Below are 552858 nucleotides of genomic sequence, written 5' to 3'. Positions count from 1 at the left end.
GTGTTCAAGGTGTGGAAGTGAATGTGCAAGACGTGAATGGAACCAGGAGGTGAAACAGCTCCGCCTGAGGCGGGGGAGGTCCGGAGGTAGTTAGGCAGGTGTGGCAAACCGGGGCGGGGCTACGAGGCTCCCTCGGAGCTGGGGCTGCGCGTTTACTTTTGTCACAGATCCCCCAACCAGCCTTTCTCCTACAAGTTTCCGGGAATCCCTTTCTCTGAAGCCGCTTGAGTTCCCAACCGTGCCCACTCCCCACCCCAAGCCCGGCCTCCTCCTCCGGGAAGCCCTCCCCCTACCCATCCTCCGGCCAGGTCTGTGGCCCTGGCCCTTGCACACACTCAGCCGTGGTCTGACCCGGCCTCTTCTCTCCCAGTGTTTCCCCTCCCTGCGGTCAAAGTCTGTCTCCCGTGCACACATACAGGCACACACCCACACACCCAGCCCACGTCTGACCCAGGCCGAGCTCAGCCTGGGGCTCGGAGTCAGGCAATTGTTTGTGGCCTTCAGTGATTAAATGTGTGGCCCAGAGGTCAGGAGCTCAAGGCAGTGCTGGATGGGGTCCCTGGTGGTGACTGCAGGAATGGCGCCCTAGTCCAAGTCCCCTGCCCCGGACTCCCAAGCCTTCCATATACACACACTCCCAGAGAGAGACCAACACCAAGACAGAGACCACGCGGGCTCCAGCCCCCAGGGCTTTCCCCTAGAAGGAAGAAAGATTGGGGTACAGAGTGTTGGGGAGCAAGAATCTCCTGTCCCCTTCAAGGTCCTTCTAGCCAGACTAAGAATCAAATTGACATGAGGCAGATTAACAGGAGAAAATCAAATTTAATAGAATACGTACGAGGAATCCACACAGATGTGAAAGATCCAAGACAGGCAAAATGAGGTACCTGTGTCGCTCTGAATTAAGGAGAAAGTGACAGGGGTCTGGGGCTTCAAAGAAACGCAATTCACAGGAAGATGAAAAAGAGTAAATGTTTGATAAACGAATGTTCGCTGGGCCTCTCAGGAACAATGGGACGTGGAGGACTTGGCTGGAACAGGCCTTGCTAGGTTCCTCCCTTTGACCATACCTACTTTATTACTATTATTGTTTTTGGAGAGAGGGGGAAGGGCAGAGGGAGAAGGAGAGAGAATCTTAAGCAGGCTGCACACCCAGCACAGAGCCCAGCGTGTGGCTCGATCTCATGACCCAGAGATCATGACCTGAGCCAAAATCAAGAGTTGGATGCTCAACTCTTTACCCTCTTTACTGAGCCCCCCAGGTGCTCCTACATACCTATTTTATGTCATACTGTAGTTATCCGTAGTTATTCACCATTTAAATTCTTTTTAGGCAATTGAGAGGGAGATAAAGAGCTTTTCCTGAATCTACTGGGTTTTGATGCTTTTTAATTTGCAATAATCTTCATGCCAAAGTGGCCCATCTTGGGGCAGCCAGCCCGTGGCCCTTACAGTTGGAAGGCAATGCCTTGCGCAGAGAAGTATGGGGAATTCAGTGTCCTGGTACAAAAGGAGCAAATCCTACAAGGGTGTTTGCATTAGGTAGGGACACAGAACCGGGGACCCCTGCACATGACCTGAAAGCAGTAGCCAAGGGCTACCAAGACCTCTTAACACAGTGTTATAAGTTGTCCTTTGAGGAGGAGGATGATAACTCTTTACCCTTATGTGGGGGACTAGCTTCTCCCCCCAAGCCCTGCAGAGCTAGCCTTACACCAGCTCTCCCTGAGGGGCTGTCCACCTCCCTCTCCCTGGGGGTGACTCGCCCCACTGGGGTTTTCTTTCATTACCCTTGGCCTTTGCTAGCTGCACTTCTCTTCTACTTCAAGTCTTCCAGAGGGAGGAGGCTGTGACAGCCCACCTTGCATGGAGCCTGGAGCTCTTTGGGACTAGCACACTCTTACCTGGGCTCCTGAGCTCCTATGTTGCCCTTCCCCATCCCTAACCTGGCCCCGAGTACTGTGGGCTGCCCCCGGCCACATTTGCAAACACTGAGACTTCAGAAGGGACACCTTATTTTTAACTTTGCTCTCTTTTTGCCAGGAGCTCTGGGCTAGGGGTCAGCAGGACAAGAGCTAATCCTGGTTTTGCTGGGAAACTTTCTGAGAAACCATTAAAATGTATGACATAGACAGTGTGACATACAGGTGTAAGCATGGCACTGGCTGCAGTTTATGACCACCTAGTGAGTTGTTTTTTTTTTATTTTATTTATTTATTCATGGGGCAGCCCAGTGGTTGAGCATCTGCCTTTTGCTCAAGGCCTGATCCTGGAGACCTGGGATCAGGTCCCGCGTCAGGCTCCCTGCATGGAGCCTGCTTCTCCCTCTGCCTGTGTCTCTGCCTCTCTCTCTCTCTCAAATAAATAAATAAGTAAAATCTCTTAAAAAAAAATAAATGTGTGCTGATATCCTAGTTCAGAATCACCACCAACAGGGACCTGGAATTGGTATTATCTTAAAGGTCCCAAGTAATTTCTAAAGTGCAGCCAGGATGAATCTCATCAGCCCAGAGGTCATCATGTGGGGGAGATGGTCATTTTGTCAGATAGGCCACACACCAGAGGTCACCCAGCTATCCAGTGGTGTGCTGGTAAGGGTTTAATATCTGTCTCTCTGTTGGTGGGGGGTTAATGGGAGGGTCCCATTGCCAGTTTCCAGAATGTGAGTGCTTCCACCTGTGGATCCTGGGTGCTAAGAAGAGACATAATCACACATACAGCTCCGCTCACCACTGCAGCTCTCCCTCCGGCAGGCCACCTCTGCAACTCTACCCATTAGCTCCAAGAACCCTGCCCATAGTGATAGAAGGCACCTATGAAGTTCATGGCTCATTAATTAGCATAACAGGTATTAGAAATGAGCTCTCTTTGGGTGAAATCAGTAGTGAGACATGTAGATTGTCTAAAATGAGACACCACCCATTTCCTATTTCCTGCTCAAAGTAAAAGAATTCCACTTAAAAATGATACGTGGTGGGGATCCCTGGGTGGCGCAGTGGTTTAGCGCTTGCCTTTGGCCCAGGGCGTGATCCTGGAGACCCGGGATCAAATCCCACGTCGGGGTCCTGGTGCATGGAGCCTGCTTCTCCCTCTGCCTGTGTCTCTGCCTCTCTCTCTCTCTGACTATCATAAATAAATAAAAATAAAAAAAAATTAAAAAAAAAAAATGATACGTGGGACTAAATCCTGGAGGATCTCATGTCCCAGGGTATCTGGTTGCCTGATGTGCTCAGCAGTCTCACTGAATCCTGTCTCTAGAATGTTGTGTCTTCCTTGACTGGACCCTTCATGCAAGGTGATAGGGCACCTAAAAGCACAGAGAGCTAGGCCTTCACTGAGTTGATAGAACAGATTGTAGGAACCAGTTTTGTGACTTCTTGCCAATAAATATTTGTTTTATAGATATTTTTATCGATGTCACGATTTGTTCTGAGATCTGTTTTCATGATAACCTAGCAGCAGACTGTAGGAGGAAGTAACTAACCATCACTTTTAATGGCTACTGGTGCTTATGAAAAAGAACCTAAGAATGTGCAGGACCAACTTGGCTTGTATAAGTTGGCACTCACGCTGCCAGGCAAACGACTGTCTGTGCCTCTGTTTCCCTATCTGAGAAACCACAAGGTTGGAGGCTTTCTCTTCTAGCTCTAACAACCTTAGCTATAGTCCTCACGGTCAACCTGGTGAGCAAATGTACACTGAGCTGCTCCTGTGACTCAGGCCCTGCCCCAGGCTCTGGCCTACATCCACCAGCAAACATCTCTGTCATCTTCTACTGGGGAGGGAGTTGTGGGGACATATAACACATATGACAACAAACACATGAAAGGGAAATTCCAGGCACTGATATGTGCTAAAGATCTGGACAAAGCACTTCCTAATGGAAGAGACAGCAAGTGGGGACCAGGAGAGAGGGAGGGGCTTGGAGAGCTCTGGGGTTCACAAAGGGGACCTTGGGAGAGTAGAGGAGGTGTCATCGGACCTAGGAAGGGGCCTTGCAGCTTTGGTAAGTGGTTTAGACTTATTTCCAGTTTCAGCGAGGGCCATGGGGAGGTTTTCATCAGGGACGTGATACAAAATGTGATTTATACTTCAGGAGGCTGCCGCAGGGAGCAAGGACAAGTGCCTTGCAAGGGAGAAGCCTGGTGAGAAAGTCATCGTAGCAATCTCAGAACAAGAAGGCTGGGGCTGGGCTGGGGCCTAGCACTGGAAATGGTGACAGGTACTGGCATCAGAGATAGCATCTTGGACATACAGCTGATGGGACTTCCTGACAGATAGGACATGGAATGCAGGATGGGAGTGGGGGGAATCCAGGATGATCCGAGGGTTTTTGCCTAGGGCAAACTAGGTAAATGTCACTGCCCTTTACAAAGGTGAGGAAGCTCAGGGAAAGCAGGGGGAGGGGGAGGTTGGGTTAAAAATCAATTACTGGAGTGCCTGGGTGGCTCAGTCAGTTGAGTGTCTCTTTGGCTCCGGGCATGATCCCAGGGTCCTGGGATCAAGCTCCGCATCAGCCTGCTCCTCCCTCCCTCTTTCTCTGCCCCTTCCCCTGCTTGTGCTTTCTCTCTCTCAAATAAATAAAATCTTAAAATAAAATAAAATCTTAATAAAATATTTTTAAAAATAAATTACTTTGGCCATTTAATTTTTTGAGACATCTATTCAAAATCCAGGTGGAGTTGTCTAGGGAACTCAGAGAGAAGGCTTGAGTTGATTGATAGAAACTTGAGAGTCATCAGATCAATTTAAACCACGGGCCTCTGTGAGATCATTTAGGGAGAAGACGCAGCAAGAGAAGAGAGACAAAGACAGACCCTAGGGCCCTCCAACATTGAGAGGAAGAGAGGAAGAATGGCTGGCAAAGGAAAGAAAGGGGGTACAGCCCCTGAGGAGAAGGTATATGATGGAGACACCTGGAGAAGCACAAGCTTCAAGAAATTAGAAGAGGTGCGCAACAGGAGTCATTGTCCTGGGAACTTTCCTTAATACACGGAGGATTCATCTGTGCCTGAGAGGTCAAGTGGGGACAGAACAGAGAACTGACCATCATCAGCTCTGCAAGATGTGGGTCATTGGTGACTTTGGTAAGAGCTCTTTCAACAGAGACAAAAACCCAAGAGTGGAAGGGGAAGAAATGGAGGAGGCTTGTGCAGACAACATAGGGGAATGTACACTCCCAGGCAGGTGTAAGAAGCCATTTCCCCAGGGAATGCATCCCTGGAACTCTTCCCAGTCCACCAAATAGTTTTCCAGGCCAAGGACATAAGAGTTGGCCTCTGTTTGGGAAAATCTGAATGGCCGTGAATTCTTTGCAGCTTCTGCAACAAGAGATAGGATCTTTAAAAAAAAAAAAAAGAGAGAGAGAGAGAGAGAGAGAGAGAGGATCTATTTCCTTTCCTTCTTCATCAAGAGGTAGGATCTACCTCCTGAATCTATGCCAGCCTTCTGACTTGCTTTCACCAACAGAATGTGACAGCAGTAAGGTTGCTTGAATTGTAAGTCTTGGAATCAGGAGGCCTTGCAGCTCCTGCTTTGGCCCCTCTTGGAATGCTCCTGCTGTGAGAACAAATCCTCGAGAGTCTGCTAGAGAGACCACAGGAGGCAGAACCCTGGTTCCTGGCTGGCAGCCACCAACTACCAGACAGGTGAGTGATAACATCTTAGACCGCCCAGACCACCACCCTAACAGCTGACTATCTATGTAAATGAGTCCAGCCCAAATGTGCCAACCTAGAGAATCACAAAATAATTTGTGGATGTTGTTTTAAGACACTAAATTCCAGGCTGGTTTATTATACAGCAAAAGCTAACTGGGACATTGTTATAGTCAAAATTTTTTTTTTAAAGATTTTATTTATTTACTAAAGAGATAGAAAGAGAGCACAAGCACGAGTGGGAGGAAGGGCAGAGAGAAGCTGACTCCCCACTGAGCACAGAGCCCACCGATGGCTTGATCCCAGGCCCCTGAGATCATGACCTGAGCCGAAGGCAGACCCTTAATGGACTGAGCCACCCAGGTGCCCCCGAGTCAAAAATTCTTAAAAACACAAACTCAAATACCCATCTCTTTCTTTCACTCTCTTCCTTCCATTCTTGTCCCAAAGTACAGTCTATATTTTTGTTCTCAAGAGGAAACTTCATTTGTCCTTTGGGCTTTCCCTGACTGCTTTCGGTGCCACCCCCAGCTCAGACTTTAGACCCCTTCTCCTCCTTCCTGTCCCATTTTAAGTCTAGGTTCTCCATTTATCCTCTCCCAATTATTTGTTTAGCATCAGGCACTGAGCTGTGGGCTTTCCCATGCTTAGCGCTAAAGTCCTCAAAATCCATGGCATTTGATATGATGGATCCCACTTTACAAAGGAGGGAACAGAAGTTCAGAGAAGCAAATTGGCTTTTTCTCCATTAGGAGGTTCAAGTGTTTTGTGAATCAGCCAGCAATGTGCCTTCTACTCCCATGCAATTAGACCCCAGCTACGCTAGAATGACATGAATTAACTCTGTAGATTAAAAAGCAACTAGGCACTATATATTCAGCTCAAATATTGAGTGTTTGATACTGGTTAGAGTGGAAACCTTAGGTAGAGTTAGTGTAGGTGTCCGCAAAATAGTAGTTCCATGAGACCTTAAGCATTTTGTAAAAAAGGAAAAAAAAGGATCTATCAGGTAAGTGTGGGAATGCTGTGGGACTTCAGAGCCTTTACCGTGGGAATGGAGGCTGTGCGTCTCTGGGAGGAAAGACGGGTAGGCAGCCTTTCTCAGCTGTGCCTGACTGCACAACTCGGTTCCCCTCAGACACCAGCTATATCGTCTCAAAGAACTAGTATCCTTCAGAATATGCTTTGGGAAATGCTGTCCTATGGGACTGGCTCCTAATTCTTTTAAAGTCAGAAGTGACCTCCTCAAAGTTATATGCTCTATATTTAAGAGGAAAATCAAAAACAGATTATTTCTGTTTCATGCTTGACCTTGCAAGCACAAGACCATACAACTTCCTCTGCCATGACTGTCAGACAACCAGATCCATTTGTGATCATACCTCTTAGGGCCCTGCATGGGGTGAGGGAGACACATACTTGATGACCTTGGGGACCAGGAAAATTCTAGACAAGAGCCTCCAAGGAAAGCCAAATGCTCATGCTCAGAGGGGCTTGGGTCACTATAGCAGTTTCCCACTTTATAAATCCTCTGAAGAGCTACCTCTAAAAGGCTCACCCATTCTGTCCCCCAAGAAGGCTAACTGATCTAGACCCGGACCCCATTGCATCCTACAGCCTTTCGCCTACCCTTGGCTGCCAGACACCCCTCCTTACAGCCCCACCCCCAGGCTGCTTCTAAGGCTTTCAAAAGCCTCAGGGGATTTCCTGCCTCCTTTGCTGGGCAGAGGGAACCAAACCACCTGTCCTAGACGCCCCTCCCCACCCCTCCTTCTAGAGACATGATCCTATACCAGTTATGCAAATATTTCCTCCCACAGAGGTCAGCCCAGGCCTTCCTTCCTGGTGTCCCCTGTTGCCCCCACAGCAAGGCTGCTGCTGACCAGAGAGCCAGAGCAGACATCTTCAGGAGCAGCTGTGGGTGTGTATGCGAGTGCAAGGGAGTTGGGGGAGGGAGATGTTAGCCTAACTGGCCGGTCATAGGGAACTAGTACTGAATGATGGCACAGCCGTGCAGTGCCGGGGAGCCCTGTGCAGACTTTGAAAGTGGTGTGGAGGGCAGCCCAGGTGGCTCAGCGGTTAGCACCTGCCTTCAGCCCAGGGTGTGATCCTGGAGACCCGGGATCCAGTCCCATGTCCGGCTCCCTGCATGGAGCCTGCTTCTCCCTCTGCCTGTGTCTCTGCCTCTCTCTCTCTGTGTCTCTCATGAATAAATAAATAAAATCTTTAAAATAAAAAAATAAAAAAAAGAGAGTGGTGTGGAAAGGCTTGAGTGTGATGCGAACTCCTCCAACTCTGAGGCTCTGTTGGGGAGTGGGGGTGGGGCCTGAGTCACGTTCTTCAGCACAGCTTCTGGGCCTCTGATGGGTGTCACAGGAGGGCAGGGCCTATGGAGGAACTGCTGCTGGCCTTCAGAAGGGGCATCTCTGGAGTCCTAAAGAGAGCGGTCTTGGCCAGAACCCAGAGAACCAAGCTGGAGAATCCCGGATCTGGCTAGTGGGTGGGTCTTACAGCCAATGGTCAGTCGAGGCTGCCATCCCAGGAGCTGGCTAGTGGCTCATGAGCCTTCTGGGGAGGGGACAGGCTCTGAAGGCATACTGCTTCTGGCTTGTGGATGGATGCACGATTAAAGGGCAGCCCAGGGGAGCATTCAATGTCGGAGTGCTGGGCTCCAGGTGGGGAGGGCCTGTGTGAGCCAGAAGGCCCATTTCTTGACATGATTTGCAACGGGAGGTGGGGGAGAGACAGGTGGAAGAAGCAAGGAGGAAGATACCCAAAGGTAAGTTCAATATGATCACAGTTTTCCCCAGAACTTCCTGCCCCTCGATGTAGTGTGAGAGCCCGCCTGTATGAAAAGGGGCTCTGTTTTAAGAAGAAGGTAGGAGGGGTTCTCCTGAGTTGAGAGACCAGCAGGTGTCCAGTCCTTTCCGCTATAACTTGACTTCCAAGCCTGGGCTCTGGGTGTGTCGGCAGAGCCTTTGGGACTTCATTCCTCAGCAAGTGACAGGCTACATGTTCCCGAGGATGGTGTGAGGCTTGGCCCATTCACCTCATCACCTGCAGCCAATGTGAGCCCCAGCTCCAGCCATGCAGATGCACCAGGCCTTGGGCTCCCACTGGGCTCCCCAGGTAACTGGGAGAGGATCCTCACCATGCTCCAACCCCGGGACACTGACGATGGTGGGCTCCCTTCCCTCCTGATCTCTGCCATCTGGACCCCTCGGGGGGGAAAAATATGGATGCCCCAGCAAGATCTGTTTCCTTTCTCTGTCCCTTCTTTCTGGGATCATCAACCATCACGAAGGTCTGAACACTGGGACAGTCCCTGAAACCATGACAGTTTGCCTGGCACTGAGGGGTTTCCTGGGTGCAGGTTCAGGCGCTAACACCAGAAAAGTCCCACGCAAAAGCAGGATAAGTTGGTCCCCCTACTTCTTTCCAGCCTTCCCCCCTGTTCAGAGGGGAATAGCTGGTGGTGAGAGAAACTCAAGCAGAGCCCTCTGAGGATGTGTCATAGGAGTAGGAGGGAGAGGCCACCAGAGCCACTCCCCTCTCTGCACAGCCCAGGGGCCGCCTGGGCCTGGCACCCACCTCCAGCCTGCTGGCTTTCTTTCCAAACTTTCTGGAACCGTCTGTCAGGGCCCTGAGGCAGCAGTAGATGCGGCCAGAGACTGAGCTTAGGACATTTTCTCCAGGGAAATATGTCACCCGGGGGACTTCGCCATAAAGCAGAACTGAGGGGGGGGGGGGGTCGCATGGAGTGGGGGGGGCACTTTCGTCGTCAGTGTATCCAACCCTTTCACGGACAGAAATGCAGCTGGAAGAGGGTCAGCATCCTGCTCAAGGCTGTGTCTTTACACCTTGTGCGCTTTCCCACATGCGTGCTATTTTGCACAATAAAACGTTTTTGTAAAAAGGCAAACATTGCCTCATTTTCATTTGCATCTCCCTGATAATTAGCAAAGTCGAGTGTATTTTTATATGCTGATTAGTCATTTGCAGCTCTACAAATTTCCTGTTTTTATCCTCTGCCCATTTTCCAATTAAGTAATAGCCTCTCTGAAGTGGGCGAGCTGAGGGTTGACAGGCTAAGAAAATGCCATTCCCACCCTCTCCTCCCTCATTGCGGTGGCAGTGAGGGCCCTTCTAGTAGAGGAGACTCTGGGCTGGTCTAGGGGAGCGTTGATGGGTGAAGGGTCTTCCAGCCGGCTGCCAGCAGAGGTTGGCCCCGTTGGGGCTCAGCCAGGCGTTCTGGGAAGGCAGCCTGGGAACACTGGCTGCTGGGGTGTTGGGCCAAGCCTACATGACTCACGGGGAGTGGCAGGGTGCCCAGGCAGCACGGCTGCATAGTAGCTCCACCTGTCACTCAGGAGGGCAGGGTGGCTGCCCCCAGAAGCTGCTCCCAGGGTGCTGCTGGGGGAGGGGGGCCTCCCAGGAACTCAGCTCTCAGGGCAATCTGAGGGTACCCAGAATGGGTCTGGGGGACACAGAAGTGGGGAGCTGGACCAAGCTATCAAAGAAGAGATGGAAAGCTTTTACACTCCAGAAACATCTATGCATCTGGGGCTCTGTGCCAGGAAGGTGAACAAGCCGTGTCCTGCCCTGTGTGGTTGCTGTGGGATCCCCAGAGGCCCTGGAGGGTGGACTCCACACTTCATAGTTTACAAAGTGCTTTCATCCACGTGTGTGAGCTCTTGCCACCTCCAGACCTACCTGGATATCACCCTCCTTCCCCACTGGACTGTGGGCACCATGAGGCAAGGACCATCTCACCACCATGGTATCAGGGTGCCGGGGGTAGTGCTGGGCACAGGTGGCTGCTCGTGAGACATGGAAGCCACAAGTCAGCTGTCCCCTTGGCCATGTGGGCTGACCCTGCTTGGACTCCATCTCAGACTGCATGGACCTGTCCATCCCCAGGCTTCCAGGGGATGTGATGACCAGCTGGTGGAGTCACCGGGGAGGGGTCAATGCTCTTCTCCCAGATTTTCTGACATCTTTCTCCCACTTCCTGTATTTTCCCCTCAGGTCACTTTAACTTCCTCTCTCCTGGTTTCCGAGCAATTCAGCTCAGCTGCCGCGCCTACTGTCTGCCTGCCCTGCCCACATCCCTGTCTGCCCTGTTCCCAGAAAACAAAAGGCCTTCCATTAGCAGAATGCCGCTTTCTGTTGCAGACATGGGTTGACTGAACGACTGTTTTCTTCTCACCCGAGGGGGGTCATCAGAAGAGTTTTGTGTGGGACACAAGACAGGAAGGAGTCAGTCTCAGAGAGCGTGCCCAAAGTCACCAGAACCCGGGTTCTTCTCCTCCACCACCTGGAGCTTCCCTCCAACTCCAAGGGACTCTTGCTCACCCTGCCTGAGCATTTCACAATGACCGCAGAGAACCAGGCTAGTCTCCTAGGGGGTCAGGTAAGCGGGGCTAGGTTAAGACCACTGGCAGCTTAAGGCTACTGTTTACTTCTAGAGCATCATAAATGCCATGGGAGCCTGGTAATTTAAGTCAGCTAGGTGGGGAGAGAGTCATGGAACTCTTCCCTTAAGAATCTCATCCTCCTTTACATTTACTGTCCTGTGAGGTCAAATCAGCGGCTCCCTAGAACATCCCCCAATTCAGCAGAGCTCATACATTCTTAAATTTGACCCAGGGATTATTTTACACTACAGCCCAGCTTGGATACAAAACACACAACTGAGCAAAAGTTGCACAAAACCCACCCACCCTCACAGCATGATGCATTCTTACATTTTCTATGCTATCCCTTTGTTTCCACACTAGTCATAATCTGCTGTTGCAAATCACTACTCTAATTAAAATTGTACTTGATCTCAGGGTCCTGAGTTCAGGCCCCGGGGGCTCCACACTGAGCATGGAGCCTACCTAAAAAAATAAAACAAAATACCAACAGAATGCCCTTGGAGAAACCCTACTAGACCTGCTTTAGCAAACAGACGAGCCACACCTGGGTTTCCAACATTTGTTTGTACAGAAAGTATCCAGGCATGAAGCAAAAGCAAAACCTTTAGAAACTTGGCTCCAGTGAATCCTGCAGTTTCCTTGATTGAGCATTGATTGCAACCCCTTATCGCCAGCTCACTCCCAGGGAGACTGGAGGGGACACTTGAAGGAGCCCCAAGGCCACAAGGAGCCCCTGTATCTCCAAGGGCGAGGACAGGTTTGGGGCCTCTACTTACAATAATATCGATGCAACATATGGGACCAAAAGCATGAAATAAGACCAAGTACTTTATTATGGAACTTAAAAGTCTGTGTCAAATCTGTAAGTAATGCACCAAATAATATTATACATTTATAGTAGGTACAATACAGAAGATATATACAATATTAAGGTAAAAATTCCTAGGCCTACAAATACATTTTTTTAAATTTATTTATTCATGAAAGACACAGAGAGACAGAGACACAGGCAGAGAGAGAAGCAGGCCTCATGCAGGGAGCCTGTTGCGGGACTCGATCCCGGGTCTCCAGGATCACACCCTGGGCCAAAGGCAGGCGCTAAACCACTGAGCCACCCAGGGATCCCCCCTACAGATAAATTAAATGAAAAGTTATAGTTGGACATTTTAATATACTTTTTAAACAACACAACAGATCAAGCAAGCAAACAACACTCATAATACAGAGGATTAAGTAATACAATGGACATGCTCAGTTTAATAGGTATGTTTAGAATTTTTAACATCAGAAATAAAGAACGTACATCCTTTTTTTTTTTTTAACATTTATTTATTAATGAGAGACACAGAGAGAGAGGCAGAGAGACAGGCAGAGGGAGAAGCAGGCTCCTCGCAGGGAACCCAATGTGGGACTCGATCCCAGGTCTTCAGGATCACACTATGGGCCAAAGGTGGAACTAAACTGCTGAGCCACCCAGGTGCCCCCATACATCCTTTTCATATATGCCTGGAAAGCTTACCAAATTAGTCATGTTTTTAGCCGCAGTGGAAACTTATAAACTATAAAAAGCGGAGATTTTCCAAACAACATATGCTGATCACAGGCCAAAGAAACCAGAAATCAGTAAGGTTGACCTCCAGATTCCCTCAACTATCTGAAAATTATGAAACATTTTTCTTTTTTTCAATTTTATTTTTATTTATTCATGAGAGACACAGAGAGAGAGGCAGAGAAAGAAAACCAGGCTCCCTGTGGGGATCCCAACATGGGACTCAATTCTGGGACCCCGGGATCACACCCTGAGCCAAAGGCAGACGCTCAACCACTGAGCCACCCAGGTGCCCTATATGAAATATTTTTCTAACATAACTTCTAGATCAAAGAGAAAACTGCAATTAAAATAACAGATTTCCTAGAAAATAATGAAGGATACATCTAAAAACCTATGCCTTATAGTAAAGATGTACTCAAAGGAAACATTATGACCTCAAATTCGTTTTTATATAAAATGGGAGACTAAAAATGTATGACTTCCTTCAATCTAAAAAAATTAGAAAAAAGGATCAAACACATTCCCTCACTCAAAAAAAGCAAGAGGATGGGAGGCACCTGGCTGTTTCAGTCAGCAGAGCGTGTGACTCTTGATCTCAGGGTTGGGAGTTCAAGCTCCATGTTGGGCATAGCGCTTATTGAAAAATCAAATCAAATCAAAATTAAAAAGAGCTTAATAACTTAAACTTACAAATCAAGAAATAGTGTTATTGTGTTAAGACATGGACATAAGTTCCAGAAAAGTAGTTCAAAGCATTGAAATCAGTTGCCTCTAGGGGACAGGAATTGGGTTAGGGAAATATTTCAGGGAACCACTTCTTATTAAGTTTTATGGTATTGACTTCTTAAACTATATAAATGTATTACTTGAATAAAAATTAAATTTGAAAAATACTTAAAGAGTGAAAGGAAAATGAACCTGGGAACTTTGACCCATGCTGATACAGTGGAAAGAACATGGGTAGCCAGACATGGCTGAGCTGAAATTTTGCCTCTGCTGCTTGCCTGTGATAGGATCCTGGGCACTGCATCTCCCCTTTAGGTCAGGATTTCTTACTTTGTAAAATGGGCACTGACATGTACATCACTATAGCAGGTGACAAGGATGAGCCTCAGCCTCATGGGCTAAATCAGGCATCCACCCCCATGCCCTTCCCTGGCACAGGCAGGACTCTTGGCCACAGACCTTTGCAGATGAACTCAGCCCATCAGCTCCCTGGCTTCACTTCTTGGTTAAAATTGTGTGTAGGGGCATCTGGGTGGCATAGTCAGTTATGCATTAACTCTTGGTTTCAGCTTAGGTCATGGACTCAGGGTCCTGAAATCGAGCCCCACATTGGGCTCTGTGCTCAGCATGGCATCTCCTTAGGTTTCTCTCTCCTTCTCTCTCTTCTCAACCCCTCCACGCTTGCTTGCTTGCTTGCTCTCTCTCTCTCTCTAATTGTTTTTCAAATGTTGTTTTGGTTCCAGGCTTCCATAAGCCACAACATTTTGGATATTTTCCATAGTCTCAAGGCCCCTGGGCAGATATTAGCTACAGTTTCTATTTTCAAACAGAAAATAGGTAAAAAAAAAAAAAAATGGCTCTAAGGGTATTAAGAACAGATGTCTTTATATCTACATCCACTTGCGAAAAGAAAACGTATTTCTTTATGCTTCAAACACTGTAAACAGACTAACTGCAGAAATAAAAACCTGGGGCAAAATTCAAAATCGTAAGAATAATAAAATCTACCTCCCATGTTGGCGTGAAGATTTGTTCCATTCCTGGTTCCATGCGTGATGAAGCAAGGCCTTCCACTCTGTGTGGAAGGAGGTGGTGTAGGAGGGGCAGGCGGACATTTGAAAAAGCAGTAACAATACAGTGTGGTAAGCGTCCAGATGCCGGAGGAGCAGTTGCCTGGATCTGAATGTGTTCCAGGAAGGCTTCCGGGAGGCGGCAATGTTAAAAGGAGGCCTGCCAGATTAAGTGGAAGTTGCCCAGATGACAGCATGCAGAGGAGAGTTGTTCCTGAAATTGGTGTAAACTCAAACCACCTGCAGATCTTTCAAAAGCCCTGGTGCCTGGCTCCCACCCCAAAACATCCTGTCTTTTTTTTTTTTTTTTTTTTTAAATTTTTTTTTTTTTTTACTTATGATAGGCACACAGTGAGAGAGAGAGAGGCAGAGACACAGGCAGAGGGAGAAGCAGGCTCCATGCACCGGGAGCCTGATGTGGGACTCGATCCCGGGTCTCCAGGATCGCGCCCTGGGCCAAAGGCAGGCGCCAAACCGCTGCGCCACCCAGGGATCCCCCCAAAACATCCTGTCTTATTTGGGCTTCAGGGTAACCGGGCACCAGTTGTCCAAGCTGCCCAGGTGATTCTAATATGCAACAAAGTCTGGGAACGGCTGGCCTGCCAGGGCTTGAGGCAAGACGCTGTGTCAGTCTATATAAATTGAATGGGGACTTGGAGGAGGCCAGACAGTGGGAATGGAAAGAAGCAGATGGGTTAGGATCTGGGGTGTCAAATGGACAGGAGTGGGTGATAGTGGGGAGGGAGCGAGGGTGGAAAAGCTGGTCCAGTCCAGGTTTCAGACTTGGGTAATGAGGTAGATGTGGTCCGTTTTCTGAGATGCAGGACACAGGAGAAAGGGGTATGCACAGAAACACCTTCTGATTAGAGGTGATGCATGCTCCTTACAAGGAAGTTTGGCTCAATTAATAGTAACCTTGGCCACGGTCGAGGTCACCATCACCACCATCACCATCATCATCCTGACCTGATTCAGAGGCTCCCTGGTGGCGGCAGGGATTAGAGCAGGGATGTCGCCCTCTAGTGTCATTCTCTGTGTACTACAGGTACTCAGGCAGCTTTCTGCACACCTACAGGGGACCCTCCTGGATTGGGGGGGGGGGGGGTGTCTACTTCTCCCCCTGCCCCTCCTCCCCTCGTATGTTCTCCCTTTAAAATAAATAAATAAGATCTTTAAAAAATGAAAAAAGAACGTGACCTCCTCCAGCAAGCATCGAGAGCAATACATGATATTTTTGGCCATGAGACACCATGCTACCTGGGACTTTCCACGTGGGACCATGTGGGCAAGGAAGGGGAAGAGCTCTCAGAACTGGCTTCTTCCCACCATTCCCAGTGAGTACCACCGCGCCAAAACCCTAAAGAAGGAAGGCCCTAGCAAAAGAAGACATTCCTTCTCCTGGTTTCCTGTGCAGCTAAGGGTGTCATGTGACCTTGTTCTGGCCAATAAAATACAAGCAGCATCTGCTGAGAGGGTCCTGGGAAAGATTTTCCTTCTGGCCAGAGAAGAGGTGTCTGGAAGAAGAGTTCTCTTCCTTCCTGGGACAGGAAAGATGTTATGAAAGGATGAGATATTTGGAGCTATTGCAGCCATCTTGTAGGCATGAGGCAAAGCCCAAGAAAAATACAAATTCCCAAAAATCAGGGCACCTGGATGGCTCAGTTGGTTGAGCATCGGATTCTTGATTTCAGCTCAGGTCATGATCTCAGGGTCATGGGATCCAGCCCCACATTATGCTTCGCTCTCAGTGAGGAATCTGCTAGAGATTCTCTCTCTCCTTCTCCCTCTGCTCCCCCCCCCCCCACACACACACTCACCAAAATAAATAAGTATTTTTTTGGCCACATCCCATGGCCAAGGAACTTTGAAATCATAAGGCTATTTAATATGGAACCACATACCTCTAGGCTTCTGGTCATGTGAGGAAAATAAGCCCTCATTTGTTTACATCACTATTACTTACAGCAAAAAGTATTCCTAATATTATATCCAAATTGTTTCGATGTGTTCATTCACTTGCCCAATCACTGATTTATTTAATCACAAAGCATATGCCATGGGCTAATTACAATGGAGGGTAGGGAACTATGACCATGATCAAGACAGACATAATTCCTGGCCTCATGATTTTCTTAGCTTGGCAGAGAAAACACACTCTGAACAAGTGTGACGAGCCAGGATGATGACCAGAGGAAAGTGTAGGAATGCTATTAGAGTTTAGGACAAAGCTAGCTAGCCTGGGTCAGCACCAAGGAAGTTCCTGAAGTCCAGTGGACCATTTAGGGTTAAGTGAGAATAGAGCCCAAACTTCGGTGCCTCAGATAAGAGAAGTTTTTCATTTTCTTTTCTTTTTCTTTTTCACGTAACGGCCCTTGGCTCTGCCATCCTCAACATGTGGCTTTCCTCTCTGGATTCAGGATGGCAGCTCCTGCAGGTGCCACTCCCCAGCCAGGAGGAAGAGGGGAGGGGAAGCGAAGGGCAATCAGCTCCCCTTCAAAGATGACATCCTGCAGTTGTATGTGTGTCCTTAGGTATTGCTTCTGCCCACGTCCCATGGCCAGATCTTAATTGTGTGACCACCTTTAGCTTGGAAGGGAAGCTTGGGAGTGTAGTTGTTACCTAGGCAGCCAGGTGACAGCTGGCACTCAGGGAGGTTCTATGCCTGAAAGGAAGATGGGGAAGTGGTCCTGAAAGATGGTGAACGGTCATACCTGGTAAAGGAGTGGGGGACTTTCCTCTTAACCCTGAAAGCAATGGGGAGCCACCAAAGGGTTTCAAACAGGAAGTGTACAGTCATATTTGTGTCTTTATTTTATTTTATTTTAAAGATTTTATTTATTTATTCATGAGAGATGTACAGAGAGAGGCAGAGACATAGAGGAGAAGCAGGCTCCACACAGGGAGCCGGATGCGGGACTTGATCCCAGGCCCCCAGGTTCACAACCTGAGCCGAAGGCAGACGCTCAACCACTGAGCCACCCAGGTGCCCCAGTTTTTAAACACTGTAGCAGAAGACAGTGGGCAGTAATGAGGCTGTTGCTGAAAATCTAATGATAATTGTGACCTGGACCCAGTGGGGATGGACAGAGGGCATATGGATCCAGGCACTATGACCAACAAAAGTTTTTTATAACAAAGTGTGACAAAGACTATATGGGATTCCAACTTGTGTTGAAGGCACATGACATCTCTATTCATCCCTGTTTTCCGTGGGTCAGGGGTCTTCAGAGTCCCTCAGCCTCATGGTGTCATTTTAGTGAAACTAAATGCGAGTAACCCGAGTTGATATCATGAGGCCAGTCAGCCGTAATTTCTAGTGGAGCCAACCTTGTAACAGGGTCAGGCTATGCTCAGCTATTCTGAGGTGAGCACAGGGGGTGGGGTGGCGGGCATTTGCAAGCCATCTCAAGTGGTCGAGCCCAGGGTCGATATTAATGGTCAAGAAGGCCATTGGGGGTGAATGGCCTGCGTCTGGAAAGAGCCAGTTGGCTGCCAGAGGGGCCGTGGCCTTCGTGGCTCTGGGAGCCTCCGCCCACGCTCTATGCCTGCAGAGCTGGCTTCTGGGAACTGGGCAGGCACAGATGAGAGACATCCACCGGCGAGCTTCATTGTTGTCCTTCTGGGAACTCATCCCCATGAGAGCAAAACCTCTGCAAAAGAAGAAAAAGGTAGATCCTAAAAAAAGACCAAGCAGCAAAGGCCCATTTGAAAAAAAAAGGATCAGACAACTGGAGAAAGCCAGCTAGGAACTAATTCCCACTGACAATTTTATTATACCTGTGAGGCTCTTAGAGAAAACAAGACGGCAGCCTCTCCTGGAGCTTCCCTTTGAAGAGAGTGAGTGGAGAGCTCTGCTTCTGAGGAAGTGGTCCCTATAAGCATGGAGAGCATGAGATGGAAGGATCCCATTACGCCAATGCCTGAGGCCCAAGAGCTCCATGCAGAGGCCACCAAGCAGGACTTCAATTTGCTCCCCTCTGAGAGAGAAGGGCCGGGTCACAGGCCACCAGTGTGCAGCTACCAGCCCCTCAAGGTGGGTACCCCGACATTACCAAGGTGTACTCACAGGTCGACTTTAAGAGGTAGAGCTGTTGGCAGCTGCCCGAAACCACCAGGGTTCAAGTCTGCTTGTCACAGAACCAGGCATGCTGTGAATAAATATGTTTAATAAAGGCACCTGGGTGGCTCTGTCGGTTGAGCATCTGACTCCTGATTTCGGCTCAGGTCATGACCTCAGGGTCCCTGCATCAGGCTCTGCATTCGGCAGAGTCTGCTTCTCCCTCTCACTCCACTCCTACCCCCACTCACACACACTCTCTGTCTCTCTCTCTCTCTGTCTCTCTCTCAAATCAATAAGTAAATCCTTTAAATTAAAAAAAAAAAAAAAAGGCCATTTGGCCCGAAAAGCACATGCTAATGTATCTATTCTCAATGAAGTGGCACTTGAGAGGTGCTTGAAGGACCAGTAGGGTGACTTCAGACATGTCCCAGAAAGGACATTCAAGGCTCTCCCCAGCGGCCTCCACTCTTCCTTTCCAGCCTCCTCTCTGGAGCAGATGGATATCCCAATCATTTTAATATGGACACTTAGCTTTAGTTTTTCTTACCTTTCTCTGTCACACTTGAAGGATGAAATGCCAATATTTTTTTTCATCTCCCGGAAGATCTGAAGATTAACATTTCCATGCCTCTGGGGAAAGCAGGTTTCTCTGGTGGCTGGTGTTCTGGGCCTTACCCAAGATGCCACGAAAGGGCGAGAAGCATGGTGAGAATTGGAAGAAGACGCTGAGTGTTTACAGAAGCAGAACTTCCTAAGAAGGTGGGGAGGAGAGAGGACTGTGGAACCAGGAAAAGTAAGCATTCGGTCCCCTGTCCCCAGCAGGGCCCTGGGAGGGATGGTCCCGGTGGAGGGAAGGTGGTGCACTCTGCAGGGCTGGGTCCCTGGGATCGTCCCCAATAAGCCCCAAGTTCTCAGGTCCCAGGCAGGCCTGAGAAGAGTCCCCTGCCATCAAGGACTCTACAGAAGCAGAGAGAAAAGCCTCTCCAAAGTGACATGTGTGCATTAATGACCAGCAAAGGCCCCATCCCACATGCCTTGGCACTATAGATAGCTCCGTGCCGGGGGTGGGTCAGTGGAACCCCAGGAGAAATAAGATTGGATTTCCCTGCCGGCTCAACAAGGTGGGGACTCAGAGTGAAGATTAAGGAGATTTTTCAGAGAGGTTTCGGAGGAAGAGAGAATAAGGAAATGGGACCCTTCTGGCACCCCTGGGTGCACAAACTGAGATTTGTGCTTGCTGTATCTCCTATTCCTTTCTGGAAGAACCCTGGCCTTGCTGCCCAGATAGAGGTTCGTTCCATGTCCCCTCCTTACTTCCATGGGCCACTTGAGTGGCAGCACCCTCTCACTCCCTGCACCCACAAAGGCCTCTCCCTCCCTGCTCTGAGGCTTGCAGCTCATGGTGTCACCCATTTGACATACGGGTATGGTGAGTTCTCTGATGATGCCGGGACTTGGCTCCCCACCTTGGCCAGGAGTTTCATGAAGGTAGGAGACATGATCCTTTCTTCTAACCCTGGGCCGATCACTAGAGGCCCTGCCTGGTGGAGAGGCTTGCAGGGCCCAGAGTCTCAGCAGAGGCTCCCATCCTTTGTCAGCCTCTCATCACCTCATCCACGCTACAGGACTTGCTGCCACACGTGCCCGACAACACCGTGTCTAAAGACCCAACTGCCTCTGGGATGACCCTGTGACCCAACCAGCAAGTGGGTGTTGTGATGTCCCCCCTCCTCCAGGACAAGGCTTGCCTACCTGCTTCCTCCTCCGCCTGCCATAGATGGGCAGATTTTGCTGGAGCCTGATGCTGACAAATGAACTCACTTTGTGCTAAGAGGCTCTGAGGTCTGTGTACACCAGGAGCACAGCAGATGTAAACACTGGCGGCCTCTCTTCCCCAGCTAGATAAACTTCAGGCTTTCAGGACAAGGCACTGCCCCAGCACACTCACAGTGTTTAACCAAAATGTCAGCTACAACCCATACTCTTGGCAGAAGCCACCTCTCCCTCTCCCAGCTGAAGGCCCAGATTCTGGGCCACTGATGCGGAGGCCAGGGAGCGGGGGTACAGAGCTCATCTCCGAAATGGGCCAGCCTGGGACCCTCTGCTGTATGGACGAAGGGTAGCTATCTGCGAGGAATAAATCCCGTGATGACCCTGATGTCCTCCAAAAGCCCTGCCTGACCTATGAAGACATGTCCTTTTAAAGTTTAGATCCTGTGAAAATCAGAATGTTACTCCCTCATCCCTGACACGGTGATATTTTAAACCTTTTTTTTTTTTTTTGGTGTTTGTCGTTCATTAGTTCACCTGACATTTATGGAACATCCACTTGGTGCTGATTGCCAAGCACTGTACTGCCCCACCCCGGCAAAGCTGCCTCAAAGGCCACATTAGTGCTCAACACACTAATTTAAGGCTTTCATACCTATGTAAGGTATCAATAGATGATAGATAGATAGATAGATAGATAGATGATAGATAGATAGATAGATAGATAGATAGATAGATAGATAGATGATAGAGATGATTCCTCATCCCTCACCCCTGAGTCATATTTTAAATGTAATCCATCATTATCATTCAACTAACATTTATAGGAGCCTTATGATGTGCTGGCCAGTCTCCTAGACACCGGACATAAGACACAATCCAGGACACCCATGTGACAGGGAGGGGACCCCAGGTTGATGGTCGTGATAGGTCTGATAGAGAGGAGGTGGGCAGGCTGGTAGAGGCTGTGCCAGACAGAGGTTATCAGAGTTGGGGACCCACCTCACAGGCTTTGGGGTCTGGGGCAAGTCTTCCCCTCTCGGAGTTCCCAGCCTTCTCCAAATGAAGAACTAGATCAGGGATCCTCTGAATTTCATGAGCCAAGAATTTCAAAACCTAACTGATGGAACCATGGAGGTCGCCAAGATTTTATTACACTGAGTAAGGAATTTTGGAGAAAAAGGAAAGCCAGCCTAGCAACTGCCATCTGCCATCACATTATTTCATAAAAGAAAGGACACTTTAGCCCCAAAGCAGGAAGGGTTAGTCTCAGAACGAAGGTTGGGCTTGCAAACTGGATTCACTTAGCCGAGTAAACAGCTCACTCCTTGTCATTGCTGTCCTCCTTCTGCCCGGTCCAGGTGAGCTGGGGCTGCCTAGATGCCCCGAGGCACCAATGTCCCACGGTGCTGTGCATCACCTGCTGGAGCCATGACCAAGTGGCCGAAGCCCAGCACCATCTCCAGGCCGAAGACATGGTCAGATGACTTCCAACAGCAGGGATTAAAGGAGCGTCCAGCCCATATCACTGGAACCCCCTTTTCTGTTCTATCCACTTCCTTCATCCCTGCAGCTGTCCATCTCACCTGTCTTCCAGATGCCCTGGAAAGCCTTCCTGCCCACCTCCAGCCTTCAAGCCTCCTGGGGCCAGGTAGCACGAATCACGAGGAGCACCCAGGAGCACATGCCCTACGTCATGAGGAAGGCTGCCGCTCAGCAGGGTGGACACGGTCCTGTGCTTCCCAGACCCCCTTCGAGCCGCTGGCATGTCTCTGCAGACTGTCAGCTGTCACCCACTTCAGCCCATGTCTCGGCTGCAGAGCGCTGCCTTGTCCAAGGTTCCCGTCCTTTCTTGGGGGCGGCCTACATGCAGTGACGGGTGGATGGCCACATTTGCCCAGCACAAGGCAGCACTCAAGGGCCACTCCAGTTCAGAGCAACCAGCCCAGCGGGGTTGTGTCATCCATCACAGATCAGCTCACTCCTCCTCCACCCACTCCTGCTTCTCTCCCCTCCCTTCCCCAGGTATCATCCCAAAGCACCCTCCCACACCCTCTAAACACCCTGCCTCTAAAGTCAGAATCCGAGTTGCTCACCAGGTACCCAACCTGCACCACTGGCTCAGCCAATTGGCCAGACCCCATGGGCAGCCTTTCCCCCTCCCCCACGTCCTGGTGGAGGGACCTTCCCATACACAACCCTCCGTGAGCAAACTGGAGGCTTCATGTGTCCATAGGAGCTAAAGGACCTTAGATTTCTTTTCTTGTTTTAACAAAGACTAGCCTTCAAGACGCCTGTCTAGTGATGGACCCATCAGGCCAGCTCTGAGCAGCACGTGCACAGGTTTATAAATAAGTTAATTTAAAAATAAATAAAAATAAATAAATAAGTTAATTAAATCTTTTAAAAAAGAGAACATGACTTAAGGGGAAATGAAAAGTCTTAGATTTAATAGCTCCAACATTGAATCCCCTTACATATACATCAAAAGTGGTGGGATGTTGCAAGAGGAAGACCAAGTACGATTCCGGGCTTCTATAACTGGTGGCATGCTCTCAGGTTCCCAGCCTGGCACTGTCGCTTGCACCTGAGGCTCGACAAATTCTGGCTGCCCGGGAACAAGAGGGAGAAGAGCAAAGAAGCCCCAAAACTGAGTGGGTGCTGCTGCCATAGCCAAGAGATGTCAAAGGCAGAGGCCCGGGGACACCTGGGTGGCTCAGTGGTTGAGTGTCTGCCTTGGGCTCAGGTCGAGATCCTGGGGTCCTGGGATTAAGTCCCGAATCGGGCTCCCTGCAGGGAGCCTGCTTCTCCCTCTACCTATGTCTCTGCCTCTCTCTCTCTCTCTCTCTCTGTCTCATGAATAAATAAATAAATAATCTTAAAAAAAAGAAAAAGGCAGAGGCCCATCAGCCAGGGACAGACATCTAGAGGATGGTGGCCAACTGCAGAGAGGGAACAGGCCTCTGCTCCGTGGCCTGGCCAGGGCTGGAGCCTCTTGCATCGGGGGCCGAGGCTGGGAGGGCCCCTCAGTGCACACACCCCCGGGAGGAGTAGGGACCCAGCAAGCAGCCCTGCTCAAGGAGCAAGGCAGGGTCCCCTAAAGACCACACACACCTAGCGCGGCAGCACAGCAGAGCCACCCCGGTGGTGAATGAGCACCTTCCGCTGCTCTCAAGCCGCACCCGCAGGGACCGCACGCCCGAAGGTGTGCACAGGTGCACCAGCGCTTACACACATCAGCTACACGCAGTAGCTTGGAAACAGCTACCTCACACAGTACCCGACACACATGTAGAGCTGGTGACCAAGAACAGATGCCTGTGGACAAACCCAAGCAGCCCCTCAGGCCTTTGTGGGGGTCACAGAAGAGGCAGCGAGCCCCATCCTTGTCCTAAGAGAGTGAGGCCCCTGCACCAGCAGTATCAGTATCACCAGAGAACTTGCCAGAAGTGCTCTGAGTTCTGCTTCTCCCTCCTGCCGAGCCCTGAGCAGTCTCTGGGGCCTCGTCTGTGTCTACAACTCCCCTGTCATGCTTCCTATGAGCCGGCCCCGGTGCTAAATAGACCCTGTGCGCATTAGCTCATTTAAAACTCACAAACAGGGATCCCTGAGTGGCTCAGCGGTTTAGCGCCTGCCTTTGGCCCAGGGCGCCATCCTGGAGACCCAGGATCGAGTCCCACGTCGGGCTCCCGGTGCATGGAGCCTGCTTCTCCCTCTGCCTGTGTCTCTGCCTCTCTCTCTCTCTCTCTCTCATGAATAAATAAATAAAATATTTAAGAAAAAATAAATAAATAAAACTCACAAACAGGGGCACCTGGCTGGCTTAGTGGTTGAGCGTCTGCCTTTGGCTCAGGTCATGATCCCAGGGTCCTGGGATCGAGTCCTGCATCGGGCTCCCTGCATGGAGCCTGCTTCTCCCTCTGTCTGTATCTCTGCCTCCCTCTCTGTGTCTCTCATGAATAAATAAATAAAATCTTAAAAAAAAAAACCCTCACAAATACACCATGAGATGTACACCTTGTTTCCCACCTTTGTTCAGATGACAAAGTCGAAGTTCGGTAACCTTAAGAGGCTTGCCCGGAGTAACCCAGGTAGCCCCAAACTCAGCCCAGCTCCCAAGAGTGGGCTCCTAATTGCTTTCTAGATGTAGCTCCTGGCCTGGGCTGAGTGTAAACAACCCCCGCCCACCACCACCACCGCCACCCACTGGGACTGTACCTCCATGCCCTCCCCCGCCACCCTCTATTTCCCCTGGGTCTCTTCCTGCCCAGGCATGCAGTCCTAAATCTTTTCTCAAGAGACAAGGCTGGGCCATCCAAACAGGGGGTGGGACAAGGGGCGGGAGCTAGAGCTGCACCTCGTGAGCAAAGCAGCGCCTCTGCCAAGGCCCTCGCCTGCCCTGCCTAGGGGAGCAGCAGGGAAGGCAGTGGCTCCAAGTGCTGGCAGTTGGCAGACTGGTGAGCATGTCCCAGACCACAGCCCAGCCTGCACCCCAAAGCCTGAACAGAGCCTGCTGTGCAGCTGACCCGTGGAACCCAAAGGCTGCCGCTGTGTGTTCATCTGATCCAGAAAGTTTCCCGAATGGGGGGACCTGGGTTTGAGTCCTGGCTTGTCACCAACTTACTGAGTGACCTGGGCTGGTCACATCCCCTCTTGGAATCTGTTCTTCCTTTCTGCAAAAAAGTGGTTGACTGATGATTTCCAAGGATGCTTCCTGCTGAAACTGTGTGTTGGATTCTAGATTTCCATGTGACATTTGGGAAGTCTGGCCAGGACATGGGAATCTGAAATGCGAACGGCTCTGGACCCGGCTGTCTGCTCAGCCCACTTCATCTTCACTTGAAACTTGGGAGTGATCCCCTCTGTGTCCTCCCGTGCCCAGCTCTGCACCTATTTCTCTCTCCCCTACGTACTCACGCACCCAAGAGGGTTTCTCTTCTATAGCATATCTGGACAGGGCACCGGTGCTCAGGAGGAGCGAGGAGTCAGGCCCCTGGTCCCAGACCCAGGAGCAGCCATGGGGGCCCATGCCATTGTGACTGACGCCAACATCTCGTCCAGCCTTGAGAACAACACCACAGGCATCACGGCCTTCTCCATGCCCGGCTGGCAGCTGGCACTGTGGGCCACCGCCTACCTGGTCCTGGTGTTGGTGGCCGTGACGGGCAATGCCACGGTCATCTGGATCATCCTGGCCCATCAAAGAATGCGCACAGTCACCAATTACTTCATCGTCAACCTGGCCCTGGCTGACCTCTGCATGGCCGCCTTCAACGCTGCCTTCAATTTCGTCTACGCCAGCCACAACATCTGGTACTTTGGCCGTGCCTTCTGTCATTTCCAGAACCTCTTCCCCATCACAGCCATGTTCGTCAGCATCTACTCCATGACCGCCATCGCCGCTGACAGGCAAGAGGGGGCGGTGGGGAAGCTATGGGAAACTGTCTCACTTGGTTGGGGCTCAGACAGGGCTGGTGACTTGCCTGCAGTCACACAGCAGGTTAAGGGTAGAACTTAGGGAACCGCCTCCCAACCGGATTGTGATCCAAAAGTATGCCTCCCGAAGGCAGGAGGCCGTGGAACCAAAGCGGGCAAAGTTGAGGTTAGACACAAGGAAGACCTTGGCACTAGATGGTTGTTCAAAGCTTTAGGGAGAGAACGACTGTGTTTAGGGACGTTCTGGAATGTTCTCTGGAGGTGATCCTTTGTGTGTGTGTGTGTGTGTGTGTGTGTGTGTGTGTGTGTGTCTTCCTTTTACTACAAGGAAATTGCTTAGATTTTTGTCTATTCTTAGATGTTTTGGAGGGAGACTTTAATATTGCATACAATTACCACGTAATTATAATGGGTCCAGTTATTTTCCCAATGCTGTTCTAAGGGGGCTGCAGGCTGTGACCTTCTGCTGATGGCTGCAGAGAGGGATGGAGGAGGGCTCTGTGGGGCCATTTGAAGCTGGTTGGGGAGGGCAGGGAAACGTTTGGACTCAGAAGGAGACTGTGTGACCCTAGAGGAGTATGGTTGAGCCAGAAAATGAAAAGGGACACTGAAAGTCATCAGGTGTGTGTGTGGGAGATGGGACACTCCCCGGGGACCCTCAGAAACACAGCCCCCGTGTCAGGATGGTTTAAGGAGGCATGATGCCCACTGGCCACACCCACCCCCCTACCCCCGGTCTCCATCCCCAACTACCTGCCCAGCAACACAGAGCAGCTGGCTTTTCTGCTCTGGGCAGTTTTTCTATAGAGTTTTCCAAGGATTTTGTTTAAGAAATGTATTTCTACTGGTCAAAAATGAAAAGTTCGAAAACCACTTGCGTAGGCCAAGCTTGATTTTTGTATCCGGGGCCCCTGAGCCTAGAAACAAGCAGGATTGATGGCAAGTCAGGGGCAGGACCAGGGGCCCAGAACCCAGGCCTCTCCACTCTCAGTAAGAGGCACATCCCTCACCACCCGATCACAATCTCCAGCCCTACCAGAAGCACCTTGGTCCCCCTGGACGTTTCTGCAAATCCACTAGCATTTCCTTTTCATTCACTCAACAAATATTTGAGTGTTCCCTCTGCTTCGGGCACTGGGGAATGTACACCAGCGGGAAAAATAGTCCTTGAAGTCAGGCTCCAAGGAACAACCATATCTGGGGCCGGGGAAGGCTGTATATGGACTGGAGAGGGCAGGTGGGAGCCAGGAGACGAGGCACGAGGCTGCTGAGTAATAATCCAGGTGAGAGACGATGGTGCTCAGAGATCCGGGCCAGAACAGTGAAAACTCATCTATTCATTTCTTCATTCCGATGTTCCGTGCCGGCAACGTACAGACGCTGCTCTGGGCATTGGGGAGAAAAACAGCCAAAGATGCCTGCCCTGGTGAGAATTTAAATAACAAACACATGAATAAACTGTACGTTGTATTTTGAGGTCACGGGTGCTGAGGGGCAAGGGGACCTGAGGTGCCCAGCTGTGTGTCAGGGTCGGGCGGGGGCAGGTTGTAGTAAGAGACCGGGTGTGGGGTGGACCCTCCTGCGGGGTGGGTTTTTGGAGGGTAGATGGAAGGAGGAGGGGAGAGAGAGAGTGAGCCGCATTAGCTCTGGGGAAGGAACATTCCAGGGAGCAGCAGGGCCCGCGGCAGGATCACCCCCGGTGTGCATGAGGAGCCCCAAGGAGGGCCGTCCTCCCGGAGACAGCGTGGAAAACCTCCGGGCTCACGGAGTCGGCACTCACCTTATGCCCCAAACACCCAGATGTGACCCCCTGCGCAGGCCAAGGATGCCCTACTGTCCTGGCCTTGTCTCAAGGTTCGGATCAATCCCAGAGAGAAATGGGTCATCCCAGACCAAAGCCACTTCTGGTGGATTTCAAGGAAACAAGTAGATGGGGCTACCCATGCTTTCAAACCCCAACCCCCTGCTGCCTGCAGGTGCTTCTCAAGCATCTCGAGCCAATCCCAAGAGCGCGATGACTTCAGTCCCACTTTACAGAAGAGGGAAAAGCTCGAGGGAGCCTTGGGTTGTTTGCTCAGGACTCTACTGGAAGGTAGTGAAGTCAGGACTCAACTTCCAATCAGTATGAATCCAAAGTCCCAGACCCGCCCCTCCACTGGCTAGTCACCTGCCTCCTCTGCGGGGAGGGGACACTGAGGAAATGGCCACCCCTCCTGTCCTGCTGACACACTCAGCTGGGGTCCAGGCTGCGAGGGGCAGAGCTGGCCCAGGGCCCAGCCACGGTCACAGAAGGGGGTCAGTGTCTCAGGGAGAGGAGGAAGGGGTCACCAATCATCTGGTGCAAACTCCAGGAACCTGTGACGGCAGACTGTGCACAGAAATCCCAGGGGCCGTGAGCTTCCCTGAGGGTGAAAAGTCACCCCAAAGGGAGGCAGCACCCCACGTTTTGCTGGGACTCCAGCCCCGATGGAAACCACAGACCCCTCTGCTGCGCAGAAATCTCAAAGGGACCGCCTGTAGCCATCGCTACTTAAGAACGACAGTGGGTTCCAGACCCGCCGCTAGATCTTGTTGTTTAGAGAGTTGATAAAGAAGTGTATTTCTATGTCCCAAACGTACATATTTTAAGATTTTATTTATTTGAGAAACAGAGACAGAGTGAGCAGGAGGGGGAGGGAGAAGGGATCTGAAGCCGACTCCACGCTGAGTGCAGAGCCCCACATGGAGCTCGATCTCACAACCGAGAGCAGGACCTAAGCCGAAACCAAGTCTGACCCTTCACCAGCTAGCCACCCAGACGCCCCTATTTTATATTTTGACAACTGTATTTGAGTATAACTGGTTGTCTTTGTAATCTTGTGTAATTTATTCATGCAAAAACCATATTCTGAGGAGGGCACGTGGGCTTCACCAGGTGGCCAACAGGCCCATGACGCAGGGAGCCCCAGCTCCAGGCCCATCCCCTCCCTCTTCCGAGGCAGCAACCTAAGCCCCAGGTCACACAGCACCGCACAGTAGAGGCAGTATAGGGGCAGAGGTGGGGCCCTGTGTCTTTGGTGGGTGGTGCTCTTTGGATCCTTTGGCCTTGGAAGCAGGCGGCTACCCCACTCTCTCCCTTCCCCAGCCCGGGCACTTCTCGGAGGCCTCAGCCCCACTAGGCTCCAGGACATGCCCACAGTGGCCTCAGAGGTTCTGGAAGCAGAGGGGAGATACATAACCTGGCTCAGAGCCAGTGCTACCTCTTCCAAGCTGGTTCCTCCACTTCTCCAAGCCCTAGTCTCTTGGTGCAGGAAATGGAGAGACCAACCCGTGCCTGAGACAGTCGATCACCAGGCACCGGGGTGCCAAACAGCAGCTCGAATCCCCACAGATTCCCCAGAGAGAGGCAGGAGCTGAGGAGACAAGCCTGCTTCTGGCTGACTTCTTGGAAGAGGTGGCCTTTCAGTTGGACTTTAATGAATCCAGAAGGGAAGAAAAAATTTTAGGCTAAGGGGGAAAAAATACCCCCACAGAGGGTCACACAGGTAGGGCCGTTCCTTGACCAGAGAGAGCCAGGGCAGGTGCGGGAAGCAGCGACACAGGGGGCTGGAAAGTGCGTTGGCCCTGCGCAGAGGGCCTTGAATGCTGAGTTTAAAGGTTTGGACCTGCTCCGTTTGATAATGTAACCACGGCCGTATGTGCCTATTTACTTTGAAATTAATTAAAATTTAAAATTCAGGGACCCTGGGTGGCTCAGTGGTTGAACGTCTGCCTTTGGCTCAGGTTGTGATCCCGGGATCGAGTCCCACATCGGGGTCCCCTCAGGGAGCCTGCTTCTCCCTCTGCCCGTGTCTCTGCCTCTCTGTGTGTGTTTCTCATAAATAAATACATAAAATCTTTTCAAAAAAATTTTTAAATTCAGTTCCTCAGTCAGATTAGCCACACTCCCAGTGTTTGTAGCTGTGTGTGGTTAGTGGCAACTGAACAGGACAGTACATAGAGTATTTCCACCACTGAAGAAAGCAAGTGGGCAGCACTGGTTTGGGCTTTGTCGGGGTGACTGTCAGGCTCTGCTAAGGCTTCTGAGCAGAAGAGAGACCGGCACGGGGCAGGGGGCTCGGCTGGGCTGAGCTACAGGCAAGTGTCCCGAGTGGACCACTCTCTTGTGACCATCTGAGAGCAAGTCCACCCTCAGAGGGAAGCAGTGAGGTGGGGCCTGGGCTGGGGTTTTGGCTGCTAGAGTGCTGTGTGGCTGTGGGAGAGTAACCAGCCCAGGTGGCTCTCTGCAGGTCCCCAGCAGCAGTGAGGGGTGGGGTGGGGGGTGATGGGGCTACAGGGGAGACACAGGGGACGGGGATGGCTCTGATGGGAGGCTGCCCAGCACTCACCCAGCCCTCTGCTCACAGGTACGTGGCCATCGTCCACCCCTTCCAGCCCCGGCTCTCTGCCCCAGGCACCAGAGCGGTGATTGCTGGCATCTGGCTGCTGGCCCTGGCCCTCGCCTTCCCCCAGTGCTTCTACTCCACCATCACCATGGACCAGGGCGCCACCAAGTGTGTGGTGGTGTGGCCTGAGGACAACGGCAGCAAGATGCTCCTTTTGTAAGGCCCTGGGGGGGGGGGGGGGCATGCACATGTGTGTGCGGGTGCATACCCCAGAGAATGTATGTGCGTGCACACGTGGGTGTGCACATGCGTCTGTGAGGGTGTTTGGGATTGTGTGAAAACAGAGTTGGCGCTTACCAAGAGTCAGGCTTTGCACCCTATGAGCCACGCATGCATGCTTCTTCCCATTCTTCGGATGAGGGAACCGGAGCGCTAGAAACTAAGCACTGTGCCCAAGGTGGCACAGCTGGCAGGTAGTGAGGCCACGGGCCGTCCTGCCCCACGCCCACCACGTCCCCGCCACCCCGCGGCTCAGACAAGGACTGTCCTCGTCCTCGGATGAGGATGTGAACGTGTGCCCGTGTGCACAGGGTGCTACCGTGCAGCTGCGAGCGCGGGTGTGAGCGCGGGGCCCGTTCGTGGAGGTGTGTGCGCGCAGGTGTGTCTGGGGGAGGGGCACTGGGCGCCCAGGCCACAGAGGGTCGCGGTCGCAGGCGGGGAGAAAGGGCAGGGCCGGGAGCCCGGGACGTTCGGCGGAGGCGTGGAGCCTGCCTGTCTCCTACTGCCGAGCCGGCGACCCGGGGGCAGTCCTCTTCCTTTCCCGGCCTCAGTGGGTCTAGCAGAGGCTGGAGACCTGCTTGAGGCTCGCGGCTGGCGCGGGCGGGAGGCCGGCTCCGCTCTGCGGGCTGCTCTCGGGCGGCGCCCGCGGGGGCCCGGCCAGGGCGGCGGCGGCAGAGGCGGGACCCGCAGCGTCAGCGCAGCCCCCCGCGCACCGCGGACCCCGTCCGCGCAGGTCAAGCAGGCGACAGCTGCGAGCAAGCCCGGAGGCGGCGGATTTGGCCCCGCCCAGGCCCGGCCGCCGCGGGGGCGCACGAGCAGGCGCTGAGCGCAGGCCCCGCCCCGCCCCGCCCCGCCCCGCCCCACGTGGCCTCCGTCGGGCCCCCGCCCCACGCAGGAGAGGGCCCCGCTGGGTGCCCCTCGGAGCCGGGGAAGACGCCTGAGAAGCCGGGTCCCGGGGACCGAGGGGTTTGCGGGGCGGGCCCTGCCTGCGGCCCCCGCCCTCCGTCCGTGCACCCCCGCTCTGCAGGCCCCGGGGCCCCCAGGCAGGTGTCGGGGGGCTATTCTGTGCCTGACCACTGGGGGGCAGTGTTTCTCCACCTTACTACAGGCCTCTGGCCCGAGAGGGGGACCCGTATTCACTCTGGGGACCCCGCCCGGGCTCTGTGGCGATGGGGAGTCCCAACCCCGATTCAGGCACCGAGGGGACACAGGGCAGATGTGCGCTCGGAAGGCGATGCTCCGGTGTTACCTAGAATTCTGCGAGGATCTGGGGAAAGCCTGGTTTTATGAGTGCAAATGTGTTCCTTGTTCTCGGTGGAGGAACTCCTGGGATTTAGATTGGGGGCTGCATCCTCACAGGCTCCCATCCTGGCTGTGCAGGCATCTGATGAGATTACAGGTGCCCTGTCCAGGAAAGTGCAAGTGAACCTCCCCACACCCCCAAAATCAAAATACGACAAAGCCCAGGCTCTGAGAGGAGGCAGTTCTGATTTTTGGCAGATTCCCGAAGCCGATCCCCAGGGCTCTTTGGTTTGGTGCTCCCTTCTGGGTAGGACCCGAGCCCAGAGTGAACTCCTATCCTGAAGCAGGTCCCAGGAAAGAATGAGGCAACAGCGAGAGAGAGGTCACTCCTACTTGGGAAGGATCTTAGATTACCTCCTCATTTTACAAATGGGGAAGCAGACCGAGGAAGAGGTCGCACTTTGAAGTTAGAGTCTGAACAAGAGCTCAGTTCTGATGTCACAGAGCTGGCCTTCGGTGGCAGGGAGATCGTTCGGGTGATTACATCTCTAGAGCTGTTTCCTAGGCCACAGGCCTCCTGAACCTCTCTGAGCCTGTTTCCCCCTCCAGACACTGAGGCAGGTAGCCCTGCTGATCCTCTAGCTCCATCTAGCTCAGACTCTCTGTGACCTTACAATGAAGGTAACATGAGAGGGGCCTGGCCTTCGCTGCTCCTCCCTGCCCTTACCTGCTCCACAGGGCATCTAGGAGTCCCCAAACCTTCACTTATGAGCATACTTGCCCAAAGGGCAAGTAAGCAGAATTCTAAAAACAGACTTTAGAGAAGATATTTGCCAAAGCCACCCACTCCTCTCCCTCTGGGTGGTGGCGCCTCTTGAAAAGGGGCCCAGCAAGGCTGGCACACAGGATGTGTGGGGCGGGGCCTTGGGAACACATCAGCCCTCCTAGAATAAGGTCACGTGGCAGGGCCATGGGTCTCAGGCCCCTCCACCACGTGCCCATATCTGGGCCTCGTCCAAGAGTTGCTGCAGCATCACTCAGAAACCAGAATGGACAGGACACCTCTCCTTTACACTTTCCACAAGGAAAAGAAACTGCTCAACACAGCCCTCCACAGGCATTAGATGAGAAATCGTCAGTGTGTTCTGGGCCACTTGCTCCAAGGTGGTGCGAGAGAAAGCCTGCTGACGTGAGCCATGCTCCCAACCCAGTGCTGATGGGCAGGAAGAGACAACCCGTATCACGTACAGTGTGGCACTGTCGCCACTGCCCCCTTCCCCGATAAGGGTGTCGGTGCAGGATGGAACCGTATCAACTCCAGAAAATCTACCTCTCCAGACGGACAGACGCAGCTATAGATTATATATATCATCTATCCAGTGTGTATGTGCAGAGACGTATCATATACACACAAATGACCCGGGAAGAAAATACTCTATATTGTTAATATTTGTGAGAATATAATAAGTAATTTTACTGCCTCCTTTGTATTAATGTATAATGGCATCTTAAAGGTTAAACGAATGTACTATTTGGTTAACTTTTTCATTCCTATTTATTTCCTTTTTTGGTAGCATTTGTCTATCACCCGGAGGAATGCAGAGATAAAGCTGGTGTCCGTCTTGCAGCAGGGGACGCCCTCTTTGGGCATATATGCTAGCCAATGTCGTTCTCTTTTTCCCTTTAAATTAAAACAAGGCTTTGGGAGGCGGCCCAAGGGGGTGGGGGAGGGCAGCCGGAGTTGGCTCAGGGGGCGCACGGGGTCAGGGGGACAGAGCGCGGGCGGATGCCCAAGTCGCTCCCGGCCGTCCGGTGCCCAGCCCTTGGCTCTCCCTCCAGGTACCACCTGGTGGTGATCGCCCTCATCTACGTGCTGCCTCTCTTGGTGATGCTCCTCGCCTACAGTGTCATCGGCCTCACTCTCTGGAGACGCGAGGTTCCCAGGCACCAGGTGCACGGCGCCAGCCTGCGCCACCTGCGAGCCAAGAAGAAGGTGGGCGCCGGGGGCGGGGGCGGGGCTCGGCGGGGGCGGGGCCGGACCGGACCCCGCCCCTAAGGGGGAGCTGTTGAGGATAAGATCCCCCTAACTTGCCCTTGTCCCAAGTCCCTGGCCAGAGTCTGAGTTCGTTGTTCCCAGGAGGATAGACTGGCCTTTGGCCAAATGCGAAGTTAAAGGAAATTACCCAGAATGTTACAAGAATCGGAGAATCCTAAAGCCCCATAGAATCTCAGAGATCTTAGAATGATAGATTCTCAAAATCTTAGACTTTTTGCATGATTGGAGTGTTGAATTTAAGAAGCCCCACAGAACAACGGGAGGCTCCTGCCTAGAATCACAAGAGAATTCTCAAATGCTGGAACTGCAGACCTCGGATGCGAGAGCGTGGAGACTGGTTTGGAATCCAGTTGTACCCAGTCTGCCTTGGATTTCCAACCCAAGTACCAGTGTCCCCTCCCCTCCCTGCCATTCAGAGCCACCCCAGGGTCCTGATGCAGCATTCTATGATTCAGACCTCCTCCACTCTCTCCCAATCAAAGCCTCTCTCTGCTGTGCCAGCTTCCTTCTAGGCATCCAGGGGAGGCAATGGTTAATCCTATCAGGTATCAGGTCAACATCTTGGCTTCACGTCTGCTATTGGGCACTTTCCATAGGGCCATTCCAGGAGGTAGTCAGATATGTGAAACCGTCTGAGTGTCCCTCATAAAGACCCGGTCTCCACTTGCCATCATTGGCTTGTCCTCCATTCCTCATGGGGTACTGGGCCATGCTCACGGGGGCCTGCAGAGACCAGGCCATGAGGGGGGAAGGTCAGGGAACTGGCTCCTGGGCCGATGCTGGGGTCCCCGACTAGATTCTCACTACTTATAAGTAGAAGGGCTATGGCAGACACAGATCCCAGGGAGAGGGGCACTGGAGAACCCATAGCTGGCATAGGGGACCTCCCCCAAGGCTGGGCTCGGGTCCTCCCCTCACCCACACTCCAGGGAGGGGAGCTGCTCTGAGGGAGGGGGTCTGAGACACCTGCTAGATGAGGTGGCCACTGAGCTGGGTTTCAAGGTGTTGAGGACTTGAAAGAGAGAACATCAGTGTGGGCAGAGGTGCGGGGCCCAGGAGTCAAGGCAGTGTATGCTCCGGGGGACTGAGGGCTTCCCAGGCTGGTGTGAGGGGAGCCCTGGTGCCACCCTGGGAGGATTGGGGTGTGGTGCTTCCAGTCTGAGGTGTGACCTGAGCCTCTCCCGGCCCAGTTTGTGAAGACCATGGTGCTGGTGGTGGTGACATTTGCCATCTGCTGGCTGCCCTACCACTTCTACTTCATCCTGGGCAGCTTCCAGGAGGACATCTACTACCACAAGTTCATCCAGCAGGTGTACTTGGCGCTCTTCTGGCTGGCCATGAGCTCCACAATGTACAATCCCATCATCTACTGCTGCCTCAACCACAGGTGAGCCATCAGTCCAGCCCCCCTCTCCTCAGCCCTCAGGGACCCATGGCCTGGCCCCATCTGGGCTCCCCTGTGTAGCTGAAGCCTGTGCGCCCCCCTCCCGCATGGGGTTGCTGGCCTCAGAGTGAGCCCCCAGCACAATCCTCACTGTGTCTGGGCCTGGCCTGAGCCCCACCTCCTCCTGAAAGCCTGGTCCCATTGCCCAGGCCATAGTTCTGTCTGTCTGCTCCTGCTCTCTCCTCAGGGGCTTCATCTGGGACAAGAAGAGAGAAGGCAGGGACAGAGATGGAGGGAAGTGAGAGAATTGTGATTTTTTTTTGAGTGTTTATTGGGTGCCAGAATCCTCCATTGTCTCCTGAGAGGTAAAAAGTAGATAATAGGAGGAAGAGAGACGCTATCCCCATTTTACAGATGAGGAAACTGAGCCTCAGAAAGGAAGATACCTCATCTTGTGCAGCAAGCAATGGAGCCAGGATTCCATGGATCCCCAAGGCCTATAACCTTGACCCCACATCACACCTTTCTCTTGATGCAGCTTCTAGGAGAACTTGGACACAGGACTGTCATGTCAGGGAGGGGCCCCTGGCCCTCCATGTCTGGGCATTGGTCACTCTCCTGGTGACACAGTCCCTGAGAGTCTGAACAAGTCTCCAGGCTCCACAGGCTAGGTTTCTGAAATAACTTTGGAATAATGCTCCTGGCGGGAGTCTTCATTCATTCAAAACATGTTCACGAGGGGCTCCGTGTGCCCTGCCCCAAGCACCTGGGATACCCCCCAGGTGCCACGATTTCTTGCCTCAGGGAGCTGACATTCTAGTGGGGAGACAGACGATAAGCAAGCGTGATGAGTAGATGAACCACACAGCGTATTAGGTGGTGCGTTTGATGGAAAAAAGGAAAACCAGAGCTGGGGATGGGAGGACAGGAAGTGCTAGATGAGGATTGAATGGGCCCTGCCACTGTGTGGGGAAGGGCTCTAAGCAGAGGGAACAGCCAAGGCAAGGGTCCTGCAGTCAAGGTAAGGCCTTGGGCCGGCACCCTGTCTGACATGAGGAGGCCAGCGGGGCTCTGAGTTGGGAGACATGTACTCTGACTTCCTTTTAAAAGAATCAGTCCAGCAGTGTGTTGGCCCTGGACCACAGGGGAGGGGCAAGCACAGAAGCAGGCGGGTGGGGAGGTTATGGCAAGGATCAAGGTGAGAGGTGGGGGGGGGGTGCGGTCAGACAGGGGTGAGAAGTGGTCAGAGTCTGGCTACTACTAAGGTAGAGCCAACAGGACCTGATGGAGGGGAGGTGGATGTAAGAGAAGGATGACTCACAGGTTCCAGGCCTGAGCAGCTGGAAGGATGGAGTTGTCAGTTGTCAGGAATGGAGAGGGGGATGGCCAAGGGGGGTGCGGTGGGGGCTGGGAGGGGGAGCCCCAGGGGGGACATTCTGAGTATGGGCAGAGGGGCAAAGGCCATGAAGCTCCCATGATAGAGGCATTTGTTGGGTCACACCATGGAATCCTGGAGAGCAACAAGGTGAAGAACCAAAGTCAGGCCTGTTTTGCAACACAGAACCTTGCGTCTCCTGGGGACAGTCCGGGGTCACCCAGGGTCCCCTTGATCTCTGCTCCTCTCCAACAGGCCAGTGTTCTCTCTCTGCCAGGCAATTTCCTCCACTGCCATCTGCTTCCCCTTCTGATTTACCTTTAGTGCAGCCATGGGGAAAGTTATTTTTTTTTTAATTTTCATTTATTTATGATAGTCACAGAGAGAGAGAGAGAGGCAGAGACACAGGCAGAGGGAGAAGCAGGCTCCATGCACCGGGAGCCCGATGTGGGATTTGATCCCGGGTCTCCAGGATCGCGCCCTGGGCCAAAGGCAGGCGCCAAACCACTGCGCCACCCAGGGATCCCGGGAGAGTTATTTTTTAAGAAAATATACCAAAATGTTGTAGCTCCCTGTACATGTTTTCTTGCAAAGCAGCCCCCTTGGGAGAGCATCCTTATTCCACCTAACACCACTGAAGCCCTAATTTCTTAAGACTCCACTGGAATACTCCTTTAGAAGCCAATTAACCAGTCAAATAAGAAAATGTGTTGTTTCTTTAAACTGTATTTGGTTTCTGTTTGTCTGTAATAACACATGGTCTACTTTGGCTTAATCACCCACTGCAATCACTAGATTTAGCCCCACATTCCTTCCAGGTGTTTCCAAAAATCAAACACACTCAGGAATGCATCTCTAACGAGACACCAAATAGTGACAGGCAATTAGGAATGAGAGGACGCGTCCTGGAGGTTGGGGGCAGCCACGCGGCAGTTCCCAAACTGTCCCCTTCACCCTTCCGCTCATGGTGACCCTCTGTCTCCTAGGTTTCGCTCTGGATTCCGGCTTGCTTTCCGTTGCTGCCCGTGGGTCACGCCAACTGAGGAGGATAAGATTGAGCTGACTCACACTCCATCCCTCTCTGCGAGGATCAACAGGTGCCACACTAAAGAGACTTTCTTCATGGCTGGGGAGACTGCCCTTTCTCCGGCTACCAATGGGCAGGCCAAGGGTCCCCAAGATGGGTTACCTGATGAACCCTGAAGCCCTGTGCCTGGTTGCTGCTGAGGCTTTGCACCCTTTGAGAAGCAGCCACTTGAGAGGTCCAGATCTGAAAGTTTGACCCATATGCCCCAGCCTTCACTATATCAGTGGAAAAACAAGATGGCTCCAGGAGCTCTGCAAGTAGATACTAACTCCGAGAGCGCCCAGCCACCCCTCCGGCCATGCTTCACAGCACCCAGGAAGAGTCCAAGAAGATAGTATGACCTAGCACTTCCCTAATCTGGGAGTTGCAAGCTCAGGTGCCTTTCTGGGGCATATAACTGAATGAGTGAATTGGATCCAGTATTTAAAAAAAAAAAAAAACTCCAAATGTGATCAAAGGCAACTGACTTCCAGCATTGGAGTAATGGGATGGTGGGAACTGGAGGGCATATGCCTCCAAATGAGACAGCAGCCCTGATCAGCTCTGGACAAATGTTGCCATGTGGCAATGGGAGCACACTGTTGCCACATCTTCTGAATCTTTTAAGACACACCAGGTATCCAGATTTGCAAGACTTCCAGACTTGTTAAATTTGGCTCACATTTTTATGAATATTGGCTAAACCAAACAAAACATACCTATGGACATAGGCACCCCCATCATGATACCGATTTATTCTTAGGCAAAAGACACAGGTAGGAAGCTTCTTATTTTGCAAAGCCCATCACCTATGAGTCGATCCCTGGCTTCTCTGCCTCAGCATCTGAACTCAGATCCAGGCCAGTGTAGATGGTGGTTAAAAGTCCAAAAGAGCCTCGGCTGTGTTGCCTCAGACAAGTCACTGTGACCCTCAGCCTCTTCTTCTCCCAGTGACAAAACTGCCCCACAAGGATGCTGCGAGGAAGACTGAAGGGAGGCCCATAAACTAGCATGCCGAACATATATGAAGTGCTTAATGAGCAGCAGGGATGATTTTTTATCACCACCAAGCTAGCCATGGATGCCTCCAGGAAGTGAGTGGCAGCTGGCACCCTTGCTCCAGCAGCAAGAAGCTGGCTGGCAGGGATTGCCAACCATCTCGACTCCCAGGGAGCTCCAGGCCTGGCCCGGTCCACTCCGAGGACACACTTTTCCCTGCTTGCCCACTCACCCTGCACACCCCACTGCCCTTCCAGAAGAACCACGTGACACTGTAAATGCAGAGCAAGAGTTTAATGCTGTGTTCCCCATGAAGACCCCTGTGCCATAGGCGCTGGCAGTGCCAAATAAAGGGACTCCCGTCTTAAACCAAGTGAACGTGCAATTAGTCTCAGGGGAAGCCATGTAGAGCCATAGCCCCAGCTTGGGAGAACCACATGGCACCTTGATCTCAGGGTGCAGGACACGGACTGATGTATGATGCACTGGTGGGTCATGGGGTGGAGCAGCAACCTCAAGGGGTAGGGATGAAAGGGTCAGATGAGCCTCCATTTCCTACAGAAGGCATTAATTTAAAATGGGAGAGGAGGACAGTGCAGGCAAGCTGCTCCCCTGGGCTGTTGCAAGACTTCATCTGTGTTAGAGCAGGGGCTATACACCATCTGTTCCCTTGGAGCTGGCAGCCGGTGGGGATGGCCAGTGATGCACTGTCCTCTCCTTAAACCCACACGGCCTCTGGGGGCCCAAGCTATCAGACGACAGAGGCCTTCCATCACTTTACCTTCTTAAAGGTGCCAGGTAAGACCATGGGGCTAGAGCAGGGACCTGGCCAGGCAGGTGCTGGAAAACAAGGGGAGAGGCTAGTGCTGTGACACTTCGTAGAGGGCAGAGACGTTATTGTACCAAACGAAGGCTGGGGGCTGAAGCACATAATCTTCATTTCAAACTCCCTCCCCTCCCCACCCAACCCAGGATCCCCAGAGCTTGGTCATCACACCATCCCCACACATCCTCCCCGCTCTCCAGCCACCAAGCATCACTCAGGTCTTGGAATTGGTACAAAGTTTACTAGGTCATACAACATGGCTCACAAAAGCAATGGGGAATTCCAATGAGGGCACTGTTTGTTGGTTTGGTTCCTTTTACCCAAATGGAGACAAGACACTTTCCCACAGAACTGCCCACCTCCCCCCACCCCCAAGACAGACAGAATGCAAGACTGTCACGAAGTGGCTCTGACCAGTTCCACGGACACACGACTCAGTGGCATGGACACGTCCTGATGGGATCCTCGGGACGCCAGACAGCAGTGGGTGCTGGGACGGGAGGAAGCAGCTAAGATGCCCCTGGGAGGAGGAGTCCCGGCAGTGTCTGCTGGTGATAATACATTTCACACAGGGGATGTGTCCCCAAGGACGGGCTGCAGAGGCCCCATAAGGCCTGGCGGATGGCGTACTTTTCATCTTGGGCCAATAAATAACTCTGTCAGACGAATGCAGAGACTGGAAATGGGCGCCACTAAACTTCACACGTGGGGAGCGTACGACCAGGTTGAAATCAGATCATGCAGAGTGGCAGGGCAGGTGAGGAGGGGCCGGAGTGGGGAGAGATTATCAACAGCACACGCTCTATTCTGTACCCTATGTTATGCGCCATTAGCTGGCTCGGCTTCCCTCCCCGCTGCGGCGGTGGCGGGCTCTGGCGCCGGCGGCTCCCCCCGCACGGCTCACTGGGAGGGACGGGGTCACCGCCCCAAGAGAGAAGTGCTGGAAGGGCAGCAGGCTGGGGGCCGGTACTCTTAGCTGCTCGTCTCTTCCCGGAGCCGGACGCCCACCGCCGTGATGAGGGCAGCCCCCTTGCCGCTGCCGTCTTCGGACAGGAGGAAGGACACGTTACATTTTGGTGACAGTTCCTTCACGGTTTGGTACATGATTCTGGAGAAGCTGAAAACGACAACACAGGGGAAGGGTGAGTAGAGGAGATGGGGAGAAACGCTGGACCCACGCGAGGATGCCGCAGGACCCTGACGACAGGGGGACAACCAAGATGGGAGGGGCTGCTTAGGAGAGGACACTGGGTCTGCTGCCAATCCTACTGCCACGAGTCTTTGGCAGGTAGGAACAACTGAGAGTCTAAAAAGAAGTGACTGCATGGCTTATCAGGGCCGGGACACGAATAACGCACTGACACACCCAGCCCCAAAGCCCGGGGTGTCTGGAGGACCGGATATCAGGAAGGGTGCTAGGGCCTCGATGTGGCCCAGCACCAGGGCAGCTGGGCCGGTGACATGGAAACAGACACCGTGAAGGCCCCACTGTGCCCCGAGACCTCCCTGCTCATCACCATCCATGACCCAACACCTGGCATCATCAGAAGACAAGAGAGGCGGGCCCCAGTGAAAGATAATCTCGCAGTGACAGGTGACTCCGGGTCCCTACATGGCGGGCTGACAGTGAGAGCGCGACAGGCTGAAGCAGCTCAGGCGGTGGGGCTCTCAGCGGTGATGCCGACTGCCCTCTGTTGAGCCCCTACCAGAGCCTGTCCTACACCTTATATACTGATTTTCAGTCCTGCCCATGGCTGTCATCCCGTGAGAAAGACGACACTCGGCAGTGCAGCCTCCATACCATGGTGCCAGGATTACATCCAAGGTGTATGGCTCTGAATCTAGCTCTCAGCCCTGCCAGTGTGCTTCCCCAGGTGACGAAGAGGACAGCTATGATGGTGGGGAGGTGGGGGCAAGACAACCAGCTCCATCCCCAGCCGTGGCCGTGAGGCAAGCAGCTAACGCCTACAATGATCTGGGTGAGGTAGCTTTTAAGTACAGTGACGTTATGGCCCAGTTTACCTGGGATGGTCCCAGTGTAATTATTAGCGGCACTCTCCTCACTGGCAAAAGCACCCCAGTTTATATGATAAATAATATGGTCACTAGATTCCTAAGAGCCAAGCTTGGGGAGGTGAGGTACATGAAAGGGCAGGCGGGGCCAAATATCCTCCTTGGGCACAGAGTGTCAGGCACTTGACCATGACGAGGCCACTCCCCACCCCTCTGCCTGCCCTGCAAGCCTCTTGAGAAACTGATCTAGCAGGTGAACAAGGCAACGCGCCCTCCTCCCTCCATCCTTCACTTCCTCCCCCCACGTACCAAGCACAGCCTCCTGGGCAGGCTGCATCTACCCAGCTGGACGGGGAAGCCCACACCCACCCTGGCCTCGGACTCTGCCTGGCCCAAGAGGGGGCCCAGGAGGAGTGGGGAGGGGGGCGTGCGATGCCACTGGCATGCGCTGACCAAGGGAAGCCACTAGTCTCCAAGGATCCCAGTTAAGCTCCAGAGCGGCTCATGCCCTGGACCAGACAAGGCTCAGTCCCTGAATGCACAGCCTTCGTTCGGGTCCTGGTGAGGAACTTTCCTGGTGGGACTCCCATCCTGCGGTCCCATAACCATCAGGGGACCTCGCCAGCCCAGGCAGCTCTGCCACTCCAACTGGAAGCCCCACTCACTGCGGATGAAGCTTGTAGAGTGTGCCATCCACGCCCACAGTCACGTTGAGGTGGTCCAGCCCTCTGTTCTCGCGGATCTTGTCCACCACGGCAGCCATGCCCGCACCACACAGCTGCGCGGCCCGCTTGGACACCACCCCGCACACGGTCTTGACGAGGATACTGTCGTCACAGGTGCTGTTCAGGCCCAGCTGCTGGAGGATGGCCCGGACCTGGAGCAGCGCTAATCGGTCACTGTGGGGGACAAAACCAGAGGGCTGGAATGAAGTGGGACTGCCCAGAGCAGCCTGGGAGCTGACTCCAGCCCCAAAACACTGTCCTTACCATGAGTAGGGTTGTGGGGGCTTCCTTCCTCCAAAACATCACTTATTTATTTTTATTCATTTATATCTTTTTTAAGATTTTATTTTTTAAAGTAACCTCTACACCCAACACGGGGCTCAAACTCAAAACCCCAAGATCAAGAGCTGAATGCTCTACTGGCTGAGCTGGCCAGGCGCCCCTGTTTATTTTTAAGTGATACCAAAAGTATTACACCTGAAATTGTAGAAAATTTGGCAAATATAGAAAACTTAAAATTCTAAAATTAAAACTATTCACAACACCAGAAGCAATGCTATTAACACTTTAATATTTTTCCTTCTAATCTACTTTTCTTAAATGTCAATAAATGAGCTTCTTATGATATGCAAAATGGGCTCATCTTTTATCTGTGGTTTCCCTTCTGCCTTTTTTTCCCCCTACTTCACACTTCTGAGCTATTTCCCACATCCTTGTCTGAGAACAGGACCGGAAATAGCTGCCATAGTACTCCATTCTGGGGACGCACCCTAATTTATTTAGCCAGTTTGGAGAAAATGACATTGTTTGCAACTTTCTGCTATTATGAAGTAACACTCTGATAAAGTTTCCTGTTTATAAACCTTTGTGTGCAACTCTGCTTTTCCCCTTAGGAGATACATTTCTGGGTCAAAGGTACTTTGATACATATTGCCAAGTGCCTTTCAGGAGGTTGTGTCCATTTTCTTTTTCCCTCTCTCTCCAGCTGAGTTTCCACTATACTTGTCCCCAGTGGAAGGGATCACTTTAAAAAACATGCTAAAAGGGATGCTTGGCTGGCTCGGTAGGAAGAGGATAGGACTCATGATCTTGGGGTCACAGGTCCAAGCCCCACGTTGGGTATATAGAGATTACTAAAAAAATAAACTTAAAAAAAAAAGTAGTAATGGCATCATGCTGCAGTGTGGTTTGTATCCTTCTCTATTTGAGAGAAAGACTTTTTTCAAAAAATTTTGCTTATTGCCCATATGAACTACTATTATGGCAAGACTTGTTATTCTCTTGGGATATTTGTCTTGATCTTATTGAATGGAAAGAGAGGACAATGACCAACAGTGATGGCAAGGGTGGTAAGAGCAGCCAGCCTTTCTGAAGGATGTAGCATGTGACAAATGCTTCATATACATCACTTCATTTCCCCCTAACAGCCCACCGTTGTGTGTACGGTTACCTCCATTTTCAAGACAAGGAGACTGAGGCTGGGAGCACTGAGTAACTCACTCAAAGCAAACAGCAGGTCTCAAGACCAGCTCTGTCGAAGCCCCTGCCCACTGCCCAGCACTCTGCTGCCCAGCGCTTGCATATATAATGCGAATGGTTTCCATAGCTTGCTATTTGCCTCAGGTTTATTGCCAAATTTTTTTTTAACTTACAGAAGATATGTAGCTAAATTTGGCAATTTTGGGGATCCCCAGGTGGCTCAGTGGTTGAGCATCTGCCTTTGGCTCAGGGCATGATCCCAGGGTTCTGGAATCGAGTCCTGCATCAGGCTCCCTGCAGGGAACCTGCCTCTCCCTCTGCCCATGTATCTGCCTCTCTCTCTCTCTGTCTCTTATGAATAAATATTTTTTTTAATTTGGCAAATTTTTTCTTTCTTGCTTTGCTTTCATTTTATTTTTAAATTCCAGTATAATTAATGTTGCTATTATTCTTAAAAAGACTTTTCCCACTACTTCATACCCATTAGGATAGCTATAATTTAAAAAACAGGGGTGCTTGGGTTTCTTTGGTTAGACTCAGGTAATGATCTCAGGATCCTGGGATCAAGCCCCACATCGGGCCCCCTGCTCAGCAGCGAGTCTGTTTCTCCCTCTCCTTCTGCCCCACCCCCTTGCTAGTGTGCGCAGTCACTCTCTCTCTCAAATAAATAAATAAAATCTGTAAAAAAAAAAATACAACAACAACAGAAAACAAGTGTTGGGCAAAGATGTGGAGAAATCGAACCCTGGTGTGTACCACGGGTGGCAGTGTAAAATGGTGCAGCCACTGTGGAAAGCAGTGTAGTGGTTCCTCAAATATTAAAAATAAAATTATATCTAATCTAGCAATTCCACGTACAGGTATTTACCCCCAAAGAATTGCAAGCAGGACTCAATCGTGTATTTTTATCCTCATGTTCATAGCAGCATTATTCACTGTAGCCAAAAGGTGGAAGCAACGCAAGTGTCCAAGGACAGACAGATGGATAAACAAAATATGATCTATACATAGAGTATTATTCATCCTTAAAATGGAAAGAAATTCTGACACACGGTACAACATGGATGAACCTTGAGAATGCTATGCCAAGTAAAATAAGCCAGTTACAAAAAGACAAAAACTGTATGATTCCACTTACATGGGTGTGTACAGTCAAATCCAAAGAGACACAAAGTAGAAGGGTGGGTGCCAGGGACTGGGGGGATGGGGAGTTGCTGTTTAAGGGGTAGGGTAGTTCAGGGTGATGTAAAAGTTCTGGAAGTGAACAGTGGTGATGGTTACACAGCACTGTGAATGTACTTAATGCCACTGAACCGTAGATGTCAAAATAGTAACAATGGTAAATTTCATGTTATGTATATTTGACACTTAAAAAATGTTAAATTCAATTATATTTTCTTCTAGTTCTTCTATGGCTCCTATTTTGCCCACTCAGCTCTTGGCTGCATTTGGAATGACAGAAAGAGGGGAGAACTTGTTTCCTGGTCTGTAAATGAGCGCCCAGAACCAGCTGCTGACAGCCTCTTCCTTTCCAGCTGCGGTGAAATGCTACTACCCGGTGCACTCAGGCCCACCAGGGCCAGTGCGCTGGGGCCTTGTGTCTGCTGCTAGCACTTCACTGCTTGGGTTCTGGTGGGCAGTGAGTTTGACGTACAAGTTACAGATACGGAGATGCCTGGGTGGCTCAGCAGTTGAGCATCTGCCTTTGGCTCAGGGTGTGATCCCGGAGACCTGGGATTGAGTCCCATGTTGGGCTTCCTGCATGGAGCCTGCTTCTTCCTCTGCCTGTGTCTCTGCCTCTCTCTCTCTCTGCCTCTCATGAATAAATAAATACAATCTTTAAAACAAACAAAAAACAAGTTACAGATATAGACATGGGGGAAAGCGATGAGCAGGCTCCAGCGTGGCCCACATTAATATTGCTTTTATGACCATTCTAAAAACAAGGTGGTTTTTGCTTTTGCAGAGCACCCTGCCCTCTTCTCATAGTTCACCATGGAAGAGGCAAAGGCAGGGATGAAGCAATCACGGCACAGAAGAAAACGGGAAGAAGACAAAGCAACTTGTGGGGCTCACTCACTGGGTGACCAACAGCCCAATCCCAGCCTGCCTTTCAGATGAATGCAGGTGGGACTAGACCTATGGCTCTTGGCTCTGCTGGTCTCAGTGCCCTTCGACATTAGTATCTATAATGCACCTTTATCCTGAAATGGAGTCCATACAACTTTACTTATACACAAGACTTCCAACAAATACACATAATGCTCCAACATAAAGAATGAAGAGAAGGAAAATTATTTATAATAAAATTATATTATTTCAATCTGTAGCTAGCTGCTCATGGCCTACTACTCCAGATGTGGGGGGAACCCCTCACAAATGATAAAACATCCCATGAGGGGCCTCCACGCCCATACTGATCCCCTGGCCACATGGACCTCTAACAGATCTGTGGGGACACCCCTCATCACTCACCTCTCAATCTGGGAAAGATATTTGGTCTGAAAGATGCCCCGAGTCTTCAGTGTCTCAGAGATCTGCCCGCGGAAGAGGAACCCCTTCTTGGTGAAGTCAATCAAGATGTTACGGACAATCTCCCCCAGGTACATACCACTAATCATCTTCTCGAACCTGAAAACAGGAGCAGAGGCTGGTATCTATGTGTAGCCTTTGGTCTTCCAGTAGTCCTGGGCGTCTTCCTGCCCCTTGAGAGCATCACCACCTGCACACCCAGCCCTGCGCTCTCAGCAGAGGCAGAGGGAGGCCAGGAAGGGCAAAGGGATCTTTAACCCTCCCCAGGATCAGAACCCACATCACCAGCACTCACATCTAACTGCAGGACTGTCTCCCTCGTGGCCAGACTTCCTTCCTTTGCCCGCAGAAGTCCACTCCAGCTCTCAGCTCAAAACTTTCCTCCAAAAAACCTGTCCTCCTCCCCCTGACCGGGTTCCATCTGCCTCTCTCATGCACCCAGACACCCTCCCTTCTCTGTCACAAGGCACACTGCCTCTCTTGGCCCTGAAGCAAAAGCCTAGAGAGCCTGGAACATGTGTCCTGCTCAGCTTTGAGGCCCAGGGTCTAGCACAGCGCAGTGCTAGGCTCTCAGTCCAGTGCTCAATAAATATCTGCAGAATAAGCAAACAACTGGTCTGACTCTTAAAGGGACAAGAAGACAATGAGGAAAAAGTTTCTACTAGATTTCTGGAAGGTTTTGAGAAAGCTCAGAGTACTGGTCAAGCCCCAGCACAGCGATGAAGCCACCCAGGCTGGAGGGTTCAGGTGGCTACCACACTCCTGAGGGCAGCCTATTCCTGGGGCTTGTCTCCTGCCCTTGCCCTGCTCCAGTCCCAGTGTCCCCAGGCTGGGAAGAGTCCACTGGACGCTCCAAAAGATCTCAGGTGCTCCATAGGAGAAAAACAAGATTATGCTACTATTATCAGCTCCCAGCCAGTCCTTCTGACACCATCAAGGAGACCACCTCGGTGCAGTGCTGATGGGGCTCCAGCCCCTTCCACTGCCTGCTGCTTCCCTCCAACCCAGGAGGTCTTCATTTCGAGCCTATGGTAGGCAATCGAATGACACTGATCTTTGCTATATTCATTTTATGATTATCATCTATTTATGGTAATACTGGTTTCCCCTTTTGTTCCTCTCTTGTTAAATTTAAGTAAAAAAATATAAACTGACTTAAAAACATTAAGTAAATGACATGTAGGTATATCTGAAAAAAGGCATAAATCTTGAGGGTGGCTGGAAAACAACTCTTATTTGGGAGGTGCCAACTCCCCCATCCTTTCTGCTCCTGAGGACACAGCTCAGACCAATTCATCCTGGCGACGGCAGAGGATGGCCTGAGTCCTGGGAGCTTGAGACAAGGAGTCATCTGTCTCTCTGCAGGGAGGACAGAGACTGCCAGCCCAGGCAGGGTGTCTAAGACCCAGGCTCTAAAAAGCCATGAGGTGGTGTGGGAGGATGAGGGAGGATGAACAGAGCCGAAGCCCCCACTGGCCACATCCTAATTCACTTTGCCCTTTGACAAGTATAGGTCAAGTATGTTTTACTTCCACTAAAACAAACAAAAACCTGCTGACCAAGAGCTTTCTATTAGTCTGTTGGGGAAGAAAGAGCAATAGAAAGACCAGAATGTTCCAGGATGATCACAGTCACTGAGGGAAGTGGAGTGGCTGCTGCCACCCTGTCCTCTGGGCATATTCCTAGACAGAGGGGGCACCTGGCCAGGACATCAACCTGGGCCCATGTGTACCACATTGGGGGCACATCCTTCTGGTTATCTGCTCTCCGTGAGCCAAAACCAAAGTCAGGAGGGAATCTGAGGGACTAAGCTTCTGTCCAGACTCCACCCCTACTAGAAACTTCTTCTATTTTAACAGGCAAAATACAGTCTTACAGCCTAAACGTCCTACCACCATATGTGTCTTCCTCCACCAAGCACAGTTACCTTTGTTTCCCAGCGTTTAGAGAATATTCATCCACCAGTCTGTCGTAGATTGTTCTGATATCATCTAGACACCCGTTGTCCCCAAAGGCACCCCACTCCATGTTGATACACATCCGCCCATCATTCCCCTCCAGCATCTCGACATTCTTCATTTCTTCCATGTAGCAAGCATTGCTGCCAGTCCCTGCGGGACACAAGGTGGGAAATGGATGGCTGTGCCACCACGCCCGGGGTAGCAGGGAGGGCCTGGGGCCTGCCTGGGATTCCACAGACAGGGGATGTGTTTTTGAGACTAATAACAAAATAGCTTTCCTTTCCTAATGTTTTCCAGGAAAACCTTGAAATAGAAAAGGAGAGTCAGTGTTAAACTATCCAGAGAGCATGTGATCAACTTACTTTATACTAAGACGTCAATATCAAGAGTCTCGTGTGTTTACCTGCCCGGACAGGGCTCTGTTTATTTTAATAAAAGGCAGTCTGACAACAGAGCTACGTCTTCAATGGCAAAAGTTTAGGCAATATTCAGATTGGAAGGATATTTCTCTTCTCTCTCTCTCCAAACTACATGCATATCTATAAAACACTACATTGGGGGGTTGTCTACTATCACACGGTGGATGTCTGCTTATCTTTACTGATTGAACATGGTCATGGACTAGCCTGCCCAGTCCACCCTCCCAAGTGTTTCAGAATGAAACCCACAGTTAGTTCAGAGAAGGCCAGTGTCTTGAGCATGTCAGTGGTGCCTTTCAAAGGGAGACAGTTCCTCACCATTTTGATGTCACAGACCTCTTTGAAAATCTGATGATTCTTCTGAGAAAAGGGAAAAGGGATATTCCTCTGGATGCACACGCTCTACACACATACAACCTGACATATGGTTTCCAGAGGTTCAGAGTCCTCTGCTTTCCCTCCCTGAACTCCCCAGGCTGTGGACCTGCAAGGATTGGGGTAGGACCACCAACTGTTTGCTGTTCTCATCCATGAGGAGCTGAGTGTGGAAACTGAGAGGAAAGCACTCTAAAACGTGCACAACATTTCAATCACCATGACATCCAAGCCCCTGTGGTCACTGGCCTTGTCTTGGTAAATGGACTACAAAATTTAAAACCAACCATTTAACAAAGGAATACTTCCCCCAGATATTTTAATATGCACCTCAGTCACCTGGGGAGCTTGTTAAGATGCAGATTCTGGGGTGGGGCCTGAGACTCTGCATTTCTAACATGCTGGCAGGTCCACACTTCCTGTAACCAGGCCCCAGAGCACCACCAACCCACCCCTCAGGTGGGATGCAGACCGACTTTCAGCACCCTTGGGGGATACAAGGCAATCCCCACTGGCCAGACCAAAGGGCCTGGATTGGTTTCATTCTTTTTAAAGAAACTTAAGTAGAATTCATGGATGCTTCTCACTGTGTAACTGGATTGTTTTGTGTTTCTGTTTTCTCAGCTCCCTTTCACCCCAAAGTGTGAAAGTGAGAGAAGAGGAGCCCCAGAAATGGCCAGGGGTGCACAGAAAGCCAAAACACATAAATCCTACTTCTTGCCAAAGGGCACTGGGAGCAAAGAGATGGATGGAGGGAGGAAGGAGAAAGTGGGTGTGAATGCAGCAGGAACTGGGAGCACCTCCACTCTGCTCGCTTACCCGGTGCCAGGAACAGCTAATCAGGCAGCCCTGAATTAGGCAGGAAGGCCAGGCCTGGCCTCCAGTGGGGAATGTGCTGTGTCACTCTGGATTTGCGTGTCACACCTAAGGCCACTCATAAGCAGAGGAGTGGGGTGGCTAGGTAATAAAAGAAAGCTTTGCAAAAGAAAGGAGGAAACAAAATAGCCCCAGAGCCAGGCCCCCAAACCTTATACCTGCAGCTGTTCCCCAGTTTTCAGAATGTCCTCAGGAGCCAAACATGTCTTAACAAATGAAAGGGTATTCCAGGCATCAGGAAGGCAGCCTGCAGGAGCCTTATCCCCATCTCCTAGACACCTGGCAAAGGGGCTGGACATCAGGGCTGTCACCCCATCTTGTCCAGGTAGAGCCTGCAGAGGTTGGCCAGGAAACGGGGCCTTCTCCCAGCATTCTGACACCAGGAGCAGGCTCAGCTGGACAAATGGTCTTCTCACTGCCCTAGTTGATGTGCTTCCAGAATGCCGTGCTCTCAGGCCCAGACTCCTAGTGTGTTTGGACTATAAGGGAACAACCTACAGAGCCAACCTCTCTGCATCTCACCAAAGTGGCTGCCAAAGGCAAAATGGTGCTCAAAACTAATCACTGGCCTTTTCCCACAGTCAAGGGAGAAGGAGGACTCTGTTGCCTCCCCAGTCGCAGGCTCCCACCCCACAATACCTGCCTGGTGGCCCTCCCACTGAGCCCAGTAGTTGTCCCAATGGCCAGCCCAGCCCCAGGTACTCCCACCCTGTCCACCCAAGCTGTGTAAGCCATTTGGGGCCTCGCTCCTAGACAGCTCTAGTTGCAAGCCCTGGGGTGAGTGTTGGGGAACAGAAAGCCACCAGGATAGCTCCGCATCCTCGGTCCAAACTCTGGAGGTGGTGACCAGACAAGAGGGACAGACATAGTGTCCCATACAGAGAACTGAGCTGCTGGCTTGAGGCCCCACAGAACAGGACAACCCAGCCTTCCCTGCCCCAGAGAGACAGACTTTCCAGAACACCTACCTACGATGAGCCCAACCTCGCATGTAGGCTCCTCATAAGCACAGGTCATCATGGTGCCCACCGTGTCATTGACCACAGCCACCACATCCAGGTCAAATTCCTTTGGAAAGAAAGAGATACAACTTTAGGAAGGGACGGCACTGCTTGACACATCACCAGAAAAAGTTTCCTTACCAACCTTTAAAAAGGCAATTAATACTCTTTCACCAACTAAACTACTAAACCTACTATTAATGATGTATGACAATGGAGATCTACAGAAAGGTGCCATTCTACCCATTTCACAGATGATGCTGAGTACCAGAGAAGCAGCCTGGACCAATCTGGTGAAGAGAGAAAAAAACAAGGGACTATGGCCAAACAACTCTCTTTCTCGGGGAGTTTAGAGTGTTACAGCCTTCCAGAAGGCAAACACCAATGCCAAATCCATTCCTCAGAATCTGTCCTTCTGAAATAGCCATGTAGGTACACAAAGATACTTCATGGCTCACGTGGGCCAGAAATATAGATCAAAGGGGGCTGTGTAAAACACGAGTTCCAGCAAACACTGCAATGCCGTGCCACCGCGGAAAAGAGGGAGGTTGATCTCTGTGTGGTGACATGGCAAGATGCCGGTTTCACATTAAATGGAATAAGCAAGTTGTAATAGAGCACATACGGGAGCATTCCCATCATATGATGCGCATATGTGTGAGTCGGTATATGCACAGAAGGTAAATCGGAAGAATGCTACCATTAAGAGTTGTGCAATGGGCAAAAGTAGGTCAGCAGGTTTCTTTCCAGCGGGATGTAAGTTGTCTCACGTACTCTTCCAGGTGCAATCAGCCCCTCTGTCAAAATCCCATTCATGTCAGCCTTCCCCACTGCTGACTCGTTTGCTCTTTGGAACTAGAGGCATTTGAACTTTTTTTTTTTTTTTTACCTAATTCCCTCATTAATAAGTAAAGTCTCTGGAATTTTTCATGTTATATTTTGCAATGTCCTCCAGCCAAACACCACCAGAAACAAACCTGTAGTCAAATAGAGCTGGGCACAGTGACTGGTTACAACACGGGTGACACATCTCCCGGGGTGTTTGGAAAGTGCTAGAAAGCACTAGTGTGGGCTTTGAGCCTGAGGTGGTGGTCATAGGGAGGGCTCAAAGTGGGGCTTGCTCTGGACTGGACGTGGTCCGGAAGCAGGGCAATTCCCTGAGTGTGTGCTGAGTTCTGACGTCAGTACAGACTTGTTTTCTTCTTGTCTATTTTCCATCAGAGTTACGGAGAGAAGCTTCGAGGTCAGCAGGAGGTCCCCAAGGCCAACTGGCTGCGCCAAGCCATGCCCAGCTGCTAGGGGCTGCTTGTCTCTGTTTCAGGCATTATAAAAGTCATGATTTTACTTTTCTAAAACCATCCTTCAACAACACAATACCGTCCGCCTCCAAGTTACTGCTGACAGTTCAGAGAATCTTCAGACCCTGGGCACACACTTCTGTGCTTCAATTCTTTACAGCCAGTTTTTATGATCCCACCATCCCCAAAACAGTGAAGATTTTTAAAAACAACCTTTCCATAGTTACCTCTCTCCTTTTTATCGCTTCCCTTAGTAACGTTGCTACATCGTTCCCCACGCAGTCAGTCGCCTTAAAACCCTTCGTCCAGGTGATCAAGATTCCCTGAAACAGGTAAGGTACCAGGAGAGTCCTGTGTAATTAGCCCTTCTGGGCAGAATGTAAAGTTTCCCTCCCTCCCTCCTGAGTAAACATCTGCTGAAAATCTGCAATGAGACTATGTTAGAGCATCTCAGGCACAAAGGAGTAACATACAAGGGGTCCTCTGCACCAGCCTGCCCCCTCCTCACCATCCCCAACACCCACCACAGTCTGGTGGATAATTCGCATTTCACAGATGAAAAAACTGAGGCTTCAGAGGATAACGGTGCAGCCTCTGGTAAAACCAACTAGTTCCCCTAAGGAATAGTCTACCAATAGCATAAATGGAGAAATGCAAATTTTTAGTAACGCCTGATACTGCCTAAAGTAAACTTTTGGTTTGAATGAAGTTATACATTGGCTGGGCGTGTACTCACTACAATGAATACAGGTGACAGTACAAGCGAACCCCTTAAAAAAATGCAGGCCTTTAAAAACTACAGAGCACAAATGTATTTGGATCTAACTGCTGAGGTATAAAAGAGCTTAAGAGGACAACACCCCAAGCCAGCACAGTGACTTGATTAACTGGCTTCCAGAAGCAGGTGACCCTACCTAGCCTCCTAGGTGCTGCCTGCCAATCATTTGCCTTAAATCCTGGCCCAAGGCTCTTTGTGACCGGATGCTACTCCAGGGCTCCTCCCTGGCCACACCCCCACCGGTGACACAAGGAAGCACTTGTGGCTACTCTAGCATGACAGGCTCCGTCCTGCCTCTGTGACTCTGCACAATCAGTTCCCTCTGCCCAGCATAACCCTACCAACCTGCCACCCTCAGCCCTAAGCCCTCAGCCCAGTGCCGAGCTGCGCACATAAGGCTGGGATCCTCCATTAGACTGTTGGCCCCCTGAGGAGGGGAACTGTCACCTTCAGCTCTGTACACAGCACTCAGTATTCTGCAGGTGCTCAAGACCTGGCCCTGGAGACCCTGTTTCATTCCATTTATTGAGCATTTATTAAGTAAGTATGGGGTAGGGTGGGGTGGGAGGAGGGTGGACACAGGCCCTAGCTCAAGGAGCACCGGACACAACAGAAAAGAGACAATCACTAAAAACATGGGAAAAGTTTTTAACTTTTTAAATTGTTAACTGCAATTAACACTCGAAGGAAGAGGGAACATCGGGGAGAGGCTGAGATATTTTCACCTACAGGACCAGGAGGTTTCCCAGAGGAGGTGGGTACTCCAAATGATAACAAATAGAGAAGGCTCTTAAGAGCCTAAAATAAAGCCTGGGTCAACCCACTGTGACATGTGAGCCACTCCCGACACTGAGTGGTCAGGTGAGGCTGAAGGAGACTCCAGGAGTCCGTGCTGCCCCGTGCCTAGGGGAAAGAGTCTTACCGCGTCCAAGCTCGTCTGCTTGCAGGGGAATGAGAACGTAAAACCCAGAGGCATTTTGGGTCCTTTGATCCCCATGTAGTCCAGGAAGTCAGAGATGCAGGAGACGATGTGGTCAAACAGCTTTAGGAGAAAAGAAGGGATTACCGTGCTCTCTGGTTTCATGATTTCAGCTCACATGTACAAGTGCACAACTACATACACACATGCACAGAACAAGTACCCCTCCAGGAACTTTGCAGCCCCCCAAGCATCATAAGCCCAGCTTTGCGGAAGGTGCCTGATGCTTTGAGGCCATGAGGACACAGCTGCATAGCTGGGTGCACCACGTGGCAGTTTGGGGGGACCCAATGCCACTGGACAGGTGACACACGTGCGCCATCATGGTATAAAAGCAAAACTGTCTCACCTCTTCCCCAGTGCCCTGCATGATTTCAATGGGAATGGCATAGATCTTGTTGTGCATTTCCACCGTTCTCTTTTTCCCACTGCGGATTTTCACCAGTAGGACACGGAAATTTGTTCCTCCAAGATCAAGGGCCAAGAAGTCACCATGCTCTATCACAGTCAAGAACAGAAAGATCATCAAAAACAGCAAAGTGCCTCTTGGTAGCCAGTAACCCCAAGACTCGAGCCCCTATATTAAATAGAGGGGAGAAGCTTTGGCTTCTGCTCCCTCCAGCACACGGCTCGAGCTCAGGGAGGGTGGGCAACTCACTCACTGACCACCATGATCTTTGAGCCACGCTAGCAGGACAAAAGACCCATGGACAAACCACCTCACAATAAGCCAACAAACAAAATTCTCAAGGGTTACTAAAAAGCAGGGCAACAGTGACCCGATTTTAGGGAAGCTCACACCAAAATTAGTAATTGATGTCAATGTGTAGACTGTTTGTAAAAATGTGCACATTTTCTTCCCTCTACTTTTCCTTTGCAAAGTGACTTTGCAGTTCTTCCCCTCAAAAGATGGAGTCTGTTTCTCCTCCCCTTGGCTCTGGCCCAGCCTTATGACTCGCTTTGGCCGACAGAGTGTGGCAAAAGCAAAGCTAAGCCGGTCCCCAGCACAGGCCTCCAAGAGGCTCTGAAATCCTTCCTCTTTTTTACAGACCCTGCTGCTACCACTTGAACAAGCCCGGTGGCCTGCTGGAGGGTGAGACATGTGGCCAGGCACTCCTGTACCCTTGCCGAGTGCCAACTGCTAGATGTGTGAGCGAGGCCTCTAAGCAGTCCAGTGACTGCAGACTCATGAATGTGTCCAGCAGAGACCAGCTGCGCCTGGCCCAGAGGAGCAATAAGAAGTGGTTGCTATTTTAAGCCACTAGGTTTGAGGGTGGTTTATAATGGGATGATACAACACAATAATAAGTAACTCACACATAGGACATAATTTATATCACAAAGATAATCTTAAGGACTCACCCAAGAACCCCTCAGAGTCTCCATAGCACTCAGCAAGGTCAGCCTTAGGGGCTGCATTCTTTTTTTAAGAGTTTATTTATTTATTCATGAGAGACAGAGAGAGAGGCAGAGATACAGGCAGAGGGAGAAGCAGGCTCCTCGCAGGGAGCCTGAAGTGGGATTCGATCCCAGGACTCCGGGATCACACCCTAAGCCAAAGGCAGACACTCAACTGCTGAGCCACCCAGGCGTCCCAGGGGCTAGACTCTGTTCTCCAATCTGCCTGGAGTCCCAGGCCTCCTTGTCTACCTCCCGCGCAACCTGTTAGGACTTAGGAAGGGTGCACTGGGTTATCTATCCTTCTGCTGGTTCATCTGCTTGTAAGAGACCCTACTGTAATCCCAGTACTGTAGGACTGGCCCAGTCATTCTTTTAAGAATACTTTCTGATTCTGAGCAGGACTGTGGTTTTAGTGATGGTGCTTGCCTAGGGGGCTTGACCTAGGGAAAGAAAGTCATGTGTCCAGAGTCAACAGGTGTGGCAAGTAATTGGTAAAAATGGAAAACCCAGGTTGTGAGTGGATTTCTAGTTCTTGCCAAAATAAACGCATCCACTGGAGATGCGACTTTCCTGCAGCCCCACTCGGTCACCAGTGGGGAGACGCCAGAGAGGTGCACTGGCCCCCAGCAGAGGCCCTCACCGGTCCCGTCTGGAGTGCTCCGGACAAAGGAGGGCAGCATCTTCACCACGGCCTTTTCGTGCGTCTGCTTCCTCAGGCCCATATCCATCTCGGTCCGCATTCTCTTCTTCACCTCCAGCAGCATATCCTTGGTGAGGCGGAAGTGGGCCAGGGTCTCCTCTATCTGCCGGTGCTGCTCGGCCAGGCGGTAGGCCACCGCAGTGACCATGGCGGCCCCCTTGCCGCTGCCGCTCTCAGAGAGGAGGAAGCGCACGTCGGAGTCGGGGACCAAGCGCCTGAGAGTCTTGTGGAAACGCCGGGCATACCTGCGAGGGGAGCATGCCACAATAGTTAGAGGAGCCATCTGTCAGGGACCTCAGTTCCCCTTCCTTTTCCCCACACCTAAATTCCATGTTCTGTACTTGATTTTCTCATGACACAGGGCACACGCATGCGCTGTAGAAAAGCTGGCAAATGCAGAGAAGTTAAAAAAAAAATGAAATAGCCCATAGTCACACATGACAAAAAGGATTCGCCTTGTTTCATGAGTGTCAAATACAGAAAATTCAGGGCTCGAAAGGGCTTCTGTCCTCCACCATGACAAGGAGATAACAGCAGTCATCCAGAACCCTGTGGCTGGAAGTCAGAAAGCTCGGGAGACAAGGGCAAGCTCTGCTACTTCCACATCAGGTGACCTTGGGCCTGTCACTTGACCCCGAAGTCCATGAGGATTGACGGTATCTGGCAGATAGGGGTGTGGGAGCAACCAAATGAGGTCATCAATTGCTTGGATTGGCTACTGGGGTTGAGGACAGGCGCCATAAATAATCACTCTTGTTTTTTTTTGTTTTTGTTTTTTTTCACTTGTCTTTCCCTCTGCCCCCAAGGGTCTGGACATTCTTTATGTCCTTTAGAAGAGGGCTTTAGGACTCAGTGAGAACACTGAACCTCCTCAAAGTTTACGGTCTGTCATAAGTATGAAAGGTTGCCTGCCAAAGGAAACAGGGAAACCAAAGCCCCAAAATATTAACAGTGATCAATGCCAAGGGATAGAATTAAAAAATAACTTCTATTCTCTTTGTAAGTTTTTGAACTATCTAAAGTTTCTATACCAAATACATGTTACTTCTGAAATAAAACACATTTGATCAAAGTTACTTATTTTTTTTTTTGCATGTGATAATCATAGATGAAGAGCTCTGGTGGTGGCTAGTGGTGATGGTTGCAAAACTGTGTGAATATACTTAGTACCATACACTCAGAAATGGTCAGGATAGTAAATTCTATAGTGTGTATTTTACTGCAATTAAAAAAAATTTTTTTTTAATGTCACGTTGCAAATCCCTTTCTTATCCAAACATCTGCCAAGAAACCGTCCACCCTCCAAAAAAGATAGCTAGTTTCATTATGAAAAATTTTACAAATACTTTAAAAATACAAAGAAATAAAATTAGGAACCTAACAGATAAGAACGTGTAACGAGCTCACACCCTATCTTCTCAGTAACAGGATGATTTCCATGTAAGTCAACATTCATTTAACTGTTACTAGAACTGGGTGTGAAGGTACCACAGGGCCACTTCACATGTACTTCGTAGATACAATGGTCAAATATCTGAGGTCCTGTGCAAAAAATCATGTCATAGGCAGCTATTGTTAAAAGTTAGTATATAAAGATTCAGATTTTCATCTTTAGCCTTTTAAAAATGTACCCACCATATTCTTGGTACCACAAATGGCTTTTGCAGCTAAGCTGTTCAATACACAAGAAGGCAGCATGGTGATGAGCCCCTCATCACCCGTAGGGACCACTTACAATTTGTACCTCCTTCTGGCTCTCGGATACAAAGCATCAACAAGTCGCCTGTTTAAAAAAGGCATGTCTGAGGGTTGAGGGGCCTTTTACAGAAGCTTCTAAAATAAGAATGTGGGCATTGTACCTATGACCCAAGCTGTAGTGAGAATGGAGGTCACTGATGAAATAGGAATAAGTAAGAGATTTTAAGATACAGACACATCCCATCCAGTGTTCCTGGCAGCTACAGAGGTCTCTAATAAGACTTATGAAATAAGGAAAAGTGACAGTACAGAAGCAACACCAGGAGAACTGGCTGAGGGCCAGATACTTCTCAAGTGGGCAACTCTGACCTCTCTGCCCAGAACCTCGTATTGTCTTGTATACCAAAGACGTTCACCGGGTGCAAAAGTCTGACCTTTGGAGAAGGTCCTGAGCCCAGATGGGCACTGAGTGCCAATGATAGCAAAGGGCAGACTCACTGTGGGTGCGTCTTGTAAAGAGACCCGTCGACACCAACCGTGGTCCGCAGCCTGGGTGTGCCCTTGTTATCTCGAAGGCGGTTCAAGATGGCGCCCAGCGTTGCAGCCACCAGGTTCGCGGAGCGAAATGAGACAATGGTACACACGTGCTGGACTGAAATACAGTCATCATCAGATGGCTCCACTCCCAGGCGGGTCAGGATTTCTTTGGCATTGTGGAGGCCTTCCTTATTCCTGTGAGGTTACAGGCCAATAATTGTGAGTTAAGGATCACATTGGGCTACGCAAAGCATTGAGTTCTGAAAGTCCTGGAAAGGTGAACTCCATCATTCACCATGTGTGTATGGTATGGGATTAAGACAAGAAGTGTGTTCTGAGAACACAAGGAGGAGTCTCCTCCATAAGAAATCCCAGGTAATAAGAGAAAAAAAAAACGGTACTGGGCTGGGTTATGACACATCAGGAACATGGAGACAAGTGGAGGAGAGACTTAGCTGCCTCAACCCCAGAGCTCAGTGCTCTGGTCCCCTGCTCCTGAGATTTGTGAGTTGCCCCGAGATGCTTATATACCCTTTCCTTGAGGTTTTCCAGTCAGATTTTAATTTTATGCATACCTGTTTTATGTATCTTCTGTTAGATTCATTCTGAGGTATTATGATTTTGTTACCATTATATATTCATATATATATATATATACACATACATACACACACACACATCTATAGATATTCTTTTTTTTTTTCACTTTCCTGTAACATAGTAACGTGAGATGTTACATTGGGGAAAACTGAGTCAGCAACACATGGGAACACTCTGTACCATCTTTGTAATTTTTCTGTAAGTCTAAAAGTATTCTAAAATAAAAGGCTTATTTAAAAAATATTTTATTTTTTATTTTAATTATTGCCAATATATAGAAATACAGTTGGCTTTGGTATCTTATCTCCAGACAACTCCCTAACCTCTTGTTATTCTAGTCACTTGTCTAGATATTTTTGGTGTCCCATACAGACAATTAACATCTGCAAATAATGATAATTTTACTTCCTCTTTTTTATTCTTTTGTCTTTAATTTCTCTTTCTTTTCTTTTTTCTTTTTTACTATTTAAAAAAATTTTTTTGTCTTTTCAAACACTGCCTAAGACTTAAGACCATGCTAAATAGAAATAGGTGATACTGTCTTACTGCTGATTTTAAAGAGAATGCTTTGAATGTCTGTCCTGGTAGGATGCTCAGGTTTGGTTGAGACGGCCTTTATGACAATGTACGTGTTTCTTGAGCTAGTTCACCTGGGCTTTTGTTTCTTGGTAACCAAATTGCTGACACCAGAAGCAGGCCAAAAGAAAGTCAGGCATTTCCTGACTCTGTCAATGACTTTGAAGACGCGCCATGAGCCTTGTGTCCCCTCCCCTCCCAGAAGCTAGCCGGGAGGCTTGAGAAGAGAGATGGCCGGAAACTCAGTGTTGCGGCACCCTGTCCCAATAGCTGCTGAAGGAGAGTGATCCTAGGGTAGATGCCCAGGACAGGGATGTGACTGAGGAGGAAGTCTTACATAAACCCCTTCCAATTTCCACAGCCTCCTTCTCTAACTGCAGCCAGCAGGTGTGCATCTTCTGCCAGGAACCAGAGCTAGGAAGCCACTGGCTCGACGCAAGTCTCCACACAGCAGGGCAGTGGGAAGGACGGCTCCGTGCAGAGGTGAAAGGACATCTCCAGCATCAAGCTAGCCCTATCTTTCAGCAGGTGGCCTCTCACAGGGCTACAGGTCTCTGAACCAGAAACAGAGCCTGGTGGCACACAGAGGCCAGCCACAAGACAGGAGTCCTTCAGACTACTCAAACTGCCATGGGATCAAGTTTGCCTTCTTCCCTTTTGGGGTGTTGGCCCACAAGTAACAGCTGAGGCAAAGAAGTCTGGGCTTCTCGGGGAGGCTGAAAGGTAGCAGTTGCTGGCTGCACTCTATCCTCCGCTGCCCATCTACCCTGTCTCAGCTGTTAACCAATGTTTCTCAGACTTGTGCCAGGGAACACATCTGGCTGTTAACAGGTGAGAGAATGGGGAGAGGGCATTTCAGGCACAAAAAGAAGTTTGGGAAATTGGGGTGCCTGGGTGGCTCAGTTAAGCGTCCAACTCTTGATTTCTGCTCAGGGCCGTGAGTTCAAGCCTTGAGTCAGGCTCCACATTGGGCATGGAGCCTGCTTATGATTCTCTGCCTCATCCCCCCAACCCCCAGCGTACACACGTACTGCCTTTGTGTGCTCTCTCAAAGAAAAAAAAAGAGAGAGAAAAGTTTGGCAAATTATAAGTTAACCAAAGTAAACTGGGTTTTCTTTAATAAGCTAATGAATACTATAAATCTCTAAATGGAGGCTAAATATGCAATATTTCCTAATCCTATTAGCCACAGAACCCTTTCTTCAGGGAACACCTAGTTATCTTGAGGTCACCAGGGTTCCCGGGAACACAGTCTGGAGAAGGTGTCCCCAGGGACTTCCAAGGCCAGGCCCAGGCTCAGTGAGCTCCTCGTTCACCACTAGAAGCATCTGCTCCCTGGACTCTGATCTCCCCTGCATGTGTGGGCGACAGGGGTAGGGGGTGGTATGAAGGAAGAGAGAAAGCCCTAGGGGCTAGCACCTACTTCTCAATGGCTGACACATCACTGGTCTTCAACTTTCCCCTGGTGAGCAGCTCCGGTGTGATCCGCCCTTCAAATAACAGGCTCTCCTTGGCCATCTTGACCAGTATCAGTCGAACCAGCTCCCCTAGGTACATGCCACTGACCATCTTCTCAAACCTGCAGGAGCAAAGCACATGGCACTTGTCAGGTCCTTCCTACATGTGTACCCCTGGGAAAGCTCGTGAGGGACACAACAGACAGGCAGACACAAGAGAGAAGCACCGCCTCATCTGCCCAAGCTTATGGTCTCACTGGCAGGCCAAACCACACCCCTGTGTCGCTAAATGTTGACGAGACAGCAACTCCAGACCCCACATCCAACACCAGGGTGGGGAAAGGATGGAAGCACCATGGGGCACAGGGCAGGCAGGGAAGGCTGCCTGGAGGTGAGTCTGGGATGACAAGGAGGTTCCCCAGACAAAAATGCACAATATGATCATTTCTTTTCTGTTTTTTTTTTTTTTTAGATTTTTAAAAATGTATTTATTCATGAGAGACACACAGAGAGAGACAGAGACATAGACAGAGGGAGAAGCAGAATCTCTGTGGGAAGCCTGATGTGGGACTCGATCCCGGGACCCCAGGATTACACCTGAGCCGAAGGCAGACGCTCAACCACTGAACCACCCAGGCATCCCGAATATCATAATTTCTTACAAGACGTTACACTGTGCTTTTTAAAGGGCTCTCATGGCCATCACTCCAGCAAGGAGGTCCCCGAGCCCTGTGAGAGGAGGTGGCTAGGATGCATTCTCTCCATTTCCCAGCTCAGAAAGGGTAAATGCCTTCCAGGCAGGAAGCCTGAGTAGATGAGGGACTGAAATACAGCTATTCCCCATGGGACCCCTGTCACTATCCACCTTCCTGGCATCTGTGTTCTCTTTCTCTGGCCAAAAGGACCAACAATTTACTTTGGGGAACCCACTCCTCTCCTACTGATCTCACCCTAAACCCCAGGGGAGGGCTCTGATTAACTTATCCTGTGACCCCCAGCCACATGTAGCCACAGGCCAATCACAGTGAATCCTCTCTCTTGCTTCCCTGGGAGGTGTGGGCTCTGGGCCACATATGAGCCAGATACAGGCCCCATATCCTGGCTGAGCAGGGGCCAGGAGGAAGCACCAAGCAGGACACGTCGAAGTGGTAGGCAGGTCCACATCCAGGTGCCCTGCCTCTCCTCTGAGGGAGCCCAGCTGGCACATCCAGAGCTAGCTGTGACACAGCAAAACAATCTGTTCCATTCAGAGCCATGCCCAGGAGGCAGGGATGCTGCTGGGACCTGAGCACCTGGCCCTCCCTGCCTCCTGGACCCCCTCCCCCCACATGGGCACAGAGGAAGACGGTTCTCATTGTTACCGCTCCTGACAGGACCAGACAGGACTGCCCCAGCCACAGCCATGTGGAGGATCCCTGGCAGGAGAGGGCCTGTCTGAGTCCCAGTCACTCAGCCACCACCCCAATACCTGTGGGAATAGCCTCTGCCCAGCCCTGAGCCGGAATCTCAAAGCAGTAGGAGCCAGATGGCCTGGGCTCAATCCTGGCTCTGCTGTTTACCATGCTACTTCCTGGTTTCCTCACCTGGATAACGGGGTAGATGGCAGGGCCTCTGGTAAGGTTACTGTACAGAGGATATACAGGCCACCATGGGTGAAGTGCTTCGGTGTCTGCTAGCCGTAAGTATATGGCCCTTGCTATGCATCTCACACTTTACTAAGCACTTCACTTGTACTAACATTCATTCTCACTATAACCCTATGAGGTAGACAGACAGCATCATTATCCCCATTTCACAGGTGAGAAAACTGAGGCTCAGAGAGGTTCTATAACTTGCCCATGGTCACACAGCTAATAGGTAGCAAATCCACATTTTGAACCCACATAAGCACCAGAGGCTATGTATGCTGTAAGCACTGTGCTGTTCTCTCTCACGGGTAGTTGTCATTAAACGTGACCTACAGCTATCATGCTAGTGGCCACCTAGCCCCATCCCCGACCCTGTCCCTGGCTACCTTCATCAGCTCACTTTCTCCTTAGGCGGCCTGCCCCCACTGGGCGGTGTAACAGAAAAGGTTCTTCCTCTTAGGATGAGCTAAAATCAACCTCCTGGCACCCTCTACCCACTGCTTCTCACTTTGCCCTCTGGAGACACTCAGAATGATCTCCCTTTTCTATAAGGACGTCTTTTACATACACAGATCCTGACATCCCCTTTCCCTAGGGCCCCTGTCAGAGCAGCAGGATGAGGAAAAAGCATCTCTGATGCATCTCGCTGAGCTCAAGCCAAAGGCTCTCGGACACAGCAGGGCTCCTTCTCCACCAACATGCTTCCCTCTGCTCAAGTGAACCAAGCAAGTGGTGATCTGCCTGTCAGCAGTCAGATGCCTCCAACCACAGACTAGCCGGCAACACCGTGGTGCTGCAGCCTTCCTGCCTGCTGGTGGGCACGGGCAGAGCTGAGACCCATGGGGCCTGGGGACAGGCTGGGAAGGGTGGGGTGGGGGTCATGTTCAGACAGGAGAGCAAGGACCTGCATGCCAATCAGGAGTTCCCTTGGCAGCCAGGGTGTGCTCCAAAGGACAGCCCAGGGCGTACTCCAAAGGGCAGTCCAGGGCCAGATTGCCGGGAGAGGTCTGAGGCCACGCTAACCAGGATTAGCAGTGTGGAGAGGTTCTGTACCGTGGGAAAAGCAACGGTAAGAACAGGTGTTTGGGGGCTGACTTCAACTACCGTGCAGGCCAAAGAATTCTCCAGGTCAAACCGTCCTGCTGTCATAATCACTGCCGCTTTAGTTTTGTGGGGCAAGTGTCTCCTTGCATTTTGAAGGATGTGATAAGGAATCACACGGGGCAATGGGATTCAAAATTCTAGACATGACACAGAAAAAAGAAGATCAAGAAGTCCAAGGAGCAGGACGGGAGGAGAAAGAGAATGAAAAATGAAAGAAGGCTGGGCCAAAATCTATAGCAGGAGACAGGTATGTGGCCAGAATTTCAAAGGCCTAGAGTAGAAGGATAGTAGAGAGGATGTTGAATACCTGATCCCTTTTAGAGAGAGAACTTCTAACTCTGGGGCAAGGTTGGGGTTGCTGAATACTCAGAGCTGTCCCCTGCTGTCCTGAAAGCAGCAACCACCAATGAAGGCAGGAACCACCGAGCTAGCATGCTCATACCCTTCCTGGCAACTGCATATAGTCAGAACTCGGTGAATGTAAACTTCAGACAAAATGAATGAGTGGGTGTGTAGTGGTCTAGAGCCCTTTTGGGTACCGAGGACCTTTGCACAAATCCCACACACTGTAATCACCTGGGGAGCTCTTAGGCTCCTGAGGACAGGTCCCAGCCCAGGTCAATTGAGTCAGAATTGGGAAGGACATGGGTAGGGTGAGGGATGCCTCAGCTGCAGTCTGTTTTTAAAAGGCCTTTATGTTGGGATCCCTGGGTGGCGCAGCGGTTTAGCACCTGCCTTTGGCCCAGGGCATGATCCTGGAGACCCGGGATCGAATCGCACGTCGGGCTCCCAGTGCATGGAGCCTGTTTCTCCCTCTGCCTGTGTCTCTGCCTCTCTCTCTCTCTCTGTGTGACTATCATAAATAAATAAAAAATAAAAGGCCTTTATGTAATTCTGATATGTAATCAGGGATGTAAAACCAATCCTCCAGACAATTCTTGATAAATGTCCATAAATGATCAGAGAGGACTCTGAGACATTCTAGAAGCTTACTCTAAAAACTCAAACTTTCAAATGGGGCAGAAAAACCTAAACCTAAACCAGATCAAAGCTCAACAAAGAGTCTTGGGTCAGCTTGTCCTATCCCAGTGCGTTAATTTCCCCACCAGTCAAATGGAGCTCACATACCCACACCACAAACAAGGACAAAATGGCTTTGAAGAATTTGTCATTGCACAGAAGACATAGGGAATCCCCAAAAACTTCAGCAAGGAGCCTAGGAGAATAGCAAAAATCCACTTTGGCATAAAAAACTCTGGCCAATAGCCAATTTCTAGGCATGTGTGATGCAACCCAAGGATTTGTCACATCTTCAGCATTGTTCTTAACAAGACCTGACCTCTGGTAATCAGTACACAGGGAAACATACTGGAGAAGATGGACTTCACCCCACCCCTCACTCTTTCACCCATTCACCTATTTATTTACCCACCCATTTCCCAGCCATCCAGTCACCACCTCCCATATCTACCAGTCATCCATCCACTCATCCCCCCCATCCTTCATCTAGCCATCACCATCCATCTATCCACCTCCTCGTCCCCATCCACTATCCATCCATCCATTCATATCTATCCATGCATCCATCCAGCCACCATTCCAGAAATATTTATTGCAAAGCATCGGCAAGCCTAATTCACAGTTCAGCCTGGGAATACAGTTTGGCCCCTTAAAAAATTCAGAAATACTTCAAAATGGATGGCAGAAAAATCCAGGTTTTCACCCAAGCCGCAGCAGATATTCACACTGGGGTTAAGGATAGGATACAGACAAGTGCCTGGGTCACATCTGCTCAGTTACCCCAGGTAACTGCCCTGCTCTGGGGGAGGGGCACCTCCTGATTAAGTGATTGACAGTAATTCCAGGTACATCATCTCTTATCTGACACCTCTAGGGCCACAAATGCTTGGGAATGTGGAAATGTGAGGATTTTAGGGGTGCAATATGATGAATATGCACATTTTATAGAATATTCCCAGAGGTACCTGAGACAGTAATTGTAATTACCAAGCACATCCACAGCTCTCCAGTGAACCATACAAGTAGGTACAGTGAATAGTTTCATGTCAGAAGGGATTAGGTAAATGGATTGGGAGGAGAAAAAAAAAACCTTTGGCTGTCAGAGCTTTGGAACTGGCACCCTTATCACAAGTCGGTACCCCAGTCTCAGGAAGCAAAGTGGATGTTCAACTCTGGCATTCTCTTAATGAAAAACCCAGTTATCCATCACCACCATTCCCAGTGGAGGGAGGCTGGCCATTGATGCGATTCCATTAACTTGGGTGGAAAACCCAATCATCCAGCCTGGGGTATGGAGATCTGTGGGTGATGGGTTTCAAAATGACAAAGGAACTCCCTTTTCTCTCTGGCACAAAGTAAGGACTAGTAAGCCAACAGGGTCAATGGACATCTCTCAGCACACTGACAGCATCCAACCCCAGGAAAAGGCTGTTGGGATGGCGATCAGAAGGAGCTAGCAGCACGCTGGCATCACAGAGAAATAGGAGCACACACTTCAGGAACTAAGTCACTCAAATCAAGAGATGCCCACACTGCCCTGAATAATGTCACTCATACCTCCGGACCCAGGAGCTCTCCACGGCCAAAACTAACCTGCCCAACAAGTCTGATGCTCTTTATCAACTCTCATCCATCCAGTATACACGGCATGGAAGAAGGGTCTCCATTCCCTGGCTTCCAAAGGACTCAAATGGTTTGCCCCCGCTCCTCTGTATGATGGGCATGTACCTATGGGACACAGCTCCCCAACTAGCTCTCAAGGGCTGGACAGGAAGGGGCTAGTCTGTGTCCTCAGAGCCTAGCACAGAGCCCTCAGGACACTCACTCTACCTGCTTAGGAGATGCCACGTTTCCTGCGTGGCCTCGCTCGCCCTGAGCGGCAACACCAGTGACTACAGCGCGCACAAGTGTTTTTAAGCCTTAGCTGTGTATTAATGCTTCTGTGCTCTTCATCTTCAAAATTTTTCACAAGGACACAATTATAGCGTAATTCGACAAGAAAATCATTTAAAACATGCTTTTAAAGCTGTAGATGCAGGGCGCCTGGGTGGCTCGGTCAGTTAAGTGTCTGCATTCACCTCAGGTCAGGCTCCCTGCTCAGTGGGGAGTCTGCTTCTCCCTCTCCCTCTGCTGCTCCCCCTGCTTGTGCATGCATCCTCGCTCTCTCTAGCTCTCTCTTTCTGCGTCAAATAAATACATAAATAATCTTTAAAAAAATTTAAAGCTGCAGACACCATGGCTGCGTATCTATCCAAAGGAGGGATGGATCACGCAAATCTGATGGGTTTCTCACTTTGTGGTCACTTGCCTTTCTGCCCCTTTCATCTGAACCCTACAGCTTTCACTTATATCCCCAAAGTCAGGCCCACGACCAGTCAGAAAAGGTGGGACTCACAGCTGCTTCCCAGGGTTGAGAGAGCCCCGGTCTATCTCCCGGTCGAACTCGGTGCGGATGTCTTCCAGGGACCCGTCGTCCCCGAAGGCCCCCCACTCCGTGTTGATACACATCCTCCCCTCATCGCCTTCCACCAGGTCAATGTGCCTCAGTTCCTCCATGTAGCATGCATTAGTGCCAGTGCCTTGGAGAGAGAAACCAGATCAGAAGCCATGACCACACAAAACCCTGAGAGGAGGCTGCCCATGCTTTCTGGAAACACTGGCTGAGGGGCGGACATGAGGAAGGGGTGACATTACCAATGATGAGGCCGACCTCACACTGCTGGTCATCATAGCCACAGGTCATCATGGTCCCCACTGTGTCATTCACCACAGCCACTATGTTGGCGTCGTAGTCCTGGGGACACGGAAGGGGTGTCACCGTCCACTCTCACATGAGAGCACAGGTCACCCGCCTGCGAGAGAGCACAGCCAGCGCGGCTCCAGTGGGCTGTGCTGCTCTCATCACTGCTGGCACTCACATCCGCCTGATTAGGGCGCGGTGATGACATTATGGAAACTGCACGGTCACCTTCATTACCTGGCTTAAGATGCTTTTCAGAGTGGATTTCCCACCCAGAGCCACGGCCCTCTGGAAAGCACGCACTCCATCCCTGTGATCCAGCCGTGCGGGCTGCGCCTGTCAGAGGAGGCGGCCCCTGCCCGAGGGCTTGGCCGGTGGGGGGAGCACCTCACACAGCCCTGCTTCAAACCACCCTGACCTCCTGGTCTGTGGACCCTCTCTGTTCATCCGTCCAGGTCTTCCAGACACCCCATGTGATGGCCCAGGCCATGCAGCACTGTCCCCAGGAAGGGCCCCATCTGTTTCAGACCCCAGCCTTCTCCCCACAACCTCCACCTCCATGTGACCCAGACAGGCGGCCCCTAGAGAGAGAAGTTACCCCGCGCTTCTTGATGGCTTTGTTAAGCAGCTTCACCACATCCATCCCCTCCACTCCACTTGCTTTAAATTTCTTTGTCCAGGTGATCAGGATGCCCTGTAAAGGAGAGCAGATGGGGGATGGACGAGCACTGTAGGAGCCCCAGGTCACTGGGTAGGCGGGGCGGGGGGCTCCTCAAGGGCCAGGGACAATGCAGAGGCCCAGAGAGGACAAGCAGCTTGCTCCAGATTGCACCAGGTAACCACAGACCCTGTCCCATCTCCTACTCATCCATCTGTATGAGGGACTTCTCTGGGGGCTGCCATGGAAAAAACCCCACAGCTCACACTAGAATGCAGTAAGTGTCTGGCCAGGAGAGGAGTGTCACAGGGCACGCAAATCTAACTGGATGTCAACTGCACTTTTCTCTTAAAAAGAGACAAAGAGAAATCTCATCATTACCTGATCACCCCTCCCCACTGGCAATCTAGATCCCAGCTTCCACGGCCCCAGGGAAAGGAAATCAGAGCCAAATGGGGAAGAGAAGCAAAATACCAATGAAATTCTTGGCTACTGAACTTAAAGCCAGGTCCTAGAGACTTAAGGATAATACTGACTAAATATGATTTATGCCTCTTCCCCAAACTTGGAGTTTAAACCCCATCTATAAGCAGCAACTCCACTATTTATACAATATGACCCATTTCTATTTCTTTATTAGAAAAGAAACATCAAAAAGGATAGGCAGCCAGTGGTCACTCACTGGGGAATGGGGAAGGGTAGGAATTTTACTTTTTTGCTTTACATCTTTGTGTTATTTGTATAAACAGCTTTACATGTTGCTTTTTTTTTTAAGATACTAAAAAAAAAAAAAATAGTTGTTACACTTAACTGTTTCTGTCTGAATGGAGAAAGTTGCCACACATGCAGCAGGGTTGGGACGAGCTGATGCTTGGGCCCCATAGGCCTCTGGGAATGCCACAGGGATGGGGCGTTTGCCCACATATGGCTGCCCCAGCTCCTGGTGAAAGCCACCCGGCCCGTTAGATGCACAGCAGGGTGAGTGCTTGTACCAATTCCAGAAACTCCTGGACACTGTTTTCTTCCCGTCAACCCTAACCCCCCAAAAGCCTCTGAGAGTATGCTGTAGAAAGAATGTTGGGGTGGAAATCAGGAGACCAGTCCTGTCCTCACACCTCTGCCCATTTCCTTGTGGGAAGCTCTGCAAATTCCTGAGGGTCATTTTGCTCATTTGTGGAATAGGCAGCTAGTCTAGATATGGACAATCTTCAAGATTCCAGGCAGCCTTGAAGAGTGGGCATAGGCCTCCCCACCATGAGCAATTAGTCTGTGGTCCACTAGTTTCCTAGGCCGGGCCACATTTGGTGTCCCAATGCCAGATACCAGAGCATCTGGACTGGCCACAGCAGTCCTGATGGAGACAAGGGGACAGTAGTGTCTCAGAGGTCTTTAATGCGGGGAAAGAGGGAGGAATGGGTGATGGGAGTGCCTGGGATTCCGGTCCTAGCTCTGCCCTGCCATTAATAAGCCCTGTGACCTTGGGAGGTCTGGTTCTCCATCTGGGGAATAAGGGACTTGACCTACTGAGCTCTCAAGCCCCTCCTAGCTCTCACATGACGTGATTACACAAATGATACAGATGAAAGGGCTCCAGGGGCAAGAAGCTGTGCCTGGGACAGGGGGCTCACCCTACTGACAAAGAGGTACAGGGAAGCTGCCCAGAAGTACACAGGGTGCTGTGTCTACCAACGTTACCATCCTGCAGAAAGCAGACTGGTGTCAAGCATAGCACTGGAACCAAAGTGCCCAGAGCTAAACTGGGCTCTGCTGCTCCCTGGCTGGGTGGTCTTGGATAGGTTCCTAACCCCTGCCAGCCTCAGTGTCCTCCTCTGTAAAGTGGGAATCATGAGCACTTCACTCACGGGTGTGTCTGAAGATAACGTGTTAGCTGGGAAGCGTGCATGAGAGCAGAGCCTGGCACCTGATGGACCCTCCGTAATGTTAACTCTCAGGATTCCTGTTATGAGGAGTTTGTTCACAGGTCGCTGTGTGTGCATGGTCTGCCTATCCATGTAGAAAAGACACGAGGCTGCATCTATGTACTCTGTCTCCCTGCGATATGCTGAGGTACAACGGAGCCACAGAGTATGTCTGAGTCACTCCTTGCTAAGCAGGTGAATGAATGAACAATGACCACCAACAAGGTGGGTGCAATGATCCCTGTGGCTGAAGCTGCTCGCTGGCAGAAGCTGTGGAGGGACAGCCCTGGCACCTGAGGCAAGGGGTCTTGCCCAGATTCTCCACCCCCAGGATGGCCCCCAGGCAAACACCACACTGTACAACCCTGACAAAAGCCTCGCCAGCCTCTCTCCTCTGTCACCAAGCCTACAGGCTCTTCCCTCACTAGCTTATGTTTCATGGATGTCTCTACCTACGCAAGGGCCACAAATACCATGATTCACCTCCAGAAATATGGAAATCATTAGGTAACTGAAAAGATAAACACGCTATTTTTTTAACCCCACATTGATTCCTACAAATGTTTTTTTTTTTTTTTAAATACAACATAGGCAGGCCATCAAGCTGGTGAGCAAAGGGGAAAAAAGGGGCTCATCGACCTCCCCACGCTGGGGCTTCTGTGGGGCCCGCCAATCCCAGCATGTGCTTACCTCGTCTATCTTGGACTGCCGACAAGGGAAAGAAAATGTGAATCCCACTGGTAATTTCTTGTCCTTGATTTTTTTTTTCTCCATGAAGTCCCCCAGGCACTCGGCGACATGATCAAAAAGCTGGAAGAAACATGAGAGAGCTGTCAGCAGGGAGAGAGGGGAGCTGGCATTTGGGGTGGGGGGGATGTAAACAATTCCCTCTGCACACACTGAGAAGAGTGGGGCCACGCTGGCTGCCCATCCCCGTGGCCCATTCCCGTGGCCCTGCTGGGAAAGCCACGCTGAGTGGGAATGCTAGAGAAACAGTCCCTTAAAAAGAGCCTCCCTGTGGACCAGCACAGCAAAGCCCTCGATCAGAACTGGCCTATTAGTAGTCACTAATACGTCTGAGTGCTGAGGAAATTTCAAAATAATAGAAAATCCCCTCACCCCCTCCTAACACACAGGCAATGAGTGGGTCTCTATCAGCAACCCTGGCCCCTTCTTTTATGTCTCCATCTCTATCTACCTCAGTCTGTGCAAATTCCAAACACTCTATGGGCAGTTCCAGAGGCTCTAGTCTACTTGTGTGATTTCACAATCTTTAAACTAACTTCTTTTTACTTTTTACAGAAGTCTGATACACACACATGGAAAAGAGCACACATCCTAAGCACAGAGCTGCCCACTTGTGTCATCAGGACCCAGGTCAAGAAACACAACTCTGTCGGGCAGCCCAGGTGGCTCAATGGTTTAGCGCCACCTTTGGCCCAGGGCGTGCGTGATCCTGGAGACCCAGGATCAAGTCCCACTTCAGGCTCCCTGCATGGAGCCTGCTTCTCCCTCGGCCTGTGTCTTTGCCTCTCTCTCTCTCTCTCTCTCTCTCTCTGTCTCTCTCTCTCTCTGTGTGTGTGTCTCTCATGAATAAATAAATAAAATCTTTAAAAAAAAAAAAAGAAAAGAAACACAACTCCATCAGCGCCCAGACACATCCCTCGACTCACTGCCACCACCTAACCCCACAAGGGCAGTTGGCAGCTGCTCTGACTTCCAGCACTCTGGATTCTTTCTGCTGTCTGTCTGCTACATATAAATGCAAGGAGGGTGCACTCTTTGGTGTCCGCTTTCTTTCACTCAACATTACGTATGGGAAGAGTCACCCACATTGTCACGTGCCTCTGTAGACTATTCCTTCTAATTGCTGCATAGTAGTCTGTGGTATGCATACACTGCAGTTTATTCAGTGTATTTTAGTTTAAGCTTGCCTGCTCCATGACACATTGCCTGGGATAGGCATAAACATCTTAGGATCCACTGGAAAGAGCACAGGACACTGTTCCCATAGCCTCTGCACAAATACTGTCAATGAGGGAAGGCTCATCCCCTCTAAGGCAACCTTTTTGGATCTCTCTAATATCTCCCCTCATCTCTAAAACGTACCTACAATTGAATATAATGTTTTATATGTGTTCTGAACACAGGAGAGCTTAGTTGAACTAAGGAATCTCTCTTTTCCTTAGCTCTATACCCCTATTAATGTAATCAAAGCATATATATGTTTTTTGGCAACCATGCCGCAGTCTCAGTAACCCAATCTTTTTCACATGGCTATCATAACACTAGACCTCCCCTATGTATGGGATTTGCACAGCTACAGAGCTTCTAGAAAGCCAGAAGAAGGCAGCATTGGCAGGGCCAACCACATGGTCACAGGAAGCAACCCCAGCCCATGTTCCCAGACAAGGCTACTTCCTGAAAGCTTTCCTTGCAGGGATATCCTCAAGAGGGGCCAAAAGTCACTATTCCTTTCCCCAACTTTACCCAGATATTCCTGACCCAGCTCTAAAATCTGACCCGCCTGCCAGAGTAAAGGAAAACCTGCCGACTTTGACTAAAAGCCTCTGTCCCTGACTCACTATTGCTCGGACGATGGCTGCAGCCAGTGACTCCGACTCAAGAGACACATGACCACCTTCCCTGGAGAAGCTGGGCTAAGCTTCCCACGACCCACATTTCTAAGTAATATAAATCCATTACTAAGTCCGTCAGCGAGCCCCGCGTCATCTGCTGTCACAAGCCCCTGGCCCCCCTGTGGCCCTCAGGAAAGATGGCCAGCCAGCTGAAGGGAGGCTGGAGGGAAGGCTACAGGCAGGAAGTAGCAGGGAGAAGGCCAGCTGTAGAAATGGATTCCCATGGAAGAGGTGCTCTAAGGGCTCCCAGATCCAAACCAAACACCTCAGCCCAGCAGTGCTGTTAAGAAGGAAATGCTCATGGCCCAGGAGCTCCCAGCCTGTTTCAAGAGACAGGAAGCTACCACCAAGCTAACCCAAGTCTGGGACCCATCAGGAAGGGAAGTTACCCAGATCCACAGGGCTCAAGATTCTTGTGTCTAAAAAGCATTTTTTTTCCTCTAACAACATAATCATTATTTTAAAAATCCCCACACAGATTCCATTTCTCCGACTAAAAAGGATAAAAATGACTACAACAAAAACTTACATATTTATGATTCAAAATTTCCCAAACTAAAGATATGATTTTTAAGAAGGTTGCATTCATGCTTCCAAGAGTATTGTTAAACCTTAAGCTGAGCTGAACCTTTTGGGATACTTGTGTGTGTGTGCGTGCGTGCGTGTGTGTGTGTGCGTGTAGAGGGGTAGAAAAAAAGATAAAGCAAATAGTTAAGAATTGGGGAATCTGGATGAGGGTATCTACCGGAGCTCTTTCTGTTTATCTTGAAATTTTTCTGTAAGTTTAATATTACTCCAAATAAAAGGTTTAAAAATCTATCTAAAATTCCTGCATATTAGAGAAGATGAAATCACAACCCCATGAATTCAGGACTGTTCCATAGACTGTGAGTCTGAGCTTGCTTCATGAGCACAATGGGGCCCTTAGCTTCCTACAATATTCTACGGGCTGATAAGAAAAATGGTCCGCTGATACTTATTTTTAATCTCAAACCAAAGTTCTGAAAGAGGGTTCCCTGTTTCATCCCTATTTTCAACTGCCAACCCTCTTCCTCATCCCCTGGACTCTCCTCCTTGCCCACAGCCCTCACACTTCCTGACCATCAAGAAATTTTAAAAACAATAAAGACAAGCCCCAGGCTCAGAGTGTTCCACGTTGCTGAAACTGCAACATCTGGAACCAGACTACCTGGGTGCAAATCCCAGCTCTATCACTTATGAGCTGTGACCCAAGGGGCTGGTTACTTAAAATCTGAGCCTCAGGTTTCTCATCTATAAAATGGGAATGATGATGAAATGAGTTAATTCATTCAAAGTGCTGACACCAGTGACCTGTACGTAACAAGCACTATGGAAGTACTGCTGTAATAATAAATACACCATCATTACCATCATTATCATCACCCTCATCACCTTTTTTGTTTTTGTTTTGCAGACTGCTTGAAATGAGTAGAGGCAGAAACATGGCAGGAAACAGTGATCCTAGAGCTGAGAAGATGAGGACAGAGGCTGGGAGAGATGAGGTCCTGGGGGCGCAGTAACAAAGAAGTCACTGTGGCAGTGGATATATAGCCAAGTGTGCACCTGTTGGGGGGTACTCCCTTAATTTACAAACCCTGCTCCTCAAAGGTCAAGCCAAAGCACACATGAATGTCTCAGCCATGGGGGAAGAGTCCTGATGGTGAAGGCAGCAGAGGTGGCTAAACCCAAGGACTTGTCGCTCACAGTGAAGGTCAGTACTTATTGTCAAATGAAAGGAGCAGGATGCCAACTCGAGGCTGCTGGCCACTTGCAGGAAGGATAAAGCAGCAACCACTGAGCAGGATTAGGAGACCTCACAGCTGGTTGTCCTCATGCACTCATAGGAAGGATGAGCCAGTTGCTGCAGCCCAACAGTGAAGGGATAAGCAAGGGAACCTGCAGGCAGGGCCATCCAATGAGTGATACACTCATTTCATCGGCTGCCTGTTCTGATGACAGTGTCTTCTTCCATGCTCCGTGGGACACAGTCAGAAAAGCCCTAAGCCCAAACCTCCACGAGCAGGTGAAAGACTAGGATTAGCCCTTTTCTCTCCGCAAAAAAAAAAAAAAAAAAAAAAAGCCCAAAACCAAACCTCGGCAGAAAGCTTGCTCCAGGCCCCACCGACAGTAATTTAGAAACAAAGTGGAGTCAAGAGGAGAAGGCTCCTGGGTCTCATCTCATAGTCCAGCTCAGAACAAATGAGTTTTCTGGAGAACTTAGTCACGAACCTTGACATGAACACACCCTTCCTAAAACAAATATTTGGCAAGCAATGAATACATATCCTGGGCAGTGGCCATGACTCAGGAGGCGAGCTACAGACCACAGGAGCCTGAACATCTCCAGGAGACTAGGCAGAGCAGCTCCCACACCCAATGGGCTAACAGGACACAGAGTGACAGACACAGAGTGTCCACAGGGTCCTTAGTGAGCTAGGGCCCCACCATTCACCACAGCCAGCCACAGGACAAGAGGCCTTCTGATCACATCCACAACCCCTTGGCCAGCTAGGGAAGGCAGTCCTTCCACGGGCACCCATGAAGGGGAGGGGCCTCAGGTATCCAATGTGAGGGAAGGGGGTGATGACAGTTTGTACCCAGGACTCTCAAGAGACCATTAAATCAGGTAGCCAGGAGCCCTTGACTATCCCTGGGACCATGAGCTCAAGTTCCTACTGCCCTACCAGGTGACAGCCATGCCCTGGGCCCTAGGTGAGCTAGGTGAAGTGGCCAATGACTTGAAGGAAAGAGCGTTTTCACCCAAGGACTCTGCTAAACCTCTGCTAGGGAGCCAAACCCAGGATCCCAAGGGAATGAATACATTTACCCCCACAGCTGCCAGGACCCCTCTTTATACACTCCCGTCCACCAATTTCCCCAGAGAGTGGGCTCTCCTTAGATGGTCACACCCTTCCACCAGGAGCCCCCCTCCACATGAATCTTTGAGGACTCCTCTCACGGGTTCAGCCATCAGTGCTTGGTCTAGTTCCCGAACGTCTGAACCCACTGGGGCTGATCAGAAGGGAGAGGGGACCCACCTGGCTTCCACTGCCGTGCACGATATTCTCCGGGGTGTCGTAAATCTCGGACTCCATGTGAACATTCTGGTTTTGCTCATGATTCACTTGCACCCTCAGAATTCGAAAAGAAGACCCGCCAAGATCCAGGGCAATGAAATCTCCCTTTTCTGTTTAGGGAGACAACAGGTATCACATCAGCTTCGTATGTTACAGGAAGGCGTCATGCTTTGCTTGCTTCTTGACAGGTCTGGCTGGCCTGCCTCCTCCCATGCAAACCTCATCCAACCACTGCTCTGTCTGGAAAATGGGCCAGGGAAACCCTCCCAGCCTGGCATGCAGCAGGCCGGCTCCAAGGAGGGGAACGAGAGACCCAAACTCCACACAAAGCCCCACCTACACTTTCTCTAATTCCCTATCCTTTCCCCCAAACAGCATTGTTATCCATAAAATAAAAACAGGTATTTCAACTCAGAGTAAATCCCACGTCTGAGGTCTCTTCCATGCCTTGAGTTCCTGTCATCTCAGGGAGTCTACACCCCGACTTATTCCCCAGGAGATTTTTTTTTAAATCATGGTATCATATATATAACATAAAATTAACTACTATAACCATCTTTAGGTGGTGTTATGTACAATGTTGTGCAACCATCACCCACCATCCATCTCCAAAGCTTTTCATCAGCCCTTACAGGGTAACAAAACTTAAGAACCATCAGACAGTCACTCCTCACTCCTCCTCCCCTAGTCCCTGGTCACTGCCACTCTGCTTGCTATCACTACAGATTTGCCTAGTCTGGATAGTTCACAGACATGGAATCACACAATACTTGGCCTTTTGCGTCTGGCTTATTTTACTTTGCATAATGTCTCAAAGTTCATGCTGTAGCATGTGTCAGAATTTCACTGCTTTCTGAGGCTGGCTGATAGTCCATTGTATACAGTTACCACACTGCCTATCTACTCACCTGTCGGTGGACACCTGTGTTGTTTCTAAACAGGGAATGTTTTTAACAGAAATCCCTCTTAGTCACGTAAGAGGAACCGGCCTGATATGGTTACATCCCTTGGGCCCAATGTCTACACTAACTAGGGTGGGGCTGAGTGGGACAAAGATAATGGGATTGTATGTCGAGGCTACCAGACAAGCAGCAAGGGAGGCGGCCGTGGGAAGATCCCAAACCATCAAGCCACCATCTAACCATTCTTTACCTTGTTTCTCATTAGTAATTGTTACACATGCTTCTAAAAACTCAGTTAGGGCAGCCCCGGTGGCGTAGCGGTTTAGCGCCGCCTGCAGCCCACGGCGTGATCCTGGAGACCCAGGATCGAGTCCCACGTCAGGCCTCCTGCATGGAGTCTGCTTCTCCCTCTGCCTGTGTCTCTGTTCCCCGCCCCCGAATAAATAAATAAATCTTTAAAAAAAATAAATAAAACTTAAAAAAATAAAAATAAAAATAATTAAAAAAAAACTCAGTTAAAATCTGTTAATTTTACTGCCGAGGGACATGCCCAACTGTCCCAATGTGTATCACGCCAGGGGTGACAGCCACTCTTGCCATCCCAAGCCCCAGTCATCCCCTAGGTCCTCAATCCTACAGCAGTATAGATACAAGTCTGCTTGGGATCTCATTTTCCTAGGGAAGCATCTTTAATATTCTATTTTTAGGTAACGGTATTGTTGAGATATAAATCACCAGACAACTCACCCATTTAAAGTGTGCAATTCGATGGTTTTTAGTATATTCAGTTATGCCACCATTGCCACAAACCAGTTTCAGAATGCTTTCATCACCTCAGAAAGAAACCCTGAACTGTTTAACTATCACCCTCTCAATCAAGTACCCGCTTGCTCCACTGCCCCTAAGCAACCATTAATCTACTCTGTCTCCAAAGATTCACCCATTCTGGACAGTTCATATGAATGGAATCATAAAGCATGAGACCTCTTGTGACCAGCTTCTTGTTGTACCATGTGTCAGTACTCCATTTCTTTATAGTCAAATAATCCATTATATTGATGTACCTCATTTCATTGACCCATTTGTCTGTGGATGGATATCTGGGTGGTTTCTACCTTTTAGTTATCATGAATACCACTGCTATGAATATTTCTGCATAAATTCTTGTGCAGCTGTTTTTATTCCCCTTGGGTATATACCTAGAAGTAGAACGCTCTGTCAACTGGTAATTCACGTTGAACTTTTTGAGGAACTGATACTAGTTTTTGAGGAGCTGCCCCATTGTCCAGCCCACCAGTGATATATAAAGGTTCCAACTTCTCCACATCCTCAATATTTATCATCTTACTTATCTTCATTTATACTTCTCTAGCTAATGACAATGAGTACCTTTACATGTGCTTCTTGGCCATTTTTTACCTCCCTTGGAGAAATGTCCCCTCAGATTCCCCAGCTTGTTTTAAAAATTAGATTGTCGGGATCCCTGGGTGGCGCAGCGGTTTGGCGCCTGCCTTTGGCCTAGGGCGCGATCCTGGAGACCCGGGATCGGGTCCCACGTCGGGCTCCCGGTGCATGGAGCCTGCTTCTCTCTGCCTGTGTCTCTGCCTCTCTTTCTCTCTCTGTGACTATCATAAATAAATAAAAATTAAAAAAAAAAAAAAACATTTAAAAATTAGATTGTCTTTTTGAGTGTTGAATTTTAAGATTTCTTCATGTTCTAGACATAAGTCTCTATCAGATATATGATCTGCAAATATTTTCTCTCATTCTATGGGTTGTCTTCTCCCTTTCTTGATGGTGACTTACAAAGCATAAAAGTTTTTCACTTTGATGAAGTACAACCAATCTATTGTTTTCTTTTGTTGTTTGTGCCTTTGGAGCCCTATCTTAGAAGCTGTTGCCAAATCCAGGGTCACAGAGATTCACACCTATGTTTCCTGCTAAGAGTTTTATAGTTTTAGTTCTTACATGTAGGTATTTGATCCATTTTAAGTTGATTTTTCTTTATGGTGTGAGGTAGGGGTCCAACCTAGTTCTTTTACATATGGATATCCAGTTATCCCAGCACCATTTGCTGAAAAGACTGTTCTTTCCTTCACTGAACAGTCTTTGCACCTTTGTCAAAAATCAAGCGACCATGCACGTATGGGTTTCTGAACTCCGAATTCTTTTTTCCTCAATGTTGATATAGAACTGATATCCTGAACTCTCAGTTCTGATCCACTGATCTATTATCCTTATATCAGCACCACAGTGTCTTGATTAATGTTGCTTTGTAGTAAAATCTGAAACCAGGAAGTGAGAATCCTCCAGCTTTGTTCTTCTTTTTCAAGATTGTTTTGGCTATTCTGGGTCTCGTTCTTTTTTTTTTTTTTTTAAGGTAATGGATGGTTAGTAAAAAAAAAAAAAAAAAGCTTCTCTTTTTTATAAAGTACACATATCTTTGATTCTACCAACTTGTAATCTCTGACATACTGCCCTATTTCTAGAACTTAGGATGGTGTTTGATATACAGTAAGAGCTCAACAAATACTTGAACTCATGAGGGTGGTAAAGACTCAATGAAGGAACCGAAGATTCTCACAGCAGATTTTCACTATTATTATCCTCTCTCTCAAGTTCCTTGGGAGAAAAACCACAGCCTAGGCTTATGTGCATCTACACATGGCACCCAGAAGAACTCAGTAAATACTCGATGGCTGCTTGATCACAGGAGTTGGTGGCCTAATCATTCACTCATTCAAGGTAGTCCTGCTTATTGTCATTAAGCACAAAGCAGTGCTGCTGCTGCTGGTTGACTGATTTTTTAAATAACAGCTTTATCAAGAAATTATTCATGTATTATACAATTCATCCCCATTTATTTTTTTAAGGTTATTTTCATTTCAGTTCATTACAATTCATCCATTTTAAAGTGTAGAATTCAGTGTTGTTTTTCTTTTTTAGGATATTTACAGAGTTGTGCAACCATCACCACTACCTAATTTTAGAACACTTTCAGCATCCTGAAAAGAAACTCCATACCCACTTCCCGGCAACCCCTCTTATCCACCAACCACCACAAACCTACTGTCTATCTCTACAGATGTTCCTACTCTGGACGTTTCATATCAATGGACTCACACAGTAGGTGGGCTATTGCAGATCGCTTCTTTCATCTACTATACCTGAAGTTTTCAAGGTGAATCTATGTTGTGGCACATATTAGCATCTCAGCCCTTTCTATGACCAAATTATATTCTATTCCATGAATATGCCACATGATGCCACTGGTTTTAAAGTGCTTCTATGGTCCAAAGGAAACAGACCCAGGGAGAATGCTGGGAAGCAGGTGTCACAAATTTGTAGGAAATTCTGCCCCTGACTGTGTGGTTTGTTCAAATCAGTTCAGAGGATTTTTTTGGTATGGGGCGCTTTTTTAAAGATTTTATTTTTAAGGGATGCCTGAGTGGCTCAGTGGTTGAGTGTCTGCCTTCAGCTCAGGGCGTGATTCTAGAGTCCTAGGATCGAGTCCCACATCGGGCTCCCCGCACAGAGCCTGCTTTTCTTTCTGCCTATGTCTCTTCCTCTCTCTCTCTCTGTGTCTCTCATGAATAAATAAATAAAATCTTTAAAAAAAAAAAAGATTTCATTTTTAAGTAATCTCTACTACCGAGCATGGGGCTCAAACAAACCCAAGATCAAGAATCCATGTTCAACTACTGACTGAGCCAGCCAGCCAGCCACCCCAGTTTTCTTAGAGTTCCCATCAGAACCCTAATCTCCATGGTGCTTACTGCTACCCAGTTAAAAAACTGAATCTGGTATGAGGGAGGTGGCATCCTCTCAGGAGGAAGAATTACTTAGAAATCAAAAGTACTTTTCTTTTTAAAGATTTTATTATTTATTTGAGAGAGAGAACACGAGTAGACCTAAGGGCAGAGGGAAAGGGAGAAGTAGACTCCCTGCTGAGCAGGGAGCCCGACATGGGGCTCAATTCCAGGACCTCAAGATCATGACCTGAGCAGAAGACAGATGCTCAACCAACTGAGCCACCTAGGAGCCCCTGAAACTCACTTTATTTTACCACCAACTAACTTTCACTGAGCCTCCGTGCACTCTGTATGAATGGAATCACAGTTGATAAGTGCTTCATACACATCATTTTATTTTTAACACTCTCAACCTTATGCAGTAGGTACTGTTGTGATCCCCATTTTGCAGGTAAACAAGTGAAGGATGGGAGGGGTTAGGTGACTAGCCCAAGCATACAACCTCAGTGGCAGAGCCTGAGTGTGAATCCAAAGCTCAAACTCAAACTGCCTGCAGAACAGACCTCATGAACGAGGGTCCCCAAGGGTAGCAGTGGAGTGAGACTTTAGTGCAACCAGAATGGCAGGCTTTCATTCCGGGGTTCCTCAATACCCACCCATGACTCTTTGCAGCTCTTGGCTTTGTTCTGCTTTGTTCTCCAGTGAAGACAACGAAAACTCAATAGGGCAAACAATTCTAAGCCACTTGTGAGTATTAACAGGCACCAAAGCAAATACCGTGCTAGCATGAAATTATGGGTACTTTTTGTTTTGTTTTGATGTCTTTACTTAATTAACTTTTTACTGTTTTAATGTCTAAATAAACATTTATTTTTTTTCATGCTTTACACCAACTTTACATCATAACTTAAAAACACACACACACACAAAAAATGACCAATTTGTCAGTTGCCAGCCTGGTCAGAAATCTCATTTTCGGCTCAGTGGTTGAGCGTATGCCCTCAGCCCAGGACCTGATCCTGGACACCCAGGATCAAGTCCCACATCGGACTCCCTGCATGGAGCCTGCTTCTCCCTCTGCCTGTGTCTCTGCCTCTCTCTGCCTCTCTCTGTCTCTCTCTCTCTCTCTGTCTCTCATGAATAAATAAATAAAATCTCTAGAAAAAAAAAAGAAGTCTCATTTTCAGTTGAATCAAAGGTCTAAGTGAAAGAAGGTTCTTGAGCTCAAATTCCAGGCATCTGCAGGGAAGCTGCTGTGTATTGGTGTCAGCACTGACACAGATCAAGTGAAAGCCTTCAGCCTCTGAGGCAGGAGGGGAGTCAGGTCACAGGCAGCACCTCTGCAGGACTCAGGCCTAAAATTTTTCAAGCAGCAGAAGTGAAAGTGACCTCAGCTGCTAATAATGGGAGGAATCTGGCCTTAGGATACATGGGGCCGGCCTCATTTCTGCAACTCTACAAAGGCCCATGCCCCATCCGGGCCTCCCACTGCAGCCTGTCCACTCCAGCTCTCCACTGCTCCTTCCTTCAACAAGTTTAGGGTCCCAAGAAGTTAGGGTCAGAAACGGCAACCAGAAAGGGTGACTTTGGGATGTCAGGACAACACTAAATACTGGACATTCCCTATACCTGCAGGTGGGAGTCAACAGATTTGAGGGGTGCCTGTCCCAGAAGGCAGTTTATAAGGAGTCACTGTCAAGCCCAGTGCAGTTCCCAAACCTACCCTGAGCAGTGACCCTGGTTCCAGGGTGTGTTTGAGATTGCTAAAGGAAATGGCAGCTGGCACCTCTTTCTGTAAATCACATTTGCAGCTCAGGAGACATGGGACAAATACCAACTCATCTTCTTGGTTTATGGATAAGGAGGCTCCAGCCAATCTAGCTGAATGACTTGCTCGTGGTTATACCTTTGGCACAGCCAGAGCCCCTCTCTTTTCTTAGTGGCTCACATACTTGCAAATATCGTGATGCGCATTCTCTTCTGTGTGTATGTATGTGCCTTATCTTCCCCAGTTGGATGACAAGCAACTTGAAAGTGACTGCTTACTTCCTTCTCCTCATGCTAAGTCTTGCACACAGCAGGGAATCGGTGTTTACTGCTCGTTCAAGAGAACTGTCCGGGTCAAATGCCTGTCCGTCTAGTACTATTCTCTGCCCAGCAGAAGCCACTGAGGAATGACTTCTGGTAGAGCAAAAAGATTTCCAGTAAACCTTGCTGGCTGTCTAGCATCTCTTTAGATAACTATCCTCCCCATTTTTCATCTCAGGTCATGGGTAAACTGTCGCTCTAGCGCGACCAATGTGGGACCCAGGTGCATGATCCAGGAGCATCCAGAGTCACCTATCCTGGCCATCACAACTGGTTCAGGATGGGCACATGACCCAAGTCAGCCAATCATCACCCCCTCCAACACCATCACTGGGATCACTAGCACGGAGGCGGGGGCAGGGAGGGCAGACCTTTGTCACCATATGGAAGACGTGGCCTTTGAATGCAGCCAACACACAGACTACAAGAATAAGAGATGGGTGAGTCCCAGGATACAGAAGCCAACTTACAACTAGATTTCCCAGTTATATGAACCTAAAATTTTACTTTTTGCTTACACAAATTTGAGTTAGATTTCTTTCAACTATAGCCAGAAGGCTCCTAAATTCAATATTCTTTATTAGGGAAGGAAGCCCCCATTACCTACTTGCCCTCCATAACAAAGTGCGTCTATTTTATCTCTGGTTGGTTCACCAGTTAGAGCCATGGTGTCCCGTCACCCCATTGCAGAGGCACCAGAGCCACAGCCGTCTGTGGGCTCCTCCACATTTTGTGGGGTATTAGGGTGGGAGTGAGACAGCCTGCACTTGCTTTTCCCTTTTTTCTGCCTCCTTCTCCTGTGACATCACAGAGATGCCAGTGAATTCTGAAAAATTCTCAATCATTTTTCCCCAGGGCTAGACCTACATGTTTAGGCCTGATGTTGGGCATCCTCTGACTGGCTGTATCAGCCGGGAAGGGCCTTCCCAAAGAATTCTTACAAAGTTAGCTATTAGATGACACTAGTGTTAAGGAGAAGAAGGACCACTGTAACTCTCACGGTGGTCTGCACTTTCCAAAGCACTTTCATTTGATCTTCTTGCAGCCTTGTGAGGCAGAGAAAGTAGGGTTGAGAATCCATTTTACAGATGAGGAAATGGAGACATATGGAGTTAAGTGACACCACCAAGGTCAGTCAAGTAAGAAGCAGCTGAGCCAGAGATTAATCCAGTGTTCTGTGTTTGGGTTTTTTTCCCCTCTTTTTAATGTCAAGTTCAGCCTCTTTTTTTATAGCATTGGGCTTCCCTCCAACTACCTCTTCAAATCTTTGGCCCCAACCTTCCTTCCTGCTCCTGCTGTCTCCTACTTGCAACTTCCCACATTTCCCATTTCTACCGAAGCCAGGAGAACCACTCTTCCAGAGAAGGCTCATTAAGCAAAACACCTGAAGGGCCCCTGGCAACTCTCCACTTTATGATGACTGCCATTATTCACAGCAAATAATGGAAAGCAAACACAGGGACAGATGTCTTTCTTAAGTCCAGGTCGGCACTAGATGGAACACAGGGCAAACAGAAACCCCGCCTTCAGGAAATGCCTACCTTTGCCCTGCTCAATGAATTGATTTTGTGCATGAGATACAAAGGCTTTCCTTCCATGTCTGCAAACCAGCTACTTGATGACAGTTCTACACCTTCATCAAAAACCCAACAAGAGAGGAAAAAATAAAACAAGACGAAATAAGAAAAGGAGACAAACCTTAAGAGACTCTTAATCATAGGAAACACACTGAGGGTCGCAGGAGGGGTGGGGGTTGGGGGGACAGGGTAACTATGTGATGGGTATTAAAGGAGGGCACATGATGTAATGAGCACTGGGTGTTCTATGTAACTGATGAATCACTGAACTCTCCCTCTGAAACTAATAATATACTATAGGTTAATTAAATGAATTTTTTTTAAAAAAATTTTAAAGGGAAAAAAAAACCCAACCAGAACAAGAGACATGCATATTTCATAGATGGAAAGAATTTTTGAGATAATCCAATCATCTTCCCAGATAAGGATACAGAGAAAGATAAGAGATCAGCCCAAATGCTATGGGAAAAGGCAGAATTTCTTTCCTTTGAAAATAACACTATGTATATTTGAGGTCCCCAAAATGAACTGAACATACCACAAATCAAATATTTTCCAACTTTTCCTATGGGTAAGGTGCATGCTCAGAACCATGGGGCAGAAACAGTGAGATATTCATTTCAATTTACCCTCAAAACCCTTGCAATCTAATTTGTATTTCCAATTCCCTTACTGATAAATGAGAAGAAGAGAAAAAAGGGGAGGTTGCACAAACAAGATGCAGAGTGAGCCAGGTCTTCTGAGGGAAGCCAGATGCAGATGACCAGCTATCCCTGGAGATGGGCAGCTCTGAAAGGGGACCTTCTATTTAGCCAAGTCACCAAAGTAAAAAGGCTTTGATATCTTCCTTCTTTTATTTATTATTCATACCTTTCCTACTCCAAAAAGGATATGCAGCAGCTAAAAGCCACTTTAGGGTTTTTTAAAAAAAATTAATGTATAGATTACCGAAGAACAATTAAAGAAAAATCGTTGCCCATAAAAAATGTCCAAAGAGAGGGGGAAAAATAATAAAAATGTACTGATACACTTCCAATAAATCAGTAGAGTTTCAAAACTCTTGAGTCCGGCCCCCCGGGTCAAGGTCAGCAGGAAAGGAAAGGTTTGTTTCTCCCTCTAACTCCGAAATCACATGGCCCTTAACTTAACAGCAATCATCCCTCCACCAAGCTAAGTCCAAAGAGCTGAGTCCTGAGTCCAACGTATCCCTCAGTGGTTTGGGATTACCACTAATTCTGTCACTGACTAATTATACAGTTAAAGCAGTGATTAACATTTAAAAAGGGAACAGCACCACAGTTTACCAGGCCTGAATTCTGACTACTCCAGGGGACCTCGCAGTTCTCCACTAATAAAGGAGTGCAGGGGACCTGAAGTTGGAGGCACTCCTGTCACGACCGGCCGACAGGGCAGGGGGTGGACTGGGGTCGGGGATGTGAAGCCTTGGCATCAATGTCAATGCCTGCACGGGACTGTAGGGTCCATTCCAAATGGAGTGTGGGTGCCAGGGCACATGAACTGAGCCCAGCCATGAATATTAGGAACAGTTATAGGGAGCAAGCCTATAGGGTGTGTTAGGGTTGCACTGTGTCCCCCAAAAAGATATACTGAAGTCCTCACCCTTGGGACCAGTAAACCTGACCTTATTTGGAAACAAGGTCTTTGCAGATGTAATCAGGTTAAGATGAGCCCTTAGTGTGGAGCCGAATCTGATTAGGTCCCTGCAAGAGGGAAATGCCCTATAATGACAAAGGCAGAGACTGGAGACATGCAGCTGGCAAGCCAAGCAGCACCAAGGGCTGCCCACCACCACCGGAAGCCAGGAAAGACACGGGCAGGGCTGGGTGCCAAGTGCAAATGGGCAGACCCCGGCACCGCACAGGAAGGGGGTCCCTCAACTTCTGGGCTTTGGTTCCATCTCCTCATCTTCCTTCTGTTCACACCACTCTGTGCTCCTCAGAGGCCCTAAATATTTGGCTGTATCCATACTGGAGAGAATAGAGAGGCTCAAAAGGAGGCGTGGAGCCCAGGCTGCTGGCTCTCGTTCCACCAACCCCAGGACAGCATTCCCCGGCATGGCATGTTAGTCACCACAGATGTCATCACTCTGAAGACACCAAGGATCGTCGGACACATCATTATTTTACATACCTCAGAGAAAGAACGAACGCTGCCTGCTACAATTTTAAGATGCAATGATAGCACGATGCATTGCTGATTTCAGAGACATTCAAACTAAAAAGTGTCTCAAAATGGATGAAGTAGGTAAGAAAAGATCAAAGGTCAGGGGAAAAGGCAGGTAAGCCAGGTTAAACGATTTCTTTTCTGCAGGACAGCTCGGTGCCTAGATAGAGTGTCTTGGCATCTGTTGTGAATGTCTGGGAGAGGGCTGCAGAGTGTTTTTCTCCAGTGAGTCTAAATTCTGAGCCTTATTTTGAAAAGGAGCTGAGAGGGGTAAATGGCTAGATTACTGACATAGTAACATCACACTTAGAGAGCCTCAACTCTGCAAATGGTTTCTGAAAGAGTAAAGGAGAGCACCCCCTGCTAACATATGGTCCTGGCGTGACATATGGTCCTTGGACACATTAGCCCTGGGCCAGTCACACAGGATCAGGTGCCCCGCGGGCATCAGGTATCCCTCTGAGCTCTCCCAAGCAAAGCCAGAGCAGGGGCCCTCCGAGGGCCGCCCACACCCACATTACCGCCCATTCCTCCTCTTTTAGCTGGAAGCAGGCCCAGCCATGCCTCTCTGACAGAACTCTGCTAATCCTGGAGAAGCTCAATGCTCCTGGATGTGGGTGCTATCCAGAGCTGGGAGAAAGCAGGAGTGAACCACAAAGCCAGAGATATCAGGACAAAACCCAGGACATACCACCATCCCATCACTCTGATGACCAGAATTAGTCATTATTAAAAAGTTAAAACTGCTGGTAACCAGCACCTCAAAGAAAACAAAAGGATGGAGGTGGAATAGGTTTCCAATAGCCAATGTCCACATGATACAAACCACACGTGTGTGGCCAACAAAGCCAACAGAGCCAATGCCCTTTGTTAGCACCCAAATCTCACTGGGGACTCCTAAAGAGCACTGTAGGTCCAGCAGGCCTTTCCCACCATGGCCAGTCTCTCTCCAACAAGCTGTGCCCTTACCCATCCTTTGTGAACACCAACAGTTTTCCTGACATCCATTTTGCAGGCTGTGTACCAGATGCTCCAAATCGAGGCTTGAAACAAGCCTCCAGAGCAGGGAAGAAACAGCAGACATGTATGAGGGCCATCCTCTCAGGGTGTGGACTCCCAGCCTCTAGAGAAACTGGACTTCCCCATAATCTCTCTCCTTCTCGCACACGCAGCAGATGAACCCCAGTCTAGAGCACAGAACACCCCTCCAAGCAGGATTCCTGGAAGTGTGCCAAGCTGGGGCTGGTACAGCAACTGCCCCCAAAAACTACTAGCTGCGGGTCAGCCCAACAGAATGGCCTCCACGGAGTGTGCTGAGCTGTGTCCTCTCAGCCTCCACTCTGCCAAGTGCAGGAGCTCAGCCCACTCCTCTGAGGAAGGGGTACTGACACTCCATGGGGAGCCCCCAACTCCCCTTTGTGGAGCATGAGCTACACAGATGCATGCTGACAAGAGATTTTTTTTTCTCCATTTCAACCTCCCTTCACCATTCCTCTGCTTTAGGGGCTACTTTCATTTAGCATCTGTAAAATTTTTTTACATGGGAACTTGAATCTCCCCTCTGAGTCCAATATCTAGCTGGCCACTGGGATTGCTACTTATCTGAAGGGAGGTCTTAGTGTCCTTGATGAAGAGATTTTCCTAAAATGAACTCTTCATTTGTTCTGGAGCCTTTCACGTTCTAGAGACATAAGGGCAACCCACACGGCATCTGTAAGGGCCATACACACTCCCTTTCTTATCATTAACCACTAGACAGTCAGTCCAATGAGAGCAGAATAGCCTTGTCCAACCAAAGTATCTCTAGTGCCTGGCACACATTAGATGGATGGATGGATGGATGGATGGATGAAGGATGGATGGGTGGGTGGGTGGATGGAAGGATGAAGGATGGATGGGTGGGTGGGTGGATGGAAGGATGAAGGATGGATGGGTGGATGGATGGATAAAGGATGGATGGGTGGGTGGGTGGATGGATGGATAAAGGATGGATGGGTGGGTGGGTGGATGGAAGGATGAAGGATGGATGGATGGATGGATGGATGAGTGGAGGAGTTAAGGAATAAATGAACAAATGAAAGAAAGTTGGAAGGACATTTTCACAAAGAATTCAGCTCTCAGAGCCCAATCTCTGGGTGAGAGACTCACCTGAACCATCAGGAATGGACCTTACAAATGTTGGCAACATCTTGACTGTGGCTGTTGGATTAAAATCTCGGGAGAGGCCATTCTTCATCTCCTTCTTGAAACGAGTCATGATGTCTATCAGAGTTTCATCGGAGAGCCGCATGGCATAGAGATACTTGTCAATCTAGGGTAAGGATAAGAAGGAAAGAGAGTGAGGCCAAGCCTGAAGAAGGTCGTTTCAGCTTGAGTCTAGCCGGGGAGGGACAGGACAGGGTGAGGTACCCGCCTGTCTAGGACAGTCCAGCTCCCACAAACTCCGATACACCACATGATGGGCAGTCATACAATGCCATGGGCCACGTCCCTCAAAGCAGTCTTGCAAATGCTCTGAGTCCCAGTTCTTCCTGTAAAACTAGGTAGCTCCAAGTCACTTCCAATCCTCCAATGTCACATGGAAGTTGCCTTTTTGACCCCGAGCACATGCCAGAGGTGCCCTAGCCTTGCACATGACTCGTTTCCTCTGTGAGAAGTGGCTGGCTCATCCTCAAATGGATGGCAGTGTCACCAAGGTTAAGAACAAGGGTGCCAGAGCTGGCCATGGTGGGGTGGGGGGTTCAAATCCCAGCACCATCACTTAACAGCTGTGTGAATTTCAGTTTCCTCAATTGAGAAACTGACACAATAAATAGGACCTAATTCACAGATGGCAATTTTAAGACCTGATGGAATGCAGAAGTCCTTAGAACACAGAAAGTGCTCAATAAACATCAGCTATTAGTATTAACGTGAGACAGTGGTGCTGGTGGGTTTCCTCGGGCCTGATTTCTAGGTAGGTGGAAACAGTGGCCAAAGGGCTGGAATTCTACAGGATGTTGGGTGGCAGGCCCAGAGCAGGGACTACTTCAACCCCACCATCCCCACGGGCCAGGGCCGGCATGCCCATACTTCCAAGCCATTCCAAGTACTCATCCAATCCGCTGCTCTTCCTGGGCGCTCCCCATTTTCCTCAAGGTACCAAGGCTCCTAACCTCAGACCCCCTAGGTTGTTACTGGCCATTCTTCCTTCATAGTATCTGCCCATTGAGTCTCTCAGAAAGAACTTATTGGGCACCTACTGTGTACCCAGCTCTAAGTCACCTTGTCTCACTCGCCATTCATTCTTTTTGCTCCTCTTTGGCTTAGGAAGCCCTGACAGCCATGTGCCTGGATTTCTCATTCCTGATTCCTGATTCCTCTACTGTAATGGTTTTCCATGTTCAATCTCTCTCCCTTCCTACCCATCCGGTACATCACCACCACATTCACCTTCTTAAAGTACGACCCTGGTCAATGCTTTCCCTTGCTCAAAGCCTTGCCATGTCTTCCATGCCTGAGGCACCGACACTCTCCAGGTATGGCTTTGTGCTCTCTGAACTCGGGCCTAAACACCTCTACCATTCTTGATGGGTGCCTGGGCTTTCCCACAGAAAAGCCTTTCCTTCTCTTCCCAGCTATCCAAACGTCCCCTACCCTTCGAGGTTCAGATCCGATCTCACCTCCTTCTGCAGATGCCAGAGCTCCTCCGGCTGGAAACGACCCCTCCCTTAGCACTGATCTCCCCACACAAAATAACCTGATCATAGCTTTCTGTACCCGTCACCTTTACCGTGTCTGCTCTGTTCACCTTGAACTGCCAGTGCCTTGCACGCAGCCTTGCACACAGAAGGCTCCCGTGGATGGAGAGACAGATTTATGACCCAATGAAGCCAAAAAGACCTTGATGCTTATTTGCTTCTGAGAATGGCATCTCGTGTTCACACTGCAGGGTGGCTGGAAATGTCCTGACTCAAGGACACAGAGTCCCCAGCCCTAGGTCATTTCTGCATATTTGGGGCCTGGGCAGCCTTCTCACTCTGGTCTCCATGCCCTGTGCTCCCCCAGGCACTGCCTGTGTCCTGCCTCATGAATAATCAGCACATTGGCAGGAGTCCCCCAGTGTCCTCTGTGGCCAGAGACAACCCTGCCCCCACCCCTAAACTCTTCTACCATGACCACCTTTTCCCTTCCCTTTCGTGATAAAGCAATGCAGAGAAGGGCAATCAGAAACCACCAAGAGCTAAAGTAGACATTGCCAGAATCACGGCCCCAGGAGAAGACACGCTCTGTTCTACCCCCAAGACTGGCACCAGATCAGCAGAACTTGCTGTCATGGTGCCCACAGTCTGGTGGGGGGGAGGCAGTCACGATACAAGTGTGTGTGAGCAGCCACAGGAGCAGGAGTCTACTGAGAAGGCTTCCCGGAGGCGTGATGTCGGAGTGTGCATCCAGGCACAATCAAAAGCATGTGTGAAGGCCAAAGGCAAGGGAGGGGGTGGTCTGAGGAAGAACGGAAAGAAATTCAATACAGATCAAGCACAGTGTGAGGCAACTAGAAAGAGTGTGAGGAACTAAACTGTGCAGGACCTCATAAAGCACATGAACAAATTTAGACTTGATCTCAAAACACAGTGAGCCTTGGGATGACTTTAACAAGTATTCAACAATGAGATTTGTGTTTCAGAGAGATCGACTGTCGGCGAGAGAATGGGTGAGCGGGAGCAGGACTATGCAATAATCAATAATCACCACACTGCTACCCTAGCACTTGGGACACGTTCCCACTGTCACATTCCCCACCCCACCTTACATATGTCTATCTCCTCTGATAAAACATGAGTTCCCTAGGGAAAAGAACTCACCTGGTTGCCTGGCACAAAAGAGGAATTTAACTCATACCAAATGCTAGAATACTAGTTGATATTTATCTTACGGCTCACAGTATACGGAGTGCTTTCATATCCAGTATGTCATTTAACCTTCAAAAGAACCCAATCAGGGACACATTCTTGCTCCCCATCTTACAGATGAGGGTGCAAAAAGCAAAGTGATTAGTAGTTCAAAGACAGGGCCAAGAGAGTCAGGTCTCATACCTGCAAGTCTAACACTGCTCCCTATAAACGTCCCCATCCCTTGGGGAAGGCCAGTTCCCCTATTCTGTGGAAGGCAAGCCCAAGCTAAGCTGCTGTGGTTTTCCAGCTGGACAGGAAGAAGCTTCTAGAAAAGGCAAGGCTCTCTGCAGCTCCACAGCCATCCTGCCTCCAGACTCAAGGTACAGGTTAGCACGGGGACACAGATCCGAGAAAAAAAAAAAAAAAAAAAAAAAGAGCCTAGAAGCTCAAAGGAGGAAGCAGGCTAGGGACACAGAAGACACCAGCCCCTAAGCATCTATGGAGAGGGAGTTTTCCTCCTCTGGTTCAAGTTCATGAATCATTATGTGGGACAACTCCTCTTAGAAGAGATGTGGAAATGGGGGCCAAAAAGAAGGTATAAGTTGAGGCTGAGATGGAAGTGAGCCCGAGGCCTCCTGGATCCCATCAGAATGGAAGTAAGCCCAGGGGAACCCTTTCCACCGGTCCTCGGGAGTTCAAGGAGCCTCTGATCCAGCATAAATGCTGGGGCCAGGGGTGGGCTAGCCAGGTACCCACTGCACCACCAGCCAGGTGGCACCCAGTGCAGGACTCAGTGGGTCCAAGCCATGCGGACCAGGCCCCGTTAAGCCATACAGGAAACATTGGTGCAAAGCGCAGGTCAAGAGACACTTGTAGAATATTCCCAGGGACCCAGAGTACTTGGCGCCTCACTGAACAAGGGGCCCCGCTCCCCTTGTTTGGACCAGCCCTGCCTGGCAGCGGGCTGGGCTGCCCTGTCCACCTGGGAAAGCGGAACAGGCCATGGGTGGTGGGAGGGAAGAAGAGTGTCAGGCTAATCACTCCTGCCCAACACATCTCCGTACAGCAACCCCCTGCAAGACACCCAGCAAGACAGCAGCTGTTTCTGCAGTGGGGCCAGAAGCCCGGGAGCAGAGGATGGCAGAGGGATGCAGACCTGAGGAAGGACGACTTCTGGTCTTTGGCGCTTTGGCCAAAATCTATGGTCTTCTCAACTTCTCTATTTCTATCCCCTTTCCACAGCATCTCCACATCCTTCGTCTCCTCCGTCCTCCCTCCCTCCCTCTCACTCACACTTCCACAAACCACTGCTGCTTGGCTGCTCTGGCCCAACCCAGTGCCCAAAGAATCGCTCCTGGGCCTCCACCCCCTTCCTCAACATTCTGGTGACAGGAGGGCACAACACAGCCCATCCTCTGGAGGCTGCAAGCTGTAAGCCTCAGCCTTTGGCATATCTGTCACAGGCCAGAGGCTCCCAGGAATCCGTGACAGGAACCCTCCAGCCCCTGAAGTGCTCCCTCTCACACGCAGTAGCTGACGCACGCGTGAAGGACTCCAGTCAAACTGGGAAGGGAATGGAGAGGTGCCAGGGGCTCCCAGATACCACATAGTGGGCTGGATCCCGCAGTCTCTTGGCCGAGACTGACAAGGACCCCCGTCCCATCTCCAGGCATCTTTCACTGTCCCCTGGAGGGAAGGTGCCCTAATACTGTGCCAACACTTGTCCTGGATGGTCCGTCTTGTAGACCAAGAAAGCCTGGCAGCTCCCAGCAGGTCCAGAAGCTGGACCACAGCAGAAGCAGGAGGGGATGCCAGAAGAGAGAAGGCAGGCTCACCAAGCTCCTCTGGCCCAAAGCTGTCCAGCTAATGAAAGAACCCAGGGGCCCTGCCCTGGGCTAAACCTCAAACATTTCTGGGCCTGACCTCAGCCCCACCTCCTGCTCCCAACAGAACATGTACAAAAAACCAACTCAAGACAGGACATGCCCAAGTGAACAAGCCCTTGTGGCAGGCGGCGCGGTAACCCCCGGTGACCCAGGCATTTTGAGCCCCCGGGGAAGGGGGCAGGCCATGGAAATCTCTGCTTCTGTCCTGCACTCTCCCGCACGACCAAGAACGAGGCCGGCCAGCAGGTGTGACTGGAGGTGCCGGCACAGGCCTTTCAAGTGAACTTGCCAAGTGAGACGCTCTACTTGCAAAGAGAACTGAGGAGCTGGCAGTGGAAGGTTAAGAAAATTCTTGCTTAAGGGACAGAGCAGAGATTTCAACACCAGATTCACTTCTCTTTCTTAGGGGCACTGACTCAGGAGAGAACTGGTCCGGGGTGATTGTCACTTTAATAATAGTTCGCATCTACAGAGGGCCCTGCCCTTCATACGCAGGACTGTCACACATGTTATCTCGTCTGGGTGTTACAGAAAGAGGTGAAATGAGCTTGTGGACGCCAGGGACCGGGCATGAGGCAGGCGCTAACGTTAGCACCCCTTCCACCACCATGACCCGGGTAGGTAGGCAGGAAGGACAACACTATCTCCATTGTATAGTAGAGGAAGCTGAGACCCGTGACTCACAGCAGGTCTCATGGTTTGCTAGTGGCAGCCGGGTCTAGATTCCAGGTCTTCTAAGCCCTTGCGTTGGGCTTCTCCTTACGCATTTCCATGATCTCTCACGTGGTGAAAAGAACGTGGTGAAAAGAACAGGGGACTGTGGATTCAAAGAATGGGGTTCAGGACCTGCCATTTATTAGCTGTGTGACTTTGGACAAGTTACTTAACCTGGCTGAGTCTTGCCTTCCTCACTTTTTTTTTTTTTTTCTTCCTCACTTTTAAAGTGGATGATAATGCTTTCACCTCAGAGAGCTACCTGGAAAATTGTAATACTGTGCCAAGAACAAGGTAAACATCAAATAATGTTTCCCACCTTCCCATCTAAACAACCAAAAGGGAGGCCACCTCCCTCCATGCCTTGGCTAACTGGGAATCACATGTCCCTGACTCCTTTTACCTAGATACCTAGGAGAAATGCACTGATTACCAAACATTATCGACCCATTCTACAGAAGAGGCTGCTAAAGGTAGAACAGCCATATGCCCCAAACCACAGCAACTTAAAGACTCTAACAAAATTCTTCTGAAACATTGTACTGTTTTATTAGGTTGTTTGTTTGTTTAACTAATAGTAAGTCATGGTAACAATAAGCAATATATACTTATTATTAAAAAATTCATCCAATCCATAAATACATGAAAGTAAGAAGTATGAGTTCTTCCCCCAATCTTCCCAGAGAATTCCCGGCTAAGAGCTTTGTAGACTCAGATAGTTTTTCCACCTAAACACTCATACAATACAGAGCTTGCCTTTTTTATTTTGTTTTACAAAAACAGAATAATACCTGGGGGGAGGAGGTGGGAGAGGGGAAAAAAATGGAATCATAATCACTTTATCCTTTGAAATCTTAACCCCAACTTCCTATTTATTTTCTCAAGGACCTGCCTTTAAGACTCGCACCACAGCCATACTGGATTTCCTCAGGACCCTGCCTGGTTCAATGACAAGGCACCGACAGGGTAATGTGGACACCCGTGTCTGCCTCTGGGTTTAATATCCTTAGAGACTTCAGTTTTTCCATCTGTAATGTGGGCATGCTCACACGACCTTGAACTATAAAGGCCTCTCTACTTTGCACAGCACTTTCACATACTGGTCCTCGAACTATCCTATCCAGAGAACCAGGACAGGTGTCATCACTTCTACTGCCCTGAGGAAAAATCAGAGGCCAGAGGGTTTCCTCTAATGGTCAAGGTGACCACTGGTCAGCAAGAGAACTGGGGTAGACACCAAGTCCCCTGGCTCCTGGTCCTGTGCTTCTTCCTCTATAAGCTTCCTTGCTCAGCCCAGAGAGGGAGAACCCAGGCCAGGTTCTTCCTAGACCAGGGAGATGTGGGAATGTGCGTGGCATTAATGCCACAGCCCCATCCACTCTAGAAGCAGCATGGCTCCCTTGCTTCGCAGCAAGGCGTGCCACTCCTCATTCACTCTCCACCAGCCACGAGCTGTCTGACCTATTCTCATCTCCCTTCGCAAAACCCTGGGAGGGAAGCTGAAACCACAGTGGGCCCAAAGGTTATCCCCTGCTGTGGCATGTGGTGGCCTAAGCCCCCTCCTCCTGCCCCTCGGCCAGGGTCCCAGCCCCTCCTCCCCCTGCCAGGCTCCTGGGGGCCCAGCCCCACCTCACTGCTGTGGGGGGCAGCCCAAGGAACCTGGGCTCCAGCCCTGCTCTTGGCACCTGGGAAGGCAGCTCCTGCTCAGCTCCTCGTGGCCACAAGAAGAGAGATTTTTACCCTGCAGGTTCCCCATAGGAGGCATCTTCCAGCACCCGCCCACCTTCCCTCAGGCAGCCTGGGGCCCTACCAATGGTTCTTGACCCCCGAAGGCCCTTTCTCACGGATCCACAGGTCCACTCTGCTGGTTCAGCCCGAAAAGGGCCTCTCCACGCCTCACCCCTTCTTTCTCCCACAGTCCACCTCCAGACTCACCTCCTCCGAGGGGCATGCCATGATCTGCCCCGCCCAACACCAGCTGCTCTTGTCCTCAACATCCCCTCGGCCGTCAGCGTCCACTATGTAGGAATTAATTTGCCCTGGTGGACACATGGCCGTGTCAGAGCCTTTCCCAGGAGCTGCAGCGACACACACATGATCTGTGCCTCCAGCTAGTCTGTGAGCACCAAGGGGACCAGCACCATGCCTTCCAGGCCCTACACGTCCTCTGCCAAGCTCTCGGGGTGTCTTTTTCACTGCCCTGGGTGCCTGCCCTGCTGGGCGGGAAGGCCTCTGGTGACGCCTAGCCAGGGAGGTCTCAGAAGGGTTTGCTGGCTCAGATAAGGACAGAGGATCCTCTTCCCTGAATGGCCCAGCCTGTCTCCCGGACCAGCCCCTCACAACAGCCTCCTGGGGACCCACATGGGGCCAACAGCCTCTCCCTCAGGGACAGAGTGTTCTGGGCGTTCTCTAGTTCTCTAACCACCCTCTCCCCACAACATCTGCATCTCAAGGCTGAGGCCTTGGACACAAAGCCCTACAGATAACCGAGATTCTCCCTCCACTCTTCAGGCCTCCCAGAGACGGCTAAATACCTGGGAGTCACCAGAGGAAATGTGTTTGGGAAAATAAATTCCCCTTCAGAGGCTCCTGAAAGAGGCGTGTGCAAACATCACCAGAGCCAGGAGGATCCCTTCGGCATGTTAAAACATTATCAGGTTCTTTTCCTCAGGCAGCCCAGGGCCCTGATGGGGGTTCTTCACCCTCATCCACTATCTTTATGCAGCTGAACTGGGAGCTCCCTCTCAACGAGCATGGACTGTGCACTACACATTGTTCATACAACACTTCTGTTTACTCACAAAAAATCAGGAGGAAGATGGGATCCCTGTTCTTGATAAGAGACTGTCTGGGGAATGGAGATGTTGAGTATGGACAGGGCTCATGCTGGGCACACCAACCTATCCCGATCCAATCTGCACACTTGCCAGGTGGGCATGCGGGCGCCACCTTACATAGGCCTCCCCATCTGGGGCCATGAAATCAAGTGAAAGGCCCCAAGCACCCTACAACCGTGCAGCTCCAGCTCAAGACTCCAAGCTTGACGCTCCTCCCCTCATTCCCCAGAATCCTCTTGCCAGGAGAACCAAGTAAGGGCCTTGAGGTCATGCCCAAGGTCCTCCTGGCGACCTTCATACCCACTAAGACCCAGTAATAGGCGCTTCCTGGTTGGTGAGAGAGACCAAGCTCTGGCTCAGGATGAGAGCAAAGCTGTCACACTGAACCAGCTCAAAATAAAGGAGGTACCCAGTGGCGTCAAGGGGAATGGAACCACCCTGGAATGTGGCAGGGCAAGAACAACAGGCTTAATTCTCAGCCTTGTGGTGGATGGCTTGGGCTGGGGCCAGCCTCCAGACTCACAGTTCCCAACGTCCCCAAGTACTTCCAGACAAGAGAGAGGAGAGTATCCAAACTGCAGTTTTGCTTTCACTGTGAGACAACCAAACCCTAATGCCATGGGGTGCAAATAGGGCAGTGATGTGAGTAAACCTCAGGCCTCCTCCAGCTGCACTCACCATCCTCCCCATCACCTTGGACAAGTCACTGCCATCAGTAAAACAGCAACAAAGAAAACTGCCCTCTGGCCCTCATACTCGGTGTAGGAGCTCCCTGGCACAGTGGATTACTCTCCCTGGCCATGCATCTCACGGTGCCTATAGGTGTGTCCTGGGTGACCCACAATGACAACACTTGGCATTCATACAGTTCTGTATGCTCTCCAAGTGCTTCAACATCCCTTCTCTAATCGGATAAATGAGCAGACAGCAAGGCAGGAATCATTTACTGCATCTGACAAATAAAGAAACTGAGGCCCAGAAAGCTTGCCGGCCAGCACACACTGCTCAAGCTAGAAGGCTCTGTTGGAGATCATGGATTCCAGCCTCCTGATCTTACAGGTGAGGACAGTAAGGCCCAAGGACCCATTAGAACCCACCACTTTAACTACATAGTGTCTCTGCCCAAACTTTAGCCATAAAATTCATTATCTAGCAGAGCTCTGTTACATATGTCATTTTAAACTTTCTAGTAGCCACATAAAAAAAAAACAGAAGAAATTAATTTTAATAACATTTTATTTAACCCAATATATCCCAAATATTATTCCCACAGGTTAAGCAATGCTTTTAAAATTATTAATGAGCCATTTTACATTATCTTTTTGTCACACAGAGTCTTTGAAATCCTGTGTGTACTTCATACTTAATAGTACATCCCAAAGCAATCAGACTCACCATATTTCAAGTGCCCAGTAGCCATGTGTAGCTAGTGGCTCCTGTTCTGGACAGCAGCTCTAGCATCCCCATTATGGGAGCCTTGGGTGATGGTTTCTACCAAGGGCTACTGCACTTGGAAGTGTACAGCCCTGGACCACGGTCCTAGTTCTGCATGTGTGGCGAGATCTTCCCACGGGTGTCAGACAGACCTGCGGCCCTACCCTGGTCCTACTGCTCTCTGGCCACCAAGATCACATCAATTTCACTTCCTGAGGTTCACCTGCCCCGTATGTAAGACGGAGGAAGAAATGGTTACATCCAAGCTTGCTGGAAGGACTCCACTAAATCAAGCATGTGAAAGTATTTACATAGAACAGAACTTTGCAAAGGTGACGTGGTGCCTTGACAAGGACAGTGGCCTGGGTCTCCTACTCCACCCCTCCCACTCATCCAAAGAGACATCAGAGAAGGCACCAGGAATCACCAGAGGAAAGAGGTCAGATTGAGTAACAGGGCTGGGCAAACCCCAATCAAGGAAACTAGTATTAGAGGTTCTTCTTGAAGGTTAGGCATTGCCCTTGGTGGGGGTCCTCTTTTAAATGCAAACAAGGGTGAGGGTGGAAGACAAATAGAAAGAGTACAGGGAGAAATTTGAAAAAAAGAAAAAAAAAAAAAAAAAAACAGGAAATCCCTACCATTTCACTGTGAAAGACTTTAAGACTTTATTGGGCCAATTTCCTCCCCAAGGGGAGGGAGTTAGTCAACGCTGAGCAAGGGAAGAGAGGCATGGGGTGAGCAAGCAAAGCCAAAGTGCTGGTCATGGGGAGGATGGAGAAGGAGAGAAAAAGGCCTGGGGAATCTGGGGGGGGGGGGGGGGGGGGGGGGGTCCTGTGCCTAGCTCTGTGTCATCCCTCAACTTCCTTGCCTCTGTTTGCCTAAACAACAAAATGGGAGGGTTGGGTGTGGTATGGTGGGAAGAACATGGGTTTCTGAGTCAGGGGACCAGGTAGTGTTCCTGTCCCTATTACTAACGAACTCTGTGGTCTCTGGCAAGTCACTTCACCCCTTGGGGGCCTCATTTTCCTCACTTCTAAATGGGGACGATGCCTTTCTCCAGGTGGATAAAGACAGGGCTCCCCCAGCAATGCTGCTCCTGTGCATACGCCCAAGAGGAATGAAAGCATACATCCACACAGGAAAAACATGCACACAAATGTTCACAGCAACATTATTCCCAAGTGGAAATAACCCCAATGTCCATCAACTGACAAATCCATAAACATACAGTGGTACACCGATACAACTATTATTCTGCTACAGCATGGATGAACCTTGAAAATACGATGCTCAGTGAAAAGCCAGACATAAAGGCCACATATTGTATGATTCTATTTATATGAAATGTCCAGAAGAGGTAAATCCATTGAAAGAAGAAGAAGAAGAAGAAGAAGAAGAAGGAGGAGGAGGAGGAGGAGGAGGAGGAGGAGGAGGAGGAGGAGGAGGAAGCAAGCAAGCAGATTAGTAGATTCCAGGGGCTGGGGGGAGGGTGAGATGGGGAGTGTCTGCTTAATGGGAATGGGGTTTTTTTGGGGGGTGATGAAAATGTTCTGGAATTAGATGGTGGTAATGGTTGCACAACCTTGTGAACTACTTAAAGCCACTTTGTACATTTTAAAATGGGGAGTTTTACAGAAGTATTATACCTCAACTGAAAAAATAACAGGGCTCTGTCATTAGATTTGATGGGTCTGAATGCTGGCTCTTCTGTTTCCTATCTGAGCCTCAGGGTCTTTACCCAAAAGCGATCATACCAGAACCCCCCCTCACAGAGGCATCGTGGGGATATAATGCCTTCGGCAGTCCCCAGCAGTGAGTGTGACAGGCATTCCATGTTGGCTTCCATTAGTATTACTACTGATGATGAAATGAGGCCTGTGTTAGGAAAAAGACAGGTCCCCTAGTCTGCATTCAATGCGCCCTCCCCTCCAAGGTCCCCTCCAGGTATCGGCGTCTGTGGCCTGTAACCAAGCCTGGAATCAGATGAACACGATCAGACATTTTCTGTCCCTGAGCAGGGAGAGCGGTTTGCAAAGGGCTGGGCTGCACACTGCATCATTTCAGTTTTCCTGCCGTGGGGCACGGCCACCCTCTTCTTTTACGGCAGATAGTCTGAGAGAGGCTGCGGGCCGGAGTGTCCTCTAACAGAGCCTGGCACATTTAGGAGACTGATAAGCCAGCCTGCGGCTGGGTCAGCTCCACCCAGGAAGGGAGAGGGCAGGCGGGCAGAAGCACGTGTGCATCTTTAATTCCCAGAAAAGTTCAACGGATTCCCACACACGGGAGCACGAGGGGCCACAAAGAGCCCTCCCCACCTTTCCCTGCACCTGGCTCCCCCTCCTTGGCCCAGCGGCAGTAGTCAATGGGGCTGGCGCCACTCACAGTGAGAGCTGTCGACCTCACTCAGTGAAGCTTTGCAACAAGGGCTCCGCTTGATAAGGTAAACTAGGAAATAGCTAATTTTAAGCTGCTGCTTGAGTGCTGTAAAGTGAATGGAAATGACTGGGAAGAAACAGACTCTTTAAAAATCATCTACTAAAACATGTTACAGGTTGGACCATACCAGGGATTGGTGTGGAACAGGAGGAACTTGTACAAACTTCTGAGTGGCAGGATCTCCGGGGATGGCAATCTGACAAAATCTTGAAAATGGGAAGATGCACACACTCCTCCACCCAGCAGTTCCATCCCAGATATACGGCCCAGAGCCCGGGGAACCGCGTGAGAAAAATCACTGTGGCACCGTTTGCAGTGTCAAACAGTAGAAACCCAAATCCCCATCAAAAGAATAGATAAGGGGCACCCTGGGTGGCTCAGTCAGTTGAATGTCTGACTTTGGCTCAGGTCATGATCTCAGGGTCCTGGGATGGAGCCCCAAGTTGGGCTTCCTGCTCAGTGGGGAGTCTGCTTCTCCCCCTCCTTCTGCCTACCCCGCCACACTCTCTCTCTAGCTCCCTCTCAAATAAATAAAATCTTTTAAAAAATACATAAAGTATAAATTGTGAGGTATTCACACAATGTGAGAGCAAGCGGCAGTTTAAATCGATGAAACAGAGATATATGGATCAATATGGAAAAATCCCAAATATAAAAGGCTGAAGTAGAAAAGACAAGTTGTAGAAGGGTACACAGAGTACAGCATCATTTACAAAAGCTTAAAACCACATAAAGGAACACTACATACCGTTTATGGATATATGCTATGTAATAAAGGCATAAAAACATGCACAGAAATGATAAACATCAAAATCAGGACAGGGATGCTCTCTAAAGGGGAAACAGAATGGGATAGAAGATGGGAATGCAGGGCTTTCAGTCGAATCTCTAATGTAATTGTAACTGTGTCTGTAACTTCTCAAGCTCAGTGATGGGTACACAGGTGTTTGTCATGTTAATCTCAATCTCATTCTTAGGCATCCTCAAATATTTTTTTTTTTTTATGATAGTCACACAGAGAGAGAGAGAGGCAGAGACACAGGCAGAGGGAGAAGCAGGCTCCATGCACCGGGAGCCCGACGTGGGATTCGATCCCAGGTCTCCAGGATCGCGCCCTGGGCCAAAGGCAGGCGCTAAATGCTGTGCCACCCAGGGATCCCATCCTCAAATATTTCATAATAAAATTTGACTCCTACGTGTTGACTTGTGGGAGAGAGAATTAAACTACAGATTCCAAGTTAAATCATTAATATCAACAAAGACAGATTTTTCTCCTAGAGGAAAGAAGCAGAGGGAGTAAGTAAAAATAGCCCGCCGGACCCCATTCCGGATTTTCTTAAGACCTTGAGAAAAGCATGTCTCCCTCCATTGGACCTCCAGTCCCTGTTTCTAAATGAGGAATAAAATCCCTGCCTTGGGTCAGCAGCACACAGGGCAGGAGGCAGGACTGCAAGGGGGAGGTGTTGCTCTGGGACACTCAAGGGATAATAATACCTCCTGTCCTGACATCCTCATGCAGGTTTTTGAAAGATGAAATGAAGGCATACACACAAGCATGTTAGCATACTTGTATGTATTATCAGATAGATAGACACACAATTGATACCTGACATGACTGCCATAAAGTGTTCTGGGATGCTCAGATAACAAGCCATTAAAGAGAAAACAAAACTACATTTTGAGAACTATCCATCTGACTCTCCCTCACAAAGTTTCTAAGTATAATATTCCCATGTGTACACCTAGAGCCTGGCCTTAAGCCATTCCTAAACCAGTGATTTCCCACCCACGATCTGACCACTGGCCCCTAAATGCTCTCACAGCATTCTGTGCTTTGCACTTATCGTAAGCCAGCGAACCATTACTTATGTTCCAGGAGAACAGGGATCATTTCTACCAAGTTTATAGTTGTCACCCCAGCCTAGCATAGGACTCAAAATAATAAAGGACTTAAAGGTTTTCCAAAGAAACTATTGAGTTCCCATGACCAGACTTGATTCTAAAGGTCCTCAAATGAATAAGCCACGCTGCTTCCTGGGCTCTGAGGTGTACGGCTGCCTGTCTATCCACAGGGGCGTCCTCAGGCATGCTCAAGCTGACTCCAGTGGCTAATTCTATCAAGCAGGAATCCCTGATTGCAGACACACACGGAGACAGGACCAAATCAGTCTTTTTTGGAGAGAGCTGCCCATGCCATCTCCAGAAAACAGCAGGAGCGTGGGAGGACAGCACAGCATGGCCAGATGTGAAAGTCCCTGGTACCCACCCGGTTTCCCAGGTTACTCCCTCACGACAGTCCCAAATTATCAAACCAAATGAAGCATTAGGGCTTCTCTTGGGGGAAGAACTCCGAAAAACATCCAAGGTAGTGGGAACAAGGATTATGAGAGAAAGACTCGCCAAGGAGTGAGGCTCTTACCAGACATTTGTATAACATCAGATCAAAAGATATCTGAGGTCTTTTTTATAATTTTCTAACTCTCCTTTCTCTCACCCCCTGAGCAATAAGGAAAGGGGATTTTTTTTTTAATGCTTGCTTTTGCAGCTGTGACACATGCGCTCTGAGAAAAAAAACGTGGGGACCCCTTTAACTGCTAGCATACTCTCCCCCACCTTCCTGGGCCAAGCACTCCTGGGTTCAGCTGTTGGATAAAGCACACCTGTTTGTTCACCTGCTAATGGGAATTATATAGGGTCACAGGGATCCCACTCAGAGAAAACCCACCGGTCACCATTCTGACAAACTTGGAGGAAAGGAAGCTAGTCCTGCCTTTTTTTTTTTTTTTTTTTAAAGATTTTATTTTTAAGTAATCTCCACATGAAATGTGGGGCTCTAACTCAAAACCCTGAAATCGAGAGTCTCACGCTCTACCAACTGAGCCAGCCAGGCGCCCCGGAAGCTAGACCTTCTTAAGAGGGCAAGCTCTCACCTTGTTGGGCTCATCTTCTTCTCCCAAACAAAGCACTATGTACACCTTCACCCTCCTCCAGGCTCTAACAGCTAAGCCAAGAGGAAGAAGCAGGCAAGATGATAGGCATGCTAAAAGTTACGGGGAGGTCAAAGGACCCAGCCTCTAGCTGCAGAACTAGCAGATGTCTGGATTCTGATGAATGGAATCTTTCACAAGCACACACGTGCCTTCCTTTTCCTCCTAAAAGCACTAGAAGAGTAAAAGGAAAATATGCCTTGTACTTATTTCAGTCTAGTGCCGGGACACGCTTTTCCCAGCACCCCATTCACCAATATCATGCAGATGCAGTCTGGTAAATGGGGCTCCATGCCGGGAAGGCAGACACTTGGCCTGTTGCAACCTCGGATATATTTATGAGATTGAATTAGTGACATGTCTCATAGGCAATGGAGAGAGAAATGATAACCTTTTCATGATCCCGTCTGTATCCTGAGCAATCCCGAAAAATCCTACCCTGGCACCATCCCCATCTTCCTTCCTCCTACCCTCAGGGCAGAAGGCAAGAAAACGAATGAAGGTTAGTGGGGGATGCCACAGCTGTCTCCAGAGCCCCGGAGCCTGTCTAGGGCTGAAGGGCTGAATCATCATGGCTACCCACGCTGGCAGAGTAGGCAGGCGAGGGGCTGTGCTCACTGGGTCCCCACTGGGTCACAGGTAGGGCCCAATTTCGGCAAGAACAGGGCTTGGAGTCCTGCACCCCCACCTGGCCTTTTCACAGTCAGCGGTGGGTAGGAAGGGCTGCTCTCTATCAAGTCTTCGGTCCCAGGAGAGAAGATGCAATCCCCCAGCATCTGCCCGGGTGGGGGTGGGGAAAGCTGGCTGGGCCACTGGAACAAGCGTCCACTAGGCTCTCAGGAGGCCCAAGAAGCTTCCTGGAGACCACACCCAAGGATGACAGTGCGATGCGGCCCATCATGCAGGCCCTCTGGCAGGAATACACACACACACACACACACACACACACACACCCCATGGGGAAGCAGTTCAAGAGGGTCCCCCATGGGGTGCAAGAAAGCCATCTCCTCAAAACTCTCCTTTGCCAATAATATTATCTGGTGGAAGCTTTGGCCTAAAGACCCTCCTCTAGCAATGTTCTGAGGCCAGAAGAGGGTGGGGAGGGAATGTCAGAATCCCAATCTCAGTGCAGAAGGGATTTGAGAGCCAAATGATTCAGAAGTCACACACTCAGATGCCTCCAGGAGCCTGGTGGATAGAATTTGAGGGAAGCCACCACAGCAAGCAGGCGGCTTTGGGGCCACAGTCAATACCGAGCGCCTGATCAAATAATTCTGAGTACCGTCCAAACCTCGACCCAACTTAGCTCCTGGAGGCCACACAAGCGATGGCCGGTGAGGATGGATGATGGAAACTTAGAAGGGTGTGTCTGGGGTCCCCCCTGACCCCAGTATCTTGAGCTATATAGTGTGTGCCATGGGTAGGGAAAGGACAGTGAACTCATCGGTACCCTAACTTCCCCACTGTGAAACGGGAAGAATTTCAAGGGCACACACCACCAATCGAGAGAAGGTGAAATGTGCACAGAGGCATGCACAGCTCACAGAGCTCGGTGGCCAGAAGGAAGCTCCACAGCGTGGCACAGCAGTGAGCATGAGTCTCACAGTCGGACAACTCGGGAGTCACCGTTGCTTACAGCTGTGAGGGCCGGTGACACATTTCCAGGCCTACCTCCCAAGTACCCTACTCTGGTCCCCACTTGGCACAGGACCCAGGATCCAAGCAGCGTCCCCAGGGCCTTTGCCTTAGCACCTCCCCCTCAGCTGACTTCCAGGAGGAGCCCCTGTCGAGCTCCCAGAGGAGGGAGGGAGAGACCCGCCCTGGCTCTGCCTCTCACTCACCAGGTGACCTTGATGAGGTCACTGCCCTCAGGAGGCCTACTTCCTATTGTGCCAGCCGGGGCTGTCCTACGGAGATAGGAAGAGAACTGAAAGAACATCCTGCTGGCTGGCCGGGCAGAAAAATCTAGGCTTTACACTCCCGCCTCTCACCTGTAGGTATGTCCCTTGTTTGAACTCCAGTCAGATTGACTTTGTCCATCCCAGCTTTCCCCCAGCAGTAATGTCACCCATGCTGGGTGTGGGTGGGTCAGAAGCCTGTGCCAGGCCTAGTGCTGATAAAATGGGAGCTCTTCCCCACAGCCCCGGCTGTTTCTTAAAAACCCGGTGGCAAAGCTGGCGTAGGGGACAGACAGACCTGTAGGACCTGCCAATGGACAGATATTTTATGAGAGGGACGTCAAAGCCAGCAAGCCCTGCAGGTAGGGAGATGCGTCCAAGTGCGAGTACACACATGTCACAAGCATACATGTCAAGGCCTCTATCCGACTCAAAACATCGGTCTCCCATCCCAGCTCCCTGGGCTGGCTCAAAATTATAGTTTAAGAGAGCGGTCACGCAGAGGAATAAAAAATTCCATTCAGACATGCGGCTCCGGACCCGAGGCCCTGCGAGCAAAGTTTCCGGTGGCCTCCGCGCCCCTCCCCGTTCCGGGAAGCCCGGCGGGTCGCCCGGGTCTCGCGTTCAGGGGCAGCCGCTGCAGCCGGTCGGACCGGGGCGCGGGCTTCTCGGCGGGGACCCCCGGATGTGGGATGCCGGGCCCCCAGCCGGCCCCCAGCCGGGCCCCAGCCGGCCCCCGCGCCCCGCGCCCGCCGCCTCCGCGCCCACTCCTCCGCCCGCGGCCCCGAACCTTCGCAGCAGGCCCGGCGGACCGGCCCGGCGCCCGGCACAGCCCTCCCCGCGCGGCCCGGGCGCCCGTCTGACATCCAGAGCCCGGCTCAAGGACACTGCGGCGAGCACCCCGCTCCCGGGGGTCTTCCCCCGACACACACACACACACACACACACACACACACACACACACACGATGGCGGGCAGGGCCGACGGCCGAAGCCTCCCCGCGCCCCACAGCCCGGGCCGGCCCGGGGGGGGGGGGCGAGGATGGAGGCGGCGGCGGCGGCGGATGCCGGAATGCAGCGCTGCGGGCAGAGCGCCGGCGGCGGCGCGGCGGGGCTCACCTTCTTGACTTGGTCATCCTTGAGCTCGGTGAAGTAATAGGCCAGGAGCTGCGCGGCGATCATGCTGGCGGGCGCGGGCGCGGGCGCGGGGCGGCGGGCGCGGGGCCGGCGGCGGTGCTGGGCGGCCGGGGCGAGCAGCGGTCCTCGGGCGGCTGCTCGGCGGCTCCTCCTCCTCCTCCTCCGGCCGCGGCTCCACCCCCAAGGCCCGGGAGGCGGCGGCTCGCGCGCTCCCCGGCTCCGCGCGCCCGTGCCCGGCAGGGTGACAGCCGCCGGCCGGCCCACCTCCTCGGCGCCCATTGGCTGCCGGCGGCCTCTGCAGCGCGGGGCGGCGGCGCCCGGGCCGGGGCGGGGGGGGCGCGGCGGCCGCTCCCTGCCGCTCGGGCGAGGGGGCGGCGGCGCTGCGGAGGGCCCCGCGGCCCGGCGTCTCCCGGCACGTCCCCCACGTAGGGCGCCGGGCTCGGGCGCGCAGGGTCCCGCGGGGGGGCGCCGCGCCGGGGCGGGGGGCGGGGGCCGCGGGCCGCGCGCGGGAGGAGGCGCCGCCCGACTCGGGCCGGACGAGGGCGCGGCGCCGGCCGGGGCAGCCGGAGAAGCGCGGCCCCTTCCCGCGGAAACTCGGGCTCGCCCCCGGGAGCGCGGCGGGTCGGGGCCTCCGGAGGCGGGAGCGGGCGCGGGCGGGCGCTGGGGCCGAGAGGCTGCGCGGAGCCCCGGCCGGGTCCCCGCTCCCGCCGGCTCCTGCGCCGCGCCCCGGCCGCGTCCTCCGGGCCGAGCATCACCCCGACCCGGCTCCCCGCTCCCCGCCTAATCTCCCGCAGGCGGACTGGTGTTGCTAAATCGGGAGCGACGCCCACGGCCCCCGCCCGGAGTCCCGGTTCCTGGGGCTCACCCGCGGGCGCACGCCCCGGCCCGGCCCGGCCCGGCCGCCTGCCCCCGCCTTCCTCTTCCTCGCGGGCGTCTGGGCGCTGCCCCAGGCGTCCCTCCGAGGTGCCACCTTTTTCACTTCCCCAACGGAAGTGAGCTGGGCTGGGAGGAATCCTTAGAGAAACGTTCGGCCTTAACGAGGGGGAGGGGAGGGGCGGCATCGGGCGGTTAGGGGGCGGCTGCGGGAGCCCCGAGTGTTCTTAGATCCCTTGCGTCTGTGTGCAGGAGCCTCACTGCCTTACAAGGGGACACGTAATGAGCTCAGAATACAACCAAGTGCTTACTATCCTGCCTCCACAGGTAATCCAGTTGAGGCTCACCCCAGGCCGTGTATCTTGCCAAACTTGACACAACCGGGAAGTTGTTGATCTCAGGATTAGGACGCTGTGTTTTCCAAGCCAATGCTCACCCGCGCAGTTTGCCATCCTTCCTACCCGAGGAAGCCTCTCTGCCTAAATAGGCCATGCTCTTGGGACCAAGGCTGCACCCTGTGGTGCCCTGAGAGATGGCCACAGTCCAACCCCCCAACCTCTACTCCAGACCTGGATCCGGGGAACCCTGACCCGGCCTACATAAAGGTACAGTGGTATCAGGGGGAGATGGCTTAGGTCCGCTACCTTCTTCCTTTGGGGTCTGACCATTGCTGTCACTGACTGAAGATATGGCCCTAAGGCCAGAGCCTTCAGTCCACAGCTCAGCACTCACTGTCTGCTAGCTGTCTGGCAGTGACCTTCTGAGTCACCTTTCAGAGCTTGCTTCCTCCTCCATAGCATGGAGATAGGAAAGCCCACTCACTCTCCCTTCGTTGCTGTGGAATACTACAAATAAAATAGTTGCTTATATTACACAGTAAGTGGTGGATATTACTATACAATTGGTATGATTAGGGCTTCTCCCTTGCGTTGCCCCACCACCACCACCACCACCACCACCCGTTCTAAGCACAGAGAGGGTGGCGCGATTTTATATTTGCAATTTTGAATTGTTTTCCAAAGAGGCTCCCTAAAATTATTTAAGCTTCAAACCCCACAAAGCCTGGATCTGCCCTCAGGATAGTGTCATTATAAACAAGGAATGTAAGTTTCCTGGCATCCATCAAACACTTACACTGCCTACATGGCCATAAAGCAAAATTGGGAGAAAGAGAATGATTTGGTTGCTCTCAACTGCCACTTGAGTCCTGCAGTTATGATGCTGCCAGACTCACAAGGTGAGAAGCTCCTTGCAGATCTCCTTGCAGATCAAGAACTGTGCTTTGCAAATTGCTGTCTCGCATGCCTAGCACTCGAAGGTGGAATGAGCCTGGCACAGTGATCAGGAGTGTCAGGAGTATACATGCCCCTCAACCTACCATCACTGCGCCCCCATTACATTCATGATCTCTTGGATCATCGTGAGCTGGAGCCAGGGAGAAACTGAGCCTCCCAATTTTCCAGGCTACTCCGAGAAGTTCTGTTTGCAGGCAAGGCGGCTGCCAATGGTTTCTCTTCCCTGGCCATTGAGTGAGAAACTGCTTCTCAGGATGACTCTCCTTCTCCCCACCCCTCGAATGCACACAGTCCCCAAGGTCCATCAATATTTCCTGAGAGATACCTCTAGGTCTGCCCCACGGCCTCCTTCAACCCCTAGGCCTCGTTGTCCCATGCCAGAAATGTTACAAAAGTTAGCCTCCCCGGTTCCTGGCTTTCTACCATCCAAGTCATTCTGAAGTCCAGGCCACCTCATTCCTGCTAAAAAGCAGCCTAATCACATCATAGCCCTGCCCCAAATCCCTTGACGACACCCTCCTTCCTGACAGAGCCAACTGAAACATCTCTCTCTGCCTGATGTCTGAGGCCTTTGTGATCCGACTCGACTCTTCCCTACCTATCTCTTCCTCCACCCTGGGCCACAGCAAGGCCACTTCCCACTGTTGCCAGCTGGCCTGCCAGGTCCACCAGCTCCCTTTGAGCCCCTGCTCATGAATCCTTGCTTGCCCTGCCTTCTCCACTCACCACCCCTGACCAAGTGTCCCTGTGACCCTCTCACCGAAGGCCCAGCTCTCCCACCATCCACAGAAAGCCTTTCCTAGGCATGCTACTCACCCCAGTCTCCCAGGCCTTAGCACTTCCACAGGGCCAATTCGGACTGTGCTCAGAGTCCATCTAGATCTGGACCAAGACTCTTCTTTACAGACCAGGAACCTGCGATGCAACATGTGGGCCATCTTGTCCAGTGTCAGGCTGTGGTGGAGGTGGGAGCTGGGGCTTAAACCCAGTTCTGATGCCCAGACAGTGCTCTGTCCATCCTCCGCCCCCTCCACCTCACTGCAGCTTGGGCCTCTGATAAGTGACACTGAGTCGTAACAGTCTGCCTGATATTGTTGACTGTCTTCTGGGGGCCTGGCCTTATCTGCCCCAATCACACAGCTTCCTGAGACCAGAGCCCATGCTGCACTGCTGTGTCCCCTCCTGGGCTCAGAGCTGGGCCTGTGTCCTCTCTTTATCATGCCAGTTATCACCTCATGCACTTCTTCATTATCCCACCTCTTTCTGCTGTCATACAGCTCTTAGACGCCAACTAAGCTTGATGAGGGAGCAGAAGGCAAGCTGAGGACAAACCATGAGCAGACAGCCTGGAACCTCCCCACCCCCCGCCCCCCCCCCCCACCTCCTGGGTGGGATATATGTGACATTCCTCCAGGAAACTTCCAACTGTCTTAAAGTTAATGCCTTGCTAGAAGAAAACACAACATTTGCTTGATAATAGCCAGGCCTTTGGTATCCTTTAGCATAATGAAAGCCGCCCCTTTGGCCACCTCCCTTTTTCCTTACCTCCCTCAACACGCAAGTATATTAATCAGCCACTCCTCACCACCCCAGTACAGCAGCTTTCTACCCGTGGGTCCTGTCCATGTGCTTTAATAAAATCACCTTTGTTGCACCAAAGACATCTCAACTATTCATTCTTGACCATCAGCTCTGGACCTCACCAACCCAAAACTATATCAAGCTCCTTGCTGATTATTCTTTGCACCCCGAGGAAGAACAGTAAAGACCTTGACCATTGGAAATCTAGTCCTCCAAGTCTCCCCTCACCCTCCAGATGGCCCTCACTCCTCGCCGAAGCCCCCTGGACTTCCCTCTGCATTTTCTGTGCTCTTCTTATAGAAGTCGGGGTTGGGGGAGAGAGTGATCAGATCATGCCAGGCTGCCACCCACAAAAAGCAACTGCCCGAAAGAGAAGGCAGGCCATGGCTAAGTCAGAATGTGACAACTCACATCGGACCCAGGGCACCGGGAATGGTACTCCAGAAATTCTCTCCAGTGGATCAGAGCTGTACTCCAGCACCTGGGAGTACACTTCAACAGCAATGTTTGCATAATACTGACAGTTTACAGAGCATTTATTTTCTCAGATAATGCCTCATTTCTTCTGATAACAGGCTGGTGAGGTTACCAAGGCAAATATCATTATGCCCGCTTCATCAGTCAATGAGGGTTAGGGAAGTTATAGAGCATGTGGCAGGACTCAAAGGCAGAGAAAGGGAATAAAGAAAAATGAAGGCTGGAATGTGAGCCATTGCGGCAAGCTGGAATCCTGAGAGGGGCGTGCTGGCAGGCAAAGCACATTCCAACAGGAAGCACCTGAGAGGGGTCCTGACCCCACATTTCTATCCATTGGATCTGTAGATTTCAACCCTGCTGCATCTGCTGAGAAGAATCACCTGGGGAGCTTTTACAAATGCGGATGCCTAGACCCATGGCCCCAGGTTGCAGCTGACCTGACCCTGCCCGACCCGGAGCACAGTGCAAACAAGCTCCTGGCAGAAGCACCCCAGGTAGGTCTGAGGGACTGCCAGGAGATGCGAGTTGCTGATTTCCACGCTAACTTTCCGCGGGAACATGGGGAGGAAAGTTCTGACGTGAATCCCCAGGAGCTAGGTCTTGCGGTCCCTGCAAGGCTGAGGCCACCCCTCGGGGTCCTGGTCCCTCCGCAGATGCATCTGCGCACCCAGATCAAAGTTCACTAGGACTTTGTCATCCACTTTGCAGCCGGTTTTGCTCCTTTGTGGGAAGGCTGCTGAGGAGGGGCGGGGCTGTAAAATCACACCCTGGGCCTGACTCGCTTCCTCTTTTATTTTTGCCCAAAGTTCCGCCCTCTGACAACATCCTAATAGAGGTTACATCCTGGCTACTGCCAGGCCACCACGTGGCCTGGCACCTATCTTAATTAGCCCGCCTAATATTTTGGGGAAATTTGTGGGAAAACACAAATTAGGAGATTTCACTTTCAAATGCAGGTTCCCAGCACCTCCAGTCTAGCCACACAGGGCCTCTGCTAGAACTGAGCAGCCACTGCCCCCTTCAGACAGAGTGGGGTGCTGCAGCCTGGCCCAGGCCCCACCCAGCCCGCCCACTGTGCTAATGCACACTTATGTCTGGCCCCTGTAAGGCCTTTAAGTTTTCAGCTCCTGATAATTGGAATTTGTAGGCAGAAGGCCTCGGGTATTAGGGCTGGGATCAGGAAGGGAGGTGCCAAGGCATGCAAGATTTAAATCTTGCATTCAAATCTTGTACCCTCAGCACCTCTCTTGCTTCACCCAGGTCCTACCTCCTTCATGTATTATAAAGCTCTCTGGCTGCCCCTTGCTCAACCCTGACCTGGTTTACCTGGCTCATAAAACACCTGATTCCCAGAGACACCTCTCTCAGCTTCTGTCCCAAGGTTTCCACTTCCCTGTGGGGATGATTGTCCTTCAGGATTGTGAGGAAAGCCCTGTCTGGCCCTGTGACTTCGTGGACATCCCACCATCATTGCAATTGCCTCTGAACCTCCTATGAATAAAGAATGATAAGCCTCCTATGCATAAAGAATGACAGCTTGAAAGAAGGGTTAACCAGACTACTGAGGCCTGCCTGGCTTTCAGCCCTGCTCCTTATCTCAAGCCCGCTCCTTCCCCAAAGGAAACCCATATCTTGTTGGAACAGAGCAATCTCAAAAATCACCCTGCTGATTACGCTGAGTTTCCTGGGATAGTTCGCTCTGATACCCACGCACAACCACCTCCACAGGGCCAACAGAAGATCTTCAATACTAACCCGTTAGAATTAGCTCGAATATATAGAAGGAAATGTTCATGTAGGAGAGTCCATGTCAATACCTAATCAGGGTTCCTAGACTGTGAGATCTCATAGGCCAGCAAATGAAACATGCATACAAATAAAAACTAGGTATTGACTTTTCATTTTGCTAAGAAAAGACAATTTTTACTTGCAATTTCTATCTCCTATCACCATAATTTCCTAAAGAAAAAAAATGTTTTAAGCCAGAGGAAGAAAAATAAGGGCTGCTTTTTAAATTAAGTATCTCCAGCTTTATAAAATATAATACCTAATTCTCAGGTAGAACTCGCTGTGGACCAGGCATTATTCTAAATTCTTATATTAACTTGTTTGACCCTCAGAACAACCTAATGAGGTAAATACTAGTTCTATCACCATTTTATAGATGAGATACTGAGTCACAGGAAGATTCAGTGACTTCTTGTCCAGAGCTTCAACCCACTTCTCTTCTTAGTTCCAGACCCATATTCCAACTGCCTGTGAACATGAAGTCCTAGCCCCCATATGCACCTGAAACTCAGGAGGTCTCCCAACACCATCGTTTCTCCTTAAACTCTCTCTTCTTGATTCCCTACCTTGTCATTTATTCATTCATTCGACATTTGTGAAGCATCTAGTCTGCCTGTCACTAGAAATGTGCTGGTGAGCAGCAGAGTCCCTGCCTACATTCTGGTGGGGAGAGCCAGACAGTAAACAAGTCACAAATTAAATATACATTAGGTCAGGTGCTAGGAGGAAAAATAAAAAGAATGTAGGCGACAGAGCTACATCCTACAATTTCCATTTACCCTTTGTTCTAACTAATGAGTTAGAGTCAATTTTTAGCTGAATCCAGAACTTCCCCCGCTTCCCAGGTAAAGATTACATTTCTAGCCTTCCTTGCAGCTAGATGTGACCATGGGAGCAAGTTCTGGCCAAAAAGATGAAAGTGAGAGCATCTCATGCTAGCTTCCAGGAAGCTTCCTTAAGACATGATGATTATGCAGCTTTTCTTCTTTGCCATTCTTCCTTCTGGCTGGCTGAAATACAGACAGACTGGCTAGAGAACCAGGAATGTCTTGAATTTTGAGATAATCATGAGAATGGCAACCACACAAAACAAAGCAACAAAAGAAAATAGGAAGAGTTTGCATCCCCATCACCAGGGTGCCCCATAGCAGCCCCCAAAGGTAGGCTTTGGGGTAGGGGTAGGTAGCCCCCTACCTCTAGATTTGTAGAACTTCAGAGGAAAATAAAATTCCAGTGCATTAACCCAACTGCTATTTTGGAGTTTTCTGTTACTACCAGCCAAATCTAATCCTGATATCTAGGTTGAACAACAGAGAATAAGAGTATCATTTCAGATAGCATGAATAGGTGAGGCCTCTCTGAGGATACACTTGAGCAGAAACCAGAATAGAAGGGAGTACACCATGCCTGTGCCTCCTCTGCCCTCTGGGGAAAAGAGTGGTCCAGGTAGGACCATCTCCCTATCAGCCAAGCTGAAAACCTGAGCATTATCCTTGAGGTTTTTCCCTTCCAAATGCCCTGCATCTAATCTGTCACCAAACCCTACTGAGTCTCCCCATATATGTGCCTCAAGAACAAAGCAAAACACCCACCTAAGAATTCTCTCGAATCCATCCTCTCATCCCCATTCCTTCTGCTAGAACAGGCCTGTAGTGCATTGTATGGTGCCCTATAAAAGATATGCCCTAATCCCCACAACCTGTGTTTGTGACCCTATTTGAAAAAAAGGGGGGGGGGTGGTTCTTGGGGCACCTGGGAGGCTCAGTGGTTGAGCATCTGCCTTTGGCTTGGGTCATGATCCTGAGGTCCTGGGATTGAGTCCTGCATCAGGGTCCCGACAGGGAGCCTGCTTCTCCCTCTGCCTTATGTCTCTGCCTCTCTCTGACTCTCTCATGAATAAATAAATAAACTCTTAAAAAGTGAATAAAAAGGATCTTCGTATATGTAATTACTTTAGGGATCTTGAGATAAGATCTTCCTGGATGGGATCTCCCTGGCGCACCTTAAATCCAATGACCTTCCTGATAAGAGGCAGATGAGAAGATGGTGGGGAAAAAAGAATTGCCTGTGAAGGCAGAGGCAGAGACATGAGGGGGTTATGCAGCCACAAACCAAGGAGCACCGGGAGCCACCAAAAGTGAAAGAGGCAAGGAAGGATCCTCCCCCTAGAGCCACTGGAGGGAGCCCCGCCCTGCTGACACCTTGATTTCAGACTTCTGGCCTACAGAACTGCTAGATAATAAATTTCTGTTATTTTAAACCACTAAGTTTGTGCCAATTTGCTATTGCAGCTCTACAAAATGAATACAAAGCCCTTAGTGATACCAACTCTCTCCAACCAGGCTAAGGAACTGATCTGTTCAGAATCAAAAATGTTTAGCAAAAATGTTTTGCTCACATATCTCCACGATCTGTACATTTACTCATAACTATCAATGCATACTATGGCACTAATGTATTATTTATATTATAAAACATACCTAAAACATAGACATGAAAACAGATGAGAACAATGGGAGTGTCAAATGACACCACTTTGGAACTGTTTGACTCTTCTTAATGAAGTTTAATATAGGGGTGCCTGGGTGGCACAGTTGGGCATCCAACTCTAGGTTTTGGCTTAGTTCGTGACCTCCAGGTCATGAGACGGAGCCCCACGTAGGACTCCACACTTAGCATGGAGTCTGCTCGGGATTCTCTCTCTCCATCTCCCCCTGTCTGCCCTCAACCCCCACTCATACATACACATGCACACACACACACACACACACACACACACACACACTCTCTCTCTCTCGCTCTCTAATAAATAAATAAATCTTTTTAAAAAGGTTTAATATATACTGACCACGTGACCCAGCTATTCCATTCCTGGATATTTACCCAAGAGAAATTAAAGCATTTGTCCATACAAGGATTTGTACACAAATGTTCTCAGCACTTTATAGCCCAAACTAGAAACAACCTAAATGTCCATGAGCAGGTGAGCAGATTAAAAAACCGTACTATATCTATACATACTTCAAAGTTCTCAGTATAAAAAATGGAATGATGTCTTTTTCTCCCTTTGGTAACAGTTTTACTGAAATATAATCCATATATCATATAATTTGCCTATTTAAAGTGTAGTTTCATGATTTTTAATACAATTGCAGGGTGGTAACATCATCACTTCAGTCATTTTTAGAGAATTTTCATTATCTCAAAAAGAAACCTTGTACCCATTAGCTGTCACCTCCCAAACTCCTGTGCTCCCCAACCTCAGGCAACCACTAACCTACTTTCTGTCTACAGATGTGCCTGTTCTGGATGTTTCATATAAATGGAATCATACAATATGTGATCTTTGGTGAATGGCTTCTTTCACTTAGCATATTTTTAAGGTTCATTCATGTTGTAGTACATATCTGAACTTCAGTCCTTTTTACTTCTGAATAAGATCCCATTGTGTGGATACATCACCTTTGTTTATCCGATCATCAGTTGACTGATCTTTGGTTGTTTCCACTTTGGGGTTGTATTAATTTAGTAGGGTTGCCATAAAATATTACATACTGTCTTAAACAACAGAAATGTATTTTTTTTTTCACAATTCTAGAGGCTAGAAGCCCAAGATCAAGGTGTTGGCAGGTTTACCTTCTTCTAAGGACTCTTTCCTTAGCATGCAGAATCCCCCTTCTTCACATGGTCTCCCTCCCTGTGTGTACACATCCAGGATGTCTCTCTGTGTGTCCAAATTTCCTCTTCTTGAAAAGATGTCATTCAAACTGGAATGGGGGGGGGGACACCCGGGTGCCTCAGTGGTTGAGTGTCTGCCTTCAGCTCAGGGTGTGATCTTGGGGTCCAGGATCAAGTCTCACATTGGGCTTCTTGCAGGGAGCCTGCTTCTCCCTCTGCCTATGTCTCTGCCTCTCTCTGTGTGTCTCTCATGAATAAATAAATAAAATCTTTTTTAAAAACCCACCAAAATGGAATAGGGCCCATTCTAAAGACCTCACTTTTAATTAATTAACTATTTAAAGACCCCATCTCCAAATGTGATTACATTCTGAAGTACTGGGGGTTAAAAGTTCAACATATGAATTTGGTAGGGGAGGGGCACAATTCAGCCCATAACAGATATCATATTAAGAAACTACTGCCAAATCCAAAGTCACAAAGATTCATACCTATGTTTTCTTCTAAGAGTTTTATAATTTGAGCTATTGAATATTGGGAATTAATTTTTGTATATGGTATGAGGTAGGGATTTAATTTGACTCTTTTGCATGTGGATATTCAATTGTCACAGCATTGTTTGTTGAAGATAGTTCTTACCCCATTGAATTGTTTTCATACCCCTGTGAAAACCAAATGACTTTAAATGTATGAGTTTATCTCTGGACTCTCAATTCTATTCCATAGATCTATAGGTCTATCTTTTTCTTCCCCTTTTTTTAATAAATTTATTTTTTATTGTTCAATTTGCCAACATATAGAATAACACCCAGTGCTCATCCCGTCAAGTGCCCACCTCAGTACCTGTCACCCAGTCACCCCCATCCCCCCTCCACCTCCCCTTCCACCACCCCTAGTTCGTTTCCCAGAGTTAGGAGTCTTTCATGTTCTGTCTCCCTTTCTGATATTTCCCACTCATTTTTTTCTCCTTTCCCCTTTATTCCCTTTCACTATTTTTTATATTCCCCAAATGAATGAGACCATATAATGTTTGTCCTTCTCTGATTGACTTCTTTCACTCAGCATAATACCCTCCAGTTCCATCCATGTCGAAGCAAATGGTGGGTATTTGTCGTTTCTAATTGCTGAGTAATATTCCATTGTATACATAGACCACATCTTCTTTATCCATTCATCTTTCGATGGACACCAAGGCTCCTTCCACAGTTTGGCTATTGTGGACATTGCTGCTAGAAACATCGGGGTGCAGGTGTCCTGGCGTTTCACTGCATCTGAATCTTTGGGGTAAATCCCCAACAGTGCAATTGCTGGGTCGTAGGGCAGATCTATTTTTAACTCTTTGAGGAACCTCCACACAGTTGTTTTGTTTTTTTTTTTAAGAGTTTATTTATTTATTCATAGAGATGCAGAGAGAGAGAGTAGCAGAGACACCGGCAGAGGGAGAAGCAGGCTTCATGTAGAGAGCCTGACGTGGGACTCGATCCAGGGCTCCAGGATCACACCCTGGGCTGCAGGCTGCGCTAAACCGCTGCGCCACCGGGGCTGCCCTCCACACAGTTTTCCAGAGTGGCTGCACCAGTTCACATTCCCACCAACAGTGCAGGAGGATTCCCCTTTCTCCACATCCTCTCCAACATTTGTGGTTTCCTGCTTTGTTAATTTTCCCCATTCTCACTGGTGTGAGTGGTATCTCATTGTGGTTTTGATTTGTATTTCCCTGATGGCGAGTGATGTGGAGCATTTCCTCATGTGCTTGTTGGCCATGTCTATGTCTTCCTCTGTGAGATGTCTGTTCATGTCTTTTGCCCATTTCATGATTGAATTGTTTGTTTCTTTGCTGTTGAGTTTAATAAGTTCTTTATAGATCTTGGAAACTAGCCCTTTATCTGATACATCATTTGCAAATATCTTCTCCCATTCTGTAGGTTGTCTTTGAGTTTTGTTGACTGTATCTTTTGCTGTGCAAAAGCTTCTTATCTTGATGAAGTCCCAATAGTTCATTTTTGCTTTTGTTTCTCTTGCCTTCATGGATGAATCTTGCAAGAAGTTACTGTGGCCAAGTTCAAAAAGGGTGTTGCCTATGTTCTCCTCTAGGATTTTGATGGAATCTTGTCTCACATTAAGATCTTTCATCCATTTTGAGTTTATCTTTGTGTATGGTGCAAGAGAGTGGTCTAGTTTCATTCTTCTGCATGTGGATGTCCAATTTTACCAGCACCATATATTGAAGAGACTGTCTTTTATCCAGTGGATAGTCTTTCCTCCTTTGTTGAATATTAGTTGCCCATAAAGTTCAGGGTCCACTTCTGGGTTCTCTATTCTGTTCCACTGATCTATGTGTCTGTTTTTTGTGCCAGTACCACACTGTCTTGATGACCACAGCTTTGTAGTACAACCTGAAATCTGGCATTGTGATGCCCCCAGTTATGGTTTTCTTTTTTAAAATTCCCCTGGCTATTCGGGATCTTTTCTGATTCCACACAAATCTTAAAATAATTTGTTCCAACTCTCTGAAGAACGTCCATGGTATTTTGATAGGGATTGCATTAAATGTGTAAATTGCCCTGGGTAACATTGACATTTTCACAATATTAATTCTTCCAATCCATGAGCATGGAATATTTTTCCATCTCTTTGTGTCTTCTATAGGTCTATCTTTATGCCAGTGCCATGCTGTAGCTTTATAAATTTTGAAAACAGGAAATGTGAATTCCTTGACTTTCTTATTATTTAAGATGTTTTGGCTAATCTGAGTACCTTCCATTGCCATATAAATTTTAGAATTGGCATGTTAACTCCTGCAAAGAAGCCACCTGGAATTTTTAACAGGGATTGTGTTGACTCTATAGATCAATTTGGGGAGTATTGCCATCTTAATATTAAGTCTTACAATCCATGGACATGAACTATCTTTCCGTTTATTTAGATCTTCTTCTATTTCTTTCATCAATATTTTATAGTTTTCTGAGTATAAGTCTTGGACTTCATTTAAGTTTATTCCTAAGTGTTTTGTTCTTTTTTTTTTTTGTGCTATTAGACATGAAACTATTTCCTGGATTTCATTTTTGGATTGTTCATTGTGAATGTATAGAAGTACAATTGATTTTCACATATCGATTTTGTATCCTATAACCTTGCTGAATGTGTTTATTCTAATAGTGTGTGTGTGTGTGTGTGCCTTAGGATTGTCTATATACAAGATCATGTAGGATGAACTTGATACACACAGCAATATGAAAATATTGAAGCCAGGCACAAAAGAACAAACATGTATAATGACACTTATATGACATACAAGAACAGGAAAACTAACCTATGGTGATAGAAGTCAGAACAATGATAACCTCAGGACAGGGGATGGGAAAGTAGTAAATGGATAGGGACATGAGATTTTGGGGGGTGATGGAAATGTTCTATATCTTGAACTGTGTTCTATACACATGTTCAGATTTCTCAAACTGACAGGATGTATGCATTTGACTGCTAATAAATTCTACTTCAATTATAAAGAGACATAAAGATGAGATAAACTATTTTAAAGTGTGGTGGCCTAATAGTATCATTAACTAATTATCTTAAGGCCTCTCTATACATAAGGATTAGCTTATCATTAGTGATATACAGAATAAAGTCAGAATTCAAATAGTCTAGTCTGTTTTGTTTCTCTGACTGCTCAAATATAAATCTAATCAGATCTTTTATTTCTTTTAACCCCAAGATGTGGCTGATAAGCAGCTGGTACCAGGGATAGGAAATGAGTCAGCACTCTTCTCATTGTTCATTAGCTCTTTTTTTTTTTTTTTTTTTTTTTTTTTTTTTAGTAATATCTACATCCAACATGGGGCTCAAACCCAAGACCCAAAGATCAAGAGTCACTTTCCCTTCTAGCTGAGCCAACCAGGTGCCTCCATTATTCATTAGTGTTAATCCACAGTTTCTATGCAGAAATCTTTCTAAGCCACTTGCTTATTTTGTGAGGGTCAGCCTACTTAAAGCCAGATATGATGTATGAAACTACTTCAACCAGGCAGTCATAAGGCAGTAATGCCTTGTGATATGCTAAAAATGGCCCTGGAAACAAAGGAGCCATGTTCCTCCCCCTTTTTATTGAGAGACCCTGAGTACAAAATCATACAAGTACCAATCTGGAAGACTCACCAAGGAAAGCTACCAGTGCTGATTGAGCTTTTAAAAATTGTTAGCAATGGAACTTGTAAAACTTTCTTCCCACTCCAAGGTAGATCATCTGGCACACACATCACCTCTGGAGATCTTTCTACATGCATCCCCACTATCTCCTGACTGGTACCCTGGAAGCTCAAGGCTCATGCTCCTTGCTGGTGTCAGAACACAATTTAATCACATGACTCTTCAGCCTAAAGATCTTTTGGGCCCCCTCAACAGACCAATAGACTGTAACCGACATCTAGTGCCAGCCCCACCCAACTCCATCAGCCTCCCTTCCCGCCTTCCCCACCAGCTCCACAGCAGGAAGCCTCCCAGGCTCTTTCCATCCTCACAGGCTCTGCCTTTGCCCTTGCTGCCACCTCTGCCTGGAATGTCCCTCCTGGCCTGTAGATTCCTTCTTCTGCTACATGACCCATGCCAACCTCACCTCCTCTATCCAACCTTCCTTCTCTCCCCAAGACAGGGTGGACCCCTCCCTCATCTGGCTTTTAAGGCATGTGTCACCCTGTGTTGTAACTTTTTCCTTTTTAGTACGTTGAGCTTCAGTTCTCAGCCCTACATCCTCAAATGCTGGAGTCTCTTATTCACTTTTGTAAGAACAAGAATATGGTTGTTCGATCAGTGGAATAAGAAGCAGGGCAGAGATGGCTGCTATGAATCCAGACCCAGCCTTGGACCTCAGCTGGGACTAGATAAGGGGACCAGATGCAGGAGAAATCAAAAGTTACTGTACTTTTCTCCCAGCAAGCTGGCTCTCTAAAGCCCCTGCCTCACCACCTTCACATGAAGCAATCCACCCCAAAATGCAATTTTCCAGGCACAGTAAAGTGCCTGCTTGGGGAGTGAGAGGGAAGGTGGGGGGCCATCACAGATAACACAGACAATTCTCTGATTTGGAAGCATATGGGATAGGTCAACAGGAAAGATCTGAAACTTGCCCATGTTCCAGTGCAGAGGACATGGATACCAAGTGCCTGGCATGTCAGATTCTGCACACCAGAAAAGACAAGCGAGGGAATAGACCCTTCCATTCCCTCTCCCAGAACCCCTCCCACAGTCATTAGGCCATATGGCTCCAGGGCAGGAAGGTCCTATGTTTAGCTCTGACACTTAGCATTTTGCTCCCAAGCAAGGGCTAAGAGAGGAGAGCGTAGTGACAAAGGCATCCTTATAAAGCACCTGCCCTATGGGGTGGGCTGGGCCTGGGTAGGAACAACTTAGAAGTAAAAGCTCTTCCTCCCCTGGGAATCCACCATAAGGCTGCTTGGCTCACTGAAGCCATGATCAGAATTCCCAAATGGAATTGCCACACGCTATCCCTCTTTTACAGAAAAGGTTACAGAAGGAGATGGAAAGAACATTTAGGTTTCTTACCTTAACTTCAGTAAGCGAGGGCTTGATTGGCCTCTCAGATGCTTCACTCTTAAAAAAAGACAGGACAAAATAAGCTGTGACAAAGGCATCTTAGCAACTTGTATTCACAGCGTATTGATGCTTATAACTAATCAATCTTGTTTAAAAAGCAACAGTAACTACAAGTAACCCTGAAATCACTGGCTACATTCTGACATGATTAATGAGTCTCTGGATGAAATGCAGCAGAGCTCAGAAATGTCTTATTCATGAATTTATTCACATCAACATTGATTAGGTGCTTACCAAGGTACAGGTACTGTGCTAGGAAGTGAGGGTTCAAAGACGACAAACAGCAGTGGCTCTCCCTACAGGGAGTCCACAGCCCACCAGAGTAGACAGATGTGCCAATCAATCATGACTTTCATGACTGAGCCACTAGAGAGGCATGTAGGGAGACTGTGGAAACACAGGGCTCTGTCCTTGCTGAGCCACTGGCCACACTGTGTCCCGAAGATTGCAGGATGCAATACTTCCCAGATGAACATGGAGGGAACATGGTTGTCAAGTAGCAACCAGCTGGATGGGCTAGCATCCTGCCTTCCCATAACCCTCTTATAACTTTACATGCCTCATAGATTTTGGAAGTTGCTGCCAGTCACGAGAGAGGCCCATATAGATCTCTTCATGATGGCAGCTGGAGGGAGAAGGAAGGTTTAATACATTGCACAAAAGAGCCAAAATGGTTCTCCTTCTTGTAAGCATACTCTTTGGTGTCTCCTCCCACGGGGACTCTGGGTTTGACTGTGTGACTTGCTTTAGCCAGTAGGACAATAACAACAGGATACAAGCAGACCCTTCAAAAATGCTAGCGCTGGGGCCTGCCATCTCTTGCTGCTCTTGGGACTCTTACAACCACTTCTTGGTGGGTGAGGAGGGAGGGAACCAGGAGTGATAAAACACAAGAGGCAATCCCACTTTATAAGGAAAGAGACTGAGGTTTCTAGAAGGTTGGATAGTGGCCCACAGACATGTAGCCAGTCTGTATAAGAATCAGGGGTAACCCATGGATCCTTCCTGAAGGGCAGAGATCATCTTTTCAGCACTTCTTGTCCTGCCTCACACAGGGTAGGTGCTTAATAAATGTTTGTTGTTCGTGAAGTGAGAAACCATGCCCTCTTCTGAGTAGGCTGCTCTTCAAAGAAGCTCTACAGAAATCATGGCCCTAGGGAAGCAAGAAAAGGTATCCCAAAGACAACCCAAGTGACCAGGACAATCTCAGCAAGTTTTTCATGTGGACAAAAACCAAAGTCTAGGCTTTATGCTGATATCCCATGAAAGCAAGCTTGCTGCTGAAAGGCACTCTAATGAAGCCTTACAGATACTTATAGGCCTTCAGGAGAGTTAAGAGTAAGGAAACAATAAAAAAAATACTGTCTGTAGCTTGGAACAGCCTAAGGAGCCAAGGAGAAAGTAACTGAATGGACCACATGATTTTGGGTCCATTAGACTAAGAGTGGGAATCCAATATCCAGAGCACACCATTTCTAAGTTTGGAACATCTCAAAATATGAATGTCCTTATGTAATTACAGGTGGAGTCACATGCCTCACCCCCAGCCCTGAGTTTGTCCTGGAGGTAGAAAGAGCACATAGGCTGGGAGTTACAGGGACTTGAGTTCTGTCACTGATAAGTATAAAATTAGGCAAGTAACTTACCTTCCCTATGCCTGGGTTTTCCCATCTGTAAGATGAGAATGATACCTACTTTGTTGGAACTTTGTGAAATTTAAGGAGACTGTGTGAAGTGGCTGGCACAGAGTAGTTGCTCAGTGAATGACACCAGTAAAGATCATAGACTCACGGAGACATAGGGCAATAACTGTGACTCACCGAGGGCCACTTGAGAGAACAAATCGATTTCCAACTCCTGGGTTTCCTGCTTGTGTCTGAGATCCCAGAGCCCATGTTCCTCTTTCCGGACCCCCAAGGACCACAGAGGACCAGCCCGGAGACCCACAGACTGGCCCTGAACTCCAAGTACCAGTGCCCAAGCCTGCTGACTGCCGCGTGGCGCCTGTGACACTGGCTGCTTTGTGTCACCTCTCCAAAGCTGACCTGGCCTGCGTTACTCTCTCAGTAGCATTCTGCCTGGGGCCTTCCAGGCCAGGTAGGGGCACCGAAGGGGACAGTGGGGACCATGAAAGGTTTGACAATGGGCAATGACAGCCCAAACAGACCCCCTGATTTGGAGGAGCTCCTCCTTTCCCAGAGCAGGCAAAACTTTTTTTTCACCCCAAGTGTGGAATAAAGGAGAAGGAACAGGCATTGGGGCCCGGGACCCAAGGAGTTTTCAGGTGTGTGTATTTAGTGGCCTCCTGTTCACTCTAACCCAGGGAGGTGTCTTGGATTACAGAGATGAGACTAAGACTGAGACCCTGAGCTGTCACGGGGGTGTCAGAAGTGGGGTGCAATTCAGTTCTCTCAAAGCCCCGTGAGGTAGGAAGGATATTTCTGGGCTGGACCATAGGGATCCCCTCAGAGGTAATGAAGGGGGCTTTTCGAGCCAGGCCTGTAGGACTGGGGACCATTGCCCACCCACCTCACATGGAGAGGAAAGCAACTCCTTGGCCTTGTGTTCCCTCCTCCCCACTCCTCCCCACTACCTGGGAACGAATTTCCCCCACCCACAGACTGAGCTGGAAGTCTTCACGAGGCAGGCAGGCCAGGTGACAGGAGGGGTTGACAGGCTGCTCTGAGAGAATCCTCTCCCTGGTGCACACCTCAAGTCCCAGCCCCGGGTTTGTCACTGGGCTTAATCCCGACTGTACCTCATTTCCCCAAACTGTTAAAGGGGATCCTGTGTAGTCCTTGCTATGGTGTAACCATCTGCAGATTAGGTTACTAAAAATGAACCAGCTACTCAGAAGAACATAATTTGTCCCATATAAACATTTTCCAGGGTTTGTTCCAACACCCAGGGGAGAAGTAAAGCTCTCTGTGAGAGGCAAGAATGGGCTTCTGCTTTTACACGGCCATATACAATCTGGCCAGGGAAGACTTCACCTAGAAAAAGCCACATTCCTGTGTTCAACACATGTTCATGACTTTGTAGCAAAAGGACCTAAGAAGTGATTAATCCACTTAGGGGTGACACAAATGACCCTCTGGGTTCTCCTTGCCAGGACCTATCTGACCCCGGGGGTAAAATTAAACTGCAAAGAGAGCTAGAGGACGGATCTGTGGGCCTCCTGCCTCACCCCACAACACGTGTCTGCCGAGCTCTGGGTCTCCCTCCGAGACAACGGACCCCAAGTAATCTCCCACGGGAGAAGGGTGGGCAGGCAGTGGTGCCTGTGACCACGTGAAGTCAGAAAAGAGCAAGGGGAGGACTTACGCATCCTTGTTGGCAAGTCTGCCCCATGGTTGGGAGGACGCCCGCTGTGCCTGGGTTCTTTCTTCTCTTCTGCTTTCAGCAGTCGGGGCTGGGAGGCCTGGAGAAAAGCAAAGCCCAAAGGAGGAAGAGTGAGGGGCTCATCAACCTCATTCCTCTCCTTTACAAGTCGGGAAGCTGAACACCCCAATACTGAAGACCGGGTTAGCAAACAGGCCTCTGTTTCTAGAAGGATCTGTAATCCCAAGTAAAATGTCTAAGGTTTCTGGCAGGATATTATTCTAGAAGGAATCTCCTGGAACCCAGTCTGCAGGTGGTGCCTCGTCAACCAACTACAGCCTCCTCTGCTTACAAAGAGGTCCAAAAATAGGGTCTTGCTTCAAGGAGGAAATCCAACAGAAATGGAAATTAGCCAAGATAGCCTCAAAAAGTCCAAAATTTGGAAGTGTGACCTTCACCAGAGTCATTCTTTTCGCCTAATTTAACCAGGGTAGGGTGTAGCTCTGGGTAAAAATTACTTCTCTAATTATAAAAGCAATGCGCACACCTCACAAAAAAAAAGTCATGAAATACAGGCAAGTAGTTTAAAAATTGAAATGATCTTTACTCATTACAGAAATAAGTTCTAGGGCAGCGCCGGTGGCGCAGCGGTTTGGCACCGCCTGCAGCCTGGGGTGTGATCCTGGAGACCCAGGATTGAGTCCCACGTCGGGCCTCCTGCGTGGAGCCTGCTTCTCCCTCTGCCTGTGTCTCTGCCTCTCTCTCTCTGTCTATGAATAAATAAAATCTTTAAAAAAGAAAGAAAGAAAGAAGTTCTATTAACATTTTGGTCTAGGGGATCCCTGGGTGGCACAGCGGTTTGGCGCCTGCCTTTGGCCCAGGGCGTGATCCTGGAGACCCGGGATCGAGTCCCACGTTGGGCTCCCGGTGCCTGGAGCCTGCTTCTCCCTCTGCCTGTGTCTCTGCCTCTCTCTCTCTCTCTCTGTATGACTATCATAAATAACTAATAAAAAAAAATTAAAAAAAAACATTTTGGTCTATATCCTCCCTTATATTTTTCTCCAGATAACTACACACCAGTAACACCACCAAAATGGAACCATGCTCTTATACTTTTTTTTTTTTAAGATTTATTTATTTATTCATGAGAGACACACAGAGAGAGAGAATCAGAGACACAAGCAGAAAGAGAAGCAGGCTCCCCGCAGGGAGCTAGATATGGGGACTTGCTCCGGATCCCAGGATCATGCCCTGAGCCAAAGGTAGACCCTCAACCGCTAAGCCACCCAGGCGTTCCACTCATGTTCTTTTTAAATCTACTTTTTTCATGGAATAATACACTATGAAAATCTTTTCATGTCAATTAATAAAGATCTTTTTTTTTTTTTTTTTACTGGTTACACTGGGTAGAGATCTTATAGTTCGTATTCCGAAAGGCTTACTGAAGAATGATAATTCAATAAGTGTCAGATGTCCTACGTCAACATTCATAGCAATTTTATTCAGTCTCTACCATATACTGAGCAGCTTAGAAATATTAATGTGATTTGCCTACCAATTAGTGTGCTGCAGCAAATGCAAAAACTTCCTTACTATTTAAGGTCTTTTCAGTTCAAAGAGGGTAAGCCAAGAGTCCAGGCTTCTAAACATTGACGTAACACTGGGCCCCCAGCCACTGGATCCCAGTGGCTCAGTGTTGATGAATTCTGCTAGAGCTGGTGTTGGTGGGATATCTGGTGCCCCCAACATCCCAAACACTCTGTGGCCCAGCTCAGAAGCATAAACAAAATTTGTGGGGGTTTCTTTGTTATTTGTTTATATAAACAAAATTCTATTAATTTATTTTTTTTAAGATTTTATTTATTTATTTGACACAGCACGGAGCACAAGCAGAGGGGAGCAGCAGAGAGAGAGGGAGAAGTAGGCTCCCCACGCCCACTGAGCAGGGAGCCCAACATGGGGCTCCATCCCAGAACCCTGAGATTATGAACTGAGCTGAGGGCAGGTGCTTAACCGATTGAGCCACCCAGGTGCACCCAAAATTTAATTTAAAGCTCATACTTCATTCCTTCATCCTGAATATTTCTCAGGGTGAAAAGACACACACAGAACTTGGCTGTCATATGTTCTTCAGTGAACTTGGAAATATCTGTACTTGTCTTATATTTACTTACTTTTAGCCCCCCTCTCCTACTGGAGGATAAACTCCCAGGATACAGGGACTTTGTATGTCCCCCCGTGTTGACACACAGTAAGTGTGAAACCAGCGTTGAGGTCAGGCTGCTTGGTTTGAAGCCCTACACAGACATGTAATAGCTTTGACTCTGGAAGAGTTACTTAAACTACCTGAGCCTCAATTTGCTTGTAAAATGGGGACATTAACAGTAATAACAGAGCTGCATGGGAATGTGAGATCTGTGCATGTAAATAGAGCACTTAGAATCCTGCTTTACAACTAGCAAATATTCAATATATATGTTATTATTGTTGATTGATAAGCAATTTACACAAATTCACAACAGTTGTGAAAGCAAAAAGGAGCCATAAATGGCTTATAATTGAGACATAGCCTATTTAGGGGGTTGGTTTAAAGCAGTGAGTCCAGGGGCACCTGGGTGGCTCAGTCAGTTAAGCACCTGCCTTCGGCTCAGGTTATGATCTCAGGGTCCCGGGATGGAGTGCTACAGTGGGGCTCCCTGCTCAGTGGGGAGTCTGCTTCTCCCTCTCCTCCCTGCTCATGCTCTCTTGCTATCTCTGTCTCTCTCTCAAAACAAATAAATAAAATCTTTAAAAAAAAGAAGAAAGCAGTGAGTCCAGAGGGACAGTACAAGACAATTTGTTGGGGTGACATAAGACAGTATCAGAACTTTTATTTATGATAATATTTTTATAATTGATATAATTCATATATCAAAATATTCACCTTTTAGACTATATGTAATTCAATGTCTTTTTAAGGATATTCACAAGGTTATACAATTATCACTACTATCAAATTCCAGAACATGTCCATCACCCCAAAAAGAAACTCTGTCCCCATCAGTAGCCACTTCCCACTCCCTCCTCCCCCCATGGCCCGGCAACAGCTAATCTACTTTCTTTCTGTGTGGATTTGTCTATTCTGGACATTTCATGTATGTGGAATCACCAATGTATAAATCCAAAAATAATGAAGATACATGTGTGGGGGAATGTGTCTGCAGAAATATTTTACTGATAGAGTGCAGGACCGAAAAGGTTTGGAGAACCTGGCCGAGATTGTAAAGCCTTCTTGGTTTTGTCCACAGCTCTTCTGACCTGACAAGAGGTCATAGACTTCAACAACTTGTGCTAATTAAAACCCAATACCTAATACAGGCCAAAGCAGAATGTGACCTGAAGATAATATACATTTTGCTTTATAATTTATGATTTGTGTTTATAAAAGATATTCCCTGGAACCCCTGGGTGACTCAGTCAGTTAAGCATCTGTCTTCGGCTCAGGTCACGATCCTGAGGTCCTGGGATGGAACCCCACATCGGGCTTCCTGCTAAGCGAGGAGTCTGCTTCTCCTTCTCCGTCTTCCCTTCCAGCTCACTTGTACTCTCTCTCTCGCTCTGCTCTCTCTCTCAAATAAACAAATAAAATCTTTTTAAAAATCAATAAAAAATTTAAAAGATGTTTCTCTAATTATGCTTATAATAGGCTAACAGGCAAAATAGTAATGTAGCCTGGGACCTGGGTTCTCATCCTTACTCTGCCACTTACTGAATTTCTCTGAGCTTGTTTCCTTGTCTGTAAAATGAGGAAGGTAATAGGTGAGAATCAATAACTTTTTTTCCTTTTGCATTAGAATTTGGCCTTAGGTTAATGCTCTAGTTCCACTCTCCCAGTTACCTGTCACCAGCTAGCTCCCCAGGTCTGACCTTTGTAGTTTACCTGCTTGTACTCACCAACATTTTTCCTTAAAGCTCTTCTTTCCATCTTATCTTTTAACTCAGGAAAAGACCCTTCATGCAGAGCATCCCCACTGGAAACTGAAACTACCCTTCAAGCAATAATGAGCGCCCTGAAAGAAAGCTCAGTCCACTTGGGACTCACACCTACATGGATGGGTCATGGGGCAACCTGTGCGCTGACCAACAGTCAACCCTACCTCATTGTTTTTGTTTTTTTTAAAGATTTTATTTACTTATTTGATGGAGAAAGAGAGCACAAGTGGGGGGAGCAGCAGAGAAACAGGAAGAAGCAGACTCCCCACTGAGCAGGGAGCCCAATGTGGAACTTAGTCCCAGGACCCCAAGATCATGACCCGAGCTGAAGACAGATGCTTCACTGACTGAGCCACCTAGGCACGCAACTCTACCTCATTGTGATACTAAAATCTCCACCCAAGGAGGAGCACAAGCCTTATTTATGTAACTTACAATGTACGTCTAGGCATGTTTCCTTGAGGTGCATGTGTGACTTTATGCCCACCTCCACATGCAATGACAAGGCTCCCTTTCTAAATATTCATCCTGACCCTGAATTAAAAAAAAAATCATCCTTGTTCACAGCTTTGGAAATTATTCCCTGTGGTTTCCTTATTTGTTGCAAATAAAGTTTCTTTTGTGTGACAACTCCACCTGGTGTAAGTTCTATCTGTGACTCACCAAGGAGGGAACTCATGTTGGTTCAGTTACAGTTAAGGATAGAATATCAACTATGTTATGAGTAACACTTCTCTTTTTTTTAAAGACATATTTGAGAGATGAGATGCCTGTGTGGCTCAGCGGTTGAGCATCTACCTTCGGCTCAGGACGTAATCCCGGAATCCCGGGATCGAGTCCCATATCGGGCACCTTGCATGGAGCCTGCTTCTCCTGTCTCTGCCTCTCTCTGTGTCTCTCATGAATAAGTAAATAAAATCTTAAAAAAAAAAGAAATAAAAGATTTATCTGAGAGAGAGCACTTGGGTTGAGGGGTGTGCAGAGGGAGAGGGAGAGAGAATCCTCAAGCAGTCTTCCTGCTGAGCATGGAGCCCAATGTGGGGCTCAATCCCAGGACCCTGAGATCATGACCTAGGCTGAAATCAAGAGTAGGACTCTCAACTGACTGCACCACCCTGGTGCCTCTGTTACTGAGTAACATTTCTGATGATAAAGAAAATGATCCCTCATTGATAGGTTGTTCCTGGGTTGGAAAAATTATAAATACTAGATGGGATGGCATAGCTCTAGGTTTCCCCCAGTGAGGTGACTCTTGTTTCATCCCCTGCAGAGACCCCGGAAAATGTCCCTATGGAGTCATAACAAGAGAATTTGGCTCCTGCTGGGCAGAAGGCTTTTTAAGCCAGGAGGAATCCTGCACCTACCTAGTGAGAGCTTGTCTTCTCTCATCTGTGGACTTCTGCACAGACTCCCTCAGAAAAGAAACAGTTGGCATTGTCCTGCCAGCAAGCTGTGGTTCCTGTCTTATAGCCCCACAGGCAGAATGGGGCCAAGTGTGGCCTGTGGCAGTCTTTGAATCTGAAGGTTTAGTATAGTCTAGAACACTCCTGGTGGGGGATCAGAATAAGTCATGCAGAGAGCCTGACTTATAGTAGGTACCTAAGCGGTAACTGTAAGTACTAAATAAATGGTTTTTATTATGAATATTGGTGTTTCATTTTATCTACATTCACCAACTCACGGTGGACAAGAGATTATTCTAAGCCTGAGAAGCCCAGGAAGGGTATCAGGCTGCCAGATACAGTCCCATTATGAAACATAAGAAAACACCTCTCTGTAATTCTGAGAGAAGAAAATATACAAATGTCCTATCAACAAGTATTTATTTAGCACCAACTGCATGCCAATCTCAGTGCTAGAGGTTAGGAGCACTAGAGTAGAAAAGATAGACACGGTCCCTGCCTTGCAGAGCATATAACAAAGAGAAATTACAGTGCATTGTGATGGTGGGAGAAGAATGGGGAAGTTTATTTTGAACTACACATATCTGGGAACCCAAGAAGACTTCTCAGAGTAGGAAACCAGGCTTTAGCCACAGTACAGAATCCTAGGTTGGATAAAGATTGGAATGCTGGTGCTCATCTTCTTCCCCTGTACACATGGTAGATTGTTGCAACCATGGGCATGCCTTTCTCTATCCATGGCCCTGGGTAGTTCTCATTGACAAAGACCTGGCCTTGGCCAATGACTTGCTTTGGCAAGCTGGACAATGCAGCTTGTGGTCTCTGTCTCCATTTCTGGCACACAGCTCCTAAAATCCTTGTAATTTCTCAAGTTTTAAGAGCAATGAGAGAATCCTGTATTATAATCATTGGTCTTTTGTCCCCAAATAGCTCCAGTTCCTGAAATAGTTCCAGTGATAAAGGTGAGAGGAGTGTCTTGATACTCATAACAAGTTCCTTTCAATGAAGCTGAGTTTATGTTAATGAGGATGGTTGCCTGGGGAACCAACCTTATACTTTAAAGGTGGGAACTTTCAGCTTGCCCCTCTGCAAGGCAGGGGCAGGGCCTGGAGGACACATTAGTCACCAAAGAGCAATGATTAAATCACTCTTGACTGTATTGGAGCCTTCATGAAAAACTTGAAAGGACAGGGTTCATAGAGCTTCCAGGTTGGGGAACACATAGAGATTCTGGGAGAGTGACTGCCCTGGGAGGGCAGCTCTGCACCCCTTCCCACATACCCTGCCATATGCGTCTTTTCCATCTGGCTATTCCTGAGTTATATCCTTTTATGATAAATAAGTAATCTAGCAAGTCAATGTTTCCCTGAACTCTGAGCTGCTCTAGCCAAGTAAGCAAACCTGAGGACAGAGAATTGAGATTCTATAGCTGATCGGTCAGAAGCCCAGGTGACAACCTGACCTTGTGATTGGCCTCAAAGAGAGGGGAGAGGGTATCCTTTGGGACCAAGTGTCAGACCATAGTCTGACACTGTCTCTATAACCAGGGCACAGGGTTATAAGAGCACCTGGCTCCAGAGTCCCAAACAGATCAGGGCTGGCCACTCACCACTGACATAATCCAAAGGCAGAGGAATGAGTGGTGGTGAAACAAGAAAGGAATTTATTTCAGTGAGGAAATCATCTGAAAGACAGCGGACTAATTAATGTCTCAAAGACTGCCTCCAAAGGGAGACAAAAGTACCTGGAGGTTTATATAAAGAAAATGTGGGACGAAGGTCAGGGGGTACATGCAGGTGGGCAGCAACAATCAGGTCATTCATGGTCTCTGGGTCAGTCCCAGAGGGCCTTGCTGGCTCAGGGCAGTCCCTATTTCTTGACGGGGTAGTTTTGGTTCCCATCACGGGATGCTTTGCTCACTCAGTCTTTTGTCTGAGTTAAGAGATAAGCCGGGAAGAAGAACTTAATCAGTTAGAAAATTAGTTAGAAATCAGTTAGAAAAAAAAAAAAAAGAAAGAAATCAGTTAGAATTAGACTGAGGTCAAAATGGAGGTGGTTGCAGTCCTCTTTCATCTTAAGTAGAATTGAGTTTGATCATAAGACATTCTGCAATTCTGGTGTTGCAGAATTGTTTGGTGTGGGAAGAAACCCCACACATTGGTAACCCCCCACACATGGTTGAGTCTGAGAAGTGAGAAGGAGACATACAAGTGGAGTGTTTCTTCCTTTACAACCACCCAGCTGAGCTCAACCAAATTGCTGAAATAGAGAATCATGAGTTTATTTTTTCAAGTCACTAAGTTTGTGGGTGTTTTTTTATGTCGTAGCAGGTACCTGAGGCCCAGGGAGCTGGTGCCTGCCCATCAGGAGCAGGTTGAGGTAGAAGAGCCCTGAACTAGGAGCCAGGGAACCGTCTCTGGTTCGGGTCTACCTCCTGTTCCCCAAATGGTTTCAGGGAGGCTGCTTAACCTTTCCAACCCTCAGTGTGTAACCCAATTACAACTGCTCTACTGTCCACCTCACTGGATTGGGGTGAGGATCACATACAGCTATGAGGATCCCTCAAGGGAGCCATTAGCATGGCCTGGATGGAAGCTGGAAGAAACCTTGTTGCTCAATAACCATTAATGATGCCACAAGAAGAAAGAGTTGCATTCACAGAGGACTAGCTGCACTACAATTCATATACATTTTCTCATTTGATCCTGTCACAGCATTACAAGGGGGATAATAAGATTCTAATTTAGGGATGAGGATGCTGACACTCAGGGGTGCTGGAATTTTCTCAAAATCACACAGCAGGACCTGGAGAGAGAGCATAGGTACAGATCTTACAGACTCCAGAGCCTTTCTTCCCACTCTGCATGCTGCCTCTCCTTCAGAGCCTGTGTCATGGCATCCACCCCTCCTTATACCTCAGCCTCCTGAATGCTGGAGTGAGGGGAACCATAGGCTTCCCAGACCCAGGCCCTCTGCAACGAGAGCCTGCAGGAGCCAAGCTGCCCCACTAGCATTCAGAGCAGTTTCTCAACAAACTCCACAGGCACTCTTGCCTTCCATTCTGATACCTGGGTAACTTCCTAAATCTAGTTCAAACACTGCTCCGGATCACCAAAGCAACCTTACCTAGAATAAATATTACATCTTCTCTATTGGCATTCATTTCTTACGTTCCCATGAGTCTGTCCCCTTCTTCCATGGCTTCCTATCTGCTGTTACCCAGGAGATGGGAGTGGAAGGGGAAAAGGAGCCCTTGTGACTGGCCCAGGGCACACAGTTTGAAGGTCATTCAGTGCAGCATTGCTTTTTGTCAAGAGACTATTTGATCTAAAGTTCATGTAGAAATTCATGGCATTTCCACTGGCCCACCATGGTTCCATTCTGCATACACAGCCTACTTCGTGCTGTGAGCTGGCATTCCCCTATCGCTCCATTACCCTTGGAACCTGTCACTCTTCTCCCTGGGATTTGCTTGCACAGATCTCTTTAGAACTCCCTCCTCAGATTCCAAAGCATCTATGTAAACCAAGTGTTGCCTTTCCCAAAATAGCTGACACAGGCACCATCATAACACACTTTCAAAGTAGATACTTCATTTCTTGAATCATTGACCTGAAATTAGGGATCCAGATATCCCAGCATTTTAATAACAAAAAAAATCCATAATTCATTTATGTCTCCTAATGGCAGGATTCCTTTTTCGTTTCCATTTAGAGTTTCTTTTTATCATTTTAGCCTTGTTTTCAGACACCATGAACACCTTAATCAATTGACTTTCCATCTTTTTCTTAAACAATTTACTTGGAGGTAACTATAACTAGCAATTTTTGAGTGTTTATTGTTTGGTAGGCCCAGCTACAGATGACTCAAGGCATTAAATCACAAGAATCTCTCTTAAGTAACATTATCCTATTTTATTGAGGTTCAAGAAGATTGAGGAATTTCCCAACCCCATACAGCGGGTCAGTAGCAGAGCCAAACTTTGAAATCAGGCTCGCTCCAGCTCCCCCATGCTCCATCATTCTATTATGCTCTCCCTCAACTGCATGGCATCAATTCAGACACAGAGGCTAGTAGGGAAGGGAAATGAGTACTCAGGAGAGAGAGGCCTTTTACAGTTTATCAAGCTATGATGAACACAGCATTTGCCTTTAAAAAAAAAATCACACTGTAGATGGCATTAGCCCCACTACTTCAAACAAAAAGATGTAACTATAGTAAGTTCTGGTCCAGTTATAAATCACTGTGTAATCTTGGGAAAGTGTCCCTCTCTGGGCCTCATCAGTAAAATAAGTGGGTTTAAACCTTAGGATCTACCCTTTGAGATCATGAGACTTGAGTATTCTTTTATTTGTCTTATCTACGGAGAATAGGAAGCTACATACTGCAAAAGGCCAGGAAGGATCTAGCCCAGGGAAGAGTGAGACCACCGCGGTATGGCCACTTGCCTTGGGATGACTTGAGACACCTCTGCTGCCTCTTCACTTGGTCTCACTCTCATTTTCCCAAAAGGACAACATATGCTGCCTTGCAAACCAACTGTAGATTCCTGGCACAAAGCAGTAGTGGGTGGGTGTTTAGCTCTTTTCTTCCTTGGGAACAATGCTCTGGGTAACAGTTCTTTAGTTGGTTAGTTAGAGTCCTGAGAACGGAAAGAGACAAAAGATGCATTTGTCATATCAAGAGTCACCAAAGGACTGGCAGGGGGAGAACGTGCGCTGGCGTGCTGTGGATAGAAAGGCATGGGCCTTGTTTCCAATGAAGAGGATTGTACGGTGGCCTTGTGGGCAAGGCTTGGGGCACTTGGTACCCTAGACATGAAAAAGGTGCTGTATGGCTATGAAGTTCTTGATCCTACTCATAGGAACCTCATAAAAACCTTGGGTGAGGGGCAGGAATCATGGCAATGGTAAAAAAAAAGGATGGTGGGAACAGTGATGAATGCTGGCCCATGTGCACAGAGCCCTCATCATACTTATCAGGTACTGTACATTGACTCTGGAAGTTTCCCCAGAATGCTAGGAAACAGAAACCATTTTCTTGTGCCAAGGGAAGCTGAAGCTTACAGAAACTAAGTCAAATGCTCATAGAAATGGGCAGTGAGGGGGGCACTTGACAGGACGAGCACTGGATGTTATACTATACATTGGCAAATTGAACTCCAATAAAAAAATATACAAAAAAAAAAAAAAAGAAATGCAACAGTAATACACATGAAAATGTAGCAGAATGGAGCTTTGGATTCAGGTCTCTCCCTTCCTGGGGCTTTAACTTTTTATCTTTTGGGTGCAGTAGCTGAGGCTTAGAGCAAGCAAAACCAACTCAGGTTTTACAATCTACAGAGAGATGAAATACTCAGACTAGTGGGTAAAGTAGAGAAGACAAATATCTGGTTGATGCCAGCCAGAGCTGGGGTAGACCTGAGCCAAAATTCCTAGAGAATGTCACCTCCTTTCTTCCTCTTCCCCGCATGAGGCACTTCTTTGGGGACAAAAGCCACTGTTCTTCCACTCTCTTCCATAATCCTGGGGATGACCAACCACGATTCCCCCACCCAGCCACTTTACCTTTTTCCTACTGTTCTTAAACCCTTCCTTCAGAGAGCTTTCCTTATAGTCTCTTAGGGGAGAGAGGTGTTAAGAAATCACGTTAATTACCTAAATTGTGACTTATAACTGGTAACTATCACGAGGAAGTATAGAAAGCCATAACATCTAATCCTGGGGTTCATGGAAGGCTTCCCAGAGAGGTGACTTTGGATCTGGGACACATTGGTCTAGGCCAGGGTTTTCTTTAAAACCCCTGAGGCAAGGACAAATGAGCCTAAATAAAAGAGGAGGAGGAAGTGGTAAAGAAGGAGGGTGTGCTTTATAATTTATTAACTCACCCCCTGCAGACTTGGGCCTTGCTGAGAGTAGGCTGGCCTGGGTCTCTACCCTCTAGGACAGTGGTTCTCAAAGTGCCTAGATGAGTGGCAGCAGCATTTCCTGGGAACTTGTTAAAAATGAACATTCTCAGGCCCTGCCACAGACATATCAGATTGGAAAACTTTGGGGGAGAAGCCAATGATCTGTGCTTAATAAGCCCCCCTGGCCTTTCTGCCACCTGCTCAAGTTGAGAGCCACATTCCCTATGTCGACAGTCAAGTGCATTCACTCATCAAAAGTATAATAGACCCTGGTTCTCTTCCACTCTCTCATGCTCTCCACATGGAAGAGGAATTCACAGATGATATTTTGAGAGAACACCGAACAAGGAATCAGTAGCCATAGAGAGAAATGGGACCAGCTGTCTAATGGGGTTAGAGGTGGATAAAACACAAGGATTTTAGCCATTTAGAGATTAATTTCCCAGGGGGTGAGACTCCAGGAGGTGAAAGCATATTCCCTGAGACCTGGAAAGAACCTAGCATATCATGTCCCACTCCCATCCCCATCCAAGACAATACCTGGTATGCAGGATCTCAGCCTTAAAAGCAGGTTTTTTCCACTGGTGGCTGGCTGTGCCTGACTTCTTTCTGTTGGCCTTAGGGCTCTGGACTCTTGCATAAACCCCTTTCTTCCCTCCCACTACCTCCCAAGGATGCTTATTTGTGGTTCTTAGCAAAGACACAATCACTGACCAACTAAATACAAGAGAAGACCCCAGACTTATAAATGTTCTGATTAAAGCAAGAATAAACATAATAGCAACTTCAAGTACATGTGGCCTTCAGCTGGGCAGGCTGACACAGGATGGCTGTGCAGACTGGCCCACATTCTGAAGAATGTTAAATTAAGGTCACAAGGATCTGATTCCTAACTCTGGTCCGAGCCTCGGATGCTCCCCAACTCACTGACATCCCTCTCATGTGCTTTTGTTTCAGTCTTGCATTCTTGACTTGGACCATATATTTAAACTGCCAATGCTTATGTGTATTTACTACTTCACAGCCATGACCTCTTAGTTTCTGGAGTAAACTGTCCTCAGAACATGCTTCTTGTGTCACTCTGAAGTTCCTCACCACATCCAACCAAGTGCATGTTTATTCACACATTCATTTAACCATTCTGCACATCCAGTCCCAGGCTACTTGTGAATGGATACTACCCAATTTTTTCTCCAAATTGAGAAACCAAAGCTTAGACAAGTTCTACTCCAACAAATATGCTAACAAAAGACCCAACTCAGGGAAAACAAAATTTGGCAGAGTATAAAAAGGCAACTTAAATCTGAAGAAAACTTTCAGATTTCTCTGCCAATAGCCCAGGAAGTCGACAGAGAGATGATTAGCACATTTCAGAGAGAGCCAGACTGAGGCCCAGGAAGAAACACAACACAGGGACCTGCCTCTCAGCCTGGTCATCCCACCACCAGTCAGTACCTCCCAGGGCTGGGAAAGCTCTCAGGGACACCACTATCTGGAAATGACGTCAGCCCTTGAGTGATGATAGGGAACTTATCACCAACCGAAACAAAACCTTGAAAGAAACTTACTATGAAATGGGTCTCTGACACTTCTTGCATAAAGATGGTCTTTGGAGAATCACATCGAGATAAAAGCTCACTCCTCTGGGGCTGGAATCACAGCTTCTCTATGCCCTCTATGATGTCGGACAAAAATGTGGCCACAAGCTCTTAAACCGGCTTTCCGCCAAATGCTGGAGAGAGAGCTCATTTGCCCACCACCCCGTAACAACTGAAGCCAAATCTCCATTTCATTTTTACCACAAAAAAGACTCCATCCTACCACAACAGTCTTTTGAATTCAAGCCTCTTCACAGAGGAAGCAAAAGACTTCCTATCTCAAGCAAAAAATGCCAGCTATGTGCTCCCACAGGGTTCCAGTGCCCTGGAGGCGCAGGGCACCAGGGCTATCACAATAACCTCCCAGCTGATCTACAATTCAATTCTCTTTTGTATAGAACTCAAGACACTGTCCAACAGTTTAGATCCCAAGCTTCAATCCCAGGACAGTCCACCCTGTTCTCTCCGCCAGAAGCAGACTCAGAAATTTAGACAGACTAGGATCTTGGGACCAGACACTGGCCACATACATAATCTTAACTCTCTCAGAGGAGGGATAAATTCTCAATTTGACCCAGTAAGTGCTGCCTTTTGTGTAACAGGCATAGGAGGGAAAGGATGTGAGTGAGTGGTGGGGGCTGGGAGCAGATTTGAACTATGAAGTCCTCAAACAGACAAAACACAGATTAAGCACACATACACTCAAGAAAAATGAGCCAGGCAGCCATAGTGTCAGCAGTAAGTGTTTAATAGTAAGTATTTTAGTTATCAGAAGAAATGCAGGTGATTCTAAGAAGATGGATTTGACCTGGGATATTGACTAACCTGTCAATTTCCCTGGGAAATGTCAATCTCCTTTCCTCTGGCCTCTCAGGCCTAATCCCACCATCAGATTTATATCTTCACCCAGCCCTCCCCCCATTCCTTCACAGTTGACTATAAAACACTGTGTTTTTATCAGCAGTAAGGTACCTGGTGGATAATATTTCATTTAGACCTATAAGAAGCTATTAAAAAAGGGAAAAGGTGACATAAATCAAAATGGTTATCCATAATGTATTGTTAAGCCAAAAAAGTTACAGAGTAATGTATAAAATCCCATTTTTATTACCGCTGCTACAAAGAAAAACAACCATATCCACATGTATCAACTAACTATAGGAAATGTCTGATTGAGTAGGTGAAAGATGGTGAAGGTTAGAGAAAAATGATGTAAAATCTTCTCCTGCCTCTCCCTGCATATAACCTGAGACAGTTACTTCCTGCTTCTTTGCTAGGGGCAGGAATATCTCAGATTCCAGCACAGGGGTTCATGGAGTAAAATAGGGGCAGAAGGCCTGCTTGAGCAAAGAGCCAGAAAAGCAAGTGAGGCTTGACCAGCCTCAGGTATTACTCACAGAGCCCCAAGGGCTGGAGATGGTAACCCAGTGAGATATTCCCTCCCAGTACTGCTTCTTCCCCAGAGACTAAAGGTCAACCCCCAAAACCCTAACCAAGGAGAATACTTGGGGCTAACAGAAATGTTTAACTGGGGGCTTGGGGGTCCAGGACCCTACATCCTATGGCTCTTCCTCTCCCATCTCTATGAATTCACTGGGACTAACTCAGATTAGGCTCCAGCCTTAGGCTCTAACCCAGTACACATTCTAAATCAGAGTAGTAGATAACCCTTAGGTGAAGAAGCTCACCAAGCAACTAATTAGATATATGAGGAACAAAACTATCTGAAAAGAACATCAACAAACCAGGTAACATATACCATTTGAAGCAGAAATATTAGAATAGGCATACAAGAATGTAAAATAAAGATGATAGATATACTTAATTATTTAAATAAAATTTAAAAGATGATAGATCTATTTAATGAGATAAAGAAGAATAGCATGAAATAAAATGAAATTATTTTAAAAATCTAGAGGTATTATACATGAAAAACATAATACAGAGTTGAAAAACAATATAATATATATCTGTGTGTGTGCCCTCACATGTGTGGCACCAAAACATAGGCCATGAAAGAAAAACTAACAAATTAAAGTAAACCCCATTAAAATTAAAAACATTTGCTCTTTGGGAGACATTGTTAAGAAAATAAAACGCAAAATGTAATAAATGGATACATCTATTAGAATGGATACAGCTGAAGAATGAATTGCTGAATTGAGAAACTCTCTTAGTAAGTGGTAGGGAAAGAAAAAGAAAATAGAAAAGTTAAACAAATGAAGGATAGAAGTAGAAGTGTCAATATTTTGATAATAGGAGTCACAGAAAAAGAAAAAACAATAGAAAATATTTGGGAAAAAAAAGATACATTTCCTACAATTAAGAAACAAAATGAAGGACTTCAGATTGAAAAGGCCACAGAGTGCTAAACAAAAGGTATAAGGCAGGGAGTACATGCTCAATGGTAAAGATTTGACTGCAAAAGATATAAGGGAAAATCCATCTCACATTACAGGATATCATAGAGAAAATTCTAAAAACTTCTAGAGCGACACAAAAATCACCCAAAAGGAAATAAGAGCTAGTTTGACAGTAGGTTTCTCAACAGTGACAGTGAGATAAAACAATGGGTTTAATGAATTGAAGGAAAGGATTCTTGAATCTAGACTTTTATATCCAGCCAAATTATCACTTAAATATGAGAGCATAATAAAAATACCTTTAAGTATATAAGTCCTCAACTTGCCACATAAAGTCTCTCCTTGAAAATATTTTTGAAGAAAGTAGCCAGATAAGTGAACGTTTATCAATAACAACACAGAACTAAGATTCTATACAATGGCAACGTGGCAAGTCACAGGAGTAGAAGAGACCAAAGTACATGAAAGCATGCTAAAATACTTGTCTTCTTTGGAAAAAGATTTATCTATCAACCTCCCAATTCCATAGCCCCCCCCCAAAAAAAAGGAGAAGAAAAGAGAAAAATGAAATATATGTAAAAAGAAACATAGGTAAAAATAGATTAAAATAGACATAAAAATAAAGATGGTAGAAAAAAGTTTGAATATATTAAAAATTATATAAATGTTAATGTACTAAACAACAAAAATATTGCCAAATACTATTTAGAAGAGGTATGTCTGAAGCATGACAGGAGAGTTGAATAAAAAAAAGATATATCAGGTGACTTACTTATCAAAAGAAAGCTGGTGAGTTAATATCAAACAATATAGACTATAAAATGAAAGGTATCATTAGACAAACAATTCACTACAAGAATGTTAAAATTTTAACTTATAAAGAAGATACTAAAATGTTCATAAATTGGCCTTTAGGGGTGGGGTGCCTGGGTGACTCAGTCAATTTAGCATCTGTCTTTGGCTCTGGTCCTGATCCCAAGGTCCTGAGGTAGAGTTCCTCATCTGGCTCCCAGCTCAGGGGGGGAGTCTGCTTATCCCTCTCCCTCTGCCCCTACCCCCTGCTTGTGCATGCTCTCTCTCTCTCTCTGAAACAAATAAAATCTTTTTTATAATTGCCCTTTAAATAGTTAAAGTAAAAATTGTTAGACCTATTGGACATCTAACAAATCCACATTTTAAGAAGAGATTTAAATATATTTCTGTCTGTTGCTAGGTCAAGCAAACAAGCCAAGTCAACAAAGACATAGAAGAGCTGAACAACAAAATTATAAGTCTAATCTAATAGACATATATAGAATTCTTTATTTAACAGAGAATATATATTATTTTTAAACACACATAAAATATTAGCAAAGTAACCCTTAACAGATTTCTAAAAAATAAATACAATATAGACCAGGGGTTAGCAAACTATAGTCTGCAGGCCAAATCCAGTCTGCCACCTAGTTTTATTTTTATTTTTTTTTAATATTTTATTTATTTATTCATGAGAGACTCACAAAGAGAGAGGCAGAGACACAGGCAGAGGGAGAAGCAGGCTCCATGCAGGGAGCCCGATGTGAGACTCGATCCCTCGTCTCCAGGATCACACCCTGGGCTGAAGGTGGGGCTAAACCGCTGAGCCACCTGGGCTGCCCCCTGCCACCTAGTTTTATAAATAAAGTTTTATTTGAACACAGCCATACCCATTCATTTACATATTGTCTACAGTGACTGTATGGTCATTTATAGAGCTACAATGATACAGACCATATGGTCCATAAATCCTAAAATATTTATTTTCTGGCCCTTCACAGGATAAGTTTGCCCAATCCCATAGTCTATGATCAACACACAATTAAGTCAGGAGTTAACAAAAAAAATTATAAATTTTAAAGCTTCATGTTTTGGAAATTATGAAGGTAAAAACTTAGAAGCTCTTTTTTAAATTTTATTTTTAAGATTTTATTTGAAAGAGCATGAGCAGGGGGAAGGATAGAGAAAGAATCTCAAGAAGACTCTATGCTGAGTGAGAGCCCAATATGGGGCTCAATCTCACAACACTGAGATTATGACCTAAGCTGACATTAAGAGACAGAAACTTAACAGACTGAGCCCCCCAGGTGCTCAGAAACTTGTTTAAATAACTAATAAGTAAAATAAGAAATCATAATGGGAATTCAAAATATTTGAAACTGATGGTTAAGATGTAGAAGGTAGCAGCAGATCACTGTATTCACTGTAACAATTGGGGGGGAAATGGATAAACTGAGAAAAATCACATTTCTTTTTAAAGATATTGGAAAGCTATAGATATGAAGAAGTCTAATGGAACTAAATATCAAGCAGAAAGAACTCTTCTAAGATGAATTGGAGATTAGTGACTGCTTTCCTCTCTGAGGCATTTGCTGAATCTGGGCATGGACTCCTAGAAATTGGACTCATCAGAGCAAAGGCAAACCTGCTGAGAGAGAGAGAATGAGAAAAAAAAAGGCAGTTTTTAATGGCCATGTAGGCTGGCTTAATAAAGTAGAATCTCAAGAAGTCTCAGATGCACAGCTGGTTTCCCTACCTGCCAGTCCTCCCCCACAGGATTTATACTATGTTCTGTGCAATAGAGGAGTCTATGGGTTAGAACATAAATTCAGGGAAAGATTTTCTGAAATACTATGAGAAAGAGAAGTCTGCTTGAAAAGAAGGCCTGCAATAAGCACAAATTAAGCATCAATCTTAAGATATTTGAAACTAAAAGTAAACTGATCCAGCTCAATATCAAACTGGATTGAAGTAATGAGTCTATCATTTCAGCTATCTCAGAGAAGAAAGGGTTGTTCTCTTTCTGGGAAAAAAATAACATCTACTTCAGATTATATGGATATTACTATACAAGACAGAGAAAAATAGAGAAAAGTAGAAAAATAGTAGGAAATTGGACCTATAAGCAAGAGAAAATATAGACAATAAAAAGAGTCTCACAGGTCATCCAGAATTGGAATTAGAGTAACAGACAAGGACTTTAAAATAACTATTATAAATATGTTAAAGAAAATAAAAGACAAGATGGGCAAAATGGATGAAATGATAAAGAATGCCAACAAAGGAATTGAATTGCTAAAAAAAGGGGGGGGGATATTCTACAATTGAAGAAACACAATATTTTAAATTAAGAATTAGTTAATCCATCTTTACACTTCCCCTATGCCTCACTCCAGGTTGCTGTGTCTCCCAGACAGGAGTTTGTGCACACATCTGGTACCCTAGGCTTTGCAATTGCCTCCCAGAACACATTGATTATGTGGCTCTGGTGGTCAGTGGGCCTTACATTCCAGGGTCTCACAGAACTGTAACAAACAAACAAACAAAAACAAATTTTAACTGCCTATCCCCTCAGGGAACAGCACAGAGGCAGTAGACTGAACCATCCAGTTTTTCCACTTAAGGCCCTTTTTTAAAGATCTTAAGATCTTAAAACTGCCATCTGAGGGTCACTAATTTAACACAAATCTAGGAGCCAACTGCAATCCCCTTCAGAGAAAGAGGAGGCTGGCTAGTGCCATGTTAACACTCCCTCTACCCTGCCTCAAATCTCTTGTGTCTCCATAAAAGGAACTTGTGAGTATGTCTGGCACCCTGGTTTTTGTGGCTGTGGCCCAGAAGATACAACTCTTAGATAGCCTAGCTTTGGTGGCCGGTATGACTTGTGTTCACGGGTTCAATAGGATTCTAGCAAACACAGAAATAGTTCTTAACTGGCTATCCTCCCAGGGATCAGGTGCAGAAGAAACAAAGAGAAATAATCATCTCCCAGTATTCCCCTGAAAGAGGTGTACTTGCATACTTTAAAAGCTGCCGCCTGAGAGTCCAGCTTCCGATCAGCCTACATCTCGGTGCTGACTGAAATTCTTTCTTCTGGGACACTGACACGCCTTGGCACACCCTCAGGAACTGGGAGCCCCTAAGAACAAAGAAGGCTGCTTGGACAATTATAAAGGTTTGAGAGACAACCAAAAGCTAGGGTAGGATTGAATGATAAGTTCATCTCCTATATGAAGCCACTTTTTCAAGACTGGGAGAGGCAGCTGTATTATCTAATGCATAGAAACCAACTTAGATAGTCAAGGAAAATGAAGAAGCAGAAGAATACATTCCAAATGAAATAAAAACATAAAGCCCCAGAAAAAGACCTTAATGAAACAGAGTAAAGGGGTTTAACTAATAAAGAGTTCAAAATAGTGGTCATAAAAAGGCTCATCAGGAGAACAATGAAAAAACAAAATGAAAACTTCAACTAAGAGATTTAAAATATAAGAAAATACCAAACAGAAATCATACAGCTGAAGAATACAAGAATTAAACTGAAAAATTCAATAAGAGGGCTCAACATCAGACTAGATGAAACAGAAGAAAGGAGCAGCAAACTGAAAGACCTGGCATCTTTCATCCAATGCATCCAATCAAAGGAGCAAAAAGAAAAAAGAGAGAAAAAGACTGATTTAACAGCCGTATATAGAACATTCCATCCAAAAGCAACAGAAAACATACTCTTTCCTAGTGCACATGGAACATTCTCCAGGATAGATCATATTTTAGGTCACAAAACAAGTCTTAATAAATTTAAGAAGACCCAAATTATATCAAGCACCTTTTTTGACCACCATGGCATAAAACTAGAAATCAATTACAAGAAGAAAACTGGAAAATTCACAAATACATGGAGAATAAACAACATGCTACTGAACAACCAATATCAAAAGACAAGAAATCAAAAAGAGAAGTCAAAAATATCTTGAGATAAATGAAAACAGAAATACAATATACCAAAACTCACAGGATGCAGCAAAGAGCAGTTCTAAGAGGCAAATTCATAGCGATAAACACCTACATTAAGAAACAAGAAAGATGTCAAATAAACTACCTAACTTTACACTTAAAGGAAGTAGAAAAAGAGTCCAAAGTTAGTAGAAGGAAGGAAATAACAAAGATCAGAATGGAAACCAATGAAATAGAGACTTAAAAAGCAGTAGAAAAGATCAATGAGAGGATCCCTGGGTGGCTCAGCAGTTTAGCGCCGCCTTCAGCCCAGGACATGATCCTGGAGTCCCAGGATTGAGTCCCACATCAGGCTCCCTACATGGAGTCTGCTTCTCCCTCTGTCTATGTCTCTGCCTCTCTCTCTCTGTCTCTCATGAATAAATAAATAAAATCTTAAAAAAGAAAAGATTAATGACACAAAAAGCTATTTTTTTAAAGATAAACTAAACAAACCTTTAGCTAGATTCCCAGGAAAAAATAAAGAGGATCAAATAAATAAAATCATAAATGAAAGAGGTGATGGTATAACTGATACCACAGAAATACAAAAGTCTACAAGATTCTATATGAAGAGTTATATGCCAACAAATTGAAAAACTCAGATGTAAATTCCTAGAAACATAAAACTATCAAGACTAAACCATGAAAAATGTAAAATCTGAACAGCCCATACCTTTATGGCCAATTAATTTTCAAAGGGAAAAGGACAGTATCTTTAATAAATTGTGTTGGGAAAATTCAGCAGCCATGTGCAAAAATGTGAAACTGGAGCTCTATCTTCAACCAAACACAAAATGAACTCAAAATGGTTTAAAGACTTGAAGATAAGGCCTGAAGACATAAAATTCCAGAAAACAAAGGGTAAGCTCTTTGACATTATAGTCTTAGCAATGATTTTTTTTTATTTGAAACTGAAAGCAAAGGCAAAAAAAGCAAAAATAAACAAGTGTGACTATATCAAACTAAAATGCTTCTGTACAGGAAAGGGAACCATCAACAAAAGGAAAAGGCAACTAAAGAATGAAAGAATATATTTTTAAATTATATATCTGATAAGCGCTTAACATCCAAAATATTTTTTTAAAAATTTATTTATTTATTTGAGAGATAGAGAGAAAGAGAGTGCACATGAGCCAGGCAAGGGTAGAGGGAGAGGGAGAAGCAGACTCCCCACTGAACAGGGAGCCTGATGCAGGGCTTATTGTGGAGGTTGATCCCACAACCCTGAGCCCAAAACAAGAGTCAGATGTCCAAGCAGCTGAACCACCCAGGCACCCCACTTAATATCCAAAATATTTTAGAAACACATACAACTCATTAGGAAAAAATCTAATTAAAATATGGACAAGTATCTGAATAGACATTTTTCCAGAGAAGACATAAAAATGGCCAACAGGTACATGAAAATGTGCTCAACATCACTCATCAGGGAAATGCAAATCAAAATCACAATGTGGCATCACCACACATCTGTTAGTCTGGTTGTTATAAAAAAGACAAGAAATTACAAGTGTTGGATAGGATATGGAAAAAAGGGAACCAACCCCGTGCACTGTTGGTGAGAATATAAATTGGTTTAGCTATTGTGGAAACCAGTATGGAGGTTCTGCAAAAAAAAAAAAAAAACTAAAACTACTCTATGACCCAGCAATTCTACTTCTTAATATTAATTCAAAAGAAATGGAATTACTATCTCAAAGAGATATCTGTACCTTCAAGTCCATTGCCGCATTATTTACAATAGCCAAGATATAAAAACATTCATTGATATTGATAGACCTGTGTCTATCAATGACTGAATAAAGAAAATGTGGTTTTCGTATATAAGGGAATATTATTCAGCCGTTAAAAAGGAAATCCTGCCTTTTGCAACAACATGGAGATTGAGAGTATTATGTTAAGCTAAATAAATTGGCCAGAGAAAGACAAATTCCTTATGATCTTAATTATATGTGGAATCTAAAAAAACTTGAATTCATAGATACAGAGAACAGATAAGTGGTTACTAGAGGTGGGGGTTGGAGGAGAGTAGGCAAAATGGGTGAAGGTGGTCAAAAGGTACAGATTTCTAGGTACAAATAAATGCTGGGGATGTAATGCACAACGTGGTGACTATAGTTTATACTATATTGTATATTTGAAAGTTGCTAGAAGAGTATATTTAAAAAGTTTTCATTATAAGAAAAAAATTGTTAGTTGTGTGGTGATGGATTTTAACTAAACTTATTGTGGCAATTATTGTGGCAATCAGTTTGTAATATATACCTATATTATATCAATATATATATATTAAAGATTTATTTATTTTTAGAGAGAGAGTGAGGTGGGGAGGGGCAGAGGGAGAGGGAGAGAATCTCAAGCAGATTCCCCACAGAGAGTGAGCCCGATGTGAGGCTTGATCTCACAGCCCCGAGATCATGACCTAAGCCAAAATCAAGAGTTGGACATCTAACCAACTGAGACATCCAGGTGCCCCAATCAGATCATTATATTTCATACCTAAAACTAATATAATTTTATATGTCAATCATATCTCAATTAAAATTTTTTAAATACTAGTTTGTTTTATTTTATCATATTCTAAGATATTCTCTTATCATTATCAATAAAGCTGGATATCAATATAAAATATAGCAAGAAACATCTTCTATTAATCCAATGCTGATGATAATTTATTGTGTGCACTCACCCTAGTCATGTCCTCAGCTAAGCATTACTCACACAGTATTTTGTTAAAAAGAGAGAGAGAGAGAGAGAGAGAATTCATTGGCTAGATTCAATGACAGATTGGATACAACAGGAAAAAAAATCAGTGAACTTACAGACTGGTTAGTGGAAATTATGCAAAATGAAGCACAGAGAAAAAAATTAATGAAAACAGAATAGAACATGAAAGGCATGATAAAATAATCTAACTTAGGTATATTAGAGTCCTGGGAGGAGAGAAGAGAAATACTGGGTCATAAGCCAAGAATTTTCAAAATCCAATGAAGACATCAACCCACAGATTAAAGAAGCTCTCAGCAAATCTCAAGTAAAACAAATAAAAAGAAAGCCACACCCACAAACATTATAGTTAAACTACTAAAAACAAAGGATAAAAGGAAACCTTAAAAATAGTCAGAATTGGGATCCCTAGGTGGCGCAGCGGTTTGGCGCCTGCCTTTGGCCTAGGGCGCGATCCTGGAGACCCAGGATCGAATCCCACATCGGGCTCCCGGTGCATGGAGCCCGCTTCTCCCTCTGCCTGTGTCTCTGCCTCTCTCTCTCTCTCTCTCTCTCTCTGTGACTATCATAAATAAATAAAATTAAAAAAAAAATAGTCAGAATTAAAAGACACATTACTTGTAGGAGAACAATAATAAGAATTATGATTGACTTCTCAACAAAAACTATGGAAGCAAGAGACACCTGAGGGGCTCAGTTGGTTAAGAGTCCAACTTTTGATTTCAGCTTAGGTCATGATCTCAGGGCCACTGGGTTGAGACCCTCTTTGGACTCTGCACTGAGTGTGGAGCCTGCTTGAGATTCCCTCTCTCTACTTCTAGCCCCCCTCTCCCCACTCCTCTGTGTGTGTGTGCACACGCATGCTCTCTCTCCCTCACACATACACACAAAAACTATAGAAGCCAGAAAAATATGAAATAACATCCTTAAAATATTGGAAGAAGGGAACCTGCCAAACTAGAATTCTATGTCCTTCCAAAATGAGCCCCCCCCCAAAAAAAAAGATATTTTTGGACAAATAAGTGTTGAGAGAATTTACTTCCAGTAGCACTGTATTGCAAGAAATTGTAACTGAAATTTTCCAGATTAAAGGAGAATGATTCCAGATGGGAATATGGAACTGCACAATGAAAGAAAAAGTAGCCAAGTAGATTAATATAACACAGTTTTTAACAGAAAAAGACTATCAACTGTTTAAAACAATAACTATGTACTGTAGGAATTATAACAAATATATATGTAAACTGTATGTCAACAATAGCATAAAGGACAGGAGGAAGGTAAATAGATTTATACAATAAAGTTCTTACATTATTCATGAAATGGTAAAACACTAAGTCGAGGTAGGCTGTGATACATTAAAAATCCATATTGTAATCCCTAAAGTACCACCTTAAACAATGTAAACTTTTCCAGGGTGAAGATAATGTATATTTAAGTTGTATCAGGGCATGCATTTGTTGAAACTCACCACCTGAAACATTTTAGTTTATTCATTTCATTGTATGTAGAGATTATCTCAAAAGAAAATAAAAGCATTGAACAATCAGTATAATTTAAAAGCCAATAATAGGTAGGGTGCCTGGGTAGCTTAGTCCATTAGACGGCTGCCTTTGGCTCAGGTCGTGATCCCAGGGTCCTAAGATTGAGCCCCGCACTGGGCTCCCTGCTCACTGGGGAGCCTGCTTCTCCCTCTCTCTCTGCTGCTCCTCCTGTTGGTGCTCTCTCACTCACTATCTCAAGTAAATATATAAAATATTTTTTAAAAAATTAAATAAAAGGCAATAGATAAAATAAAATGAAATTATAATACTACTTTGATTAATCCAAAAGAAGTCAGGATAACAGAAATAAAGAAACAAATGACAGGACAATTAAAAACAAAGCATTAAGAGGATAGGATTAAACCCACCCATAACAGTATTACACTGTAAATAGAATAACTACTCCATTTAGAAAACAGAAGTTATCAGACAACATAAAACAAGACAAAATAAGATCCAACTAAATGCTGTTCACAAGAAACACACTTTTTAAAAAAGATTTTATTTATTTATTCATGAGAGACACAGAGAGAGGCAGAGACATAGGCAGAGGGAGAAGCAGGCTCCCCATGGGGAACCTGACGCTGGGCTCGATCCCAGGACCCAGGGATCACAACCTGACCCAAAGACAGACACTCAACCACTGAGCCACCCAAATGACACACTTTAAATATAAGGGTACAGATTGTTGAAAATAGGACAGAAAATAATATAACGTGAGAACATGAACCATAAAACCGCTAATGCAAATATCTTAGTATCAAACAAAGTAGACATAAATAAACAAAACAAAAAGCGTCTGGCAAAATTGATCATCAAAAAAGAGAGAAGGCTTAGGATAACATAATGAATGAAAATGTGAACATAACTTGAAATACACTAGAGATTATTTTAAATAATGAGAGAACATTAGTTAAAACTTCATGTCACAAGGATAGACATATAGATCAATAGAATAGAATTGAGAGTCCAGGGATGCCTGGGTGGCTCGGTGGTTGAGCATCTGACTTTGGCTCAGGGTATGATCCTGTGGTCCTGGGATCGAGTCCCACAACTGGCTCTCAGCATGGAGCCTGCTCCTACCTCTACCTATGTCTCTGCCTCTCTGTCTTTCATGAATGAATAAATAAAGAAATTTTTAAAAAAGAATTGAGAGTCCAGAAATAGACCCATACATTTATAGTCAATTGAGTGCCAGGAACCTTCAATGTGGAAAGAACAGTCAACAAATGGTACTGGGATTCAACAATGGATAGCCAAATGCAGAAGAATAAGTTGGTCCCCTCCCTCACACCATATACAAATATTAACTCAAAATGTGTGAAACCTAAGTGTAAAAACTAAAACTATAAAACTCAGAGAAGAAAACATAGGGGTAATTCTTGACCTTGTGCTAGGCAGACGTTTTCTAAATATAACACCAACAGAACAAACAAATGAAAAAATAAATTGGACTTTATGAAAAGTGTAACTTGTAGGCTCCAAAGGATACAATCAAGGAAATGAGAAGACAAGCCACCAAAATGGGAGAAATTGTTTGTAAATCATATATCTGGAAGGGTCTAGTATCCAGAATATATAAAGAACACTTAAAACTCAAAAAGGAAAAGAAAAAGAACCAACTTTTAATATGGCCTAAGGATTTCAGTAGACATCTCTCTAAAAAGGATATACAAATGAGCAATAAGCATGTAAGAAGATCCTCAATGCCAATAGTCACTAGGGAAATGCAAATCTACACCATAGTGAGATACTACTTCATAACAACTGGGATGACTGTAATTAAAAAGACTGCCAATAATAAGTGTTGATGAGGATGTGGTGGTATAATGCTCCACTACACACACACACACATTTCTGTGGTGGGAATGTAAATAATGCAGCCACTTTGGGAAATAATTTCAGAGTTCCTCAACAAGTTAAAGCATAGCATTACTATGGTCCAGCAATTCCATTCCTAGACATATATCCAAGAGAATTAAAATCATATGATCACTCAGAGACTTGTTCACAAACGTTCACAGCAGCATTACTCATGATAACTAAATGCAGAAACAACAAAATATCCATCAGCTTATAAATGGGTAAACAAAATGCAGTATATCCATACAATGGAATTTCACTTGGCATTTAACAGAAGTTAAGTTTTGACATATGGTATAACACGAAGGAAGCTTGAAACATTAAGCCAGGGGATCCCTCGGTGGCTCAGCGGTTTGGCGCCTGCCTTTGGCTCAGGGCACGATCCTGCAGTCCCGGGATCGAGTCCCGCATCAGGCTCCTTGCATGGAGCCTGCTTCTCCCTCTGTGTCTCTGCCTCTCTCCCTCTCTATGTCTATCATGAATAAATAAAACCTTTAAATAAATAAAGTATTAATACTTTACTCTTAAAAAAAAAAGAAAAAGAAAACATTAAGCCAGAGACTCCAGACACAGAAGGGAACATACGGTATGATTCCTTCATATGAACTGTTCAGAACAGCAGTGTCCATAAGGACAGAAAACTGATTAGGGTTTGCCTGGGCTAGGACCCAGGAGGAATACAGAGTGGCTACTAATGGGTATGGAGTATCTTTTGGGGCTGCGAAATGTTCTGGGATTAGATGGTAGTGATGCTTGCACAGCTTGTTAATATTTTAAAGAATGCTGATTTTTACACTTTAAAAAAGATGTTATGTTGTTTGAATTATATCTAAATCAAAAAACTTATGTCATTATATTTGAAAAATAAGACAAAGTTGATAAACTCGTGGAAAATATAACCTACCACCAACCTGATTGAAAAAAAAAAATGGAAAGCCTGGATAATCTGATTATTCAAAAAATTGAAGCAGTTGTTAAAATCTTAACCCAAAGAAAATGTAAGTCTCAAATGGCTTTTGAAGTGGATTCTACAAAACTTTCAATAAACTCTTTCAGAGAATAAAATTTCATTCTAAGAGGCTAGTATACCAGCCCAAAAACAAGACAATGACAGTATGAAAAAGAAAAAATTATAAGCTTATTTCACTCGTAAGTATAGATGCAAAAATTCTAAATAAAATATAAATAAATCAAATATAACAGTTATAAAAATGATAATAAACCATAACCAAGATAGGTTAGATTTCATTCTCTTTTGTAAGCAAATGAGAAAAAAATTTACACTACATCCATAGTGTACTAAAATAATTTGATAAAATTCAATACCTGTTTGTGGGAAAACGAAGTTTTAGTACACTATGACTAAAAGAGAACTTTTTTTAAAAAATGAACAGTTCTGAATGTAATAATTAGTTATAGGAGTCATCAGGTTGTTGCTATTTTTTTTAGATTTTATTTATTTATTCATGAGAGACACAGCAAGAGAGAGGCAGAGACACAGGCAGAGGGAGAAGTAGGCTCCATGCAGGGAGCCCAATGTGGGAGAGCCTGGGGTCTCCAGGATCACACCTTGGGTTAAAGGCAGATGCTTAACTGCTAAGCCACCCAGATGTCCCAAAGAGACTTTCTTTAAGCTGATAAAAGGTACTCCTAAAAACACATAAAAATCATTCTAGGTGGATGGAGCAGAGGCATTGCCTCATGGTGGGCTTGCATTGGCTCAGCCTTCAAAATCCACAGATGGGGTTGCCCCTGAGTGTGGGGGGGAGCCCCTCTTTTCCTAGTCTGTTTCAGACTCAGTCCAGCAGATGGCAGGGCCTGTGGAAATCAACAAGAACTTGCCATCAGGAAAACATGAAGAAATCCCAGAAAATTAGCAAGGGAAAAAGAAAAGAGTATACCTTAACTACCTTTCAGAGAAAGCAGAGGGACTCCTAGATCACACAGCAAAAGCAGAAGGCAGCTAATGAGAAGTCTGTGCAGATAAGAGAAAAATGCTGAGTTACTGTCTGGAAAACCTGGTGCTATTGCCAGCGAGGTGTATCCTATGCTCTGTGATCAAGATTTTGTATAGTCATTACATATGTTATAACAGATCCTTATAAAACTATTTTAAACTTTACTGCACAGCTTGTGTTGGTGTGATGTTTCAGACCCATTCTTCAAAAATAAATCACTAACCATACATATGAAAAAAAATCATTCTAAATGAAGAAATGTGTAGTTATACCCCTTAAAATCAGGAATAAGGTAAACATCCTCACCACCACTACTTCACCTCAACATTGTACTGCATGGTTTAGGTGATATAGACAAGAAACAAAATTAAAAGTGTAGAAAGAAAAACATAAAACTGATAAAATTGGTGGATTATACGTCTATACATAAAATCCAAATTCAGCTAAATAACTAGAAATAAGAGATGATTCCTAAATTTGATAATTTCCCTGTGGTTGTATAAGAGATTGTCCTTGTTCTCAATAGATATGTGATGAATTATTTAGAGGTAAAGTTTCATCTTTGCAATTTGCTTTTTTTTTTAAAAAAAGATCTTATTTATTTATTCATGAGAGACACAGAAAGAGAGGCAGAGACATAGGAAGAGGGAGGAAAAGCAGGCTCCACGCAGAGAGCCCTATCCCAGGACCCCGGGATCATGCCCTGAGCCAAAGGTAGATGCTCAAACACTGAGCCACCCAGGCGTCCCCGCAATCCACTCTTGAATGATTTTGCAAAACTAGAATATATGAGTAGTAAGTAATCCCTATTATATTACATTATGTATATAAACAGAGAGGAAGAGTGCTTGCCTTGGAAGCACATATACTAAAATACACAGAGAGGAAGATAAAACAAATCTGGCAAATATCAATTAATGGGTTTAGGTGAAGGATAAATGGAAGTTCATTGTAACATTCTTGCCAGTTTTCTATAGATTTCAGGCTTTTTCAAACCAACAAGATTAATAAAAGTAACAGAAAAGTCTAGTGAGGTGATTGGATATAAGATTAATAATAAAAGTCAATTGCATTTCTTTGTATCAGCAACCAATTAGGAACTAAAGTTTTTTTTTATTCTAGAGTTTTAATACAAAACTGTATCACAAAACTATAAACTACTTAAGAATAAATCTAAGAACAAAAGAGTGTAAGACCTGTGTAGGAAATTACAAAGCTTTTTGGAAAACATTAAAGATGACATAAATCTCAATGGAGAGACAATCCATGTTAATGACTAGGAAGAATTAATATCTTAAAAATTTTTTTAAAGATTTTATTTATTTATTCACAAGAGACACAGAGAGGAAAAGACACAGTCAGAGGGAGAAGCAGGCTCCATGCAGGGAGCCCGATATGGGACTTGAACCCAGGTCTCCAGGATCAGGCCCTGGGCTGAAGGCGGCGCTAAACCGCTGGGCCACCCGGGACTGCCCGGAAGAATTAATATCTTAAAGAGAACATTCTCCCCAAATTGATCTACAAACACAATGTAACATCAATACAATTGCCAAAAGAATTTTTTGAATTTTGGTTTTTGTGGAATTTAACAAGCTGGTATGTCATGTCAGTGGTGAAGGAGAGACTATTTAAGAAACAGAGTTTATAAAACTAGTTACCTAAATGAAGGGAAAATAAAATTGGTTTATAACTTATCCATACATAAAAGTCATCTCCACTTGGATTAAGAAGAAACGTCAAAAGCAAAATTTATCATTTTATATTTTTTAAATAATACCTATGCCCAATATGGGGCTCAAACCCACAACCCTGAGATCAAGAGTCACATGCTCCACCAACTGAGCCAGTCATGCACTCCTCAAAAGCAAAGCTTTAAATGTTTTTATTTTTTTAAAGATTTTATTTATTTATTCATGAGAGACACAGAGAGACAGAGACATAGACAGAGGGAGAAGCAGGCTCCCCGCAGGGAGCCCAATGTGAGACTCGATCCCAGAACTCCGGGAACACGCCCTGAGCTGAACGCAGATGCTCAACCACTGAGCCACCCAGGCGTCCCTTTAAATGTTTTTAGAAGACAGTACTGTTGAAATCCTTCTGAGCTTGAAGGTAAGGAAAGATTGGTTAAGAAACAAAAAATGTTAACTTTTTTTAAAAAATTTTAATTTATTTAAGAGAGAGAGAGAGCAGGGATAGGAGCAGGAACAAGCAGACTGAGCATATGGCATTGAGATCATGACCTGAGCTGAAATCAAGAGTTGGATGCTTAACTGACTGAGCCACCCAGGTGTGCTGCAAAATGCTAACTTTTTAAAAAAGATTAAGAATTTTGACAATATTAAATTAAGAACTGTATTTGTCAAAACCTTAAAGAAAAGGAAAAGATGAGAATATATTTGGATTGCCTAAAACTGACAAAGGACTAGATCCATGATATATAAAGAAATCCTACAAATCAATAAAAAGGAAAAAATAGCTCAATTTAAAAATAGGCAAAAGCCATGAATAAAACAGTTCATAAAAAACAAAAAACATGTGGCCCATAAATATATGAAGAAATGTTAAATATCATGGAAATACAAATTAAAAACACAATTATATATTACTGTATACCTATTAGAATGTCTAAAATTAAAAAGACCAACCAATCCAAGTGTTGACAAAAATGTAGAAAAACTCAAATTTTCATATACTGCTTTGGAAAAGTATAAAATGGTTCAACTACTTTGGAAAATAGTTTGGCTTCTGCCTAAAAATGTAATCCAATGACCTAGCTATTCCATTCCTTGGTATTTACCCAAGAGAAATGAAGGTATATATCCATACAAAGATGTGTATACAATGTTCATAGCTGCCTTATTTCTAATAGCCCCAAACGGGAAACAACCCTAATACTCATGAACAGATGAATGGATAAACAAACTGTGGTATATCCATACAATCAAATAGTCAGCAATAAAAGGAATGAACTGGATACTTGCATCAACATGAATGAATGAGTCTCAAGTATACTGAGGGAAGAAAGCCAGATTTTAAAAGTATACCAACTATATGCTTCCACTTACATAAAATTCTAAAAAATGCAAACTAAATTATATAGAAACAGAAAGCAGCTCAGTACTTAACTGAGTATAGGGAAAGAGGAGCAGGACAGACAGGAAGTATTATGAAGGGTCACAAGGAAACTTTTGGTGGTGATAGATACATTTATTATCTTCATTATGGTAATGATGTTATCACTTGAAATATGGGCAGTTTGCTGGATGTCAAGGAAAAAAGCTTGCTGTAGCTTGACTGTCAGAGAACAGAGTAATTCCTTTTAGAGAGAAAATCCCTTTTTTAATTCAAATACCTCAAGGGGAACTTTTTTGGCTGGGAGAGATGAGCTCCCTTGGGTGGGCCTAGGGGTGGGTTGAGACTATAGAAGAGTGATTAGCTCTATGAAACAGAACAAGAGGAAATGTTCATTTTATGTAAAGAGTCCAGCATTCAGAGAAGAGAAGGATATGAGAAAGAAGCCTGCAGAGGAATTGGGGAGAATCCATAACTCATGTCGTCAGCAGAGCCTATGGAGAATGACAGCCAGTGAAAAATTCTCTAGGGTGGAGACAGTCCTAGAACTTTAATATCTAATATTCATATTTAAGTTATTTCCTATTCTCCATAATCCTCAAGCCTTTAAGTCAGTCTGCTCTAGACACTGGAGTTCATGGTATTTGGGGAATCCAATAGGAAGGGACAGTTTGTAATCAGACAAAACAGAGACAGAGACACAGAGAAAGGCAGTAGCTGCAGGAATTGTGACATCAACTAAGATGAGTGGAAGCAAACCGGAGGCAGGAATAAGAGGTGTAACTGGAAGATATAAGCCTTCCATTCAGGAATGTTGACATTTTAGTGCAGGAGAGAGCCCTCTCTGCAGTATGTGGGATGGGGAACTGAATCGTTTTTATCTGAGTATTAAAGGAAAGAATGACTCCAGCCCGGTCGACTCTATGAAAGGCCACTCTAGACCATGAGAGCTGTCACAGAGGTGACTCAGGAGGAACCGCGCCATGGACAGTGATGTGAATGGCACCCCCTGGAAGAGCCCCTGTGCTGTTCATGCATCCTTATATTTTAGGTCAATCCCCAAACTATTCTGACTTCCTAAATTATCAATAGCCTACCTTCTCCTACCTTCTCACTATCTTTCTTTCATATATATATATATATATATATATATATATATATATATATATAATAAAAACTGGAAGATTTTTAGCTTCATTTTCTCCCCAGCATCATGCCTTCCCTGGCTGGGAAGAAAGGAAGTCAGAAAGGAAGTCAACTCTTCTCCTAATCCTGACTGTCCCTCTTAGTTCACCCCAGAAAGGAGATACCAGATCCCTCTGTAGTCCCTGACGTGGCCCGAGTCCCACCCTTCCTCTGATAAAACATGGTCCACAAGGAGTTTCAACTGTGAAACAGCAAGAGAGAGAGAATACATCAAGATAGTGGAGGTGGAAGGAAGGGATTGTGAGAAATGCATTTCCCCCAGTTGCCATTCTTCACCCACCCACATGTCTGCACAGTCGGCTTGGGAGGACTTGCAGGTTGATGTTTAAGGTGATCATATCAATAAGACAGGCCCCCTGGGACACCTTAGTGGCTCAGTGGTTGAGCGTCTGTCTTGGGCTCAGGGCATGATCCTGGAGTCCTGGGATCAAGTCCACCATCAGGCTTCCTGCAAAGAGCCTGCTTCTCCCTCTGCCTGTGTCTCTGCCTCTCTCTGTCTCTCTCATGAATAAATAAATAAAATCTTTTTAAAAAATTAAAATTAAAAATAAGACAGGCTGCCTAACAGTAGCAACAATCATAATACAACTACTCACACATGTACAAGTGGCTCATAGCTTATCCCTGTGTCCACATATTTAGGTTGTGCAGTTTGCATAACCTTGTTAGGCTGTTATACTATCCTCCATTCTTACGTGAGGGAATTGAAGTTCAGAAAGATGGAATAGCACGCCTGATTCTTCTGAATCCAAACCATACTGTCTCTCTGCCATCTAAGATGCTAGCCCTAATTAAGTGCCACACATAGTAGGACATTTCGATCGTTATTAACCTAGACCCTGAGGGGGAGACTCCCAATGTGGGGAGTCCATGAACTTCTTTGGGACTTATTTTCAATCACCTCTAATTGAAATTTAGCATTTCCTTCCATTTTGAATGTGGGCAACAAACCATAGTAGTGGCAGCAGCACCTGGGATTTTGTTTTCAGGAGAAACCATGGACATCTTCATATCTGTGTTATATTATTGCAAGTGTCTCAAAATACTGTTTACACTCATCAGGATTTCAGAATTACAATTGTTATTAGGTTCCTGGTGCATCTCATTACAGTGCATTAAAAAAATAAGTACACATGTTAATCACCACTTTAATAATTGTAATTCAATACCATTGATTTCCTTTGTACTCCTATGTATTTTTAGGCATTTAGAAGCATCATGAGGGGCACCTGGGTGGCAGAGTTGGCTGGGCGGCTGACTTCAGTTTTGGCTCAGGTCATGATCTTGGGGTCGTGAGACTGAGCCCCACATCAGGCTCCACACTCAGCATGGCATCTGCTCAAGATTCTCTCTCCCTCTCCCTCTGCCCACCCTTCCACCATGCATGGTCTCTCTCTCTCTCTCTCTCTCTCATAAATAAATAAATAAATAAATAAATAAATAAATAAATAAATACATCTCTTTTAAAAAGCAGCATTATAAGAAAGAATCTATAGGTTCTGCACGATTACCAAAGGGGTTTATGGTGCATGTGTACATATATGTGCATGTATACACATGCACACACTCACACTCCCACACAAGAGTTCCTGACCTAAAGGATGGTCAGGAATTATGTTCTCCTCTTGTTCTTGTTCACCATATTGTATTGCAGGTATTTATGTGTCTTTCCTTCCTTGTTAGCATGTGAATTCTAATAAAGCAGGAGTGGTATCTTCTATTCCTTTGGATCCTCAGCACCTAGAACAGAGCTTGGCATTCACTGAGCAATCATTTATAGAATGTCTAATGTGTATAAGGCTCAGGTCCCATTGGGGAAAGCTAAAAAATGAAAAGACTCAAAGGAGAGTAATAAATTCATTCACATACTTGTTTGAGGATTCATTCATTCATCCATTTAGAGAATTATCTAATGGCTATTCAATGCCAGCCACTGGGGTAGCCTCTGGGGAAAACAGGAAAGATAAGATCCAAGTCCTTATTCTCATAGAGCATCCATTCCAGCTAATGAGAAGAAAACAAGATTTCTGAAGACAGACAAATGGGAATGAGGTCATGTGTTCTGGAGAGTCAGAGTCATGGGGAAAATCTAGTTCTTAAATCTATCAGCTCTTTTTAACTAAGAGGTGACTGAGAGAAACTAACCACAGGGTAGAAAATATCGACTAAGATGCCCTTCCTAAGGGGAAAAGTCTGAGGTCCAGAGGAGGACAGTTTACCTTGTCGGTGTGATTGCTGGTGTTGCCTAGTAAACTATGAAGAGAAGTTAGCCTTTCATGGCCCCTGGTGTTTCAGGGGCTGGCCTGTCCAAAGACAGCAAGATGGATGTGTGCTCCCTCTGCAGTTCCGTTCTGATTCAAAGATTCTATGATGCTATCAATTAGTCAGAATGTGCAAGGTTGCTTAGATACCTTGGAGGTTCTTTTTCTTGTAAAAGATCAGAGCTGGGTGAACTCCTCAAACCTGCCAAACATGTGGTAAAAGACCAGGTGTGGGACAATGTGGTGGCACGACTGCCTGCATCTCTGGGCCAAATCACCCATCCAGGCAGAAGGGCAAAGAGAGAGACTTCCAGCAGAACCAGGAGGAACAGGGACTGGGGGCTGGGCATGTCTTCCTGAGGAGAGATAAGGACAATAAGGTTTGGGACTAAGACAAAATCTGATAAGGGGAAATATTTCCCTGAAGAAATATAACTTCAATATAAAAAAGATAAATTTAATAAATCCATACAACATCTCCCCAGAGATGTATAACCTTAAAATTAAAAAAAAAAATCATTTTGCTAAATCTATGACCCATCCACAACAGTATCTCTCTACATGCTTACGGAATGTACAAAAAACTATTTCCTAGGGAACCTCAGCTCTTCATCTGCCCCCAGCCCCAGCCAGCCCCTCTCTTACGCTCCCTGAGCCTCCTCCATTCTGTCTGTCTAAACATCCTGCTTCAACAAATGGTGACAATTATCACAAGGAATTAAGTACATAAATCAAAATAAAATCAATCTGGGTGATCTGGGATATTATTCTTTTCACTCTGTAGCCCATGATAATGGCCTCTACTTTTTTCCAAAGAAAATTTCTTGGAACACTTCATTTTTCAATCATGCCTCCATCCAGTAAGTGTTTAATAAGAAACAGCATAGTCCTGGGTTCACTGGAGCAACACAAAAATGCATTTAACAAAGGGCTTTCAGTCTATTAGGCCAGAGGAGAAACACAGGTAAACTCTGTGACAAGGTAGGAAGTCACAGGTGGTTTGGGTTAATGGGATGGGTGGATAGAGAAAAAGAGAGGACATTCACCGGGGAAATGGTCAGGGACAGCCCAATTCCACTTAGTTCTGGAGGGGTAGAAGGCAGGCTAATGGGCATGCCAGGAGGGCTGAGTTCCAGTGACATAGAAGTCAGCTGGGAAGTCAAAAGGACCTCCAGTCAACTTTAGCTGTTCAAAAGCAAGAGCTATAGGATCATGAGGTAAATGCCTAGTCATGGAGAGCATTTGTTCAAATGAGATTTGGATAAACTGGTAAGGTATTAGAGAAGATACTCCATATATTTCCCCTTGCTGTTGGAAAGAACTTTGGCTAGAGTGATCCCTCAGAAACTTCTGTGTCCCTTAATCCACTAGCAGAGCATGAAGTCAGCAAGCAAGCCTCCCAAATGAAATATCGATACCTCATACAAAGATTCTTAGGAAATCAAATATTTTTTTATTCAATTACTGGATTTCGTATACCTAACAGTCCTTAAAACAACTATCCACAGCAGCCACACGAACCACGTGTAAAATGAAAGCAGGTGCCCCAAACAGCACCCCTCCCCATCACACACACATACTGAAAAACAAAATCTCACAGGTGCTTACATAACTCACTTTAAGCATGAAAAGATTCTTGCAGGGCTGCCTGACAAACAACCCTTCTTCATCTTGGGGCCGATAGTCCAAAGTCTTTGTTGTCTTTTCATGTTCTAAGTCAGGGTGATGTGGTATGGACAAGTTAGAGTAGATCTCCAGTTTATTACATGAGTCTCTATCTTTCTCAAATGTGGAGTCACAAGAGAGGACCCAACCTACTACAAGCAATGGCTAAAGCATCCCAGTGGGGAGCTCAGCCAGCCAGGCCATGTGGGCAGATTGTGTATATGTTTCCAAGTCCAACAGCCACAGGACCAAAAGCCATAGAGAATGAACAGCCCAGGCCTCAACCGAACAATTTGCTAAAAGCAGAATCTCTTGGGTCCAATTGCTTTGATTTTACAAATTAGCCCATCTTTGGCCCAAATATGCCAACCAGAGATGTCATTTAATGCCCCTGAAAACAACATTGAGTAACAAAATGCTAAGAGTACCCAAGAACACGGGGTTCTCTTTCGGCCATTCAGAATGTGAAGTCAGCTAGAAGCTTGCCTGTTGGTCCCTGACCAACTCATCAGCCGGAGGAAAGGCTGGTCGGTATCCAAGGCACGTCCGGCCCAACCCCGAGGGAGTTCCTAGTTCTCCTTCTGTGCCTGCTGTAACCTCTTGGCCACAGCAGTGATCAGAGCGGCTCCCTTTCCACTCCCATCTTCTGACAGCATGAGCGTCACATCACATCGAGGTGCTAGTTCTTTCACGGTTTCCTGCAATATCCGAGAAAAGCTATAAAGAGAGAGAGAGAGAAGCATCATCACCACTTACATATGGGACTAACATATTTCTGAATGATTCTAATCTTGTTTGCTCCTTCCGGCTTGCTTCTTAAGACTCTAGAAGAGCTTCCTAAACTGCTTCCTAAATAGCTGTTTTAATTGTACCTTTTATTGAGCAACTACAAATGCCAGAGACTATACTAGGTGTTTTACATACATAATATACATACAGTCAAAGTGTAATAAATAACAGCTTAAAAACAATTATTAGTGAATCCCTGGGTGGCTCAGTTGGCTCAGGTCATGGTCTCAAGGTCATGAGATCAAGCCCCCATCAGGCTCTGCACTCAATACAGAGTCTGTTTGTCCCTCTCTCTCCCCCTTGGTTCATCCCCCTACTGGCTTGCTCTCTCACTCACTCTTAAATAAATAAAATCTTTTTAAAAACAAAAAAGAAATGATCATGTGGCTTTTGTGCCTTGGTCAAGTCTTGGTTTAAGAAGAAGCTTATAGGAACCACATCAAAAATAAGTTATTCCAAAGGGATAAACAAGAAAAGACACAGTCGGGGATCCCTGGGTGGCTCAGTGGTTTGGCGCTTGCCTTTGGCCCAGGGCGTGATCCTGGGGTCCCGGGATGGAGTACCACATTGGGCTCCCAGCATGGAGCCTGCTTCTCCCTCCTCCTGTGTCTCTGCGCCTCTCTGTCTCTCTCTATGTCTATCATAAATAAATAAATAAATCTTAAAAAAAAAAAAAAAAAAGAAAAGACACAGTCCATTCTTTTGGATAGTCATCTGCACAAGAAGAGCTAACGATTAAGGATTACAATAACAGGATGTTCATGTATATGTTTCAGTATGACTGAAATTTTTATAAGCTTGTTAATATTTTTCCTCTTCACCAAAACAAAATGTTAAATATTAAATAAAAATAATAGCTTTCAAAAAATAACAATAGCTTTAATCATTGACTTTTTTGTGATGTGCCATGCACTCTATAGATACTGTTTAACTGAGTCCTCATGACAACTTCTGAGGTAGGTAAGATCTTTGTCATCATTTTATAGATTTCGAACTAAGGCTCAAAGAAGGTAAGAAACTAGCCCTAGGTCTCACAGCTTCTAAGTGGTGGAGCCAGAATTCAAAGTCACATTAATCCTTCTGTCTACTGACTCTGAGCTAAGAAAGTTATAACCAGTTCATACTTGACAAATGCTCTGTGCTGTGCAAAATATTCAGTTTGCATTACTTCCCCGTGAGGTCAGGTGGGAATACATAACTAATAATCACTTGTATTCATTGCCCTGTGAGGCAGAGATTATTACTGCCTAGAGAAACATGGCTTTCAGAGAGGACGGCCAACACTCCTACATGCTGACCACTCAGAAACAGAGCCCCAAGGGCTCACATCTTATCTGTTAGATTCAATGGGATCCATATTTGGCCTTGGAGCCCTCCCATTCCCACCTCTCTGGGGCACTCACTGTGGGTGCAGCTTGTACAGGGTGCCATCCACTCCCACAGTGATCTTCAGGTATTCAAGCCCCTGGTCTTCCCTCTTCTTCTCCACGACAGCTGCCAGGCCTGCACCGTAGAGCTGGGCCGCCCGCCGGGACACAGCTCCGCACACCTCCTTCACCACAATGCTGTCCTCACATGTGCTGTCTAGGCCAAGCTGTTGCAGGATACTCCTGACCTGGAGGAGGGCTAGCCGATCGCTGCAGGCAAGCAGAGCGGGACATCAGAACCTGGGGCCCTGGAACCTGCTCAGCATGGCTCACAGTACCCCCTATCCTCAGAAGCCTTAGGAGGAAGGAGGAAAAGATGATCCAGGCAATAGTTGAGTTAGAGCAGAATGCCAAAGAAGCCAGGACTCAAGAAAGCCTGACACACACCCCCGGAAGTCCCACCATCTTTAAAAAGGAAAGTATGAGGACCGTTAGTGTTAGGCATGTACAAATCTATTATCTCACTAGAAACTATTATTAGATTCAGCAACCAACACATCAGGTGTGCATTTTCAGGAGAGGAATCTGAGGTTCAGAGTGCTAGAGACTTACCCACAGACAGCAGAGAGCAGGGACCCAAGCACACACCTTCTTACACCAAGTACCTCCACCTCTCCCACTGAGCAGGCCAGCTCTCCCTACTCTGGTCCCATTCAACTAGAAGCCAACTTTCCTTCTATTTAGCTTCTTCTGATTTTCTGCTTTCTCTTCCCAGCTAGACTACATGCTCTTTGAGAGTAAGGCTGTATTCTCAACAGTAGCCAGCATAGGGCTGTGTGCACTCAATGGGGAAGTGAATATAACAATATACAATCAGCCCCTTAGTGAGCAGGAACCAGCCCCTGGAACCACAAGCACATGAGCACATGGCAGAGGAGCACCAGTCATGGGTACAGGCTGGCCTCAAGTCTAGACACTCATCTCATGGTGAACTCTCAGGCTCTGACTCCTAAGTGAAACAATGTAAAATTATAACCCTGGCTGTCTCAGGGAATACTTACGGAAGAAGAATGTTATCAGGAAAAAAAGAAAAAAAAAAAAAAGAATGTTATCAGGGAGAAAAACTGTGGGATGCCTCTGTGGCTTAGCGGTTGGGCATCTGCCTTTGGCCCAAGGCATGATCCCGGGTACAGGGATCAAGTCCCACATTGGGCTTCCTGCGGGGAGCCTGCTTCTCCCTCTGCCTGTGTCTCTGCCTCTCTCTGTGTGTCTCTCATGAATAAATAAAATCTTAAAAAAAAAAAAGGAGGGGGGGAGAAAAACTGAGAAATAACCTGTTGGCTAGATAGAGGATTCGTCAAGTAAGTAAACAGTGGTGTAGTCAGATAATAGAATCCTTTATAGACCCTAAGATGAGTTTGCATGAGATTTTTTAATGCTATGGCAAATATCCATTATGTAGTAAGTGAAAAAATAGATTATAAAATACTATGCATCATATCATCTTGGTTTTTATTTTTGTTTTGGGGGGGTGTATTTTTTTATTGGAGTTCTATTGGTTTTTATTTTTGAATGTTTGTCTTTGTTAAAAAAAAAATCAGAGCAGAAGGAAATCTATTCAGATACTGGTAGGATTACCAGTAGTTCCTACTTTCTTCTTTTTGCTTGTTTTGTTTTGTTTTGTTTTAATTTAATTCATCTCTACACCCAACATGGGGCTCAAACTCATGACCCGGAGATCAAGAGTCACATGCTCTTTGACTGAGCCAGCCAGGTGCCTCTTCCTTTTGCTTATGAATGAGTAATATTTGTATAGGATGAAAAAAAAGTGGATTTTTTTTCAGTGTGTAAGATAATAAAACCTGAAATTCCTTCCACAGTCTATCCTGTCACAATTTACCTAGTTCTTACACATACATTGCCTTAGTTGGCCCTGGGGCTGATCCCTAGGGTTAAGCAGTAGACCATTTATCTTCTATAAGGAAAGAAATTGTTGTCCAGAGAGGTAAAGCAACTTGCCTCAGGTCACACAGCATAAGCCATCTTAAACTCAAGCTCGGAGACTGTAAATCCAGGATTCCCCCCGGCAATCCCTATTGAATCCATTGGACAATGTGCTTTGAAATGGGACACAGTAAGCATAGCACCTACCATTCCCAACTGGCACTACATTGGATATGATTTTCTTTTTATTTCATAAAGTTTAAAAATAAATAAGATACCTAGAAACAGGATATCAAAGCAGATATCTTTTGTGTGGCAGAAGTAAAGACTTCTGGAGGCATATAGGTTCTGCTAACTTTCTCTTGTCCAAAAACATCCTCCTTTGTATTCAGGGGGGAAAAAAAGCAAGGCAGACATGGTCAATCTGCTCATCTCTCATACATGAGGGAGAAACCATTTGCTTTGCTCCCACAGCAAAAGAGGATCCCTCTGGTCATCAAAGGTGATGATTATTAAATTACACTTTTGAATCCAATGGGTTGAAGCCAGACAAAAAAAGAAAAAAAAGGATGCTGGATATTTGCTTATCAACTCTTCAAAAACACAAAATTGCTGCTGCTGCTGCTACTGAATCTACCACCATCTCCTTAGACAGCAAGATCTACTCTGCAAAAGTCCATCTGATTTCTCTCATTAAGTACACTGCTTTCAGTTTTAAAGAGTTTTCCTTTTGTCTCAAAGTCTCCTTTTGTCTCCTGGCATCAAGCCATAGAGACCAGTAAAATTAAATGAATGAATGCAAATTGACAGAAATTCCAAATACAAAGTCTCTGATAGGAACCAGTGCTGGTAGGAAAAGCAGTGAAACTGACACATTTGTGGTGATGGAAACTGGAACTATCTTTTTAAAAGCGTGTCCATAGGGAAATGCTTCTTTTAACCAAATGCTTCTACTTCTAAGGAAATAATTTGTGAGATGCAAAGGAAAACACAAAAAAATAATTATGGTGTTACTGAGAATTGCAGAAATTCATAAATTATAAGCTAGACATCTTATACTAAAGGGAAAGTTTAGCAAATTACAGTATAGCAATATAATGTAACATTACACAGCCATTTAAAATGATAATTCCACCAAAGAGTCGAGATGGGTAAGTTTATCTTTCTAGAAGTATTCCAGCTAAAAAATGCAGGAGTGTTAGCATTAACCTGGCATTGTTTTACAATCACAGATGGAGGCAATGAGCATCAATGACTGCTAACATCATAAAAGACAAACAGACAGTTCAATGCCACCTGTGAAATATTCTTGTCCAAACTTCAACACTGAATCTAACCAGGCATCTGGGTCTTCCTATGAGTTTGCAAGAAATACAAGGGAGAGGAAAATGCTAAATGCTATAACCAGCAAAATCTAGAACACAGGAAACTTCTAGGATAAAATGACAGTTTCTTCATCAAATGTATCCCAAAGGGAAACAAGAGGAAAAGTCTATACATTAAAAGAGATTTTTAAAAGACATATCACCAAATGCGTGGAATAGACCTTGTTTGGATATTGTTACAAACAAATGAACTGTAAAAACCATATTTTTAGGCAATCTGGAAAATAGAAACACTGGCAGGATATTTTGAGATTAAGGTTTATCATTAACTATTTTAGGTGTGGTGATGAAAATATGTTCATTTTTTATTGTTTTTAAGGATTTTTTTGGTTTTTTTTCAAATTTTTATTTAAATTCTAGTTAACATATAGTGTAATAATATTGGTTTCAGGAGTAGAAGGTTATTTTTTTTAAAGAAATAATACTTTAGCAATACAACTTAAAATATTTATAGATACACTGACACAAAATGTGAGATTTGTTTCAAATTAATCCAATTTGGGGGTGGGGAAAGCAGGAGTATATTGACGGACCAAGTTTGGCCACAAGTTGACCATTGTTGAAGGTGGTGATGCAAACGTTAGATTCATTTTACCATTCCCTCTACTATATATGCTTAAGAAAAAAAAAAAAACCTCAGAATTGTAACTGAAAATTATGTACAAACACTAAATAAACAATATACAGAATGATATGTGTGGTATGATTGCAATTATGAAAATATGTTTACACACATTTAAAAACTTGAAAGAGGGATCCCTGGGTGGCGCAGTGGTTTAGCGCCTGCCTTTGGCCCAGGGCACGATCCTGGAGACCCAGGATCAAATCCCACATCGGGCTCCCGGTGCATGGAGCCTGCTTCTCTCTCTGCCTCTCTCTCTCTCGCTGTCTGCCTATCATAAATAAAAAAAAAAAAAAAAAAAAAAACTTGAAAGGGAATATACAAAAATCGAAACAAATATATTTAATCCTGAGCTTATGGGTTATTTTTTAAGAGAGTTTTCTTTCATATTACGGACACATCATCTTTTTAGGAACAAAGAAGGATCATTTTTTAGCCTCAGCTAACTGCTGTGTAACACTTTAGGCACCTGAGGGCCCAGGAACACAGCTGGCCCTTTGGCTGTGTGCTGTGGTCCTGATGCAGCTAGAGAAACAGAGCAGCTCTAGGAGGAAACCCCTTACCCAGTCAGGTCCTTTACTGGTTTTATTTCTAAATCTCAAGTCTGCTGCTGGACTCCCACTTTACAGCAGCACATCCCAATCAGGGCCTCCCACACTGAGCTGGTGTACTTGATCACACATCACCTTTCAATCTGAGACAGGAATTTGGTTTCAAAGATGCCCCTGGTCCGGAGACGCTCTGAAATCTGCCCACGGAAGAGAAGACCCTGCTTGGTCAGGTCAATCAGGATCTGCCGCACAATTTCCCCCAGATACATCCCGCTGGTCATCTTCTCATATCTGTTTGGAGAACAGGGATAAGATCGGTAACAGCAGGAAAATCAACACTGGTGAGTGGCTTACCAAAGGACCATGAGTCTGGGTATGGAAGGTATGCCACTGGCATCCAACAACAGCCTGGTTTGGAGTGGTTCAGAGTGGGCAGTAGACCTAGAGAAATGCAATGCAGAGGTCTACATGAAGTGAGAAAGCCAGTCTTTGGAGCCCTGTTGACCAGGAAGAAGCCAGGTCCCAGAATGCCCCATACTAGCTGCAGGAACAAACATTGTAAGCCATCATCTATAAAACAGGGAGCAAAATCCTGACCCCACAAAAATATTGGGAGGCCAGCATCTGGTACACAGCAGGCACTAAGTGAAATCAAGTCCCTTTCTAGGTCCCAAAGCCAATTCTCCTTGTCTTTGTGTTATAAATCTCGTTGACTAGATTCTCCTTGGCTTTGTATTTGAAGAAATCTGTTCCATTTGAGATTCTGCTCCATGAAATAATATACTTACACTGCACACACCAGGGGTTCTTTAAAAATGTTGGAAGGAAGCCAAGCCACCCTTTCTACCTGGCTATGAGCTCCATGAGGAAAGGAACAAGAGGAAAAGGGACTTTGTAACCAACAGGTTACACAGGCACTCTGCACAGGCCTGTGTGACAGTGTTAGTAACTGTGACAAGTTGGACTGCCACTGCCTTCAGGGTCAAGTGGAAGCTGTGCCTGAGACTTGTGTACTGGACTTGTATTTGCTTCACTGCTCAGGACCTCCTCAGTCTAAGGAACCAACACTCAGGCAATGGTGACAGCAAAGCAGATTCAAATGGGCTCCCCCCGGGATCCCTGTGTGGTGCTGCGGTTTGGCGCCTGCCTTTGGCCCAGGGCGCGATCCTGGAGACCCGGGATTGAATCCCACGTCGGGCTCCTGGGGCATGGAGCCTGCTTCTCCCTCTGCCTATGTCTCTACCTCTCTCTCTCTCTCTCTCTCTATGTGTGACTATCATAAATAAATAAAAATTAAAAAAAAATGGGCTGCCCCCATTAAACTCTCACTCTAAAAATGTGAGCTTCCAGTGGATTCAGATACAAAAGTAAGTCAGAAGACACTTGCCCCTGGAGAAGAGCCATGATTACTTGAATGTCCCAACTTGGGATTCAGAGATGAGGTCCCTTCTTTTTGGAGCAACCCCTGGTTCAGCTGGGCTTCCCACAACTCACCTTCCTGCCATCCACAAAGACTAGTGCCAGGGCAACCCAGATCCTGGAGACTCAGGATCGAGTCCCACATCAGGTTCCCTGCATGGAACCTGCTTCTCCCTCTGCCTGTGTGTCTCTGCGCCTCTCTCTCTCTCTCTCTCTCTGTCTCTCTCTCTCTCTGTCTCTCATGAATAAATAAATAAAATCTTAAAAAAAAAAAAAAAAGACTAGTGCCAAAGGAAGACCAAGGACCATTAAGGCTGGTCCTGGCCTTGCCCGAGTATCTTCCTGAACAGGGTACTCAGGTTCAGTTATCAAGCATCTGTGGCCCACATATCTCATTACATTTCCTATCTGTTTAACTTCTGCACTGGGATGTCATCATCATGATAAATCTATGTTTTCATCTTATTTTATGTATTGAGACATTGAGTTTCATTGTGACAAAGTCCATATACCTGAGACTAAAACATTTATAATCTAGTCCTTTATAGAAAAAGTTTGACAACACCTGCTGTCACAGATGGGCCTGGTTTCATTATCAATTCCTAGCATGCTATCCCTTTCTCTTTTACTCAAGAAGCTAGATGAGAACACAAGTGAAAATGTACTCAATTTTTTAAAAGAAGAATCATTCATTGTTTTCAGTATTTTTAATATGGCTAGTCATTGGAATCTACCTCCCAAGTGATTGTGACCCATGGTGGGATATGACATCATGATTGAGAACCAGTACTCCCATCCATCACCTGCTGCCAGTTCCCCACCCCCTGGTAGCTAGCTTTGGAAAGGCTGAGGATCTTGACTTCTAAACTGGATCTAGCAGAAGCCCATCATGAGAGGACTCACTAAGTCAGTGTGCCCCTGTTCTGTGACACTTGGCCCACAGTGAATGGACTTTGGGACAGTCTCTGAATCACTTCCAAAGCCACCAGTAGATCTTATGGTACCTTATGGTAATCAGAAAAAAGCACCCCTTCTTTCTCCTTGCTGGAAACTTGTCCTATATTTTGCTTTTGTTCCAATAAGACACTTCACTGACCTCTGATGAAGAGTTGTAATAAAAATACAAAGCTATAGCATCTTTGAGGCAAATATAGTATCCCCTGCCCCCGGTCTGATAAAGTCATACACTGCACCATCTACATTAATATACACATCCACCCTCCTCACCTCTGTTTGCCGGGGTTCAAGGACCCCTCATCCACCTTCTCATCATATTGGGTCCGGATGTCATCTATGCAGCCATTATCTCCAAATCCTCCCCACTCGGTGTTAATGCACATCTTCCCTTCGTCCCCTTCCACCAGTTCGATGTTCCTCATCTCTTCCATATAGCACATGTTGCTGCCTGTTCCTAATAGGAATCATAAAAGGACTTTAGTCTTCAAAAGATATCACCAGGTCCTAAAGAGGCAGAGTAGTGCTGGAGAGGAACTTAGGCTTGGAGTCAGATACGACTGGCTGTGAATTCCAGCTTTAACTAGGTGACTATAGAGACAAGTATCTCATCTTTAGAAGTCCAATTTCTTCATCTGTAAAAAGGCAATAATACCTGCCTTAGAGATTTGTTAAAAAGAAAACAATGATATGATGTTCACAAGATCCCTCCACCTAGCAAATGGTGCCTGAGAAAACACCATTCTCCTCCTCCTCACCACCATCCCATTACATCACCATCACATCATCATCCTCATCATTTACTGTTAGGCCATAGGTACACAAAGTGAGCTCCCAAGTAGTCACAGCAGCCCGAGCTAAAAGGGATCATGAGGAATTATCCAGCCTTGAGAGAAGTAAACATTGGCATCCATAGGCCACCTACTTTGTTCTTTGCCCTGACCTTGTCTCAGAACTATCCTTGGTACAGCAGTGCAGACACCTATTATATTCAGTCAAGCAAGTCTCACCCCTTTGCCTTCCTAATTCTCGCCTGACCTCTCCCACAGATGAGGAAACTCAAATCTAGACAAAGTAACCTGTCCATAGTCATAAAATGGGTAAGACTTACAGTGAGATGAAACTTCTTAGCTGGCATTGGAGGCATCTCACTATATCCCCATCTCCTTGTTCTACCCACTGCTCACCTTCAGGAAGCCTAGACAGACAGCTAGAACAATTTTTCCAGGTTCTGTCATTACTAACTTGTGCCGGTCACTTGGAATGCCTATTGTCTCCATCTTTACCTGTTCAAATCCCATCCATCCCCTCATCAATGAGAGAGTCAACTCCCTGAAATCCACTCTTGCCCTTAATCACTGCCAGACTTCTCCCAAAGCCCCCTCAAATGGCCAAATCATGTGTCAGGCCACTCCCTTCTCTTCTAGGTTCTTTCCAACTCTTCCCCATCATGTGCACCCATGGCCAGAAGAGGTCTGCTAACAGAGGAGGTATACACTGGAGCTGCATGAAAATCAGACCCAAGCCAACAGTGGTCTCTTTCTACCCTGGATAATCTGCCCCTAATTTGGAAATCTCCTCTTTCTATGTCATTCTCCTTCCTCAACAAAAGGACAACATTGGCTTAGGACCCTTAAGGAGAAAGATATTAAGTAAACATTTAGAAATTAGGAGACCTGAAATCCTAATCTTAACTTCATCTCTGTCTTGGATAAAGCTGGCTTTAGAGCCTCTGTGTAATGGAAAAATGCCCCACCCAACCCCAGTCCTGCACTATGTTAAAAGGAAACCACCAAAAGATCAGATGAGAGCAGGCTAATAGGACATGCCTGACCTCTTACCTGCAATCAGGCCTATCTCACAATTAGGATCTTCATGGCCACAGGTCATCATGGTCCCCACTGTATCATTCACAACTGCAACTATGTCTAAGTCAAACTCCTGCAAAGGAAGCAGCCATGCCAAATAGGCTCAGGAGGGGCATATCAACCCAAGGTGCATGGAGGCCAGAGTCATGGGGCTGGGCACAGGATGTCAGAGCAAAGGGGCCTGGGAGAAGGGGCTAGGTCAGGCATGAGCCTCAACACCATAACATACATTTCTCCTCTTGATGGCTTCCCTGAGCATGTCCACCACGTCTTCCCCTTCACAATCAGTGGCCTTGAAGCCTTTGGTCCACTCAATGAGTGTTCCCTGCAAGAAAGAAGGAGAAACTCATTTGAGCAATAATTTGCCAGGACCACTACCCAACCTCATCATCAAATAGATGCAAAGTCTGTGTCGGTAGCTAGTCAAATGCATGTGCTTTCGACTGCTCCATCTCTGCAGCCTTAACACTGGGCCCAGAGGTATCACAGAGCATGATGCCCAGACGAGGTCTGTTGCTGAGTGGAATAACTATAGCAATTCATATTCATCAAGGGTCAGCTTGTGTTCCCTGGCCATGACTGCACAGAACAAAGGCCTGGATCACAGTCAATCTATGTCTAATTCAGCCAAGGACAGATTAAGATGTGATTAAAGATAAGAGCTACAAAATGTTCATCAAAGCATGGTTCCACAGTGAAAAACTAGAGGCATCCTGTCGTTCCAATATCATAGATCTATTATCTTGTGTATCGATATAGGTAATTTTAAACAGTCATAAAAAATCATGCTGTAAGAGAACATTGAATATTAGAGAAAGATGTTCACCATACACTGTAAAGTGAACATATATTAAACAAATGTAGATGGCGAATTACACTATTATTCTTTTAAAAACACGCATGCATGTACATGCACATATACACACTCATATCTAGAAAAAGGTCTGGAACAATGCCCACACCAAGAAGTTGGCAGTGGTCCTCTCTAGGTACAAGATTAAGGGTGCCTTCTGGTCTTTTCTTTTTGTGTGCCCATATTTTCTAGTTTTCCTAAAGTTAGCATGTATAATTTTTATAATATCAAGAAAAAGTATTTTTCATTTTTAAAAGAAAGACCAAGATGACACTATTGGTCAGATGGAGGAGTTAATCCAGTCTCAGACTCCACAGTCTAGAGCTGGGGTGGGGGGAGGGCAGGTCAAGCTGGTGCATGTAGGCCAGGAGAGCTCCTGGGATAGGTAGGAAGGGGGGCTAGCGGCTCCGGCAGCAGTGCCCCCACCCCTGTGGGCTAGATGGCCATCTCACCCTGAGGCCCTCAGCCCTGGTCTGCCTCTTTCTCTCCAAAGTCCTTGGGAAGTTCAGGTCCCTTGTTCTTTCCCTGGTGGATAGATGTAGAACACTAGAGATTCACCCCTAGTTGAAAAGTCTTTCTTCTTAGTTGCAATTACACAAAAATCATATTTTTTAAAAGTCTTTTTTCTCCCTAGCCCTCAGTGGCTTTGCTCCCAGCTGTCCACTTGTCTCCCCATCCCTCTCAACTGTGTATCCATGAACCTGTCAGAACTTCTGGGAGAGGCCTAGAGACCCAGTGTCCTGGGTCAGGAAGAGCAGCTGTGCCTTGGTGCTCATTGATCACTGGGGACAGTGGACAGCTGTATGTGGCTGCCTTCCCGAATGGTGTATTAATTTTTAATGGCAGCACTCATATAATGTGTAGCCCTTATAAAAAATTAAACTGTTACTGATAAGGGCCAAGTGCCTTTTAACTTCCCATTCCCCCAACTTGAGAGGTAACCTCTACTATCAGGCTAATATGATTCCCTCCAGACCTTTGTCTCTCCATTTACATATATTTTTAAATAAATAAATTTACACAGTGTGTAGATGACTGTGATTTGGTTTCCCCACTTAATAACATTTTCTAGACCTTTCCAGGTCAGTTAATATGGATCTGCCACAATCTTCCCCTGAGCAGAATAGTCCTCAAATATAATTGCATAGAAATAAAAAATACCTATGAAATATAAGTACTATTTTTATCCTCATTTTTCAAATGAGGAGACCAAGGTCCAGAGCTGTTAAATAATTTGTCCACGATCACCAAGTGAGTAAGTGGAGAAGCCAAGATTCAGTGTGCTTCGAACCCATGCTCTTAACTGTGCTCACTCTGTGGCCTCCCAGTCAACTAGGCAATCTGTGAAGCACTTGGAATAGTGTCCAGCACCGAGCAAGCATGTGCCTGGTAAACGCAAATCAAGTAATTAATTCCACATGATTTCTATGCCAGAGTTTCTTTAGTCATCCTCCGCTGCCATGTGAATGATTTTTAATGTTTCATTATTAAAAAGGGCTGCCATAGTGAACATTTTTTTTCACTCCGGCTTGGCACATGTTTGAGAAATGGAATCTTGAGAAATGGATCTTCTGGCTCTTAGCATTCTGACACATTTAATTTTAAGAGAGCTAGCCGTATTACCAGACTTGTGATCCCCTCTCTCCCCATTCTCTGAATAATTAGGGTGGGGAAGGACTGCTGCCATGTATGTATCCATGGTGTTCTCAGAGCCCTGAAGAAATCTGTTCCAGTTCTGTACCAACCCATCAGATGAGACTCACGTGGCTCAATTTTCTCATAGGAAAAATGAAATGGGATAGAAAAGAGTGTGTTACATATAATAAGAATATTATTTATTGATTTTTTTGTTTTAATTATATATGTAGGTGTACTGTGTATTTTAGCCAAAATGGTTCAATGACACAGGTTCTGGGTCCTGGTCTCCCCAAGGGCAAAGTGAAAGAGCCTGTGCTCTCAGGCCTGTGTCCTACACTAGAACCCTCCAATACTATTTATAGATGTGGCATCGTGGACAACTAACTTAACTTCTTTGTGCCTCTGTTTTTCTTAACTACAATGTGGCGATTAAAAATAGTGTACACACTTACAATGAGCTATTATTCAGTCTTTAAAAGGAAGGAAATTCTGACACGTGTTACAATATGGACGAATCTTAAGGACATTATGCTAAGTGGAATAAGCCAGTCACAAATGGACAAATACTGTATGATTTCAGTTAGATAGGGAAACCCAAAATAGTAAAATTCATAGAGCTGGAAAGTAGATGTTGGGGGGATATCAGGGGTAGGGAGACAGGCAAATGCAAGTTACTATTCATGGGTATAGAGTTTCAGTTTGGGAAGATAAAATGCTTGGAAGATGGATAGTGGTTATGGTTTCATGATGATGAGAGTGTACTTAGTGTCATAGAACTGTACACTTAAAAATGGTTAAAGTAATAGCCAATTTTATGTTCTTTCTATTTTACCATAATTTTAAAAATGGTTAAAAATAAAACAAAACAAAAATAGTATGTACATCATGGGGACATCAAGTGGATTAGAAGAAATCTTAACAAATCTTTGGTGCCGTTCTTATTATCGTTAGCTCTCTGGTTGACTTATTGTGTTGACCATAGTTTTCCCTATAAATTAAAAAGTGGTGTTCTGGGGGCCCTTGGGTGGCTCAGTTGGTGAAGCATCCGCCTTCGGCTCAGGTCATGATCACAGGGTCCTGGGATCGAGCCCTGCATCGGGCTCCCTGCTCAGCCGGAAACCCCCTCTCCCTCTGCCTGCCACTCCCCCTGCTCATGCTCTCTCTTACTCTCGCTCTCTCACTCTCACTCTCTCTCTAAAAATAAATAAAATATATTTTTAAAAAGTGGTGTTTTGCTTTTAATGATGTTCTGTTCCTGCCCTGTAAACCTGATTGTCAGAGAGAGTGTGTGTGCTCCATTCTCCACAAGCTGGTGAATGGTCTTTTTATCCAAGAATTCCAAGGAAGACTTTGTGATATGTGTTTCTAAATTATTATGAAGGGTTTATTCAAATTATTATCCATGATGGTCTTCAATGTCAACTAAGTAAGTGTTCATTTGTTCATGTGATATATTTGTTGTCTGATTCCTTCTGACTCACCGGTAAGCTTTCTCTCAAGAGTAACAGCCTGCCACCTATTGTGTTTCCCTGTTTACACTGGCCCCATGGGAAGACACAGGCATTACTGCTGCCTAAGAGTTTTAACTGGCTTTTCTGGTGTTACCTCTTTATATGTCTCCATAACATGATTGAATCTCTCGTTTAACAGGACTCTTGTGCATGTGTCCCTTTATTATATACTGCTCGAAATCTTTTGTGAATCCAAAAAATAGCAATGAAAATGGAACATAATAAATAGATAATATTAAATGGTTCAAATTCTTGATTACATTTTCCCAACTGCCCTGAACCTGAGACCCGTAAATAAGGAAATAAACAGTGACCCAGAGGTACCATGAGATTCCTCTGCTGGAGGAAGGAAGTGCATCAGGCTTTCTGGAAGCCTGCTGGGCTGTCTTACCTTGTCAATGCTCGTCTGCCTGCAGGGAAATGAGAATGTGAAGCCCAAAGGCAGTTGGACTCCCTTGAGGCCCATGTAGTCCAGGAAGTCAGCGATGCACTGCACTATGTGGTCAAATAGCTGCGGGGAAACAGTGGTAGTTATACCTGGCCAGCAGTGATACAGGGCGGCAGGCTGGCTCCCCCAGGCACAGAACTCCCCAGCCCAGCATGTACCTCCTCACCGGTGCCCTGCATGATCTCCAAGGGGATGGCAAAGATCTTGTTGTACATTCGCACCGACCTCCGTCCACTTCTGATCTTTACCAGGAGGACCCGGAAGTTGGTTCCCCCCAGATCCAGGGCAAGGAACTTTCCTTTCTCTGTGGTGAAGAAAGTGGGAGCTGCATTCCACCAGCATGCACAGAACAGGGACTCATATGGAAGCATTGATAGGAAAGAGGAGCACAGAGGGTTGGGAGAAGAATCAAGGCTCAGAAATGTCAGGGGCAGAAAGCAAGAGCCAAGCCCCAGGAGAAGAGAGGCAGGGAAGTAGACAGGAGACAAGCAGACAAGTCCAAGTATCCAGATGGCAGCTCCAGGGTACAAACCCGGGTCTTCTGTCTGCCAATAGTGTGAGGTACATGCCATGTTCTCAACCACACAGACACACACGGGTGACATCACTTAGGTATTCTTCTATTGACTGGGATCAACCAAGATGAATAGAATTCATCTTCTACCCCACGCCCCCTCCCTCCATTATAGACATGAATCCAGGGCTTTTAAAACTAAAACCCTAACTGATTGGAGGTGTCTTGGTGGGAGCTCTGTGTACGGCCCACCTGTGCCATCTGGCATCCCGCAGACATAGGTGGGCAGCATCTTGACTGTGGCCATCAGGTGGGTGTCCCTTTTTAGTCCATACTCGAACTCCCTCCGCATCTTGCCCTGCACATCCATAAGCTGCTCTCGAGTCAGTTGGAACAAAGCCAGCACCTTGTCAATCTGCTTTCTTTGGGCCTGCACCCGGGAGGCCACCGCTGTCACCATGGCAGCTCCCTTGGTGCTGCCGCTCTCTGACAAGAGGAAGCGGACGTCGCAGTTCGGAACCAGCCTCCTTACCACCTTGTGCAGGCGTTTGGGATATCTGAAGGCAGGGGCAATGGCAAAATAGGTAACAGTCATAAAGGCCCAGGCCTGGCTAACGGAAACAGACACAGGGGTAACAGTGGGATGGGGGTTCTGGGGAACCTTGCTGGGCTGGGTTCACCCCTCTGGTTGCTGGATGGTGGGAGGGCAGGGGGGTGACTGAGGGTAGGGACTAGGGCAGTGAGGGTAGCAGAAAGGACTCTTGGAGGCTCAAAGAGGTAGCTATTTGATCACTAATATTTCACTCAGTAGGGCATGTCCATTCATAATGTATTGGCTGAGCATCGTCTGCATCCAAAGGGGAAGGGTCCTTTCTCCAGCTCTTTCCAGTGTGTACCTCCCTGGCTTCAAATACCACCTCTATTAGCCAGAGGGGCTCTCGCACTCCGTCCTTCTGGGAAATCTTCATTTCCTTGTATTTTCCTACCAGTATCCTTCATGAGAACTTGGCAACCTCTGCCATTCGGATTTTTCCCCAAGTAACTAAGTGTATTTTACTTTCCCATCTTACCACATAGTAGGTAATAATAGACAGATAGATGGATGGGTAGATGGACAGGTGGCTAAATATGTGGATGGATACCCTTCTAGTCAGGCAACTGGGTTTAGCAGAATATTTCTTTAAGAATGATCCCCCCAAAGCAACCTAGCCAGCTATATTAATACAATCTCTCTTTCCCCTATAAGCTCAGAACTAAGAGGAGATGGTTGGTCCCAGCAACACAGAGAAAGCAGCATAGCTTGGAGAGATCACTGGGTCTCTGTTCCAGAAAGCCTCATTAGTGGGGGGGTGTGGGCTGACAGGTAGCACTCACTGAGGGTGTATCTTGTAGAGTGTGCCGTCCATGCCCACTGTGGTCCGGAGCCGCTCCAGCTTCTTGTTCTCCCGGAGGCGTGTCAGGATGGCTGCCAGGGCTGCTGCACAGAGATTGGCTGAACGGAAAGATACGATGGTGCAGACGTGCTGGACCGCAATGCAGTCAGCCTCCGAAGGCTCCAGGCCCAGGTCTGTCAGGATCTCTCTTGTATTGGCAAGGCCTTCTTTATACCTGGCCAGGGGACAGGAATGAAAGGACCACATTTCTCCATCCTATGGAAGTCCCCTCAGAGAACCATTTTCTCACCTCTCAGGATTGTGAAAATAAATAAACTGGCACATAGTAATATAATAATGATAACCATATCAACAATGATCATAGCAGCCACCATTTATCAAGCACTCACTATGTGCCAGGCACTTGTCTAAAGCTTTGAGAGGCATAGAGAGGGCTACTTGTCCACAGTCACATAGCTAGTAATTTCAAGGGTCAGGATTTGAACTTAGGCAGTTAGATCACAAAACCCATCCTTTTAACCACCCTGTTCTCTTCTGCCTTTCAAAGAAACTCAGTCCCTGCCATGCTCTGCACAAACAGACTCTAGGAGTCTGATGCCACTCTGTAAAGCTCAGAATCTAAACTGATTACAAAGCTCAGGGCAACACCTGGGTTTCTAAGCCAGAGGAATAGGACCCCAAGCAGACTGGAGCCAGCTGCCTTTACCAGCCATCTCCCCACTGCAGAGACCTCTGTGTGGGGTCTCAATCACTAAAGCCAAGGCCAATTCCCAACAATGCCAGATAGAGAAGGCTCTTGCTATAGTAGGAATTCTTAACTTAGATTCCATGCATGGGTTTAATGGGTCTGAGGATGCCCTAATATTGTAAGCAAAATGGAGTACAACTGTGCATTTTTGTAGTAAAAGGTCCAGAACTTGATTGAATTTGATCCTCAAAGAAGTTTGTGACTCTAAAAAAAAGTTTTAAGTTACCATTTTGGGGGAGGAGGAATGCAGCAAAATAGAAGAAAGGAATAGACCACCAACCGCAGATTCCCTGGCTGATGAAACCGACAAGAAGCCACATCTGAGTTACAGTAGGCATTGCTAACTCACCTAAAGCTAGGCCCAGGTCTGAAGCTGTCTTGGTGAATATCTGGATGGACCTGGCCCCTTTTGCCGTGCTACTACCATGAGCATACCACGCCTTGGCTACCCACCCTAACCCTCTGCAGAGTCAAGGGGAAAGGCACCCAGCCAGCAGCTTACTTTTCCATGGCAGCCACATGCCGTGTTTCAATCTTGCCCTTAGTGTGGAGAGCAGAGGATTTCTTGCCACCAAACAGGAGACCTGCCTTGGCCATCTTCAGCAATATAATCCTGACAAGTTCGCCCAGGTACAGGCCACTGATCATCTTCTCAAACCTATGATTTGGTGAATAGATCAGTAGTAGCTATGGTCATGGTTATGTAGCACCCTTTCTCAATACCCATGAACCACAGCCCATAGTCAGGACTATAAGTAATGGAAGGACCACTCCATGGGTCAGAGGGTCTCAGTCCCCATACCAGCTTTTGGATAGGATACCTTTGGGAGCTCACTTATCCTCTCTGGGCTGTACTCCCCTCACCTATAAAAGGAGAGAACTACACTAGAGGGAGACCTAAGATTCTTTCCTGCTCATAAAGTGATTTAATCCAAGAATCTTTATCGCAAATCACCCCTGGCCGTGGGAGGGGTACCATTCTCATATTAGGCATAAGGAATCTCGACTTCAGTGACTTCAGGTGATCCCAAGATTACCAACCACGGCATGACAAATCCAAATTTCAGATGCTTCAACTCCCACACAATGTTTTTCTGTCCAAGAGAGAAGGATGCTGTGTCTGGGCGATGGGCTTGGATAGTCCCAGAGAGGTTCGATAATAGTGTAAATGAAATATCCCACCAGGCTACCTACACCTTGACTTGTAATCTGCATCTGACAAGCACCTACTAATTGTTTCCCAGGTAAATAAGTAAATATGATTTTTATTCTCCAAACATAATAAGGCACAAAATCAAGGATAGCCTGTTTTCTAATTAGCTTTATCTGTTCCATTATAAAATGTCGTAGAACGCTGCAGAAACAGAAGACAGCCAAAAGAAATCCAGGTTGGATTTGGAGGAATGGAATTCATTTTTTAAGTGAAATGGAGAGAATGAGGGTGAAAAAGTCCAAAAAAATGGTCTTTCTTGGGCCATGACTGCTCTGTGTCACCAGTGAAAAGGGTGTGTGCCTGGCGAGCAGGTATATCCAAAGCAGAAATTTGCTTTCCGGGTATGCAGTGCTAATGTTTGAATGGTTTCTAGGAGGTATTTTAAATATTTACTCACCAGAGTTTCTTGGAAAAATGGCCAGGACTAGAAAAATGCATGATGAGCCTGAAACATCTTAGTGTGCCAGAAAATAAGGAAGTACTAAAGAGTGATTGGAACACATCGAAAGGACACAGGGACCAGCTCAAAGGGGCTTCTATTGGCCAAATGTGAAAATATTTGAGCATCAAAATAAATAACGATAGGAAGAAATGATACCCATTAAATAACAGAAAGAATTCATGAGTTCATATTAGGATAAAGAGATAAATGGAGGAGATAGAAAAGCTGAGATTTATAGAATTACAAAACTAATAAACATGATAGATTTAGAATTTCATCAATGGATGCTAAAAATAGAGTGAAAGTTTAATGAGAAAGGGGATATTTACCTAGTCTCAAAGTATCTCTTTACCAGATACGTATTCATTATAGAAAGAGTAATAACGACCTTCTGGGAGAGAAGCCTGTTGTACAGCCCCTTAGCCAAGAGATCTGAGATAGCATCACAAGGAATGGAACAAACATTGAGTGCTTCCATATATGATGCACCGAAAAGGACACACATCCCTTCTGTGGTGCACACCAGAATCTAATCATGAGGAAACATCAGACAATTGATGGGACATTCTGTGAAATAAATGGCTTGTATCTTCAAGCTCATGAAAAACAAACAGATATTTCAGAGGATATCCAGGTTAAAAGAGGCTAAAGAGAAAGGCCACAAAATATAATGTTTGATCCTGAACTGGAACCTAGACCAGGACCATTCTTTTTTCTCTTTTTATAAAGGACATTAATGGGGCAGCTAATGAATCTTGAATAAGGTCTGTAAATTAAATATTGGAACTGATTAAGTGTTAATTTCCTAATTTTGATAATTATCCCTTGGTTTTGTAATAGAATATACTCTCTTGATTGCAGATAATACACTTTGAAGTATTTGGGAGTGAAAGGATATTATAATTGCAATTGCAGTCTCAAATGATTCAGAAAAGTTACTTCATTCAGATATTTTGTGTATATGTGCATATATATACACACACACACACACACACACACACAAAAACAGAGAGAGAGTATTAGTAATCTGATTTAGGGAATCTGGGTGAAGGGGGAATTTATGCCATTTTTGTAACTTTTCTGTAAGCCTGAAATTATTTAATTTTTTTAAATGCCTTTTCATTCAACAAACACTTAATGAGCTGCAAAAATGTGTAAGATACTATGCACAGAAAGGAAAGAAAAAATCTAAACTTGTGCTCTGGGAGCTCAGCACGTAGGCAGAGCTGAGGCACTCTCAACAGTTACTCTATTGTGGAATGAGTGTGAATGTGGAATGAGAGCCAAGAAAGACTCCCTAAAACCTAAGCTGGGAAGGCATGGCCCCAGGTGTTGTGATTAGACCTCCAAGAAAGCAGGGTGTCAGGGGAGCACTGGAAACACAAATGAGGGACTTGCCTGAGTCCTGCTCCCTTGGGCTGCACTGGTTTAGTTCTATGGTCACTCGTCCGAATGCACCAAGAGGGCAGGACCAGAGCCACCTGGTTCACAGCTGTATGTCCCCTACCTCTGGACATGTTCCAGAAATATGGACTGAACTGGAATAGTTAGGGTTATGACTTAGAGGAGATCACTCCATGTTCTTGCCTTCACTTTTGCTGGGGTCCTCAGAAATTCCTTGTGATGGGTAACTAATCACAACTAGAAAGTCTCCCAGGTTCAAAGTGTACCTGAGTGACTGGGTATTTACTGATGTCGATGCCCAGGTTACAGCACAAGGGGACTCACAGTTGCTTCCCAGGGTTGAGAGAGCCGAGGTCTAACTCCCGGTCGAACTCGGTACGGATATCTTCCAGAGTCCCATCATCTCCGAAGGCCCCCCACTCCGTGTTGATGCACATTCTCCCCTCGTCACCTTCCACCAGGTCAATGTTGCTCATGTCCTCCATGTAACACGCATTCGTGCCAGTACCTGAACAGGGGATCAGAGCAAATAGGCACAGACGGAAAGGCTCCCAGCTGGGCAAAGACAGAGAGAACTCTTAACTGCCTGAGAGTCTTCTGAATGTACCACAAAGTGCTTTTGATCCACTTCCCGGGCCTGGTTCTCACTGAGGGAAGCAGCTTTGGCAAGCCTGGGAGTTCATGAGGAATAAAGCTGACATGTCAGTCTACACTTCTCAGATGTTAATGGTTTGCTGTCATGAATGAGGTCGATTGTGAAGAAGTCCCTCATGAATATGCATGAAAGCTGACAAAGCACATTTACAAAGAGGATGAGTTAACCTAATCTTGTAAATTTAAAAAAAAAAAAATTACCAACCCACAATATTTTTTTAATCCTTTCCCTAAGCAACTTAGCCTCTTCTCTACTTGATACTAAAAATATTCTTTATTCATGGCCTGCCACAAATTGTTCCTAGCATAAGCTACATCCTTATCTTTGACAATGATTAGCTGTCACATAAGAAACATTCCATTATTCAAACAAATAATCACCCCAAGGAAATGCCTCAAACACTAGAATATTAGGGGAGTGGCTATAAAAGGGCACAGTATGTTTGGGATCTACCAGGATGATGGAAATGTTCTACCATTGGATTGTGGTTATGGTTAGGAAACTCTACATTTACTAAAAATCATTGGATTGTACACCTTAAATAACAGGGTTTTTATGGCTCAAAGCTGCTTAAAAATTATTTTTGTAAAGTATCTTCCCCTGTCTAACACTCTGGTCTGAAGACTTTAAAGTCAACACGAGAAATAAAAAATAAGAGAAGCAGAATATAATGCAATACCTGGAAAAAGCTTTTCTGAGAAAAGTATGGACACAATTTAGGTGTGGCAGCCAATCTGTAGTTTACCAGACACAGCTGCTGAGACACAGTGGACAGTGAGTGGCTAGAAACCATGACTGGCAAGCACCTATCCCATTCTGAGCCGTGGAGCTCCAGAAATGGGGAGGCAGATCAAACCCCTCAGGTGTAAAGATCCTGCCCTTTGGGAGAGTCCAGCTGAGGAGAAGCATTGGAAATTACAAAAAAAGGCAATTCGGAAAGCTCTCCCCAATAGGGGGAAGGAAATGGGAAGGTGGTAGGATCTATTCAAGAACAACCAACAAATCCAACCCACTAGGCTTTATCGTCCCCCACACTGCCTTCTCAGGACACCTCTGGCCAACCCCCCTCCCAGCTCAGGTGTTAAGAACCATCTACCAGACACTGCCCCTGTGCAGCAACATCCCTGATCTAGGCTCCCACCATGTCCTTCCTGCACAGGGCAATGGCCTCTTGGCTGGTCACCTTGCTTCTATTCTTGGCCCCAGTAATCAATTCTCTTTGTCTGACACAGCCGCCAAAATGAGCTGCTTAAAAATGCACACCCCATTTATCCATCCCCCACCCAAATTCCTCAAAGGCCTTCCTGCCTGCCTCCCCTCGGGATAAAAGCCAAAGACCTTACAATGACTGTGTCCTGTGTCCTACACAATCTGCCCAGTCCTGTCCATCCTCTCTGACCTGAATAGTCCAATCCTCTAACCTGAATAGCTCACTTTGGCTCAGCCACCGTTCAGATTCTTAGGGCTCCTCAAGCATCCCAGACTCAATCCCACCTTAGAGGCCATAGGTCCCCTCTTTGCTTTGCCAGGGCTTTTCTTCCTCTCCATCTCCCTTTTGCTCCCTCCTCCTCCTCCCTTAGATCTCTGCTCAGATGTCACCATCAGAGACCTGCCGCCACCACCCCACCACTCTCACTCTCAGTCACATCACCCTGCTTCACTCTTGCCATCACACCAACCATGACCTAGAGTTAAGATTACTCATTTGGACCTTCCAGGCCTTTCATCCACCTACCCACCAAAAGCTGCATGAATACAGGAACCTCTAGGTATTGACTCCACTGAAAACCCAATGCAGAGCAAAGGCCCAGCACACAAGAGGCATGCAGTAAATGTTTGTCAAATGAATGTATTAATTTTCCATGTCCCTATGTTACTTCTCATAAACAGAAAGTGCCAATACCCTCTCACAGAATTTACTCAGTTAGTAAAACTAAGCCGCAGACTAGCCCCTTTTCCCAACCTAGAAAATCAAGTGAAACTGAATTACCAATGATGACACCAACTTCACAGTAGGGATCATCATAGGCGCAGGTCATCATGGTTCCCACAGTGTCATTGACCAAGGTCAGGATGTCCACGTCTATGTCCTGTTGGAACACAAACCTCAGAAGGCATCAGTGGGCAAGAAGGGGGCATCATCCCTTTATCCTTCCCCACAGAGGAAGCAAAAGCAGTGAAGATGATGAGACAATCACTAGATCCTGCCTGCCAGGCCTGCCTGAAAGAGACAGGGCCTCTGGCAAGTTCAGGCATCTAGAAGAGAGAAAAGGCAGTTGGGAACTGAAGAGTGGAACTCATGCTCCTGCCTTATGGGTGGAGGCCTCTGTGCAATGGAAATATGAGGGACAGACTACCAGGAATCCAGTTTTTATTTGAGACACCCCTAAGGAAAGGATGCTTATCCTGGGAGCAAAGTCCTCCCTTGCCCATGGGGACAGTTTAACCAGCCTCAGCCAAGTCCTCTCCATGGACAGCACCAGGGATTTCTCAAGTTGACAAGTCAACTCGGATTATTACCCCAAGGTAATATGGTTCCCCAAGGTTTGGGGGAGCATTCTAAAATAAAATGAAACAATAAAAGAAAAACACAGGATATAAAAGATTATGATTGCATCTTTAAAGAGAAAAAAGACTAGAAGGGTATCCCTCAAAATATTCCTCTTGCTGTCAGGATAACAAATAGTTTGGGTTTAGTTGTGTACTTTTCAGCCAGTAATGAGCAAGTTTTGGTTTTTCAGTATAGATTATTATAAAATGTATTCAATGAATAGCGATAACCCATGAATATTAGAGTGGAAAATAGGAGAGACAGTCAGGTTATAAAGAAAGTGATCTTTTAAGCTCAGAGGGGAGAGGCAATGAGAGCATTATAGATGCGTGGGGTCTAACCAAGCCCCTCTGAGGGGGGCTGTGGCAGCTGGGGAGAGCCCAGGGAAGCAGGGGACCATACTTTAACAGCAACTAGAACAAGTTCCACATAACCAAGGCTCACCAATGGGTTTATCCAGATTGGTCACAATTGGTCACATTTATATTACAGTGAGACCTTCCCCAAGATCAATTCCCTCTCTGATTCTCCTTCCAGGGCAGGCACAGTAGGAGACCCCACGTTGAGAGAAAGGGGCTAGGACTAGGGGAGCTCCCACACTGAGGCGAATCCCTCACCTTGTGTTTTTTCACGGCTTTGGTCAGACAACTCACTACATCTGTGTCTTGAACTCCCCGTGCCTTAAACTTCTTGGTCCATGAAAGCAGAATACCCTGGGGGAAGATTTCAGAGCCAGTTAAAGTGAAGAAGGCCCTCAGTTCTGAAAATGAGTGGCAGAAAATTCATGCGTAAAGTATATCCCCATGGGCTTCTCTTCTTGAAGCTGAGTCACCCCCATTTCTTTCAACATTCCTTCAGAGGCTTTTTCTAACCATATAAACATCTTTATTTCATCTGAGCAGTTTGAAACAGTATATATAGTGGCAGAAAGAACAATTGTTGAAGACTTGGCCTCACAAGACATTAGTCAAGTCACTTAATCTCGAGCCTCAGTTTACTCATCTGTGAAAGAAAGAAACCTCATTTCCCTGCCTCTGTCACAGGAAATGCTCTGATGGAAATACCTGGCCTGTGGTAGATACACATTATGTGTGCAGAATGTATGAATTGCCAGGTCCACAAAACAGAACTAACGTGGTGTTACCTGGCAGGACTCCCTTGGGAACTTAATTTCAACTTAGAAAAATGGTTCTCTATTTGCATAAAATTGGTGTTTCCTGGGACACCTGGCTGGCTCAGTCAGTAGAGCGTGTGACTCTCGATCTGGGGGTCATGAGTTCGAGCCCAACACTGGGTGTAGCGATTACTTAAAAATAAAATATTTTTTTAAAATGTTTTTTAAAAACTTTGTGTTTCCCAAGAGTTTTGTAAAATAGCAAATAATCATAGATTGTTTCAGAATGGAAGAGAATTTTGGAATTAAGAGATTTGTCCAAGGCCACACAGTCAAAAGTAGCTGAGTTCAAATTCTCAAACTCCCCAACCACACCCTCCCAATCCTCTGAGATTTACAGAGGAAGGAAACTGTTCTAGATCTCACAACGAGTGAAGGACAGAGTCCATCTGGAAAGCAATGGTCTGACTCTTGACCAGTGACTAGGGTTCTTTCCCTGCACCACAGCGCCGCCTAGTGCCAGATCTCCCTAATTTCTGTCTTCATGGGTCATGAGGACATCCCTGCTTCATGGGAAAGAGGAGTAAGAGACTGTAGGGTGGCATCCCCCAAAAAGGCTGGTACAGACAATGTGCGACCTACTGGGGGCAGAGTGTATGGGGGGAATGGAGAATAAATGCTTGTGATATATAGTTAAGTGGAAGATTTAAGACTACATGCAATTATATTTTTTAAAACTATGCATACAACATGACATCATTTATTTAATATAGACATGACTAGAAGGAAACCAACAGGGACGCCTGGGTGGCTCAGTGGTTGAGCGTCTGCCTTTGGCTCAGGGCGTGATCCTGGAGTCCCGGAATTGAATCTCACATCAGGCTTTCCGCATGGAGCCTGCTTCTCCTCCCTCTGTCTATGTCTCTGCCTCTCTCTCTCTCTCTCTCTCTCTCTCTCTCTCTCTGTGTTTCTCATGAATAAATAAATAAAATCTTAAAAGAAAAGAAAAGAAAAGAAAAGAAAAGAAAAGAAAAGAAAAGAAAAGAAAAGAAAAGAAAAGAAAACCAACAATTCAAGTAGTGGGTATCTCTAAAGGTTGAGATTAGGGGTGTCTCTGTTTTCTTTAAACTTTTCAATCCTACTCTCCTCTCTCTCTCTCTCTTTTTAAAAAAGATTTTATTTATTTATTTGACAGAGAGCATAAGCAGGAAGAGCAGCAGAGGGAAAGGGAGAGGCAGGCTCCCCACTGAGTAGAGAGGGTGACATGGGGCTGGATCCCAGGACCCTGAGATCTTGACCCAAGCTGAAGGCAGACGCTTAACCATCTGAGCCACCCAGGCGCCCCTTTTTTTCTTTTCTATATTGAGAAGTTTTACTATTTTACCACCAGAAACACACACATAAGCAAAGATATTTCTCTTTGGCTAAAACTTTTCTGTTCCCTCATTTAAAAGCAAGGAAACAGGGGCGCCTGCGTGGCTTAGTCATTGAGCTTAGGTCATGATCTCCAGGTCCTGGGATTGAGCCCCAAATCAGGCTTCCTGCTCAGCAGGGAATCTGCTTCTCCCTCCCCCTGCTCATGCTCTCTCTCTTTCTCCCCCCATCTAAAATAAGTAAATAAAATCTTTTTTAAAAATTAAAAAATAAAAATAAACGACAACAGCGAAACAAAACTATTGTAAAGTAACCTCCCCTCTTAATGCCCAGGCTCTTATTTTCTTTAATCATTTTTTAGTTTCACAAAGAAGCCTCCTGAGCCACCCCTCCTCAGGAAGGCCTCCCCTTTCTGCCATCTCCTGAGCTCAGATGACGTCTCAGCCTCCACCTTCTCCAAGAGCCCGGATTTTGTGTCACAAACCTAAGTCTGCAGCAGAGCCATAATCAAACAGCTATGCCCACACTTAGTCCTTATTACTAGTGCGCTTCCTGTAGCTGAGGGTTTCCTACTTAACTTTAGACTCCACTGAAAGGCAGTTTGGGGGGGAAATTTATAAAATCCTAGTTATTCCAGGCGGCCCAGGGAAGGGGCGGGGCGGAGGGGGGCGGTTGCTCAGCGGTTTAGCGCCGCCTTCAGCCCAGGGCCTGATCCTGAAGACCTGGGATCAAGTCCCATGTCAGGCTCCCTGCATGGAGCCTGCTTCTCCCTCTGCCTGTGTCTCTGCCTCTCTCTCTCTCTCTCTCTGTGTGTGTGTGTGTGTGTGTGTGTGTGTGTGTGTGTGTCTCATTAATAAATAAATAAAATCTTAAAAAACAAATACAAGTAATTCCACTAGACTTTGATGAGAAAAAGCATTTTCTCCTTCCTTGATGTAATCAAGCACTCTTCCCTAGTTTAAATGTTTCCCTGCAAATCCTTATTGGAAAATGGCACAAAATGGGTCAAAACGTTTCCAGGAACTTGCTGGTATTTTAAACAAAGTTCTAGAGCTATATCTTTCTGGAAAGGCAGTGCAGGTGGGACCTTATGAACTTGGGCTGAGCCACTCTTGGATGTGTCTGTGTGGCCTTGGACAAGTCCCTTAATATCTTTGAGCTGCAGTTTTTCTCAAATATGAAGTGTAAATAATCATGTCTACTTCATATGATTGCTTGGGGATTTTAATGGGATAATACACATAAAGAGTGTATTATCAGCACAGTGCAAGATACACTGCCAAAATCTGAGGTACGGTACTGTCGTCATTGTTATTATTATTATTATTATTATTATTATTACATAAAGATGCTGGTAGGGATTTGGCTTAGAAAAATGCCAAAATCCTAGATAAACAAAATGCATTCACCCCGTAGTTGTCAAGAAAATATGCAAGTTTGTTTCTCAAATTCAAATGAACTCCAACAGAGCTTGAGAAGTCTCTTCCTTCTTCCTGAGGTTTCCATTTCTGAGCTCAGATAAGAGGTGTTTAATTACTTGGTGAATCAGATCTTGATTTTGGGGCCTGATTCCCCACAACTGCTCCTCCTACTATCTTTACAGATTCCATGACCTCTGCTCCTCCAGCCAGCAAAGATGATGACACCTCATAGCTCAACTCCACTTGGCCTCTTCTAACATTTTCTGAAAACTTCTTCATATCAATTTTTTCTAATCTTTTTTTTTATAAAATAATAAAAATGTGAACCTCAGCCTATCCCCTGTCTAGAGAGATCATAGCAAGTTCTCCCTCAATGGAATCAAGTAAATGATTGATTGTACTTTTTAATTATCTGATAGTTAATAATCACCTATAAAATACAAGACATCATGCTATAGACCCTGTAATTGGAGAAGAAGAATATAAAACAGTGCCTGCCCTTCAGAAACATCTGTTAAGTCAGGGGACAAGATACAAAAGCACCAAGAGGGATCCCTGGGTGGCGCAGCGGTTTGGCGCCTGCCTTTGGCCCGGGGCGCGATCCTGGAGACCCGGGATCGAATCCCACGTCGGGCTCCCGGTGCATGGAGCCTGCTTCTCCCTCTGCCTTTGTCTCTGCCTCTCTCTCTCTCTCTCTGTGACTATCATAAATAAATAAAAATTAAAAAAAAAAAAAAAAAAAAAAAGCACCAAGAGACCAGTGACATAGGGACAATCATTGTGGTGACCCTGCAACTGTGCCCAGGCACAATTTGGGGCACATGGCAGAGGTCTGGTCTAAGTTTCCCCTCAGCCCAGCAAGTAGCTTTTGTAGTCGCTGTTTTGCAGATGGGAAAACAAGTAGCTCAATAAGTTAAGTAACTTATGCAGGGGAACACAGCTTGTTCTGAGCCATGATTCAAAGACAAGTCTGTGGGACATGAGAACCCATTCCTTGTCCACTCTTCCCCACTGAGAAGTGGCTCATCCCAGCAATAGCAAACATATGCCAGGGCAGTCCATAATGTCAAGGTGCTCCATGAATTGACTTGTCAGCTGCGTGTCATGACAGCATGTATAGGAGGAGATCATGGGCCATCACCCCAGACAGCTGGAGACTGGGGATACCTGACTCCAGACCGTGTCCCTCTAACCCCAGAAAGCTCATTGTCCTTTTCTATGGCCCCTTATTTATTCTCACAGATTTACAGAAGATTCAGCTTGACTTCTCCCTGTTTATCAGTTGAACATATGAGGCACACAGAGATGGACCCCAGCTGGATAGTGGCACAGCTGAGATTGTACATCCCAGATACGGTGTCTGCTCAACATCATTGTCACTCCAGTGACCCTACCTGCATCCTCCTTCTAAAGGCTCACTAGAGAGGTGAGACTCCCTGAGCCTTCCTGTTCTTATTCTAGTCAGTTTCGTCAGTGGCCAATGGCACTAGATGTGGTCCCCAGACCACCAGCATCCACATCCGTCACCTGGGAAGCTGTTAGAAATGCAAATATAAGGCTGCAATGATTAAGAAACTCCAGGGTGGGGCCCAGCAATCTGTGTCTAACAAGCCCTCCAGGGGATTCTCACGCAACCAAGCCTGAGAACTAAAAGTAAAATTTGTTGCCTGTGCTGTGCCCATGTCATGTGCAAAATCAAGGCTGCTGCATTTACAAGTTCTTTGTCTCACATTTCCACCTCACTGTTCAAAAAGAAAAAAAAGTCCACTCCTGTTTCCAGCCTGACTCCTGAACATGCCCACATTCTCCAGCCCCAAACCCCAAATCCTGCACAGCTTCTTCCCTCCCTGGCATGAACCTTACCTCTTCCAATTTAGTTTGTCTGCATGGAAAAGAAAAGGTTAGGCCGAGGGGAAATTTCTTATGCTTCAACCCTCTCGTCTTCATGAAATCTGCCAGACAGTCAGCTATGTAGTCAAACAGCTACACAGAAGAAAAAGCACAGGACACTGGGCTAAGGCATGGTCACTTATAAACTTGATTCCAAGCCCACCCCTCACCCCCCCGCTGCTTCATAGAGCCCCTGCCCCAATACCTCTGAGCCATTCCCTCGGATAATTTCATTGGGTGTTGGGTAGAACTGACTCTCCATCTGGACGTTTCTTTTCCCCTCTTCAGAGACTTGGACCTTTAAGACACGAAACTTGGACCCTCCAAGATCCAGAGAAAGAAATTCCCCATTTTCTATAAAAAAACAAGCAAAAGTTATCATTTATTGAAGGTCTGTTATATGGCAAGCTCAGCCTTAGAAGTTGGACATGTAATAATGCCACTAAGTCTCACAAGCACCCCATGGGTTAGGTGTCATTTTACCCACTTGCTGAGATTTTAGAAGTGAGCCCTCCCAGCAAGGGGCAAAGCTGGGGTGTGACCCAAATCTGCCTGGCTCTGCAGTCTGGGCCCTGCTCACTGGTCCATGCTGTAGGGCATAAACGTGAAGAAGGCAAATATATACCCACCTCAGGCAGGCAGTATTAGAAATGGGACTTGAGGGCAGCCTGGATGGCTCAGCGGCTTAGCGCTGCCTTCAGTCCAGGGTGTGATCCTGGAGACCCAGGATCGAGTCCCACGTCGGGCTCCCTGCATGGAGCCTGCTTCTCCCTCTGCCTGTGTCTCTGCCTCTCTCTCTCTGTCTCTCTCTCTGTCTCTCATGAATAAATAAATAAAATCTTAAAAAAAAAAGAAAAAGAAAGAAAGAAAGAAAGAAAGAAAGAAAGAAAGAAAGAAAGAAAGAAAGAAAGAAAGAAAGAAAGAAAGAAAGAAAGAAACGGGACTTGAGGGTAGAGCCTCATCCAGCATGCCACAACCAGAGCAAGGAAGTGGATACTCCAAGTGTGGTCAAAGTCCTGATAGGGCAGGAGGAAGAGGCAGGGAGGTGTGCAGGAAAGGGAAACCAGTCCCCATACAAGCCTCAGTCTCGTGGGCAGAGGGAATATATTCTGGGAGGTTAAAACAGACACGGACCAAATGATGGCCCTTACAGGACCAAGTATCTTCATATTTTGGGCCAGACTCAGCCCAGCACAAGAGAGATGCTATTAATAAAAAGATGGATATGATGCATACTTAATGCAAAGCAACCCACTTGGGTGACTTCAACTCAGGATCCAGGGAGAATTCCTGCCATGACCCTCCAGTGTCCTGCATCAGCCACAGATAGAGGATAAGAATGCAAGTGTGTAAACTCATGAACCCACAAGACTTTGTGCAGAATTGCCTGTGCCTGAAAAGTAGGGACACCTTCATGATATACACCCAAAGCACATGTAAGTGAACCATGACCGCAAACCTGGTCACTCAAGTGGCCTTGTTTTGTGCCATGTGACCAAACATACAGCTGCATGGAGATAAGGCACCAGCAAGCCATTCAGATTTATTCCTTGTGAAATAAAACAGTGAGGAATTGTTAGTTTGTGGTAAAGACTGAAGTGAAAGCCTCCCCCAGCCCAGAGCAGCTGGGTAGCCAAGGTGTTCACATGTGTGTAGGCTGAAACCACAGAGAACCCCAGTCCAATGGCCTGAGCGTACCACAGTGCCTGCCTTCGGATTCCCACAAGATCCTGTGGGATCCCCTTTTTGCTTTCCCTGTCCTTACACTACAGTCTTCCTTTCTTGACCTGATTCACCTGGGTTCTCTGTTCCTGACAATCAGACAGCTAGGCACAGGCCCGCCTGAGCAGTGCTCTGCAAACTTTAATGTGCATGTGAATCTCCCAAGAATTTTAACATGCAGATTGTGATTCAGTGGAGGCAGGGTCTGAGATTTGGGTGTTTGGGGGTGTTGGTTTTTTTTTTAAGTAATCCCTATACCCAGCATGGGGCTGGAACTCATGACCCCAAGATCAAGAGTTGGGTGTTCTAATCCAGCCAGCCAGGCGCCCCAGAGACTTTGTATTTCTAAACAAGTTCCCAGGTACTGTGGCTGCAGGTCTGTGGACCACAGTCAGAGTAGCACAGGCTTAGTCATTTACAGACCCAGCCAGCTGGCTGTTTTGTTTTAATGGAGATTATCTGGAAAGATAGGAAAGATTCTTATCTTCCTAGATCTGCCCCCAAAGAAGCCTGATGGAGCCATTTATTATTCGGAAAGGGAATCCAGAAAAAAAAAAGAAGAAGAAGAAGAAAGAAAGGAAACAAAGGAAAGAAAAGGAAAGAAAGGAAAGAAAGGAAAGAAAAGAAAGAAAGAAAGAAAGAAAGAAAGAAAGAAAGAAAGAAAGAAAGAAAGAAAGAAAGAAAGAAAGAAAGAAAGAATCCAGGGACCTAATACTGTGCAACTTTTGTTAGCATTCATCACATACCAAGCAAGAGATGCTTTCATAGATGTTATCTTGTTGAGTAAGAAAAAGGATAGATCACACAATCCCTGTACTAACATTTACTAAGCATGCACTCTGTGCCAAATAATATGCCAGGTGCTAGGGAAGCACAGGGAGCGGTATCTAAATCAAAACAGGAGTCAACACCCCAGAAGAGGTGGAAGAGAACTGAGGGCAGAAGAATGAGAGAGAGAGAGAGAGAGAGAGAGAGAAGCAACCAGCCAGAGCAGGTCCCAGGAAGAGCTCACATAGGAAGGGCGGCAGGGTCTGCTTTGGAGGAAGGCGGGACACTAGCAGGTAGTCTCAGGATAAACTAGGAAGGGTTTTAAAAACTGCCCCACCCCAAAGAGCTTGAGCTTTATCCAGAAGGTAAGGGGGAGTCACAGAAAGGTTTTAAGCACGGGAGTACCAAGCTCTGGTTGAGATTTGGGGAACATGCCTCTGGTGCCAGTCAGGATGGATGAGAGGATTTTCATAAAAGAGGAGGTTCCTGTACTGCAATTCAGATCAGAGGTGATCTGCAAACCCTAGTGTAGTGTAGCATGGATTCATTCTTTCCTCTGGCTGCCAGGGGCCCTTATCAGTGTGTAGTCACCTGGCTTCACCAGTGACTCAAGACGTGATTTCCTGGAAGCCACCTGGCATGATCCCTTCTGTGACTTTGACCCTAGAGAAAGGACTCACTGGACCCTGAGGGAGGGAGGACCTGCCTAGGAGAGGCAATAGCCACAGAGGGGCTGTCAGGATCTCTACAGCAATCATTATCACAACCTTCCATCATGGGGATGTAACGTACAACATGGTGATAATAGTTAAGAATAACACATTGCATATTTGAAAACTGCTAAAACGACAGATCTTAAAAATTCTCAGAAGAAAAAAGGAATTTGTAGCTATGTATGTTGCCAAATGTCACTGTGGTGATCATTTCGTGATATATATACAAATATCAAATCATGTTGCACACCTGAAACTGTTATGTCAGTTGTTATGGCCCGGGTGCCCCCCTGGGCACACCCATGACTCAGGTGCTTACTCTGAATGACCAATCAAGGACCACAGTCCCTCCAGCACTCTCATAGAGCAGCGTCTGGAACTCAGCAGATTTCAAAGCAGGACTGTCTCTCTCAAAAGCTTATGTCCCTCCTGGGTGGCACATAGCCTACCCTGTCACTCACCCACCATTGAGGGAAGAGGCTTCCCCCATGACAGTTCCTGAGGACCTCTTAAATGGCAGAAGCTACTTTGACCCAGTTATTGGCTCAGAGGGCCCCAGAACCTGGCTAATCCAAAGTCTCTGAGAGGTCCCCAAACTTCAGCCCCTACTATTTCAAGGACCCCAAAGCCCCCCCTGGAGCTTGGCCAGAGCACTCGACCCTGACATTGGTCCTCAGTGCTCTCTCATCCGACCTGAGCAAAATGTCAGGGTTTTTGTTTTTTGTTTTTAAGATTTTATTTATTTATTCTGAAAGATGCAGAGAGAGGCAGAGACATAAGCAGAGGGAGAAGCAGGCTCCTCAGGAGCCTGATATGGGACTCAATCCAGGGACTCTAAGATCACGCCCTGACCTGAAGGCAAACACTCAACCACTGAGCCACCCAGGCATCCTAACACCTCAGTGTTCTTATGGGGTTATGTGAGACAGTGAGTTCCTAACACCTCTGACCACAGAAGGTGGCTGGTAGAGACATCAGTTCCTGTCCCTCCTATGGCTCTGCCCAGAGGCTGAGAATGGAGGCATTGGATGGAAACTCATGGATTCCTTCTGAAGGTCTCTAGGCTGTGGTCAGCGAAGTAATAGTTCCCCAAAGATATCCATATCCTAATCCCCGGATCTATGAATCATGGCAAGCGAAAATTAAGTTACAGATGGAATTAAAATTGCTCATCAATTGACCTTGAGGTTAGGAGATTCTCCTGGATTATTTGGGTATGCCTAATGTAATCACAAGGTCTTTAAATGTGAAAGAAGGAAGCAGAAGGGTCAGAGTCAGAGAGAGATTTAAAGATGCTATCTGGTTGGTTTGGAGATGAGCCAAGGAATACAAGTGACCTCTGGAAGCTGGAAAATGCAAGGAAAAAGATTTTATTCTACCCTAGACTTCCAGAAGAATGCAGGCCAGCTGACACCTTGATTATAGACACATTTCAAACTTCTGACCTTCAGAGCTGTAAGGGAGTAAATGTGCATGGTTTTAAGGTGCTAAGTGGGGCAGCCCTGGTGGCGCAGTGGTTTGGCGCCACCTGCAGCCTGGGGTGTGATCCTGGAGACCCAGGATTGAGTCCCGCGTTGGGCTTCCTGCGTGGATGGAGCCTGCTTCTCCCTCTGCCTCTCTCTTCGCTCTCTCTGAATGAATAAATAAATAAATCTTTAAGGTGCTAAGTGGTAACTTAAGTGTAGTATCTTATTACAGCAACAATAGAAAGCAAATACAGAGGCCAACTCTCTTGTTTTGCAGATACAGAAACTAAAGCTAAATATTTTGCTTTAGGTCACTGAGAAATATCAGGGCTGGGCCTAGAGCCCAAGTTTCTTGAATTATCATTTACTCTTCCTTCCACTACATCATGTTGTCTTTCCCTTCTTACTACCTTGGGCCTAGAATCTAGATACTTAGGCATGAAATACCATTCATCATCCATTCAACAAATATTTCAGGTCCTAGTATGCATCAGGCACCATGCTAGGTGCTCAGAACACTCTGGTGAAGAAGACACAGACCCTGCCTTAGGGAGCGTTGGGCCAGTAGGGAAATTCAGGCATGGCAGGGTAATAGAAAAAACACCTAACCCAGCATGGGATGGAGACAACCTCTACCCTGAGACTGAAAAGCTAAGTTGGTGTTCAGGAGGTGAAGAATGTTGGGATGCTCCAGCAAGTGAATAAACAAAATGTGTGGGGCCAAGGTGAGCAGAGAAAAAGCAGGGTACATTTGAACTTTGGTTCAAAACTTCTGGTATTGAATAGACTGAAGCATAGGGAGCTGGGGAGGAATGTGCACAGAGGACTAAAGAGGTAAACCAGGGTACAGGAGCAAACTTGAAATACTCATCAGCCAAGAAGAAACCAGTGGGATCAGGTCCCTGGCAACCCCTAGCCACACTCACCTGAGCCATCTGGAATGGCCCTGACAAAGGTGGGCAGCATCTTCACAGAGGCTGTGGGGTTGGTGTCCTTCCCCAGACCCTTCTGCATTTCAGCCTGGAAGCGAGCCATGATGTCCAAAAGGGTCTCATCGGAGAGCCGCATGTGATACAGGAACCTGTCCACCTGGAACAGATGCCGGGGTGACCACAGCTGCCTGCTAGGGAAGCTGATCCTCCAGTCAGGGCTGTTAATTCCCACACTCATCGTAAAGCTATTTTTCTGACCCTGGGGACAGCTTCATGATGTGGAATCCTAAAGGTTCCTTGCCTGACCCCTCACCAAGCTAGATAGAGACAAGGTGGGAGGTTGGAAGGGTAGAATGGAATGGAAGGCTGGGAGGGGAGGTAGGAATTTATTCCCCTGAAGGGCAAGCTGTGAAGAAGAAAAGATTCTCCCATTTTTCTGATGGGACAATAGAGGGGCAAAAGCTACAAAGGATTCAGGGTTTCTAATTCCCAGTTCAGGGCCTGTACCACGGTCCCATTGCCTCTCCACTGCAAAAGACTAGCTTGAACCTTAAATTCCTAAGCATAGAACCTTTCTTTTCCAGCGATGACAATACATATCCAAGCTTGTTTCCCTTTGTTTATGGGCTGCTAGGAAGCTCAGAGCTAAATTCAGTTCCAATTGCAATCTGTAAATTCTAGTTCTTTAAATTTTCATTCTGTTTTTAACTGAAGTTGTTTGAATTAAGATGAAATTTAATTTTTAAAGCCAGCTCAAATTGCTGCTGGAAATGGGTGAATGGCACTCAAGTAACCAGGAAGCTGGGGCAAAGGACCATTACCCTAATGGAGGGAAGGTATAAAAATCACGATGGCTATGCTCAGTCCACTTGAAGGTAGTTTGTCCTATCAGAAATGGCAGAACAACTTCCACCTTGTGCTAAAGCTAATCTTTTGGGAGTGGCAGCCTGGATTCCGAGGGCTCATTGGAATGATTATGGATGGGGCAGGAGCGGGGAGGGTGGCATAGGTGCCCTGTGTTTGCCGCTTCTGCTTTATATACATACTGAGCAACCTCTCTACCCATCTTGGTCACAAGGAGACTTGATCCCAGCACATTCCTGGAGGAATCACTCTCCCACACTTCTCTCTAAAGCTAAGAACATCTGTTGACGTCTACAAAGTGCTCTCACAAACATGATCTCATTTAATCTCCCTGACATTGCTTTGAGGCAGCCAGGTGAGGCCAGAATTTTTTTGCTTCTAACTGAGAGGTGAGGACCCCAAGGCTCAGAGCCATGGCGCAGCTGTGGGAGAGCTCTAGGTGAGTGGTGCACTGGAACTAGAATGCAGGCTCCATACCCCGCACCTCACAGCCTGGCTTTGTGTCACAGTTCTGTGTAGGATGCAGGAACCTAACAGGGACATTACACCCAAAGTAATGGGACCACACGACCTTTATCATAGCCATCAGCCAGGCCTAGTGAGCAGGGAATCCCTCCCGTGCAACCTGGGACCAATCGGAGACCCAAGCCAATGAAATGACTCATGGTTCCAGGGACTCAGGAGCCAGCAAGAGGCCAGAAAACTATCAGAGAGCCATTAACAACAACAAAAAAAGGACAATTCGGCTTTCAGTGTATTTGAGGAGATAGGATGGAACCAGGTCATGCTTCATTAAGGGCTTCCTGTTCACACTGTGTCTGTTTATGACTAATTGGTTGGCACAGCCACAGACATGGAGAAAACTGATGGAAGGGATGTGATCCAAAGTAATTAGGGCTTGGGGAAGGCTGGGATGAACTACTCAGGAAATTTGCTCCTTTTTCATTCCAAAGTCTCTGAAATATGCCCCCAAACCTACTGCTCATTTTCGCTCAGCCCCAGAGTATAGGGAACGTCTCCAGCATCCCCATAGTGTCATCATGGTTTTGAGGTCCTGCTGGGGTCATCTGCCAGTGGCAGTTTAACAGTCATTCAGGACTTTGGGTTCCTGCACCTGCTGTTTCAGTAAGTTAGAGTCATGACAGAAAGAATATCAACTTAGCAACAGTTCTTGTTTATTCTCTGTACCTCCTACAGGTCCTGGTATAGTAGCTAGAAGGGAAGAATGAAACATAGGTTAGGGCAAAAGAAAAGCTCTATTTTATTTTTTTTTTAATTTTTTATTTATTTATGATAGTCACACACACACAGAGAGAGAGAGAGGCAGAGACACAGGCAGAGGGAGAAGCAGGCTCCATGCACCGGGAGCCCGACGTGGGATTCGATCCCGGGTCTCCAGGATCGTGCCCTGGGCCAAAGGCAGGCGCTAAACCGCTGCGCCACCCAGGGTTCCCGAAAAGCTCTATTTTAAATCCAAACAGGTGATCTGGGGCCTGGGGAGCCAGGCACATTCTTTGCAGGCACTAAGGGAGGGTGTATTGGAATTGCAGAAAACCAAGCACAATTTTGAAAAGATTCTGAAACCATAAGACGAGATATCTTCTAAACAAAAGAGGCTACGAGCAGCGCATCTAACATAGGAAGAGCAAATTCAAAGATGTAAGCTCAGACCTGTAGAATGACAGAATGTGGCAGCCGGAAATGAACCGCTCTGTCCAAAGGTCCTATATGAATTGAGGGTCATAAAAGGGTTCACCTCTTTGACCCAGTGATTTCAGTTCTGGGAATCTAGCCTTATAATCATCCCAAAGATGGAGAACATTAAACACATTCCTATGTTTTTCAAAGCAATATCTTAATTGCTAAAAAGTGTTTTTGAGGTGACACCTGGTTGGCTCAGCAGTTGAGCATCTGCCTTTGGCTTAGGGCGTGATCCCAGGGTCTGGGATTGTCCCGCATCAGGCTCCTTAGAGGGAGCCTGTTTCTCCCTCCGCCTATGTCTCTGCCTCTCTCTCTCTCTCTCTCTCTCTCTCTCTGTGTGTGTCTCTCTCATGAATAAATAAATAAAATCATTTTTTTAAAAAAGTGTTTTTGAAAGTAGCCGAGTTATGATGAGCACTGGGTATTGTATGTAAATGATGACTCATTGAATTCTACTCCTGAAACCAATATTGCACTGTTAGCTTAACTAACTAGAATTTAAATAAAAATTTGGGGCGTGGGGGAAGTACCCAAAAGTCCAACAAGAGGAAAAAGGTTGAATTATAGTATACCCAACTTGACTGAATATTAGAAGATGTCAGAATGGTAATTATGAAGAAATGAGACAAATGTACATCAGTGGTTACAATATAACAATAAGTGAAAGAAACAAGATTCAGAATTATAATTGTAAAAACATACTATAAAGGCTTCCCCAGGGCAGATCTGACAGTGTTTGTGAGGGGGTGGGACTAAAGGTAACATTTTCCCCTTTTTGTAATGCTGACTTACTCAACTGTAAAAAGTACACACTGAAAACCTAGCCAGTCCTTCTCTTATGAGTGAACAATCTGCAGGTCAATGACCAGACTCAGCCCAACATTATCAATAGGTCAAATAATGTCAATATATTGAATTGGAAAAGAAGCTACCAGAGTGGCTTCTCCTTTCTTTTCCTTTCCTCCCTCCCTCCTTCCTTCCTTCCTTCTTTGTTTTGTCTTTGTTTTAATGTTGGTATAGGGAGATTTTAAAACATTGGTCCAGGGTCTGAATAGTAACCCTTACAAGCAAAGTATAGCCCAGGGTCTTGACAACCCTGGAGGCAGGAAGTACAGAAACTAAGGAGGGGACAGCTACCTGACCCTGGAGAAAGGGCCTGTGCCTTTTGACCAGGTGTGTTTTCACCACATGGAAGAGTACATGGACCTGTGTTCTCAGAACCCATGATTCATCCAGCAACCCATAAACCAGATGCCCATCCTATCTCAGGCACCTGTTGCTTGAAGTGGCTACCAGTGCTCCTGACTATCCTGACTCAGCTTACTCTTCAGCTTTCTTGAAGGAGAGAGGGGAGGGCCAACTTCAGGCCTTGACAAAGGCTGACCATCCTCCCAGAGGACCTGGAACAAATCAGTGGAGGCAGCATAACCTCCCTCCTAAGCCTGTACCTGAGCTGGTAGACAAACACATCTCCCTGATTCTAGAATGTAAAAAAAGGTTAATCACCACCAAGGGGCCCAAGAACATGAAACTAATTCACAGAACCAAAGGTAAAGTTTCCAAAGATTGCCCCCTGGAGGTTTAGAGAGACACCACCGCAGGTTTCCTCTTTACTAAGCAAGTAATAATGGAAAGTGAATCCTTCAGCAGTGTGGTGTAGGATTTTTCTACCTCCTTAAGAAGCCGGTAGAGGACTCCATGAATCGAATCACTATATGAAATTTAAGACAGCTTCAATCAGATTGATTTGCCATATTTTAAGATTTGCTATAACTTCTAACCCAAATCTTTGATGAATAGAATTTAGTGAAGGCTTACCCCACCAAGCACAAGAGGGCTGTTAAGGGGCCATGCTTTTTCTCTCTAAAGCCAGGAGGCATCATGGCACAATGGAAAGAATGCTAGGGAAGTCAGAGACGTGGGTTTAATCCTCACTCCACCTGAAATACTTGGGTAACCTTGGCTAAGTCGGCTTGCTGAGATGACTTCTATTATCTGTTAATTGAAAGACACTAAAAAAAGAAAAAAAAGAAAGACACTAGTGCCCAGAGCCCTGCCACTGGCAGCTGGAGTGGCTAGCATGGCAGGCTGAGCTCACTCCAGGCTGCCAAGGGACAATGCTGATGGGCTCCAATTGAGCCGTGGCAACTGTTAAGTGGCCTACCTTGGAACAAATTTTGTGGAGACGTTTCTTGAGCAAAGTGACAAAATAATGCACGCCATTAACAGCCTATCATCGGCAAACAGCATGTGCCAATAATAAATATTTCAATTATTGTACATTAAAACCCACACTCTTAGTTCCCATGCTAAATTCTTTCAAGCATATGAAGAATCATGTGAATTACTTTAAAAGTTCTCAAAATTTCTCTCCCCTCCTTTGTAGCCTTTCCCCCAAAAACTCCCCTTATATCAAACACAATCATCTTCCACCTTTCTGAAGACTTTCTCCTCATCCCCTCCCATCCCCTATCTACCAGGATAGTGCCAAGTGAAATGCAAGGCTCAGGACAATATGTAATGTTGAGCCGGGGGGGAGACTCACTTCCTCTCCCCACTGCATGAGCCCTTTACTGGTCCTGTGCTCCCTGTGTCTTTTCTCATAAGCTTTCTTAAATCCTTTTGGATGTAAGCACAGTATCAGTTAGTTCTACCAGTGAAGAATGAATCGGTGCTCTCTCAGCTCTGTGAGTCCTTACCTTCTTGATCTGATCCTCCTTCAGTTTGCTGAAGTAAAATGCCATCAAGTGTATTGCAAACATTTTTTCCAAGTCTGGCTTCTCTGGAGATGGGCAGAGATTTCCGTGCAGTGTTTACTCCCTCGTCTCTGGAGAGCTGCCCACTTCCAGTTCAGGCTGGAGGCCTCCGGGGACTAGGTGCTACAGATTAAATACTTCCAGGCTGCTTAGGGTTCAATGATTAAACTTTGCCCACTCTCTCCGGTCCCTCCCTCCAGCATACACTTAATTGTCTAATAGGAGGCTTGGGATGGTAGCTGAGGGCTGGTGGAGGGGTGGCAGGGGATAGGTTGCTTGACTCTGAAAATTGAGTGCCACAAAATCTCGTTGCTAAGCAACACTCTCAAGCCAGTGCTCCACCAAGCCCACTCAGCCGAGGAAAATCTTCTGAGAAGTTGGGCGTTAAACAAAGCCAACTTTCAACCAGCTGAGCTGCTCTGCAAGTGCCTGGTCTCAGCCTTTTCTCTTGAGTCCTTTTCTTCTCAGCCCAGGGATATAACTCCTGACTCCCTGCCCCTCTGCAGCACTGTCTTAATTAAGACTAAACACTGCCCTGCTCAGGGAGACTTCAAGAATGTTGGGGCAAATCCCTCCCTTTGTGACAGAGCAGATCTCTTGCTTAATAGCCTGTGGTAATGAAAAAGAACTGATAAAAATTTATCTATTCACAATGATAAGCCAGCAAACCTTGACTGTACAGGTGGTGACCCAGGAAAAAATATCCATGAGAGAAGATGAATTGAAGTCACGGGTGCTCACCAGAAAGCTGCCACTGTAGAGAAAAACTAAAGTCTGAAGTCACAGACAGGAAATGTCTCATATCACAAAGATATGTGGTTTATTCACTCATCTCACTCATCATACCTGATGTGAGGACCCAGAAAAGGGCTGATATGTGAGTACAGTGGACCTTGGACTCTTCCCACAGTCATTGGTCAGCTAACAAAATCAATAACAACAATGGTGTTAACAAGAGTAGCTAGCAAGGATGGAGCACTTATGGTTCCCATTTCATAGATGGGGAAACTGAGGCCCTAAAAGGGTAAGTGACTTACTCAAAATCACAAAGCCTATAAATGGTACAATGAGGAATCAAACCCAGAAGTTTCATTCCAGGGCCCAGCTCATAACCAATATGCCATATTGCCTCCCTTCTTCCTCTGTGCAGTAATAAACTGAAAACTATTAATAGCACAGCTTTCTGTTGGGTACTGTCAAGAATTCCCATTACTCGGATAGCTAAATACAGAGATATCATTCCAACAGGGTCTTCTCAGTGAGGGGAAATAACAAATGAAGGAATTCCTAACCATAACTTCACAAATATTAACCACAGGCTTCCTAAAATTTAGCAACAGACCAGATATTAACACAGGTTTGCTGAACACCCCAATGTTTCTTACTCCTACATAGCACCTGCTCTTCAATACAAGGGAAGAAACGTGTTTTCCCTGTCGGCTTAGCAGACTCACTTTATTTGCTTTTCTACTGCACAGTCTCATGAATCAAATGATTACCAAGCACTTGCCTAGTGAAAGAACCTCCAACTGTTGCCTCTTCAGAAGCCACCAATTCTCCAGCCAGAGCTCTTTACCCATCCACCATATGTATGGGCCACTGGAAGTCCAGTGTAAGCATGGAGTTTGATTAAAATTACTCTAGATACTGTCCTCAGCCTGATATAAAACTGTCTCCTGATTGAGAAACCCTATGCTTTCCAGGCTGTTTACCCCTCAGACTATGAACTTTCTTTTAGCTCCTTTACTTTGTCTATTATACAAACAAACACAGGTTAACCTTCAGTTGCTCAAACTATTCAGTTCCCCAAACCATGTGGAATTGTTGGTATTCTGACACAGACATTCTAGGCCCGGGTCCATACAGGCTGTGGATAACACCCTGGGGCAGGTCACCTGCCCACGGGTGGTAACAATACTTGTCTTAATTCCTCCATTTAAAAAGTAACTTTTGAGGTGCAGTATGGCACCAACTGCCATTGATTTATTCACCCTTGGGATAAGAGACTACAATGGCCAGTGGACAAAAAGACCCAAAGCCATAATCAAAGGTCTCTACAATCTCATGGCTACTGTGTGCACCAGATAGGCAGTCTTTGGAATTTTAATCAGGCAGATGATATCAGAGGATGTTCATCTGTTACATCATTCTGTTTCTAATGTCGGCACATCAGTATCTCCATTCCAGGTCTGAGTAAGCCAACTAAACTGAGCTTAACAATTATAAGGATCATAGACATTTATAGAATAAAAACAAAATAATCTGATTATTCCAGTCCAATCCTTGGAATTTTTCACTCTTAGTAAATTTCTATATAGTCATTCAAGGATAACTGGGTGCGAGTCTTATAAGCACTTAGATTTTAAGGTAATTCATTTGAGAGTTGGCACTGCTGTAATTTTGGTTAAAGGATCTTACCAGTCTGACTTAAATCTCCCATGTAAGAAGGAAAACTCTCTCACTTCTGTACACATCTCTATTTCCATAAAACTCTCTCCTAAAGATAGTATCTGCTTTCTTTCAAGTACTGATCATGGTAGGAGGACTAGAAGTTTAATGGAATTTATCCACTTATTTAGTAAATACTTGTATAGTGTATACTAAGAGTTTTACAATATTAATTCCCAGAGCAACTATCATTTTCATTCTCTCCAACTTACAGGTAGATAAACTGAGGCATGGGGGCCAATTGGAACATAGAGGAATAAATATTTGAATGTGGGTAGTATGGCTTCAGAGTCCATGCTTAACCACTGTGTTATACAGACTCTCACTAACCTGGAAAGAAAGCATAGGGAAATGTGGGACCCAAGAAAAGCCACCCAAAGCCCATGCCCTGGGATCCCACTTTGGCTCCACCCTCACTGAAGACAAATGCTCCAGGCTCCTACCTGTAAAGGGTTCATGGCTACCCCAGTGGTCATTTGAGAATAAAAGTAAATGAGATCACATAAGAGAATCTATGTGGCCCATGATGGGCACATTAAAAGCATTTCTTTGATCTAAGCCTTCACCTGGCTAGGGACCCCTTCTTAAGATTGCCCTTTCATTCCATCCCATTTGGTCCCTTAGAATAAAAAAATGCACACAGCCCTTTCAGTGCATTCAGTGAAACAACCAAAAACCATTAGAAGGTACCAGTTCCATTTATTGGAATTACTGGAATGATTAGGAATTTTATAAATGTTCTATTCCTGTTACCAAAGAAAATACATCTTGGGGCAAAGGGGGGGAAAAACCAAAATAGATCTTGAATTCTGTTCCATATTCTTTTTCATGATAAATCCAAAATTAAGGTGTCCAAAATATACATCAGTCTAACCTGTTGACATGCCACTTGCTGCAAAAGAATAAGAGAGTGTGTGAGAGAGCAAATTTCCATACAAGAAAGTCAATGTAGAAATTTCCAAACCCTGACAACAGTTACAGTTACTATGGTGTCTCTATGGGAGCAACCACAAATGAAGCAGAAATGTTAACTTCAGCAAGTTTCAAAAGAATGCTACTGATCATTTTTTATAGGTTTATTCCTGCCCAAGAGAGGATTGGGAATGCCCATGAAGAAATTATTTGCACACGATTATTTTAATCACAACTACATAAAGAGCTGTATTTGCAAAACACATATCAAGAAGAAACTAGTCATACAAGATAATGCAATTCATGTGGCTTTTAACATTTTTTTAGAGTAGTGGCAATCTCAATTGCACAAAATAGTAACATTCTAAAAGCAAACAAGACTTCTGGTTAAACATGGAGTAAATCCACAAGGAAAAGAGAAATGAAACAGTGGTTAATAAGAAATCTTAACATAATTTTGGAAGACAGAAAGCTGACAGAGACTAGCTTAGCAGAGGAAACACTGAGGCATAAGTGACTGCAGACCATGATTTTGTTGAGAAAAGAGCAATGGCATTTTTAACTTTAAAAATGCTCAGGAACTGGAGGCCCTGATACTTTAGAAGAGCAAGAGGCAAGACATAGAACCAAAAATGGGAGATGAGCTAAAAATCTATATAAAAAAGCAGGCATCATATGTGCTCCTCCACCCAGAGCAATGGGAGACCAGCCAACCATCAGCCCTACTAGAGAATGGATTTTTATTCTCTGGAGAGACTGAACCCCAAAGCCTCTGAAACCCTCTGAGTAATGAGATCCCAAACCATTTTTTTTTCTGTCCAGGTTGTACCAGCAGACATATATCTGTATACATCCTTTTCTCCTTCACTGGGAGGAATTGGGAGACCCAGTTTTTCCTCGGTAAATGGACCTAGATATGGAAAAAGTAAAACTATAGAGACAGTAAGCAGATCAGTGGCTGTCAGGGTTTGAAGAAGAGGATTAAATAAGTAAAGCATGGGGGAGTTTTCAGGGCAGGGAAACTTCTGCATGATGCTGACATAATGCAATACATCTGTCAAAACCCACAGAACTTTACAGCACAAGGAATGAATTTGATGTATGTGAATTTACGAAAATATTTAGGTCATGATGCAATGCAGACTGACAAAAGAATCTAACTGCATTACAAATGATGAGAGACAGTCTTCCTGAGGGAGAGAAGATGTTGACCTCAGTCTATCTGGAAGTGAGTGGAATGAGTGGAGTATCCAAGTAATCAGGGCTTGGAGAAGGGTGAGATGTACTATACATACAGGAACTAAACTTGCTCCTTTTTCACCCTAAAGCCCCTGAGACATGCCCCCAAACTTACTGCTCATTTTCATTCAGCCCCAGAGTCAAGATAACGTCTCTAGCATCCCCATAGTGTCATCTTTCCCGTAGAAGTCATGGTTTTGAGGCCCTGCTGGAGTCATTTGACTGTGACAGTGTCATTCAAGACTTTGTGTTCCTGTTCCTGCTGTTTTAGTAAGTTAGAGTCATGACAGAAAGAATGTCAACCTAGCAACCATTTCTTGTTTGTTTTTTCTTTAAGATTTTATTTATTTATTCATGAGAGACACAGAGAGAGGCAGAGACATAGGCAGAGGGAGAAGCAGGCTCCCTGCGGGCTCAACTACTGAACCACCCAGGTGCCCAACAGTTTCTTGTTTATTCTCTGTACCTCCTACAGGTCCTGGTACAGTAGCTAGACAAGGACAGTGCTGTACACTGGTTGCTAAAGCTGTTTCCTCCAGGAGCACAGCTTGACTATTCTGAAACCACTGCCCACGGATACTGGAATTGGATCATTAAGTTAATGGAAGGAGGATGGCAGGAAGTGGTTTTCTCTGTAGTAGTGGGAAATTACTAACAAGCAAGGAGAGAAGGCTACCATGATCCATGTTACTGGATTATAGTTGAGGACATCAGTATAAACTCATAATTACCTTAGCATAGATACACATGGACAAATACATATATGGATATATAAATATTTGTAGATAAACATATGTATGTGAGTTAGTATATCCATCCAGTAAAAGACCATAGAAGCAATGATAGCAATAACAAGCACATCTGGTACCTGGATCTTAGTTTCTAATGTCATTCTATATACACAGGCACACATGCACATGTGCGCACATGCACACAAACACACACACACAAAGGGACCTGGGCTTTTTGGGAAAATGTCTGATTTCTAGACAGAGTATACACAAAATGAGCCTGGAGCATCTTGTAGTGCCAGAAAATAAGTAAATGCTTAAAAAAAATGAAAAGGAAAGGAAAGTTAGAGACATGTCAATGGGATACAAGGACACAAGGAACCAACCAAAAGATCTGAAAATAACCAAAGTTAGGACAATTTAAGCAAAAAGAGTAAGTATTATTGGATTATAACCCAAAGGGTAAAATAAATATCCTTAGATCCATACTGATATAAAGAAATAATTGAATAAATAAGTAATGGGGAGAAAAAAATAAATTTCCCATACAGAAGAATTCCAAGTAATTTAGTAGAAAATCCCCCCTCAAGGATGTGGAACATATCGCCCCCCTCCTGAAGTGTGGGCTGCACAGTAACTTCCTTCCAAAGAATACAATATGGAAGGGGGGAAGGGAGTAACTGAGAAACCTGCTAAACTCTACCTCAGTCAGATAATCAAGGTCGACATCATCTCATCAGGGATGTCACGTTGATAGTACATGCCTTTGATATGATATGATCAGAATGGCACTTTACCTCCACTTTACCCCCCAAGCCCCAAAATTCCAGTCTAATCATAAGAAAAATATCAGACAAATCCCAAATGAGGGACATTCTATAGAATATGTGATTAGTATTCACTTCAAAAGCTGTTGAAGTCATCAAAAGCAAGAAAAGTCTGAGAAATTGTTACAGCCAAGAGGAGCCAAGGAAAGAAACAGTATAGTTAAATGTAACAATGTATCCTGGATGGGATCCTGGTGCAGGAAAAGGACATTACCTTAAGAATTAAGGAAATCTAAACAATTTGTGGACTTTAGTTAATAATAATGTAATCTATATTGGTTCATTAATTATAATAAATGTAGCACAATAATGTAAGATGTTTACAACAAGAGGGACTGGGTATGGAGTATAGGAGAACTCTGTACTATCTCTGCAACTCTTCCGTACATCAAACTATTCTAAATTTTTTAAGTTTATTTTTTTTGAACCCTATAGATGCTGGTATTTGGAGAATACACTTAAAAAGCTAGCTAATAACCCAATAGCCAAAGCAATCCTGAGAAAGAACAGGTATCGTAATACCTGATTTCAAGGTATATTACAAAGCTATACTAATCAAAACAGTATGGTACGAGCATCAAAACAGGCAGATAGATCAGTGGAAAAACAGGATAGAGAACCCACACATAAACCTCCACATATATAGTCAACTAATTTTTGACAAGGGTGTGAAGAACACACAACAGGAAAAGGATGGTCTCTTTTGTAAATGATGCTGGGAAAACTGGATGTCCACATGCGACCCCAACCTTACACCACTCACAAAAGTAACTCAAAATGATCAAAGATTTAACTGTAAGACCTGGGCACACTTGGGTGGCAGAGTCAGGTGAGTACTTGACTCTTGGTTTCGGCTCAGGTCTTGATCTCATGGTCCTGGGATCGAGCCTTGTGTCCATCCAGCTCTGTGCTCAGTGCAGTCTGCTCGAGATCCTCTCTCTCGCTCTGCCTCTGGCCCTCCCCTCCACTCATGCTCTCTCTCTAGAATGAATGAATGAATGAATGAACGAACGTAAGGCCCGAAATCATGAATGAATAACCTGAAATAATAAAACTCATAGAAGAAAACACAAGGAAAACAATCCTTGACATTGGTCTAGGCAAAGATTTCTTAGATAAGTCACCAAAAGCACAGACAACAAAACCAAAAATAAACAAGTGGGACTACACCAAACTAAAGACCTTCTGCACAGCAAAGGAAACAATCAATAAATTGAAAAAACAATCTACATATGAACACTGCAGCATTACTCACAATAGCTAAGATATGTAAATAATCTGAGTGTCTATCAACAGATGAATGGATCAAGAACATGGAAAATAGGGTGCCTAGGTGGCAGCTCAGGTCTTGATCTCAGGGTCATGAGTTCAGGCCCCACGGTAGCCCCATGTAAAATTTAAAAACTTTTTTTTCAAAAAAAAAAAACAAAAAAAACACTTTTTTTTCATTTTTAAAAAAGATTTTATTTATTTACCCATGAGAAACACAGAGAGGGCAGAGACACAGGCAGAGGGAGAAGCTGGTTCCCTGCAGGGAGTCTGCTTCTCTTTCTCTCTCTCACTCCACCCCTCCCCCCTGCTTGAGCTCTTTCAAATAAAGTCTTTAAAAGAATTTTTAAAAAACAGTACTATATTATAAACTTCAAAGTTACTAAGATACTAAATCTTAACTGTTCTCAATACAAAAAAGAAATGATAAATATATGACATGATAGTTATTCAGCTAATGTTACTATAGTAACCATATCGCAATATATAAACATATCAAACCAACACCTTGTACAACTTAAACTTATACAATGTTATATGTCAATTATTTCTTAACTTAAAAATGCCAGTTTCTGATCCAATCAACCAGCATCAAAACCCAGAAGTTAATAAGCCCTATCCATGTCAACAGAGCCTCCCAGTAGCTTCATTCCTCAATTTTAAGTATGAACATAGCCAAAGATTACTAGACACTCAAGAAAAGTTACCAAGAGTAAAGGCAGAAATCAAACCAAACAAGAAAATATATATATACATATATAAATACATATATTATATATTATATATTTTATATTATATATATATATATATATATATATATATATATATATATAGGAAATAGAAGAAAATTTTTTAAAAATCTAAAGTATCTTTAGGGAAATTAAATACTGCATCCAAGAAACAAAATAACTAAAAACAATGGAACTTGGTGGGGAGGGAGGAAGTATATGACACTTTAAAAAAACTCAGTACTCCTAGCAAGAGTTTTAAGTTCAAAGAGAAAAATTTAACTTTGGGCTAGTTAGAAAAATTCGTAACTGATAAAAAGCTTATATGACTCTATGAGGAATTTCCTAGTAAGACTTTCTGGGAATGATATAAAGGCATACTTTCTGACACATTTTCCAATATTTTTTATTTTGATAGTATTTAAACATCTATATTCTCTGGTTACATTTTATAGCATTCTTAAATTAGCTTACAGCAGTTTAAATTCAGCTAATTAGATAATGGCCTCTAAGAAATACTATACCTAGGTTGTCAGTAAATATAATAGTATGTGTGTGTGTATATATATATATATATATATATATATATATATATATGTAAACTTTGCTGTAACAATACAAGATATGATGTATTTATTACATTAGTAAGGGAAGAAAGCATTAGCCTAGGAAAATCTGTGAGATAAGCTTTAACATCAGGGCAAGATTTAGTTAAAAGAATATGTGGAAATACATGAATTCTAATACTATTAAAAATTAAATAACAGCAGGCAGAGTTGGTAATTCGGTTGGAAATCTTTTATATGAATTTGGTATATATATCTGAGTAGTCATGGTATATGGACCAGGTGGTGATGAAATTAAATCACTGTGTAGAATGTAGAAGACCAAATCATGGGAGGTTTTCTTCCATCATCTCTCAAGGTACAGATTCTGCGCTTCTAATGGCAAAAGTCTCCACAAAACACCCAGCACTGAAAGCATCTACTTTCTTAGAACTCAGGATCATCAGCTATTAGAATAACAACATTCTCACATGAAGCAACAAAATTCTTATCTTCTTTTTCCCTCAACACCCCAATATACTCTTTATTCTTCAGAATTCTGTGACTCAAAAGTGTATCTAAATCTATTCTCAGATAAAGACATTATGTCATTTATTGTTATTCCTCTTAATAATGAGCTCTAAGAAACAAACACTATGATAAACTAAGATTTCGAGAGGTTAGAAAATAAAGTTAGAGAAATGACCTGTGAAGTAGTACAAACGTCATGAACATAATTTCTAAATACCAATTTAACAACAATAACCCAAAAAAAGGAAAAAGGAAAAAAAGAAGCAACAGCTATATCAAAAAGGAAATAGAGAGAATGAGTTGACTTAAGGGGAGATTTAAGAGAGCTAAATCCTCACCTGAAAACAGGAAATCAGTAGCTAAGTTCTTAAAATAACTCAGGAAATAATAGGAGAGGCGTATTATGTCGTGTCAATGAAGTAAGTACTAGAAGAAATAGAATAGAGTTGAAAGTACTTGCCTCTGGCTTTTAAGCTGTGTGTGTGTGTGTGTGTGTGTGTATAGTCCTTTGACAAAAAAAATTTTTTAAAGTAGTTTAAGCTTATTTAACTTATGTATACAGATTAAAGTTAATATGCAGAAGTGTGGCTTAAAGTTTTTTTTTTTCAAAAAAGCTTTCTTTTGAATTTATATCATGCATTTCTTTTGAATTTGAATTTATTATACTTTAAATACTTACATGCAAAGGGAATTTTATAGATAAAACGTGATCCACATCCACCTATTTATCAGGTTTGTTTTTTGTTTTGTTTTTAAAGAGAGAGAGTGCAAGTGAGTAGAGGGAAAGAATCTTAAGCAGACTCTGTGCTAAGCATGGAGCCCAATGCAGGGCTTAACCTCACAACCCTGAGATCATGACCTGAGCCAAAATCCTGAGTCAGACACCTAACTGACTGAGCCACCCGCGCACCCCTATTTACATTTTAAAAGGACTAACAAGTGCTATGCATATTAAGAAGATGAAAATGCAGCTGTTAAAACAACAGGCAATTTGTGAACATTACAAATTACTTAAGGAATTAAAAAAATATATATATATATATATAATAAACACATACATATGTACGTACATACCTACATGTCTTGGCCTGATTACAAGTACTTGAGATTTTCCAGCAGGGATTATCAATTTCACTGCAATTTACAGGTATGTCAATTGGCAATTCAAAGTAGTCACTAAGGTTACAAGCCTTTCCCAGACTTCTAGAAGAACCAGGGGCTTTTAAGGACATGGAGTGGATAGGGAGCACATGGTATCAAATTTTAGGGTAGATAGTAAAAATGTAGCCTTGAAGGACCAAGTTTAAGATCATATCCTCTACCCAAATTTACCAAAAGTAGTTCTTGAAATGTCTTCTAAGCCCAATCTTATTTCAAGTTTTTTGTTGTTCTCTAGCATTTTTGCCCATAAAGACAACTGTTACTTATCTCTGTCTGAAATTGTTTCCCTATGTTAAGTGACAGGCTTTTAGATAACCGTGATAATTCAGAAGTCTGTTTAAAAATGTTGCTATTTCTGCTCGTTTATATATTTTATGGCTTTGAAATAGAGCAAGAAAATAGCCTGATTCATTTATCCATTTGCCAGTTTCTTAACAAACCATAACTTTTCATTATATCCTAATAGGTTTGAGTCGGAAACACCTAGAATGACTGCATCATAACTACAGACTCCTGGTTCTAAGTTATAAGAAACTGGTGTTTTGATCGTTTTGTATGTTTTGAGTCACAGTAAGTGATTTTTTCAAAGCCCCCAATTCCACTTTGCAGGTTTATACTAGTCCACAAATACAACGTACAAAGCATTATAAGGCATAGATTATTAATCCTAACCAGTTATGTTACTGTTCACAATTTATTAAATTACCTAGCTCTGTTCTGCTGTAACTCAGGTGGGCATCTGAGCCTCATATTGATGTACAGCTGAATCCACAGTAATCTGAGGAGGGCTTTCATGCAAGTACTTCAAAACCTGCTAGAAAGCTACAAGGAAAAACAAAACAGTCATGTTTTAGAATCACTGAAAACATGACCTTATTGGAAGGGAGACCAGGCTGTTTCGTTGGCGACAAGTAAACACACTGCAGAGAATTACTCAGGGCCATTCCAATTACATTTTTCCTTTTTGCTGCACCTATCATCTTTCTTCAGTCTCTTCTGTCTAACCATAAAGCTCTCCCTCCCCTACAAAGAAGGGAAGGGTTAGAGGGTAAACAATATTACTCTCCTTAATTCAGTGTTCAAGCAGCCCTTCCCTTACAATTGCCCCTAGCCCTGCTTCATCCGAGGCTTCATTAACATTTACCTGGCCTATGTTTGCAAGTGTCTTGCCTATCTTCTCGGACTTACCAACGTGGCCCCCAACCTGGAGTAAGCAGGAGAATCACAACACTCCAAGTGACGTATGTTACCACTTCAATACAATGAGATCACATCCATTATCCAGGTCAATTCATGAGTGTTTCTTGAGACCATCTAGGCAAGAATGGACTAGGTCTACTATAGTATAAATCACAGAGGAAAGCAAATTCAAGAAGGTGAAGTTGCTTAAACGCAGAATATCAAAAGAAATATGTCCTAGGCATTTCACTCCTGTTTACCCACAAGCAAGGGAGAAATATAGTCAGTGCCACCTGTTTAGACTTTATTTCCATGAAAGCAAAGGATGGAAGAATAAAGATTGCCATCTCAATTACTTTTTAATTTATTCATTTCAGACAGAGAGAGAAAAAGAGTAGGAGCAGGGGAGACAGGCAGAGGGAGAAGGAGCAGACTCTGCTGAGCAGAGAGCCCAATCCCAGGACCCACAAATCATGACTTGAGCCAAAGGCAGAAGCTTAACCATCTGAGCAATCCAGGTGCCCCTTGCCATCTCAACTAAATGAAATATCTTCTGAACTCTGTACTGAAGAAAAAGCCAGAAAGAGAGGACTAGCTTGGCAAAACTTGGCTGTTCCTTGACCCAATTTCAACCAAATCAGGTCTAATCCCTAGCCTGAAGTCAGTCTCAATTTAGAAGTTAAGAAATTAGCTCAGCTCCTGAAACAACCTAAGAGCTCAATTCACAGTGAACCCAAACATTCAGGTTCACTTACAAAACACTTCTTGTATACCAAATCCTGTGCTAAACAGGATCTCATCATACTTAACCTACTGGACAATTCCAAGTAGGTATGTATTATTGTCCATGCAGAGACCAAGCACCAGAGACAGCAAGGTCACTGAGCTTAGCAGTGATGAGCAAAACTGTACCCTGATCTGTACAACTCCAAAGCCTTGTCATTCTTTTCCCTTATTCTATTTCTGGCATTTCTCTGAAATTACATCCATTCATTTCAGACTGATTGTGCCTCTACTGTATTTCGGTATAGCAGTGAACTACATAGACAACAGTCTCTGCTCTCACAGAATTGACATCATTTATTAACTTACTCCTGTTTGTTCCATATCAAAATATAATCTCCATGAGCACAGAAACATTATGTCTTGCTTCCTGCATAATTCCAGCACCAAGAACAGCCTCTGGTACACGGATACAATAGACAACAATGTGGTTCAAAAATCTCTATGGGGGCTCATGGGTGGCCTTGTTGGTTGAACAACCAACTCTTGGCTTCAGCTCGGGTCATGATCTCAGGGTCGTGAGATTGAGCCCTGCATCAGGCTCTGCACTCAATGGAGAGTCTGCTTGAGATGCTCTCTCCCCCTCCCTCTCCCCCTCCTCGCACTCACTCACACTAAAATAAATCTAAAAACAAAAAAACAAAAACAAAAAACAAAACCTAACTCCAACTATGACATCTTGGGCAATAGTGTAGGAAACTGATCAAAACAACTCACCGAACTGATTTTATTCCCATACAGTTCCTTATAGTGCATTATCTTAGTGCTATACTACAAATAGCCACTATATAAAGCTTTAAATAAAATCTCTAAGACATTCATAATTAAATGTTGAAATTAACAGCAGTTTAGTTATCTTTAAGAGCTAATTTTCCCAAGCAAAAAGACCCCAGTAAGAGATAGCCACAATACCACAGCAGGCAGTAAATACATAGGAGAAAAAAAAAAGGGTTTTAAAATACTTTTATTTGCAAAAATAAAAATAAAATAAAACTAATCTGAAGGAGGCTCCTTCTTCTTTCTTCTCGTCCCTTTTGAGTGAGTTCCAGGCTCTGTTTTTTCTTTGCCATGCTCAGTTTGTTGTGTCAACCATTCTTTTTCTAGCTGTTTCAACATGTCTGCAGTGAGGAGGCCTTGCTGCACCAATCTGGAAGCAAGAGATTTCTCTTCCGCGTTGGAGGTAGGTGGCTCCGTAGCTTTACTCCCTAAAGTTTTGGTGCTACGCATCCGTCTAGCCTGGCTCTTTAAAGCTCCTGACAATCGCGACTGGTTCTCTGCTGACAAGCTCTCCAAATTCAACAGTTTATGTGTCTCAGAAATTTTAATCAGTTTGGTGATGTTGTGTACACCTTCTTGGATAATGCCATCTAGTTCTTTCTGGAGGTCTCGAATAAAGTTGGCATCTGGAAACATATCTATAAAGCGGTAGCTGGGAAAGAGAAATATTATGTTATAGCAACAGTTCTTATCAGTCATTGGACTTATCTCCATGACTTAACTACTTCTTGACACTCACTGATCCCACATGTTGTTTTTGCAAACTCTGTCCAGTGCCTTTGCTCAACCTTTGTTTCTGCCCCAGCACACCTGAGGAATATTGTCATTATGAGGGTAGGTCATTACTCGTATCTTAAGTGATTCCGATATGCTCCCCTGGTGGGACATGCCCTACCTTTGAGAATCAATGATCTAGGGACGCCTGGGTGGCTCCGTAGTTTTAGCACCTGCTTTCGGCCCAGGGTGTGATCCTGGAGTCCCAGGATCAAGTCCCACATCGGTCTCCCTGCATGGGGCCTGCTTCTCCCTCTGACTGTGTCTCTGCCTCTCTGTCTCTTTCTCTCTGTGTCTCTCATGAATAAATAAAATATTTTTTAAAAAAAGAGAGACAATCACTAATCTAGCACAGTACCTTTCAAATGTTAATGTACAAGGAAATCATCTGGGGATCTTGTTACAATGCATCTGATTAAGTCTGGGCTGAGCCTGATATTCTCTAGTTCTAACAAGCTTCCAGGTGATACAAATGCTTTTGGTCCAGGGACCACCATTTATGTAGGAAGGATCTGTAAACCTTCTCATCTACCTATCCTAACTAGAATCATAAGAAGTCCTTAAGTCATTTTTAGAATGGATATAAGCAAGGCTCAACAGCCATAATGGACAATAAGCATAATATAGAGCACACTGCAAAAATATGTCTATCTTGAGGGAACAAAAGATCATTCATTCATTCATAAACCTTTGATTTCCCCTATTACTCAGAATAATCAGAGTCCATAAAGGAAAAATCTGATACCTTAGCCATAGGTAAAGATCCAAGACATCATGGACAGCTTCTAGATCCATGAGGTCTTTAATATTCTTAGGTGGAAGTAAAGGCCATTTAATATATCGGCGTAACCATGAGAAGGTCAGCGGTTCATTCCTGCTATACTGCCTGGCAAACTGAAAGAGAAGAAAAGAGTTTGGTAAAAAACTCAAAATTCACTTAAATCTGTGATTAGAAAAAGAAAGCACAATAAACCATTAACTGTTATGTTTTAATAAAGTTCTTTATACTTTTCTATATTTTTTAAGAACCTTTAATACTTTATAAAGATACTTTGAAAAAATAGGGGTTTCCTTCACTTTCCAAAACCAGGGCAATAATATGTGCATCCGAAGTTGTACAAGAATGAACTTTCCAGGGACGCCTGGGTGGCTCAGCAGTTTAGCACCTGCCTTCGGCCCAGGATGTGATCCTGGAATCCCAGGATCAAGTCCCACATCGGGCTCCCTGCAGGAAGCCTGCTTCTCCCTCTGCCTATGTCTCTGCCCTCTCTCTGTCTCTCATGAATAAATAAATAAAATCTTTACAAAAAAAAAATAATTAATTTTCCAGAGCCTATGTCTGTTAACTTTTATGAACGTTTAATGTTCTAAGTTCTAGACAGACATTGAAGACTCTCATTTCTACTCTTTCATTAAACTACAAATATGAGCTGTATCTTTCTAATGTTCTCCCTTATCTTAGAGAAACTCTTTGAGGCGGTTTGGTGCAAGGTTGGGCATGAGTCAATCAAACTGGTAAAGAGACTACCTCTTCACTCAGCTGTATTGTTTTGGCCAAGCCACCACTCTGCGCTTCAGCTTCCTCTTTAATACCATAAGACCATCAGAACTCCTTCTTGAACCACAGGACACTGTTGGGAGAATGTGGCTGGAAAACCAGGCTGCTCCCAGTCCCCAACAATGCTAAGCATTATTACACATCAGACCACAACCATATGAAACAGATATGATCTATCTATAGCAGACAGACCACAACCATATGAAACCTCTAGAGCAAAAGTTTAAAATCTTTAGCTTCAAAAATAAGCTGATTTCAAATGGTTCATTTCTTAATTAGGGAAAATTATCCCTAAATGTTTAACCTAAGCAAGGTCAATTCTTCAGAGAGGCAAAGCAGTTTTAGAACAACTGTGGTTAAATAATGTTATGATTTTATTAAATTCAGTCGTACATTCTAAGCTTAATAAATGCCAAACAGGATAGCCAAGAAGACTGGAAATCTGATGATACTAACCTGCTAAACAGGACAAGCCAAACTCAATTTCTCTTACAAAGACAGGGTCTTTAATATTTTTTACCACATACTGGGGGAAACCCAGTATATAAAAGAGTTAAATACAGAGCTGCCCAGAGAAGGGAAGGGAGAGATGCCTATCGGATACCTCTGTCCAGTAGCCAGCCCCAAAGGAACTCCCTAGAACACTGATTCCAAACAACTATCCTGGAGGGCATTAGAGGCCATCAATGAGATTGAGCTCTTTTATAGTTCAGTAATAATAGTGACAAGGAAAAAGGAAAAATCTCTACATTTCACATAATAACTAGTTACATAACATATAAGCAACTGTTAGACTGTACCATTCCAGACTTCTTACTCCTAGTAAAATGCTTCTGCTTCATTAGAACAGCTGTTTGGAGGATGGTATAAACAGATTGGGTGCCATGGACTGAAGGTCCATCTAGGTCAATGTATAGCATTTGAGACTTTGTTCCATAAACCTCAAACTTATCCTAACTCTCCCATAAATGCCAGCTCTAAGAAACACATTATCTAGGTAAATACCTGGACATGAATACTCTAAGACATATTAATGGGAAAAGAAAAAGGCAAGTTGTAGAATAATTCATTAGAACATTTATGGGAAAACACACCCATGCAACAAAACTAGAATTTCTATATGTACACATATGTAGGCAAACACAACAGAAGAGGTCTGCAATGACAAACTGTTAACTGTAGCTCTGTTACAGACTGGGATTGGGGGTGGTAACCCAATTTAACTTATCTGTAATGTTTTAACTTTGTGCAACGAGAAAGCATTTATGTAGTACTTATGCAATTTTATTTTATTTTATTTTATTTTTTTTTTTTTACTTATGCAATTTTAAAGTAATTTAGAACATAAATTTAGAAACAGATTTGGTAGGAACCCAGCTAGTATGCAGAATGCTGAGTTTTACAGAGAAGACAGTAGTGAGACTCTAAATTTGAGGAAGATTCAAGAGGAGGCCTTCTGGGGGTATAGTGGGATGGTGCCCCAGGCAGAGGCAATAGGAGAGAGGCAAGGGCTCGATGAGGTGAGAGGACATGGCAGGGGGCTGGAGGTTCAGCTTCCACTACCCTTCCCTATCCCCCTTGTGTATCTTGTGTTCCTCAGAAGACAGTGGTTTGTACCCTATGCAAATGAATGAAAAGAAAAGGGGCTGGAAGCTTGGCACCAAACTCATCTAAAACCACAATCTCTGGCTCAGTGCCATATAATTAGGAAAACTGAATACTACTGCCACAGTTACCCCTATACCCTTCTCTTTCCAAAAAATAGTAACCATTGCCATCAAGAAAGAAGTATATCGGGGCACCTGGCTGACTCAATTGGTAGAATATGTGACTCCTAATCTCAGGGTTATGAGTTCATATCCCACATTGGGCATAGAGCCTAGTTAAAATAAATAAACAAATATTAAAAAGCAGTCCCGGGCAGCCCGGGTGGCTCAGTGGTTTAGCGCCACCTTCAGCCCAGGGCCTGATCCTGGAGACCCTGGATCGAGTCCCACATCGGGCTCCCTGCATGGAGCCTGCTTCTCCCTCTGCCTGTGTCTCTGCCACACGCGCTCTCTCTCTCTCTCTCTCTCTCTGTGTCATTCATTAATAAATAAGTAAAATCTTAAAAAAAAAAAAAAAGCAGTTAAAAAAAAAAACCCCACTTAAAGAAAAAAAGGAAGAAGTATAACATTAGGCAAAGACACACTTTCTTAAAAAAAAATTATAGTTGTTGCTTCAGATTCTTCACAAAGGCTACCATATAAACCTAAATACAAAACAACAGTTCCCCTTTCCCTCAAAAAATTGCCCTGTAGGAAAAAAAGAGCCATTTTATATTTAAGTTCTTATATAGTATCTCATACCGAAAACTCTCCAATTATTTTACTTTGAATAACAAAGTATTGTTTGGGGAAATGCACAGACTTGAAACAACTCAAAATATAAAGACAAAGGCTTACCTGTAACAATGAAGAACAGACAAAGGGCTGCTTCTTATTGATAGGAGCTGTGCAGAAAACATACCTCACTCGTAGACTTAATGGAATATGTTGGATCAACTCTGCAGAAAATTTAAAATCATCCATATTGCAGACAAAATACTGCCCATCAACTTGTGAAAAGTCTACAAAAATATCCTGGAGGGGGAAAAGATGTATTACTGGACTGCCTAAATGGGCATGAATAGAGTACTCAACTCTACAAAAGACAATCTCTTTAAGTCTCTAACAGTTTTCTAGTAAGGCCTGCTTAATTTGCTGTCTTCACAAGCTAGAAGACCTTCCCCACAGCCTTCCCAACCTGAAATACTCAGAAAATTCCTCAGGACAAAAGTCCCAGAAGATTCTGAGAGAAAGTTTTCACTTTCAAGATAAACTTCACACAGCAATGTCACAAAAACAAGACTTTCCACTGATGCCCAGGACACTAACCAGCAATTGTCTGACATATTAACGTTTTTAGAAGAGATTTTAGATGTTAGAAGAGATTTAAAAGTGAGTTTGTACTTACAATGAGATTAGAAAGTGTTGTATCAGGGAGATGGTAGGCAAACATTTCAATCTGTTCAGCAGTTGGATGAAGACCGGCTGCCTTGAGTAAAAGAAAGAACTGTGAGTTTTTTTTCTTTTTAAAGGAAAACTTTTCTTAAGTTATTTCTAAATAAAGTCCTATATTCAGGCTAAGTTCTCACCAAATAAGTTAAATGACAAGAATTTGAATAAAAAAGAAAAATGCAACATCACTTTCCCATTTATTACCAATTAAGAAAGCTGATGAGATGATTTAGTAAAACTAAGCAATTATACCTACTGAGTCACTAGTCAATCTTTCATATATATCTTAGTTGTACTCCTAAACTCTACGATGACCTGAGTACCAAAACTGCTTTCCGGGGTCTCAGTTATCTTCACTCAACAAAAATAAACAAGGAAAACCCAATCACTTTAGCCAAGGCAATAAAACTGACAAACATAAATAAATACAAGAGACAGTGTCTAAACTGGAGGCCAGTGATCTCTTCAACGACAATCCAGTATTAATAAATGCCTACAGTAAGTATATGAGGGTGAGGGGGAGAAAGGGAATGAGAAAGAGAAAGAGCAAAGGATGAATAGAGGAAAGAAGTGAGACCTGGATCATGGGAGGAGGAAGAGTATAAGCACAGGAAATAAGGTGCACAGGAGAAAAGTGGGGGCTGTGTCATTGTCAACTGCACTCTTCACAAAAGCTACAGGAATTCTCTCAAGCACAGAATTCCCCCAGGAAATGTTTCTTTGCATCATCTCCTTTCTATCCCCCTTACCAGTGCCACTGGAAAGTGAGAAGAGCCACGTTAATCTCTAAGTGAATTTTCCAAGCAACTTAAATTGTAACAGTTTGTTTAAAATATACAGGCTGCTGCCTCATTAACTGCACTAACCAAAACTGAAGCTTGTCCTTACTGGCTCAAGAGTTTCTTCTACATTCAAGTTTCTCAAAATTCTTCATTTTGATGTAACTGTGTGTCCACCAGAAGTAAATATCCCCCTACCCCATCCATTGCTTAGACTATAGAAAGAGGATGCCCGGGTGGCTCAGCAGCTGAGTGTCTGCCTTCGGCTCGGGTCATGATCCCAGAGTCCTGGGATCAAGTCCCATGTCGGGTTCCCTGAGGGGAGCCTGCTTCTCCCTCTGCCTATGTCTATGCCTCTCTGTGTGTCTCTCATGAATAAATAAAATCTTTAAAAGAAAAAAAAAAAAAAAGGACTATAGAAAGAACTAAAGGAAAATCAGGTTCACTAAACTTATTCAGTCTGAATCTTTCACTTGCACACTCCCTCTGATGAAGGGGTCCCTATGCCTCTCCAAAGCAGTAAAGTAGGGCTTTCTTGACGTGATTTTCATGACACAAAACTTTCTTTTGCTTTTTTCAGTTTCCAGGTGTCAGAGTAATAGTTTGGAAGGTGGGTGAAGGAAGGAACCACTGTCCTCCACAGAGAAGTAATTAACACATTACACCTTACCTTTATAGGATTCACAGGCCTTTTCAAAATTTCCTTTAATAAACTGAGGTCTTCTCGATTCATTGTTGTCACTTCTCCTTCTTTGTATTTTGAACTGAATCTACCAGCTCTGCCAGCAATCTGCAAGGCCTGAGAAGTGGTAATCGGTTCTATTTCTTTCTCTCCCTTTTCATTGATGGTGGGTTTTATAAGGGAGTAAAAAATAATTCTTCTTATGCTCCTGAAATAGAAATAAAAGCACTCACACAGACTACTATATAAAAAACTCTCCATCATTTGAGTCATTGCAGAAATGCTCACTGCAATTCTAGTTTAGGCTTGCTTACAATCTTACAATCACTGTTTACAGAATAAGGAAAAGAGTTTTGTCAGTAATTCTTTTCCTTCCCATTAAAAAGTATTTTTTTTAACAAACACGTAAATTTACTAAATATCATTAAGCTGTACATTTATAAGGGATAAACTGTGGAATATGTAAATTATCCTCCAATAAGGTACTGAAAATCTTTTTTTTAAACAAGTAAACTACATAAAGTACTCTCAGGCTGCTTTTAAAAGTTGGCTGTTATCCCTGGGTAGCTCAGTGGGTTAAGTGTCAGACTCTTGATTTCAGTTCCAATCATGATCTCAAGGTTGTGAGATGGAGCCTCATGGTGGGCTCTGTGATCAGCAAGAAGTCTGCTGGAGATTCCCTCTCCTTCTCCCTCTACCTCTCCCCTCTCACATACTCTCTCTTTAAAAACAAAACAAAAGAATTTGGCTGCTATTAACAGCTTTGAGTAGTTCTTTGATTCATAAAGGCATAATTGCTTTGATTACCCAGAGAGGAATATTTAGGCATAATACTGTTATTCCTAGAGCCAATGGCTAGCCCCACATTCCTAATGGGCATTCATTCACACACTTGCTGAAAAACTGAAAATATAGTGAGATAATATAATAGGTTAGTGGTAGGGAGTATCACTCAAAACTCCTAGTGCTATGTGATACTTTCTTTTTATTCTCTCAAGAGATGAAGGCAAGATAAATCTCAGATCTGTATTATAATACCCACTGTCCTAAACCTAAGTACTTGGTCACTCTAATGCCAATTAGAAAATGTTTAATTGCCATCCAACCCATTGAATATCCATGATCATTAAAAACAAATTACTTACAAATTAAGTCCCATGCCAATTGCATCTGTAGCAACCAGGATTTTACAAGGATCATCAGGATCATTAAACTTTTTTGCTTGAGCAAGTTTGGTCCCTAAAATAAGAACAGTTTATGTTAGGTTCAGTGTTTTAAATCTTTTACCACATCACACTAAGTATATCTTGGAACTCCTCACCTTCTACTCTCTATTTTTATAAATAAAACTCATTGTTTCTGTGCACCCGGGTTTTTCAGTCAGCTATAAATAACCAATTCTTGGCTTCAGCGCAGGTCATGATCTCAGGGTCATGAGAACAAACCCCACGTTGGGTGAGCATAGAGTCGGCTTGGAATTCTCTCTCTCCCCTGCCCCTCCTCCCTCTGCCCCTCTCATCCCACTTGCACTCACACACACTCTCTCTCTTACAGAAAAGAGACTTCAGGACTACAACTTCCCAATTACCAAGCTCATATTTCACATTTGAATGTTTTTGTTTGGTTTGGTTTTTAGAGAGAGACAGAGAGCACAAGCCAAAAAGGGCATAGGGAGGCTCCAGGCCCACCTCAGAGCCCAATATGGGGCTCAATCTCATAACCCTGAAATCATGACCTGAGCCAAAATCAAGAGTCAGATGCCTACCCAACTAAGCCACCTTGGCACCTCTTTAATGACATTTCTGTAAGAAAATCATCAACTCAACATTTAAAATACAGTCCAACAACAGCAGCAAGAGCTATGAATAATTTAAAAACTCTATTCCCACCAAAACAAACCAGGGAAATTTTATATGACCCATAGCAAATGATTGTGCAAACAACTTAATATCTTTTACTGTGCTTTCTATACATAGCTCAGCATAAATGCAAAAATTAGAGACTTCATATCCCTTTATATTCCCATATCCCATCACTGTTATGATGAAAGCCAATAATTACCAGGTGGGAGACTGCCATATATAACAGCTGATTCCAATCCTCGAATTTCAATCTGTCGACTCACAGAATAAATATCATTCTTGTTAAAACAGACAATGCAGTCCCCAGGCCGAAGGTTATCTAATGATTCGAGTGCATGATCCAGCACGGAAATGGGGGTAAGCCTCTTATAGTTTCGAACCTATAATAAAGACATGACATTGTAAATTAAAGACACCTAACTCAACTTCTTGTGACTAATAACTAAGTGAAAAACTTGCAAAGCCGGGTGCCTGGGTGGCTTAGTCGGTTAAGAGGCTGCCATTGGCTCAGGTCATGATCCCAGTATCCTGGGATTGAAGGACTGAGCCCCACACTGGACTCTGCTCAGCTGGGAGTCTGCTTCTCCCTCTCCCTCTCTGCCAAATAAATAAATAAAATTAAAAACAAAACAAAACAAAACAAAAAACCTTGCAAGGCAATCAAAAGTAGCTAAAACTGACAGGTTCCAACATTTTTCAAAGGAAAAATACAGAAAAACATTTATTTTCATATTATGAATTTTACCATCAGTTCTCATTGGTATTTCTTTTTTTATAAAAAAAAAAAAAGATTTTGTTTATTTATTCATGAGACACAGAGAGAGAGAGAGAGGCAGAGACACAGGCAGAGGGAGAAGCAGGCTCCATGAAGGGAGCCTGATGTGGGACTCAATCCCGGGTCTCCAGGATCAGGCCCTGGGCTGAAGGCAGCACTAAACTTTGAGCCACCCGGGCTGCCCTCTGATTGGTATTTCTAAATTAATAAGATGCCATAAAGCACTTCACAAATTTTTAAAGTACTTTCATATATATTCAAGTTTCATGGCAATTTGGTAACATCATAATGGTTATTAGCTATTATTCCCATTTTATGAAAAAGTAAATAGAGCCCATATAAAGACCAGGTCTGATGAAGATTCTTTCAGTTTTAATCTTCCATAATTTGCCTAAGAATGCAAAGCTGTTAACAGCAAACCCTAGAACGCAGAATTTCTTCCACTACATTCCAGCCTCTCCCTGAAAGCTGAACACAAAACTAATGGACCAATTTTTTTTTTTTTAATTTTTTTTAAAATTTATTTATGATAGTCACAGAGAGAGAGGCAGAGACACAGGCAGAGGGAGAAGCAGGCTCCATGCACCGGGAGCCCGACGTGGGATTCGATCCTGGGTCTCCATGATTGCGCCCAGGGCCAAAGGCAGGTGCCAAACCGCTGCGCCACCCAGGGATCCCTAATGGACCAATTTTTAAATATTTCCTCATCTTATTCAAGAACTATAGTAATAAAAAAAAAAACTAGGATTAAAAAGAAACTCGTTACTTTCCTACTCTATGAATTTGAGAAAGGGATATAAACTATCTCTAGCAATTAGATGTAGATCAAAGGCCCTAATACCTGACATCTGAAGCTCTGAAAACCATGAACTTTTGCTAAGCTTCAAACTTCCAACATTCCTGACTTAATTCTAAAGAGATCTGCTCAAACTCCAAAAGGTTTTGTCAAAAGAAGATGAAGAGAGTCTCTTGTATTTTTGGAAGGCTTAAGGGATGGGGCCATTCTGTCAGGATTTCAGATCATGAGATTCAATCAAGTATGTATGATCTAGTCAATTGTGAGGAAATGAAGCTTTCTTTTTAGTTAAGTTCTGATTTTGCCACTATTTGGAACCTAAGAAGCCACTGCTGGGGTACTCTAGGCTATTTGCTGTGCCACCTTGAGAACAAAACATATAATCTAGTACCTCCACTTCTTCCCCAGTCGTGTACATAAGCTCAGTAACCAGGTCAATAGCAGCAGATTCTCCACACAAATGAACTTCTTCAGCACAAAGTCCTGTTAAATGCAAAATCGGTAGTTTTTTAAAGATATGAAATTAAATATGTAACACCTTATGTAGCAAAAATACTTTAAGTTTGCTTTATGACTTTACCAAGTGTTTTCATCAATATTATCTCTGTGATGCAAACCTCAAAACATCTTTTGGTGGGCAAAGATTATCTCTATTTTTATAAATCTCAAAGCTTTTAAACTGCTTTGGTCCAAGGTTTTGAGTCTATTAGAGGGTGAAACCACCCAGGACCAAAACCTGGTATTCTGATGGTTAGCAATGAATCTTGTACTTGTGTTTTTCAAAGTAGGCTCCAGGAAATCACTGAGGTACCTCAGAGGTTAAGGACTGGAGGGTAAAAGAAACTCCAAGCTCCTAACCACTGAGCAGATCCACTCTCATCTTATAAACTTTAATGTATATGCTTTGTTTGATGAAAGAATTCAGCTACTTGTTTTTAAATTTGAAAGCACCTGCCCTACAACACAATGATCAAAAATTCACTCTAATATCAAGCAGTGGAAACATTCGTTCATGTCCATGTATCTCAAGAACTCCAATTCCAGAAGCCTATCCTAAAGAAACAAACTAAATAAAAAGCTATGGCCACAAAAATTTTTACTGTAGTTCTATCGGTAATAGAAAAAAATGTTAACTCTATGGGAAAAAATAGTACAGCTCTTTAGTGGAGAACATACAGCATTAATATGTATGTGATATGAAAAAAAGTATGAAACAAGAGAACTGAAGAAAAGCAAAATACAAAATAATACATTCACAAAACACTATATGCATGAGGAGAAAGACTGCCAAGAAACACCACTGTCAATCCTGGTTTGTAAAGATAGCAAGATTGAAACATTTTAACTTTAACTGGTTATGCTAACTTTATAGTAAGAAAATTGGACTTCTCATTATTAAAATAATATTTAGGATAAGAACTCCCACCAGGCTAACTTTTTTATCTGATTTGTATCAAAAAGAGAGGATCCTAGTGACTCTATTTGGTAATGTCAAACAGAGGAATGAAACTCCATGCACATGTCAAAAAGCATAGATCTTAGCATTAAGACCACTAACCTAGAAGTGCTCTGGTCCAGGCCCATCCTCTGGCTGGATCTTTAATCATTTGAATTTCGTCAATCACGGCCACTTCATCTACAATAAGAAGTTATCATGAGCAATTCAGTCTACTTAAATAGTTATGAACAAATTATAGCACCAGAACTCAAGCTTTCATCATCACCATTGTCATTCATTAAGCACTTCTTTTCTGGCAGGCTTGTTCTAAATGCTTTACACTGTAACTCATTTAATCTTTACAACAAACCTATGTGATGAGTATCATCATCTAGCCATTTTACAGAATAAACTGAGACCCAGAGAAGACAAGTCACTGGCCCAACGTTACAGAGCATCTGCAGTGTACGATCTAAAAATATGAAATTCAAACCCAGGCCACCTAGCACCTAGTAGATTCATTTGTCCTATTTTCTGCAATCTCAGAGGCAGCCTAGAGAATCTGCTTAATAAGAACTAACACACCCAGGCACAGGTTCAGTCACTTGAGCATCTGACTCTTGATTTTAGCTTGGTGTGGTGGGACTGAACCCCACATCGGGTTCAGGCTTAGTGGGGAGTCTGCTTGAGATTCTCTCTCTCTTCTTTTGTCCCTCCTCTTGCTCACACACATGCTCACGCTCTCTCCCTCTCTAAAATAAATTAAAAAAAAAAAAAAAAAAAAAACCTCACTCACAGAGACGTAAAAAAAAAAAAAGAAGAAGAAGAAGAAGAAATTATGCTTCCAGGAACAAGAGTAGACAGCCCTGCAATAAATGAAACTTCTCTATCACAGGAACCCAGAGGGGTGCCAGGAGCAGAAAGTGCAACAGAAAGTGTAATTCCCTAAGCTCTAGCTTTGCTCATTCTTAGGGGTTTCAAGCTCATAACTGGCAAAAATTAATACCTCATTTTTTTTCTAATGCCAAAATGCTTTCAACCATATAATTTTCTTCTTAAGTCATATAAATTATATTTTACTTTACTTCCTCAAATACCAAAGAGTTGAGAAGATCACACTTAAAAAAAATTAACATGCCCACTATAACAATTAGGAAACAAAAGAAAGTTCATTTTATCCTGAACAAACATAAGAACATTATTGCAACTGGGTACATAAAGACAAGATTAGAAAAAGAGGGGAAGAGGGAATTTTGATTTATAAACATCTGCGCTATCTAAATTTGTACAATGTGTTACTTTTATAATGAACTCATTTTTAAAAAACTATCCATTTACTCAGAAAGTTGATTATTAAAATGAAAAAAGCTAACCAAAGTGCATAATGTATAATCCCTATCTATTTAAACATACACACCCATAATGCACACATAAGTATATGCATACACAATACAAACACAAACGTAGAAGAAATCTGGAAAATACACACCACAGGGTTAACACTTGTTGATTCTGGATGGGTAGGACTAGGAGGCTATGGGTTTTTTCCTTCTCTTTGCATTTATTTTTATATTTTCTATAATGAAGATATGATTGCTTGCTGGTAAGGAAAAGTTAATTTTTATTTAAAATATTTTCAAAACTATTTAAATAGAAATTCATTGCAGTGCGATATGTAATAGTGAAAAACTTTAAACCTAAATATTCTTTAGTAGGGAATGAATAATTTTAGTCATAAAATGGAATTTTAGTCAGAAGTTTAAATGAATAAACTTGATATATATATTTAAGATATACACAATACATGTATAACAAGACTAGATCTAGAAACACGCTATGTAGAAAAAGCAAGTTATGGAACAATAATACGATATGATAAACAGGTCACTGTTTTATTTATTTATTTGAGAGAGAGCACAAGCATGGGAGAAGGGCAGAGGGAGGGAAAAGCAGACAGCCCACAGACTGCTCCACCACCAGGGAACCCAACGCAGGGCTCGAAACAAGGACCCCGAGATCACAACCGGAGCCGAAAGCTGAAGCCCAACCAATGAGCCACGTAGGTGCCCCACATCAATGTTTTAAAATACACAGTCTAGGGGTTGCCAAGCTGGCTCAGTCAGAAAAGCACACGACTCCTGATCTTAGGGTTGTGAGTTCAAGCCCATTGGGTACAGAGATTAGTAAATAATAAATGCACTTTATTTTTTTAAGGTTTTATTTATTTACTTGAGAGAGAGCACAAGCGGGTGGGGGAGGGCAGAGGGAGGAACAGACCCCTCCTGGTGAGCGTGGAACCTGACCTCGGGCTTCATCCCAGGACCCTGGAATCATGATCTGAGCCAAAGGCAGATGCTTAACCAACTGAGCCACCCAATTAAAAATAAATTCTTGGGGCACCTGGGTGGCTCAGTCAGTTAAGCATTTGGAACTCCTGACTTCAGCTCAGGTCATGATTTTAGGGTACTGAGATTGAGCCGCGCCCCCTCCACTCTGCCCCTGTCAGGCAGGGAGCCTGTTTCCCCTCTTCCTCTGCTCACACTCTATCAAATAAATCTTTTTTTAAAGGTCTTTAAAATAAGTAAATAGATAAATAAAATACACGGTCTACAGTACTGACAGGTAATATGTATCAGTGATATAAAAAAAGGAAAGATATGTACCAAATACTTGATAGCAGTTGGATCAAAAGAGGAATTGAGTTGAGGAGTGGTACAAGGAAACATCATACTTGTTAACGTTTTAGTTCCTTGAAAAGAAAAAGGGAAAGGAACATTCAAAAGCAAACACCATAGCGAGTTTGGCATTTATCAGCAGTGGTGAGTACTGAGTACTTGTTGTCCTGTTCATCTCAATTAAAAAATTTTTTTACAATAAAAAACATATCTCATATGTTCATCTGTATTTTAGAATAGAAAATTACTAAATCATAAAGTGTTTTAAATGGCACGTACGTTACATGTTGGCAAACTGAATTTAAATAAAGTAAAAATTAAATAAATGGCATGTACATACAAGGAGTTGTAACACTGCACATCTCAACTGTACAAGCAACATGGGCTGCCTGTTTCCCATCTGGTCCTACGGTCACACGTTCTTCACCTGTTACCAAGTCACATGGAACACCCTAGGATGACAAAAAGAAATCTGGAGTTATTACCACCTTTAAAATAATAGCAAAAAGAAGTTTTAGGTGTTTAATAGAGTATTCTCACCATTACCATCAAAATTATTCCTAATCCTGTATAGAAAATGTTTACAAAAAATAAAAGCAGCTGTCTTACGTAACTTACACAAACTTGGAAACATCTCAAATCAGCTAAATTCTTGAGTAACAAAACATGAGAAATTATAGCAGTTTCACTTTTTAATTTTGTAGGTTTCCGTACTATTTTGGTTTATTAAGATAAAATGAACATGGATTGTTTCTATATTCAAGAAAATATTATAAATAATATTTAAGAACATAAAGACCTCTTAATAGAATTCCTTGAGAAAGAACAACATTAATACTATGGTATAATAGTTTGGCCAGGACTGAGGGGTTCCTCAGTCAGGCTTTTGGTGCTAAATGTGGGAAAGTCCAGGCAATCTGGGACAGCCTGTTACCCTAAAGGCCTGAAACTAATCATGAGAAAATATGACATATCCAAATTAAGTGACAGTTTACAACACAAATAACTGGTAGTCTTCCCAATGTAAAGGTTATAAAGGACAAAAAGATTCCTGAAGAATCATCCAAGATTAATGGAAACTAGAGACATGATAATGAAATGCAGTGTTGAGACTGTGGACAGAATCCTAGGGGGTTGGAACAGTGGTGATGGTGTTATTGACAACTGGCAAAAATTTAAATATAGATTGTGGATTAAATAATAGTATTGTCAATATTAAATACTCTGCCTTAGAGAAATACCATGTGGTTACATAAAAGAAAGTCTTTGTTCTGAGGAAATACATTCTTACTTATAGATAAGGAGGCATAATGTATGCAAATTATTCAGAACAAAAAACAGAGAATAAAAATTATCTTCCCAAACCTATTCATCTCACATTACAAAGTCATAATAAAACAATGAACCAGAATGTGGCCCGTTTAGTGAAATGATGCCTCAGACAACAGGGCATTCAGTCCTTTGCACATCTCAACAGGTGGCTTCAGTCTTTATCATTAGTTTTAGTTAACAGATCAGAGGTCTTAATTGAAAAATAGATAAATATCATAACAGAGTAGGTTAACTCAAAGAAAGCAAAGGAGGGCCTCAGAAGAGAAAAAGTGTCAACTATATCAATATTTTATTTCTTAAAAATATAAATAAAACAAGAAGTATGGTGAAATGTTAGAATCCAATTCAGGTTATCTGCATGTAATTCAGGTTTGGGTTATTGCATGGGCTCAGGCTACTTGCATGTAATTCTCCACATTCCTCTGTATTTGTGAAATATTCCGTGGTACTGTATCCCATTTATTCTAATACACATTTTTTTTCTCATTTTAGTATCTCTGAAATAGATTATATCTTAACAATTGATGGCAGGTCAGAGTTCAGTTAGCAGTATGTTTTTCTTTCTCAGTTGTACATAAAATAACGGTGTATCTTACGAAGTACAATGAACTATGGCAACTTTTGTTAGTGGTAAATTACTACATGTGCCCTTTCCCACCTCCCACATTCACCCTGCTCAGCCCTCTCAAACTAACAAGAAAAAGAGCAAATATTTGGTAATATACTGACAGCAGCATTACTCTTTTCGAAGATCTCATGTGCCAGTAATTTTAAAGGGCCACAATACACTCCAGATTTTGCTGACAAGTATTTCTGGATTGCATGGTAAGTCTTGCCACTGTTTGTGGGGCCTGAATGGAATATTATCTTCCGCTGTATAGCTCTGGCTTCTGGGTACCTAAAACATAAGTAAACAGTTTATTCCCATTAACCTCAAAATCCATCCTGGCAAAACATCAACTGAAAATGATTTCAATGAAACATCCTGTTAATATTCACAGAACAGGATCTTTGGAAAACTAAATTAAATGACGAGTTTCAGATCCACACTAAAATAATGACTGTTTTCCAAGACTGGCATTTACTAACTAGAAGACAGACAAATTTAAATGCAAATCAATTTCTTTGATATTTTTGCCATTGTACAAGTCCCTTCTCTTCAAGAGTTACTTAAATTTAAACTGCCATCAGCTCCACAGATATGTTGACATCACTTCCACAACTCTAAATACAAGACCCTGTAAGTAAATATTTCTAGGCTTCTGAATTTCAATATATATAATGTAATAACTGACTCTTCTGTTTCTGGCCATGATGAATGGTTCGGGACTTGCCCTCCCACCACAGAGAAGTACAAAACTGGACAAAATACATGCTGCCACAGCTGCTTGGGGGCATAAACAACAGGCAGTGTAGGACTACAAGCCCTGAAACAAAGGAACACTTGAGATGAGCCCTACTGCACTCCAGGAGGGCACAGGAAAGTGGAACCAAGAAAAGTATGACAGTCTCAATGAGGTGAGCAGCAGAGATCAAATTCAGAGACACTAAAGCAGGTGGAATTTGAAGGTCAAAGTGTGGAAGAGAAGAAAAGGTTCAGTGGAGGGGGTGCCTTGAAGTCTATGTGAGGCATAGAAGAACCAGTACCAAGGGCTGGACTGAACATTGTACAGGGCCTAGCAAAGAACAGCTTGCTAATGGTTTGAGCAGGAAGTCTCAAAGAGGCAACAAAGCACTAGATGTTGGAGTTCCAGCCACAGTGGCGATAGTGGTGAGAGCTCATTAACATCAAGGAATTCAGCTGACACTAGAGAGGCCACATTTAAATTGCAGGGCCAACACCTTAAGTATAGATTTGTCCTAATAAAACCTACAGCCTAACTTGATCAGAATCAAATGGAGACACCTGAGTTAATTGCCCGTTTTTCTAAAGATAACAACTCCTAGACTCCTTATAATTATCCAGCCTACAATAAAAAAAAATGTAGTGATCGCTAAACTTCCCAAGATTAGAGACTATTTCAAATTCACAAGTAAAGAAACTAACCAGTTAGGTGGTATTCTTAAGTCACTGATTTTACGTAGGTCATCCTTACATTCCAACACAGGAAATATCTGTTTCGCATGTCTCAAGAAAAATGGAAATAAATCATCCACATGAGCTGAAAAATAAAATACTGCATTAACATGTGCAACCTACATGTTATCATATCCAGGCTTAGTGAAACTTCCTTCTTAGCGAGCTAGTCAAAGGGACATTGCCAGAATAAAAAGAAAAACTCTAGAGCAAGGAACTCTATCCTTTTCTCAGATCCTGCTTTGTCTTATGTTTTCTTCCTAATTTCACTTATGTTTTCTAGCAAAACAGCAAATTGGCTGTCAACTATCACATTCTACTCCTCTAATATAAACAGGTAAAGATCAGCATTGGTGAAAATAAAGAACCTGGAAATACACATTAACAAGAAAACCCATGGTTACTTAAGAGAAATGCAGGTGCTAACACTTTACATTTAAAAAATATAACTAGGGCAGCCCCAGTGGTGCAGCGGTTTGGCGCCGCCTGCGGCCTAGAGCGTGATCCTGGAGACCCGGGATCGAGTCCCACGTGGGGCTTCCTGTGGGGAGCCTGCTTCTCCCTCTGCCTGTGTCTCTGCCTCTCTCTCTCTCTGTCTCTCTGAATAAACAAAATCTTTTAAAAAATAAAAAAAATATAACTAAAGCCAACCTGCTGATGGGAACACAACAATGATGTTCTTACATGTTTTTTTCTCTTATAGCAAAAACTCTATCCTGATATGAGGGAGCAAAAAAGTCAGTAGCAATAACAGATGGAATCCATCATGGATCAATTCTATCTTCTGTGTGAGTCCATGTCACTGTGGCCCAGCAAACACACAGTAAAGAGCATAAGGTCCCAGGCTCTCTCCAGTCTAAGATGGATGGCTGATTTAATAACTAGTACAGGGACCCACTATTAAAGCAAAACGACCTAGGGACGCCTGGGTGGCTCAGTGGTTGAATGTCTGCCTTTGGCCCAGGGTGTGATCCCAGGGTCCCAGGAAAAAGTTCCACATCAGACTCCCCGCAGGGAGCCTGCTTCTCCCTCTGCCTATGTCTCTGCCTCTCTCTGTGTGTCTTTTTATTTATGAATATACAAAACCTTAAAAAAATAAAAATGAAGCAAAACGACTTAGGAGGCCTCCCATGAAAGCACAGAATTGTTTACAGAAGGTGTTAACAGGGCCCATTCTACAAGAGACAAGCTCTGATTGGAAAAATAAACATGAAGCATGGGAAGAAATACAAAGGATACTCAACACATTTCAAAAGAGATTTTTAAAAGTCTCTACACACTTACCTGCACTGAAGCAAATATCATTCAAAATGATGTGAATATCCACATCCAGAGAATGAGACTGCATGATATAATTTCTAAAGCTGATGAAAGCTTGATGGAAGAGACGAGCTGCGGGAAACACAAAACCAAAATAGGTAGGGCTTAATTTTCATTTCTCATTTAAAAGTGTGAGAAACCTAACTCATCATAGTGTCCTTTCTTCTTTTTCTTTCTTTCTTTTTTTCTTTTTTTTTTTTGGACCTATAACTGGCTTATTATGAAATCCTACAGTGAAATCCTAGTGCAACATGAAGGAAAGGTGAATACACACCTCCTTTGCCATGTGTCTGGCTCACCAGGTATACCCTGCCAAATTCCTTCCAAGACCGAAGCAAAAGTCAGAGACCTCCTCCAGACAACATGTATGTACTTGTTTCCCCGGCACACTAGGTCTCACACAAGGCTGACAAAGCTCTAATCTAAGAAATAATAAAATGTCTCTAATGGAAATGCCATTAGCCTTACCATCAAGTCCATAATCAGCACCCAGCTTCTGAATTTCTTTCCTCTTGTAAAACTTGTCTAAGATCTTCTTTACTTCATCTGAAAGAAAGATTTGCTTAACATTGGTTTTTCCAGATGGAGAAATGCTGAAAGAGCAAAAGAAACCTGAGTCCTAACACTCAAGGCACCAATCTATGAAGTGTTGCAAGTACTCAAAGGTTTAGGTCGATCAGAAGCTCTTTATGGTTTGATAGTGCACTGGAGTGTCTAGAAAAACTATAAAGTCAAATAAAAGAATGTTTCTGTTATACTGCAGAGGGATAAGCAAGGTGTCAGAGGATTAGATATCATCCTTAGCCTTCATCAGGCCACTCTTAGATGACCATATTCAGTTTCATTTACTTACAACCGTTCTAAACACCTCAGAGTGAGCAATTAAAAGGTTATCTAGAAAGAACCAGTACCATAAGGACCAGATCATCATGCTTTTATGCAAATGACTAAAGAGATTGGGGATGATCTTTAGTTTGAAAAAGATGATTTTAAGAATAGATTATACTTATTTTGTTCTAGATGGCATAATAGTGGGAAGTGAGGAATGCAGATTTCAGTGAAATTTATATAAGAACTTCTAACAGAACAGTGAAAAGGGGCTGTCTCAAAGAAGTGTCAGCTCCTTGTCACTCTAAGTACTCAAGCAAGGCTTAGAAGGCTGTATTCCAAGGGTGATGATAGAGGAGGGGAGGGGTACTGGAGGGGAGGGTAAGTTAGATGGCCGCTGAAATAATACACCAGTATGAATCAATAATTTCATAACTGAAAACATTTTAATCAATCAAGCTGCAATTTTATCAACATCGTACATGTTAAATACTACTGCATTATTCCACAGAGATAAACATTCTAATGATCCAGCCACACACACCATATTTCTGGGAAAGCAAGCCAAAATGGAGGATATAGTCTTTGCCTATGAAACACAGAAAGGCCAAGTGGCCTGTGTTTCTACGTCCTGCAAAAGTACCAACCACATCTTCATGTAGTGACAATACACATTATACGTACTGAAGAAATTAAGCCTGAAAAAAGCATCCCACTAATGAAAATTTGTTTTACATAATGAAAAATTTTTAAATCAGTGGCTTAGGCACTAGATTTACCCACAATGAAATGTGAATTATACACATATATACATATATATTACCTATCACAGGCAGCTATCCTGCTATTTCTGGGTATGTTACTTTATACCAATGGGGGCAATGGTCTCGTTCCATCAATAGTGGAAAAATCAGTGACAAAAGATTGGAAAAAAAGCACATGCAACTGCTTGGGGAAATTCTGCAGACCTATAGACTCGATATAAACTGAAGACATCACATTTGTTTAGAATTAACCCATTTTCTACAACTAACCCTCCAGTGTTAGGCAAGAAATCAAGATACTTAAGGAAACTTTACTCAGGACACTTTATTCAAGCATAAGGTTTCTCGTGCTAAGTGAAGGATGCTAGTCAAGAAGGACCATACTACTGTATGATATTATTTATATGAAATATCCTAATAGAAACAGAATATGGGCAGCCCCGGTGGCCCAGCGGTTCAGCACCGCCTTCGGCCCAGGGCGTGATCCTGGAGACCAGGATTGAGTCCCACGTCAGGCTCCCTGCGTGGAACCTGCTTTTCCCTCTGGCTGTGTCTCTGCCTCTGCCTCTCTCTCTGTGTGTCTCTCGTGAATAAATAAATAAAATCTTAAAAAAAAAAAAAAAAAAAAGGAAAGAAAGAAAGAAACAGAATGTGAGGGCAGCCCGGGTGGCTCAGCGGTTTAGCACCGCTTTCGGCCCTGGGCCTGATCCTGGAGACCCGAGATCAAGTCCCACGTTGGGCTCCCTGCATGGAGCCTGCTTCTCCCTCTGCCTGTGTCTCTGCCTCTCTCTCTCTCTGTCTCTCATGAATAAATAAATAATATCTTAAGAAAAAAAAGAAACAATGTGAATTAACAGTTGCCATGGTCTGGGTGAAGTGGAGTAGGACTACAGGAATGTAGAGTGACTACTACTGGGAATGAGATTTCTTTTTGGGGTGATGAAAATGTTCTAAAATTAGACTATGGTGACAGTCATACAATCCTGCAAACATACCACTGCACCTTTAAATGGATTAATTTTATGGCATATGTTATTTTTTAAAGCTGTTGTAAAAAATTAATATTACCTACACAAAAATCTCTGTATCAACACTTAATTTTACCTAAAAGGATGTTCCAAATCCACTACCAATTTTTGGAAAAGAAAACTGCAAAAAACATTAATGGAAATAGCACTAATTTTCTTTTTAATTTACAAAAGTATATGAAAACATAAGTTTTGTTTTTCATAAAAATTAAGCTCTAACAGTTTCACTATTCTTAACAGAATGACCTGATTTTTGGTCATAATTACTTCTCATTAAAATTAACAGTGATTAAAGGAGACACCCTCTGGATTTCAGCCACAGTAGAAATGACTCAGTCACTACAACTTTTCACCAGGTAATAGCGGTCTTCTAGCTTCCTGCAACGGGAGCCTAGGATTCAATGTGGCTATGTTGGGACTCAACTACATTTGCTAAAATTAAGAGGCGGGCTATGCTATAAACTCTAAGACAGCTACATTGTTTTAAATGATTACATTTTCTTTCTAAAGAAAACAAAACATTCCAGACAGCCCATCAGGACAGGTTCTCTTCTAAAATGTGAATCTACCTTACCTGAGGGTTACACAAAAATAATAGTCCACTTTACATCATGATAAAGAACAAATTACCCACTACCAATTGGGGTTGCTTAAACCATATGCTTTACCCATTTTGTTAAGATGTTTTAGTTCACTCGTTTCACTGTACACATCCATAATTAATGAGAATCCCACCTCAGTACATCAAAACTACGAGCTCACTTGAGGGCTGGAGAAGCAGATGGAAAAGTATACAACTCAACCTCTCTGCATAACAGAATTGGAAAGGCCAAAGCCACAGTGGAAATGCAGGTGGAGGGAAGTGATAAAAGTTAGAAGATCTCTAGGATCCACAAAGGAAAGGCAACATCAATCCTGAAGAGACTGTATCAAACCACTTAGTGGTGGCATTTAGTTCCTATCCCTCTAATATTACAACTAGTATTACTACCCCAGTCATTGAATATGAAGATGTACTAGAATATTGTTTCTAGTAGTGGTCAGAACTCATGCTGAAAACTTTTTTTTCCTTTCCAACTTTTTATTTAAATTCCAGTTAGTCAACATATAGCCTAAAGAAAAAAAGCTAAGGGAAAAAGCCTTGTTGATACACTAACCTAAAAATACATTATTTTATTAAATCCTCACATCAACCTATTTATAGGTTGGGTAGATTATCTAGGCCTCTAGGGGAATAGTTTTCCCAGTTTCTACACATCAGATTCCTCCTGCAGGGTGACAATTCAACTTTTAATTCCATTTTTCAAACAGCAAATGTTTAGTACAAATATTAGTCTATATTTTTTCATCCCCTTACATTTTTCAAAGTGCTTTGCTAAACATGTCCTGATGATCACAATCCAGAGATGTAAGCAGAGAAAATATTATGCCAATGTTACCAACTAGGAAATGGAGAAAGGTAGGTAAGTGATAAATCAGGCCAATGGAGAAAAGGTAAGTAACTTGTAAATCAGGCCAATAATTTAAGTGCCGTATGTCTATCACAAATATGCACCATCTTTCTACCTAAAGTCAGTCAATCGACATCCACATGACTAAATCTGTTATAATCAACATGAAAATATAGACAAGTAGCTATTCAGCACCTCCTGTGTGACTAAAACAATGTTTGGCACATAGTAAACATACAGATCAGTTTTTATTGGAGGTAAAGACACTGTCCACCATATAAGGGTTATTAGAAAAACTGAGTCATGTGCTTACAATGGTACCTGTCTCTAGCAAACACTCAATATTAGCCACTGCTTAAAGAAAAAAAATTTACACAGGGGTATTCTAGGCAGAGGAAATAGAATGTGTAAAAGGCCTGGAGCCTAAGTGCAGATTTCATCAATATGACTGAAACATGGTGGGCAGCATGCAATGAAGCTGGAGAGGTACCAGGGCAGACCAAGTAGGGCCTTACAACCCATATTAGTGATTAAGGACCCTTTTAAACTGGGAACAATGAAAAACATTAAACAATTTTTTGCAGGGGAGCAACAAGTTTCGATCTTTTTAAAGAACATTCTGGGGGATCCCTGGGTGGCACAGCGGTTTGGCGCCTGCCTTTGGCCCAGGGCGCGATCCTGGAGACCCGGGATCGAATCCCACATCGGGCTCCCGGTGCATGGAGCCTGCTTCTCCCTCTGCCTGTGTCTCTGCCTCTCTCTCTCTCTCTCTGTGACTATCATAAATAAATAAAAATTTAAAAAAAAATTAAAAAAAAATAAAAAAATAAAGAACATTCTGACTTCAGGTAGAGAATGGAATGGAGATGGGCGCCTGTGTGGCTTGGTGGTTGAGCGTCTGCCTTTGGCTCAGGTCATGATCCCGGGTCCTGGGATCGAGTCCCACAGTAGCCTGCTTCCCCGTCTATGTCTCTGCCTCTCTCTCATGAATAAATAAATAAAATCTTAAAGAAAAAAAAAAAAAGAGAATGGAATGGAATGATGAAGGTGTTCTAGGAGACACATAAGAACTATTTCAACAGTCTGGTCAAAAGATGGAAGCTGGTGCTTTAGGCTAGATTAGTTGCAGCAGAGAACGAGGTGAGTGAATTAATTCGATACTTACTGAATACTTGGGAAGTAGAATCAACAGCACCAGTCAACTGGACTTTCTAATGCACTGATGTAGCAGGTGAGGAATGGGAAGAACCAAAACTACAAGGGGTTTTTTTTGTTTTTAAGTTTTATTTACGGGATCCCTGGGTGGCTCAGCGGTTTAAGTGCCTGCCTTCCGCCCAGGGCGTGATGTTGGAGACCCGGGATCAAGTCCCACATCAGGCTCCCGGTATGGAGCCTGCTTCTCCCTCTGCCGGTGTCTCTGCCTCTCTCTCTCTCTCTCTCTCTCTCTCTCTCTGTGTCTCTCATGAATAAAAATAAAAAATAAAAAAAAGTTTTATTTACTTAAGTAATCTCTACACCCAATGTGGGGCCCAAGCCCACGACCAGAGATGAAGTTACACGCTCTTCCGACTGAACCAGCCAGGCACCCCTAGACCACTAGGTACCTGGAGAAAGAGCATGTTGAGGGGAAGGTAAGTTCTCTTGGACATATGAAGGTCCGGTGTACATAATAAATCTAAGTGGAAATACCTGGTAGGCAGCTAAAGAAGTGCTGAGAGGAGTCCAGGCTAGAGACAAAGATGAGGGAAATACTGACTTGAGGAGAAAGGAGAGAATGCAGAATAAGAAAAGCAGAGTGACACAGAATATAGTACGCTTTTTGAACTGAGAACAAGCCCAGAGACTGGGAGGTGGAAGCTTAACTCAATCTCTATGTGAAAATCTGTTATCTTAACCATGTGGCTATATAGGATTGTAGTAACTCACTGTTCTCTGCAGCCCCCCTTGCAACGCTGAATTCCAGTAAATTCAACATCTGGACCAATCCCAGCCAAAGGAAACGAAAAATCCTCCAGCACAATGGACTCAATGAGATATCTAAGCATTCTTCACCAGAAGAAACCCTGGTGCTGACAATCTAGATCTTCATTCTATCTTTTTTTTTTTTAGATCTTCGTTCTATCTTACTAGGTGCATCTACACCTTGAGGTAAACTGGAATAACTGCACAAAATATAGAACTTTGTATATTTAAGTATAATAAATAAGGCAAATTATCTCACACAAATTACTATGCCTTAAAATAATAAAGAATGAGGAAACTGTTGTTTAATGGGTTTAGGTTTTCAGTTTTGCAAGATGAAAAAGTTCTAGAGATCTGTTTCACAACAATGTGAATACACTTAATGGCTACTGACCTGTATACTAAAAATTAAGATGGTAAGTTTTCTTACGTACTTTTTGCCACTTTAAAATAAATAATACCAATAATCACATTATTTAAATCATCAAAATAATATAGATTTCAACTCCAAGTTAAGTGAAATGGCTTGCCTAACACAGTCATTAAAGAGCTGGTTAAAGAATAACACATACTGAATTCCACCACATTTTCCAGTGAAAGTGGTGGACCCCAAAACAAGATTTAGCCCATAGTATGCTGCAGTTCTACATGTATTTTTTAAGATTTTATTTATTCATTCATGAGAAACAGAGAGAGAGAGGCAGAGACACAGGCGAAGGGAGAAGCAGGCTCCATGCAGGGACCAGGATGACGACCTGAGCCAAAGAAAGATGCTCAACCACTGAGCCACCCAGGCGTCCCTGTAGTTCTGTATTTTTAAGTTACAACAGGAGTCACCCGTGTTGCTTGTTGACCTGAACTGCCTGAAGACAGCTCCTGGAGAGCTAGTGCCCTGCCAAGCTACACCATTCCCTCACCCTCCCAGGGCTTCATTTGGTCAGAGGATCCCTTGCCTCCCTAATCATCCAGAAACCGAAAAGGTACAATCCTATAATCTGAAATTCCCCTTGAGACCATTTGCACCCTCGCTGTCAAGCCCATCCAAAGTTAGTTGCTGCCGGTTGGCTGATACTGAGCGATTCCTCTCTCTCTCTCTGGAGACCTGGATGATCAAGGATCCCACCTTTGCCGAGGAACCCCTTCCCATGTTCTACCTTGTATTACAGTTGGTTATCCATACATCCTTCCTCCCCGCGAGACTGTTAAGTTTCTGGAACGTAAAGGATCTGGGCCTGAGTCTGGTTCCTCTCGGCAACTACCATACAGCCTAACGGTGCCGGGATGCGGAGATGCCAGTAAATGACAAGGAATCCCGAAAGAAATCCTCCTCCGGCTTTTCACTGACCATTCCCTTGCCCCTTTCAGGGGCAATAGTTCTGGGCAGCGGAGGAGGAGCAAAGAAGGATTCTAGAAAAAAGCGGTCGTCCACCTAACGACGCAAGAAAAGTGAATCGTCGCATCAGATGAGGATTTAGACGACTCAGAAAGGAAGGCGTGAAAGGGAAAAAGACCACTCCTGGGGCAGCGCGTGAAAGGATAAACAAGACGCAGTCCCAAGCCTCGGGGGGCTCACGAACCAGCGCGGCAGGCAGACACGGGCAGGCACGACGGCAACGCGCGAGGGGACCTGCGGGCTCCAAGGGAAGGTGGTGCAGCTTCCTCGCGGCCACGCCCCCCGCCGGGCCCCGCACTCACTCTTATCCAGAGGGCGGGTGAGCTCAGCCCCGACGTCGCCATCCGCGCTGGGGCCCTGAGGTTTCACAGTCAGCGGTACGAACAAGGACGTGTTCGGGGCTTTGGAGCCTCCTGAGGCAGAAGAGGAGGAGGCGGAGGCTACGGCAGACACGCGCCCTAGAGCCCCAGGAAGGGGTTCAACGCGGGCGCGAAGAGCAGAGCAGGCGGCGGCCCGGTGGCCCACCCGGCGCCCCGCCGGGAGCCGAGCCCACAACAGGGCACACCTGGGGAAGGACATCGAGGCCACGGGCCCTAAAGGAGGCTGGAGGGAGCCGCCGAGACCTTGGCGGTGGACAATGACGTGCCCCGCCAGCGCCTCCTGTCCAGAAAGACCCAGACCGAGCCGGGGAGCTGCCCAGGATAAAGCCCGATCGATAAATAGAAAAGGTACTGTCGCGAGATCGTTCATAAAGAAGAGGAAGAGCTTAGAAATAAAAAAGCATAGAATAGAAGTTCTTGTTCTCGTTCATCTTTTTCATTATTGATTGGGTCAGCTTTCTCCAAAGAAAAGAAAATAATCAGGCACCATCGAAGATGTCACAGGTCCCGGGAGGGGCCTGCGAGCCGTGTCACGTGACGCGAACCAGGCCTGTAAGAGAGCGCGAGCCCAGAAGCACGTGGGCAGCCGGGTGCGCGGTGCGGGCCGGGCTGGCGGGGTGGCGGGTGTGCGTGCTGCGGGCACCAGCGCGGCCCGCCGACCCTCACGCTGCAGAGCCTTTCTCCGGTTTACTGGGTTCCTAGCTTGCGTTTTCTGGTTAGAGTAGCGTTAGAGAACATGACTTGATCCGGCCTTTTGAAGCGTTGCTAAGGAGTTTTTCTCCTGCGAGTTCTTAGGTGATCCCTCGCGTGACACCTGTTTTTATGATGGGAGCAGTTTGTGTGTATCGTCCAAGCAGCCGAGGTGTCACAACAGCGTAGCAAAACTAAGCCCTCCGTATCCCAGCCCAAGGTCAGTTTCATTTGCATAAGTTGAATAATGTGTGCTAGAAGGTTGCAACGTGTTAATTCAACACGTTATATTTTCCACATCTCCCTTGTTAGGCCTAAAGCAACACCTTGCAACTTGAAGAGACGGGTCATGTAATATGTAATATCGTGTGTCAAATAGGATACCAGTAACATTTGCTAGTGTTCAATGTGCCTTTCATTCACAGAATGTGTGTATTTTTGTTGTTGTTGTTGTTTTTAAGATGTTACTTATTCACGAGAGACACAGAGAGAGAGAGAGAGGCAGAGACACAGGCAGAGGGAGAAGCAGGCTCCATGCAGGGAGCCCGACGTGGGACTCGATCCCGGGTCTCCAGGATCACACCCTGGGCTGAAGGCGGCGCTAAACCTCTGAGCGCCCCCGCCCCGCGTCCCTTTGCTGTTGTTTTTTAAGTAAATTCTACCCCCAAGGTAGGACTGGAACTCAGGACCTCTAGATCAAGAATCACATGCTCCGCACTGAGCCAGCCAGACGCTCCGCAGAATATATTCCAAACTTCAGAATACAAGTAGATAACCCCTTCTCAGAAAGTTTCGGATCTGGTTTTGGTGGTATGAATGTACAAGTTAAATAATGCAAATGCTTGTTAATCTTCCGCTAATGAGAGTTCAAAGAAAGGAGCAATTTCAGATCCTTAAGGAAGCCTCTGCCAGACTTGGAAGCAAACGACAAGTAAGCTGTAAGGAAATTCTAGTCAGAGGAAAGGATATAAGCAGAGGTTTAATTATGGAAAAAGCATACCGAAAAAAAATTTAAGTAATGGAATTAAGGCGGGCTTCTTTCTGTGTTTGGCAGAGTTTTTAAATTTTTGAAGAATCAATTAGTAAGTGCCTAGGAGAGAGTGGAACAATTCCTCTGTCTCCCCCGACCCCCCTGCCCAAGAAAAAAAATCGGGGAGGAAAACCAGTTATAACTATAGCAAAATTTCTAGCTGAAGATGGTGGATTAGTGGGTCTGAATTATGGTAGAGACCCTGTATATAGAATGGAGATAATTAACAAAAAAATCCTTAAGACAATTTTAATGTGACGGAAAATGCCACTAAATAGGGATGTCTCATCAGATTTGGACACTGAGAGAATGAATAACCCAAATACTTAATATGCAAAGAGGTTGATGTTAGTCCTTTTGTTAATATTCCTGACAACCATTTTTAATTATTGGGCCAGAATCAGCAGCTGTTATTAATCTTATGGACGTAATTACATATTCTAGTATAGTTTTACAGAAAAAAAAATCTTAAAACAGCTTTAACTGGTAACTGCACGTACTTGCTGGTCTAAATTGTGGCCTAAATTTTATGATAATGTCTATGGGTTATCCTCTTCAGCTATTCATAGAGTTCTATAAACATTGAAATGGGAATATTCAACCTAAGATTTTTACTTTTACAGGACAGAGAGCTGCGATTTCCCTTTGGGAGTTCTATCAGCAACTAGTACATGTTAGAGCCTCCATAAGTGGTTTTTTTTTTTTTTTTTTAAGAAATGAATGCAATAACCATAATTGATATCCTTGCCTTATCTCAGGCCTCCCTCATACTCTGCACAGTCACCATAATGATCTGAAAACACAAATCTGGGGACACCTGGGTCGCTCCATTGGTTAAGCATCCAGCTCTTGGTTTTGGCTCCATTTGTGATCTCAAGGTTGTGATATGGAGCTCAGTCAGGCTCTTTGCTGAGTGTGGAGCCTACTTGGGATTCTCTCTCCCTCTGCCTCTACCCCCACTCACATGCGTACACACAGTCTCTCTCAATATAAATAAATAAGATTTTAAAAACCCACAAATCTGAATAACTTATTCCTGTTTAAAATCCTTCAGTGTATTCTAAGTGTCATGATAAAGCACATACTCCGTTCATTTGTACGGCATCCAAGGCCGTTCCAAAATTGGCTCTCCTTATGTTGTCTCTCTACTCCCCATATCTATCATTCTATTCATGCCAGAACTACACACCATTTATGATGTCTTCATTACTCACCTCTGTACATCTGAACTCATTGGGTGCCTCTCTTGTATGTCATAGGATCTAGTACACCTGCTATCAAGCGCCAAAATTGGGTCATAACTGAGTCTCTAGAGTAGTGCAGTTGAACAACACAGGTTTGAATTTTGTGCGTCTACTATTGTATGGATTTTTTTTATAAACACAGTTTTGCACATATATTTTCTCATGATTTTCTTAACACTTTCTCTAGCTTATTTTATTATACAAATACAGTAATGCATATAACATGCAAAATGTGTGTTAATCTACTGTTTATATTATTGGTAAGACTTTCAGTCATAAGTTTTGGAGAAGTCAGAAGATACACACATATCTATTCCACAGGGATCAGTGCCCCTACCCCCTGCTTTGCTCAAGGGTGAAGTGTAGTTTTCAAGCTTTGAGTGCATCAGAATCATCTGGAAGTCTTGTTGAAAAAAAGTTTTGAATAGGTGCCTGTGTGGCTCAGTTGCCAACTCTTGATTTTGACTCAGGTCATGATGTCAGGGTCCTGGGATTGAGCTCTGAGTCAGGCTCAGTGGTGAGTCCCAGAGATTCATATTCTATCTATCTATCTATCTACCTACCTATCTATCTCTATCTCAAATAAATCTTTAAGAAAAACTGTTGGGGTCCTACCGCCGGAGTTTCTGATTCAGTAGGTCTGGTGTAGAGCCCAAGAGTTTTCATTTCTAAATTGTTTCCAGGTGATGTATTTCCCTGCTGGTGTGGGGGCCACACTTTGAGAACACTACCATGGATTATAGCTCCATCAGGGTAGGTGGGGCCAAGAAAACAGCATATACAGTCAGAAAACATGCTGAATATATGCATAAATACCGAAATAAATGGGGGAGAGGGAAAGAAGTGGAGAAAGTAAATATAACCCAGGTGGCTGGGAATAAAATAAGCAAGTTCCTCTGTCCTTTGCCTTTGGTATTAACAAAATCTGGTATAGAGGGTTTCACAAAGCACATCCTGATATATTTCTCCCCTCATATCTTGCCTACCAAATTATGTCGCGTCTAGAATTTTTCCAATGTAAGGTTATCATGACCTAAATACTAAATTGCTTATCCTAAGTGAATTTTTAACATTTTTCTTAGAATCATGGAATATTAGAGCAACAAGGGGTCTTAAAGATTATCTGGTCTGGTTTCCCCAAACTAAGGAAAGGGCAACTATCAGATGCATTTATGGGACCTGTAGATAGCACCATCATGGCCCTGCTCTGCTCTTTCTTGCTTTGCCTCCCAGGCCTAATAAAACTAGACTACCTAGTTTGTTTCCTTTATTCTAATGCTGAGGTGCATAATAATGCTTATCCATAATTTCATTACATTTGGACTTTTTACGGATTGTTGACCATGATGGCCAAGAAAGAATTCTTGAGATATTCTACAGTACAACATAGTAAATTTATTTAAGTAGCACAGGGACAGGACCCATGGGTAGAAAGGGCTGCACTTTTGCTGTATGAAGCTGGTGGTTATATGTGTAGTACTCAAGGTGGAGGGAATGTGCAGGGAATATTAGATCATAACTGTTTTCTTCAAATTTCTACTTGTAAAACTACTTTTGAAGATTTCTCCATTGCTTCTCATTCAACTTGGTATTAACTCCTGATGAGATGTACAGGCAGTCATGAGACCCTTTAAGAATGTAGCAGCCAGCACCTATGTGATCCTTATCGAAACTGCAGGCCATAGGTCAGCTTTCTAGGCTAAAGGTGAACATTTTTCTGTTTCTGTCCCTCATGATTTCCCTCCTGTGAATTTTCGGTACTTAATTCTTTAAGGTGGTTGGAGGACAATAGGCTCATCTTCTGGAACTTCTTCAAGCTGACAGGGGTCATAGAAATGTCCCTACACATGGATCGAAATGAGTTACTGTCCGTCTCCGCATGTAACTATTACAGAAGACAATTGTAGAGTACAAAGGTGACATCGGGGTGAATTTGTTTCAAGTAGTAAGAATCATCTGCCGCCTGGGCAAAGGAGTTGGGAACTGCTTGTATGTATCTCAACAATAGGAGAGAACAAGGTAAAAGACAACATATTAAGATTAATATAATAAGGGACGCCTGGGTGGCTCAGCAGTTTGGCTCCTGCCCTCGGCCCAGGGCCTGATCCTGGAGTCCCCGGATCGAGTCCTACGTTGGGCTCCCCACATGGAGCCTGCTTCTCCCTCTGCCTGTCTCTCTCTCTCTCTCTGTCTCTCATGAATGAATAAATAAAATCTTGAAAAAAAAAGATTAATATAATATAAATGTGATAAGGTAAACTATAGTCCACCTCTTACCCAGGAATTCAACCAATCATTAAATGACAATGCACGGGGGGTCTTTAAGAGCACCAATTTGATTATTCATGTCAGCAATTCTGTTATATTTTTGTCATAATCTGGAATGTAGACACAACACTCCACTTTAATAATGGCACCTGTTTTTCCTTGTGCTGCTCTAAGACATCTAATGCCATTCTGTTTTGTAGAACTGTGTTTTGGATCATTTTAGTGTTTAATAATGCTATTTGGGGGGTTATTTAAGGCCTTAGTTGTATATTTGCCAAGAGCTCCATGTGCCATATGACATCTAAACTTACTGATGGAAGAAAAATAGATGCCAGATGGTCACACCAATGGAACACAGATCTGTCATTGTCTTAGATATGGAAAGTTAGCTGGATTTGTGCTAGTCTTACTGCTATGATTGTGCATCCAGGCATAACCTATGGTACATCTTCCAGTCCAGCCTAGTGGAAGCCATGACTACAAATTGGGCCCACATAACCACTGCATTCCATTAGGGGCTAGCCATCTGATGCCTGGTTTCCTGTTCAGTCAGTAGCAAACTAATTGGTTGCCTGTAAAAAGGCTTCCAGGGAGAGCCATCCCACTTGGCAAGTATATTGGGCCATGAACCAAGGGTATGGTTTTTCTGTTCCCAGCATAACAGAGCCTTTGGCTTAGCTGTCCTATTATGGGAGTGAGCCACATATATCCATCCCATATTTGATATAATCTTTCCTGAGTGTATTGATGAGAGGTACTATGTTTTCATAAGCCTATCACTGGTTTGGCATATTCAGTTAAAATTTTGATAGTTTAAGGATAAGAGAAAGGCTTCTTATGGCCTGGAGAGTTCCATGGAACATTTAACGTAGACCAGAAAGAAACATTCTTTTTAGTAATAGAAATATCCCTCTATGTGTTGGTATTGGGGTGATGTGCCATATCAGCTATGTATTGATGTAAATAATGCCAATCTGTACCTTATGGTGGAGAAACCCACCAAGGGAGATCTGAAGTGCTTGATATAGGCAGGAAGCCACAAATATAATGCAAAGATTGGTTTTGTAGCTCAGTGTAATGTTGTGCCCATTGTAAAAAAGTTATTACTTGGGTAGGATGTGCATGTCTGCTAAAACTCTGGATACATTAGCAGAGTCATCTGGTATATATATAAAGCATTTAGTCTTGATATTAGCATAATAACTTTTTCTTTGACTTGCAGTCAGGATATCAAGGGTCGTTAGGTTTTGTGGTGGGTTTTTTTGTGGGGGGGCGGTTTGGGGAGGTTTTGGGTTATTTTTTAAAAGATTTTATTTATTTGAGAAAGAGCAAACAAGCAGGGGGAGTGGGAGCGGGAGAGGGAGAAGCAGGCTCCCCACTGAGCAAGAAGCCTGATGTGGGTCTGGATCATGACCTGGGCTGAAGGCAGATGCTTAACCGACTGATCAATTCAGGTGCCCTGGGCCATTAGGTTTTGGAGGGCCAGTTTTCAAATTTGTGGGTGACTTCATGTTGGTTTTGGTTAAAGGTAGTTGCTGTATACTTGGCTAAAGCCTCTGTTGGTAATTTCACATCAATAGAGGTGGCTCCCAGGACAAAGATGGCTAAGGGATACAACCATTAAAAAGTTTTCTTTGGAAAAAAAAAGTTTTCTTTGCCTGATGTCTAGTCTTAATATCCTAATTATGAGGAAATGTTGGCATGTGGGATATGACTTGTCTGGGGAGGTAAGGGTGTCCCCAAGTGTATTCTCCAATCCAGTTATAGGGAAGGTGGGGCCATCCATTATCTCCACAGAGTAACAAGCGAGAAGATTGTCTGTATATGAGCTATTATGGCAATCTCTGAAGTTTACCTCGTTATCTAGCTTAAGCAAACAACAAACAGTTAAAAACAAAACTAAAATGGAACATCAACAAAAGAATGTTATTGAAATACAATTTTTCTAAATTCACCTTACCTCCAGAAATAGCCAAATCAAGACTAATTCACTTGTAAAACAAGTCCAGTTTTATTTACATAAGCTCAGCAAAAATAGTGATTGATCATGTAGATCCCTTAAAATCTGCTTTGCTGGAACTTTTCATAAGGAATCTCTAGATTTAATTTTTAATAGCCTCTTAAGGCCAGACCCAACCGAAATACTTGTCATTGGACTTGCCTGTAATACCTGAAAATTAAGATGTATTCCTCTTCTTGAGGTCCCCAAAATATCCTAAAGTTCCTGGACCTGCCAGAAAGTGACATTCTTTACTCACCTGGTAAGGCTGCTGGGAACTCTAAGCAAGATATCAAGCCAATGTTTCTAAAGGGCTCAATAGGCTCCATAAAGTCTACTAATTCCTTAAAGCTGTCTGGTCATACCTGAGTCTATGTATGTCTCTCTCAAATATTACATTCCAGTCAAAGTCTTGGTAATATAACCAATATTTCCAATGATGTCCTGCTATAAGGAGAATAGATTCTTACTGAACTTATGCAAATAACTGTAATTGCCATGAAAGAAAGAATACTCACTGAGAATTTCTGAATTCTGAGGGTTCAGGTAGGGAGAAAAGTTTAAGTGCTTCAATTTGTACACATTTCTGTAAGTCATGGGTACCGTAAGAGAAAATTTCTGGGACACCTGGGTGGCTCTGTGGTTGAGCGTCTACTTTTGGCTCAGGGCGTGATCCCGGGGTCCAGGGATCCAGTCCACATCGGGCTTCCCACAGGGAGCCTGCTTCTCCCTTTGCCTGTGTCTCTGCCTCTCTCTGTGTGTCTCTAAATAAATAAATAAATAAATAAATAAATAAATAAATAAATAAATAAAATCTTTAAATAAAATTAAAAAAAAAAAAGAAAATCCCTTAAATCTGGAAGAACAAACATTAGAGAACCAGCAATGTTTCATACTTCAAAGAGTCACAAGGGGCGCCTGGGTGGCTCAATTGGTCAAGCATCTGACTTGATTTCAGCTCAGGTCATGCTCCCAGGGTCCTGGGATGAAGCCCCATATCAGGCTCTGTACTCAGCAGGGAGTCTGTGAGGATTCTCTACCTCTACCTCTGCCCCTCCCCCCCATCAAATAAATAAATAAATCTTAAAAAAAAAAGTCACAAAAACTATAATCATCTTCCTCAATTCAATTAGTGCCATATTACTAATTCTAGTGGTTTGGATGCAGCTTTTTTGTTTTTTGGTTAGTTCTGGAAATTCTTACCCAGTTTATTTTTTAATACTTTTCCCAGTTTAGTTCTATGATTTTAAAGATATCAAAAACCGTCATTTATTTCTTAAGGTTTTATTTATTTATTCATGAGAGACACAGGGAGAGAGGCAGAGACACAGGCAGAGAGAGAAGCAGGCTCCCTGCAGGGACCTTGATGCGGGACTTGATCCCAGAACTTGGGGATCACACTCTGAGCCAAAGGCAGATGCTTAACCACTGAGCCACCCAGGAGTCCCAACAACCTCCATTTATTAAAAGTCTTTTTAAAATGAATCTCCTGGGATCCCTGGATAGCTCGGAGATTTAGCACCTGCCTTCAGCTCAGGGCGTGATCCTGACGTCCCAGGATCGAGTCCCACATCAGGCTCCCTGCATGGAGCTGTTTCTCCCTCTGCCTGTGTCTCTGCCTCTCCCTTTCTCTGTCTCTCTCTCTGTCTCTCATGAATAAATAAATAAAATCTTTAAAAAATAAATAAAATGAATCTCCTTGAAGACAAAACATGCTCTTCAAGAGCATTAGAACGATAACTATAAATAACAAAAAATCTGAAATGAACATGGTTAAAGATCTCGTATAAGAATTAATTATAATGCAATCGACAAGGAAATCCAGTTATTTCTGTGACACAACATTTCAATAGTTGAAGTAGTGACCTTATACCAGGGCATATTAAAAGTTCAGGAATTTTATATATATATTTTTAAAGATTTTATTTATTCATTTATTCATGATAGAAAGAGAGAGGGGCAGAGACCCAGGTGGAAGGAGAAGCAGGCTCCATGCCGGGAGCCCAATGTGGGACTCGATTCCGGGGCTCCAGGATCACGCCCTGGGCCAAAGGCAGGCACCAAACAGCTGAGCCACCCAGGGATCCCCAGGAATTTTATATATTTTTAAAATGGTTATAGCATTTACCCATATAACACAACATAAGGCTTATCATCATTGGTTTGACAATGCTTCCCATGTAATTTAACATACCAAATTAATAAGCCTCAATAAGTCAAAAGACTTCATTTACCATTTAAATCTCCAGAAGTTTGTTAAAAACCTTAGAGTGTTTTAAAGCACATATTTAAATAGGATTACAGATCATTATAAATATAATATTTATATTTAACCAAGGTGACAATAAGGGATTCTACGGGAAGTTAGATAGTTGTTAGCAAAACTTAGGTCCTTTAATATTGAGAAGTTTTAACTTTAATCAAAGACCTGATACAGACAAAATGTAGAAGCTTTCGTTTTCTGGGCAGATAAAAAAACTTTGTTTACATTTTCTTAACAAGAACAGGCCAACAGGGGTGCCTGGGTGGCTCAATTGGTTAAGCGTTTGCCTTTGGCTCAGGTCATTATACCAGGGTGCTGGGATCAAGTCCTGGGATTGAGTCCTGCATCAGGCTTCCTGCTCAGCGGGAAGACTGCTTCTCCCTCTTCCTCTGCTCCTACCCTGTGCTTGCTCTCTCTCAAATAAATAAAATCTAAAACAAAACAAAACAAAAAAACAGACCAACAATTCAAGAAAACTTTGTCTTCTTGACACAGAGAAATGCAGAATTTCAGTCTTATTATCAGTGTACTTTTAAAATCCATTCATTTTGCAGTGCCTGCCTGGCTCAATCGGTGGAGGATGTGACTCTTGATCTTGAGGACATCAGTTCAAGCCCCGTGTTGGGGATGGAGCCTACTTTATTTTTTTTAAAGATTATTTTATTTATTTATTCAGAGAGAGAGAGAGAGATGCAGAGACACAGGCAGAGGGAGAAGCAGGCTCCATGCTGGGAGCCTGATATGGGACTCGATCCCCCCCCCTCCCCCAGGGCTGCAGGCGGCGCTAAACCGCTGCGCCACTGGGCTGCCCTGGAGCCTACTTTAAAATAAAATAATAAAATCCATTTCAACTTTATTTCTCACCATACATAAAATTCTTTTCCAAGTATTTCCCTTCATAAACCTTCTGCAGTTTTCTTTTTTATTCATATATTGCCCTAAGCCTTTTTTCTCTAAACAACTCGTCCCATCTTAGGACAAAATTACTTTCTTTTTCCCTCAACAAAAGGTATTCCCATTCCTTATAACTTTCTTATATATCTCCTACTTTCCTACAGGCAAAGTTGATTTCCTTATTTCCTCAGTCTTAATTACATTTAGTAAATTTTTAACTTTTAGAAACCTTTGTCTCTAGTGAAAATTAAGTAATAACCAATTGTGAACTGTTACCCTAGGATTCTTTTAGAGCTAAAATCCATGAATACATTTCATAATTGCTAAAAACATAAGTTTTTCCATAGTACAATCAAAAGAATAAAGCACATTTACCAACAGACTCAACTTTCCTAGGTTTCTCTGCAATAAGAGGCCAAAAGCAGACAAACCTGTGTTAACTAATGCTTTTTTTTGTTTAATTTTATTTATTTATTCATAGGGACAGAGAGAGGGGCAGAAACACAGGCAGAGGGAGAAGCAGGCTCCATGCACAGAGCCCGACGTGGGACTCGATCCAGGGTCTCTAGGATCACGCCCTGGGCTGCAGGTGGCGCTAAACCGCTGCACCACCAGGGCTGCCCTAACCAATGCTTTTGTATTTTATCTTATCTGGAAAAGACTTAGATAGATATTCAATGAATTCAGTTTATCATTTAACTTAGCAAAACTTCAGTTTCAGGTTATTACCAAAGACTTTGAAAGCTATTTAGAAGTTTTACCTATAAACCTTTTTATTTAGCCTACTTATTTTTTTTAACAATTATCCATGAAAATTCTGATGAAACAAACACAATTAACCCTCATATTAAGTCATTTTTTGCTGATGACTTGCAACAGAGATAACGAGCTTATTTGACCTTTAGTAAACCTTGGTAGAAGAAAAGTTTTATATTTAATGCTGATAACTCTAGAGACATGTCTACCTTAATTAAATTACCAAATTTAAATTAGCTTAAATACCAAATATAGGGATCCCTGGGTGGCGCAGCGGTTTAGTGCCTGCCTTTGGCCCAGGGCGCGATCCTGGAGACCCAGGATCGAATCCCACGTCGGGCTCCCGGTGCATGGAGCCTGCTTCTCCCTCTGCCTATGTCTCTGCCTCTCTCTCTCTCTCTCTCTCTCTGTGACTATCATAAATAAATAAAAATTAAAAAAAAAAAAACAAATATACTACACCTGGGTCCACTAAAAGTCAACAAATTTGCTCCCCACTGTCAGTTTTTACCTGAGGCACCTGTGGAGAAATTTGAAGTGGGCAGTTTAAGTCCAGGGTGGGGTGCTCTTGATAGTGAGAGCAGGAGGAGCAGGAGCCAACGGTGCCAAGAGCATGGAGGGGCGTATAGGAGCCAGTTATGTAAGCCAGCCCATGGTGGTGCAGAAACAGGGTAGGGAGGTGGAGGCAGAGTAGGTAAGGTGCTACCAGCAAGCCTGGAGGTGGATAAAAGCCCACAGGGCAGAGAATTCCTGGTTCTGTAGATCCTCAGCTCTAATGGATGAGCAGATGGACGTTTGCTTTTTTCAACCAACAAAAAGTGAAAATAGTCCATGTTGGACCAGAGAAGACAGGGAACCTTCACCAAAACAAAGGGAGTTTTGGCAGTTGCTTGGGAATATTCCTTAAAGTCCCCACCCCAAGGTAAACTAACCAGACAATTGATTCCAATTATCGCAGCTATTAATCTGGGAAATGAATGATGGTGAAAACCCCACATACAATAAGAGTCAGACAACATTCATCCAGTCGTCTCAAGCATATGTTCCAAATCTGACACACAAAAGAAGCAGCAAACAGAGGAAACTAATGACTTAGGATAAACAGGCAGGCAGGTAAGGATCTTGGCAGCAACCTGTTTAAAAGAGAGCTATGTTGGGCAGCCCGGGTGGCACAGTGGTTTAGCGTCGCCTGCAGCCCAGGGTGTGATCCTGGGGACCCGGGATTGAGTCCCACGTTGGACTGTGCATCTTGGGGGTTGGGTTTCTTTTATAGCCGAATAGCTTGGGGGGCTTTTTCTTTAAATCCAAATTGACTTCGATATGCTAGGAGACAGCCCAAGAGGGAATCCTTTGGGATGAGGGAGCTGATCTCATAGTCAATTCCTATAAAACGAAGACAGTACATTAACTGCCTAGGAGTCCATTCCCCAAATCCCCTTCAGCTTCTGAATGGCATCCCATCAGAAATACTGCCAAAAGTTCCAGAGGTTCAGAGTGGTGGTAGGCAACCGTCCTCTCGACCACTCTGAGACCTTTGTACTACCTGAGAAGGGATATTGACCTCCCCTTCCCTTCCCTTCCCTTCCCTTCCCTTCCCTTCCCTTCCCTTCCCTTCCCTACCCTACCCTACCCTACCCTACCCTACCCTACCCTACCCTACAGAGGCTGATGAATGGACTGAAACACCATACAGATTGGGGCTGCCTCTTTCCATTTTGGGGGAGCTGATATATTTGGTAATCAATGATAATATCCTTTGAAAGCTTCTGGATCTAGTAGCAATGGGAGGGGTAGAGGCCCTGGCCTTTGTTAAGAAGGGGCTGCTATTTTATATTAAGTGTCATATATTTAAGCTAGAAGTACTTTTATTCTGAGAGCAGGACTGAGAATGCCAAACAGCCCATGGGTAAGGACAAATGAGGGACATAAGAAAATGAAAGTGTGAAATCCTCTCTAATGCAAGCAACTTTGAGGGCTCTAGCCATCATCTAGTCCCAAGGGAGTGGTCCCCATCAGGTGAGTGCCCCAACTGGGTAATAGCTCTGGGTCCCTTTCAGGAAGCACACAGACCTATCTCTGACTTTCATGCTTATCAAGAGATCACACTGAGTTACTTTAGGAAGAAAACTTACATAGGAGTCTTATGATTGGCGGCCATGCCTGAAAAGAATTCAAGTATTAACAGGTAAAACAGGGAGAGCCTGATTTCTAAGCCTAGTGCCATTATGGCCAAGGTACTGGTGTCCAGTCAGGTGGCAGGAGTTTGTCCCTCCCCATAGTGTAGGCAATGGGCAAGAGGTTCTCTCCTGAGCACTCCACAAAGACTTGTTCCAAAGGGTTGTACTACTGAGGACATTTTTGGAAAGGAACAAGTAAAAAACAGACTGGGGATAAAGACGACTTACCAAGCCACATCAGGGCTCTGGGATTCACTCCATAATCCCTGTACACGCCACCAAAAATGTGGGATGGTTGAGCTCGACTGCCAAGAAGTAATTCTTGGGACGTTTTACGGTGCAACTTAGTAAGTTTAAATAGCACGGGGACATGAGCCCTGGGCAGAAAGGGCTGCACTTTTGCTGTATGAAACTGGTGGTTAAATGCTTGGTGCTTAAGGGGGCAGGGACATGCAGAGATCAAAAGTGTTTTCTTCGAATTTCTTCTCATAAAACTACTTTCATAAGATTTCTCTGGTGCTTGTCATTGAGCTCGATATTAACCTGATGAGATGTACGGGCAGTCAGGACTTTTTTTAAAAAAAATATTGCTTACTAGGGAGAGAGAGTGAGCAGAGGGAGGGGCAGAAAGAGGGAGAAAGAATCCCAAGGTAGACTCCCCGCTGAGCAGGGAGCCTGACTCAGGGCTTGATCCCAAGGACCCTGAGATCACGACCTGAGTTGAAATCTAGAGTGAGTTGCCTTGAGACCTTTTAAGAACATAGCAACCAGGGGCACCTGAATGGCTCAGTCAGTTAAGCGTCTGCCTTCAGCTCAGATCATGACCTCAGGGTCCTTGGGATCAGGCTTCCTGCTCAGCGGGGAGTCTGCCTCTCCCTCTGCTGCTCCCCCTGCTTGTGCGCTCTCTCTAATAAAATCTTTTTTAAAATGTAGCGAGACTCATGAGACTGTTTTCTAAAGGAGGACACCTAATTTTATAGTCACTAGGAAAATAAGGTTCAATTATTCAGATATTGAGTGTATATCATGTCATAAGCACAAAGTACACTAAAACGAGACTGAGCCAAGAGGCTTAAAATCCATAAAATTAAAGTCTTTTATAAAAGTGTGCTAAGCACAGTCCTGGAGGTATGCATACCCTGGCAGCATGATAAAGAACATCAGGCACTGACTTTGAGACGGAAATGGTGTCTGGCAAGACTGGCTAGGGGAGCCTTACAAAAAGCTGGCTGGAGTTCAGGCAGGAAAGCGGGCATTCTCCAAGGGGTCTAGAATAACTGGAGCTGTTTATAAGCATGGAATTTAAGCTTTCTCCTGGAATCAAGTCCCTAAAAGATTTTAGATAGAGGAGAGACATAAGAATTATGCTCATAGAAGGCCCCAAGCAGGGTGGTGCCTGGGTGGCTCAGTAGGTTAACCACTTTGGCTCAGGTCATGGTCCCGGAGTCCTGGAATCCAGCCCCACCACATCAGGTTCCTGCTCAGCGGGGAGCCTGCTTCTCCCTCTCCCTCTGGTGCTCCTCTCTCCTGCTTGTGCTCTCTCACGCGCTCACTCTATTAAATAAAATCCTAAAGAAGAAATCACGTGTGTCCTTCACCTCCTTTCCCCTACCAATATCATATAAGGGATTCCTGGGTGGCTCAGGGGTTTGGCTCAGGGCATGATCCCAGGGTCCTGGGATAGATTCCCACATAGGGCTCCCTGCAGTGAGCTTGCTTCTCTCTGTGTCTCTGCCTATCTCTCATGAATAATTTTTTTAAAGATTTTATTTTTTTACAGAGAGCGAGAGGCAGAGAGAGATACAGGCAGAGGGAGAAGCAGGCTTCCCCAAGGGACCCCGACGTGGGACTTGATTCGGGACTCCGGGATCACGTCCTGAGCCGAAGGCAGATGCTCAACACTGAGCCACCCAGGCGTCCCTTTTATGAATAAATTTTTAAAGAATCATATAAGGCCCCAAATTCTAACTACCCCTTTAAGTCACATTTTTGTGAACTCCCTCAGTCTTTTCTCCTGCTTGTCTTTTGTCAGCTTAATCAGCAGGCTCCCAAACACAGAATCTAAGAAAGTACAAGAGAAGTTTTTCCTCCCCAACAATTCAAAACACTGCCAGCCACTTATTTCTATTATATAGTTTCCCCCTTTTATGATTTCAAAATAATAAAACTTTTAGGGACTGCTTCTCAAATTTAATAGAGCCTAAGGTAGAATTGGTTAAAGTATTCTAGTTTTTAATCTGACAAGTCCACTTAAAAGGAATTGTGATTCTAGATTTCTGTAATTTGTTACTGTGGTTTCTTTAAAAGCCCAGGGTGCTGGATTTACACTCTAAAAACCTTAGTTTAGGGCAGCCCCAGTGGTCCAGCGGTTTAGCACCACCTTCGGCTTTGGGTGTGATCCTGGAGACCCAGGATCGAGTCCCACATCGGGCTCCCTGCATGGAGCCTGCTTCTCCCTCTGCCTGTGTCTCTGCCTCTCTCTCTCTCTCTGTGTCTGTCATGAATAAATAAAATCTTTTAAAAAACAATAAAAACCTTAGTTTAGGTGTTTTTTGTTTAGAATTAACATCTTTTAGATGTTAACACAACCATGTTTATGTATAACTGAAAAACCTTAAATATGACAAATTAATGCTTTTTGGTACTTAGAATTAAGAATTGCAAGGTAAAGTAGGAAATCTGAGAGTAGGGAAAGTAGATATTTACCAATAATTATTGAAAGAAAACTTGTATAAGAGGGTGTAAACTGAGCATAACTGATCAGAAGGGTTAAGAATTACTAAAATTTTAGTTTTCCTAAAAACTGATTTGTTTTTTTTTTGTTGTTTTTTTTAAGATTTGGAGAGCGAGAGACCGAGCATGAGTGGGAAGGGCAGGGGGTAGGTTGGGGCAGAGGGAGAAGGAGAAGCAAACTCCCCACTGAGCAGGGAGCCTGATGTGGGGCTGATCCCAGGACCCTGAGATCATGACCTGAACTGAAAGCAGACGCTTAACAGAGCCACCTAGGCACCCTGTTCCTGGTTTTTTAAAGATTTATTTTTAGAGAAGAGCACGTGTGCACGTGAAGGGCAAAGGCAGAGGGAATCTCAAGCAGACTCACCACTGAGCCCTAAGCAGGGCACAATCCCAGGACCCTAAGATTATAACCTGAGCCAAAATCAAGAGGCAGACACTTAACCAACCAAGCCACTCAGGCACCCCCATGACTTTTTAATTCATGAGGTTCTTGCTATTAGATTCCCTAACAAATTCAAAATGACTAAACGATGTCCATGTTGTATTTTTTTTAGTTCTACTTAAAAAAATAAAGTTCAGGGATCCCTGGGTGGCGCCGCGGTTTGGCGCCTGCCTTTGGCCCAGGGCGCGATCCTGGAGACCCAGGATCGAATCCCATGTCGGGGTCCTGGTGCATGGAGCCTGCTTCTCCCTCTGCCTATGTCTCTGCCCCCCTCTCTCTCTCTCTCTCTCTGTGACTATCATAAATAAATAAAAATTAAAAAAAAAAAAAAAATAAAGTTCAGGGGATGCCTGGGTGGCTCGGTGGTTGAGCGTCTGCCTTTGGCTCAGGGCATGATTCCTGAGTCCCGGGATCGAGTTCCACATTGGGCTCCCTGCACAGAGCCTGCTTCTCCCTCTGCCCGTGTCTCTGCCTCTGTGTCTCTCATGAATAAATAAAAATCTTTAAAATAAAAAAAAAATAAATAAAGTTCAGGGGCGCCTAGGTGGCTCAGTTGGTTAAGTGTCCAACTTGATTTCAGCTCAGGTCATGATCTCAGGGTTATGAGATCAAGCCCACTGGGCTCCCATTTGGAATGGAATCTGCTTCTCCCCCCTCCCTCTGCCCTTCTCCCTGTTTGCATGTTCTCTTTCTAAACTAAATCTTACAGTTCAAAACTAAAAAAAAAAAAAAAAAATTACTAGTGACGGAAGCAACCATTCACTTGGTTTGGACAATGGTTCTCAAACCTGGATGGTTTTCTGTAACGCTCATACCCTGCCTCTGAAATTCTGATTTTATTGGTCTGGGTAGGACCTGGCATTGTTATTTTAAAAAGTTACAGTGATTTGAACATCAGCCAGGATTGAGAACCACTGGATTAGATATTGTACTTTTTAAAAAATTAAGTAAACTCTGCACCCAACATGGGGCTCGAACTCATGACCCTGAGATCAAGAGTCACATCTTGGGTCACCTGGGTGGCTCAGTTGGTTAAGTGTCTTCAATCTTCATTTTTGCTCAAGTCATGATCTCAGGGACCTGGGATCAAGCCTCACATCTGGTCCCATGCTCAGCAAGGAGTCTGCTTGAGGATTCTCTCTCCCTCTCCTCCTGCTCACCCATGCTCTCTCTCAAATGAATATTAAAAAAACAAAAGCCATATGCTCTACCAACTGAGACAGCCAGGTATATCTGTCCTTTCAATAATGACACAAATTTCTCACTTTATTTCTAATTAATTGGCCAAGTTTTTACTCAGTTCACCAAATATTTCAAATTTTATTCTTGGTTATGCAACAAAGTCTTAAGCAAAGTGAATAAGCATCCTATTTATAAGTTTTAAGCCACCTAATTAAAAGTATTATATAACTACTTGAAATTGGAACTGACAATATTTATAAAAACTTGTCACAAATATAGCTTCCTAAACTATGAGCAATCCTGTCCTCAATGATAAATCTGACCATGAGATTTGAGAATAGAACTATTTTAATCATTCAAATAGCAAGCTCAGGATCATTTCAAATTCTTTATTATACATCATGGTTGCACAATTTGAGGCTGGTTAAATACAATTGGTTTTCAAAATTTCGAATATTTCCTAGATTACTACATGCAAGTGACCATGAAAATATTTGGCATTTTTAAATTTTGAAACTCTGAACAGGCACTTACATGAAGGAAAACATTACCATTCACAGATAGCCACATTTAAAATAGATGCTCCAGCACATGGTACATGGAACCTTTTGTCAGTAAAGAAGTTGGTTACTGACCATTTTATCAAAGTGCCATAGTAGTAAACAGGTTTAAAGAAATGTAATTTGGGTTACTTAGCTTACTCAGAAAGTAAGGTTAACTGACAAGACTTGCACTGAAGTGTATAAAAAAATATTGGTACAAAAACCAGTGAACCCTAAGTGAAAGTAGTTTCACACAGCAGGCTTCATTTTAGTTCCTACACTCCACATTTAGTGTATCTGAGATCAGACCCCCATGCATATAAACAGATGATTAAAATCATCTTTTTGGAGACTTTGAATAAATGACTTGAATTTAGTGTTAACAAAATTTAAAGAAAATGGGTGAAATTACATTCAAATTTGAACTAGCCAAAGTTCCAGTTTAACAAACATGAAATTGTCCAGATCTAGATAACTACATGCTTCCCAGGTCCTCCTGAGTTCCCCATCCTCAAATTTTCCCCTGGAAAGAGATGAGAGTATTTATGAAGGCAAGAAAATTATATTTGTATGTATGTGGTAAAAATATGCCCTAAATTTTAAAAAAATTCAAATTTATGGAAAAATTATATAGTTTTAACAAATTCTAAATGCCAACATAGTCAACTCTACATTGCAAAAAACATACAGTGGTACCTGCTGGATAGTAGTAGCAAAATAGTTACTTAATATGGCAAAAAAGAAAGAATGAATGAAAGAAAAGAAGAGAAAGAAGGCAGGGAGAGAGGGAAGGAGGGAGGGAGGGAGGAAGGAAGGAAGGAAAGGAGCAGCAGCAAGCGTCAACAGTGACAGGCCACATAACCTCAGGGACAAATTTTACATTCCCACCACAGAAGATTTCAAAGAGGATACAATTCAGGAAGTCATGGAATGGTAGAATCAAAAGCACCTACAGTGAAACCCTCTGTATGCATTTCTCGAACACACATGTAGAAACATAAATGTATTTCTCAAAAATATTGAGATGCCATATTTTAAATCTTTCCAGGATGTTAAGGCCCACTCAATTTTTCTATTTTTATTTGAACACAAAATATTTAATTTTTTGCATGTAGAGAGTAAGAGGTAATTATTAGCATGAAAAAGGAGAAAAGTATTTATAATTAACATTACGAAGAAAGCAAAATTACAAATACCAGCCTACTTACATGAAAATCTTTAATGTTTATGTTGATGCATATAGTGCTCATCATCAAAGTGTACAGTAAAAAAAAGAAAAAAACGGCAGCTTAAGAAATTTCCAGTGTTTCAAAGAAAGCGCTTTTTTTAATGTATATACATGAAGAACATTTAGTTGTATCATAAAATAAATGCAGCACTGTAAGATAAAGGAAGACTATTGTAAATGGAGTTTTGGCCTTTTCCCCCCCTACAAGCTGCAACCATCTTTAATCTGAATTTAATCTCAATGGATATAGGAGTTTTTTGCTTTTCTTTTTCTCTCCTATTCAGTTCACATTTCAGGCTGTTCAGGAGATGCCTGTGATTCTGGTGATTCAAATCGCTGGTGGAAGTTTGTTCTCTGTTTCCTCAATTTTTCTGGAGCTTTTCTCCATAAAATGATCTCCTAGTAAAATAAATGGAAGACATCAACAAATTAATATTCTCATATCATGTCTTAAATCTTCTTGGATTTATGGAAATAATGCCACTTCAATTTAATGACATCAAAATTAAATTCTTCCCAAGGAAAGCTGTTCTCTTTGTTGAATGACCTACTTTCTTCCAATTCTAAACTTGGACCACCCCTTCTACCAGCCCTGGTCCCCTCTCATCAGCACCTATGCACAACACCACCACCAATCCTATCTGGCACAAAATCCTAGCTCTCACTGCTTTAAAGAATTCCTAAAACCTGTCCTTGGTTTGCTATTTTGCCCTTATCCACATTCAAACCTTTGTCACTTCAACCTTAGACACTCAGAACTTCTTGGTAGATGCTCTGCCTCTAGTGCCTGAGGCCCCTTTCTAATCCATCTTCCAATCACTACCAGATTAGTCTAAAACATTGCTTGGATTGTACTTCAGTAGTTCTCAGCACCTCTAGGATAAATCTCAAATCAGACATTCGATATCCTTTAACACCTTTATCCAATTTACCAATATCACTGTGTTCCCACCACCAGCCAGTTAACTCTCTACTCCCAATGCACTCTAAATACACTTGCCCTAAAATTTCTCCTAAATATTCTTCAAATATTTATTCCTCTATCGAAATCTTGCCCTAACCAATCCATCCTGAGATCTCTTTTAAATTCCTAAAGTTAAAAAAAAAAAAAGTCCTATATTTGCTTCATAAAGTCATGACAGGCTATCATGGTTATCAAACATCCAAATGAATGTCCATGGGAATCAATGTACTCATTTTCAACAGGGCTACAAATATGTGATTGATTTGGAAACTGTAAATAGTTTGTATAATCTTTTTTTATAGACAGAGTTGAGGGGCAGAGGGAAAGGGAGAGGAAGAATCCAAAGCAGGCTCTACACCCAGCAGAGATCCCAATGAGAGGCTCTATCTCACAACCCTGAGATCATGACCTGAGCTGAAATCGAGAGTCAGACACCCAACTGAGTCACTCAGGTACCCCTATTTCATCTATCGTGAGCTACAAATTGCCTACGTTTAATTTTACAGCATTACGACAATATTAGCAGAAAAGGTTTGCTCTCTTCTATTGTCAAACTGTAAGTTTTCTGTTAATTAGCTTATATATCTTTCTCTTTCCACACATGCAATGTGAGGACCTTGAGGTCAACCTATGTTTATAAAAGATAGTTTTTGCATTCTTCACAATACTCAGTGCAGAGTAGTTTTTTTTTAATTTATTCATGAGAGACACACACAGAGAGAGGCAGAGACATAGGCAGAGAGAGAAGCAGGGAACCCAATGCAGGACTCGATCTTGAGACTCCAGGATCACGCCCCGAGTCAAAGGCAAATGTTCAACCACTGAGCCACCCAGGCATCCCAGTGCAGAGTCATTTCTAATTTAGTTCTGAATACTCAACTGACATTCAAATTTTATTAATCCAATTCATAATACAAAAGACCATTCCAATCACAATCTTAATTGAAAAATTCACCAATGGCTTTTAATTGATTTTCAAATGAGAACAAGTTTTATGATAAACATTTTATATAATGAAAGTAATGATTAGATTTTGGTCATCTCAGTTACCTTCATAACAGAATGGAAATCCCAGAATCCATCAAGTTAATAAAATCATTCAAAGTGATAACAGAAATCTACATTTGTTGATAAAGATACTCAAAATACTACTGAATGAAAAAGCAAATTAAAGAACAACACACATAATATGATCTAAATGCACTTATGCAAGTTTTTCTGGAAAAATAACCACAATGGGGATCCCTGGGTGGCTCAGCAGTTTAGTGCCTGCCTTCGGAACAGGGCATGATTCTGAAATCTGGAGATTGAGTCCCACATCAAGCTCCCTGCATGGAGCCTGCTTCTTCCTCTGCCTGTGTCTCTTCCCCTCTCTCTATGTCTCTCATGAATAAATAAAATCTTAAAAAAAAAAAAAAAAAAAAAAAACCACAATGGTGGTGGAATTTTTGTTGACTATTCTTTATTGCCTGATTTTTTTAAACAAACAGTAGGTATTATTTTTATAAAAACAAACTTTCAAAAGAAAACTAAAAGCTCTGTTAAATGACAGCTCATTATGGAGTCCTGTGTAATGACAGGGAAGAGATCTGTCCTAACCCTATTCCATTCACACCTACTTCCTTATCATTAAAAACCCCACTTGCTTGGTACATAAAGCTCAGAAAAGTGTTTTCATAATTGCTGTAGAACAAAACATCAGTCCAACTGGCACCATACCTGCTGCTTGAAGTACCTTCTGTCTTCCTCATCAACAAGGACTAGATTCAAAAAGTACCTTACTGAAAATTTTTTGTTCACATCTCTCATTGTTGGAGTTGGGTCATATCCCGCTAAAAATAGTCTTATTGGAATTGATTCACCTGAAAGAAAAAGCAAAGTCCATTTAATTCTAAAGATGATTAAATATAGTCACATAACACTTAAAACTAAGCATTATAGAGAAGGCACTAACACTTTAGTTCTTCATTAGATGGTAGCATAAAAAAAAACTTTAGACCAGGGTTTCTCAGCCTTGCAATACTGACATTTTGGGCCCAATAACTTTTTGTTGTAGGTAAGGTCCTACACACTGTAGGACATTGAGCAGCATCCCTGGCCTCTACTTTCTAGATAGCAGCATTCCCCAAGTGTGGCAACCAAAAATAACTCCAGGAAACAGCAAATGCCCAGGGGGTGGCAGGGGTAGCAAAACTGCCCCTAAATGAGAACCACTGCTCTGGAGTCAGAATGCCTAGATTCAGAGGCCAACTCACGGGATATGTGAATTTGGCCAAGCCATATAACCATTGTTTCAAGTTCCTTTTCTGTGAAATGGAGAATACCAATAATATCTGTCTTATAGAGACTTGTAAGGACTATATGAGTTAATGTATGTAAAAAGCTAGGAATAGTGCCAGCAAGTAAGTGCTGTTTTAATAGTTTTGTTATTCTTTCAATGAAGTTTACCATAATTTCTAATAATATGCATAAGTTCTTCAATACTTATTAACTAATTCATCCAAAGCAACAAACTGTTCTGAATGATGATTATTCCTCCGTTACCAAAAAGATTGCTATTCAGATTCTCATGGCTTCTTTCCTAAGGGTAACTATTTGCATATTCTGTCTTGAAACTTTTATATGTAATACTTTTCTGATGCACATCCATTTCCTGAAAGATATATGACCCATTACTTTACATAAAACTTTGTAGCTGCTGAAATTTTACAAAGTAATGTTGTATAACAGGAGTGTACACACACACACACACACACACACACACACACGCAGGTCTTGAAGTCAGAAAGGCTGGGGCTCAAGCTCCAATTCTGCAATGATTAGCTATTGAAGGCAGATTATGTCACCATAAAATCTGCCTCTTTGACATAAAAATTATTTTGAGCTGAAGGCAATTTAGAAGCAGCAAAAAGCAGAAAAGACTCCTCATATTCTGCCTAAAGGCAGCATATAAATTCTCCCTTTAATGAAGACAGAGTCTCATCAGCCCAGGGATGGCTGGCTGATTAGGAATCAGCAAACAAACCTTACTCCAGCCATTTCCTCCCTTAGATTTAGCTTTGCACAGCTTGTCACAGCCCTGGAAGCCTACACCTGCTTTCCTTTGTCCAATTAACTCTCCAAATTTATTGTTCTTTTGAAGATGCCATACCTGCTGAAATTCTAAGCCACTATTTTGAATTATTTTCTGTTCAGGTTTCTCCTGTGTGACATGCACTGCATGCATTAATAAATGTTTTTTTTTTCCTTTATCAATCTGTCCTTCTGTTAGAGTCCCAGCTGAAAATCTAAGATGGGTAGAAATAAAGTTCTGCCTCCCTTACGCTTTACCTTTAACAAATTTTTTGAACTCTTTGTATCTCAGTTTAATCTGTAGAATAAGGGATGTCATACCTAACTCAAAGGAAACATTAGAGCACCTCAGACTACAATGCCTAGTCTATAGTTGACACTCAGTAAATGATAGCTACTTTTTGAAATAAATACTAACAAAGTGAGAAAGGCCGGGGTGCTCACTTTGGCAGCACATATACTGAGAAAGGCCAAAGATATAAATGTAAAATGATAAACAGTGAGGTGTCTGGCTGGCTCAGTCAATAGAGCATGTGACTCTTGATCTCAGGGTTGTAAGTTTGAGCCCCATGTTGGGTGTAGAGATTACACACACAAAAAGGTTAAAAATCCTTTTAAAAAAATTATATATACCGGCTTCATTATCTTGGATACTGAAGATAATAACAGAATTGCTTATTTTCTTGGGGGCCAAAAGGACTACCAAATCGCACAGAAATTAATGATCAGCTACACTGAACCATGTATTCAGCATGAGTAAAAAAGACTTACCAAGATAAACTACTGAAGCAGAAGACAACCAAAACATTACAAACTCAGAACTAGAGAGGAAATAATACAAATGTGTCTTATAAATACTAAATTTAATTTTTTTCCCTTTTTTTTTTTAAGTAGGCTCCATGCCCAGTATGGAGCCCAGCTCCAGCCTTGAATTCACAGCCCTAAGATCAACACCTGAGCTGAGATCAAGAAACCAACTGAGCCATCCAGGCACCCCTGAATACTAAAATTTAAACTGAATAAAAAATTAAACCTTATTTCAGACTAGGAAGTACTATTATAGTCTTTCAGTATGTATACAAAGATTATTTTAAAAATATTATCATAAGAATCATTTTAAAAATCCACAAATACGTTTACACTACATAAATATTTTCAAACTAAACTGCCATGAACACTACCTATTTGTACTACCTATCACACAAAAGTAGTAAATGAAAAAAGTATGTTACCTTTTACGGGTGCACCATCCATTATTTCATATTTTGCAATTGTTTCTGTTTCTGTGGTGGTACTGGGTCCTAGCACAATAATGTAAATAGCATTTAAAAAAATAATATAAATGACATTAAGTTAAATATTTCCAGAATATAATTTCCAACCTTCTATCTTATTTTCCAACTATATTATTTTAGTTTATTATTTTAATTTATCCTCCCTTTTTTTTTTTAAGATTTTATTTATTTATTTATTCATGAGAGAGACAGAGAGATGCAGAGACACAGGCAGAGGGAGAAACAGACTCCATGCAGAAAGCCTGACGTGGGACTCGATCCAGGGTCTCCAGAATCATGCCCCGGGCTGAAGGCGGTGCTAAACCGCTGAGCCACCTGGGCAGCCCTTTATTCTATTTCTTGATCTACACTTAACATACTTATCACTCAACTGAATGTTTCACTCTTCTTCCCAAATATATAGTTCAGAAAGAATCTTCTCCACAGAGTTCCTTCTATCATTTCTAATATCTACTAAAATAGAAACCAGCAATACACATCAGAAATAACCACCGTCATGCTAGGTTTCTCTGCAATATCCAAACTTTCTTTCAGTTAGTTAACTTTAAATGGAGAAAACATCAAACTGAGTTCTGAGAACTATTGATATAGTTCTCTTAAATTTGGGTATTTGACTTTTAAGAGATTATTTGACCCCAGTCATCTGCAAAAAGTCAATGATATGATAAATAAAAAAGCATACTGAAACATACATTAATGATCCCAATGTTGTAAAATATATAATATGCAAAGACTAATTAAACTCTGTTCTGAATGGGTACAGATTATTTTTTATTTAAACTTTTCTAGAATCAGCACAATTTTTTAACCAAAACAATGTTTAAATAATTTCTTTTTAAATAACGAAAAGGAACCCGACAATTGATTTTATTTTTTTTGACATTTGAATTTAATATCTTTAAATCATTTAAACTTTTATTAGCAGGTGAAAATAGAGATTAAGAAATCACAGATGTTTCTAATTATGACTCCAATTATAAATTCTTAAAAAGTGTTGCCTAAAATCATTTTCAGCAAAAACCCAACAAAGGAAACAAATTAAATCTATACACTAATTAAAGTTAAAAAGCAGTTAAAAATAATTCTGGGGCAACTGGTCAGCCATCTGGAAAAAACTAAAGTTGGATCCGTATCAAGATACATTCCAAATAAATTAAAAATTTAAACAAAATCTCAAAACTGTATTATTTTAGGAGAATCAAGCACAAAAAAATTATATTTAGAACCTCAGTGTGAAAAAGGCCTTTCTGTGGCACAAAACCTAGAGAGTATAAAAGGAAAACCTGGTAAATTTTACTACACAAACAAAAAGAACTTCTACATGGCAAAAACCATCATAAGCAAGACAAACAAGGGAAATTTTTGCTGCTTTTAATACAGAAAAAGGAACTGCTTTCCCTAATATATAAAGAGTTTCTACAAATCAGTAAGAAAAGACCAATAATCCAATAGAGATGGAACAAAGGATATGGATAGGCAGTCGGTACAGAAAGAAATACAAATAGCTTTTATATACATGAGAAGATGCTTACCCTCATTAAGAATGAGAAAACTAAATTAAAACTACAACAGCAATTTTTTCCCCTACCCATCAGATCAGCTAAAAAATTTTATAATGTGTTGGTAAGAACAGGAGGAAAAGAGGCACTCTTCTACATTCCTTGCTGGTAGTAATGCAAACTGGTATAACCCTCAAAGAGGACAAACTGATATGTATCAAAGTCACAAAAGAATATATTCCTTGAAATAACAATTCTACTTTTAAGTTTTTCATCTTGCAAACACACTTGCATACATGCAAAATGACATTATGAAGCACTGTTTGGAATAGCAAATGACTGGAAACAACCTGTAGCAGACTGGTAAAATTCTAGTAAACTCACAGAAAGGAATACTACAAAAAAGATGAGAAAGTACTCTACACACTGATATGCAAAGATCTCTAATATATTAACTGAAAAAGCAAAATATACATTGTACATAAACATTTAACTTAAAGGCGGGGGGGGGGGGGGGGGTATAATATAGAGATACTTTGTATACGTATAAATATCAAGAAGCATTTTAAAACTTATAAACATATGACTTATGAGTAAATGGAGTACTACAAATAGGATGCTTTTTACTATATATAGTCTTTTATCATTTATTTTTGAACCATGTGAATTTATAACTTATTCAAAAATTAATTTTTAAAAAAGCATAAATATTAAGCAATATTAAGTATCAAAGTTAGTATTAATATGTATATTTATGTTATGTCTAAACAATATTTTAAGATTTAAAAAATTTTTAAACAGGAATTTTATTCAAATATTCTTTTTGACTTACCAATTCCTGTGATCTCTTTTTTGATCAGCTGTAACTCCATATGTTGGATTTTTATTCTTACTAATAAAAAGTAAATTTTTCCAACAATCACATCCTTTAGATGATACCTTTGGGGAAAGAACATACCTCATTTACTAAAAATCAACTTAAAAAATATGAAAACATAGAGGGGCACCCGAGTGGCAGAGCACAGTCAGTTAAGCATCCGACTCTTGGTTTCAGCTCAGGTTTAATCTGAGTCGTGAGATCGAGCCCCACATTGGACTTTGGGCTCAGTGTAAAGTCTGCTTTGGATTCTCTCTCCCTCTTTCTCCCTCTGCTCATGCACGTGTTCATTTGCTCGCTCTTTCTCTCTCTCAAATAAATAAATCTTAAAAAAAAAAAAAAGGTGAAATATGTCCCGAAAGGCTTTAGCAGACATCTTTAGGGCAGTAACTAGGAATAAAATACCATTTGGGGGGTACCTGGTTGGCTTTGATGGTTAAGTGTCTGACTTTGGCTTGGGTTATGATCTCGGGGTCCTGAGATACAGCCCTATGTCTGGCTCCTTGTCAGCAGGGAGTCCACTTGTCCCTGTCCCTCTGCCCTTCCCCCTGCTCATGCTCTCAAATAAATAAAATCTTAAAAACAAAACAAAACAAAAAAACCCAAAACCATGTTTTTTTTTTCCATCATTTTACTATAAAAATAGGAATCAAGCTTTTACTTGACCATCAATATACCTCAAAGGGAAGAATTAGCCTGATTTACTGATGGGTCATTTACTTAGAGATTAGTTTCCAAAGAAGTTAAGCACAGAAAATTAAGATTGTTATGCTTGCGATATTTATTTGGTGTATAAAGATGTTTCTGAACATTAAAATTCTACACAAGAGTTTAGTGTCCTGTTACTCTAAATGCTAGGATAGTGCAGCTAAGAAAGCACTTGCCCACAAAAAGGAGACTCCACAGGTTTATTGCTATGATAACAAGTCATCAAAGTCCTTTCCCACAAACTCTGAAATGATGTGGTAATAAACCTGGAAATTACAATACCCAGAGGGCTTTTTAACCTTCTCCCAGGTTTGGATCTCAGAATAATATCCCAGGAGTTGACCAATGTAATTATGTCATCCTGAAGGGAGGCTTCCAGTGACAACTTTTTAGGTCCTAAACAATCTGATAATTTTATTAACGATATAATTTAAGACTCTGAAGGCATACTTATATCACATTTTTAAAAGTGACATAAACTGGCGAGTGGCAACTAATAAAAGTCATGTAACAGAAGGCTGTCTGTCAAAAATAGATGAATAAAAAAAAAGAATAAAAAAATAGATGAATAAAATCTTTAAAAAATAAAAAATAAAGATTTTATTTATTTATTTATTTGAGAGAGAGAGAGAGAGAGAGAGAGAGTAGTGGGAGGGGTAACCGAGGGAGAGGCAGGCTCCCCACTGAGCAGGGAGCCAGACATGGAGCTTGATCCCAGGACCCCGGGACCATGACCTGAGCTGAAGATCAAGGCTTAACTGACTGAGAGCCACCAAGGCACCCCATAAACTAAAAGAAATTTAAGAGTCAAACAACCAATGTGTCTGGATGCCATGTATTTGAGCAAATTTTGTCTGGATACTGATTTGACAAAGCACATGGGGAAAAAAGACATTTATAACAGTATTATAGTTACATTAAAAATGATACACAATCTTTATGGATAAAATTCTATGTCTGGAATTGGCTTCAATATTATCTCGTGGGAGTGTCAGGGCTGGATCCAGATAAAACAGATCTGTGTACTGACAACTGCTGGAGCTGAGCACTGAGCACCTGAGGATTCACTGCACCACTGTTCATGTACTTTGGACTATGCTTAAATTTTTTCATAATAAAGTTTAAAAAGGCATTAAAACAATAAACAAAACAGGAGCCCACTTCTGTAAAGATACAACATAATACGTATCTTTCCCTCTCCCATGGAAAGATATACAAGATATACAAGATAATTATGACTAAGTGGTAAAAATAATAAACACATCAAATAAAATTTAAAATGTGTTTTTTTTACATTGCTAAAATTTTCAATAATGAAAACGTATTGCTTATGTAGGCAGGAAAAAAGTATTTTTGTTTAGTTTTAAAGAGGTAACTAGGCTAAAGTTCTATCAACCCAGAAAGGTAAATTTTTTAGACAGAAGGGATTAGTTGCCTTTTGAGATGATAAGATCCTCTACAAAAAAATCACTAAGCACAGACTTAAGAAATGAATATGAAAGACACCTGTGCTGAGTCTGAAAATACTTTTTTCACTCAGAGAGTCTGTTGGACTATTAACATTAATTTCAATTCTATCCTTACTTTGACCAATTTACAAAGACCTGCAAAGCTTATTTCTTCATTTTCCCCAAACATTTAAGTTATCTGTTGTTAAAAGTACTTACTTTGATTTATTATATTCAAATTCTATGTGTAGACAATCTTCAATACCCACTTCCATCTTAATAGAGTTGTTAACATCAGGGTATGTGGCAAGCTGGTGAACAATAAGATCATATTCTTTTACCAAGTCTGTCAGTCTTCTTACTATTGTCACTTTAAGAAAATACCTACAAAGTCAAAGGAGAGATAAGTTAAATCTCATATGATAAATTTTAGTGTTTTAAATAAGCAAAAATTAATTGCAACCCAGCTTTCTCCTTGCTGATCCTTTGGGATCAACTTACTTCATGAAAGAGTTCTAATTTTTAAATTCCCCTACCATTAAAAAAAAAAATACAAAGTGCAATATTAAGAATAACGTACATACTTTTTAGATGCATTTGAAGTGCTACAGTCATGCCTACCTGAGGAAATCTCATCACTTCTTAAGTATATGTCAAATGAGATTTGCTGGGAAACGAATGGATTTTGAGGTAATTCTGTTTATGAGACAAAGGAAGTACCTGGAAGAGGATTCATACCAAGGAAGTATATGACTAAAACTTCTCATGATGGGGTTCTCTAAATCTATGATAGAAGGCTCTTATTACCTCAGATGAGCATTAGCTAGACAAAACTATTTGGCAGAATTCTTAAAAATCTGAAGCATATCAGTCCAGAATTATAATTAGAAGTTCTAATAAGACATTCGATAGTAGCCATTACTTTATGGTTTTGACACCAACAATAGCTGTTAATACACATTCATACCTCAAGCGGACATTGGCACCGATGTAAGATTCATATGGCTTTTCAACTTGCATAAATTCAAAATCATAACTTCTGCTCTGAGTCAATTCTCCAGGCAAGGCTAGTTCTTTCACTAGGTTTACAAATTCATGAGTATTACTCTTGTCATTGAAAAGTTCTAAGAAATTTTAAAAAACAAAAAGGACCAATTACATTTTATATCTATTTCATTAAAACCCAAACTTCTACCTCCAAAGCAAATAATTTTTACCAAAAGAATTAGCTGGACTTGTCTCTAAGATACTAGAGCTACGATATAAATTCCATTATCCTCCTCATTATGCTCCACCTAAGCATAAAAAAATTCAAGGCACACAGCACAATGAAAATATCTATCATAAAAAATTTATTCATTCCTTTAACGTAGTAGGGTTTGTCCAATATGAAGCTGTTTTAACAGAAACATTTCCAGCAATTATCTGAACTTCCTCCCTTCAAGGCAAAAAGCATTTGTTGTTTTGCTTTAGTTAGGCAAATATGTTACCTTGATGGAAACTATAATATACAAAAGACTTATCAACTATCAATGAATTATTATAATTTGCCCCTCAAGTATAATCTCATCTGTAGTAGATATATAAACAAATATCTACCAATTCTAATTTTGGTACTCTAAAAATGTAGATCTTTAGAAAGCTAGATTTAAAATCTAGCTATGTACATGGTATTAGAAAGACCCATTTTCTTTTCTCTTCTTGAATGTGTAGTACCAAAAGATTTATCCAGTTTAACTCCTACTAAACCAAGAATGCCTCTGAAATACATGTGTGGAAATGTACACAAGCTGATCTAAGTCAGGAAGAAATTACACCTTTCCTTTTCACATAGAATTTTCTTGACAGGTGAGGCTGGCTATAGGCACACTAGGTTAGGAATACAAATGGCATGGGTAATTAAAGGCGAAGGATGAAGGTGACGACACTGGTAATTGTAAAGCTGGTGAAAATTGTAGGCAGATGGAAATTTCAGTGAGTCGACTAATTTACTTGAATTATTTTCCAAGGCTGGTAGCTTACATAATTCCTTTCATTTTTAGTAATTAAGGTTAATAACAAATAAAAGCAGGAAGAGTCAAATATCATTTAACACAACTTAAAAAAAACACGATTTAGTGTTTATAAAATAATATTATCCTCTTTTTTATGCAAAATAAATTCCTTCCTTCCATAAAGCTAAGCTCTAATTCAAGTATTTAAGTGCCAAATCCAACCCTCTTCAAACTCAGTTATCATTAAGGAAAAAAAAAAGTAATACTATTTAAAACTCACCAATTTGACCTACAAATTCAATTCTAATTCCTTGGTGCTCTAGCCTCTTTCCAGGTTGCTTAAAGGCTAGGTTTACCTGCCAAAACATGAAATTGTAAGATGTTAACAATCCTTTGAGTGGGCCTAATAGATTCCTTCCAGATGAATGTGATATTTAAGTATTTCAGATGCTCATTTCTCAAGTTTGAGATACCACCACATACCTAGATCATTATGACTTTATAGTACCAGAGAACTTATAACTTACTCATATACAATCACTCATACATGTGCTTAAAAGTACCTGTTTTGTTAGGAAGGAATTCTTTATAAGCTGGAGAACTATACAGACTCAAATCAAAAAAAGGGGAAATTTGCAACTAATCAAATGTGTTTTCTGGTCAAATAGTTAAACAATTCTACACAACAGCATTTTAATGTAATCACTAATTTGAAGAATTTACCTAAAAGATCACTTTTAGCTCTTTACAACCAAAAATATATTTTAATTCCTAACCTTAAAAGTAATGTTTATTCCACTGAATCTGCTACTAACGCTAAAAACAGAATGTCTAAAGATTTGAGTATGACTTAGCTTACATATTTTTGAAGTAAAATATATAATCTGGAAATCCCTAAATTCACATCTGCCAAATGGAAACCTTAATTTTATCATTTTTTAAAATTTTATAAATTTTTAATTTGACTAAATATCTATAAAGCACATACATATTAAAATTTTTTCCAAATGTTTAAGGATTAGCTAACATACAAAAAAGTGTACTTTCAGATTTACTTATTTTTATTTTATTTATGTATTCATGAAAGACGGAGAGAGAGGCAGAGACACAGGCAGAGGGAGAAGCAGGCTCCATGCAGGGAGCCTGATGTGGGACTTGATCCGGGGTCTCCAGGATCACGCACTGGGCCAAAGGCAGGCGCCAAACCGCTGAGCCACCCAGGGATCCCTCAGATTTATTTTTTACTATAAAAAATATTAACATGACTCTTAAAAGCTTTTTTTAAATAATGCTTCTCTAAAGGTAACAGTAATCAAGGGCCAATAAAAACAAAAATCCAATTACTTCCTTCTGTAAACTATACTAAAATACTCACTTTTTCTATCTTCCATATCTGTACCCAGAACAAGTTAGTTACTTTGCCTTCCAAATTAATTTCTCAGAAAAAAGAAGTAAATAAATAAATTATGGTACATCATATGATGGAATATTATTAAAGTTTAAAAATAATAAGATCAAAGAATTTTTAATGATGTGGGAAGATGTGCATGATATGTTACATGAAGGAAGCATGGTCAATTTTTTTTTTAAGATTTTATTTATTCATGATAGACACAGAGAGAGAGAGAGGCAGAGACACAGGCAGAGGGAGAAGTAGGTGCCATGCAGGGAGCCGGACATGGGACTCGATCCCTAGTCTCCAGGATCATGCCCTGGGCCAAAGGCAGGCGCCAAACCGCTAATCCACCCAGGGATCCCAGCATGCTCAAATTGTATACAAGCATAACGCCAATTAGATTTTTAAAAACTACATAAAAGAGATACTCTTAAAGCAATTATTTCTGGGATATATAATATGAGTAATTTTGTTTTCTTCTTTGTAGTTTTTAAGATTTTGGTTTTTTATAATAGGCAAATAATACTTTCAAAGTCAGAAAAATATTTAAAGGAAAAAAAAGTATACCTGCAGGCTTCACATACACTAACAAGTCGCATTTTAGCTTTGAACCACAAATTAAACAAGCCTAACTCCGAGTTATTTCATAAGCCAGGCAGTAATTAGAGCTATTCTTTAATTTATACTAATAAAGCACATAAAAACAATATACTTTTTTAAATGCTATTTGGCAACAGTTTTGGGAAATGTCTTCATTTGAACATGGCTGTGTCTGATATTTTTAGAATTTTACAGTTCTTCAAAAAACACTTTGAAATCCTATTTTTAAGGTAGAAATATAAAGTTATTCCATTTTTCTACCAAACTGCCTAACCTCTGAAATTGTCCTTGGTTTCCCGCCAATGTCAAAACACAGTTGCTTTTAAGACTAATGCAAGATATATGGAATCTGAAGGATCCCAGAGTTGGAAGGCATAATTAAGCATTTTTATTTAAAAGCTGTTCTCCAAGGGAACATAGAACCGTAAATAAAACTATGACTGTGAACTGAGTTAAAGAATTTTAATACTAAGTCTGTTATACTTTTATAACTTTTATTGTAATTCCAAACTTACAATGTAGTTCCAGGAACAGCACAAGGAAATCCCACATAACCATTATTTAGATTCATGTTTGTATTTTGTCCCACATGATTTATCATTTTTCTCTACATATACACAGATGCATGCATACATATACAACTTTTTTCCACAATTGAGAATAATTTGGAGACGTCATGCTCCTCTACCCATAAACACTTCATCTGCACCTAAGAAAATAATCTCTTACATAATTACAGGGGAATTATCAAAATCAGGAAACTTATAACTATAGTTTATATTCAAATTCCAACAACTGTCCCAATAATATACTTTACACCCTTTCCCCCTCCTGGCTCCAATCCAGGATCACGTTACATGTAGCCATCTCTCCTAATCTCCTTTATTATTTTTTTAAGATTTATTTTATTTATTCATGAGAGACACAGAGAGAGGGAGAGACATAGGCAGAGGGAGAAGCAGGCTCCCCACTGAGCAGGGATGTAGGACTCAATCCCAGGGCCTCAGGATCACGACCTGAGCCAAAGGCAGGCAGACACTCAACCACTGAGCCACCCAGGTGCCCCCCTTAATCTCCTTCAATCTCAAACATTCCTCAGTCATTGCCTTTTTTTTTTTTTTTTTTTTTGAGAGAGAGAGCGTGTGCACAAGCAGGTAAGGCAGGGCAGAAGGAAAGGGAGAGAATTTTAAGCAGGCTCTATATACTCAGTGTGGAGCCCAACATGAGTGAGGCTCAATCTCAGATCCCAGAAATCATGACCAGAGCCACAATCAAGAATCAGACACTTAACCAACTGAGCCATCCAGGTGCCCCCAGTCATTGCCTTTCTTGACCTTGATATTTTTTAAGAATACAAGTTACTTATTTTTTAGAACATCCCTCAATTTGGGTTTGTTTGATATTTTATCACAGTTAGACTCAGCTTATGCATTTTTCCTAAGAATACCACAGAAACGAAGTTGTGTCCTTTACAGTGTATCTTATTATGAAGTACATGATGCCAAATTGGTGATTTTAACTTTGAGTTAGGGTAATCTACCAGATTTCCTCAATACAAAGTTACTATTTTTTCCCTTTACTATTAATAAGTAATTTGAGAAATGTGAGACTATGTATACATGTTTAAAAGGCCATGAAAGGGGACACCTGGGTGGCTCAGTGGTTGGGCGTCTGCCTTCAGCTCAGGGTGTGATCCTGGCATCCGGGATCGAGTCCCACATCGGGCTCCTTGCATGGAGCCTGCTTCTCCCTCTGCCTGTGTCTCTCTCTCTCATTGTCTCTCATGAATAAGTAAATAAAATCTTTAAAAAAAAAAAAAAAAAGCCATGAAAGATGCCTGGGTGGCTCAGTCAGTTAGGCATCTGCCTTTGGTTCAGGTCATGAGTTCAGGTCATGATCTTGCGGTCCTGGGATCGAGCCCCACATCAGGCTCCCTGCTCTGTGCAGAGCCTGCTCCTCCCTCTCCTTCCTGCTCATGTCTTTTTTTTTTAAGAAAGGCCATGAAACAAAACATAGGGAAACGATCTGTATGTAAAACATATTCACTGCTCTAACAAGCCAATCTCAAAGCTCATTCTTCAGCATATAATATTTTGTAGATGTCTCAAATAATGCTGTCTTCAGAAACTGTATAAGGAGTAAAATTCATCTATATTGTAATTAAGACAAACATCTATCAATGTACTACATACCATTTATAGTATCATTTATAGTGAATTGCCAAGATATTTGCACTTTATTGTTGCTGGATATTGTGGTTATCCAAAATTAATTTCCAACTGCTGCCAGAAGAATATGGTCCATATTCATTTTGGTGAAAGATACTGCAATAATATTCTTTGTTTAAAAAATTAAACTATAAATCCCTATAATCTCAGAATAAGCATATGCCTGTGTTCACTTTTGTAACAAGGAATAGAGTTTACGTTAGGTGACTTGGCACTGGCACCACCACTTTAAAATAATTTATCACTAACCAATCTAAAAGAATGTTAAGGAATTATATCTTATGAACCCATCAAAAATATACCCAAATTACTATGAAATTTTTCACAATTATTGTAACTCAATAATTAATCAGTAAGACTTTCAGAATTACTCAGAAGATACAGTGATACAAACTATATTTTTAAAAGAGGAAACCCAGCTTAAATATATTCTTTTTTTTTGCTTAAATATATTCTTAAAGCATAAAAAAAAAATTCAAGATATAGTCCAACTGTTCCAGACTTAAGGAAGATTTGCCACTTGAACATGAACCAAAGCAGTAAATAGTCTACCTAAGGGTTAAAAAAAAATCTAAGTATCTTTTAAGAATTTCTCTATCTTTTAATAATCTAAATAGTCCAATTTAATCTTAAGAAATGCTCCAAAAACACTCCAAAAAACTTTTAACAGATAGCAATTAATTCTAACTTTAAAAAGTATATGCGGGACACCTGGGTGGCTCAGCGGTTTGGCGCCTGCCTCCGGCCCAGGGCATAATCCTGGAGACCCAGGATCGAGTCCCCTCTCAGGCTCCCTGCATGGAGCCTGCTTCTGTCTCTCTCTGCCTCTCTGTCTGTGTCTCTGCCTCTCTCTATTTCTCATGAATAAATAAATAAAATCTTTATTTAAAAAAAGTGTATGCAAAAAAAAAAAAGTGTATAAGAGTCCTAAAACATTCTTTTTAACAATAGTGCTAGAACTGAATGTCAACATACAAAAGAATGAAGTTGGATCCCTACCTCATGCCATATACAAATATTAACTTGAATGGATCAAAGACCTCAATGTAAGAGGTAAAATTACAAAATTCTCAGAAGAACGCATGGGTGTAAATCCTCACTGCTCTGGATGGGCAGTGATTTCCTAGATAACACCAATGCATGAGCAATCAAACAAAAAGACACAAATTTGGACTTCATCAAAATTTAAACCTTTAGTAATTCGAAGACGTGACGAAGAAAGGAAGGAAGGAAGGAAGGAAGGAAGGAAGGAAGGAAGGAAGGAAGGAAGGAAGGAAGGAAGGAAGGAAGGAAGGAAGGAAGGACGGACAAGTAAAGACAATTCAGGGAACAGGAAAAAATATTTGTGGAATATAACTGATAGTGGACTTGTATCCAGCATATATAAAGAACTCTTACAACTCACAATAAAAAGACAACCAAATAAAAAATGGTCAAAGCATACAAATAGACATTTCTCCAAAGATTTCTCCGGCAATAAGCATGTGCAAAGATGCTCAGTATTAGTCATTAGGGAAACACAAACCAAAACCATAATGAGATGCCACTTCATACTCACTAAAATGGCAATAAAAAATACAGAATATATTTAGTACTGCCAAGAAAGCAAAGAAGCTGGAACCCTCATACATTGCTGGAAAGAATGTAAAATGGAGCAGCAGCTTTGGAAAAGATTAGTGGTTCTAAAAGTTAAACACAAAGTTAACATATGACTCAGCAATTCCATTTCTATACCCAAGAGAAATGAATACATACATTCACGCAAAAATGTGTACACAATGTACAGCATTATCTGTAATAGTCAAAAAGTAGAAAACCAAATGTCCTTACATTCTCTGAACTGTCTTCACTAAGTTATTGTTTAACAAAGGTTCTGTTTGGGGTGATGAACAAATTTTGTAAATAGTGGTGACTGGTTGTACAACCTTGTGAATGTAATTAATGCCACTGTAATTAATGTAATTAATGCCACACTTAGGAATGGTTAAAATGGCAAATTTTATTATATATATATATATATTTTTTTTTACCATTTTTTAAGTAAATGAATGTACTTTTAAAGCATCACGCTAAATGAAAGGAGCCAGACATAAAAAGCTACATATTTTGATTCCATTTATATAAAATTCCAGAGTAGACCAATCCATAAAGAAAGAAATCAGATTTGTAAATTAGTGGTTACCAGGTGTTTCAGTTCATTCAAGCTACTGTCACAAAATACTGTAGACAGGGTGGCTAATTAACAACAGATAATTGGGATCCCTGGGTGGCGCAGCAATTTGGCGCCTGCCTTTGGCCCGGGGCGCGATCCTGGAGACCCGGGATCGAATCCCACGTCGGGCTCCCTGCATGGAGCCTGCTTCTCCCTCTGCCTGTGTCTCTGCCTCTCTGTCTCTCTCTGTGTGACTATCATAAATAAATAAATAAAATCTTTAAAAAAAAACAAAAACAAAAACAGAAATTTATTGCTCACAGTTCTGGAGGCTAGGAAGTTCTAGATCAATGTACAGCAGAACTCTCTTTCTGGTTCACAGATGGCTATCTTTTCACTGTGTTCTTATATGGCTGAAGGTACAAGGGATATAAGAGAACTAATCCCATTCATAAGGGCTCTGTCCTCATGACCTAGTCATGTTCCAAAGGTCTCATCTCCAAATACCATCACACTGAATATTAGGTTTCAACACATGAATTTTATGATGGCACAACTATTCAATTTATGGCATTAAGGAAATGAATGTTAATGGTATGGTGTTTCTTTTGGGGTGATGAAAATGTTACGGAATTAGAAGTGATGGTTGCACAATTCTGCAAATACAGTAAAAACACTGACGTGCACACTTTAATAGGATGAATTTCATGGTCTGTGAATTATACTCAATAGGCTATTTTTTTAAAAAAAAGAAAAGAAAGTAAATGTTGCAAATAGACCAATGGAACAGAACAGAGAGGTTGGAAAAGAACCACACAACCTCTGTTTATGACAAAGGTGATATTGTAGTACAGTGAAAGAAAGGATTAAAAGTTTTGGGTTTGTGAGATATCCATACAGAGGAGTAAAAAAAAAAACTAGCTTTAACTTCCATGTCACACAGACAAAAGCAACTCCAAGCAAACTAAGGATCTAAATGTGAAGTGTAAAATAAAAAAAAAAAATTTTTACAGGAGAATATCTTCATGCCCATAAGGTAAGCAAAGATTTCTTAAATAGGATACAAAACACACTAACAAAAAGGAAACATAACATTTGCAGTATATTAAATTTAAGAATCATTCATCAAAAGATACTAGTAAGATAGTGAAAAGTCATACCAGAAAGTGAGAGAAAATATTTACAAAACGTATACAAAGGACTCTATATAGAGAAGCATAAAAGCCTCTTACCAAGAACATACAAAAAAAATATTATGCATCAATGAGAAAAAAAGTCAACTGAGTAGAAAAACGAGCTCTCCTCACCATCCCCCCAAAACTTGAATAGGCACACTTCATAAAAGATATCAAATGGCCAATAAGTCTATGAAAGGTTGCTCGACTTCAGTGGACGTCAGGGAAATCAAAATTAGTATCAAGAGAATGAGACCATGAGAAGACAAGCCATAGACTGAGAAAAAAATGTGCAGAAAACACATCTGATAAAGGACGATTATCCAAAACATACCAAGAACTCTTAAAATTCAGCAGGAAAACAATCCAATTTAAAAGTATGGGATCCCTGGGTGGCGCAGCAGTTTAGCGCCTGCCTTTGGCCCAGGGCGCGATCCTGGAGACCCGGGATCGAATCCCACATCGGGCTCCCGGCGCATGGAGCCTGCTTCTCCCTCTGCCTGTGTCTCTGCCTCTCTCTCTCTCTCACTGTGTGCCTATCATTAATAAATAAAATAAAATTTTTAAAAAAAGTAGGCAGAAGAAAAAAAAAAAGTAGGCAGAAGAAAATAAATAAAAGTAGGCAGAAGATCTGAACAGGCACCTCACTAAAGATGATATACACTTGGCAAATAAACATAGGAAAGATGTTCAACATCGCATTACCACTATACACCTATTAAAATGGACCAAATCCAAAAGGCTGACAACACCAAATGCTGGCAAGGATGTGAAGCAACAGGAACTCTCACTGCTGAAGGAATACAAAATAGTAGCACTATGCTGGAAGACAGCTTGGCAGTTTCTTACAGAGCTAAAGATAGGCTTACCATACAATCCAGCAAGCACACTCTTAGGTACTCATTCAAATGGGTTGAAAACTTATGCCTGTACAAAAAACTGCACAAAGATGTTTATAGTAGCTTCATTCATAACTGCCAAAAATTGGAAGCAATCAAGATGTCCTTCAGTAGGTGAATGGATAAATAAACTGTGGTACTTCCTGACAATGGAATATTATTCAACACTAAAGAGAAATGAGCTATAAAGCTGTAAAAACATAGAGGCGCCTTCAAAGTATATTACTACATGAAAGAAGCCAATATGAAGAAGCTAGATACGGTATGATTCCAACTACATGACATTCTGCAAAAAGCAAAACTATGAAGACAGAATTAAAGGTCAGGGGTTTGGGAGGCAAGACGGAAGAGATGAAGAGGCAGAACAAAGAGGATTTTTAGGGCAATGAAATACCTTGTATGGTATTCTAATGATGGACGTACATCATTACACATTTGTCCAAACCCACAGAATAACACCACCAAGAGTGAACCCTCAGGTAAACTACAGACTTTGGGTGATTATCATGTGTCAATATTGGTTCACCCTTGGTAAGAACTGTACCATTAAAAAAAAATAAATAAAAGAACTGTATCATTCTGGCAAGTAATGTAGATAATGGTAGAGGCTATGCATGTGTAGGGGCAGGAGGCATACAGGAAATACCTGTACTTCCCTCTCAATTTTGTTATAAACCTAAAACTGCTCTAAAAAAAAAGAATTCTTAAAAAAAAAAAAGATCTAGAAAAAAAGTGTGCAAACAGAAATTCACATGTCAGGAATATCATAAAAGGGATTTATTCTTGCTCTGGGTGGGAGGTCAGACTCTCAGAACTTCAAAATTATATCTAAGGTAGAAAGCATTTTTATATAGAGACATCATAATACAAATCCAAGTTTGGAAACCAATTATTCAGTCCAACCTCCTTAATTTTAAGGTGAGATCCAGAACGTTAAATGACTGCCCAGAGTTACCTACCAAGACAGTGGTAAGGTCAAGGCTAGATCTTCTAACTCGAACTCAATGATCTTTTTATTATACTCAGTTATTTCAGAAAACCTAGACTTGTTCTTAGTGAATGTTACCTTAATGGGCCACAGGTAACCAATGCTTGTTTTCTTCTTTCTTTTAAGCTTTCTTTTCAAAGTACTCCTATGTCATCTAAAGGTATGCCAGGAATCAATATTAACAGCAGCTACATCACTTGCAAAGGAGAGAAAATCAAACATCATGTACCCCTCTGATAAAAAAAACAAAAACATACCACCACATATACTCTTGCCAGAAGAACTGAATTTGACTCTGATCAAGCTTCTAGATACATCTACCAACTTATAGTCAATAACCGTATCATGAGTATGCAATCACAGAGAACTCTACAGTTCAAGTCTCCCACGTTCTTCAAAGTATAAGAAAGGCATGAAGAGAAAATTCGAGATTAAAAGATATTTAAAAAGCTGTATCAATATTTTTAAGGGAGCAAGACTAAACAAGAGACACGAAGAATTTTATTATTATAAAAGTCAGCATAGTAGTTTCTTTAAAAAGGAAGAGGCTATGTTTGGATCAGACACAGGGATAGCTGGCAAAATTCTCCTTCTTTACTTGAATGGTGATTACAAGAAGATATGTCTTATGATTATTTGTTTTGTGGTTTTCAATATGTGTTTTATTTTACAATAAGAAGGTTAAAAATGAAAAAAATCTCAGGCCAATAAATAATCAGATTCCAGGTAGAGTACCTTTTGAGCAAAAGAAAATATTTATCTATAAAAGATGATAAATGTAATCTAAAGGCCCACTATTTTTTTTTATAAACCACACTGAAGTAGCTTTATTCCCCTTAAACATTCCATCTTCCTTTATTTGTCCTATAAACATCAGCCACAAACTCCTAACTACCCAGATAACCAGACAATGAGTGTTCCCTACTAGACTTAAAAACAACCTAAAAGGGGTACCTTGACTAGCTCAGTCAATAGAGCACATTACTTTTTTTTTTTTTTTTCTTTTTTTTTTTTAAAGTAAGCTCCAGGGACAACTGCATGGCTCAGTGGTTGAGTACCTGCCTCTGGCCCAGGGCGTGATCCTGAAGTGCCAGGATGGAGTCCCAGGATAGAGTCCCACATTGGGCTCCCTGCATGGAGCCTGCTTCTCTCTCTACCTGTGTCTCTGCCTCTCTCTGTGTCTCATGAATAAATAAAATCTTTAAAAAATAATAAAGGAAGCTCCATATTCAGGCATTCGCCCAACACTTGAACTCGTGACCCCAAGATCAAGACCTCAGCTGGGATCAAGAGTTGGTTGCCCAACCAACTGAGCCATCCAGGCACCCTTACAGACTCAACTCTTAATATTAGTCAGGGTCATGAGTTCAAGCCCCATGTTTGCCGTGGAGCCTACTTAAAAAAAAATTATGATTAATGAGTATTAATCATAGTCGCTAAGGTATAAGATTGTTTTTATACATCAATCAATAAGGAAAAGGTGTAAAAGTGAAACCTTACAAAAGGAATCACAAATATACCTTACCATGTATAGATACATTCCAAATGTACACTAAGTCATCTATAGAGTACCAAGAAATGAGATCAACAGACAGAATGGTAGTAGGATAGAGAGATAAAGTATAAAGAATGAGAAAGAAACATTTAAAGGTATGCTAAAGAATTATCCTCAATCTCTCTAACCCAACTTAATGTAAAAAGAAAAACAAACTCAATGAATCACAGCCCTACTGGAGAAACTGAAGCAAAATAGGTCCATAGTCACAAACATAAAATTCTGCTTGCAATTTTAGACCTTGCCTCTGTAAGCCTTCCAGTTTTAAGAGTCTTTCCTGTAGAGGTTCTAATGAATCAAGGATTTTAGCTAACCCTCGCCCCCCAAAAAACCTTCCACCTCTAACAAAATCATTCAAATTTAGAAACAGCACAGACAACTTTGATAATTCTAATATCCTACAACTAGCTACTTCTCACAAGCAAAAGATTTACCTTTCCTGAAACGGATTCTCCATCATAGAAAAGATAGTGTTTTTCTACTTTGCCATCTTCAGTTTTCATTTCAGCCATTTTTCTGGTTTCCCCATCATTAAGGACAACATCAATCTCACAAATGGGTCCAAAAAAGCCTCCAAGAAAACTCTGAAATAAAAGGAAAATGCTCATAATTATGTTTTGTCAGACACCACATTTTGTACCACCACATTTTGTACCACCACATTTCAAGTCTAATTATCTATGACCTACAGTTAAACAAATCTGTAAGTCCAACACAGAAATAAGAACTTACATCAAATTTTACATCAAAACTAAACAAATTTAGTATAACAATGTACATACAACTAATACTGTACTGTACACTAAAATGTGTTAAGAGAACAAATTCATATTGTATGTTTTTTACCACAGTTTTTAAAAAGACAAAAAGAAAACTAAAATTTAAACATGCTATAATTTCAGGGACACCTGGATGGCTCAGTAGGTTAAGTGTCTGCCTTCAGCTCAGGTCATGATCCTGAGATCAAGCCCTGCATTGGGCTCCCTACTCAGCAGGGAGTCTGCTTCTCCCTCTCCCCTTCCCTCTCCCTCTGCCTGCTGCTTCCCCCTCCCCGCTTGTGTTCTGTCAGATAAATAAAATCTTTTAAAAAAAATAAACATGCTATAATTTCAATCATTTCCATAGGTAACCACTATAAATAATCAATTACTATACACCAGTAATCTAAAAAGTTAATTAACATCTAGATTTGAAAAGTTACCTTCAGTTATACTTCTATGCTGTTATTTCATAAAGCCAAACTCATACAATCCAAATTACTTGTACAAATCCAAATGAATTATTATAACATACTGCTTACTATAAAATGTACTGCTTTACAGGTCTGAACAGGATGTGTTACATTGTATAAATCCTTGGAATAAAACTGACTCTAATGGAGGAGACTAGGTTTCTATTAATTTTTCCAAAAAAAATGCATATGCCTTGTTATGTAAATGCTGAATAGGACAGAAACATAAGGGGCAAAGATCAATTGCTTGAATGCCAAAACACATCAGTTGATTATAATATACAATCCATTAGCAATTCCAATATCAGATATAATTGTGTATCATTTTTGTCACTATAGAAAGCTAATCTTCCAGCCTTTACTAAAATTTCCATTAACAATCTCCTATCCTATCATCCTACATCCCTTCTTAGTCTGCCCTACACAACCACAGTAATCTGTTAAAAACATAAATCTGATCATATTCTCTGCTTACAATCCTTCAATGGGCTGGTAAGAGTACAAATTCGAACTACTTTAGAACAGTTGGCATTACCCAGTAAAACTAAAGAGATACATATCCCATGACCCAACAATTACACCCATAGATATCTATTCTAAAGAGAAACTCTTACCCACATGAAATAGGAGCAAATATAAGAATGTTAATATAAGAATGTTAATCATTGTTCACAAAGCCTCAAATAGGAAACAATCCAAATATCCATCAAGAGAATGGATACAAAAAAAAAAAAAAAGAGAGAGAGAGAATGGATAAATCTTATTCTAAAAAAATATTTTATTTTCTATACAGTACACAAAGGAGTAAAACACAACTATAGATAAGAATGGCTCGGGATCCCTAGATGGCGCAGCGGTTTGGCGCCTGCCTTTGGCCTAGGGCGTGATCCTGGAGACCCAGGATCGAATCCCACATCGGGCTCCCGGTGCATGGAGCCTGCTTCTCCCTCTGCCTGTGTCTCTGCCTCTCTCTCTCTCTCTCTGTGACTATCATAAATAAATAAAAATTAAAAAAAAAAAAAAAGAATGGCTCTCACACACACTATATAATTCCATTTATTAAAAAGCCAAGAACATGTAATATACATTATAGCATTAGAAGTCAGGAAGTGGTTAGAAAGCACAGAGTTTCTGGGGTGCTAATTACATTGTTTTTATCTGAGCGCTTCACACACAGGTTTGCTCATTTTGTGAAAATACATCAAGTTTTACACTTATTTGTGCATTTTTCTGTACTTCAATGTTATTTTAAACACACATGTGTGCAAGTGCTCATGTACACAAAAACACACAGACACAAAGACACACACTGTATTCCCTAACGTGGCTTACATGTATCTGGCTCTATCCATCTCTCCAGCCACACCAGCCTCAAATTATCCAAGTTAATCAAATTTGACAGGTTCCTTCTCATCCTAGACCAAGTATCCTTAACCTAACTAATTCATCCTCTAAGACTCAGCCTGACTCATTTCCATAAAGAGGCCTTCTGTACCTTCCTAAATTGAAACTAGTGTCTCCAAATTTAGGCTTCACAACACCATGTAGTTTTATTACTTCACCAATTGTTATAGACGTGTACTTATTCAATACCTGAATTCCTGACTCAACTGTAAACTCCATGAGGATAGATACATCTTTTGTTCATCACTGAAGACATAATAGCTAGGGATAGTATGTGGTATGTAGTAGAAAGCACTCAAATACCTTTTGAAAGTTAAATTGATTTTGAAAAAAACATAGTGTCCTAACAAAAAAAAAAAAAAAAAAAAGGATACACAAAAGAAATGAGTTAAATCAGAAATATCTGAAAAGACTAGACCTCCCCCAGAAAATTAGCTTTGGTGCAGTAGCTAAGTCTAGAGCAAGGAACTTGCATCAAGCCTCACTCAGTTTTGTCCTAAGGTGGCAGAGTAACATCAAGCAAGCTAATGATCCTCTTAAAACTCTGTAGGTCTACACAGTGATACTGCCATCAAAGACAGCGTTTTCCTAAATTCTGAGCTTGCTTTTTTTTTTTTTGTTATTATTAATCTTATATTAACAGAAAGATTATAATTTCAAGAATCAACTCAAAGAAATGCCAGATTCATACTTCTGACATACTACAAAGACACAAAGAGCATTTTTCCCCTTTCGATATGTTTTAATCTTTCCTGGCAACATAACAAATAACAAAGTCAATTTTAACCAGAAAATTTGATTTTAATCAGAAAATTATCCTGAACTTCTTGTGGAAAAAAAAAATCACATTTACTGTACCCAGTTAGCTTTCATACTTTCAAGTTTTAAACTCAAAGCTTGCACAAAAAGGTCTATTTTTTCGTAAAGGTTACAGATATGAGAATGTACAGCTCAAAATCAGGCTGCTGATATTTACCAATTATCAACCATGTACAAACTACAGAGCCAGTCAGGGTGGGGGGAAGTTGCTGTGGGAAGAGCGATTATAAAAGGGTAGAAGACAAGAGCCTCATTTAAGATATAAAATAGAAGAAGGAAAACAAAATATAATTTTCTCACTCCGCCTTAATACATCCCAGAGCTGCTTCTGGGAGAAATGAGATTTGAAAACTAAAAATTGTTCCATGGATAAAAGAAAATATTATGGTAACTTTTTCCACTTATGGATACTTAACACACAGAGCTGAACTTAGGATTTGAAAGCTGATATTAAAAGATCAAGTAGGGGATCCCTGGGTGGCTCAGAGGTTTAGCGCCTGCCTTGGGCCCAGGGCGTGATCCTGGAGTCCCGGAATCGAGTCCCACGTCAGGCTCCCTGCATGGAGCCTGCTTCTCCCTCTGCCTGTGTCTCTGCCTCTCTCTCGCTGTGTCTCATGAATAAATAAATAAAATCTTTTTAAAAAATGAAAAAAAAAAGATCAAGTAACCAAAAATAACAAAACCAAAATTGCCACTAAATAAAGTGATGCCGGGCAGTCCAGGTGGCTCAGTGGTTGAGCGTCTGCCTTTGGCCCAGGGCGTGATCCCGGGGACCCGGGATCGAGTTCCGCATCAGGCTCCCTCCATGGAGCCTGCTTCTGCCTCTCTCTCTCTCTCTCTTAGTCTCTCATGAATAAAATCTTTTTTAAATAAATAAAGTGATGTAAAAGAGACTCAAGTCTTATAAAACTTCACAATTAATAACACAATTGAACAGTCTTATTTTGACACCATCAGTAAAAATGAAAAATTACTAGACGTTAAAAAATGTGAAAGCTATGTGCTATCTTCTATTACTTTCTGTATGCACGAAGCATTTCATAACCAAAAATTTAAAAATAGACTTACTATTCAACACAATCAAAACACTAAGATGGGGAGAGATCAGAAGTTATTTTAAAAAGTCTAGTTATGGCACACACATGATACATTGACTAATAAGCCACAATACTTTAACAAGGTTAACACCACCATTAGAATTTAGCACCAGGTTAACATCCAGTTTTTCACACGAGGATACATGAAAAATGAACAAGTCTTACCAAAAGCCACAGAAAACTGTTCATGTCTTACATTTAATAAGCAAATGACCGAAAAATATCTGAGAAAAAAGTTTGTCTTTTTTGTTTTCCTTCTAGAAGGAGTTGAAAGAAAAAGATTTCTCTACCCAAAGTGCTGCTTTTTAAGTTTTTATTGCAAGATGTGCTTCTGTCATTTCAAACAAAAAGTCATAAAATTAAAATCTTTTACTTACTCACAAATTATAATTCTCGTGATATGTAAAGAGGAAACAAAATACATAATTGACAGAATAGTAAAGACTAGTAGGAGGCGGAAAGGAATGAAAATTGTAAAGGTTAGGATACATTAGCACAAACTTCTGCTGAAATTACAAGAGAGACACTTTAAAGCGAAAGACTACCCAGTTCTGGCAAAGACATCTTCACGGGAGCATACAGAATGAGAGATTTTCAGGAGCATCATTAGACAATAATGCAGAAGTCAAAACTCAGGTAGACTTTAAGTAACTAAGCTGCAAATATCTATGACTGTTAAAAGATGACAGCATTGTTTTTACGGTTTTCTACTTGTGGCATAACCCCGGCACCACCTTTGGGTTAATTTAAGATTTTTCATATAATTCGTAATCCTGTATTGAGCATTACCATCCAGCAAAATTGGGTATGTTAAAAGTCCACAAACTTTCTAGCTCACACTCAAGAAATCTCACTACTTCCAGTGGATGTAAAGAAATGCAACTCAAGGTGAGTGGAAGAGGAGGCTCTCAAAATTTACACAAGCAATGAAACAGCAGATTTCCACGCATAGATTACATTTATGCCCATTTCAGCATTATTAAGCTTTACAATTTGGTTTGATGAGTAACTAAAGTGCTCTTAAACTAATCCAAAAACTCATTAAAAGCAGTAATTTTTAAAATAAACAAAAGATGGGAAAGCCTTTTGAGTCTTCTTGGCAAATCATATTCAATTAAAGAAGACTTCCCTAACTCCCTGGCTGGGCAAGGTCTCTCAATACTTCCTGGTTAGGTTTAGCACAGCTGTTAATTTCCACGTTAAATAATTACACAAAGAGATGTTTACCTCCCTCTAGATTGTAAGCTGCAAGACAGCAAGGGCTGTTTCAGTTTTGCTAGTGGCCCTTGAATACGTCTAAGTAATTATTTGCTGCATGAAAAAAAAGAGGCCCCAAGTTTAAGAATGGATATGCCTGTCTTTACTTTTCTGATTTTTAATCAAATCAACACGCCTTCTGAGTTTAAAATGTATTTACTCAAAACAGTTTTTTTTTTTTTTAAATAAACCTAGCTTCATCTTCGGCCCAAAGTCTCAAGCAGTTTACTGAACTGGTGAGCTCTGGGGAGGCTGACAGTCGCAGGAGCACACAGTAGGCGCCCAACGTATGCTCGCTAAATCAAAACCATGGAGTGAGCCCAACGAGATCCAGCCTAGAGCCGCCGGCCAACACGCAGAGCTAAGCGCACCGTGCCCCACTGACTGGTTAGAGTCCTCGGACGTCCCTCCCTTCTCTCTTCCCCAGGCCATTTCAACATCCCAAAGCGGTAAGTTTCTAGAAAATGGCTTAGGGAAGGAAAGGAGAGCCAAACCTTAAAGCAGCGGGCACAAAACCAGTGTCTTTTCATTTGAAGACGTCCCCACTTCAATGTCCTTTTCCTTTTCCGCTCCCGTTCTACAAGTGTCAACCTCAAGGCTGAACTGGGGTCAAAGATATCGCAGAAATGTCACCAGAGAGAGAAAAAAAAAAAAAAAAACAAGGCGAAAACCCGGAGTTTTATCAATCTCGTGACACGCCGGAGAGGCGTGCCCCAGGCCGTGCCCGCAGCCCGGAACTGGGGGCCCCCGGGTCGCTCCACCTGAAGGGAAGCGGGGCCGCCCGGAAGGAGCGGGGTCGGGCTACCTTGGAAGGGGAGGCGGCGCGGCGCCCCCGCAGAGGCGGGGTCCGAGGGCCCAGCCAGGGCCCCCACAGCCGCTCGAGGAAGGCGGGGAGAGGCTCCGACATGCCCGGAGAGCGCGCCGCCGCCCGCAGGTGCTCGGGCCTCGGCGAGACCGGGAACAGGCGGCGGCGGCGCCGCCCGCCCGCCCGCCCGCCCTTCCCCGACCCCGCGGCGGCCAGCCAGGCCTAAGCCGGCGCCCCGCCGCACCCGCGACACCGAGCCCGCCGTTGGCCGGCCCGCCGCGCGCTCTGGGGCCAGGGCTGCAGGCGAGCGCGCGGGCCGCCGCGCACTCACCATTGTCAGCGCCGCCGCCGCCGCCGCCGCCGCCGCCGCCGCGTCCCCACCACTTCGCTCCGCTTCCCTCAGGAGAACTCCCGGTCCAGACTCCCTCCTCCCCGGCGCCCGTCACGTGACCCCGAGCCGCCGGCCGCACGTGACCCCTCCCTTCCTTTCCCTGCCTTGCCTCCGCCGGCTCCAGTCCCCTCGCGGCCGCTTGCCCCGCCCCACGGCCAGCCTGGCCCTCGAGGAGAGGCGGTTTGGGGGCGGGGCCTCGCGCCCCACCCCGCGGCCGAGGAGGCGGGGCCGCCGCGGCGCCGTCAAGTGGGAGGGGCCTGCGCGACGCAGGCTCCCCGGGCTCGCCCCGCCTTCCCTTCCGTCACGGGGGGGCGCCCCGCCCAGTGCAAGTTGGAGTAACTGGGAGAGGCCGGGGGAGGGAGCGTCTGTCCCGGAGGCGCTCTCCCCGGGCGGGCTACGGGGCGGTCCCGGCGAAGGCGCGCGGTTACCCGAGGCGCTGCTTCCTTCGGCCTCGCAAGGTACGTGCTCCCTTAAGTGCAGGGATGAGCCATTCTGCTTCCATCTTTCTGGAACCCTACCCAGCTCCCTCTCCCGCTGAGAGCTGCTGGGTTTTGAGAACTTGCTAGCTTTATAGCCTCTGAAGAGCCGCCCAGTGGGGAAAATGTGAGGGTGCCACATCCGCTGCTTTGTAAAGTACGCGGATAGCTCGCAACCCAGCCACCTGAGCGCTGCAGGCCTGCGACGGGGAGGGGGCGGGCGGGGCGGCTTCGGCGGCTTCCGACGGCAGGTGGTGCCGCTAGCAGGTGCTCCGGCCTTGACCGCATCCCAGCCCTGTGGTGTAAGCCTGGAGCCCTCCAGGGAAATGGGATGCAGTTTTCAGGGGGGTTTTATTTATTTTTACTTTTTCTTTTTTATTATTATTTTTTTATTTTATCGTTCTTTAAAAGCAGTGTGGAACCACCACAGTGTATACTGACCAAAGCAGAAAAAAAAAAAAATGATCATCTGAACTCACCATCGTAGCAAAACAAAATCAGGTTTGTGAGTCAGGGCCATAAAGCAAGTATAAAATTTTAAAAAGCCGAACGACTGGGTGGCTCAGTGGTTGAGCGTCTGCCTTCGGCTCAGGTTATCTGATCCGAGTCTCGGGATGAGTCCCACATCGGGCTCCCCGGAGGGAGTCTGCTTCTCTCTCCGCCTATGTGTCTGCCCCTCCCTCTGTATCTCTTATAAATAAATTAAACATCTTAAAAAATAAAAATTAGAGCATGGTGTCTACAGTAGAATTCACCTAGAGATAACAAAAAAAATAGAAAATGCACAAATATGTGGTAACTAAGCAACATAATTCAAAACCTCTGTGTCAAAGAAGACATCAGTGGAAATTTAAAAATAGTTTGAACTAACAAAATTATAATACAACATATAACTTATGGCATAGAGCTGAAGTAGTGATTACAGGGAGATCTGTAGCTTTAAATGCATATATTTGAAAAGAAGAACTTTAAACTCGGCAGTATAAGTTCACATCAAGAAATAAAATGATACTAGCATGTGCAGGGAAGCAGGGGATATTCAACTTTGCTGTGAACTTAAAACTTCTTTAAAATTAAAAAAAAAATTTTTTTAAAGCCCTCACATGGGTAAGTGCCATGACAAATCAATGGGGAAACGACAGTCTCTTCAACAAATGGCATTGGGAAAACTGGATATCCACTTGCAAAAGAATGAAGTTGGATCTTTATCTTACGCTATATACAAAAATTTACTCAAAATGGGTTTAAGATCTAAAACTATAAAACTTGTAGGAGAAAAATCTTCTTTGGACTTGACAATGATTTCTTGAATACGACACCAAAAGCAACAAAAATGGCACATAGGACAGGTGACAAAAGCAAAGATAGAAAAATGGAATGGTATCAAACTTAAAAACTTTTGTGCATCAAAGGACACAACAGAGTGGAAGAGAAACCTATGGAATGAGAGAAAATATTTGTAAATCATATATCTGATAAGATATCCAGAATTTTTAAGTTACCCCTACAACTTAACATGCCCTTAACATCTAAAATGTATGAAGAATGACTACAACTCAAAAAAAATAATAATAACCCAGTTAAACAATAGGCAAAGGACTTGAACAAACATTTCTCCAAAGATGATAATACAAATGTCCAGTAAGCATATAAAAATACACCTTTCAGATAAATGCAAATCAAACCACAAGGTAGCATCTCACACCTATTAGGATGATTACTATTAACAAAAACAAAAATAGCAAGTATGGGTGAGGATATGGAGAAATTGGAACCTTTGTGCACTGTTGGTGGGATTGCAAAAATGGTGAGCCCCCTATGGAAAACAGCCTGAAGGCTCTTCAAAAAATTGAGAATAGGGAATGTCATGACCCAGCAATCTCACTTTTGAGTATATATATCCAAAAGAATTGAAAGTAAGGTCTCAGAAATATTTGCATATTCACATTCATAGCACATAGAAACATTCACGTTCATTCATAATACCCAAGAGGTAGAAGCAACCCAAATGTCCATGAACAGGAAAATGGAATATTCATCCATCTTAAAAAGGAAGGAAATCTTGTCACATGCTGCAACATAAACACTGTGCTAAATGAAATGGGCCAGTCACAAAAAAGACAAATACCATATGATTCCACTTATATGAGGTATCTAAGCCAAATTCATAGACACAGAAAATAGAATGGTGGTTACCAGAAGCTGGGGGAAGCGGGAAAGGGGAGTTACTATTTAATGGATACAGAGTTTCAGATTTGCCAGATGGAGATCTGTTTCACAAACAATGTGAATATAATTAACCACTACTGAAGTGTACACTTAAAAATGGTTAAGGTGGTAAATTGTATGTGCTCTTTACTACAATAAAAAATAAACTCTGAGAGTAGGAAGAACAGAAGTCAATGGAATAGGGGCACCTGGGTGGCTCATCAGTTGGGTGTCTGCCTTTGGCCCAGGTCATGATCTGAGGGTCCTGGGATCAAGCCCTGCATTGGGCTCCCTGCTCAGGGGTGAGTCTGCTTCTCCCTTCCCTCTGAAATCTCTCTCACTCTCACACTCTCTCAAATAAATAAAATCTTTTTAAAAAGTCAATGGAATGGAAATAGGCAAGCAATAGAGAAGATCAAGGAATCCAGTAGTTGGGGTTTTTTTTGGGGGGGTTGCGTATATTCTACACAGAATTTACTCCCAGACCATAAGTTTTTGTTTCTTCAGTTTCTTCTAGGATATCTTTTTCGTCAGTGCAACCTCCCCTTCTGGTTTATGAACAATCTGCTCTTTTTCAGTAAGGATCAGATGATGTGGCAGGAAGAGCTCATGTATGGGTTAATCCAGCCATGAGCCCTGTAAATTCTACACCATATCCTAGGGGCTTTGTTCACCTGGATGTGCTTAGTGACTAGAGAATCTACATCTAAACCTTTAAGTTCAGAATTACTGTCTGCATTTTTAAGCATGTGTAATAAAAATTTTATACTCATCTTGGGCCACTGACCCTGTGTCCAGCCCCACTGTTTGGCCTGGACACACCTACCAACTCCATCTTGTAGCGATGGAATGGCACACACTGCTTCTGCAAAGTGACATCTTTCGGATGGTTGGTGGATTTTCAGAAATGCATACCCTTGATGGCCTGGGCAGTTTCATCTGTGTTCTTAAAATGAACACAAAGATTTGAACCTCTTGATTTACATGATTTTGTAGGGTTTTCTGGGTTGACCAAATAGTGAGCCATTTTCAGAGGTCACCCCAGGCTGCTTAGGGAAAGAGCCAATAGTTGGTTCTTTGAAAAGAGTAATAAGGCACCTGTGGCTCAGTGGTTGAGTGTCAGGTTGTGATCCCAGGATCCTGGGATCGAGTCCCACATCAGGCTCCTGGCAGTGAGCGTGCTTCTCCCCCTGCCTATGTCTCTGCCTCTCTCTGTCTCTCATGAATAAATAAAAAATTTTTTTTAAAAAAAGAAAAAATTAATAAAGTGGATAAGCCTCTGGCAATACTAATCAAGAAAATAAGAAAAAAGGTAAATTAACAGTATTAGGAATGAAAAAGAAGACATCACTTCAAATCCTACAGACATCAAAAGGATAATAGGGAAATATATGAACAACTTTTATGCCAATAAGTTTGACAACTTAGGGGAAATGGACACTTTCCATTAAAACAGCTTTTTGAGGGGCGCCTGGGTAACTCAGTCAGTTAAGCATCCGGCTCTTGGCTTCCGCTCAGGTCGTGATCTCATGGGTTATGGAATCAATCCCCACGTTGGGCTCCATGCTCCATGGGGAGACTGCTTGAAGATTCACTCTGCCCCTCCCTCCACTTGTGTGCCTTCTCTCTCTCTCTGTCTCTCTCTCAAATAAATAAATAAAAGGATCTTTAAAAAAAAACTTTTTGAAATGAGCATAAGAGGGGCTCCTGGGTGGCTCAGGCAGTTGGGCATCTGCCTTCAGCTCAGGTCATGATCCTGGGGTGGTGGTATCGAGCCCCGCATCAGGCTCCCTGCTCCACAGGGAGTCTGCTTCTCCCTCTCCCCACAGCCTGCCAGTCCCCATGCTTGTGCTCTCTCTCACTCTCTCTTGCTCTGTCAAATGAATAAATAAAATATTGGGAAAAAAAGGAAATACAAAATCTGAACAGTCTTATTTCAATGAAATTGAACAGTAAATTTTATTGAACAGAAATCTTCCCACTCCAAAACTCCTCTAGGCTATAGAATTCACTGATGAGTTCTACCAAAATGTAAGGAGGAAATAATACCAAGCTGTTTACACAAACTTTTTAAGAGAATATACGAGGAGAGAACACTTGCCAACTCCTTTTCTGAGGCCACCATAACTCTGATATCAAAATCTAACAAGGACATTACAGCAAAGAATACTGCATGCCAATACCCTTCATCAACTTAACTATAAAAATCCTAAACCAAATTTATAAAGCAGAAATTTCTGTAAAAATCATGACTTGCGGGTTGGCCCTATACTGGTTAAATGTGTTCCTTTGCATATAAAATTCCTATTGAATGGAGTGAGACAACATTTTTATATTTTTTTTAAGATTTTATTTATTCATGAGAGACTCACAGAGAGAGAGAGAAAGAGGCAGAGACACAGGCAGAGGGAGAAGCAGGCTTCCTGGAAGGAGTCCAATGTGGGACTCGATCCCAGATCCCTGGATTATGCCCTGAGCCAAAGGCAGACACTCAACCAGTGAGCCACTCAGGCGTCCCTTTTTATATTTGTTTTAAAGTTCATTTCTGTTATTGTTGATCCTCAAATCAGTGTTAAATATAGATAAATGAAACAAAAATAAATGAAACTTTTAATCTAAGACAGCAAAGATAAACTTAAGGAGAAGGAATGTGTTAGGTTTTCTCCTTCTAGATCATATATTTATATATATTCCTCTATCAAATAACTGAGAGTATTTCCTGGAGATAGATATTTGGATTCTGGGATCCAGACAAGGATCCAAATGTTTGTTTATTAAACATATACTTATTGAGTGCTCACTAAATGGCAGGTGTTGTTTTAGGCTATGGAGATAATTAGAAAAGAAGAAGAGGAGGAAGGAGGAGGAGGAAGTTGTTCTTGTCCCCAAGAATCTTATATCCTACTGTAGGAAATGGTCAATAAACAAGTAATTAAATATAATATTTTCAATTAGAAGAAACATGGTGAAATAAAAAGAAATAAACATGGTGACATGACTGGAAAAGAGCTATTTTTAGATACGGTGATGGGAAAGTGACATTTAAACTGAAATCTGAAAGGAGGGGTCCATCCCAGGCAGAACAGTGAATGCTAAGGTCCTGAGCTAGGAAAAAGTTTGTTCTTTCCAGGAATGGAAAGACAGCATAATTGAAGCTTAGTGAATGACAGGAACAGTAATACAGGATGAAGAGCAGTTAGAGAACAGCTGACTATAATAAGGAGATCTAAAGATGTTGCTCTCCTCTCTAGATCCAAGGATGATTGTAGGGTCAGAATTTTATTTATTTTATTTATTTTTTTAGGGTCAGAATTTTAAAGCAGTATTTCCTGATTTAGCCTGTGTCCATTCACAACCTTGAGGAGAACTATCTTCCATCTCCATTCCAATGGAGGACTCTTGTTTATTGCCTTAGAATAGTCTGTCTTCCCCACTAGACTTAGGGAAAGTACCAAAAGCTACAACTTCATCCCATACCTGTGGCCAACTGCATTACCAAAAACCCAGTAAGCCCACAATAAATATGTTAACTTATTTTTTAATTATAGCTGTTGGACTACTTGGAGATCAACTAATCCAACTCTTTTATTAGGATTAAAAGACTATACAACTGTTTACTGTAAAACAGCTGATGTCCTGACTCCAGTTCTTTTTAACTTCTAGCCTACCCACTTGACAGTAGTAAATAAGACACTAGTCAAAGCACATTTAATAAGTCAGATAGAGGGGATGCCTGTGTGGCTCAGCGGTTAAGCGTCTGCCTTTGGCTCAGGGTGTGATCCTGGAGTCCCGGGATCAAGTCCCACGTCGGGCTCCCTGCATGGAGCCTGCTTCTCCCTCTGCCTGTGTCTCTGCCTCTCTCTCTCTCTGTCTCTCATGAATAAATAAAATCTTTAAAAAAAATCAGATAGAACCTGGATGGGGTCCAGTGATTTCTAAATTTCTAAAAGCTATTTTAAAGCCATATCAGGTATTAGTATATTTGTAACTGTACTAATATTTTCATTGAGTTGTGATAAGAAAACCATTAAGAGATAATGCAGATCTTCATGAAATAACACGTTATTAATAAAAGAGGAAGGCGATTTTTTTTTTTTAACTTAGATTTGGGAACGCAGGGGTGGCTCAGTGGTTTAGCGTCTGCCTTTGGCCCAGGGCGTGATCCTGGGGTCCCGGGATTGAGTCCCACGTTGGGCTCCCTGCGTGGAACCTGCTTCTCCCTCTGCCTATGTCTCTGCCTCTCTCTCTCTCTCTCTCTCTCTGTGTGTCTCTCATAAATAAATAAATAAAATCTTTTTTAAAAACCCTTAGATTTGCCTGTTATCTTGACTGCTATTCTGGTTCCCACCTACTCTTGTCTGGAGGCCTGAATATCAACACATCAAAGAGAATCAATGAAAGAAAAGTAGCAGCAGCAAAGAAATACTGGAGAAGCCAAGTATAAATAAGAGCTGGCAAATAAATAAATAAATAAATAAATAAATAAATAAATAAATAAATAAATAAAGCTGGAAAAGAAGGTCACACCAGAGGCCAATTTATACTAATGACTTGTCCTACTGATCAAAACCCAGTAACTGTGCTACTGTAATAAATGCAAGGAGCAACAGAACTGTCAAGCAAGTTATTTATCTATTTACCCATCTACCTATTTGGCAAATCAGAATGTTAAAGTTAGATGCTAAGAAGTAGTGTTTTAAAAAAAAAAAAAAGAAGTAGTGTTTTGACAGGCAAGGACTGTGACATCACTAAATTTGCCCTTTGGGGGGGAAAAAAAAGATGGGGAAAATGTGACTAACTTATAAGCATTGACTTTCATAAACAAAAGTACTAGATTTAGGTAAAAAAGTATTGGGGGAGTGGGGGGGCAGCCGGGATGGCTCAGCGGTTTAGCACCGCCTTCGACCCAGGGCCTGATCCTAGAGACCTGGGATCAAGTCCTACGTCGGGCTCCCTGCATGGAGCCTATGTCTCTGCCTCTCTCTCTCTCTCTCTCATGAATAAATGAATAAAATCTTTAAAAAAATTATTAGGGGAAAAGATAATCTAAGTTTTTATCTACCTACCAGGAACCACTTAAAAGAAAAATAAGCACTTATTGAAATTCATGAAGACTAAAAAGTCCTATTAATAACTGTGACAGTGTAAAGGAGCAACTGTTTGCAGAGTTGACAACCAAAGCTAAGTAAAAAGAACCAAGTACAAATACACCAAAAGAATGAAAAAAAAATCTAAAGTATACTGAGAATAAATATAGTTTTTCTCAGGACATCTGGGTGGCTCAGCGGTTGGGCATCTGGCTTTGGCTCAGGGTGTGATCCCAGGATCCCGGGATTGAGTCCCATACTGGGCTTCCTGCGTGGAGCCTGCTTCTCCCTCTGCCTGTGTCTCTGCCTCTCTCTGTGTGTCTCTCATGAATAAATGATTAAAATACAAAAAATATATATTTTTTCTCAATTTAGAATAAAATCTGTTGAATATATAATTATGAATCTATTTCTCAAGTTTTTATTCTGTTTCATTGATCTATCTACGTTTATGCAATACTACATTGTCTGGATTACTATAGCTTTATAGTAAGCCTTGAAGTAAGGAAGTATAATTACTACAACTTAGTTCTTTTCTAGAATGCTTTGGTTAAGTTCTTTGTATTTCCTCATAAATGTTTGAATTATTAATCCACCTCTTAAAAAAAAAAGCCTGCTATGATTGTTATTGAGATTGATAGCTCAGTTTGGTGGAAATTGACATCTTAACAATACTGAGCTTTCCAATCCGTAAGCGTGGTTTACTTCTCTATTTGAGTCTTCTCTAATTTCTCTCAGCCATATTTTTTAGTTTCCAGTGTAGAAGTCTTGCACATCTTTTGTTAAATTTAGCCTTAAGCATTTATATTTTTGATACTATTTTAAGTGGAATTTTAAATTTTCATTTTCTAATTCTTTAATGCATGTGTGTGTTTATGCATGTGTATGATTTTCTATATTGACTTGTATCTTGCAACCTTGCTAAATTTCTTTGATGATTTCCTCTCATCTATTTTCTGTCCTCTTTTCCTGGATCTTCTATTAATCATATATTGGGCTTAATGGAGTGATTGTTTCATTTTCATATTTTTTCTTTCCTATTTTCCTCCTATCTGGTGGTTGGTGGTGGTGGTGGTGGTGGTGGTGGTGGTCGTTATCGTTGTGTTCTCTTTTCTAGGTGATTTTCCCCAATTTTATGTTCCAACACTTATAATTTTTTTATTGCTGTTTTATGGTAGCCAGCTTCTAAGATGGCCTCCAAAGAACCATACATCTGTGTAGTCCCTTCTCAAATTCTTCAAGGTTGATCTGTATGCCCAACACAAAAAGGGGGAAGTGGTAGTGTGTGACTTGCAAGGCTGCTTTTGTTTTGCTCTCTTCTGGATCATTCACTCTAAGAAAAGTCAGCAGCCATATCATGTAACCCAATAGAGAGGTCCACATAGTGAGAGATGGAGGCCTCCCGTGAACACCTAGCACTAACTTTCCAGCTATGTGAGTGAACTATCTTGGAAAGATGATCTTCCCACCCCAGTGAGGTCTTCAGATGACCGCTACCAAAGCTAACATCCTAACTGCAATCTTATGAGAAGACATCCCCCACCCAGGAGTCTAGACCAGAACTATCTAGGTAATCCATTCCCAGATCTGATCCATAAAAACTGTGAAATAATTAAAGTTTATTGTTTTAAACCAATAAGTTTTGAGGTAATTTATTAACAGCAATAGTTAACTAAAAGATACTATTTTATTTTTAATTCCCAAGAGCTCTTTCTTAGTCTCTGAAAGGGTCATTTTATTGGCATTTTGTCCTTGTGAAGATAAAGAAATAAAACATCCAGTAATCAACATATAAACATTTAAGATATAGATTTGTGCATAAATTACTGAGATAATTTCCTCTGTAACAAATCACATACCAAATAGCTTCATGATTGTGATAGTAAAATTCCAAGTTTCTATGGACCAATGATAAGTAATCATACTATACCATTATAAGCTGGAAATATAACTGATAAGACTTAAGTCCAAAAATAATCATTGGTTTAGTGCAGTGGTTCTCAAGGAGGAGTATTTCTCCCTAATGGGATTAGTCAATATCTGAAGACATTTTTGATTGTCAGGTCTGTAGGAGCACTACTGAGATCAGAAATGCTGCTAAACATCTTGCAAGCACAAAAAAAAAAAAAAAAAAAAAATCTTGCAAGCACAGGACAGCCCCCTACAACAAAGAAGCATCCTGTCCAAAATGTCAATAATGCTAAAGCTGAGAAACTCTGGGTTAGTATTAACCTAAGAAGACAAATATAGAGTTGTGAAAGATCAATTGTATTAATATTTTAAGCAGTGACTCAAATGCTAAAACAGACTACATGCTGAGGGAATGGAGACAAAAAACCTTTTGCAAAATCAATCATTCTCTTTTGCATCTTTTTGTTTGTAATTATTATAGATTTGAAAAAATATAATGTAAAATGTATTATAGCTATTTATGTGCTTCCCCTTCTACATTGTAAGTACTCTTTTTTAAGATTTTATTTATTTATTTATTTATTTATTTATTTATTTATTTAGAGAGGGAGGGGGGAGGAAGGTAGGAGAGAATTCAAGCAGACTCCACACTGAGCACAGAGCCCGATGAGGTGCTCAGTCTCATGACCCTGAGATCATGACCTAAGCCAAAATCAAGAGTCAGATGTTTAATGAACTGAGCCACCCAGGTGCCTCCATTGTGAGTACTCAACTATTTATTTATTCCTGTTCCCTTGATCCTTTGTAGGTTTTGTCGATTATATAATATGAGAAAAAGTGACCATGAATTAATTAGTCAAAAATACAAATTAGAAGAAACCCTAACTCCTCTCCCTTCAAAAAGCCCCATAATTATGATAAATTATTGACAAATAGAATCCAAAAGGTAAAAGAGAATTAGAAAAAACCTGCATGGGTCCCATTTTTCTTACGTGCCTGAGAATTTTTACTTCCACCTACCTACCTTCGTTTGTGCCAGGCAAGACTAACACATTCATTCTCATTCAATCTCTGTTAGACTCTAAGCTCAAGGACAAAGGCTATCTTGTGTCTTTGTTTCCCCCTGTATCCCAGGACCTAGCACAGTACCTGGCACATAGATGGGATCTTTAATCTTATGAAATAGCTGTAACACATGTTTTCGTGATTATAATTGTTTTAGGGGCTTACTATGTGCCAGGCACTGAGCTAATGCCTCATTTGATCTTTACCACAACCCTATGGGCAAATATTGTTACCCTATAGTATAGATAATGATAATAACCTAGGTTTATTGATCACTTACTCAATAACATTGTTCTGAGCACTTTACATACATTTATTTAATCTTCTCAATAAACCTGTAAGGGAGGCACTATCATTATCTTCATTTTAAAGAGGAAACTAGGTATGAAGAGGCTAAGTAATTCATCTAAGCTTACCTAGTTGGTAAGTGACAGAGTTTTGAATCCAAGTAATCTGTCCTCAGAGTCCACACAATTAACCCCTTCACTACATTGCCCTCCCTGGACAAGCTTAGCAAAATTAAGTAACTTGCCTTGAGCTACAAAGCTAATCAAGAGTGAAATTGATATTTGAGCCAGGACTTTGCAATTCTAAAGCTTATACTTTTTCATGTGATCTAATTCTCTCTCCAAAGATAGAAATAGTCTATATTCCCTTTGTGGCAAGTATAAGATCTTTCTCCATGAAAGTGTCATTTTTAAAATAAAAATCAAGCTAGGGATGGGTTAAATGGGTGATGGGTATGAAGGAGGGCACTTGTTATGAGCACTGGGTGTTGTATATAAGTGATGAATCACTAAATTCTATACCTGCAGCCAATATTACACGGGATGTTAACTAACTGGAATTTAAATAAAAACTTGAAACTACAAAAAAAATTAAACTATATTCTTTCTTCAAATGTGTAAAACAGGGAGTACCTGGGTGACTCAATGGTTGAGCATCTCCTTTGGCTCAGGTCATGACCCTGGGGTCCTGGGATCAAGTCCCATATCAGGCTCCCTGCAGGGAGCCTTCTTCTCCCTCTGCCTTTGTCTCTGCGTCTCTCTCTGTGTCTCTAATGAATAAATAAATCTTTTTTTTAATGTGTAAAACATAACACTTAAATAGAAAACTCAAATCAGTATGTGTATTTTCTAAAACATGCCGTTTTTTCCCCTCTGCTATACTAGTTATAGGAGCCAAAAAATAGGTCTCATTACAGTAACACCCTACTGAACATAAAAACTCACAAAGTTCCTGTTAAACAATCACAGATTTATTAATGGAAAGATCAGGGTATAACTTAACAACTGTCACTAAAAGTAAAATGCTATAAAGATAATTCCCAGAAGTTGGGTTCTATGAGAAGCCAACTTACAGAGGACATTTACCAGGGGGTGTTCTTAGGATCAACACCTGTGCAGAATCAGAAGGTACCTGAAAGATGACAGCCATAGCTTAAAGTTCAGTAGGATTCTTATTATGTCCCCTGGTAAAGAAGTTTCCCATAAGGAACTGTAACATCAAAATCTGCAAAACACAGAGTTACAGGGATAGGAAGCACAAATTCCCCAAGTGGGTTTGATGTTAAGTACGTCCTATCCTATTTCCACATATTGTTTCCTGGAACCATGTAATCTACATATTATGGACCCAGCACAATATAAAGTTTATTGAGTTAGCATGTATACTGCATCCTGGAAGTTGGCATCCCAGCCTCAGTTTATTATATCAAAGCTGGTATCTTGGCTGTACCTTCAACAGATTATCATTCTATTATGTTGGTGGCATCTAGGAGATGTGATATGTGATAGAACCAGTGGGTCCCATAATCATGTGCCACTGTTAACTTCTTTGCTGTAAAGTGGGTCCCTAGGTTTGATGCAATCATGTTTGTGGATCAAACATTCTATAAGCCCTTAGATATTGATGTTGCTGGAGGCCCTGTGGATAAGAAAGGCAAATCCATACCTAGAATACATGTCTGTTTCTATTAGAACAAATCTGTGGTCCCTCCAGGATGGAGGGGGCCTAATATAGTCAACCTGCCACAGAGATCTCCTTGAAGAATGGTGCCATATCAGTGGCTCAGTAGTGAGCTCTGTTGGTAGCTTATGGGACTCTTGGAAGCATCAGTACCTAGATCAGCCTTGGTCAGTGGGAGCCCATGCACAGCCTCTATCCCTCCCATCATGGCTACTCCTTCATGAATGTACTGTGCTAGCGTTAGGGTAGCTGATGACAGAAGCTGACCGACATTTGCCCAAGTCTTTCTGCTACCTGGTTCTTTAATGTTTCTTCTATGATGGATGCTTTCTGATGGGCATTACCATTTGATACAAAGATTTTCACACTGTATTTTACCTTATGCCATTTACATGCCTCTACCCCAGACTTCTTAGTTCCCAATATACTATCTTTCTTAGGCCCCTGACCAAAACATTAACCACAACCCATGAAACTATATATTCCAATCTTGGGCTACTTCTCTTTCCACACAGAGTAAATGACCAGGTACATCACCTGAAGCTCTGCCCACAGGATTTCCTCTCACAGTTCTTTTTTTTTTTCTTTTATTATAACTGCTTTCAATACATATTTTTTTAAGATTTTATTTTTAAGTAATCTCTTCACCCAATGTTGAGCTCCATTTATAATCCCAAGATCAAGAGATCATGCTCTACCAACTAAACCAGCCAGATGCCAGACCCCCCTACAATACTTATATTTTTTTTTAAGATTTTATTTATCTATTCATGAGAGACACAGAGAGAGAGGCAGAGACACAGGTAGAGGGAGAAGCAGGCTCCATGCAGGGAGCCCGACATGGGACTCGATTCCAGGTCTCCAGGATCACACCCTGGGCTGAAGGCGGCGCTAAACTGCTGAGCCACCCGGGCTGCCCAAGCTGATTCCTTAAAAGAATTGCTAAGATTGACAAACCCCTGGCCAGACTTATCAAAAAGAAAAGATAAAGGACCCAAATAAATAAAATTATGAATGAAAGAGATCACAACCAACACCAAAGAAATACAAACAATTATAAGAACATATTATGAGCAACTACCAACAAATTAGACAATCTGGAAGAAATGGTTGCATTCCTAGAGATATATAAGCTACCAAAACTGGAACAGGAAGAAATAGAAAACCTGAGCAGACCTATAACCAGCAAGGAAATTGAAGCAGTAATCAAAAATCTCCCAACAAACAAGAGTCCAGAGTCAGATGGCTTCCCAGGGGAATTCTACCAAACATTTAAAGAAGAATTAATACCTATTCTTCTGAAGTTGTTTCAAAAAATAGAAATGCAAGACGCCTGGGTGGCTCAGGAGTTGAGTGTCTGCCTTTGGCCCAGGGCATGATCCTGGAGTCCCAGGATCAAGTCCCATGTCAGGCTCCCTGCATGGAGCCTGCTTCTTCCTCTGCCTGTGTCTCTGCCTCTCTCTCTCTCTCTCTCTCTCATGAATAAATAAAATCTTAAAAAAAAAAAAAAGAAATGGAAGGAAAACTTCCAAACTCTTTCTATGAGGCCAGCATTACCTTGATCCCAAAACCAGACAAAGACCCCACCAAAAGGGAGAATTACAGACCAAAATCCCTGATGAACATGGATGCCAAAATTCTCACCAAGATACTAGCTAATAGGATCCAACAGTGCATTAAAAGAATTATTCACCATAACCATGTGGGATTTATTCCTGGGCTGCAAGAGTGGTTCAACATCCACAAAGCAATCAATGAGATATACTACATTAATAAAAGAATGAACAAGAACCATATGATCCTCTCAATACATGCAGAAAAAACATTTGCCAAAGTACAGCATCCTTTGTTGATTAAAACTTTCATGGTGTACGGGATGAGCACTGGGTGTTATTCTGTATGTTGGTAAAAAAAAAAAAACTTTCATTTTCATAGTGTAGGGATAGAGGGAATATATGAAAAGCCCACAGCAAATATCATGCCTGGCTTCAGCTTCACAGCACCGACTGATTCTCTTGTTAGGGGCTATGTAGTTGGTGAGTTTAAGTTGAAGCCAGTTCTCATTTACCACTCCAAAAGTCCTAGGGCCCTTAAGAATTATGTTAAATCTACTCTGCCTGTGCACAGCAAATATCATGCCTGGCTTCAGCTTCACAGCACCGACTGATTCTCTTGTTAGGGGCTATGTAGTTGGTGAGTTTAAGTTGAAGCCAGTTCTCATTTACCACTCCAAAAGTCCTAGGGCCCTTAAGAATTATGTTAAATCTACTCTGCCTGTGCCCTATAAATGGCACAGTAAAGAAAACAGTCAATAAAACCAAAAGGCAACTTACAGAATGGGAGAAGGTATTTTTGCAAGTGATATATCAGATAAAGGGCTAGTATCCAAAATCTATAAAGAACTTATCAAACTCAACACCCAAAGAGCAAATAATCAAATCAAGAAATGGGCAGAAGACATGAACAGATGTATCTCCAAAGAAGACATACAAATGGCCAACAGACACATGAAAATATGCTCGTCACTTGGCATCACGGAAATACAAAACCACAATGAGGAAAAAAAAAAAAAACCACCACAATGAGATATCCCCTTAAACTGTTGGTAAGAATGCAAACTGGTACAGCCACCCTGGAAAACAGTATGAAGGTTCCTCAAAAAGTTGAAAATAGAGCTACTTTATGACCCATCAATTGCACTACTGGGTATTTACCCCAAAGATACAAATGTAGTGATTTGAAGGGACACCTGCATCATCCCAATGTTTATAGCAGCAATGTCCACAATAGCCAAACTATGGAAAGAGCCAGATGTCCATCAACAGATAAATGGACAAAGAAGATGTAGCATATATAGATATAGATATAGATACAGACACAGATAACATATATAGACATAGATATATACAATGGACTACTACTCAGCCATCAAAAATGACATCTTGCCATTTGCAACGTGGTTGGAACTAGAGGATATTATGCTAAGTGAAATAAGTCAATCTATCATATGATCTCACTCATGTGGAATTTAAGAAACAAAATAGAGGTTCATAGGGAAAGAGGAAAAAAATAAAACAAGACGTATTCAGAGAGGGAAACAAACCATAAGAAACTTCATCATAGAAAACGAAGTCACTAGAGGGGAGGGGATATGAAGGAGGACATATGATGTAATGAGCACTGATGAATCACTGACCTCTACCTCTGAAACCAATAATACAATATATACAATATATGTTAATGAATTTAAATAAAAAATTTTAAAAGATGTTTATATAAAAAAAGGAGAAAGCAAAGTAGCCTTATGTGAATATGGAGTAAGTTTGAGTGGTCTGGATAGAAGATCAGACCAGCCACAACATTCCCTTAAGCCAAAACCTAATCCAGAGCAAGGCCCTAACTCTCTTCAATTCTGTGAAGGCCAAGAGAGGGGAGGAAGCTGCAGAAGAAAAGTTTGAAACTAGCAGGGGTTGGTTCTCAAGGTTTAAGGAAAGAAGCTGTCTCCATAATATCCAAATGCAAGATGAGGGGTTGCCTGGGTGGTTCAGTCAGTTAAGCATCTAGCTCTTGATTTCAGCTCAGGTCATGAACTCAGGGTCGTGAGATCAAGCCCCAAGTCAGGCTCATGAACTCAGGGTCGTGAGATCAAGCCCCAAGTCAGGCTCAAGTCAGAGCATGGAGCCTGCTTAAGATTCTCATTCTCTCCCTCTCAAAGAAAAAAAAAAAGGTGAGGAACAAGTGCTGATGTAGAAGGTGCAGCAGTTTATCCAGAAGATCCAGCTAAGGTATAATTCATGAAAGTGGCTGGCTACACTCAATTAAAGATTTTCAATATAAACGAAACAGTCTTCTACTGGAAGAAGATGCTGTATAGGACTTTCATAGCCAGAGAAAAATCAATGCCTGGCTTCAAAGCTTCACAGCACAGACTGATTCTCTTGTTGGGGCTATACAGCTGGTGACTATAAGTTGAAGCCGCTTCTCATTTACCACTCCAAAAGTCCTAGGGCCCTTGAGAATTATGTTAAATCTACTCTGTCTGTGCTCTATAAATGGAATAAACCCTAGATAATAGCACATCTGTTTACAACGTGGTTTACTGAATATCTTAAGCTCACTGTTGAGACCTACTTGCTTAGAAAAAAAAGATGTATTTCAAAATGTAACTACTCATTGACCATGCACCAGGTCACCCAAGATCTCTAATGGAGATGTACAAAGAAGCTAATGTTATTTTCATGCCTACAAATACAACATCTATCCCACCACCCTGGATCAAGGAATCATTTAGACTTGAAAGTCTTAACATTTAAAGAAATATATATCTTAAGGCTATAGCTACCATAGATAGTGATCATCTGATGAATCTGCACAAAGTAAATTGAAAACCTTCTGTAAAAGATTCACCATTCTAGATACCATTAAGAACATTCATGACTCATGAGAAGTAGTCAAAATATCAACATCAATAGGGTTGTGGAAGAAGTTGATTCTGACCTCATAGATAACTTTCAAGGATTCATGACTCCAGGGGAGGAAGTAACTACTGATGTGGTGGAAATAGCAAGAGAACTAGAAGTAGGAATGGAGCCTGGAAATGGGACTGCATGACTGCAATCTCATGACCAAACTTGAACAGATGAGGAGTTGCTTCTTATTGATGAGCAAAGAAAGTTTCTGGAAGTGGAAACTAGTCCTGGTGAAGATGCTATGAAGATGCTTGAAATGATAACAAAGGATTTAGAATATTACATCAACTCAGTTGATAAAGCAGCAGCAGGGTTTGAGAGGATGGACTCCAGGTTTTTTTTTTTTTTAAGATTTTATTTATTTATTCATAGAGATGCAGAGAGAGAGAGGCAGAGACACAGGCAGAGGGAGAAGCAGGCTCCATGCAGAGAGCCTGACGTGGGACTCGATCCGGGGTCTCCAGGGTCATGCCCTGGGCTGCAGGCGGCGCTCAACCGCTGCGCCACCGGGGCTGCCCTGGACTCCAGTTTTGAAAGAAGTTCTACTGTGGGTAAAATGCTATCAAACAACATCACATGCTACAAAGAACCATCCAAGAAAGGAGGAGTAGATCATTGTGGCAAAATTGTTTTATTTTAAGAAATTGCTGCACCCTCCCAATCTTCAGCAACCACCATTCTGTACGGTCAACAGGCATCAACATCAAGGCAAGACACTTCACTACCAAAAAGATTATGACTCACTGAAAGAGAGTGGTTAACATTTCTTGGCAATAAAGTATTTTTAAAGTGTGTACATTGTTTTTGTAGATGTAACACAATTGCATACTTCATAGACTACAGTATAGTGTAAATATAACTCTTACATGGAATGGGAAACCAAAAAATTCATTGGACTCACTTTATTGCAATACTCACTTTATTGTGGTCTGGAACTGAACTTGTAGCATGTCTGACGTATGCCAGAATGCTGCAGAGGAAGCCCATTTGTATTCATATTCAGCCTTTAATTCATTATCCTTGATTTTTCATTGTCTCTTTTAAAAAGTATTAATTGCCTCCAGCAATAGCCATCTAATACTATTGTCTTTATGTTACTACTTCCTCATATTTCTCAATGCCTCATATACTACACCCTGGTACACTTCCTTATGCTGTTATACCATCCCAGTCCATCATCAGTGAAAATTTTAACAACCTGTGCTGCATCTATGACCAGGAATGGGGTCCTCATTGCCAGCCAGGCAGCAGGGGATCTAGCTCCAAAAATCCCATTTTAAAGATTTTATTTATTCATTTGAGAGAGAGAAACAGAGAGCGTGTACATGAGAGGTGGGGAGGGGCAGAGGAAGAGGGAGAAGCAGACTCTCCACTAAGTAGGGACTCAATCCCAGGACCCAGAGATCATGACCTGATCATGACCTGAGCCGAAGGCAGGCACTTAACTGACTGAGCCACCCAGGTGCCCCATAAATCCCATTTTAGTATCTGCTTTCTACCCCTCCGGGCACCAATTGTCAAAGGTTGGATTCTTCATGGAGCAATGTAGAGAGTTTCTAAGGGAGCACTCTCAGGATAGGTATCTGTAAGGGGAATGAAAGGAAGCAAGACTAAGTAAAGGAAGAAACTGCATGCAAAGCAGTCCCAACGAAGTATTGGCTGACCTGTGAAGAAGCTCTAAATCTGTGATGGTCCTTCTGAATTTCCTCAAGTTCGGGAAGCACCTGGCATTCAGATGTCTACATCAACTAGTCATTAGATGCATTCTGCCCTGGGAAAGTGTGTGGCCTTGAACAAGATGGATTTTTTCAGCAGAGATTGATTTAAATAAATCCTCAGTTCTGAATTGGTGATCTGGACTGTGCAGAGCAAGATTCATGACAAAGATGCTGGCAAGCTTTTCAGAATTCAGGGGAACAGAGATGGGAATAGGCTTCGAGAAGAGGAAGTGCTTGAACAAGAATAAGCTTCTTGCTTTCCCATAATTGTTTTCTTGATTTGCTAGTTTCGGGTTTTTTTTAAAACAAATGTTTCAGGTTTTAAGATTTTATTTATTTACTCATGAAGGGATCCCTGGGTGGTGCAGCGGTTTGGCGCCTGCCTTTGGCCCAGGGCGCAATCCTGGAGACCCGGGATCGAATCCCACATTGGGCTCCCGGTGCATGGAGCCTGCTTCTCCCTCTGCCTATGTCTCTGCCTCTCTCTCTCTCTCTCTCTCTGACTATCATAAATAAATAAAAATTAAAAAAAAAGAATATTTACTCATGAAAAACACAGAGAGAGAGAGAGAGAGAGAGAGACATAGGCAAAGGAGAAGCAGGCTCATTGCAGGGAGCCCAATGTGGAACTCGATCCCAGGACCCCAGGATCATGACCCAAGCTGAAGGCAGACACCCAACCACTGAGCCACCCAGGTGCCCTACATGGTGGCTTTATTTATTTATTTATTTATTTATTTATTTATTTATTTATTTAATTTATTTATTCATGAGACACACAGAGAGAGAGGCAGAGACACAGGCAGAGGGAGAAGCAGGCTCCCTGCAGGGAGTCTAATGCAGAACTTGATCAGGACTCTGGGATCATGACCTGAGCCAAAGGCAGACACTCAACCACTGAGCCACCCAGGTACCCCTTGATTTGCTAGTTAATAGGATGATTCTAGTTACAAACTGCTCTGTAAAATAATCTCACAGATATTTTATGAATAAGACTTCTAGAAACATCTGAACAGAAATAATTATTTCCTGAGTTTAGAACAAGAGATCCCAGACAGCTTAACACATTGGTTATAGTTCTGCTTTAATAAGGTAACGATTGAAAATACACAGATATCTAAGGAAAAAGTAAAGCAGTATGAAGTAATGAGAGTACAGCTGTTCTTTAATTTGGGTCTTAAGTGTCTCATTGTAACAGCAATCGTAGTTCTCAACAATGTCCACCAGCTCTACAAACACATTGGATGGTAACATAAGAGCAGTACACTTTACACTGGACTTGTCAAAAACCCACTCTAAATTCACTGTGTGTTTCATCTGGGTTTTCATAAGAGATAAGACGTATCTATAATTCACAACCAGAGTCATGTTTCTGAAGACTTACAGAAATATTGCCTGTCAATTTGCCTTTCAAATTGAATTTTTTAAATAGTATAATTTATTCTTTAAAGCAATTTTATAGACATGGGCTTTCTGGTTCATTTCATAGTGATATTGGTTGAACATGATACAAAGGAAATACAGGTATTTTCCAGGACAATAGGATAGATAAAGGAAGCTTTAAGAATTCATGAGGGAAAAAAAAAAAAAAGAATTCATGAGGGGGGAAAAAGGGTGATAAAACCTAAACTTCTTTTTCAGATGTTTTAAAATTTCTATAAAACCTTTTGTTCCAAAATTAATCACTTAACTATGGTACATAAAATGTATTGAATGCATTCCCTGACATCAAGATGGGAAACCCTCTCTTTTATATAATAAAATCCTCTTCTGGTCCATCTTGGCCCAAGTCCTGGTTGTCTGAGGGCAGATTTCTCTTAAGAGGCCTAAAGTTATCATAAAAATCATTGTTTTCATCTACTGGTTGGTATTCCTGTTCAAGTTCAGGTAAGAAGCCACTTCCAGAGCCACTTCCAGATCCTGAGCCAGAGCCAGAGCCAGAGCCAGATCCAAAGTAGTCCTCAGAAATAGGAAAGATATCATTCAAGTTCTGGGATCTTGACATTCTGAAGATAGAAAAATGAAAAAAAAAAAAAAAACAGTAAAGCTTGAGACATAAGGATAATCATAATAAATTTTTTAAGATAGAAAATTAATGTAGCCATCCAGTTGCTCAAATTAAAAATTAAAGTTTCCCAGTTATTCAGTGCTTTAAAACAAAAAAAATGAAATCTTTCTACATGTTTGCCTATAGTTATTATACTTAACTCATTGCATTTATCAATCAACATCTATGCATTGCAGACTCATATAAACAGTGCTAATTTTCTTATAATTAGTATTCCTATATTTGGTAAATTTACTTTTAAGAGGTCATTTATTTTTTTAAAAAGATGACTTTTCCCATTTTCTCCCATCAAAGAAAGGACAAACAAGTGTAAGTTAGCCCAGACAGATGACATTATTTTCTAATTTAAAATTTCTACAAAACATCTAATAATACACAGTGCTTAAACAAACTCATTCTTAAATTCTTTGGAACAAGTTAAATATTATGTTTGCCTCCATATTGACATTCAGTTTCCTCTCAAAAAGTGTATTCATTCAGCTGGGTTCAGTTTGTGGTTAGAAGTCCACACAGCACCAAAGACCAGAGCAATGGTGCTACCCCTCAATGGTAGAACAAGGCAACTAAGTATCAGAGACAAAAATCTAGTTTCATAGTCTGTGGGACATTTTTTCCAGGGAAATAATGGAACTACGGGCCATATAACAGATTAGAGCATCATTCATGCGTGCATTCAGTAAATACTAAACATCTGATCCCTGTTCTAAGTGCCTGGGATAGAATGGTGATTGATAGATGAGGTCCCTGCTCAAGAAATTTATAACTTATTGGGGCAGACAGACAATAAAAAGGAATAAATCAGGAAAATATGATTTACGATTTTTACTTCTCTTTTGCAGAGAAGTGAAATAGAAGAATGTAATAGAGGGTGACCAGGAGATTAGACTGTGAGGTCAGGAAAAAGGCATCAGAGCTGGAAACAGATGTGGTGGTTACACACACACACACACACACACACGTGCACATGCACACCCATAGTAGAAACCATGGAACAGGATGTGGCCACCTAAAAAAAAAACATGCAGAGAGAGAAGAGGTCCAGGACAGAGCTGAAGCCACACCAATACATTAAACATTGAACAGAGGAGAAAGAACAATGAGGGAAGTAGAAAACTCAAGATAAGGTGGGGCCATGGAAGCCCAGAGAAGAAAGCATTTCAAAGCAGTGGGGGGAGGGAGGCAGTCAACTGTTTTTGAAGGTAATGAAGTTGACCAAGTAGAGAAGTAGGTAAGTAAACAGTGGTGGTGTTAACCAGGAGTAACTGTGACCTTAGCAAGCATTCTGAGTAGAAGTTCAAGCAAGCAGAAGGGGTAGACGGAGTGGGAGACAGGAAGCATCCCTTTCAGTGTTACTGGGAAGAGGAGCAGAGAACAGAGCAATAGCTGGAAAGGATGCAGAGTCAAAGAAGAGACTTTACCTAACTGTACAAGATGCTAGAGAAATTCAGCACACTTATGGGAAGGAGAACCTAGGCTCAGAGGAGGAATCGCAGAACTGAAGTCCTAGAGAAGATGTGTGGGGATAGGATACCCAGTACAAGGAAAAGTGGCCTTAGAAGCTGCCACAATCAGAGTCCAATCAGGAAACTCATCTAAGTATCTAACACAGGAAATTACTTATACAGGTGATGGAAAAGCAGTGGAAGCCAAATAGGAAACCCAGAGATGAGCGACAATCAGAAACTATTTCTCTCTCTGGGCTAAAGGAACAATAGAATATGGTGGTGTTGCCTGAGCCCAGCATCTGGTGGGAGCTGAAGCCATGGATGACACAGCCCTGCCAGAGGTGCCACCCAAGGCTGGGATTGAGAAGAAACAACCAGTCTCTCCCTGCCTCCCATGCACCCCAGTCTCCCTCCTCTGCCTTCCATTCACCAAACTCAACCACAAATCTGGGAGCCTAAGAAAGGCAGACGATAGGATGAGCCCTCATCCCACCCCCAACCTAATAGAGCAAGAAGGAAAAAGGAGAAATAATGGATAGGAGGGCAAATGGGCCCAGGACCAATATAAGAGCAGGGACTGTTCATTCATTCTTAAGTATCAGGAGTGTGAGAGTAAGAAGAAAAAATTCCTGGCTGAGGAAAGGGAAGATCATAGAGATTTAATTTTTTTTAAAGATTTTATTTATTCACAAGAGACACAGAGAGAGAGAGAGAGAGAGAGAGAGAGAGAGAGGCAGAGAAACAGGCAGAGGGAGAAGCAGGCTCCATGCAAGGAGCCCGACGTGGGACTCGATCCCAGGTCTCCAGGATCACAACCTGGGCTGCAGGCGGCGCTAAACCGCTGCACCACCGGGGCTGCCCGATCATAGAGATTTAAGAAGAGAAGAAATGATGTAAAATAGTTGTTTTGTAAAACTTGCGTTATTCCTCTAACATTTTAGATTTAAATGAATTACTATGGAAACTCATGAGTTCAAATAATGGAGAATGCTATAAACTCAGTTTCAGGCTTAATTCTGTGGACTAAAAGTAGAAGGACAGAAACAGGATTGCAGAGTGGCATTTTGAAGATGGTGATATCCTCTCTCATGCAGCAAATGCCAGTGATGAAGAGAGTCACCAGGATGAGGGCCTTACCTGGTTTGGGCATGAGGATTTATTTACCCTGCTTCAAGGAGAGTGATTTTCTAGGTTTAATCTTCTAAATCTAAAGATTAAACTTTTTATGATTATCCTTTTCATAATATATTTTTGCTGCATGTTCTATAACCTTGATCTTCATTGAAATCATTGATTCTAAGACAATTCAATTTTTGTTACTTAAGAATTCCTACTGGTATCTTTTTTTGCAAGTGCAAAGCAGGTTTTGTTTGATCAAGAAGGTTTGGCTTTCTCTTTGACAAGTCATGGCCCATTAATTCTTCCTTCCCCTAATTTCTTGGGTTTTTTTTTTTTTTTTAATCACTGCTATCTAATCTCAGGACATTTTTTTAAAATATTGTATTTAGGGCAGCCCTGGTGGCGCAGCGGTTTAGCGCTGCCTGCAGCCCGGGGTGTGATCCTGGAGACCCGGGATTGAGTCCCACATCGGGCTTCCTGCATGGAGCCTGCTTCTCCCTCTGCCTGTGTCTCTGCCTCTCTCTCGCTCTCTCTGGGTGAATAAATAAATAAATCTTTTTTAAAAAATAAAAAAATAAAAATATTGTATTTATTTATTCATGAGAGACACACAGAGAGAGCCAGAGAGAGGCAAAGGGAGAAGCAGGCTCCCTGCGAGGAGCCCCATGTGGGACTTGACCCCAGGACCCTGGGGTCACACTCTGAGCTGAAGGCAGATGCTCAACCACTGAGCCACCCAGGTGCCCCTAATCTCAGGACATTTTTATCACCCCTCAAAAATCCTGTACCTGTACTCCCCACTCTGTATTCCTCTTTCTCCTCCAGCCCCCAGTGATCACTGATCTATTTCCTACCTCTATGGATTTGCCTATTCTGGACATTTCATATCAATAGAATCATGCAATATGTGGCTTTTTGTGTCTAGTTTCTTTCACTTTGCATAATGTTTTCAGGATTCATCCATGTTATAGCATGTATCAGTACTCTGTTCCTTTTTTTTGGCCAAATAATAGTCCACTTCAGGGATATACTATGTTTTGTTTATCTATTCAGTTGACAGACTTCTGTTGGATTCTAATGTATAACATGCTCTACTTATATAAATAGAATAGCGTTAAATCGTTTTCAATACTTGTTGGTGAGGAGTACTTGATTTTTTGTCTTGCTACCATGAAAAGACCTTGCAAAAGTATAAATGAATCATGCATTCTTGCACTCATATACCAGTAAATACAGTACTGTTTTACCATGTACCATGCAATGAAAACCAAACCATCAAAGCAAGGGCCTGAAGAAAAACACTCTGGACAATGCTCCCATCTCCAAGGCAAGATCTCAACAGAGGTTGGTGAAAGTAAAATCAGAGAAAGTGTACTTACGAAGAACGGTCAGTCGGAGGAAAGATTCTGTTGGATTCACCTGGAAGTAGGTCAAACATTGGTTCCTTTTCATCAATGCAGTTTGCGGAATTACTGTCAGGACTGCAGTGTACCCACTGGTACGTGGCTCTCTTCACAGGAGAACCTGTCCAAACAGGAACCCACATGGTTAATAAGTATCTCATACACAGCTTCTAATCACTCTGTCCCTAAGAAATTTTTGATTAAATTGATTCTGAATTTGGTAGAAGATAAAGTGTGAGCAGGTTTTATGATCATAAATGTAACAGGAGTATGCACTGTGTGCCAACCTTTTATATACACTTGTCCTCCCAACAACCCTAAAAAGTAGCCCAGAGTTTAAGGTTAGAATAGGTTTTGGCAATCAGCTGCCTGTAGTAACATCCCAGCTCTGCTACTGGTGAGCTGTGAAACCTTCACTTCTCTAAAAGAATAAGTAAATAAATCTAAAAAAAAAAAAAAAGGAGAAAGAAAGAAAGAATGAGGCAGCTCTCTGGATACTGATATAGATTCTCCAGGGTAAAAGAAAGTAAGAAAAAAAAAGTAAGGAACACTGTGCATTGTGTTATAACATTTGTGTGTTTGTGCTTTGAAGACTACACTTACATATATGCTTAAATATGTGTATCTTGAACCTCTGAACAGATACACAACAAACTGCCTCTGTCAGGGAATTGGCAGGCAGAAGACAGTGGAAGGAAGGACACTGACTCCAAAATATTCTTTTGAGTGGCACCTGGGTAGTTCAGTGGTTGAGCATCTGCCTTTGACTCAGGTCGTGATCCTGGAGTCCTGGGATCGAGTCCTGCATCAAGCTCCCCATGGGGAGCCTGCTTCTCCCTCTGCCTATGTCTCTGCCTCTCTCTCTGTGTCTCTCATGAATGAATAAAAATATTTATATATATATATATATATATTCTTTTCAAGCTTTTGATTTTTGAGCCATATATATGCCTTCTCTATTCAAAATTAATGATTTATTTTTAACAGGTTCATTGAGGTAGAAATGACATATGCTGTACATATTTAAAGTGTACAGTTTAATGTTTTGACATATCTGTATACCTGTGGAACCTTCCTCAGGCCATTTTAAAATCCCTTCCTTCCTCCTGACACATTCCCACAAGTTCCCTACAACCATTAATCCATTATCATTATAAATTAGTTTACATTTTATATTCTATAATTTTACATAAATGGATTCATACAGCAACTCGTCCGCGGGTTTCCTGACAACGTTTTAACTCAAGGACTAATTGGGAGGACAGTCTGTTTAGATATTCCTTACATCTAGACTGCTTTTGGTTTTATTTGTTAAAATAACACTTATGAAAAAAATAAAATAACACTTCTGTTAGAAAAAAATATGTGTTCACTCTGGGAAATTTTGAAAAATGTAGCAAACAAAAGAAAAGAAAAATTACCCCTAATCTCATTCTCAACATCCCCAGAGATCATGAATTTTGGAGTTTGGAGGGTTTTTTTCTCCCCCGAGGTATCTGTTTCTAGGAAAGTATGCACAAGTTATGTCCTGTTCTCTTCTGACAGCAGCTATCAGAGGTTGAAATGTGGAGCTTCTACCAAGGTCAAGTTCACTTTACCTCTCAATAGGATGACCAAGGATTTTGTTCTTAAGAGATTGCAGAACCACAGAACTTTTTGAAAATATCCTTTCTTTATGAGTCTCTATTATGTCAATTTGTGCTCAGTTTTGTCCTAGCTAGTATCTCTGATTAATTTTATAAATACAGCATTACCAAGTTATTGCATCAATATATTTATGATATATATTTAAATATCTATAGATATATAAATAAAACATAATGTATAAAAGATATATATAGCTGTTCACTTTATTATTTATTTAAAATAGGCAAAGAGGAAATAACTATATCAAAACATCTGCAAATACTCAGATAATGAGGCACTCATATGAGAAAATATAGACCAAATGGTAAAAAAAGCAGTGGTTATAGAAAAGACTCTGGACCATCATAGGAAAATCTATATTTAAAAATAGTGGAAAATAAATAATAAATAAATAAATAAATAAATAAATAAATAAATAAATAAATAAATAAATAAATAAATATAGTGGAGGGCAGCCCCAGTGGCTCAGCGGTTTAGCGCCACCTTCAGCCCAGGGTGTGATCCTGGAGACCCGGGATCCAGTCCCATGTCCGGCTCCCTGTATGGAGCCTGCTTCTCCCTCTGCCTGTGTCTCTGCCCTTCTCTCTCCCTCTCTCTCTCTCTCTCTCTCTCTCTCTCGAATAAATAAATAAAATCTTTAAAAACAAATAAATAAAAAATAAAAATAGTGGAAAAGCAGAATTACCACTCTGCATAATAGTTGTTAATGCAACTACTACAAACAGATATTAGGGGGAAATCTGAGGAAATAACTCAGAAATATAACGGTGGACTCTGGTGATGTCTCATTTTGTCTTATAAACTTTTATAATTAACAATATTCCTTTAAAAAATAAAAGATTCTAATGTAGAAAGTAAATATTCTCCCATTTTCTCTCTTTCTTCCTATCTTTCTTTCCTTTGTAACTACTGTTCTATCACAATGTTCCCCATGGTTCCTGAATATCACTTACCATATTGGTCTGGGATAGCTAGTCATTCGAAATGGGTTAACTGGGCAGCCCTGGTGGTGTAGCGGTTTAGCGCCACCTTCAGCCCAGGGCCTGATCCTGGAGACCCGGGGATCGAGTCCCGCATCGGGCTCCCTGCACGGAGCCTGCTTCTCCCTTTGCCTGTGTCTCTGCATCTCTCTCTCTCTCTCTCTCATGAATAAATAAATAAAATATTAAAAAAAACAAAATGGGTTAACTCTGTCACTGCCTGGAGACTGGAGGTAAAGTAGCAAGATGACACCCACTGTCTGTCTTCTGTCCTTGACCAACTTACTTAACCTCCCTGTACTTCAATTTCTTCATCCATAGAATGGGGACAGTAATAGATCTAATAATGAGATATAAATGCTAGGTTCTTAGAATAATACCCACCACCATGGTCAGAGCTCTTTAAATGGTAACTTCCCTGATGAGGAAGAAGACCAAGGAACCAATCTCTGCTAGTGGACAGCTTATAGAGATCAAAATTTAAGTACTCATTCTACCATTCATCTTTCAAAGATGAATAATAGTGTCCCAAAAAGTTCCCGTTCAAATGAGACAAAAGTATGTAAAACATCTAGCACAAATCTTTGCGCATGGCATTTAATATGTTTTCTTTCTTTTTCCTTCACTGATCCTTTCCTGAAGCAGCCTAAGTTTGGACCTGGTTGTCACATAGAAGCCCCGCATTGCAGGTAGCATAAAAAAAATCCAACATCTCCAGCAGAGGGCAACGGCTTCACACTCTGCTGGCTAGGACAGCGCTGCCCAATAGGGTAAGACACCCACGTATCGAATTTTCATGTTCTAGCAGACCTAATTTTAAGTCAAAAAGACAAATGAAAGTAATGTCAACACATTTTACTTAGCCAATTTCTTCAGATATCACAATTTAACATATAAACAATATAAAGGTTATTAAGGAGTATCTTACATTTTTCTTTCATGTAAGTCTCCAAATCTGGGGTATATTTTGCGCTTATAGCACATTGCAGTTTGGACTTGCCACAATTCAAGTGCTTGGTGGACAGAGTAGGTCTAGGCATTCTCCTTTACATGCAATTTATGTGCTAAATATCAAACTGAGGTAATCTTTGCATAGATAGGAAGTTAAACAGAAAAGTAAAACTAAAACTTTGTAAGGAAGCATCCTGGTGAAAGACCATATCTTTTCACTGGTATAACAAATGCACCTCTGGCAAATTAGTGAAAACAAATTCTAAAATACAAAATTACTCCCCAGAATTCAAATTTCTTTTGAAATGTATAAGGAGGGACTTCTTGGGGTGCCTGACTGGCTCAGTTGGTAGAGTATGTGACTCTTGATCTCAGGGTTATAAATTCAAGCTCCACTTTGGGTGTAGAGATTACTTAAAATCTTTTTTTAAAAAATGAGGGGCTTTGCTTCAGAGGGTGATAAAAATGTTCTAAAATTGACCGTGGTGATAGTTGCATGTATCTGTATTTTTTTTTTAAAGATTTTATGTATTTATTTCAGAGTGAAAGACTTGGAGAGCACAAGCCAGGAAGAGAGGGAGCAAGAGAGCGAGAAGCAGACTCCCTGCCAAGCAGGGAACAGGGCTCAATCCCAGGACCCTGGGATCATGACCTGTGCTAAAGGCAGACACTTGACCTACTGAGCCACCCAAGCGCCTCTAAATGCTTTAATGGATGAACTGTATGGTTTGTGAAGGCTATGTCAGTAAAGCTGTTTAAAAACTTGTAAAGAGGGTCGCCTGGGTGGCTCAGCGGTTGAGCAACTGCCTTTGGTTCAGGGCGTGAGCCTGGAGTCAGAGATTGAGTCTCTAGTCGGGTGGAGCCTGCTTCTCCCTCTGCCTAAGTCTCTGCCTCTCTCCTTCTGTGTCTCTCATGAATAAATAAGTAAAATCTTTTTTTAAAAAAATAAAAACTTGTGAAGAAACCAAAGGTAGAGGTCCCCTCCCCCTCTCCCACCAAAAGTTTATCTAATTTGGGGCTAATCCTTTTCAGTAGGCTTTAAATAAAGAACATGGTTACAGACACAAAGTTCCCTGCATATTTGTTGAAGGATGTTGGCAGGATGTGAATTCAACAGTTTCTTTCAGCCCCTGACGTTGTGGGAATACCTTAACTTTATCTTGCTTGAGAGAAATGTCTTACGATTACCATAATTGAAAAAAAAAAAACTAAAGGGAGAATGCTAGCGGACACAAAGGTTATCTTTCTCAAAGGCCCCACCTACTAGATCTGCTGGATTCCAGGGAAAAGAATGGTGTTTATTTAGAATTCTTTCCCTCACTGTCCCTCACCACACACACAGTTGCTAGTCCTGCTTTACAAAAATGCTTTCTGTGAATGAACATTACTCCAGTCATCTCTCTGCATCTTTTTTCAAAAATATTTTTATTCCCTTTTTATTCTGTTATTTTTTTAAGTAGATCTCCATGTTCAACATGGGGCTCAAACTCAGAACCATGAGATCGAATCACATGTTCTACCAACTGAGCCAGCCAGATGCTCCTCTCTGCATCTTTTTATATCACAGTACCAAATTTCCCCTCCAACATCATCACAATTTACTAATTTCCTATTTTTTTTAAGATTTTATTTATTTATTCATGAGAGAGAGAGAGAGAGAAAAGCAGAGACATAGGCGGAGGGAGAAGCAGACTCCCTGCAAGGAGCCTGATACGGGACTCAATCCCAGGACCCCAGGATCGTGACCTAAACTGAAGGGAAATGCTCAACCACTGAGCCACCCAAGCACCCCCCAATTTTCTATTCTTACTGGAGAGTTGCTACAGGTGTGTTACAGAAACTTAAGCAGAAAATGCCATGAGGGGGGTGATTAAAAGATCATTTTGTTCATTGTTTTGGTAGCATTGAAACAGACATCATTGCCCTACTGGGCAATCAACTCTACAAGATAGATAAGGTTCCCCCACCCTTGTATGGTTTGACAACTATTTATGTTCTAAGTTTACTTTCAATTTCTCACTCTCTATCCCTCAATTCAGTGGTAAACTTCATAACAAGTTTATAGTCAAAGCAAAGTTTTTTGTTTTAAATAAAGAAAATCTTGGGGTGCATAGCTGGTTTACCCCATAGAGAATGCAACTCTTGATCTTGAGGTAATAAATTCAAATCCCACATTGGGTGTGGTGATTACTTTAAAAATAAAATCCTTAAAGGTATGCCTAGGTGGCTCAGTCAGTCAAGCACTTGACTCTTGTTCTCAGCTTAGTTCTTGATCTCAAGGTCATGAGTTCAAGCCCTCATTGGGCTCCATTATGAGTGTGGAGCCTACTTAAGAAAAAGATATTTAAAAAGAGAGGAAGAAAGAAAGAAAATCTCTAATCCACCTGGAAGACAGCCAAGTTGCAGGAGAAAGTTAATTCTGCCCTGAAATCAGATGACCATTTCTGTCTGGTATTAATTAGTTGTAATGGCCTAAAGCAAATTTCAAATATTTTGCAAGAGGTTGATCTGCAGAGCAAATGAGGTGGTGAATGCAAGATCAGTTTTCTCCTCTATAAATTGATGTTAATTCCTCCTCATAGGGAATACGATGATCATTTACAAGAGAACAAACATGAAATCACTGTGCAAATAGCAGCACACATGGGTAGAATCTGTATCTACTATAAGAGTGTGGAGTGAGTGCATGATCCGGCCACACCTGCTCATGGATTTTCCATTTTCTCTCTTTATGGGCATCTTTTTTAAAAAGAGGTAATAAAAGAGTTTAGGATTCACAGACCCTATCAATAATCAGTAATCCCCTAGAGTTCTACATTAAATCGGTAGCCACCTGTGCTCTCCAGGATCCCCATGCAATGCCAAATTTCCCATTCTTTGCACCTGATAGACACGATTTTACATCATGTCTTTACTTGGGTTTGACTTATAGTAACTGATATGGGCTGAGTTATGTCCCTTCAATTCATATGTTGAAGTCCTAAATCTCAATACCTCAAAATGGAATTGTATTTGGAGATAGGTCCTTCAAAGAGGTATTAAGTTAAAATGAGTTCATTTGGATGAGCCCTAATCCAATAAAGCTGGTGTCCTTCTAAGAAGAGGAGATCAAAACACAGACACACAGAGAAAGGACAATGTGAAGACAGAAAATGGGCTTCTGCAAGCCAAGGAGAGAGACTTCAGAATGAAAACAGTTCCACTGATGTCTTGATCTTGGCCTTCCAGCCTCCAGAAATGTGAGGAACCATTTCTGTTAAGCTCCACCAGTCTGGGTACTGTGCAGCCTTAGTAAACTAATACAGTCACCTAAGATGTTTTGAATATGTTCAGTAAAAACAAGCCAAAAGCCTAGTTTGAGCAGTGCAGTCAAACCAATGATTTAAATATTTAAACTTTTTTTTTTAAGATGGTGAAAGAATACTATCAAATCCTATCTGGCATCACAAGAATGTATGGGGAAATAGTGGTGTGGCTCTGCATTACTGCCTTGAGGTGCTGTCACACACGCAGCCATGGGTGGGCATCTGTTCCCCTTCTTATTCAGATGTAGGCACAAACCCTTAATTCCAAACACCAAGTGCACTCCTCCTTTGGAAATACCCTAGTTTTTCAGTTCATTCATTCTATCTATTTTGGTTCCTTTTCCAACAAAGAGCTAAACCTACCAGATGATGACATAAATGCTAGTACTTTATACGATTTCATAATGATTTCTTCACTTCTTTCTGATGAATCACCTACTACATAAGGAACGTTTTTGTCTATTTAAAGATTTTATTTATTTATTTGAGAAAGAGCATGAGCAGGGGCAGAGGGAGAGGGAGAAGCAGACTCCCTGCTGAGCAGGGAGCCCTGACTCAACGCGGGGCTGGATGCCAGGACCCCAGAATCACGACCTGAGCCATCAAGGCACCCAGGAATGTTTTTGTTTCAATTCTAGGTTTACCTACTGAATCGTAGTGGGGAATGTGATATTTTGGGGGAAATCTTGAATATGTAAAGACTGACTTAGTTCTGGCAGGGGTAGACCCTTCACCACCACCACCAACTGGTCACTCAGGTCTGCATATAGACCTCATTACTCTGGGTCTTGTCAGAACATATTAGGGAATTATTTCATCAAGTTCAAGATTTTCCCTAAAAGATCCAAGCCTATTCCCTAAAATCAGTAATGTTTTGTACTTTAGAAAATACAGATTAGTAAAAAAGTTTCAGCAACACTTGCTGTTATTTTCAATAATTGCATAACAAGAAGAAAATTATTTTATAAATTTCCAGTACATAATGAATGTATGTGAGATTATCTGTACGATCTCATTTCCATCAGAAGTAAAAACAAGACAACTAGAAGTCACTTTGAAGAAATAAATCCAGGACATATGTTGTCACTGTGAGTCGATATTTCCTGTACAAATTGGGGGAACTTAAATATTTTTCTACTACAAATTCTCCCATCTATATATCAGGCCATGACCTTCTGCCTTATTTAGACATAATCCCTTATTTACCAAAGGAGAAAAAATTATATTTTTTTTACAAACTGATCCTTTCTGTTATCTTAGTCATAAGGATTAGAAGTTGTTTCAGTCTGACTAAACAACCCTGAATGATAAAGAAATCTAACAAGAAATTTCCAGATGTAATGTATCTCCGAGCAACAGCACAAACACTAAAATTCTTTGGTCTCTCTTTAAACTGGGAGGGTCTGTACTATGTCTAACCACAATTGAATTTTCACTAAGAACTAAATTAGAAAAAAAAAGGAAAAAATAGAAATTTACTCTGATTTTTAATATCTGTCATTTCCCACTGTTGCAGTAATTACGACACCACCATAATATATTAAAACTTGAGACTGGGATGCCTGCGTGGCTCAGTGGTTGAGCCTCTGCCTTCGGTTCAGGGTGTGATCCTGGGGTTCTGGGATCGAGTCCCACACCGGGCTCCCTGAATGGAGCCTGCTTCTGCCTCTGCCTGTGTCTCTGCCTCTCTCTGTGTCTCTCATGAATAAATAAATAAAATATAAAATAAAACTTGGGACTGATATAAACCCTTAGGGACAGATCAACATGCCAAAACACTCGGCAGTGCTATCTTCAACAGATAGGTCATTTTCTATATTCCTTTCTTGAGTTTTTTCAATTTGTAGCGTAAAATTCAATTCAATTAACACATAGTGTATGATTAGTTCCAAGGTAGAATTTAGTGATTCATCAGTTGACCTTCTTGAATTTTTTTTTTCCTTTTTGAATTTTTAAAAGTTCATTGACTATACCTGTTCATCCAACAATAAAATAGCGAGTCGCAATCATTGTGAGAGTTTACAAGGCTACACCTGCCTCAGAGTTTCACTTTTCTTGGTACCAAACTTAACCAAACTCGCATTAGGGACTTCAGCCCACCCCCCAAATCCTTTCTCTTTGCCTCCTTTCCCATAATATAATACATTCTGTACCTTAAAATGAATACAATCATTTGTGTGGATCCCCAGGGCTTACAAAGATTACAGGGGGACAAGATTCCTGGGTCTTACCTTGAACTGAAAAATCCAAAACCAGGAGGAGGGCAAGAGCCAGTACAAGCCTACTGCCCTGGAGGAGCAACTGCATCGTGACCAGTTCACTTCAGTTCTACTGCTCACACACCAACCTCACGATTAGGAAATGTAGCAGGGTGCACTCTGTCCCTTTTAGAAAAAGTTCCAAAACCTCAAACCCTGCCCAGAACACACGTCACAATTTCCTGAACAAATAGAAAGAGATCCACATCAAAACCCAGAACGATAAAAAAAAAAGAAGAAGACAGCAAACTAACTATTCATACCCATTATGAAACTGCACTGGACTCTCCCCAGGTCTGCTTTTTCAAAAGTTTTGTTGTTTGTCACTTGCCTATTAGTAATTTTTTCCCACTAAAACAGTAGAATCAACATTCAGTACAGTCTTTTTCCTTTCTTCAATAAATAATCTAAACACAAGTTTGCTGAAGAGTCTGCTGTACTGGGGACGAGTGGGAGCTAAGGTGCTGCCTTTTCATCGCTGAGGACCTTCATCATAAAGTACTAATTTTCTTTTTCATCGGGTTTAGCATAACTCACGGAGTCAAGCTCAAGAAGTGAAAGTTCAAAGCTGAGTTCTCATCTACAAATAAGTCTTCTCAGATTTCAGATAACTGGTTTCTTATTGGATACAGATGCTTCCACTGGATCCCTGGCTCTCCCTCTACCTCAACAGTGAGTGAGGATTTTGGGTTGCCAAGAGCTAGGTAAAACAGGAAAAAAAAAAAAAAAATCTTGCATTTCTCTGCTCTTTCACACAAAGTATTTCTTATCAATTTGATTCCTTTTATACTTTTCATCTTTTCTCTTGATAGAATTGCCCAACTTGATCTTGGGGTCCTCTGGCCGGGAAGAAGCCAAGGAATCAGAAACAAGATGTGTGTGTGGGGGGTCCTCTCAGTGGGCTGCTGGAGCTAAGAAAACACACTGGCCTCTGCCTCCTTCTCCAGGTCCTGGGGATCATACCTACACTTCTGGAGGCCAGAGGAAGCCCGGGTATAGACAATACACACGGGAGTTTATCTTGCGTTCTGGCCCCGGGGGTGCACACTGTTTCCTTCTATTCAAGGCTCTCCCCCTGGATGTGCCTCTCCCTACAGGCCCCCTTGCCAGGCACACACTCGCCCTCCAGACCTCTGGCGGGAGGGAGGAGTTTCCCTTCTCTTGTCTTCAGCTTCCTGCTGATTCCTTTACCATTTCCTGCCAAGGACAGGCCTCGGAACCTAATCGCTGGGTGGCTGTGGTGAAGTCCATGAGGGTCCTCAGAACCAGCTAGAAGGGTGTCGGGGGCTCCTCTTCAGTTGGAACCAGCCCCCAAATTCACAAACCCAGTGAACTCCCCACTGTGGAGAGTGGTTTCAGCTTGAAGTAACAGCCTTCATCGTCGGTCCCTTTTAACCCTATCTCCCAATTTAAAACCCTGGCAGCAGAACACTAATCCCCTTCCGTAAACCCTGCAAAGCCTCAGAACTGGTAGAGCTCGAGCTTCACCGTGGTCATTTGGGCGGCCTTTTATATTTCCGTCCTTCATTTTTTTTCTTTTATGAGCCTTGGTAATTCTTAGAAAATGGCTCAGGGGCGCCTGGGTGGCTCAGTGGTTGAGCGTCTGCCTTTGGCTCAGGTGGTGATGCTGGGGTCCTGGGATGGAGCCCCACATCAAGCTCCCCTCGGGGAGCCTGCTTCTCCCTCTGCCTATGTCTCTGCCTCTCTCATGAATAAATAAATAAAACCTCTTAAGAAAAAGAAAACGGCACAGTCTTCTCAAACATTTCTCTTCTCCCACTGACACTGACAACCGGCTGTTTCTTTTCCAAGGTAGCCATCCTTCACTTGCATGTCCGTAGTCCCTGCTTCAAGCTGTAGAGGAGCGAGACAAACTAGTGGTGGCCAGAAGTCCTGGGGCCCAGCTTGCCTCCCTTACTTAGCAACTGAGAGATGGTGGCCACCCCCTTGGTGCTGTCCTTCTAGTACTGACAGTGGTGAGGAAGCCAACGAGAGGGGCCCAGGAAAGCTCGTGCACACACTGTGAGGGATGCGTGGGCGGTGCTCCTCTGCGCTGGATACCTACCATCTTCTTGCCGCAAATTTCCTCCATTAACCAAAAACGATCATCTGTCTCTAAACCATACCCTCTACAGTAAGCCTCTTCTCCATAATTTTAAAAGACAAATTCTTCTCCAGACTTAATCCTTCATTTACCAGGCAATCTTTTTTTTTAATATTTTATTTTATTTATGACATACAGGCAGAGACATAGGCAGAGGGAGAAGCAGGAGAGTCTGATGCGGGACTCAATTCCAGGACCCCAGGATCACCACTGAAGCCAAAGGCAGATGCTCAACCACTGAGCCACCTGGTGCCCCCACCAGGCAACCTTAAATATACCTACTTTACTTCACTCTCAATTGATTTGCCTGTAAATTGAGCATCCTTATTCCTTGAGCACCAAAAAAAAACAATCAGAGGGAAACTGAGGAAAACAAACCATGAGAGACTCCTAACTCTGGGAAATAAAGGGTTGCAGAAGGGGAAGAGGGTCGAAGGATGGGGTAACTGGGTGACCCGCACTTTAGAGGGCACTTGATAGCATGTGCACTGGGTGTTACACTATATGTCAGCAATTTGAATTTAAATAAAATTTTTTAAAGATTTTATTTATTCATGAGAGACACAGTGAGAGAGGCAGAGATACAGGCAGAAGGAGAAGCAGGCTCCCAGCAGGGAGCGCAATGCAGGACTTGATCCCGGGACTCCAGGATCACACCCTGAGCTAAAGGCAGATAGATGCTCATCCACTGAGCCACCCAGGCGCCCCTAAATAAACTATTTTTAAAGATAAAAATAAAAAAATAATTAAAAAGCAATCAATGTGCCTGCCTCCTCCCCTCTTCATGCAAACATGGCTTTTCACTAATTATTAGTTTCAGGGTAGTCTTTTTATTTTTTAAGAAAGATGTTATTTATTTATTTATTTATTTATTTATTTATTTATTTATTTATTTATTTAAGATAGAGCACAAGGGAAGGGGGTGCGCAGAGAGCAAAGGGAGAAGCAGGCTCTCTGCTGACCAGGGAGCTCGGTCCCAGGACCCTGGGACCATGACCTGAGTCAAAAGGAGACACTCAATTTACTGAACCACCCAGACGCCCCAAAGGTGGTCTTTTTAAAAAACAGATCGTTTTAGAGCACTTGAAACGTCCTTGCATCACAACTCAGCAGAACACTTAAGATGAATTGAGGTTGTCAGAGGAGATACTGAGGGCAGCACAAAACAACTCTGAGGGACGGCTCCAAGACTCATTTCTTTTTTAAAGCTCCAAGTTAAAGGTTCTGCACTCAGCAGCTGCTAAGACTTCCTTAGATCTTCCTTAGGAGATCTTGACTCTGAACTGGGCACTGTGCCAAAAAAAAAAAAAAAAAAACTCAAGAGCAAATAGACCCCATACCAAATCTGTCTCTAGAGTCTTAAAAAATGACCCTTGCATGAATATTTGATTTCTAGGATGGGAGGAGACCTTAGAAACCACCTCCTTCACCCAATCAGGTGGAGACAGTGCATGTCCAGAAAGGTACACGACTTGCTTGCTGCTGGTCATACAGCTGGTGATTGGCAAAAGCAGGTCTAGATGGTCATACAGCTGGTGATTGGCAAAAGCAGGTCTAGAACTCAGGGTTCCTGATTCACAGTCAGTGACAGATGAAGGTGAAGATTTGTAAGTCATCAGAGGTCTTCCTTTTAATCTTTTTCTTTTTTTAGAGGTACATACTGAGGTACTGTTTGGAATGAGAAAATGATTATGATTTGCTTCTAAATAATCCACTTTCAGGAGGGGGATGAAAGAGGGATAGCAGTAGATTGCTGAAGCTGAGCAATGAGAAAAATCAAGGTTCATTACACTAGTATCCCTACCTTAATATATTTTTTAGAATTTTCATAACAAAGTGCTTTTTAAAGAAAAAAATGAAATTTATAAAAAATATCTTTATCTTATTCAGAGTTCATATAAGAAAACATCACCTTGGAGGGAAAAAAAAATTTTTTTTTTTAAAGATTTATTTACTTGAGAGAGAGAGAGTCGAGCAGCGGGGAGGGCAGAGGGGGAGAGAGAGAAGCAGACTTCCTGCTGAGCAGGGAGCCTGGATGCAGGACTCCATCCTGGAATCCTGGGAACATGACCTGAGCCAAAGGCTAATGCTTAAACAACTGAGCCACCCAAGTGCCCCCCCCCCCGAATTTTTTTTTTTTAATTTTATTTACTTATTCATGAGAGACACAGAGAGAGAGGCAGAGACACAGGCAGAGGGAGAAGCAGGTTCCATGCAGGGAGCCCAATGTGAGACTCAACTCAATCCGGGGCCTCCAGGATGAGGCCCTGGGCTGAAGGCAGAGCTAAACCGCTGAGCCATCAGGGCTGCCCCCCAGAATTTTTCTTTAAAAAATGACCTCTTTAGTCATGGATACCAGGCACCTTTGAGTTTCCCATTCTTTCAGTTCTGCTCTCATTCCATCTCCACCCCTTTAGCGGATGGGGAGTCTGTGGCCAAAACAGTCTTGGTCCCAAAGGAGTGGTGACTATTGTATTCTTAATCCCTTTATAGAGTATCAGTGGATGGGTCCCTGGAGAGTGGTGCTCTGAGAGAGGGCACAGGCTCCCAGGCATCCCCCATTGGGCTCCTTCCCTAGCTCTTCCCTTCTTATCACTAAAGCCACACAACTAGAACAGGGTCCCTCCTTGTTGAAGATCTCCATTGTCCTAAACAAGAAGCTTGCCCAGGTGTTGTTATCTAAAAGTTTAATAACTTCAGGGTTTTCATCTTGGACTAGAAAGAGGGGAGGGGCAGAGCTCCCCCATCATAGTTTGGGTCTATAATTTGACAAGAAAAACAAGGGGCAGCGGGTATATAGGCAATCTCTGTACCTTCTGCTCAATTTTTGTGAACCTAAAAATGCTCTAAAAAATAAATTATATTTTAAAAAGGCATAAAAGAACTTCTCAGTTGCTACCTGAGTCTAGTAGAAGACATTCCAGCTCCAAAAATTGTAGGGCTTTAGAGAACCAAAATTTGCAATGAAAGAGCCATGTGAAAAATACTATTAATATAATAGCTGGGGATGGGGGAATGTGTTCCTTCTTTTGGAAATATTTTCACAGAGTCAAAAATATTGGAAACAAATCTTTTAGAGAAAATTTCAAACATAAAGAAAGAGGAGTATGCATGTGGGTTAGAGGGAACCAACCAGGCCCTGGATGGTTCAAGGAATGACCAAGAAAGACGGTCCTGGGCTCTGGGGTGTCTTAGTTGGTTAAGCGTCTGCCTTTGGCTCAGGTCATAATCCTGGGGTCTTGGGATCGAGCCTCAAGTCGGGATCCCTGCTCATTTGGAAGCCTGCTTCTCCCTCTCCTCTCCCTCTGCTTATTGTTACCCCTGCTTATTTCTCTCTCTCCCTCTCTCCCTCTCTCTGTCAAATAAGTACAAATTTTTTTTAAAAAGAAAGAAAGGAGGTCCTTATTTGACTTCTTTTCCCCAAGACATGCTATCTATCAACACTATTTATCTTTAGGAAATTATATTTTCTAATTAAAAATCAATAAATGCTCATTATGGAAAAGCAGGCAATTGGGGAGGAGCAATGGGGGGAGGGATGCAAAAGAAATGACAAATTCCTCATCACCTTCCATTCAGAGATTACCACTGTCATGATCTGCCTTTGGTAATTCAAAGGGGCACACACCACTCACTTGAACACTGGGTTCCCTCTCATCCCCCCTTATGGCCAGTATATTATATCCTACTCTATGGCACCTAGCCCCATGTGTTCCCAAAACCTAGTTGTCAATTCTAGCAAATCCCATAACCCACCCATCAATTCACCACCTCAAGGCTCTGAGCTTCCTCTGCAGAGAAACAAGCTATCCAAGTTCCCAAACCCAGTGACAATATTTCCTATGCTTCACAGCCCAACCTCATTCCTACTCCCCCAAACACACACACTGAAGTTCCATTTACATACCTGTGATTATGTTTAACGTTATTGGTCACTAAGGAAGAGGGAAGTTCTTCTCCCTTAATTTGTAACCACAGAATATTAACCAGATATTCAACGGCTTTTTGATGTCAATCCTCTGAGGCTGACCGCATTTACCAATTAAGTTACAGCACTTTAGTTCTTATTTTTAGCCAAACTCCATGCACCACCCCCCATCTGCTTTTTTTTGGTTTTGGTCATTAACATGAAAAATGAACAGAATCACTTAATAAAGTTCTGTTTAGAAATTTCACGGCTTGGTGAGGTTATTTATTACATTGATGTGGTAAAAATTTTTCTTATGGTCAATCTTAACTTTTCACCCCCTCCTAAAGAATGAAGGGATACTGCTCACCCTCCACCCAAACAGATAGAATCTGCTGGAATCAGCTGTTTTTCTGACATCAGTGATATGTCATTTGATGACCTATATTTGATTATATCCTTAAATGGACTAAACATCTAGACCAGTTTAACATGTTTCTGTACATCACCCATGGCACTGAATGAATGAGTGTAGGAATTCATTCCGTATTGAATAATTCTTATTTTTTGCATGTGCTAGTTTTGTCTTCTCATCTAGATACTCCAGGGATATAGTTTCAGTTTTGGCTGTATAGAATATAATGGGGCTCAAATAACTGTTGATGACCAAAAAGTTAGTAGTGGTATTTCCTAGACAGTCGGATAATAAATGTTTTTTCTTCATCCTTCTCAGAGTATGCCAAATTTGGTAGACTAAAATTGTATATCCTGTTAGTAATCAAGGAAAAAACACTCAATAAAAATATTTTGATTGTTGACATAAATTTAACTTTAAAAATTACTAATGGAGAGCATTCTTCGGATAATTTCCTAGGGACACAATAAGACCAAAGAAGTTGAATCAAAGATTAGCATTCAAGAACTGCCTGATAAAAGCAATTCTCCTCTAGGCAATGGGGCTGGGAATACTAAAGACTGGTAAAAAGTAGTAGTCAGGAAGGCTGAAGGAAAATATCATCTGTGGGATAAACAGGGCAATCTCATCACAAATGAAACAAGAATAGAGTTTCTTTTCAGATTTAAGAACATCCATGGAAGTAACAATACTACTAGCTCATGGAGATGAGAGGCCCCTTCCACCCTTCCCAAAGCTTGAAAATAAGGACATGAGGCCCTCTTCAAACAAACCTGTAATGACAAACTGGAGGAAAGACATTCAAATTCATGTCTGAAGAGGCAAAGAGAAGAGGTCTTGTCCTCAAAATCAAGTGAGCCTTCCCCAAGGCATATCCTACTTTGAACACCAAACTGAAATTTCCTTGAATTGGACAGAAGGGCATTTCACCGAGGGGAGATGGGGTGGTCTCTCCTTCCTGGCTGGTGAGAATGTAGACAAAACAATTCAGCAAAATTCCTACTTCAAGGGACTCCTGATACAGTTTTCAGATAGGATGGGGCTGGTGGGGAGAAAGGAAAAGACGGTTAGAGGCAAGCAAAGAGCTTGCTCAATAGATCACAATTCAAAACCACACTCTTGAATTTGCAGGGTTTGCATCAAGATCCTCTTTGTTCCATATGACTAGAAGACCCCCATCCCAGAGGCCTTTCTGCACATCATAGTGGTGACTGGGAGGGACTCAGGGCCCTCAGCCTGACTTGCCCATCCCAGTTCACTGCCAAGAACTATCCTCCCATTACTTAGAACTGCACTGTCCAATATGGTAGCCGCATGTGGCGAATCTGAATTGAGATATGTTATATTTGTAAAATATACATTGGATTTCAAAGATATAGTAAGGAAAAATGTAAAATCTCATTAATAATTTTTATATTGACTATATGTTGAAATATTTTGGATATATTGAGTTAAAATATATTAAAATTAATGTCACTTGTTTTACTTTTTAAAATGTCACTACTAGAAAATTTGAAATCACATATAATAGTTATGTACATTTGTGGCTGTGTAGGGGAGGAAAAATGTCCCTATACTCTTCAAGACTTTTCCAACTAGTCTAAGAATTAAATTGACATCAGATAGATTAATAGGAGGAAAAAACCCCAAAGTTTAATTATGTGCACATGGAGGCACAATAATGAAATTGAGACCCAAAGAAATGACCAAGGCAGGCAGTTTTTAGACCTTTTAGACAGAGAGACAATAAATCTGTGAGGAATTGACAACACAAAGAAAACTTTGGAATCTTCAATTAGTAAGGAATACTAACTGGAATCTGGGCTGGGATAGTAAATGAGTAAAGTAACAATGGTTTTTTAATACAGCCTTCTTGGCTCTAAATTTCCCATCCCTGATGATAAGATGTCTCTTTACCGCTTGGTACAGGGAGGGAATCTTTCACATGGGAGATTTATTTGTTGCTTTCTGGAGACAAAGATAGTTGTCAGAATGTTCTTTTTGCTTTGACTCTCTCTTAAGTGAATTTTATTTAAAACAATCAATATGTCAAAGTGGCACATTTTGAGGTGACCTGCCCTTGCCCCCTACACCATTTCTACAACATTGGCTTAAAAAATGATGACTCAAGGGATGTCTGGGTGGCTCAGCGGTTGAGCATCTACCTTTGGCTCAGGGCGTGATCCTGGAGTCTGGGGATCGAGTCCCACATCGGGCTCCCTGCATGGAGTCTGCTTCTCCCTCTGCCTATGTCTCTTCCTCTCTCTCTGTGTGTGTCTCTTATGAATAAATAAAATAAAATCTTAAAAATAAAATAAAATAAAATAAAATAATAAAATAAAATAAAATGAATAAATGATGCTTCAAGATTAAGGAAAATCTGGGTTAGGAAGAAGAGAGCTACATAACCTAAAAGTATGCTTACCTGGAAAACATTCCCTGAATAAGCAACCTCAATGAAAAGCACTCAAACATTGCTTAGAAAGAACTCATACAACCCAGAGCATCCACTGTTGGCTATTTCATTAGGACATAGGTACTAGGGATGCCTGGGTTGTTCAGTGGTTGAACACCTGCCTTCAGCCCAGGGCATGATCCTGGAGTGATCCAGGATCCTGAACCACATCAGGTTCCCTGCATGAAGCCTGCTTCTCCCTCTGCCTATGTCTCTGCCTCTCTCTTTCTGTGTCTCTCATGAATAAATAAATAAAATCTTAAAAAAAAAAAAAAAAAAGGACAGAGGTACTAGACTAAGGACTTTATGTGTGTTAATTTACTTGCATATTACAACTGCCCTGTGAAGTAGGCATCATTTGTATATCTATTATACAGATGAGGAAACTGAGACACAGAGGTGGGATTTGAATTTTGGCAATCTGACTTAAGACCCTAACTGTTACTTCACACCCTATACCCCAACCCACTTCCTTTGACCCCTCACATGAGCTCTCCTTTCTGGATGTACTTCCTTTCTGGATGTACTTTCTGAGAAGGATCTTTTCTTTGTTACTTCTATTTCCCCAGCAAGCCCATCCCACCTCCACCTTGGCATTAAAAAACCAAATACTACCATCTGTCCTGAATAGGGAAAGCCCTTCCCTAGAATCACAGGGTCCCGAATCCTCGAGTCTGGGGCAAAACCAAGTGTCTGACAATATGGTGCTCTCAAATTTCTCCTTTTAGCACCTCAGTGAATTATGAGAACACAGTTTTATATTTCTGACCCCTACAACCTAAAGGCTAGGAAAATTTACCAGGTTGTATCTTTTTAACGGCAAAGACTGGGTTGGTTTTTTTTTTTTTTTTTTTTTTTACCTTTTGCATAATACTTCCCAAACCTTCCCAAACTGACAGTTGGCTGTTTGCGGATGTTCTGAACCTCAGCTAAGGAAATACTCTAAGGAGCAGCCAAGAGGGGCCCTCTTGGAACACAGTTCCCACAAAGGGAAGACGGTTAAATGCTGGTCAGATGAAGCCTTTTGCCTCTTTCACCTCTTTTTCTCCCCCCCTAACTAAAGGCCATGCTCTTTCTCTCTTTTCCTCAGAAGCCATGGAAGTTAAATGGTTTTGCTTTTGGTTTTTAAGTCTCAATAATAAGAATAATTAACTTATTCATCCCAGAAAGATGCTGCAATGGCCATCTTATTTGTGATGTTACTGCAATTATTACTATTAGTACTACAAAGGGCACTCAGGGAATGAGGAGGCAGGACACCAAAGAGTGGTCACATGTTAGCTGTCTTCTTTTGCAGATGAGGCCACTAAGGCCCCAGGGGTATACAGCTCAACACAAGGCCATGTCCCAGTTGTGAAAGAGCCTGGGTCAGAGTTGATTTCTGTTGGCCCAGAGGTTTGGGCAGAGCCTGGTCCCCAGGGTCAGATAAATCACCCCACCCAACAGAGCCACCATGTGATTAGCATAGGCATGCAAGCCCTCCTGCCTCCCCTTGGCCCTTTCTCAGACTTCTTATCTTTCGGGTGGCCCCTTCCTGATGTTTGTGTTGGATTTTGTTTATTTGTGATTTTAACTATTCCTGCTGCCTGAAACACTCTATTTTCAGATACCCACATGGCTAAATCCCTCATCTTTTTTCAAGTCTTGACTCAATTCTGTTTTTTTTTGTTTGTTTGTTTTTTTAAGTAAACTCTACACCCAATGTGGGGCTTGAACTTATGATCTTGAGATCAAGAATCACATGCTCTACTAAGCCAGCCAGCCACCCCAAATCTGACCTTAAGAAGGCTAATCCTGACTCCCATTTCATACTGCAGCCTCTTGCCACACCCTGTACCCCAGCCCACTTCCTTTTCTTTCTTCTATAGAATTTATCAACTCATTGTCTGCCTTCCCCACTAGAACATAAGCTGTAAGCTCCACGAGGATAGGGATCTTTTGTTTGCTGATGTACACCAAGCACGCAAAAGAATCCTTGGTCACAGCAGATGCTCAGTAAATACTGGTTGAAATGGAAAATGTCCAAAGCTGTTCTCCACGTTCACCAGCTCAGACTGTAAGAATATCAGGACAAGGATTGGGTCTCTGCCACAGGCCCTTGCAGTGCTAAGCATATAGGCAGGCCCTCCCTCAGGTTCAAAGTCAAGTCTAATTCATATAAAAATGTCAGGAGACTCCTCTGACTCCCTAAAATAATATTAAGGATTATTTTATTTCCCTACTTCTTTACACTTTTATTTCATTTCTAACTGTTCTAGAAAATGAAAATAACAAATTAAGGTAAAATAAAATTCTGAGGAAGGAGAGAGCCTGAAAAACTCTGAACAGGTTTCTCAGGGATGTGGACTGGAAACCAATCTAGTGGGAAGGAGCCAAGTCCCTTTTGCTTCAGAGAACTGGCTCCGAGAGATTTTGAGACATCATAAGACTATTTTCCAGCACGTAAAGAACGAGGTGATCAGCAGTTTCCCATCTCTACAGAGCAAGAGAATGTGTCTCTTTCTGAGTATAAGAGAGTTCAATGAAATTTAGAAAGAATGCCTTCCTTAGAAGGAGATGCAATGCTAGAACAGAACCAGGAGAAATTTGAGACTTCCAACCTTATTTATTTATTTTTTAGATTTTATTTATTTATTCATGAGAGACACACAGAGAGAGGCAGAGACATAGGCAGAGGGTAGAAGCAGGATTCCTGCAAGGACCCCATGCAGGACTCGATCCCAGGACCCCGGGATCACACCTTGAGCCAAAGGCAGATGCTCAACCACTCAACCACTCAACCACCCAGACGTCTCAAGATTTCCAACTTTAAAGTAATCTTTTGACTTTTTAAAAACAAACAAATAAAGCTCCATCATCCATAGGACAAAGTCGGTGTTTCCTTTCCCAATTCCTATGGATTCTAAACATTAGGGTCAGGGCGCCTGGGTGGCCCAATCAGTTAAGTGTCTGTCTTCAGTTCAGGTTGTGATCCCAGGGTCCTGGGATGGAGCCAGGCTCTCTGCTCAGTGGAGAGTCCACTTCTCTCTCTCCCTCTGCCCCTCCCCGCCTGCTTGTGTGTGCTCGCTCACTCTCTCTTACAGAAAAATATGTAAAATCTTTAAAAATAAATAAATAAATATTAGGGTCTTACAGTAGCAAGAAAAATGGAGTGGTTGGGGGTCAGGGCTTGGCCCGAGACTTCGAGGGTTCCAACCCGCCACTTCCTAGCTGTGAAGTCAGGCGTGTTGGTTAACCACCCGTGCCTCAGTTTTATCATCATTAAATGAGATGATGATTGCACCAACCTCCTAGGAACACGGGATCAAACAAGTATCCGTGTGAAGAGCTGGCACATGACAACAAAGAATAAAGTCAGCACCCAGTCAGCACCCAGCAAATAAACTCCCTCACCATTGGGTGTGGTATAGCTGGAAGTCCTTAAAAGCCTACATTACTTCCCCGAGGCAGAGGGCTGGAATAGAGACCGAAAGGGTAGTCTTAGTTGAGGCAGAAGCTATAAGGAGGCACACTGGATCTGGGAGCTGAAGATGGGAAATTGTGGGGAGAGGGTGGACAACTGGGAAGTCAGGACACGAAAATGGCAGGAAAAAATCTGAGAATCTTAAACCCATTTTCCTTGATCTTGGGAGAGGAGGGACCTACAATGTGTCAGGAGGCCATGATGGTGAGGTCCGATCCTCACATACTTCTGCCAGGTTGGCCTTACCATCCCCTCCCCACATCCCCTCGGTGAAAACCAAGGCGCAGGGCTCCGTTAAGGGGAGAGTAAAGGGGAGGGAGCCAGGACACGCACATCTCTGTTCATGAGGCCAGGCGGAATTACAATTAGTAGTCCAGGTAGACTCTCTAGAAAAAAGATAGAATTGCTGTGAGCATCCCTTGCTATGGGCACATCATGACTATCTCCTTTGCTCTGCCTTGGGTGAATTCTTTCACTGCCTGTGCCACTGGCCCCACCCAATAGGGATGCCCCACAGCTCCCAGGTCCAATATCCCCCAGCTTGATCTGTTGGTTAATTTTTCCAGAGCTGAGTCACCTTGTAGTTCTTTTTCCACTGGAGAAATGGCTCAGAGAGTCTTCTTTTCCAGATGGGGAGCCTTCAAAACCTTACCCTCAAGGAGGAACTAGTTAGTGGTTGTATTTCAGACAGGGTGTGGTTTAGTAAGGGAATATTCTGAGGCAGGACCTTTACCAGTTTAGCAAATGCCAAACCAAGCCAAAAACACCATACTCATTCTTTGTTTATAAGTCAAGTCTTCCCACGTGCTGACAAAAGGGCTCCCCTTGACACTGGCACCGGGATCCCAGGAAGGGAAAGGTGACAGCGAATGCCCTACCTTCCAGTTCCACAGAGGCGCATACTTGAAGCAAGATGGAGGTGGAATGGAAGACCAAAGAGGGAAGTCAATTAGGCAACCACTCCTCCCTAAGGGAGGCCTTTATCACCCTCCCTGAACTCTGAACCTAGAATGGGATCCCCATGTGGACAAAGGGGTCTTCCCTCTTTTTTTGTGATTTTATTCACACTCACAGAAAACTAAAGATAAAAAAAAAATTAAAATTTTTTCACTTAAACCACTTTAGCTGAAAGGAACAAATTTACATGAAATCAAGCCAAGAGGTCACAGTACTTAAACTTCCCCTTTGGTTGGTGGTTTGTGGATCAGATGTGTTTCTTTTCCCAAGTCTTTTTCTTCTCGAATCAAATTACCTCGGACCCCTGTGAAAAATGCCTCAACCTCTGCTACAAGCTGCCCACTGAACCACTAGTTGAACAAGTATTTATTGAGCGCCTGCTATGTGCTAGGTGTGGGGCCCTGGGTGAGGCATGAACAAATCGAACCAGGCCCTCGAGAAGCTCTGTCTAGCCAAGACAAGTAAAGGACTTTCAGCTACCCACACCCTGGTTATGTCTATCATGAACCCTACCGCAGAGGTTTGGTTTTTATGCTATAATGCTGTTGCAACAGTCAAAATTTAAGAAAAACCTTCGCCAGTCACTGTCCATGATCTCACTGCCTTAGCACAACCATTTCCATCTGCTTCTTCTTCCAACTCCTTACTACAACATACCCATATTTTACAGCAGGCGCAATCACAATACATTTACCAGATAATATTTTTGCACCATTTAAATTTTTCTATAGGGATCCCTGGGTGGCACAGCGGTTTAGTGCCTGCCTTTGGCCCAGGGCGTGATCCTGGAGACCCGGGATCAAATCCCACGTCAGGCTCCCGGTGCATGGAGCCTGCTTCTCCCTCTGCCTATGTCTGCCTCTCTCTCTCTCTCTCTCTCTCTCTCTGTGTGTGTGACTATCATAAAAAAAATTTTTTTTTCTATATTCCTGCCTAGTCTTCATCATTAGCCTTTCCAAAAGGCTACGTGCTATCCTATCCTGATAACTGTGCCAGAGTTACAAACTATTCCCCTACTGTTGGACTTTCATGTTTTTGTGGGGTTTTTAGAGTTGCAGTGTTCACTGACTTAGCAATGCCTGTGGAGCACGTCCTCCATCCGAGGTCATGTGCTGACAGCACGGGGCCCACAGCATCAGGGCCCAAGGAGCCACAGGCCAGCCATGGTCCTCACAGAGCTCAAAGTCGCACTGGCCCTTAAAGTCCTTAAAGGAACACCTGCAAACTGTTTCAATAAAGTGCAAAGACCCCTTGAAGGACATACCAAGTGCATCATGCTAAAAAGCCCCCCTAGAAGGAACCAGAGCCTGAGAGGCTCTACATTTTCACAATGACTGAAGTGTTTAAGGAAGTCCCAGCTCCCAAGGTTCGGTCCCTAGCAGAGCTGAAAGCACCTCCACACAAAGCTGTGTTTCTAAGTGGCCATTCTTCGGATTTCACTGGCAACAGAGGGAAATCCCACATGTATTTCAGAAGGAACTCCCTAACCCTGTGGACCATCCTGGAAACCCCAGACCCCCTCCTACTCATGGAAGAGTCTGGCATGTGGGGCTGCTTCACAGTCTGGCCTGTCTGTGGACCTTTCTTCTCTTCTCCACTTCTCACTCCAGGTGGATGGAAAAGGAACCTGGAAGGTGACCCATGGCTTGGTTTCCCCACTGACTGACTTTCCTTCCTACTCTTTCCTTAGAAATAAGCTTTCTAAGAACTTTCTTTTCATTTACCCTACCCCACCAACACTCTCTTTCCCATAAAATCCCATTCTCTGGTCCCCACCCTACTCTAGCTGCCAGAAACTGATGTAGAAGAAAAACCAAAGGTACACAGACGAGCTGGAAATCCCAGCCCCCAGGAAGCCTTGGGTTCAGTTTATGTGCTTGTGGGTTCTCCCTTTCTCAAGACTTTCAGTTGTGTCTCTAATGGTGGGAGGAGAGATGGTTACTGGTCAAATTTGCCCTTCTGCCCTTCTGGCACAAGAGAACTCCTCGTGTTCTCCCCCTCCAAGGTTGGCTCCAAAGGCCCATCTCCAGTGCTTGGCAAATTTTGAGAGGTTTGGCAAAGCACTTATCACATAAGATCATGCTGTATTGTGAAGAGCAGTTCCCTTGCCCCTAACGCCTCACAAGCAGGCACAGATCCCACAATGACAGCCTGGCTGGAATAGCAAATAAGGAGTCTTCTCTGGAAGCTTCAGCCTTTCCTAGGCTTTGTGAGACAGGGGATCCGAGACAAGTCATATCCAGACTGAGTCCGGCCTGGTGATGGGATGACAGAAGGACCCTCCCCACCAGCAGAGGGACACATACCAAGTACACTAGGCACTTTGGTCTGGATTCCAGAACTAGCAGCAGACCTGAATTAGGCTCCAGGAGTCTGTTTTGTTTTTTTTGTGTGTCTTTTTTTTTTTTTTTTTAAGTAGTTTCGATGCCCAGTGTGAAGCTTAACCCAGGGCTTGAACTCATGACCCTGATCAAGACCTGAGCTGAGATCAAGAGTCCAATGCTGGGCAGCCCAGGTGACTCAGTGGTTTAGCACTGCCTTCAGCTCAGGGCCTGATCCTGGAGACCCGGAATTGAGTCCTGAGTCGGGCTCTCTGCATGGAGCCTGCTTCTCCCTCTGCCTGTGTCTCTGCCTCTCTCTCTCTCTCTCTCTCTGTATGTCTCTCATGAATGGATAAATAAAATCTTTAAAAAAAAAAAAAAAAAGAGTCCGATGCTAACTGACTAAGCCATTTAGGCACCTCTGGAGTCTTTTTTATAAGCACCCCAGTGATTCTAATGTTAACCAAGGCTTGGGCCCAAGCCCCTCCTCATGCCAGCCAGGAGCTAAGCCTCTGGGAGGGCTGTGCCTTGGCCACAGCAGCACAGCGTCGAGGAAGAGGAGGAGGAGGAGGAGGAGGGGGAGGAGGAGGGGGAGGAGGAGGGGGGAGGGGAGGAGGAGAAGTTCTCGGCTCCATGCTCCACAGCTACTCCTTGACGTACCACCTCCTGTATAGTATAGTACCCGTTATTTATCCTGTATAGTAACCGTTATTTATGTCAAACAGCTGTCATTGCGGGACCCCAGGCTCCCCATCTCCCTTACTGCAGCCTCCTAGTTTTCAAGCTTGGCTGCATATTGTAATCACCTGGGAGCGTTAAAAACTCCAGAAAGCCTTCAGTGGAGTACAAGAATCGTCCTCTGGTATTGATGAAATTTTGGAATATAGATGGGGTCTGGAGCCGACAACCAGGAAAGAATTCTCGAGACGTCTGGTGCAAAATGGTAGTTTTATTAAAGCACGGGGACAGGACCTGTGGGCAGAAGGAGCTGCTGCCCTGGGCCTGTGAGGAGTGGCTGATTATATACCCAGGAGTTGGGGGAAGTAAGCAAAAAGGAGATTCCAAAAGGATTTTTTTTTAAGATTTTATTTATTTATTCATGAGAAACACACACAGAGAGAGGCAGGGACATAGGCAGAGAGAGAAGCAGGCTTCATGCAGGGCACCTGATGTGAGACTCGATCCTGGGACTCCAGGATCATTCCCTGGGCTGAAGGCAGATGTTCAACTGCTGAGCCACCCAGGCGTCCCCCAAAAGGATTTTCAAATGCTAAGGAGGACCTACAAGATCCTGGAGGCCTTGCCATTGTCAAATTAAAGATGGCTTTTCCCTCTGGCAAGGCATTAAGACAATTGGAAACTTCCCGAAGACACACATATCCCACTCTGAGGTATGGGATTGTTTGTGGGATATCAGCTGTGCTTTGTCCTCAGCCAGCCCTGCTCCCTCATCAATATTCCATCTCCACCATAACCCCCTTCCCCCAGGGCTACCCCCAGCCTCTGGCAATAGGCTAGAAGGGATTTCTGTGACTGTCTGAGATTGAATGCTCATTTTGCTCCGTCCACTTTATGAACCAGCTGCATCAGTGGGATCTAAGCTTGAGAAGGACCGAAGACTTCAGGGGAAGGGAGGTAGCACTTCACTCTCCTAGGCCCCCAGCGGGGGCAGGAGGCCTTAAGGTTAGACAAACACAGCTATCTGCTCCAGAAGCAATCGAGGCATGCACTGCCCTCGGGCCACCCAGTGGAACATGGGACCTTCTCGCCCCCTGAACATGTTGCCAAATACCAGGGGAAGGAGCTAACAGGGTGGTAGGAGCTACAGCAGGCAGAGAGAGCCAGTGTCTGAACCCTGCTCTGTCTGCCAAGATTGGGCCCTTTCAGCTTCTAAAGTAGCCAAGCTAGGACTCAGATCCAAGCTTCCAGATTCCACATCTGGTGGTCTTCCCCATTAGTTGCTGTTGAATAATCGCATGAAGATCTCAGAGCTCCCCATGAAAGTCATCGCCAAGCTTTCCTCAGAAGAGGGGTGCTGACAGTGACACCTCCAAGTCGGCAGCCCCCAGGCCCCCGTGCACTCTCTACCTCTCAGTCTCCCCAGCTCTGGGTCTAACTTTTCCTTTCTTCGTTATTCCAGATCCTTGGTCTCGGTATTTCTGGGCCAATGTGACTGAGGTCTAAAACAAAACATGCTTGAATTTTTTAAGAAATAGACCGTACTGTGTCCCAAACCAAACCCCCACCCCACCCCCACCCCCACCCAAGGAGAATCACTAGTCCATGCCCAGAAAAGGCAGAAAAGTTTGGACTTGTAGCAGCAACTCATCTCTCTCTCTCTCTTTCTTTCTCTCTCTCTCTCTCTCTCTCTCTGTCTCTCTCTCTCTCTGGCACCTGTCCCAGGCTGTGTCCCGGCCCTGAGCTGCATCTCCAAGGACAGGGAAATCTTGAGTGTTTTACATATAATAAGACTATCTTCAGGTCAGCTGACAATCTGGTCCAACAGAGGACTCAGAGATTGCTTCCCAAGGTCTGCTCAACCTGGAGAGCACTAACACGCAGCCAGCCTGGGAGATAGCTTGGAGGGGCGGGGCAGTCAGGCTAGGCATCCAAGGTCCTTGGTCCTTGTTGGGCTGGGGTTGACTCCTTGCCATTTGTGACTTGGTCAAAAGAGCACTGAAATTAAATGGAGGAGATGGGTTCATTTGTCACTCCATTAATCTATTCACTCCTCATCCATTCATTCATTTGCTCATTCAATAGTTAGTTTGAGGGATCCCTGGGTGGCGCAGCGGTTTGGCACCTGCCTTTGGCCCAGGGCGCGATCCTGGAGACCCGGGATCGAATCCCACATCGGGCTCCCGGTGCATGGAGTCTGCTTCCCCCTCTGCCTGTGTCTCTGCCTCTCTATCTCTCTGTAACTATCATAAATAAATAAAAAAATTAAAAAAAATAGTTTGGAGGCATCTGCTATGAGTCTGGCACTGCTATGTACTAGAACAGTAACAAGACACCCCAAGGAGCTTAGTTATGGTTTTCTCAAAGGAGTCCATGCCCCTTAAAGGGTGCTTAACTTCTAAAACCATTAAAGAAACCCCTTAAGACAATGATGAACTTTCTTCTGAGAAAAATGACTAACCATAAAATTATTTGTGTAATTTTAGGGATCTCAATGAAACTCCCTCCCCTCAGGTTACATCTCCCTGTCTGATGACTTCTCCCTGGGATCTGCCACCAATACTCATTCATTCCCTACTGTAGGCCTAAGTTTCCCCATTTGTAACATGAATTCTCTGGACTCCCTTGGCCAAATGATTCCTGACCTGGTCAAATCTCAGAAATCACAGATTTTAGAAGTGACCATCTAACCCTCCAATTCTTAGAGAGCAGGGCCGGGTGAAATGAGAACAGGATGAGGAAAGTATGTATGATCTTGGAAGTACCTGAGACTGAATAGAAGGTAGAAGACAGAAAGTGTTGTCCTTAAAGAGAGGTAGAAGGAAAGAATACTCCCACCCCAGCCCACCGTATAATTAATCTTCCCCCAGGACAAAGGTTTTCTGGATGGAGTAAGAGTTAAATCCCTTTTAGGTGCTAAGCTTGGGTGCTAAGATGACACCCAGAAGCCACTCCTTTAATCAGAGGAATTCCCAGGAGGATGAGGTCACCAAATCCCTCATTCATTTAACAAGTAATTATTGAGGAATGGTCCAAGGGAGACCCAGGTGAACAGGCCAGAGGAGACCCCTGACCTGGAGGGGTTTCCTTTTGGGAGGAGTAGAGACAGACCACTTGTATGTAAAACAAGCAAGATCATTTTAAGTAGTCATAAATGAGGACAGAATAGAGAGTAATGGGATAATCAAGGAGTGGAGGCTACTTCACACCACTCAAAAAGTGATGTTTGAGATTAGGCCAGAATGATAAGAACAAGCTAGCCAGGAGAAGATGGGGGAGGGGCTTTCCCAGCAGAGAGAGCAGCAATGGGAAAGGTCCTGTGGTAGGAAGGAGTTTGGCAAAGCAGCAACAGGGAGAGTGGGAGGCAGTGGTGTCTGAGAGGCAGGGCGGCCTTAATAGCCAGGAGCTGGAAGCCACTGGAAGTTTTCACAGAGAGGCAAGAACGGAGGCCTTTAAGTGGGTCCTCCTCCCCTTCTCCCTCTGACCTCATCGCTTCCCTCCCTCCCACTCCTCCCCCAGCCACACTGGCCTCCTTGCTTTTCTACAAATTTTCTCACACGTGAAATCATCTGCGTATTCATGGGTTTATCGCTGTCTCTCTGCCGAGATGTGAGCTCCTGAGGGCAGGGGTTCTGTGCTGCTCCCTCCTACTCCCCAGCACCTGAAGAGTACCTGACACTAGCAGGTGCTCTGGAACTATTTAGGATTCATTCTAGGATGAATGAAGCACTGAGGAGGCAGTTGCAGTAGTGGCTGACAGTAGGATGACAGTGGGCTTGGAAAAGGACGGTAGCAGATGAGATGGAGGCAAAGGGCAGGAAAGTGAGGCTGAGCAAGTCCAGAGCTGGCTGGTCCGAGGTCCAAGCTCTTTTGCTGTGCCCACATAGTAGGCCTGCAAAGCTGAAAATGCCAGACCCCCCATCTCGGACTTGCTCTTCTTCATCTCCCTCCTTGTTGCCTTTCAATTAGCATAGACACCTGAACTAGATCAGAGACAAAAAACCAACAAACTAATTTTTAAGACTATGCCCAGACCCCTAAATTCCTACAAAATGTCAATAAGGGGGACCTAGGTGGCTCAGTCGGTTGGGCATCAAACTCTTGGTTTCAGCTCAGGTCACCATCTCAGGGTCAGGGGATGGAACCCAAGGTCAGGCTCCAGGCTCAGTGGGGAGTCTCCTTGAGATTGTCTCCCTCTCTCTAAAATAAATAAATCTTCTTAAAAAAATGTAAATAAGTAGCTAACCTAAATTTACAATAGAACTTAGTATATTGTTTTCTTTTTCTTTTGAGATATAATGCCCATTCCACTATATGCACCCTTTTAAATTCAGTAGTTGTTTTTTTTTTAGCATATTCACTACTATCTAATTCCAGAACATTTGCATCACTCCAAAAAGGAGCCTTAAACCCATTAGCAGTTGCTCCCCATCCACACTCACACTACCTCAGGCCCCAGCAAGCACTAAAACTGCTTTCTGCCTCTATGGATGTGTCTATTCTGAACATGTCATATAAATAAAATCACACAATAAGGAGCCTCTCGTGGCTGGCTTCTTTACCTAATATAATGTTTTTGAAGTTTGCCCGTGGTGTAGCATGTACTTGTGGCTGAATAACATTCACCTGTATAGATGCACCTCATTTTGTTGATCCACCCATCCGAGGATGGACATTTGAGTCATTTCCACTTTTTGGCTATTACGGTTGTGCTGCTATGAGCATTCTGTACAAATGTTTGTGTGGACATCAACTGTATTTCTGTTTTTCAGCATATACCCAGGAGTGGAACTGCTGAGTCAGACGGTACCTCTGTTGTGGAACATTTTGAGGAACTACCAGACTGTTTTGTAAAGCTTCACCTCTGTTATCATCCTCTGTGTTGCTGAGGTGGGGAGGAAGTGAGATGACTCACTCACGATCACCAGGTAGGAATGGTGCACCGGGGTGGGGTTGCTGCTCTTACAAAGGAATCCTCTGCTTCCTTGTGGTGCATTTCACCCATGCTTCAAAACTTTTGGGTGCTCTCTGGATGCCAGTCACTAGTCTAGGTGCTGGAGATACTAGAGGTATTTGAGAACAAGAGAGACATGACCCCTGCCTTCTTGGAGACACAGTCCAGTGGGGAAAACACAGTGACCAGATAATTGCAGTTTTGACAGTGCAATGGGGAAGTCCGGGAGAGGATGTACCTCAACTTAACCAGTCCTTTGTGCAGTAAGAGCCTGGGCTCGGAGCCAGCCAGCCCAGGCTTAAATCCCTGCACCCCACATGCCAGCTGGAAGACTGGGCAAAATCCCAAGCCCCCATGCTTCCATTTCTCATGTGGGAAACAGAGTAATAGTATCTACTCTGAGGGTATCAGGTGGATTCAGCGCATCAAAGCCTATAAAACACTTCAAACCTGGTGCTGGTAAACCCCAAAGAAGTACCAGCTGTTGACATTGCTGTTAGACTCTCTACACCTTACCCATCACTTGGGAACATGAATCCTGGTCCCTCAAACTTGCGCTGTTTCAACTGTTCCTATTTGCAGCACCCCCCCCGCCCCCACACACACACACACTGTCCTGGCCGGAATCAAACAGAATTCCCACAATGCTCTGTTCCAGCATCCTGCAGTGTGGCTCATCTGGTTTGATGCTCCAGTTAGAACCCCTGACTGCCAGGTTCCTTGTTGTACAGGAAAGAAATGCTTTTTTTCTGTTCTTTTCTCCCTACCTAGATTATAAGCTCCTTGTAGCCAATCTTTCTCACTCCTGCAATGCTAAAACATGCTGGCAAGAAAACAAATGGAGGCAAAGTCTCAGAGTGGGTGGTAGGGGCTTCAGAGCACAGGCTCTGAAGCCACACAGACCTGGTGATGAGCCCTGCTCTGCCCCCTTGAGCCACCTGACCTAGGGCAGTTTGCTGAGAGCTTCTGGGCCCCCTTTCCTTATCTGTGAAATGCAGCCAGGGGCAGCTGCTTCTCAGAGCCATGTGGGGGGATCAGCAGTGGGCTGTAGAAGTGCCTTGTTGGGGCCCAGTTGATACCCCATAGCGGGTGGTTGCCACAAGTCACATCATGGCAGAGCTGCACAGGAGCCAGAGCCCTGCCAGGGCAGCACACCCTGCAGAGGCAGCTAAGTACAGGAAGTACACAAGGTCAAAAGGAAAATGAGCTCTCAGAGATGTCTTCTGATCACTATCATGTATACTGGGTAAAATGGAACAGAATTTGCTGTTTGGGCTTCTTTTTTTCTCTCCTCTCCTTACCTCATAGATGCTTCTTTTGCTATTTTTATTAAGTGCAAATGGTACCAGAAAGTATTCATGTAAACCTACCCGGGAAATTATTAAGAAATGCACAAGAGCAGGGATTATGCAATCCCCAAACTGCCAGGCCTCCTCATCAGCCCACCAGCTGGAGAAATACTCTTAACTCCTGAGCTACACTCTTTCTAACAAGTGTCCTGGGTTGGCTTTAATACATTATTCAAGAGTTATGACAGAGCATAGTTAAAAATTCCTCCCACTAAAAAATACAAATAAAAATAAATTCCTCCCACTCCATGGTGTCCTACAAAGGTGACCGACCACACATCAGCAGTGCCTGTCCCATATTTAATCTTCAGAAGTTTGTGAGGAATAATAACATGTTGCCTTTGAAACATGTCTTTTCTTCAAGTGGGCTTCATTAAGGATGAACTGTTTATTTGTATCTAAAGCAGTCACAGAATTTGTCTATTGCAATAAGCAAGGATCCAGAAATATAAGTTTTGTGTGTATATATATATATTTGTGTGTATGCACATTTAAAATGCATATATATATTATTTTTCAAAAGATTTTATTTATTCATTTATTTTGAGAAAGAGAGATAGTAGAGGAGGGGCAGAGAGAGAGAGAGAGAGAGAATCCCAAGCAGACTCCTCAATGAGCATGGAGCCCGACTCAGGCAGATCCCACGACCCCAAGATCACCACTCGAGCAGAAACCAAGAATCAGATGTTCAACTGATGGAGCCACTCAGGTGTCCCTTTATATATATTATTTTATAAGTGGCTTCCCATTTTTTCCCATGGCCATTCCAAGAGGCAGCACTCATGTGGGGAGGGTCATTGCCCCTGCAAGTCTCATTGTGGTACCTGAGCTTCTTCAGGTATCCAAAAGAGGCCCCAGTGGCCCGGCTTCATGTCCGTTTTATATTCAGGAGCACTTATAAACCAAGAGAATTCTGCACAGGAGGAACTCCTAAATATAATTCTGGACTCAGAGAACTCTCTTTTTGGTAGGGGTGGACCTGAAACTCACGTTTACTTAGCAAACCCCTGAGGTAGAGTGAATGAATTGTGCAGACGAGGTCAAGTGTGTGTGCTGGGAGGGCGATGGCAGGAGTGGGTGGTAGAGACGTCCTTAAAGATTTAAGAAAACTTAAGAGAACAAACTCTTCTAAGACCCCAGTTTGGTCAAGGCACATGCTAATTATAAACCATTCTTATCTAGATTCCCTTTTTCAAATATACACTCAGACTCTTCACTAATCTGTATTTTGCCCCAAATTGATCAAATTTTTTTCAAGATTTTATTTATTCATGAGAGACACACAGAGAGAGGTGGAGACATAGGCAGAGGGAGAAGCAGACTCCCTGGAGCCAGATGCAGGACTTGATTCCAGGACCCCAGGATCATGACTTGAGCCAAAGGCAGACACTCAACCACTGAGCCACCCTGGTGCCCCTGCTCTAATTTGACTATGAAATAAAAAATTGGTTGGAGGCAGGACAAGAGAATTGGCTTCCCTTTGGTGGTGCCTTGAGCTGGGCAATAAAGAAGAAAAGAAGAGAAGGAAAAGAGAAAACAGACAAGAAGAATACTCTGGTCCAGACTGAACTAATATTAAAGGAAACCTGGAGAGAGGACTCTGGAATCCATGCACTGCTGAGCCCTACCCATACCAACACCCCAAGGCTTTGCCCCCAGACTTTCTGAATCAATAACTGAGGAGAAATAGCATACCTGAAATACACCCTGACTCAGATGACTCAGGGCCTGTGGGCATAGCTCTCTCAAACCCCAACCTCAGATGCCTGCATCTTGAATCACTCTTGATCTCTTTGGGGATTTGAGTCTGCCCTGACTCTCAGAGGGATTTACGAGAGGCACATTCCCCCCACATTTCCTCCCTGTTTGTAGGTGGAGGCAGTTGAGAGATTGTAGGTCATCCTCTACTTATTTCCAGTAGGTTCCTTTGGTCACCAGCAGCAGGCTCTCCACCACTGCCAAGAGGTATTTGGGGAGGGGAGTCTAGGCCCACTTCTGGGGCTGCTCAGCTTATGAAGGGAAGACACCACTTCCAGGCAGCCTGGATGCAAAAGCCTTTGGCCTACTTTCCTTTCGATTTCAGCAAGGGTGAACACTCTGTGCGTCTCTGCAGTTTGGTTCTTGTTAAAATCCTGAACCTTCTCTCTGATTGAGGAGGAAGGTCTTGGATGCAGAAGAGGCTAAAAAAATCCTGGGACTTCCCTAGGTTACGTCTCAGGGAGAAAACCTGTTCTTTCACAGTCAATCAAGAGTTAGGAGGGAGGGGACACCTGGGTGGCTGCCTTGGGCTTGGTCGTGATCCTGAGGTCCTGGGATTAAGTCCCACATTGGGCTCCCCTCAAAGAGACTGCTTCTCCCTCTGCCATGTCTTTGCCTCTCTCTGCATCTCTCAAGAATAAATACATAAAATCTTAAAAAAAAAAAAAAAAAAAAGAAAAGAAAAGAAAAAAAAAGAATTGGGAGGGAGGATGAGAACTGGGAAGGATTCAAGGCCTCCGCTGCCTTCGCCTTGGGTGCCTATTGATATCCTGTGTTTATTTCTACCACTTGATCTCCCTGGTTTGATGTGGAACCAGAAGGCCTGCCCTCCATCCCACTTCCTTCTCTCCAAGGTTGATGCTGACACGGAGGGGAGAGGGCATCAGACTAAGCCAGCAGGGACCTGGGGTCCTGGCTCTGCCACCTGCCATGCGATGGGCCTTGGGGGATTCACTGCACATTTCTAGCTTGATTTTTTTCTCCCCTAAACACGGGGCTTCCACCGCGGGGGTGAGAACCTCTGAAATGGCACGCAGAATTTGAATGATACACATGCATTCTCCTGAAGAGAAGAGTCTGTGGCTTTCCCCAGTGGCTGAAAGCGTTCCCTGACCCTCATGTCTGAGGACACCGTTCTCTGGCTCTGGGCACCATGGGGGCCATTTCCTGGGTTTGCCATTTGTCAGAGTTTTTTTTGTTTGTTTGTTTTTTGTTTTTGTTTTTGTTTTTTTCATTGTCAGAGTTTTATGCAGGCTCTTACCTCAGTGACTTCCCACTCAGACATCTGCCCAGAACCCTCTGACCCACTCGGGGTCTCCTGCCACCCACAACTACTATTCCTTTGCTTAACAAGTCTTGTTCATGGCTGCTGAGCCAGGAGGTCAAGTTCCACAGGCTGACACTGTCACCTCTCACCAGCTGGTCACCAGAATATGTGCCTTCCACAGCAGGCACATCTGCGGGTGGGGGGTGGGGGGGGTGCACCCCAAGGACACTGTTAGGGTCTGGGCAGCTAACACCCCAGCCATTGCTCCACCCAAGACCTTCCTCTTGGAGCAGAGAGAAGATTCAGGATTTTAACAAGAACCAAACCACAGAGACTCACAGAGTGTTCACCCTTGCTGAAATCTGAAAGGAAAGTAGGCCAAAGGCTTTTGCATCCAGGCTGCCTGGAAGTGGCGTCTTCCCGGCAAGAGCTGAGAAAGCTGAGTGGTGCAGGAAGTGGGCCCAGACTCCGCTCCCCACCCCTTCCCTGCGTCCTCCAAACTCAGCCCACAGAGCAACCTACGGAGAGCCCACTCTCCACAAGCCCACAAGCCCAGCCGGTGGGAGAAGGTGGTGGAAACTTCATTTAAAACGAACCCAATGGGAGGAGGGGAAAAAAATAAAACGAACCCAATTGTTTCTGATTTGCTCTATGCACCTATACCAGCTCCAACCCCAAAGCTTCCCAAGGTGTTATTCTCTTCTTCCTCGGAGTTCCTAGCTCTGCTTCCCCGCCACTAGGCTGAGCGCTGCTCCAGGGCTGGGGCGTGTCTGGGTCAGGCTTGGGTGCCCCGAGCCTGATGAATTGAAGAAGGGAGCACCGACAAAAATCCACAGGACTCCTGTGTCTTTCTCTGATAGCAGGGGCAGGACAGGACAGAAGGGCCAGAAGGCAGCGAGGAGCCAGTGGCTAGCAGGTGCCAGCCCACCGTCCTCTCCCCCGGTCCCAGAGACACAGAAGGGCCCCCCAGGCTGCCACGGGAGGCTCTCAACACAAACAGAGGCCAGACAACTCTAACCAAAAACCGTGTGACCTTTGTCTGCAGACCAGACAGGCGAGAGAGGGAGTTACTATTTCTACTAGATGCCATTTGTCTTCTCTTGGTGTCAGCAGGGACCCTCCTCTTAAAATACATCTTCACCTGGGTTGGGGAGCATTTTGGCCATTTAGGGCTGTCCAAGAAGCCCTCCTCAGAATCGTGTTTTAAAATACATGAAAGAGAGGCACCTGGGTGGCTTAGTTGGTTAAGCGGCTGCCTTCAGCTCAGGTCATGATCCCAGGATCCTAGGATGAGCCCTGCATCTGGCTTCCTGCTCAGCAGGGAGCCTGCTTCTCCCTCTCCCTCTACCCCCCAACTTGCTCGTGCTCTCTCTTTCTCTCAAATAAGTAAATAAAATCTTTTTAAAAACACATAAAAGATACATAGAATTTCAATAAAAACACTCATATTGAATACCAGTAATCAAAATATCTATTTGTGATATTGTGACTCATGCTTTTTTTTTTTTAAGATTTTATTTATGTACTTGAGAGAGAGAGCAAGAGAGAGCATGAGCAGGGGGTGGGAAAAGGTGAGAGCAAGTCTAATACTTCCCTTAATTTTGATGGGGGGGTGAACTTAAATGATATTTCAAGATACACACAACAACCATAAAGTAATATGAACATGCCTGTGATTTCTATGGGTACAGAGTCACTGTTCACATTAATGTGGTTTGACACCCACATCAATAACGGAAGAAAATGCTCAATTTCAGTTAGTGGTTGGTGGAAATTAAGGTGTAATTTATTCCCAGGCCAAGTTCACATACTCCTTTAGATTTAATCTTGTATCTTCAGGATTAAGTATCCTCAGTCCAGATCCTTCCACAGCACTGGTTCTCAGCCACTTGCAGCAGTTCTCAAATCTGGCTGCACAGTAGAACAGCTGGTGAGCTGGATGCCCAGGCCACACCTGACCACCTAGAATGCAATCTCAGGGACACCCAGGGTTGCTCAGTGTTGAGCATCTGCCTTTGGCTCTCGTTGTGATCCCAGGGTCCCAGGATCGGGTTCTGCATTGGGTTCCCTGTGAGGAGCCTGCTTCTCTTCCCTCTTCCTGTGTCTCTGCCTCTCTCTCTGTCTCTCATGAATAAATAAATAAAATCTTAAAAAAAAATAGAATGCAATCCCTGAGGATGGGGCCCTGGAATGCTGTTTTTGTTTTGTTTTAATTTTATTTTATTGAAATTCAATTAATTAACACATAGTATATTATTAGTTTCAGAAGGAGAGATCAATGATTCATCAGTGGCATAGAACACCCAGTGCTCATTCCATCATGTGCCCTCCTTAATGCCCATCACCCAGTTATCCCTTACCTGCAGGGATTGCCCCCACCCCCCTCCACTTCAGCACACCTCAGTTTGTTTCCTAGGATTAAGAGTCTCTTAAGGTTTGCCTCTCTCCTGCTCTCTGATATCATCTTGTTTTATTTTTCCCTCCCTTCCCCTATGATTCTCTGTTTTGTTTCCTAAATCCCACATATGAGTGAAATCATATAATTGTCTTTCCCTGATTGATTTATTTCACTTAGCATAAAACCCTCTAGTTCCATCCCTGTTGCTGCAAATGGCAAGATGTCATTCTTGTTGGTGGCTGAGTAGTAGTCCATATATATATATATACATACACATATGTATCTCCCACATCGTTATCCATTCATGTGTCGATGGACATTTGGGCTCCTTCCATAGTTTGACTATTGTGGACATTGCTGCTATAAATTTTGGGGTTCAGATGCCTGGCATCCTGTTTTGCCTTGTTTTATTAATTCCCCAGATCCTACCATGCAGCCAGGATGAAGAGCCACCAGCTAGAAGAATAGTACCAGGGGAGTGAGCCTCACTGGGTTAGAGAGATGGGCACGACAGCAAGCCTGAACTCCGCTCCCATGACTAGAGTATGGGCATTGCTGCTCACTCACCACGTCTTTAAAGACCTACTGGGTGCTAGCCCAGGCTAGGTGTTGTGTTGGGCATAGACAACACCACAGAGACCATCCTAGACCTGCACTCCCCCCAACCTTTGGCTCCTGATGCTCTTTCTTGGGTTGGGCCCTCCCTCTGAACTGTCAGACCCTGCAGGGTTGCGTCCACTCTCTCTTTCAGCTCCATACCCTGGTCCATGCACAATCTCTCCCCACCTACCTCACCCCTAGGCAGCTGCCTTGAACAATTGTTCAAGGGGCACCACTTGCTTTGTGTTCTATGAAAATGGCACCTCCTGGAATTGTGCAAGGACGGACACTGCCTGCCCAGCTCTGCACCCAGCTCTATTCCCCACTGCCTCTCTGCTTCTGGCACCAGGCCTGGCACACTCTAGAAGTCATCTGAAGAATTCCTTTTTGGGAGCACCTGGGTGTCTCAGTCAGTTAAGCATCTGCCTTCGGTTCGGGTCATGATCTCAGGGTCTTGGGATTGAGCCCCACGTTGGGCTCCCTGCTCCGTGGGGAGCCTTCTTCTCCCTCTCTCTCTGCCCCTTCACCCCCATTCAAGTGCTCTCTTTCTCTCTCAAATAAATAAATAAAATCTTAAAAAAGGAAAAAGAAAAAGAATTCCTCCATGTTCTCTGTATCTTAGGTCCTGTGTCAGGAAAGACACAGAAGAGCAATCCATCATTCTGGACTCTCCCAGTTCTACCATCTAAGATTCTTCTTTACAACCTATTCACTTGTTTATTCATTTCAGTTTATAGATATTTGAGTACCTACTACGTGCCAGTCACTATTCAAGGTGCTTGGGCTATCTCAGGGCAGAAAAGGCACAAATCTTTGCCCTTGTGGAGTTGGGCTGGGAGTGGGGTTTGGGAAGACCTGAGCAGCACGTGATGCTTCAGAACTTAAGGGCATGCTACCTGGGGGAAGTGAACTAGAGTGAAGAGGACAGCCGGGCAGTTGGAATGCATTCCTCTTAGATAAGGCAGTTGGGGAAGCTCACCCAAGAAGCGAAGCGGACATCTGAGGGAAGACTTAAAGGAGGGGAAGGAGTGAGCCAGGTGGAGAGCCCACCTAGACAGGAGCCTGGGGCGACTTACCCCGTTGCAGAGAAAACCAGAAACCAGCCTCAAACTCTGAAGAGACAGAGTGAAAAGCCTCAAGCCTATCACTGCAGGAAGCGAGAAGACATGGAAGAAGGGATTTTAGGACCTTGAGCTTCAAGAGTAAGTAGCAAAGAAAAAAAACAACTCTGTTCTTATTGGGACAACAGCACTGGATCACTTTGGCAATAGCCACGGATAGCCAGCCTCCCCCCAGCCAAACAATGAGGGAGGGAAGGGGGCTGGAGGAAGTGAAACCCTTGAGCTAGAAATCTTGGAAGGCCCCACCCCACTGCCACCCCACCCACCCAAGGCCAGAGATCCAGAGGGACTGCCCAGGCCTTCTCTGCTTGGGCTGAGCCCCGGCACCTTGGGTGGGTGGGTGACCCATGTCACTTGAGCCCTTCCTGCATACCTTGAACTCATCAAGCACTGTCCTAATTTGGGGGCCTTGTGCTTGCTCTTGCCTCTGCCCCGAATCTCTGAGCCCACAGGCTTCTGTTACTCCCTCTGTTCTCAAGTGTTTTCTCAGAATTGTCTTCCCTGCCCGTCCTCTCCTATCAAACATAGCCCACCACCTCTGCCACCTGCCCTCTCCATCCCCCCACACGCAGTGCTTACCACGACCCGACATTATATTGGGTACCAATGTACTGACTATTTCCATCACTAGAAAGCGAGTTCTATGGGGGCAAAAACTGTGTCATATTCATCATTGTGTCCCTAGAGTCTAGACCAGTGCCTGGCACACCCTAAGCACTCTGTTCTGCCCTTTCCTGGCTTAGGAGATGCTGTGGAAACTACCCAAGGACTAACCAGATTCTTTGGAGATATCTTTCCTAGCAAGATACTCCCCAGTTGCACTGGATTGAATAGTATCCTCCCCCAAAATTCACATCCACTGAAACGTCAGAATGAGATTTTGCTTGAAAATAGGGTTTTTGCAGATGTCATCAAGTAAAAATGAGGCCATACTGGATTTAGATGAGCCCTACTCCAATTGTCCTTATAAGAAGAGGAAATTTTGGACATAGAGGGAAGATGTGGGTCAGAAGGAGAAGGCCACGTTTTCACAGCGGTAACGATTAGAGTGATGCATCTACAAGCCAAAGACTGCTGGCCACTTCCAGAAGTTAAGGAAAGGGAAAGAAGGATCCTCTCGGAGAGCCTTCAAGGGAAGCATAGCCCCACTGACACCTGATTTTTGACTTCAGGTCTCCAGAACTGTGAAAGAATACATTTGTTTTAGCCACCCAGTTTGCAGAGCTTTGTTAGGGCTGCCCTGGGAAACGAATACACCAGTGTTACCTGGAACTCTGATCTCAAAAGTGGCACTCCATTTGCTGGGTGCCTGTCTCTGGAGGGACCCAGAAGCATCAGACATGTCCCTGGCCTCAAGCTTTCAGTCTAGTTTTGGGAAGACACAACTTACAGCCTGTTCTTGCAGATTTCCCAGCAGATTCTAGTAACCACATCCTGAAAAAGAGGAAGTGCCCAGCTTGCAGTGAAGCACCCACAGTTGTGAGGAGCACCCGGGGAATGAGGGGAGAGGGGGTGAGTCCTCGCCAACAGGATGTCATCACAGAGCAGCGCTATCCAATAGATACAGCGTGCCAGCCACATATGTCATTTTAAGTGTTCTAGCCATATTTTAATTTTATTAATTTTTTTTTAAAGTAGGCTCCATGCTGGGCGGGGCACCCAACCAGGGCCTGAACTTACAACCCTGAGATCAAGACCTGAGCTGAGATCAACACACAGCCGCTGAACCGGCTGGGCCACCCAGATACCCCTCTAACCACAGTTTTAAAAAGCAGAAACAGGTAAAAGAAATTTCAATAAAATATGCTCTTTAGCCCCAAACAGCCAACATATCTTTTAATATCTAATCAATATAAAAATTACTAATGGGATCTTTTCGTTCTCTCATACTCGGTCTTCAAAACCCGGGGTGCGGTTTGCACGCAGAACCCATCTGAATTCAGACCAGCCAGAGTTCAAGGGCCCAGGGACCACCTGCGCTGGAAGGTGGCTTCGGGACCGACCAGCAGGGCTGCCCGCGGGGCCCACGGACCCCGGGGTTCATCAGTGAAGTCTGGGAAGTCCACCGAGTTCCCTGAAACCGAGTCGAAATTTGAGCGTTCCTGCTTCCCTCCAGCCTCCTCCCTCCCCGCGCCCCCGGACAGGGCTGGAAGTCCCCGGGAGCACCGGCCCCCCCCCCCCCCCCGCCGCAGCGGGGGATCCGCGGGCGGGGCGGGGCGGGGCGGGGCGCGCGGTCCCGGGCTCCGGGTGACGTCAGCAGCGGGGGGCGGGGGCGGGGGCGCGGGCGGGGGCTGAAGTCCGCGAGGCCCGGTTCCCCGACCTTTCGCAAAGCGGGTGACACACTCCCCCGCGCACGTCTTAGTTCTCACACGAGTTTCCACGGAAAGAACCGCTTCCTCTGGGCTCCGGCCGCTCCCTCCTCCCCAGAGCGCGTCCTCGGTCGCAGCCCGGCTCTGGGAGGGAGGCTCCCTCTGGAAACCCTCCAGCCCTCCCCAGGCCGACCCAGGAGGACGGGTGTGGACCGTGCAGGTCGTCGCCTCGGAGTCACCTGGGGCGGGGGGTGCCGAGAATGTCGGTGCCTGGGCCGCAGGGCCGTCCGTCCCCGGGGGCTGGGGACAGGGCCCAGGGCTCCTCTGCTGAGTTGTTCCAGGCTGCCCTTCCCTTGCTCTTGCACTCGCTGCTTTTTCCGAAGGGAGGTGACAGGTCAGGCACCTGACTTTTCAGGCTGGACTCCTGCCAGGGTCTGGTGCTCTGACTTGGGCAAGTGGTTTTTAACCTCCCTGCTTCTTCATGTCCTTTCATGCAGCATGAAGATACCACAAGAATAAGTCCTGCCCAGCAAGAACAGCCCTGCTGTCAGCCCAGCCCTCCCCCTCGCTCACACCCCTGCTTAACCCCGTTGACTGCCCACTCTTCCCCATCCAACCGGGAAGTTCCTTTCAAGTCCAGTGGCTTGAAGAAGAACCAAAAGTTTCAGCACATATATGGTCAAGATACTTCCTTGAGTTCCTCCAAAGATGCCAAAATAGAGCCATACTTATTTTCCCCCAAAGGATGGAAAATGAATCTTCCTGCCACCAGTGTCGTAGTCTTTACATGATTCCAAGCAACACTACAGACTTCCCTATAATCTCCATCCACAGAAATGTTGACGTTGACCATCAGCCACACATAGGGATGATTTCACACATGGGGATGATCACATGTGGGGATGATTTCTTTTTAAAGATCTATAAATTCTCAAATAACATACTGTTTCAGAAAGATCCCTGAGGGCGTTGACATGAGGACTAAGCATGGATTCTCCTCTTGCTGGGTGGACAATGGGGGAGCAAGGAACAGCGCTAGCAGGCTTGACCCCCTGGAGCATCCTGACGTCCACTCTCTCTTCCTCTTTCCCCCTTCATGGACCTCTACTCCAAGCAGGCTGGGCTCCTCCTGGTGACTCGGCACCACTGGACTATCCTAGCCTAAGCCCTTACCACCACCCATCATCCCATCCCCTTTCCTCTTTGTCCTGTCTCAGCCTCCCCACCCCACCTCCTCCAAGAAGTTCCCAGGCCTCTCCAACTTTTCAGACTTCCCAAAGCCTGGAAAACCTACCCCTCCTCTTTGGCCTCTGTGCTGGAAGCTGGAAGCCTGGGTTCCAAAGCAGGGCCAGTATGGGGGCCTTGCACCGAAGAAGTGCTCAACACAGTTTTACTCATCACTGCTCAATAGGCTGCTTCAATGGTTAGAAGTGAAAATTCAGATAACTTAGGGCCTAGACTAAAGTATATCAGACTAAGAACTGGCCTGTATGACTCATGTTTACATCCAGTCCCACTGAACTTGAAATTGCAAAAGAGAGGAAACAAGGGTTACTACAAAACAGCCTAACCACAGCGCGCACTCATCTTGTTTGTTATCTTCATGTGACGCTTTTGGTTTTAGAAACATGGGCCTATTGCAAGATGAGTTCTCTGAGCCAGGAACTAGGTCTTCTCTATTGGATCAGTGGGCGACAGAGAGGGTGGGCCTCTACTAAGGGCTAGGGCCTTCGTCACATTCAGGAACACCTTTCCATAAAAGGGCTTCCCTTCAGTAAAATGAATAACAAAGTCAAGGAGGAAATATATGGAGAAGAGAAAAATCCTACCCAGGATTTGTGTGTTTCTCCTGAGTTATCAGTCTCTTTTACTTAATGGACACAATATTAAACTGTGTGAATGATCTAGTTTCCCCTTTCTCATTGGCCACTGGGAAGCTCAGAGTCAATCCCAGGACCTGCCAAAGTGAGGATGTCCATTTCTTTTTTCTTTTTCTTTTTCTTTTTCTTTTTCTTTTTTTTTTTTTTTTTTTTGCGGATGTCCATTTCTGTATTAGTCTCTTGGCTGGCTCCACTTCATGTTTCCATATTCATTTTTTCCTCCATTTTTCTCATCAATCTGCTGAAATTTGCTTTAAGTTCTCTTAAGAATAAGAAGGAGGGTAAGAAAAGGGGGAAAAATGGAATCAAGAATAGACAATATTACAGAAGTGAACATTTATGTAGCACGTATGCAAGGCACTATGGTATATGTCATCTCACTAAATTCCCCAACAGGCCCAGCAGGTAAGTACAGAACTATTATTTTCCCCAAATTAGGATTACAGATGCAGAAAGGGTAACTGAGAGAGGTCAGGATTAGACCACTGGGGAAGGGTGTGGCTGAGACCAAGCCTAGGTCCGGGTGACGCCAAAGCTTGGGCTCTTAGGCGGCAAATCTACAAAAGCACATATAAGCCATGTGGGGTTCCCACGGAGTCTGTGGAATTAAGGGTTAGAGAGGTCACTTACGGCCAACCCGCTAGGTTCTCGGTACCTGGGTTGTTATGACAAACAGCTAAGATTGAAAGAGCCTGTGGGTCCCAATTCTAATGCCACTCATTGATCCCAAACCCAGACCTTGGGGGTGACACTGGGACAGCACACCCCCTGAGGGCAAGGCCTGCATCTTGTTTCTGTGGGTCCCCAGAGCCCAGCATGGTACCTGGCCCAAAGGAGGCCCTCATAATAAGTGTTAAACTAATAAATGAATAAACAAGTTCTCAGATGCTTCACAATCATTTTTGGAACTGTGCACATGCGGATGCCTTGGTGGCTCAGCGGTTGAGCATCTGCCTTTGGCCCAGGTCATGATCCTGGAGATCCAGGATCAAGTCCCACATCGGGCTCCCTGCAGGGAGCCTGCTTCTCCCTCTGCCTGTGTCTCTGCCCCTCTCTCTCTCTCTCTGTGTGTCTCTCATGAGTAAATAAATTTAAAAATCTTAAAAGAAAAAGAAAAAGGAACTGTGCACATGAAGAGAGCAATGCCCAAACCACACAGATGTATTCTGATCGCATACACAACACAGACACACAGACACGTTCAGACGCCAGTTTCCTACAGAGGCCCTGCCTTTTCCACAGCAATGCTTACATAAGTGCTGCACAGTTTTTCAAATTTTAGTGAAAAGGGAAAAAAAAGTAAGTTGTCTTGACTAGTTTATATCTAGGGTAAAGTGGAAGATTCCAGGGGCCTAAGTAGGTCATCACACTTAGATGGCTGAGACATTGGATTCTGACAGCAGGGAAAGCTGGAGCTGACATGGAATCAGTAAAACATGGAGGTCAGCCCCTGGGTGCCCCTCACCAGGCAAGGCCATGGGAGTCTCTGGACTTTTCAACTCCCCACATCTGTGCTCAGTTGAGGCCTGGATTGTTCTTTTTGTCAATAAGCACTATCAGCAACTGGAAGGCAGAATGGATAATGAGGAAACTCCAGGGTACTGGAGTCCAAACTGGGCTCCATCCCATCTCAAGCACTGTACTGTCAAGGTTCTCCAGAGAAACAGAATGTGTGTATATATAGAGAGAGAAAGAGAGAGAGAGATTGGGAGAGAGAGAAACAAATAAAATAAATTTTATTTATTATTTTTTAAGATTTTATTTTTTATTTATTCATGAGAGAGAAGCAGGCTTCATGCAGGAGCCCAACGTGGGACTCGATCTCAGGACTCCAGGATCAAGCCCTGGGCAGAAGGCAGGGGCTAAGCCATCCAGGGATCCCCAGAGGCTGTGTTAAGAGCAGTCTGCACACTTGAAACTAATACAGTACTATATGTTAATTATACTTCAATAAAGAAATAAAAAAAAAGAAAAAAATGAGCAGTCTGGAAACAGAATTCCTTCCTCCTGGTGGACATGTTTTTTCTTTTAAGACCTCGATGGATTGGTTGAGGCCCATCCACATTACGGAAGGTAATCTGCTTTCCTCAAAGTCTACTGATTGATTGAAGGTTGTTTTTTTGTTTTTTGTTTTTTGTTTTTCATGAGAGACACAGAGAGAGAGAGAGAGAGAGAGAGGGGCAGAGACACAGGCAGAGGGAGAAGCAGGCTCCATGCAGGGAGCCCGATGTGGGACTCGATCCCAGAACCCCGGGATCACACCCTGAGCTGAAGACAGACGTCAACTGCTGAGCTATCCAGGCATCCCAAAGTCTACTAATTTAAATATTAATCTCATCCGCAATCAACCAATGGTGTACCCCCCCAAGACCCCCCAACATTCAGATGTGGAAACCCTATTGTCAGTGTGACCGTATAGGAGTATTAGGAGGTGGGAACTGTGGGAAGTAAGTGAATCACCATGGTGGAGCCCTCATGAATGGGGGGCAGAGAGCGGGCTTCCTCTGAGGAGGCTGCCAGAAAATGGCTGCCTGCAGCCTGGAAGAGGGTTCTCACGAGAACCCAACCCTGCTGACACCCTAATCTCACACTTCCCGCCTCCAGAACTTTGAGAAATCAATTTCTACTGTTTAGAAGCCATCCAGTCTGTGGTACTTTGCTACAGCAGCCCCCCACTGACTGAAGCATCGTCTTTAAAACACTGTTGCAACAACGTGTCTTCACTGGTGTCTGACCAAACAACTGGGCGCCACAGCCTAGCCTAGCTGATGCATAAAGTCAACCATCCTGGGCACTTACTAGCTTTGTGACTTGGGCCTCAGTGACAGTCGCAGAGTTGTTGGCAGGGCGGGCATGGGCGCATACACGAGTGCTTTGCACAGCGGCCAGCACATGGGGTGGGGGCGGGTCCACACAGGGCCCTGGCAGCTGAATTAGGATGGGGACCCAGGCCTCAGGAGTCTCGTGTGCATTAGTGGCACCTGAGCCACCTTTTCAACCAGGTACGTACATCCTGCCAGGCTCAGTAGAAGACAGCAGCGTGGCAGCAGGGACACATCCCGACTCACTCCTTCTGGCAACACAGAAGCCACGGGTAGGAGCTCCCTCTCTCTACACGCTGGACCATGGGGTCACTTTTGAGTTCACCCTGAGGGCAGTGATGCTAATGCACTAGCTGAGGGGAGACCGTATTCCATTCTGAGGAGGGCCAACTCCAGTGACTGTCTCTGTGTGCTCTGTCACCCTACAGGAGGGACCAGGTATCAGAGACATCCATCGAGAAAAGATGACCAAGAGTCTTTCAGCAGAGTTCTCATGACCCTGAGATCATGATCTGAGCCAGAGTCCAACACTTAACCGACTGAGCCACCCAGGTGCCTCCAAAGTCTTCACTCTTAATTGCCAATGACGGGAACTCGAATTGATCTAGGCAGAAGAGGTAATTTGTTGGGCCAGTGGGAGCTTCAGGCACACCTGGATCCAGGTGTCATAATCACCATCAGGAATCTGATTGTGCTTCTCTGGTTCTCTGTTTTCCCATCTGTGAAGAGTTTGTGCTGTTGTGCTCAACCTCACAGTTTCATCAGAAAAATGCAAATTAAAATAACAATGATGGGGCACCTGAGTGGCTCAATCGGTTGAGCATCTGCTTTTGATTCAGGTCACATCTGAGGGTCCTGGGATCGAGCTCCACATCAGGCTCCCTGCTCAGCAGGGAGTCTGTTTCTCCTGTCCCCTTCTGTGTGCTCTCTAACTCTTTCTCTCAAATAAGTAAATATAATCTTTAAAAAAAATAAAATAAGATCCCATTTTCATCCACCCGGTAAGCAAAAAGTTGCACAAAGTGACATCTAAAGTTAGAGAGGATGTGGGGAAACGGATACATTTGTTCATTACCTGAATTGCTACAATGCTTGGAGAGAATAATATGGCAATGTCTTAAAATATGTGCATTGTTAGAGGTCAGGATAGGGGGTACCCTTGGGAGGGTACTGCAGGGGCAGGAGGCAAGCTCCTCTGGTGCTGGCAATGTTCTGGGGGTTTGTTGTTTTATTTTTCAAGAACAGTTGACGCAATGTTACATGACTTTCAGGTGTACAGTGTAGTGATTCCACAAGTTCATACCTTCTGCTGTGCTCACCACAGGTGTAGCTACCATCTGTCACCATACAGCGCTGTTACAATACCTCTGACTGTTCTCTATGCTGTACGTTTCACACCCATGACTTATCCATCCCTCATCCGGAAACCTGTATCTCCCACTCCCCTTCACCCATTTTGCCCATTCCCTGCCCCTGACAACCATCAGTTTGTTCTTGTATTATGTCTGTTTCTGCTTTTCCTTGTTGTTGTTTGTTTTGTTTTTTAGATCCCACATATGAGTGAAATCATATGGTATTTGTCTTTCCCTATCTGACTTATTTCACTTAGCATAATACCCTGTAGGTTCATCCATGTTACAAGTGGGAAGATCTCATTCTTTTTATGGCTTAACAATATTCCATTATTGTGTGTGTGTGTGTGTGTGTGTGTGTGTGTGTGTGTGTGTATCACACATATTCTTTATCCATTCCTCTACTGATGGACGCTTAGATTGCTTCCATATCCTGGTTATTATAAATAACACTACAGTGAACATAGGGCTGCATTTATCCTATTTTTGTTTTCTTCGGGTAAATACACAGTAATGGAATTACTGGATTGTATGGTATTTCTATTTTTAATTTTTTGAGGGACCTCCATACTGTTTTCCACAGTGGCTGCACCAATTTACATTCCCACCAACAGTGCATGAGGGTTCCTTTTTCTCCATCCTTGCCAACACTTGTCTTTTTGATACTAGCCATTCTGACAAGTGTGAGGAGATATGTCATTGTGGTTTTGATTTGCATTTCCCTGATGGTTACTGATGTTGAACATTTTTTCATGTGCCAATTGGCCAGTTGTATGTCTTCTTTGGAAAATGTCTGTTCAGGTCCTCTGCATTTTTTAAAAATTGAATCATTTTTTGATGTTGAGTTATAGAAGTTCTTTGTGTATTTTGGGTAATAACCCCTGATTGGATATATCATTTGCAAATACCTTCCAATTCTGTAAGTTACCTTTGCATTTCATTGATGATTTCTTTTGCTGTGTAAAAGCTTTTTATTTTGGTAGTGTCCCAACAGCTTATTTTTACCTTTTTCCCCCCTTTCCTGAAGAGACCTATCTAGGAAAATGTTACTAAGGCTGATGTTAAAGAGATTACCATCTGTTTCCTTCCAGGAGTTTTATGGTTTCAGGTCTCATGTTTAGGTCTTTCACCCATTTTGAGTTTATTTTTGAATATGGTGTAAGAGAACAGTCCAGTTTCATCCTTCTGCATGTAGCTGCCCAGTTTCCCCAACACCATTTACTGAAGAGACTCTCTTTTTCCCATTGCATTTTCTCACCTCCATTGTCATAGATTAATTGACCATAGAAGTATGAGTTTATTTCTGGGCTCTATTCCATTGCATTGATCTGTGTCTACTTTTGTGCCAGTACCATGCTGTTTTGATTATTATAGCTCTGTAGTATATCTTGAAATCTGAGGTGGTGATACCTCCAGTTTTGTGCTTCTTTCTCAAGATTGCTTTGGCAAATCGGAGTCTTTTACAGCTCCACATAAATTTTAAGATTATTTGGTCTATTTCTGTGAAAAATACTATTGGTATTTTGATAGGAATTCCAATGAATCGATGTTCTGCTTCCTGATCTGAGTTCTGATCACATTTTTGCGTTCTATTCATGAAAATGCATTAAACCATACTTTTTTTTTTAAGATTTTATTTATTTGAGTGAGAGAGAGAGAGAGAGCAGAAGGGGAGGGGCAGAGGGAAAGGGAGAACAACATTCCCTACTGAGCAGGGAGCCTGATTCAAGACTTGATCCCAGGCAGGACCCTGGGATCATGACCTGAGCTGAAGGCAGACACTTGACTGAGCCACCCAGGCGCCCCAAACCATAGATTTCTTATGATGCACTTATATATGCAATTCCTTTGATCCAGTTATTCTAGTTTTAGAAACTTATCCTATAAAAACATCAATATGTATTGACATGTGAGGATTCATTCACAAGCATGTTTATTGGTTTATAATTACATAAAAACTGAAAATAACATGACTGTTCATCCATGGAAATAGGTGAATAGACAAGATCTATCAATGCTACAGAATCAGAATCTACTTATAAGAGAAAATTATATCAAGGGTACCTGGGTAGCTCCGTAGGCTGAGCATCTGACTCTTGACTTTGGCTCAGGTCATGATCTATGGGTTGTGCGATCGAGCCCTGTATCAGGCTCCATGCTCAGCAGAAGTCTCCTTCTCCCTTTCCTTCTGCTCCTACCGCTGTTCTCTCTCTCTCCATAAAATAAATAATTCTTTTTTAAGAAAAGATTTATACCAATCTGTGTTGGACTGGAGAAAGGTTTATGAGAAATGATTAAGTTGGGGGGAGGAGCAAGTTGCAGAGTAAGACTATGATTCCATTTTGGTAGAAGAGCAAAATGAAGGAACTCATATCTGTGTTCATATGTTTGAATATATGTATTTGAGTACAGATACAGGTGAAGAAGGACACCTCCAACACTGTTAACTTAGATTCCCTCAGGGGTGCAAGGCTGGAGAAAAATGAGGAGAGATTTTTGTATATCTCCACACTTGACTGCTTATAACAAGTATCTATTACTTTTTGAATTAAAGAATTGAATAAACCAAGAAAAAGGCAGATATGGGACCTAGGAGAATACAGCTCCATCCTGAAGAAAAGCATCAAAGGAAAGTTCGGGGATGAGAGCTGAGTGTGGGATCCAGAGAACAATCGTGAGAACCGAAGCAGGAAGAAGCGGTCCTTTGAGGGGGAAGAGGATCGATAGAGATTATGATATGATGGTGAGTCTAACAACCAGAATCATAAGGGCAGATACTGAAGGGGGAAAGGGCAGTTAGAAACCCAAAATGAATATAAATCCATAGCTCCCCAAAATGAATATAATCATAGTATATTTTACTTAATTCTGCAGTGGGTGATATTTACATAATATTGCAATGTAGTTTATTAACTTTTAGAATCTTACAATAATATAAGAACTTGAAAAAAAATATAAGAACTTGATAATGATGGGGTAAAATGTGTACATATCAGGGCTTCCAGTGTAGAAATGAATGTATAAATGGTTTGTGAGGTCCATGAAAGTTAGAAAGGAAGGGTGAGAACACCAATATCCTTATCTTAGCAGGTGGTCAAGACATGGGACACACGTGTATATGCATAAATATTAATATTGAAATAGTGAATGCATATTAATTACATGTTTCTATGTACATATTCATTTCATATTGTTATACAGACAAGCATACCTCATTTAATTGTACTCTGCTTTACTGCACTTCACAGATAATTGCATCTTTTGCAAACTGAAGGCCTGTGGCGACCCTCCCCAAGCAGGTCTATTGGAGTCATTTCTCCAACAGCATTTGCTCCCTCTGTCTCATTTTGGTAACTCCCACAATATTTCTAACCATTTTCATTATATTTGTTAAGGTGACCTGTGATCAGTGATCTTTGATGTGACTGTTGTGATTGTTTTGGGGTGCAAACCATGCCCATAACAACACTGTGAACTTAATCAGTAAATGTCATGTGTTCTGGTTGCTCCACTAACCAGCCTTTCCCTCATGTCTCCCCTTCTACTTCAGCCTCCCTGTACCCTGAGGCACAACACTATTGAAATTAGGCCAGTTAATAACCCGACAATGACCTCTAAGTGTTGAAAGAAAGAGGTGCATGTCTCTCCAGATCAAAAGCTAGAAATGATTTTTTTTTAATTTTAAAGATTTTATTTATTTATTCATGAGAGACACACACACACAGAGAGGGGCAGGGACACAGGCAGGGGGAGAAGCAGGCTCCACGCAGGGGTCTCCAGGATCATGCCCTGGGCTGAAGGCGGCGCTAAACCACTGAGCCACCCAGGCTGCCCTAGAAATAATTATTAAACTTTAGTGCAGAAATCATGTCAAAAGCTAAGATGGGCTGAAAGCTACGCCTCTTGTGTCAATTTGTGTCAAGTTGTGAATTAAAAAAAAAAAAATTACTGAAAGAAACTAAAAGTGCTCTTCCGGTGAACACATGAATGATAAGAAAGCAAAACAGCCTTATTGCTGACATGGGGAAAGGTTAGCAGTCTGGGCAGGTCAAACCAGCCACAACATATCCTTAAGCCAAAGCATAATTCCGAGTTCTCTTTAATTCTACGAAGGCTGAGAGGGGAGAGAACTGTAGAGGAAAAGTCTGAAGCTAGCAGGGGTGGGTACCTGAGGTTTATGGAAAGAAGCCATCTCCGTAACACAGAAGTACCAGGCGAGGCAGCAGATGCTGACAGAGAAGCTGCAGCAAGTTATCCAGAAGATCCAGCTGAGATCACTCACGAAGGTGGCTGCACTAAACAACAGATTCTCAATGGGGATGAGACTGTCTTCATGAGAAGATACCATCCAGGACTTTCCTAGCCAGAGAGAAGTCAGTGCCTGGCCTCAAAGCTTCAAAGGCCAGACTGAGAGGCTAACGCAGCTGGTGGCTTTAAGTTGAAGCCAATGTTCCTTTATTGTTCTGAAAATCCTAGGGCCCTTAAGAATTATGCTAAATTGGGGGCGCCTGGTGGTTCAGTCAGTTAAGCATCTGCCTTAAGCATCTGCCTTCGGCTCAGGTCATGCTCTCAGGGTCGTTATCAAGCCCCATTTCAGGCCCTCTGCTCAGTGGAGAATCTGCTCTCTCTCCCTCTGCCCTCCCTCCTGCTTGAACTCTCTCTCAAATAAATAAAATAGAAAAAATAAGAATTATGGAAAATCTACTCTGCCTGTATAAATGGAACAAAGCCTGGATAGCAGCATGGTTTACTGGGTTTTTAAAACCCATTATTGAGATCTACTGCTCAGAAAAAGATTTCTTTCAAAATATACTGCTAATCATTGACAAGGCACCTAGTCACCCATCATCTCTGATGGAGATGAAAAGGAAATTAATGTTCTTTTCATGCCTGGTAACACAACATCCATTCTGCAGCCCTGGAACAAGGAGTGATTTCAACTTTCAGGTATTATTATTTAAGAAATACATTTCTTGGGATCCCTGGGTGGCGCAGCGGTTTGGCGCCTGCCTTTGGCCCAGGGCGCGATCCTGGAGACCTGGGATCGAATCCCACATCGGGCTCCCGGTGCATGGGGCCTGCTTCTCCCTCTGCCTGTGTCTCTGCCTCTCTCTCTCTCTCTCTCTCTCTGTGACTATCATAAATAAATAAAAAATTTTAAAAAAAGAAATACATTTCTTGATGCCATTGATAGTGATTCCTCTGATGGATTTGGGCAATGTGAAAACTACTGAAAAGGATTCACCATTCTAGATTCCATTAAGAACATTCTTGATAGGAGCATCTGGCTGGCTCAGTTGGTAGAGCATGTGACTCTTGATCTTGGAGTTTTAAGTTTATTATCATTACTTTTTTAAAGATTTTGTTTATTTATTCATAGAGACACAGAGAGAGAGGCAGAGACACAGGCAGAGGGAGAAGCAGGCTCCATGCAGGAAGCTCGACGTGGGACTCCATCCAGGGTCTCCAGGATCACACTCCAGGCTGCAGACGTCGCCAAACCGCTGCGCCACCTTGGGGGCTGCCCCGAGTTTTAAGTTTAAACCCCTCATTGAGCATAGAGATTACTTAAAAATAAAAAATATATATTTTAAAAATATTTATTTATTCATGAGAGTCACACAGAGAGAGAGGCAGAGACACAGGAGAGGGAGAAGCAGGCTCCTTGAGGGGAGCCCAATGCGAGACTTGATCCCAGGACCCCAAGATCATACCCTGAGCCAAAGGCAGATGCTCAACCACTGAGCCACCCAGGTGCACCCAAAATAAAAAAATCTTTAAAAAAAAAAAATGATTCACAGGAGGCAGTCAAAATATCAACATGAACAGGGATGTGGAGGAAGTTGATTCCAGCCCTTACGGATGACTTTGAGAGGTTTGAGACTTCAGTGGAGGAAGCAACTGTAGATGTGGTGAAAAGAGCAAGAGAACTAGAATTACAAGTGGAGCTTGGAGGGCAGCCCCGGTGGTGCAGCAGTTTAGCGCCGCCTGCAGCTAGGGGTGTGATCCTGGAGACCCAGGATCGAGTCCCACATTGGGCTCCCTGCATGGAGCCTGCTTCTCCCTCTGCCTGTGTCTCTCCCTCTCTTTCTCTATCGCTCATAAATAAATAAAAATTTTAAAAAAAGAAGTGGAGCTTGGAGATGGGATTGCCTGGCTGCAAGCTCATGGCCAAACTTGAACAGATGAGTTGCTTCTTGACGAATGAGCAAAAAGTGTTTTCTGGAGATGGAATCTACTCCTGGTGAAGATGGTTGAAATTACAACAAAGGATTTAGAATTTACATCAACTCAATTGATAAAGCAGGAGCAGGACTTGAGAGGATGGACTCCAGTTTTGAAAAAAAAGTTCAATTGTGGGTAGAATGCTATGAAACAGCATCACATCACCCATGAAAGGAAGATTTGATCAGTCAGACAAAATATACTGCTGTCTTAAGAAATCACTGCAGCCACCCCAACCTTTAGCAACTACCACCCTGGTCAGTCAGCAGCCACTGATATTGAAACAAGACCCTCCCCCAGCAAAAAGATTACAACTTGATGAAAGCTCAGATGGTGGTTAGAATTTTTTTGGTAATAAAGTATTTTTTAATTAAGGTGTGGACATTGTGTTTTATAAACATAATGCTGTGGCATACTTAATAGACTACAGGACAGTATAACCATAACTTTTATACTGCACTGGGAAACCAAAAAAATCATTTGACTTACTTTATTGCAACATTCACTTTATTTTGGTGAATCTCAGTATCTTTGAGATATACCTGTAATACATACAGTTTAGCCAAAAACAGTAGTAATATTGAGAGATATTAAAGAGGTAAGGAGGGGTAGTTGGGAGCTGTAAGTGGAAGAGCCAAAAGATGATGCTATCAATTGATAAATCAAGAAATGCTGATATGAAGTATTATTACCACATATCTGAGTAACCACCAAAAGACAGTTAAACAGGTTCCCTCTTGGGAGTGGTTGAAGGGGATGTGTGGGGAAGGACAGTAGCAGGAACTGCTACTTTTTACTTTAAACTCCTTGAAACTATTTTTAAATTAAGCATATTTCTTTATTTTTAAAAACAGTATTTAAAATAACTTTTTAAAATACTAATTCAAAGGGATACATGCACCCGGCATTTATAGCAGCATTACCTACAATAGCGAAATTATGGAACGAGCCCAAGTGTCCATTGACTGACAAATGGATAAAGAAGATGGTGTATATACACACAATGGAATATTACTCAGTCACATAAAGAATGAAATCCTTGCCATGTGCAATGACACAGATGGACCTGGAGAGTATAATGCTAAGCGAAATAAGTCAGAGAAAGACAAATACCATATGATTTCACTCATATGTGAAATTTAGGAACCATAACAAATGAGCAAAGGAAAAAGGCAAACCAAAAAACAGACTCTGAACTACATAGAACAAACTGATGACAAGGTGGGAGGTAGATGGGGTGATGGGGGAAATGGGATGGGGATTAAGGAGTGCACCTGCTTAATGAGGTGATGAGCACCAGGTGTTGTATGGAAGTGATGAGTCCCTAAATTCTACACCTGTAACTAATATTGCACTGTATGTTAACTAGCTGGAATTTAAAAGCTTGGAAAAGAAAAATGTTAACTTTAAAAAGAAAAAAAGGAAATGAATGCAATTGTGAGTATAAGTAACATTTGGCAATTAGAGAACTAAAAAAACTAAGAACTACACATTGATGATAACCAGTACCTTACGAATGGATGACACTGCCCCAGGGGAGCCTGCAGTGACTCGAGAACCTACATCAAATCCTCACAAGGTAGTAGTGCAGTGTCGTGGAAGGATGGGAAAGAAGCGTTTCAAAGAAGGAGTGTCAGCCTGTCAAATGCCACACTAGCAAGAGGTCAGGAGTGACGAGGACTGAAAAGCTTCCATTCCAAGGCATGGCAGCACGGAGGTCCGGGATTTCTGGTCAGTGGCTAAGTCCGCCATATGCTACATCACATATGCTGCTATATGAGATCATGTGCCCCGAACGTACGAACACTGGCATCTTGGACTGTCTGGCTACTGAAGAAACAGGGGAGGATTGTACTTTTCTCATTCACAGAGTTGTAATTTCTCATCCACCCAGCATGCGACTCTCCTCCAAAAAAAAAAAAGACAGTATTAATGGCAGGCCCCAAGTTACAAACCTAGGTCTCTGTTCTGCAAGTGGGAGGGGTTCCCAAGGGAAGGGCCAGGCTGTCTACTATTTGAGAAAGGACTGCATCTTCATAAGTAGACACTCAATTTTTCTTTTAACCATAAGTCACCAGAACACAGGCTTTCTTAGGGTATGAGGGCGAAGACATCTGTGTATTTGTTTCACCCTAAACTTGTCAGTTTCCTGAGAGACAGTCCTGGCTCTCACACCACTGGGAAAACAATTTGGGTATTTCCATTCAAATCTCCCAAGAATTGCTGCTTGGCAAATAATCTCTCCATTTCTTCGCCTCCCTTCAGGCATTCTAGAACATTTTTCAAGGGTCATTAGAAAGTCCCTAACTCTCATCCAGGAGGCTTCCCCTTTGGCCCCAAGAGACCTTGGGTTGTGGTTACCAGTCTAGGTGCCTCACTGGCAGGTTGGACCAAACAGATTTCTCCTAGTGCAGGGAGATGCTCAGGGAAGTGGGAAAAAGAGAGAGTTGCAACTTCTTAGCCATCTAAAACTGCTGGGAATGTTCATTTTGTCCTCTGTCCCCAGGCCGGGTTTTCCTTGGGATCCAGTAACTTTCTGGTTCTGGAGGCTTCTCCCTGAAAAGCTGCTCCAGTACACTCTAGCTCTATCTCTTTTCTCTTAGTTCTAAGCAGCAGGGGTTCTTGCATCTTAAGTATAATTATCCCAATTATTCAACAGTTATTAACTATCACTAAATAATAAATTCCCGCTGCTGACCCTGGAACAACGCAATAGCCCATGTGAGAAGCAGCTTCATTAGCAGTCGGTACTTGAATTTGGAGCTCGTATTTGAAACCTACAGTTTGGCAGCTTAGTTCCATGTCTGCTGAACAGCATCACCCAAGCCTCTCCTACATCACCAGCGGCCCTGGACGGTGGCTCCTACATCACCAGCGGCCCTGGACGGTTCTTGAAGCACTCCAAGGAATCCCGAAGAGACTTTTATTTACAACGTGTAATCATATATCGGATCGGATCATTCCAAACATACCTTCTGTATTTGGTATACAAGCTCCACTGACTTCATGTGGTAACATATGCATAGTATTTTCAAATTAAGGAGGTAAAAGCAGGCCCATTAATTACAACCTAAAACACTCTGGCACATGCTCAAGTGAAACCTAATCTATTCTTCCAGGTGAGCTTGGGAATCATTTCTCTATATTTGTAAATGAAACATAATGAGATTTTTATGGTCTCATTAAAATGTGAGTGCACAGAAAAACATACGAAGGATTAAATACTCAGAAGCAGAGTTCAAAACTCTTTGAGTCTAAAAGGACAGTAAGTTCTTAACATAAAGCCATCCCATAGTTTTGCATAATCAGTAGAGCAGATTGAGATTATTCTGTTCTCATTTTTACAATTTCTTACATGATTGTACCATTTTCTTAGTGTTCAAGCAATAGGTTTTGGCTGAAAATTAAAAGCACAAAAGTCATCCAAATGAGATAATAGATGACTTTTAAAGGTGATGAGTCTCTTGATAACCAAATCTGACTGGGGGTGCTAACAGGAAAGGCAAAGTGATTAAGATAACCAGTGGAGAAAAAGTGAGTGAGATAACTCAGAAGGAAGTGGGGGAAAGAGCTCTGTGCTGATCGTTGGCATGCGGCTGCTTGGGTTATGTCAGACTCAGAAACTCATTATCATCCAGCAGGTTGATTTTCTTTCTTTCTTTTTTTTTTTTTTTTTAAGATTTTTAATAGATTTATTAGAGAGCGAGCACGAGTGTGCACACACAAGTGGGGGGAAAGGCAGAGGGGGACAGAGAGAAAATTCCAAGCAGACTCCTCACAGAGTGCAGAGGCCAACAGGGGGCTTGATCTCATGACCCTGAGATCATGACCTGAGCCGAAAACCAAAACTTGGACGCTCAACTGACTGAACCACCCAGGTGCCCCTTAAAGATTTTAAGTAATCTCTACATTCAACATGGAGCTTGAACCTATAATCCCAAGATCAGAGTCACATGCTCCATTGACTGAGTCAGTTGGGCACCCTGGTTTTTTGTTTTCTTAACTATGATGTTGAACCCTATTTTTTTTTTCTTTTCAAGGATTTATTTATTCATTCATGACAGAGAGAGAGGCAGAGACATTGGCAGAGGGGGAAGTAGGCTCCCTGCAGGGAGCCCCATGCAGAACTCAATCCCAGAACCCCGGGATCACGCTCTGAGCCAAAGGCAGACACTCAACCACTGAGCCACCTAGACGTCCTGAACCCTATTTTCACATAGGACATGTTCAAGGCCTTCTTGTCACTTCCTGTAGATGAAAAATAATAGGTCATGGCCTGAGAAAGAAGTTACTGGCTTAGAGTCTGGTTGGATTACGAGTTGTATGGGTTATCTGGGGCAGAGTTTATGAGAACTGTACTTTTTCTGGGGTTCTTCCTTGACACACAGTTCCTGGATGCCTTCTTGAATTGCTTTCCATTCTAGGTTTTCTCAAAGTCCAATAATAATAAAACAATTTGAATGGATACTGTGGCCTCCAATTTTTTTTTTCCTAAGAAGATTACACATCTCTAGAGTACAAAATGACTAAAGGCCTGTTTATATTCGGCCACCTACAATATGAGTTCACCTATACCTACTAGGCCATTTAGAAAATACTGTTGCCCTGACATATTTTTCTCTCTTCATATTTCATAATTAGAAACAGATTATGATAATTAAAAGCAGACATGCAATATGGGTAGCTAGGAAGAGTTTGGAAATACTGCAACAGCTACTTTGCTTACAAAATAGATAATTTTGGGGGTGCCTGGGTGGCTCAGTGGTTGAGTGTCTGCCTTTGGCTCGGGTTAGGATCCCGGGGTCCTGGGATTGAGTCCCACATCAGACTCTCTGTGGGAAGCCTGCTTCTCCCTCTGCCTATGTCTCTGCCTCTGTGTTTCTCATGAATAAATAAATAAAATCTTAAAAAAAGTCAGACATTAAAAGGTATTTGCAAAGATGTAAAGTATGCCACTTTTTTGGAAAATAATTATTTTAATAAAAGTTTATGTTTAAATCCAATGGGTTTACTGCCATTTTAACATAAACTGCTAAAATTTTAACTTGAAAAAAAATTAAAAATAAAATTTTCTTTACTTGAGTTTTAAGTAGGGTAAATACAGAATGTTATACATAAAATCCCTTTGGCATCCTCAATAATTTTTTTTAAAATTTTATTTATTCATAAGAGACACACAGAGAGAAGCAGAGACACAGGCAGAGGGAGAAGCAGGCTCCATGTAGGGAGCCCAATGAGGAACTCGATCCTGGGACCCCATGATCACACCCTGGGCCGAAGGGAGGCTCCCAACCGCTGAGCCACACAGGCCTCTGGGCATCTTCAATAATTTTTTTTTAAAGATTTTATTTATTTATTCATGAGAGAGACAGAGAGAGAGGGAGGCAGAGACACAGGCAGAGGGAGAAGCAGGTTCCATGCAGGGAGCCTGGTGTGGGACTCGATCCCGGGTCTCCAGGATCAGGCCCTGGGCTGAAGGCGGTGCTAAGCCACTGAGCCACCCGGGCTGCCCTATCTTCAACAATTTTAAGAGCAAAGCGGTCTTGAGACCAAAAAGTTTGAGAACTACTAATCTAGAGAAGCAATGCAGTGTCAGAGGACAGCTGTCTTTAGGAAGCAAGCCTCAGGAAAAGCAGTTTGTAGAGTAGGATATGCAAATAGAATGCAGATTGCCAAACAGCCAGTCAGCTTCTCTGCTGATAACTAAAGACAGTCCTTAAAATATGAACAGAAACCACAGGCAACAAATGACAAACAGCAGAGTATATGGATGGCTATTAGGACAAAGACTGGTTTCAAGACCAGTGCCTGTTATACCTGAATTTTATCTTTTGAACTCAAGTTGAATAATACAGTTGGAAGGAAGAAAAGTGACTAAGGTTTATGAGGCTGTCTTACAGACCATATTCTCAGAGCTTAAAACAATGACGAGCGCACAGAAAGAGCTCAGCATTTGTTAAATGAAAAATGAGTGACTAGATAAATGAAGTTACGAAGGTGAATAAGTTGGAAGCAAAATGACTATATTAAGAAAGGCTTCTAACAGGGGGATTTGTTCTAGTATCAATTTTCAAGAGCTGAAGAAATGAGAGTAGCAGAGTGGTTATCACTATCCCAAGAACCCTCCCTCCCATCTCTCAACCCTCTTCACTTTCCTTTTAGAGTCTGATTGGGGATGTTATTAGCAACCACTTCATCTCAAGCATCTTAACATCCTAAATACCGTATGACCTAAATAGAACTCTTAATTCTAACCCCTCACTCCCTCATAGAAACATGCTTCTCCTGCACACTCCAGCTTAATATGGTTCTTGATTCTTTTCCCCTCATGGCTTCCATTTATGTCCTGTCCTTCTATTTGCAAAGTGCATAATTTATTCACTCCTTTCTTTTTTCTTTTTAAGATTTTATTTATTCGTGAGAGACACAGAGGGAGAGGCAGAGACACAGGCAGAGGGAGAAGCAGGCTCCATGCAGGGAGCCCAATGAGGGACTCGATCCGGGGTCTCCAGGATCAGGCCCTGGACTGAAGGAGGCACTAAACCGCTGAGCCACCCAGGCTGCCTCCACTCCTTTCCATCCCTACTCTATCACCCTAGTCCAAACCACTCAGATTAATCTTAACAGACCCTAGCTCATCTCCCTGTGACCTACCCCCGTGGTGTCTGATCCACCCCACTCCAATGTATTCTCCCCCTAGGAGCCAGAGTGGTTTCTTAAAAATGCCAAAGAGACTATGTCATTCTCCTTTTAAAATTCTACAAAAGTTTCCCACTGTGCCTAGAATAAAATTCAAACTCCTTCTCCTCTACAAAACCTTCTCCATTTGGACTCTCTTATCCCTGACTGACTCCATCCCATTCCACAACCCTCATATGCTCCAGCCACCCTGGCCTCTTTCTCTATTCAGTTGTAAATTCCTTCCCAAATTTGTTTCAGCCTGACTGCCCAGCACTCTCTGGAATACTCTACTAAAGAAGCTTTACTGTCATTTTTTCCCCATTTAGTTCTCCATGTCATCTTCTGCATTTTCAGAGGCCTCTCATGATCATAACAGCTAAACGAGGCACCCCTTCCTATTAAATGCTTACTGCATCACTCTGGTTCCTTCCTTAATAGCACTCAGGACTGAAATTACTTTGCTTCTGTTTCCTTGCTCCAGGAGAGCAGTACCTTGTTTATCTTGTTTCAATATTGTACCCTTTACGAGCTTTGCACAGTGGCAGTATCGTAGCCAATGAGGTTTATCCGAGGTGCAATTATTGCTAATTGTACCCTTTACGCTTAGGAAAGTAAGAATAGTACCTGACCCACAGGAGACATTTAATAATCAATATTAAATAACAAGTGAGTTATACATCGCTGTTAAACTCTAATTTTTTTCCTGGAAAATGATCTCAGAGGTAAAGCAAGGTGTTCATCACACATATATAAATGTTACAGAATCTTAGAGTCGACTGAGTCCTAGCCTTTCTGAAGCAAATTAATAGGCTACATACAGAGCTATCCTCTGTATCAGATCTTACAAATGATGTTGATTTTTGTGCTTCATAGGGACTCCATTTCAATTCTGCATTTCTTGAAATGACTAACATATATTAACAATATTATTTTGAAGTACATATCCTTTTTCAACAGTACTTAAAGGTTTATAAATATACCAAAATGCTCTAAGAAACTCAGCCAGTAAGATTTTTCTGGCACAGAGACTATCTCAAATACTTCTTCAATGAATGAGGTTTTAATGTTTTTCTAACTGTGCAATAATGCCAAAGAAATAGTCTTCTCTGGCTTCAAATAAAGCAATACCTTTAGAGCGTAAAAAATAAAACTCTTACAAGAAAACAAAAGAGTACATGGAAGCTTTTATTAGTGAAACAAGTCAATTTATTTTATTTCCAACAAGGCCTTCTCCTCTAGAAATGAGACAAACTACTTTATATTACTTTACAACAACATAACTTAGTTTTTTGATGTTTTCAGAAAAGGAACAATTTCTCTGGGAATTAGGAAAGTAAATATTTTGGGAAGAAAAACTACAGTAAGTTACTTTTCAATTAACAAGGCCTGTCTACCAGGCATGTAACTCCAGAATTGTTCCTCTTAACAAATCTGTCAAGTACCAGCCAAACCTATCTTTGGAAACTGAGGCAGGAAAGATTTCTACTTAAATAGGAAACAAGCAATCTAACATACCAATCACATGTCACCTTAACAAGGCAATTTACATAATTAGGTATAAATTATTATCTTTATGTTGATTAAGGTCCTAGCAAAGACTCAACCAGTCTGTTACGTCAAGTTCAAACTGCACTCATCTGGCTATAAAGGTAAACATCACAATGGAATTGGGCCTGTTTGACTCAGGGGGAAACTCTCTTCAATATTGCACATTTTCTTTCATTAAAAACAAGGATTATTAAGTCAAGGCCATCTTAGTTCGGAATCTCTCCATTTTTGTTGGAAGAAGACTCACCATCTCTTTACTAAGCTCTAACTCAACTTCTATTTCCTGGGCAGCCTCAGGGTGCTTTTCACAGTAATCAACAATAAATTTGTAATGTTCCAACGATGTTGCCAAATTTTCTAGCTCTTTCTTGGGATCTGCAGTGATGATTTTGCCATAGAGACGGGCAACTCGAAACTTAGCTAACATGGCAGGACGAAGAACATCTTCCCCTATATGCTCAGGAAATACTTTATTCGGGTCTCTCAGGGAGTCTAAGAAGAGCTGGTAGTACTTCAATGCTGACTTATTGAGATTATTTATTTTTTTTACAATGTGTGAATCAGGGTCTCTCAGCTTGTCAGCAATGGCAACCTTCAAATCCATCATATCATAGTAAGCATGTGCAATCTCAAACTGAATCTGTCTGTTGACCAACAGGTAATACTGTGGATTCAGGTCCACAATGAGGGGCTCTAGCATGGCTATTCTACGTTTATGCATCTTGCACCGTCTCTCCATATCAGTTTCAAAGAATGCAAGCACCTTAAACAGAGCACTGTGGTCTTGGACAACTTCAATATGGTCAGTGACATAACCATCAATCTGAAAGAACTCTTTTGCCTCAAAGACATAGTGTTGACCCAGTAAGAAAAGTTCTCTGGCTTCTTCAAAGTCTAAAGGTCTCAGATAGCTCACTTTCTCCTCCACCGCAGAGATGGCATCACACAGCTCACCGGTTCCAAACTGTACAGCTTTTTTCCTCACACTTTCCTCCTCATCTAGTTCTTTTTTCCGTAAAGCTCTCAGCTCAGATTGTTTATCAAGATCAAGCTCTCCTATGTTGTCCTGAAAGAAAAAAAAAAATTACGGTGAGGTAAGACACTGGTCTCCCGCTGTCAAATAATATTATGGCAAACTTAAGAGGAAAGAAAATAAAGCCCTCTTTCTCAGCTGGGTTTATGGAGGTATTACAATCTTACACATCTTTTAAAACTCCTTTCTTCTAATTATATTTCAAGTGTATTAAGTATGTAAGAAATAGAAAAAGGTATTTACATCAAATAAGCTGCTTATATATGACTTTCCTCTTTGGGAAACAAACACTCATTTATAGTTTCTCCTTCAGGCAAGATAAATGCATATGAAAGAACTTTAGAGACTGAGAAATATTATACACCTGTAATACATTAATAGTATTTTAACATTAGAGTAAGACTGTATTCTACATCCTAAGAATATTGCACAGAAATGCCATTAAGATGAATGATATGTTTATGCTAGAAGTTACTGAGTGAAATAGAACTGTCCTAGGTCTCAAAGACACTAAGGTGAAGACATAATTAAATCTACCATCATAAAGTTATCTCTCAGGGCCAAAAAAAAAAAAAAGGTAAAATGGGGCACCTGAGTTTTAAACTGCTTTGCTGAGTGTGGGGTACGAGTTCTTTGTGTGGTGCCTGGATGCAGCTCATGGTGCCTGGATGCAGCTCGTGGTGCCTGGATGCAGCTCACCACGGCCACACCCTCCCTTGAGGAGCTTGACTCCTTCAAGTATAGCAACCTGCAGAACTTGGCCAAGAGTCTGGGCCTCCGGGCTAACCTGAGGGCAGACAAGTTGTTAAAAGCCTTGAAAGCCTACCTTAAAGACGAAGCAAAAAAAGAAAATGAGAGTCAGAATGGAAGTCAAACTTCTGCGTTCTCTTGGGATGAGACTGAGATGCGTATCAGCAGCCAGGAACAAACTAAGAGGGAGCCAGTTGGCCACATCACCAAAACAAGGAGAAGGTGCAAGAACCCTGACTCCCAGGAGGAACATTCAGAGATAAAATGAAATGATCACACTGAATTCCAGAATCAAGAGAAGCAGGAAAACCAGGATCTCAGAACTGTTGGAGAAGTTCCTTCACCACCAGATGAAAGCCAAGGAGAGGAGAATGCAGTTTCCGCAGGAAAAAGTAGAATAAATGGTAATGAAGATTCAAAGGTACCTGCAGAAAGAAAGAAGCCTCTCTATGCAGATGGGTTTTCCAAACCTGGGACCTATAAACGCTACTCCAAACTTTAAGAAGCTTCATGAGGCTCGTTTTAAGGAAATGGAGTCCACTGATATATATTGAGAGGAAAAAGAAACATTTTGAAGAACGCAACTCATTTAATGAACTGAGGAAGCAGCCGGTCACCAAAGAAGTGGTGGGGACTCCAGTTCCTCTCCGGGGAAGGCTCCCTGAGGCTCGAACTCCCTCTGGCCAGTGACGTTCGCAGGGCCAGCCCCTGGGCCCTGCAGGCCAGAGCACCTTGTGTGGGAAGGGGTCCGCCAAGCGGTCCATTCTATCGGCTACTAAAATGAATGTCAGGTTTTCAGCTGCTACCAGAGATAATGAACTTAAGTGTTCACTGACCAAGACTCCAGCCAGAAAGTCTCCACATGTGACCGCACGTGGGAGTACTCTAAAAGGCCAGGCTGTGCTTGGACATGCAAGTTAAAGACCGCGAAGGGGAATTCTGCTTCTGTTGTTAACCCATTTAAGTCAACAACTGAGGCAACACGGACTCCAGTCTCCGACAAGAAATCTGTGTTTGATCTCAAAGCAAGTCTGTCTCGTCCCCTCAACTATGAGCCACACAAAGGCAAACTGAAACCATGGGGTCAACCTAAAGAAAATAATGCTCTCAAGCAACATGTCAACAGAGTTAGCTTTCACAAGAAAACTTATAAACAACCTCCTCTCCAGACTCGGGAGGAACAACAGAAGCAACATGAACAAAGACGAAAGGAGAAGAAAACAAAGGTTTTGGGAGCTCGAAGAGGCCTCATTATGGCTGAAGATTAATTTTTTAGCATCCTGTGAATATTACTTCATTCTGAATCCTTTCTTTAATGTAAATATTTTTCTATCTTCCTCACTTGAGTCAAGACTTCTTTCTGCTGTTTGTTGTTCACTATCTATGTAGTGTCGGTGGGTTCTTCACATGCTGTGTCTCCGAAAAGACCTTATTAACCTTAAAACTCACAAATTCTTTGAATTTTTTCTTTTACCTAAGTGTCCATACAATTCAGTTTTCTGAGACTCATCCTATATATAATCTTGAGCTAGATTTTTAATGTCAAGTTTCCTCTGCTGACAGAACTGGAATCCTCTTCTAGACAGAAGCATTTACCTGATGGTAGGTAATTCTACAAGCTTTAGTAGAACTTGGACCAATAAAAAGCTGAGCAAGCCACCTCTTCCTCCTCTAGAGAACCACGTAGTCTCACTGAAATGGAGAGCCATACACATCGGTAATGGCATCTTCTACCTATGTGAAGTGTTTTATTACCTACACAGGTCTGTTCAGATCACTTGATGTAATTGCCATCTATCACTCAATATATTCTTAAAAACTCCATAGCTCATTCTAGCTTTACTTATTTAAAAATATCCAGGCCTATATTGAAATCTGAGGATTGCTGCTTCAAGGATCAGTACATTCTGTCAGTTATGTCTTACTCGTTTTATGGGAAAGACTAGAGTTGGTTAGCATCATAGCCATGTTTGTTGCCCCTAAGTGGAGCTTCTGAGCTTTGTACTGATTAAGATTTTCATGAATGTTTTCTCATGATGGTAGATTCTTTGCAAATAAACGGACTTCCAGATTGAGTTGAGCAAAAAAAAAAAAAAAAAAAATGTTAAATGACTTAAAAAAACTGACTAAGCCTACTCTTGGTTTCAGCTAAGGTCATGATCTCATGACTCCTGGATCAAGCCCTGTGGCAGGGTCTTCCCTCAGCAGGAAGTCTGCCTGAGCTGCTCTCCCTCCCTCCCTCTCTGCCCCTGCTACTCACCAAGCTCTCTCACACAAAGAAATAAGTAAATCTAAACAACAAAAAAAGACTAAGCTCACCTTCCTCTTCCTGGCCAATAAAACTGAATATCAGATCCCTCTGAGCTTCACTCCCAAGCCTTTTCTTCCTATCAGACAACACTGTCCCTAGATCTGCACTGTTCAAAACAGTAGCCTCTGAACACATGTGGATGACTCCCAGGAGCTGGAAATGTGGCAAGTTCAAACAGATGTGGGCTGTGTGTACAACATACACACCCAATTTCTTTTTTTTTTTTTTTTAAGATTTTATTTATTTATTCATGAGAGACACAGAGAGAGAGAGGGAGGCAGAGACACAGGCAGAGGGAGAAGCAGGCTCCATGCAGGGAGCCCGATGTGGGACTCGATCCCGGGTCTCCAGGATCATGCCCTGGGCCCGAAGGCAGCGCTAAACTGCTGAGCCACCCGGGCTGCCCACACACCCAATTTCTAAGACTTAATACAAAAATAATTTTAAATATCTTTAATTAATATTGATGACCTATAGAAATGACAATTTTTTAAAAAGATTTTATTTATTTATTCATAGAGACAGAGAGAGAGGCAGACAGAGAAGCAGGCATCATACAGAGGGCCTGACGTGGGATTCAATCCAGGGCCTCCAGGATTACGCCCTGGGCTGCAGGCAGCGCTAAACCGCTGCGCCACTGGGGCTGCCCTAGAAATGACAATTTTTAAATGTAATCTGGGTTTTAAAAAGTATAAAGTTAATTCACCTTTTTTCCTTTTCTAATGTGGCCATTAGAAAACTGAAAATTACATACATGGCTGGTATTCTATTTCTATTGAACAGTGCTGCCCAACAGGAGACTCTGTTCATACCCATGGCTCTAACTGTCATCCGCAGGAGGATGACTCACAAACATACAGCTCTAGCCCATACCTCTTTTCAAGCTTCAGACCCCTAGGTACAGGATAACCTCTCCTCCAAGGACACGCAAAAGCTCTTCATCTGCAGGATGTCCACAGTGGAACTCCTATTCTTCTTCACTGTTTCTTATTCTAGAACTGTTTTAGTGAAGAAGCCTCCATCAATCTGGACCACCTAGGAATCATCCTTGAGACATCCCTCTCCTCACCCCAGTTTATCCTGCACCTTCAATCTATCACCAAGTCCTTTGCATTTTGCTTCCTGAATACCTCTGGAATCCATGCTTTCCTCTTCCATCTCTTGTGCTACCACCCTAGACCAAGCTCTCTACACATCTGACCTGGACCATTCCCATGGTCTTCTAGCTAACCTCCCTCCTCTACTATTGCTTCGCCTCAATTCTTTCTTCATTCTGCTACCTAGACGCTCCAAGCCTTCCAAATTCTTCGAAGGCCCTGCTTGCTCCAGCCCTTTCCTAAGTCTCACATTACAGGCTCTCCCATTGTGCTCCTACCTCACAGGCCTTCGTTCTGTTCCATTTAACACCACGCTCCCTGTGCCCCAGAACATGCTGTTGCAGCTCGCTGGAATGCTGAACCTTCTTTTCTAGCTAATTCCTGCCCACCCCCAGAGCTTCTTCAGTTACTTCCTCCAAATGTCCTCCATCACGTGTCTCTCCTTTGTGGAACTTATCAAAGCTGCACTTTCACATGAGGTAAAAACCCAAGTCTATTCTTTTTTTCTCACAAGACAACAACTAGCATAGAGCTGGCATAAATAAATCTGTGTAGGTGTTAAGCTTAAATTGAAAAAGGCTTTTCAGGTAAACATGATCAAAGGATGAAGTTAAAATAACAAAGTCAGATTAAGAAAAATCTGAGTAATTTAATGGCAGGCAACTATTTAAAGTAGTTTAATCGGGTGCCCAGTCTGGAAAACATCAACTAAATGAAGGGTATGAATTAAATGGCAGTGTATTTTGCTTGGCACAATTACTTCAAATGCAAGCCCTAGTCTCCAAAATCTTCCTTCTTTACTTGCTTCCCAGCTCCTTGCTTATTTACATGCTTTCTAGGCTGCTTTCTGAGCAGAAGAAAGCTGACAGCTTTTCCTGGCTCTGGCTTCTCTAGACGTAAAACTCCCCCGTTCTCCCTTACTTACTTTTTCAGATGCCTCATCTTTACCATCTACTTTTAAAATGCTCTCACCCTTGCACAACATAGGCCTCCAGGATTTTGCGGTTTGTCTGTTTGGTTTTATTCTGTTTAGTAGTTTCATAAGTTCTGTATTATTACCAGTAAAAATTATTGTATTTTAATGCATGCATTAAAAAAAAAAATTCTTCCAGGAAAGTCTTCCATGCATCTACACTCAGTATTGCTTCCAAATTATTTACTTTCCTCCTTAGTGGTTAGAAACTAGGATTCAGTATGGATTAGTAATGATGATGATGATGATGACCATTAACATTTATTAAGGACCTAGTATGTCTAGGACACTTTTCTGAGCCCTTTGCATATGTATTAATTTAATTCTGATAACAACATCACTAGGTAAGTACTATTATCATCTCCATCTCCTTTTCTTGTTTTTTAAGATTGTATTTATTTGACACAGAGAGAATGAGAGCACAAGCAGGGGAGTGGCAGGCAGAGGGGAGAGGGAGAAGCAGGCTTCCTGCTAAGTGGGGAGCCCGATGTGGGGCTCCATCCCAGAACCCTGGGATCATGACCTGAGCTAAAGGCAGAGACTTAACCGATTGAGCCACCCAGGCACCCCATCTCCACCTCTTTTGTGAGAAAATTGAGACAAAGAGAGATTAAATACATTGCCACAAACATACAGCTATAAACTGGCAGGGCTATTTCCAGATATATATATTTTATAAAATAAATATAAATTAAATTATATACTGTATAAATGATATAAAGGTTAGATTGCTTATAGTCTAAAAAGAGGTAAAGGGAAAAGCTAAGAATGTGAATAGAGAGAATACAAAGCAAAAATCTATGTGATTTAGGAAGGGCAAGGAAAGTTCTATGGAGTTTAAAGGAGGGAAATGATACCAGTAAGCAATGAAGAATTCATTACACACTGAACAATTAATATATTAAGAACCTACTGTGCCTGGAGATAGTGATATAATATGAATATGATGCAGCCCCCACCTCTCAAGGAATTTATATTTTATCCAAAGTAAAGTCTTTAAGGAAGAAGTGACATTTGAGACAAACCTTAAATAAATTGGACTCTAAAAAGTAAAGATGGGAGAGCAAGAAATATTTGAGACCATTCTGCATGCTTTGCATAATAAACAGGCAGTGAGCCCAATGGGCATAGTTCCCATTTTAAGCTTTTACTTACATTCTGCTTATTTAATAAAGAAAAGGCAACTTTTGACAACATTACCTGCATGGAAAGCTGGGCATTCTGTAGGAGAGTCAAACAATATTTGATCCAGCATCTTGCTATTTCTCCTTTTCTTTGATGATAAAGCTCTGGCACATCACCTTCAGCTTCAGTAGCTAAAATCACATGACATTATTTGTCCAGGTTAATGGTCACAATCATAATTTTCATTGTGTATTACATTCTTTTTATATTACTTTTTCCTGAACTTAAAAGTAAAGATTCTCAGGGCACCTGGGTGTCTCAGTCGGTTGAGTGTCTGCTTTTGGCTCAGGTCATGATCCCAGGGTCCTGGGATGGAGCCCCGCAGCAGGCTCCCTGCTCAGTGGGGAGTCTGCTTCTCCCTCTCCCTCTGCCCCATCCTCCATTCATGCTCTATCTCTTTCAAATAAATAAGTAAAATCTTAAAAAAATAAAAGTAAAGATTCTCACTGAAGCAGTGGGGGGAAAAACCCATCCCAAATTCCTACCACCCAGAGGCACTCACTGCTATTATTTTTGTATATTTCTTTTAGGTTTTTCTATGTGTCATCTGTCGGTAAAAATTAAGGCCACAATATAATATATATTCAATTTTGAATATAAGTTTTTCTCTATATATTATACCACTAACACTTTACCAATATCATTATCAACGATTTAACAGTTTTAAGAATAGCATTATATGTAACGAAATAGGTATTCCCTATTTATAAAACCATTCTTCTAATTCTAGGCATGCATTGTTTCCACTTATATAAGAAACAAGTCTAAACAAAAAGATCTCTGTGCATAATTCTGTCTGGATTTTGGGTTATTTCCTTAGGACAGATTCCTAGAAGGAGAATTTACTGGATCAGAGTTTATACCATTTTTTTAATATATATATACCTTAAAAAAAAAGATTTTAGTTATTCATTCATGAGAGACACATAAAGAGGCAGAGACATAGGCAGAGGGGGGAGAAGCAGACTCTATGCAGGAGCCTGATGCAGAACTCAATCATGGAACTCCGGGATCACGTCCTGAGCCAAAGGCAGATGCTCAACAGTTGAGCCACTCAGGTATCCCAAGTCTATACCATCTTAAATGTTCTTGATATCTACTGCCGTATTATTTGAAAAAGCACTCTAACCAACAATATATGGGGCTACTCAATGAAAGTATTCTGAAAACATTGGACACTGTTATTTTTTTAGCTATTTTTTTAAGATTTTATTTATTCATATGAGAGAGAGAGAGAGCGAGAGAGAGAGAGGCAGAGACACAGGCAGAGGGAGAAGCAGGCTCCATGCAGGGAGCCTGACATGGGACTTGATCCTGGGTCTCCAGGATCAGGCCTTGGGCGGAAGGTGGTGCTAAACTGCTGAGCCACCCGGGCTGCCCTAACTTTCTATTTTAAAGAGTAAAAATAACTCACTGCTTTAGTTTATACATCTTTGTTAGTCTCTATTTATTTACTCATGAGAGACACAGATAGAGAGGCAGAGACACACGCAGAGGGAAATGCAGGCTCCCACAGGGAACCAGATGCTGGACTTGATCCCAGGACCCTGGGATCACACCCTGAGCCGAAGGCAGATAGATGCTCAACCACTGAGCCACCAGGTATCCCTATAAATTTTTTTTGGACAAACGCATTTCAGATTCCAATCAATCTACAATTAATTCAATGTACTGAATAAAGGGAAAAAACAAATATTTAATAATGTACATCTCCTTAACTCTTCATAATCTCTATTCTTCTGATCCACAATAAAAAATTTGTGACAAAATCTGTAAAATGACTCAAATATAAATATGTTTTTTAACTGACATATAACCTTATATTAGTTTCAGGTATACAACATAATGATTTGATATTTGTACATATTGTGAAATGATCACAAGAAGTCTAATTAATGTCAACCATTGAACATAGTTACAAAACTTTTTCTTATAAGAACTGTTAAGACCTACTCTTAGCAAAGTTCAAATATGCAACACAGTATTATCAACTACAGCCACCATACTGTAAACTATACATCCCCATGACTTACTTATTTTATAACTAGAAGTTTGTTCATTTTGACTTCCTTTACACCCAGCCACCACTTCTGGTAACTGCCAATCTGTTCTCTGTATCTATGGGTTTGGTTTTCTTGTTTTATTTTTTTAGATTCACATTTAAGTCATAGCATACGGTATTTGTCTTTCTTACTTATTTTACTTGGCATAATGCCTTCAATGTCCAACCATGTTACCATAAATGACAAGATTTCTTTTTTTCCCCCTCCAAACCATTGTAATAGCTAAGCTTTTTTTTCCTTCATGTTCCAATAAATAATTTCATCCCTATTAAGGATGCATGCCTTGGGGCACCTGGCTGGCTCAATCGGTACAGCATGCCACTCCTGACCTCAGGGTCATGAGTTAAAGCTCCACATTGGGTGTAGAGCTTACTTAAAAAAGAGAGAGAGAGAGATAGGGAGAATGCATTCCTTAGGTATTTAAAGCATCTTATGAAAAACCAATGTTCGTTCGTTCTTTCCTTTCTTTCTTTTTCTTAAGATTTATTTATTTATTCATGAGAGACACACAGAGAGAGGCAGAGACATAGGCAGAGGAAGAAGCAGGCTCCTCGCAGGGAGCCCCAATGGGGATTCAATCCCAGGACCCCAGGATCACACCCTGAGCCAAAGGCAGATGCTCAACCACTGAGCCACCCAGGCGTCCCCCAATGTCCATCTTCATGATGTTCACAGACTTGTTCCCAACCTTAGTACTATGAGTTTGATTTTTTCTGTCCTTATTTCTAAGCCTCTAAGATTGCTGAATCCCCTACCAGGGGAGGTCAGGAGGTGGGGTAGGGAAGGGTTAGATCAGTTGTTGAGCTTAAGCAGTAGAGTATGGAGTTATAAGTTACAGGTACAGAACCATCATGCTTGGGTTTGAATGCCAGCCCTGTCCCCTACTATCTGTGTGACACTGGGCAAGTTGTTGAACCACTCTGAGCTTCAGTGTCCCCGTCTGTCAGGTATAGATAATAATAGTAACAGTCTGATAGTGTAGCTATGAGGATTTAATTACACAAAGACTTAGGACAGGATTTGATATGTGGATGCTCAACACCATTATTAATCAAACTGTATTAATAAAATCCAGTCTAAAAACCTGTGTGAACAAGGTTTAAAGTACCTAGTTTAAGATATGAATTCTCTAATTCATATCTATACGTGGACCTTAGGAGTTAGTTGAAAGCAGTTTCAACTTGATTGTTTAAACATTTACTTTTGGGACACCTGAGTGGCTCAGTGGTTGAGCATTTGCCTTTGGCTCAAGGCGTGATCCCAGGGTCCTAGGATCGAGTCCTGCATTGGGCTCCCTATGGGGAGCCTGTTTCTCCCTCTGCCTGTGTCTCTGGCTCTCTCTCTCTCTGTGCCTCTCATGAATAAATAAATAAAATCTTTTAAAAAAAAGTAATAAAAAAATAATCATTTACTTTTATCACCTTACTCATGCCATGGTGTCTGTTAAGATATAGTGTTGGGGTGCCTGGGTGGCTCAGCTGGTTAAGCGACCAACTCTTGATTTCAGCTTAGGTCATAATCTCAGGGTCATGAGATCAAGCCCTGTGGCTGAGCATGGAGCCTGCTAAAGATTCTCTTCTCTCTCTCTCCCTCTCACGCGTGTGCACCCACTCTCACTCTCCTTCCCTCACTCTCTCTGAAATAAAATCTTAAAAGATTCTCTCTCCCCTGCTGCTTCTCCCCTAAGTTTGTGCATGTGCACACAGTCTCTGTCTTTCAAAAAAGAAAAGAAATAGTGTCAAACAAGGTGAAAGCACAACTATTAACCAATTTGTCAAAAATTCCAATTTAGTGAAATTCAAATTGAAATGGGAGTTCTCATGAATTAAAAGGTGGTCTCTAAGTGCAAAGCTTCCCCTAAAATAACATTCAGAATGATGGATATAGTTTAATGAAGGGCCATTTCATTTTGTACTGCAGGTCCTATGTCCAGTTTTACCAAAATATTTACTATGTTACATCTGTGGAGGGCATTCTTTTTTGCAAGGAAAAATTTATTTTAATATTTTTCCTGATTTGGGGCACCTGTGTGGCTCCATCTGTTAAGCATCTGGCTCCTGATCTCAGCTCGGGTCTTAATTTTGGGCTGTGAGTTCAAGCCCCACACTGGACTGCAAAATGGGTGTGGAATATACTTAAAAAAGAAATAAAATTAAAATCTAAACAAATAAATGAATAAATAAATTTCATCATTTAAATTATTTTTGTTTCCACTATTAAAAAAAAAATCCTTTAGGGATGCCTGGCTGGCTTAGCAGTTGAGCGTCTGCCTTTGGCTTAGGGCATGATCCCAGAATCCCAGGATCGAGTCCTGCATCAGGCTCCCTGCATGGAGCCTGTGTCTCTCTCTGCCTATGTCTCTGCTTCTCTCTCTGTGTTTCTCATGAATAAATAAATAAAATCTTTTTAAAAAATCCTTTGTAATGCAAATTAACATTTTCCATCACCATATTAGATTTAATGTAGTATTACTACTAATCCGTGTAAACTCTCCTCCGTAGTCTACCTTTTCCCATCAGCATGGATGTGCCACCAACACCAAGCACAACAGTCACAGGGTCCAGCTCTACAGGGAGAAAATCAAGTTGCTAGACTTCCAAATAACATAGAAGCATGGCACTTCAAGTCATTGGTGAGTTGGATTAACTCCTTTAGATGAATATTTGTTTCAGCAGAAAAAGGTTTATTATTTTTTTAAGATTTATTTATTTGAGAGAGGGAGAGAGAAAGAGACACAGAATGGGGGGAGTGGCAGAGTGCAAGAGGGAGAGAATCTCAAGCAGACTCCTCATTGAATGGGGGGCCCAACATGGCGCTCAATTCCATGACCCTATGATCATGACCTCAGCCCAAATCAAGAGTCAGTTGCTTAACCAACTGAGCCACCCAAAAAGGCACCCCCCCAAAAGTGGTTTTTATCTCCAAAAGTAAAACTAAGGAGACAATGTACAGTCGATTCTCATTATTCGTGGTAGTTATGTTCCATAAAGTCATCATGAACACTGAATTATTCAAAGGCTGAAACATTACTCCTCAGGAAAATACAGAATTAGATTTCCATGAGCTTCTGGTCACATTTTCATTAACTGATGAATATATATAACTTCATTTTGCGTTTCTGTTTAAAGATCCCTTATGTAATATATATTGTTGGCTTATTAACACTGAACACTTATTAACTTATTATCACTTATTAACACTGAACACTTACTAACACTGATCAACAAACAGCTCTATAACTTGTGCCTGAATGGAGTTTATCTAACACTATAACTTCTCTGTTAGGGACATCAGAGCCTTCATGTGCTAGGAACACTGGACAGTGCTTCAGCACTACAGTTAGGGGCCATTTTAAACAATGAGATTGCCAACAAAAACCCACAAAAATGTGAAGAATGGGGTGCTAAATAAACAACAAAAAGGACACTTATTTACTATAGGAGAGCTGAAACAAGGAGCAGAGTGTTGTCTTGTTTGACATCAGCTGGGAACGTGCACCTCAGGAAACTCAACTTCTTTCCTATTCTGCACAAATGACCACAGAAGTGCCTCGAGTACTGAGTTTGGGGTTTTAAGTAAATTTTAGCAATAGGTGAATCTGCAAATATGGACTCCACATATAATGAGGACTGACTGTATTTTGGAACTTGCACTTAGATATGAAGTCCTTTTTCTTTCTTTTTCAGAAATAGCTGGTGGGTCTGGGTACTTGACTTCCTTAAGGTTTGGAAGCAAAAGTTACTGGGTTGATAAGTTAGTAAAATGTGCTCAGGGGCCCTATGCAGGTATATTATTGATTTTATAATAATAAAAAGTACCAATCTTTTTTTAAAATTGAGTTACAATTGACACATGACATTACAGCTGACCCTGAACAACACAGGTTTGAACTGTACAGGTTCACTTATAGCTCAATTTTTTACAGTATAACACTATAAATGTATTTTCTCTTCCTTATGATTTTCTTAACATTTCTTTTATCTGGCTTATTTCATTCTAAGAATAGAGTATTAATACATATAACACACAAAATACATGTTCTTATGGTAAGGCAGCTGGTCCACAGTAAACTCTTAGTAATTAAGTTTTGGAGAGCCAAAATTTATACGCAGATTTTTAACTACACAGGGTATAGGAACCCTTAATCCCCTCCCCCACATTATTCAGGATCAACCATATATTAATTTCATATGCACAACATAATGATTCGATGTTTGTATATATTGCAAAGTGATTATCACATTAAGTATATAGTTAATATTTATGACCCCACAGTCCAATTTTTCTTGTAATGAGACTTTAAAGATATACCCTCTTAGCAACTTTTATTTAAGATTTTTTAAATTATTATTTATTCATGATAGTCATAGAGAGAGGAGAGAGAGGCAGAGACACAGGCAGAGGGAGAAGCAGGCTCCATGCCGGGAGCCTGACACAGGACTCAATCCTGGGACCCCGAGATCACACCCTGGGCCAAAGGCCGGCGCCAAACTGCAGAGCCACCCAGGGATTCCCCCCTCTTAGCAACTTTTAAATACGCTATATAGTATTAACTATAGTCACCATGCTAACATTACATCCCATGACAATTTATAATCTGAAGTTTATATCTTCCACTAAAAAAGATTTTTTTTTTTTCTGAATAACCATCTTTTTTTTTTTTTTTTTTTTAAAGATTTTATTTATTTATTCATGAGAGACACACAGAGAGAGGCAGAGACACAGGCAGAGGGAAAAGCAGGCTCCATGCAGGAAACCCGATGTGGGACTTGATCTCGGGTCTCCAGGATCACACCCTGGGTGAAAGGCAGGCACTAAACCGCTGAGCCACCTGGGCTGCCTTCTGAATAACAATCTATTGTGTAGATATACACCATACTTTCTTTATTCACTCATCTATTAACGGACACTTAAAGTTGTTGTTATATCTTGGTGACTGTAAAGAATACTGCAACAAACGTGGGGGTGCATATACCTTTTTGAGTTAGTGTTTTCTTTTTCTCTGGGTAAATACCCAGAAGTGGAAACACTGAACTATATGTTATTTCTATTTTTAATTTGAGGAATCTCCATACTGTTTTCTTTTTTCTTTTTTTTTCCATACTGTTTTCCACAGGGGCTACACCAATTTACATTCTCACCAATAATACATGAGGGTTCCCTTTTCTTCACATCAACACTTGTTATTTGTCTTTTTCATAAAAGCCATTCTCACAAGTATGAGATGATATCTCACTGTGGTTTTGATTTTCTCAAATATACGTGTTAACTGTGATTTTTAAAACCAAGTAAAACACTATAATTAAAAAATCAGACATTTGCACATCACTTATGCAATATTCCAACCAAAAATGTGTAATCAGATTCTTAGCTTAAGGAAATATCAAACACCAATTGATGGAAATCTAATGTAATACTGGCTTATATTTTTCAAAAATGTCTATGTGATGAAAGAGAAAGAATGGCTGAGGAACTGTTCCAGATTAAAGGACAATAAAGAAAGAAAAAAAAAAAGGACAATAAAGAGATGTGACAATTAAATGCAGTATGAAATCGTGAAATGGATACTCTAATACTAGAAAGGACATTACAGGGATAATTAATGAAACAAATATGTATTATAGAAAAGAGAATTATATCAATGTTACATCTCCTTTCCTATGATTATGTAACAAAATATTCTTAGGAAATATACACTAAATTATTAAAGGGGTAAAGGAGGGATCCCTGGGTGGCGCAGCGGTTTAGCTCCTGCCTTTGGCCCAGGGCGTGATCCTGGAGACCCGGGATCGAATCCCACGTCGGGCTCCCGGTGCATGGAGCCTGCTTCTCCTTCTGCCTATGTCTCTGCCTCTCTCTCTCTCTCTCTTTCTCCTCTCTCTGTGACTATCATAAATAAATAAATAAAAATTTTTAAAAAAAGAGTAAAAAAAAAGGGGTAAAGGAGTCTAATGTATGCAATCTTTTCTCAAATGGTTCTGATGGACAATAAAATGTGACTGCTGGGGGTGGTGGGGTTGGGGGCAGATGTGAGAACATTTGTCCAATTTTAAAATGTCAAAATTAAACATGAGCTGGTTTCCAAAAAAAAAAAAAAAAAAGAGTGACTGCAAATAAGGCAACTATTAAAAGTTGAATTAAGAAGGGCTATGGTAGTTCTTTGTTATGTTCTTGAATTCTCTAAAATTTAAAATGATTTCAAAATGTTTTTTAAAAGCTGTGCAATAAGACATGCACATGTGGACTTACTGTCTTCTGTTGTTGAGACCTTTCCAGTTTGACCAAAAATGACATTAGCAGCAGATAAACAGTGCCTGGCCTCCATAAAACATAGCTGTTGAGGAAATAAACGAGAGTAAGTGCAATTATCACCTAGCCTTATTTGCAATTAGACTTACATAAAGCCTTCTACTATGAGAAAAGCTATAAAATTAGGTAAAACCCACTAAGGAAACCCTGTATGGTTGCTAAACATTAAGAAGGAATAGGACATGTATTCTCTGGTTAAAAAGCTACCTCAAAGATTAAAATAATAAAGCCCCCAAACTCTTAATAATAATCCAAACTGGCTGAGAGACAACTGCTGACTGAACCAAAAGTTAGCTCTCCTCAAGCTATCAGTAAGTATAATACCAGAATGGCTATCATCCTAAACTGAGAATGCTTCAGATGGCTCTGTAGGTTCAGTTCATAGAGCCAAAATGCCATGCATGATAAATATGTAGGCAACTTACACCCTGTCAGAGGACTCGAAGATTGGATTTTCTGAAGTTTAGAGATCTCTCTATATATCCTACCTCAAAGGTAAAAAGGGTAAATATGGATATGAAGATATTCCCCTCTTCTAGAATTTTGAGAGATTTATGTATAATGAATGAATGAAGGCTCCCACCCTGAAGTCAATAGATTTCCCTGAAGTTCTGAAGTCAACAGATTTCCACAGATGAACTATATGGAATTGCTTTACCAACACACTTGAAGGCTTCCTAACTCAAATCTGGGCATGGTAAAGTTGTCAAACACTTGGAGAAGATCCCCTTGCTAACATAAACACTTTGCATCTATCATGTAAATCACAGGACCAACCCAGCAGAAATACAAAGTTAAAGTCCAACTTTTAGTTGGAAGCCACCCTCATTAATTAAATGTCTAATTCTTATTAATAATACCTCATTTTGCTAAGATTTTTCATGGTTGGCTATGACTGTATAAGCTCAGCACTAAGTGTATCTCTCCATTACAGCAAATTCAGAAGCCACCTTTAGAATAGCTGGGGTACCATGTACAGTATTAGCCCAGCAATATCTACAGATCAAACTGTTGGTGTTAAACCTCAGAAACCCAAGGAATGTTACAGTTTACGTAAAGAAGCTTTAATTGTCCCTCTGCAATCCCTTACCCATCGTTATCACTTTAGCTTTGTTCACATTGGTTCCCTGCAAGCAACCACTGCTAGAACAGTGAGTGCCATGTGCCCTTGAGGTGGCTGGTAAATGTGGGACTTTTAGCACCTGCCAGGTAGGGACACATAAAATAGCAAAACCTCATCACTGGAACCAGATGAAGATGAGAATGATATAAATGACAATTGCATCGTTTTAAGAAAAATGGTTCAAATCTCTGTTTGCAATAGAACTCAGCTAGTTGTAACAAAAACGTATAGAACATTTTGGCTTAAAAAAAAAAAGCACAGGGTGGGGGAGGTACTAATGAAAATCACCGCATGCTCCACATAAGCAATGCTTAACAACTTTAAATTTTTTATTACACTTTAAATTAATATCTAGATATCTTATTACTATTAATATTGATGGAGTTTCAAGTGTTAATTAAAATCTCAATGAATACATAGCTTTAAAGTTGCTAAACAAAACAAATAAGGGGCCTCTGGAAGCTATAGAAAAAGGTGCCACAAGCAGAGGCACCAGATAACACTTCTGATGATGATCACGATGAAATGGATTCATGAGTTAGATTTAACCAAATGCTCCAATATACGCAACAGCGTTACTTACACGCTTGATCTTAGACCAAAGTCCTAGAAGCGATGCTGCAGTCACCACAGCCCTTTCTCGCCTGCTAATAGCTTTTCTGAATGAAATTCTGTGGGACAATACTTTAAACATAGGGCGCATTTACAGAACCAGCACTAACAGAAAGCTTAGAAAGGATAAAGGCCCAGTAAGGATATGGCAGCAGGTAACCAGAGAGATTTAAGGAAACCTGATAAGTAAAAAATTACCAAAATTTCAGAGTGAATTAGAAATACAAATAAAAGTAATTTCTATTGCTGAGTATCTTATTGAGGATTAATAGAAAATTTGGCTGGGAAAGGTGGCTAACAAGGGTTTTAGCATTAAAACTTAGAGACTAAAGGAATAAACAGATCAATTAAAACTATACCAACATGATTCCGAATAATTCTGTATATGTGCTGCAGAAGCAAGCACAGACTCTGAATAATTCTGATAAACAACTGAGAAGCTCAAGTTTGTTCCTATGTAATCCTCCAGAAGACGTATATCATAAAGAGCTACAACTCTGGAATTGAACAGACATTTCCCACAGAGAAAAATTACTATAGAGGAGTTAATTCTAAAGAATAACTGAAATGCATCACATGCTTTTATCGAAGCCCACATTTAACAGTCAACTTCCTCGGACAAATCCTCATAGTTACCAGATTACCGCTGCATAAAGATAAAACTGTATCTCTAAAGAAAAAATCTGTAGTTTAAGGTAACATCTCAAATGAACTAATAGTGTCCTACAGCAAAAAAGAATTGGTCTTAGGTAACTAACTTGTAATTTTAGGGGCTAGCAGCATGTAAGACAATGATAAAACTCAGCATCTTACAATTCAAAAAGATTAATGCAAAAAAAAGCTATAAAAGTCTAGTATACTGACAAACTGGGTTGCATTTTTCTGTCCAATTTACATCATAAAATACAAGCTACCTGTTTTTAAAGGATGACATTTTCAAGGTACTACTGATTCTATTTTTATATACACTAGCAGTAACTTTGTTAGACAACTATTTGAGAAGCTTACCTTATTGATGTAAAATTGTGACAAGGTGGCAGCATTAATAGCCCACTCTATAGGATGGTAGGCATTGTGTTCAAGCTGGCGTTTTAGGGTACTGTGACAATAATGAGCAGCCTTCTCAAACATTTCCATATGCTGGTAGACTTGAGCCAGGTAATAGAGGTTATGAGTATAAACCTTCTCAAATCTATGAAGAAAAAGTGAATATTTGCACAATGGTTTACAATTTATAAGGAACTTTCATACAGGTTGGTCCTCATCCCAACTCTTTTGAGTTGGGTATGGCTATTGTATCTATCTGACAGATAAGGAAAATGGAGCCTCAGATTTGAACAGAGTCACATATCTAGTAAGTGGTAAATGGAGGTTTTTAAATCTATGTCAGAATCCACATTCTATAGCCTTAGAGTGTCTCAAAAGAGAAAATACTGTGCTTTTTGTAACAATCATCATATCTATACTATATGGAATTACCTGTGAGAGCTGATTCTGTACCTACTCACCTTTTTGATCTCTCCTGTTCAGCAAGTTTCTCTTCTTCAGGAAGAAAATGCTCAGTAGGATCAAGAGGAGGACTCCCAATCTACAATTAAAGAAAAACAAAACTCTAAAATTTTAAATTGTAAACACCAAGCGCCCTCCTCTGGAGAAACTGGAGAAATCAAATTTTTAAAGCCTAGTATACTCCATTTTTCACTATTTCATTTTCATGTTACCCAAGAAGGAATTTTCTTAACCATAAAATTTTAAAGAATCAAACAAATAAAAGGAGATTGCCTAGAAGCTCACACTTGACAAAATTTTAACTGCTGTTGGAGGTGAACCTCAAATACATTTAAAAAGATCTACCAGGGAACCCCGGGTGGCTCAGTGGTTTAGTGTCGCCTTTGGCCCAGGGTGTGATCCTGGAGACCTGGGATCAAGTCCCACGTTGGGCTTCCTTCATGGAGCCTGCTTCTCCCTCTGCCTGTGTCTCTGCCCCTCTCTCTCCTCTGTGTATTCTCATGAATGAATAAATAAATAAATAAATAAATAAATAAATAAATAAATAAATAAATAAATAAATCTTTATAAATAAATAAATAAAAAGATCTACCAATTTGCCTTAGAGATGTATAACTCCTTTAGCCTTAATTTTGTCTGGTAAAAAAAAAAATCTTTTAAAAACCTACATAAGGGATCCTTGGGTGGCTCAGCGGTTTAACACCTGCCTTTGGCCCAGGGCGTGATCCTGGAGTCCTGGGATCGGGTCCCACATCGGGCTCCCTGCGTGGAGTCTGCTTCCCCCTCTGCCTATGTCTCTGCCTCTCTGTCTGTGTCTCTCATGAATAAATAAATAAAATCTTTAAAAATAAAATAAATAAAATAAAAAATAAAAACCTACATAAGTGCTCGCTTCGGCAGCACACATACTAAAATTGGAACAATATAAAAACCTACATAAGTGGAGCACCTGGCTGGTTCAGTTGGTAGACCACATGACTCCTGATGGGGTGGGGGTGTGTGTGAATTTGAACCCCATGTTGGGTGTAGGGATTACTTGAAAATAACATCTTAAAAAAAAAAAACCCTACATAATTATGACAAATAAAAAAGATATATTCAGGGATGCCTGGGTGGCTCAGCAGTTGAGCATCTGCCTTTGGCTCAAGGCGTGATCCTGGAATCCCAGAATCGAGTCCCACATCAGATTCCCTGCATGGAGCCTGCTTCTCCCTCTGCCTATGTCTCTGCCTCTCTCTCTCTGTGTGTCTCTCATGAATTAAAAAAAAAAAAAAAAAAAAAAAAAAAAAGATATATTCATCCTTAGAGTAATATTGTTCTAAACTGACCGCTACCGAAAATCATATCAAAGTTTTAAATATTTGCTTTAATATTTTTTTCCTTAAGGGAATGACAAAAGTATATAGATTACCCTCTTTTAATACAGGGGCAATAAAATCAGTAATTCTATTGCTTACTGCCTTGGCCAAGTCACCCAATCTCTCTGTACTTCTGTTTTCTCATTGATAAAATTACCTCATAGGATTGCTAGAGGATTCAATGTGTTAATACGTGTAATCATTTATAATACCAACTTAAGCCCTCCAAAGGAGCACAACTTAACTTCTGCCTCATTCTACTTCTATGAGGATAGACCCATCTGCAAGACCAGCCTTGCTTTAAAGTGAATTCACTAAACTGCAAGGAGCAAAAGTGCCTTCCATTTTTAAAAATATGATCTTACATTCTGGATATAAATACTAGAAGTATCACAATTAGGGTTCCTAGAATTCACAGAAAGTAGAAATGACTAAGACAGGAAGCAAGGGCCAAGGCAGACATAAGAGATAAGTTAATTCCTCCAAGATGGCAATAATTTTGAAGGCTGTTTATATGCTTACTCTAAAAAAAAAAAAATGCTTACTTTTTTAAAAGATTTTATTTATTTATTTAAGACTGACAGAGATAGCGACAGAGCATTAGTGGGGAGGAGAGAGAAGTAGGCTCCCCACTGAGCAGGGAGTCCGACACAGGGATCAATCCCAGGACCCAGATATCATAACCTTAGCAAAGGCAGATGCTTAATCGACTGAGCCACTCATGCACCCTTGCTTATTACCCTTTTAATGAAGGGAATTAGTCAATATATTATTTTCTATACATACTTCATTGTTACAGCTACCACATGTCATAGATAACCCCATCAAACCACTCTGTTCTCTGAACTCAAACACTGGTATAACTGAGTACTGTTCAATGTATGTTTTATGTTTCCATATTAATACTAATTTTTAATGAAATATAGATGTATGGTATCTATGGTATCTATTTTGAGGGGGGAGGGCAGAGGAAAGCAGGAGAGAATTTCAAGCAGGCTCCATGCCAAGCGCAGAGCCCAACTCACAACCCTGAGATCATGAGCTGAGCTGAAATCAGGAGTCAGATGCTTAACTGACTGAGCCACCCAGGCAGCCTATATCTTCACAATTGAAATGAACAACTTCATGTATAAGAGCGTGAGCCTGAAATCATGAAAAGAGGTGTTTTATACAGATAGATGTTTCTGTAATTTGTCCCACACAACTGACTACAAGGACCCGCATAGACACAGGCAGGCTAAGAAATGCTGTTTGTGAGACTCATGTTGTGTGAATGACCTCGGGAACCTGGTTGTTTGAAATACACAATCTGGCCTTCAGGTCAGAACTGGCCCTTCTGTTCTGGACATCAAGAGCTACACATCTCATCTCACTTCCCCTCCTGCTCCAGACTGGGCTGACCTCCCGGAATGGAATCCGAGAGGGGAGGCAGACACATATAGCCCAGGCTCCTTGAAAATACAAAAACAAGATAACAAAGAAATGTAGCTTGTTCCAAACTGCACGTAGGCAAACAAACGTTTAACTTCAAACCTCATCATTTGCCCTATAAATATGGCCTGTATGGGGATGGTCAGTTGGAAGTCTCACCTAAGGAGAGGATGCTCCGCCCAGGCCTCTTGGGTCAGGACTCCAACCTGACTGCTTTCACAGGGCTTCTCCAGTTAATGAGGATTGATGTTGTAAGAACCCAACATGATGTACCTTTGCCTTATTCTCATTTATTGCCTACTATTACCTTCATCTATGTGTAGATTCCTTTCCTCTTCTGTTTCCATTAGGTTTCTATAATAATAATAAAGTTTTCCTTCCTTTTTGAAACCTAAACATGGCTGTTGTGAATCTTCTGTTCAGAACAGAGAGAAACATTTCCATTTGGCTTTGTGGTGTTCTGCTCCTCTTAGTACATTAGGAAGAAAGTTAAAATACTAAGGTAGGGGATCCCTGGGTAGCTCAGCGGTTTAGCGCCTGCCTTCGGCCCAGGGTATGATCCTGGAGTCACAGGATCGAGTCCCACATCGAGTCCCACATCGGGTTCCCTGCGTGGAGCCTGCTTCTGCCTCTACCTGTGTCTCATGAATAGAAAAAAAAAAAAAAAAAAAAAAAACAAGGTAGAAGACTTTTATTATTTATTTATTTTTAAAGATTTTATTTATTTATTCATGAGAGACACAGAGAGAGAGAGGCAGAGACACAGGTAGAGGGAGAAGCAGGCTCTCTGCAAGGAGCCAGATGTGGAACTCGATCTCAGATCCCAGGATCATGCCCTGAGCTGAAGGCAGACGCTCAACTGCTGAACCACCCAGGCATCCTACTAGAAGACTTTTAAAATGTACATTCTAAAATTCCTTGGGGAGGGAGAGCCTGCATGACTCAGCTGGGTAAGTGTCTGCCTTCAGCTCAGGTTATGATCCCAAGGTTGTGGGTTCGGAGCCCTGTGTTGGGCTCTCTGCTCAGCCTGCTTCTCCCTCTCCCTCTCCCTGCTGCTCTGCCTACTTGTGCTCTCTCTGTCAAATAAATAAATAAAATCATTAAAAAAAAAAAAAAAAAAAAAAGCATCTGCCTTCAGCTCAGGTCATGATCCTGAGTCCTAGGATCAAGCCTGGTAGCAGGCTTCCTGCTCAGCAGGGAGTCTGCTTCTCCCTCTCCCTCTGTACCTACCACCCCTTCTTGCCCCCTGCCCTGGATTGTGTTCTCTACCTCAAATAAATACATAAAATCTTAAAAATAAAATTCCTTGGGGGTTAAATTAACATGCTGATTTGCTCCAATCTTTATCCTCCAGGGGCAGCTTTTTAGGGGTAGGGACCATACTTTATTTCTATTTGATTCCCTAGCATTTTGCACAGTATCTGGCACATAGTAAAAACAATAAATGTCTAGTGAATTAAACTGACAAAACAAATAGGAATGTTCCATCTGCCATCTGCATTCTGCTCACAGCACATTCCTCTTATCTATTATCATCATTTTGGTATAGATATCAAAGTCCTCTCTATACTACACAGTTCTTAAAGGAGCACCTCACATTTGTGCTTTAGACTAAGTCTAACTACTAAGTGAGACAAGAGTATAGTGGTTCAAAGTATGGGTTCTGGGGCAGCCCCTGGTGGCTCAGCGGTTTAGCGTCACCTTCAGCCCAGGGTGTGATCCTGGAGACCCGGGATCGAGTCCTGCGTCGGGCTCCCTGCATGGAGCCTGCTTCTCCCTCTGCCTGTGTCTCTGCCTCTCTCTCTCTCTGTCGTCTCTGTGTATTCTCATAAATAAATAAATAAAATCTTTAAAAAAAAAAAAGTATGGGTTCTGGAATCAGATCATGTGAGTTGAAATCCTAGCTTCACCACTTATTATTGTGAGGCCTTGGGCAAGTCATAATCTAGTGTGCTTCTTTTTCCTCATCTATATAATAGAAATAATAAAAGAATCTACCTTATAAATTGTCATGAGAATTAAATGGATAATATGTAAATCATTTATAATAGTGCCTGTAGGTACTGTAAATAAGTGTTTAAATGTTTGTTAAATAAGTAAAATACCAACAAGTGGGAATAAAACTAAAAAACTTCTACACAAGTAAAGGAAACCAACAACAAAATAAAAAGGCAACTTGCCAAATGGGAGAAAATTTCTGCAAATCATGTATTTGAGAAGGGGTTAATATCCAAAATATATAAAGAACTTATGCGGGGACAAGCCCGGGTGGCTCAGGGATTTAGCGCCGCCTTCGGCCCAGGGCCTGATCCTCTGCCTGTGTCTCTCATGAATAAATAAATAAAATCTTTTAAAAAAAAAAAGAAGAAAAAAAAAAAAAACTCATGCAACTCAATAGCAAAAAACCCCAAACAATCTAATTAGAAAATGGGCAGAGATCTATATAGACATTGTTCAGAAGACGACATATAGATGGCCAATAAACACATGAAAAGATGCTCAACGTCACTAACCATAAGGGAAATGCAAATCAGAACCCAGCTGTCAGAATGGCTATTATTAAAAAATACAAGAAATAACAAGCGCTGGCAAAGATCTAGAGGAAAGGGAACACGTAAGCACTGTTGACAGAAGTGTAAACTAGGCAGCCTCTATGGAAAACAGTATGGAGGGTTCCCAAAAAATTTAAAATAGAACTATCATATGATCCAGCAATTCCACTTCTGGATAATTATCCAAAGGAAATGAAAATACTAATTCAAAAAGACATAAGCACCCCCAAGCTCACTGTAGCACTTTTTACAACAGCCAAGACATGGAAACAACGTAAGATAAATGGATTTTAAAATGTGGTGTGTAAAAAAAAAAAAAAAAAAAAAAATGTGGTGTGTAGGGGATCCCTAGGTGGCTCAGCGATTTGGGGCCCACCTTCGGCCCAGAGCATGATCCTGGAGTCCTGGGATCGAGTCCCACATCAGGCTCCTTGCATGGAGCCTGCTTCTCCCTCTGCCTGTGTCTCTGCCTCTGCCTCTCTCTCTCTCTCTCTCTCTCATGAATAAACAAATAAAATCTTTTTTAAAAATAAAATAAAATGGAAATTATTTAGCTATAAAAAAAAGGAGGAAATCCTTCCACTTGCAATATGGATGCACTTTAAGGACATTATGGTAAATGAAATAAGTCAGAGAAAGACAAATAGCATATGATCTCACTTATATGTACAATCTTAAAAACAAAACAAAAAAACATACACAAGGGCAGCCCCAGTGGCTCAGTGGTTTGGCGCCGCCTTCAGTCCAGGATGTGATCCTGGAGACCCGGGATCAAGTCCCACGTCGGGCTCCTTGCATGGGGTCTGTTTCTCCCTCTGCCTCTCTCTCTGTGTCTCTCATGAATAAATAAATAAAATATTAAAAAAAAAAAACACACACAAGAAAAAAGAGTTCCTAGATGGAGAATAGACTGGTTGTTTCCAGGGTGGAGGTAGCAGAGAAAAGGGTGAAGGTGATCAAGAGGCAAAAACTTCCAGTTATAACACAAATAAATCCTGGGAATGTACTGGTACAGTATGGTGCCTACGGTTAATAATACTGTATTGTATATTTGAATTTTGCTAAGAGAACAGATCTTACAAGTTCTCACCACAAGAAAAAAAACTGTAAATGTATGTGGTAACAGATATTAACTAGACTGGTGTTGAACATTTTACAATATATACATATATTGAATCATTATGTTGTATATCCTATACTAATGTTATATGTCAATTATATCTCAATTTAAAATAAAGATTTAACATAATGAGCAAACAAATCAGCCAGAAAACACAAACGAGTAATACACATAAAAAGGCATGAAGTAAACACTTTCAAAAGAAAAAATAAAAATGGAATATAAACACTTAAAAAAAATCAAAGAAATTCAAGTTAAAATGAGATATTTTGCCTACAATAACAGATTTTTTTAAAAGCTATATAAGGGAAAGTTGTGAAGGAGATGAGAACTTTCATACACTAGTGAAATAAGAGTACATTGCTGGTCTTTTTGGAAAGCAATTTTATAACATGTTCAAATGCTTTTAAAATGGCCATTCTCCAAATACTGAACGGCACAACTTATATGTGGCATCTTAAAAAAAAAAAAAAAGGGTGAACTCCTAGAAATAGAGTAGAATGGTGAGTGCCAGAGGCTGGGAGAAGGGGAAATGGGGAGAATGTGGGCAAAGGGCACAGACTTCCAGTTATGAGTCTAAAGATCTAATAAGAAAAAAAATAAATAAATAAAGATCTAATAAGTAGCATAGTGACTATAATTACAATACTATATTATATACTTGAAAGTTGCTAAGAAACTAAATCATAAATGTTCTCATCACCCCCTCCAAAAAATAAAAAAGTAATTATGTAAGGTGATGGAGATACTAACTAATCCTACTGTGGTAATCATTTGTAATATATCCATGTGCCAAATTATCATACGGTACATCCTAAACTTATACAATATTATATGTCAATTATATCAATACAGCTGGGAGGGGTGCCTGGCTGGCTCATTGGTAGAGCATGAGACTCTTAATCCTGGAGGTGTGAGTTTGAGCCCCACACTGGGTGTACAGATTACTTAAAAAAAAAAAAAAACTGGTAAAATAACTTTTTAAACTTTTTTTTTTTTTAAGATTCTATTTATTTATTCATGAGAGACACAGAGCACAGAGCAGCAGAGACATGGGGCAGAGGGAGAAGCAGGCTCCCTGTGGGAAGCCCGATATGGGACTTGATCCCAGGACCCCGGGATCACACCCTGAGCCAAAGGCAGACCTCAACCACTGAGCCACCCAGGCATCCCTTAACTTTTTTTTTTTTAAGTAATCTCTACACCCAATGTGGGGCTCAAACTCATGACCCCAAAATCAAGAGTTGCATGCTCCACTGAATGAGCCAGCCAGGTGCCCCAGATGTGGTCTCTTAACCTCAAACAAAACCTACTAATGAATAACTACTTATAACTATAAAATACATTTTCTTTCTAATTACTTATTCTATATCTGAGCAATTTTATGGAGAAAAAGAATTCCTTTATCTTAATACAGTAACTACTCAACAATATTGCCTTGGAAGGCAGCATGGTACAGTACAAAGAGCAAGAGTTTGGGGTCTGACAAACGAGATTTAAATCCTGATTCTTTCACATAGTATATGTTAACCTCACTGAATCACAAACTACCTACCTATAAATGGGAACAACAGTACTTCCTTCATAAAGCAAAAAACCCCAGTGCCTCCTTCCTAAAGCTGTGAGAATAAAATACAGCCTGCTTATACACTCAGTAAACATTAGTGTATATTAGTTACAACTTCTCAAACAAAAAATGTTCATGTTCACAGGGGATCCCTGGGTGGCTCAGCGGTTTAGCCCCTGCCTTGGGCCCAGGGCGTGATCCTGGAGTCCCGGGATCGAGTCCCACGTCGGGCTCCCTGCATGGAGCCTGCTTCTCCCTCTGCCTGTGTCTCTGCCTCTCTCTCTCTCCCTGTGTCTCTCATGAGTGAATAAATAATATCTTTAAAAAAAAATGTTCGGGATCCCTGGGTGGCGCAGCGGTTTGGCGCCTGCCTTTGGCCCAGGGCGCGATCCTGGAGACCCGGGATTGAATCCCACGTCGGGCTCCCGGTGCATGGAGCCTGCTTCTCCCTCTGCCTGTGTCTCTGCCTCTCTCTCTCTCTCTCTGTGACTATCATGAATAAATAAATAAAAATCTTTAAAAAAAAAAAAAAAAACCTTGTCAACAGGGAGCTTACATTTTAGTACCAGGGATGGGTGATGAAACAAGATAAATCACTAAAATGAACAATGTTTTAGATAATGATAAGTGTGAGGCAGGAAATAAAGCAGGAGAGGAGGGCAGGAAGTATTACAGGGGTGGTTTGTATTGGATGGAGTGGCTATTGAGTCCTCACTGGATGGAAGACATCTGAGTCACGAGCTGAAGGGAATGAAGGAGTGAGCCAGGTAGATACCTGGGGGAAGAGCAGTCTCAGCAGAGGAAACAGTTAAGGGCAAAGACTGTGAGTCAGGAGCTTGTCTGGTGTGTTTCAGGAACAGCAAGAAGGCCAATATAGCTATAGCACAATAAGACAGGAGGGAATAGGAGAAGATAAAATTAGAAAGAGCACCTGGGTGCAACAGTCGGTTGAGCATCCAACTCCTGGTTTCAGCTCAGGTTGAGATCTCAGGGTCGTGAGATCAAGCCCCACGTTGGGCTCTGCACTCAGCACCAAATCTGCTTAAGATTCTCACTGCCTGGGCAGCCCAGGTGGCTCAGTGGTTTAATGCTGCCTTCAGCCCAGGGCGTGATCCTGGAGACCCAGGATCGAGTCCCACGTCGAGCTCCCTGCATGGAGCCTGTTTCTCCCTCTGCCTGTGTCTGTCTCTCATGAGTAAATAAATAAAATCTTTAAAAAAAAAAGAAAAAGAAAAAGAAAAGATTCTCACTGCCTCTCCTTCTGTGCCCCCCAAATAAATAAATCTTTTTACAAAAAACTTACAGAAGTAATAGTAGCCAAATCAAATAACTTGCAGTCTTCATAAGGTCTTTGGGATCTACTCTGAGAGAGATGGGAAAGCCACTAGCAGACCTTGAGAGTAGTGACGGGATGTGATCTGCCTCTGAACAGGCTATGGACAGTCTGAGGGGGCATGAGAGCAGGAAGGCCAGGCAGGAAACTACAGCAATAATCTCAGCAAGATAGGGTGGCAGCTTGGACTAGGTAATAGCAGTGACTTGAGTCTAGATATAATTTAAAGGTGAAGTCAACTATAGATTAGATGCAGTGTGAGCAGAGGCAGAGTCTCCAAGATTCTAGCCTCAGCAACTGGAAGCAGGGGAGGTGAGGAGAAGGTTATCAGAAGCTCAATGTCAGACAGTAATTTTAGAGACATCTACTCCTTTAAAAAGTGCAAATGTCAAATCAGCAGTGGGACAGACAAGACCGGAATTGGAGAGGTACAGATTGGAGATAAAATTGGGAGCCATCAGCTAAGAAATGGTATCTAGAATAGGGAAATGAATGCAGATGGAAAAAAGGAGGTGTCCAAAGACTCCACGCTGGGCACTCCAGAGGCTGGGGAAATACGGAGGAAGCATCACAGACTGAGAAGAAAGAAAAAGAGGTAGAACAGCTAAGTAAAAGAAGTGTTTTAAGGAAAAGAGACTAAGAACTGTGCCAAATGCTAGATTGAGCAACTATGTCAAATGCTACTGATAAGTCAAATAAGATGAGGACTTAAAATTTACCACTGATTTTAGCAACATAGAAATATCTGGTGAACTTGGTAAGACACTGACTTTTCTTTCTTTTTCAAGATTTTTTTCAAATAACACAAACACATTTATCTCCAATTTGTATGAGGCAAAAAAAAAAATATCAGAGACCAATGCTTTACACATGCTCAGGGCCAGCTTATAAATGTTCCATTTAGTGGTATCTTAACACAAATCTGCATAGGTGAAAAGAAACTGGCAAAATCTACTTCTTGCCATTCAAATTGTCAGATGGTGAAGACCAAAACAGAATGTTCCAACAGTTTTAATTTTTAAGATTTTAATTATTTATTTGAGAGAGAGAGAGAGTACATGCACGCTGACATGGTGGGAAGGGGCAGAGTGAGAAAGCAGACCCCCTGTTGAGCAGGGAGCCTGCTGAGACTGGGGACAGGGATGAAGTAGGGACTCAGGACCCAGGACTCAATTCCCATATCCCCGATCCTTGGGGATCCATAGTGAGGGCTGTGATGTTTGTTTAATGTTCCCATTTTGGTTCAATCAAGTCTGTCCATCTATAGCACCTAAATAAAATTAGACTTGGGGATCCCTGGGTGGCGCAGCGGTTTGGCGCCTGCCTTTGGCCCAGGGCGCGATCCTGGAGACCCGGGATCGAATCCCACGTCGGGCTCCCGGTGCATGGAGCCTGCTTCTCCCTCTGCCTGTGTCTCTGCCTCTCTCTCTCTCTCTGTGACTATCATAAATAAATAAAAATTAAAAAAAATATTAAAAAAATAAAATAAAATAAAATAAAATTAGACTTGGCTAGAGAGCATATTCTAAAGAACTGGTTAGCTGCTTTTAACCAATGCAATTAGATCACCATAAAAGGGGGAAAGGAGCCATAAAATTAAAATTACTTCTCCCCCTCAAAAAAAAAAATAAAAATAAAAACACCACACCCTTGCAGCTAATCCCAACAATTACCTTCTTTCACAGTGTCTTATACTTAAACCATGATGCAGGAAATGAATAAAAGCCAGAACTTTTAAACATTTCACAACAATCCAGATGGTACTTCTAGCCTCTGCTCCTGCTTTACAAAGTGAATCAGGACAAGACATAGATCTGCTACTGTGTATTTAATCACCAAAGGACTGAAGATGTCTGGGGTTTTATTCTGTCATGTCTCTAAGACTGTGTCCATTAAGTGCAGACAAGAAGAAGTCTTGATAGAACAAAAATGATGCATGCTTGATGATCAGATCGATTTTAAATATTACTCATAGCATATAGCTTAGTCAATGCTCTAGCTGTTTCTATGGCTTGGGCTTCATTTATCTTCCACTGCTCCACTACATCATCATGCTGGATTGGGAGCACTTACCAAAGGAGAGCAGAATGATGCAGATCTGCAATACTGGGGACCATTTATCTTTCAAAATATCTAAGCATATTCTTCCCAACTTGCCTACATTAGGATGATAAATTTTGGTCATGAAACATAGTTTAGGGGCTACCATCGAGTATTCTTCTGGAAGGAATAGTTGAAGTTTAAAAGTCTCTCCCTCAAAGGGGAAGTCCTAGAGGCCAGCAATGACCAAATGAAAACAGTGGGCATTGTTCTCATCTGGTTCTGCTTTAATGCCAGAAACCACTTCTGCCAGCAAACGCTGGGTTTCCTTGACAATTCCGTGGACCAGCTCGGCCATCTTGTCAGGTCCCAAGTTCAGCCTCTGATCTTCACTCTGGCTCTGCTTACTTTACACACAAGTGCTAAGATTTTATTTTTAAGTATTCTCCACCCCCATCATGAAGCTCAAACACATAACCCCAAGATCAAGAGTCACATACTCTACTGGCTAAGTCAGCCAGGTGCCCCAATAAGGCATTGATTCCTAACTCTGAATGTGAGAAACCTCACAATATCTGGTTATTTAGAGGAGTGCTACACATAGCCTCAAAACAAAATTAACCAAAATCCGTTTTAATTTTAGAAGACTGCCAACATTTTTTTTAAAAACTAAGCTTTACTTTTTAGAGCAGTTTTAGGTTCACAGAAAAATTAAGATGAAAATACAGAAATGCCCTAAATACCCCCTTGCTTACACACATGGATAATCTACAAACTGCCAACTTTTAGTAGGTAAAATTTATTAAGGAATGGATGGTAACACAGTAATTTGCCACCTTTGCAGGACTCTTAAATAGAAATTTTTGATCTAGGCTCCCAAGAGCCCTAGAAGTTCGATAGCACCTTTTTAGTACTACCACAGTGGGGTGGGAGGACGGTATTTAGTGGATTGGGCTGAGGGTTCTTCTGACCTGCTTAACCAAAGCAGCTCAATCAGTTTTTATAAACTGCATTTCAAAAGGATTTCATTGGAAAAAAAAAAAAATCACTGAAAGCCCTTTCTCTGAGGCAGTGGCTCTCAAAGTGTAGTACCTGGATAAAATTATCCAATTATCTCAATATCACCTGGCTACCTTGTTAAAAAGGCAAGTTCTCAGGCCCCAACCAAGACTTCCTGAAGAGTCTGGGAGTGAGCGCTCCGTTTTAACAAGCCCTCCAGAGTCCTCCAGACCAATATATGCTGAAATTTGAAAACCATGTCTCAAAGACTTCAGATATTTTGCTTAAGTAGCTGTTTGCATTCCTTTAAGCACTGCTATTCTCAGTGGAAACCAAAATAGAATTTTTATAATGATTTATTTATCAAAACAGAATTTTTAGATTCTAACTGAAAATATGTCAATATCAAATTTTAGGATAACATCAGACAGAATATTTCCTATATAATTATATTTGGACTAAGATTGCACTTCAACTCTATCTGATGATTATTTTGAAGACCCCTATTAGTCGACCATCTAGATAGCTCTACAGAGAGGTCCCTGAGTATACTGAAGAGTCATGTACTCATTTGTAAATGAGGAACAAGACCCTTCAAATCTTGATTAGTTTCAATAAAAATTTAAAATTTATCTGACATAAAACATACCTCTTTCATATACTGCTTATATAGTGCTTCTGACGATTCTAGGTAAGCTTGTGCAGTTTCAATTTCTTCTCTTTCAGACCACAAGATACCCAGGTTATTCTGGAAAACAAAGAAAAGAGAAGTAAGTAATGACCATATAAATCTTATAAATAATGACAGTAAAAACCTTCCAATTGGGATGCCTGGATGGCTCAGCGGTTGGGCATCTACCTTTGGATCAGGTCATGATCCTGGAGTTCTGGGATCGAGTCCCACATAGGGCTCCCTGCATGGATCCTGCTTCTCCCTCTGCCTGCCTGTGTCTCTGCCTCTCTCTGTGTCTCTCATGAATAAATAAATATTTTTTAAAAAATCTTCCAATTAAAGTAACTTTCAGGGGCATCTGGGTGGCTCAGCTAGTTGAGCCTCTGACTCTCGATTTCAGCTCAGGTCATCATCTCAGGGTCCGAGGAACAAGCCCCAAGTTGGGCTCTAGGGTCAGCAAGGAGTCTGAGATTCCCTCTCCCTCTGCCACCTCCCTTTAAATAAATAAATAAATCTTTTAAAAAAATTTCAATGAACTTCTATATTATTGGTTTCTTTTGTAACCCTTTATATTTTATGTTATCCATTTAAAATTATTATTTTATGAAATATAGGCTTTACTAGACTGCAAAAGGGGCACATGACACAAAAAGTGTTTAGAAACCTTATAGTTTAAATGCGACTTGATCATTCCTCTGGAACAAAAACCTCTGGTCTTCTGGTTTCACATGTTTCTATTCTATCATTTTTTTAAGTTAAGTGATCAGTCCTCAGTAAGGACTCTAGGTCATAGGGATAATGTACTGAGATTGGACAACTGTTTCCTTTTTACTTGTGAGGGTCCTTTGTAGGACCCTGGGGAAACCTGAAGGGCCCTGGCCCGCTACTAACTTAGGGCGTGATTACTCTGTATACCCATGCTCAAAGAATATAATCTCCCTTAATATTCATTTCCTGATCTTAGAAATGGATACACAAGTCACCTTGTCTCACTCTCTAGTTCAACTTATTTTTCCTGACAATAGTCCCTGAGAAATTCCATTCAGCCATGACATCAGTAAGCCCAACCCCAGCGTACTGTACCTACCCTAGAGAGTCTAGAGATTTCTCTAGTACCAGGAACTGGATGGCCACATTTGCTCTATTTTGATGGGATGGTGATATATTTAGCCTGCCAGATTCAGGGTAGGCTGTGCCACAGAAAGCAATGAGTCTGGTGTGTGATAAATCTTAAACTGAGTCAAGAACCCTAGAGTGTGTCTAAAAATGACTCAAGTTTTTTTTTTTTTTGAACCATAACCTCTTGAGATCTTGAAGGTAAAGACTATGCAACAGCTCTAGAATTGATTTGATTTTTCAAAATTAGTATTGTAATGTTTTGGTTTTTAGTTTTGCAATTCTTTTTACTGAGATATAACTGACACATAATGTCAATGGTTTTTTAAATGTTACTCCACAAAGATAACTACTATTGACATTCCACATAAAATTATGTTTAAAAATAATATAAGTCCTAAAATATACCAGAAACTATGATATCGTTCACAGAGCATCATCATTTTCTTGTCCTCAGGATACCAGACTACAAAGGAAAAAGATTAAATATAAAATAAAAACAGCTAGAGTCACCTGGGTAGCTCAGTCAGTTAACCACTGGCTCAGGTAATATCTCAAGGTTGTAAGGTCAAGCCCCATGTCAAATCTTTAAAAATAAATAAATGAAAATAAAAACAGCTAAAAAGATGTAACTGGTGAATTCTACCAAACACTTAAGAAGTAATACCAACTCTACATAATTTCTTCCAGAAAAGAGGAAAGAACCTTTCCATCTTAAACTAAACGAAAGGCATAACAAGAAAACCACAGCCTAATATCCTTCATGAACACAGATATGAAAAAATATTAAAATTTTAGCAAATTGAGCTCAACAATATATAGAAAGGGTAATACTTCATTCGAGTTTTACTTCGTAAAACCCCAAGTGTATTTTATCACAAGGTTGGTTTAACACTGTAAAATCATTCAAGACCATTCACTATATTAACATACTAAAAAAGAAAAAAACATGAATGTCTCAGATGCAGCAATGAAATAAGGATGCTGAGTGAAAGAAGTCAGACCAAAATAAGAGATACACGGCATGATTCCAGCTATGAAATTCTAGAAAATGTGGAGGAGGTGCCAAGGAGAAAGAAGAGAGAGAATAAAGGAGAGAGGGATTACAGAGGAGCACAGGAAGCCTGTAGGGGTAATGGCTATGTCAATACCTGGATTGCAGCAATTGTTACTTGGGTATATTCATATGTCAAAATTCATCAAATTGCGTACAGTTTATCATATACCAGTTATACCTCAATATAGCTATAAACACACACCAAAGATACTCTTTATACATATATATCCTGGGAGTGGGGAGAATAATCTACTAATTTGTTAGGATATTTTACTTAAGTGAAGTAGTTAAATTTCACTCAAGATGAGGGATGCCTGGCTGGCTCAGTGGATGGAGCATGCAACTCTTGATCTCAGGGTTGTGAATGCAAGCCCCACAGTGGGTGTGGAACCTACTTTAAAAAAATTTTTTGAGGGCAGCCCCAGTGGCGCAGCGGTCTAGCGCCGCCTGCAGCTTAGGGCGTGATCCTGGAGACCCGGGATCGAGTCCCACCTCAGGCTCTCTGCATGGTGCCTGATTCTCCTTCTGCCCGTGTCTCTGCCTCTCTCTCTCTCTCTCTCTCTGTGTGTGTGTGTGTGAGTCTCTATGAATAAATAAGTAAATAATCTTTAAAAATAAATTTAAAAAATTTGGGGGACACCTGGGTGGCTCAGCAGTTGACTGTCTGCTTTTGGCTCAGGGTGTGATCCTGGGGTCCCGGGATCGAGTCCCACATCGGGCTCCCTGCGAGGAGCCTGCTTCTCCCTCTGACTATGTCTCTGCTTCTGTCTTTCATGAATAAATAAATAAAATCTTAAAAAGCTTTTTTTTAATTAAAAAAAAGCTGACAATATAAGTGCATACTGCCGATAGCAAAAATTAGAAAGAAAACTAGAGAACAATTTTTTTTTTTTTTCCTTGAGAGAGAGAGAGAGAGAGAGTTCATGCTTGAGGTTGAGGGGAGGGGGGTAGAGGCAGAGAATCTTAAGCAGGCTCCACACCCAGCACAGAGCCCAATCTCACGATGCTAAGATCATGATCTGGGCTGAAATCAAGAGTCAGGGGCTTAACCAACTGAGCCACCCAGGTGCCCCAAAGGAGAAAAATCATTCTTAAGGTCAGCAGAACCCAGTGATGATAGAAAGGGATAGTCTCTTTTGATAATCTACTTTAGATATAGGCATCGTATTTCTATAGTTTCCCAGGAAGGAAACACCAGGTTGGAATAAAGTAGTCAGAATATCATAAATTCCCATGAGTTGTTACTTTCAAACTTTTTCCTACACACATGTACACTTAGTCTTTTACAAAATAGAATCATTCTATCTAATTCTAAACATGCCTTATGGTCTTCCTTCTCCCCCTTAATATTGCTTTTTTTTTTTTTTTATTAAGATTTTATTTGGGCAGCCTGGGAGGCTCTGCAGTTTAGCGCTGCCTTCGGCCCAGGGCATGATCCTGGAGACCAGGGATCGAGTCCCATGTCGGGCTCCCTGCATGGAGCCTGCTTCTCCCCTCTGCCTGTGTCTCTGCCTCTCTCTCTCTCTCATGAATAAATAAAATCTTTTTTAAAATACATATTTATAAATGTATTTATTATAAAAATAAATATTTTATTTATTTGAGAGAGAGAGAGAGAGAGAGCATGAACAGGGGGCCAGGGGTGGGAGAGCCATAAGGAGAGGGAGAAGAAGGATCCCCGCTGAGCAGGAAGCCTGACATGGGGCTCCATCCCAGGACCCTGAGATCATGACCTGAACTAAAGGCATGCAGGCACTCCAATACTGCTATTTTTGGTTAACAAATATAAATCATTATATTTTAGTGGTTGCACACTGTTCTTCTGGATGGATGTATCAACATTTATTTAAATATGTATCTACTCATGATATTAATTTCATTGTTTTTTTTTTAATTGACAATGCTGTGATGAACATGTTGACATACTTCTGCATCCTGTCCCAATATTATTTTAGGATATTGATATGAAATTTGTAAGTCAAAGTCTTGACTCCAGAATTTGATACCGACTAATCTTCAGAAAAGGTCTGTGATTTGTATTTCCACTAATAATGCTAATAGACAGTATTTGTTTCCTCATAGTCTCCCAAACAAGTACAAGTAATCACTATAATAATGTCTGCCAACCTGACACAATATTTCTATGTTAGTATGCTTTGTTAGTACTAAGATCAAATCGCTCATCCCTGGGATCCTGGGTAGCTCAGTCAGCTAACCTTCTCACTCTTGGTATCTGCTGGGGTCATGATCTCAGGGTTGTTAGATGGAGCCCTGATTTCTCTGCACTTGGCAGTGAGTCTGCCTGAGATGCTTTCTTCCTTCCTCCCCTCTCTGCTTGTTCCCTGCTTGTGCACGCGCACTATCCCTCTCTCTAAAATAAATAAAAATCTGAAAAAAAAAATCTCTCATCATGTATAGCAAATATTAAGTGTAATAACATTTCAGTGTGGTAATGCTACTGGAATAAACACATCAACTGAACAGTTGTTAGAAACACATTAGCACAAACTAAATCTAATCAAATTACTATTGCTGTACAGTTCTAGTACCTGGTAGGCTAGTTTTAGTGCACTTTTTCTTTTTAGTTTTTTTTTTTTAAGGTTTTATTTGTTTGACACAGAGAGCACAAGCAGGGAGAGAGGCAGGCAGAGGGAGAGGGAGAAGCAGGCTCCCTGCTGAGCAGAAAGCCCCGCACAGGACTCAATCCCAGGACTCTGGGATCATGACCTGAGCCACAGAGGCAGGCATTTAACCCATGAGCCACCCAGGTGCCCCACTGGACAAATATTTAGAATGTCCTACTATGCAGGAGGTACTGAGGTTATAAATAGTGTGCAAAGAGACATAGCTCTTATCACGTAGCTTTTAATTTTATTAGGCCATGATAAAAGAAAATGACCTATTCCATCTCCATTTTAATTTTAAGGTTTTTCTTTGAGGCCTACTTATCATATGATGGATTTTGGTAAATGTTCCCTGGATGAGGCATATTAAGAACTGGAACTACTGGATGTAAGGGTTTGTGAGCTTACGCCAAGTTCCTGGCACATACAAATTTGTACTTTGAAGTGTTATGTTCCCGAAGAGAATGTCAGATTTATTTCTTAATAAATCAAGTACCATATAAATGGGAAACGGTAAGTCTTATAAGAATTCAAAGATACAAGCTCGGAACAAAATGATCCAAAGAAAGTTACTAAAAGTATGAAGTTTGTTTTCCTTTAGGTTTGAAGAATAGGAGTTCCCCCGGGGGGCAAACGAATCTATATACAGAGAGAGATTATATATTTATATTTATATAGTTTTTTAAAATCTAAAAATCTAAAGATTTTTAAACAATTTGTTTTGAATTAAGCATGCACTCGGGTCATTCTCTGTAATTTCCTCGAGACTTTAAGATTTAAATCACTTTGGAATTCCTCTTAATTTTTTTTTAAGATTTTAAAAAATTTATTCATTCATGAGAGACAGAGAGAGAGAGGCAGAGACACAGGCAGAGGGAGAAGCAGGCTCCCTGCAGGGAGCCCGACGCAGGACTCGATCCCATGTCTCCGGATCACGACCCGGGCTGCAGGCGGCGCTGAACCGCTGAGCCACCCGGGCTGCCCGGGACTTCCTCTTAATAGAGTCAACAGGAGGTGGACTGGTGGAGGAGAGTGGGAAGGGGCATTTACGATGTCGTAGGGGCTCAGGAAGCCAACGTGTCGACCACGACTAGGCGAAGCAGCAAGTTACGTTGCTGGCGGTTTGCAAGCTGTTTATTCCAACGCTTCAAAAACAGGGGCCCAGATCGTGCCTGATAACGTGCCTCAGGCCTTGGCGAGAGCGGGGCCCTCTGCACCCCTCGCCTCTGCCGACACCTGCGGGCGGGGCTGGCTCTCACCTGCGCCTGGATGTAGAGGGAGACGCAGTCCTGCGACAGCCGGTACTTGCGCAGCAGCCTCAGGCACTTCACCAGGTGCTCCTCCCCCGCCGACAGCTCCTCGGTGTCGATGTGGTTCACCCCCAGGTGGAACTCGATCACCGCCAGCCTCACGGCCCCCTGGGCGACGGGCCCCTCGGCCTCCAGCACTTCGGCCGGCAGCGCCAGGGCGTGGTCCCCCGCGCCCAGGCAGTCCTCCGCCTGAGGCCGCTCATCCTCGTCCTCGGGCGCGGGGCCCAGCAGCGCCTTGACCTCTTCCAGCAGTGCTCGGGCGCCGTATTTGGACTTATAGGGTTCTTTCTCGGGGTTTTTATGCAATTCCACCCGCGACAGGGCTAGCGCGGCCTGGAATTTCTCACGAATCTCGGCCCACGGAACACTCGCCATAGCGGCCTCTACAGCCCGGGTGTCCCCAGTGTTTGCAAGCCGGACTCCCGCCTTCTTTCTGCTTTGCGACGCTTCACTTACGGCCCCGGGCAGATTTCCGACACCACAGAACCGTAACCAATGAGGTGCGCCAAGGGAACCGCAATACGGCTCGGCAGTGACCAATGGAAAGGCGGAGTGGGCGCCACAGCAACCGTTGTCATGGAAACGAAGCTGTCACTAAGGGTGGGCCCACCTCCAGCCCCACCACCCTCTGCGGGAGTGAATTCTTCTCTCGCGTGACCCGCAGAAGTTCTATCCACACGAAAGGATCGGCTGACTTTAACAGAACACGGGGAGATCTTGTTTATAGAAACATACTTAACAATTTCTCGTTAGTTGCCATGAGCTGAATGACAGAAATCTTTTGATATTTGTATATAACCTAGTCCATAAAAACAAAAACAAAAAGAAACCTAGCCCATGACTGGATGAAAATGTGACAATAAGGACTCATTTATTCTTGATATATAGCTTCTTGAGTGAAAGGTAGCCTTCACCACATAAAAAGCAATCAGTGAGGGTAGTAGGAGATAAAGTCAGAAAAGGATTGTAGGCCCAGTTATGTAGGGTTTTTAAGGCCATGATAGGGACTTTGGCTATTCTAAGATGGGAGCCATTGGATGGTTTTGAGGGAGTGACAAAAATCTGATTTATAGGATTATTCTGAAAACCACTGAAGGGGGAGACAGAGAAAAGGCAAGGAGATTGGGGAGGAAACCACTGTAATAATCATAGTAGGTGCTCAATACCTAGCTGTTCATGATAGGAAAGGAACTAGCATGGTTAGTCATGGTAGCTAATTACTTACTATGAGCCAAATAACATTCCACATATTAAAATCATCTAATCTTCAAAACTAGTATTGCAGTGTATGTTGACTAGCTGGAATTTAAATAAAAACGTGAAAAAAAAAATAAAAACTTGGAGAAAAATCATCTAATCCTCACAACAACTCTATGAAAAATTATTATTCCCATTCTGCACATTAGGAATTGAGGTCTGTAAAGATTAATAATTTGCCAAAGGTCATACATATAAGTAGGCAGTTTTGCTCCAGAGCCTACACTTTTTTCTTCAGAGCCTACACTTTCAATCCGTATGTTATGCTGTTGTAGTAGGAGCTCAAAAAATAAACCTCCATGACGCACGTGCTGATCTCTAAATATCTAACTAGAAGAACACCCAGATAAAAACTTTCAAAATGGGAATTTTTGGAAAAATCCTTACACAGACGCACTTAAAAAAAAAAAAAGATGTGAGACTAAGAAATTTGCAATAGAAGAACTCAGGCTGCCATATGGCCTTCTTTTTATATTGGTATTTTGGAGGTTGAACATTTTTAGATCCCTGTGAAATGTTATAAAGCAATCTCTGTGAAAGGTGTGCATAGGAGGCAGAGCACAGATCACCACAGTGCAGTGAGCTGAGCTCTGTCTCATAAAAGGTGACAGCATAGAGACAAAAGTAGAAGGCATCTGTAGTGAAAGGGAGTTAACTTGCTTGGCCCAAGCATAGCTAATGTCTACCAGTTACACTCATTGCAGTAAAAACTCCACACTAAAAGCGCTAACTCTGGGCCACTTGGTGACTCAGTCAGGTAAGCATCCGACTCTTGATTTTGACTCAGGTCATGATCTCAGGGTCATCAGACAGAGCCCTATGTTAGGCTTCGCACTAAGAGTGGAGTCCGCTTGAGTCTCCCTCCTTCAGCCCCTCCCCCTTCGAAAAACATAAAAACCAAGAAAAAAAAAGAAAAGATAACAAAAAAGACAAATTCCTGAGGATCCCTGGGTGGTTCAGTGGTTTAGTGCCTGCCTCTGGTCCAGGGCGTGATCCTGGAGTCCCGGGATCAAGTCCTACATCAGGCTCCCTGCATGGAGCCTGCTTCTCCCTCTGCCTGTGTCTCTGCCTCTCTCTCCCCCTATGTCTATGAATAAATAAATAAAATCTTAAAAATAAAAGACCAATTCCTTTGTCTTTTTTTAACAGCCCATCTAATGGAAAACTCCTAATGAGACCAATGGGACTGTATCATTTTCAGTATATAGTCTTGATCTGAAAGTCTCAGGAAATGCAACTAGACAAATGAACAAAATAAGAGGTATCATGTTTGGGAAGGAGATGGGAAAATTATTATTTGCAGATTAGATATGATTGTCTTCCTGAAAAAGCAAAGGAAAACAACTGAACACAGAAAGTAAAAAAGTAAAAAAAAAGAAAGAAAGAAAGTAAAAAAGTTCAGTAAGTAGGCCAATCACGAAGAAACAAAAACCAACAACTTTTCATTGGGGCAAAGATACAGTGAAGAAAAACATCAGTTTTAAAGATTTATTTTATTTGAGAGACAGTGTGCAAACACACTTGTGCTTGGCGGGAGAGGCAGAGGGAGACAGAGATAGATATCGCCAGCTGACTCACGCTGAGCTCAGAGCCTGAAGCCTGAAACGGGGCTCGATGTCATGCCCCCAAGATCACGACCTGAGCGGAGACAAGAGTCTGATGCTCAACCGACTGCAACAACCAGGCACCCCAAGATCACTTTTATGATAGCAACAATGACAACAATCAAGAACAAACTCAAGCTATTTAATGAGTCAGACAAAATACATATATATATTTATATATACATATATAATATATACATTATATATATTATATAATATAAAATATAAATACAAATTCATATATATATATATATATATATATATATATATATATATATAAAACATAAGTCTTGGTTCCTGGATTGTAGGCCAGCATTTCCTTTAAAAAAAACATATATATGATAGATAGATAGATAGATAGATAGATAGATAGATAGATAGATAGATAATCAGGCTCTCTGCTTGGAGGGGAGCCTGCTTGTCCCTCTGCCTATGTCTCTGCCTCTCTCTCTCTCTCTGTGGCTTGGCAGAGACATAGGCAGAGAGAGAAGCAGGCTCCATGCAGGAAGCCTGATGTGGGGCTCAATCCCGGACTCCGGGATCACGCTGAGTCAAAGGCAGACGCTCAACTGCTGAGCCACTCAGGCATCCCGTAAATAAAATCTTTAAAGAAAAAGAGGCTTTTGCTGGCCAAAAGTCAGACAATCTGAACATCCATAAAATGACAGCCACCAATTAAAGTGTATCAAATGTTAAAATCCATCAATTTATCATGAATCAACACTAACAATGAAATACTCACTGGCCACCTTTGGAAGGAGCTAGGGAACCAAACCGCTGAGCCACTCGGGCATCCCTATGGAGCTAGAGAACCAATTATAATTTTGGAAATTGGTACATAAATAAAGGGAAAAAGGGGTAAATAAAGGGAAAAAGGGTGTGGCTCAATCGTTTAAGTGTCCAACTCTTAATTTTGGCTCCCATCATGAGATCGAGCTCTGCGTCCAGCTCCTCACTCAGCGAGGAGTCGGCTTGAGGATTCTGTCTCCCTCAAGCCTTTCCCTTGCCCCGTCTCTCTCAAAAAATAAAATAAAAAACAAAGGGAAAGAAAATCAAGCACTTCTCTGCCTTTTCTGTAGGAATAGTATTCAGAGTAACAAGTGTTAAATTTCTTTCGTTAGAGGTATTCCAGCTAATGAAGAATGAGTATCACCAAGAATCCTAATGAAATTATACATGTAAATAGTAATGATCTTTTGCTACTAACATCAAAAGACAGAGGGACAACTGGACCCTTCTAGATCTAATTATCAATTTACATTAAATACAGGGGGGAAAGGAGCTTGTTAAATGACAGAGATGTATCAGCTGGGAAGCCTGGGTGGCTCAGTGGTTGGGCGCCTGCCTTTAGCTCAGGGCTCCCTCGCGGGGGATGCCTGTGTCTCTGCCTCTCTGTCTCTCATGAATAAATAAAATTTTAAAATCATAAAAAAAAAAGATGCATCAGCAAAATTCAAATATATTAGAATCTACAGAACAAATGGACTGGCTTCTTCAGTTAAGTTACAAGGCAGGAATTCCTCTTCTAGAGAGAAATTTGCCAATATATAATAAATCTCCATATAAAATAAAAATTTAGAACTACATATGCACTTACCTTTTGGCCCAGCCATCCCATTTCCAGGAATATACCCTCAAGATACACCTCCAACAGGATGAAAATACATCTATACAAAGTTCCCCACTGTAGCACTGTTTAACTGCAAAACACTGGAAACAATCAATGTGCCCATACATTAAGAAAATGGTCAAATAAACTATGGTACTCCACACAATGGAGTACGATGCAGTTTTCAAACAGCAAGAGTTAAGATTTCTACGGGCTGATGTGATTTCTAGAATATGCCATTAAGGAAAAGACAGCGAAGTGCAAACAAGTATCTATAAGACAACACCCCTCAATGTAATATCCTGGTTTTGATCCTTGTATTAGGATTATGTAAAACATTAACCCCTGGGGGAAACAATTATTCTAAGGAATCAACAAAATTAAATGTCCTTTAAAATATTAATGTTCCTCAGAATTGCTTTCTAAACTTTGTCCCAGGGAGTTCTTATGCATTTCTAGGTGATAGACAAGTAGGCAAAGATTTATACAAGGAAATTCATTTGAGTTATTCATAACAGTGAAAAACTGTAAAAAACTAACACAGCCATCTAGATTAAATACAGTGGCATACAAATTCTATGAGATACCATGTAGTCATCAGAAATTTAAAGATCTGTACCTACAGAAAAGTAGTGTACACATATTGAGAAGGAAAAAGCACTTCACAAAAACACATATTGAGAAGGAAAAAGCACTTCACAAAACTGAATGATTCAAATTCTGTAAATGAATTCTTGGAAGAGTTGCTCACAAAAAGGTTAAATATGGAGTGACTCAAGTTATTTTTTTCTCCTACGTTTGGATTTTCACACCCATAATTTAAAGAATACTCAATTTTAAGAAAAGCCACCAAAAACATAAATAGGAAATATTAATACCTTTATTCTGGCATAATGCAGTATTTTATATATTAACTCAATTTTACAGAAAAAGCATTTTATGTACAATTGTAAAGAAACTGCTGCACCGATAGCTCCAATGTAAATGGATTGTATTTTAAAAGTTCATGGAGTTTGTTACATTGGAAAATATTTTCTCCATAGAAAATAGTAAAAAGCACATTTCCCACACTAGTCTAACAACCCCATTAAAATCAAGTAATAGCTGAATGATGTATTTTTAAGTATGGTGTGAATTCTGGGATCCAGGAGAAACTTCAGCTTCATTTATTTGAAACAGCCATGTTTTCCTTGAAATTAAGTTGTATGAAGTGAAACTCCCATTAAATGCCTCCCCCCACCCTTGTTTTCTGCCAGATTATTTTTCTGTAGGCTAATCCACATCAAGGTTTTAATTGCTCCTTCCTAAAGGACAGGTAACGTGTCCTTTTAATCTGCTTGATAAGGAACCATTCCTATTCAAAGTAGGAAATATTTTGGTTGTTATTAAAATATGCTCAGTACTTGAGCAAAACCAGAATCTAAGACATTATTATCTACACAGCACATGAGTTGTCAGTCATCAAACACCCTCTCCTGAGTCCCTGTGGCTTGATGGGAAGCCATGAGGAGTGGGAGGAAAAGTGGTAAAATGGACAAGTGGATCATGAAAGAAAAGCCAAAAGAATTTCTGAAAACAGAGAAACATCCAGTCAGGAATGAAGGACAGACCTGAAGTCCAAACAGAGGAAGGACACATTGCCTCAAGCATCAAAGAATTGATCTGCTATTTGAACACCTTACTGCAAGGTCACAGGGTAAAAGGCAGTTAGATAAAAGACTCAATCCAGTGAGAAAAACCAGGGCTCAGAAAGATTTTAACTGTTCAAAAATAATCAAATGAAAACAAGACAGGCCATGTATATTAACTTCTCCTATCAGTGTATTCCCTGAGATTCCCAGTACAGAATTTCTAGGAACTAAGGCAAGAAAACAATGTCATTCTTATGCTCCTGCACCATGCAGAAGTTTGTCAGAGAAGTAATATTTGAGAACTCAGAGAGTTACCTGGCCAGGGGCAATATGAAGTTCTTCAGTTCCCTCAAAGCAACAACTTAAAATAACCATACAGAGACTGTCCTAAGCAGCTATAAAACCTTTGGATGGAATAGCAGTCTTACAGAAACAGATCCTACACCATGGCTACAGGAACTAGGACTCTGAGAAAACATACTGAATCATTCTACCTAAAACTCCAGTTTACGCATTAGAAGTTCATCTCTAGAAACATTAATAACCTGTTTTTACTGTGAAAAGAATGTTTTATCATGCATCTTTACTTGCTCCTCTCTTTGTTCTCAACAGAGATGCAGGTTTCCTTCTCACATGTGAAAAACATTTTCAGTGGGTTTCCTGACTCTTGTCAGCAATGCAAATCTCTGCCCCTGACCCCCTAATTCCTTCTTGGTAGATAATGTTAATCTTCCAATAGAAAGTGGAGTACATTATCATCAAGCACCTATTATTCAGCCTCCTTACTTACAAAGAAAGTTATGGGGACATCTTACACATCTGCAATTCCTTAAAGACACTTGCTTTCTATTAAAATACTTCTTTATACATAAATAGATAAAATCTGTGAATAATTCATGGAAGGATCCATCACCTTAAAAAGTTAAAAATGGGGATCCCTGGGTGGCGCAGCGGTTTAGCACCTGCCTTTGGCCCAGGGCGCGATCCTGGAGACCCGGGATCGAGTCCCACATCAGGCTCCCAGTGCATGGAGCCTGCTTGTGTCTCTGCCTCTCTCTCTCTCTGTGACTATCATAAATAAATAAAAATTAAAAAAAAAAAAGTTAAAAATGTATCAAAATGTACATAACAATGGCAAATCTATATAATGTCTCCATTTGTGTCACCATCCTCCAAACCTAGAGCATATGCTGCCATAAAATGTATTACCTCCCAGCTAAGTTTGAAACCTTGTTTCAAAACATTGCTCAGTACTAATTCTCAGGAGACATGTTATAGGACCACGTGAGTCACTGTTAGGCAGATGGCTGAGGAATGCTAATTACAGACCCAAGCCTGGACTGTGCAGAGTGCCTCTCCAGAGAACGCTATCTTCCCCATAGGTATTCAAGGAAGGACACTATTTAAGTATAAGGACAGATCAACTTAAAAAGTATGGGCAAAATCATGCTTGATTTTATCTTACAACCCACAGTGTATCAGAACAAAATTTAATGAATTCATACATCCTTTCAAAAGATAAACCTGATACAGAAGTAGCAATAGTTACAAATCATAATCATCGGATGAAATAATTTCCATGAAGCTTGTCTCTCTGGAAAGAGATGGGGACAAGGCAAGTGGTCAGGAAGGAAACAGTGTGCTTTTAACCTTGCAGGAAAATCAGTGTTCAGTTCCATGTTACTGCATAAACTCTCCACTTCAAATTACTGCCCAAATGCTTTACTGAAACTCCTCTTCTGGCCTTTGTTTTGGAATCTGTTATTTTTGTTGCCACCTCTTGATCGCTGTCCTCTGAAGCTTCGATTTCCCTCCCGCTGTCCTCTAAAGCCTCGACTGCCTTCCCGCTGTCCCCGGGAGCCTCGACTGCCTTCCCGCTGTCCACGGAAGTTTCGATATCCTTCCCGAGGTCCTTCCAGCTCTGGTTGCTCTGTGGCCACGGAGAGCTGCCAGCGACGCGAATCATGCCATTTTTCCTGCAGAGAGATGGTTTTATTTTTACCTGCTCTGATTTTTTTTAAAGATTTTTAAATTTATTTATTCATGAGAGACACAGAGAGAGAGGCAGAGACACAGGCAGAGGGAGAAGTAGGCTCCATGCATGGACTTGATCCCGGGACTCCAAGATCATGCCCTGGGCCAAAGGCAGTGCTAAACCGCTGACCCACCCAGGGATCCCCACCTGCTCTGATTTTTATTGAATTTGGTTTAAAAAGGCAAGAGAAAGACCATTCTCTTGCCTTTTCTCTAAAGAAAAACCTGACTGATAACCCAAGTGTTTAAAAGGTCAGTGGTTAAAAATAACACAGCCCTCACGGCCCAAAAGCCAGTCATGGCAGTGCAACAAAGTAAGTTTCACTACAAGAAGTACCCTCATCACTGTATCATTTATTCAATTCAATTACTACAGGTTATCCACAGCTGTCGGGTAGTAAAATATGCAAATATACCATATACAAATCCATTCCTCACAGCAGTAGTGAATGAAGATAGAGCAATTTAAAAAAATGTCTATGTAAACCCCATACAATATACACAAAGAAAAAAAGCTAGATATTATTCACAACTCTAGAGAAAGGAAAGAAGGAAAACAGGCAGGCTGAGTAAGAAAACTATCAGAATAAAAAGACTAGGAGAAAAAAAAAAGACTGGTTAGGAGAAAAAAATACTAAAATTCATTAAATCTAATTGTCTTTTAGAAAAGGGACTAGAGCTGTTGTTTCCCTTTCGATTATTCTGTATTTTCAGTAATGAATACATTTCAAAGACTGATTATATTTACTTGCTTACTTACTTATTTTAAAGAAAGGGCATGAGCAGGGGGATGGGGAGGGGGAGAGGGAAGAGAGAGAATCCCAAACAAACTCGAGCTGAGGACAAAGCTCAACACGGGGCTTGACCCCGTGACCCCAACATCATGACTAAGTCAAATTCAAGACTCGGCTGCTCAACCAACTGAACCACCCAGGCACCCCAGTAGTGAACATTTTATAATTTAAATACGTTAATTTCAAAATCCAAGAGACAAGAATACCTGTATTTCTGTTAATGCTGCAGTAGGGACGTCGAAGCAAACCCCCTAGAAATCAAAACAAATGCAAGTTAACCCAGCCTTTCACCAAAGCCAGATGTGTACATTGAGTGATAGTCCCAAAGATCGAGGTATTGTATTAAAAATCAGAAACAAAAAGACTCCAGGTATTAACTTTAGACCAAGGCCAATACATTATGCCTCTCAAAAGCACAATACCAAAAACCTAAGGATATTTTTCCCCCTAAGGATATTTTTAAAAGGGATTCCAAAGGATTCAGAACTGACTAGAGATCATTCTTGGATAATTCCTTAAGTATCTATTAGCTACATTTTAGAGCTGAGGAAACAGGTTCAGAGAGGCTGACTTGTCACAGGATCCCAGCTCATAAGCAGGGCAGATTCTAAAAATCTGGTCAGAATGGCTCCAAAACCAATAGTTTATATTAGAAATACACTTCTTTCACAAGAGAAGTGTATAGTCATCACTATTCAAGATGACCTAACTAAAAGTAGAAAAAAAAAATTTTTTTAAGAGAGGGAGGGAAGGGGGAATGGGTGAAGGAAAGGGAGAGAGAATTGTAAGCAGTCCCCATGCCCAGCACGGAGCCCGATGTGGGGCTCCATCTCACAACCCTGAGATCATGACCTGAGCTGAAATCAAGAGTCGGACGCTTAACTGACTGAGCCACCCAGGCACCCCAAAATAAATGATCTTCTATTTTTTTTTAAAATTAGGTGTGCCTGGGTGGCTTAAGTCAGTTACTTGTCTGCCATCAGGTCACATCATGATCCCACGGTCCTGGGACCGAGCACTGCATCCAGCTCTCTGCTCAGCGGGGAGTCTGCTTCTCCTTCTCCCTGTCTGCTCTTCCCTTCCCTGCTCATGTTCTCCCTCTTAAAAAAAATAAATAATAAATAAACACTACAGTAACAGTGCCATCACCCCCAATTAAGGAAGTCCTGTTTCTTGGTTTGCACCAAGGTAGCTGAACTACCCCTGCAACAGACTCCTCTCCTCTGGCTGCTTTTACATAAAACATCTTATGAGGCTTACCTCATTTCCACCCAATAATTCACACAATTATAACCACAGGTAGCATCAGGTACTGATGGATTTTACAATTAATGGGAATCTTCATTCACATGTATTTTTTCCATTTATTTATTTATAATCTCTACACTCAACATGAGGCTTGTACACAGGACCCCAAGACAAAAGTTGCACGCTCTACCAACTAAGCCAGCCAGATGTCCCTTCATTCACATATAATACTAAGTATTTAACACCATGCCCTCACTGGAGCATAAAATACCTAGAATATAGTTTTTCCCCGTTAGTATATCATAGTGTTCTTGAGGCTCTTGGTCAGTAGCATGCACAGCAAGGTAAAAAAAATTTAACTGAATAAAGGCACATCCTAAGAACTCTGAAATCCAGATAAAGATGCTACCAACTCTACCACCTGGCCAGGGAAGCTTCACAGGGAAACTTAATGCCAGGTCAAGTCATAAAGGATAATGGGGGGAAAGAGAAAGAAAGCAAGGTGCACACGGCACTGCTGGAGCAGAGGGTACTGGCAGGGAGGAGGCAAGGATGAAACTCATAAAGGGAGCAGGAGCTAGTTCATGAGGACTCTTCTCCTCCATGTGAAGGCTGAGACTTTAACCCATACAGTATGTGGAGTTACTTAAGGAGGTCAACATAGACATGCAGTTAGTGGACAACAAATCTGATCTGGTTCATTAGGCCAGTGGTTCTCAAAATATAGTCCATGCACCCCTGGAAACCTGAGATCTTTTGGGGAGGTTCCACAAGGTCAAAACTATTTTCATAACACTAAAATGTTAGGGGTCCTTTCCACTCTTGTTCTCTCATAAGCACACGGTGGAGTATACCAGACACTGAGTTACATGTGATGGCATCACTGCTCTCTGATGGCTAATGGAATAAGTTTAGGTTTTAGAACTCCAGGTTTAATTTCTGATATGGTAAATACTAATAGGTATCACTCACATAAACAAAAGCTTTTTGGTATCCCCAACATTTATTAAGAACGCAAAGGAATTATAAGACCAAAACGTTTCAGAACTGCTGTGCTTGTGTGTTCCGTTACCTGAGAGCAGGACTAGAAGAAAGAACACCAGGTTTGGAAGGCAAGATTTTAAATTTTGGGTTTAAATTAAAAGACTTTGGGGTTTTTTTTAAAGATTTTATTTATTTATTCATAAGGGACACAGAGAAAGAGAGAGGCACAGACACAGGCAGAGACAGAGGAAGAAGCAGGCTCCATGTAGGGAGCCTGACGTGGGACTCAATCACACCATGGACTGAAGGCGGCACTAAACCCCTGAGCCACCCGGGCTACCCAAATTAAAAGACTTTGGATTTAATTTTGAACAATTTTAAGTTGCTCAATAACGCCACCTGGGCAGAAATTGTCGGGGAAGCAGCTAGATGTCCATGTCTGGCATTGTGTGCATAGTTCAGGGTAGAGATACAGATGGGGTAGTTGTCAGTAACTAAAGGGCAACTGAAGGTCATGGATGATGCCCAGAGAAGACTAAGTAGAGAGCAAAAAGTGCATCATCCCCACAGAACAGGGAGAAGCCTCCATTTGGAGTTTTATCATCCACATTAAACTACTGAACCAAAGCAAGGTCACAACAGAGGCCCCAGTATTCCTTACCTGCTTTCCTTTGAGAAAAACCATTCCTTTCACTTTGGAATCAATATCCTCTCCCAGCTGCTCTTTAAGTTCTTTCCAAGCATAACTAATGTTTGGCATTTCAATTGAGCATCGTAAGATCATGGTCACAAAGCCCTTACAGAAGAAGGAAGAATGAAATTAGTCTCAAACCTAACTGATAAAAAAATTACACTCATGTTTCTAAAATATTTCCAGAAAAGTTCTTCCTAAAAGCATATACTTCTTCCTTCACCTCCAACATATACACACAAATTAGGACAAGTAAAACTGGGGAACTCAGAATGAGATTGATGGATTGTGCCAATGTTAGTACCCCAGCTGTGATACTACAGTTTTGTAAGATGTTACCATTGGTGGAAACTGGGCAAAGTGTAAAAGGGATCTCTCGGTGTTAGCTCTTACAACCAAATGTAAACCCACTGGCTAATTGAATTTAAACAAACAAATGAACAACTATATATAAACCTACAATTACTTCAAAAGTTTCATTAAAAAAAAAGCATATACCTTCCTAAGTTTCTAGATATACTGGCTAAATATATCATATGCATTTATGTGTTTATACGGTTGGGGTTTTTTTTTAGGATTAAAACTAGTAACCTATGATTCACATACCGTAACACCATTTTGAAGTATATAATTCAGGGGTTTTTAGTATATTCACAAGGTTTCAACCATCACCACTAAAATTCTGAAACACTTCATTACCCCAAAAAGAAACCATATACCTATTAGCACTCAATGTCATTCCCCCTCAATTGAGACACAGGATACTACGAACCTATTTTCTGTCTTAATGGGTTTTGTTTACATACATCTACCTTCACACAAAAGTTAAAGCAACTGATAAGTCTAACTGAACCCTTTCAAATCCTGCTCAAACTCAAAATATGAAGTGTTAGAGTATGACAGCCTTACCGCATCTGAGTTGATCAGAGAGCGCTGGTCTACTGATGTGGCACCTGAAATATGGGCCAAGGCTGCTGCCAGGGCTTCCACGGCTCCTTTCTCCTCTATTAGTTTCTCCGCTGACTGCTTGAAATGACTAATGGCAGTGGGAGGCACAGAATCCAAAAGCCTATGGTGTGATTGAGTATACTTGTTAGGAGAAAGGACAGAAGTGTACAGATTGCATTTTCAGGGCAAGAGCATCTCAAGATAAATCGCTAACTTTCAAATATTTCATATACCTAACATCATTTTGATGCAATGGATACAATCATCACACATTTCTGTAAAAATAAATCCATTCCTCTGATTGCATCTAATTTGATTTTACTGTCAAATAAAAAAAGTTTCATCCCAAGAAAACAACAGAATGAATATCAAGATGTTCACCACAATATTATTTATGATAAAGATAAAATCTTTTAAAAAAAAAAGAAAAGAAAAAGAAAAAACCACAGCTATTTCCATTCTAAAATAAAAGGAAAAAGGACTTCCCTATCTGCTTAAAAATGATATGGACTTTTTATGAAAATACACATTGGTTAGGGAGTCACTATTATCTTGTTGATAATAAATGTCACTTCTTCAAAAGAGGTCATCCAGGACAAGGATGAACAAGGCCACATGAGGCAGCCTCTTTTGGAAGGGCTGCCCCTCTAGAGGACATCTCTCATACCCCACCAGCTTGTCTTTTCTCCTGCCTGGCCACCTAACCCCAAATTGCCTTAACTGGTGTCATAGAGAACTCTGTCTACAGAATACTTAAAGCCAGCCATGCTAAAATAAATTTGAAAATTATTTTCCTTTGGAGAACTTTCTTGAGCTATTAATTAATATCCTAATATCCAGCATTTCCTCTGATCATAGACCACCCCCCCATTTCTGCACCCAGCAAAGAGCCCAATGCTTAAACTCACAACCCTGAGATCAAGACCCAAGCTTTGATCAAGAGTTGGCTGCTTAATCAGCTGAGCCACCTAGGTGTCCCCACCCTTATTTTTTAAAAAATAAGTATTACACATATTTATTTATTTTTTTAAAGAAAAATTTTAAAAACTTTATTTATTTATTCATGAGAGACACAGAGAGAGGCAGAGACATAGGCAGAGGGAGAAGCAGGCCCCATACAGGGAGCCTGATGTGGGACTCAGTCCTGGGACTCCAAGATCATGCCCTAAGTCAAAGGCAGGCATCCAATCTCTGAGCCACCCAAGTGTCCTGCATTACACATATTTATAACAATTATGGAAAACAGTCTAGAACTGACGCTCAGACTCAGTGGTTCTTAAGCAGGGGAGGTAGGTCACCTCTTGGAAATCTTGGGAAAATAATCCAGGACCTTCCTGGTTTCGTAATACTAATCCCATTCTCACCCCCCGGAATACAATGCATAGCCAGAGATGCTGAACTACCCTTCCCCAATGTCAGTAGCACTTCCAGTGACAAACACTGCTACTTCACCTAATCTTCACCCTCTAGAAATAATTTAAAGAAATGATCAACTCATTCCTAACAGCTGGGGGACTAGACTGAGGACAATGTAGAATATAATCTGTGACTCTCTAATCAATTTTCACATGAGAAGCACCCACACCATGTCTAAGATATGATTCCTTAAAATGCCCAAGGCAGGCTAAATTATTAATAATGGACAGTGGTTTCCTCTGGTGAACAGGATTGGGTAGGAATGAGTGTGGGCAGCCCGGGTAGCGCCGCCTTTGGCCCAGGGCATGACCCTGGAGACCCGGGAACGAGTCCCACGTTGGGCTCCCTGCATGGAGCCTGCTTCTCCCTCTGCCTGTGTCTTTGCCCCTCTCTGTCTCTCATAAATAAATAAATAAAATCTTAAAAAAAAAAAATGAGTACAAATTAGGATTTTAATTTTTACTTCAGCACAGTATTTTCATAACAAGTAAGTTATAAATCACTTAAAATAATAAATAAGATTCAGAAAAAAAAAAAAGATTCAGAAGACCAAATCTCTTAACTACACGAAGTCAGGCAATAAATGGAACAAGCACTACAACAGACTACAGCGGCAGCAGGAAACATACCTGATGGCATCTTTGCTGGAAGCTTTTATGATCTCTGTTGCAGATGGGACACCTATTCGTTTAAATTTAATTCCCTACAAGAAAATGAGCCAGTTTAATATACAATGTGGTCATTAACTGTTTTCATTGAGATTAAATCTTCTAATTTTTTTAATATTATGAAACATACTTATTACACATTTGAAAGATTAAAAAAAAAAGAAAAAGATAAACTATTTTAGAATGGTTCTAGATTTATGGAAAAGGTACAAAGATACTACACAGTTCCTGTATGTTTATGTACTGAGTTTCCCTATTATTACCTCTATGGTACATCGGTCATAGCTAAGAAATCAACACACTACTATTAACTGAATTCTAGAGTTCATTCAAATTCCACTAGTTTTTGTACTAATATCCTTTTTCTGTTCCAGTGACAACATCACATTGAGTTATCATGCATTCTTAGTCCCCTCTGATCTGTGGCAGTTTCTGTCTTTCCTTGTTTTTCATGACCTTGTCAGACTTAAGGAGTACTGGTCAGGTATTTTGTAAAAATTCTGTCCCTTACTGTGAGGCTATCAGGTTTTTTGCATGCTTAGACTGAGATTATGGGCTTGGGGGAAGAAAACCAGAGGTATGTCTCATCACATCGTTCTTAAGGCATTTGTTTATCACTGATGTTAACCACATCTAACCAGGCAATGCTTGCCTGCATTCTGCACTACATGTAAAGTGCCCCCTCCTTCTCCTTAAGCAAGTCACCAAGTATAGTCAGCTCAAGGGGAAGGGGAGAAATTAATCTGTCAGAAAAACCCATGTTCTCTCTCCCATCCTAAATTTATTTATTTATTTTTTAAGATTGGTTTATTTATTTGAGGGAGAGAGAATCCCGAAGCTGACTCCCAGCTGAGTGTGTAGCCCAACACAGGGCTCGATCCCAGGACCCTGAGATCATGACCTAAGCCAAAATCACAAGTCAGCTCCTTAACCCACTGAGCATCCCAAAACACCCCTATTATTTTGGTTTTTAAGCAATTCCTATAACCCTCGATCTATGTTAAAAATATATGGGGTGGGGCACAGGTGACTTCAGTCGGTTAAGTGGCTGCTTCTGGCTCAGATCATGATCCTGGGGTCCTGGAATTGAGCCCCACATCAGGCCTCCTGCTCAGCAGTGAGTCTGCTTCTCCTTTTGCCCCTCAACCCAATCATGTTCTCATGTCTCACTCTCTCTCAAATAAATAAAACCTTAAAAAATATATGAGAAAACAAAACCACCGCTTTCAAATGCAAACTTATTTCAAACTGGACTTGATATTGTAGGACAATGTATAAAATAATATGTATCTAACAAGCTTTCGATTATGGCCACATACTAGAAATAAATACAATTTAAAGTTAATAAAAATTGAATTATAAAAAACAAAGACTGAGTTTAGAACTCAATATTTGCAGAATGAAGGCTAAGAAAACAATTTTACCGCTTTTTGCTCCACTTGTGCTAACTGATACTCCTCCTTGTGCTGATAAAAGCAGATGCAAATCCCTGTCCTTCCAGCTCTGCCCGTCCTCCCAGAGCGATGAATATAGGACTCCACATCCTATGGAAATAAAATACATGAGTGACACAAACAAAGGACACAAAGACCTGAGTGGTGTATGCACAGGCAGGTGTGGTGGTTATATTATATACCAGAGTATGAAGTTCCCTAGCATTTCTAAAATAACGAACGGTGACAATTTTTAAAACTCTCTAGAATAGTGGTCCCCATCCAATTATTCAAAAAGCATCATCTAAATAGTGCTGTGTTACAGAGGCACATATGTAATTTCAATCTCCAATTTTCTAGTAACCCACTAAAAAACAAAAATTTAAATTAATGATATATTTTTAAACTCAATACATCTAAAAGTTGTATCACCTCAATATGCTACCTATATGAAACAGCTGATCACTAACATATTTTACATTTTTTTTAAAAGGCGTTTATTTCTTTTTTTTTCAAGTTTTTTTTTTAATTTTTATTTATTTATGATAGTCACAGAGAGAGAGAGAGAGGCAGAGACACAGGCAGAGGGAGAAGCAGGCTCCATGCAACGGGAGCCTGATGTGGGATTCGATCCCGGGTCTCCAGGATCACGCCCTGGGCCAAAGGCAGGCGCCAAACCGCTGCGCCACCCAGGGATCCCCATATTTTACATTTTTTGGTAAGGCTTCCAAATCTAGTGTACATAATAGAAAGTTTAAAATTATTATTATTATTTTTAAAGATTTATTTATTTATGATAGAGAGAGAAGCAGAGACACAGGCAGAGGGAGAAGCAGGCTCCATGCCGGGAGCCCGATGCGGGACTCGATCCCGGGACTCCAGGATCGTGCCCTGGGCCAAAGGCAGGCACCAAACCGCTGAGCCACCCAGGGATCCCCTTATTTTTAAAAATCCAATGTTTATTTTATACCTAGAGTACACGTGTTGATTCAGACTACTTCCAGTGCTTGACAGCTACACATGGCTGTGGCCATCGTATTGGACAGCACAGTTCTACAGGACCCTTTAAAGAGCTGGTGCCTTCATAGTAATCAGGTATTTTTTCTATCATTATAAACAACCTTCTAATCCTGAAGGATCTGCCAATTTGTGGGGGTCCTCACATTTGAAGCAACGGGAACAGAACAAGATCTTTTATACCAACTTTTATTCACATGAAGCACTGTCCACACCACATAACCTATGCTTCAGGCCCTCCCTAAGACATTCCCATCACCCTCAAACCCAAGCAATTTTAAACACAGAGACTATCTTTTCTATATCCTCTAGCTCATGAGTTTATCCCACCCTGACCCTGCCTCAGTCCCCCCAATCTTCAAAGTCCACTTCGCAGTTATCCTACCTACATGAGCTTATCAAATCTCCCTCCAACCAGAAATAATCCTCCCAACCTCTGGACACTGACCACACTTCCACTCAGTTCTGAAGGAAGGACCTCAGAAGAGGTTTGTTTTTAAAATCACATGTAGCATTCCCAGCACTCAAGAGATACTTATTACTAACCACAGGAAGTAAACAATACAACTTCCCATTTGTTTTAGTAGTCAAAACAAACAATAAGATGAAACATAATATAGAATACTTACCTTTGGTGGAGAACTCTGTATCACCAGATCAACCTCAGGGATGTCTAACCCACGAGCAGCAACATTAGTTGCAACCAAAACTCCAAAATCACCATTTCTAAAACCTTTCAGAGTGATTTCTCTCTGCTTCTGAGGAATATCTCCATGCAATGACTGGGCATCCTGCCAAAGAAATAAACTGGCTTAAGATACCAACAATACAGGTACTTTTCATATCACCCATAAGACCTGTAAAGACATTTCTATTTTGTGATACTCCCACTGAAAATAAAGCAGAGGGAAAACTATGTGCCTTACATCGATAAATCTCAAATTTTTTCTTACTCCTTGGTCATTAAATCAATGTCCAGCTATACTTACTGGGTAAAGATCACCAGACAAGAGTGATCAAACCTACTGCATCAGGATAGCCTCGGGTTTGGGTCACCCTTCCCTCATCTGTGAGAGGAGACTGACAGATCAGGGGAGCTCTCACAGGGAAACGGGGTCTATCAGTTGGAAGAGGCTCCCTCCCTATAGGAAAGGGAGGGCAAGGACCAACCTGCCTTATGGACACATTCTGTGACAACTCCTGGGCTTCTTTCTTGGTTTCGCAGAAGATAATGGTACGCCCATGAAAACCACTATATACTCGGATCACATCCCCAATAACTGCTGCCCTTTGAGTCCAGTGGCACTTGATAGCCAGGTGCTTATGAGAGGGAAAAAAAAAAGATGTATTTAGTAAAACCTACCTGAAACCTGAAATCATCTGCTCAAAACTACTAGTGTTAGAAGCAATTGTTTAAGCCTAACTAGAGCAGACCACTGCCACCGCTGTGTAGAGAAAAAAAAAACAAACCTAAACCATTAAAGCAGAGAGCTGTCTCTCTCTCTCAAATTAATAAGCCTTTTTAAATTTTATTTATGCATGAGTGATGGAAAGAGAGAGACGGGGGGGGGGGGAGAAGGTGTGCAGAGAGACACAGGCAGAGGGAGAAGCAGACTCCCCACACAAGCCCAATGTAGGACCTGATTCCAGGACCCCGGGATCACGCCCTGAGCCAAAGGCAGATGCTCAATTGCTAAGCCACCCAGGTGTCCCTAATAAGTCTTTTAAAAAGTTGTGGGACACCTAGGTGGCACAACTGGTTAATAGTCCAATTCTCGGTTTTAGCTCAGGTCATGATCTCAGGATTGTGAGATCAAGCTCCACATCTAGCTCAGTACTCAGTGTGAAGTCTGCTTAAGACTCTCTCTCCCTCTGTGCCCCCTTCCCGCCCCCACACATGCTTCCTCTCTCTAAAATAAACAAATCTTGGGCAGCCCCAGTGGCTCAGCAGTTTAGTGCCACCTTCAGCCAGGGGCGGGATCCTGGAGACCCGGGATCGAGTCCCATGCTGGGCTCCCTAGATGGAGCCTGCTTCTCCCTCTTCCTGTGTCTCTGCCTCTCTCTCCCTCTCTATCATACATAAATAAAATATTTAAAAAATAAATCTTAAAAAAAAAAAAAAGTAGGGAGCTATTGTTCCCCTTTCTCTGGTTCCTCGATTTCCTTCTTTCCTCCCTCCCTCCCTCTCTCCCTTCTTCCTTCTCTCCTTCCTGCTTTCTTTTGTTTTTTAAAATGCCCAGCATGGAGCCCAATGCAGGGCCTGAACCCACAACTTTGAGATTTAACCCAAGACAAGATCAAGAGTTGGATGCTCCAGACACCTGGATAGCCTGGATGGCTCAGAGGTTAAGCGCCTGCCTTCAGCTCAGGGTGTGATTCTGGAGTCCAGGGATGGAGTCCTGCATTTGGGACCCCTGCATGGAGCCTACCTCTCCCTCTGTGTCCCTCATGAATAAATAAATTAAATATTAAAAAAAAAAAGAGTCGGATGCTCAACCCACTGAGCCACCCAGGCATCCCTCGTTCCTCTATTTTCTGAACCAACCAGGAAAATGAAGAAAAAGAAACATCATCTCTTCATTCCTACAGGACACCAAGGAACTGACAAGAGAAAAATTTCTGAATGTTTCATCCTTTCACCCACTTAAAAATGCAATTAGTCAGCCTGCAGGTCTGTTTCTTGGTAAAAGGAATTCTATGTGCTAGAACCTAACATGAAAATGGCTTCAACACAAAGTACTAGATTCCTCTGCTGCTCTCAAAGTATTTAAATTCTAGGCATAACTTCTTCCGACTTACATAATTCAGACAGAGATTCCAAAAGATTTTGAAATCAGACTACCAGATAATGAAATTTAGAAAACACAGATACTATACAACTCAAATAAAAATAGATCTTTACTTGGCCCTTCACATGGATCATGGATTTAGTATTTATCCATAAAAAGTGTATATTTACCAGTCTTAATCAGACAGGGAAAACACGACATACAATTTTTTACTAATTCTAGCAGCTGAATGAATCATTTACCTCCACGGTTATTGCCGTTTTCTGGGTCTTTTTACCAATCAGGTCCACCTGTTCATATGTAGATTTCATGTATTTCTTAGCAACATTATATACCCAATGAGGGCAAGTTGCAGAAAAAAGCAATGTTTGGGGATTGTCTTCTGAATCTTTGGGGGAAAAAAAGTCAGTATGAATAACCCAAATAAGCCTACACAGTACTCCACATCACCCAGTTCTTCCAGGGTCCAACAGCATGCTACAGCAACAATGTGAGGCCAAGCCAGGCACTTATGACACAAAAATGAAAGACAGAGATTCCCAATGGGCAAAGAAATACTACCCTAAGTAATTTATGTGAAGGAGATCACTAAGCAAGTAACCTATGATAACACCAGAACAGATTCTATACTCCTCTATACTCATTTCCTCAGTCTCTTGAGTTTAGGATTTCAGTCTATTCATTCTTTGAGGTCAGGTACTGAAAAGCTCCCCAACCCTCATGTTTTATAAAGTTTGCTCTTTGAAGAATACTGCATTTTCATGTATTTCAAATGGTGGTTTGAGTAGATAGAACTCTTTTGGAGAGAAATTAACAATGTACATTGAGAAACATGAACTATTTATACCTTTTAACTCAGTAATTTTATTTCGGGACATCTATCCTAAAGTATAAATTCCAAATACTGACGTGTGAAGGAAACTTTCTGCATAAAAATGTTTCTAAGCAGAATTATTAAATTACCTAAAAATTAAAATACACAGATGGAATTAAATCATAGCACAACCTCTTCAGTGTTATGCCAAATTGTTGCATAGCAAGATTAAAATTAACACATACACACATGCTCAATAGTACAGAGTCAGGAAAAAAGAGATCCAAAGCAAAGCACATCAAGCTGGAAGAATATGAGATTTTTCTTCTCTTACTTTCCCAAATTTTCCCCATTACAATTATGTGATAAATCATGATTTTTAAAAAAGAAAGTTAAGTCTTCCTAAATAAAATAAGTCACCCCCTGATATAAGGCTTCATTTAGCTCTGAGAAGACTACATAGTCACCACTCTTCCTCTAATCCCTTCCATCAGTTCCTTGAATTTGGAGCTTACCTTTTTTGTATGCCACACTTAAAATCTCTTCCACTTGATCAGCAAACCCCATATCTAACATCTGGTCAACTTCATCCAAGACAACATGCTTAAGTTTGGTGAGATCTAGCTTGCCATTCTGAAGGTGGTCTTTGATACGACCTGGGGTCCCAACCAGGATATCAATCCCATTCCGCATACGTTCAACTGTAAACAAAATCAATGATAAGACAGGCTGAGTTTTTAAGTCCTTTTATTAGTCTGGGGTATCCATTAAATACATTTTTATTCTAAAATATTTATTAACCACAAGCACAAGGTAATATGCTAACTACCAAAAATAAAGATATTCAAGGCATTCCTTAATCTAGTGGGAAGAACAGGTAAGAAATGACAGCCCAGTGTATTATGTGACATTAAGAGAAAAATGCGCCAGTGGGGGACAGAACCACCAGGAAAGAAATGCCTTTCTTGGTGGTGGAAAGTGTCAAGGTTTCACAAAGTGGAAAAGAGAATCTTAAAAGAATAAGAACTTTATATAAGGTAAGCATGTATGGAGAGAACGAGACCAGGAAAAAGGGCAAGTATTCCGAGGTGTAGAGATGTTCAGGAAAACGGAGTCCAGTATAACAAGGTAAAGGGATAATGATGCAGCTTTTTACTGAATTACCCTTGCAGTCTAGGGTTCGTACTGGACACTCTATGTACATTATCCAATTCAATCCTCACAACACCCCTGGCGGGGGGAGTTTAGTAACCTTGGAAATCAAGCAGCTTGAACTTAAAATCACACTGTGAGCAGAGTTCAGATTCAAACATACACTTTTCTGATGTCAAAGCCTAGTTCATTCAACCAAAGCTGAAAAGACATAATTAGAAGCCTTGCATGCCAATGCCAACATTTTTATTTTTTAAAGCCTTAAATCCAAAAAAAAAAAAAAAAAAAAAAAAAGAAAAGCCTTAAATCCTTTCCCAAATTACATATCTGCTCTCATAATAAAGTTTCAAGGTCTTGAACTGGTAAGTAATGGAATCCTACAGGATTCCAGTAGGGACTTGCATTTGGCTCTTAGGCCCAGAGAAAAGGCGGCCCACTGGTAGCAAGAAAGAAAGACTCCAAAAGAGGCAGATCCATCATCCTTGACAAAGAATAACTCTGAATCATGACTTTCTAGTGCCAAAAGCCCAAATGGACTCTATCCTCTCAGATTCAGTAAGAGATCTTTGTAGCCTTTAGGTAAACAGAGCAGTAATACAAAAATCCGAGTAACTCTATATAGGATTTGATACACATCATCATGTAGGACCATATTCTTGACCATCTATAAACAATAACGACAAAAGAAAACCACAATAAATGATTAAACAATCCTAAAAAAAATTTTTTTAATTAAAAAATAAATGACTAAACACGGTAAAATCAGATTTCAAGGCCAGAGAAATCTAACCAGAGCATCCAGTAATAGCTGGCATTTTCCTTCCCTCATTTTTGGAGTTACTTACTTTGACCTCCATAGGGAGTTCCACCATAAAAACAAGCCACCGCCAGCTTTCTTGTGATGTCACTGAAGTCTCTGCTTACTTGATTTGCCAACTCCCTCGTGGGTGCAAGAACCAGTACCTGAAAAGGAAAAACTAATCACTGAATTCAAAGTATTATGCAGTATTTGTTTCTTAACAAAATTGGAATTCACCAGAAGGCTCAACTCATCTTAACAAGTATTTTCAAAATATCTATTATATGCTTTGCAACCTACTTGGTGTGAAGAATCAGATATAATAATACAGTCCCTAACAAACCTACTCAGAAATTTGTGATCCTACCAATCATAAAAAAGTAGGGCCAAAACATGTGGTGCTCCAGGAGGGCTCACAGAGTAGGCCAGAGGAACTGGGGAGTTTCCTGGAGCCACTACTACCTAAATAGCAAAATAGCATTCTAAGAAGCAACAACTTGAGCAAGGAGTAACACTGCTGATAACATTAGCTAATCTTTGAGCTTTCACTGTCTCAGGCTCTACTAAATGTTTACTATGCATTGTTCTCGTTTAATTCTCACAAGTTATTCACCCACCTATAATAAACACACAATTTTGAACCAAAAGGCTAAGAAGCAAAGCAAACCTGGATTTAAATTCAGACAGTTGGGTTCTGAAACCAAGGGACTGAACCTCTACACTAAATTGAAAGTAGAACAAAGACAAATTAAGGCAGGACCAACCAACGTGGTGAGGGGCTTTATATCCCAGAGCAGTCTGAGTTTGACCCAACAGGATATTTATTTAACAGAAAGGACTATAGGTCCTTAAGTAAAGTAACAACATGAAACATGTATGATTTAAGAACATTCATTGATTCATCAGATACATTCATCCAATGGATATTTACTAAATATCCACTATGTACCAGGCTGGAATAATTCCAAGTGCTAAAATAATCCATTTGTTTAATGCTGCATTTGTTTACAGCAATAAACAATGAATTACTGAGGGAGGAGTATGGACATTGAAAGGCCAGTAAACAAGTGAGGTGGGGCCAGAAAGATGACACGATGACAACACAGGTATGTCAGTGAATTTAAGGTTTGTCAAATGCCAGGTTCTCCAGAAATGAATGAACCCAATATGCACAATCTTGACAAGGAAGCTTGGTCTCTTCATCTCTGAGTACCCCTCCTTCTACTTATGCATCTCTACTAAAACTGTTCTCTCCACCTAGGTAAAAATGGTCAGAGATACTTCATCAAACCTGTAAGCCCCAGGGACATCTAATGGTTTGAAGGGAACACAATGGGCATTAATACAGGTGATCACAACCACTGAGTGGATTATCATATTTAAACTTACAGGGTTTGTGGCCAATACTCTTAAAAGAATAATCCTACTTTAATTTCAAATAAAGATCTGTAATACATATCAAAAAGAAAAAAAAAGGCTCTAAGGAGAACCCACTAAAAAAACGATAGTATATGATGTAAACAATGCCTAAGAGATGTTTTGCTCCTATGCAGATATGGAGCTCTTAAGCTCTGTGTTAAAGACAATTACCTGAGGGGCACGACCTCTTTTCCTGTCTTGCAGTTCTCCCTGGAGCTTCACAATCAAAGGGATGGCAAAGGAGAATGTCTTCCCAGTTCCTGTCCGCGCCTGTGCAATTAAGTCCTTTCCACTATAGACATGGTAAAATGTCTTTGCTTGTATAGGAAACAGGAAGGTCACCCCACGGGCTGTGAACAAATTAACCATGTTATCTGGTAATGCAGTTCTTAACATCCCAGCCATGCTTCCGGTCCTGCGGAATTGAGGAATTCTACCTTCCAGTCAGTATCTACAAAGTCAGGTTGTAATGTATTCTAGTAGTGAAGAATGTGCTTGACTGAAAGTTATCAACAAACTTTAAAGCACCAAATTATGGTAAATATTATTTAAGACTTTAGTCACTTGTCATGAAATCTCATCCACAGGTCAACTGAAGCACCCAAATGAGGTGCTTTGCAGTTCAGACCATGCCACACTTGCTTCAGAAAATACCTACTCAAGCATCTGTGACTACCTAGTTCATTCACAGGGACACTGCTAGGCTGAGTTCTGAGTCAGGTTTGTACCGTTAAGAAATGCCTTACAAGAGGGCAAGGATAAAAAAGAAAATACGAACATGGCATGAAACAGTGCAATCAGTCCTCACACTTCTGAATACACATATTGGTTTGAATAAAATTGAATCACCTACTTAAGAGGCAGCAAAGCCATCACTAGTACAGTCCTGTACTGTATACATGGATCTATTATATGGTTGCATATACTGTCCTTTATCTCAACAAAAACAGTGGAGTGCTTCCAAATAAATATTCTAACATTATACAGTACTTCCAAAAATATTACCTTTGAGAAGTTTAATAGTCTCTTCAGATATGGGAAAATTAGAGAAAGCTCCTTCTTTCTGTTCCACAGGTATTTCCTATCAAGTAAAGGGCCACAGAAAGAAATTAGAAACTTCACCCTTACAGGTAATCATAGAGAAGCCTTCTGAGAAAGAAACAAAAGAACCAATTCTAAAACATCTCTTCTAAATCAACCAAAAATAGAAGATCCGAAAAGGAAATATACCATAATCACCTATAAAACTCTACCAAGAGAAAAATCTGTAGCAAATATATACCATACATATACTATGTGTGGCTAGTGAAGGCAGATTCAGTGTCAACTAAGAACTATTCTGTTGCCATCGCATAGACCTACAATATACAGTAGTCCCTCCTTATCCAAAAGGGATTTGTTCTAAGACCCCCAGTGGGTACCTGAAACCACAGATAGTATGGAGCCTATTTATTGGTTTTTGTTTTTTTTTTTTTACCTACACATATATATTCAAGATAAGTTTTTAAGTTAGGCACCATAAGAAACTAACAACAACAATAACAAAATAGAACAACTGTAACAATATACCATAATAAAAATTATGTGAATGTGGTCTTTCTCTCAAAACATCTTCCTGTTCTGCATTCACCCTTCTTGGGATGATGTGAACAGATAAAATGCCTAGGTGAGTTGAATGACATAGGCATTGTGATGCAGTGGCAGGCTACTATTAACCTTCTGACAGTGTGTCAGGAGGAGAATCATCTGCTCCTGAACATGGTTGACAGAGGGTAACTGGAACCCTGGAAAGCAAAACATCAGATCGGGGGGGACTACTGTATTGCTGAAAGGTCACTAACCCTTTTCCACCCAGTCACATCTTTCACATATATCCACAGAAAATAAGAAACAAACATTTAACACAAAGTGGTCACTGTGGCATCATTCTAAAGTGAAAAATCTAGGGACGCCTAGGTGGCTCAGGGGTTGAGCATCTGCCTTTGGCTTGCGTCGTGATCCCATGATCCCATGGTCCCATGATCGAGTTCCACATTGGGCTCCCTGCATGGAGCCTGCTTCTCCCTCTGCCTGTCTCTGCCTCTCGCTTTCTGTGCCTCTCATAGATAAATAAATATTAAAAAAAAAAAAGTAAAAAATCTAAATGTCCAATAGAGGAAATAAGTGAATTTCTAAACATTTATATGATGGATTGTGGAACCATTAAAAATATTTAACATTTATTTTTTTAAAAGATTTTATTTATTTCTTTATTCATGAAAGACATACACAGAGAGAGGCAGAAGCAGACAGAGGGAGAAGCAGGCTCCCCGTGGGGAGCCCAATATGGGACTTGATCCCGGGACCACGGGACCACCGCCCTGAGCCAAAGTAAGACGCTCAACCGCTGAGCCACCCAGGCGTTCCCCTAACATTTTTTTTTTTTAAAGATTTTATTTATTTATTCATGAGCAATACTGTGAGAGAGGCAGAGGAGAAGCAGGCTCCTGGCAGGGAACCTGATGCACAACTTGATACAGGGGCTCAAAGGCGGATACTCAACGACTGAGCCACCCAGTGTCCCAATATTTAACATTTAAAATTGGGGGGGGGGGGGGGATGTGGGTGGCTCAGTCGGTTAAGTACCTGCCTTCGGCTCAGGTCATGATCTCAAGGTCCTAGGATCAAGCTCCACATCACACTCCTGCTCAGTGAGGAATCTGCTTCTTCCTCTGCCCCCTCCTTGTGTTCTTTTTTTAAAAATAAATAAAATCTCTTAAAAAATAAAAGTGGGGATAAAGAGGAGCTTGAGTGGCTCAGTCTGTTAGTGTCCGACTCCTGGTTTTAGCTTAAGTCATGATCTCAGGGTCATGAGTCTGAACCCTGCATCGGGCTCTGCATTCAGTGTGGAGTCTACTTCAAATTTTCTCTCTCAGGTAGCCCCGGTGGCGCAGCGGTTTAGCGCCCCCTGCAGCCCAGGGTGTGATCCTGGAGACCCGGGATCAAGTCCCACATCGGGATCCTTGCATGGAGCCTGCTTCTCCCTCTGCCTGTGTCTCTGCCTCTCTCTCTCTCTCTCTGTTTCTCATGAATAAATAAATAAATAAATCTTTAAAAATTTTCTCTCTCCCTCTCCTTCTGCCCCTCTCCACCAGTAGTGTACACACACTCTAAAAATAAATAAAATCATATATATATATATGGAGATCAAGAGTCACATGCTCTATTGACTGAGCCAGGCATCCTCTCCCACTTTTAAATACCAGTAGCAATTAGCTACTTATTTATCTGAAACAACAATAAAAACTACATTCTATACATTAAAATACAACTTTACCTGCTCTAACTCACTGCTACTTTCTTCCCCTAGGGTTTCACTGGTGTTAGAGACAAGTCCAGAATGAGGGAATCCATTCTTCAGTTTGGGGCTTTTCTCTCCAATTTCTCCATTCATTTCCTTTTCTTTCTTCATCTTCTTGGGCTTAGGAGCACTTATCTCTTCTTCAGAAGGTTCTTCACTTTTTATTACTTTTTTTGTTTTAGGAGAAACAACTTTCTTTTCAAAGGACTCCTTTGTTTTTTTCACACTTTTGGTTTTAGGAGAAATTATGTCATCCTGAGATGGCTCCTCTTTCTTTTTTGCCTTTTTAGATTTAGGAGAATTCATGTCAACCTCATTAGACTCAGCTTTCTTTTTAACTTTTTTAGCTTTAGGGGAAGGAATTTCTTCTTTTACTTCTGTTGCCTCTTCAGTCTTAATAGATTTTGGTTTCTCCTTTCTACCTTTCTAAAAAAAATTAAAGAAAATACAAACTACTGAGTAAAGCAAGTTTACATTTGTATGACACATCAATGTTGGATTATTTAAAGATCACATAATTTTGAACACAATTGGGGGGCATTTTTCAACATCTGTACTTTCGGGATCCCTGGGTGGCGCAGCGGTTTGGCGCCTGCCTTTGGCCCAGGGCGCGATCCTGGAGACCCGGGATCGAATCCCACATCGGGCTCCCGGTGCATGGAGCCTGCTTCTCCCTCTGCCTGTGTCTCTGCCTCTCTCTCTCTCTCTGTGACTATCATAAATAAATAAAAATTAAAAAAAAAAAAAAAAAGAAACAACATCTGTACTTTCACCTTATAATAAATCAAAACACTATGCACCATTTCTTAGCTATATGGACTTAAGTACCGTTATATCAATAATTTCATCAGCTTATAAGAGAACGCAACGCCTCTTGGTATCTATTCAAATTGTTAGTTGAAAAAGTTGTAAAAAAAAAAAAAAAGTTGTAAAATAAAACTTTCATAGGGGATTTAGAGTGGCTCATGGGATGCTCCAAAAGACTCTAAACCACATATGTATGACTATAGAAAGAGATCAAGTAGTTTAATTCTAATAGAGTAATAAGGTCATATATGTCCACAGATGGACGATGTTAAGCAGATTTCTTTCTCTGCCAGAATTCCTGTACAGGTAAAACAGTGATTCATAATATCTGTCTTGGCTATTGACAAGTGCAAATTAATTTTTACAAAGACACTTTACGAACCAAAAATCTATAAAGCCCCACAATCTATCACCCCATGTGTAAAAAAGATGTATCTAATTTAAGGGGGGGGGGGGGAAGCACATTACAAGGAAATGGAATGGGTGAAATCTCAAAATCAAAACTCCAAACCCAACCCAACCCAACCCAACCCAGGGCTATGGCTCCTACCTGAAATGTCTGACCTTTTCCAACTTTTCATATACTGAAAGTTAATTAATATTACCGAAACCAAGTAGACAGGTGTTGTAGCCTCTGTTAAAACCTCTCTGAAATGCCAATTCCAGAACTATGGAGATTATATTTAGCTGAAATCTGCCTCTCTGAACCTTCAGGCCCTGCTTCTGCTCTCAAGTCATGAGTGACGCTAATCTTTCCCGAATGATCACCTTTCAGCTATCAGAAAAATAATCTAGTCTCCCCACAAGACTCCGGTTCTTTCATCCCTTCGTTCCACCGAGTAAGAGAGGATATCCTAACCCGGTGGTCTCCTCTGGAATGTGATTGGGTTTGGCCATGTCCCTCTTCACTTGAGCATCCCACAACTGAATACCTTCACTGATGTGGAGCAGGTAAGCCAGGACCACTTCCTCCCCACCTGTAAGGACAAGTCTGTGCTCCCTCGGCTTCCTACAATGCCAAAATATTGCTGTTGTAAAAGCTCCGCATCAAAAAGACTCATACACAGCAAAGGAAAGGAAATTCTAAGTCATGCACAACAGGAATTCAGGGACAATTTTTGTTCTCACCGACTGATCTTGGAACAGAGACTCGGTCACAAGTTAAATCACTAAGGAATTGGGATCCCTGGGTGGCGCAGCGGTTTGGCGCCTGCCTTTGGCCCAGGGCGTGATCCTGGAGACCCGGGATCGAATCCCATATCGGGCTCCCGATGCATGGAGCCTGCTTCTCCCTCTGCCTGTGTCTCTGCCTCTCTCTCTCTCTCTCTCTCTGACTATCATAAGTAAATAAATAAAAATTAAAAAAAAAAAAAAGAAAAAAAAAAGAAAATCACTAAGGAATTAACAGTAAAGAGGCAGACCGCTATCAAGGCAACGTAAGACCCCTACACACCGCCGACCCTCTATCAAAAAGATGCTGTACACTCGGCACAACAACGCATCTTTTCACCTTTCCACGGGAAATCTACTCAGTAGACGTTAAGCCGAATACTTCATCTTCTTAAGGCTGCTCACCGGCAAACAAGTTGTACTTCCTTACTACTAAAGTGTCACTCAGAGGTATCGCCAGTCTATTCTGAAGCTTCGGTCCCTACCTGACCTGACAACTCCCTCCGCACACGCTCACACCCGGAGTTAGCGAGCCAGCAACGTGGGGCCCGAGCATGAGCATCCAAATGCGCACCGGGCGCGCGGCGCCCAGACTCCCGGGCCACGTGGGAGGCGCTCACCCCAGCTCCGGCCCGCCTGCGCCGCTCGTGCGCCCACCGCCCGCCGAGAGCACGGGTTCCTGGCACCCTCCCGGTCGAACCCCACACCGGGACCCGCACACGCCGCGTCCGCGGGCGCGCCACCGCCGCCCAGCCGAGCACCCCACCCCGCTCCCGTATCCCGCTCCCCTCGGCGCCCCGGGTCGTCCCTCGGCCCTCGGCGGCACCTTCTCATTCTGCTTCCGCGGTGTCTCCACTTCTTCCATGGCGGTCTCGGAGTCCAAACCCGCGTCACTAAGGAGTTTCCCCGGCATTGTTCACCTCAAGCAATTCGGGCCGACCGGTCAGGTCCACCGCGTGGAGAGGAAGAGACTGTACTCCCCGTTTAGACCACCCACTTTCGTCACTTCCGGTAGCAAGGCGGTTCCGGCGGAAGCAGAAATCCCGGGGGAGGCGGAGGCCCACGTGGTCAGCGCGGGCGCCGGCGCTGCTCTCCGTGCTGCGGGGTGGGCAACTGTCCGCTCGCCGCGCCTGGCCTGGAAGGGTCCGGCTGGGAGGAACCGCAGAGGTTAACAAACACTGGCCAGATTCTCCGTGGCCCCAACCTGATAAATGACTTTATCACGCTTTTCCGTGGTTTATGTTAGATCGCTGGAGTTGGCAAGATCCTTTCAGGCACAGACGCCACCGAGGTCTGTTCTTGATCACCTGGCCGAAGTGCGCAGACTCACAGGCCTGGTTAAGAACTAGAGTTCAGTCCGGATTCGGTGGTTCCTTTATGCGTGCACGCAGACATCCCCTGAGCATTCACAGTAATGCCAGGTAGCGGACAATGCACAAGAGTTGTCATCCAGGAACTTTATAGACTGCTGGGAGATAGACGGATATCAGCTGTTCTGAAGACACAGAGAGGCACCTGTCGGTAGAGAGGGCCCCAAGCCACGTGGACCTCTAAGAAAATACTGGGCTCTAAATCCTGGATAATTGGACAATACACTAATTCAAGGAGTTGAGGGAAAGTGGTCCATTGAATGATCTATGACGGTGTCGCTGAACTTTTCTGAAAAACTACTGATCCAAAGAATTGGGAACCACTTCAACACAAAATCATTTTTAAAAAATGAGTTAAAACAAAAATCAGTTGAAATCATGCCTGGCTTTGAAAACCCGCACTGCTTGTCCTGTGATTTTGCACACATTACTTAATCTGAACCTGAGTTGTGCATGAAATGGGAGTAACAAACTTACCTCATAGGCTGAGAAAATTAAGATAATGAAACGGGTTTAGCAGTGCCTGGCACATAAAGCACAATAAATGAGAGCTATTAAAACATGTAGGTCTTTAGAAAGACAACTTAAAATATAATCATTTTATGATGAAAATGCTGGAACTTTTATTTCTGTATTTCATGAGCTTAGTTTTTACTGCACATTTTTAAATGACAGTTGAAAAATTTCATGTTTCACATAAACTATTATTTGAGGTTTCACAGTTCTTTAACAAATTTACATATTTTAACTTACACTCTGATCTCTTTAAACTAGGAGCCTTGGTTGATCCATCTTTGCATCCTGAAGATTTCAAACAGTGCCTGGTACATAGACATGTAGTAGATTGACACTAAATGTTGATTGACCATTAAAATGGCAATGTTGTGGGGTGGAGGAGAAAAAAGAACCCCTTGAAATAAATTTTAGCTAGATGCCCAGGCAGGAAAGCAGTTCAGTCACCCTGGTATTAGGTGCGGGAGAAGGGGGGAGCAAGCATGAGTGCAATTAACCAACTGACAAAATGCTGAACATCTGGGACTTCAGACTTTGAAGTACGTGAATGCTCAGTTCCGGTCTCAAGGAACCTCTGTAATGATACTGCTATAAACAGTACAGGGGCATTTTTATTATTAATAGATATTCAACAGGAGAGTAAGCACAAAACACTACTTAATGGGAAATTGTTGTCAAGGCTTATAAACTAAGTAAGTTCCTTTGTAATATACCCGCACATAGGCAAAAGGCCAAAAATCTAGAGGAAGCATGAAAGGCCCTTTCTGCCTCAAAGGTAGCCAAATTACAGTATTAAATGTAGTTATCAGTTTAAAATTCAGCAACCAGTAGAAAAAAAAATGGGTCTCGTGTATACATTTGATTGGAAATGTGAAGTTCTGTTTGAATATTGATTATGCCATAAGTTTCCTCTGATGTAGATAATGCCATGTTTTCATAAAATTGGGGAGAATTTCTATTTCAAAAAGTATTCAAACATAACACACGCACATAGTGATTCAAAAATATACACAGTAATTTCTAGATTCAAAAATCTAGCAGTAATTATCTGAGTGATATGATTATGGATGGTTTTTTATTTTCTTCCATTTGCTTCTCTATTTTTTTCAGTTTTCAACAATGGATGCACATTACTAGTATGAAAAAATATGGTTTAAAGGAACTTCGTAAGCACTACCCACAAAACAGGAAACAAAAACAATGTGAGAGGAAGCTCTCAAACATTTACACCTAAATGTGAACTCATTGTTCAAATTTCTATTGCTGAAGGGAATAAAACATACTTACAAATTTAAAAACTGAAGATCAGGGTAACTGATTTAATTAAGTTCGAATAGCTGTTAAGAGACCACACTAGGGCACAGAGTACCAAACAGGAGGCTCCGAATAGCCAAAAGGTGGAAAAATGAAAGTGCTGGACTCTATGAGGAAGGAGCAAAATAAAGGGCTGAATGCAGCCCAAGCTGAAAATTCTGCCCCCGCCTTCTTCCAGAAGGCAAGGAAAGCTATTGCTTAATCGTGTCAGGACCTCCCCCACTTTCCTTGCTAATAGGAAAGCAAGCCTTTAGCGAGTAGACCCCTAAAATCTACCTCCACTTTGCTAGCATTTACCTACATGCTTCTTTCACTCATTTCCCTGAAACCCTTCAATGGCTGTCCAAAACAAGGTCTACAAAGCCTTCCAAGATGGGACTCTTGCCTTGTTCTCATCATTGCTTTCCTCATAGTGAAGAGCCCAGCAACGACAGCTACTTATTGTTCGCCCTACTCAGGTCTTGTTTTATTAGCTTTTCCGGGCCTTTTCCTGGATGTCCATTCCCACTTCCTGTTCCTTTTACCTGACTTAATTCATGTTCAGTCATCAAATCCAAAAAGTTTTCTCTAAACCACCACCCCCACTCCTGGGCTGGACTAGGTGCCCTTTTGCAGAGCTCTCAAATTATTGCACTTAGTCATTGCCATGGACCTAAGTTTATGTGTCCATCTATTTCACTAGATTCAGAGCTCTTGCCAGGGGCAGAGACTAGATACACCTTATTCACCTTTGTGCACCATAGTGCCTGGGACGTTGTAGATGTACAACTTATTTTGACTAAATTATCAGTACTCATGCACCTTTGTAGAAATGGAGCCTCTCTTTCATCTTCAGTATAAATCCAGAGCTCACAACTACTCAAATGCAGAGTCAGCTGAGACTCCTCCCTACCTCCCCATAGTTATCTGGAACTCCATTTCCCATAATCAAAACTTCTCCCTTTCTTAATCTAGCACCGAGTCCTCCCCACACCCATTGGATTAACTGAAATCTGGCTCTTCTTGAAAAATATTCCTGCAACTTTCCCACACATATGTTGTTCATTCCCTCACATCCCATGTACTCTGGTATCAGTGTCCTTGTCTTTTCCTCAAAACCATTTCCAAATATTACTCCTTCGCTATCCGAGTAAATGCCCTTGTCCCTTGAAAGATAGGTAGCAATATCACCCTATACCCCTCCTCATTCAGGTAATTTAACCTCCACCATTCACTGATAGTTTGGCACCTGGCTTAGTCTTCCTCTCCCTCCTCAGTCCTGGAGACTTCATTGTCCACAAAAACACTCGCACTAGCTTCTCCATTCTTTAACTATCTCAATTGAAATAACCGTTACCCTCAAGAGGCCTACTACCAAACCCTGCATTTGTCTTGTTCCCAACTGCTCCACTCTTGAAATCTCAGAGTTCTAGATACAAATACATCACTCCCTTGCCCCTTCTACATTCTCCGTGTTATCAACCCCACCTCCACTTCAATCCCTAGGCAGTCTAGACTACATGGCCCATTACTCCAGTCACTATTGCCCAAGTCCTTAACATCTTCACCTAGTCATCCTTTCATCTCACAGAACAAACCCCAATCCTAGATCAATCGTCTTCCATTTCCATTCCTACAACAGAATATTGTCACTACAGAAATCACTCAAGTGCTCTAATTGTTCCCAGTACACATTCAGTCTCTAATCTCAACTGGACCCTCAAAGCTACCTGTGACCCTTAGTTTGCATAGTAAGCTCTCATCTTGTTCTACAGTTGGTACGTCAGCATTTCTACAATTTTTTTTTCTAAGATTTTATTTATTCATGAGAGACAGAGAGAGAGAAAGAGAGGCAGAGACACAGGCAGAGGGAGAAGCAGACTCCATGCAGGGAGACCGATGCAGAACTCGATCCCGGGTCTCCAGGATCACACCCTGGGTTGAAGGCGGTGCTAAACCACTGAGCCACCCGGGCTGCTCAGCATTTCTACAATTTTCTCAAATCTCCTAGCCTGCTATTTTCCTCTTCATCCTCAGCAGATGACCATGAAAGAATCCCACAAGTGCCTGGGTGGCTCAATCAGTTGAGCATCTGCTGGCTCAGGTCGTGATCTGTGTCCTAGGATTGAACCAACATAGGGCTCTCTGCTCAGTGGTGAGTCTGCTTCTCCTTCTCATTCTCCCTCTGTCTCTAATAAATATAATCTTAAAAAAAAAAATCTTAAAAAAAAAAAACCCACAGAAAGAAATAGAAGACATCAGGCAGGCAATCTGTCAACTTTTTACCTTAACACCAGCAAATTCACCGACATGATAATCACACTTTTTTTCTGGCAAAATGTTAGAGATGTGCTTCTTAGATAGCTAAGATTAAAATCTCCAGTGTGTGCTTGAGCTCATCCTTCTGAGTCTTCATAGAGATCTTGTCCCATCATATATTCTTTCTCTTCCTTGCTCCTTTCTGGTTCCTGCCCATATTAGTAGTCCATGCTCTAATTTTCTTCATCCGGGATCCCTGGGTGGCGCAGCGGTTTGGTGCCTGCCTTTGGCCCAGGGCGCGATCCTGGAGACCCCGGATCGAATCCCACGTCAGGCTCCCGGTGCATGGAGCCTGCTTCTCCCTCTGCCTATGTCTCTGCCTCTCTCTCTCTCTCTCTCTATGTGACTATCATAAATAAATAAAATTTAAAAAAAAAAATTTAATTTTCTTCATCCTTCCCCAATGCACACGTACAAAAATTTGTCATCTCATGTCCTTTCTTTTACATTCACTGTTAGCTTATTCTTCCCTATCTCACAGTCAAGTTTCTGGAAGACATGTTTGCTGTCCCTAGTTCTTGATCTCTCATTTCCTTCTGAACCCACTGCTAAATGGTTTCTACTCTCCATACTTCATTATACGGTTGCTCCCCATGTCAAATGTCTTCTTTTTTGCCAAATCGGGTGGCCATCCCAGGCGCATCTTCTGGTTCCTTGAAAGCCTCATATTCCTGGGCTTTCTACCATCTTCTTACCTCCTCTTGATGGTGATGGGATTTCCTTCTTCTGCTATGCAGTAAATACATTAGTCTCTCTGGGTTCCCTCTTTAGTCCTCTTTTCTTACTATACTTTCACTAGATAATCTCTTCCACTGCCTTAAGTACAATTAACATTTTTAAAAGCTATGCCCAAATCTTGACACCTCCAGATCTCTTTCCCGCTTCAAACGTATAAATCCAACTGCCTACTGTTTATCTCCTCTTACATCTTTTATTATCTCAAGCGCTATTTAATATTAAAATATACCCAATATTGAACTAATCATATCCTTTTCTCCCTCCCCACATAGCTTTTCTTGTTTTTCCTCCTAGCATTTTATCTCAGTGACAAAAATCTGTTTCATTCTTTTGCATCTGTCTCATCCTCCAATTCAATCAAGTACTAGTCCTAACAATTTTATTTCCTACAACTTTGGAGGTGTCTGGTTGGCTGGGTTGGAGGAGTATGTGATTCTTGATCTTGGGATCAAGTTTTGAGCCCCACACTGGGTGTACAGATTACTAAAAAGAAATAAATAAACTTAAAAAAAAAAACTAAACAAAAAACTTTGGAAATCTATCCATGTTTCTCAGTGTCACCACTGCTATTTAGCACAGTGGTTAAGAATGCAGATTCGGAAACTAGACTTACTTGGGTTTAAATCCTCACTACCCTACTTACTATCCAGCTGTGATTCTGGACAAGTAATAAGCTCTCGAATGTCTCGGTACTTATCAGTCAAAATGTTACCTAACATTAGTGCAGACCACCATCATCTACTTCAGATTACTCCAATAGCATCTTAAGAGGTTTCCTGACCTCCAGTCTGGCCCTTCTTCAATCCAGTCTCTTTGGTGTAGCCAATAATCTTTCCTAAAACACAGATCTCATCATGTTACTCCTTACTTTAAATCTTTTAATGGTTTGCCACTGTCTTCAAGAGTATGTTTAAACTTAACAATGTACACAAGCCCTTAAAATCTGGTCCCTGTTAAATACTAAATCATTCTCTCTTATGCCTATCTCTGCCTCAGTAAACCAGACTAAACTAATTGTAGGTCCTCACACTTCCTATGGCATTCTCTGGCTCTGGGTATCTGCATATGCTGTTCTCCCTGCCTGTAAACCCTCTCTCTTCTAAACTCTTCTTCCCACTATACACATACTTGCTTAGCTAAACAGATACTTTTGTTTGACTCCTTCTTTTGGGTATCACTTCTTCTAAGCCTTTCCAACTCCTAAGACTGGTTTGGTGCACCCCAACTAGGTCCTTAGCATTCCATACTTGCCTTTGGATGTTAATCTCACTCAATTGCTGACTGTAAGTTCCTTTAGGAGAGAGCTGTGCCTTGTGTACTACTAATATCCCTAGCAATTAACATAGTGATAGGCACATAGTAGACTTCAATCATTACCTGGTGAATAAATTGAGTGTACACTGCTTGCACACCCTTTTAATGAACTCTGTCTAGAATTTAAATGCTACACCTAACCAACCAAGTCACCAGTTCTACAGCCCTTGAATGTAGAAGGGATTTCTTATTTTCTACTATATATCCTATGAAAGGAATGATGTGGATAAAAATACATCACATGGGACGCCTGGGTGGCCCAGGGGTTGGGCGCCTGCCTTCGGCTCAGGTCGTGATCCCAGGATCCAGGATCGAGTCCCACATCAGGGTTCCTGCAGGGAGCCTGCTTCTCTCTCTGCCTGTGTCTCTGACTCTCTCTCAGTCCACCTCTCTCGTGAATAAATAAATAAATCTTTAAAATAAATAAATAAATAAATAAATAAATAAATAAATAAATAAATAAATATCACATTTTGCAAAATCCAAGTAATCTCAAGTAAGACTAATTTAAGTGTCACATTTTAGAAAAACCTGTAGAAGACTACATTGACAAAATTCTTAACACATAGTGAAAAGAGACAATAAAAGGCGTTTTTTTTTTATTCAAAGGTATAACTGGATAAGTAGATTTGTTTACAACCATTCTTGTGAAATACTTTTTAAAAAAATATGACCAACTTCTTTGCAAAGAGCAGACACATACCTCAACTATGATGACCTAATTTTTGGTGGATAATGTACATGATTAGGCAGAAATAGGCAAGCTCACACTGGTAGATTAACTATCAAATACTCAGTCAAAACTCCGTTTGTGGCCCCCGCTTCTTGATCGATTTCTATTCCCACTTCGTCTTCTACCATCTTGTCGACTTCCTGACCGACTTCCCTGTCGACTCTGTCTACCGGACCGGCCACCAGATCGACCACCTGACCGGCCTGATCGGCCCGCCCGGCCACTTGACCAGCCACTCCTCTGCCTGGAGTTAGAAGATGTGTTTCCATCATAATATTCTTCAATTTCAGGTAATTTGGCTGGCAATGAAAGTATCCAGTCTGAATCATGCCACTCTGCCTATTGGGGGAATTTACAGGATTAATATAAATGCAAGATGGAAACCATAAGCAAGCATATGAGTACAGGAGATTCTTTTTTAATATCTATCATCTATTAGCTGAAGTCCATCTATCCATTAAATTTAAAGTACCTGAAACAAATCTTAAAACCAGAAAAAAGCATATTAAAAACTCATTCATTAAACTTCCTAAATTTTAGTCTTAGGAGAAACTCTCAGGCTCATTTTGAGGGTCATCATTTCATACTCAGTTTATACATTCTAAAAGTCAAACATCTGGGGTGTCTGGGTGGTTCAGTTGGTTGAGCATTTGGCTCTTGGTTTCGGCTCAGGTCCTCCTCTCAGGGTTGTGAGATGGAGCCCTGAATCAGGCTTGGTACTCAGTGGGGAGCCTGCTTGAAATTCTCCTTCTCCCTCCCTCTCTCTCTCTCTCTCCCCCTCATCCCCACTCTCACTCTCTCTCAAATAAATATATTTTTAAAGATTTTATTTGATAGAGAGAGCGCGCGCACAAGAGAAAGGGAGTGCACAAATGGGGTAGTGGCAGGCAGAGGGAGAGGGAGAAGCAGGTTTCCCAAGGAGCAAGGGGCCGGATGCAGGACTTGATCCCAGGACCCCAAAACCATGACCTAAGCCAAAGGCATATGCTTAACCAAATGAGCTACCCAGGTGCCCTCAAGTAATTTTTTTTTAAATTAAAATTAAAAAAAAAGAGCACTGATTTCTCAGTATGAAACAAGCAGGCCATCATTATTAATAAGTAGTGCATTGCTTTCAGTAGTTATATTGACAGAAGCAAGAATTGAGAGCTAATGATGGAGACTAAAAACCTGTCAACATAGCTGAAGATGAAAATATGTAGCCACTGGGAATAATTTGGTGTTGGGAGTAAACAATCCAAGATGTGCGAATTAGCAGCTCAAGAGCATCACTACATTAGATCTTATTAACTATTCTTCACTGTGAACATGAGTTGCCAAGGAAACTGAATATTAAAATACCCTGTTGAAGGGCATCTGGGTGGCTCAGTTGGTTGAACATCTACCTTCGGCTCAGGTTATGATCATAGGGTTCCTAGATTGGCCCTGCTTTGGGCTCCCTTTTCAGTGGGGAGTCTGCTTCTCCCTCTTCCTCTGCCCTTGGTTCGTGCTTTCTCACCTCTCTCTCTCTCACAAAACACACACACACACACGTATGTGTATATAATACCTGTTGGTAAGAATGAGCAGAGACAAACACACATACCACTGGTGGCAATATATAACCAAAGCCTTGAAAATGCACAAACTTTCTGGCCAAGTAGTCATCTTAACAAATTTATCTTAGGGGTGCCTGGGTGGCTCAGTCAGTTAAACTACTAACTGTTGATTTTGGTTCAGTAATGGTCTCAGGGTCATAAGATCAAGCCCCAAGTTGGGCTTCATACGTGACAGAGTCTGCTTGAGGATTCTCTCTCTTCATCTGCCCCTCTCCTTGCTTATGCACACACGCTTTCTAACAGACAAATAAATCTGTTTAAAAAGTGTCCCTAATTAGGTATGTGGAACTATTTATGGTTGAAATGATAGAATACCTACAATTTGTTTCAAAAAAAATACATACAACTCTTAAACTCCTTCATCTATTTCACCCAACCTGCCACCCACCTCCCCTCTGGCAACTATGAGTTTGTCTCTGTATTTAAGAGTCTGTTTTTTTGTCTTTTTTCTTTGTTCATTTGTTTTATTTCTTAAATTCCATATATGAGTGAAGTCATATGGTATTTGTTTTTCTTTGCCTTAATCTTACTTTGTGTAAAATAAAAAATTATAAAAATTTATTTAAGCATACTGGGTGTCATATGGAAGTACTGAATCACTGTGTTGTATACCTGAAACTAATGTAACACTGTATGTTAACTATACTGGAATTTTAAAGTTTATTTAAGCTAAATAAAATATTGTCACTTTCACCCATAATATGAATGAGAAAGAGACAAAGCTGAGTTTGGAAAAAAAAAAAATACAGGAGAGTGGGAAAATGGATGGAAGTGAAATGAAACCATGAAACAAACTGGGCATGAGCTGATCACTGTTGCAGCTGGGTGATTGGTACATGAATATTCATTATGCAATTCTTTTTTTTTTTCTTTTTTAAAGATTTTATCTATTCATTCATGAGAGACACACAGAGAGAGAGGGCAGAGACACAGGCAGAGGGAGAAGCAGGCTCCATGCAAGAAGAGCCCAACGTGGGACTCAATCCCAGGACTCCAGGATCATGCCCCGGGCTAAAGGCAGGCACTAAACTGCTGAGCCACCCAGGGATCCCTTGCAATTCTATTTTTTATATTTAAAATTATTTATAATAAAAAATGTTTTAAATTATGATATAGACTAGATATATTACATTAAGGAATGTTAATTGATTTAGGCATCATAATGATATTGTCATTTTTCATTTTTAAAGATTTTATTTATTTATTCATGAGAGACACAGAGAGAGAGAGGCAGAAACATACGCAGAGGGAGAAGCAGGCTCCATGTAGGGAGCCCGATGCAGGACTCAATCCCCAGGCTCCAGGATCACGCCCTGAGCCAAAGGCAGATGCCCAACTGCTGAGCCACTCAGGCATCCCTCGTTTTTTTTAATTCCTATTTTTTAGAGAGACACTCAATTATTTAACAGATGAAAATTTTCAAATACCTGTAACCTTTCTGACTCAGTTGTGGGAACATCAAAACAAACACCCTAAAAGCAAAATGAAAACATTTTTATTCAAATGCAAACCAGTTAATTTTTTACCAGTACACTAATAGTTGCTAATTATATAGTAGGTACAAAAAAAAAAAAAAAGATAAGGTGTGCCCTATGAATGTTTATAAGATTAAAACAGCTAACATATAATAATGCATGACACAGAGTAGCTGCTTATTGTATTTTCTAAATCTGAAAAGTAAACTAATAGGAATCTACTACTACTATTACTAAGAATCTAGAGTATTCTCTAGAAAAGTTCTTGTAGACACTGTAATGCTTAATAATATATAAATCCCTTGAAAAATTTAGTGCCAAAAAGTTTCTATTTTAAAGAGGTGTAGTGTTTATCAGACAGTAAGAATGATGTAACCCAGGATGTTTCTTCTTTGGTCCTGGTTGCTAATAAATTAAAAGTTAATTTAATTCTCAAGTACGACAACTAGTTTGGCCTAAGGATCTTGTTATATTTTCTCTCCTTTCCATAATTTTTCTGAATGAGTGTATTTGTCTCATACTTGCCACAAAACTTGATGGTAATAGTAAACTTTGAGATGAAAATAAACAATCAAATTAATAAATTCTAGGCTAGAATAAACCCATATAGTAAAGTTAGATGAATAAATATAACATCTTCTCTAAAACCATTAAAGAAACAAAATCATTAAGATTAGAGATGTTTTTAACTTTGCTACTTCAAAAATGATACTTAATTTATTTCATTATCCTCATTAACAACCAACAGGCCCCTCTAAAGTCAATATTGCCTATTCTCTAATATTAATAGAGCTGTTTAGCTATTGAAATTGTAAGCTAGTTAGTCATGAAGTAAAACACCACATGCAACCACACACAATCTGTATACAGGAGCAGAAACTTAGGTAACTTAGATAACTATTACACAAACTAAGCAAAATGACTTACAGCTTTCTAGAGGAACGGGTTATTTACATAAGTCCCCAAATTCACAACTGGAAACACACTATCACACAGAGAAAACTGTATTATTCATCCCATTAGACTTCAAAAAAAGAAAGAAGGAACAAAATCTGATCTTTAAAAACATTTACAGTAGTTGATTATAAAAGCTTTTTATTTTAATTCTAGAAAAACCTACCATATTTCCTTTTAGGAGGCACATTCTGGTAATTTGGGACACAGCATTACTACTCAGCTTTCTGTTAAGTTCTTTCCATGCACAGCTGACATCCTGTATTTCTTCTGGGCTTTCCAGAGTCATGGTGACAAATCCCTTAAGAAATAAAAGTCACATCATCTTTGAAAAAAAAAAAAAGCAGCAGCAGCAGGACAATGAAGTTCTAACTCTGCAGCCCTTAATGACTTCACTGTACATTTCTCATGAACCATTAGTATAACATGGCTGCTAAAAAAAAACTTCTTTAAAACCATATTAATAGAAGACTAACGTTTACAGATCATTGAAAAAAACATTCTTTGTATTTCTGTAAAGACTACGTATTTAATTCTAACTATCATGCTTTGAGAAATAAACTACAGCATCAGAGAAAAAGATAAAGTAATAAAGAACAAAGGAAATGCTGAAAGAGTCAAAGTTAGCTTGGGGTAAAACAAGAGGACATTTAATCTCTCTAAACTTTTGAAGAACTATCGTATAACCAAAAATTACTTGTTCTATAAAACTTCACTGGACTGCAAAAGGATCAACATGAAGACAATATAAGGAGGGATTCATCTAATAATTTTGTTTTTGGGGGCACCTGGGTAGCTCAGTGGTTGAGCGTCTGCCTTCGGCTCAGGTTGTGATCCTGGGGTCTTCTATGTCTCTGCCTCTCTGTGGGCCTCATAAATAAATAAATAAATAAATAAATAAATAAATAAATAAATAAATAAATAAATAAATAAATAAAATATTTTAAAAATATAATATATTTTTTAAGTTAGCTCTATGCCTAACACGGGGCTTGAACTCACAAACCTGGGATCAAGAGCTGTATGCTCTACTGACTGAGCCAGTCAGGTGCCCCTCATCTAACAAATATCTAATGAGTGTCCCCTACGTATGTGCCAGAGACTGTAGAGATTCAGCAGTAAGTAGTCCTTTCTCTCATGTGGGTTACATTCTAGTGTTGGGGGTGGGCATGGTGGGGACAAGGTGGGGTAGACTGTAAACAAATAAGCAAATACATAAAATGCCAAACAGTAATAAGCATCATGAAGAAAAATAAAGCAGGGCAAGGGAATAGAGTTTAAAGGGAAAGGTAAGCTATTTTAGACAGGGTGATTAGGAAAGACCTCTCTAATATGCTGATATTTGGATACCTAAATAAGGTGAAGGAGGAAGCCATGTGGTAAAAAGAACGAATATCTGAAACAGTGCAAGTGCAAAGGTCCTGTGCAGGAGGTTTATGTTTGAGTAACAAGTAGGTTAGGGTAGCTAAAACAACCAAGGATAGAGTGGTAAGAAATGGGTCAAAGAAGTACCAAGGGGAAGACCTTGTAGGACACTGATGATAAAGACTTTGGATTTTGGTTTAACTATAAAAGAAATTTCAAACCCATTAATAAACAGCTTCTGAAGTATTTAATGAGAAGTTAGATGACCCATCTGCCAAAGAGGGATTCTTTTATTAGGTAAGGGCTGGGAATAAATGATCTCTTAGGTACTCCTGAGCTCTAAAGGCTATCTTATTATTTTCCTAAAAGATATGGTTTAAGTATTTTCTTAAGAAGTATTTGGTGGTCGGGGGGGTGGTGGTGGGCACCTGAGTGGCTCAGTTGGTTAAGTATCTGCCTTCGGCTCAGGTCATGATTTCAGGGTCTTGGGATTAAACCCCACATTGGGCTCCCTGCTCAGTGGGGAGTCTGCTTCTCCCTCTCCCCCCACTCATGTTCTCCCTCTCAAATAAATAAATAAAACCTTAAAAAAAAAACAAACAAAATAAAGATACACAGTGCAGTGGGCGGGGGGCGGCGCGGCTGGATGGCTCAGTCAGTTAAGATATCCAACTCTTGGGATCCCTGGGTGGCTCAGCGGTTTAGCGCCTGCCTTTGGCCCAGGGCGTGATCCTGGAGTCCGGGGATCAAGTACCACATCGGACTCCCAGCATGGAGCCTGCTTCTCCCTCCTCCTGTGTCTCTGTCTCTCTCTCTCTCTCTCTCTATCATAAATAAGTAAATAAATCTTAAAAAAAAAAAAAAAAAAAAAAGATATCCAACTCTTGGTTCTGGCTCAGGCCCTGGTCTTGGGATCATGAGACAGAGCCCTAGATCAGGCTCTGCACTGAGTGTGTAGGCTGCTCGGGATCCTCCCTCTCTCCCACTGCTCACACTCTCTCTTTTATTCTACCTCCTTATTCTACCATAACTTCATGTGTTGGGGGGGGGTGGACACATGAAGGAAGTTACTCCCAGCAAAATGACATTTCACTAAACTGTTAACACTTGCCAGATTGAAAACATCACACACCCCAGATGTACTCATTTATATTACACCAAATAGTCGCATGCAAGTTTACCAACCCTGATCTTTTTGTTCTCCTCTCCTACCAGCTCTCTTTCTCCCAATTTCTCTGTCCCCACCCAGACATCAGGGAAATTTCTTGCTGAGATGTCCTGTCATCCAGGGACTCTCTTCACTTATACCATGATGAGTAATAAATCTTTGAACTACTTGCAACCAATGGGTCTGGTGTGGTTTGTTTTGACATCTGATACTGACCCAGCAGGGGTCTGAGTCAGATGGTGTCAACACGACACACACACCCCATCCCCATGCACATATCCCCTCCACATATACAGGCAATCCTTACTTTGCATGGTAATGTGTTAAGTGCACAGAATCTAAGCTCTGATTTGCATGGTTCCATGGCAACTTGCAAAATAAAGAATAGGATCTGGTGTGTTTCAGTTGATACAGTACTGTGCAGGGATGCCTGGGTGGTTCAGCAGTTGAGTGTCTGCCTTTGGCCCAGGGCGTGATCCTGGAATCCCGGGATCAAGTCCCACATCGGGCTTCCTGCATGGAGCCTGCTTCTCCCTCTGCCTATGTCTCTGCCTCTCTTTCTCTGTGTCTCTCATGAATAAATAAATAAAAATTTAAAAAACAACAACACAGTACTGAACAAAGTGAAAGTTTTCTGCTTTTCTTTCTAGATAGATGGATTATTTATGGTTCAATGTTAATCTTTTCTCAACCATATTAGGATTTTCTCACAGATTTCTACCTTATCAGAGGTGATCAAAGATCGTGGTTCAAAACTTGATGCACCAGAGATGTGGGCTAATGCTGCAGCCAATGCATCCACTGCCCCTTTCTCTTCTATCAGTCTCTGAGCTGATGGTCGGAAAAAATCAACAGCAGCATAAGAAACGGAAGCCAGAGACCTATGGTTTAAAAATAGTAAATTTTCTTGGTCAAGATAAATGTAAAAAATTAAAGATAAGAGAATGAATGGGAAAAGAAAGAGCAACGTTTTCGTATTTTAATATAACTAAAAGTCTGCTGGTAAAACTGGTGATTAAGTTTTCTGATATTTGAACTAGGAGAGCTTAAAGATGAATAGCCTAATACAAAAGAAAAACTTATTCAGCAAGGTCAGAAAGCATACCTGATGGCATCCATGCTTTTAGATTTAACTAAATCCATTGTAGAAGGAACACCTACACGTTTAAAAGTAATTCCCTGAAAATGAAAGAATTACATTAAAGAAAAATGGAAGTCTTTACAATTAATTCCTAAATTCATATAGTTTGTTGAATTTCCATTTCTTGGACTTAAAGATTTCCAAGCCCCAGTAGATCAAAAGACCTGCTTTTTCTAACAAATCAATTACAAATTCTAGGAAGAGAAAAAAAAAATTTAATTGCTCTTAGTTACAATCATGAAATTTCACTTGCAAAATAAAGCTGATTCCAAAAAAGGAAATAAGATGCTGATTACCTCTATCAACTTTTTTTATTACCCTATCTCATTTCACAAACTAGGTGAAATAGTGTTTAAAACACGAATCATGAAAACAGGGAAAAATGTAAAATACCACACACAAAAAAATACAGGCCACAAAAATTGTATATAATTTCTTATAGAAACTGGCCATTGTATCATTATTCAATAAAACTTAACAAATACACCAAGACTATGGCACAGTCACCCTTTTACAAAGCTGGACTATGAGATACTGAAATCACAATACACTTCTGATTTTAGAATCAAGGGAGAAATTCAAGGGAAAAATGAGAAAGTCAGCTCTTCTGTCTTCACAATAAAAGCTGTATCAAAACAAAGTCTTAAAAAAAAAAAAAAAAAAAAACCAAAGTCTTGCAGCTCATATAAATTTAGCTCTCCACATGCTTCACATCCAAATGCAGCTTAAACTGAGAAAAGTTATAAGGATCTATTTGTGAGAACAAATATAAAAAGTGCTCTTTTCTATGGCACCGTTTAGATAATAAGTCTGAAATAATTTAACTGTACTTACTGCTTTTTGCTCCACATATCTTAGTTGACCTCTTTCTCTTGGTTGATAAAAACATATGCAAATCCCTGTCCGGCCAGCTCTACCTGTGCGTCCAGAACGATGAATATAGGACTCAACATCCTGAAAATAAAAGAGGCAATACTTTTTTAAAAATCTAGCAAAAAAAAAAAAAGAAATCTGACAAGTTACACAGTCATTGCAACATCCAAATAATAAAGCTAACAATAGCAAAACTACTAGTATCAATAATAATATTTTTATTTCAATCTATTGCTCTTTCAACAACCCAAAGAACTTTTACACTAAAATTTTTTAATAAAAGGAATAGCAGTTAAAATCTTTTTATCCACCTCATCCCAGGGCTCTTTATGTGACAATTTTTTATAATCCCCTTGTATGATTCCATGCTTCAATTCCAAATAAAGAAGTGAATCATTTGCTAAGGCATCAGATTCTGGCCACTTTAACACTGCATTAATAAATTTAAAAAAAAGGCTAACAGCAAGAACAGATAACATATTTTTCATATCCCAAGCAATATCTTATAAATAAAATGGCAATTTACACAGCTATTCTTGTATTCCCTAAATAAAATCTTATTTCTTACCTGGGGAGGAGAACTTTGAATCACTAGGTCAACCTCAGGAATGTCCAAACCACGAGCAGCCACATTGGTTGCCACCAAAACTTTAAAACTACCTTCTCTGAAGCCTTTCAGTGTAATTTCTCTTTGTGACTGTGCAATGTCTCCATGTAAACACTGGGCATTCTATTTGAAAAAAGGAAAAGGTACAACTCACACTTGGAATTGATAGCACCCTAACATAACACCATGCAGTCTGTGTTATTTTTAAATTTTTTTTTTTTTTTTTTTTTAAGTAATCTCTATACCCAACATGGGACTCAAATGTTTGGAGTCCAAAATCTAGAATCGGATGTTCCACTGACTGAGCCAAACCAGGTGCCCCAATGTTCTTATTTTCTGATCATTATAGCAATGCATGTTTATTATTCAAAAAGATCAAACATAAAAAAAAAAAAAAAAAAAAAAAAAAAGATCAAACATTACAGAAAATATCTAACACAAAATGTAAAAGCTTTCCTTAAAATTAGCCTCCTAATAATTCACTAACAGTTTGGTGACTATTACTCCAGGTATTTTTTTTTTTAAGATTTTTTTTTTTTTTCATGAGAGAGACAGAGAGAAGCAGAGACACAGGCAGAGGGAGAAGCAGATTCCTCGCAGGGAGCCCAATGCGGGACTTGATTCCCAGACCCAGGATCATGCCCTGAGCCAATAGCAGACACTCAACTGCTGGCCACCCAGGTGTCCCCTACTCCAGATATTAAAAAACAAAAACCAGATAAAAAAAACCCACCCACACACAATCCACACGAAACAGCATACACTGTAATTTTATGTATTTACTTATAAAATGGGATCATACCATATAATAGCACTGTTTTGAAGCCTGCTCTACAAATTTTCTTAGCCATTTTTCCACATCTATAGATATAACTCTACTTCATTTTTTTAAACTATATGATTTCATCATATGGATGTAGTACCATTTATTTCAGCAATATCCTACTGATGACCATTTGAGTCATATCTAAGTTTTCACCTTTAGGAACAATACCAGAAGAAACAACATTGTACTTATGTCTCTGGACCCCTCAGTATATGTGTATTTCAGTAGGACACATATCTAGAAGGTGAATTTCTGGGTCAAAAATTATGAATATTTAACATTTTAACAGTGACTGCAAAACTGTGTTGTAAGAAGAGGTTTTGGGGAAAGGGGCACAGTGGCTGGCTCAGCGGCAAGAGCATGCAACTCTCAATCTCAGGGTCATGAGTTCGAGCACCATGTTGAGTACAGAGATTATGTAAATAAATACATTAATAAAAAAGGTTGCGCCCATTTACTCTTCAACATTTATGAGTCTTTGTTTCATCTTACCCTACATACTCCATATATTATGAATCATTATAACCTTTGCGAAGCTAAAGAGGCAAAAATGATTTCCTAATGTTGTTTTAATTTACATTTCTGTAATATTTAGCAAAGCTGAACCTATTTTTATACAATTTATATATTATCTTCTATTCTGAAAATAATTTTCCTGTTATAAACAAATTTTCTGGTATTCTAGCCACTATTAAAATTCAAAAGTTTGGGGGGATCCCTGGGTGGCTCGGGGATTTGGCGCCTGCCTTTGGCCCAGGGTGTGATCCTGGGGTCCCGGGATCGAGTCCCACGTCAGGCTCCCTGCATGGAGCCTGCTTCTCCCTCCTCCTGTGTCTCTGCTTCTCTCTCTATATATATATATCTATCATAAATACATACATACATACATACATAAATCTTAAAAAAAAATTCAAATGTTCAGGCAGCCCAGGTGGCTCAGTGGTTTAGCGCTGCCTTCAGCCCAGGGCCTGATCCTGGAGACCCGGGACTGAGTCCCATGTCAGGCTCCCTGCATGGAGCCTGCTTCTTCCTCTGCTGCTCTCGCTTTCTCTCTCTGTGCTTCTCGTGAATAAATAAAAAACAAAATCTTATAAATAAATAAATAAATAAATAAATAAATAAATAAATAAATAAATAAATAAAATTCAAAGGTTCAGGGGAGCTTGCGTGGCACAGCTGGCTGAGTGGCTGACTCTTGGTTTCCACTCAGGTCATGATCTCAGGGTCCTGTGGTTAAGCCCCACATCAGGCTCTGTGCTCAGCGCAGTCTGCTTGAGACTCTTTCTCCCTCTTATTCTGCCCTTCCTCCCTGCTTGTTCTCTCTAAAATAAATAAAATCTCTAAAAATTTTTTTTTAATTCTTTAAAAGTTCATAACAATGATTTAACCCTTACCGTACCCAAACCTTAGTAACTAAGCCTAATGCATTCATAAGTGAATTCACCAAGTACTTGTTATGTACCAGATTCTGGAACAATCATAAAGAAACAACCCTGGAAGAGTCAAGTTGACAGGCATTCTCACTACAGTATGGTATGTACTATAACCAGGTGCAGAGTGCTACTGGAATACTTAAGAGGGAAACTTTGTTTAAGGGGAAGGCAGCACTGAAGGTGAGACCTGACAGATAATAAGGAACTAGTAGGTAAAAAGGAGCCCAGGAGAGGCTCGATCCCACCACCCTGAGATCATGACCTGAGCTGAAATCAAGAGCTGGATGCTTAACCAACTGACCAACCAATTGCCCCATTAATATCACTTTTTAAAAGGGAAACATGGGCAAAGAAACATTAAGTGACTTGCTCAAGGTTACACAGCAAGTAATACAACTGGGATTTAAACCCTAATATGTTCTACTCCAAAGTCTGTGATATTAATCACTACGCTCACGAAGAATACACTGAGTGAGAAGAAACAAATACAGAGGTTAGATCTGTGAGGAATGCCAGGATTTAAAGTTTGAACAAGAAAGTCAGCAAGGCAAGTTCTCCCTATGAGATAAAACAATAACTTCTGCAACACTGCTGCTGCTGAGTATTCTAAAGCAGTGACAGGAGGGGTGCCTGGGTTGCTCAGTTAAGCATCTGCCTTTGGCTCAGGTCATGATCCCAGAGTCCCAGGATGGAGCTCCAAGTCAGGCACCCTGCTTCTTCTCCCCCTGCCCCTCTCCCTGCTCATGCTCTTCTCTCAAATAAATAAGTAAAATCTTTTCTAAAATTAAAAAATAAAGAAGTAACAAGAAAGGTAGAAAGGTAAATCAACTACCCTCTATCACTGTCACTATTTAGCATCCATGTATACTGTATACAAAACTAAAACTATATAGTTAGTTAAAATGATGGGAAAGATGTTGACAGCACAGTCTTTGAACTTCCACTTCTCACATAAAAACAGAGCAATTAGGATAGTAAACTTAAAAATCCACAGACATCTACAACAAAAAAGACAAGTATTTTCACGATTTTCAAAACATGAGCAGGTAGGGACAAGACCTGTATATATGGCGGGGGGCGGGGGGTGTTTCCTGCTCCTAAGAACACATACTCCTCGAAAAGCACAATGGGCCAATTTGAGGATAGCAGTTGAAACTAGGAGCGTTTTTGTACATGGAAGGGTGACTGTGAGGATCGAGAGGTAAGGTCTGAAGGAAGCTGGAGAAGTCTGGACCCTTATGAACTTTCAAAACTAACAAGTCAGTGCTTCCTTGCCAGAACAAAAAGGCTCACAGTGAGGAGAAAGAGCTGGAGCTAGGATCCAAACTGAGGATGCCAGGGATCACAGAAGCAAAGGAACAGAAGATTCAGAGAAAAGTGAGGGAAAAGACAGCCAGAGCTCACAAAGCAGGAGATTTTTTTTAAAAACAGCTTTATTGAGATATAATTTACACACCAAACACTAACAGAAGAAGTAGCTCTAGACCTGTGAGGCTTGAAAACTATTCTGACCCAAGCCTCCCCATTTAAAGTTCATAAAGATTAACCTCACCCAAGGGGTGTCTGGCTGGCTTAGTCAGTAGAGCATGTGATTCCTGATCTTAGGGTTGTGAGTTTGAGCCCCAAGTTGAGTGTAGAGATTATTTAAAAATCAAATCTTAAAAGATTAATTTCACCTAAAAATGAGGAACACAAAAGATCAGTTTCCAACACACACACACAGAAATCCAATTAAAAAATGGGCAGAAGACATGAACATATATACAGATGTTCAACAGATACATGAAAAGATGCTTAATGTCACTCACCACCAGGGAGATGCAAGTCAACATTACAATGAGATATCACCTGTCAGAATGGCTAAAATCAAAAACAAAGAAACGGCAAGTATGGGGAGGATGTACAGAAAATGGAACCCTTGTGTTACACTATTAGTGGGAACACAAATTGGCACAGCCATTGTGGAAAACAGTATAGAGGTTCCCCAAAAAGTTAAAAATAGAACTACCCTATGATCCAGTAATTGCACTACTGGATATTCACCTCAAAAATACAAAACACTAATTCAAAGGGATACATGCATCCTTATGTTTACTGCAGCACTATTTACAACAGCCAAACCATGGAAGCAGCCCAAGTGTCCACTGACAGATGAATAAATAAAGAAGATATGGTATGCATATACAATAAAGTATTACTTAGCCATAAAAAAAAGAACGAAATCTTGTTGCCATTTGCAACATGGTGGAGTAGAGAGCATAATGCTAAATGAAATAAGTCAGAGAAGGACAAAAATGATTTTACTCATACATGGAATTTAAGAAACAAAACAAACGAACAAAGGAAAAAACAAAAAAGGGAGAAAGATAAACCAATAAACACACTCTTACCTATAGTTAAGAGAGAACAAACAGATGGTCACCAGAGGGGAAGACAGAGGGGTGAAACAGGTGATGTGGATTAAAAAGTACACTCATCATGATGAGCACACGAAGTAATGTATAGAATTGGTGAATCACTTTACTGTATACCTAGAACTAATATAACACTGTATGTTAACTATACTGGAATTGGGATGCCTGGGTGGCTCAACGGTTGAGTGCCTCCCTTCCGCTCAGGGCGTGATCCTGGCAGGGAGCCTGCTTCTCCCTCCACCTTTGTCTCTACCTGTCTCTCTCTGTGTCTCTCATGAATAAATAAATAAATTAAAAAAAAAAAACTATACTGGAATTAAGCTGAAAAACTTAAAAAAAATCGCAGTTGAATCCCACAAAAAGTAATCAGAGACAGAAAAAAATAGGCAGAATAATAAACCCATAAATCATGAAAGAACTCTAGAAAGGCATGCCCACAAAGCAAATGAAAAGTATAGCATTATATTTCTGAATAAGCCAAGAGGAATTTTTTAAGATTTTATTTCTTTGGGAGACAGAGAGAGAGACTGCACAAGCAGGGAGATGCAGAGGAAGAGGGAGAAGCAGGCTCTTCGCTGAGCAGGGAGCCTGATGCAGGGCTTGATCCCAGAACCCTGGGATCATGACCCAAGCTGAAGGCAGACGCTTAACAGACTGAGTCACCCAGGCACCCTAAGCTAAGAGAAATTTTTAAATGATAAATGAAAAAAACAAGAAAAGTCAAAATGAGAAAAACAAAAAAAATGAGGTGAAATGACTCAACAAAGAAGTAGAAATAAAGACTTTTCACAAATGATGACTTTATCGGAGTGAATACAAGATTGAACAAACATTAAGAACTAATGCTTTAGGGGATCCCTGGGTGGCTCAGCGGTTTAGCGCCACCTTCGGCCCAGGGCGTGATCCTGGAGACCCGGGATCGAGTCCCACGTCACGCTCCCTGCATGGAGCCTGCTTCTCCCTCTGCCTGTGTCTCTGCCTCTCTCTCTCTCATGAATGAATAAATAAAATCTTAAAAAAAAAAAAAAAGAACTAATGCCTTAAAAATAGGAAATCTTGAGAAAGTGAAATAAAGAGATGAAAGGGATTTGAGATAAGGTAACAAAGAGAGGAAGAAAAAGAAATCAACATGCACAAAGAGTTCCTAAAGAAAAAAAGAAAAAAAGCAATCAAACCAAATACCAAAATATTATAATTCAAGATAATTTTGCCGAAATATTAAAGAATATATTTGAAGCTACAGTGCACCTGCAAAAAATGACCATGAACATGCCAAATAACATTCTAATAAAATAGTGCGGAGCCTAATGTGGGGCTCTTTCTCACAACCACATAAGATAGAACCTGAGCAGAAACCAAGAGTCAGATGCTTAACCAACTGAGCCACCCAGGCGCCCCTGATTTTTAAAGAAAAATTTAAAAAATCTTTTGCCTAAAGGCAAAATCTCTTTTAAAAAAAATTTATTTATTTATTCATAAGAGATACAGAGAGAGAGAGAGAGAGAGAGAGGCAGAGACACAGGCAGAGGGAGAAGCAGACTCCATGAAGGGAGCCTGACACAGAACTCCATCCCGGGTCTCCAGGATCAGGCCCTGGGCCGCCTTCAGCTAAACCGCTGAGCCACCCGGGCTGCCCAAGGCAAAATCTTACAAGGAAACAAAATCAGACTGGAATGAAACTTTTTATAAAATGCTTTACTCAAAAAACAATGGCAAATATATTTAAGATATTGAAGGTAAGAAAATATGAACCAAGAATTTTAATATCCAGCCCAATGATTTTTGGGTATATATTTACAAACATGCCATTATCAACAGGCAGTATGATTTCCATAGCCCTTCTTCAGGAATCTACTGAGTAACAAGTCACCAACAACACAAATGATTGGACAGACATTGACATAGATTGATAGCATTACTATCAATGGATGTTAATTAGTATCAAAAAAAGAGCAAGAACTACACATTATATACATCTATGACCTAGTTTTGCCCTAAATAAACAAACGAACTTGAATTTTCAGGAAATACAGAAAACAGAGGAACATGTTAAATGATTCCACAAGGAAGTAATACTCTAGACTATGAAAACTTGGTTTCTTAAACAATTTTAAAAAGTTACGAGAAAAAAACAGATGAGGAAGGAATCCACATATTAAAGAGATTTAATGAAATCATACAATTTATGAATTTTATTTGGATCCAGATTCAAGACAAAAACTGTAAAAGAAAAAAGCAGTCATGAGGCAACTGACGATCTGAACACTGACATTTGAAGATATTACTTGCTGTTAATTTTTAAATGTGGTATTGAGTTTAAAAAAAACCTATTCTTTTCTTTTAGGGACATATACCCAAATATTTATGGATGTAATATGTTAACTAGGGTTTTTATCAGAATAATTCAGGAGCAGGAAGTGAGTGGGCATATGGACGAAGTAAGGTAATTGTTGCAACTGGAGTTTGAATACACAGGGGCTCATTACACTGTCAACTTTTGTATATATTTAAAATTTTCTATTATAAAAAGTTAAAAGAAAAAAGAGATATGGCCTTAGTATTCTGATCCATTCATTCAATAAATAATTGTAATTCATTTTATAACACAGCTTTAAAATATTACCTCCTCTTACCCATAGAAACTTATTTTGTTCCAACCTTTATATTTTCAAGATAACATTATGCAAAAAAGTCTTCTTGTAAAAATGGGTAGACTTCTATCCTGACTTAAAAGATCATGATAGACTGGCTACAGCTTCCTTCTCAATTAGACTCAATTCTAAAAATGACTATCTTGAGGCACCTGGGTGGCTCAGTTGGTTAAGCAGAGTCTGACTCTTGATTTCAGCTCAGGTCATGATCTCAGGTCGTGAGATCAAGCCCCAAGTTGGGCTCCACACCGGGCATAGGGCCTGCTTGGGATTCTCTATCTCACTCCATGTTCTCTCCCCTCTCTCTTCTCTCTCAAAAACAAACAAAACAAAACAAAAAAACTATCAAACCTAGCTCGCAATGGACAGTATTTTTATTCATTGAGTCAACCCTATAATGTCAATTAGAGAAAGCGTGAGAGAAGACTTACCTGTTTTATGTGTGGATTCATGGCCATTTCAGTTACATTCTTTTTGGTCTCACAGAAAATAATAGCCCGCCCTTCAGACCCACTGTAGACTTGAAGAACGTCTCCAATAACTGCTGGCCTCTGAGACCAATGGCACTGGATGGCCAAATGCTTTGAGGAAAGAAAATACCAAGTATCTGTTTCATTAAAATTAGTGAAAAAGATTTCTCTTGTATATTTTTTTCTACCTGTTCAAGAATTGGTCTTTTTGGCACACAATAAGACAATTCTCCCCAACTCCATTTAAAAACAATATACAAATGGCCATCAATAGGTGAAAGGATAAACAAATTGTAGTATATTTATACAATGTAATACTATTCCATAATTAAAAGGACTACTTACACATGCAACCATATGGATTAATCTCAAAACATATGTTAGGTAAGTGAAGCCTTACAGAAAGAGAATACACACAGTAGGATTTCATTTATATCAAGTTCTAGAATAGGCAAAACTAACATATAGTAGGAAAAAAATCAGAACAATAGTGCCTGGGTGGCTCAATCAGTTAAGCGGCCAATTCTTGACCTTACCTCAGGTCTCAATCACAGGGTTATGAATTTAAGCCCCACATTTTTAAATAGGCTCTACGCCCACTTAAAAAAATAAAAGGAAAGGGACGCCTGGGTGGCTCAGTGGTTGAGCGCCTCCCTTCCACCCAGGGCGTGATCTGATCCTGGAGTCCCGGGATTGAGTCCCACATCAGGCTCCCTCCATGGAGCCTGCTTCTCCCTCTGCCTATGTCTCTGCCTCTCTCTGTGTCTCTCATGAATAAACAGATAAAATCTTAAATAAATAAATGAAAAAAATCAGGATAGTGGCTATCCCTGGATGGGGGACTTGACTGAACGGGGCACGAGGCAAATTTTTGGGATGATGGTAATATTTGTTTTGTAGGGGCTTGGGTTATACACATGTATAAATTTGTCAAAACTAAACAAATGTACTTAAAATTCTGGGCTTTTTGTATGTAAATCTTACCTTTAAAAATTATATTTGATGACCCTCAAAACCCAACACAAAAAAGTCACATATTGTATGATTCCATTTCTTTGAAGTATCCAAGATACCAAGTTAAGTCCCTAGGGACAGAAACATTGGCAATGCGGGGGCTAGGAAATGAGAAAATGGGGAGGAACTAACTGCTTCATTGTTACAGAGTTTCCTTTAGGGGTGATGGAGTGATCCCGGGGTCCTGGAATCAAGCCCCCTTGTTGGGTTTTCTGCTCAGCAGGGAGTCTGCTTCTCTCTCTCTCTCTCCTTCTGCCCCTCCCCATTGTTTGTTCTCTCTCAGATCTTAAAAAAAAAATTGTAAATATTGAACTCTAGTTAACAATACGTCTGCTAAAGTACTTATGAGGAACTGTGCTCATTACTGTAATATGAAAGGAATCAAAAAATAAAATGGATATAAAGATAGGTAGATATGTGATAAATATAGTAAAATATTAACAGTAGGATCTAACTGGTGGCTATATGAGTATTCCCTTTTGACTTTTCAGTTTTTGAAAATTTTCATGATAAAATGTTAGGGGAGGGGTGCTGGGCTGGTTCAATTGATGGAGCATGCAATTCTTGATTTTGAGGTTGTGAGTTTGAGCCCCATGTTGGGTATAGAGATTACTTAAAAAATAAAATCTCTAAGGGGCACCTGGATGGCTCAGTCAGTTAAGCATCTGCTTTCAGCTCAGGTCATGATCCCAGGGTCCTGAGATCAAGCCAGGTAGAGCCAGGCAGCCCTATCCCAGATAAGCTAGGAGTCTGTTTATCCCTCTCCTTTTGCCTCTCCCCCTGCTTGTGTGCCCTGTGTCAAGCTTGGTGCTCAATGCAGAGTCCGCTTGTGACTCTCTCTTCCGCTGCCTCTTTCCCTACCCTGTGCGCTCATGTGTTCTCTCAAATCTTAAAAAAAAAAAAAAAAAAAATTATTTTGAGAATTTTCTTGGTATAGGGAATAAGATGGAGATCTAACTTTTTCACCTAAGCTTTAACATATTACCCCCACACTGTTCTCTTCAAATTGATATAAACTGCCTCCTTTGTCCCTTTATACAATACTTTAAGTCTATCTCTACAGCTGCTTGTGTATCACCTGTTAGGACTTGTCTGTCAACATACTTTTCCTCTCCAACTTATTCTATTCTACTGCTCAGCCTCAGACCATAGAAGTACACAGGTATCTTACTGACTAAAGGCAGAAAGGAAAGATGTAGCCTGAACTAGTACCCAAAATTTAAATTTAGCTTCAACAAATTTCAAATACCAACTAAAAGCTACAATCTATCATGCTGGAAAGCTACTTACTTCCACAGTAGTTGCAGCCTTTTGAGTCATTTTTCCAACAAGGTCAACCTGTTCGTATCTGGATTTCATGTATTTTTTTGCAACTTTGTATACCCACTGTGGGCAAGTTGCAGAAAAAAGTAAAGTCTGAGGATTGTCTTCAGAATCTCAAATAAACAAAAAGAAATCAAATGCTTTCTTAATATCCATGATGTAGTCAGATTTTGAAAATCCCCCCACAAACTTCAAAGAAATAATAAAAATTTCAAAATTTGGGGTAAATTTTGAACATACAAACTAATTATAATTATTAAAACCTTCAATTTTCAAAACTGGGGGAAAATATGAAGAAAACTGAACTCAGAAAAAAGGTGAGAATTTAAGGAGTGACAATGAGCAAAGAAATCAGTAAAATGAGTTAGTAAATCTAACCACTGACTATAATTGCTAACGTTTTTATTTTGAATTAGGATATACCAGTTTTGTAGGATTCATGGATAATATCTTCAACTTGTTCAGCAAAACCTAAATCTAACATTTGATCCACTTCATCAAGCACAACATGGCGCAGTTTAGAAAGATCTAATCGGCCGCTCTGCAGATGGTCTTTGATACGACCAGGAGTCCCCACCAAGATGTCAATACCATTTCGAATATGATTAACTGTGAGAGGAGAGAAATATCAGTAATACATAAAAATCAAATATACATTTTCACACCATTTCTTCAGATTTAAGTAACAAATACAGCTTTGCACTACTATGAGACATATTTACTCACTTTGGCTTTGATAGGATGTTCCACCATAAAAACATGCCACACTGAGTTTCCTAGTGATATCTTTGAAGTCTTTGGCTACTTGGTTTGCCAGTTCCCTTGTAGGAGCCAAAACAAGAACCTAAGCAAGAGGTTTAAAAAATAAAAAGATACTTTTCTAAAGACATCTAAATCCAAACTGAGAAGGCTTTTTTTTAAGTGCATTTAAAACTAGGAATCTCAACATTAAAGTCATAATATTTAAAGACAGAGTACACACACACAAATTAATTTAAAAAAAATAGAGACAGCACAAATGACAACTAGAACAATAGCTTATATTTATAATACCCTCCCCTCTTCCTTCAGGTGTCTTTTCAAAATTCACTTTCTCAATGAGGTTTTTAACCCTCCTTTCATATGCGTCACACTATTCCTTTAATTACTTCTCTTTAGCATTTATGTCATATAAAATATTTCTATTTTACTTATCCATTTATTGTCTATCTTACCCACTAAAATATTAGTTCCATGAAAGCAGGGATTTATATTAATTTAAGTTACTGTATTCCTTATACTTCAAACAGTGCCTGGCACAGAACTAGTGCTTTATGAGAATTATATAATTCAATCCTCACAAAAACTCTGTGAGGTGACATTATCCTAATTTTACAGATGAGGAACCTAATTATTAAAGAAGTTAAGAGTTTTGCCCAAGATCAAACAGCTAGAAGTAGTGGAGCTGGAATCTCCAATAATGTCCTTCTAGCATAAAAGCTTTTTAAGGCAGTATTAGAAATGTGTCCTATTTTCTATTACTTGCAGTCTTTCCTAATTTCACCTAAGAATCAAAACTCTCTAAAAAAAGGTTTTTCCTAAAAAAAAAATTAAAAATAAAAAAGGTTTATCCTGTTGGCCAACCTATTCCAAGACCATTATGTCTTAATTACACTCATATATGAATTTACTTGCATAGTGCAATACCATTTAGGAGTCTCAAAGAACAAATTACTTTTACTCACATATCTGTTCAAATACTGATACTGATATTTTTCTTCTTCACTTTATTGACCTTAAAGTGACTATAGGTTCTGAAAACACCAAATTTTAGGCTAGTATTTCACTAGGTCCTCTCTGTTCTCTACTACTTATAAATTAAGACAGATCTCCAGTACCTCAATAACATAGGGTCTAGCAAAATCATTTCTTTAATCTCTTCGTAAAAAGTCAACCAGTGAAACAAATGATATTATTAACTGAATGACTAAATAAATGAATACCTCTTTAGCAAATTCATTGTTTAAAAGCAAAGATCAAGACTGAAAAAAAAAAAGAAGAAAGGTCACTAAATATACTCACTATACATATACCTAAAATTAGGCATGCTGGCTTCATAACATACACTTATCGAAGACATCTATGGATCCATATACATTACATTCATATGCAATACCTACACTTCATTCAGCTTTACTTGAGATTTATGTTAAAAATCAACTAATTTTTGCTGTCGGACCTAAATTTTTACTTTGTGCCACAGAGCTACTTTTCTATCTTGGGGATACTTGAATTTTAGATCAGTATACTCTTCTTTCCCTTTTCATTAGAGTATTATTTAAACCTTTTATTCCCTATAATGGTTACCTTTGGTGAGCGGCTTTTTTTAATTGTCTCTTGATTTCTTTGGAGTCTTTCAATCAAGGGGATGGCAAAAGAAAATGTCTTCCCTGTTCCTGTCCGTGCTTGAGCAATTAAATCTTTTCCTTCATATACAGGACCAAAGGTCTTAACTTGAATAGGAAAGAGATATGATACCCCTCGACCTGTAAAATGAGATTTCATTGAAATATATTTAAGACTAAAATTAGGAAAAAATATTTTTATTTGAAAATGACAATCCAGATTCCTCAATGTCAGCCTAAAAATACACCACCTAGTGATATTTACAGTTATTCCTACCCCAAAGAGGAATTTAAAAAATTGGTCTGAAATCTTTGACAAATACATACAATTATTTAAAGTTAAAAACTGGTCAGAGTACCAAAAAGGATGATGTAGAAATAACTGCAATTAAAGAAGAGCTATTTCTCTTATACTTCCTATATTCTCCTTTTGGTCAGAAGAGGCAAAGATTTTTATAAAATCTAGTTGTAGATTTTCAGTTTTATTTCCATTAAAATTCATAGTACCTTTTAGAAGCTTTATTGTCTCTTCAGAAATAGGGAAATTGGAGAAGGCTCCTTCTTTCTGTTCACGTGTTAGGGTCTGTCAAAATGAAATCAAAGTTCTAACTAATATAGTTCATATTCAGCTAGATATTTAGAATCTTATTCATTTACCTTTTTTTGTTTGTTTTACTGAATGAGCTAGCAAATCAACTTTAGTTAGTAGGCAAAAAGCGTATAGATTAACTTACACAATAAATTAGTGGAAAATCCTTTTAATTTCAAAAGTATCCCTTTAAATAGCAAGTTTACTCAATACACTCTCCCACAGTACATTTATTTTTTTTTTCTTTTTCCTTTTTTTTAGGAGTGGGGGGAGGAGGGGAACAGGGAGAGGGAAGTAGAAAGAATCTTAAGAAAGGCTCCATGCCCAGTGCAGAGCCAGACGCCAGGCTCAATCACACAACTCATGAGATCATGACATGAGCCAAAATCAAGAGTTGGACACTTAACCGACTGAGCCACCCAGGCGCCTCTCCCACAGTACATTTTAAAATGATTAACTCACACATAAAACTCCCTTTGGAAATATATCTACTACATAAAAATCAAAATATATTTTCCATTTGATTGAGACATTACAGAAGAGCTATTTGATCATCTAAGTCATATTCATAGATACAGACAATATTCATTACAAGGGCTAACAGAAGCCTATAAATCAGCCTCAAAAAATTACACAATGAGGAAAGTAAATCATTTCTAAAAATAAATGTTAAAAAGTCATTCTATGGCTCTAAAAAGCATGTTTTAGGTCACCAAAACAAAGAAAGGTTCCTATAAGCTGGAAAATTTCTTTAACACGTATATACAGGTTAGCATGACATAATTAACATCTATTGAAAACTTTATGTACTACTCACTGTGTATATAGAACAAAGACAATATAGCTACCTGTCAACTTTATTATTGGTATGTTTAAAGAAAGTAGTTCCAAAACCATACACAATAGCAGTTTTCAAACAGAGAACCAGATAAAAGACACAATATCAAACTGAAATTGTAAACCATTTAAGCAAGCTTCAAGACTATTATCTTTTTAAGATTAAAAGAAAAAATTTTATTACAAAAATAATACATTTTCATTGCAGAAAAGAAGCCACATATGAACAGAAATAAAACTATAATCCAGTCAGCTAAAGCCACATTCGAAACAAACACTCCTCTAAAGCTTACTCTATGTATGTATAAATTTATTTATTTAAAAGTAATCTCTACACCCAACATGGGGCTCAAACTCATGATCCTGAGATTAAATCACATGCTCTACCAACTGGGCCAGCCAGGCACTCCTAAATTTTTTTAAATAAAAATAAGGTAATACTGTATATACTGTTTTGTAATATACTTTTCCCATTTAATAAGATATACTGAATACCTTTTAATAAGTTTTTATTTTTTAATTTTTTTCAGTAGGCTCCATGCCCAACATAGGGCTTGAACTCATGACCCTGAGATCAAGAGCTACATGCCCTACTGACTGGGCCAGCCAGGTGCACCCTGAATACCTTTTTAACATTCTTCTACAACTTTTAGGATAGATGTCATCTATTGCATAGATACAGCATATTTTCTAAAACCAAATGCCTACGATCAGACATTTAGGATGCATAAATTTTTCACTATTATCAATAACACAGTGATAAGAGTCTCGTAAATCCCTGTACACTTCATGATTATCTCCTTAGGAGGACAAATACCTAAAAGTAGAATTCCTGAACCTGAATGTGATCTAAAACAAAATAATAATTAAGCCTATTATAATAGAGTATTGTACCAGGTAAAATCCCAACAGAGCATTATACCAGGTAAAATCCCAACAGAGCAAAAGCAACCCTGTACATTCTGCTACTAGCAATACAAATTTGTAGGGCCTTATTTAGATCAACTCTCTAACATATGTGCTTCCTGACAAATATCAAATTCACAAATTAAAAAAAAACACCATATTTTAAGGCAAAAATTCAACATGATTTCCCAAAGTTCTCCGAAGATTACACATTAAATTAGGCTCAGATGTATTTAAATTATCGGCAACCATCAGATTTTAAAATATAAAGAATTATTAACTACCAAGAATTATTAAGACTATCAAAGTTGTTTCTTTCAGAGGACCTGAGTCCTGACAATTTATGGTATCGAGGAAAATCTATGAATTCTGCTAGAGGAAAACTGCAAGAATAAATTGAATAAATTCTGCCCAAGAAAATATCTACTCTTACAGGTATAGGCAAAAGCAGTAACTCCAGTAATGCAAATTCTATACTAAGTATGTTTCCTACACCTCCCAAAAAGTTGATATCCAGGAGAACAGACTTCTTCAGATCATTTTTATGTTTCATTGTTTAAAAATATGTAAACAGCTTTAAGATTGAGTTACAACAAGATCTAAAGATAACTTAAAGTTGCTATTGTTACGGAAGCAGAAAAAGCAGAAGGCAAAATACACAAAGTCAAGAGGCTTTATGTACCTTGTTTCAGGAAGTCAGATGTCAATTCATGAGTACTGGTAGGGACTGAAATAACCATAAGAAATGCAGGAAGGTAACCATCAATAAGCAATTTGGAAAAACTATTTAGGGACCCAAATGTACAGGAAAGGTTTACATTTAACCACCCCTCCCCACCTCCACCCAAAGAAAAAGGCAATATAATGACAAAAGCAAGGGACAAAGAAAAAGGCTCCTCAGGTTTCAGCTGTACAGACTCCTCTGTCCAACTGAGGGTATTGGACACTAAGCAGAAAACATTATGGAATCAATTCTAAATAGTCTAAAAAAATCAAATTAGCCTGTATTTCAAGGATAATGGCAAATGCAAAACAAAAAGTATCCATACCTCCTCTAGTTTATTATCACTTGATTTATGAGTAGAACTATCTAAGGATGACACTCGCTTTGATTTTTTTTCATATTCATCAATATCTCCATTTGACAGATCTTTTCTTCTTGACTTATGAGATTTAGAAAATTCATCTGAAAGTCTATTATTACATCCTTCTTCAGTGTCTCCATTTAACTTCTCTTTCATTTTAGCTTTTTTGGGCTTAGGAGCATCCAAGTTATCTGCAACACCATTTTCTCTTGTTTCCGATTTCTCATCTGAGTCATAATGGTGCCTTGATTTCCTTCTATCACTCTGTGAAAAACAAAAAAACAGTGACAAGAGGGTCACAAGATCTCTTCTTAAGACTCTAGAGAACTTAGAGTGTAACTCCCCAACCAGCAAAGCTCAATCTATCATCACCTTGAAAAGTTACTGGGTAGAAATCCAGACTGGTTGCTAATGCAGAGCCTAAGTTTCACCTCTTGCTTTCTTTCTTATCCCCTTTCTTGCATTCTCAAGACTTAGCCTCTAACCCCTCTCTGATCCCATTACATGATTTAAGGGAAATCAAAATAGCTCCTTTCAGAAAAAGATGAGAACCCAAGATTTATAAATTAAAAAGCAAAGACCTCTAATATCTCCAAGAGAAAAAAAAAAGTTAATATTATTGAGTACCTACCCAGCATTGTGTAATGTGTTTTCGGCTTGTTTAAATCTTCATAACAACCCTATAAGGGAAGTACAGGTCCATAATCCCTTATCCGAAATTCCGATATCCATAAAGCTCTGAAAACCGAAAGTTTTTTGGTAACTTATTTGGAGACAAAACCTTACCTAACCTGAACTCACTTGGTGGAAAAATTTGACTCGAACTGATGTGAGGCTATTTATAACCTTTATTTATTCCACTTAGTATGCATATTCATATTTGATATTAATTTAAGGTGTTTGATTATTGGTTGGGGGCCCCAAACCCTACTGCGGTGTTAGCCTTCTAAAAATCCCCAAGGATTTTGGATAAGGGATAGCGAACCTGTATTACCTTTGCCATTTTACTGATGTGGAAACAGAAGTTCTTAGCAGTAAGTAACTTGCCAAAGACTCACATGCAGGATTTCCTTCAAGTGGAAGTGCTAGTAATCAAGCTCTGTCAGATTTGAAAGCCCATGCTCTTTTCATACCATGCTTCCTCTTTGAACTTTGATAATTAACAGGTTAAAGAATAAACAAACCAAACAAAACTGTATAATTCACAAAGTTCCAACTGTTATACTCCCGTGGAAAGGCAAGTATATTAGTAATGCTCAAAACATTAAAAAAAAAATTTTTTAGTTAATAGAACTTAAAAAAAAGACTACTCTGCAACTTTATTTTTATTATTTTTTAAAAGATTTTTATTTATTTATTCATGAGAGACACAGAGAGAGAGGCAGAGACACAGGCAGAGAGAGAAGCAGGCTCTATGCAGGGAGCCTGATGTGGAACTCGATCCTGGGACTCTGGGATCACGCCCTGGGCTGAAGGCGGTGCTTAACCGCTGAGCCACCCAGGCGTCCCTACAACTTTAGTTTTAAAATGTCTAAATGGTGACCAGTGTTTTAATATTTGCAAGCAGCAAGAAATTATTTGGCAATTTAACAGTTCGGAATTACTTGGTCAAATGTTCAAAATAAATTAGAAAGTAGTTATTAGTGACAGCAGAAACCATGAAACTGGAACATAAATTTTACAGAGTATTTTCACATACAATTTTCTCATGCAGAAAATGGAGGAGATGCTGTGAAAACAACAACGTGAAAATGCTTTGTAAACAGTAGAGCTTTACATTAACATAAGTTATGCAGTTACATGTTGTAACATTTGATTTTTCATTAACTGAACTAGCGCATATCCAATAAGTTCTCCCCAAACCAATAAGTTCTATAGAAAAGCAAGGTTATTTACAGAGCCAGCTTTGGGGTTAGAATCGCTTTGGAGCCCTGCACTTCAGGAAGATGAAGCAAGGTAAAGTGAGACCTCAAATCCAAGCCCAGCAATATCCCAAGGTGATGAAATATATCATTCCACATCAGATCCATAGAGAGTGCTTGACACTCTCCACTTTCTCAGCTTCCATGACACTCTATATTCCTTCCTTATCCTCTTACATCTACCGCTCCAATGGTTCCTCTCCCCCTTCTTTCTGTGGATGCTCCTTAAGTCTCTATTTTCTTGTATACTTTCAAATCATTTTCATGGCTTCAACAAATACTTCCATGCTTCTTCCGTCACCTGCACTCCAGGTTTGAGAACCTAAGGCTCAGTTCCATAGCTCCACATATTCAAAGCCAGTTACCTTCAACTCAATGCCAAATCACTACCTGAATGTTGTTTCTATTAGCTGATACTCCAATCTGCTTCCCAATCTTTAGTTATCTTTCATAGTTAGAGGAAAATCAACAAGCATTTCTGGAGGATCTACAATGCGAAAGCCACCAATTTACAAGAATGTGTTAATATGGATAAACAAATATATGGCCATCTCCCTCAAGAATCTTTGGAAACGGGAAAGACGCGCACTGGAAAAGTGAGCTAACTTTACAAAGAAGCACATAATAGATGCCAACCAAATGATAAAGACAGCACTGGAACAAGACTTCAAAGGAGAATGAGATTCCTGGAGGTGAACACTGAAGTGTTTAGAATAGACACATAAACTAAACCTTGACAGATATACGTAGGATTTGAATGCAAAAAGAGAGAGAAGTATTTGAGGAGCTAAAATTGCAATTGCTTGATGATTGCACTTACATAAGATTATCTAGAGAAGTCAAACACTACTTGCTATCTAGTGGCAGCAAGTAAAATGATTTCCAGGGATCAAGGAGAGAGAGCAATGGGAAGTTGGTGTTTAATGGGAACAGAGTTTCAGTCTAGAGGGTGAAAAAGTTCCAGAGATAAATGGTAGTGATAGCTACAGAACAATGTGAATGTACTTAATGCTACAAAACTTACACTTTAAGATAGTTAAAATAGTTAATTTTATGTCATGTAGATTTCACCATAATAAAAAAAAATAACTGGTTGACACCAATGGCAAAGTTTACGTTGGTGATAAAGTAGGAAAGGTAAGTTCTGCTTTCTAGAGCTATACAGAATTTTTTTTTTCCAAATGTCAGCCTTTAAATACCGCCTCCTCACCCACCTAAGGCCTTTTTTTTTTTTTTTTTAATTTTTTAAAAATTTTTTGGAGGGTTGGGATGAGAATTCTCTGCAACTCCTTTACAGGGTCCTTGAGGACAGGGACTTATTTGAACTTCTTGGTGCCAGCAAAGAGTGTGGCACAAATTAAGCTCCTTAAATACTTGTGGACTGAATGAAAATACTAACAGTAAAGCCTACTGGTGAAACAACCCACACGATCTCCATCACAGCCAAATCCTAGGAATGCTGGCTGTGACACTTTTCCTTAAGCCTCTAAACAGGAGCTATCGAGATATGTAAACCTAAAACCGCTTTCCCCCAAAAATTCTTCCTCACATGCCAGGGTGACGGAGAAGTAACACATATTCAAGGCAACCATCTTTTCAAATAGTCTTCTAAGACGGCCAACAAGACACAAATAACAGGCCTCACTGCTTAAGGAAGAAGAGGAAAGAAAGAACAGATTCCGCAGCTATGGGAACTGGAGGCTGCCCATGTCCTACGGGAAAGGCTGAAGGAGCGCGGGAGGCCGGGCCAAAGCCTAGCGCAGCTCTTACCCAGGTTACGGGTGTGGAGGTGGGAATGGGCCCGCAGCAACCTCAAAGGGACGCGGGCTGCGCTGGGGGAGGCCCTGGGATGCTCCGGCCGGGCTGTGACAGGCCATCAGATCGGAAACAGCTCCCCTCCCCGCCCAAGCCGGCGCAGCCCAAAAGGAGGCGCGGCCCATCCTCAGCGCACCTTTTGCCTCTCCTTCCTTTGGTTTTCGGTGTCCTCCAAGGGTGCCTCCAGCTCCATAATGTCCCCCCAGAGGAGTTTCCCAGGCATCATTCGCCGCCGCCGCCTCTTTCTGGGCTGGGTGGCCACAACCACCTACGGGCGGCAGCAGCGTGAAAGGAAGCGGGGGCAGGGCGGCCGCCCGGCCAGGGCCTACGTCACTTCCGGGACACGCACCGCACGGCGGGGAAAAATAATCCCGGATACTCCCGGTTTAAACTCTTCCTTTGCGTTGCAACGACTCGGCCAATGAGAATGAGTGATCTCGACTGGCCCACCCTTGCTCTAAAGCGATTGGCTGTTAGGGCGAAACGCTGGCCAATCTCCATAAAGGACGCGCGAACTGATTACCACGAAATGAGTCGCGTTTTTTTTTTCCCGCCCCCCCCCCCCCGCCTTCCCTTCCCCCTCCCCCTCCCCCACTGCGAACTTTTATCCTAGGTGGCGCGGAGACGCGCTGGGGCTTCCCAGCAGGCACTGCCGCAGCAGGGAAGGCCCCCAACCGCGGCGGAGAGGGGTCGCGCGCGGCGCGCCGGCGCGTGGACAGGCCCGAACGAGGCCGCTGCTGAGCGCCCCGCGCCGCCCCGCCCCGCCCTGCCGTTCGCCGCCGGAAGCTGCAGGCCTCGGCCCGCCCAGTGCTGGGTGAGGCGTTAACGTCTAACGGCTCCGCGCGAGGTCGGCGGCCGGGCGCTGGTGGGAAGGGGCTTCGCGGACTCTGCCGCGGGGCTGAGGGGGCTTGGCGGGAAGGTCGGGACTGGACGGTCATCCCTCCAGCCTTCGCTTTTAGTCCCGAAGTCGGTCCTTGGTTCATTTTGGGTCCTTTCCGCCCTTCCCGCCGGCGGGAGGGGAAAGTGAGGGATTTATTTACTCGCCTGGAGACAGGCATCTCGGTAGTGGCGCTGTTAGGCCTAAGAGCCCTTCGGAATCCGAGTGGAGGGCTCCCTCGGCCACACCAACGTGGAAGCTTTGTGTCGAAAAGCGTTTTGAGGAAGATGCTCCCACGACACAAAGGATAAGTGGGGAAACCCTGGAGAAACGTAGAGCGAAAAAAAATAAGCCTCAATGTCTTGCAGTGAATTAAAGGATTTCATCTTACGGATGATGATCGACTGCCCCCTAAATTAAAACCTCCTACAAAAGTGCGGAGACCTTTATGACCTTCATGCAGAAGGCTGATTCCTTAGCACACACCTTGCTCACATCACTGGTGCTGGCTGGTTGGCGTTCTCTATGTCTTCGCGATGTGTTCAACCCAGCTACTCTCCCTGGAGTCATCTCATCCTGAGATGTCGGTGCCCTCGACAATGTCTAAGACACCAGCCTCGTAACCTGAGCATCAGACTTGTGTCTTAGCAAAATCGCAAACCTGCTACATGTCGTGGGAGTTTGGGGCTTGGTCCTAATAGCTGGAACCACGAATGATTGCGACAAGCCTCCTGCGCCATTGTGGATTGGGCTGAAGTCAAAGGGCTAGAGATGTAAAAGTTACCTTTTGGATTCAGTATCCATACTGTGGACAAAAGGAGTGTCCACTAATGATAGCGGAGAACTGCATCTCTCCCTAGAGTAGGAGAACCGCTATGCATCTCTAGATCTGTGCTTTTCTAGACCCTTTCCTTCCATCTCCTCACACCCTCCCCAATTCTAGCATCGTAAACCAAGTCTTTGTAGACCTACAACAGAGTATGATGTGCACAGGGACAAGGAGTATACGTGGCAAAGAATGTCACATGTGTGAAAGTGGGATAGTAATAGGAACAGATGTTAGTGTGTTGTGTTCGAAGATCAAATACAGATGAAGTTTTTAGTTTTTTTTTTTTTGGCGTTCATTTGGAGGTCATAGAGCAGGCAGGTATGTGAATAGAAAGATTAGACTGTTCAGTTCTCCCTATGCAAGAGACTAACAAGTATATATATATATATATATATATATATATATATATTAAGATTTTATTCATGAGAGACAGAGACACAGGCAGAGGGAGAAGCAGGCTCCATGCAGGGAGCCGGACGTGGGACTCGATCCTGAGTCTCCAGGATCAGGCCCTGGGCCGAAGGCAGGCGCTAAACCGCTGCGCCACCCGGGCTGCCCCAAAACTAACAAGTATATTAAGTTTCAGAATCACTTTTCACATTTTTCAGAATGACCTGTGATTCACGACACTCTACAATCCCTGCCTTTCTAAGCCCCAAACCTATTGAATCAAACTTCTGTCTGAAACCAAGTCATAAGTAACTTCAAGCTGTGGCTTAGCTGGAAAAAAAATCTGAGTACTACCAAATTTGGGTAACTCTATGTTCTCTCCATAGATATCAACTGGAAAACTTGGGAATGATAAGGAATGGAGAATTTTTTTCTCTTACTCTAACTCTCAAAGAGATTTGTATCTGATGATAAAATGTATTGGAGAGAACATGGAGGAGTATAATTTAAACGTACAAGTAATTCAAAATATAATCTTATTAGAATCTTTATTTTCCAAAATATCTTTTTCAAAGAGTTTGTTTATTCATGAAACATGAAGAGAGAGGCAGAGAAGCAGGCTCCTTGCAGGGAGCCCCATGTGGGACTTGATCCCGGGACTCCAGGATCACGCCCTGAGCCAAAAGGAGATGCTCAACCACTGAGCCACTTAGGCATACCATTTTCCAAAAAATCTTACAGAGTCACTGATATAATTTATATCTTAAAATATAAGAGTTGGGGTGCTTCATCTATTGCTGTTCCATGAATCTATAAAGATATCTCTTGCCTTTGGCTTCATCTCCTTTAACTCCTTGACCTTAAGATATGAAAATAATAGGACTATACACTTACCCCTCTCTGGTCATTCTCAAATGTACAGGGCTAGATTTTTTTTTTTAACTCTATAGTTAAAAAGTAGAAGGTTTAAGAAGTCATTTTGCATCTGCAGGTCAATCTTACATGACAAAAGGAATCAAACTATCATTTAAAAATGTTTTAAGATGGAAATAGTTTAAGGAGCAATTATAGTTGATTAAAGAATACTGGAGGATTGAATGAGTGTTTTAGGGCAGCCCGGGTGCTTCAGCGGTTTAGTGCCGCCTTCAGCCCGGGGTGTGGTCCTGGGGACCCAGAATCAAGTCCCATGTCGGGCTCCCTGCGAGGAGTCTGCTTCTCCCTGTGCCTGGGTCTCTGCCCCTCTCTCTCTCTGTCTCTCAGGAATAAATAAAATCCTAAAAAAAAAAAAAAAAAAAAAAAGAGTGTTTTAGAGTACTAAGAAGCAAGGAGAAAATGAAAGAAGGAACAGGAGGGATGTTTCTGCCATTGTTAGCTACATGACTCAGCCAACTCAACTCTAAAACCTGGTCTTTTTTGTTAGTAATATGGAGACAAACATGCCTTCCTCGCTGATAGTGCAGGGGAATTGGGAGGATCAGCTGAAATAGCAATACTGCAAAGATGATATACAGAGCTGCTTACGTTTCTACCTTTAGCTCAGGGTTTTGACAGGATTTGAAAGCCTTGAAGAAAACATATCTTTGAACACATTTAGCACATGTATATTTATGTATATGTGTAGCTCCTAATTCAAACTTGGAAAAGCTTTTTTTAAGATTTTTAAGTAATCTCTCCACCCAACGTGGGGCTTGTACTCACAACCTCAAGATTAAAGAGTCCCACACTCCACCAACTGAGCTCGCCTAGAGCCTCTGGAAAAAAGCTTTTTAACTTTAACCTTTGGAAAGAGATCGTACAGTTTCTCTAGCCAATTACTTTCTAAATGTTTTGAGTCAAGTGCTGGAAGAGTAGTGACATCAGCAACCCAGACGAGGGCACTATGACTCAAGAAATGGAAGCTGCTACAGAGGCCCATGTTTCTAAGGTTTCAAAAGAGGATTTGTAGAGGCCAGCAAAGTAGTCATGAGTTTGTTTTGGATACTCCCCATTCTTGTTTCATGATTCTTGTGATTCTTGAGTCTCTCTTCCTCACTCATTTTGGCAGTAGTCTCTTCCCCATTCCCCAAAAGCCTTCACAGTAGAAGGGGTTCTCAAAATGTAGTGGACCCCAATTTTCAAAACTACTGTTCTCTGCATTGTTTTTTTTTTTTTTTCGTCATAGATCTGACATTTTTTTTTAAGATTTTATTTATTCATGAGAGACACAGAGAGAGAGAGAGGCAGAAACACAGGCAGAGGGAGAAGCAGGCTCCATGCAAGGAGCCCGATGTGGGACTCGATCCCTGGTCTCCAGGATCACACCCTGGGCTGCAGGCTGCGGCTAAACCCGTTGCGCCACTGGGGCTGCCCTGACATTTTTTTAAAAGATTTTATTTATTCATAGAGAGAGAGAGAGAGGCAGAGACACAGGCAGAGGGAGAAGCAGGCTCCATACAGGAAGCCTGACGTGGGACTCCATCCCTGGTCTCCAGGATCACACCCCAGGCTGCAGGTGGCGCTAAAGCGCTGCGCCACCGGGGCTGCCCAGATCTGACTTTTTTTTTTTTTAAGATTTTATTTATTTGAAAGAGAGACAGAGCACAAGCAGGGGGAGCAGGAGAGGGAGAAGTATGCTCTCCACCAAGCAAGGAGCCCAATGTGGGGCTCGATCCCAGGACCCTGAGATCATGACCTGAGCCAAAGGCAGAGGCTTAAACAACTGAGCCACCCAGGTACCCCAGATCTGACATTTTGAAATCTTTGTCTGCTAAACTGCATTTAGTAATAGAATCATAATCATTCTCCTAATCTATACATAAGATAGAAATTTAGTTTAGCAATGTCACACCAGCCTGTGATTGTGTATATTATTGAGCTGGTATAATTTCAACCACTGCCAAAGAAACTTGTTGTAATTAGCAAGGAGTTAATAAGCAAAGGGAATAAACAGTTTCTATTAGGATTTTCGAAATCTAGAAAATACCTCGCAGAAGCCAGCTACTCTCTAAGGATTCCTATGGGTCTGAGATTCCAGATAAGAGAGGATGATCTCAGAATATATGAAATGTCTAAAATAAGCCCACACTTTACATATTTTATTCCTATTATAGCATCAGATGTTAACTGAAAACTTGTTAGCCAAGGCATAATACCTTCCCAGGCAAATCTGGGTTTGAATTGATGAAACTTCTTATAATCTTTTTTTTTTAACTTCTTATAATCTTAACCTAAAGGACTGAATCTCTAAATAGAGGAATTCCAGACAACCTAGCAAAAACAGAGGACCTGCATAGTAGGTGATGTATTCACCTGACAAGTTTTGTGAATATATAAATAAAAATATACACACAAATTTATAATAATATCAGGTGCCTCCTACATTGGGCACTTTGAATAGATCAGCCTCAGATCTTACAACAATTATATATCATTACTATCTCCCTTTTACAGATGAGAAAACTGAATCAGAGAAGTTTGAAAACTTTATCACACAGCTCCCAAGGATTGTAATTGGGATTCAAACTTGTCTGACTCCTAAGCTCAGGTCATCATGCTGCCTCAAGAGAACAATTTTCTCCTTAGAGAATAGACCACAATGGGGAAGAGAAATCAAGAACTAATGTTATCATGCACAAATTAATATTGGGGGGGAAATGCAAGTCACCTTTTTAGAGAATAATCTCCCAAACAACTAACACATATACCCATCTTTAACATCTGTAGTCATATGTTGTATTTTGTAGAAGGAAAGTTTTATTGGTTTCATAATCTTCATTTTATTTTATTTTATTATTTTTTAAAAGATTTTATTTATTCATGAGAGTACAGAGAGAGAGAGAGGTGGAGACACAGGCAGAGGGAGAAGCAGGCTCCATGCAGGGAGCCTGATGTGGGACTCGATCCCGGGACTCCAGGATTGCGCCCTGGGCCGAAGGCAGGCGCCAAACTGCTGAGCCACCCAGGGATCCCCAATAATCTTCATTTTAATACATTCAGAAAGTGTCATAATGCATCTAGTGGCAAAATTAGATGGATTTCATTGGTCTCTACATATGACTAGAGCCACACAAGACTTTGGATCCCTCCAGTCTATTAAGAAATTTGTCCAACTTCAAAATCAAAGATAGGACAGAGTTGTTGTTGCTCTTTTTTCCCAAGGATTGACAGGGATAGCTGTAGAAAAATGGAGAACTAAAAGAACTCAGGAATCTCCCATGTGCTTAGTATTTTGCAGGATCCTTAGTCTTTTTCTTTTTTCCTTGAGACACATTTGACATATAACCCTCACCATATTTTATAAGCACAAAACCTTACAGTTGGAAGGAATCTTCAAAATCATCTAGTTCAGCAATCCTGATAAGTACTGGAAATACCTCTGCAGCATACCAATCAAAGGATTACCAAGCCTCTGCTTGAATGCCCTAAAGAATGAGAAATTCATTCTTTTATAAAAAAGTGTTTGTTTCATTTATAGATGGTTTTGACTAATGGAAAGTTCTTTAAATAAGCTGAAATCTTTCTTCTAACTTTCATTCGCAGATAATGATTCCAAGCTATAAGACCCCCCAAAACAATGCCTCCCTCATAAGCCTTTTCTTGGTACTTTGCCCAAGTTTCAAATGTCCTTGGGACCACAGCTGATTTTCTTCGAAAGCCATGGTAGGTTGTTCAGAGCCACTAAAAGCCAACAGTTAGGAGCAAGTGGGCCAACCGCTGCAAAACACAGCAACGTATCTGATCTCCCCTCCACTGCACTACACCACCGCCACCACCACCTGTACCAGGAGGCAGTCTCCATGGTGCTGAGCTTCATCTTACCTTCACTGTTATCAGGACAGTGAGAATTAAAAGAGGCACTCTCCAATTATTTAATCATGCTTGAGATCTAAGACCTTAACGATCCTTAGAAACGTCTTAGAAGAAACATCCCCTCAACCATAAGTCAGCATTAGCAACTATCCAATATGCTGAAGCCAGTCTTGACTGCTCCATGTTCCCCAAACCCAAGAGAATAGACCATTTCCACTATTTGGTCTGAAAAGGCCAGCCAGAAAAAATTCCAACAAAGTTATTTAAGTCTTAGTGGAAACAAATGTAAATGAACTATCCATCTTCCATCTTTTCTCCGAGTCTTTAATTCAGAACCTCCTTTTACTCACAAACCATTCTACAACCATTCTACTTCCTTTCTATCTCCACCATCTGAGAACATCCTGACTTCTCACCGCCATGCTATAGAGAGTGCCTCAAATGTGAGAAGAACCAGAAAAATAGTAGACCCAGATGCTGCCACAGGTATTTTGGACATTGACAGTCAGTACAATTTGGGGCCATCTGTTTATATTCAAGGTAGTTGCAGAGAAGATCTTGGCAGCAATGACTGGATAGAAAAAACTCTTATTGCAAAGTACCCAGTACATCTATATAAATTCTTTCTGAGAATAATAAAAGACTTTAGTTGTAAACAAAGCATCTATACAACCCTAACACACTATTTCTGGATTTCTGTGCTGAACTCTAGCGAGATCTTTAAAAGAACTTAATGTGGGTAGAGAAATTCACTAACAGCACCCTATGTATTTGAGAAACTAATGAATGTCTGGCAATTTGATTTAATTACATTTAATTGGAAAAGGACCACGGACTTTATGGGTTTTTTTAATTGTGAAAAATCTATATATTCCCAATAAGCTTCGTAGTACAATAATAAGCTTTAAAAAAAGCTTTAAAACATCAAAAAGGGAAAAAAGCCAGCAACTAGAATAAAATATGTAATGAGATTAACAGCACCTATGCTTGGCTTTAGAGAATTCTTCTATATTCAGCTGGTTAAAATATTCTATATTAATGCTGTACATTCTTATCAAAAGGTTTCCAAAAGAAAAAATAAGAATTAGACATTTATGACTGGAGTTAGTTGTAGTAAGGAATTGGATGTGAGTGTTTGACCATTCTTCGTGCCTTCAAAGTTCTGCAGAAAACTCTGTCTTCTTTTTAGTCCATCCAAAATGACTGAATTATTAGATGCCAGACTCTGTGTCCTAAGATATTAAAAATAACAGAATTATTACCTTCCAAAAGGGCCTGCATTTCTAATCAAAGCATTATGCCTTCATTTATTACTTTGAAGCAGCATAACATTTACTAACACTAAGGTGCACTTATCCTATAAGTTAACCTTTAAAAATCTAAGGTGTGCTCCTTTCGTTTTAAAGCACCTCAGTTATTTGACAGCTACTTTCCAAGAAGTTCATATTTTCAGAACATCTTTTCTCAGATCCAATATCAGTTATATTCTAGTCAAAAACAATAAGCTCCCAGGGTGCCTAGCTGGCTCCATGGGAAGAGCCTGCAACTGTTGATCTCAGGATTGTGAGTTCAAGCCTCAGTTGGGTGTAGAGATTACTTAAACAAACTTTTAAAAAGAAGAAAAGAAAAATATTGTCCCTGAAAACCTCTTCTATACAACTCAAGTGTAATTTGTTTCTTTTTTGAGAAGTCATATGAAGGAGAAAAGCCAACTATAATATTTTTCACATTGACAATGTTCTTTTCCAAGGAGCTAGCTATAGGTTAGGTTAGTCCTTTATCTAAACACATCTGCTTTGCTTCAGCCAAATCAAATTACTTGTTTGGGCATTTTGCTTTTTTTTTTTTTTTGATTTTTATTTATTTATGATAGTCACAGAGAGAGAGGCAGAGACACAGGCAGAGGGAGAAGCAGGCTCCATGCACCGGGAGCCCGATGTGGGATTCGATCCCGGGTCTCCAGGATCGCGCCCTGGGCCAAAGGCAGGTGCCAAACCGCTGCGCCACCCAGGGATCCCGGGGCATTTTGCTTTTGACATTCCCCATTTCCCACCTATTCTCTCTATTACATGCTCATTACATTGATATGCCTCAAAAATGTGTCCTCCAATTGAAGTGTTCCCTTAAACATCTCATCACTCTAATTCCACATCTCTTTGGCAGTTATGAAGAGTTTCTGCTTTGTCTTTTTTTTTCTTTAAGGAAACCCTACCCCCAATGTGGGGCTCCAACTCACAACCCCAAGATCAACAGTCATGTGCCCTATCAACTGAGCCAGCCAAATCCCCCTCTGCTTTGTACTTGAGTTCAATTTGTCTGTTTGTTGGTCTACTTAAGACCAACTTGTCTGTTTTATTGTTTGTTCTTGGTCTACTTAAGTAAAGTGTAAGCTTCCTGTAGGTAGCAGCAGCATCTTACTCATCTCTATTCCTGTAATTCTTGTTAACAGTTAGGGCATATAGTTTACATTCAAATGCTATCTTCCCTCCCTTTTCTTCTACATATCTTTAATGCTTATACTTACAAGTCTTTCAAGAGAACTATATTATAAACAATTTTTAAGAAATTAAAGTTCTCAAGATTTCACAAATTTAAATTCTCAGCTGCATGTCAAGGAGTAATTTCCCTTAACTGTTTTAGGTTTGATTTTTTGTTGTTGTTCTGCTTTTGCCAGAGAGAGAGAGGGAACTCATGGCTTGTTGGCTAACACTACCATTGCTTAATTTGAGGACATTATGTTTTGATACTTTATTTTTTTTCTAAACCCAGATTTTATTTATTTGACGAGAAAGAGTGCACAAGCAGGGGGGAAAGGCAGGCAGAGGGAGAGGAAGAAGCAGGCTCCCCACTGGGCAGGAAGCCCTATGTGGGGCTTGATCCCAGGACCCTGAGATCATGACCTGTGCTGAAGGCAGACGCTCAACGACTAAGCCATTTAGGCGCCCCATTTTTTGATACTTTAAAGACTTGATATGAATTAAACAATTGCTTCAAGCAGAAAAGATCTGTTGTCTAAAAAAGTGAAGATTATGTTTTAAAAATGCAGACCCCGGGCAGCCCTGGTGGCGCAGCCGTTTAGCGCCACCTGCAGCCCGGGGTGTGATCCTGGAGACCCAGGATGGAGTGCCGTGTTGGGCTCCCTGCATGGAGCCTGCTTCTCCCTCTGCCTGTGTCTCTGCCTCTCTGTCTCTCTCTGTGTGACTATCATGAATAAATAAATAAAATCTTTAGAAAAAATAAATAAATAATAAATAATTCTATTTATAAACACACAAACTAGCCAAACTATTAAAAACATGTAGGTCACTTCAACAGAAAGGCAATGGCAAAAGTTGGGGAATGGAGACCTCAAATTTTACTATTTATTTATTTAACGATTTTATTTATTCATGAGAGACAGAGGCAGAGGGAGAAGCAGGCTCCATGCAGGGAGCCCAAGCAGGACTCGATCCCGGGACTCCGGGATCATGACCTGAGCTGAAGGCAGATGCTCAACTGCTGAGCCACCCAGGCATCCCTATTTATTTATTTTTAAAGATTAATTAATTTATTTTTTTAGTTTTATTTTTAAAAGATTTTATTTATTCATGACAGACACACACACACACACACACACACAGAGGCAGAGACACAGGCAGAGGGAGAAGCAGGTTCCATGCAGGGAGCCCGACATGGGACTCGATCCTGCGACTCCAGGATCAGGCCCTTGGCTGAAGGCGGCACTAAACTGCTGAGCCACCCGGGCTGCCCTATTTATTTATTTTAGAGAGAGAAAGCACATGCGCTAGCTGAGGGAGGAGCAGAGGGAGAAGAAGAATCTCAAGCAGATTCCCCACTGAGCGTGGAGCCCAACACAGGGCTTGATCCCATGACCCTGAGATCATGACGTGAGCCAAAATCAAAGAGTTGGACACTCAACTGACTGAGCCATCCACGTGTCTCCATTTTTACTTTTTTATATTTCCTTTTTTAAAAAATATTTTATTTATTTGAGAGAGCACACAAGCGGGGTGTGGGGTGGCAAAGGGAGAGAGAGAAGCAGATTCCCTGCTGAGCTGGGAGCCTGACATGGGACTCAATTCAGGAACCCTGAGACCATGGCCTTGAGCTGAAGACAGATGTTTTACTGACTTCACGTAGGCACCCCTATCTTTTACATTTCTGTATTACTTTACTTCAAAATGAAGCACACAAGTTTATGTAATAAAAAGCTAGTAAAGATATATGCCAAATTTTAAGATTAGCTTTTTAAAAAAGATTTTATTTATTTATTCATGAAAGACACAGAGAGCCAGAGCCAGAGGCAGGGGGAGAAGCAGGCTCCCTAAAGAGAGCATGATACAGGACTCGCTCCTAGGACCCCAAGGATCATGACCTGAGCAAAAGGCAGATGCTCAACCACCAACCCACCCAGGTGCCCCTAAGATGAACTTTTTGAAAACTAAGAATATGAGGAGAATGTTCACAATGTAATATCATTTGAAAAAAGCACCATGCAAAATAAGAACTACAGTATAGGTAAAACATTTAAACAAAATAAATAGATCAATATATTCAGACTCAAGTGTTATAAATATACCACATATAAAAGTGTTATAAAGATAAAAATATAAAAGGATTTTTAAAAAATATCTAAACAGTAGAGTAATTATAGGTGTTCAGTACTGGGGTGCTTGGGTGGCTCAGTTAGTTAAGCATCCAACTCTTGACTCTGGCTCAGACATGATCTCAGACTCCTGGGATCAAGCGCCATGTCAGGCTCCAAACTCGGCCGGGAGTCTGCGTGAGGATTTCTCTTCCTCTCCCTCTGCCCCTGCCCCTGTCCACTGGCGTGCTCTCTCTCAAATCTTTTTTAAAAACCACTTTTCGGGACTTCTCAAACATTCTCTTATGATTATACTACTTTCATAATCTAAACAATGTTATTTAAACAAATTAGCATGGATAATATTGGTGGAAAGTAGCTGCATCTCTTTCTCGACCTGTGTAGAACTAAAAATATACGTGAAAACTTCCAACCTTCAGTTCAGAAAGCGCTTCATTTATAGCAGCTCATTCCTGTTTTTTAGAAATAATTCAAGATTTAGGGCAGCCCGGGTGGCTCAGCGGTTTACCGCTGCCTTCAGCCCAGGGCGTGATCCTGGAGTCCCGGGATCGAGTCCCATGTCAGGCTCCCTGCATGGAGCCTGCTTCTCCCTCTGCCTGTGTCTCTGCCTCTCTCTGTGTGTCTCATGAATAAATAAATAAAATCTTAAAAATAATAATTCAAGATTTAGAAGTAGTAAATTTTGGTTAACATAAATAATGAACTCTATCCTATTATATAAGATATTTCATTGTAATTGTATACAATTTATTCAGTAAAGGCTGGTATGTCACTATAAAAAGTTTATTCAGGAGTCTCCCACTAGATAATTCAATACATCCTTGATTTTAATAACTCCTGAGGAACACTGGTCCATCAAACACTTGTCCACATACTTACCGTGGAGAATCTATGCCACTGTCTCCTGCCATGCTATGATTTTCTGCTCCTTCCAAATGGCTGTGTTCACGTTGGATATCCTGAGCCAACACTGGCATATGGGAAGTGGTGAAAACTACCTTTTCTGTGAACTGCCTTCTCATTCCCTGACTCTGAGCGCTCAGACTCCAGCTAGTCGGTTTCTTTGCAGTGTCACCAATAGAGTCTTGTAGGGTTTCAGTCTCTGAATTGGCTTTCTTTGTGCTATAGTAATCAAATGTACTTCCCTCAGTTTGGCCAGAGGTCACGAAGCTAGGTTCTTCCTCATAGTTAAAACTGGACTGAGTCCCCGAACTGAGGCCACTGCTTCCAGCCAAGAGATTAGGTGTTTGGCTTTCACCTGGGTTAGTGAAAAACCCAGAGGGTCTGTAACACTCATTTCCTTTCAGCACCTGCAGCTCAGACCTGTGTATTTTGCTGTTGTACTCAGTCACAGATCTTTTGGTCACTTTTTGTTTTCCCAAATGATTCCACTTGCTTCTCCCCTTAAAGGAATACTGAATGTGGCCAGGCAGCATTTGACATAAGTCCTCATTCCCAGAAAAGTCTTCCTCATCTAGATACAATGAACTACAGGCACCATCATCATCTTCCAATTCATTCTGATACAAGGCCTGATTATCATCAGAAAGCCCTTCGTTTTCTAGACTTATAGTCTCTGCTTCCTGGACAAGTGCCTTTCTCACTGATATGTCTTCTAAGTCTCCGTCTTGTCTCTCAGGTTGTCTCAAATAGTTCGTACCAACTGGGTAATCCAAAAGACCAAGATTTTGGAACTGGTGTATTGTTTTTTCAACTAGTCTACAAGCAGAGGATGCATGGCCTACAGAGGGGGAGCCTTGTGGTAACAGGACATGCTGTGTTTCTTTTGCCTCCCCTAAGGCGTCAAAGTGAGAATAACTTTTCCTCAAGATCTCAGGGATTACCTCGTTTTTTCCACCACATACATCATATCTCAACATGCTTTTCCTAAAGGAACATTTACTGCCATCTTGCAAAACACTACACTGACAGTAATTTAAGAGGGGATCTCTTAAGTCATCACTGGTAGGTTTGACAGTAGAGTCACTCATATAAATGGATTCCGCCACCGGTTTATCTTTACATGGCTCAGCATGTGGTTGTTTGGCTTCACTCTCAAAGATTCTTAAGGAATCCGGAGACCCTGACCTTTGGAAAGGCTTTCCCTTTGGTCTAGTCTGACCGGCTTTTAGGTCACTGGTCTTCCGGATGTTGTGCCCTTTGGTTATTGGGGTCCCTCGGTGAGGCAAACCCTGGAAAGGATTACTAATTCGCTTCTTGTAAATCAAGTGGGAACCCAGCACTGATAGATTCTCAAGTGGTTTCTCAACTACTGCTTCATTTGGGCTCTTAATCCTGGGGGTGGGCTGTGTGGCAGGGAGCTTGGGATGCTTCTGCAGTCTGAGGCTTCCCGGCTGAGGCTCACTTCCCGGACTCCTGACTTTGTGTTTCTCCCTCTGAGAATGGCCTCGCCGCCTCCGAGACTTTGCAGACTGGCCCCGCCTTTTCCTAACTCCCTCTTTTGAAGTATATTTATGCTTAATCGTCAGCATATCAGTGGAAGTGCCCTGGCTATTACATTGTTTCTGTTCTTCGTATTTTTGCATTAAGACTGTATGTTTGATTAAGTTGTCAACGGTCAGAATGGGATTAATTCGTTTGATAATCTCATGTTCAATGTCTCGAGGGATATTGTCCAAGTTATCTTCATCTCGAACAGGCCATTCTTCTGGTGGGAACTGGGCAGAGAAAGTGCTGTGCTCTGTTCTGGACTTCTCCTTCCTGGATATACTACGCCACAAGAGGCTAAAGCCAAACTTCTTGCCTTTTTCTCTGTCTTTTGCGTATGGTAATGGTTTGGCGCGTTCACAGATGTGATGCTCAGACACTGAAACTGCTCGATTCTGAACCAAAGATTTGGATTCCTGAAGATCTTTCTGGCTTTTCCTAGCCACTTCTGCAGCAGCGGGTGTCTCTACATTCAGAGGGCACGGATCAGGGAAACACCGGCAAGACTGGCAATGGGAAATGTGGGCAGCGTTTTCAGCTAACTCCGTACAGCTCGCCATGCTCACCAGATATGTAATGCGAGTTGGCATTGGGTGACTTTCATCTGATTGGTCTCTCTTACTGTCTTGGGGGGTTGCATTTGTGATGAAGTAAGTCTGAGGAGTGACTATGAAGTATCCCTCTCCAGTGTGATAAATTTTCCTTTCTTTAATCAGAGTTCCCAGGGTGGTATACAGAACATCTTGAGATGGGATTGCAATGCCTAAAACAAACAAGCATTTTATTGTACCGATAGATTTTGTTTTTTTTTTATTTTTTTTATTTTTTTTTAGATTTTGAATTAAAAAAAAAAAACACTTTGATGAGTGAAATCAGTAACTCAGAAATGACCACACATTTGCTTGATGAAACCAGAGCTAACTGTAACCCAATTAATATATGTAAGTAAAATGCCAAAGAAGCATTAATAATAGTCACAATTTGAGTATTGGTCTACACAAATAGATAGTAGTAAATTAATAGTTAAGTAGAGAAAAAAATCTGAGTTCACTTGAATACAAACAAGTTCTACAACCCCATTATGAATTTAAATTTTGATTTCTTGGAAGCAAACATGGGAATTTTGGAAAACTGCAGCCTCATTGCTTAAATCTTAGTAAGAATCTAAAGAGAAGGGAACCCTGGGTGGCACAGTGGTTTGGTGCCTGCCTTTGGCCCAGGGCGCGATCCTGGGGACCCGGGATCGAATCCCATGTCGGGCTCCCGGGGAATGGAGCCTGCGTCTCCCTCTGCCTGTGTCTCTGCCTCTCTCTCTCTCTCTCTCTGTGTGACTATCATAAATAAAAAAAAATTAAAAAAAAAAAAAGAATCTGAAGAGAAAATGGAAACCAGTCTGTGCCAGGTTGAAGGCAAACTACCTAATATCTGTATTATGATAGTTTCTCAAAGTAGGAAGGTAACGATTTTAAAAGAAATTCCCTTTTCTAACTAGCAGGGTTCAAAATTGTATTTATACTGTGAAACATGTTTGTATAACACTGGAAGAAAATACATCAATATATTAACATTGATTTTCTTTGGGTGGTGGTACTGTAAGTGGTTACTTTTCTATATTTTCTTGATTTTTCTACAATAAGCATATTCATTTTATAATGGGAAAAATTAAAAATACTATTATACATCCATGCATTGGGATATCATGCAGGTGTGAAAAGAATGAAATAAATCGATATATAATAATATAGAAAGGGTCGCCTGGGTGGCTCAGTGGTTGAGCATCTGCCTTTGGCTTGGGTTGTGACCTCAGTCCTAGGATAGAGTTTTATATCGGGCTTCCCGCAGGGAGCCTGCTTCTCCCTCTGCCTATGTCTCTGCCTCTCTGTATCTCTCATGAATAAATAAAATCTGGGCAGCCCGAGTGGCCAGGGGTTTAGCACCGGTTTCAGCCCAGGGTGTGGACCTGGAGACCCAGGATCGAGTCCCACGTGGGGCTCCCTGCATGGAGCCTGCTTCTCCCTCTGCCTATGTCTCTGCCTCTCTGTGTGTGTCTCTCGTGAATAAATAAAATCTTTACTAAATAAATAAATAAATAAATAAATAAATAAATAAATAAATAAATAAAATCTTTAAAAAAAAATACAGGAAGATCTCCAAAACTTTTTAAAAAAGATTTATTTGAGAGAGCGTGTAACCATGGGGGGTAGGGCAGGGCAGGAGAGAGAGAATCTCAAGCGGACTACTCACTGAATTTGGAGCGTGCTGTACGGCTCCACTCCCTAGGGCTCAGTTTTACGACCCTGAGATCATGATCTGAGCCAAAATCAAGAGTGAGGAATTCAACTGACTGAGGCACCCAGGCACCCCTCCAAAATATTTTTTTAACTTAGGCAAGGCGCAGACCGACTGTAAAAATGATCCAGGGCAGCCCCGGTGGCCCAGTGGTTTAGCGTCTGCCTTCGGCCCAGGGTGTGATCCTGGAGACCCGGGATCAGGTCCCAAGTCAAGCTCCCTGCATGGAGCCTACTTCTCCCTCTGCCTGTGTGTCTGCCTCTCTCTCTCTCTCTCTCTCTCTCTCTCTCTGTGTGTGTCTCTCATGAGTAAATAAAATCTTTTTTTAAAAGAATGATTCAATTTATATTATTAAAAGAATACATATACTCAAATGCAATTTATGAACATATACACAGTAAATGATAAACAATAGGAGCTGTCGGGGATCCCTGGGTGGCTCATCGGTTTAGCGCCACCTTCAGCCCAGGGTGTGATCCTGGAGACCCAGGATCGAGTCCCGCGTCCGGCTCCCCGCATGGAGCCTGCTTCTTCCTCTGCCTGTGTCTCTGCCTCTCTCTCTCTCTGTGTGTCTCTCATGAATAAATAAAATCTTAAAAAAAAAATAGGCGCTATCACTTCTGGGAAGTGGCAATGGAAGAAAGGGATGGAGGTGGGGGAGAAGATAAACTTTTCCTTTTTTTTTTTTGCTTTGTACTCCTTTCTACAGTACAATTTGTTTATTGCCATAAGAACTGATTTCTAAAAAGCTCATCTGGAAAGTAAAAGAAAAATGCCCTTCTTGGGCAGCCTGGGTGGCTCAGTGGTTTAGCAAAAACGCCTGCCTTCAGCCCAGGGCGTGATCCTGGAGTCCCAGGATGGAGTCCCATGTCAGGCTCCCTGCATGGAGCCTGCTTCTCCCTCTGCCTGGGTCTCTGCCTCTCTCTCTCTCTCTCTGTGTGTGTGTGTGTGTGTGTGTGTGTGTCTCATAAATGAATAAATAAAATCTTAAAAAGAAATGCCCTTCTCAAATTGTTGATGCAGGCCTTTTCCTAGCAGGGCTCTAATACAAGGTTCGACAACAGAAGAAAAAGTGGTTATTGCCCAGTTTATTTACATATTTAAGATGATTTATAAAGTGAAAGCAAACACATGCAATGAACTAATAAAACGTGTCACGCTACCTGGGTAGTGTTTCATCAAGTGCTCCAATAACGATTCCTGTGTCACCACAATCTGAGCAGCATTCATATCAGATACAGCACAGCAAAGAACTTCAGCCAAAGGTATAAACTGAGACTGAGCTATTGGATTCATTTGCACTGGAAAGACATCACCTAATCGGAGGTTAAAAAAAAGGAAAGATGATACATTTGTAGTAGAAACTCTTTGGAATTAGTGAATCAAGAATAAAAACTGAATAGCACATGGAATTGCTTTTTTTTTCATCAGTTTTTCCTCAGAATCTGATAACATGACATGAACAATGACAGAAAGCATAGAAGAAAAAGGTTTACATTCGGGTCCCTACTTTCTAAGATGTTTATAGAATTTGTCACTACTTTACATGCAAGAGATAGTAAGTTTCCAGATGAAAGGCACACAGCACTATCAGACTTCAGGTTGGACAATGCTTATATGGTAATTCACATTTTCTTTTTTTTTTTTTTAATTTTTTATGATAGGCACACAGTGAGAGAGAGAGAGGCAGAGACACAGGCAGAGGGAGAAGCAGGCTCCATGCACCGAGAGCCCGACGTGGGATTCGATCCCGGGTCTCCAGGATCGCGCCCTGGGCCAAAGGCAGGCGCTAAACCGCTGCGCCACCCAGGGATCCCCGGTAATTCACATTTTCAAGGCATTTTTTTTCATATGAGCTATCCAAAGCAGCCAGGGATGGAATTCTTCTTAAAATATAGAAAGCCAAAGAAAGCTCAAGTAATTGTCCCAAGGTCAGAAAGTAGGGAGACAGAAATAGGTCTTCTGACTCCTAACCCAGTATTTCCATCATTCCACATTTTCCTGATTGGAATGATTAGGAAGATTTGAAGAAAGGGCAGTAATGTTTTCCATAAGCATTAAGACATGGAGCAAAACCATGGAAGGAGGAAATCACAGGGTATATAAAAGCATGAATAGAGTTACTGTTTGGATAGAGTTTATATGTTCTATCAGACCAAAATGGAAGACAGACTGGAAGTATAAGCTAACTGTATTGTCTTTGCTTCTTGCCATCATCTTAAATAAGTGTTCTTAACCTGCTACTACTCATGTTAGGAGTTTTAGATCCTGCTGAACAGCCAAGAGAACCATTCAATTACTTGGAAATGAAAGACTAGGGGGCAGCCCAGGTGGCTCAGCGGTTTGGCCCTGCCTTCACCCCAGGGCGTGATCCTGGAGACCCGGGATCAAGTCCCGCATTGGGCTCCCTGCATGGAGCCTGCTTCTCCCTCTGCCTGTATCTCTGCCCCTCTCTCTCTCTCTGGTCTCTCATGAATAAATAAATAAAATATTTAAAAAGAAAGAAAAAAAGACTAAGGCTCAGGAAAGGGATCTGGGAATCAACTAATACAGAGGAGATGCGAAGTTAAGGAGTGGCATAAATTCTTCAGTAGAAGAAATAGGAAGAGAGCCAAGAAACACTGGACTATGGGGCTATCTACAGTCAAGAGATAGTGGAAAATAAGGACCCACAAAAGAGAGAAGGCCCAATAATGGGGGGAGAGAAGTAAGAGTATGAGAAAAAAAGGCTCCAAAAATGTTTGAAAGGGATCAAAAAGGTTGAGGGAGGAGGGAAAAAGGCCATTGTATTTCTTGATGAGAAGGTGACCATTGGTGTCAAGAAAACTGTTTTCATAGAAAAGAACACAAACTAAATGTCAGGTTGAAAGAAGGGAGTTGGTGAGAAAAAAAAAAAAAGTAAAGTTAACAGATCCCCTTGTTCTAGAGCAGGGCTTCTTAACTTTGGCACTTTTGACATTTGGGACCAGATATAAGGTGACCAAGCATCTCAGTACGGCCAGGACTGAGTGGTTTCCTGAGGCATAGGATTTTCAGTGTGATGACCAAGAAAGCCAAAGGCAATCCAAGATGGCCTGACTAGTCAGATCATTCTTCATTGTGCGGGGCTGTCCTGTGCATTTTAGCATGTTTATTAGTGTCCATGGTCTCTACCCACTTCTAGATGCCAGTAGCACCTCCACCAGTCGCAACAACCAAACATGTTTCCAGACATCGCCAAATGTCCCCAGAAGGGTGGGGGGGTAGGGTCAAAACTGCCCAAATTATAAACCACTGTTCTATACAGTTTGTCAGAAAAATCTGATTCTGAAACAGGAGAAATAGAACACAAACCAGGAGTAGGATCAAGTGAATGTGAATGTGTGTGTGTGTTGTGATTTTCTTAAAAGATCTCTGCACATTTGGATGCAAAAAGGAAGGGCTTAGTGGAAACAATGCACATGATTCTGTGAAAGAGAAGACCAGTAAGGCACCAAGATCCCAGAAGAGGGGACTAGGAATGCCCAAAAGGTGCCAGTAGAAGTGCCTTAGAAATAAGGAAGATATTACTGCATCCGGACCTGAGAAAAGAATAGAGAGTGGTAGAAGGCCAAAAACATACTGAAGCATAGAAGGAAACAAATTCTAGCACAGCAAGGTCATCTGACCTCTGCAAAGTTAAGGCAGGGAGAGAGGGGATAGGAATGGGAGGAGAAAAAAACAGGAATGAGGAGCTGAAGAGTGGAAATGGGGTTTGAGGAGCTGTTCTTTGAGTATACTAGCAGATTATGAAGGAACCCTGAGCCTCAAGATGATTTAAGTATGGTTTCCGGCAGGTGAAGTGGCAATCTGGAATAGAAGAGAGTGAGAGCCAGGGAAGCCATTGATGCTTCTGACATTTTAATGTGCACATGAGAATCACCAGGGGCTTGTGCTAATGCACAGATTCTGATTCAGAAGGCCCGAAGCAGAGCCCATGATTCTGCATTTCTAACAACTTCCCAGGTGAGGTCTGCTTGGGAATGGTAGAGGGTTCGTGTGTTGATGATGGCAGTGCTAAAGTAGCTAACCATTCAACAAATAAACATGGTCCTGGGGCTGCCTGGAGAGTCAAGAGGAAGCCAAAGAATGGAGAAAACTTGGTTACACCCTGCAGTTGCCTCTCCCAATGATAGTGGAGAAGCCAATACTTTTACTGGTTGTTGAGGGGGAAGGCAGGTGGTGAGCATTGGCAAGGAGTGAAGGGCTGTAGCCAGAGCTGGTGAGTGGCCCATAGTATTTATTTTATCTGCATGAAGATAGAAGACTTCCATAAGGACACTGATAAGCAGTTTGCCATTATACATAACATTGGGCTATTTCACTGTGTACTTAAGCTTCTCTATCAGGCAGGCTGGGGCATCTCTGAACACAGAAGGTCATAACACAGAGCAGAACTGCTGTCGCAACCTAGGTTAGGATCTCCTCTTGAGTGCTTGTGGCTATTCCCCTAGATGGATACCAGGATACCTATAGCATTCTGAAAAGCTAGGATGACTGGCTAGTCAATTAACATTTCAAAGGGCAGTGATAAGAGATGGTACTATGAAACTTACTGTCCAAGTGGGACATTAGATGACCCGAATCTCAAAATCCTTCTAGAAAGTCTTATCTCTAAGCTAAGGATAAGCCTCTGCCTCTCCTCATTCCCTCTTTGCCTTTTTTCCCTCGGCATCCGGGATTTACTTTCTTCTCTTTCATCTCTCTCCTCAACCAGAAAAAAATATAGGATTAAAGTACAATCCCAAATAGTTCCATGCTTCTTTCACGTAACTCCATGTGCTTAGTTTGAAATAAGTGACCTTAAACTTTCGTAGATCTTTCTTCATCCTCCCCCAAAACGGGCTAAGTCGTTTTTTTTTTTTTTTCTTGTATATGATTTTAAATTGATTTCGCCATTATCACTACCTGCATGCAGATGAGAAGTCCTTAATTCAGAAAGGGGGGAGAAAGGCCTCTCCTAGAAAGATAAGGGCTAGAGGCCTGGCAAGGATAGGACAAAACAAAACCTAAGAAGTGTGGCTCAGCCCCACAACCCACATTCAAGCCTCACCCCAGCCCAACCCTAAATCCAGTCATTTTGAATTTTGAAATGGGGGAAGGAGGAAGCATTAAAAGTAAAGAGACAGTGGCTGGTGTCCGCGTCCCATGCCCTTGCCGCGCCCCCTGCCGGTAGCCGTCCATTTTTCGGCGAATGAAACAAGGAAGCTGAACCAAACGTGGGGGTGCAGCACCCGGGTCTCCACTGTGCCTTTGGGCTAGACCTAAGCCGCCCATTTTTTAGCTCAACCCTTTAGCTTTCTTTTCTTTTCTTTGGAAAAAATAGTCAAAATGGGTTTAACATGGGGCTGGTGGGAAGAACTGCATGGGATGTTCCTATACATTTCTTTGCAATCTTCCATATATCGAAAATCAATTCAAAATAAAAGATTAAAAATAGATTTTTCAGAACCTACTTTCCTTCTCCTTTTCAACCAGAGACATGACCAACAGAACTTTTTTCTTACATTCTAAAAATCCTAAACAACGTCTCATAAAGAATCCTGACTGCCAAATCCAAAGACACACTCAAACTTTATTCACGGGATCCCTGGGTGGCGCAGCGGTTTAGCGCCTGCCTTTGGCCCAGGGCGTGATCCTGGAGACCCGGGATCGAGTCCCACGTCGGGTTCCCGGTGCATGGAGCCTGCTTCTCCCTCTGCCTGTGTCTCTGCCTCTCTCTCTCTCTGTGTCTCTCATGAATAAATAAATCTTTTTAAAAAATTTATTCGTGATTCCCACTGCGACATAGCAAAAGAGTGTTTTAAGAGTAAACAAAGGTATTATCAAGTAGGAAGTGAGGTGCCTAGGTGGCTCAGCGGTTGAGCGTCTGCCTCCATGCCTTTCCTGCATCGAACCTGCTTCTCCCTCTGCCTGTGTCTCTGCCTCTCTCTCTGTGTCTCTCATGAATAAATAAATAAAACCTTTAAAAGAAAAAGTAGGGGCAGCCCGGGTGGCTCCGCGGTTTAGTGCCACCTTCAGCCCAGGGTGTGATCCTGGAGACCTGGTATCGAGTCCCACATCAGGCTCCCTGCACAGAGCCTGCTTCTCCCTGCCTGTGTCTCTGCCTCTCTCTCTCTCTCATGAATAAATAAATAAAATCTAAAGTAATAATAATAAAAAATAAAAAAAGTAGGAAGCCAAATTGCCTTTTTTTTTTCCTCCTTCAAATTAATACAATGATATGTCCGTTGCATTTCAGAGAACTTGTTAAAATGTATTTAACCTCTGGTTTGGCGCTCCCTCCAAACAAAGCCTGGAGAAAGTTTTTCAGTACATTTCCTTAGCAGCAGCCGTTGCTTAGAGACGTCTTCAGGTGCATAAATCATCAGGGTGTTTTTTTTGTGTGCAGGCGAGCGGAGCGAACCCTGCGCAGGGACATTTGTGATAGACTCAGGAATCACTTTCATGCTCTAGCCATCTTTTTTGTTTCAGTAACTTTCGCATTTGGATTTTTAGAATGCAATAACCCTTAATAGAGTTTTCCACCAAAAATCAACTTTCTGTGTAGAATATCCCATTTATAGATGTAAGCAGATTTCACAGCAAGTGAAAGCCAGTCCTTTGGCTTTATCCTCCATTACTATGGAGTAATTGAAGAGCACCCTTCAGCACAGGCCTGCCATGGACCTTTGCCCCTTGACCTGTTGCAGGGACCAGAAGGCTAGGAGAGGCCGTGTGCCAGAGTAAACAGTCCTCTCTGTTTATACAGTCTTGTACTCTTGGGTGCTGCAGAAATGGGAAAAGCATTTGGCCTGAAAGACTGGTCTGACAAAAATGCTGACAAAGTACAACCATATATATTGGTGCCTACTACATTTAATGCCATCTTTTCTGCAAAGAATAATTTTGTTGCTACCTTGCTACACTCCCAAAGGATTTAGTTGGTATTTAAATTTTTTAAATTTTTTGATGAGTTTTAAAACAAGTATTATTTTAAAATGCACTTTTGAAGAAGAAAAAACAGCACAAGGCAAATTAAATGTGTGTAGTATGTAGCCGCCCAATCAGCAAGTGAAAGTATGGAGTTCTGAACTGTCAAAGATTGTTGATGGGATCCCTGGGTGGCTCAGCAGTTTAGCACCTGCCTTCAGCCCAGGGCATGATCCTGGAGTCCTGGGATCGAGTCCCACATCGGGCTCCCTGCATGGAGCCTGCTTCTCCCTCTGCCTGCGCCTCTGCCTCTCTCTCAGTCTGTGTCTCTCATGAATAAATAAATAAATAAAATCTTTTTTTAAAAAAAAAGTCCTCATCAAAGCTCTGAGGAAAAGGAGGTGACTGCTTTGTCAGGACCCAAAGGCCTCCTCCATATGCCTCTGGTGGAAGGCCTCTAGAAGAATACCCTATCTTGACAGTTTTCCATCTCTGAAGAAAAATGGCTAAAAGAGCCATTTCCTGACCAATTCATGAGGCACAAATATTCATACCCTAGTGTGAAACATCCAAATGTACGTTCATGACAAATATGGGCACAACCAGGCTGCCTTTCACCAGAAAGCTGCTGGACTAAACAAATTGTCCCCCAAAATTGTGGTACTGGAAAAATCTTCAACCAAGGACACTGGACTCCTAAATCTGCCAGTTACAGATCATCAATTAGAAGCTTCCACAAAATTAAACAAGCTGATCAACGCGAGACTGGTGTCAGCATAGTGGCCGGGCCAGCAAGATTATTTTCCCAGGAATAGTGGGTGTGGGGAGCACAAGCCAACAGAAATGTGTCAGTCCCAGAGCCCTGAGTGAAGGTCTAGCGCAAGGGCATAGATACCTGGGCTCAAACAACAAACTCTTTCACATCTTGAAAGTGAAGGAGAGATTTAGCATCCTGACCATTTTGGAGGAAAGAGCCAGATGTGAAGAAGGCATGTGATCCCAGGCCTCCCAAGTGAGAAAGTCAGAACCAAAATCAAGTGACAGTCTTCCTGGCCCAATCCTGTGTTTGCTTTGTCCACCGAGAAAATTTCTGAGGAAAAACTTTTTTACTGAGGGACAAAATTAAAGTTTTATGTAAAAATTAGACCTTAAAAAAAAAAAAACCCTGTACCTTTAGAGGGAAAAAGTTAAATACTATCCAATATTAACATTTATCTTATGCTTTTAAGATGCCTAAACAAATTCTAAGAGGGCCTCCACGTGGGATCTAGATTCTGACATTTTTTTTTATTCAGGGTACTTGAATTCGATTTCAAGGTTCCCAAGAGCCTGTGCTACCAAATATGCAAAAAGAGGGAGGACTTCTTTGCAAATTTGGAAAGCACTCACATCAAGACTTTTTTTGTATCATACTAATATATGAATTTGCCATAAAATTATATGCTAGGCAAAAGTAATCCTAACACTACTTATTTCATATTTAAGACACAAAATTCTCTCTACAATAAAAATGTTGAGTCCCTATACAAGTTTATGGACTCAGTGCTAGGCAGTCTGCCAGAAATTCATGCATTATTGACTTTCAATGGTTTAACTGAGCCGCTCAAACTCAGCTAATTACCCCGGACACATGAAATCTGAGACCATCTTTTTAGGCGCCTGTACTGAATCACACTGTGGGAAAGGTATCTTCTATGTGCATTAGAGATGACAATAGAGCATGAATAAAACAGCCTGCAGATACACTCGAGTTTAATAAAAAAAAAAAAAAGATGTTTTGTTCTAAGTAATCCAAGAAGTTTCCCTGATTTTTAAACTGCACTTTTATCCAAGACAGAATTTCCAGATTTCTTTAACATTAAAATTAATCCTGTACTTTTAAAAATGCAAGTATTATGTAACCATGTGTATCTCATCAGAGATCAGATGCTGTGCACAAATTTCCATGGCTTTAAATTAATTAGACCTATTGTGTTCAGAAAATCAAATGAAATTGGAACAAAAAGAAAGGTTTCAGGCCAGCAAAACCAAGCCCCTCTCCATGTCTCTCTTTTATTTTAGCAAAATAAAAGATTGCAAACACTTTCCTCCACATTTAGAAACAAAAAGAGGACGAAGACTCAGAAACTGGCTGTAGATCTAAGGGTGGTTGGGTTATCTCCCATGGAAGCTGGAATTCTTTCTCAAGGGCGGTGGTATTTATTTTAAACTCCTAGGCACATACCTCCCCTCCTGGGACATGCCCTCTGTTGAAGAGCTAAAGGGTTCCCTCAGAAGGCTGGGCCATTCCAACAGGGGTTCTTAGTGCTCCCTTCCCTAATACTTCGACCTGTCAGGATTAGTAAATTAACAGCCCCTTTCTTCTCAAGTGATCGATCCACAAATAGCCACTATCAATTAAATTGCAGAGGCTCTGGGCCATTTGACACCGGGACCCCACAATTCAGCTGTCAGACACAACATGGGATGTAGAAAAGACACAGAGGTAGCCCGACTTCGGGGAGCCCTTTGGCCTGTAGCACCCTTCCCCCCCTTGACCGCCACCCTCATTGTGGCTAAAGATACAGGGGCTCCTGGCTGGGAGGAAAGAATGTGCATGACTCAAACCAGCTGTTTTTCTTTTTTAAAGATGCTAAAACTCAGTACTTCAGCCTCCAAAGCCCTCCAGGCCCCATGGTGCCCTTTCCTAACCTCTCTTCCCTTCAGGCCTCCACTTTGGATATGTTAATGATTTTACCCCAGCGGTGTCAGTTTTCTAAGGCTGTCAAAATTAATTACCATAAATGCAGTGGCTTAAAACAACACAAATTTATTATCTCACAGTCTATACATTAGAAATCCGGGGGGGGGTGGGGGGCTCCACTCAGTCCTCTGCTCCGGTCCCGTGGCTGGGGCTCTAATCAGAGGCTCTAGGGGAGCAGTCTGCTTCCAATCTCATTCAGATTTCTGGCAGAATTCAGTTTCTTGTGGGTCGTAGGACTCAGGGTCTGGTTCCCCTGGTGGCTATTAGAAGGGACCCCTTCCTCAGCCATTTAAAGCCACCTGTATTTGTCCTGTTGTCCCCTTCATCTTCAAAGACAGCGTGGAGTCTTTTTCACACTGCCATTCTCTCTGACTTGCCCTTCTGTTGCTTCACTTCCGTTCCAGTCAGATAAAGTTCTCTGCTTTTAAGGGCTCATGTGATTAGATTGGGCCCACCCAGATAATCCAGGATAATCTTCCTAAAGTCTGTAACATAATCACATCCGCAAAGTCCTTTTTGCCATGTAAGGTAACATATTCACAGGGTCCAGGATTTGGACGGGGACATCTTGGGGCACCATTCTGCCTACCACCCTAGATACAAGGGTCGGGGGCAAGGAACAGCTGAGGACAGAGGCACAGGTTGTAAACTGCAGCAGTCTTGTATCTCCCCAAAAATGGCTGTGCAGGAAAGTATCTTTTCTTTGCCCTCAAGGCCAACCTGGGACTGATTCAATTTAAGGTGAACTTTCTTCCCAAGATTCTGGGGGCCACACGTGTAATGACTGTGACTGGCAGCTCGGAGACATGGTGATGAAATAAAATACCATTGAATACCACTGTGCAAAAAAGGGGCGGGGGGGGGGTGTAGCCTCAAGGCTGTTGTTTGAATAACAAAATTTCCGTATGATGAAGAAGCTGTCCTTTATGTCCCTAGTCTTCACGTTACAAACGAGCATTATCCTGGGGGTCAAGGGACCTGATTGGGGTTTCAATCCAGGTTCTGCTATGTGGCTCCGAGAAACCACCTCTCTTCTCTGAGTTTCAGTTTTCCTTGTCTAAACATGTGGGGCTGAGCTAGATCAGTGTTTCCCAAGATGTGGTCTGTGGAGAACTCATTCCACGGAATGCTCTGCAAGAAGAGGGTCCCAAGGCCGAATGTTTGAGAAACACTGCCTGCATTGTTAATGGCTCTGAGAACTGTAATGGATAATTTAGTTTATCTAACCCGATGTTTCTCAGTCATACTTGGCCACAATCTTCTTTCTCCCAAACCTGGTATTACCTATCAGCTGTGACTCCTCTCCTTCCAAACTGGCCTCTCTCTCTGCATAGTCTGTTCTCTCATCTGGGAGACCTCATCCTTGTCTCCTCCATCTAAAGCACTCCTCCCCCTGCCGGTGTTTCCCATCATGAAGACTGGCTCAAATGCTGACTTGACTCTCCCCTGGACTATTCTCTGAGCCCATCAGCTGGAGTTCTCCTTCCCACAGGGACCACTTATGAAAACTTGAATGAGCAGCTACTGTGGCATAGCATTAGTACTCATAGTACAGCAATATTATAATAGCTTATTATAACAGTCCTTCTATTATTTCTTATCCCACAAATATTTATTGAGTACCTACTATATGCCAGTTCCTGGGGAAACAACTGTGAACAGAACACAGTCTTTGCCTTCAAGGGCTCTGATTCTAATAGAAGAGCAGTGGTTGGAGGCAATCATAACCCAACGGAGCGCTGCAATGGGCAGGACTGGGACTCGGTCTTCCTGGTCCCCCTTCTGAATGCCACTCTCAGAAGTTTGTGGATAACCAGGCAGGATCACCATGAGTAAGAAGAGCCAGACGTGTTGCTCTGGGGCCTTGGGGTACCGAAGGCAGCATGGGATGAAAAAGGGAGCCCCTGCAACTGGTCAGCCTGACCTGGGGCTCACATCTTCCAAATCCACTTACTGACTGTGCCTTCTTCAAGCGTTCATTAGTGACATCGACTGTCCAACACAAATAACAATATCTGACTCAAAGGTTGTTGTTGGAAAACATGCCAAAGAACCTGGGATAATATCTGACACACACCTGCTCTCCTAGCGACATTAATAGTCTTTAACTTTTCTTCTCAAAGGAGGAATATGAAACTTGATCACCCCTGGTTCCATGTTGTTATTGGTACTTGGAGTTTTTCTTGTAGGGCACTGGTTCTGCACATGAATGGGTTTCTCAGCCATTCAGGACTTTTCTTTTCCCAACCCCCATAGCCTATGTGACCAGACACCAGTTATGCCCATGACGTTCTCCCCACTTGAGAGGAAACAATTCGTGTTGGTCAAGCCTATGGCTAGCCTTGCTTTGTTCTATTTGGGAATATTTTACTGTGACGCCTTGTGGCAGATATTGTAGGTTGACACATTCAACACACATTCCCGATCATCTTTTTCCTGGCCTTCCTCCAGTGCAGGGGTAGGAAAATTACTCGATTTCCCAACTGCTCTTGAAACCCATGGAACCGGGACATCACTGCGGTCCGAGATAAGGCAGGCAGCTGCCACTGCTAGAAGCGACTTCACCAGGAAAAGACCCTGCCTTCATCTTGTTTCCTTTCATTTTTAACTCTTTTTTCCAGCCTGGATCTTGAAGAGGATGCAGCCACCTTGTGACCATTAGGTGACAAACATGATGGCAAAAGACCACTCTTTAAGGAAGGCAGAGCAGAAGAGAGAAAAAGCCCAGATGTATGGTAGCCTTGCTGAGTCCCTATCCCAGGCCCAGCCTGCCAACCTCCAAACCTCTTGTCATGAGACAAATCTACCCCTCATTTGTTCATGCCATTGTTCGAGTGTTTTCTGTAATCCACAACAAAACACATCTCCAGCCAAACTACTTAGTCAAGGTCTCTGATATGTGTTTCCTCCTCATATTCTCTGCAGTGGGGAGTGTTTGCCCTGCCGAGGGCCGGAATAAAGCTTCTGGATTCTCCAGCAGCTGGACTTTATTTTAGCAGCTTAAATGCTGTGAAGCTAGAAGGCCACAGCGGTGGGTATTCAGAAAAGGTGTCGGGGCTTCTGCCCCTTTACTCTAATCGTGCCAAGTCTGGGATGTGCCATGAGAAGAATGAGAAGCAGAAACTTTAGCTGACATGGCTAATTTTTAACTGCCTGGGGACATCTGTTCTAAGAAGGCTACAATAGGCACTCTCCTCGGGATGGGAAGGATTTCCTTCTTGCACATAGAAATAACAGAGGGAAAGATAAGAACTATCACAGCGGTACAGCTGGTGCTCCGAATGGGTATCTACGGTTACAGCCCTGAGAACGGGATGCCTTTCAATCTCTCCTGAAAGGAAGTCTTGTGAAATGGAGCCAATAAGTCAGTATCACCGTTCCCATCGATGTAAGATTAACTACGCATTTAAAGAGGCAAATAATGAATAACACCATTTCTGCTTCAGGAGGAGGTAAACCCTACCATTTGTTGAAGAAAGTTGCCTTTGGTCCTGAAAGAGCCTGGATCCACCCCCCCCACCCCCCCAACCCCCCCTAACCCCCCATCTCTACAGCTGGGTCTGTACCGAGGTGGATTAAGCCCAGCAGAGGCCTCCTGCTCCGATGAGGACTAGGACGTGTGGTGACAGGAGCTGCGAGAGGGCTCTACTTTACATCATGAGACACACAATTAGTGTTGCCTTTTATCCCAGACTATACACACATGCATGCGCTCACACACGTGTACTTTACCAAAAGAATCACAAAAATTGTAACCTTCCCTGCACCTTTCCTGTTGATGGAGGATGGGGGTCAGGTGACCCAGAGAAATGAACAGGACCTGCCCCAGAATCCAGGGAGGATTATCCATGGCCACAGGTGCTTGCCCAGTCCCCCGCAGCAGGGTGGCTCAGCCCGCTCAGCCACCCTCACTTCCACCTGGAAACTGCTCCTGCCCCAATCTGGAAAGCATCACTGAGTTTCTGCCTCAATGGTCTCTTTCACTTCTCCCAGACTGCTGTGCTCCAGCTGCTTTCAACTTGATTACAGATTTTTTTTGGCCTCCTGAAATATTAACTTATAAAAGATAAAAGCCACTCCAGGAATACAATTCATATAAATGTAGTTTTACTGAGAAGCACTTCTAGGCTGCTAGAGAACTTTAAAGATACAAACTTTTCGGTTTTAAGATTGTGGATTCCTTTGATTTGGCCCAGAAGTCTTCACATTACATCTGGGCAGATGTGACTGCACCTTTAGTATATTTTCACAAGGTCACTGCCTTAGAAATGAAATGAAGGTGCACCACCCTGAGAAATCTTGAAAGAAGCTGTAGGTCTTGCTTCATATCAGTGATTCTAATCTTCCTATGTGGGGTCATATAACCATTGCTTCAAGGAGCCAACCCCCTACTTCACACTAAGCCATCTATTACTGCAGCTCTGACCCAAGGCAGCCAGATGTTTTTTCAGGTTACATGCTGGGAGAAAGAGAGTGGGTTCATGCACATCATGTTGTGTGTCCAGGCAGAAACTGCTAGGGCCCATCTGCAACGGTTAGCTGACTCCCCCCCCCCCCTTGCCTTCCACACAGATATGGTTTCCCTACCCCACTCAAAGCAAATGCACTCTTCTCTTCACTCTCTTGGGTTTCAGCCTAGAAAAGGGGCTCCAACATATCTTTTATTATTTTAATAAAGCTCAACATGGGGCTTGAACTCACAGCCCTGATGTCAAGACCTAAGATAGAGTTGGATGCTTAACCAACTGAGCCACCCAAGTGCCCCCAACATATCTTTTATTTTATTTTTTTTTATTTATTTATGATAGTCACAGAGAGAGAGAGAGAGAGAGAGAGAGAGGCAGAGACACAGGCAGAGGGAGAAGCAGGCTCCATGCACCGGGAGCCCGACGTGCGATTCGATCCCGGGTCTCCAGGATCGTGCCCTGGGCCAAAGGCAGGCGCCAAACCGCTGCGCCACCCAGGGATCCCCCAACATAATCTTTTAAATACACTACTTCCTAGCCCCTTCTTTTTCCTGTCTCGAAGACTTAAGACTGACATTCTCTTTTTACTTATGAAAGATCCCCTTCTCCAAGGGCTGTGCGGACAGTATTCCTGCTACCAACACACTGCTCACTTCACCAACTCTCTTACTCAGGCCACCCCTCCCTTTCCAGGGTCATGTTTTTGCCTGGCAGCCCAATGTATGGTGCCGAAACTCAGGTGTAGGACACCAAGGACAATTCTTGTGGAAGTTCCTGGAACAGCACAGACCTCTGGGTCATGAGAATCCTGCATCCATCCTGCTTCTAACGTGGAACAATGGAGCTAACTGTTAGCAAGAGAAGCAGAATCTTGAAGAGCTGGAGCTTTCTAGATAAGTGTTGCTGAAATCTTGGGATCCTCAGCTAAGTTAATTTATAACTATATAGCGAGAGAACCCTAGAGAGATTTAACTAACTCTGAAGGTGTGTTTACATTTTAAGGGCAAATGAGGCCCATGACCTTGGAAACAGTTCTAGGTCATAAAAACTGGAGCCACCAAGGTTTGCTCTGGTTCCTGCAGAGATGTGTTTATACTCCAAAAAGTCAGAGGGAGAACCCAGAATCTTTTCCATCCTCTCTCCAAGCAACAAAGGTTTTTCTTCCCGCTGGGGGAGGATAAAGAAGCGGTTGCATCTTTCTCCTGTATACAAGCAAGGAAAATCCCCTTTTCTCCATCCCTCCACCTATGGAGTGTCTAAGCATCTATGCTGGAGATTTTTCCATCTGGCTTTCATCATATTGCCCTAAGCACTGGAGCATGGGGGTGGGGGTGATGATGGTACCATTACAATTATTTACGTAAAAATATTTTTTATTTTTGTGTAGTTTGTCTTTCATGTGCATTCAGAATAAAATTAATAAAGATGCTTATTAAAAGCCCAATGGGGGTGGCCCAGGCGACTCAGTGATTTAGTGCTGCCTTTGGCCCAGGGCATGACCCTGGAGTCCCACATTGGGCTCCCTGCATGGAGCCTGCTTCTCCCTCTGCGTGCCTCTGCCTCTCTCTCTCTCTCTCTCTCAAATAAATAAATAAAAATAAAATCTTTAAAAAATAAACTAAAATAAAAGCCCAATGGTTATGGCAGCAAAGATGACGGTATCCTAATATGTCACATGGCTTACTGGAAGAGACCAACAGAGCCCTCAAGCAGGTTAGTAGGATTTGAAGGATATCCACAGGAATTAGCAGCTCTGTTGAAAAAGACTGAGCAATTTATTAGTCCGGGATCAGGAGATAGCCTTGGAAAAACCCAGATTAGGATTTTGCTCTGTGCTCTGGGTGGGACCCAGAAGTCCTTAGAGGTGGGTTTCAAGTGGGACAGGAGGAGCTTGTGTCGCTCTCCTACAGGTGAGGAGAGAGAATAGGCTCCCAAGTCTAAGAGGACCTCAGACCTCTGGGTGTCGAGTCCACACTGCAGGGAAGGGGTCTGGATTACCACTTTGGAGACCCTTCCCAGCTCTCTTCTGCTCCTTAGTTTCCCTGCGACCCCAGCTGACTTTCCTGTCTCAAGAGGCACTGCACTAGTTCCTTTACACGGCGGGAGAACAGGAAGACTGGAATGTTGACAGCTCTGTTGGATGCTGGCGTCCATGCACCACATGGAGAGAGGACACGACACGGAGCAAGTGGTGTAAATGGAGATACTGAGGAATGCAGAGTGGAGTCTCCACGCATGGGCACAGCGAGTCCTGGAGCATCCTCGCACACGCCAGGCAGAGAAAGGAGAGGCAGGTTATCAAACCTCACCCTGCAGCCTGCATTTTGCCCCGCTTCTGCATTCCCCACCAGGGAGGAAACAGCTCCTCCCTTCCTGCAGCTGTGATTTTATCCCCATAAATGATGATTTAAACTGCTAGGAGTTTGTGTAAAAACTTTGAACGTACTTGGATGTTATATGCTCGTCCTAAGTGCTCGAGAGGGATTGTCTCACCTCTTCCCTCCATCAGGGAAGGCTGCAAAGAGAAGGCTGCCCTTGTTTTTTTATCACCTGTGAGTGGAGTGGATGTCTCTTAGCCCTGAGGTTCCCCGGCAATTGGGAGAAAACTGTTGGCTCCTTCCCATCAATGTGGAGGCCTGAAATCTCACTAGATTCTAGGTGTGGGAGACAGAGCAAGTCTCTGCACCAAATGAGCGCTCTGATGTTTGCTCAGGATGGGTGGTATGCCAAGAGAAGGGGAGAAGCTCCCAGATTCAGGTACACTTCAGACATTGTTGACATGGATGTTAAACAGTACCTTCCTGAAAAGCAGCTTATAAACTTGTTAATGAGCTCTTGTGGAAATCAGATGTTCGCATTTATGGAATGTGTCAACTGGGACCCTAGGGACTTCCACTACTGACAGGTAAAAAGCACTTTTACAAAAATCCTTGCAAGAAAGGCCCTGCTAGCCGGGCATCAGTTCTCCTTTGCATGAGAAAGGGGTAAGCATCTCCTCTTGCTGCCCCAAGCAAGGAAAAGTCATTGGCTTTGGTGGTGGTGGCAGTGGGGTGGGTTCAGCTCTGTTAAACTGCAAACAGGTGTGGTAGCCCTGCTCTGTGGGCTCAACTCTGAGAATGTTGAAAGACCTTTTGTGGGGCTATGAGCTGTGGAAACAAATCATGAATGCTGGATCACACACAGGTGCCCACGGAATGGGCTGTTGTCTGATGAGGCCGCTGCTGATGGAGCCTGCCTCTCTCCTGGCGGGGTTCCTAGGAAAGCCACAGGGCAGAGGAAGGTCAAATCACGAGACTCTGTCCTCTCCGCTGGCTCAGGCAAGCTGAATCCGATGGGACTTTGGGCCCTCTCTTGGTGAGATCTCATTGCTGTTGGCTTTTTGCATTCGGCCTTTCTGATGTTTGGATCGGGCAATTTGTGCCTTTTCTGGTTCTGGCTGAGGTCACTCAACAACCAGCGGCTGCTCTGACTCACCTTCTCCTAGTGCACAACACCTCAGTAAGGTGGCTTGATTATTCAAGGCAGCAGTCCCCAGGGAGGGCTGATCCTCTCTAGCTTTTCAGTGTCTCATGGTCAGAACAGTAAGTGTGGGGCATATAGATGTATTTCAGGAAATGTTTTAATTCAGAATTCTGCCCTGACCAGATATGATGTAGCTTTCTGTCTCCCCTAACAATAATCCCAGATCAGCTTGCCCAAAAACAGTCTCAGGAGATGCAGAAGTAATAATTAAGTCTGTTTGAATTGTGTGAAAATGTTCTGTGAAAAGGCTTTTTGTCTCTTTTGCACCTAACTCTTGTGGGCAAAATGTCTGGGTGAGGATGACAGAAAAAAACCCGTGAAGTTACAGTCATGAGACACACGGATTTAGTAACAGTGAAAGGAAAGCCAAGAGCAAGGCCCTAGAGAAGGGAAAACTTCAGACCCAGGAGATGAAGGGTGGGGAATTCATGACATTTGTTTTTCAGGATCTGCTCCTGGAGCTCCCAGAACATTCCATGCTGCTCTCCTGACCTGCTGCCCACCTTGCTGCTTCAGCACTCCAAATTCAAACTGACCACTGAGGATGCTTCTGCTGCCTGACAGCTGACCAGACAGGAGGGATGATCCCAGCTCCTGCATATTCTACGCAGAACAACTCCAGCTGTCCTCTGCACCTCAGAAATAGATGAGCCAGCGTCGTGAGCAAGCTGGATGGCTTGATATTGCCTGAAGTCATTCCGTCTGAAAATAGGAACTGAATGGAGTTTTTTGGGCCAAAGTGGGGAACCCCCAAATTTAGTAACTGGTGGAAGGCCTCCTAAGGGATCTTGTGCATTTATGTTGCCTAACTGATGTATCATTCCACTTGGGAGCCCTAACAGTTGTAAATGCTTTGTTTCCAGGGATGCCCTGTGTACCCCTGGGGCTCTATGAAAGGCAGGTATTAACTTCTCTCTGGTGAAAACACCAACCTAGGGGCACCTGGGTGGCTCAGTTGTTTAAGCGTCTCTCTGGCTGGTGTCATAATCCCAGGGTCCAGAGATCGAGTTGCACATCCATTGGGCTCCCGGCTCAGTGGAGAGTCTGCTTCTCCCTCTGGCCCTCCCCCCTGTTCGTGCTGTCTCTCATGCTCTCTCTCAAATAAATAATCTTTTTTTTTTTTTTATGATAGTCACAAACAGAGAGAGAGAGAGAGAGAGGCAGAGACACAGGCAGAGAGAGAAGCAGGCTCCATGCACCGGGAGACCGACATGGGATTCGATTCCGGGTCTCCAGGATCGCGCCCTGGGCCAAAGGCAGGCGCTAAACCACTGCGCCACCCAGGGATCCCTCAAATAAATAATCTTAAAGAAAAAAGAAAAAACATTGACCTACACCTAGAGGGGGTTATCAGATATATTCTAAGGGTTTATAGAAACATCCCAGGTAGACCAAGTATAACCCTCAGACATGTGTTCTGAAGGCAGCTGACCTACAATAAGCTATTCCATTAGATAGGGGGTATGAAATTTATTCCTCACTTTTTTGCTGGAAGTGATGATTCATGGCCCTGCCTCAGCCTCAAAGACACTCAGGTCAGCTTTAACTCACAGGGGCCAGTTATATGGATGGCAGAATTTGTTCCAGATTTTCTTCTTGCAGGCCAAAGCAAAGTCCACACAAAGCATTAATACATCCAGCTGAAACTGGCCCTATCCTATGCCTCAGGCCAGGTAGGCAAGGTTAATTCAGGAATCTGAGGACACTACCAGCCATTCTCAGGTAGACCTTGATGGTAAATGAGATTTGTTCAATTGACTACAACCAGAAGGAGCCCTGGAGGCTGAGGCTAAGACCACTGCAATGGGAATGCCCTTGTCCTGCCCTTGGAGTTCTGCGGGCAATAGCTAGGTAAGAGTCATTTGCAACAAGCCCCATGAATTTGGTCCTATCGCCTGCTGGTCAGAACAAAATTAAAATGACCAGCGGAGTGGCATATTATGGAAAAATTTATCAGTCAACTATGGAGAAACACAATAGGTAGAATCACTTGGTAGAAAAGTTTTCTGTTCCTGCACAGTTGGGGTTTTCTGAATAAATTTGCTAAAAACATGGGATCCTGGGCTAAGAGCCACATCTTGGAAAATTAATTTTCAACTGCAGAAGTAGAGTGGTCCGGAGAGAGTCACCTAATTCTGGAGGTATGTGTTTATATTTCAAAGGAAATGAGACCCGTAACCTTAGAGGTCAAGAAGCTGGAGCTTTTCTGACCTCAGAGAGATGTATACATTGCAAAAGGTTAGAGAACCCAGAATCTTTTCACTATGTCTCCCAAGTAGCAAAGTTTTTTTCTCCTTTTGAGAGGGAAAGGAGAGGCAACTGTCCTTCTGTGGAAAAACAGAAAACTGATTCTATGGAATTCTAGCCACTTGCGTGGGAGGTTTCCCCAACTGTTGCTCATGGTGTTGCCTGAGGACCTATGTAGTTATGTAAGTAATAACTAATCCACTTCAGGATGTCACTTTGGACCATACCTAGCAAAACAAAGCTGGTAGAAACCATAAAAAACGAAGTCTCTGGAAATTCTAAGAGCATATGCCAAATGAAGAAACATCTATTACTGATAAGAGTGGTGGGACACCAATAAAGCAGACATCTTAACCAAAGAATCCAGGAAAGAGACAAAGGGCCCCAAAGAGCTAAAACCACTGGCAGCCCTGGGTACCTTGTGCTTGACCAGGACTGCACTCTACGAGAAGTAACAGCAAAGGGTTCCTGCTGTAGGGGAAACCCATCACTAACCTAGCCTACCTAGTCAAGCCACAAAATCAAATACAAGTTCCAGAGAGGGGAAAGAGGAATCTGCACCCAGAGATGCTATAATAGATCACCTGAAAGGTCCAGTTTTCAACATAAGACCTGCAAAGAACCAGGAACCTGTGGCCCACCTGCAGGGGGAAAATCAGGCAACAGAAATGCCTACAAAAGGGACCAGATGTCAGATGTAGATTTCAAAGTAGCCATAATCTGTCCTAGGAACTAAAGGAAACCATGCTTAACGAAGTAACATATGAAAACAATGTCTCACCAAAGAGAGAATATCGATGAAGAGAAACTATCAAAACTAAATGAAAATTCTGGAGTTGAGGGATCCCTGGGTGGCGCAGTGGTTTGGCGCCTGCCTTTGGCCCAGGGCGCGATCCTGGAGACCCGGGATCGAATCACACGTCGGGCTCCCGGTGCATGGAGCCTGCTTCTCCTCTGCCTGTGTCTCTGCCTTTCTCTCTCTCTCTCTCTCTCTGTGTGACTATCATAAATTAAAAAAAATTCTAGAGTTGAAAAGTACCATGACCCAACTTCAGAATTCATTTGAGGGAGACTTAACAGTAAACTTGAACTTGCAGGGAACTTGAAGATAGATCAACACAGATTATACAAGCAAGCCAAAGGACAGAAAACAGAATGAAGAAAAATGAAAAGAGCCTCAGAGAAATGCAAGACTCCTTTAGGCGTACCAATCTATGTGTAAGGAGGAATACAACAAGGGTAGGAGAAAGAGAAGGGAGCAGAAGAAATATATGAAGAGATAATAGAAATCTCAGATTTGCCGAAAACCAATCTATATATCCAAGAAGCTCAAAGAACTTCAAGTAGGATAGTGCTACACATGGACACATTGGAATGAAAACACTGAATGCCAAAGATAAGAAGAAAATCTTGAAAGCAGCAAGAGTAAAACAACTCCTCACATACAAAGGAGACCCAGGTAGATTAACAGCTGACTTCTCACCAAAAACAATAGAGGCCAGAAGGCAGTGTATAATATACTTATTTTTTCAGTGTACGACATATTTAAAGTGATGAAAGAATAAACTGTTTCTGATCCAGGACAACTCAGGTGTGCATTCCAAATAAAATTAATAAAGATGAGTATTAAAAACCCAACAATACTCTAGTCAAAAGATGTTAAATTTTAGGGATCCCTGGGTGGCGCAGCGGTTTAGCGCCTGCCTTTGGCCCAGGGCGCGATCCTGGAGACCCGGGATCGAATCCCACGTCAGGCTCCCTGTGTGGAGCCTGCTTCTCCCTCTGCCTATGTCTCTGCCTCTCTCTCTCTCTCTCTCTGTGACTATCATAATTAAAAAGAAAATATGTTAAATTTTAATGACTTTTTACTGCCACAATTAGATGACAATTGTATTAGAAAGTGAGTTAAGACCCACCATTCATTTTGTTCTTGGAGTAAACTCTCTAGAATATTGGGGCTCCCTCTTCCTCCCATTCTTTTTGAAGGATGGAGTGGTGTTTTAACTTTGTGTGTTTCCCCTTATCTATCATGGAATGATATTTGGTCTCTATCCCCAGTTCTTGGCACAGTTCCTGCTTCCTAAGACCCTTGGAATTTCCTGAGTGATAAGAGTGACTACTAGGCCCTTTTAGATAGCCTCAGGATGGTTGCCAGAACAAGCCTTGAGTAGAAGAAGCTTGGAAGTTTCAGCTCCACTCCCCAACCTCTAGGGCTGGGTGAGGGACTGAAGATTACACTCATTACCAATAGCAAAAAATTTAATAAATCATGGGGCAGCTGGCTGGCTCAGCCAGTGGAATGTGTGACTCTTGATCTTGGGTTATAAGTTTGAGCCCCATGTTGGGTGTAGAGATTACTTAATAAAAAATTTTTAAATGATGATTTAATCATGTCCATATAATAAAACCTCCATGAAAACAAAGTTGGGAGAGCTTTCCAGTTAACGATTAGACCAAGGTCCTGGAGAGGGCAGGAAGCTCTGAACCCCTCTCCCCCATACCTTGCCTTATGTATCCCTTCCATTTGGCTGTTCCTGTGTTATATCCTTTGTAATAAACCAATAAAAATAAGTAAAGCACTTTCCTGAGTTTTGTGAGTTACTTGAGCAAATTAATGAGCCTGAAGTGGTTGTGGGAACTCCTGATTTTGTAGCTAAGTTAGAAGTATGGGTAACCTGGGAACCCAATAATTTCAACTGTCATCTAGAGTGGGGCCAGTCTTGTAGGACCATGTGGAGTCTGACACTAACTCCAGTATCAGAATTAAATGGTAGGACACCCAATTGGCATCTGCAGAGAATGAACTGGTGTCCAGAGAAACCCTACCTCTCACTTGTCCTGCTTCCTTGGTCAGGAAGGCCCCAGCCCTCCCACAGCCCCCATGCTCCAAAAGGCAGGCAAAACTACACAGTCTAAGTATAAACAAATGAGATGTTATGGAATCTCAGCTACTGACAAAGTATCAACTTGAAAATGAGCATGTAACACAATATTCCACCCCAGGGAAGCTTCTGCAACACCAAACCCACCAGGGGGCTCCTTACTGTTTAGGGAAGTCAGAAAGTTAGTGTCTCAGAAACTCTACACCTAAACATTGTTTCCTAAACATCAATCATTTGGTTGCCTTTGGGATTTGGGACTTATCCACATATATAATAACATTTATCTTAAAATCAACTGTATTAAAATCATTACTAAGGAAACTTTATGTCCCTACTTTAAGTGGAAAATCAGTACCATTTGCTGTAACAAAAGGTATACCTTACACCATTTAAAAAATGCTTGGGGTGCCTGGGAAGCTCAGTCCGTTGGCGCCTGACTCTTGGTCTCGGCTCAGGTCATGATCTCAGGGTTGTGAGATCAAGCCTTGAGTCAGGCTCTGAGCTGAGCTCGGAGTCTGCTTCTTTACTTCTCCCTTTTCCCTCTGTCCCTCCCCCTGCTCTCTTTCTCTCAAATAAATAAATCTTTTAAAAAATGCTTAGTGTCTAAATGCATATCTAAATCAACTCGTGTACCACCACCAATCCTATACATGCCACACCTTGCCCTAACCCGCTGTGTAGGATGAAAGAGTGAGAATAGAAACAGATGGCACTTTGTGACATGCCCTGAATTTGAGAACCAGGCTTCCTTCTGAGAAGACTGAATTCAACATTTTTCTAAAGGCACATCAAGTAAACACTAACCTCTACAGTGCCTTGATTCCGTTAAATCAGAACACTAAATTTTTAAGTAATTTTTAAAACGTTTTTATTACCAGGACTTTCAATTAGCAAATATAACATACAACTATGGGCGACTGCAGGGCTAGACAATTAAGCTCAGTTTAAAAACAAAAGACAGGGATCCCTGGGTGGCGCAGCGGTTTGGCGCCTGCCTTTGGCCCAGGGTGCGATCCTGGAGACCCGGGATCGAATCCCTCGTCGGGCTCCCGGTGCATGGAGCCTGCTTCTCCCTCTGCCTGTGTCTCTGCCTCTCTCTCTCTCTCTCTCTCTCTCTGTGACTATCATAAATAAATAAATAAAAATAAAAACAAAAAACACAGCCCTGGGCTTTCTTAAAAGTGCATATCACCAAATGCTATTGCTCTCCAGCACCGGACCAGTCTATGTGACCTACAGTTACCATTTAAAGACCCACCAGGGTGCTCGCTTTGGCAGCACATATACTAAAGACCCACCAGGGGTGCCTGGCCAGCTCAGTCAGTAGAGCATGTGACTCTTGATCTCAGGGTCGTGAGTTCGAGATCCACATTGGATGTAGAGATTATGTAAATAAATAAAATTAAAAAAAAAATAAAATAAAGACCACACAACACTTCTATTCCCTTTCTTAGGTTTATAGAGAGTAAGATGATGAAAAGTTTAAAAGAAATGGATTCTAAAAAAAGAAAAGAAATGGATTCTGGCAAAGGCTGTGTCAAAAAGCAAAGGCTTGTGTCAAAAGCAAAGGCTGTGTCAAAACAATTTTTTTTTAAAGATTTATTTATTCATGAGAGACACAGAGAGAGAGAGAGAGAGAGAGAGAGAGAAAGAATGGGGCAGAGACACAGGCAGAGGGAGAAGCAGGCTCCATGCAGGGAGCCCGACATGGGACTTGATCCTGGGTCTCCAGATCACGCCCTGGGCCGAAGGCAGCGCCAAACCGCTGAGCCACCCAGGCTGCCCAGCAATTTTTCTTTTTTAACCTCTATTGCAATAGGAATCAAAATCTAATACAGGGATAAGAACAATCGTGAAAAGAATGTGAGGAAAAGACACACATGCTCTGTCTTGTTAAGCTCCCACCCTTACTGGCTTTCCATTTCTGTGCACAGGGCCCTCAGCCAGTAGAGGCCTCAGCCAGAAGAGGCCCTCAGACAGAAGAGGCCTCCCATACAGAAGACAAAGCAGGGGCATGCCTCAATGCCCTGGTCCTCCGCAGTCTGATGCAGAGATGAACCTCCTCTGCTTAGGCCTCCTTCTGTAGCTCCCAGAAGCTGCAAGTGCCTCTGGTAGGTGGGATGTGGGCAGAAATCATATAATTTTAAATTTTTCAAAATACAATTTTTATTTACTCTAGATTAAAAGTAATATGGATTATTCTATATTTTTAGGAAATAGTGATTTATATATTAAGTGATAGGAAGAGGTCAGGAATTACTGGCTACAAGAAGTTATTCAATGATTCAGTGGGATGAAACCAGCACAACACTGCACGGAACATGACCGTTCCACAGACAAACTGAAGTCCAGAGACAGCAAGGGACTGGCCAGTGAGGGGACCAGTCAGGACCGGAATCCAGGTCTCATGGGCTCAGAGGCCAACAATGCCTGGTTGAATCTGAAAAAGCAAAGCCTGGGACACACTAGTGCAGCCCTGATAAAGAAGAAAGTTGTCTCTGTGTCTATTTTAGCACAGTAGTGATCTTTATGCATGGAACCCAGATAGCCAAAGTACACACTCCAGAGGACAGAATGAGGCCTCCCGGACAGTGTGATGGCAGGTAAGAATTGGCAGGGTACTGCGCCCTGCCGGCACCTGTGTGATCCACAACAATGAACCACTAGCACTCATTGAGAACTCAACTATTGCCAGGCATTTTCCACTTAATCCTCCAACAACATCGTTCCACTTAATCCTCCAACAACCCAACGTAGTCACAATATCTAAATTTTACCAAAAGGAAAGCAGAGCCATTAAGAGTCAAATAAATTGCACATCTTCTCAGTGCCTTGATATGATGTGAAACCAGGCAGTCTACCCCCAGAGCTGGTGTTCTCAACCAGGGAAAATTACTGAGCACTATGTTCTGAAATCCCTCTTCCACTTTCTTAAATACTGGCCCTGATCAGAGTGGCATCAGAGGCTCCTGCACAGCCCAGGCAAAAGCTGGGAGAAAGCAGGCCTGCAGACCACTTGGACTTTGATGGAAGACAGAAGTGAGGCTAGCTTGGGCCCGATGTGGTTGAGGTCTGGCCAGAATTAGCACCCTCCAGTTTGGGTTAATTAGCAGGAACTAGGGGCAGGCTCCTAGCCTCTGCCCTGAAGGAGACATGTTTCTCAGTGCAGGAAACACCACTTGGCCTATGCCCACGGGGCAAGGAGACCCAGCACTGCTCACTGTGCCCTGCCTCGCACTCAGCTCAGAGCTGGCCTAGCACGGTTCTTGACCAATTCCAGGCAGGGTGCAGACGGGAAAAAAGACTTGAAAACACTTTTACCCTCCAAAGAGTCCAAATCCACTCCTAACCTGACAAAATCAACTCCCCAATAACCTGAGAACCACCACAATAAATATATGTATCTGCTGATACTCTTAAAACTTAAGCCAGTGTCATCTTTTGTTGCCTTTCAAAATCCTTTCCACCTTCAGTTGATACGGATTTTCTAATTCTTCCTAAGGGATTTGTTCCTTTTTGATCTCAGTGCCTCTTGAGAATTTAAATAGGTCTTCTGGGATTTCTGTTTCCTCTGCTTTCTCCTGCACCTGCATTGCTTACTCCTTGGTATCTGGAAGGCATTTGGTTTCACAGGTTTTCAAAGACTCCAGAGGTCGGAGGTCAAAATTTACATTTGTAACACACAGTCAGAAAAACAGAAGATTTAAGAGAGAGATATACCTATCAGAAGACTCAATATTGTTAAGATATTAATTCTCCTCAAGTTAATCTATAGATTTAACACAATTCTAATAAAAATTCTAGCAGGATTTTATTTTCTGTAGAAATTAACAAAGCAAGTCTAAAGTTTCTATAGAAAAGCAAAGTGGGGGGAGCCTGGATGGCTCAGCGGGTTGAGCATGTAGCCTTTTTTTTTTTTTTTTTTTTTTGAGATTTTATTTATTCATGAGAAACACAGAGAGAGAGGCAGAGACACCGGCAGAGGGAGAAGCAGGCTCCCTGCATTGAGCCAGATGCGGACCTGATCCCAGGACTCCAGGATCATGCTCTGGGCGGAAGGCAGCGCTAAATCGCTGAGCCACCTAGGCTGCCCAGCATGCGACGCTTGGTCTGGGGCGTAAGTTTGAGCCTGACACTAATGTAGAGATTGCTTGAGTAAATACACTTAAAAAAACTTTAAAAAATAAAAAAAAAGTGGGAGGGGAGAAATAAATAAATAAGTAAAGCAACCCATGTAATTGAGACATTGTCCTAAAATGCAGTTACTGGGATATGACCCTTAAATTAAAAAAAAAAAAAAAAAAAAATGAGGGGCACCTGGGAGGCTCAATCGGTTAAGTGTCTGCCTTCAGCTCAAGGTATAATCCCAGGGTCCTGAGATCGAGCCCCACTGTCAGGCTCCCAGCTCAGTGGGGAGTCAGCTTGTCCCTCTGCACTTCCTGCTTGTGCTCTCTCTACCTCTCTCTCTCAAATAAATAAATAAAAGTCTTTAAAAAAAAAAAAGAGGAAGAAATGAAAAGCAAAGGACCTGTAACAGCCAAAAGAAAAAAGAAACAAAGTTGGATTTCAAGATTTACAATTAAAAAAAAAAAAGATTTACACTATAGCTACAGTCATCAGGATAATGTAGTATTGGGATCCCTGGGTGGCGCAGCGGTTTGGCGCCTGCCTTTGGCCCAGGGCGCGATCCTGGAGACCCGGGATCGAATCCCACATCGGGCTCCCGGTGCATGGAGCCTGCTTCTTCCTCTGCCTGTGTCTCTGCCTCTCTCTCTCTCTCTGTGACTATCATAAATAAATAAAAATTAAAAAAAAAAAAAAAGGATAATGTAGTATTGGTGAAAGGGTAGGCACATACATCAAAGGAAGAGAACAAAGTCCAGAAATATGTGGTCAACTGCTATTTGACAAAGGGTCAATGGAGAAAGGACAGTCTTTTCAACAAATAGTTCTTGAAAAATTAAACATACACATGCAAAACCATGAAATTTGACTCATAACTCACACCATATACAAATATTTACATGAAATGCATCAGAGAACCAAATAGACCAGAAGTATAAGGTTTCTAAAAGAAAACATAGGACAAAAATCTTTATGATCTTGGTGAGGTAAATATGTCTTAGGACACAACAAACAAAAAAGAAAAAACTGATCAATTGGACTTCATTAAAATTAAAAACTTCTTTTCTTCACAAGATGCTGGTAAAAAATAATAACAAAAAGACCAAACAAAGACTGGGAGAAAACATTTGCAAAACACATATCTGATAAAGAACTTGTATCTAAAAAAAAAATTAAAAAAAAAAAAAAAAGAACTTGTATCTATGGGCAGCCCCAGTGGTGCAGCAGTTTAGCACCGCCTGCAGCCCAGGGCGTGATCCTGGAGACTCTGGATCGAGTCCCACATCGGGCTCCCTGCATGGAGCCTGCTTCTCCCTCTGCCTGTGTCTCTGCCTCTCTCTCTCTGCATCTCTATGAATAAATAAATAAAATCTTAAAAAAAAAAAACTTGTATCTAAAATGCATGAAGAACTCATACAGTCCAATAAAGGAAAAAAGATTTTTTTTTAAATGGGCCAAAGATTTTAACAGACAAATGGCAAATGACCTCATCAAAAGATGCTCAACTCACCAGGCATTAGAGAAATATAAATTAAAACCACAATGAAATACCACTATCCATCTATTAAAACAGTAAAAAATTATCAAAATAAATAAAAGACAAATGCTAGACTAGAATTCTCATACATTATGGGAATGTGAAATGGTACAGTCACTTTGGAAAACAGCCCTCTAATCCCAGTAGGCATTTACTCAAGAGAAATGAAAACACATACCCAAACCAAGACCTGCTAGTGAATGTTCACTGCAGCTTTAAGCATAATCACTAAAATTTATAAGCAACCCAACTGTCCCTCAAGGGTGAAAAGAGGAACATACTGTGGAACACCTACCTGGTGGGATACTATTCAGCAACAAAAGGAATGAATTACATACATTGATGAATCTCAAAAGCATTATCCAGGGTGAAAGAAGGCTGACTCAAAAGGCCATATGTTTCATTTATGACATTCCAGAAAAGGCCAAAGATTGGGACAGAAATTAAATCAGTGGTGGTCAGGATCAGAGTGGAAGGATGGGATTGATTATGAAGGGTCACTAGGGAATTGAGGGGGCGGTGATGGAAATATCCTATATCCTAATTATGGTGGTAGTGATATAACTGTGAACATTTGTCAAAACTCAGACATGTATACCTAAAAAGAATACATTCTTTTCTGTACATAAATTAAACTTCACTAAACCCCACAAAAAGAAGCCAAATAGGGCAGCCCGGGTGGCTCAGCGGTTTAGCGCCGCCTTCAGCCCAGGGCGTGATCCTGGAGACCTGGGATTGAGTCCCATGTCGGGCTCCCTGCATGGAGCCTGCGTCTCTGCCCCCCCCCCCCCTCTCTCTCTCTCTCTCTCTCTCTCGTAAATAAAATCTTTACCAAAAAAAAAAAAAAAAAGCCAAATATTGCATTTTAAAAATATAATTTATAAGCACTTGCAGTTATGTAAGATTAGTCAGCCTAACAGAAAAACTTGTGTTGCCGGGCCCTCCCATCAAATAAATACACTCACAACTGATGGTTTTAAACTTGGCAGAGAAAAGCTGTTCCAGTTTAAAGAGATTCTCACAAGGGACTTCCTGTTCTTAAATCAATAGCTACAGAGACACTGCAGAGCCACAGAGGGGAGCCAAATATCAGCAAGGGGATCATTTTGCACATTTTCCCCCAACAGATAAATTTTTTAAATTAATCGTGTAAAAAGCTTAATATTGCAAATGATCTTGAGTAAGCAGCTTGTTTCCTCGTCTGTAAAAACTCGGCTGACCTAAAGAGTTCTCTGTATGAAAAATTTAAAGTCTCAGCACCTAGTTGGCTCAGGGGTTGACCATCTGCCTTTGGCTGATGATCCTGGTATCAAGTCCTGCTTCTCCCTTTGCTAGGTCTCTGCCTCTCTCTGCGTCTCTCATGAGCAAATAAATAAAATCTCAAAAACAGAAAAAACTTAAAAGTCTGACTTTCCCTAACTAGCACAATTTAGCTGAACCTCCAGGGGGCCTTTGAAAGCCCTCTGATCTATAAAATCTGTGAAGTGAAACTCTACTCCTTGAAACCTCCACTGTGTGTGTGTGTGTGTGTGTGTGTGTGTGTGTGTGTGGTATGTGTGTCTGTGTCATATCTGATTAGGGCATTTCCACATCCAAAGCCACAACTCTGGGGACACCTGGGTAGCTCAGTGGTTGAGTGCCTTTGGCTCAGGGTGTGATCCTGCCGGCCAGGATCGAGTTGTGCATCAGACTCCCTGCATGGAGCCCGCTTCTCCCTCTGCCTATGTCCCTGCCTCTCTCTCTCTCTGTCTCTTATGAATAAATAAATAAATAAATAAATAAATAAATAAATAAATAAATAAATAAAATCTTAAAACAACAACAACAAAAAACAAAGCCACAACTCTGGGGCAGGGCAAGCATGGTGACAGTCACTAATAGGAGGACTGCAGGATGGTTGTGCTGGGGAAACTCAATCCCGGGTCCCACGTTTAACACTCTTCAAACAGCCCAGATTCTGTCCAGTGTTCCCCAGTGCCTAGCCCCACACTCTATCCTCCGATGCTCATGCTCCCCAGGGGAGGGGTGCTTGGGCAGTTTTTCTCTCTCCAACCATTGCAGCTTCTCAGAAACTGTGAACCTCTGTAGGGCAGGCCTCTGGGCCCACTAGATGAACCTTACACAGGAAGATGCTCCATAGGAACCCAGAGTTCCCAAGAATTCCTCAAACATCAACCGCAGAAGGAGTTTGGCAAAAGGGGTTTCCATGGTAGGATAAGCTTGGAGCACTTAAGAGTTTTCTCCTGTCTTCCAGATGGAGGCAGTCAACAGACTAAGTCTCCCAAAAACCTTTGAAGTAATAAAAACTGTTTAAATATGGTTCCCGGATCCCTGGGTGGCGCAGCGGTTTGGTGCCTGCCTTTGGCCCAGGGCGCGATCCTGGAGACCCGGGATCGAATCCCACGTCGGGCTCCTGATGCATGGAGCCTGCTACTCTGTCTGCCTGTGTCTCTGCCCGCCCCCCTCTCTGTGATGACTATCATAAATAAATAAAAATTAAAAAAAAATATGGTTCCCAAACCCAACCAGGAAACTCTTTTTCATGTAATACCTATTTACATGCCACAGAGCTGGTGTTTCCAGCGGGATCCCTGGGTGGCTCAGCAGTTGAGCATCTGCTTTTGGCTCAGGTTGTGATCTTGGAGTCCTGGGATTGAGTCCCGCATCGGGCTCCTCACAGCGAGCCTGCTTCTTCCTCTGCCTGTCTCTGCATCTCTCTGTGTATGTCTCATGAATAAATAAATAAAATCTGGGGATCCCTGGGTGGCGCAGCGGTTTGGCGCCTGCCTTTGGCCCAGGGCGCGATCCTGGAGACCCGGAATCGAGTCCCACGTCGGGCTCCCGGTGCATGGAGCCTGCTTCTCCCTCTGCTTGCGTCTCTGCCTCTCTCTCTCTCCTCTCTGTGCATTCTCATAAATAAAATCTTTAAAAAATAAATAAAATCTTTTTTTTAAAGTTCCTTTATTTTTTTTTAAGATTTTATTTATTTATTCATAGACACAGAGAGAGAGAGGCAGAGACGCAGGCAGAGGGAGAAGCAGGCTCCATGCAGGGAGCCCGATGTGGGACTCGATCCTGGGTCTCCAGGATCACACCCCAGGCTACAGGCAGCGCCAAAGTGCTGCGCCACCAGGGCTGCCCTAAATAAATAAAATCTTAAAAAAAAAAAAAATGCCACACAACTAGGTCAATGCTGTTAACTACCTTGCATTTATACTTTTTTTTTTGCATTTATACTTTTTTTAAGTGACCTTTCTAGAAACTTTTTGTTTCCTAGAAAAAAAGATACATGTAACATGCTAACATTTATGTAAAAATGGGGGTGAATACATTCCCATGAATTGCTTATAGATATATAAATTATCTCTGGAAGGATTAGGGAACTGGTCACTGTGGCTATTTCCAGAGAAAGGAAAAGAAAAGTGGCTGGGGGCAGGGACAAGAGACTTTTTATTATGTGCCTTTTGTACCAGGTACATATGTTACCTAAGCAACCTATTAAATTAAAATTAAATAACAGGCACTAAATAAAGTAATACCTTATAAATATGAAAGCATTCACAAGTGCGTGAGCACACACATGCACACAAAACATTCCAACCATAATCAATGTCAGAGAGAAATAGCCACTGTTCATATGTGGGGTTTGTACTTTGGTCCCACTTGCCTTTTTCCGCTTTTGTTGTCTGTGCTTTTGGTGTCATAGACAAGAAATCATTGCCAAGACCCATGTCATGAAACTTTTCCTCTATGTATTTTTTAGGAGTTTTACAGTTTCAGGTCTTATATTTAAGTTTTTAATCCAGTTTGAGTTGATTTCTGTATATGGTGTAAGAGTCCAATTTTATTCTTTTGCATGTGGCTATCCAGTTCTCCCAACACCATTTGTTGATGAGACTATCCCTTCCCCAGTGTATTCTTGGCACCCTTACCAAAACTCAGCGCACTCTATGTGTCAGTTTATTTCTGGGCTTTCTATTCTGTTCCACTGGTATAGATGTCAATCTTTATGCCAGTACCATAAGTGTTCTAATTACAGTAGTTTTGTAACATATTAAAATCAGGAATTGTGATGCTTCCAGCTTTGTTTTTCTTACTCAAGATTGCTTTGACTGTCCAGGTTCCTCCTGTAATCCCATATGAATTTTGGAATTATTTTTTCTGTTTCTGTAAAAAATGTCATTGAGATTTTGATATGAATTGCAATGAATTTGTAGATTACATGGACATTAAAAAAACATCAGTCAAGGGGTGCCTGGGTGGTTCAGTCAGTTGGGCATCTGCCCTTGGCTCAGGTCCCAGAGGTGCAGAGAAGTATGATGCCTGACTTAAAGGCTCCCAGAAACTTAGCAGCAGGATTACTTCCAAACTCACAGCTCTTTCTACAGCACCCAGGCACCTTTTGGGATCTGAGCTAAGGCACAGGACAAGAATTGTGGACTTGACCAGCATCAAGGAGGCTGGGAGATAACAGGAACGACAAGAACAGGCACAGCAATCTTGAAAATAAAAACGTGCCAGATGAATAATCAGCACAGGCCCCAGTGGAGATAGGATGTCTAGAGACCGGGATCCCTGGGTGGCTCAGCAGTTGAGCATCTGTTTTTGGCTCAGGTTGTGATCTTGGAGTCCTGGGATTGAGTCCCGCATCGGGCTCCTCACAGTGAGCCTGCTTCTTCCTCTGCCTGTGTCTCTGCATCTCTCTGTGTATGTCTCATGAATAAATAAATAAAATCTTAAAAAAAAAAAAAAAGATGCCTAGAGACCAAGAGCCCAGAGACACATCTGCTACTCCCTCCACACTGGAGACTGCCATGTGTTTGCTGTTTTCTTGATTTTAAGCCTGGAGGAGGCACAGGCTGTGTGCTCTCAGGTACTTGATCTTCAAAACAACCTGCAAAGCACAGATTGTGTCCTTATTTGTACCCATGAAGACAATGGAGCTGAGAGGGGGTTAAGCAACTAGCTCAAGGCCAACCATAGCTAGCTAACAAGGCCAACCATAGCTAGCTAACAACCATATAAACCCAGTTTTCTCTACTAACATGTGGTTCTGGGTGATCTGGAAACTTTAAACTATGACTTTAATGATTCTTCAAATCCATTTTGTTGTCTGCAATTGAAAATAATTTTGAGGACGCCTGGATGGCTCAGCGGTTGAGCATCTGCCTTTGGCTCAGGTCCTGATCCCGGGATCCGGGATCGAGTCCCACATCGGGCTCCTTGCAGGGAGCCTGCTTCTCCTTCTGCCTATGTTTCTGCCTCTCTCTCTCTAGTGAATAAATAAATAAAATCTTAAAAAAATAAAAAAAGAATTTTGTGCTGGAGTTCTTCAATAGTAATGCACGTGAGATTCACAAGGATATTTAAAAGGCTCAATGGGGGCACTGGGTAGCTCAGATGGCTAAACATCTGACTTGGGCTCAGGTCATGATCTCCAGGTCCTAGGATCGGGCACACATCAGGCTCCCTGCTCAATGGGGAGTCTGCCTCCTACTCTCCCTCTGCACCCCCCCATATGCTCACTTGCTCTGTCTCACTCTCTCAAATGAATAATGAATAAATAAAATCTTTAAAGATAAATAAAAGACTCATGGTACAACAGGAGAAGGAAGATGACCATCTTTACAAACATCGTGGAGCTGATCAACATCTTCTTGGGACATTGGCCCCTCCAACCAGCAACAGAGGTAAGAACAGAAGTGTCTAAAACTCAAGGATGAGGGGATCCCTGGGTAGCTCAGTGGCTTAGTGCCTGCCTTCAGCCCAGGGTGTTATCCTGGAGCCCTGGGATTGAGTCCCACATGAGGCTCCCTGCATGGAGCCTGCTTCTCCCTCTGCCTGTGCTCTGCCTCTCTCTCTGTGTCTCTCATGAATAAATAAATAAATTCTTTTTAAAAAATAAAATTGTAGAAAAAGAACATAACTGAAGCTTCTCAAAAGAAATCCTACCTATGCATAGTAGCTTTGGCTGTGCCCAAGCATTCCAGACTGCCCTTCATGATGGCTAGGAATACAGATTCTGGGGGCGCTTGGGTGACTCAGTTAAGCGTCTGCTTTAGTCTCAGGTCATGATCCTGGGGTCCTGGAATTAAGCCCCATGTCAGGCTCTCTGCTCACTGGGGAGCCTGCTTCTCCCTCTCTCTGTTTGCTGCTCTACCTGCTTGTGCACATGCTCTGTCAAGTAAATTTTTAAAATTTTTTAAAGATTTTATTTATTTATTCATGAGAGATACACACACACACACAGAGAGAGAGAGAGAGAGGCAGAGACCCAGGCAGAGGGAGAAGCAGGCTCCATGCAGGGAGCCTGACGTGGGACTCGATTCCAGGTCTCCAGGATCACACCCTGGGCTGTAGGCTGTGCTAAACCGCTGAGCCACCAGGCCTGCCCAAATTAAAATTTTTTTAAAAATATGGCTTCTGGACTTGCCTGCCTGGCCCCCACAACCATGCAAAGCCAATTCCTCATAATAACTCCCTGAATTTGTATCTCATACTGGTTCTTTTTTGTTGTTGTTGTTGTTTTTTAATTTTTTTTTAATTTATTTATGATAGTCATACAGAGAGAAAGAGAGGCAGAGACACAGGCAGAGGGAGAAGCAGGCTACATGCACCGGGAGCCCGATGTGGGATTCAATCCTGGGTCTCCAGGATCGCACCCTGGGCCAAAGGCAGGTGCCAAACCGCTGCGCCACCCAGGGATTCCTCTCATAATGGTTCTGAATCTCTGAATGAACTTTGACTGATAACAGGAAAGACAGGTACCTTTCAGAAGATGGGGAGAACAAGAAGGCTAAAGCTGGATCTGGATCAGGGAACACTGCAATGCATGTTAAAGGCTCTGGACTTTTTCTGAAAAGCTAAGGGGAGCAGCAGAGGGATCTGAGCAGATGAAGGGAAGAATTAGATCTGCATTTCAGATGTCGTTCGTCTGGCTACCTGTGGGATGGAGAATGGACTGGAGTGTACAGGGCCAGCCAGGAGGAGGCACCACAAAAAAGGGAAGAAGCTGAAGCCATCACTCAGGTAGGAAATGGTGAGATCTTGGGTGGACAAAGGCCTGGTAGGGAAAACAGAGAGAAAGAAATGCATTTGAGAGACAGAGGAGTTAAGCCTCATGGAATTTGGTGACCTACTGGCCTGGAGTATGAGGAACAGATTGGAGGAATCCAAGCTGACTTCCGGGTTAATGGTTCTTTTCATCCTACTGGACCTCAATACCACATGGCAGCAACTCGAGGTGTGTTCTCTTATCCACCAGTCATTAAATCAAAACATGGGGCTAGAAACACTCATTAACTACCCAGATGCTACATCCAGAACATCTAACTCGGGGACAACAATATGCCTACAAGATACCCTGTTGTGAGCCCTTTGGCTCTTTCAGACTGAACCCTTCAGCTGCCCCTGCACAGAATAAGAAGAAAGGTAACATCTGGCAGGACAAAACCAGAAAAACATGGCTGGAAAGATCCTGGGTAGGAAGGAGGGAGGTGAGGGTAGGGGCATGGTCTGAGCAGCTGTTTCTGCCATTTCCTGGGCCTGGAATGGACCAAAGGCACAGTGGGAATCTGAGAGCCTCATTGGGAGAGTGAGGGCTAGGGTACTGGCTGATGAAAAATACCAGAACCTTCACAGGACCCCTGGGAAGACTGATAGCAGACCAAAAGTAAGGCAAGAAACCCACACAACAGCAGCACATCACAGCCTAAAGTCCACTTCCTGTCTGCAAAACGGGCAAAATTATTCCATCTTCTCACCTAACAGAAGAAAAGGAATAATCAGGCTAGAAAAGACTGGGGATATATCAATATCTATCCGGGAGAAAGAAGAGATGGAACAGAGGTATTTGTTCTCAGTCACTGTCTAAACCACCTTGACATGACCATTAATTTCTCTGCAGGCTAGACATTTCTCATCACCAGAATGACATTTTAAGAGGAAAAGAAAGAATAAATATGCAAAGAATAAAGAGAAAGAAATCCAAATATATTGGGACAGCTGGGTGACTCAGTGGTTGAGTGACTGCCTTTGGCTCAAGGTGTGATCCCAGAGTCCCAGGATCAAGTCCCATATCGGGCTCCTTGCATAGAGCCTAATTCTGTCTCTGCCTCTCTCTGTCTCTCTTATGAATAAGTAAATAAAATCTAAAAAAAAAAAAAAGAAAAAAAAAGAAAAGAAAAAGAAATTGGGCAGCCTGGGTGGCTTAGCAGTTGAGCCTCTGCTTTTAGCTCAGGGCATGATCCCAGGGTCTCTGGATCGAGTCCCACATGGGACTCTTTTCATGGAGCCTGCTTCTCCCTCTGCCTGTGTCTCTGCCTCTGTGTGTGTGTGTGTGTGTGTGTGTGTGTGTCTCTCATGAATAAATAAATATGTAAAAAAAATTTTTTTTAAGTTTTATTTATTTATTCATGATAGACAGAGAGAGAGACAGAGAGAGAGAGGCAGAGACACAGGCAGAGGGAGAAGCAGGCTCCAAGCCAGGAGCCTGACACAGGACTCGATCCCGGGACTCCAGGATTGTGCCTTGGGCCAAAGGCAGGCGCCAAATTGCTGAGCCACCCAGGAATCCCCTAAAAATTTTTTTTAATTAAAAAAAAATAAAATAATTCCATTTATAATAGCATCAAAGACAAAGTTCTTAGGAACATAAATTTAACAAAATATATTCATATACTATACCGTACAAGTACAAGCCATTGCTAAGAAAAATTAAGAACACTCAAACAGAGATATACCATGTTCATGGATTGCTTAAATGTCAATTCTCCCCAAATTAGGGTGACCAATCATCCCAGTTTGCCTGGAACTGAAGGAGTTCCCAAGATGCAAGACTATCATTTCAAAAGCCAGGGCAATCTTGGGCAAATCAGGATGAGTTTCTTTTCTAATTTCATTTTTTTAAAATTTTATTTATTTATTCATGAGAATACACAGAGAGGAGAGAGAAGCGGAGACACAGGCAGAGGGAGACACAGGCTCCATGCAGGGAGCCTGATGTGGGACTCCATCCTGGGTCTCCAGGATCACACCCTAGGCTGAAGGCGGCACTAAACCGCTGAGCCACCGGGGCTGCCCTCTTTTCTAATTTCAAAATGATCTATGGTTTCAACACAATCCCAGCTGGATTTTTTTTTTTTTAAGAAATTAACAGACTGATTCTAAAATTTATGTGGAAAAACAAAGCATCTATAGTAGCCAAAACAATTTGGAGGAAGAACAAAATTAGAGTGTTCACAATATCTGATTTCAAGTTTTACTATAAAGTACAATAAGACAGTACATTATTGGGCAGCCCAGGTGGCTCAGGGGTTTAGCGCCGCCCTCAGCCCAAGGCCTGATCCTGGAGATCCAGGATTGAGTCCCACGTTGGGCTCCCTGCATGGAGCCTGCTTCTCCCTCTGCCTGTGTCTCTGCCTCTCTCTCTCTTTCTCTGTGTGTGTGTGTGTGTGTGTCTCATGAATAAATAAATAAAATCTTAAAAAAAATAGACACTATATTATTGATAAAAGGACACAATATCAATGGAAACAGACCCCCATATATATATTCAATAGACTTTCAACAAAGACAATTCGATGAAAAAGGCTAGTTTTCTCAATGAATTGTCCTTGAATAATTAGACATCCATATGTAGAAAACTGAACCTCACCCACCATATCATTCACAAAAATTAACTTGAAATGGATCATAGACCTAAATGTAAAACAATAAAACTATAAAACTTCTAGGAAAAAAAAAAAAACACAAGAGAAAATCATTAGGTTAGGCAAAATTTATAAACTATACAAAAAATATCCATAATGGAGAAAAAATGATAAATTAGATTTTTTTTTAAAGATTTTATTTATTCATGAGAGACACAGAGAGAGAGAGAGGCAGAGATATAGGTAGAGGGAGGAGAAGCAGGCTCCATGTAGGGAGTCCGATGTGGGACTCAATCCCAGGACTCTTGGATCACGTCCTGGGCCAAAGGCAGACGCTCAACCACTGAGCCACCCAGGCATTCCAAGGATAAATTAGATTTAATCAAAATTTAAAATTTCTCTCTAAAAGATGCCACTGAAAAACTACATAGGTAAGCCACATTCTAGGCTGTATTCACAAAACATGTATCTAACAAAGGACTGGTATTCAGGGTATATAAAGAACTCCTGCGATACAATAATAATGAAATAATGAATAATAATAAGATAAAAATACTCTCCAGGGGGAATGCCAGGGTGGTTCAGTGGTTGAGTATCAGCCTTCAGCTCAGGTCGTGATCCCAGGGTCCCAGGATCAAGTCCCACATTGGGCTCCCTGCATGGAGCCTGCTTCTCCCTCTGCCTGTGTCTCTGCCTCTTTCTCTGTGTCTCTCATGAATAAATAAATAAATAATCTGTAAAATAAATAAATAAATAAGACACAGGGACACCTGGGTGGCTCAGTGGTTGACAGTCAGCCTCCAACTCAGGGCATGATCCCAGGGCCTGTGATCAAGTCCCACATCAGGCTCCTAGCAGGGAGCTTGCTTCTCTCTCTGTCTCTCTCTCTCTCTCTCTCTCTCTCACTCTCGCTCTTGCTTCTCTGTCTCTCATGAATAAATAAATAAGATCTTTAAAATAAAACAGACACGTAGCACAGTACCTGGTACATGAATGAATTAATGAAGGAAGTATGTAGAAAGAGCCACGGGCATTTTTATTCAATGATAACAGATGGAAGGCCATGCATACTAGGGATCAAAGAGCAGGGATACCTCAGCTATAAATTTCAGGAGAAAGGAGCAAACTGTTTAACCAAGTGGCCTTCCCCCCCTTACCCCCCAGGAGGCCATCATTAACCTTTCACCTCCCCAGGAGGTGTGGTCCCAGAGTAACAACCCATTCAACCAAACAAATACAGGTGTCCCCCCACCCCTAACCACCTGCAGAGGTTCAGCTTGCTGAGCAGATATTTCCCTCCAGCTTCCAGAGTCATCCTTTTAATCTGTTAATGTCACTTGTTTATTAAAAACAAAAAAGACGGGGATCCCTGGGTGGCTCAGCGGTTTGGCACCTGCCTTTGGCCCAGGGTGTAATCCTGGATTCCCGGGATCGAGTCCCATATCAGGCCCCCTGCATGGAGCCTGCTTCTCCCTCTGCCTGTGTCTCTTCCTCTCTGTGTGCGTGTGTGTCTCTCATGAATGAATAAATAAAATCTTTAAAAAAAAAAAAAAAAAAAAAGACTGAGTAGCGGAGCACACAAGAAGACTTAGCCCCTGGTCATCAGGCTAAAGATCCTACATCCCTCTTTAGGGGTATGTTTAGGGGTATGTTCTCAACTTAGGAACTATTTTTCTCACCAGAGGGAAGTTGAGGTGGAGAGTAAAGAGGAAAAGAATAGGCACAAAACATGGAGAAAACATAAACTCCTCCAGGCCTTAAATTCAGGTGTGCACCTGAAACTCAGGTCACTCTTGTCTGCTCAACCAGGGTACTCCCTCCTCATATCTTATGAGGTAACAGACCAAATTGATCCTCTGTGTTTTGCTAGGATTTTGCTCTTTGCCACAAAGTTAACAATATCTACAAGAGTGAAATGTTGCTCTTCCCTTACCTTCCAGGGAGCCCATTTTAGCTTTTGAAAGTCAGTGCTGCCAGATTCAGGAAAGCAAGTGAACCGAAACTTCCAATTTCTTTAGGGAAAGGCAGCGAGCTCCTCTGGCCTTCTCCACATTCCGGGACTCTAAGACGGCCTAAGAGCTGCCTTAATGCCTCCTCTCCTTTGATCTGACTTAAGGACCCCAAGTTAGACTAGTAATTATCAATTCTATTCAAAATAAACTTCTTCCCCATATGTGTCCATTGGCCTGCCTCAAATAAGATCTATCTCCATTTTGCTTTTCAAATTGTCCTAATAGATGGTTTTGTACCAATTCCAGCTAAATGTCCAAATTCTCATCAGGCCTCTGTTTAAAAAACAAACAAAAAACAACCCTCAAAATATTCCTTCTAAGAGGGACACTTGGGTGGCACAGTGGTTGAGCATCTGTGTTTGGCTCAGGGCTGAGATCTTGGGATCCAGGATCCAGGATCAAGTCCCACATCGGGCTCCCTGCATGAATCCTGCTTCTCCCTCTGCCTGTGTCTCTGCCTCTGTGTGTGTGTGTGTGTGTGTGTGTGTCTCATGAATAAATAATAAATCTTTTTAAAAAATTCCTTCAAAAAAAAATTCCTTCTAAGAGACCCAAGTCAGAGGTGATGGCCCAGCATAAAGACCACTGTTATTGCACACCCCATAGAATACAGTGTCCATAGTACCCTGAGTTGTACAGTGAGGCAGCATTATCTAGTGGGCGGAGAACTGGAGCACCTGGTAACATGTCTTCTTTGTCCACTACACTGTTCAGATGGCAGCAAACAGGGCTGAGTCAGGAACCACCACTCACCACTGCTTGCTGGGCCCCAGACGGTGGCATCATGGCTGCCTCTGGCTTAGCATGAGTGTTCTCTGTGTCACCCTCAGGTCCAGACCCCCAACTCCATCCTCCCTCTCTGCAACACTCTATACTCACCCTTTGAAAGGGAGTGGGGGAACCAGAGAATGCAACCACTAGTTCAAACCAGAAAAACGGAGGGTACGGAACTGAAAAGAGTTTTTCATCCAGCCGGTCTGAAAGACCCCTTCCCGGTGAGAATTTTGGCTTGGCTATTTGGCTCTCTGCTTTCAGAGTCAGAAACCTATTTTCTGCACTAACTCCTGCAAGTAAAAGGAGAAGAAATGTGTATGTGGCTTTGCCAATGAGCTCTCTTTTGCTTTTAACATAAGAAAAAGTGGGGCAGAGGCACCAGACAGAATGGAAATGCATGGAGATGCAAAGCCAGGGGCAGCCCTGGTGGTGCAGTGGTTTAGCGGCACCTGCAGCCCAGGGCGTGATCCTGGAGACCCGGGATCGAGTCCCACATCAGGCTCTCTGCGTGGAGCCTGCTTCTCCCTCTGCCTGTATCTCTGCCTCTCTCTGTGTGTCTCTATGAATAAATAGATAAAATCTTTAAAAAAAAAAAGAAAAGCCAGGGTGCAGCCTCACTGGTGGGGTTGTTGAAACATCTCTAAGCAGATGATACAGAAGTGCCTCTTGCTACCCTCCCCTCTATCCCATGTCCCTTCTCCCTGGGGACTAAAATAAACGTGTTTTATTTGCTCCATCTGAGGAGGAGGATTTATGGGCTGAGAGAGTGAGGGGTTCCTGGGTAGGAGTCAAAATTCAGGGCTGGAACAACTGGTGACTTGTCGACAACACACCATCAAATGGTCGTCACAACCCCACAAAAATGCAAACAAACCAGACTGTTTCAGGGAGTGGACATGCCCTCCTGGCTTTAGCGGTGGGTGTCAAAGACAATGGTGCAGTGGTTTCAAATGAAGCTATTTCACACAAGTAAAAAGTTGCTGTCTTCTTACTAGCGGGCTCTCTGAAAAGACTGAAAAGAAGGAATTTTCTCTATTTAGCTAATGGGACGGGATGTGTTCAGAGCATCATTTGTCATTTCTTTTTCCCAAGAAGTTAATGACCTCAAACCTTCACCTAGGCCCTGGGCCGAGACCAGCACACCACCCAGTACAGAAGGGCATGGAAACCACAGGCTGCTGTCCGCTCCAGGACTGTAACTTTTTAAAATAAATTAAAGTAAATAAATAAATAAGAAGGAAAAGAAAAGAAAAGAAAAGAAAAGAAAAGAAAAGAAAAGAAGAAAGAAAGAAAGAAAGAAAGAAAGAAAGAAAGAAAGAAAGAAAGAAAGAAAGAAAGAAAGAAAGAAAAAGAAAGGAGCAACCAGTCCAGCGGTCCCCTTCCTAAGCGCCCCCAGGGCGCGGGGGGCAGAGGCCTCCACCTCCTGACCCCAGGCCCGTGCCCCGAGCTCCCCGAGCATCACTTTTCTAAGGAGAAAGTTCTTCGCCAGGAACCTGCAGGCTCCCCGGCTGGGAGAGTGGAGACATGGGGGCATCCTGGCGGCGGCCCAAGGCGGCGGCCAGGTGGCTCCGGGGCCCGGCCGGCCCACCCGCCCCCTCCTCCGCCGGCTCCGAGGCCTCTCCCGCCCGGGCCCCGCACTCACCCACCGCCCGGATGCGGAAGCCGCGCGGGGGGCGCAGCGCCCGGCGGCCCCAGGCGTCGCGCAGCACCTGCAGGCTGGCGGGAGGCGCGTGCACCAGCAGCACCCCGCGCGGCAGCCAGCCCTGGAAAGCCAGCCGCGAGGCGGCGCGCGCCAGCCGCGAGTTCCAGAAGCAGCGCGCGTTGGCGCGTCGGAAGGCGCGGAAGACCGCGCGCCCGCCCGGCTCCTCGGCGCCCGCCGCCGCCTCCGGCGCCTGCAGCCTGCACAGCACCAGCGCCAGCGAGCCCGGCGCCAGCTGCACCGGCCGGGCCATGCCGCCGCGGGAGGCCGGGGCCCCAGCCTGGCGCACGGTCCGGCGCGGCGGTCGCGCAGCCCCGGCGGCCCGGGCGCCGCACGCCGGGCGGGAGGGATCGGCCGACTGCGCGCGCGGCGCCGGCTGCCGGGGGAACGGGCTCCGGGGGGCGGGGCCGGCTGCGCCCGGGAGCTCGGGGGCGGAGGGGGGACGGAGCGGGGACGGGGGGGGCGGGCCTGCGGCCGTCGGCTGCCGGGGGAACGGGCTCCGGGGGCGGGGCCGGCTGCACCCTGGAGCTCGGGGGGCGGGGAGGGGCGGGCCCCGCGGGGGCTCTTCCAAGCCCTCGGGGAGCCCCGCAGCTCCCGGGAGCCTCCTTCAACCGCGGCGCGAGCGGCAGGGCCAGCAGCCCCCCGAGCTGAGAGGACCGGGGTGGCCGCCGTCGTCCCGGCTTCGGGTCGCCCCTGGTGAGCGAGGCCGCGAGGAACAGTCTGCGGGTGTCAGGGGCCTCGCGGGGCCGGGAGGCAGTAGACCCAGGTTTGGGTCTGGGTCTTCTAACCTGTCTTGCTCTTTACTTCCTCTCTCTCTGAGCCTCAGTTTACTGTCCTGAAAAATGAGGAATTAGAGGGGCGCCTGGGTGATCCGTCGGTGAAGCGTCTGGCTTTGACTGAGGTCATGATCCCGGGTCCTGGAATCGAGCCCGATCCTGCCCCTGCTCAGCGGGGAGCCTGCTTCTCCCTCTCCTCTGCTGTTCCTCCTGCTTGTGCTGTCTGGCGCGTTCTCTCTCTCAAGCACAGAGATTAAATCTTAAAAAAAAAAAAAAAAAGGAGTTGGAACTGAATTCTAAGAACTTTCTTCCATCCGTGACTCCGAGGTTCTAGGCTCTGGGCCGGCCCGGGGTAACAGGGGTGCTCCCCCCACTGGCGAGCGCAGTGATGAAGTCCGTGGGATTCAGCCTTGGGTTGGATCTGGGCGTTCGGAAAAGACTGAGAAACCGTCTTGCCCGGGAGCTCCCCGGATCAAAGGCAGAGGGGCTTGTGATCGGTCAGGCCCACTGTGCGAGGGCCTCGAAGCAACGACGTCGAGTTCCCATGCTGGGGGACCGAGGCTGGAACTCTGCCTGGGCACTGGATGAGGGCTCCTGGAGGAAAGAATAGGAGAGATGAGAGGTTATTACTATTACTGTTATTCGTTATTACTATTAGAAACTGACCCTAGTAGAGGAAGCACAGGTGTTTGGCAAGACCTGGGGGTCATTCCATACTTCCTGTTCCCTCAGCTCATCAGTGAGCAACCGTAATAATTCGAGATTATGTGCCCTGCCTCCTCCTGAGTCATCATCACAATAAATGATAGATGATTCTATTAAATAATGATAGCTAGCATTTACTGAACATGGTATGCTGGAGGCATTAATTTCACAACCCGGTGTTAACTACTGTTAGTATCGTTGTATTTTTTAGAAATGAGGAAACCACAGGCTGTGTTAGATTAAGAAGTGCATCCTGTGGGGGCGCCCGGGGGCTCAGTTGGTTAAGCGTCTTCCTTTGGCTCCGGTCATGATCTCAGGGTCCTAGGATTGAGCCCCACCTTGGGCTCCCTGCTCAGTGGGCAGTCTGCTTCTCCCTCTCCCTCTGCCTCTCCATCTGCCCTACCTCTGTTCATGTGCTCCCTCTTTCTCTTTCTCTCAAATGAATAAAATCTTTTTTTTTTTTAATTTATGATAGTCACAGAGAGAGAGAGGCAGAGACACTGGCAGAGGGAGAAGCAGGCTCCATGCACCGAGAGCCCGACGTGGGATTTGATCCCGGGTCTCCAGGATCTCGCCCTGGGCCAAAGGCAGGCGCCAAACCGCTGCGCCACCCAGGGATCCCTCAAATGAATAAAATCTTAAAAGAAAAAAAAATAGTGCATTCTGATCACACAGATAGTAAGAGACAGACAATTACCAATCAGGGTTCCCTATGACAAATAAGTCTGACACAACTTTTTTTCTGACACAATTTTTAATTCAAATAAGCATGCAAACCTGAGACAGCCTTCCCACGTCTGAATTCTGACTCTGGTGGAGATGGATGGATGGATAAATACAGCAGAGAGCCTAAATGAACTAAACTCCTATGTCTATAGAAGCTCCATGGGGAGGACAAAGTTTCTTCCACTGAGTTCTCTCTATCATAGCCCTAACCTTGCAAGATCAAGGATATGTTTGCTATGTTTCCCATCCTGGAGAACTGTGACTTATCTCTGTATCTAACATAGTATCTTTTCCATTTTTTTTAAAGATTTATTTATTTATTTATTCATGATAGATGCAGAGAGAGAAAGAGAGAGGCAGAGACAAAGGAGGACGGAGAAGCAGGCTCCACACCAGGAGCCCCACGCGGGACTCGATCTGGGGACTCCAGGATCGCGCCCTGGGCCACAGGCAGGTGCCAAACCGCTGAGCCACCCAGGAATCCCCTCTTTTCCATTTTAAGAAGGATAATAATACTTCTCATTTACTCTCAGCACACTCCGTGCCTGGAGCTATACTAAGGGTCTTACATGTGTGATCTAATTTTATCCTCAAAATTGACCCTCTGAAAGGGGTAATGTTATTAAGCCCCATCTTCCACAAGAAAAACAAAAACTTAGAAAGGGGGTGGGGGTGTGCCTGGGTGGCTCAGTCAGTAAGAATCCAACTCTTGATCTTAGCTCAGGTCTTGATCTCAGAGTTGTAAGTTCAAGCCCCGTGTTGGTCTCCATGCTGGGTACAGAGCCTACTAAAAAAGAAAAGAATAAATAAATAAATAAATAAATAAATAAATAAATAAATAAATAAATAAATAAAACAAACTTAAAGAAAATAAAAAGAACTAAAAGCTTAGAGAGCTTAGGTTACTTGCCTATAAGGACAAAGCTAATGGACAATCAGACAGAGATCCCAACATTGTCCACACACCTGGCTAGGCGGGGAAGCCAGAAGACCACACCCTCACCACACCTGTTGCCTGGTCTGAAAAATTGTCCTGAGCTTGATTCTCACTGTCAGGTAGACCAGGCTTTGAGATTTGAAGGTCTGAAATTATGAGGTAGAACTCTCTTACTGTAGAGACTTTCATTCATATTTGTGACATTTCCATTATCATTTTACTTATGCTAGTCCAGTTAACAAAAGAATAAGGAAGAGTGTATGTAAGGAGAAAATTTTTAAATTACAGCCAAATATGTATCCACTTGTTTTCCCAAAGAATCAGCTACCTCACAAATATCCCGAAACTCCTAACAAATGGAACGTTTGATCTTAAGAGTTCATGGAAAAATGAAGACCTCCAAGCTAAATGGCCAGTATTACATGGCAAAACTATAGTTTGTTTCTCTAAACAGAAACTTTTTTTTTTTTTGAGTAAACAGAAACTTCTCAAGAGCTTTCGTCTTTGTGATCTCTGAAGACCAAACAGAGAAACATTTTTATTTTTTAAAAAGGATTTTTTGGGAACGTCTGGGTGGCTCCGCGGTTAAGCTCCTGCTTCAGCCCAGGGCGCGATCCTGGAGTCCCAGGATTGAGTCCCAAGATCGAGTCCCACATCAGGCTCCCTGCATGGAGCCTGTTTCTCTCTCTGCCTATGTCTCTGCCTCTCTCTGTGTGTTTCTCTCGTGAATAAATAAATAAAAATTTTAAAAAAAAGATTTTTAAAATTCATTTGAGAGAGAGCACAAGCAGAGGAGAGAGTCAGAGGGAGAGGCAGACTTCCTGATGGGCAGGGAGCCCAATGCAATGTGGGCCAATCCCAGGACCCTGAGATCATGACCTGAGCCAAAGGCAGATGCTTAATCATCTGAGCCATCCAGGTGCCCCCAGAAACATTTTTAGAAGACAGATTTGGTATCATTCTCCACTTTAAAGAGGCACACAGTAGTCAAACTAAAAGCTATACTTAAAAGTCTCAAAGGGATTTTTAAATTTTTTTAAATTTTCAATGGAGTCTATGCCTGAGAAAGGACAAAGTATTTCTAACACTATACAAATCTAAACAGCATACTATGCAATTGTTTAAAAAGATTGAGACAAAAAAAAGATTGAGACAAAATTTTATGCAGTGACTGATACAATATCTCAAATATGTTTTTTTAAGTTAATTTTTTTAGTAATCTCCATACCCAATGTGGGGATCAAACTCATGACCCTGAGATCAAGAGTCACATCCTCTTTTAAGTCAGACAGACACCCCCAAAATATATTTTTAAGTAAAAAAGAAAGGTAGACCCACTACTTGCATTTTAAAAATGGGCATTTAAAAATGTGGCTGGAGAATCTCTGGAAGGGTACCTAAGAAGCTGGTGATAATAGTGGTTACCTCTAGAGAGAGGAATGAGGAACAGGGTAAAAGGAAGGCTTATTTTTCACTGTGTATTATCATGTGCAAATACTTCCTGTTCAAAAAATACTTTCAAAAACATATCAAGAAAAAAAAACATATCAGGACATTAAGAGATTAGCTCTGGTCATTTTGAGAAATAGGATAACAACCGTCCTATTTATTCCCTCCAAAGTAAATAGTTACTAATGAGTTACCTCATTTTTCTCCTCTCCTATTTCTACGTGATCCCTCTCTTGCTCACCTTATCAGGCCTAAAATTCCTGGCCAGAAAAAAAAAAATAAAAAAAAAATTCCTGGCCAGAAATTCCTGCCCAGATAATCTCACTTTAGAAAAGATCATGTCTCCAAAGGCACTGGTAAGGGCATATACGTTGCCTCTCCCATTATCACATCTTTGTGAAGATTTATTGAGTTCATCCAATTTGCTATTGACTTCAAAATTACAGTGGCCTAAAAAAAACTACACAAAAAAAGTACAGTGGCCTTTCATGGGACAGAACATAGGATCTCTAAAGAGCTTTTGAGCTTCAGAACCACTGAGGATGATGAGATGGCTTGTCCTTGGGGGTGTGTGGGTGGCTCAGTTGGTTACAAGTCTGATTCTTGAGGGATCCCGGGGTGGCTCAGTGGTTTGGCGCCTGCCTTTGGCCCAGGGTGTGATCCTGGAGTCCCAGGATCGAGTCCCACATCGGGCTTCCTGCTTGGAGCCTGCTTTTCCTCTGTCTGTGTCTCTGCCTCTCTGTGTGTGTGGGTCTCTCATGCATAAATAAATAAAATCTTAAAAAAAAAAAAGTCTGATTCTTGATTTCAGCTCAGATCTTGATCTCAGGGTTCTGAGATCTCACACCCAGTTCAGAGTCTGTTTAAGATGCCCTCTCTTCTTCTCCCTCTGCCCCTCCCCACCTCTAAAAAAATTTTTTTTAATTAAAAAAAAAAAAAAGATGGCTTGTCCTAGAGAGAAGGAACTGGAAAGCTAGTGCCTTTAATTGAATTGAGGGAGTAGAACTGCTGGGAGGTTCTTTCCCCAAGAGTGCTTCATATGGATGGATACTTGCTGATGCTGGTGCTAATGCCTTGAAAGCAACAGTGAGATGGTCCCTGAGGCAATTACAGTAAGGACCATGGCCAGGGCCTCTCTGAGCCAACTTAGAGCTTCAGAACTCAGTGCTGGAGATGGAGGAGCAGCCCATGACATCAGGACCTTATGGCAGCAGAGGCTAACATAACTATAATGAGACCCTAGGATAAAGACCAGGACTGCTTTCCCCATTTTCTGGATACCATGAAAACCTCCAAGTTTTCTGATAACTCCAAGGAATGGATTCCCCAAAAACATAGCCAAGACTCCATTTTTGGCCACCTCTGGCACATGAAATTTAGATTTTATTTGGTTTAGAGAACTGAACCTGCAGGAAGAGCAAATGCATACCCACTACATTTGTAATTGCTGTAGAAGATAAACTTGACCATTGGATGCTCATATCCACCTTGGGACTATTCTAAGTAGAGCATTTGATGCTCTTCACACTCTGATCCCAGCCTGTCTTTCTAACGTCATCTCCATTTCTACCCTTGCCCTCCTCCTGCAGTCCACACCAAGGATCTTGTGCTCCAGCGACACAAAATTACACACCTTCCCACGTCTTTGCTCACATTATTCCATCTGCCTAGAAGGCCTTCCCCCTTCCACCAGGTGATATCCTGCAAAGCACAGCCCATAAAACCTGTGACACATCCAAGGAGATATCATCTGTTCCTGGAGCACATTGCTAACCCTTTTATTGCACTTGTGTGTTAAGGGCTGTCATACTTAAATTATCTGTCTCATTGGGCAGCCTGGGATTCCTTGAGGGCCAGGCTCCTGACTGACTCATCTCTGTGATCCAGCACACAGCCCAATACCAAGGCCTTAACTTCATTCTATGTGAATCAAGTTCAGTTTAACTAGTATTCAATCCAGGATAATTCCACTTCTGCTGCTCCTCATGAGTCTGGGGTCACCACACACATAAGCATTTCTGGTTTGTAGGTGAAAAACAGGAAGACCTGGTTATCCAATAGTCAATGCCAGGGCAAAGCCTCAAGGAATGGGCACACCCGGGCCTTACACATCCAGGCATTTGGAGTTCAGTGGTTTCTCTGGAGTCTGTTTATAGCACACATGTACACTGAGGATGATGTTTGGACTAATTGTCTCAAAATTTTTCCCACACCAAAATTCATCAGGCTGAAGTTTCTTCCCCTTAATTCTGAAAATGAAGCCTTGACACTTATGGCTGATTTAGAAATTATTTTCTAGGGTACCTGGGTGGTTCAGTCAGTTAAGCACCCGCCTTCGGCTCAGGTTATGATCCTAGTCCTGGAATTGAGCCCCACATTGGGCTCCCTGCTCAGTGGGAAGCCTGCTTCTTCCTTTGTCACCCCCCCCACCCCACCCCACCCCTCAGTTGTGCGCGCTCTCTCTTTCTCTCTCAAATAAATAGAATCTTAAAAAAAGAAATCATTTCCTATCTGAGTTCTCTTTATTATGACCATTTCCACTTCTACAGCATCTTTTTTCCCTGTACCAGGAAAAAAGAAAAAGAAAAAGAAAAAAAAAAATCCTGGAGACTTTTGTTTGTATTTCTCTAAGAAAAACGTGAGGCTTTGTTAAGCAACTGTGTTGATGCAAAGGGTAGACAAAAGGCGGTAGGGGCGGTGGGGGTGGGAAGTATTTAATACCGGTCCTTTTTTTTTTTAAATAGATTTTATTTATTTATTTGAGAGAGAGAGAGAAGAAGCAGGGGGAGGGGCAGAGGGAGAGGGAGAAGCAGACTCCCCGCTGAGCACAGAGCCCAACTCAGGGCTCGATTCTAGGACCCTAAGATCACAATGCAAGGCAAAGTCACATGCTTAACTGACTGAACCACCCAGGCACCCCTAATGTCATTTCTTAAAATACACATTCACGGATGTGCACATACACACGAAACAAATTACCTCCATTATTTTAGCTACTGAAATGAGACAGACTCTGGACCACAGTAGCCTTATCTGTAAAAAGAGAGCAAAAACGTTTAACCAACCTGAAGAACTTCTTAGGGTCCCTTCCAGCTTCCTGGTTCTATAACTCCACTTTCACACCCAAAGATAGAAACCTTATTGTGTTTTAAATAGTTACTGAAAAAAAAAAAAAAGTTACTGAATCCAATGAGATACTAAGGGATGCAAATTTAGAGCCTGAGAGCTGTATATCCCAAAGCTGATTCTGATTTGCCTTTAGACCGTTCTTTTCTTTATCTCTCTAATGGCAAACGGCCAATAAAGAAATAAATACTGGAGGAAAAAAAGATCCTTAGTTTGGAACACTTAAAGGCTAAAAATACAAGAAATCCCCTGGTTCTGATGTGAGAAGTACTAAAGAGAAAATGATTCTGACACTTGCTAAAATGGTAAGGAAAGCTTTATTCAAGACCATTGCGGGATCCCTGGGTGGCGCAGCGGTTTGGCGCCTGCCTTTGGCCCAGGGCGTGATCCTGGAGACCCGGGATCGAGTCCCACGTCGGGCTCCCGACATGGAGCCTACTTCTCCCTCTGCCTGTGTCTCTGCCTCTCTCTCTCTCTCTCTCTCTCTCTCTCTCTCTCTCTCTCTCTCTCTCTGTGACTATCATAAATAAATTAAAAAAAAAAAAAGACCATTGCAAAGTCTAGACAGCAGACAGTTGTAAAGCAAAGACAGCAAAGAAGCTGGGGATTTTGACCAAGAAGCAGAGTGAGGGAGTCAGTGAACAGAAATTACTAATAAGGGACGTCAAGGGGTGGGGGTGGGGGATTCTTGCCAAAATGGCATAACAGCACTCCTGCTAAAGGGAGGTCAAGGATTTATACATCAAAGGTGGGGTGTTCCTACAAAATCGACCTTTGCAGGATTCTTGCTATGGCTGGCCTAGGCAGGCAAAAGACAGAATGGGGTCCAAGTTGGAGTCCTACTCAGAAAGAAGGCCTAGGGCACCTGAGGGGCTCAGTCGGTTAAGCATCCAACTCTTGATCTCAGTTCAGGTCTTGATCTCAGAGTCATGAGTTTGAGCCCCATGCTTGGCTCTACACTGGGCATGGAGCCTACTAAGGAAGGAAGGAAGGAAGGACTTAGAGGAGGGGCACCTAGCTGGCTCAGTCAATAGAGCATGGGACTCTTGATCTCAGGGTACTGAGTTCAAATCCTGTGTTGGGTGTGGAGACTACTTAAAGAAACAGGAAGAAGGAGAAGGAAAGGAAGAAAGAAAAGAAGAAAGAAAGGTTTAGAGGAGCCTCACCAAAGTTTGGTAAAGGACAGTGTTTGTCAGGGAGCACCTGGGTGGCTCAGTGGTTAAGAATCTGCCTTCAAAAAAAAAAAAAAAAGAAAAGGAATCTGCTCGGGTCATGATCTCAGGTTCCTGGGACTGAGCCCCACAGTGGGCTCCCTGCTCAGTGAGGAGTCTGCTTTTCCCTCTCTCTCTCTCCCTGTTTGTTTTCTCTCTCTGTGTGTCAAATAAATAAGTAAAATCTGAAGAAGGAGGAGGAAGAGAAGGAGAAGTCTTTGTCAGAAGCCAATACAAGCTTCCTGTACTCTGCCCCTTCCCACTGGTTAAAGGAACTAACACTCATAAAGCACTTACAACACCCCAATAATCCCATTTTTGTTTGGAGAGAGGGAATTGGAATATTATCATTAACAGAAATCATTTCTGGATGGTGGCATTACAAGCAATTTTTCTTTCTTTCTTTGAGCTTTTCTATACTTGCCAAAAATTTTACCAGAAAAGAGGAGGAGGTTTAAAAGAAGTTAAGGCAGCTGGCTCTCCTGTACTGGGGCCCTCAGAGCCAATAAGCTTTCTACCCAAAATGAAGAGACTCCATCATTCCACTTCCCCATTGACCCTGGGGTCAGGGGGCAGGTCTGAAAGCTGGATAATATTACTTTCAAAAAAAAAAAAAAAAAGCCACAACACCAGTCTGTTAAATACATGCTATGAAGTGCCCTGGAAAGAGAGCAAGTCAGCAAAATTCTTATTATTTTAAACCTGGAAAATCAGATTAACTCTTTCCCTACACCTAAAAAAAAAAAAAAAAAAGGAGTAAAATATGCAGGCCTAAGGCAAGATGCCAAACCCAGTTTCAGGATTTTAAAGGAGAAACCATTTCTCTTCAGTTTTATTACACACAGGGTGTAAAGCTGGGCCTCATATCCCACTATTTACATGCAAATCCCACCAAAAATGAGTTGGCCCCACTCCAGATGCCCAGTTCTCAAAGGAACTCTGTTTCCAGTGAGGCCCCTGCCTGGTAGCTATGAGTCTCTTTTCTCTGCTTTCTTGGGGAAGAGAGAAGAAAAGATGCTAAGGGATTTCCCTCACACTCTGAAATTATCTTGAATTGAGAAACAAATGTTGCTTTGTTCCTTCTCACAATCTGTTACCAGTTATTTAAGCCTTTTTTTTTTTTTTCAAGATTTATTTATGGGGTGCCTGGGTGGCTCAGTTGGTAAATCGTCTGCCTTTGGCTCAAGTCATGATCCCGGGGTCCTGGGATTGAGTCCCTTGTCAGGCTCCCTGCTCAGCGGGGAGTCTGCTTCTCCCTCTCCCTCTACCAGCTTGTTTCTCTCTCTCTCTCTCTCTCTCTCTCGCTGTCAAATAAATTTTTAAAATTTTTTGTTTATTTGAGAGAGAAGAAAGAGAGAGTGGAGGGGCAGAAGGGGAAGGAGAGAATCTCAAGCAGGCTCCAGAATCTGATGAAGGGCTTAATCCCATGACCCTGAGATCATGACCTGAGATGAAACCAAGAGTCAGATGCTCAATTGCCTCAGCCACCCAGACGCCTCAAGTTGCTTAAGTCTCTTAACAGGAATCCAGGATGACCTCGTATTCATCTGTCGACCCTCTAGAATGCCCCCCACAGCTTGGCTCAAGAGCCAGAAAACAGTTCTCTGAACAAGATGGTAAAGAACACAGTAGGGCAGCCTGGGTGGCTCAGTGGTTTAGCACCGCCTTCAGCCCAGGGCGTGATCCTGGAGACCAGGGATCGAGTCCCGTGTCAGGCTCCCTGCATGGAGCCTGCTTCTCCCTTTGCCTGTGTCTCTGCCTCTCTCTCTCTCTCTCTGTGTATGTGTGTGTGTGTGTCTCATTAATAAATAAATAAAATCTTGAAAAAAAAAAACATAGTATGATAAGGGGAGAACTGGATGTTCAAGTTGGTGCCAAACAGCCCTGGTGTAGGACTTAGTCATCACCTCTTACAATAAGGTACATCTGGTTAGCAGAGTGCTTATAAAACACACTTGTCAATTTAGACATAAAAACATTAATATTTTAAAATAACATCTTTGAAGGAAAACAATTTCTGTTTTCTACAAAACTCTGGGATCATACTTTCCCCATCCACAAAAAGAAAGAAAGAAAGAAA

At 43.0% G+C, this 552858-nt stretch overlaps 10 protein-coding genes, 5 long non-coding RNA genes and 4 pseudogenes across 35 annotated transcripts; 8 read left to right on the top strand and 11 right to left on the bottom strand.

Annotated features, from left to right (window-relative positions):
- The first annotated feature begins 17855 nt into the window (after positions 1 to 17855).
- On the top strand, positions 17856 to 18511 carry LOC100687426 (annotated as a pseudogene).
- A 6761-nt stretch (positions 18512 to 25272) lies between these two features.
- On the top strand, positions 25273 to 37594 carry TACR2 (tachykinin receptor 2). The gene is given in 5 exon segments (NM_001012617.1): positions 25273 to 25664; positions 30077 to 30271; positions 33416 to 33569; positions 34823 to 35019; positions 37378 to 37594. Coding segments are annotated over 5 exon segments (1155 nt in total).
- Positions 26565 to 30939, bottom strand: LOC102156415. The gene is made up of 3 exons (XR_005357919.1): positions 30413 to 30939; positions 26737 to 27114; positions 26565 to 26608 (listed from the first exon to the last, which is right to left on the bottom strand). It is a non-coding gene; the product is annotated as an uncharacterized LOC102156415 (long non-coding RNA).
- A 1909-nt stretch (positions 37595 to 39503) lies between the features above and the next one.
- On the bottom strand, positions 39504 to 159586 carry HK1 (hexokinase 1). Of its 5 annotated transcripts, XM_038534167.1 has the most exons (22): positions 159449 to 159465; positions 143886 to 144002; positions 134648 to 134841; positions 124828 to 124924; positions 121453 to 121500; positions 88145 to 88307; positions 75455 to 75603; positions 70447 to 70566; positions 67778 to 67873; positions 67134 to 67233; positions 66835 to 67018; positions 60654 to 60809; positions 58016 to 58249; positions 55760 to 56064; positions 54068 to 54216; positions 53662 to 53781; positions 52189 to 52284; positions 50631 to 50730; positions 47959 to 48142; positions 45975 to 46130; positions 41961 to 42194; positions 40255 to 40399 (listed from the first exon to the last, which is right to left on the bottom strand). In XM_038534167.1, the coding sequence occupies exons 4-22, from the start codon at positions 124852 to 124854 to the stop codon at positions 40255 to 40257; spliced, it is 2766 nt and encodes a 921-aa protein (XP_038390095.1). In that variant the 5' UTR covers positions 124855 to 124924; positions 134648 to 134841; positions 143886 to 144002; positions 159449 to 159465. The 5 variants fall into 5 exon arrangements, with proteins under 5 accessions (XP_038390093.1, XP_038390095.1, XP_038390094.1 ...); XM_038534166.1 differs by lacking the exon at positions 143886 to 144002 and having other exon boundaries at positions 159449 to 159586; XM_038534168.1 differs by lacking the exons at positions 134648 to 134841; positions 143886 to 144002 and having other exon boundaries at positions 159449 to 159565.
- Positions 106557 to 112325, top strand: LOC102156758. 4 transcript variants are annotated; one of them, XR_005357918.1, is made up of 4 exons: positions 106557 to 106623; positions 107399 to 107676; positions 110770 to 110918; positions 111793 to 112325. It is a non-coding gene; the product is annotated as an uncharacterized LOC102156758 (long non-coding RNA). The 4 variants fall into 4 exon arrangements; XR_005357916.1 differs by lacking the exon at positions 106557 to 106623 and adding an exon at positions 107019 to 107161; XR_005357917.1 differs by lacking the exon at positions 106557 to 106623 and adding an exon at positions 107038 to 107190.
- LOC119871465 lies at positions 123406 to 129429 on the top strand. Its single transcript, XR_005357920.1, has 2 exons — positions 123406 to 123600; positions 128806 to 129429. It is a non-coding gene; the product is annotated as an uncharacterized LOC119871465 (long non-coding RNA).
- Positions 159587 to 160923: 1337 nt separating the features above from the next.
- On the bottom strand, positions 160924 to 202580 carry HKDC1 (hexokinase domain containing 1). The gene is made up of 18 exons (XM_038533722.1): positions 202090 to 202580; positions 196820 to 196982; positions 191430 to 191578; positions 191198 to 191317; positions 186043 to 186138; positions 184865 to 184964; positions 182544 to 182727; positions 179663 to 179818; positions 178393 to 178626; positions 177271 to 177575; positions 176663 to 176808; positions 176448 to 176567; positions 172284 to 172379; positions 172028 to 172127; positions 170460 to 170643; positions 167949 to 168104; positions 163348 to 163581; positions 160924 to 161872 (listed from the first exon to the last, which is right to left on the bottom strand). The coding sequence occupies exons 1-18, from the start codon at positions 202150 to 202152 to the stop codon at positions 161725 to 161727; spliced, it is 2754 nt and encodes a 917-aa protein (XP_038389650.1). The 5' UTR covers positions 202153 to 202580; the 3' UTR covers positions 160924 to 161724.
- Positions 202581 to 215444: 12864 nt separating this feature from the next.
- SUPV3L1 (Suv3 like RNA helicase) lies at positions 215445 to 242469 on the bottom strand. 3 transcript variants are annotated; one of them, XM_038534162.1, is made up of 15 exons: positions 242111 to 242469; positions 234851 to 234928; positions 234347 to 234454; positions 233033 to 233147; positions 231715 to 231883; positions 229994 to 230105; positions 227099 to 227176; positions 225932 to 226023; positions 224169 to 224349; positions 223253 to 223346; positions 222096 to 222315; positions 220603 to 220683; positions 220053 to 220229; positions 216796 to 216944; positions 215445 to 215928 (listed from the first exon to the last, which is right to left on the bottom strand). In XM_038534162.1, the coding sequence occupies exons 1-15, from the start codon at positions 242385 to 242387 to the stop codon at positions 215493 to 215495; spliced, it is 2367 nt and encodes a 788-aa protein (XP_038390090.1). In that variant the 5' UTR covers positions 242388 to 242469; the 3' UTR covers positions 215445 to 215492. The 3 variants fall into 3 exon arrangements, with proteins under 3 accessions (XP_038390090.1, XP_038390091.1, XP_038390092.1); XM_038534163.1 differs by lacking the exons at positions 229994 to 230105; positions 231715 to 231883; positions 233033 to 233147; ... (1 more) ...; positions 234851 to 234928; positions 242111 to 242469 and adding an exon at positions 229642 to 229726; XM_038534164.1 differs by lacking the exons at positions 229994 to 230105; positions 231715 to 231883; positions 233033 to 233147; ... (1 more) ...; positions 234851 to 234928; positions 242111 to 242469 and adding an exon at positions 228468 to 228549.
- Positions 242470 to 260243: 17774 nt separating this feature from the next.
- Positions 260244 to 291592, bottom strand: VPS26A (VPS26, retromer complex component A). Of its 4 annotated transcripts, none has more exons than XM_038534160.1 (9): positions 291434 to 291592; positions 284924 to 285073; positions 273777 to 273852; positions 272470 to 272626; positions 271722 to 271886; positions 269302 to 269408; positions 266908 to 266976; positions 264323 to 264465; positions 260244 to 262038 (listed from the first exon to the last, which is right to left on the bottom strand). In XM_038534160.1, exons 1-9 carry the CDS (start codon positions 291434 to 291436, stop codon positions 261925 to 261927), a joined length of 984 nt encoding a protein of 327 aa, XP_038390088.1. In that variant the 5' UTR covers positions 291437 to 291592; the 3' UTR covers positions 260244 to 261924. The 4 variants fall into 4 exon arrangements, with proteins under 4 accessions (XP_038390088.1, XP_038390086.1, XP_038390087.1 ...); XM_038534158.1 differs by lacking the exon at positions 291434 to 291592 and adding an exon at positions 291103 to 291255; XM_038534159.1 differs by lacking the exon at positions 291434 to 291592 and adding an exon at positions 290792 to 290900.
- A 164-nt stretch (positions 291593 to 291756) lies between these two features.
- On the top strand, positions 291757 to 369287 carry LOC106558673. 3 transcript variants are annotated; one of them, XR_005357910.1, is made up of 6 exons: positions 291757 to 291951; positions 319703 to 319827; positions 346644 to 346799; positions 362758 to 362946; positions 366236 to 366424; positions 369062 to 369287. It is a non-coding gene; the product is annotated as an uncharacterized LOC106558673 (long non-coding RNA). The 3 variants fall into 3 exon arrangements; XR_005357911.1 differs by lacking the exon at positions 369062 to 369287 and adding an exon at positions 366930 to 367655; XR_005357912.1 differs by lacking the exons at positions 362758 to 362946; positions 366236 to 366424; positions 369062 to 369287 and adding an exon at positions 356954 to 357035 and having other exon boundaries at positions 291759 to 291951.
- On the bottom strand, positions 311463 to 325704 carry SRGN (serglycin). The gene is made up of 3 exons (XM_038534157.1): positions 325545 to 325704; positions 316407 to 316551; positions 311463 to 312401 (listed from the first exon to the last, which is right to left on the bottom strand). The coding sequence occupies exons 1-3, from the start codon at positions 325618 to 325620 to the stop codon at positions 312146 to 312148; spliced, it is 477 nt and encodes a 158-aa protein (XP_038390085.1). The 5' UTR covers positions 325621 to 325704; the 3' UTR covers positions 311463 to 312145.
- LOC119871464 lies at positions 357044 to 357402 on the top strand. Its single transcript, XR_005357913.1, has 2 exons — positions 357044 to 357099; positions 357245 to 357402. It is a non-coding gene; the product is annotated as an uncharacterized LOC119871464 (long non-coding RNA).
- Positions 369288 to 377114: 7827 nt separating the features above from the next.
- Positions 377115 to 377304, top strand: LOC119871733 (annotated as a pseudogene).
- A 448-nt stretch (positions 377305 to 377752) lies between these two features.
- KIFBP (kinesin family binding protein) lies at positions 377753 to 416730 on the bottom strand. Its single transcript, XM_038534156.1, has 7 exons — positions 416230 to 416730; positions 410150 to 410248; positions 397100 to 397179; positions 396600 to 396783; positions 393797 to 393881; positions 385500 to 385615; positions 377753 to 379201 (listed from the first exon to the last, which is right to left on the bottom strand). The coding sequence occupies exons 1-7, from the start codon at positions 416653 to 416655 to the stop codon at positions 378326 to 378328; spliced, it is 1866 nt and encodes a 621-aa protein (XP_038390084.1). The 5' UTR covers positions 416656 to 416730; the 3' UTR covers positions 377753 to 378325.
- Positions 379857 to 381561, top strand: LOC102155826 (annotated as a pseudogene).
- Positions 408045 to 409836, bottom strand: LOC111095468 (annotated as a pseudogene).
- Positions 416731 to 421612: 4882 nt separating the features above from the next.
- DDX21 (DExD-box helicase 21) lies at positions 421613 to 446910 on the bottom strand. Its single transcript, XM_038534155.1, has 15 exons — positions 446731 to 446910; positions 443904 to 444353; positions 441593 to 441668; positions 440759 to 440937; positions 439215 to 439332; positions 437733 to 437918; positions 436646 to 436791; positions 434785 to 434934; positions 434244 to 434405; positions 432589 to 432708; positions 431126 to 431199; positions 429042 to 429201; positions 428103 to 428237; positions 425416 to 425460; positions 421613 to 424357 (listed from the first exon to the last, which is right to left on the bottom strand). Exons 1-15 carry the CDS (start codon positions 446815 to 446817, stop codon positions 424088 to 424090), a joined length of 2358 nt encoding a protein of 785 aa, XP_038390083.1. The 5' UTR covers positions 446818 to 446910; the 3' UTR covers positions 421613 to 424087.
- Positions 446911 to 454028: 7118 nt separating this feature from the next.
- Positions 454029 to 483381, bottom strand: DDX50 (DExD-box helicase 50). 5 transcript variants are annotated; one of them, XM_038534151.1, is made up of 16 exons: positions 483171 to 483339; positions 479929 to 480035; positions 479262 to 479561; positions 476388 to 476463; positions 475843 to 476021; positions 474223 to 474340; positions 473920 to 474105; positions 473464 to 473609; positions 471121 to 471270; positions 463327 to 463488; positions 462720 to 462839; positions 461850 to 461923; positions 461466 to 461625; positions 458378 to 458512; positions 457210 to 457254; positions 454029 to 454523 (listed from the first exon to the last, which is right to left on the bottom strand). In XM_038534151.1, the coding sequence occupies exons 3-16, from the start codon at positions 479451 to 479453 to the stop codon at positions 454245 to 454247; spliced, it is 2022 nt and encodes a 673-aa protein (XP_038390079.1). In that variant the 5' UTR covers positions 479454 to 479561; positions 479929 to 480035; positions 483171 to 483339; the 3' UTR covers positions 454029 to 454244. The 5 variants fall into 5 exon arrangements, with proteins under 5 accessions (XP_038390079.1, XP_038390080.1, XP_038390081.1 ...); XM_038534152.1 differs by having other exon boundaries at positions 479929 to 479977; positions 483171 to 483189; XM_038534153.1 differs by lacking the exon at positions 483171 to 483339 and adding an exon at positions 482990 to 483092.
- Positions 483382 to 490715: 7334 nt separating this feature from the next.
- Positions 490716 to 542101, bottom strand: STOX1 (storkhead box 1). Of its 3 annotated transcripts, none has more exons than XM_038534147.1 (4): positions 541792 to 542101; positions 500425 to 500577; positions 495404 to 497735; positions 490716 to 491150 (listed from the first exon to the last, which is right to left on the bottom strand). In XM_038534147.1, the coding sequence occupies exons 1-4, from the start codon at positions 542099 to 542101 to the stop codon at positions 491003 to 491005; spliced, it is 2943 nt and encodes a 980-aa protein (XP_038390075.1). In that variant the 3' UTR covers positions 490716 to 491002. The 3 variants fall into 3 exon arrangements, with proteins under 3 accessions (XP_038390075.1, XP_038390077.1, XP_038390076.1); XM_038534148.1 differs by having other exon boundaries at positions 490985 to 491150; positions 497539 to 497735; XM_038534149.1 differs by lacking the exon at positions 495404 to 497735.
- Positions 542102 to 552858: the final 10757 nt, after the last annotated feature.

The sequence above is a fragment of the Canis lupus genome, chromosome 4, assembly GCF_011100685.1.
Source record: "Canis lupus familiaris isolate Mischka breed German Shepherd chromosome 4, alternate assembly UU_Cfam_GSD_1.0, whole genome shotgun sequence".
NCBI lineage: Eukaryota > Metazoa > Chordata > Mammalia > Carnivora > Canidae > Canis > Canis lupus.
This window is presented reverse-complemented; position numbering and strand designations above follow the sequence as displayed.

Excerpts from the sequence above, each read along its gene's own strand:
- HK1 (XM_038534165.1), bottom strand. The coding sequence starts at position 95,522 with ATGTGTCCACCAGGGCAAATTAATTCCTACATAGTGGACGCTGACGGC. Across the intron at positions 70,567-75,454 it reads TGCACGGCAGTGGAAGCCAG|CTTTTTGATCATGTCGCCGA; the intron begins GTGGGTCCCCTC and ends TGTTTCTTCCAG. Across the intron at positions 46,131-47,958 it reads CTAAACGCTGGGAAACAAAG|GTTCGAGAAGATGATTAGTG; the intron begins GTAACTGTGCTT and ends TCCTGTTTTCAG.
- HKDC1 (XM_038533722.1), bottom strand. The coding sequence starts at position 202,152 with ATGTTTGCAATACACTTGATGGCATTTTACTTCAGCAAACTGAAGGAG. Across the intron at positions 172,380-176,447 it reads GGCAGACGAGCATTGACAAG|GGAACACTCATTGAGTGGAC; the intron begins GTAAGACAGCCC and ends TCTTTCTTGCAG. Across the intron at positions 161,873-163,347 it reads CTGTACAAGCTGCACCCACA|CTTTTCTCGGATATTGCAGG; the intron begins GTGAGTGCCCCA and ends CTCTCTTTATAG.
- SUPV3L1 (XM_038534162.1), bottom strand. The coding sequence starts at position 242,387 with ATGTCCTTCCCCAGGTGTGCCCTGTTGTGGGCTCGGCTCCCGGCGGGG. Across the intron at positions 231,884-233,032 it reads TTAAGAATACCACCTAACTG|GTACCCAGAAGCCAGAGCTA; the intron begins GTTAGTTTCTTT and ends CTTATGTTTTAG. Across the intron at positions 220,230-220,602 it reads CAACACTTTCTAATCTCATT|GATATTTTTGTAGACTTTTC; the intron begins GTAAGTACAAAC and ends TTCCCCCTCCAG.
- VPS26A (XM_038534158.1), bottom strand. The coding sequence starts at position 291,204 with ATGTCGGAGCCTCTCCCCGCCTTCCTCGAGCGGCTGTGGGGGCCCTGG. Across the intron at positions 269,409-271,721 it reads TTTGAATATAATAAATCAAA|GTATCATCTAAAGGATGTGA; the intron begins GTAAGTACTTTT and ends CTTTCCCCAAAG. Across the intron at positions 262,039-264,322 it reads GAAGGTACTTCAAGCAGCAG|GAGATCATTTTATGGAGAAA; the intron begins GTATGGTGCCAG and ends TTATTTTACTAG.
- SRGN (XM_038534157.1), bottom strand. The coding sequence starts at position 325,620 with ATGCAGTTGCTCCTCCAGGGCAGTAGGCTTGTACTGGCTCTTGCCCTC. Across the intron at positions 316,552-325,544 it reads TTTGGATTTTTCAGTTCAAG|GTTCTCCTGTGAAGAGAGCC; the intron begins GTAAGACCCAGG and ends CTGTTTGGACAG. Across the intron at positions 312,402-316,406 it reads CCTCCGACTGACCGTTCTTC|AATGTCAAGATCCCAGAACT; the intron begins GTAAGTACACTT and ends TTCTATCTTCAG.
- KIFBP (XM_038534156.1), bottom strand. The coding sequence starts at position 416,655 with ATGGCGAGTGTTCCGTGGGCCGAGATTCGTGAGAAATTCCAGGCCGCG. Across the intron at positions 397,180-410,149 it reads ATAAGCAGTATATGAAAGAG|ATTGGGAGTCCTCCTCTTGA; the intron begins GTATGTTTTATG and ends CTTTAATTGTAG. Across the intron at positions 393,882-396,599 it reads CACAATTTTACATCAATAAG|CTATGTTTTATGGAGGCCAG; the intron begins GTAAGCTTCTCA and ends TTTCCTCAACAG.
- DDX21 (XM_038534155.1), bottom strand. The coding sequence starts at position 446,817 with ATGCCGGGGAAACTCCTTAGTGACGCGGGTTTGGACTCCGAGACCGCC. Across the intron at positions 434,406-434,784 it reads AGAATGTGTCCATAAGGCAG|GATGCCCAGTCATTGCATGG; the intron begins GTTGGTCCTTGC and ends TTTCTTTGGCAG. Across the intron at positions 431,200-432,588 it reads CACAAGTGGAGCAAAAAGCG|GGAATTAAATTTAAACGAAT; the intron begins GTAAAATTGTTT and ends ATTTTCTTGTAG.
- DDX50 (XM_038534150.1), bottom strand. The coding sequence starts at position 483,260 with ATGATGCCTGGGAAACTCCTCTGGGGGGACATTATGGAGCTGGAGGCA. Across the intron at positions 476,464-479,261 it reads GTGATAATAAACTAGAGGAG|ACCCTAACACGTGAACAGAA; the intron begins GTATGGATACTT and ends TCATTTTGACAG. Across the intron at positions 474,106-474,222 it reads AACATCCTATCAAAGCCAAA|TTAATCATATTCGAAATGGT; the intron begins GTGAGTAAATAT and ends CTCCTCTCACAG.
- STOX1 (XM_038534147.1), bottom strand. The coding sequence starts at position 542,101 with ATGGCCCGGCCGGTGCAGCTGGCGCCGGGCTCGCTGGCGCTGGTGCTG. Across the intron at positions 500,578-541,791 it reads CTTCCGCATCCGGGCGGTGG|GTGATGTCTTTCCAGTGCAA; the intron begins GTGAGTGCGGGG and ends ACCTCCGATTAG. Across the intron at positions 491,151-495,403 it reads AGTGGCATAGATTCTCCACG|GACACAGAGTCTGGCATCTA; the intron begins GTAAGTATGTGG and ends TTAATATCTTAG.